The sequence below is a fragment of the Coregonus clupeaformis genome, chromosome 34, assembly GCF_020615455.1.
Source record: "Coregonus clupeaformis isolate EN_2021a chromosome 34, ASM2061545v1, whole genome shotgun sequence".
Lineage (NCBI taxonomy): Eukaryota > Metazoa > Chordata > Actinopteri > Salmoniformes > Salmonidae > Coregonus > Coregonus clupeaformis.
Window position 1 is genome coordinate 38,764,456 of NC_059225.1, and position 532,274 is coordinate 39,296,729.

The 532,274-nt window shown below is 43.4% G+C and overlaps 4 protein-coding genes, 1 long non-coding RNA gene, 1 other non-coding gene and 1 pseudogene across 7 annotated transcripts; 3 read left to right on the top strand and 4 right to left on the bottom strand.

The window, feature by feature from the left end:
• Positions 1–6,243: 6,243 nt before the first annotated feature.
• socs4 (suppressor of cytokine signaling 4) lies at positions 6,244–9,830 on the bottom strand. 2 transcript variants are annotated; one of them, XM_041848321.1, is made up of 2 exons: positions 9,374–9,830; positions 6,244–7,793 (listed from the first exon to the last, which is right to left on the bottom strand). In XM_041848321.1, exon 2 carries the CDS (start codon positions 7,766–7,768, stop codon positions 6,584–6,586), a length of 1,185 nt encoding a protein of 394 aa, XP_041704255.1. In that variant the 5' UTR covers positions 7,769–7,793; positions 9,374–9,830; the 3' UTR covers positions 6,244–6,583. The 2 variants fall into 2 exon arrangements, with proteins under 2 accessions (XP_041704255.1, XP_041704254.1); XM_041848320.1 differs by having other exon boundaries at positions 6,244–7,798.
• A 56,516-nt stretch (positions 9,831–66,346) lies between these two features.
• On the bottom strand, positions 66,347–71,585 carry LOC121539654 (serine/threonine/tyrosine-interacting protein A). Its single transcript, XM_041848322.2, has 11 exons — positions 71,397–71,585; positions 70,884–70,916; positions 70,680–70,733; positions 69,909–70,006; positions 69,746–69,806; positions 69,608–69,644; positions 69,347–69,386; positions 69,151–69,201; positions 68,962–69,034; positions 68,676–68,769; positions 66,347–66,911 (listed from the first exon to the last, which is right to left on the bottom strand). The coding sequence occupies exons 1-11, from the start codon at positions 71,454–71,456 to the stop codon at positions 66,838–66,840; spliced, it is 675 nt and encodes a 224-aa protein (XP_041704256.1). The 5' UTR covers positions 71,457–71,585; the 3' UTR covers positions 66,347–66,837.
• Positions 71,586–85,081: 13,496 nt separating this feature from the next.
• Positions 85,082–99,669, bottom strand: LOC121539655 (fos-related antigen 2). Its single transcript, XM_041848323.2, has 4 exons — positions 98,941–99,669; positions 91,781–92,035; positions 91,401–91,508; positions 85,082–87,799 (listed from the first exon to the last, which is right to left on the bottom strand). Exons 1-4 carry the CDS (start codon positions 99,067–99,069, stop codon positions 87,266–87,268), a joined length of 1,026 nt encoding a protein of 341 aa, XP_041704257.1. The 5' UTR covers positions 99,070–99,669; the 3' UTR covers positions 85,082–87,265.
• Positions 99,670–114,092: 14,423 nt separating this feature from the next.
• On the bottom strand, positions 114,093–309,708 carry LOC121539656 (BRISC and BRCA1-A complex member 2). The gene is given in 15 exon segments (XM_045210573.1): positions 114,093–114,813; positions 116,354–116,508; positions 116,628–116,681; positions 116,683–116,713; positions 116,936–117,006; positions 125,428–125,527; positions 158,561–158,670; positions 233,276–233,341; positions 235,519–235,527; positions 240,393–240,581; positions 279,272–279,366; positions 306,355–306,431; positions 308,967–309,027; positions 309,030–309,118; positions 309,630–309,708. Coding segments are annotated over 14 exon segments (1,146 nt in total). The 5' UTR covers positions 309,094–309,118; positions 309,630–309,708; the 3' UTR covers positions 114,093–114,749.
• trnav-uac lies at positions 189,053–189,126 on the top strand. Its single transcript has one exon. It is a non-coding gene; the product is annotated as a tRNA-Val (tRNA).
• Positions 309,709–337,475: 27,767 nt separating the features above from the next.
• LOC121538896 lies at positions 337,476–341,960 on the top strand. Its single transcript, XR_006657748.1, has 4 exons — positions 337,476–337,557; positions 338,895–339,014; positions 340,351–340,470; positions 341,809–341,960. It is a non-coding gene; the product is annotated as an uncharacterized LOC121538896 (long non-coding RNA).
• A 26,644-nt stretch (positions 341,961–368,604) lies between these two features.
• On the top strand, positions 368,605–446,053 carry LOC121538949 (annotated as a pseudogene).
• The last annotated feature ends 86,221 nt before the right edge of the window (positions 446,054–532,274 follow it).

Here is a 532,274-nt window from a genome sequence, read left to right on the forward strand (position 1 = left end):
TCCAAACCCATGTGGCCCAGACAATCTGATCTTGGTATACTTTCTATTGGCAATCTGAAAGGTGTCTCGCTGGAGTAATTTCATAAGCACAACAGGAAACAGGCTGCTGCAGACAGCTGTGTCTAAATATTACTGCAATGAAATCCAATAGTCTCCAATAAAGCCTGTGTGTGTGTATGCGTGTCTGTGTGTGTGCGTGTGCGTGTCTGTGTGTGTGCCCATGTTGACTGATTACTGCAAATGAGCCTAAACCAAAGACATACAATCCCATCCCAGAATCGTCTGTGATTTGATGAATTCTGTATATAATAAGATATCTTATACAGTGTTACAATGATAAGGTCTGGATGGGGTCTGACTGCAATGATAACTGGATAATCTGAGACACATTCATATTTCATTTCTGTGGTATGGGCAGATCAATAAAAGTATGTCTCCTGCATCTGTCCATTGAGAAACCGTGTTTTTTTTCCTCTTCATCTAGACACATTGTCTGTGTCACGATTCTCCACACTTGCACACTTCCCGGCACAGGTTTAAAAGCAATGGATTGGTATTATCATTGCGGGGGGGAGAGAGAGCTTCCGCCATTGTTAAATCCATGATGGGAATTGTGCTTATGGATAAGGGAGGAGAATGGGGACGCCAAATGGCAACAAGTAAATAAACAAATGACTTCAAAATCTGAATTAGTCATGCATAGAGAGGAAGAAAGTGCCTTCTATTTCTTATCTCTCCCATTATTTGGAAAGCGATGACATTCAAAGGTGCACTTTGCAGAGAGCACTTTGAATTGTTTTCTCACATTTGAAAGGCAAATATTTCCATACTATTAAGATCTCTTACAGATCAGTGAAAGCGGTAAGGGCATGGTTAAGTCTAATGTGAGAAGTGCTTTTCTACTAGAGCAAGGATATTTGCTTTGTTGATGCGACAACAGGTTCTCGTTTAGAAAACGAAGATAGTCAGTCGAAAAGAAGATGAGATATTTCTTGACCTTCTGTTCTGCAAAATAGAATGTCACAGAAAAGAGGTATGACAGTGGAGCATTTATTGGTTGTATTTGTAAGTAGCCTATAGAATCCATGTATTGAAATTGGAATGAATATTATTAAAGGTTGCTTGGGTGGTTGAGAATTTGAGCATTTTGAGGAAGCAATATTAAGAAGACCATAATTCAATATATCCGAATAATGAGGTATCTGGCCTCTCTACACAGAAACAGTATCCATTTTACTGTGCCTTCAAAAAGTATTCACACCCCTTGACTTTTTCCACATTTTGTTGTGTTACAGCCTGAATGTGAAATGGGTTCAATTTAGATTTTGTGTCACTGATCTACACACAATACCCCATAATGTCGAAGTGGAATTATGTTTTTAAAAAATGAAAAGCTTAAATATCAATGAGTATTCAACCCTTTTGTTATGGCAAGCTTAAATACGTTCGGGAGTAAAAAGTCACATAAGAAGTTGCATGGATTCTGTGTGAATTTCAAACACAGATTCAACCACAAAGACCAGGGAGGTTTTCCAATGCCTCGCAAAGAAGGGCACCTATTGGTAGATGGTTAAAACATTTTAAAAAGCAGACATTGAATATCCCTTTGAGCATGGGGAAGTTATTAATTACACTTTGGATGGTGTATCAATACACCCAGTCACCACGAAGATACAGTCGTCCTTCCTAACTCAGTTGCTGGAGAGGAAGGAAACCGCTCAGGGATTTCACCATGAGGCCAATGGTGACTTTAAAACAATTACAGAGTTTAATGGCTGTGATAGGAGATAACTGAGGATGGATCAACAACATTGTAGTTACTCCACAATACTAACATAAATGATACAGATTGAAAAGAAGGAAGCCTGTACAGAATAAAAATATTCCAAAACACGCATCCTTTTTGCAATAAGGCAATAAAGTAATTTGGCAAAGAAATTAACATTTTGTCCTGAATACAAAGCGTTATGTTTGGAGCAAATCACTCTTCATATTTCAAGAATGGTGGTGGCTGCATCATGTTATGGGTATGCTTATCATCGGCAAGGACTGGGGAAGTTTTTTTTGTGGATAAAAATAGATGGAATGGAGCTAAGCACAGGCAAAATCCTAGAGGAAATCCTGGTTCAGTCTGCTTTCCAACACAGTGGGAGACAAATTCACCTTTCAGCAGGACAATAACCTAAAACACAAGACCATACACTGGAGTTGCTTACCAAGATGACCTTGAGTGGCCTAGTTACAGTTTTGACCTAAATAGGCTTGAAAATATATCGCAAGACTTGAAAATGGATGTCTAGCAATGATCAACAACCAACTTGACAGTGCTTGACGAATGTTTTAAAGGTTAATTGGCAAATATTGTACAATCAAGGTGTGCAAAGCTCTTAGAGACTTACCCAGAAAGACTCACAGCTGTAATCGCTGCCAAAGGTGATTCTAACATGCATTGGCTCAGAAGGTGAATACTTATCTAATCAAGATATATTTGTGTTTAATTTTACCATAAATAAAAATATATACACTACCATTCAAAAGTTTGGGGTCACTTAGAAATCTCCATGTTTTCGAAAGAAAAGCAATTTTCTCCCCCATTAAAATAACATCAAATTGATCAGAAATACAGGCCAATAAAAATAAAAGATTAAGATGGGCAAAAGAACACAGACACTGGACAGAGGAAGATTGGAAAAAAGTGTTATAGACAGACGAATCAAAGTTTGAGGTCTTCGGATCACAAAGAAGAACATTTGTGAGACGCAGACCAAATGAAAAGATGCTGGAGGAGTGCTTGATGCCATCTGTCAAGCATGGTGGAGGCAATGTGATGGTCTGGGGGTGCTTTGGTGGTGGTAAAGTGTGCAGGGTAAAAGGGATCTTGAAGAAGGAAGGCTATCACTCCATTTTGCAACGCCATGCCATACCCTGTGGATGGCGCTTGATTGGAGCCAATTTCCTCCTACAACAGGACAATGACCCAAAGCATAGCTCCAAACTATGCAATAACTATTTAGGGAAGAAGCAGTCAGCTGGTATTCTGTCTATAATGGAGTGGCCAGCACAGTCACCGGATCTCAACCCTATTGAGCTGTTGTGGGAGCAGCTTGACCGTATGGTACGTAAGAAGTGCCCATCAAGCCAATCCAAATTTGTGGGAGGTGCTTCAGGAAGCATGGGGTGAAATCTCTTCAGATTACCTCAACAAATTGACAACTAGAATGCCAAAGGTCTCCAAGGCTGTAATTGCTGCAAATGGAGGATTCTTTGACGAAAGTTTGAAGGACACAATTATTATTTCTATTAAAAATCATTATTTCTAACCTTGTCAAAGACTACATTTCCTATGCATTTTGCTATATTTCCTATTCAAACTCATTTCATTTTGCCCTCGCTAGAAGCCTGTGTTTCAGACATAAGGAAGTGGATGGCTGAAAACTTTTTACTTTTAAACTCGGACAAAACAGAGATGCTTGTTCTAGGTCCCAAGAAACAAAGAGATCTTCTGTTAAATCTGACAATTCATCTAGATGGTTGTAAAGTCGTCTCAAATAAAACTGTGAAGGACCTCGGTGTTACTCTTGACCCTGATCTCTCTTTTGACGAACATATCAAGACTGTTTCAAGGACAGCTTTTTTCCATCTACGTAACATTGCAAAAATCAGAAATTTTCTGTCCAAAAATGATGCAGAAAAATTAATCCATGCATTTGTTACTTCTAGGTTAGACTACTGCAATGCTCTATTTTCCGGCTACCCGGATAAAGCACTAAATAAACTTCAGTTAGTGCTAAATACGGCTGCTAGAATCCTGACTAGAACCAAGAAATTTGATCATATTACTCCAGTGCTAGCTTCCCTACACTGGCTTCCTGTTAAGGCAAGGGCTGATTTCAAGGTTTTACTGTTAACCTATAAAGCGTTACATGGGCTTGCTCCTACCTATCTTTCCGAGTTGGTCCTGCCGTACATACCAATACGTACGCTACGGTCACAAGCACGAGGCCTCCTAATTGTCCCTAGAATTTCTAAGCAAACAGCGGGAGGCAGGGCTTTCTCCTATAGATCTCCATTTTTATGGAACAGTCTGCCTACCCATGTGAGAGACGCAGACTCGGTCTCAACCTTTAAGTCTTTACTGAAGACTTATCTCTTCAGTAGGTCATATGATTGAGTGTAGTCTGGCCCAGGAGTGTGAAGGTGAACGGAAAGGCTGGAGCAACGAACAGCCCTTGCTGTCTCTGCCGGGCCGGTTCCCCTCTCCACTGGGGTTCTCTGCCTCTAACCCTGTTGCAGGGGCTGAGTCACTGGCTTGCTGGTGCTCTTTCATGCCGTCCCTGGGAGGGGTGCGTCACTTGAGTGGGTTGAGTTACTGACGTGATCTTCCTGTCTGGGTTGGCGCCCCCCTTGGTTTGTGCTGTGGTGGAGACCTCTGTGGGCTATACTCGGCCTTGTCTCAGGATTGTAAGTTGGTGGTTGGGGATATCCCTCTAGTGGTGCGGGGGCTGTGCTTTGGCGGAGTGGGTGGGGTTATATCCTTCCTGTTTGGCCCTGTCCGGGGGTTTCTTCGGATGGGGCCACAGTGTCTCCGGACCGCTCCTGTCTCAGCCTCCAGTATTTATGCTGCAGTAGTTTATGTGTCGGGGGCTGGGGTTAGTTGGTTATACCTGGAGTACTTCTCCTGTCTTATCCAGTGTCCTGTGTGAATTTAAGTATGCTCTCTCTAATTCTCTCGTTCTCTCTTTCTCTCTGAGAACCTGAGCCCCTAGGACCATACGTCAGGACTACCGGGCATGATGACACCTTGCTGTCCCCAGTCCGCCTGGCCTTGCTGCTATTCCAGTTTCAACTGTTCTGCCTGCGGCTACGAAACCCCTACCTGTCCCAGACCTGCTGTTTTCAACTCTTTAATGATCGGCTATGAAAAGCCAACTGAGAGACCTGAGCCCTAGGACCATACGTCGGGACTACCGGCCGTGGTGACTCCTTGCTGTCCCCAGTCCGCCTGGCCTTGCTGCTATTCCAGTTTCAACTGTTCTGCCTGCGGTTATGGAACCCCCTACCTGTCCCAGACCTGCTGTTTTCAACTCTTAATGATCGGCTATGAAAAGCCAACTGAGATTTATTCCTGATTATTATTTGACCATGCTTGTCACTTATGAACATTTTTGAACATCTTGGCATGGTTCTGTTATAATCTCCACCCGGCACAGCCAGAAGAGGACTGGCCACCCCTCATAGCCTGGTTCCTCTCTAGGTTTCTTCCTAGGCTTTCGCCTTTCTAGGGAGTTTTTCCTAGCCACCGTGCTTCTACACCTGCATTACTAGCTGTTTGGGGTTTTAGGCTGGGTTTCTGTACAGCACTTCGAGATATTAGCTGATGTAAGAAGGGCTATATAAAATAAAATTGATTGATTGATTGATTGATGTATGTTTTCATGGAAAACAAGGACATCTCTAAGTGACCCCAAACTTTTGAACGGTAGTGTATATCATTTTTCTTCCACTTTGACATTACAGATTATTTTGGGTAGATCGTTGACAAATAAATGACAATTAAATCCATTTTAATCCCACTTTGTAACACAACAAAATGTGGAAAAAGTCAAGGGGTGTGAATACTTTCTGAAGGCACTGTATGTACTTTGCTGGGAGTGAAAAAAAACTACATGAAATGTTGTGGCAACAAAGACAGACAGAAAAAACTGATGCTGTATATGTATTACTTACAGAGACTCTGAAGTACAGTACTGTAGGATTAGAATACCTAAACCCACTTGTAATGCATCTGTAATCATACCATGGCTGTGAACAGTGCATTTATATCTCCATCTTGTGGCCTCAGATAAGACTGCATCCCACTGCATTCTCTAGACTGAAAATCAGAAAAAGTTCTGTATAAAAACAAGGACTATGTGTAGGCCGGACATGTAACCACTTTTAAACTGTCCTCACATATTGCATTAAATGTGTAAATGTACATACTGAAAGTGTTTCTGAGTGTTATCGCTCATTTAGTTACTGTAAGAAGGCAATAGGGGATGCAATGATTATTGTATTGTTACATTTGTCCAAAAGAGATCGTTTTTAAACCAGATGTGCATTTCCTCATAGCTTCTGTAATACTGCAATCATTCACTGTGACATGCATTCAAATCATCTCTCTCTCTCTCCCCCACTGGGCACACACTGGATGAATCAACTTTTGTTTCCACGTCATTTCAACGAAATGATGTTGAACCAACGTGGAATTGCTGAAAAATGGACATCTGTGCCCAGTGGGTCTCTTTCTCTCTCTCTCTCTCTCACTCACTCTCTTTTCCCCGTAACTACAGTATCATACAGAATCCTTTATTGGCCCCTGTTTCCAGTTTGTCCAGCCAAAACCTTGACAGCTCATAACGGGCACATCATTCAAGTCTCTTGTGTGTCCGATTAAACTTTCATACAAAGACATAAAAAAGTATACAAAGCACCCATATTGCAGTCAGGCTCTTCACAAGTCTCTGAAAACGGATAAAAAATGGTGAATATGGAAGAGTAGTAAACCATGGGACAATAACGATAGTCAGTAATTATAATTGTTCTATACTGCACAAGCCCCATTGCACTTGTAGTGGTACTGTCTAAGATAGTCCTTGAGCTGATAGGGCAGTGGAAGGATCTCAATGCCCTGATATGTAGTGCAGCTACAGATCACCGCGCGGCACAGGTGCTGCAGGGTGAAGGGGAAAGTCCGCGGCAGGGGGAGAGACAGGAGGGGCTCGAAGAAAAGGCATGTGGCCGGGTCGCTGTAGTGCCGGAGCAGGCCCGTGACACTCGGGTCCTGGTACATGCACGGGTCGCGTCCGTCGAAGCTGAAGCGCTTGCCGTTCTGCTCGATGCGCGCATGGAGGGAGCGGCTGTAGCGGCGGAAGCTGACTGAGAATAGGAATTCGTCCTGGGCAGAGTCGCGGAGGAGGAAGGTGCCCTCTGGCTGGCCCTCCAGGAGCTCCTCGGCCTCAAAGCGGTCAAGCACGCCCCAGTAGCACGGGCTGTTGTTGATCTGGAGGAGGTCCGGGACCAGGATGTATTCGGTATGGCTGCCACCATGGGCTGCGCCACCTTGTGGACAGGACGGGTCCCAGTCCTCAAGGCTCAGGGGCCTACTCGAGCTGATGCCCTCCCAGGAAAGAGGTGTCGAAGGCAGGGACGAGGACGTAGATGGGAATTGTTCTTTGCTGGCAGCCTGGGAAGCCTGAGCAACCTCTAGGCCCACGATGGTGCTGGGGTGGGTGGCGTGCTTCTTGATGAGGTGCCAGCAGTGGGCCAGCTCCGACTTGGGTGAGAAGGGACACTTGTCCTGCATGAGCTCCGAGACGTGGATCTTGCGCTTGGACCAGAGTAGCACAGAGAATGCCCCCCTGGAGGCGCCTGTTGGGTGGCCGTGGTGGTGGTGATGGTGGTGGTGGCCGTTGCGGAGAGGGAAACACTGGCCCACCGCATCCTGGAACTTCTGCCGGAGGGAGCGTCGAGAAAGGCCTTTTCGACAGGGGACGTCCGTGTCGATTTCCCCCAAGACGGTGCAGCTACACTTCCTCTCTCGCCGTCGCCGTGGACATGAGGTGGAACGCACCCCCTGCTCATCCATCGGCCCCTCCCCCTCCGGACCCCGAAGGCCCGGGTTGTTCCGGGAACGTTTCTTGCTGCTCCACACGTAGCTGTCGGCACTCCAGCTGCGGATGCCACATTTGGGACGGGTGTCAGAACTCCGGGATTTCTTCTCAGACATGGTCCTCCCTCCTCTTCATACAGCTCTGTGCTACATCAATTGACAGAGATAGACAAGTCAATATGTGGATTAAGTAACAATCACAGATAAATCATTGGGATTGTTATCAACAAAAATGTCAAACAGTGCAAGTAGACAGCGTATCATGTTAGTTTAAATAGGCAAAGCTCAGTTTCCACACAGGTAGGCTAATACTAATAGGCTAATACTAGGCTCCCACTGAGCACTGATGTCATTTCAACGTCTTGTTTTGATTTAATTTTCGTTGTCAACTAACGTGAATTCAACGTGAAATCAACTAAATATGTCACCATTTCATTGGATTTAGGTTAAAAGTTGGTTGAAAAGAAGACCAAATGCCCTTACGTTGATGACTTTTTGCAAATCCAATCAGTTTTCCATGTTGATTCAACATCACCACATATAACCTTTTTGTTGAAATTTCATGGAAACAATGTTGATTCAATCAGTTTTTACCCAGTGGGCTAATACTGTTATGGCGTATTTCCATTGAGAACTTAGCCCAGTGTTTTACCCAAAAGGCTCAGACTTTTCTGTTTCCATCTACACAGGGCCGGAACCCGTGTCTCACTGGGCTATGGCTCCGGATGACCTGCTCTAACTTGGGACCAAGCCCAGGCCACTGGTACTTTTCATCATGACATTTACATAACAATGGCTAACTGTAAACATGGGTTAACAACTTTTACTGTTAACACCTTCTCACAAAGCACTGTGCTGATGATGCAGAGGTTGTTAAATCTGCTTTTCACAAGTCCTGTGTCAGCCCTAGCTATGTGGAAATACAGGTCCCCAAAAATAACACTAGAGCATTCATTAACATCATCACTGGTGAGTCATGACACACTGGTGCTGTAGCCTAATGGAGAAACCCCATTAGTGAACTGTGTTCTTTTTTTATATATATGTTATCACCAATTGTGGACTTCCTTTATAGTAGGCTGACCTCTGACAAGGAGAGTTCCAGTAAAAAGCCCATATCACTGGTTTATGATAAATGACAACAGAAATCAATGAATTATGTTTAAAAACTACTTATACACATTATTACATAATTTATTAACCACTTAATTAAATAAGGCCTGTTGTACAGGTCCTATGTAGAATGTAAAAATGTGTTTAATGTTAGAAATATATGCGCAAATGGTATAATGATTTACCAACAGACATCTTTAATCCAGGTTTATAAACAGTTTATAAGCAGAGCAGACCCTCAAATAAATCTACTATTGGTATTGCTACAGATTGCTTACCTTCTCCCTAAGACATGCCCAGGCATGTAGGAGGAGGACTGGACAAAAGCAAATGTAATTCATGATGTTTGAGAGTGCCCCACAGAATGATATCCAATCAATTATATAAAAGTACACTTACTATACAGTTTTACAATGTTTAAATAAACATCCATACATACCAAAGCAATTTTTCTGAAAAGAGTTATAGCCACAAAACAGTAGCCTAATTAAAACCTAATTTTATATATTTTTAAAGAACATTCAATAGCGAGTAGTCTACACCTTGTTTCATTTCCTAATCTTCTACATCGTTTAACTTTTGATTACGTTTGTCTAGAGACTGTCTTACCTTTCAAAATCGTTTTAGAGAGACAAAGTAAATGCCATGTCCATGTTGCCAAATTCTATTATAATCTCTCCATTTGCGCACGAGACGAGGAACGAGCGTTCGATCCTATGTCCAGACCCCATCTCCAGTGTGTAGACTAGTTCTGCGCTCTTTATAGACAAACCCTTTTGGGATTTGATCGTTTCCTCATTTGTCGGGGATGGATGTGTGAGTAAGAATGCTGCATCCTTTCCTCAGTAGCCTCGTAGGCATGTAATGGCTACAGCGTAAACGCGTAAAGACGCACAACCAAAAGAATAGGCCGATTGTTTTACGAAGACTATCATGATAGGCCTATAGTATATTTCATACCCGAAACCTCTGATTATATTTTTTAGTGATAGAATTTTGGCTACAATTTTATTCATCTAGCCTATTTATTTCAGCAAACAAAGCCTGTGTGCATGCAGTGGCGACCTGTCATTCAGGGCAGGCGGGACAGAGCCCCACCTGTTTTGAGCCCCACATTTTTAGCAACAAAAAACAAACAAACAAAGAAACAAACAAAAATGTATTGGGGGGGGGGCTTGCCTGCTTTGCAGGTTATTTTGGCATTAATAGGTGTCACATATCAGTTTACAAACAATGTACAAAAAAAAAAAAATATATATATATATATATATACAGTACCAGTAAAAGGTTTGGACACACCTGCTAATTCAAGGGGTTTTCTTAATTTTTTACATTGTAGAATATTAGTGAAGACATCAGAACTATGAAATAACACATATGGAATCATGTAGTAACCAAAAAAGTGTTCAACAAATCAAAATATATGTTATATTTGAGATTCTTCAAATAGCCACCCTTTGCCTTGATGACAGCTTGCACACTCTTGGCATTCTCTCAACCAGTTTCACCTGGAATGCTTTTCCAATAGTCTTGAAGGAGTTGCCACATATGGTGAGCACTTGTTGGCTGCTTTTCCTTCACTCTGCCGTCCGACTCATCCCAAACCATCTCAATTGGGTTGAGGTCGGTGGATTGTGGAGGCCAGGTCATCTGATGCAGCACTCCATCACTCTCATTCTTGGTAAAATAGCCTTTACACAGCCTGGAGGTGTGTTGGGTCATTGTCCTGTTGAAAAACAAATGATAGTCCCACTAAGCCCAAACCAGATGGGATGGCGTATCGCTGCAGAATGCTGTGGTAGCCATGCTGGTAAAGTCTGCCTTGAATTCTAAATAAATCACAGACAGTGTCACCAGAAAAGCACCCCCACACCATAACACCTCCTCCTCTATGCTTTACAGTGGGAAATACACATGCGGAGATCATCCGTTCACCCACACCGCTTCTCACAAAGACACAGCGGTTTGAACCAAAAATCTCCAATTTGGACTCCAGACCAAAGGACAGATTTCCACCGGTCTAATGTCCATGCTCATGTTTCTTGGCCCAAGCAGGTCTCTTCTTCTTATTGGTGTCCTTTAGTAGTGGTTTCTTTGCAGCAATTCGACCATGAAGGCCTGATTCACACAGTCCCCTCTGAACAGTTGATGTTGAAATGTGTCTGTGACTTGAACTCTGTGAAGCATTTATTTGGCCTGCAATCTGAGGTGCAGTTAACTCTAATGAACTTATCCTCTGCAGCAGAGGTAACTCTGGGTCTTCCATTGCTGTGGCGGTCCACATGAGAGCCAGTTTCATCATATAGCTTGATGGTTGCGACTGCACTTTAAAAGTTCTTGAAATGTTCCGTATTGACTGACCTTCATGTCTTAAAGTAATGATGGACTGTCGTTTCTCTTTGCTTATTTCACCTGTTCTTGCCATAATATGGACTTGGTCTTTTACCAAATAGGGCTATCTTATGTATACCTTGTCACAACACAACCGATTGGCTCAAACGCATTAAGAAGATAAGAAATTCCACAAATTAACTTTTAAGAAGGCACACCTGTTAATTGAAATGCATTCCAGGTGACTATCTCATGAAGCTGGTTGAGATAATGCCATGAGTGTGCAAAACTGTCACCAAGGCAAAGGGTGGCTATATGAAGAATCTCAAATATAAAATATATTTTGATTTGTTTAACACTTTTTTGGTTACTACATGATTCCATGTGTTATTTCATAGTTTTGATGTCTTTACTATTATTCTACAATGTAAAAAATAGTAAAAATAGTGTGTCCAAACTTTTGACTGGTAGTGTATAGCATTGAGTTAATAAAGCTGCATACAAACATGGTCTTTGTTTACTTGAGTAAGGCAGCTCAAAAATGCAGGTGTTTCAGCCTAGCTCAGTGCTTTCTGTGGTGGTGGGGCAAGCCAGCAGACAATAGGAGCGTTGCGCCGTGATTGGCTCAGTGTTCTGTCACTCATGGGGACACTACGTCACCGCCAAGTCTAAGTCCTTAATAAGGGTAGACATCGAAAATTCAAGCAATTTGTGTCCTGCCATAGAGTTACATTAGAAGTGCCCTTCCAAGAAGGCTCAAGGTCATTGGCCACAGATAAAATGACATCAAATCACGTTATATGTACAGTAGCTTTGATTGGACTGATCATGTCAACATCTTACTTTCAAAATCTTAGATAACAGTCATCATCATGAATCAAGTTGACAATCTACAAGGACATCCTTTTTAATCCTTGTCATATGAAGAGAAATAATGAAGAGAAATTATAGATAAAACGTATCGGTGCTCATCGGCCATTGGACATAAACATTAAAACAACAAGTTGTAAATCGCAAATTCAACAATGAGTGGTTTGGAAGGAATCGGTGACAGTGGCTAACTGCAAGCATTGCAACTGGGAAGTCGGAATAAACAAGGTGAGTCCAAAAATGTCTTATATGCTGCTGCATAAATGATGTAATATGCCAGGGAGATATGTATACTGTAGCTAAGAAATTAATACTAAGTGTATGTTGTGTAGTAAACTGTTAGTAGCCCATGTGCCTCACCCTAATAATTTGGTCTATTTTCACCTCTTAATTTCACCTACTGTTCTGACTTGGTGGTGCACATGTAGCCTATAACCTGTTATTGAGAAATGCAATCGTCGAACATTGTAAAAGCATTTTATTTTTTTGCCCCACCAAGATTTACATGCTAAAATCGGCACTGTGTGCATGATAGACGGGTTGGTTAGCAACCAAACGGACCCGTGTGCATCTATGGGGCAAAACAGACGGGGTTGGCTTAGATTGTTGACAACATGTAAGCTATATTTAGTCTACAATGTTTATTGAAAATATAAATACATTTGCTCAATGAGCACTTTTTGTCTCTCAAATACATATTTACAGTTGATGGTTATCAAGCTAGCGAATTTTAACCATATCAGCATTGACATGAAATCAGTCAAAACACCTCCAAACAAGACATGATATCAAAAACAAGATGAAACCAGCCATTTTGTCACGATCGCTGACTGAAGCGGACCAAGGCGCAGCGTGATATGCGTACATTTTATTGAAGTACACACACGAACAAAACAAACGATACGTGAAGTCCTAGGTTAATACACCAAAACAAACCTTACGGAACAAGATCCCACAACGTAACATGCCAACAGGCTGCCTAAGTATGGTCCCCAATCAGAGACAACGAGCTACAGCTGTCTCTGATTGGGAACCACCCTGGCCAACATAGAAATACACGATCTAGAACGACAAACCTAGAAAACTAAACAAGGAAAAATCCACACCCTGGCTCAACATTTAAGAGTCCCCAGAGCCAGGGCGTGACACATTTAGCCTATGATTCCCCACATGGCGTTTGTTGTCATTCATTCTTGCTAGCAATCTGGTCATCCAGAATCACAACAACATGCTGACTTCTGCCACATGGAAGCGCGCACATTGTTTTTGTGACATTGTCAGCTACCCATCTGTTATGCCATTTAATATATTTAAAGGTGAAATCTGGGATCTGGGAATCTGTTTAATGGTCATGATGACACCCATTGAATCTTGAAGAATATAACTTATAAATGCCTCATGAGCTTATCACAACTGTCTTTTATCCTATCATAACCCAAAATATAAGGCTTTATTAACCTACTGTTTATGGGCCTATTTTTGTGGTGATCTGTAAAAACAATGTAACTATTACTGTCTTTCCATTGACTGTCATCCCTTGCGTCCATATAGACTAGCTGTGTCTATGGTTCAATTTATCCAGCCCCACCTCCGCTTTATTGCAAGAATTGTACCTTTAATGAAATTACTGTATCCTATGTTATCATTGTTCTCAATGCCACCTGATGGCAGGCCCATCCACACATTAACAACCTCCTCGATATAATTAGGCAACAATAATAGCCTCTGTCTGTTAGTCCATTCAATCTTGTTAGAGAGGAAATGGCCTGGCTTTTAGATTGCATCGAGCGCATGATTTATTGATTGGATAATCAATAAGAGTCTTCCGACAGGTTTGTCTGCTTCCGGGCTATCTTCAAGTTGCTTCAAGTAAAAATACGGGTCATTTTGACTGTGATTCTACACAGACATGGGTTCAAATACTATTTGAAAACATTATAAATACTTTGATTGAACTTACCTGTTGCAATGGAACCAATAGAAAAGTGCCAAAACTGCCCATCTGCAAATGACAAAACTTTTGTATTTGAGCGTTTGCAAGTATTTGAACAATTTTAAATAGTGTTTTAATAGTATTTTGAATGTAATCCATATGCCATTCCCAGTTTCCCCACTGCTAGTCTCTACACTCTAAAAAGAAAAGGTTCCTGGAGGATCCTTCAGGGGTTCTTCAAATTGAAACTGTGGGGGAACCCCTATAAGTTATTTGAAGAAGCCTTTAAAAGGGTTCTTCAAATAACCCCTTTTAATGGACCTCAAAGAACCTTTTGAATAACCTTTTGGGGTTAATATTTGAATACGCATAACAGTAACACAATATTTTAGTTGTCAGTGTTTATTATGATTTTAGTGGCAAAGCAGAATAAAAAAATCTAAATATGAGGTAAACTCCCAGCAGAGCCCTAAGTCCAATGGGTATCTGGAGTGTTGGGTATCTGGAGTGTTGATTTTAATGTGTTGACGTTCTCTGTATCCATAGCCAATAATGATTTTTGCAGTGCATAGGGATCAAACAGGTTGCCTCTTATATTCATCAGAGGTGTTGGGAGGGTGAAGTCTGTGAATCCAGAAAATAATAATTATACAGATGTTTAACAAAACATTCACACGACAGTATTCATACCTTGGTTTTTGTGGTAAATGTGAATTAATACACAAAAAAAGATAATAGTTTCATACACATACCTTGTCCATAATGTAGAGGCCTATGGGATTGTCATTGAAGAGGTAAGGGAGGAGGATGGTAAATGTGATCAGCATAACATACCAATACCAATTGACATACCTTTGTATGCCTCCTCGTCTGTATACCTGCCAACACAGATAGAAAGTGAGCAGTTCAGTCATCTGCACCCAATACAGCTAGCCTTCAACATATTTTTATAGCATACATATTCTTACCTCTTTGATGATTGATATCCATTGAATTGTGTCCATTTTCTGTTTTCGAATGATTTGCACAAATATGAAAAGATAGATGGTATCATCATAAAACAATATCAATTTAGATCATATAAGGGACAACCCTTACCTTAAATTGAGGAGATCTTTACGTTGTTCAGTTAAGTGCCTGCACCTGCTATTCTTTCGAATTGAAATCCAAAAGTTTCAGTTGGGCAGTTAGGTTCCTGCAAGAACCCCCACCAACTAAGGAGGTTCCTCGATGAACCCCACCTCCTATGGGGTTCTTGAAATAACCTTTTGGGGGCAATTTTCAGTGCCAAGAACCCTAAGGTTCTTCGAAGAACTTTGAGGATCTTAGAAGAACTCTTGTCGAACCCCTCATTTTTAGAGTGTAGGAAACCTGTGGTATCAGATATCAAAAGAAGCATTCGAAGGCTGGACATCTGGCTGGATTTAAAGGGTTAAAAGGGACTAATCCAATAACTAAATGCCCGTCCTTTGTTGTCATTAATGAGCTGATGTCATGTCCATGTTTAACAGGTCTTGCCTATTAAGCAGACGATGACATCTTGACTGTATGTATTATTCATTAAAGTGGAACCATTATATTTATCCCAAATACTCAATCTTCAATGAGACCTAATTGGATTTAGTGTGTGTGTGTGTGTGTGTGTGTGTGTGTGTGTGTGTGTGTGTGTGTGTGTGTGTGTGTGTGTGTGTGTGTGTGTGTGTGTGTGTGTGTGTGTGAGAGAGACAAAGAAAATCAGTCAGTCTATAAAACTTCAGATAATTTAGCGACACTCCTCCTCCTATGAAACAGCAATTTAATATTTGATGAGTGTCATTATGAAGTCCAAATAGAGTAACACAATGTAGTACAAAATGTTGAATTAATTAGGCACTAGGGCATAGGCTTTATCGACCACCAACAGAGCAAATGAGTAATCGAACCAGTTAGTAGATGGTTCCTGAGTCAAATGATTTGTGTGAAGATTCATGAACTACTAGGATGACTCGTCTCCTTCCCTCTTGTGTGTCCTCCTTATATGGCCATGACTCACTCATACTTTTTGTCCCGTTTCAGGAAGTCTATTGAATATGATGCTATTCCCCGGTTGTCTTTTCACAGCAGTTGATTCAATCAATAGGATGCCTGGCTTTTGTCAAGTTAAAGGTAGGCCTTCATGGCATTCTAGCATCCAATACCATTCACAGCGACATCAGAGACTCGCACACCCTTTACCGCACTCAAACACACTTTACCGCACTCAAACACACTTTACCGCACTCAAACACACTTTAAAGCAATTCTGCCACTTTTCAACCTCATGTTCATTATCTCCAGCACCAAACCTGTGTTTAGGTATGTGAAATCAGCGTGTTTCTATTATCTGTGGTTAAAAAATGCTTTTCTGTGACATCACTGCGCCAGTCTCCCGAGTGGCACAGTGGTCTAAGGCACTGCATCGCAGTGCTACCTGTGCCACTAGAGATCCTGGTTCTACAACTTGATTGGAGCCCACCTGTGGTAAATTCAATTGATTGGACGTGATTTTGAAAGGCACACACCTGTCTATATAAGGTCCCACAGTTGACAGTGCATGTCAGAGCAAAAACCAAGACATGAGGTCGAAGGAATTGTCTGTAGAGCTCCGAGACAGGATTGTGTCGAGGCACAGATCTGGGGAAGGGTACTAAAAAATGTCTGCAGCATTGAAGGTCCCCAAGAACACAGTGGTCTCCATCATTCTTAAATGGAAGAAGTTTGGAACCACCAAGACTCTTCCAAGAGCTGGCCACCCGCCCAAACTCAGCAATCGGGGGAGAAGGGCCTTGGTCAGGGAGGTGACCAAGAACCTGATGGTCACTCTGACAGCGCTCCAGAGTTTCTCTGTGGAGATGGGAGAGCTTTCCAGAAGGACAACCATCTCTGCAGCACTCCACCAATCAGGCCTTTATGGTAGAGTGGCCAGACGGAAGCCACTCCTTAGTAAAAGGCACATGACAGCCCGCTTGGAGTTTGCCAAAAGGCACCTAAAGGACTCTCAGACCTTGAGAAACAAGATTCTCTGGTCTGATGAAACCAAGATTGAACTCTTTGGCCTGAATGCCAAGCGTCACGTCTGGAGGAAACCTGGCACCATCCTTACAGTGAAGCATGGTGGTGGCAGTATCATGCTGTGGGGATGTTTTTCAGCGGCAGGGACTGGGAGACTAGTCAGGATTGAGGGAAAGATGAACGGAGCAAAGTACAGAGAGATCCTTGATGAAAACCTGCTCCAGAGCACTCAGGACCTCAGACTGGGGCGAAGGTTCACCTTCCAACAGGACAACAACCCTAAGCACACAGCCAAGACAACGCAGGAGTGGCTTCGGGACAAGTCTCTGAATGTCCTTGAGTGGTCCAGCCAGAGCCCGGACTTGAACCCGATCGAACATCTCTGGAGAGACCTGAAAATAGCTGTGCAGTGATGTTCCCCATCCAACCTGACAGAGCTTGAGAGGATCTGCAGAGAAGAATGGGAGAAACTCCCCAATTACAGGTGTGCCAAGCTATTAGCATCATACCCAAGAAGACTCTAGGCTGTAATCGCTGCCAAAGGTGCTTCAACAAAGTGCTGATTAAGGGTCTGAATACTTATGTAAATGCAATATTTCCGTTTTTTAATTTTTAGTACATTTGCTAAAATTCTAAAACTTGTTTTTGTTTTGTCATTATGGGGTATTGTGTGTAGATTGATGAGGGGGGAAAAAAACAATTTAGTCCATTTTAGAATAAGGCTGTAACGTAACAAAATGTGGAAAAAGTCAAGGGGTCTGAATACTTTCCGAATGCACTATATGTAGACACTGGTATTATGATTAAGATCATGAAAATTAGGTTCGAAGAAAAATAAATGAATAAAAATAAAAATAATAATTACGGGTCAACATCTAAATATTGCCCCCAGCATTGATCAAATCTCAGAACGCTTAGGCTATATTCTTGCTCTAATCACACCTGCCTCTTTGCGAACGAGTGGAATCATGAACAGTGGTTGTTCGTTATGTTCGCCTGCGTCCCCTGGATTTGCCTTTTTAGCAGCACATTCACAGCTCTCTCAAACGGCTAACTCCACCCTCTCGCGGCACAGGCCCGAGGGCCTGAGACGTAAAATGAACTACCCCAGCTCGCAGTCGGCTCAAGTAGGCAACAAGAGATGCTGCTGACAGGCTGCAATGCATGCAGGAGGAAGAAGAGGAGACAGCGAGAGAGAGAGGTTAGTACAGTGGTTCCCAAACTTGGGGTAGGGGCCCCATGTGGGTCCCCTAAGAAAATCTGTACTAATCTTATCAAACAAGTTAGGAACTTAAAAAAACAAGATATGTTTCAATATGAACATCTACACATGGCCCATCTTCCCTATAGGCCTATATTAAAATGCAATCAAAATACAAACAATACAGTTCTAAAAATGTCATACAGTGGGGAAAAAAGGATTTAGTCAGCCACCAATTGTGCAAGTTCTCCCACTTAAAAAGATGAGAGAGGCCTGTAATTTTCATCATAGGTACACGTCAATTATGAGAGACAAAATGAGACAATTTTTTCCAGAAGATCACATTGTAGGATTTTTAATTTATTTATTTGCAAATTATGGTGGAAAATAAGTATTAGGTCACCTACAAACAAGCAAGATTTCTGGCTCTCACAGACCTGTAACTTCTTCTTTATGAGGCTCCTCTGTCCTCCACTCGTTACCTGTCTTAATGGCACCTGTTTGAACTTGTTATCAGTAGAAAAGACACCTGTCCACAACCTCAAACAGTCACACTCCAAACTCCACTATGGCCAAGACCAAAGAGCTGTCAAAGGACACCAGAAACAAAATTGTAGACCTGCACCAGGCTGGGAAGACTGAATCTGCAATAGGTAAGCAGCTTGGTTTGAAGAAGGCAACTGTGGGAGCAATTATTAGGAAATGGAAGACATACAAGACCACTGATAATCTCCCTCGATCTGGGGCTCCACGCAATATCTCAACCCGTGGGGTCAAAATGATCACAAGAACGGTGAGCAAAAATCTCAGAACCACACGGGGGGACCTAGTGAATGACCTGCAGAGAGCTGGGACCAAAGTAACAAAGCCTACCATCAGTAACACACTACGCCGCCAGGGACTCAAATCCTGCAGTGCCAGACGTGTCCCCCTGCTTAAGCCAGTACATGTCCAGGCCCGTCTGAAGTTTGCTAGAGTGCATTTGGATGATCCAGAAGAGGATTGGGAGAATGTCATATGGTCAGATGAAACCAAAATATAACTTTTTGGTAAAATCTCAACTCGTCGTGTTTGGAGGACAAAGAATGCTGAGTTGCATCCAAAGAACACCATACCTACTGTGAAGCATGGGGTTGAAAACATCATGCTTTGGGGCTGTTTTTCTGCAAAGGGACCAGGACGACTGATCCGTGTAAAGGAAAGAATGAATGGGGCCATGTATCGTGAGATTTTGAGTGAAAACCTCCTTCCAACAGCAAGGGCATTGAAGATGAAACGTGGCTGGGTCTTTCAGCATGACAATGATCCCAAACACTCCGCCCGGGCAACAAAGGAGTGGCTTCTTAAGAAGCATTTCAAGGTCCTGGAGTGGCCTAGCCAGTCTCCAGATCTCAACCCCATAGAAAATCTTTGGAGGGAGTTGAAAGTCTGTGTTGCCCAGCGACAGCCCCAAAACATCACTGCTCTAGAGGAGATCTGCATGGAGGAATGGGCCAAAATACCAGCAACAGTGTGTGAAAACCTTGTGAAGACTTACAGAAAACGTTTGACCTGTGTCATTGCCAACAAAGGGTATATAACAAAGTATTGAGAAACTTTTGTTATTGACCAAATACTTATTTTCCACCATAATTTGCAAATAAATTCATAAAAAATCCTACAATGTGATTTTCTGGATTTTTTTTCTCATTTTGTCTCTCATAGTTGACGTGTACCTATGATGAAAATTACAGGCCTCTCTCATCTTTTTAAGTGGGAGAACTTGCACAATTGGTGGCTGACTAAATACTTTTTTTCCCCACTGTACGTTTTCATTTTGTTGCTGATGCTACGTGTCAGTGTGAATCATTTGTCATGTTTCCCCCTTTTCAGAGGTATAACATTACAATTATGCACTGAGTGTACAAAACCTTAGGAACACCTTCGTAATATTCCTCAATTGTCTCAAGGCTTAAAAACCTTATTTAACCTGTCTCCTTCCCTTCATCTACACTGATTCAAGTGGATTTAACAAGTGACATCAATAAGGCATCATAGCTGAGTGGCGCAGTGGTCTAAGGCACTGCATCGCAGTGCTAACTGTGCCACTAGAGATCCTGGTTCGAATCCAGGCTCTGTCTCAGCCGGCCGTGACCGGGAGACCCATGGGGCGGCGCACAATTGGTCCAGGGTAGGGGAGGGAATGGCCGGCAGGGATGTAGCTCAGTTGATAGAGCATGGCGTTTGCAACGCCAGGGTTGTGGGTTCGATTCCCACGGGGGGGCAGTATTAAAAAATAATAATAAAAAATAATATATATATATATGTATTCACTAACTGTAAGTTGCTCTGGATAAGAGCGTCTGCTAAATGACGTAAATGTAAATGTAATAGTTTTCATATGGATTTACCTGGTCACTCTATGTCTTGGAAAGAGCAGGTGTTCCTAATGTTTTGTACACTCAGTGTATAGTTAATAGGCCATGTGTTTGTAGCTCGAACTGAGGTGAATGAAGCTACAGCAGCCAAGGTGATAATGGCTGGGGTAATTTTTGCTTGTTTTTGCTGTTCTCCAAATAGTGGGGGCGGGGGGCTTCTGGACCTCACTAAAACTCAAGCCCTGGTTACGGCCCTGCCCCCACTGATGGAAAGGCTTTTAGTCGCCTGTATTGACTCCCATCAATGGAAACTGGTCAATAGTGTGTGTGGGGGCAGCAGCACTACCGGTGTTGCATGCGTGAACCACACACTACCTGAAATTAACAATTTCACTTCATCCTCACTCACACACACAAACACACACACACACACACACAAACATACACAGACACGCAAGCCCTGTCAAGGGGAAAGTTGGGAGAGAACACAACACAAAGGGGTATGAGGCAGAGTGGGAAGACCCTGTGAATGAAACAGGAAGCAAATAATATAATAGAACAAGATAAAATGCCCTAATATCACCGTCAAGGAATTCGAGAATGTCTCTCTCTCTGTTCTTAATATGCTGTCTGTGTCACGATTCTTCGCCAGTCTCAAAAGGTCTGCAATGTCTCATGAAAATGAAAAAAAAAGACAGAAAAATACTTAATTAAAGGCTCGATTCAATCTGTAACGCTGAAGTGTAGATGCCCTCAATCTCACACAAATTATCAACGAACCTACCAGGTACAACCCTAAATGCGTAAACATGGGTACCCTCATAGAAATCATCCTGACTAACTTACCCTCTAAATACACCTCCGCTGTCTTCAACCAGGATCTCAGCGATCACTGCCTTATTGCCTGCGTCCGTAACGGGTCCGCGGTCAAACGACCACCCCTCATCACTGTCAAACGCTCCCTAAAACACTTTAGCGAGCAGGCCTTCCTAATTGACCTGGCCCAGGTATCCTGGATGGATATAGATCTCATTCCGTCAGTAGAGGATGTCTGGTTGTTCTTTAAAAGTAATTTCCTCTCAATCTTAAATAAACATGCCCCATTCAGAAAATACAGAACTAAGAACAGATATAGCCCCTGGTTCTCCTCAGACTTGACTGCCCTTGACCAGCACAAAAACATCCTGTGGCGTACCGCATTAGCATCAAATAGCCCCCGCGATATGCAACTTTTCAGCGAAGTTAGGAACCAATATACACAAGCAGTCAGGAAAGCAAAGGCTAACTTTTTCAAACAGAAATTTGCATCCTGTAGCACTAACTCCAAAAAGTTTTGGGACACTGTAAAGTCCATGGAGAATAAGAGCACTTCCTCCCAGCTGCCCACTGCACTGAGGCTAGGAAACACTATCACCACCGATAAATCTACAATAATCGAGAATTTCAACAAGCATTTTGCTACGGCTGGCCATGCTTTCCACCTGGTTACCACTACCCCGGCCACCAACTCTGCACCCTCCGCTGCAACTTGCCCATGCCCCCCCGCTTCTCCTTCACACAAATTCAGACAGCTGATGTTCTGAAAGAGCTGCAAAACCTGGACCCCTACAAATCAGCTGGGCTAGACAATCTGGACCCTTTCTTTCTAAAACTAGCCGCCGAAATTTGTCGCAACCCCTATTACTAGCCTGTTCAACCTCTCTTTCGTAACGTCTGAGATCCCCAGAGATTGGAAAGCTGCTGCGGTCATCCCCCTCTTCAAAGGGGGTGACACTCTAGATCCAAACTGTTACAGACCTATATCCATCCTGCCCTGCCTTTCGAAAGTATTTGAAAGCCAAGTTAACAAACAGATCACCGACCATTTCGAATCCCACCGTACCTTCTCCGCTATGCAATCCGGTTTCCGAGCTGGTCATGGGTGCACTTCAGCCACGCTCAAGGTCCTAAACGATATTATAACCGCGATCGATAATAGACAGTACTGTGCAGCCGTCTTCATCGACCTGGCCAAGGCTTTCGACTCTGTCAACCACCGCATTCTTATTGGCAGACTAAATAGCCTTGGTTTCTCAAATGACTGCCTCGCCTGGTTCACCAACTACTTCTCAGATAGAGTTCAATGTGTCAAATCGGAGGGCCTGTTGTCTGGACCTATGGCAGTCTCTATGGGGGTGCCACAGGGTTCAATTCTTGGGCCGACTCTTTTCTCCGTGTATATCAATGATGTCGCTCTTGCTGCTGGTGACTCTCAGATCCACCTCTACGCAGACAACACCATTTTGTATACATCTGGCCCTTCATTGGACACTGTGTTAACAAACCTCCAAACGAGCTTCAATGCCATACAACACTCCTTCAGTAGCCTCCAACTGCTCTTAAACACTAGTAAAACTAAATGCATGCTCTTCAATCGAACGCTGCTGGCACCCGCCCACCCGACTAGAATCACCACTCTCGATGGGTCTGACCTAGAGTATGTGGACAACTACAAATACCTAGGTGTCTGGTTAGACTGTAAACTCTCCTTCCAGACTCACATTAAGAATCTCCAATCCAAAGTTAAATCTAGAATCGGCTTCCCTATTTCGCAACAAAGCCTCCTTCACTCATGCTGCCAAACATGCCCTCGTAAAACTGACTATCCTACCGATCCTTGACTTCGGCGATGTCATTTACAAAATAGCCTCCAACACTCTACTCAGCAAATTGGATGTAGTCTATCACAGTGCCATCCGTTTTGTCTCCAAAGCCCCATACACTACCCACCACTGTGACCTGTACGCTCTTGTTGGCTGGTCCTCACTACATGTTCGTCGTCAAACCCACTGGCTCCAGGTCATCTATAAATCACTGCTAGGCAAATCCCCGCCTTATCTTAGCTCATTGGTCACCATAGCAGCACCCACCCGTAGTCTGCGCTCCAGCAGGTATATCTCACTGGTCATTCCCAAAGCCAACACCTCCTTTGGCCGCCATTCCTTCCAGTTCTCTGCTGCCAATGACTGGAACGAATTGCAAAAATCTCTGAAGCTGGAGACTCTTATCTCCCTCACTAACTTTAAGCATCAGTTGTCAGAGCACCTTACCGATCACTGCACCTGTACACAGCCCATCTGAAATTAGCCCACCCAACTACCTCATCCCTATATTGTTATTTATTTTGCTCTTTTGCACCCCAGTATCTCTATTTGCACATAATCTCTTGCACATCTAGCATTCCAGTGTTAATACTAATTGTAATTATTTTGCACTATAGCCTATTTATTGCCTTACCTCCATAACTTGCTACATTTGCACACACTGTATATATATTTTCTGTTGTATTTTTTGACTTTATGTTTTTTTTACCCCATATGTAACTCTGTGTTGTTGTTTTTATCGCACTGCTTTGCTTTATCTTGGCCAGGTCGCAGTTGTAAATGAGAACTTGTTCTCAACTGGCTTACCTGGTTAAATAAAGGTGAAATAAAAAATAAAATAAAATAATTCTGCAATAGAAATGTAAAGGTAATTTCCGATTGAGCCGACATATGCAGTGTTTACCTTGAATGCAGTCTCCGCTAAAGTGGGAACATTGCCTTTAAATTTCAGTCACGCTGTAAAGCTGAACTTCCACGATGCGGATTGAATAGAGCTTTGAAAGTACAGTAATTTCATCCAAATGATTGGATTGATTCTAATAACACGGACCAGAGACCATTACCTATATTTAATTTACAGCATTAAAGGGGCAATCTGTGATTGGTACATTCATTTTTAGACTTTTAAATTAATGATATATAGCGATTGATTCTTGAAGAATATAACTTATGAATGACTCATGAATTTAGCTCAACTGCTCTGTTGTTGTTTGAATCCCAGATTGTCCCCTTTAAATATGTGGTTGATAATATATTAGGCCTAAGTAAAAAATAAAATTAAAAAAGAAGAGGATTAAACGTACTGTAATGTAGAATATTAGTGCATCATATTTCTATCACATGGCTTAGTGTTGCACACTGAAAAATGTGCTTTAATATGTCTAAACATTTGTGCAAAGTGCACCATTTCCTGGATACATAAAACAATAGGAAAACGGAAGAATTAAATGATGTATCCACTTTCCACGACCTATTGAGTGCAAGTCAACATATGTGTTACTGCAATTTTCCAGGCTTGTATAGCACAGCCTGTATCTGCTCACCAGGGTACAATAGCTTCGCCCAGGATGTGTGTGGAAAGTGGAAACCCAGTATGCCCATTAATATGCCCATTAAGCGGGCACAGTTTATCATGGCAGCACAGCACAGGGACCGGACCAGGGGCAGAGGGGCTCATACAGTAAATGCCCCATATTATAGTGCCATCGATCTGATTCTGATGAACAGCACAACTAACAACGGCCTCTATAAATAATTGATGTGCCTGTGTAGATTAATGGGGGGGAACACATTATGAAAACACATTATAAGGGGTTCATACATGCTAGTGACAAGTCTTACAATGCATTATAACCAGTAGGCTTTAAGTGTCGCATAATCAGGGATCTGTCTGTTTTAACCAACGTATACTGTATGTCCATTCCGAATTCACATACACTACTATTATCAATACTACTCTGTGTGGGAGATGTTATCACTGAGCATTCGGCAATGGGGAGAAGGACGGAAAGGAAGGCAGTAGGGGATAGTCAGTGTGTGGCCTTGCTTTGTGAATTATACTTAGAGCTAAATTGAATCAGAGAGGAAGTCTGGCTCCATTGATCTTCACTCTTCTGCTCAGCTCTCTCTCTCTCTCCTTGCTCACTCTCTCTCTTTCCGTCAATTGATCTGTATCACATTGCAGGCCAAACTGCAGCCACTGCTGTGGCAACCAAGATGCTTTGGACAGTGGCACGGCATCAATGGTCAGACTGACATGATGATTCATTGATAGTATTTAAAAGTCATTGCTATGGTTTGGATGACTGTGCATGACGATGAGTCATTGTTTGAGCATTGTCTTGTCTTTTAATAATACAGTATTTTCTCAATTTTGAGGCATAGTGTCCCAAACTTCTCCGAGACTAGTTGTGGAGCTGTTAGTGTCATTCAGGGAATTATTCGCTCCTGCTTTGCAGTTCCCCTGTTTATTGTGCGGCTAAGAATGTGACAACATTCCAAGGGCAAACACTAACACACAAACAGGATGTTGTTATTTCCTTTGGTTCCTAGAATGCATTTCCTGGAATTCAATGGGCCTGTGTTTAAACCCAGGAAATTCATACCTTTGATTGGCTTCAATGTCTCAGCTGAATGTATTGGACAACACCTGTCGTGTCCTGCTTGCACAAAGGAGAACCACCATGGATTGTGCGATATTCTGTCATTTGCATTCTTTCCTTGATGATTTTGAACTTCCGTAAGATCATACTGTATATCAGTAGAGACATAGAGACCTGCTTTAAAAAATATCCTAGTATTTGTTTTCTTTCTAAATATTAAGCATTTGATTGAGCCTGCCTAGAGTGCCAGATTGACGGGATTCACACTTTTGGGACTATTCCATTGGTAATATTGTGCCGTGCATGTTCAATCAAGCGTAACTTACAGATGTAGGATCTTAATTTGATCACTCTTTTGTTTATGAGAATTTTCTTGCACAGCAGGAAATGCTAACTTATAGTGTATTCAAGGTTTAAGAAGGCTTCTAAATATTGTCATTTCCACCAGACCTGGGCGGATAATATTTGTATTTTGTAGTTTATTTCAAAATACCAACTTTACAAATACTTGAGATAGTCGAATATAGTTTATATAGAATTTCAACTAAAAGGCAACCATTTTATTTTATAATCAGATACAGGTCTCAGAAAAACAATTCATATTTGAAAGTATTTTGAATACCTCTGTGATGGGTGATTTGAAGGAGTCAGGCGCAGGAGGGTAAATCACAGAATACAGAATTTATTCCGGAATACAGAGTCCTGTGTGCAAAACAGGCGCACTGGAACCAAACAGGCACACAGGGAAAAAATACCCCGGCAATACAAAATACACTGAGCTCTACCGAGCTACACTCTCCTCACAATAACCAATCACACACAAGGACAAGGGGGCAGAGGGAACACTTATACAAGTACTAATGAGGGGATGTGAACTAGGTGTGTGTAATCAACAAGACAAAATAAATGGAATGATGAGATGAGGCGCGGCAGTGGCTAGAAGGCCGGTGACGATGAACGCCGAAGCCTACCCGAACCAGGAGAGGAGGCAGCTTCGGAGGAAGTCGTGACAGTACCCCCCTCCCTTGACGCGCAGCTCTAGCAGCAAGCCGACACCGGCCTCGGAGATGGCCAGGAGGACCCGGAGCAGGGTAAGCTGGATGGCGACGGTGGAAATCCCTCAACAGGGAGGGATCGAGGATATCCCTCACCGGGACCCAGCACCGCTCCTCCGGACCGTACCCCTCCCACTCCATGAGGTACTGAAGGCCCCCCACCCGACGCCTCGAATCCAGGATGGAACGGACGGAGTACGCCGGGGCCCTCTCGATGTCCAGAGGAGGAGGAGGGACCTCCCGCACCTCAGACTCCTGGAGCGGACCAGCCACCACCGGCCTGAGGAGAGACACAAGGAACGAGGGGTAAAAACGATAATCTGGTGGGAGTAATAACCTATAGGTAACCTCGTTTATCCTTCTCAGTACTTTGAACGGCCCCACAAACCGCGGGCTCAGCTTCCGGCAGGGCAGGCGGAGGAGCAGATTCCGGGTCAAAAGCCAGACCCGATCACCCAGTACGAAGACCGGGGCCTCACTGCAGTGGCGGTCAGCGTTGGCCTTCTGACAACGCACGGCGTGTTGGAGGTGGACGTGAGCAGCGTTCCACGTCTCCTCCGCGTGCCGAAACCAGTCATCCACCGCAGGAGCCTCGATCTGGCTCTGGTGCCAGAACCGGTTGGTAACCTAAAACACATTGGAATGGCGTTAGGTTAGTGGAGGAGTGACGGAGAGAGTTCTGGGCATATTCGGCCCATGGCAAGAACACCGACCACTCCCCCGGCCGGTCCTGGCAGTAGGACCACAGGAACCTACCCACATCCTGATTCACCCGTTCCACCTGCCCATTAGACTCGGGGTGGAAACCAGAGGTCTGGCTGACCGAGACCCCCAGATGTTCCATGAACGCCTTCCAGACCTTGGATGTGAACTGGGGACCCTGGTCAGACACTATGTCCTCTGGTACCCCGTAGTGCCTGAAGACGTGTGTAAACAGGGCCTCCGCAGTCTGCAGGGCCGTGGGGAGACCGGGCAGAGGAAGGAGGCGGCAGGCTTTGGAAAAATGGTCCACAACGACCAGGATGGTGGTGTTACCTTGAGAGAGGGGAAGATCAGTAAGGAAATCAATACTCAGGTAAGACCATGGCCGTTGTGGAACTGGTAAAGGCTGTAACTTACCCGCTGGGAGGTACCTAGGTGCCTTACTCTGGGCGCACACCGAGCAGGAGGAGACATACTGCCCAGATGTACTCCAGGTTACGGTGGTCCATCCAGACGAGGAAAGGGTGTTTCGCCCCCTCGAGCCAGTGCCTCCACACGGTCAGGGCTCTGACAACAACCAACAGCTCCCGATCACCAACGTCGTAGTTCTGCTCTGCCGGACTGAGCTTCTTGGAGAAGAAGGCACAGGGGCGGAGCTTGAGTGGCGTGCCCGAGCATTGAGAAAGGACAACGCCTATCCCTACCTCGGACGCGTCCACCTCCACTACGAACGGTAGTGATGGATCTGGGTGGGCCAGTACCGGGGCTGAGGTGAACAGACCCCTCAGGTTACTGAAGGCCCTGTCAGCCTCAGCAGACCAGCGGAGCCGGGACGGCCCCTCTTCAACAGAGATGTGATGGGAGGTGCGACCTTGCCAAAGCCCCGGATAAATCTCCGATTGTATTTGGCAAAGCCAATAAAGCGCTGCACCTCCTTTACCGTGTTTGGAGTCGGCCAATTACGCACGCCTAAAATGCGATCTCCCTCCATCTCCACACCTGAGGTGGTAATGCGGTATCCGAGGAAGAAGACGGACTGTTGGAAAAACAGACACTTTTCTACATTGACATAAAGGTCATGTTCCAACAGTCGGGCCAGCACTTTGCGAACCACGGACACATGCTTGGCGCGCGTAGCGGAATACACCAGAATGTCTTCGATGTAGACCACTACACCTCGACGTATGTCCCAAAACACCTCGTTCACAAAGGACTGGAAGACGGATGGAGTATTCATCAAACCGTAAGGCATCACCAGGTATTCTTAATGCCCCGTGGTTGTGCTGAATGCTGTCTTCCACTTGTCCCCCTCTCTGACATATATTGGCATGGGTGTTGTTAGCCAACTGTGCCAATATATCCTCCAAACACCGGCTTCGAGGGCATTATTACTTTTATACAACGGTTACCAACACATTCAAATAATGGTTGATATATTTTCATAAAAAACGTTATTTTGATGAATTTATTCATACTATTTCATCTTTCCACGACATATAGTCCCGACAGTAATATAAGGTTGCTAACCAGGCCGGCTGGTCGTTCTATCGGTTGAGTTGCCAGAGACGTGACCCAGTCGTTAAGTCTTTTTGTTCTGTATCTATGGACGCAACCCAGTCATTCATTCTAAATGTTCCATTGATATACTGGCTGGCAACATTCTTATCCCTTGCTTGCTAGCGAGCCAACCATGGCTAACTTACATCATGTCAAACAATGCAGACAGAATAACAGCAAAGTAGCTGCATTTGCCTTTGTTTAAGCTGTTTTCTAGTGACATTTATTTGGATACATCCATAACAATGAGCTAATGAGGCGCGATTTCGCCTGGCATAGACAATGTGCTCTCTTGTCAGGACACTGTTGTTCAGAGGAGCTAGCCAACAACACAGCTAACACTATCACTTCAAACTGAAGCAGGAAAGACTGCAAACCAGCTGTGTTTAGTTTAACCTGTTTTCTATTGACATTTCTTTGTATATATCCACAAAAATGATGCCAGCTGAGTCATGATTTCGACTGGCTGAGAAAAGCTGTCCTCGTCCCTCCTGTAGCTCAGTTGGTAGAGCATGGCGCTTGCAATGGGGGGGCAGTATGAAAAATGTATGCACTCACTAACTGTAAGTCGCTCTGGATAAGAGCGTCTGCTAAATGACTAAAAAAATAAAATAATAATAATACTATGGAGATTACAGTTGGAGATCGAATTTCAATATTGAAACAATGTTGCAAATGTTGGAGAGACATACAGCAAGGTTTATACAAATCTCCGCTGTTGAAAACCAAATACTAGTATAAAAGAAATGTGAGTTAATGTCTAGATGCTTTTCATAGTCGAGATCAAGTTTATAAATTGCCTGGCTGGGCTGATTGCGCAATGAGATGTGTCACGACTTCCTCCGAAGCTGCCTCCTCTCCTTGTTCGGGCAGGCTTCGGCGTTCGTCGTCACCGGCCTACTAGCCACTGCCGCTCCTCATCTCATCATTCCATTTGTTTTGTCTTGTTTATTGCACACACCTAGTTCATATCCCCTCATCAGTCCCTGTATAAGTATTCCCTCTGCCCCCCATGTCTTTGTGTGTGATTGTTTCCATGTGGAGGTGTCGATAGCTCGGTGGAGCATAATAATTGTTTTCCCCAGTGCACCGTTAAGTCGCACTGTAGTTGTTTTACGTATTGCTGTGAACCGCTGTATTGGCCGAATAAAACATTATTCTGTGATTTACACCTCCTGCGCCTGACTCCGTCCAAATCACCCACTACAGAATCACACACCCAACAGCATGGAGTCAGCAGGAGCGGGGAATATGCCTGGAGTCTTTGAGCGGGTCCGGGAGCATTCCAACACATTAGCCAGCTTGGGCGAAGCGATGGATCGGGTTCTCCAGGCCGTCCAGCGCCTGGAGAGGAGAGGACCCGACCCTGCAGAACAAGCTGAGCGACCGGATCCAGCCACCCACACACCAGCACCCAGAGGTATTCACCTGTCTCGACCGAGGGAATACGACGGGACAGCGGCCCGCTGCCAGGGTTTTCTCCTGCAGCTGGACCTCTATTTCACCACCATCAGCCCTGCTCCATCGGATCGGGAGAAGGTGTCTGCCCTCGTCTCCTACCTCTCGGGGAAAGCCCTGGAGTGGGCCAACGCGGTCTGGAGTGAAGGAGGAGACGCATTGGACAACTACGGAGAGTTCGCTCGCCTCTTCAGGGCAGTATTCAATCATCCCCCCGAAGGAAGAGAGGCGGGCGAGCGTCTGGTCCATCTGAGGCAGGGGACGAGGACCGCGCAAGACTTTGCCCTGGAGGTTAGAATTCTAGGGTCTGGGTCCGGGTGGAACGAGCGGGCCCTCATCGACCACTTCCGATGCAGCCTGCATGAGGACGTCCAAAGGGAGCTAGTCTGCCGGGATACCACGTTGACCTTCAACCAACTGGTGGACATGGCCATCCGGTTGGACAACCTGCTGGCCTCGAGAGGACGTCCTGGAAGGGGCCTGCCCGTTTCACCCCCCTTCAACCCGGATAACGTTCCGATGGAGGTGGGTGGTGCAGCGTTCCGGGAGAACGGAGGACGACAGATCCAGTGTCACTCTTGTGGCAAGAGAGGACATTCTGCTGCATGATGTCGTCAGAGTTCTTCTGGTTCTGGAGGCGGCAGGCAGGGCACTCTCGCGTCACCCCAGGTAGCGCAAACCCACACTCATTCATACGTCCCTCCACTTCACCCGCCTCCTCAAGTTTATTTTTCGTGAAAAAGAAAGATGGGGGTCTGCACCCTTGCATTGATTACCGTGCACTTAATCAAACTACCATTCTCTATAGTTACCCTCTACCCTTCATTTCCTCTGTTATCGAATCAATGCATGGGGCGCGCTTCTTCACAAAATTAGATTTCAGCAATGCATACAACTTGGTGCGTGTCCGGGAAGGGGACGAATGGAAGACAGCATTTAGCACAACCACGGGGCATTATGAATACCTGGTGATGCCGTATGGGCTCCATCAGTCTTCCAGTCCTTTGTGAACGAGAGGTTTCGGGACATGCTTGGTCGTGGTGTGGTGGTCTACATCAATGACATCCTGGTGTATTCCGCTACTTGCGCCAAGCATGTGTCCCTGGTTCGCAGAGTGCTTGGCCGACTGTTGGAGCATGACCTGTATGCCAAGGCTGAAAAATGTCTGTTCTTCCAACAATCCGCCTCCTTCCTCGGATACCACATCACCACCTCAGGTGTGGAAATGGAGGGAGACCACATTTCAGCCGTGCGTAATTGGCCGACTCCAACCACGGTAAAGGAGGTGCAGCGCTTCATTGGATTTGCCAATTACTATTTGAGGTTTATCCGGGGCTTTGGCAAGGTCGCAGCCCCCATCACCTCTCTGTTGAAGGGTGGGCCATCCCTGCTCCGCTGGTATGCTGAGGCTGACAGGGCTTTCAGTAACCTGAGGGCTCTGTTCACCTCAGCCCTGGTACTGGCCCATCCAGATCCATAATTACCGTTCGTAGTGGAGGTGGACACGTCCGAGGTAGTGGTAGGCGCTGTCCTATCCCAACGCTTGGGTACGCCACCCAAGCTCCGCCCCTGTGCCTTTTTCTCTAAGAAGCTCAGCCCGGCGGAGCAGAACTATGACGTTGGTGATCAGGAGTTTTTGGCTGTTGTCCGATCCCTGACAGCATGGAGGCACTGGCTCGAGGGGGCGAAACACCCTTTCCTCGTCTGGACTGACCACCGTAACCTGGAGTACATCCGGGCAGCGAGGAGGCTGAACCCTCGCCAGGCCAGGTGGGCCTTGTTCTTCACCCGGTTTGATTTCACGCTGTCCTATATACCAGGCACAAAGAACGAGAAGGCAGACGCACTGTCACGGCTGTATGACACAGAGGAGAAGCCAATTGACAACACTCCCATACTCCTGGCCTCCTGCATTGTGGCGCCGGTGGTGTGGACGGCGTGGGCAGTGAACGCGGACATTGAGCAGGCGTTACACACAGAGCCATATCCACCTCAGTGCCCCACTGGGCTTCAGTACATGCCGTCTAGTGTCCGTGATCGTCTTATCTATTGGGCACACATGTCACCCTCCTCTGGTCACCCAGGCATCAGCCGTACAGTGCGCTGCCTGACCGGGAAGTACTGGTGGCCTACCTTGGCTAAGGACGTGAGGGTGTATGTCTCCTCCTGCTCGGTGTCTGCCCAGAGTAAGGCACCTAGGCACCTTCCAGTGGGTAAGTTACATCCCTTACCAGTTCCACAACGGTCATGGTCCCACATATCCATTGATTTCCTTACTGATCTTCCCCTCTCTCAGGGTAACACCAGCATCCTGGTCAATGTGGACTCCTCCTTCCTCTGCCCGGTCTCCCCACAGCCCTGCAAACTGCAGAAGCCCTGTTTACTCACGTCTTCTGGCACTACGGGGTGCCAGAGGACATAGTGTCTGACCGGGGTCCCCAGTTTACGTCCAGGGTCTGGAAGGCGTTCATGGAATGTCTGGGGGTCTCGGTCAGCCTGACCTCTGGGGTTCACCCCGAATCTAATGGGCAGGTGGAATGGGTGAATCAGGATGTGGGTAGGTTCCTGCGGTCCTACTGCCAGGACCGGCCGGGGGAGTGGTTGGTGTTCTTGCCATGGGCCGAATATGCCCAGAACTCTCTCCGCCACTCCTCCACTAACCTGTCACCATTTCAATGTGTTTTAGGGTATCAGCCGGTCCTGGCACTGTGGTATCAGAGCCAGACCGAAGCTTGCGGTGGACGACTGGTTTGGGCACGCGGAGGAGACATGGAACACCGCCCACGTCCACCTCCAGCGCGCCTTGTGTCACCAGAAAGCCAACACTGACCGCCACCGCAGTGAGGCCCCGGTCTTTGTACCGGGTGATCGAGTCTGACTCTCGACCCGGTACCTGCCCTTCCGCCTGCCCTGCTGGAAGCTGAGCCCGCTATTTGTGGGGCCGTTCAAAGTCCTGAGGAGAGTTAACGAGGTTATGTATAGGTTGCTGCTCCCTCCTGATTACCGTATTAAACCCTCGTTTCACGTATCTCTCCTCAGGCCGGTGGAGGCTGGTCTGCTCCAGGAGTCTGAGGTGTGGGAGGTCCCTCCGCCCCCTCTGGACATTGAGAGGGCCCCGGCGTACTCCGTCCGTTCCATCCTGGATTCGAGGCGTCGGGTGGGGGGCCTTCAGTATCTCGTGGAGGGGGAGGGGTACGGTCCCTGCCTGTTGCGAGATTTCCACCGTCGTCATCCGGATCGCCCTGCTCCGCGTCCTCCTGGCCGTCCCCGAGGCCAGTGTCTGCGCACTGCTGGAGCTGCGCATCAAGGGGGGGTACTGTCACGACTTCCTCCGAAGCTGCCTCCTCTCCTTGTTCGGGCAGGCTTCGGTGCTCGTCGTCACCGGCCTTCTAGCCACTGCCGCTCCTCTTCTCATCATTCCAGTTGTTTTGTCTTGTTTTTTTACACACACCTGGTTCATATCCCCTCATCAGTCCCTGTATAAGTATTCCCTCTGCCCCCCATGTCTTTGTGTGTGATTGTTTCCATGTGGAGGTGTCGATAGCTCGGTGGAGCATTATGTACAGTGAGGGTAAAAACGCAGTTATTTTGTGTTTCTTCCATTTGTGAATAATCACACAAACTGTTGTCACCTTCTCACCAAGGTGCTTGGCGATGGTCTGAGACTAGGAACACTCCCTTTAAAAGTGTGCTCCTAATCTCAGCTCGTTACCTGTATAAAAGACACCTGGGAGCCAGAAATATTTCTGATTGAGAGGGGGTCAAATACTTATTTCCCTCATTAAAATGCAAATCAATTTATAACATTTTTGACATGCGTTTTTCTGGATTTTTTTATTGTTATTCTGTCTCTCACTGTTCAGATAAACCTACCATTAAAATTATAGACTGATAATTTCTTTGTCAGTGGGAAAACGTACAAAATCAGCAGGGGATCAAATACTTTTTTCCCTCACTGTACTTTACCGCCGGGATATTCACCCGTGTGTTTTGTTTTCCCCAGTGCGCCGTTAAGTCGTACTGTAGTTGTTTTACGTATTGCTGTGAACCGCTGTATTGGCCGAATAAACCATTATTCTGTGTTTTACACCTCCTGCGCCTGACTCCGTCCAAATCACCCGCTACAAGATGGAACAGAGTAAATAGGCACTTCAACATCATAGCTTTAGCCGGTGGTAACTTGTGGAATAGACACCAGCTGGAATGCGGTTTAACCAATCATCATCCAGGATTAGACCCAGCCGTTGTATAATGTACTAAAAATTGTGCCTAACTGTATTATACCTATGCTAAAATGTTAATCTTTTTTACTTTATGTTTATCTTTTTTCCTATGTTGCATTGTCGAGAAGGAACCTGCTAGTAAGCATTTCATTGGACAGTGTATACCATGTGTATCCTGTACATACGACTAATAAAACGTGAGCTTTCTGTAAGTATATAATTTTTTTCTCAACTCTCAATATTCAGCTCAAATGCACACCAGCCATTGCGAGGGCATAGGCCTATAGGCCTACAACTGTAAAGTGTTTATTTTATGACATTACATTTACTGTTGGATGAATACACGGCTACTAGCAGTGGGTAGTATATTTAGAGTTAGCGATCTAGTTAATGTGTTTTGAGTTTCCACTTCCTCAGGTGTTGAACCCCAAAGGAATTAGCCTAGTTAATGCACATTAAAAAATTGAAATTCTGGACTCCTATTTTGACAGTAAAATAAAGCAGCTATAGTTCTATTGTGAACTCAAAATTCATGACCATCACTGAATAAGGTTGCACAAAATATCTTGAGTCATGCATTCCTGATTGGATGTGTTAGATTAAACAACTTATTTCTTGAGTACCTCAGTAGTGTATTAATGACACTTCTTAATAAAGCACTATGAATGACTTTATAAGATGATTACTAGTGATTTGGGTTGGTGCCACAAACTGTAAAAGTTAGTTGCACCAGTGACAACTGGGGAAAATGTTAGTCTGGAGCCCTGTAATAATAATTAACACGTATAAGGGTAGGTGTTGATCCAGGGGAACACATGACAGGCCCTAATTTGCAACATAGCCAAAATTGTTAGCTTGGCTTTTATAACGTATAAGGCTTAAAGCTACAATATGTAACTTTTTGTTCGACCTAACCAAATTCACATAGAAATGTGAATTATAGATATGTCATACGCATTGAAAGTAAGTCTAAGAAGCAGTAGATACAGTGGGGAAAAAAAGTATTTAGTCAGCCACCAATTGTGCAAGTTATCCCACTTAAAAAGATGAGAGAGGCCTGTAATTTTCATCATAGGTACACGTCAACTATGACAGCCAAATTGAGGAAAAAAAATCCAGAAAATCACATTGTAGGATTTTTAATGAATTTATTTGCAAATTATGGTGGAAAATAAGTATTTGGTCACCTACAAACAAGCAAGATTTCTGGCTCTCACAGACCTGTAACTTCTTCTTTAAGAGGCTCCTCTGTCCTCCACTCGTTACCTGTATTAATGGCACCTGTTTGAACTTGTTATCAGTATAAAAGACACCTGTCCACAACCTCAAACAGTCACACTCCAAACTCCACTATGGCCAAGACCAAAGAGCTGTCAAAGGACACCAGAAACAAAATTGTAGACCTGCACCAGGCTGGGAAGACTGAATCTGCAATAGGTAAGCAGCTTGGTTTGAAGAAATCAACTGTGGGAGCAATTATTAGGAAATGGAAGACATACAAGACCACTGATAATCTCCCTCGATCTGGGGCTCCACGCAAGATCTCACCCCGTGGGGTCAAAATGATCACAAGAACGGTGAGCAAAAATCCCAGAACCACACGGGGGGACCTAGTGAACGACCTGCAGAGAGCTGGGACCAAAGTAACAAAGCCTACCATCAGTAACACACTACGCCGCCAGGGACTCAAATCCTGCAGTGCCAGACGTGTCCCCCTGCTTAAGCCAGTACATGTCCAGGCCCGTCTGAAGTTTGCTAGAGTGCATTTGGATGATCCAGAAGAGGATTGGGAGAATGTCATATGGTCAGATGAAACCAAAATAGAACTTTTTGGTAAAAACTCAACTCGTCGTGTTTGGAGGACAAAGAATGCTGAGTTGCATCCAAAGAACACCATACCTACTGTGAAGCATGGGGGTGGAAACATCATGCTTTGGGGCTGTTTTTTTGCAAAGGGACCAGGACGACTGATCCGTGTAAAGGAAAGAATGAATGGGGCCATGTATCATGAGATTTTGAGTGAAAACCTCCTTTCATCAGCAAGGGTATTGAAGATGAAACGTGGCTGGGTCTTTCAGCATGACAATGACCCCAAACACACCGCCCGGGCAACGAAGGAGTGGCTTCGTAAGAAGCATTTCAAGGTCCTGGAGTGGCCTAGCCAGTCTCCAGATCTCAACCCCATAGAAAATCTTTGGAGGGAGTTGAAAGTCTGTGTTGCCCAGCGACAGCCCCAAAACATCTTTGCTCTAGAGGAGATCTGCATGGAGGAATGGGCCAAAATACCAGCAACAGTGTGTGAAAACCTTGTGAAGACTTACAGAAAACGTTTGACCTGTGTCATTGCCAACAAAGGGTATATAACAAAGTATTGAGAAACTTTTGTTATTGACCAAATACTTATTTTCCACCATAATTTGCAAATAAATTCATTAAAAATCCTACAATGTGATTTTCTGGAGAAAAAAAATCTCAATTTGTCTGTCATAGTTTACGTGTACCTATGATGAAAATTACAGGCCTCTCTCATCTTTTTAAGTGGGAGAACTTGCACAATTGGTGTCTGACTAAATACTTTTTTCCCCCACTGTATGTTCTATGTGCACTATTTCTATACTTCTCATTCTTACGTTTTGTTTTTGCATCTTTTACTTTCAGTTTTGTACACCAGCTTCACTGCTTGTTTTGTCATATAAACTGAAATTAGGCAAACTATTAGAATTTTTGCAACCAGAAATGGTGGAGCAATTTCTGCATATTGTACCTTTAAGCAGACAGGCAGACAGCCAGAAAGAGAACAAAAGAAGCTCAGTGACAGCAGAGAAGATGCTGAGACAGATAAAACAGCACAACAGTGAGGCAAACAAAATGGCTAGAGCAGAGGCACAGTTATTGTGGTGAGTTGTATCCCCAGTGTGTTTTTACATATTGTAATTGTTTTAAACATGAGCTGGATAATGAATTAACCTTTTACTGCAGTGGGATAAATCAGGATCACACAGAGTGTTTCTTGGTAATCTTAAACAAATCTACCCCCCCAAAAAAGACAACTTTACCATGTCAGATATAGAGTTAAAATGTATTAAATTTTGAGTTTGCATCCCAATAATACACTTTATATACTTCACAGAAGACTAAAATATAACAAACCTGTTTGACATAGAAACACCGGATTGTCATCGGGTTTTTTGAAATAATCTTTATTAATGATAAAATGATGAAAAACAAAAGAGGGTGCTTTTGGTCAATGACTGCAGGAAAGGGCTAGAAAGAGGAGGTGGGGGGGATGGTGCGGGGTGTGGGGGGGTGTAAGTTGGAGGCGCAGGCAGTTATGTGGGCTGGTGTGGATAAAATGCCAGGGACGAATTCTAGTCCCAGTCCGCCCCTGATTCTATTTCTATGGGATAAACCATGTGACTCTATGTTTAGCGGAGATCTTCTGTGTATAAAGTGACGAGGGAGGGCACAAAAGCATCTAATGATGCACTTAGCTGTTCGAGTGGTCTGAGGCAGGCGTTAGATAGGCCCTGTGTAGCTCAGTTGGTAGAGCATGGCGCTTGCAACGCCAGGGTTGTGGGTTCGTTTCCCACGGGGGGCCAGTATGAAAATGTATGCACTCACTAACTGTAAGTCGCTCTGGATAAGAGCGTCTGCTAAATGACTAAAATGTAAAATGTTTTCAAGTGCAACGTTAATAACAATGGTTTTAGAAAACAGCTTGGAGATTTAACGATGCTCCTACAAAGGTTCTAACATGAACTTAGCCTGCTTTTGGGAAACCGGTCCCTGGGCCCTCGGAGTATCCCGCGCCAGTGAGCTCCGGACAGACACAGCTGTATTTTTTGCAAGGTATAACAAGTAATCAGGTATTTTATGACGTTTCCACTAGATTAGAGCATTACATTTTTCCCTTTCATGCCGAGGCTCGGTGGTTATTGAAAGGGAGAGAGCTGGAAAGATTTTTCAAATACTTTGAGGAACTACAGTGCCTTGCAAAATTATTAATCCCCCTTAGCTTTTCTTCCTATTTTAATTTAAATTGATTTTTATTTGGATTTCATGTAATGGACATACACAAAACAGTCCAAATAGGTGAAGTGAAATGAAAAAAATAACTTGTTTCAAAAAATTCTAAAAAATAAATAACGGAACTTATGTATTCACCCCATTTTCTATGAAGCCCCTAAATACGATCTGGTGCAACCAATTACCTTCAGAAGTCACATAATTAGTTAAATAAATTCCACCTGTGTGCAATCTAAGTGTCACATGATCTCAGTATATATACACACCTGTTCTGAAAGGCCCCAGAGTCTGCAACACCACTAAGCAAGGGGCACCACCAAGCAAGCGGCACCATGAAGATCAAGGAGCTCAGGGACAAAGTTGTGGAGAAGTACAGATCAGGGTTGGGTTATGAAAAAATATCAGAAACTTTGAACATCCCACCATTAAATCTATTATTAAAAAATTGAAAGAATATGGCACCACAACAAACCTGCCAAGAGAGGGCCGCCCACCAAAACTCACGGACCAGGCAAGGAGGATATTAATCAGAGGCAAGATGTGCCAAGCTTATAGAGACATACCCCAAGAGACTTGCAGCTGTAATTGCTGCAAAAGGTGTCTCTACAAAGTATTGACTTTGTGGGGGGTGAATAGTTATGCATACTCAAGTGTTCTGTTTTTTTGTCTAATTTCTTGTTTGTTTCACAATAAAATTATTTTGCATCTTCAAAGTGGTAGGCATGTTGTGTAAATCAAATGATACAACCCCCCCCAAAAATCTATTTTAATTCCAGGTTGTAAGGCAACAAAATAGGAAAAATGCCAAGGGGGGTGAATACTTTCGCAAGCCACTGTATTGTCATTCTCAATGGATGTGCCCAATTGAGGATGTCTGATTGTATTTCGGATTGTCACCACCACTAATGAGCTGTGGAACTTCTCAAAGTAATATTTTCTTCACCTCAAACAGCAAGTAAACTAAATCTTGACAGGAGCGCTTGATAGATTAATTATTAATGACTAATTATTACACCCTGAAACTGTGTATAATGTGTTAGAAATGTGTGAGTGTAGGACCAGTAAAGGCTATGGCATTGAGCCACTATTTAGCAATGTGAGTAAGAGTTAGGCCCGACAACAAAGACAACTGAGAAACTAAGATAAAGAGGCCTCCCAATTTAGGGAGGGGAGAAACTGTTATGAAAACATGGTGCAGAATATTGTGAGAACGGCAATAACTGAGTAAAGCAGGGAGTAGGATATGTGTGTGTGTGTGTGTGTATGTATGTGTGTATGCATGTGTGTATATGTGTGTGTGTGTGTGAACTGAAGGTCAGTAGAGCAGTTTTAGAGTGGAAAACTACAGCCCACCTACAGAGGGGAGGGATTTCTTTTTGTATGACGTATGAGTATAAAAGATGGACTCTGAAATTGTGATGGCAGAATTCTCAATGAATAAATATCTCTGACTATGCAGACCGGGACTCTGGCCGTTACTTAAATCCCAAAAGACTTACAACCTTTTGGGAGACGCACAGAGACACTAAAATAGTTTGTTAAATAATTCACATAACAGCGCTCCAAACAAAAAACTATGAATACATTTACAAAACTCATAAATGGAATGAAATAAACCAAACCTTGTTTCTCACAAGTGTAGGATAGGTTGTGAGCTCTGCAAACAATGTGTCCACTCCAACAATGGTAACGGTAAACTACTGTAATAATAATATATTGAATGCATTAACAGAAATTACCGTAACCAAACAAACATTGTATACTGAACAAAAATATAAACACAACATGCAACAATTTCAAAGATATTACTGAGTTACAGTTCATAGAAGGAAATCAGTCAATATAAATAAATTCATTAGGCCCTAATCTATGGATTTCACATGACTGGGCAGGGGCGCAGCCATGGGTAGGCCTGGGAGGGCATAGGCCCACCCACTTGGGAGCCAGGCCCACTAACTGGGGAGCTAAGCCCAGCCAATCAGATGAGTTTTTCCCCACAAAAGGACTTTTATTAGAGACAGAAATACACCTCAGCACATTTTAGAGTGGCCTTTTATTGTCCCCAGCACACCTGTGTAATGATCATGCTGTTTAATCAGCTTCTTGATATGCCACACCTGTCAAGTGGATGGATTATGTTGACAAAGGAGAAATGCTCACTAACAGGCATGTAAACAAATTTGTGCACACATTTTGAGATAAATACGCTTTTTTTGCATCTGGAAAATTTCTGGGATCTTTTATTTCAGCTCATGAAACATGGGACCAACACTTTACATGTTGCGTTTATATTTTGTTCAGTATAGATTAGAAATTATGGTAAATATACTAGGCCTACTGGTGATATATGTAACGGGGAATTGATAAACACTAACAATCAAAGGGCACACAATTAAGTTATGAAACAATGAATGTGCATGAATTGGCGGGAGAGAGCACATGAGCATCTTAGCCACACTCCCCTTCTTCTTGACTCAACATTTTAAATTATACCCAAGACACATTATCTTCACATATTGTAGGCCTAAGGAATACTCTCACAAACAGTGGAAGGTCCAAAGCAGTAGATATTTATGGAAAACCTATGCAACTTCGAAACAAATGCAATTTCTCTTATTTTCTAAATGTTATAAAATTGCTTGGCGTGCCAAGGCAAATCTGGCACGCGTGCCTTACGATTCCTGTCTTAGAGTGATGGACTACGCCATCCCCACTGCCTCCGCAATGGATTAGTCCACTGAGTCAGGCACTAATCAGACAGATGTCTCCTGTGCCATGATGTTTTTTTTTTTTGCAACAGCTTCACAAAAAAAATCTCTATCGACCAGTCGACTAATGGGGTCAGCCCTAAATGAAATACATGAGGGAAATGGAATCACCGCAACATTATAGTAGACCACTTTTGCAATTTCAAAATGACAAATATATTTTAATGAGTGAGACATAAGGTAATACACTAACACTTGACATCAAGTTCTTATACATGTGTAGCAACTTTGTGATTATTACAATAACATTGTTGTTACATTGGACTTCCATAATAATGGAGTTATTACATAAGTGGAATAAAGAATAGTCACTATTCCTCTTGTAGTAGTTACAAAAACTCAGTTCATTGCAATTAACAAAGTATATTATAACAACAATGCTAAATGTTGCTCCAAAAGTAATTACACTTTTATTACAGAGGCACAAGAGCAGTTTAAATGTTAAGCGCTACTGAGAATGCTAACAGTAACAAAATATGGCTATTAAGTGTCGAAAGGAAACTAAATATCCCAAACTGCCTTCTTGAATCAACTACAGCCAAGGTAGGTGGAAAATCATGTTAGTTTCTGTTCTAAGTAAACTATCCCTTTAAAGATGTTTGAAACAAGAACACTTACCCTCACTCAGATGGACAAAGAGGTTTGAAGTTGTTTTTGCTAAGCATCTAACTTGCTGTTTGCAATGTTTGCAAATGGTTTTGAATTACTCTGCAGTATTTTCAGGTATCATAAAATGTATTGCAGCTTTCAACCTTTTCAGTGGCATGTTGAAAGAGTCATACAGTAGCTGAGCGTCATAACTTATTTATACTTATCTGTACAAAATATAATTGGTTTGACTTCATTATGTAAACCTGGGGCAATAGATATTCAGGAGCATGGACAATTACAAAATGTTCAGATATAAATGTATTGTGTAGATCCAATATGACTGTCAAATAGATTGGAATAGTATAGGAGATTGTGAATGCTCTATTCATTATATTTCTATCGTTAACATGCAGTTCCAGATACAGCCCTTCCATTAGTTTAGGTAGCCAATCCAATCGTTTCAGAAAAGTAGTCAATTCTTGATATCTGTATTTAAATATTTAAATACTTTCTGAGATCTGTATTCAAATAGTTGTAGTCACCTCCAAAGTAATCCCAGGTCTGATTTCCACTTAAAAATGTCAGACTTGATTTGCCGTAACAAAAAATGTATCAACTCCTACAATTAATAACCATTAATTACAGTATAATCCACATAATAATTAACATTTCCTGCTGTTGCAAACTGGCTCAAATTGAGATCCTACATCTAAGTATTTGAAAGCAAACAAGCCCTTTTTGAACCAAGGTCTGGTAGAAAATGTGTATATATGTTATATTTTAAAGTCAACTATCAACCCTCCCTGCTACATCTCCAGGCCCCATCAATTGGGATCAGCCTGGACGACTAACTACTCTCCCATTCCAGCGTAGAGCCATAGCCATTAAGACACAGACAGACTATCTCTCCTCGATATGTATCTCCCACTTAATACACTGATCCGCGGTGCTGGAATCATGTGAACCAGTGTATCAGTTTTCTGCCCGGGGATGCTTATTTATGCCTGCAGCCGCCCCCCATTTCCTGCAAGCTCCATTCAATACTAAGCTCTCCCTCTCCAATGTGTCGCTGGCTAACAAATTAAAGACTGGGGTTGTTCTTCACCAGTAACTGGAGAGGGCTGAAGCTGGCTGGAGCGTCATTGGCCACTGGCTTCTGTCTTGGACATACTGTACGCACATGTGTGTTACTAGAGTGGCTGCAGTTGTACAGTATAGGTACTACTGTCTAGGCAATGGCCTATAGGCTAAATGGAAACTGTGGTCAGAGTCCTGTGACAGTTATTCTCTGAATATTCGTTGATTTGATGTCTGAACTTATGTAATTGTGTTTTCTGGGTGTATTTTATTGCCTTGGTCAGGTCGTTATTGAGAATTTGTTCTCAACTGACCACATGCGTATTGTTTGGCAACAGGATTCTTGGGATTTCTTGCATGAAATGCATCACAGGAGGGCATCCTTAGATTGTTATGTTAGTGGCAGCACTCAGAGTTACAGAGAATTTAAAAATGGCATAGGTAAATGGTAATAACACCGTAATAACCTATGAATGACAGTTGTTTTGAGATTGATTAAAACGAACACCTCCAGGTGCCAAGTTGTTATTGATAATGTTACCAAAACTACCACAATTGATACAACATTATTTCCTAGCAAATCTCCCAGTGGAATCATTACTGTAATATTTAAGTGCCAATCCGTTGAGTTCCGAATACAACAATCAACACGTCCCTGAATACAGTTTAACCACCGTAGACAGCTATGATAGTAAAAAAGTTCCCAAAGAGCCTCGAGCTCAAAAAAAGCCGATCTAGCACTTGCACATCACCTTCCTTGGCCTAACACATTTCCCATCTGATCCAGAGTTGTCAATAACAGCTCCAGAGACTGGGAATCACTGAGGGCCTTTTTAAAATCTCTGATTCCCCCCCTTAGTTGACTTATCTGCCTCCTCACATCCTCCTCCTGTCTCCTGACCTCTAATGCATGGAGGACAAAATCATTAGAAAAGGCTTGTATGTCTCTTTTATTCATGTTTATGTTCAGAAGGCCAATGAAAAATCAATAGGAGGATGGAAGAAAAATTCCAGTAACTGTGTGTCCGTGCTGCTGCTTACACAGATAATCTTACAAGGCAGGCGTGGACCTGGGAGACACGGAAACATAGTCAGAACTCCATACAATGCACACATACAGAAAATATGTGACCGACCGGCTCGATTCGGTCTAATGTAGCAACATTTGAAATTGTGTTTTTTAGATTGGATAAAAGCAGAGACTCAGAGCTAGAAAATTGTATATCATACACTACAGTTGAGGAACAATGGGAAAGTCATTCTGCTTTGAAAGTTGATAAACTCGTAACCTCACTTTTGAGAAAATGGCCCTTGAATGTTTTGGTACCTACTGGAGAGCTCTTCTTTGTCTACACCCATTCAGCATCGTTCACACCCTTTTAAGCTTTTGCCCCACCCATCTCTTTAATAATAATAATAATAATATAATATGCCATTTAGCAGACACTTTTATCCAAAGCGACTTACAGTCATGCTCGCATACATTTTTACATATGGGTGGTCACGGGGATCGAACCCACTACCCTGGTGTTACAAGTGCCATGCTCTACCAATTGAGCTACAGAGGACCCCTTAAGGATTCACATGTGAGGCCATGTACTAAACAACCAAAGATTTCAAGAATAAAGGCTGGTTTATACCACGGGTGTGTTCGTTAATTTAATCTGGAGTGCCAGAGTGTGCTCTGGGCGTTCCTAAACTCAGAGCTTTGTCAGATTGGCCGTTCGTAAATTCAGAGCGTTTCTCTCTCGGAGCGCACACTGGACGCTCTGGCCGAAAAGTAGGGTTGAGCCGAGCGTTCTGACCTAACAGCAGTCAAGCACCTGGCTAACGTTGGCTAGCTTTCTAGCTACTTCCAGACACAAATGAGAGAACAGCTCACTCTGACCATTTTACACGCCCTAGCAGAGCTGATTAGGCTGTTTTTATGTTATCCAGAGCATTGGTGACTACAACTGCTGCTGGCAACAATTTAATTACGCTTTTTTTGCCAACGTTTACTGACACCGGCCATATTCAACGGGTGTTGAGCGTTCGTAAATTTGTCAGTTATTCTGCACTCTGGCACACTCAGACAAGAGTGCTCTGAAATCGGAGTAGATAGCCAGAGTGAATTTACCAGCTACGTCGATCGACAGTTGTCGCAGTGACATCATAAACATTCTATTGAAATAGTTACTTGCATAGTGGAGTCTTTTGTTTAGACATGTAGCTAGCTAGCTAAACAATTAACCATAATCCCAACTCATAACGTTACTACCCTGCATGAATCTGCAGGTAGCTAACCAACCAGGTTCAATGTTAGCTAGCTAACATCAGGCTATAACTAGCAATGCACATGGCTCTGAGATATGAATAATATTACTGCACAGATCACACACGTAACATTAGCTAGCTAGCCAGCTTGAAATGAAAATGACTTTCTGACAAAATTAGAAGCGTGTAATATCTGAAAATGTAGCTAGCTACAGTGAGGGAAAAAAGTATTTGATCCCCTGCTGATTTTGTATGTTTGCCCACTGACAAAGACATGATCAGTCTATAATTTTAATGGTAGGTTTATTTGAACAGTGAGAGACAGAACAACAACAAAATAATCCAGAAAATGCATGTCAAAAATGTTATAAATTGATTTGCATTTTAATGAGGGAAATAAGTATTTGACCCCTCTGCAAACATGATTTAGTACTTGGTGGCAAAACCCTTGTTGGCAATCACAGAGGTCAGATGTTTCTTGTAGTTGGCCACCAGGTTTGCACACATTTCAGGAGGGATTTTGTCCCACTCCTCTTTGCAGATCTTCTCCAAGTCATTAAGGTTTCGAGCCTGACGTTTTGCAACTCGAACCTTCAGCTCCCTCCACAGATGTTCTATGGGATTAAGGTCTGGAGACTGGCTAGGCCACTCCAGGACCTAAATGTGCTTCTTCTTGAGCCACTCCTTTGTTGCCTTGGCCGTGTGTTTTGGGTCATTGTCATGCTGGAATACCCATCCACGACCCATTTTCAATGCCCTGGCTGAGGGAAGGAGGTTCTCATCCAAGATTTGACGGTACATGGCCCCGTCCATCGTCCCTTTGATGCGGTGAAGTTGTCCTGTTCCCTTAGCAGAAAAACACCCCCAAAGCATAATGTTTCCACCTCCATATTTGACGGTGGGGATGGTGTTCTTGGGGTCATAGGCAGCATTCCTCCTCCTCCAAACACGGCGAGTTGAGTTGATGCCAAAGAGCTCGATTTTGGTCTCATCTGACCACAACACTTTCACCCAGTTCTCCTCTGAATCATTCAGATGTTCATTGGCAAACTTCAGACGGGCCTGTATATGTGCTTTCTTGAGCAGGGGGACCTTGTGGGCGCTGCAGGATTTCAGTCCTTCACGGCGTAGTGTGTTACCAATTGTTTTCTTGGTGACTATGGTCCCAGCTGCCTTGAGATCATTGACAAGATCCTCCCGTGTAGTTCTGGGCTGATTCCTCACCGTTCTCATGATCATTGCAACTCCACGAGGTGAGATCTTGCATGGAGCCCCAGGCCGAGGGAGATTGACAGTTCTTTTGTGTTTCTTCCATTTGCGAATAATCGCACCAACTGTTGTCACCTTCTCACCAAGCTGCTTGGCGATGGTCTTGTAGCCCATTCCAGCCTTGTGTAGGTCTACAATCTTGTCCCTGACATCCTTGGAGAGCTCTTTGGTCTTGGCCATGGTGGAGAGTTTGGAATCTGATTGATTGATTGATTGCTTCTGTGGACAGGTGTCTTTCATACAGGTAACAAACTGAGATTAGGAGCACTCCCTTTAAGAGTGTGCTCCTAATCTCAGCTCGTTACCTGTATAAAAGACACCTGGGAGCCAGAAATCTTTCTGATTGAGAGGGGGTCAAATACTTATTTCCCTCATTAAAATGCAAATCAATTTATAACATTTTTGACATGCGTTTTTCTGGTTTTTGTTGTTGTTAGTCTGTCTCTCACTGTTCAAATAAACCTACCATTAAAATTATAGACTGATCATTTCTTTGTCAGTGGGCAAACGTACGAAATCAGCAGGGGATCAAATACTTTTTTTCCCTCACTGTATACTCTCTTACCTGTTTACATGGATGGACGCTTCTCCCTCTCTGTCACGGATGCCATGGTTGCCCTTAGTTTGAAGATGTAATCCGGAGCCTTCTGTGTGTGTTCTCTTTTCGACTCCATCTGCATATTTGCAATCAAACGACAACATTTTCTCCATCTCCTTAGCTATCATACTCTAATTCCACTGATTTCAAAACTCGGTCCTCCAGAAAGTGGAGAGCAACACCACTTATGCAGTTCTACTACGTGATATATATATATTTTTAAAACAGTGTTAGAAAGGATTACCTACACATACTGACCAGCTCATATTATAGACAGAAGCGTGCTACATGGCAGACCAATCCGAACTCATCTCTCGGCATGTCTAGCCCACTCATTATCTCAGCCAATCATGGCTAGTGGGAAGGTTGCTGTCTTTTCCATGCCTAGACCAACTAGGCTCGTAATTTAACAATTGTATTTGTATTTACAGATGGCATACAAGTTTGTTATTAAGGCATATGAAAGTTCACATGTTCCAGAAGCCATTTCTGACAAAAAAACGCATTTTGATTTAAAACGTTTACGTTCAAATGGCGCTCCTGTGAAGTAGTGACGCACGACATACGCCTAGTTTCCTGAAACAAGTCACATATTTTGAAAGGATGTTTATTTTAGTAATTTCTTTAGAAACCATTATATTATGCTCAAACTCTACACCCCATACCGAGCACTCTGTTCTGCCACCTCTGGTCTCTTGGCCGCTCAGCCCAGTCCAAGCTCTTCTCTGTCCTGGCACCCCAATGGTGGAACCAGCTTCACCTTGAAGCTAGGACAGTAAAGTCCCTGCCCATCTTCAAAGAGTATCTTAAATAATCCCACAGCACCCCCTCACACCCCCTTCTCTCCCCCACCCCACCACAAGAAAGCTACTTTGTGACTTCCCCCCTCTATCATGACTAAGAGCTATTGTCAGAGTGTTCTCTCTATCAGTGTAACTCACCTGGTTTCACGTCCCCTCCATCCTTCTCCTCCTTCTGAAGGTTGTGAACTGTTATCTCCACAGCAGCCTGCACACAGAGAACACGTGACCCTCTACAAAATTCTGTATTGCACACCTTTATAATGTGTACTGTCAAAAGGCCATTTGGGACTCTGCATGAAGTGCAAGACTCACCGGAGACATGCGAGCAGAGGGTGCAGAGCCAATGGGCGGGCAGCAGAGAGGTGGCAATGCAGGGCTGACGGAGTAAACTAGCAGACAGCTTGTAGGGGGCAGTGCAGGGCTGGCAGAGCCGACTAGTGAGCAGAGTGCTGAAACGAACCGTAAACAAGCTGTTGAGGGTCTTGGCAGGGAGCTGCTGGAAGGGTTTCTGCAGGGAGGGCGGTGACGGAGGCTTCAAAAACCATCCACACCTCATCCATGAATGAAGGATGAATTTTACTTGTGTAGTATTGTACATTTTGCCCAAGCAGGTGTCCACAGTCTGGTAATATATAGCACTGGTAAGGAACTCCTTTGAAAAGCATGGGGGTGGTGGGGTGGGGGGGGATTTCCATTAAATGGGCTACAAACAGGCATTTACAGTAGGATTTGCACTTAATTGAAAATCTTGTCAGAATACCTGTATTGGAGTGTAGCAACGCCAAGCTCCGTGGCTTGACGACTCATTGCGAGCTCACAGAACAGGGCTCCGGGCAGCCAAGCGGAAATGGAGGAAAACTAGACTCCCTGCGGACCTGTCACCTTTTCACTCCCTCCTCTCTACATTTACTTCCTCTGTTTCTGCTGCTAAAGCCACTTTCTACCACTCTAAATTTCAAGCCTCTGCCTCTAACCCTAGGAAGCTCTTTGCCACCTTCTCCTCCCTGCTGAATCCTCCTCCTCCTCCCCCTCCCTCCTTCCTCTCTGTGGATGACTTCGTCAACCATTTTGAAAAGAAGGTTGACGACATCTGATCCTCATTTATTAAGTCAAATGACACCACTGGTCCTGCTCACACTTCCCTACCCTATGCTTTGACTTCTTTCTCCCCTCTCTCTCCAGATGAAATCTTGCGACTTGTGACGGCCGACCGCCCAACAACCTGCCCGCTTGACCCTATCCCCTCCTCTCTTCTCCAGACCATTTCCGGAGACCTTCTCCCTTACCTCACCTCGCTCATCAACTCATCCTTGACCGCTGGCTATGTCCCTTCCGTCTTCAAGAGAGCGAGAGTTGCACCCCTCCTCAAAAAACATACACTCGATCCCTCCGATGTCAACAACTACAGACCAGTATTCTTTTCTCTCCAAAACTCTTGAGCGTGCCGTCTCTGGCCAACTCTCCTGCTATCTCTCTCAGAATGACCTTCTTGATCCAAACCAGTCAGGTTTCAAGACTGGTCATTCAACTGAGACTGCTCTTCTTTGTGTCACGGAGGCTCTCCGCACTGCTAAAGCTAACTCACTCTCCTCTGCTCTGACAGGTCGCTCCTACCAGGTGGCGTGGCGAGAATCTGTCTCCGCACCACGTGCTCTCACCACTGGTGTCCCCCAGGGCTCAGTTCTAGGCCCTCTCCTATTCTCTCTATACACCAAGTCACTTGGCTCTGTCATATCCTCACATGGTCTCTCCTATCATTGCTACGCAGACGACACATAATTAATTTTCTCCTTTCCCCCTTCTGATAACCTGGTGGCGAATCGCATCTCTGCATGTCTGGCAGACATATCAGTGTGGATGTCGGATCACCACCTCAAGCTGAATTCGGCAAGACGGAGCTGCTCTTCCTCCCGGGGAAGGACTGCCCGCTCCATGATTTCGCCATCACGGTTGACAACTCCATTGTGTCCTCCTCCCAGAGTGCAAAGAACCTTGGCGTGACCCTGGACAACACCCTGTCGTTCTCCGCTAACATCAAAGCGGTGACCCGATCCTGCAGGTTCATGCTCTACAACATTCGCAGAGTACTACCCTACCTTACACAGAAAGCGGCACAGGTCCTAATCCAGGCACTTGTCATCTCCCGTCTGGATTACTGCAACTCGCTGTTGGCTGGGCTCCCTGCCTGTGCCATTAAACCCTACAACTTATCCAGAACGCTGCAGCCCGTCTGGTGTTCAACCTTCCCAAGTTCTCTCATGTCACCCCGCTCCTCCGCACACTCCACTGGCTTCCAGTTGAAGCTCGCATCTACTACAAAACCATGGTGCTTCCCTACGGAGCTGTGAGGGGAACAGCACCTCCTTAACTTCAGGCTCTGATCAGACCCTACACCCAAACGAGGGCACTACGTTCATCCACCTCTGGCCTGCTAGCTCTCCTACCTCTACGGAAGCACAGTTCCCGCTCAGCCCAGTCAAAGCTATTCGCTGCTCTGGCACCCCAATGGTGGAACAAGCTCCCCCATGACGCCAGGACAGCGGATTCACTGACCACCTTCTGGAGACACTTGAAACCCTACCTCTTTAAGGAATACCTGGAATAGTATAACACTAATCCTTCTACCCCCCCCCCCACAAAAAAAAAGGGAGTGGTTGTACCACTGGCTATCCTAAATTGAATGCACCAATTTGTAAGTCGCTCTGGATAAGAGCGTCTGCTAAATGACTTAAATGTAAAAATGTAAATGTAAATGTTCATGTCATCGTCTCCAATCAACTGCATTACAGTTATAAACGATTTTGACTACCACCACCGATACCTCTATGCTCCAGTGCTTAATTTGAGCCGGATCCTGCCGGAACAGGATCCTACACCTCTCAGATTTGACCTTGTTTGTTCCGGCACCTATTTGCCAGGCTCAGGTACCTCACGCGGCATTATTTATACAATTTGTTCACTGTTTGCACTGTAAACAACATCCCCCGACGAAGTGTCCAGAGCAGCTGCAATTTGGCTCAGTTCAAGACCAAGCAAATGTATAACCCATCCTCTGCCTCCAACGTAAAAAAACAACAAAGAGTCCTCAGAGAAAAGGGTTTTGAACAAGGCCCATTTAGCGGCAGCAAGCATTGTAGACAAGGCTAAAGAGGACACTTTAACACAGGTTGTAGTTAATGCTCAAAATAAAAACAGACACTACAGCCAGAGTCTTCCGGACAGCTTACAAGACACAGTTTTGAGCAAGAAATTTACTGTCAGGAGTTAAATTGACTTGACATGGGGAGAATTCTCCATTCCAATGTTGCTTGCTCCAACATACAGCAACATATTTAATCCAAAATAAAGCTAAAACTATTTGAAAGAATAGTACAGTGCTCTCCCAAAATCAGCCTACTGCTTGATGAGGCTACTAGTTTGAATAAAAAGAGTGCCTTGATTGTATACATCAGACTTCAGCTGGCAGATATGGACGTACCAGCAAACATTTTTGTTGATCTTGTGGAACTGGAGGATTTATCTGATGGGGGAATTGTCCATAATCTGTTATCTGCATTAGAGGGTGTAAAGTTTACAGAAGACTTTCTCTCAAAAACCCTCATTGGAATTACGTATGATGGTGCGTCTGTCATGCTGGGACGCAAGAGCGGAGTAGCAACAAGGCTCCAGGCACTCTTCCTTAATATAACTGTTTGGCACTGCTCGGCTCACAGGCTTGAGGTCACAGTAGGTGATGTGGTAAAAGAGATGGGAGCTATCAATCATTTAAAAATACTTATGGACAAGCTATATGCGCTTGATAGCTTATCTAACAAAAACCGAATGGAGCTGAGGGAGTGCACAGAGAGTTTAGACATTCAGCTGTGCAAAATCGGCAGGATCTTGGACACTAGATGGGTGGCATCCAGTTTTAGAACTGTAGAGTCTGTGGAAAAATTACCCGGCTCTTCACAAGCATTTCACCACAGCAGCTGAGGATGCCTCCCGCGACGGCGTGACCCCGTTAGAGCTATAGTGGCCTTGCCATGTGCATATCCTCGCATGCGTTTGTTAACAATCTAGGCCTTATGTGTGATGCACTTCAAGAACTATCTGAATTGTCACTAAATCTCCAAAAGAGAGACTGCACAATTATTACTGCACACAGGGCAGTCACCAGGGAAGCGAGGGCGTTCAGTGCAATGGCAGAGCAGCCAGGCCGACACACACAACTCAGCCAGAGAGGGATTCAGGAGAACTCTTTCCAAGGCGTCAAACTGAAAGATGGAAGACCCAGCGACAGAGTCCTTAACCAGAGGGAGTTTTTCAAGAGCTTGGCGAGGAACATGGAGGCTAGAATGTTCTCTCAAGGAGGACGGGTGGTGGACAATACAGGGAGGATGCAGGAGCACTGTATGGAGAAACAGAGCTAGAATCTCTCTGCCAGCGGTTTGGCATTGACAGTCCACGTACGGTCATACGGGCCTACAGGCAGTACAAGGACACTAATGGTAATGATAAAGGAGACATTCCAGATGGACTTAAAGAGCTGTTGATGGGGGACAGCACCATCCCCATCTTCAGTGCAGAATGCGAGCGGGGATTTTCTCAAATGAATCTGATTTGAACTTCAACACGGGCCTCTCTGCATACCTCCACCATATCAGGGCTACTCTTTCTGAACCTTGTTGGCCCACCCCTGACCAAATTCAACCCAGTCCCCTATGTGAGGTCATGGATTTCTAAAGGACACAGATGTGTCACAGACACCAGGAGCAAAATAAGAAATAGGGAGGAGAAGACGCACAAGGAAATGGCTGTGTTGTGGGAGGTTTTGGAAAACTAAGGTATGAACATCTTTTTCATTTACAATCTTGTTCTGTACTGTGAAGTTAATCTGAATATGCGCTTCATATTATCACATAGGCAGGAGGCCTATATATTATATTATGTGTTCTGCTGTACATTGATTTATTTTATTTGAAGTATATTCTGATATCAAATGTTTGTTCTACTGCTACATTGATGTCTTGAAAGGTATATGAAATTCGAGTCTTGTAAGCCCCACAGCTGAGTATGTGTGCGTATGCATATGGCGGGTGTTCTGCAGTGACACCTAGAAATGTTGCTGTACTTTGATGTCTTGAAAATGTGTCTATAAGAAATTCTGACTTGTAAGCCCCACAGCTATACTAAAGTATGTGGGCATAGTATATGTTTGAGACCAACGCGTGACAGTGGCTGTGTAAGAAGCACCAGTATCTCTCACATACAGTCCATATGGAAAGTACTCAGACCCCTTGACTTTTTCCACAATTTGTTACGTTACAGCCTTATTCTAAAATGGATTAAATAAAACGATTTCCTCAGCAATCTACACACAATACCCCACAATGACAAAGCAAAAACTGGTTTTTATACATTTTTGCACATTTATAAAAAATAAAAAACTGAACTATTCAGACCCTTTGCTATGAGCCTCGAAACTGAGTTTAGGTGCATCCTGTTTCCATTGATCATCCTTGAGCTGTTTCTACAACTTGATTGGAGTCCACCTGTGGTAAATTCAATTGATTGGACATGATTTGGAAAGGCACACACCTGTCAATATAAGGTCCCACAGTTGACAGTGCATGTCAGAGCAAAAGCCAAGCCATGAGGTCTAAGGAATTGTCCGCAGAGCTCCGACACAGGATTGTGTCGAGGCACAGCTCTGGGGAAGGGTACCAAAACATTTCTGCAGCATTGAAGGTCCCCAAGAACACAGTGGCCTCCATCATTCTTAAATGGAAGAAGTTTGGAACTACCAAGACTCTTCCTAGAGCTGGCCGCCCAACCAAGGGAGAAGGGCCTTGGTCAGGGAGGTGACCAAGAACCCGATGGTCACTCTGACAGAGCTCTAGAGTTCCTCTGTGGAGATGGTAGAACCTTCCAGAAGGACAACCATCTCTGCAGCACTCCACCAATCAGGCCTTTATGGTAGAGTGGTCAGACAGAAGCTACTCCTCAGTAAAAGGCACATGACAGCCCGCTTGGAGTTGGCCAAAAGTCACCTAAAGACTCTGACCTTGAGAAACAAGATTCTCTGGTCTGATGAAACCAAGATTGAACTCTTCGGCCTGAATGCCAAGTGTCACGTCTGGAGGAAACTTGGCACCATCCCTACGGTGAAGCATGCTGTTGGCAGTATCATGCTGTGGGGATGTTTTCAGTGGCAGGGACTGGGAGACTAGTCAGGATCGAGGGAAAGATGAAAAGAGTAAAGTACAGAGAGATCCTTGATGAAAACCTGCTCCAGAGCGCTCACGACCTCAGACTGGGGCGAAGGTTCACCTTCCAACAGGACAACGGCCCTAAGCACACAGCCAATACAATGCAGGAGTGGCTTCGGGACAAGTCTCTGAATGTTGTTGAGTTGCCCAGCCAGAGCCCGGACTTGAACCCGATCTAACATCTCTGGAGAGACCTGAAAATAGCTGTGCAGCAACGCTCCCCATCCAACCTGACAGAGCTTGAGAGGATCTGCAGAGAAGAAAGGGAGAAACACTCCAAATACAGGTGTACCAAGCTTGTAGCGTCATACCCAAGAAGACTCAAGGCTGAAATTGCTGCCAAAGGTGCTTCAACAAAGTACTGATTAAGGGTCTGAATATTTATGTAAATGTGATATTCTAGTTTTTTATTTTTTATAAATGTGCAAACATTTCTAAAAACCTGTTTTTGCTTTGTCATTATGGGGTATTGTGTGAAGATTGATGAGGGAAAAAAACAATTGAATCCATTTTAGAATAAGGTTGTAACGTAACAAAATATGGAAAAAGTCAAGGGGTCTGAATACTTTCCGAATACACTTTCTATGATCTCTCTCCCTCTCTTCTCTCATAGACATGACCCTGAACTCTCATCTCTCAAGCGTTGCACTTAATCATTTATTTAGACTCTATGCTGTAGGCCACCAAAATATTTGATCAACTTCCAAATATTGTTTTACAAAAGAGAAAGAGATAGGCTTTTGGCACGAGTGCATCGGCCATCACCAGTGAGTGAGCTGCGCATCATTGGGTGAGTCAGTGAAACTGGAAAGCATGTTTAGAACTATAATTTCCTCCTCATATTGTATCCTACAATATGTCTCTCCACACACCTAGTCCTAGGCTATTGATGGATTCAAGACAAGGTCATTTTTATTGATCTGTGATTATCAGGTTGTCAGTGTCAAAGTAGCCTGAGATTGTAAAATGATGTAGAATTGCATTCCGGTACCTCAGAACTCCCCAGGTCACCCACCTCTCGTTCTCACTGTTTGTTCCCACACCTCTCGATTTACAAATTAAGCACTGATGCTAGCTATGCTAACCAGCTTATATGAACGGAAGTTAGCATTTAGCAGTCACTTCTTCTAAACCTGAAAAGGGACTACTTCTAAATGTTATGCAGCGGAAATAGCCAAATATATGCAAATCGTACTTTGGTAACCACATTGTGGGCCCGTTACAATCAGGCCCCCAGTGTCCGGTCTGGAGCGTGTCATGAGCTCTGCTGGTCGGCTACTGCGTAGCAACCTAGTGGTGCCAAAAGCCATGGTCTGCCCTAGAAAGCCTAGGTAAATTAGAACCGCCAAACATATTTTTTTATACAGCCGTTTTGGCCTCTAAAATGTATTTATTATGATCAAGTTTGATCCCCCCAGTGAATTATTTTAAAGTTCGCTACAAATCGAGATATTTAATTAAATAGTGATCCATTCTGACGACTACATTTGTCGTCACAAAGGACCAGATGCTGACACAGACCAATTACGGGCCGGCAATCTACGAGGAGGCTCCATAGACATTAAGGAAAAGATTATGGATATACTGACAAGATACATGTCTCTCTGCCCTAACAATGGGAGTCGTTGTCCACAAAGTGGCACGGCGGGCTGTCTAGCTCCCGCCTATCCTTTCTTTGGATTGGTGGAAACATTAATTATTTTAATCATTTTTTATATACAGTATTTGATGAGGGTTGTTGATGTCAACTGCCTGTATTCAATGGAGAGAGATGCTATGTTACTAGCCTCATACCATGAATATGCATACCCATCTCGCGACAACTCCGATATAAAGCGTTTTTTGTCAAAGTTGGCGGGATGTCACGTGTTCTACTTATATCAGCACACTCGTAACAACTTAAGCATTACAAAACTTTAATTCAATCAAATAAATATGCATTTATTATAATGGACATATTTGTTTGTCACATCAAGTGCCAATACTTGTGAATGGGAAATTTGCACACTAGGTTGGGTTTTCCTATTAGAATGTGCTACCTAACGTTAGAAACAAAGAGTTAAACGTTTTTTTTTTTTTTACACATGCTAATAATGTATTTATTTGAAAGGGACAGATACAATTAAGACATTGACAGGGTGAGGATGTGTGCTGTGAATGTAATTTGGAATCTCTGAAATCTGAAAGAAGAACACCAAACAATCAATTGTGAAAGTTTTATTGTGGAAAATAATCGTTCAAACAGCCTTTAATTGCGGTAAATGATCTTTCAGGTATTACATTAAAGGTCCAATGCAGCCGTAAAAATAAATACATCTCAATATCAAATCATTTTTGGGTAACAATTAAGTACCTTACTGTGGTCCTCTGTAGCTCAATTGGTAGAGCATGGCGCTTGTAACGCCAGGGTAGTGGGTTCGATCCCCGGGACCACCCATAGGTAAAAATTTATGTGCACATGACTGTAAGTCGCTTTGGATAAAAGCATCTGCTAAATGGCATATTAATTTATTTTCAATTAAAATGGTCAGAAAGAAACAAAGATAGCTGTTACTGGCAGAGAGGTTTGGAACTCTCTTTCTTATTGGTCTATTAACTAAACCTACACTGAACCTACACTGCCTTTCCAGCCCAAACTGCCTCAACGAAGACGACAGACTTTCAATCTCCATTATTACTTTTTTTATTTGTTGGTTTACTTTTTATGCACTTTGAGATTCTTTGAAAAGCGCTATACAAGTTAAATAAATAATAACAATAATAATTAACTAATCTACCGCATGGTGATGTCACCATGGAAGGCCAAAACTCCACCCCACCAAAAACAGGCTGAAATCTCAGTCTGTCTATTCAAACAGCTCTTACACTAAAAGGGCATTATTATAATTTTCACAATTTCACAGTATTATTCCAACCTCATAGTGTGGAAATATATGTAAAACACAGGAAAATCACGTTTTTGACTGCACTGGGCCTTTAAATGCAAAGACGTTGTTTTAATATTTAATCAACTGTTCTCTATAAAAATGGTAAATGGGGCTTTCTATAATATTATACTAAACTACAAGTTAATTCATTATATTTGAAGAAGTTGCCACATCCATTCATGTTTAATTAAAGAGCATGATGCAGCATCTGCAGCAAATAACACACCTGTATGGTGTGTGTGTATAGGCAGACGTACTGTAGCTTCAAATACTAGCCTAATGTACATTATATACTGTATATATTAAATTATTATAACATCATTCAAAAACCTATTGCATATATTTGTGTCCTAACTATGGTAAACCTATCTAAATTGTGCCTTGAAAAGACTGCCAAGAACTTCCTAATCCTTGGAAAGAATTCATGACTCAAATGTGGTTCCAAAAGTTTTAACCACACAGTAAAATAACCTTAAAGGTGAAAATATCCACCATGACTGAATCATTACGCATCATATGACAATGAATGACAATGTGGGCATAATTCCCGATCATCGGTCTTGCTGTGGCGCCACCCACCTGATTATGGGCAGTTGGTGAGTTTCTTTACGCTCTTCAATCCATAAACAGAGAATTCCAGAGCATTGCAAATGTTCGTCCTAGTAATTATATTTCTATGGGAATGTCTGTTCTAGTAATTATATTTCTGTACTTGCATTTTTACATTTACATTTACGTCATTTAGCAGACGCTCTTATCCAGAGCGACTTACAAATTGGTGCATTCACCTTATAGCCAGTGGGATAACCACTTTACAATATGTTTTTTTTTTCTTTTTTTCTTTGGGGTGGGGTAAGGGGGGGTAGAAGGATTACTTTATCCTATCCCAGGTATTCCTTAAAGAGGTGGGGTTTCAAGTGTCTCCGGAAGGTGGTGAGTGACTCCGCTGTCCTGGCGTCGTGAGGGAGCTTGTTCTACCATTGGGGTGCCAGAGCAGCGAACAGTTTTGACTGGGCTGAGCGGGAACTGTGCTTCCATAGAGGTAGGGGGGCTAGCAGGCCAGAGGTGGATGAACGCAATGCCCTCGTTTGGGTGTAGGGACTGATCAGAGCCTGAAGGTACTTCCAGCCATTCAGTCTCGCACATGGGATCCTCACATATTTGCCCAGAAACATGTGATTAAATGATTGGCTTGATGATTCATATTTTTTCAGTCACTCATTCTTTAATCCAGCCCTACCCCAAACACACACATGCCCGCCAACACACACACACAGATTGTGATACCACACTAAACAAGCTTTGTCTCATTCCCACCACCACCCAACCCACCCCTCCTACATGTTTATTCTCCAGTGTGTTCTTACCTGAACCCTAGCCTTGCCAGTGGAACTCTGCTGTACAGGGGATGACGCTGTATGCCGCCAGGATCTCCATGAGCAGAGGCTGCCAGCTGTTGGTTACCATGGTGACTAGGACAATGGCGTATTTGGCCAGTAGGTGGCAGTTGTGCTCTGCAATCTGGAGACCACTCCACTCATCAGTGTCGAGATGGTCATGATGATTCCCAGATAGAACAGAGGGCTTTGTACATCAGTCTGCAAAGGGAAATGTTTATACAGTGCTATGAAAAAGTATTTGCCCCCTTTCTAATTTTCTCTACTTTTGCATATTTGTGATACTGAATGTTATCATATCTTCAACCAAAACCTAATATTAGATAAAGGGAACATAAGTGAACAATTAACACAACAATTACATATTTATTTCATAAACAAAGTTATGCAACACCCAATTCCCCTGTGTGAAAAAGAAATTGCCCCCATACACTCAATAACTGGTTGTGCCACCTTTAGCTGCAATGACTCCAACCAAATGCTTCCTGTAGTTGTTGATCAGTCTCTCACGTCGCTGTGGAGGAATTTTGGCCCACTCTTCCATGCAGAACTGCTTTAACTCAGTGACGTGTGGGTTTTCAAGCATGAACTGCTCGTTTCAAGTCCTGCCACAACATCTCAATTGGGATTAGGTCTGGACTTTGACTAGGCCATTCCAAAACTTCCAATTTGTTGCTTTTTATCAATTTTCATGTAGACTTGATTGTGTGTTTTGGATCATTGTCTTGCTGCATGACCCAGCTGCGCTTCAGCTTCAGCTCACAGACGGATGGTCTGACATTCTCCTGTAGAATTCTCTGATACAGAGCAGAATTCATGGTTCCTTCTATTAAGGCAAGTCGTCCAGGTCCTGAGGCAGCAAAGCATCCCCAAACCATCACACCACCACCACCATGCTTGACCTTTGGTATGATGTTCTTACTGTGGAATGCAGTGTTTGGTTTTCGCCAGATACAGAGCATAACTTTGTTTATGAAATAAATGAAATAAATATGTAATTGTTGTGTTATTTGTTCACTTATGTTCCCTTTATCTAATATTAGGTTTTGGTTGAAGATATGGTAACATTCAGTATCACAAATATGCAAAAGTAGAGAAAATTAGAAAGGGGGCAAATACTTTCTCATAGCACTGTACATATAGAGACATAACCTATTATAAGCCTTATAATATCTGGGTTCGTGGGTTCGATTCCCGCTGGGGTCACCCATATGAAAATGTATGCATGCAATACGGTAAATTGCTTTGGATAAAAGTGTCTGCTAAATTATTATATATTATACATTGTTTATTATAAGACATTATACAGTGAGCTCCAAAAGTATTGGGACAGTGAAACATGTTTTGTTGTTTTGGCTCTGTACTCCAGCACTTTAAATTATACATTTACTATGAGGTTAAAGTGCAGAATGCGTTAATTTGAGGGTATTTACATCTATATCGGGTAAACCGTTTAGAAATTACAGCACTTTTGTACGTAGTCCCCCCATTTTAGGGGACAAAAAGTATTGCGACAAATTCACTTACAGTTGAAGTCGGAAGTTTACATACACCTTAGCCAAATGCATTTAAACAGTTTTTCACAATTCCTGACATTTAATCCTGGTAAAAATTCCATGTCTTAGGTCAGTTAGGAGCACCACTTTATTTTAAGAATGTGAAATGTCCGAATAATAGTAGAGAGAATGATTTATTTCAGTTTTTATTTCTTTCATCACATTCCCAGTGGGTCAGAAGTTTACATGCACTCAATTAGTATTTGGTAGCATTGCCTTTAAATTGGTTAACTTGGGTCAAACGTGTCGGGTAGCCTTCCACAACCTTCCCACAATAAGTTGGGTGAATTTTGGCCCATTCCTCCTGACAGAGCTGGTGTAACTGAGTCAGGTTTGTAGGCCTCCTTGCTCGCACACGCTTTTTCAGTTCTGCCCACAAATTTCCTATAGGATTGAGGTCAGGGCTTTGTGATGGCCACTCCAATACCTTGACTTTGTTGTCCTTAAGCCATTTTGCCACAACTCTGTAAGTATGCTTGGGGTCATTGTCCATTTGGAAGACCCATTTGCGACCAAGCTTTAACTTCCTGACTGATGTCTTGAGATGTTGCTTCAATATATCCATATAATTTTCCTTCCTCATGATGCCATCTATTTTGTGAAGTGCACCAGTCCCTCCTGCAGCAAAGCACCCCCACAGCATGATGCTGCCACCCCCGTGCTTCACGGTTGGGATGGTGTTCTTCGGCTTGCAAGTAACCCCCTTTGTCCTGAAAACATAACAATGGTCATTATGGCGAAACAGTTCTATTTTTGTTTCATCAGACCAGAGGACATTTCTCAAAAAAGTACAATCTTTGTCCCCATGTGCAGTTGCAAATCGTAGTCTGGCTTTTTTATGGTGGTTTTGGAGCAGTGGCTTCTTCCTTGCTGAGCGGCCTTTCAGCTTATGTCGATATAGGACTCGTTTAACTGTGGATATAGATACTTTTGTACCTGTTTCCTCCAGCATCTTCACAAGGGCCTTTGCTGTTGTTCTGTGATTGATTTGCACCAAAGTACGTTCATCTCTAGGAGACAGAACGCGTCTCCTTCCTGAGCGGTATGACGGCTGCGTGGTCCCATGGTGTTTATACTTGCATACTATTGTTTGTACAGATGAACGTGGTACCTTCAGGCATTTGGAAATTGATGAACCAGACTTGTGGAGGTCTACAATTTTTTTTCTGACGTCTTGGCTGATTTCTTTTGATTTTCCTATGATGTCAAGCAAAGAGGCACTGAGTTTGAAGGTAGGCCTTGAAATATATCCACAGGTACACCTCCAATTGACTCAAATGATGTCAATTAGCCTATCAGAAGCTTCTAAAGGCATGACATCATTTTCTGGAATTTTCCAAGCTGTTTAAAGGAACAGTCAACTTAGTGTATGTAAACTTCTGACCCACTGGAATTGTGATACAGTGAATTATAAGTGAAATAATCTGTCTGTAAACAATTGTTGGAAAAATTACTTGTGTCATGTACAAAATAGATGCCAAAACTATAGTTTGTTAACAAGAAATTTGTGGAGTGGTTGAAAAACGAGTTTTAATGACCCCAACCTAAGTGTATGTTAACTTCCGACTTCAACTGTATGTGTCTAAGGATGGGTTGCACCAACAAGGTTTATCTATTCATGTTGTTGCACCAAATTTTAAACCTAGTTTTAAATTAATCCTAGTTCAATTGTATTATTCCTCTAATCTAAGTTTAGTTTTCACTTTAAACCTAGATTAATTTTCAACCTATTTTTTTATTGAATATAAACTTAGATTGGAGATTCATTCTAAACTGCCACTTGAGGTGGTTTAACTGATAAAATGGCAGCATATCTACTGTGGAGAGACCAAAACGACAAGAGTTCCTCAGAGAATAATTAGAGACAGGTTGAATCCTGTTGAGTTTTATGATAATGATGAGTAATCGGAAAGGTTACTGCCCTATCAATGTGCAGGCTGTCTGTGATGACAAAGGTCAGCTCACCAACATCGTAGCTAGATGGCCAGGATCCACCCATGACAGCAGAATCTTTGACAATAGTAATCTGTGTGCAATGCTGGAAAGGGGGGCATATAAAGGCCACCTACTAGGTGACAATCAATATGCATGTAGTAGGCTTTTAAACCCCCAGACACCTGAAGAGACACAACACAATCTCATACTCAATTTGTGCAATTATGTACAAAAAGTATTGCATTTTTGTGCGACTTAATTCATAGGAAAATACAAAAAAAATAGTGCCACTTCATTCATAGCAAAAATAAATGTTTGGGGGGCAAACTTCGGATCAATCTTTTGAAAGTTTTTAGAGCAATGCATGATGGGCAAAGGTGCTCTACACTGCCTTTTTTTTTGTGTCCCACATTTATTTATATAGAAAAAGCAACAACCCAATAGTATTAATCAACCAGGTTGTCACCGAAATAATTATAATAGTAGCCTTACCTTACCTTTTTGTTAATGCAAATACTGTTTTCTATGCTTGTTTTCACTTAATAATTTGGGATACAGATGCACTTGTAGTCAGAAAGGACCTTTTTTCATGTAGGCAACAGTAAGCCTACACGATGTTCTTCATAATGCATTTCATATTTCGTGGAGCCTACACTTTTCGTGTACATTACACCATTTCTTTCATAATGCATTTTATAAAAGGCTATGTCGAATTTTATGAGGTTTGCCAGATTTAAGAAAAAATACAGAGTTTTGGTATTTGATTGGGGAATGGGGATGAAGGTATTTGATTGGGGAATGGGGACACATTTTTATGATGGGAAATTATAATACATTTTAGTCATTTAGCAGACGTCTTATCCAGAGCGACTTACAGGAGCAATTAGGGTTAAGTGCCTTGCTCAAGGGCACAGACAGATTTTTCACCTAGTCGGCTCGGGGATTAGAACCAGCGACCTTTCGGTTACTGGCACAACGCTCTTAACCACTAAGCTACCTGCCGCCTAATACACACCATAATACACACACACACACACTCCCTTTGTTTGTACTCATGTTATAGCCAAGTCTTGACTTTTGTATGAATTATTTTTTTATAAATATTTGTATCTAGTTGTATTCATTATCTTTAACTGGTTAAATGTTTGTAGTTTGCATGTTTCAGTAATGATTAACATGGTTAAATAGTCGTAAATCTCTGTTTGATTTAGCTTTTGGTATATTTGGCATTTTTATACATATTCTGTATTCCACTGAAGAAAGCAATAATTAATCAACACACTACTGTAAATAAATGGACACTACCTGTTATAAAATGGAAATTGCTCTCCGTAAATAAATAGTGAGAAATGCTCAGTCTGAAGCCATTAGGCTATGGGTTTCACAGCCCTATGATAATGATACAAGTCATATCAGCTTAAAAATGGTTTATTTACAACCTATGGGGTAAAAGATGTTGGGAATAGTGGTATAGAATATGTTTCTAAACTCTTCTACATTAATGTGGATGCTACCATGATTACGGATAATCCTGAATGAATCGTGAATAATGATGAGTGAGAAAGTTACAGAGGCATAAATATCATACCCCCTAAAAAAAGCTAACCTACCCTGTTATTGTAATGGTGAGAGGTTAGCATGTCTTGGGGGTATGATATTTGTGCGTCTGTAACTTTCTCATTCATCATTATTCACAATTCATTCAGGATTATCTGTAATCATGGTAGCATCCACATTAATGTAGAAGTGTTTATAAAAAATATGATATTCTTATTTACAACAAGTGACTCCAAAATGACACAGTACATTGTTTACCATTCATTTCTATTGGGCAAAAAATAATCAGATGAAAACACCCTCAAATTAAAGCTGACAGTCTGCACTGTAACCTCATAGTCATTGTATCATTTCAAATCCAAAGTGCTGCAGTACAGAAAGAAAACAACATAAGATGTGTCACTGTCCCAATACTTTTGGAGCTTACTGTATCTGCAGGCTGTACATACTGTAAATTGTTACCAATAAGGTTAACATGAAAGACAAATTGCCTCAAACACAAGGGACCGCGACGGCATGAATAGGCCTGTTTTGTTGGCTTTCTATGAATCTCTGAGACAAGTCTGGCGCTAACAACTATGAGAAAAACAACCTACCATCTCTTCAAAGTATTTGCCATCTGCCCAGAGCACAGCGTTTGTGAAATGGAGGATGGGGAGAAGAAACATGGTATGGGATATACAGACACGAAAGATGGTGTAGATCCTCCTACAAAACATAACTCTCATTCATTTTCACAAAACACTACGCTAAAACTGCAGAAGAAAGTTTCTCTACAGTATTTTATCTTCACTTTCACTCTCTCTAAACATTCTGAAAGGTAGCAGAGAGTTTGATGGTCTGATAAATCAGGAGACAAGGGGTTTGTTTGATTGAAGTCCTAATCCCAACACCTAAGTGTTTTGAACAGACTACAACATAGCCTGGGTACCTAACTGTTTCAGCATTCAAGTGCTGCTGTATAATTACTGTACCAGGACCAGACAACGGAACAGAAACAGACTGGCAGGCACCCAGGCTTACTGCCTAACCCCAACATACTGTACCTCTCAATTTTAATCTTGGGGAGACAGAGGCAGCATCAACAACATGGAGCCACACTCAGGCAGAGTCCACATACTGTATCTTTATACGCAAGTATAAACACCATGGGACCACGCAGCCGTCATACCGCTCAGGAAGGAGACGCGTTCTGTCTCCTAGAGATTAACGTACTTTGGTGCGAGAAGTGCAAATCAATCCCAGAACAACAGCAAAGGACCTTGTGAAGATGCTGGAGGAAACAGGTACAAAAGTATCTATATCCACAGTAAAACAAGTCCTATATCGACATAACCTGAAAGTCTGATCAGCAAGGAAGAAGCCACTGCACCAAAACCACCATAAAAAAGCCAGACTACGGTTTGCAACTGCACATGGGGACAATGATCGTACTTTTTGGAGAAATGTCCTCTGGTCTGATGAAACAAAAATAGAACTGTTTGGCCATCGTTATGTTTGGAGGAAAAAGGGGGTACCTTGCAAGCCGAAGAACACCATTCCAACCATGAAGCACGGGGGTGGCAGCATCATGATGTGGGGGTGCATTGCTGCAGGAGGTATTGGTGCACTTTATAAAATAGATGGCATCATGAGGAAGGAAAATTATATGGATATATTGAAGCAACATCTCAAGACATCAGTCAGCAAGTTAAAGCTTGGTCGCAAATGGGTCTTCCAAATGGACAATGACCCCAAGCATACTTCCAAAGTTGTGGCAAAATGGCTTAAGAACAACAAAGTCAAGGTATTGGAGTTGCCATCACAAAGCCCTGACCTCAATCCTATAGAACATTTGTGGGCAGAACTGAAAAAGCGTGTGTGAGCAATGAGGCCTACAAACATGACTCAGTTACACCAGCTCTGTCAGGAGGAATGGGCCAAAATTCACCCAACTTATTGTGGGAATCTTGTGGAAGGCTACATGAAACGTTTGACCCAAGTTAAACAATTTAAAGGCAATGCTACCAAATACTAATTGAGTGCATGTAAACTTCTGACCCACTGTGAATGTGATGAAATAAAAGCTTAAATAAATCATTCTCTCTACTATTATTCTGACATTTCACATTCTTAAAATAAAGTGGTGATCCTAACTGACCTAAAACAGGGAATGTTTACTAGGATTAAATGTCAGGAGTTGTGAAAAACTGAGTTTAAATGTATTTGGCTAAGGTGTATGTCAACTTCTGACTTCAACTGTAGCTACAGTACATTTGGTATGAAGATATGATCAAAGAATTGCCATTTATTTTTATGTGGGGTAAATTAAATGTAATTGTAGTGCAAGCTTATTTATTCAACCGTAAGTTTTTTTCAGTTTAGTTTCATAATTAGTCTTGACAACTGGGGACATTTGTATTTGATCATTTATTTATAAGAATAAATTATGTAAAATGCAAATAAATTATTTTTAACATTCCACTGGTTGTTACTTTGTCTATTTGTCAAAATAATAAAATCTGAGACTTATAATATTTGGGCACATTAGCTTAGTTATTTTATTCCCCACTTTTTCTTGAACTTCCATAAGTGTTAAGTTGATCATCAAGAAATGACAGTACAACAGACATGTTAGCCGTCTGTTTATTGAGCAGTGGGTCGTAATTCTCTGGCAAGCTTTTTTCTCTCCATTTCATTTAAATACCATCACATTTTAAGCCTGATCTCTGTCCAACATTCCCAATTCCCAAATATGGGCCTCCATCTCTCCCATAAGGCATTGACTTTCTATCACTGTCCCTTACGCCAACTGCCCCCTTCTGGCGAGAAATAATAATTCAAGTATCAAAAGTGCATTATTGCAATACTGTCCCGCTGAAAATGCAAAATGCTTTAAATACTATAAAACTGCAAAAAACCTCATCAGTGCATACAGCAAATAATAATAAGTCACTTATGAAACTGTACCCCTCTCCCTTTGGTCTCAGACGTCAGGAAGCTAACCCAATTCCCCACCCCCACCCTTTAGAAAAGTTGAAATATTAACATTTTTAATCCCAATAAAAATGTTAAAAAAGACTGCACTGTATGCGAAGACACTGCTCTCTGCATAATAAGCCTATCCGTTCTGCGCAGCAGTGACCTGCATTCCCCCGAAGTCCTCGTCTTCCTCCAGGCTTCGTTTCAGGCTGCCTGCGAAGTACAGACATTCACAGGGTCAAACATCCAGAAATAAAGAGAGGGAAAGATAGTGGTGACTGATGGTGAACTTAAAAGGGATACTTCGGTATTTTGGATAATTTCAATTCTATGTCTCTCCGTGCAGTTTGAAAGAAATTGAAGGTAGCATATTGTTAGCTTAGCACAATTGCTGGAAGTCTCCATTAAGTACTAGCCAGCAGGGAAATAGACCTAACTACTCCAAAGCTGGGTGGTTGGTCATTTATAGTCTTACAAAGCTATAAATAGTCATTCATATTTTATACATTTTACTGATAATCGTAAGAAGCAGAAATCTTCCATCCACTTCCTCATTCTGCCCCGTTGTCTCATAGAGATCGCAATGGTGCATCTGTCCCATCATGGCACCTGAGAGCGCATGGGCAACGCCATTGACAGATGCCATAATGGGACAGATACAACGTTGTGATCTCTATACGACAGAATGAGTAAGTCGATAGAATCTTGTTTCTTACGTTGAACAGTAAAATGTACACATTTACAAAATATCGATGACTATGCATAGCTTTGTAAGACTATAAACGACCAACCACCCAGCTTTGAAGTAGTTAGGTGTCTTTCCCTGCTTTTGACATGTGCTGGCTAGTCCTTACTGGAGACTTCCAGCAATTGAACTAAGCTAACGAAATGTTACCTTCAACTTCCTTTAAACTGCACACAGACCCATGAAAATGGTATCTGCGAGTTTGTCTGAATCCGGGTAAGTAGGAAATTATCCAAAATACTGAAGTATCCCTTTACTAAACTTTGTGTAAACACCTGAATTTCATGGGAAAGAACCACTTGTCTTTGGGCACTATTGAGAGCATTAATTCTGCTCAGTTGCTGATCAACTTCTTTAAATGCATGTTGTAACACGGGGATAAAAGTTGAGCCTACATGTCGACTGCATAAACCACATGATTGGAGGGCATGCCGTTTTTGATCGAAGCGCTGCAAGTCTCTGTAGTTGCTCCTCACCCACTGCAGCCATTATGGGAAGCACAATTGTCCCCCAATCATTAGGGTGTTTAGCTTGACCTACGTGAACCTGAATAATTTTTGCCACCATTTATAAGCTATAGTGCTCCCATATACTCAACTGTCAGACCGCGGTCGGGCTTCAACCCCTGGTATCATATAAACACACATCAGACATGGAAAAATGTGTAGAATTTCAGGAAATTAGCTTTAAAACCGCAAGAAAATTATCTGACCCACGCAAAATGTGTAGAATTGCGGCAAATTAGCTTTAAAAATGTTAATTTCTAGAGGGGTGTGAACAGGTTGGGTCGCATGGGTTGTGAGGTGGGGGTTTGTTACTACGCCGATAAAAGACGATATCCATCCGGACCTTTGCCACCTAGGAAATTTGTGTGATCGGAACCTTCTCAAATAGTACTTGAGTACCCCTGCTATAGCGGATCCAAATGAATATGATATTTAGTTAATGTGTTGTTGGACAATATAGGGTGGTAGAGAAGAGTTTGTGACATTCTAACTAAAACCTCTTATGAACAACGGTAGCTATTTTGACACTGCCATGAGCGTTGCGGTTGGAAAACCACTAAATGTGTTGTCTGTACGTAAGAACCTCCGCTGACTGCAATCGACTACTTTCTAGGCCGTTGGTAAGTCATCTCAAATGCACCCACGGTGAAACAGACGTGTATGGCAAGCGTGGAATGAGCCTAGATTCCTGTAACTGTCACCTGAATGCAAGATGCACACACTGACCTGGCATTCCAGCATGCAGGGAGAACGATCTGCCCAGCTGTATTGGTGACATCATCTTGATGGTTAGTTTAGCAGAGTAGATCGCTTCATATTCCTAGAAAACACGTCATCAAGAGATGGAGAGCGCAGCATTACAAACCCTTCAGACAGAAATGTCTTGTATCAAGCAGACATCTGCCACTTTTGTCATGTTGACCCCCATTGAATATGCCTCATGTAATTTTTCTATCTCAGTGGTCAGAGCTGTTTGAAAGATGAGTTCACGACCTAATACAGAGGACCCTACCTGTAATTGATGCACAAAGCCCACGTTAGGGTTGATGCAGAATCTCCTCTCCTGAACGTGGCTGAAAGCATCCCTGTAGAAGAACCAGCAAATTTTCAGCAGGACATTGTACGAGATATTTGGTCACCATGCATCTGGACAGTGTCTATGCAATAAATGAAGCCTGCTTGGTTTGTTGAATGGTCTTACCTGTACTTTATGCCAAATGTCTCCATAAGGTATGCAATAACTAAGGCAGCGCTGAAAGGAGAAGACAATAATTGTGATTGAGAGTGATACTTGTCTAACAGGAAGATCAATATCAATAGACAAGCAGGCAAGAAGAGTATTTTCAAACATTATGGATCTGTTCAAAATCAAATCTATAACATGAGATGTGACCAACCTTCTTGATATCCCTGCGTTTCCATGAACTAGTACCTTTCCTATGTGAACAAGACAAGGACAGAGTCAAGATATATTTCCCTGAAGAGTTCAAAAGTACTGTATAGTAGTGTATCGCAAAATCCAACAATTCTCCAGGTGCAGGGTACAAGAATTGTAACATTGAAGTAAAAGAAGTACCTGCACACTGTTGTATGCACACAGTTTGTTGCAACTAAATTCTAAAGACAATATTCTATTCAATTAAAGAAATTCTTATTACCTCCACTGGCTAAACAGCCATCAATAAATTCTTTTGTCTGTGAAGAGAGAAAAAATATAAATATGTAGGCCTTTGACAATAACAGGGCAGACTGCAATACTATGTAACATTATCCACCACACTCATGCTGAAACTCACCATAGGGAAATATCTAATCATGTTTTCCACAGGATTGTCGGCAATATCTAAAACGAGGTATCTGAAAACAGAAGAAAGCAGGCCACATGAATTAGTTGATTTAAGTGAGAGATGTCATTGGGTTTCAAACACATCAAGTACCGGTTCTCAGTTTGTCTCTTACCTAAATTTATGTGGGAAGTTGGGCTTTATAAAATTGGCCTCGATATCCTGGCGGACACACACTACGTGGGTTATCCCCTGTCTTTCAAGGACGGAAAGCTAAAAGAGAACACAAGGGTTGAGTTAACAAGATTGTAGAATCTCAAAAAGTGATTTTATAGTCCCGGTTTCCCAAAAGCATCTCTCTAGGAGCTGATCCGTCATTAGTATTGTGGAATAATTCTAATTTCAAGGTAACATTTGAATGGAGAAAGCTGAATAGAGAGCAGCGCTGCCTTTCTTTCGATCCTATCAGTATCAACACATGCTCCAACAACGCACTTAACTAACATTCTCTCAGCGTTGTGTTTTTCAGCCGTTTTAGGATCGTTAAAACACTTGTAAGCCTAAGTTCCATCGCTATCAGAAAACCAAGCCCAGGACCTTCAATGTTTCGATGACCAACGTAGAGGGCCGGTGTGGATGCTGGCTTTTGTTCCAGCCAAGCAGAAACACACCAGCTTCTAGTAATCAACTAAACCTAGTCTTCAGTCAATACTTTGATTGGTTGAATCAGGGGTGTAATCATTACGCCAATTCTGTTGCAAAACGTTTCATCTGTTGCAAATGAGCGTTACTATTGGACAAATTTGGGTAGTTCCCTCACAGTTTCGTTCCGTTTGGTTCTTAAACAGTAAAAGGTTTCCACTTGACTGATCTGGAACAAATGCCTGCACCCACACCTGCCCTCAGCAGATAGCCACCCCAGTCGATTTACGGTATACCAAATTACCTTGCTTTTCATTGCAGCTGAGTAGGGACCTAAAAACAGGCCTGGTAGAATTTCCTAAAACAATGGAGAAACAGGTTTTAGGTACATCATTATGAGATTCCATGATTTAGCTACTATGGCCAATATGACTCAGCAGCAGTCACTTCTGGTGCCCCTTACAATAATTCCACTTTGGGGACAAAAAGGGCAGTTAGCTAACGTTACCTGCATTTCTCTTCTCATTGGATACGCCCAGTCCTGAGGAAAAGATCAGAAAATCAATAGAATATGTTAACTGACTGGCTAGCGCTCTGCATAAATAGTCACTGCAGTCACCAAACCTAAATCGCCGGTCAGTAGTCATCTGCCACAATATACCCCTGCCTGGATGTCTTGTAGCGAGCATAAGCTACACTTGCCAATGGGACAGCTGAACTCTTTCGACTGGCGATATTTGGCTAGCAAACTAGCTAGTTAAATTAGTTAGCTAGGTAGCTAACGGAACACATCTAATTTGATCAGAAATATGATACGAGAGCATTTGAAAAATGCTTCAGACATGATTACATTTAGCTAAAAGTCAAATTTAGAGAGTGAGATAGATGACATGTTATTAGACTAAGTTATTCATGCTGTTTTTGCGTATGCTAGCAAGTTAGCTAACTTGTTCATGACATTAGCTAGCTAAACAGAAAGATGTAGCTAGCTAGCTGCGTTAGCTTGCATACTAGCGCTTACCAATAGATTATCCTTTGCCGAAGGAAGGGACGGGAACTGAAGTTTATTCTCCTCGTCCATGATGCAGTGTACTCGGGCGAACGTGGCCTAGGCCTGTCGCACGATTTTGGTGGTTTGCTAAGTATACAATTGCAGGAGTTTGTTTTGAGGTTGCATATACATGTCCGCCATGGTGCTCCTTCGGAAGGAGTCACGTGACCAGAGACAGTAACGTCATAAATTACGTAGATTTCGGTCGTCACTAGTTACCACAGCCACACAGTCATAAACCACGCCCATTTCTACAATGTATCTTATTAAAATGGGATTTTAAACCTAACCACAATGCTACTAACCTTATGCCTAACAATAAACTTAAATTAAGACCAAAAATTTTTGTTTTCATGGTAACTAGTGGAAACCATTCTTCTTTTTCTTCGGTCGTGTTTTAGGGCAGACTACAGATGTGTATTGTCGCCCACTACTGTATGCGGAAAATTCAAAAAGGTTCCGGGCTATCTGCGATCATTGGGACGTCCATACCCCATTGAAGTTTAAATTTAAAAGGGTTAAGATTAGGGTTAGGTTTATGGTTAGGGTAAGGGTAGGGGTTTAGGGTAGGGATGTCCCAAGGATTCCGGATAGCACTGACCAATAAAAAAGGGGAAATCCAAAACTTAAAAGGGAATTCACTCAAATGTCCTAAAAAAAACTAAATAAATAACAAAAACGAAAAACCCTCAGTCTGTCAAAATACACTCACTGCTTGACAAAGTGGGCACTGCTTACAGGGCGGCATCAGCGCTCACCTAAAAAGCCCCTACGCCAGTGGTTGAGAGAATTTGTCATTGTTTTTGGGCAGAATTATGTGAGGTTTTATGTTGTTGGAGGTGAGTCTTCGTCAGTTTGGCTCAGAAAATGCCGCCCTTGTCAATCTGACGCCGTAAGCGGCCGCCTAATCCTGCCTAATGAGCGGCCCGGCCCTGGTTCAGCTGCAGATACAATGATATTGATATTTCTTGAGTTCTTATCCACTTCTGCAGTTTATCACCATAGCAATACATGCCAAAATATCCCCTTTCTTCATGACAAGGGTATCTGGATCCTGCACCTTGCAAACAGCACCCACAGCACTGGACTGCAGTGTCTCCACAGCAACCAAACCACTAGAACATTCTTTAACTTTTTCTGATGCCTCAGCATTGGAGAAATGCTGAACAGCATTTATCCTAGCAATCTCTGCCTCCACCCTTACAGGACATTCAGGGAACACATGTGCATAGCCACAGCACCCCCTGATATTTTTTTTTATTATTCTCACAAAAGTAGTGCACTGGGCCTTTACTACTCCAGTATGAGCAGACCAAAATAGCCATCAGCAGCACGGGGACAAAACATTTTCAGCACTCCCACCCTTAAACATCTTCCAGCGGCCATGCTCATGTGCATGCTTCCCACCACAATTGCGATATTCAACGCCATCTTCCGCAACAAAATAATCACTCAAGTCATACTCGCTGCAAACACTTGACACATGCCCAAATGCTTTGCAGTTGGAACACTGCAGTAACCTGGGGACAAATGCCCTCACAGGGTAATTCACATATCCCATCTTGACATGTGTAAGGAGCGACTCCTCATAAAATAACAGTAATACAGACGTACTCTCTATCTTCTTTCCATTTAAAATAAGCATCAATCGTCAAGCCCCAAGTACACTCCAGACATTTTCATCTTGGTCTTCTCAGTCCCAACTTCCACAGAGACTCCAGAAAAAACACCCTTGATTGGTGCCCTGCTCCGAAGGCAGTCACCTCTTTCTCCTTGATTCTGGCGAGGCGCAACACATGCTCCTTTTGTTCTGCCGACACACAAAAATGGGAATTCCAGTTCTTGTCAGCCTCTCAGATTCCACAGTACCCAACACTGAAATGAGTCCTGCAGTGGATAATACCCACTCCATTGAGATAAGAAGTGAAAACAGTCTGTGTGCTGTATGTTTGAGTATCTGTGTGTGCAGATCTGAAATCCTGCAAGGAGCTCAATACAATTCCATCATTTTCAGATAGCTTGAATTAAAGCTGGAATGTTTTTCTGCGTTGTCCTGAAGCCCAATCCACAAGCAGAGACCAGACTCACCTGTACCCAGCTGTATGTCCATGAAGAGTGACCAGTCTATGCCTATAGAATTCAGACAGAAAGCCTTTCCTACAAAACAAGGGTAAATTCCCATGCATATCTTTTTTTGGTGGGGAGCATGACATTTTATTATACTTCCCAGCTAACAAAATTGCGTTCCAGGACGTGACCACAAAGTTATTTTAGTCCCCACATAAGTCATAATAACGTTATTGTGAAACTTACAGACGATGTTCAAAAATGTATTTCTATCATTCCGATTGTAACGTCATATGAAGACAAACCATAGCTCTAAATGTAACGTCATGAAATGTTCCTAGGATATCTCCAAAATAACATGATATTCAGAACCTTTCATGGACTACCAAGTAACGTTTTTAATGTTCCCATGATGTCTGTATAGCGACCTGATATTTATAACCTCTATAATACTTATTAGAAACGTTATGAATGTGCCTATATTGTCCCAAAAGGGCTATGACATTCAGTACCTCTGGAAGACTTAAGGGGAATGTTACAAATGTCTCAGTTACGTTCCTTGTTAGCTGGGTTGATACATTTTACGAGTTCGCTGTCTATGAAAAAGCCAGCGAAGTTTAGGGGTGGAGAACATTACCTCTACATAATAGCATAAAATGTAACATAAAGTAATTACAATTGAAATGACAAATAGAAATCATAGAACACTGTCAGAGGAAAAATACACTATTGCTAAATCTAAAAGAGGGTGACTTGACATCACATTTAACAAAAAGGCATGATATTCTTTGTTTTGTGGTTTAACTAATGTTCATGTTATGTTTTTGACAGGGCCCAGCATGAGAGATCGGACTCACCTGTACCTAGCTGTGTGTCCATGAAGACTGCCTATAGAATTCAGACAGAAAGCCTTTCCTACAAAACAAGGGTACCTTTCCATGCGTATCTTTTTTTTGTGGGGAGGGTGACATTTTATTCTACTTTGCACATTATTCTCTCTACAGTACTCTATGGCAGGGTTTCCCAAACTCGGTCCTGGGGCCCCCCCGGGTGCAAGTTTTTGTTTTTGTCTTAGATTCAAATAATCAAAGCTTGATGATGAGTTGGTTATTTGTGGCCAAAGCATAAATTGGAGAAACAGACTGTTTCAACGATTTTTTCATGTTGTATGATGTAAAAGCAGATATTTAACATAACTAAAATGTTCTGCATTGTTGGGAAGGGCCCGTAAGTAAGCATTTCATTGTTAGTCTACACCTGTTGTTTACGAAGCATGTGACGAATACAATTTGATTTGATTTTTTGGAAGGAAAAATATTTCAATCATATTGTTTGTAATTAATTATAGGTAATATTTCATAGAAATCTGGAAACACTGGGAAGTTACTTTAAATGTAACAATATTATTTACATTTACATCATTTAGCAGACGCTCTTATCCAGAGCGACTTACAGTAGTGAGTGCATACATTTCCATATTTGTTCGTACTGGTCCCCGTGGGAATTGAACCCACAACCCTGGCGTTGCAAGTGCCATGCTCTACCAACTGAGCCACACGGTTGAAATGGCACACAGATATCAAAACACTATCAAATGGAAAATACCCTATTATTAATCTGAAAGAGAGTGACTTGACATCACATTTGGGGGCGATTCCACGGCAGGATAGCCCGGAAATATATTTGGTAACTCAGACTGTTCTGCCAATTTTCACATGGAAACATCATTAGGAGGAAGGATGTTTGACATGCTTTTGACATTTGTATCACAAGCAATTTTTGGATGAAAGTGGCCCTTTTTAGACCTACATGCCTCCTGTAAGAACCTATGATCCATGAACCATACATGATACGTACAACATCCACCTTATAGTGTTGTAATGTAGATGCAGGGAGTCAGGATGCAGGTGCAGTTGGAGAGTTTAATATAAACGAATACGTAACGATACAAAAAAAAGGAATGCGTCTGAACATGGAAACAGAGACAATAACTCCTGATGGGAAATAACAACTGAGTGCTATACAGTTGAAGTCGGAAGTTTACATACACTTAGGTTGGAGTCATTATAACTCGTTTTTCAACCACTCCGCACATTTCTTGTTAACAAACTATAGTTTTGGTAAGTCGGTTAGGATATCTACTTTGTGCATGACACAAGTAATTTTTCCAACAATTGTTTACAGACAGATTATTTCACTTATAATTCCCTGTATCACAATTCCAGTAGGTCAGAAGTTTACATACACGATGTTGACTGTGCCTTTAAACAGCTTGGAAAATTCCAGAAAATTCTGTCATGGCTTTAGAAGCTTCTGATAGGCTAATTGACATCATTTGAGTCAATTGGAGGTGTACCTGTGAATGTATTTCAAGGCCTACCTTCAAACTCAGTGCCTCTTTGCTTGACATCATGGGAAAATCAAAAGAAATCAGCCAAGACCTCAGAAAAAAAGTTGTAGACCTCCACAAGTCTGGTTCATCCTTGGGAGCAATTTCCAAACGCCTGAAGGTACCACGTTCATCTATACAAACAATAGTATGCAAGTATAAACACCATAGGACCACGCAGCCGTCATACCGCTCAGGAAGGAGACGCGTTCTGTCTCCTAGAGATGAACGTACTTTGGTGCGAAAAGTGCAAATCAATCCCAGAACAACAGCAAAGGACCTTGTGAAGATGCTGGAGGAAGCAGGTACAAAAGTATCTATATCCACAGTAAAACGAGTCCTATATCGACATAACCTGAATGGCCGCTCAGCAAGGAAGAAGCCACTGCTCCAAAACCGCCATAAAAAAGCCATACTATGGTTTGCAACTGCACATGGGGACAAAGATCATACTTTTTGGAGAAATGTCCTCTGGTCTGATGAAACAAAAATAGAACTGTTTGGCCATAATGACCATTGTGATGTTTAGAGGAAAAAGGGGTTACTTGCAGAAGAACACCATCCCAACCATTTGATGGTTTTTGCCACTGCACTTGAAGAAACTTTCAAAGTTCTTGAAATGTTCCGCATTGACTGACCTTCATGTCTTAAAGTAATGATGGACTATCGTTTCTCTTTGCTTATTTGAGCTGTTCTTGACATAATATGGACTTGGTCTTTTACCAAATAGGGCTATCTTCTGTATACCAACCCTACCTTGTCACAACACAACTGATTGGCTCAAACGTATTAAGATGGAAAGAAATTCCACAAATTAACTTTTAACAAGGCACACCTGTTAATTGAAATGCATTCCAGGTGACTACCTCATGAAGCTGGTTGAGAGAATGCCAAGTGTGTGCAAAGGGTGGCTACTTTGAATAATCTCAAATATAAAATGGAATTTGATTTGTTTAACACTTTTTGGATACTACATGATTCCATATATGTTATTTCATAGTGTTGATTTCTTCACTATTATTCTACAATGTAGAAAATAGTAAAAATTAAGAACGTAAAAAAAATAAAAAAAAGTTAAGGAACTCAGTCCGGCTTTCAACTTACTCTTGAAAGTTGTAATAGTAGAATGCACAAGGTGACATTTCTAAATTGGGTAGTGCATCATCAGTTCCTCTTGTCTTGTCAGTCATTGCATACCATAGAGAGCTATTTATAACTTGTCAGAAATGTCCAGATCAACTAGCCCATGTCAGCTAACGTTTTTTTAGCCCATAGATATAGTTTTTTGTCTCCCAAATTTCACATGAATACACATTAGACATGGCAAAATGTATAGAATTGCAAGAAAATTAGCTTTAAAAGTGTAACATTTTCTTTGTACCCCATGACAAAATATCTAGAATTGCAGGAAAAGAAGCTTGAAACCAGCAAAATTCTCTCCACCAACAAGAGGGGTGTGAACAGTTTGTGTCATGATCAGTGCTTGTGCCCTTGGAAATAGACATGGCGTGTGCGCGCGCAGGGGGTGCATGGGATGTTCCCCAATTGTATTTCTTTAAACTTTATTTAACAAATTCTTATTTACAATGACGGCCTACCAAAAGGCAAAAGGCCTCCTGAGGGGTCAGGGGCTGGGATTCAAAATAAAAATAGGACAAAACACACATCACAACAAGAGAAACACCACAACACTACATAAAGAGAGACCTAAGACAACAACACATCATGGCAGCAACACATGACAACACAGCATGGTAGCAACACATGACAACAACACGGTAACAACACAGTAACAACACAACATGGCAGCAGAACAACATGGTAGCAGCACAAAACATCATACAAACATTATTGGGCACAGACAACAGCACAAAGGGCAGGAAGGTACATCACGCGAAGCAGCCACAAGTGTCAGTGTCAGTAAGAATGTCCATGATTGAGTCTTTTAATGAAGAGATGGAGATAAAACTGTCCAGTTTGAGTGTTTTTTGCAGCTCGTTCCAGTCTCTAGCTGCAGCGAACTGAAAAGAGGAGCGACCCAGGGATGGGTGTGCTTTGGGGACCTTTAACAGAATGTGACTGGCAGAACGGGTGTTGTATGTGGAGGATGAAGGTTGCAGTAGGTATTTCAGATAGGGGGGAGTGAGGCCTAAGAGGGTTTTATAAATAAGCAACGGGTATACAGAGATGACTAGTTTACAGAGGAGTATAGAGTGCAGTGATGTGTCCTATAAGGAGCATTGGGGGCAAATTTGATGGCTGAATGGTAAAGAACATCTAGCCACTCGAGAGCACCCTTACCTGCCGATCTATAAATGACGTCTGCGTAATCTAGCATGGGTAGGATGGTCATCTGAATTAGGGTTCGTTTGGCAGCTGGGGTGAAAGAGGAGCGATTACGATAGAGGAAACCAAGTCAAGATTTAACCTTAGCCTGCAGCTTGGAAATGTGCTGAGAGAAGGACAGTCTACCTTCTAGCTATACTCCCAAGTACTTGTATGGGGTGACTACCTCAAGCTCTAAACCCTCAGAGATATTAACCACACCGGTGGGGAGAGGGGCATTCTTCTTACCGAACCACATGACCTTTGTTTTGGAGGTGTTCAGAACAAGGTTTGTTGTAGAGCGTTTAACACAAAATCCTGGGAGGGGCCAGCTGAGTATTAGACTGTATCATCTGCATATAAATGGATGAGAGAGCTTCCTACTGCCTGAGCTAGGTTGTTGATGTAAATTGAGAAGAGCGTGAGGCCTAGGATCGAGCTTTGGGGTACTCCCTTGGTGACATGTTCTGACTTTCTACACTGCACTCTTTGACAGAGGTAGATGCTGAAAGATGGGCCCAGAGTGAAAAGGTTTGTCAACCCCTGGGCTAAGGAACAAAAACACTGGACACTAGAGAATTGGGCTGTCCTGATGAATCTCAGTTCCTGCTGTTTCATGCTGATGGGAGGACTAGGGCAGGGATCATCAACTAGATTCAGCCGCGGGCCAATTTTTTTCTTGAGCAGATGGTCAGGGGGCCAAAACATACAATAATTACAAATAATTTGTAGACCGCAAGTAGACCGCAAGAAGCCCAAAGATAGCATTTGACCCTGGACTAGAGAATGGAGAAAACCACGAGTACATGCAACCACCAACAATGCAGGCTGGTGGTGGTGTGATGGTGTGGGGTGTGTTTTCATGGCACACATTAAGCCCCTTGATAAAAGTGGAGCAACGTTTGAATGCCACAGGATATCTGAACATCATTGCCAGTCAGGTGCATCCCTTCATGGCAGCAGTGTATCTATCAGCAGGATAATGCCCCATGCCACAAGGCTAGGATTGTCCAGGAATGGTTCCACGAACATGACAGTGAATTCAGCTTGCTGCAGTGGCCTGCCCAGTCACCAGATCTCAATCCAACTGACCATCTGTGGGATGAGATGGAACGAGCTATTCGGAGTAGAGATCCACTACCAGCCAACTTGACACAACTATACATTTACATTTACATTTAAGTCATTTAGCAGACGCTCTTATCCAGAGCGACTTACAGTTAGTGAATACATTTTTTTTTTTTTTTTATACTGGCCCCCCATAGGAATCGAACCCACAACCCTGGCGTTGCAAACGCCATGCTCTACCAACTGAGCTACATCCCTGCCGGCCATTCCCTCCCCTACCCTGGACAACGCTAGGCAAATTGTGCGCCGCCCATGAGTCTCCCGGTCGCGGCCGGCTGCGACAGAGCCTGGATTCGAACCAGGATCTCTAGTGGCACAGTTAGCACTGCGATGCAGTGCCTTAGACCACTGCGCCACTCAGGAGCTCACTATGGGAAGCATTGATGTCAACATGGGCCAGCATTCCTGTGGAACGCTTTTGACACCTTGTAGAGTCCATACCCCGATGAATTCAGGCTGTTCTGAGGGCAAAAGGGGGTGCAACTCAATATTAGGAAGGTGTTCCTAATGTTTTGTACACTCAGTATATGATAAGCAGTGTAGCAGCAGCGTATACAGTATGATGATTGTGAGTGGGTGTGCGTGTGTGTTGAGTCAATATAAATGTATCTGCATATTATGTGTGTGTGAGCAAATTATGAAGTAAGTGTTTGTGTGTGTGTTGGAGTGTCAGTGTGCGTGAGTGTGTTGGGCCCTGTGAGTGTGCATAGACAGTGCAAAAAGGGTCAACTCAGATAGTCCATGTATCCATTTTGTTAGCTATTTAGTTAGCTATTTAGCAGTCCTATGGCTTGGGTATGGAAGCTGTTCAGGAGCCTGTTGGTGTCGGACTTGATGCACCAGTACCGCTTGCTGTTCAGAATCAGAGAGATATTTGTTGTTGTTGATTTCACAAATTCAATCTGTGCCCAGTGGGAAGCCTCCACATCATGTGCCACATACCAGTGTTTTGTTGGATTTTAGCCACTGTTCTAGAGAGACTCATGGGTGAAGCAGGGCGTGGAGAACTGCCCAACACTCTGACTCAAATGCTCACACACTTCATCATATAAGAGTTTCTGGCTGCTTTATACGTGTTCCTCACATTCAACAACAGCAGCACAAATCCACTGGAGAAACAGAGATCCTTATCATGGACATCTACATCACCAGTCAGGTACAAATAAATCAATGACCAAATTATACAATAGTGCAATGAAGAAAACCTTACAGAGCAAGAATGGACACCTGGACCTGTTCCTCCGCTTCCTTCTGGGCCTCTCACTGGAGTCCAATCAAACTCTCCTATGCAGCTTACTGACACAGACAAGAAGGAGCTCACAGACGGGGACAGTCAAGCACATCAAAAAGAAGATCAGAGCGAATCCCTCTCCAGAGATGCACATCAATCTGGTCCACTGTCTGAATGAGCTGAATGACCATTCTCTGGTGAGGAAATCAAAACTTACCTGAGCTTAGGAAGTTTCTGAGAAGCCAAACTCTCACCTTGACAGTGTGGTCAGCTCTGGTCTTTGTGTTGCTGTCTTCAGGAGAGAACCTGGATGTGTTTGACCTGAAGAAATACTTTAGGTCAGATAATGGTCTTCTGGAGGCTGCTGCCAGCGGTCAAAGTCTCCAGAACAGTTCTGTGAGTACTTGAATAACTAATCCAATAGCTATTTCCCAGTTGAATACCACATAATAGATCTGTCTTGTTTAATTTTTTATTCATAACTAATTTAAATTATTTTGACATAGTTTCACTGTTTAGTTGTGTGACAATGACCTGCAGGATTCAGGAGTAAAGCTGCTCTCTGCTGGACTGGGGAGTACACACTGTAAACGGGAGACACTGAGGTAAGCTCTTTTGGGGTTTGTGAGATATCCAAACTACTGTATATTCCAACCTTAAATAAAGATGATTAGACACAAAGTTATTTTACTGAAGATATAAAAGGATTCAAAAGAATATCATAGCTGTGCCACTAGAGATCCTGGTTCGAGTCCAGGCTCTGTCACAGCCGGCCGCGACCGGGAGACCCATGGGGCGGCGCACAATTGGCCCAGCGTCGTCCAGGTTAGGGGAGGGTTTGGCCAGCAGGGATGTTCTTGTCCCATCGCACACTAGCGACTCCTGTGGCAGGCCGGGTACAGTGCACACTGACACGGTTGCCAGGTGTACGGTGTTTCCTCCGACACATTGGTGCGGCTGGCTTCCGGGTTAAGCGGGCATTGTGTCAAGAAGCAGTGCGGCTCGGTAGGGTTGTGTTTTGGAGGACGCACGGCTCTTGACCTTCGCCTCTCCCGAGTCCGTACGGGAGTTGCAGCGATGGGACAAGACTGTAACTACCAATTGGATACCACAAAATTGGGGAGAAAAAGGGGTAAAAAACTAAACATAAAAAATAATATAATATCAGTTACTCAGCTTTTGGTGGTTCTTAATTTTAAATAAACATATTTTTGCAGGTTGTCTGGTCACAGAGGAAGGCTGTGCTTCTCGGCCCTCACACCTGAGAGAGTTGGATCTGAGCTACAATCACCCAGGAGACTCCGGAGTGAAGCTGCTCTCTGCTGGACTGGAGGATCCACACTTTAAACTGGAGAAACTCAAGTAAATAATATATATGGGCGAGCTGAATTAATAATCTTTTTACAAATGTAATGTCTTATAATCATCTCATAATGATTCTGACTAACAGTCATTATTATAACAGCCATTTTGAGTCAATGACTCAACAATTTCCTACATAGACATAAATTATAATAAGCCTTATAATAGGATATCATAAATGCTTATGCATATAACAAGTATAATAATATACCTGGAGACTTGAAGTAAAAGTGTTACTGATTATACATTTTATTTTCTCCATCAGATGCCTGCAAGCTCACACTGGATCCAAACACAGCACACAGAACGCTCTCTCTGTCTGAGGGAAACAGAAAGGTGACACGGGGAAGCTATCAGCCATACAGTGCATTGGGAAAGTATTCAGACCCCTTCCCTATTTCCACATTTTGTTACCTTACAGCCTTATTCTAAAAATGATTAAATTATATGTTTTCCTCATCAATCTACACACAATACCCCATAATGACAAAGCAAAAACAGGTTTTCAGAAATGTTTGCTAATTATAAAAACAGAAATACCTTATTTACATAAGTATTCAGACCCTTTGCTATGAGACTCGAAATTGAGCTCAGGTGAATCCTGTTTCCATTGATCGGGTGAATCCTGTTTCCATTGAGATGTTTCTACAACTTGATTAGAGTCCACCTGTGGTAAATTCAATTGATTGGACATGATTTGGAAAGGCACAAACCTGTCTATATAAGGTCCCACAGTTGACAGTGCATGTCAGAGCAAACACCATGTCACGAGGTCAAAGGAATTGTCCGTAGAGCTCCGAGACAGGATTATGTCGAGGCACAGATCTGGGGAAGCGTACCAAAAAATGTCTGCAGCATTGAAGGTCCCCAAGAACGCAGTGGCCTCCATCATTCTTAAACGGAAGAAGTTTGGAACCACCAAGACTCTTCCTAGAGCTGGCCGCCCGGCCAAACTGAGCAATCATAGAAGAAGGGCCTTGGTCAGGGAGGTAACCAAGAACCCGATTGTCACTCTGACAGAGCTCCACAGTTCCTCTGTGGAGATGGGAAAACCTTCCAGAAGGACAACCATCTCTGCAGCACTCCACCAATCAGGCCTTTATGGTAGAGTGGCCAGACGGACGCCACTCCTCATTAAAAGGCACATGACAGCCCGTTTGGAGTTAGCCAAAAAGCACCTAAAGGACTCAGACCATGAGAAACAAGATTCTCTGGTCTGATGAAACCAAGATTGAACTCTTTGTCCTGAATGGCAAGCATCACGTCTGGAGGAAACCTGGCACCATCCCTACGGTGAAGCATGTTGGTGGCAGAATCATGCTGTGGGGATGTTTTTCAGCGGCAGAGACTGGGAGACTAGTCAGGATCGAGGAAAATATGAATGGAACAAAGTAGAGAGAGATCCTTGATGAAAACCTGCTCCAGAGCGCTTAGGACCTCAGACTGGGGCGAAGGTCCACCTTCCAACAGGACAGGCTTCGGGACAAGTCTGAATGTCCTTGAGTGGCCCAGCCAGAGCCCAGACTTGAACCCGATCTAACATCTCTGGAGAGACCTGAAAATAGCTGTGCAGCAACGCTCCCCATCGAACCTGACAGAGCCTGAGAGGATCTGCAGAGAAGAATGGGAGAAACTCCGCAAATACTGGTGTGCCAAGCTTGTAGCGTCATACCCAAAAATAATTGAGGCTATAATCGCTGCCAAAGGTGCTTCAACAAAGTACTGAGTAAAGGGTCTGAATACTTATGTAAATGTGAAAATATCTTCTTTTTTTTTTTTTTAGGACATTTGCATGTCATTATGGGTTATTGTGTGTAGATTGATGAGGAAAGAAAAACTATTTAATACATTTTAGAATAAGGCTGTAATGTAACAAAATGTGGAAAAAGTCAAGGGGTCTGAATACTTTCTGAATGCACTGTATCCTGGTCACCCAGAGAGATATGAGGTCTGGCCACAGGTGCTGTGTAGAGAAGGGTTGACTGGACGCTGTTACTGGGAGGCAGAGTGGAGTGGGACAGGGACTCTTTTAGGGGTGACATATAAAGGAAATAGCAGGACGGGAGAGGGGGTTAACTGAATGCTTGGAAATTAGGATAAGTCCTGGATTCTGCAATGCTCTGAGTACAGATACTCTGCCTGGCAGACTACCATACCTGCCCCCTCCTCCAACAGAATATGAGTGTATCTGGGCTGGCCAGTCGGCAGTCTGTCCTTCTACAGAGTCTCCTCTGACTCACTAACCCAACTGTACACATTCTACTCCACTTTCACTATGCCTCTCTACCCAGTGTTTCAGGTTGATAATTCATTGACTCTTTGCTATAATTGAATGATATTTTTAAAAAACTCAAAACATAAGTGTGACAATGTGGTTTTCCTGCTAAATTAACTCTACAGGCAGTTGGGTGAGTGGCGGTGTTTTACCCCATTCTGTTGGCTGTACAGATGTTCTCTCTCCTATGTCTCACTTTAACCACTAGAGATCAGTGTATACTGTGAAATTGATACAAACCTTTGAAAAGAGAAGGATAATGGCGCCTACCACTTACCTGTAAATGTTTATAATTATTGGCCATCTGGCCACACCGGCGATAAGTGTAGTTTTTTTTTATGCTTGTCACTGCAATGGAGGTTCTGACAAATTGACTGCTTAGAATGACCTACCAAGAGGTGTCCATGTGTAACACTGATTTCCACCCCACTGTGAATCATCCTGAATTCTGACATTTTTCAGCATCTTTTATGGCGGTGTTATATTCTGCTATTGCATGACAGGTGGTTTTACTCTACCTTTACTCTACTCATACCCCACTTAAGTAAGGGCCTGATTCAATCTGTATCGCGGAAGATCCGCGGTATAGCACGATTGAAATTGAAAAAGGTAGCCTAATTTCCCATTGAGCCGACATATACAGTGTTTACCATGAATGCAGTCTCCACGAATGCGGGAACATTGCCTTTACATTTAAATCCTGCTATACCCCGGATCTTCTGCGATACGGATTGAATCAAGCCCTAATTTAAGGGTACGCCGCCTTTCAAATCAAATGTGCCTAATGTTCAGAGAGACAAAAATAAGGACACTGCATTGCCCATGGACACTGTTTGTGAACACATAATGATGAACAGGTCGATAACAGCTTTCAAGAATTCCTTGTCGAAAATGCTTTTTATTATTATTATTATTATTATTATTGAATTGAATTACGAAATGAACAAACACTGCGATACATATTGCTGTTTTTTGTTTGTTTTGAATCATTTTAAACAGTTAAAGCATTTGGAAAAATAAGAAATAGATGTCAAAAACAGAAGACATATAGCAGATGACATGTACAGTAGAATATCTAAAGTCGATGGCTTCCCTAAGTGTTTCTAGGGGGTTCTAAAGACTCGAACGGACAAACAGACAAACTCTCCGACAATTACATTTTGGTATCTTTTTTTTCCTTGGTCTGCAATTTATCGCAATGCATGATAGGAGTTGTTGTCCAAATGCTGTCATGTGATACTGTAACCATCCAAACAAAGATCAATAAGTGATGAGACTAGTCCACAACAGCAGCAGCAATGCTTTTTTTGTCTTATTTGCTGCACCCAGCACAACAACAGAAATGATTCTGTCCTGTGATCACCACAAAGGTCATGACTCCACTGACCATGTAAGGAATGTTTGAAGTAAACAATGTCTGAAATATTGCAATTCTATCCATTTCAGCGCTTGGTATCCTTAACCCCCTGTCCCATAAACACACACACATACATACAAAACAAATAAGAGTGTTTTCTTTTACCATTTTCCTCAAGACATCCCTCTTCCACCTCAGGCCAGCTGTAAAGAGAATCTCGTTTGTCCCATCAGTCAAAAGGAATTGGAAAGTGCATTGGCTTTGCTATGGGTCTGATACGGCTACACAAAGGCCAGTGAACAGGTTTCAATGTGCTAGTTGATATATAGGGTCACCTGCCCACATATTGGTGTTGCCCCTTAATAATGATTCAATTATTACAAAATGATGTAGTCAGTGTTATTACTATTACCATGTTTTCACACCACAGTAGCATCTGAAAAGTTCAACCAGACCACTCCTTCAGTACAAACGATATACAGATGTATTGTTTTTGGTTTCGAAACCTGCCCTGCTGCATGGGAATATTGAGATCGCTGGGCAATATCCAATCCCCTTTTTCTGACAAAGCCAGAGCTTGGGTTACAGGCGAGAGGAATAAATTATGCTGATACAAAACAAATGGATGACTTTCAATCAAGCTCTAGAGTGTCTGGTTGAACTTTCCATTAGTAGTGGGGCTATAAGGAGTTGGTCATAATAACCTCATTGGTCAAACTGTCTTGGTGAATGACATCATTTTAGAAGTAGAAGGGTATTTCTCCTCAGATATCACTCCAGCATTTAAGCCCCAATGCTTCCCGTGCTGCTCCTTAAAAAATAGTATTCAACCACCACACAGAAGAGAAATCCCTGACATCAATGTAAATCGCACAAACTTGTAATAAACACGTAATAAAGTTCAGGTACATTACTGAGGAAAACACACATCAATACGATGGCCATCGATACTATGATCAATGTTAGGAGTGGACTGTTGAGGAACTAGGCATTGAGTAAAAATTGGCTCTTTTCCTTTGAGACACTGAGGCTTTGCGGCTCACCCAGTGAACCTTTTGCTGTTCTACAGGCAGATCAGAAGACAACAACATCAGAACGCAAGGACAAACATTTGAAAAATATTAGCACAGGCCATAAATACAAGTAGAGTTGGAAATAAAGTTTATGAGCGCATAAACCAAATACAGTTCCTCGGAGAGGGAGGAGAAAAAAAATCAAGAAAAAGATAAGTCTGCTTTTGAAATCTCTCTTTTCTCTGTATCCCTCCTTCAAAACAGGAGGGATGTCAGGAAATGCTGTCTCTCATTTAGTGATTTATTGATCGTAGGAGAGTGCAACTATCACCAGATGGCTTTTCTTAATGTTGATCTAAAAATAACGTCTTGCTTTCCACAGTTTTCTCCTCATATAACTGCCTTTGCTGGCATTTCTCACCTCACCATTTCTCACCATGTCATCTGTTTATTGTTCAACAAGCAAATTGATATGCTGGAGTTTAAATTAAGAAGAGATGACACTGGCTGGTACAGGTGCACACACTGGGTATTAAAACAATCACACTGAAGCGTAGGAGAAGAAAAAGCGGCTCAGCCCTTGAGGGTTCCTGGTGTCAAGGAAACAGCTTGAGTGTGATTTGTCTGCCAAGTCGGTAGGGGGCGCTGCTCGCCCTCGCCCTCCCCCACAACCCCACCTTAACTGTCCCTGCTCAGAGGGCCAGGAGGGTGGGCGAGTTGAGGGAGTCCGAAGACTGATCCCCGCTGCTGCTGCTGCGCAGGTGGGCCTTGGAGCAGGACTCGGAGGACGGCGAGGGGCTCTCGGGCTCCAGCATGCTGGGGTAGGTGAAGATGAGGCTGGGGGCGCTGGGTGTGGATGCTGGGGTGGAGGCTGCCACCACCGGGGTGTTGAGGCTGTCGCTATCGCAGAAGATCCCACCGCCTCCCCCAAGGCAGATGGGCTTAATGACAGAGTGCTGGGACTTGCCGCCCACATCGTCCTCTTGCGGTTCTTGCTTCACCACCACGGGGTTGATGGGGCCTCGGGGGCCCAGACTGTTGCGCATGGTCAGGGGGAGAGGGGCACACTGCTGCTGGTGGTGGCCCCCCTGGTGGCGATCATTGGGGGGAAGCTTGCACATGGGGTTGTGGGCCACCAGCATGAACTCCAACTTGTCCTTCTCTTTCTGCAGTGTCTCGATCTCTTTCTGTAGATCAGCCTTCTCTTCCTCCAGCTCCTCAGTCTCCTGGAAACCACAAACAAACAAAACAGCTGATAAGGACAACCTTTTATCTTCAGTATCTGAAGGGTTGATATTCAGATCAATTACAATTCTGGTGTTTGGAGTAGACAGCAAAGCCCCAACCACTGTTTAAGGTCTACATTGGTGAGTTTCTGCATCACCTAATGCTACCACTAGAGTGCGCTGTTTCCCAAAAAGAACCCACTGCACATTATATTTCAGTGTACAGTGCCTTCAGAAAGTATTCATAACCCTCGACTTATTCCACATGTTGTTGTTTTACAGCCTGAATTCAAAATGGATTACACGCAATACCCCATAATGAGAAAGTGAAAACATGTTTTTAGAATTTTTTGCAAATGTATTGAAAATGAAATACATAAATATCTCATTTACATAGGTATTCACACACCTGAGTCAATACTTTGTAGAAGCACCTTTGGCAGCGATTACAGCCATGAGTCTTTATGGGTAGTTCCAGAGCTTTCCACACCTTGATTGTGCAACATTTGCCAATTATTATTTTCAGAATTTGTCAAGCACTGTTAAATTGGTTGTTTATCATTGCTAGACAACCATTTTCAGGTCTTGCCATAGATTTAAGTAGATTTAAGTCAGAACTGTAACTCGGCCACTCAGGAACATTCACTGTCTTCTTGGCAAGCAACTCCAGTGTAGATTTGGCCTTGTGTTTTAGGTTATTGTCCTGCTGAAAGGTGAATTCATCTTCCAGTGTCTGGTGGAAAGCAGACTGAACCAGGTTTTCCTCTAGGATTTTGCCTGTGCTTAGCTCCATTATGTTTATTTTTTATCCTGAAAAACTCCCCGGTCCATAACGATTACAAGCATACCCATAACATGATGGAGGTACTCAGTAATGTGTTGTGTTGGATTTGCCCCCAAAATAACACTTTGTATTCAGGACAAAAAGTTAATTGCTTTGCCACATTTTTTTGCAGTATTTCTTTAGTGCGTTGTTGCAAAAAGGATGCATGTTTTAGAATATTTGTATTCTGTACAGGCTTCCTTCTTTTCACTCTGTCAATTAGGTTAGTATTGTGGAGTAACTACAATGTTGTTGATCCATCCTCAGTTTTCTCCTATCACAGCCATTAAACTGTTTTAAAGTCACCATTGGTGAAATCCCTGAACGGTTTACTTCATCTCCGGCAACTGAGTTAGGAAGGACGCCTGCATCTTTGTAGTAACTGTGTGACTAAAATGTAAAAAATGTGTATTGATACACCATCCAAAGTGTAATTAATAACTTCACCATGCTCAAAGTGATTTCAATGTCTGCTTTTTTTAATTTTTACCCATCTACCAATATGTGCCCTTCTTTGCGAGGCATTGGAAAACCTCCCTGGTCTTTGTGGTTGAATCTGTGTTTGAAATTCACAGCTCGACTAAGGGATGTTACAGATAATTGTATGTTTGGGGTACAGAGATGAAGTAGTCATTCAAAAATCATGTTAAAAACACTATTATTGCACACAGAGTCCATGCAAGTTCTATATTTGTACTCCTGAACTTATTTAGGCTTGCCATAACAAAGGGGTTGAATACTTCTTGACTCAAGAAATTTCAGCTTTTCATTTATTATTAACTTAACATTTCTAAAAACATAATTCCACTTTGACATTATGGGGTATTGTCTGTAGGCCAGTGGCAAAAAAACTATGTTTATTCATTTTTAAATTCAGGCTGTAACACAACAAAATGATGAAAAAGTCAAGGGGTGTGAATACTTTTTAAAGGCACTGTACGTTTGCTCAGGAAAATAGTTGATACAGTGAAAGGGCAATCAATAAACATCTGGGCTATCTTGCCCCTAAATGACCTGAACTCAAACCTAAATTTGTCAGAATACCTGACATTCCGGTTTGACCGTTATCCTGATTCTAAAAGTAATTCCTATTACAACTTTGTCCAAACAAAAAAGCACAAATGTTTTAAGGTTTTTGTTGTTCCCAGATGGAAGTACGTGATATAACACTCAAAACGCAGCTTGTTTCCTCTAGCGTAATGTGTTATTAATGTGCCACGGCCCCATCAGACAAAGACAGACCCTTAGAAGCCTGTAGTCACCAGATGGGGCAGGCAGAAAACAGATAAGTCACAGGCCTGTCTGAAATGTTTGTGTCAGAGACAAAGTTATGAGGAAGTAGGAAACAAACTAGCAAAGAGCAGATACCACCCCCAAAAATAGGAGCAATAGAACAAGATAGAAAGAAAGAAAGAAAGAAAGAAAGAAAGAAAGAAAGAAAGAAAGAAAGAAAGAAAGAAAGAAAGAAAGAAAGAAAGAAAGAAAGAAAGAAAGAAAGAAAGAAAGAAAGAAAGAAAGAAAGAAAGAAAGAAAGAAAGAAAGAAAGAAAGAAAGAAAGAAAGAAAGAAAGAAAGAAAGAAAGAAAGAAAGAAGAAAGAAAGAAAGAAAGAAAGAAAGAAGAAAGAAAGAAAGAAAGAAAGAAAGAAAGAAAGAAAGAAAGAAAGAAAGAAAGAAAGAAAGAAAGAAAGAAAGAAAGAAAGAAGAAAGAAAGAAAGAAAGAAAGAAAGAAAGAAAGAAAGAAAGAAAGAAAGAAAGAAAGAAAGAAAGAAAGAAAGAAAGAAAGAAAGAAAGAAAGAAAGAAAGAAAGAAAGAAAGAAAGAAAGAAAGAAAGAAAGAAAGAAAGAAAGAAAGAAAGAAAGAAAGAAAGAAAGAAAGAAAGAAAGAAAGAAAGAAAGAAAGAAAGAAAGAAAGAAAGAAAGAAAGAAAGAAAGAAAGAAAGAAAGAAAGAAAGAAAGAAAGAAAGAAAGAAAGAAAGAAAGAAAGAAAGAAAGAAAGAAAGAAAGAAAGAAAGAAAGAAGTTACGTTTCCTGACATGGTTGGAATATGACACTTCCTTATTTGGTAATTCAACAAAGAGTGGTGTGTGGTGGTGAAGGGAAGGCGTTTTTGCTGGAAGCAGTTTGGGGGAGTTGGAGGGTGTAGCCGTGAATTCGTCAAAATTGTGTGGGATAGTAAGAGATGAGAGATGGAACTCCCACTTTATAAAATATCTCCCATTCATAATGACAGCCGCCTGCAGCACATTCCTTTCCTGTTTCTTTTGTAATTGAGCTAATGAGTCTAAATAGTGCCGTCTGCTTGGCTAGAAGGATTAGGGCCCAGCCCTGCCCATGTCTACAGCTGTCTGCACCCAGACAAAAACCCTTATATCCACTGTCTTCTGTCAGCACTGCTTAGACCTATTAGCTAAAGCCCTTCTAGAGACCTAGACAAACCAGTAACGCACGGTTCTTGTTTGAGGTCGACACATAAATACGTGCAACACTGTTTGAGAACTGTTAATGAACCGAGCTGATAAAAAGCATGAGCTGCCGCACACCCAGTGTACATCACTTAATGTAGAGGTGCTGACCAACGGAGAATAACTGTAAGCTATAAAAACAAATAAAGAGAGTAATTTATTGCGTAAAAAACCCACCAATGTTTCAGCATTGCTGTGCCTTCTTCAATTAATCGAGCTGAACACGAAATTGTCCTGCACAAGGGAATACATTTTTTCCCTTTTCATGCTTTGGTGCTTTGTTTGTACAGCAAGTGCACAACAGTTGTCTAACTCACCCCTTGGAGCATCTCGGTGAGCTCTCGTCTGCGATTGCGGCACTTGGCAGCTGCCAATTTGTTCCTCTCGCGCCTCACCCTCCTCTTCTCCTCTTCCTCAGGGGTAAGCTGAGAGCAAAAAGAACACACTGTGAGTTGTGATTCACACTTAAGCTGAACAGCGCAAACAAGTAGAGAAGCTTTGGGTTCACAACTATAAGCCATCATCTTCAATATCGCCAAATTCCTCACATCTTGGGACATTGATAGTATAACTCACTGTACTGTTTTACAGTGTTAGAAGACATTTCAAAATTGTTCTTGCTACCACACGGTGCTCTCCACACTGCCAGACATAAGTCACTTTTGAACACACGCATCTGTACACTTTTGGTCCTCACCTGCTCATCTCTCCTTCGTCGTCCGCGGGTGTCCCCAATGGAGCGTATGACACCCGGGCGTGCGAGGGTGGTGTGACCCAGGAGCCCGGGGCTGTTGGAGAGGTGGTGGCCGTAGGGGTGGGAACGCGAGTACGGGTTGGACATGGAGGTGATCACCGTGGGCTGCACCATCCACTGCAGGTCCTGGCTGGTCGTGATGGCGTTTATCGTGGGGATGAAGGCACTGCTAGAGCCAGGCATGTCGGCCCGGTATTTCTAGATACAGGAAAGGTAGCAAAGAGAGAGGGAGGTGGGGAGAGGGGGACAAAAAGAGGGCAGAGAGGGAGAGAAATGGTGAGTGGATGTTTTCAAGATGACAATTGACCCTTCGCTTACTGTTGCAACCTCTGACAACATTTTCCCGGGAAGCCCAATTCAGCTACTGGCGAAATCTCTAACTGTATTTCTAATACACACTGAAATTAAACACAGAGTACTCCTTACTAATCAGGAAACTCTTGGGTATGTTGTGGTGGACTGTCATTACAATTGCTTCACAGGAAGCTGGTAAAATTATGTTTGTAGTGTAGTTAGCCACTGAATGGCTCTGAATTCACTGTCAGCAAGCAGTCAAAGCTATAACCACTTTTGTAGCTAACTAGTGCTCTCAAATCGTATCCTCATGTCGACAGCAGATGGGAGTTGTATTCATAACATTGCTAACTTAGCTAGCTAACATACATCTTGAGAAAACAATATATATTAAAAGGCTAGCTAGCTAGCGTTAGCAACATTTGGTGGTCAATGAGACTGAGTGCTAGCTAACCAGCTGAGCTAGCAAATAATGTAAAAAAAAGTATAATTTTGGATTAGAAAAATACTCTGAATTTCAGTTATCACAGTAGCAAGTAGCTACTCCTGCTGCACTGTTAAATTATTTAGCCATTTAAACAATTACTTTTTTGAAGAAAACTCTGTTTATCGCCATAGCCTTCACAGGCTTTCATGCCATTTAAAAGTGAGCTTGTCCTTGTCCAGGTGTTGGACTCGACTATCCATTGGAGCGGTGCGATTGGTTGCCCAAAATTCTGGGGCAGGGCATGGCAAAGAGTCAATGAGGGAGAAGTTCTGTGTCTTCAACTCAAGGAAAATCCCATTGTATTGGAGTAACATAACAAAATGGTGTGTATTTCACATATCTCAATTTCCATGTATTTATTTTTTGCTTAAATCGAATGTTGTTTATTTATTTCACTTGTTACAACAGGAGGAAAAAAATGTCACTTGACATGTAGGCCATTTGACTCTGCTATCAATTTCCAAGTCCTGTAGCTTAACTCCTTTGAACACACACACACACACACACACACTGGCCACCCACCCTTCATCATACTCACACATCCTCTGCATTGCAGCCTAGTAGTGAATCACTGACTCCACACACAAACACTGTCTAGATTTGCCCGTTTAACCCCCAGAGGGGCAGTCAGTGACATTCAGTGAATCATGGGGGGAATGCCCGTAGTGCTGCTGCTGCCTCCATCATACTACGGCTATAGGAGAGAAGTAGTTGCGTCAACCAGCAAGTCATCTGGTGAGCAACATGGTATGGAATTGTACACCTCTCTGGGGAAAGGACAAAGGTGTGATGACTCGTTTATACCCGTCAGAAAATGTGATCATGATGTTTTGCATTGGCACTGATATCACTGGATAGGCCCATCTCTTTCCATATGCAAGTGTAGCCTATCTATTCAAATAGATTAGATAAATAGGTTAGATAAGACATCAGGTTACTTGGGTATCTGAAGACTACAACGCTCAAACAGTGATAAATTTTCCCAACATTGTGAGTGACAGCACAGAAGTGAAGCAAAATATAGTAGAGGCCTACTAAATAAAGCTTATGGCTTAAGCCCTCATGAGGCACCTTTGGGGTGATAGGACAATATTCTGACGGTATAATGATATTGACCTAAAGGCAAGGATATGACGCCAGTGAGCCTGTCCACTGACACACTTGAGTGACTAGAGGGAAAAGTGATTGATGCGTGTCATCAGCCAACCCGATATAGTCTGGATACTATTTGTTCATTGAACATAGAACATGAAGAGACTAGCAATGTTTTTGCTTTATGCAGTCACACGGTTGGCTATCACCCGGGGGTCAATTCATCCATGATGTCCTTGTGGTGAGTCATGTTTGGGATATGTAAAAGCATGTGCGGAAAACGATCAGTTCCAGTAAAGCTGAAGCGGCGTTATATTAGGCTAGAGAGGAAAGCCTGGTCCCCCGCCAATACATTCCAGAAGTGAGGCAACAGTGAAAATTCCATTGCATTCATAAATCCCAGGGGCGGCGAACTAACCAGAAGGTAGAATTATAAATGGAGTAATGTAATGGTTGGTTACAATAAATTGCGGTGACTGTTGCCACACGGAGATGACAGGCATTTCTGGTAAAGAGGGGGGGATATGAAAATACTTCAAGGAAGGCGGTTGGGCAAACTTGATTTTAGAGACAATAGGTTAAATCGACTGTGGGTAAACTAATTAAAATGCCAGAAAATTGCTTGAAGCACCATTGTTTGGAAACACGGTCCACAATTCCAGGTGCAGGGTCCAAATACAACACGTAGCCTACGCGTTTCCTGGCCCCGGGATTTGTGATTTGTCTCCCATAGGCTATCACTTCAGTCCTAGTGCCTTGTGTGCCGGTAAACAGCTCCACACGTGTTGCCCCCTTTCCCAGCTTTCCCAGATTCTGGTCCTTAATAACGCACTGGGCCACTGCTGTAAGAGAAAAAAACTGAATACTTGTCCTCCGCGCCCAGGAAACTAAAGGAAGATGTAAACTTTCAGGAACTTTTGCCTGCATAATACTAAACCCTTCCACTGTAGAGAGAGAACCAATGGCAATGCTTGATTACCTCGAAGCTGATGTAACCCATATGGTCATTTGGGGTGCGTTAGTAAATTCACTCTGGAGTGCCAGAGAACACTCAGAGTGCGCTCTGGGCGTTTGTAAATTCAGAGCGTTGTCAGATTGTCCGTTCGTAAATTCAGAGCGTTTCGCTCTCTGAGCATTTAGAGCGCACACAGGACGCTCTGGCCGAGGAGTAGGGTTGATCCGAGCGTTCTGACCTTACAACCTCAGTCAAGCACACAAGCTAACTGGCTAAAGTTAGCTAGCTTGCTAGCTACTTCTAGACATAAATGAGAGAGCACCTCACTCTGACCATTTTACTTTCCCTAGCAGAGCTGGTTAGGCTGTTTTCATGTTATCCAGAGCATTGGTAACTGTAACTGTACTGCTGGCAACAATTTAATTAAGCTTTTTTGCCGATGTTTACTGACACCGGCCATATTCAATGGGTGTTGAGCGTTCGTAAATTCATCAGTTATTCTGCGCTCTGGCACACTCAGACGAGAGTGCTCTGAAATCGGAGTAGATAGCCAGAGTGAATTTACGAACTTGATTATCACACACAAAATACCAATTTTAACTCTATGACCAGTCCAGCTATTGTGCTTCTGCACGTCAACAGGTTCCATTTAGCAAAAGCAGATACCGTCATAAAGACAAAATCCAGCTGATAAAGTTGCGCGTAAAATTGGCGCACGCCTTAAGGCTTCCACTCAACTCATTAATAGGCCTACAAAAATGAGTCACACTTCCCACATTCGTCTTAAAGGAGATCTGAACAGACTATGTCCATTATACGAAATAAGATTAGAACACCGGTGTATGAACGAACAACCTGGCAATTGTAGCGAGCACATACAGTTGAAGTCGGAAGTTTACATACACTTAGGTTGGAGTCATTAAAACTCGTTTTTCAACCACTCCACAAATGTATTGTTAACAAACTATAGTTTTGGCAAGTCGGTTAGGACATCTACTTTGGCCACAACAAGTAATTTTTCCAACAATTGTTTACAGACAGATTATTTCACTTCTAATACACTGTATCACAATTCCAGTGGTTCAGAAGTTTACATACACTAAGTTGACTGTTCCTTTAAACAGCTTGGAAAATTCCAGAAAATGATGTCATGCCTTTAGAAGCTTCTGATAGGCTAATTGACATCATTTGAGTCAATTGGAGGTGTACCTGTGGATGTATTTCATGGCCTACCTTCAAACTCAGTGCCTCTTTGCTGAAAAAAATCAAAAGAAATCAGCCAAGACCTCAGAAAAATAACTGTAGACCTCCACAAGTCTGGTTCATCCTTGGGAGCAATTTCCAAACGCCTGAAGGTACCCCATTCATCTGTACAAACAATAGTACGCAAGTATAAACACCATGGGACCACACAGCCATCATACCACTCAGGAAGGAGACGCGTTCTGTCTCCTAGAGATGAACGTACTTTGGAGCGAAAAGTGCAAATCAATCCCAGAACAACAGCAAAGGACCTTGTGAAGATGCTGGAGGAAATAGGTACAAAAGTATCTATAGCCACAGTAAAACGAGTCCTATATCAAAATAGCCTGAAAGGCTGCTCAGCAAGGAAGAAGCCACTGCTCCATAACCTCCATAAAAAAGACAGACTACGGTTTGCAACTGCACATGGGGAGAAAGATCGTACTTTTTGGAGAAATGTCCTCTGGTCTGATGAAACAAAAATAGAACTGTTTGGCCATAATGACCATCGTTATGTTTGGAGGAAAAGGGGGGACGCTTGCAAGCCGAAGAACACCGTCCCAACCGTGAAGCACGGGGTGGCAGCATCATGATGTGGGGGTGCTTTGCTGCAGGAGGGACTGGTGCACTTCACAAAATAGATTGCATCATCATCCATCAGGAAGGAAAATTATGTGGATATATTGAAGCAACATCTCAAGACATCAGTCAGGAAGTTAAAGCTTGGTCGCAAATGGGTCTTCCAAATGGACAATGACCCCAAGTATACTTCCAAAGTTGTGGCAAAATGGCTTAAGGACAACAAAGTCAAGGTATTGGAGTGGCCATCACAAAGCCCTGACCTCAATCCTATAGAACATTTGTGGGCAGAACTAAAAAAGCATGTGCGAGCAAGGAGGCCTACAAACCTGACTCAGTTACACCAGCTCTGTCAGGAGGAATGGGCCAAAATTCACCCAACTTATTGTGGGAAGCTTGTGGAAGGCTACCCTAAACATTTGACCCAAGTTAAACAATTTAAAGGCAATGCTACCAAATACTAATTGAGTGTATGGAAACGTCTGACCCACTGGGAATGTGATGAAAGAAATAAAAGCTGAAATAAATCACTCTACTATTATTCTGACATTTCACATTCTTAAAATAAAGTGGTGATCCTAACTGACCTAAGACAGGGAATTTTTACTAGGATTAAATGTCAGGAATTGTGAAAAACTGAGTTTAAATGTATTTGGCTAAGGTGTATGTAAACTTCAGACTTCAACTGTAGATTCCCTTCCATGTGCCAGCAGGTTGTACATGTGATACTGCCAACATAAAAACTACTGGAAACATGTCTCTCTGTCTCCTTCTTAAAACATATCGATACTTCTTAACTTAAAAAGTGAATATTTGACGGGAATGGGATTTGAAAGGGAAATTAGGTTATATATATATATATATATATATATATATGGTTGTTCCTCAATGATAGCGACTGAGGATCACATCTCAGAATGAGAGGGAGGGAAGCAGGTAAAATAAGGTCATGTAATCACAATCGGGCATCTGGAGGAAATTCCAGCCTCAAAGTCTCCAACATCCCCGAGGGCGCATTCGGAGATGCTTCATAAGCATTTTAACCCACCGTTTCCAAGTTATGCCAACATCTTCCAGTGCGTGACTACATGGTGCCCATCTGCAACACACACACACACACACACACAACTTCGAAGCTTTGGGTCGAAGCCAACCCTTTGGCGTATCAGCTTCGACTGGTTGTCCATATTGTAGACAGCGTAGCACCACTGAATGACGCTATAGGCCTTGTTGCAGAACTACTAATGTGGAGTCGTAGTCAAGATTCCTTGTTGCACTGTTCGATTTACAGTTTTAGCACTGATCATCAGCAGGTCAGAGACATATCTCTGTGCCAAGAAAACATTGAGAAGAATTGGGAGAATCAGTGCGTGTTTGTTCACCTTGACCAAATTATGCGCATGAATAAAGCCTTTATCCAGTGTGCAAGGGAAAAGGTAGCCCTTTGGTTTACGCATTCCAAGTATGGCGTGATCCAATAATAGCCTACCAAATGTCCTCAGCACTTCTATTTAAATCCATATCTTGCAGGGGAAATGTTGAGTGTAATTAGCATAGACAAATATGCTGTAGCAACCTATATGCAGTTTGTTGTGTGTGATAATCATGATAGCAGATTATACTCTTTCGAAAGTTCATATAATATGCTTTTGCCTACATTGTCTGTGGACTAGACAGTTGAAACACTTTCTAAAGTTTAATTTTCCGTTTACAAAATATGTATTTTCCAATAAAGCCTCCTGTCAACTTCAGGTGCACAGTCCCATAGCAGTGCAACACGTGTGTTAAAGTACTGAAACTGTGCAATACTTGATTGTATATGGCAATTCAGATGACACATAAACACCTGTCAATAAGTAATTTTCTGCAGTCAGGTTTCATGACATTCAAAATAAATCCGTCATGGGTTCGGTCGTTTTGTCCTTTTTATACACTTCACTCGCGCACCGGTTTCTTGGCCAGAGCCATATATATATATAATCTATTAAGTTTCACCTTATTGCATAGAGCAAGTCTGGAAAATATTGGGATAATATCACAGGCTATAGCGCGAGCAGATTCGGGTAATATCACATGATAATGCGCCGCGCTCTTTCCAAATGTAAAGAAAAAGGTTATACAGCAGTAGGCTATAGTTTGGAGTAACATATTCAATCTAAATCTAATATTGTTAATGCTTCTCAAAAAAAATTATACACAGCAATATATTAGAAAGATATTATGCACCTCTATTGCATTGCACACCGATAATTACGCACAGCGCTATAGCTTCGCCAATACTGTAGCTACGCATGAAGTTACGCCTACCAATCGAAAAGTATGTCGGTGGGTAGTGATTCATAGACAACTGCAGAGTGACATTTCGATACAATGAAACTCATATTAAATCAATTATAGTTGTTAATATCAATATTTTCATTTGAGAGAAGAGAAAATACATATTGCGTTGGTTACCTGGTAGCTTGAGGTAGAGATCGGACTGCCGATCGTGCTGCTGCCGCTCGTGAATGACTCTGGCTGGGCCGGAGAAGTGCTGCTGCCACGGGACGAGGTGTCGTAGTTCACGGAGTAGTCCTGGTACATGATCCAGGAAAGACGAAGATTTCAGTAGATGATATGAGCTCCAACGCTCTCTCTGACAGTGCAATCCCTTTTCTCTTTTTGTGTGCCGAAAGGGGACAAGATTGGAAAGTGACCAACTTGAACACAATAGTCTTTAAAACACTCTGATATCCCCCCAAAAATTATCCAAATAGCCTGGCTATTAGTGCAATAAATCCATTCTCCTCGAAATGAAATAACTTAAGGGAATTACCAAGAAGTAAAACCGAAAATATTATACTTTTGTCCACTCCAAATAATTCTCTCCTCGAGAATAACTTCAGCTATTGTTCTTTCCCCTTGTCACTGCTAGCCTATTCAGGTGTGCTACAAGAGCCAACTTCAAGAACAAAAGTCAGTAGGACACCTACTTTCGCAGTCAAAACAGAGTTGACGGAGAATAGACCTGTTTTGCGGGTGAGTCACAGACAAGAGGCGTTACGTTTGCTTTCCACCTCAGCCTACTCTACAGAATCCCTTCCCCGCGACACATTTATTTCAGCTATCCCCTGGAACAGTTCAATATTTATTTTCTATATCCCTTCACCACACTTCCTAGGATGACTCACGTTAATGGCAATACGAAGAACTGCAACCGCTTATCAACGCTAACAGGCTCTCACGTCACTGTCTCTGGGCGTAGACACTTCACTTGGGAAGGGGTTATCGTAGCTAAGATTGTAAAAATCAGCACACAGTATCGTAAATCAGTTTTATTGTTTATACATAACATAGATAAAGGTGATTTGTTATGTTCATGATAATGTTTATGCACATCTATTTTATAATCCGTTGGAGGTGAGACTCACCGTTTGTCTGATTTGGTACGGTCCATTGACGTATATTTCCTGAAATTGGCAGTTGCGTCAGAGGACACGCGTGTGGGTTTCCTTGGTAAAGCCACGTCAGACTGGAAGGGATTACCTCCCCTCCAGTGTTGCCAATTTAGCGACTTTGTCAGACCCCTGTAGCGACACATTTTCAAAAAAGCGACTAGCGACAAATCTAGTGACTTTTTCTGGTGTTATTGGAGACTTTTGGAGACTCTGACGTGAAAGCACATATCGTTCTTACTCTTCTTAACGAGCAGCGGGTGCTGCCGTGGGCCCCGTTCCAAAGCACTCACAGGCGGCCCAGTACTCGCGCAGCAGTCCCTCCCAGCTGCAGTCAGAGCAGGAGATGTTCACCCCTCTGCGTCCAGACTGCAAATGAATCGCGCATGCGGGAAGGCGCTGCTGGCTGATCCCGCCCTGGCTTACATTCAGGGCGGGATGTAAATGTAGGGTGTTTTTTACTCACTTTTTGTCTCTCCCACGACGTTATTCCTCTTTCCTACAGCGTCCATCACAATTACATGCACATGGCAATTATGCAAAGTAGACGATGACGTCATTTAGCGACTTATAGCGCCTTTTAGGACAGCTACTTTCCTTACTAAGGAGTTGGCAACTCTGCTCCCCTCCCTCACCGCACTTTCTCCTCTCGAGCTCGGAGTGATAGGGTGTCTCAGCCGCATAGAGTAGGTCTATGCAGTTAATCAAGATGTTATATCTTTATCTTGCAGTCCTTGTGGATATTCATCTCATGACTATTTAAAGTTTTTGTAGCTTTTGATTTTTACACGAAGAGAGAGAAAGTTAGGCCAAAGAACAGATACATGTCGCTAGGCCAGCAGTAAGGGGAAATTATTGAAGGAAACGCTACTACTTTCTCAACCACTAGTCTAGAACGTCTCAGAGGATACGAAACTGCAATGTCACTCTTTCCCCATCTCGAGTCCTCATAGAACATCGAACTATTTGGACCAGTGAAATTTCAGAAAATATATCATATTACTTATGTGGTTCATGCAGGATATATTGGTTATTTTGCTCTAAGGACATCTGGAAACAAAACACAACACAAAAATGCAATGGAATTATCATAGAGAGCACAGTAAATGCAAGTGCAGCAGTGGATAATGTTTGTTACAAAAATGTATTTCATAGCTACAGCAAAGGATGCGACATGAAATGTGGGGTAATTCAGACACAGTTCCAGGAGGGCATAGAGCCCAGAATATGCCATGTAGAAGAGGCCTACTAAATGCCGAATTAACTGCAATCCAATTTTATATGGTTCCTATGTTAGTCATTAAAACCACAACTACAAATAACACGCACTAAAACAGTGTTTGTTACATGCATCCTTATGCATCCTTGCCAAGACAGCGTTCAATTAGGCCTACACTGGTTTAGGAAACGTTCAAAACGAAAGACCCATGAGAGAGACCAAGGGTGTTCTTCCAATATGACAAAAAAGGAACAACAAAATATTGGGAGTTTCCTCAAGTGACCTTTGAATGAATTGAGTTGCCCCTGACCTATAGCCATAATCTGTTCCTGCCACAGTTTCCAGAGTGGTCCAGTATTTCTTCACTGCACAAGATGAATGAAGAGCCATCCTATCGGGAAATACTTGAAAAGTAAAGGCTACAATGAGACCAAAGGTGATATAAAAACTGAAATGTAGGCCTACAGTAGGTGTTTTCCTAGTGCCAGATAGAATGTAGGCTATTGATCATTGTGCCCTACCGTCCACATTTGGTAGCCTATAAATCAGGTGTGCAAACAGCCTTTGGGTTTTACTCCCCTCAACATAAAACGTGTTATATAATCCATATCATGAATTATAGTTGGTGTGCGAGTGCCTGCATAGGTAATGAAATAACTCATTTTCAATCTATTGCAAAAGCTTCTTATGACTAATTTGCAGGCTATGTCTAGTCTGCAAACGGACCTACATGGCAATGATGTTTAGAACAATAAAGCGCATCCTTCGTTTCAGGCCTTTGTGTCTTTCTGTGGCCGAGTTCCAGTCAGACGTGAGGGGGTCATCTATATTTATCACCAACAACGTGAGGAATGTTTGGTATGAGAATGGCAAAGCGCAGGAATTAAAAGCAGAAAATACTGATTTCATGGAAATTGGTGTGATTATGGTTGTTTATACATATTGATCATGTAGGCAACAGTTTTGGATATGCTCAGTTTAGTTCAACTTTCATTTAGGCTATATGCTCACACAGGCAATAGTTTTGGATAGGCCCGCCTAGCTAGATGTTATCATCATTACAATTTCGTTTTGATAAACACATTTTGATGCCCACCTGTTTGCGTTCATGGATGAAAACTCGAAATAATGATTCTACAAGCTTCTTGTTCACTTCTCATTCACCATAAGGGGCTTATTGGAGCTGTCATGTGTGACTGAGACTTGTAAAAGTGTGCTTTAAACAATGTACATTTGTTGATTGCTAAGCATACAAACACACTTATTTCTTGATACATTTGAAACGAGGTCTAGTTGTGAATGACTCTTGGCGGGATGCATTGCTTGACTGCTGTGAGGGGGGGATAAGCACAGTATCGTTCGTGAACTGCAGCACCCAGGCAGCACCCCAAATAATTCGTTCTTGAGTTCGAGTTTGTTAAGCAGAGGCTGTGTGTGTTTTGGTTCTACAAAGCTGTGTCCATCATAACATTCGATAATCAATTAATTGCATTCATTCTTGCACCATGCGATCAATTATCAGTGCTAAACATGCCCTTTTCTTCTCTATGCTGTCTGCAGCATGATCTATTTTCCTGAGCACATACAGTAAACACTGAGTGTACAAAACATTAGGAACACCTGCTCTTTCCATGACATAGACTGACCAGGTGAATCCAGCTGAGATTAAGGGGAGGAGACAGGTTCAAGAATACTTTTTAAGTCTTAAGACAATTGAGACATGGATTGTGTATGTGTGCCATTCAGAGGGTGAATGGGCAAGACAAAATATTTAAGTGCCTTTGGTAGTAGGTGCCAGGTGCACTGGTTTGAGTGTGTCAAGAACTGCAACGCTGCTGGGTTTTTCACGCTCAACAGTTTCCTGTGTGTATCAAGAATGGCCAACCTCCTAAAGGACATCCAGCCAACTTGACAACTGTGTCTGTCCAAGCGTCTGTCCGAGTCATGATCTCTCCTCAAGTGAGGAAACATAATTATCAGGTGAATTATCCGCCATGACAACAATCGATTGGAGTCAGACATAGAGGAGTGGAAAAGCAGATATCTTTTGACAATCATAACATAAATCTATTTCTTAGTGTGCACGTGAAGCTTTTTTCAGTCAATAGGATCATGGCCAAGTGCTCCACACAGCCCGTAGTGCAGGTGCATTTGTGACATCAGGCAGACGACGCTGATCGAGAGAGGATTATTTTTTTGTAGTGATCCAATTTACATTTTAGTCATTTAGCAGACGCTCTTATCCAGAGCGACTTACAATTAGTGAGTGCATAAATTTTTCATACTGGCCCCCCGTGGGAAGCGAACCCACAACCCTTGCGTTGCAAGCGCCATGCTCTACCAACTGAGCTACAGGAGGGCCAATAGATTATGAAAGCATTGAGGTAGGTAACAGAAAGAGATGTCCTTCACCAATTACCCACCTCACCATAACCATTCAAATGAATACATTGACACAGGAGGATTTAGTTGAATGTTATTGATCATATTTAACACTAAACAGTGACTGAAATGACTGCAACACTTAACAAAGAGCTGCAGTTAGTTTCAGAATGGGTGGCAAGGATTAAATTAGTCCTAAATATTTCAAAAACTAAAAGCATTGTATTTGGGAGAAATCGTTCACTAAACCCTAAACCTCAACTAAATCTTGTAACAAATAATGTGGAAATTGAGCAAGTTGATGTGACTAAACAGCTTGGAGTAACCCTGGATTGTAAGCTGTCATGGTCAAAACATATTGATACAACAGTAGCTAAGATGGGGGGAAGTCTGTCCATAACAAAGCGCTGCTCTGACTTTTTAACAACACTATCAACAAGGCAGGTCCTACAGGCCCTAGTTATTTTTGTACCCCCTTTTTCTCCCCAATTTCGATCCAATTACAATCTTGTCTCATCGCTGCAACTCCCCAATGGTCTCGGGAGAGGCCTCCGAAACATGACCCGCCAAACCGCGCTTCTTAACACCCGCCCGCTTAACCCGGAAGCCTAGCTGCACCAATGTGTCGGAGGAAACACCATTCAACTGATGACCGAGTCAGCCTGCAGGCACCCGGGCCGCCACAAGGAGTCACTAGAACGCGATGTGCCAAGTAAATACCCCCGCACCTGGACTACTGTTCAGTCGTGTGGTCAGATGTCACAAAGAGGGACTTAGGAAAATTACAATTAGCTTAGAACAGGGCAGCATGGCTGGCCCTTGAATGTACACGGGGAGCTAACATTAATGATATGCATGTCAATCTCTCATGGCTCAAAGTGGAGGAAAGATTGACTTCATCACTACTTGCTTTTGTAAGTGTTGACAAGCGGACACCCATGCATACCCCACAAGACATGCTACCAGAGGTCTCGTCACAATCCCCAAGTCCAGAACAGACTATGGGAGGCGCACAGTACTACATAGAGCCATGACTACATGGAACTCTATTCCACATCAGGTAACTGATGCAAGCAGTAGAATCAGATTTAAAAAACAGATAAAAAAAACATCTTATGGAGCAGCGGGGACTGTGAAGAGACACACACAGGTACAGACACACGCATACGCAGACACACACACATTGTAATATTGTTGTATGGTGGTATTATACATTTTGTATTGTAGATATGTGTAATAATGTTATATGATGTACTGTTTTATCTTTTGTTTTATGTGTAATGTAAGTGCCTTAATGTGTTTGGACCCCAGGAAGAGTAGCTGCTGCCTTGGCAGCAGCTAATGGGGATCCCTAATAAATACCAATACAAAAAGCATGTAATGTCTTGAATGAGGTAAGGAGGGTCAAGCTCTTTTGAGGGACCCACTGCCTTCAATGGCTAAACCCAGTTCCTATTGTTTTTATCTCCAACAACAGCCGGCATGCAAACAAAACACAACTCAGATACTGGCGTAAATCAATAGAGGTCAAGATCAATGTTTGACCATCCACCTCCATATGACTGTATGAGACAAAACACCATTCTGTTAGCTGGTCACAGTCTCAGTGGTATTGCAATATCCATCCATATCATGTGTGGCTTTGTTTGGTTGCAGGGCTTATGTTAATTTCAGCATGACATCAGTGCAAATATAATAATGACAGTACATCTGGTACAGATATATGGAAGACGCATTTCAAATACTCAAATACATTGACTCAAATACACTCCCATGCATTTAACCCAGGTATCTGAAAATATTTGAAATAAGTATTTGAAAATACTGTCAAATACTAAGTGTATTTCCAAATACATTAAAATATTCAACTACTTGTCTTTTCAAATAAAATATATCTGAATACTTACTTTAAATGTATACGACATAAATTGAGATATTTTAAATAGTATTTGAACCCAGGTCTGATTGAATGACATAAATAGTATGCTTTTGGTGTACTAATGTTTTCAGTTGGTTGTGTGAAAACAAATCTGAAAGAGGGATGTAAGGGAACGAGTTATTATGAAAGTGTAAGGATAAAAGTGAGATGTCTGGAAAGGTGGGGAGAAGAACTGTGTGATTAACCAGACTATAAACTGAAGTGGGCTAATTTCCTTTTATTTAACAGTAAGCCAAGGAAATGAACTGATATTCAAAGTATGAGACAATGTCTAAATTGGCTATCAAATAATTTCATGAATGGATGGGAATTGGATGACAAAACTCATTTGTTTTATTTTTCTGTATCACCTTCCGCCTTCCTTCCACTACAGTATTTTTTAAACAGGTTTAATTAACACTCTAACCTGGATAATAGCTCATGTGATCAGACTAGGTAATCTGATCACTCCAAATGCTGTCTATGCATGCACACGCTAAAGTGCTGACTTGGAGGGCAATGGGGTAAAGGACCAGACAAGGAACTAGGCAGTGTGAGCTGTTATTGCAGTCATATGCACATGGCGTATATGTACAACAATTTATGATGTCAGCATGACAGTCAAGACATACATATTTTACATATCAAAATTCAGTAGCCTAGTTGTACTACCATTATTATTATTATTATTATTATTATTATTATTATTATTGTTATTATTATTATTATTATACTATAGGTTAGTTGTCATGTTATCCAGGTGACTGAAAATATAGTGGGTTATCTATAAGATTTTCTAACCACCACCTGAATTTAAGCAAGAAAATGTAATTTTGTTACAACCTATTTTAAATGACTAAATTTAAGTCAACTATGCACCTCTTTTATTGGTGACATCTACCATGGTCTTCATAATGTTATTACATTTCATCGAATATTTCATCAAACCAGTGCTCAAGATGACAGCCCATTCACGTCATGACCCTTGTACAGATTTGTATTGTATTTCAATCCAGATTGGTAGACACTGCTGATCCATATTAGCAACCTATCTTTCTGCAATTTTAATTGCCGGTTACCATGGCGACTAATGTAAAGCAGTAAGAAACAGAGGAGCACAACAGCACAATAGAGCGTTCCTGACATAATGGAATGTGTGACACTGAGGAGAATTTATTAAATGTTATTCTGGTGTGCATTTCCTCCCATAAGACCAATCAAAATAAAGTATGTGAAAAAACAGAAGGATAGTGTAGCTGTCAAGTGTCTTAACAATACTCTTCCAGTTGTTGCAATGACGTAGTAATAACTGCAGGTTTGACCAGCTCAAGACAGACATCCAAGTGCAGTTTTAACACCCTGGGCTCTCTTCTGACAGCTGTCAATATGATGTGAACTAATTAGAGGGTCAGAGAGCAAGAACATCAGAAAGCCTATATGGTGTTTTGGACACGTCAAGCCAAGAGCTTCCAGGGCTTGACAGTGATTGATAACCCCACCTATGATCTATTCCTATGACTCCATCATAAAATTCTTCCCTCAATCCTTGTCAGATCATTGATCAGATCAATTAGTGCAACCAATAACAATAGTGAGGGGTGTGTCATAATTGCTAGGTTGATCAGAATGAATTGAGCGAGTGTGCAAAGCTTTAATCAAGGCAAAGGGTGGTTACTTTGAAGAATCTCAAATAGAAAATATATTTTGATTTGTTTAACACTTTTTTGGTTACTACATGATTCCATATGTGTTATTTAATAGTTTTGATGTCTTCACTATTATTCTACAATGTAGATAATAGTAAAAATAAAGAAAAACCCTGGAATGAGTAGGTGTGTCCAAACTTTTGACTGGTACTGTATATATATATGCGTATGTATGTATGTATGTGTGTGTGTTTTTTTTACCGTAAGTTTACAACCAGAGGGTATCAAGTTCTTCCTGCTACAATGGAAGGAAGTGCACCACGAATGCAGCGTACCTCGAAACAAAGAAGAATGAAACAACACTGCTCAGGCAAGGCGAAAAACAGAAAAAAGGGGAAATGTTGTAGTGGAAGAAGTGAACAAATAGCAGGGGCTTGGAGAAGAAAATAACTTGAGTGGTCGGGGGACTTCTGAACAGGCAACGGAGGAGTCAACCCCACCATCTGCAGCTAGGGATAAACAGGACCCACGTACGTCTATGTCACGCCCTGACCTTAGAGATCACCTGTATTCTCTGTTTGGTTAGGTCAGGGTGTGATTTGGATAGATTCTAGTTGATCTATTTCTATGTTGGCCGGGTGTGGTTCCCAATCAGAGGCAGCTGTCGATCGTTGTCTCTGATTGGGATCCTACTTAGGCAGCCATTTTGCCTACCTATGTTGTGGGATCTTGTTTCTGTTTAGGTTATTTTGTCAAGTGTTTATTTAATAATTAAACATGTACGCATACCACGCTGCACCTTGGTCCGACCATTTATACAACGAACGTGACAGTCTATCACCTCACTGGACATTTCGTGTGGTCGACTGGAAAAAGGCCCCCCCAAAAAAGCAGTCTTTACTAGAAAACGTGTTAGTTGGCCACCTGACAAGAAGCACTTTATATCATGTTTTTATTTTGTTAGTTCTCTGGATATTTTCACCCCTCACCGCTCCAAAACAGTCAAATCGAATTGTGTTTTCAGTGGCGCCTTTCACCACAATACAATGGGGAAGTTTATCTCTGTCCGTCAACAATGTCATCCAGTGCAATTTACGAGGATGTCGGCCGGAGCGGGGAGGCCAGTCAGCTTGGAATGTTAATGGCTTTTGGTCGGAGCACAAGTCGCGCTCATGTTGTTTGACTACACCAACTGATCCTTTCTTATGATGTCATCTGCATTCCTGTCCCATGATGACTCCTATGTACAGTGATAAAGTGTAATGACTTAACTCAAGGATAATCTAGAGGATCTGAGAAGAAATGTAGGTTGTCAGGCTAGATCTGAGAAGAATTTGAGGTTGTCAACAATGGCCATCTAGAAATCAGGTGTGCCACAGCACAGCAAACATTGAACAAATTTGAGCATCGAAGGGGAAGAAATAGAGAGCGACACACAGATAGAATATCTCTTATGCCACTGAATATGTTCACACTCAAATGAGCACCGTCCTGTCTGAATACTCTCTTTACAGACACATTAACGAAGGAAAATCAGGAATCCAGAAAATGTGGTTATATCCCTGGATTCACATGGAATGCTTTAGCAAGATTACCACACAATAGATTTGAGCTTGTTTTTCTTAATCTTGAAGAATATAATTCATGGTGCTGCGGTGTGTCTGCCAATAACTGCCTCAAGCTCAGCGTGTTGCTTCTAATCTGCAAGAATAATCCCCATTGTTTTTGTGTGTTTTATCTATGCTTTTGATCATGTTCCCTCATGTACATTTTAAATGGAAGCAAATTAGCAGGCATCTGTATAACAACTGATGAGTATTCCCACTAGGGCTTCTTTTCTAGGCGCTAAGGGACAGTCAGCTGGTGAAGACGAAGAGACTGACTTCTCCTGTCTCATGCAGAACAGACTCTTTCTCCCCTTTGCCATACGCACACTACTACAGCACAAATGCAAGGGAAGGGAAAAGAGGAGGAGACCGGAGCGAAAGAGAATGAATGCGGGAGGGGTGGTGGGCAGAGTCTTTTCCCGAGGTCTACTCCTCCGGTGAGTCCATTCCTTCTGGCTGGATGGAGGCTTAATGCGAGTGTGGAATAGTCTAAAATTTAATTAGGCTGCCAAGGGGGGTTTGCCAATGGCACAAGCGACCCCCCCCTTCACTCTCTCCATACTGCGTTCGCTGCAGTCCAACCCGCACCTCACTTTTTACCCACAGTCATCGGGGGCATGACCTACAGGGCTGACGGGGGCGGATCGAGGTCAACCAAATAGCAAGAATTCAATGGTAAAAAAAACTAAATTAATTTCATAAGGACTACATTTCATTCAAAGATTAATTTGAATACCTGAAAAACGTACATGGTCAAAAATGCAGTTCTAATTTCGCGTGCATCTATAATTGACATATCACATGCCTACAGTAGGCTACATCACATCCATTTAGGCTCAGGTAAAGTTTTCCAAGTTGCAGGGACACTTGTCCACACACTATGAAAAGTTACCAACACATTTATTTACATTTATTTATTTCGGAAGGTCTTGTCACATTACATGTACCTGTCTGCCTGCCTGTCCAAGTCCTGGCTGTCACTCCACCTGACAGGTCTATCAGTGTACAAGGCAGATTGGGATGTGTCCCTCAGTCAGTGTGACAGGCTGAACCGGCAGCATCACAATCCAGAGTGACAGCTCCTCAGGTAGACTTGCCAGCGGAAAAGAGAGGGAAAGGAGAGATGGAGAAAGAGTAGGGGAAAAATGGTCGAGTGCAAAGAAAGAGAGACAGACGGGCCACAAAACTGTAAAAGGGAAGAGAAAGAGAAAGGTCAACCCATGAGAAACGCATGAAGGTCAACTTTAAGTCACTTTACCATACATTACCTCTAAACTCCACTTAAACCTCCAGTTGAATCTCTCTGCCAAGAAAAACAGTGTCTAGGATTGCCAAGTAGGCCTATTAGGCAGATCGAGATTAATATTTTATGCTGATTTAGCGTGTCAAGCCCTCGCCAAATTCCCTGCTAAGTATCAGAGAACCAAAAGCTGCATTCCAGAGACAAACCACCTGAGGGATGTGCTTTGGTAAATCCACGACATGTTTAAATCAAATATTTGTGATTGTACCCTAGAGGAAGACAGGGTATAAAAAATCTAAAATATCTGCCTTCATCTCGTCAAAAGCCATCCAACCCATCCAAAACGCCCAAACAATGTGACAAAAATGGAAAACCTACAAGCTCTGGAGCGAGGAGTCCTTTGATCGGCTTAGCCACGCTCTCCTGGCTTCTCATGTTTCAGCTAGGACGAGAGTAATTAGCTATTAACAATCAGTGTTTAACGAGATCCCGTTGTTATCTATACGAGAGTGAAAAATCTGCTGCTTTGACAGTGAGTGCATTAGAATATCCCTGCAACTTTGGGATGAAAAAAAAGAGAGGCCCGAACTAGTAATTCTCTCAATTCCACGACATCTCTAGGCAATTTTTTTATTTGTTTAATTCCCCCAGATCAAACAGGCTGCAACAAAAGGCAAATCCCCCCACTCTCCTCACTCCTTCCCAAATTAGCTAAGCCTCTCAGCTCCATCATCTTAAACATGGCTTGCATCAACAACCCCGCTGCATACCAAACGTTGCCTATCGCTGAAACCCCTGTATTAGTTCTCCAGCTTGTTAAAAGTGGGGAGCTTTTGACTTTCTTGGCCTCAGTCTCTGCTCTCGAAAGTGTTTTGAGTTCTTCGAATTACTTCTTCTGTGTGTGTGATGCTAAAAACTAGCCCCGGGTTATCACCTAGGGAAGGTGCTACTGAGCTTAAGTGATCCTGTTTCACACACCCGTCATTAGCTGAGACTGGCAAATCCATGGCTGCCTTGAAGCTAACCGCAAACAGGACAGAATGTCAGTCTAATGTTGATAAAGCTAGCTAGCAGTTATGTGTATTCATGGATGCCAAGGGAAGCCAGGCTTCCCCAAAATATTTACCCCAGAAAAATAATGTATCTTTCGTCTCTCTGTGTTTCATACATTTCCTTCAATTTCCAAGCGGCTGAATGTATCTCACCGGAGAAAGCATCCAAGCGAATAAAACACCGCCCCTCTGTCTCAGTATGTGTAGCGTATCTATCTGATGCTGTCTGGTCAGAAAGAGTATGGCATTTGGCATCCCTTGCAATTTTTTAAATAAAATAATAGCCAATCAGCGTTGCGCTAAACTGAGTGAGCTCAGCTGTGACTGGTCCTGGCGCACCCAAAAAAAGTGTGAAGGGAAGCCAGTTTGGATTTGGCTTCAGACCAATCCCATCACAAGCCAAACTTCATTATTGATAGATATATTTTTTAATTGTTATATCTCGTTGTGCTGTTGTCACCCAGTGGCTAGCTAGCTTGCAAAAATTGGCCCTTTCCTTAATTAGCCATGGATGGGTATAGGGATTTGGACTTGGGGTTTTACTTAATTCTCCATACTGGCAAATGATTATAATGGCAATTCTGATCCAACCATAAATTCATACATTGTGCCCCTGGCCTGAGAGGATGGAAGTTCAACATGTAGTTAGATGTTGTATGCTAATGTTAACTAGCTGGCCTGGTGTATAATAATAATAATAATATGCCATTTAGCAGACGCTTTTATCCAAAGCGACTTACAGTCATGCGTGCATACTTTTTTATGTTTGGGTGGTCCCGGGGATCGAACCCACTACCCTGGCGTTACAAGCGCCATGCTCTACCAATTGAGCTACAGAGGACCATGAAAGGAAGTTAGGCTAGCGAGCAAGTATTTTAGCCAGGTAACCTAGTACAACAAAAACTAAAAGCATGTACTGCTGTTTAGGCAACACGAAAGAGGAGGATGGCATTGGCGTTTCTTTACAAGTTGGGTGAGTCAACATGTTTTTTCTACTTGCACACACATAAATCAGTACCATGGACACCCACATCATATTTAGCTTACGTTGATTGGACTAAATCGTTTTTGGTATCTTTTAATTGTCACTGTATTAGACTAAGCACAGGTGATTAGATGATGTTGAAATGTTGAAGTTGAAATGGTGCTGGAATAGTGGAGGCAGCTCCTGTTTTCTTTGCCACTTGCGGTAAGTCTCCGTGGTTCTAAATCAATAGTTGTTTAGTAGTCCGAAAATGTCTGAAACATTACCTTGCTTGACCATGCTGTAGGTCTTGCAACTGTTAATTACATGCAATATGTTTTGTGGACTTCACCGGACAGGTGTTGCTCTCTGGTTTTCTAATGAAACAAATGTGTGGTTGAATTTATTATTCTTATTGTCTCGGCCTTAGGCCTATATATCACGGTGTTAAGACGTGAACAAACAGGTTATAGAGCTAACAACGCAATTATCACAACACATACAGTAGGATGTAATATGGCTTTTTTTTCTGGATTGGCTTCCCCTGTGATTTTACCCACGCACCGCTACTGCTAGCTAGCCACCTCCCTTGAGTTGAGTTGGAAAGACTTGCTGAGCAAAACATGCCAGGAGCTTGAGGAAGTAGAAATAGTGTGAGGTAGGTGAGGCTTCAGCTTTGGTTGGGAGCCCTCAGCAACCGACAGGGGCCACAAAGGCCAACCCTGACTGAGCCCTCTTGCAATATACGAACGTAATCAAAGAACATAACAAACATCTTCATTACAATCAGGCAAAGAGGTTTTGGCTTGTTTAACTGTGCACCAAACCCCTTCTCCAAAACCAAAATGGCCGACAATCATTAGCAAAACCATTTCACGGTTCAGCAAAGGTTAAACTGGCTTTGAGCGATAAAGCAATGCCGAGCATCATTTTAATCATCTCTCTCCAGAGATCTCCGGGTAATTATTCCTACCTTTAATGATTCCGGCCGACTGCCATTGCAATCTCCTAAATAAGGCTGGATTAGTGGATTTGAAGTATTAGCAACAGAGTTGGCAGGCAGGAGACCTCTGTGCCGTGAGTCAGGGGGTGAGAAACACAGCTTCAAAAGGTACCTTGAGCAGCAACCTTCGTAAGATCATTACGAAGACCGTATCCCTATTAAGAGGTTTAAAGTGAGAGGTGAGTTCCATGTGGATTACGTGATATAACACCTGTACCATAGTTTAAATTGAAAGAGTTGTTTACGAGCAAGTGTATCACCTTCAAGGCCTTAGGTATTGCACCAAACTTAAAACAGATTTCTATGAATCGTCGACAATGTTAGCGTCTGTAGATTCCTCACAGCTCACTCCAATCTATATTCATGTATTGCATAATCCATATTATAAATTGATTTAAAGCTGATAAAAAAAAAGTTAGGATCCAGAGGATATGCTAAGCCAAAATCAATTAAAGGAAAACAAAATGAATTTTGAACGTGAAGTGATTAGTTCACGGTGAAATAAAAACTGTCCCTGAGAAGCCTTCGTTAGAGAGGCTGTTACCCCATATCCTTCCCTCCTTCCTCTGCATACCCTCCTTCCACTCCTCAAAAAAAAGAGAGCAGTTCGTCCCCGGGCTGACGAGAGAGACGATTTGAAAGCAGGTCGGCAAAGGTTACCGCGGGAAACATGGAACGCAGTAGAAAAAGCCAAAAATAAGCTTGCTTTTAATAATTTTTTATTAAGAGACTTAATGCTATTAAATGCCTTAGATACATTCACCGTATAGTTCCCAATTAGACTTGACAGTTGCTGCATTACCAACAATAAATATAGCAAAGGGCTGGCCCCCAGGCCAGGAAAGACCCCTAACAATGACCCCCTAAGATTTAATGATGAAAACAACCATGCACACACACTCCCTCCCTCTCTCTCTCTCTCACCCTTCCTCCCTCACACAGACCATCCCTCCCTCCCTACCCTCCCTGTTAGTCTCGCTCTCTCTCACACACCATCCATCCCTCCTTCCCTGTTTCTCTCTCCCTCTCTTTCAAACACAGCTACATTTAGCACAGGACAGAATTGAATCACAGTGCATCCGTGGCTTAGTGACACGCAATAATAATGAAACAATAAAGAATGTCTTTCCGGACAGTATAGGATTTCAGGGTTTATTGGGAATATGAGTGATTGTGAGGGTGGTGAAATGAACATATAACAGAAAACATTCAGTAACATACTGTCATGGAGTAAGATAATAAAATATGATTTTACAGAGGAAAAATGGCACATACAGTATTCTCCAATGTACATAGTAATGAGGAATACTCCTCTCAAGGCAAAGATTAAGTCGACTGTAGAATGATAAAGTAATGGTACCACTAGTGAGACTGTATTATATGAATCAAGATGAACCGCTGAAGGTGTTTCCAGAAGATGACCGTATTACATCAAGCTCCAGTCAAAGAGTTTAGGGTTCAGGGACCTTTTCCAGTTTTCTTACAACCAGTCAGAAGATCAGAAGTGACATCTTGTTTGAGGTTGTAGCACCTTGGCTGGGCAAGCCCAACATCTGTCTGTTGACTTCACAAGTGGTTCTGAACTACTGACCCTAACCCTTTTAGCAACAGCATTTCAGCATTTTTCTCTCTCTACTTTTAAGAAAGGTGAAAAAACAACTAAATAAAATGGAAACACAGACAGTTCAGCTCAACGTGGAGTTACAGAGAGTTCCTGTACAGTGTACATTGTAATTTATGTGCAGCGCATTCACACACACACACACACATACAAACACACGTACGGACTACACTCCTAGAGTTTCCCAGTGGCAAAGGCCCCTTCCTGAAATTGAGGAATGAAGCTCTTGAAGTATGCTCTGTGGAGAGAGAGAGAGAGTGTGAGAGAGAAAGAAAGATACCAATTAAAAGTAATTTAGACAGACAGATTTACTGGGAGTACTACAGTTCTTATCTGACCATAAAAGCACAGCACCAATTTGTGCTTTCAGCAGTAGAATGTTCTCTACTGGTATGCTGAGTATAATCTAAACAATTTACCACTGTGAAATCGAGACAGTGACAGATGGCTACTTCTGATTATCTCAAAGTTCAATGTTCCTAACAGGAAATGACAAATTGTGAAGAGCAAGCAAGCAAGAAAGTAAAACTAAAAGAAAAACCAAGACAAAAAATACAATGGTACATTCACTTAGAGCTGTCAACAATCCCAAACAAGTGTTTTTTGATACGAGTGTGTGTGTGTGTGCGTGCGTGTGTGTTTTCAAGGGCGAGGTTCACTCCAGGTCAGGTAGCCGAGAATATACACTTTTCTCAGTTATAAAGCAGTAGCTGATAGGTTGGAATCCCAGGCATTTGGAATGTTTGCATATTTTGGGCCCTCCACAGTGCCAAACTAAGACTGAAAACTACTTGTCAGCAAAACAGAGATAGGATACTGTCTTTCCTTGGAGACCAGCGATGTATACAAAGAAAATTCCATCTAACTATCAACTTTAGGACAAAAACTCAGCTGTTACAGTTAAGCACTCCTTTGCTGTGCTAAGTAAACATGATCAAAGCTAGAGATAAAGCCATTAATTCACAAACAGGGTCAACAGGTTCTTGTTAAATAGAAAAATGGTAAAGTAAATACAATTTTGGAGAGCCATACATCTATAAATCATCTCACATATTTTTGCCATATAAATCTTCACCATAGTGTGAGTAGTGATATGTATTTTCGATGATTCGGTGTCCATACTTTTATTGTGATTATTAGTAAGACAGGGATTTTTTGCTTTCCATGATACTATTATAAATCCAGATAAGTTTAATTGAGATAAAATCTATTTTGCAAGGGAGACCTGGTCCAAAGATGGCAGCAGGTTCTAGTTTTGTGCTAGCTAGTCGATTAGATTACATGACTTAAAACAAATAACTTAGCTTTGAATCATTATCATCCTGTATTATGGGTAATTATAAACTAGGTGGTTCAAGCCCTGAATGCTGATTGGTTGGAAGCCGTGGTATATCAGACCGTATACCATGGGTATGACAAAACATTTATTTTTACTGCTCTAATTATGTTGGTAACCTAGCACTCTGCGTTGCGTCGTGCATAAGAACAGCCCTTAGCCGTGGCATATTGGCCATATACCACACCCCCTCTGGCTTTATTGCTTAATTATAAGTAATTATTGTACGGTATAGTAGCTCAAATTGTCATTTTTGTTCAGCATAGTGGGTCAAATAGTCATTGTTGTCCAGTATGCTACGGGTGATGTTTCCCCGAGGTACAGATCTAAGATCAGCTTCCCCTCCCCCTCCCCCAATCCTAACCTGATTCAAAACTGATTCAATATCAGCATCTAGGGGCAACTTCACCCTACATCTGTCCGGTATAGTGTCTTGCCTTACTTGGCTCTTTTGGCCATCTCGTTGCCATCCCATCGCGGGCTATATGGGTAGGACTTTTGCACCTGCCAGTAGAGCTGCCCACTGTTGGTGAAGTGGTACACAGACTGGAATGTCAGGGTGGGCTGGTCCCGCGGGAAGTACAGAGGGAGGTCCACTGGAGGAGGAGAGGGGAGAGAGGGCGAGAGAGAGATAGAGAAAGGGAGAAAAAGAGAGTTGGGGGAGGGAGAGATAGTGAGAAAGAAAGGAAGAGGTGTGCGTGTGTGTGCTTGTGTGTGTGTAACTCAAGGAAACAGAAGTCTTTCCACATGAGGAGAAGAGTGAGCTTGGTGGAATCCTTCTGCATCGTACTCCACCACCCCCCTGCATAAAGCACACACACAATAAAGCACACACACAATTAAGCACACACACATTGGCAAACCTTTTTTACATAGACACTGTAATGTGCCCACATGCACCATAATAATCAAATACAATGTTACAGATGTGCTTGCTCCCACAAACACACACACGTTTCCTTGCCCTTCGCTCTCTTCTCGCATACACACACACAAACACACACACACATGACACCAGACTCACATTCCAAAGTGACTGAGAAAGGCAGCAATGTACTCTCTCCTCTTGTGGTAGCCTTGAATGACATACTGCACCTGAGAACAGGGAGGGAGCACAAAAGAGAGAGAGGGAGAGAAATACCTAAGTGATTACCAGTTACCAGCAAATACCATCTGAAACAGAACAGTACAATAGTAAAAGGTTACTTTTTGGGTTGGCATCCTGAAAAGCCAAACTAATAAACGGAAAATAAAAAGCAATTTAATTTCTAATCAAATCAAATTGTATTTGGCACATGCGCCGAATACCGTGAAAAGCTTACTTGCAAGCCCTTAACCAACAATGCAGTTAAGAAAAATTAGCACCATTTTATTTTTTTTACAAATTACGAAATAAACTAAAGTAAAAAATAAAACAGCAACAATAAAATAAGAATAACGAGGCTATATACAGGGGGTACCGGTACCGAATCGCGCGGGTACAGCTTAGTCGAGGTAATTTAGGTAATATGTACATGTAGGTAGGTGTAAAGTGACTATACATAGATAATAGCGAGTAGCAGTGGGGGGTCAATGCAAATAGTCCGGGTAGCGATTTGATTAGATGTTCAGAAGTCTTATTGCTTAGGGGTACAAGTTGTTCAGAACCCTTTTGGACCTAGACTTGGCGCTCCGATACCGCTTGCCATGCGGTAGCAGAGAGAACAGTCTATGAGTAGGGTGGCTGGAGTCTTTGACAATTTTTAAGGCCTTCCTCTGACATCGCCTGGTATAGAGGTCCTGGATGGCCGTGAGCTTGAACCCAGTGATGTACTGGGCAGTACGCACTACCCTCTGTAGCGCCTTGAGGTTGGAGGCCGAGCAGTTGCCATACCAGGCGGTGATGCAACCAGTCAGGATGCTCTCGATGGTGCAGATGTAGAACCTTTTGAGGATCTGAGGACCCATGCCAAATCTTTTCAGTCTCCTGAGGGGAAATAGACGTTGTTGTGCCCTCTTCACGACTGTCTTGGTGTGTTTGGACCATGATAGTTTGTTGGTGAGGTGGACACCAAGGAACTTGAAGCTCTCAACCTGCTCCACTACAGCCCCGTCGATGAGAATGGGGGCGTGCTCAGCCCTCCATTTCCTGTAGTCCAAGATCATTTCCTTTGTCTTGATCACGTTGAGGGAGAGGTTGTTGTCCTGGCACCACACTTCCAGGTCTCTGACCTCCTCCCTATAGGCTGTCTCATCGTTGTCGGTGATCAGGCCTACCACCGTTGTGTCGTTGGCAAACTTAATGATGGTGTTGGAGTCGTGCTTGGCCACGCAGTCATGGGTGAACAGGGAGTACAGGAGGGGACTAAGCATGCACCCCTGAGGGGCCCCCGTGTTGAGGATCAGCGTGGCAGATGTGTTGTTGTCTACTCTTACCACCTGGGGGCGGCCCGTCAGGAAGTCCAGGATCCAGTTGCAGAGGGAAGTGTTTAGTCCCAGAGTCCTTAGCTTAGTGATGAGCTTTGAGGGCACTATGGTGTTGAACGCTGAGCTGTAGTCAATGAACAGCATTCTCACGTAGGTGTTCCTTTTGTCCAGGTGGGAAAGGGCATTGTTGAGTGCAATAGAGATTGCGTCAACTGTGGATCTGTTGGGGCGGTATGCAAATTGGAGTGAGTCTAGGGTTTCTGGGATGATGGTGTTGATGTGAGCCATGACCAGCCTTTCAAAGCACTTCATGGCTACAGACGTGAGTGCTATGGGTCGGTAGTCATTTAGGCAGGTTACCTTGGTGTTCTTGGGCACAGGGACTATGGTGGTCTGCTTGAAACATGTAGGTATTGCAGACTCGGCCAGGGTCAGGTTGAAAATGTCAGTGAACTCACTTGCCAGTTGGTCAGCGCATGCTCGGAGTACACGTCCTGGTAATCCGTCTGGCCCTGCGGCCTTGTGAATGTTGACCTGTTTAAAGGTCTTACTCACATCGGCTACGGCGACCGTGATCACACAGTCATCCGGAACAGCTGGTGCTCTCCTCGAAGCGCGCATAGAAGTCATTTAGCTCATTTGGTAGGCTTGTGTTACTGGGCAGCTCGCGGCAGGGCTTCCCTTTGTAGTCCGTAATAGTTTGCAAGCCCTGCTACATCCGACGAGCGTTGTGGCCTGTTAGGTAGGATTCAATCTTAGTCCTGTATTTATGCTTTGCCTGTTTGATGGTTCGTCTGAGGGCATGGCGGGATTTCTTATAAGCATCCGGGTTAGAGTCCCGCTCCTTGAAAGCGGCAGCTCTACCCTTTAGCTCACTGCGGATGTTGCCTATAATCCATGGCTTCTGGTTGGGGTATGTACATACGGTCACTGTGGGGACAACGTCATCGATGCACTTATTGATGAAGCCGGTGACTGATGTGGTATACTCCTCAATGCCATCGGATGAGTCCCGGAACATATTCCAGTCTGTGCTAGCAAAACAGTCCTGTAGCTTAGCATCTGCGTCATCTGACCATTTCCCTATTGAGCCAGTCACTGGTACTTCCTGCTTTAGTTTTTGCTTGTAAGCAGGAATCAGGAGGATAGAATTATGGTCAGATTTGCCAAATGGAGGGCGAGGGAGAGCTTTGACGTGTCTCTGTATGTGGAGTAAAGGTGGTCTAGAGTTTTTTTCCCCTCTTGTCACACATGTAACATGCTTGTAGAAATTAGGTAAAATGGATTTAAGTTGTTTCCCTGCATTAAAGTCCCCGGACACTAGGAGCGCCACCTCTGGATGAGCATTTTCTTGTTTGCTTATGGCTTTATACAGCTTGTTGAGTGCGGTCTTAGTGCCAGTATCGGTTTGTGGTGGTAAATAGACAGTTACGAAAAATATAGATGAAAACTCTCTTGGTAAATAATGTGGTCTACAGCTTATCATGAGATACTCTACCTCAGGTGAGCAAAAGCTTGAGACTTCCTTAATATTTGATTTTGTGCACCAAAATGTTGACAAAATAGACACAGATCGCTTCCTCAATTGAGTGACTTGAGTTCAAATTCACCCCGGTTAACCCTGGTTGGTACACATGGATTTTGCTGCTTTGATGCAAAAATCTATTCTGATAATTTATGTATCCGGCCTCTCAAGAAGACGAGAGACCATATCATTAAAGCATCAATCGATACTCTTCAACTTAATACGGCAGGGTTTTTAATGACTGCACTTATCGAAACTCTGTCAAGCATATCGGAGAATGCGTTTACACTTGGGGTCAGTCACCAAACTGATGACTCCTTAGTGACTCTGATAGGCATGAAGCGCACACACCCACCCACCCACCCACCATCCCACACACACACAAACCAGACTGTTGTAGTGTGTTGGTAGCTCTGAGTTGCGGTTGCTGGTGTGTGCCTAGCAGGGACGCTCCAGGCTCGGTCGACTATTGACCATCCTGGGCAGCGGAGAGAGCCTGCGGTGACCGCACTCTAACCACCTTATAGCCCCAGACCTAAATCCCCAACTCTCAATCGCAAAAATAGCATAGTCCAGTCAACACATGGGTATTCTGCATCAAAAATTAGTTGTTATTAGTAAAGTATATAAGCATGCTCAGAGGGGGAAATTGCCCTTTACCATGAGCTTGTTTTCCTCCAATTCCAATCTTAACCATGGATTACAATATGTATGTGTTGCTGGTGATTTCATTATATCACCTATGGTTGTGGTTATGGTTATTCATGAATACAAACATAGTATTAATTCACAAAGGGTTTATGAATAAATGCCTGTGTTTCCTGATGCATTGGGAGCCTTGTCTCGGTGAGGGTGACTCTGCCACGCGCACACTCACACGCAGGCACGCACGGACGCACACACACCTCCTGCTGGGATACACTGCCCTACCAAGCAAAAAGGCAGTAACTGCTCATTTGGTCGAAAATGAGTTAATGTCATTTTTGCTACATTAAATACATGCTTAAGCATGTGGACAAGTATCCTGCCTGTATTGTATTGTGTTTTGGAGAAAATGGGGGTCATATTAGCAGTAACTGCAAAAAGTTACTGTGAAACCAAGGTAAATGGCAGTAACATAACTTACTGCCTTTTAGCTTGGGTTTAACCTGCCCTTGGCTGCAGTTACTGCCTTTTACCTTGGTATCATATCATTTTATTCTGATAGTGATACAATCAAACCTGTATGACACTGACTGACAGCTACACACACATACATTGCTAATCTAGGGACACAACATCATTGCACAGCATTCCCGGGGGAAATGATGGTTGAACGTGCTCTGAAACGCCGACACGCAGACACTGGTAAGAACTAGCTAGCTAAGTAGATCTGAGAACATAATTAATTAGCTAGCTAGCTAGCTAACTAGCTAGCGAGCATAGACTTACAATGCTACCGGCTCCCATAAGAGGAGATCTGCAATTGATACTAACTTCAATCTATTAACCCTATAATGAATGATATTCTAATTTCATTTGCTGGTTTCTTTGAATCAGTACACCACACACACGATTTCTAGCCAGTGACAGCCACCTAGCTAGAACTGACACGCCCCTAACAAAATGTAAAAACCTACCTAGCTAGCATAAGCATGAAGCAATAGATTTGTGCTACCTGCTTCCATAAGAGGCGATCAGCAATTTATACTAGCTTCAATCTATTATCCCTATAAAGAATATAATCCCTATAATTGTATTCGGACATTCCATGGGTTATTTGAATCAGTAATGTTACACCACACACACGATCTCTAGCCAGCTGACAGTCAGTCAGACGTGCACCCCATAACGTTACTGAATTGTCAAAAGCCACGCACGCTCGTTTTCCAGTTGAGCACACACACAGCATTGCTACCTCATTAATAATATATCTACTCACATGTCCAGGGTTTCTGGTTTTCTTTTATATTCCAGTATTGAGTGATTGTCCCGGTCAGGAAAGTTAAAATCCAAAATTATATCCATCACCTTTGGTGGTGGCGTATGTAATTAGCACAACAATCTTTGGCATGCCAAATGTGTGCTCAATGTGTCTGCTTCTGTGCCATCATTACATGAATGCGGGAAGAAACTGTTTTGCCAAAATGACTTCCACCAATCCCTGTGGCATATATGATTATAGTATCTATGGGGATCAAAGTTGCCATGTGAAGGTGCATTAGGACTGTACAACCAGGTCAATACTAGGTTTTATTCCTGTCAATGTCCATCCATCCAATCTAAATAAGCAATAGGGCTATAAGAGTCCAAGAACATGGACATCATCACCAAGCTGTGTCCTCTGATGCCTGCAAATCAAAGGCAGTTCTGGAATGCCTTGGCTGTGAACAGCATTGCTGAGGATGAGGAGTGATATGGAAGAGCACTGAATAAGTTTTACTTAAAAATGAAATGAAAATGATACTTAAAAAATGAAATGTAACTATTCAGCATTTTATCAATTGTAGCTAAATGTCATTTGTGTCCTCTTATGAATATGAACATGTAAATATGTTTAAAATTCATTCTTAAAGCTGTTATTTATTCAAAATTGTCTATGTCAATGTCATAAAATAAAACGAAAATACAAATAATTTAATTTGCAATCTCATGGTAATTTGGTATAATTAGTATTACCCTACGTCATACTTCTATCATGCTCCAATACATCATTATATATTACAAGATAGGTCATCATTTAATGTAATTCAAACAATTGCAGTGCTGCTTTTCACAATTATTCTTATAACAAGACATGGGATACTTGTAAAACACAGTATGTCATGTGACTGACGCAGAACCTACATCTCCATGTAAATGCAACTGGTATCTTAGTGGAAGACACAGTTTCAACTCTGTTACACTGTCAGTAATTACACTGCTCTTTGCTTTGGTATTAACCTGCAATTTGTAACATATCATGACAAGAAAGAAGGCATTAACTGCCGTTTAAGTGTCAAAGGTCATGTCAGAGGTCAGGGTCAACATGAATAAAACATTTACTCATAGTAAGCAACAGCTCACTACATTTCCAATGATCTCCCTAGAATTCATTTGGCTGGACAATTAAAAAACTTTGAAGCAATTTTTCTCAGTTCCACACTATGAGCACTTAATGCCTTTTTGCTTGGTAGGGCAGTACACACTACACACAGTGACTCAGACACCCCTATTCAAGTCTATTCGTTTTTTTTTTACGTAGGACCAAGTGGGGGGTAGTCACAGCTCTCTGAAAAGCAGCAAGGGCACACTGTCTGTAAAGAGAGTGTGTTTATTTAGTCACAGCAGGGTGTGTGTGCGGAATTATGGATCACTGAACTTAAACACATACTGAGAGATGATCTCCCACTCAAATGCATGATAACGGGGAATCCAGCATTCCTATTGGCTGTGTGGTAGTCTAACCAATGACAGAAAGGTAAGATCATGCCGCAGGTATTCAATGTGCCTGCACCCAGGACGCGCCGCCTCCGCTTCCGGCGTGAGTATGTGTACATGCCCCTGGAGGGCATTATGCAATGTGTCCGGAAGTGTTTCCTGTAGTAATGTGGAACAATCCTCATTCACCTCATTTCTCTCTCTCTCTCTCTTACACACACACACACCCTGAGGTTTTGCTTTTCATAATGTGTCAGCTCTTCCATCAACACAATCTCTACAGTATGTTTCACAAGAATGGCTCAGACATATTCAGCATTGCATCAGCAAAGGTGACACAGATGTCAGTTGTGCTCTAAATACTGATTCAATGGAAGAATAGGTGACTAAAATGACCTAAATAACATGCTATTACATTTCGAGGTCTGACTGATTCATGTAGTACAGCCCACCTTTAGTATGCTTCATTGTGAAAGCTTGTCCCCGAATGGAATTTCATCCAACAAATTATCATGTGTTGTTTGGGTTTTGGTTCAAGTTAGTCTGTGACTGGCCAGTTAAAATATACAGTTCTTTCTTCCTTCACATTACAATTGAACAAAATCCGGTCCAATGGGAGCCTGATGAAGACCAGGTGGTCTAAACGTTGTCTAATCAATTCACATGGGAGTATAATGCAGTGTGCAGAGTACACTTTTTTTTATACGAAGCACGTGCTCCAAGTCTATCGATATGCAGATTTTATTTATTTTCTATTCATCAAAACACTCAATTAATACTTGAAATCCTGTTTTGTGGGGAAAAGCAGTTGGATGCTTTTCATTGTGCTTACACACATCCTTTCTGCTCCTATTTGATGGAGTAACATCTTTATCTTTCTCCCTCTCCCTCTCCCTCCCTCCCTCCCTCCCTCCCCCTCTCTCTCTCTCTCTCTCCACCCTGTTGTGCTGCTCTTTTCTTCTCCCTTACAGGGAAACCAAACCGGCCACGTTGCATGCGCGAGTGTTGCAAAATAAATTAACGCGTACATGTTATTCAATCATTTCATCCACACTGCTTGCGCGTGTCAACAAGCGTCTGTGTTGCCAAACGCTAAAATATAAATTAGAAAGTCCCGCCTCTCCCATCTACCCACTGGTTTTCATGAGCATACAAACCCACGTGGGTGCTTGAAAGATGAACGAGGAGAGATTAATCAAAGATAACTAACTAAAAACTAACTCGGTTTCCCCTTTTATCTGTGGATGAATCATCGGAGTAGAGAAACACATGATTTGTATGACTCTGGGTCAAAATTCTACAAATATCCAGCTAAAGAAAGGACCATATGCATTGAAGGTAAAATGACAACCCAATGTTTATCTCCCAGGACAAACTATAGCAACAGCAAGCTACAAATGTCCATGAATGTTTCATGTGTGTTTTGACCTGCCCCCAAATTAATATAGTTGGTTCTGTTATTTTTAACCTGTGTGTCAAGATCACATCTGGTGTGGATAGACAAAATCAACATGCACACGATGGCCCACGTGGACGCACGGATGGTTTGGTCAAAGTGTTAATCCACACCCATTCTCCATATCATCCCCCTACACACCTCTGCCCTCATTGACCCCAGATGAGGTGAGGCGCCCCTGGGGATCTCACACCACTGTAGCTGGGTCTTGGCTCGGACAACCAGGGGCTGGCTGGGGGTTGACTGGGGACAGCGGTAGCGTCTCCCTGAGTATGCTGGCCAGTGTCAAGGTGAGGGAGAAGGGGGAGAGGGGGGATAACGGGGCCCACCCTGGAGGTAGTGACATAGCAGTGTGTCAATGTTCCGTCTCTCCCTCTCAACTCCTAGCGAGCGCAGAGACAGACTGTGGAGGTCGGCCAGTATACTAGAGCCGGCGCCAGACAATGATCAGCTGGGGGGTATTTTGTTTCAAAGGGGGGCAAATTATTTTATCTCATCAATAACACTACCCAGATACAAGTTTTTTGCAGACCGAAATGTCACAGTTTTTTACATCTTTATCTGAATAAAGTCTAAATATATTTTTTATAAAATATATAATGACATGCCTTTCACCTACACTTAGCATTGGCTTAATTTAAGCAGCACCTCTACTCCAGCTGATTGAACACAAATATATTTTTTTCATTATCAGTGGACATGAATGCAGTCACCAAAGATTCTGTCATACCTTGTTGGTGAGGAGCTGGCACACTTGAGGTACATAGTTGATGAGGCAACCTCCACTAGGGAATGCTGGGATGTGTAGTGCAGAGGAACCTCCCAGGGCGCTGATAGACAGAAAGAAGAATAAAGTGTTAAACTACGGTACACAGCAATTCAATTCATATCCCTACTAAGGCCCTAGCCAGCAGATTGCTTAAAGCTGCACTAGGGTTGGACAGGCTTTCTGTGTAGATTAAGACACTGCGTACTCCGAATTGTGCCAGTATCCCAACTGTTACACCAAGAAGATTAAGTGACCGCTAGTTTTTCCAGCTGTTGCATCGAAAATAAATGTTACAATCTGCAATGTTTGAATTTCCAACTTGAATTACCGAACAAGCAATTACATTATTGGAGGGGGGGTGGGGGGGCACAGACGGACGGGCGGACGGACAAAATCTGACCTTGCAGGGGGGTCCAGAGAAAATGTGTTACGCCAGTGAAAGCAAACAACTCTGTCTCTTTCCATCAGTATCTCTCCATCAGTATCTTTCTCACAGTATTCAAACCCATCCAAAGCCTAATTTGAACAGTTGAAAGACCTCTCAACCAATCAAAGAAAAGGGTAAGGGTTGATGCTTGATGCAAATCAGTCAGAAAGAAGATAGTCATGTGCCCATTCAGCCTTGCCTCAGAGCCATAGGAAACATACTACAAGTATTTCTGAGCACCTCCAAGACATATTATACACTACATGACCAAAAGTATGTGGACACCTGCCTGGCTCGCAGTCAGCGTTCCAATTCATCCCAAAGGTGTTCGATGGAGTTGAGGTCAGGGCTCTGTGCAGGCCAGTCAAGTTCTTCCACAACGATCTCGACAAACCATTTCTGTATGGACCTCGCTTTGTGCACGGGGGCATTGTCATGCTGAAACAGGAATGGGCCTTCCCCAAACTGTTGCCACAAAGTTGGAAGCACAGAATCGTCTAGAATGTCATTGTATGCTGTAGTGTTAAGATTTCCCTTCAATGGAACTAAGGGGCCTAGCCCGAACCATGAAAAACAGCCCCAGACCATTATTTCTCCTCCACCAAACTTGACATTTGCTACTATGCATTTGGGTAGGTAGCGTTCTCCTGGCATCCGTCAAACTGAGATTCGTCCGTCGGACTGCCAGATGGAGAAGCGTGATTCATCACCCCAGAGAACGCGTTTCCACTGCTCCATACTCCAATGGTGGCGAGCTTTACACCAGTCCAGCCGATGCTTGGCATTGCGCATGATGATCTTAGGCTTGTGTGCGGCTGCTCGGCCATGGAAACCTATTTCATGAAGCTCCCGAAGAACAGCTATTGTGCTGACGTTGCTTCCAGAGGCAGTTTGGAACTCTGTAGTGAGTGTTGCAACCGAGGACAGATAATTTTTACGCGCAATGCGCTTCAGCACTCTGCGGTCCCGTTCTGTGAGCTTGTGTGGCCTACCACTTCGCGGCTGAGCCATTGATACTCCTATACGTCTCCACTTCACAATAACAGCACTTACAGTTGACCGAGGCAGCTCTAACAGGGCAGAAATTTGACGAACTGACTTGTTGGAAAGGTGGCATCCTATGACGGTGCAACGTTGAAAGTCACTGAGCTCTTCAGTAAGGCCATTCTACTGCTTTGTTTGTCTATGAAGATTACCTGGGTAGGTGTAGGCAACATCACCTCCACCATGCTGACCCTTAACATAGGGGCCCCACATGTTTGTGTGCTTAGTCCCCTCTTGTACTCCCTGTTCACCCATGACTGTGTGGCCACGCACGACTCCAACACCATTATCAAGTTCGCTGACGACATGACAGTGGTAGGCCTGATCACTGATGATGATGAGTCAGCCTACAGGGGGGAGGTCAGTGACCTGGCAGTGTGGTGCCGGAGGAACGACCTCTCCCTCAACATCAGCAAGACCAAGGAGCTGATCGTGGACTACAGGAAACAGGGGGGGAGCACATCAACGGGGAGGCAGTGGAGCAGGTAGGCAGCTCCAAGTTCCTTGGTGTCCAAATCACTAAAGACTTAAAACAAGCCTGACTAGTCTCCCAGTCCCTTCCAGTCCCTGCCGCTGAAAAACATCCCCACAGCATGATGCTGCCACCACCATGCTTCACCATAGGGATGGTGCAAGGTTTCCTTCAGACGAGACGCTTGGCATTCAGGCCAAAGAGTTCAATCTTGGTTTCATCAGATTAGAGAATCTTGTTTCTCATGGTCTGAGAGTCTTTATGTGCCTTTTGGCAAACTCCAAGCGGACTGTCACATGCCTTTTACTGAGGAGTGGCTTCCGTCTGGCAATTCCACCATAAAGGCCTGATTGGTGGAGTGCTGCATAGATGGTTGTCCTTCTGGAAGTTTATCCATCTCCACAGAGGAACACTGGAGCTCTGTCAGAGTGACAATCGGGTTCTTGTTCACCTCCCTGACCAAGGCCCTTTTCCCCCGATTGCTCAGTTTGGCCGGGCGGCCAGCTCTAGGAAGAGTCTTGTTGGTTCCAAACTTCTTCCATTTAAGAATGATGAAGGCCACTGTGTTCTTGGGGACCTTCAATGCTGCAGAAATGTTTTGGTACCCTTCCCCAGATCTGTGCCTCGACACAATCCTGTCTCGGAGCTCTACGGACAATTCCTTCAACCTCATGGCTTGGTTTTTGCTCTGACATGCACTGTCAACTGTGGGATCTTATATAGACAGGTGTGTGCCTTTACAAATCATGTCCAATCAATTTAATTTACCACAGGTGGACTCAAATAAAGTTGTAGAAACATCTCAAGGATGATCAATGGAAACAGGATGCACCTGAGCTCAATTTCGAGTCTCTTAGCAAAGGGTCTGAATATTTATGGAAATAAGGTATTTATGTTTTTTTTATTTTTTATACATTTGCAAAAAAATCTAAAAACCTGTTTTCGCTTTGTCATTATGGGGTATTGTGTGTAGAATGATGAGGATTTTTATTTATTTAATACATTTTAGAATAAGGCTGTAACGTAACAAAATGTGGAAAAAGTCAAGGGGTCTGAATACTTTCCGAATGCACTGTACTTTATTGTGTATTTCATATTTCTTATTCTTATTCCCCGTGTGCTTTTTTCTAGTAATACATTGTTATTGATTATTGCATGGTTGGGTTTTGAGTTTGCAAGAAAGGCATTTCACTGTACGTTGCTCAATTAAGAGCAACTAATCTTTTTCAGAAAGAATACAAACACTATTTGAACCAAGGCCCCTATTCAGGTCTCTATATAACTTTATTAGATACATGTTTATATGCAACGTTCTGAACATTTCACCTTTCTGAACACAACCCTGATGGCCCAAAACCACAAGGTGTGGTGGGAAAGGATGATGAAACGATGATGATGATGACATCGTATGTGTCAGCCAGAGGTTGTAACTGGAAAAAAACATAGGAAAACGTCACACTGCAATATCCAGGCATTAGGGGGAGTTGCCTGAGCACATTGTGGGAGGCAGTTTATGTAAGCCATGGATGTTCATCAGTAGATTCATCATATCAAAAATTATTTGGGAGTCTTCTTACTGGCAGGCCACATTTATAAACTGACGACTGTGCGGTTTTTACACAATGTGGGCTGTGACCGCTTCCCTTTAATGCAGTTTTGCAACGCAACCAATTGCAGTTTAGTGACTATCTAGTATTGCTCATGATTTAGATATATCCTCTAACAGTTATTTATTGTCAGTGTTTTTATTGCTTGACAAACTACTGGTAATGTCAACCAGTTACGTTGTTCTTTAAATTGATCAGTGTTGATATACAGTTGAAGTCGGAAGTTTACATACACTTAGGTTGGAGTCATTAAAACTCGTTTTTCAACGACTCCACAAATTTCTTGTTAACAAACTATAATTTTGGCAAGTCGGTTAGGACATCTACTTTCTGCATGACACAAGTAATTTTTCCAGCAATTGTTTACAGACAGATTATTTCACTTATAATTCACTGTATCACAATTCCAGTGGGTCAGAAGTTTGTATGTATTTCAAGGAACACCTTCAAACTCAGTGCCTCTTTGCTTGACATCATAGGAAAATCAAAAGAAATCAGCCAAGACCTCAGAAAAAAAATGGTAGACCTCCACAAGTCTGGTTCATCCTTGGGAGCAATTTCCAAACGCCTGAAGGTACCACGTTCATCTGTACAAACAATAGTACACAAGTATAAACACCATGGGACCACGCAGCCGTCATACCGCTCAGGAAGGAGATGCGTTCTGTCTCCTAGAGATGAATGTACTTTGGTGCGAAAAGTGCAAATCAATCCCAGAACAACAGCAAAGGACCTTGTGAAGATGCTGGAGGAAACAGGTACAAAATTATCTATATCCACAGTAAAACAAGTCCTATATCGACATAACCTGAAAGGCCACTCAGCAAGGAAGAAGCCACTGCTCCAAAACCGCCATAAAAAAGCCAGACTACGGTTTGCAACTGCACATGGGGACAAAGATTGTACCTTTTGGAGAAATGTCCTCTGGTCTGATGAAACAAAAATAGAACTGTTTGGCCACAATGACCATCGTTATCTTTGGAAGAAAAAGGGGGGCTTGCAAGCCGAAGACCACCATCCCAACTGTGAAGCACGGGGGTGACAGCATCATGCTGTGGGGTGCTTTGCTGTAGGAGGGACTGGTGCACTTCACAAAATAGATGGCATCATGAGGAAGGAAGATTATGTGGATATATTGAAGCTCAATCTCAATCTCAATCTCAATCTCAAGACATCAGTCAGGAAGTTAAAGCTTGGTCGCAAATGGGTCTTCCAAATGGACAATGACCCCAAGCATACTTCCAAAGTTGTGGCAAAATGGCTTAAGGACAACAAAGTCAAGGTATTGGAGTGGCCATCACAAAGCCCTGACCTCAATCCTATAGAACATTTGTGGGCAGAACTGAAAAAGCGTATGTGAGCAAGGAGGCCTACAAACCTGACTCAGTTACACCAGCTCTATCAGGAGGAATAGGCCAAAATTCACCCAACTTATTGTGGGAAGCTTGTGGAAGGCTACCCGAAATGTTTGACCCAAGTTAAACAATTTAAAGGCAATGCTACCAAATACTAACTGCGTGTATGTAAACTTCTGACCCACTGGGAATGTGATGAAAGAAATAAAAGCTGAAATAAATCCTTCTCTCTACTATTATTCTGACATTTCACATTCTTAAAATAAAGTGGTGATCCTAACTGACCTAAAACAGGGAATTTTTACTAGGATTAAATGTCAGGAATTGTGAAAAAACGAGTTTAAATGTATTTGGTGAAGGTGTATGTAAACCTCCGACTTCAACTGTATATTATGCTACTTCAAACCCAGATCACTGATGCCATATGTGACCCGTTTCAAGAAGCTAGGCGCATGTCGCACGTCACTACTTCACAGGAGAGGCATTTTTGGCGGGCCTCCCGAGTGGCGCAGTGGTCTAAGGCACTGCATCGCAGTGCTTGAGGCATCACTACAGCCCCGGGTTAGATCCCAGGCTGTCACAGCCAGGCGTGACTGGGAGACCCATGAGGCGGCACACAATTGGCCCAGCATCGTCTGGGTTAGTGGAGGGTTTGGCCGGCCGGGATTTCCTTGTCCCATCGCGCTCTAGCGACTCCTGGTGGCGGGCCGGGTGCCTGCAAGCTGACTTCAGTCAGCAGTTGTACAGTGTTTCCTCCGACACATTGGTGCGGCTGGCTTCCGGGTTAAGTGAGCAGTGTGTCAAGAAGCAGTGCGTCTTGGCAGGGTTGTGTTTCGATGGACGCATGGCTCTCGACCTTCGCCTCTCCCGAATCCGTTGCAGCGATGGAACAAGACTGTAACTACCAATTGGATATCACGAAATGTGTTTTTGGGCGGAAATGCCTACTGGATCATCTGAACTTTCATGTTTACATTTTACATTTTACATTTGAGTCATTTAGCAGACGCTCTTATCCAGAGCGACTTACAGGAGCAATTAGGGTTAAGTGCCTTGCTCAAGGACACATCGACAGATTTTTCACCTAGTCAGCTCGGGGATTTGAACCAGCGACCTTTCGGTTACTGGCACAATGCTCTTAACCACTAAGCTACCTGCCGCCACGAAACTTGTATGCCATCTGTAAATACGAATAAAATTGTTAATTACGAGCGTAGTTGGTTTAGCCACGGAAAAATACAGGAACCTTCCCGCTAGCCATGATTGGCTGAGATAATGGATGGGCTGGACACGCAGAGAGATGAGTTCGGATTGGTCTGGCACGTAGCATGCTTCTGTCTATAACATGAGCTGCTCAGTATGTGTGGATAATCCTTTCTACCGCTGCTTTTTTTTGCAAGATACCATGAACAACTGAACAAGTGTTGCATTGCTGCCCTGAAGTTAATAGCGCTATCGACAAAGATCAGTGGGAAAAAGTTGTGATGGACTCCTTTCTGGAGGACGATCGTGCCATGCTGACTCTTTCTAACTCTGAAAATGAATCAGACGATGAGAAAATCCCTGATTTAGTTTTTTTTTTTTTTATCATTGAACCAGACATTGTAGAGTCTTCTGATGACCGCAATGGGGGAAGAAACGGCGATCAACAGTGTTGTTGTCATGGAAGAAGTTGACAGAGTTTTGAAATAAGTGGAATGCCCGGTGGAAGCAGAGAGATGACTGCCAAATGCGGAGATAGTCGAAAAGAGAACACAGGAGGCTGTTGTATAAAACACCTGTCTCCGGATTACATATTCAAACTAAGGGCAACCATGGCATCCATGACAGAGGGAGAAGCGTTCATCCATGTATACAGGTAAGAGTCTAGCTACATTTTCAGATATTATCAGTTTCTAATTTTGTCAGAAAGTTGTTTTCATTGCAAGTTAAAGCGTACTGTTAGCTAGCTAGCTAACGTTAGCTGGCTGGCTCGCTAGCTAACGTTTCGTGTATGATCTGTGTAATAATATTATTAGTATCTCAAAAATCCATCTGCATTGCTAGTTATAACCTAATGTTAGCTAGCTAGCTAACATTGAACCTAGTTGGTTAGCTTTATCTCCCTGCAGATTCATGCATGGTGCATGGTAGGAGTTGGTATTATGGTTCATTGTTTAGCTATCTAGCTAGCTAGCTACATGTCTAAACAAAAGACTCCACTATGCAAGTAACCATTTCACAGTACCGTTTACACCTTCTGTATCCTGTGCATGTGAAAAATAAACAAAAATTGTATTTGATATAGTATGTATTTACCAGAGACGGTAATGTGAAGAACAACATGACCTGCACCAAAGTCAGATTAGTATATAGGCCAAGGACTAAATAAAGTGTATTTTTACTACTACTTTTGGCTATTACTTTCACCACTTTTAGTCTTGATATCTTTGGTTGTTTACTACACTACCGTATTCACTCTGTTTAGCACATGACCTCACATGTGAATCCTTAAAGAGATGGGTGGGGCTAAGGCTTAAGAGTATGTGAACGATGCTGAACGGGTGTAGACAAAGAAGAGCTCTCCAGTAGGTGTACCAACAAATGTAAAAGCAGAATTACTTTCTCATTGTTCCTCAACTGCAGTGTATGATATACAATTTTCTAGCTCTGAATCTCTACTTTTATTCAATGTAAAAAAACATAATTTCAAATGTTGCTACATAGGACCGAATCAAAGTGGTGGGTCACATATTGTCACCAACATAGAAATTGAATTAAATCAAATTGCTGTGGTCTGATGGGCAATGCCCTTTTAAGTAATCATATTTCTATGGTCACCCAGCCCTCTGCATTGTGAACGATGCATTTCAAATAGCTAATACTGCCATTACGTTAGCCCTATACAAATATTAGTATTGCTCTCTGTGTTTCAGCAGTCTAAATGCTACAATGACCGACGCAAAGCAGCTCGAGATAACCGACTGTAAAAGTCTATCTCTGCCCACAGATCCATCTAAGTATAACCTCATGTCATTCACATGTAAATGCAGACAGAGACGCACAGAATGGCGAAGCGCCAGTAAATTAGCGGACTAGTCACTCACGAATGTTGATTGAGTCTGAACAAAGACGCTTGCGATTGTCATTGTAATGGCGCACACCTCAAATTGTAGATTGAATGGAGGCTGATTAGTCCATAGCCTCTGACACTGTCAGATGAACTGTAGAATTGGAATGAAGATATCTGTTGTGCATTTGTCAAGATATTTGAAAATATATTTATTGTGCATTTGACCCAAAATGCGTGCCCTACTTCACTTTACTTTAAATGGCTTAAAGTAGTAATAGTATACTGGACAAAAAATACGCACCATGCAACAATTTCAAAGATTTTTACTGAGTTACAGTTCATATAAGGATTTCACATGACTGGGAATACAGATATGCATCTGTTGATCAAAGATACAGTACCTATAAAAAAAAGTAGGGGCGTGGATCAGAAAACCAGTCAGTATCTGGTGTGACCACCATTTGCCTCATGCAGCAGGACACATCTCCTCTGCATAAAGTTGATTAGGCTGTTGATTGTGGCCTGTGGAATGTTGTCCCACTCCTCATCAATGGCTGTGCGAAGTTGCTGGATATTGGTGGGAACTGGAACACGCTGTTGTACACGTCAATCCAGAGCATCCCAAACATGCTCAATGGGTGGTGACATGTCTGGTGAGTATGCAGGCCATGGAAGAAGTGGGACATTTTCAGCTTCCAGGAATTGTGTACAGATCCTTGCGACATGGGGCCGTGCATTATCATGCTGAAACATGAGGTGATGGCGGCAGATGAATGGCACAACAATGAGCACACTTCTCCAGCGTGCCAGTGGCCATCAAAGGTGAGCATTTGCCCACTGAAGTCGGTTACAACGTCGAACTGCAGTCAGGTCAAGACTCTGGTGAGGACGACGAGCATGCAGATGAGCTTCCCTGAGACGGTTTCTGACAGTTTGTGCAGAAATTCTTCGGCTGTGCAAACCCACAGTTTCATCAGCTGTCCGGGTGGCTGTTCTCAGACGATCCCGCAGGTGAAAAAGCTGGATGTGGGGGTCCTGGGCTGTCGTGGTTACATGTGGTCTGTGTTTGTGAGGCCGGTTGGATGTACTGTACTTCCACATTCTCTAAAATGACGTTGGAGGCGGCATATGGTAGATCAATTAACATTAAATTATCTGGCAACAGCTCTGGTGGACATTTGGCAATAGTACGCTCCCTCAAAACTTGACAAGACCACCTATGACGTCATCAACGCAGGAGATTGTCTTTGGTGACTCAGGAGGATTGTGACGAAGCTTGTTTGGTGTGTGTGTGTGTGTGTGTGTGGGTGTGCACGTGCACGTGCGTGTGTGACAGTGTGAGAACAGATACGGACTAAGAGTCTAGTACCTTAGCCTTAGTTTGACCTTCATTTAACAATATAACTTTTCAACTCAGTTCAATGTCAGTTGGAATGCTCTTTTCTTTCTTACAAATTCCTCTGGTATAACTTCGAACAAGGTGACTCCCTGGCCCTAACACAAGCGTTGACTCTGACAATCGACAGTCGAGGTCGGATTTCTATAAAGCAATTTGCTTAACTTTTGTGTACCATCACCAAACATGATTGAACCCCACTTCAAAGCTCCTGCTCGTCTACAACTTAAACAAAAAAATTAAACCAATATTTTAAGTAAATTATCTATCCTTTCAAACCCTCCCTCCTTACTATGCCAATTCTACAATTAATCTTTAAGTTTTATAATCAAAACCGCTTGGCACTCTGACTTACTACACTGAAACAAAAATACAAATGCAACATGCAACAATTTCAAAGATTTTACTGCGTTACAGTTCATACTGAACAAAAATATAAATGCAACATGTAAAGTGTTGGTCCCATGTTTCATGAGCTGAAATAAAAGATACCAGACATTTTTCATATGTACAAAAAGCTTATTTCTCTAAATTATGTGCACAAATTAGTTTACATCCCTGTTAGTGAGCATTTTTCCCTTGCCATACACCTGACACCTGTGGCATATCAAGAAGCTGACTAAACAGCATGATCATTACAAAGGTGCACCTTGTGCTGGGGACAATAAAAGGTTTGAGGGAGCGTGCAATTGGCATGCTGACTGCAGGAATGTCCACCAGAGCGGTTGCCAGAGAATTTAATGTTAACTTCTCTACCATAAGCCGCCTCCAACGTCGTTTTAGAGAATTTGGCAGTACGTCCAACTGGCCTCACAACTGAAGACCACGTGTGACCATGCCAGCCCAGGACCTCCACATCTGGCTTCTTCAACTATGGCATTGTCTGAGACCAGCCACCCGGACAGCTGATGAAAATGAGGAGCATTTCTGTCTGTAATAAAGCTATTTTGTGGGGAAAAACTAATTCTGATTGGCTGGATGCGCCCCTGCCCAGTCATGTGATATCCATAGATTAGGGCCTAATTTATTTATTTTGAATGATGGATTTCCTTATATGAACTCTAACTACGGTAAAATCCTTGAAATTGTTGCATGTTGCATTTATATTTTTGTTCAGTATATATACAGTAACATTGTATTGGTTGCAAGAATTTAGTATAATAATTAAATTGAAAAACTCGACATTTTGAATTTGGCGTCGTTTTGTGTATATCAGTTCATAAACCATGTGCCAAGGAATCGGTACATCAAAAATCTCTTCCCAACTATTTCGCAATCTATATTGATATATTGTTTGATACATTTTTTAGGATACATTTACAAAAAAAAAATATAAATAAAATATATATTTAATACATTTTAAATACATTCCAACATATATTACGGAATCTATTTAAAATGTGTATATAAATGTATGTAAAATGCATATCACAATATGACCCAGACCATTATTCCTCCTCCACCAAACTTTACAGTTGGCACTATGCATTCGGGCAGGTAGCGTTCTCCTGGCATCCGTCAAACCCAGATTCGTCCGTCGGACTGCCAGATTGTGAAACGTGATTCATCACTCCAGAGAACGTTTCCACTGTTCCAGAGTCCAATGGCGGCGAGATTTACACCACTCCAGCCGACGCTTGGCATTTGTTTATGGTGATCTTAGGCTTGGAAACCCATTTCACAAAGCTCTCGACAAACAGTTATTGTGCTGACGTTGCTTCCAGAGGCAGTTTGGAACTCTGTAGTGAGTGTTGCAACCGAGGACAGACGCGCTACAAACTTCAACACTCGGCGGTCACGTTCTGTGAGCTTGTGTGGCCTACCACTTCTCGGCTGAGCCGTTGTTGCTCCTATACGTTTCCACTTCACATTAACAGCACTTACAGTTGACCGGGGCAGCTCTAGCAGGGCAGAAATTTGACGAACTGACTTGAAAGAAAGGTGGCATCCTATGACGGTGCCACGTTGAAAGTCACTGAGCCATTGAGGCACTGAGCCATTCTACCATTCCAATGTTTGTCTATGGAGATTGCATGCCTGTGCGCTCGATTTTATACACCTGTCAGCAACGGGTGTGGCTGAAATAGCCAAATCCACTACTTTGAAGGGGTGTCCACATACACTATATATACAGTTAGGGAAAAAAGTCTTTGATCCCCTGCTGATTTTGTACGTTTGCCCACTGACAAAGAAATGATCAGTCTATAATTTTAATGGTAGGTTTATTTGAACAGTGAGAGACAGAATAACAACAAAAACATCCAGAAAAACGCATGTCATGAATGTTATAAATTGATTTGCATTTTAATGAGGGAAATAAGGATTTGACCCCCTCTCAATCAGAAAGATTTCTGGCTCCCAGGTGTCTTTTATACAGGTAACGAGCTGAGATTAGGAGCACACTCTTAAAGGGAGTGCTCCTAATCTCAGCTTGTTACCTGTATAAAAGACACATGTCCATAGAAGCAATCAATCAATCAGATTCCAAACTCTACACCATGGCCAAGACCAAAGAGCTCTCCAAGGATGTCAGGGACAAGATTGTAGACCTACACAAGGCTGGAATGGGCTACAAGACCATCGCCAAGCAGCTTGGTTAGAAGGTGACAACAGTTGGTGTGATTATTCGCAAATGAATGGAAGAAACACAAAATAACTGTCAATCTCCCTCGGCCTGGGGCTCCATGCAAGATCTCACCTCATGGAGTTGCAATGATCATGAGAACGGTGAGGAATCAGCCCAGAACTACACGGGAGGATCTTGTCAATGACCTCAAGGCAGCTGGGACCATAGTCACCAAGAAAACAGGTAACACACTACGCCTTGAAGGACTGAAATCCTGCAGTGCCCGCAAGGTCCCCCTGCTCAAGAAAGCACATATACATGCCCGTCTGAAGTTTGCCAATGAACATCTGAATGATTCAGAGGAGAACTGGGTGAAAGTGTTGTGGTCAGATGAGACCAAAATCGAGCTCTTTGGCATCAACTCAACTCGCCGTGTTTGGAGGAGGAGGAATGCTGCCTGTGACCCCAAGAACACCATCCCCACCATCAAACATGGAGGTGGAAACATTATGCTTTGGGGGTGTTTCTCTGCTAAGGGGACAGGACAACTTCACCGCATTAAAGGGACGATGGACGGGGCCATGTACCGTCAAATCTTGGGTGAGAACCTCCTTCCCTCAGCCAGGGCATTGAAAATTGGTTGTGGATGGGTATTCCAGCATGACAATGACCCAAAACACACGGCCAAGGCAACAAAGGAGTGGCTCAAGAAGAAGCACATTAAGGGCCTGGAGTGGCCTAGCCAGTCTCCAGACCTTAATCCCATAGAAAATCTGTGGAGGGAGCTGAAGGTTCGAGTTGCCAAACGTCAGCCTCAAAACCTTAATGAGATGGAGAAGATCTCCAAAGATGAGTGGGACAAAATCCCTCCTGAGATGTGTGCAAACCTTGTGGCCAACTACAAGAAACGTCTGACCTCTGTGATTGCCAAGTGTTTTGCCACCAAGTACTAAGTCATGTTTTGCAGAGGGGTCAAATACTTATTTCCCTCATTAAAATGCAAATCAATTTATAACATTTTTGACATGCGTTTTTCTGGATTTTTTTGTTGTTATTCTGTCTCTCACTGTTCAAATAAACCTACCATTAAAATTATAGACTGATCATGTCTTTGTGGGTTGGCAAACTTACAAAATCAGCAGGGGATCAAATACTTTTTTCCCTCACTGTATGTCTCCTCCTGCTCGGTGTGCGCCCAGAGTAAGGCACCTAGGCACCTTCCAGCGGGTAAGTTACATCCCTTACCAGTTCCACAATGGACTTATCGATCAATTTCCTAACTGATCTTCCCCTATCTCAGGGTAACACCACCATCCTGGTCGTTGTGGACCGATTCTCTAAAGCCTGCCGCCTCCCGGGTCCCCAGTTTACGTCTAGGGTCTGGAAGGCGTTCATGGAACGTCTGGGGGTCTCGGTCAGCCTTACCTCTGGGTTTCACCCCGAATCTACTGGGCAGGTGGAACAGGTGAATCAGGATGTGGGTAGGTTCCTGCGGTCCTACTGCCAGGACCGGCCGGGGGAGTGGTCAGTGTTCTTGCCATGGGCCGAATATGCCCAGAACTCTCTCCGCCACTCCTCCACTAACCTGTCACCATTTCAATGTGTTTTAGGGTATCAGCTGGTCCGGGTACCGTGGCATTAGAGCCAGACTGAAGCTCCTAAGGTGGACGACTGGTTTCGGTGCGCGCCGTGCGTCGCCAGAAGCCCAACGCTGACCGCCACAGCAGTGAGGCCCCGGTCCTTGTACCGGGTGATCGGGTCTGGCTCTCAACCTGGAACCTGCCCCTGCGCCTGCCCTGCCGGAAGCTGAGCCCGTGGTTTGTGGGGCCGTTCAAAGTCCTGAGGAGAGTGAACGAGGTTACGTATAGGTTGCTGCTCCCTCCTGATTACCGTATTAACCCCTCGTTTCACGTGTCTCTTCTCAGGCCGGTGGTGGCTGGTCCACTCCAGGAGTCTGAGATGCGGGAAGTCCCTCCGCCCCCTCTGGACATTGAGGGGACCCCGGTGTACTCCGTCCGTTCCATCCTGGAATCGAGGCGTCGGGTGGGGGGCCTTCAGTACCTCGTGGAGTGGGAGGGGTACGGTCTGGAGGAGCGGTGCTGGGTCCCGGTGAAGGATGTCCTCGATCCCTCCCTGTTGCGGGATTTCCACCGTCGCCATCCGGATCGCCCTGCTCCGCGTCCTCCTGGCCGTCCCGAGGCCGGTGTCGGCACGCTGCTGGAGCTGCGCGTCAAGGTGGTGGGGAGGGGGGTACTATCACGACTTCCTCCGAAGCTGCCTCCTCTCCTTGTTTGGGCAGGCTTTGGCGTTCGGCGTCACCGGCCTTCTAGCCACTACCGCTCCTCTTTTCATCATTCCATTTGTTTTGTCTTGTTTTCCACACACACCTGGTTCATATCCCCTCATCAGTCTCTGTATAAGTATTCCCTCTGCTCCCCATGTCTTTGTGTGTTATTGTTTCCATGTGGAGGTGTCGCTAGCTCGGTTGAGCATTTATCACCGGGATATTCACCCGTGTGTTTTTGTTTCCCCAGTACGCATTGAAGGCGCACTGTATTTGGTTTACGCATTGCTGCTAACTGCTGTATTGGATGAATGAACCATATTCTGTGATTCACACCTCCTGTGCCTGACTCCGTCCGAATCACCCGCTACATTTTGTAATATTTCCTGATAACAATGTTAAATAAAAAATGTGGGTTATTGGCGCAACAATGATGGGCGCTACACACTTAAGCAGACTGGGAATTGGTCGGCCTCTATGGATTTCTTGTTGTCTATTGCTAGCAAAGCATCCAGGACTTATTTTTTTCTGTAAATAGCCTAAAAGAAAAGCTTTCACTATAATTTCTCTGATCATTCAGCAAGTTTCCCCTATCAGCATCCAGGCCAATATCATTGTGAATAAGCTTAGAAGTTATTTCAAAGAGATAGCCCACTGATTTGACAGTTTTCCAGAATTTAGCTGGGTTCCCATAACAATCCGAAAGAGCGGTTACATAATAATCAAATTTAGCCTTTCTGATTTGTCTTACACAATGATTCCCAGTTGCTTAAATGCTTGCCATTCTGGGGCTAAGCCTGTGTTCCTGGCCTTGACCCAAGCATCATCTCTTTTATGAATGACTTCTGATAATTCCGGAGTGTACCAGGCATTTGATCTACCTTTAACCCTTCATTTTTTGAAAGGAGCATGATTATCCACAATAGTATTGAAGACGTCTGCAAAAAGGCTGAAAACTAAGTCAGGTTCAGGGATAGCTGAAATACAATCAAGGTCACTCAAATAAAGATAATGTAAAAAAGCCTGTTCACTGAAGTTCCTCTTTGTGATGACACGAGGCTTAGATTTTTGTATTCTCACAACACAAACAACTGGGCAATGGTCACACATGTCTTGGGCGAAGACACCAGTAGAAACATATTTCTCTGGTGTATTCATTAAGATAAGATCAATCAGAGTTGACTTTCAAGAATCTTTAGGGTTGGGCCGTGTAGGCTTAGTTACCAGCTGGGTTATGTTTAGATCATTACACATGTATTTTAGATTGTCTGAAGCCTGCATTTCCCAATCATAATTTAGGTCACATAGGATAACAACTTCGGATTTAATAAAATAAGACAATAAACTAGTTAACTCCTTGAGTGCACAGGTTAGACGAGGGAGGACGGTAGACCCCTATAACAGTAATGGTTATTTTCCCCCAGACAAAGGCTTAAAGATAGTTGCTAAAAATGTTCAGTAAAGAGAGAAAATATTTTTTATAAGAATGGCCACTACACTACACTCTTGCATCAAGATTTCCTCATTACTTTTTATTTTTTTCGACTTTGTGTGTGTGAGTGCCATTGACGGTATTAACTGTAAAATACCATATTTGGAGGAGGATTAGTTTTTTGGGGGCAAGTATTACATTTGACAGATGTTGGAATCTGTTTCTTGGGTCCTCTTTCACCTCTTAAACACATTATAACCCTCAATATTAATATCAGAGTCCAGAAAGTCCCCAGAGATCCAAGTTTCAGTCAATACAAGAATGTCTGGATTCATCTGCATAGCTCAGATCTTGATTTAATCCAGTTTAGGAAGTAAGCTCCTAATGTTCAGATGCATCAACCCAAGGCCTTTACGATTTTTAAAGTCACATGGAGTCTCCAACTCAAACAAGCTACTTTCAATAGGCGGCTGCAGGCCCTGTCTGAGGGTGGATATTGATATAGTTAGTATGGCTATAAGATTACATAGAACATTTGGTCTATCCCTATTGGTAAAAGAGGAAGGAGTATACATTGGAATTACTTTTCTAAGGTTAGCACCACATGGCCTGAGGCCGCAGCCGATGTCAATATGGGGAACTCTCAGAGTAACCAATGATGGAATGTTACAAACTTGACTTACATGAGCTTTGGTTGCTATAGTGCAACAGCCCAAGCCCTCTACGTGATTTGAAAACCGAGGGGATATTCAAGTTTATGGAATTAATATTTGAACTAAAAGCACTGGGTGAGCAGACCACAGTGGGCTTCTCTTTTGAGTCAACAATAGCAGATCTAAGAGTGGACTTCAAACAAATGGGTACAATATTACAACTGACAACACCCCTGGTAGTATAGACAACAGTACAACAATAACACTTAGAAAGGATTGGAGGTCTTACCTGAGCAGGGCTTGGTCTATCTCTGAATGTATATATATTTTTTCTTCGTATGGGTGCCCCTGGTGTAAAGGACTTCAGCGTTAAAATTAATGCTAAAGGGGGAAGGAAAGTGTCTCACCAAAAGCTGAAAGAGAAAGTCAAAAATGTATTTAGATTATTTTGGAAAATACGACGTTCCGTGTGTACAGTACATCTCCTGTTTTGGGCTAATTAATTACACTCTCCCTACTCAGAATTTAATGAGAAGACTTTGGCCCATGGCAATATGCGCCTGGAACCCTGCTGTTCTAGTTACTGTCCTGACATGCCAAAAATAGTTTTCAAAGAAACTTTAGTCACGACAGAACATTTCTAGAGAAACTTTAATTGTGACAAAGACAGATTCCACAAACCTAAGAACCTCAAGAGCATAAGGTAAAATCGTGCCCTAGTAAAAAATGATTCCCTTCAAAATATTGTTCTTATGATAAAAAAACCAGAAAACTAGGAATTGTGGGTGACGTAGTCTCATGAAACTTCCTCTGTCATAGTCAGAACCCAAATCAGGTCACACTGGGAGGGATGATGCTGGATCCACCAGGGACACAAAAAGCATGACAGGGGTGAGAGTGAAGTCAGGCAGCACGATGTTCTGTAGAACAAAGGATCTCCTCCACACAGTGTGCAACCTGGAGCTCTTTGGGTACTTTTAATATACATGAGGTGCATTGCGGAACACTCACAACTATTTTGGTGTGTGTGTGCGTGTGCGTGCGCGTGCGTATGTGTGTGTGAGTGTGTGTGTGTGTGTGTGCGTGCGTGTGGAGTGTTCTGGTGGGTGCCCGCGGCTATGTTAAGTACGCAGCTCCCTCTGGATATGAGTCCAAGCAGAGGGATGGGGGTTATAGCTATGGCTACAGAAGAAAGACTATATAGGAAAAATGCAAAGAACTTGGGCGCTTAAAGCACACAAACACAAAAGCACACTAAGAAATACATTTGTGAATGCACACATGGATCACAGAAGCACATGCATAAACACACGTGTAATGCACATTAAAAACACACAGACACACACACATAGACAAAGGCACTTGCACGCATGCACACACACACACACACACGGACCCATACATTGCGCTGCCGTAGCCTAAAACTGTCTCTCTCTGTTTGTTGTTTTGGGGCTCCCAAATCGGCTTTGGTTTGGGGGCAGAGACGGTGCCCACTCAATTATTTTATGTAATGCTGCAGGTTTTCTGGTTAGAGCGAGAGGCAAACGACTCATCTCATAGAACGACTGGGTAAGCTCAGGTTCAGACCAGCCAAAAGTGGAGATGAAAAGAGAGAGGAAGAAGATAATTAGGGAGATGCAACAGTGAGGCAGGAAAATGAGGAAGGAGAAGGACGGAAGAGATATGGTCCGTCAATCTCTACCTTTTAGATGGCTAAAACTTTTAGATGACTTGTAGATGGCTGGCATATCCATGTCCATTTAACTTTGAATAATTTAATGATTTGAGTAATGACATTTAATTACAGGCTAACGTCCCTTTAAAAATGCACTCCGGGATCTTAAGCACAACACATTTGTAACATATTGCACAAATTGGATTCGTAACATATCACACAAATTGCAAAATTTGTCTGATATCATACAAATTTCAAAATGTGTAACATATCACACGAAATTGATGATGTAGTACACAATTGGATGACGTAGTACACAAAAAACGGGGACCACTTTTGGCTCATGAGCAACACTTTAAAAACTACTGGCTGAAATTCTGAGAGTGCATCTTTAAAAGAGTTCAGCACTACAGTACAGCCTGTCCTTATTCAAGTGGGTATTGAATGTACTTCTGAATAATGAAAATAAATGTTCAGGTTTTTGTATGGTGCATTTCAATATCCCAAGGACTTCACTTCACAGTCAATCAAAGAGGAACAGTCCTTTTGAACATGCAGAGGTAGGCCTACACGCATTCAGAAAGCACTGCTGTCCTGAAATCAAAACCTCATCCACAGCGCCTCAATACAAGTATCGATGTGAAGTGAATAAACACAAATACGTAGGAGAAGAAACTCTCTTAACATCTTTCCGAATCAATGCGAGGAAGAGTGGTGAAAGTACTTACGTCTGAGCAAACTAACGTACAAACTAACGTACAATAGCTACAGCCCTATGTATAGGCAAATATGTGGGTGTCAGTGGAGTATCTCTCACTGGAACTGCTGATCTGTTTGAAAAGAGAGATAAGAGAGAGGTAGAAAAAGAGCGAGATAGAGGTACAGTGGGGAAAAAAAGTATTTAGTCAGCCACCAATTGTGCAAGTTCTCCCACTTAAAAAGATGAGAGAGGCCTGTAATTTTCATCATAGGTACACGTCAACTATGACAGACAAAATTAGAAAAGAAATCCAGAAAATCACATTGTAGGATTTTTTAATGAATTTATTTGCAAATTATGGTGGAAAATAAGTATTTGGTCAATAACAAAAGTTTCTCAATACTTTGTTATATACCCATTGTTGGCAATGACACAGGTCAAACGTTTTCTGTAAGTCTTCACAAGGTTTTCACACACTGTTGCTGGTATTTTGGCCCATTCCTCCATGCAGATCTCTAGAGCAGTGATGTTTTGGGGCTGTCGCTGGGCAACACGGACTTTCAACTCCCTCCATAGATTTTATATGGGGTTGAGATCTGGAGACTGGCTAGGCCACTCCAGGACCTTGAAATGCTTCTTACGAAGCCACTCCTTCGTTGCCCGGGCGGTGTGTTTGGGATCATTGTCATGCTGAAAGACCCAGCCACGTTTCATCTTCAATGCCCTTGCTGATGGAAGGAGGTTTTCACTCAAAATCTCATGATACATGGCCCCATTCATTCTTTCCTTTACACGGATCAGTCGTCCTGGTCCCTTTGCAGAAAAACAGCCCCAAAGCATGATGTTTCCACCCCCATGCTTCACAGTAGGTATGGTGTTCTTTGGATGCAACTCAGCATTCTTTGTCCTCCAAACACGACCGAGTTGAGTTTTTACCAAAAAGTTCTATTTTGGTTTCATCTGACCATATGACATTCTCCCAATCCTCTTCTGGATCATCCAAATGCACTCTAGCAAACTTCAGACGGGCCTGGACATGTACTGGCTTAAGCAGGGGGACACGTCTGGCGCTGCAGGATTTGAGTCCCTGGCGGCGTAGTGTGTTACTGATGGTAGGCTTTGGTACTTTGGTCCCAGCTCTCTGCAGGTCATTCACTAGGTCCCCCGTGTGGTTCTGGGATTTTGCTCACCGTTCTTGTGATCATTTTGACCCCACAGGGTGAGATCTTGCGTGGAGCCCCAGATCGAGGGAGATTATCAGTGGTCTTGTATGTCTTCCATTTCCTAATAATTGCTCCCACAGTTGATTTCTTCAAACCAAGCTGCTTACCTATTGCAGATTCAGTCTTCCCAGCCTGGTGCAGGTCTACAATTTTGTTTCTGGTGTCCTTTGACAGCTCTTTGGTCTTGGCCATAGTGGAGTTTGGAGTGTGACTGTTTGAGGTTGTGGACAGGTGTCTTTTATACTGATAACAAGTTCAAACAGGTGCCATTAATACAGGTAACGAGTGGAGGACAGAGGAGCCTCTTAAAGAAGAAGTTACAGGTCTGTGAGAGCCAGAAATCTTGCTTGTTTGTAGGTGACCAAATACTTATTTTCCACCATAATTTGCAAATAAATTCATTAAAAATCCTACAATGTGATTTTCTGGAAAAAATATTCTCATTTTGTCTGTCATAGTTGACGTGTACCTATGATGAAAATTACAGGCCTCTCTCATCTTTTTAAGTGGGAGAACTTGCACAATTGGTGGCTGACTAAATACTTTTTTTCCCCACTGTATAACATAGAGATAGAGAGAGAGAGAGAGAGAGAGAGAGAGAGAGAGAGAGAGAGAGAGAGAAGGAGAGCTACAACATCATAGTGACATTCCTAGTATTGCTTGGAATCTCATATCCCGGAGCTACTGTGGCCCTCTGAGGAGAGAAAGGGAAGAGAGAAGGAAGTGAGATATCAAATGGCTTCAGGAGTGATGGGAGAGAAGAGGGGAGCGGAGAGGAGGAGAGCAGAAGAGAGGAGAGAACAGCCCCCTGTGTCGTTTTTTCTCTCTCACACACTTCAATCGAGCGGGAGCGACCTCACTGTGTATAGTAGCGGCTCTTGGCTCCTCTTTTAAGTCCCACTCTCTCACGCTCCCTTTGAGGCTCCGCCAGCAAGACTGACTGGGAGGCGAGAGAGAGATCAGAAGCGGAGGGGAGAAGCAGGGGAGAGAAGGAGGGAGTGAGAGGGAGAGGAGTAGGGAGAGGAGGAGAGAGGGAGAAATGAAGAGAAGGAGAGAGGGATGATGGGAACAAGAAAGAAAGGGAGAGAATTATTAAACATGAAAACAGAGAGAGAGAGAGAGAGAGAGAGAGCTGTCGAATTCTACAGATGTATTTTCTTTGTTGGGTCAGCTTCAAGGGAAAGGGGACAGCAAGCCGGGGCCAAAGTGGAACGAGAACACAAGCAAGGGCAGAAGCAAAACCAACAGAGCCACAGGCATAGAGAACACACACACATACAGTACATCATAGTCATATGCTTGCAAACACACACACACACACACACAGTTGTAGAAAGGCCCAAAGTACCATGACAATACTACACTGAAGCAAGCATGCATGCATAAACATACATAAACATGAAATAGCCGGAGACCAAATCACATATGGACAACAAAGAGAATGAGGTGAATATGGAATTAAAATCGGTGTTGTTTTACACTGTGTTGTTCGGGCTCAACCTTTTTCCTCAAAGAGCCATATACAGTGCATTCCGAAAGAATTCAAACCCCTTGACTTTTTGCACATTTTGTTATGTTACAGCCTTATTCTAAAATGGATTAAATTGTTGTTTTTTTCTCATCAATCTACACACAATACCCCATAATGACAAAGCAAAAACAGGTTTTTAGAAAGTTTAGCAAATGTAATATAAAACAAATTGGAAATATCACATTTACATAAGTATTCAGACCCTTTACTCAGTACTTTGTTGAAGCACCTTTGGCAGCGATTACAGCCTCGATTCTTCTTGGGTATGACGCTACAAGTTTGGCACACCTGTATTTGAGGAGTTTCTCCCATTCTTCTCTGCAGATCGTCTCAAGCTCTGTCAGGTTGGATGGGGCGAGTCGCTGCACAGCTATTTTCAGGTCTCTCCAGAGATGTTCAATCGGGATCAAGTCCGGGCTCTGGATGGGCCACTCAAGGACATTCAGCCACTCCTGCGTTGTCTTGGCTGTGTGCTTAGGGTTGTTGTCCTGTTGGAAGGTGAACCTTCGCCCCAGTCTGAGGTCCTAAGTGCTCTGGAGCAGGTTTTCATCAAGGATCTCTCTGTACTTTGCTCCGTTCATCTTTAACTAGATACTGACTAGTCTCCCAGTCCCTGCCGCTGAAAAACATCCCCACAGCATGATGCTGCCACCTCCATGCTTCACCATAGGGATGGTGCCAGGTTTCCTCCAGACGTGACACTTGGCATTCAGGCCAAATAGTTCCATCTTGGTTTCATCAGACCAGAGAATCTTGTTTCTCATGGTCTGAGAGTCCTTTAGGTGCCTTTTGGCAAACTCCCAGCGGGCTGTCATGTGCCTTTTACTGAGGAGTGGCTTCAGTCTGGCCACCCTACCATAAAGGCCTGATTGGTGGAGTGCTGCAGAGATGGTTGTCCTACTGGAATGTTCTCCCATCTCCACAGAGGACCTCTGGAGCTCTGTCAGAGTGACCATCGGGTTCTTGGTCACCTCCCTGACAAAGGCCCTTCTCCCCCGATTGCTCAATTTGTCCGCCCTACGATGAGTGTTGGTGGTTCCAAACTTCTTCCATTTAAGAATGATGGCGGCCAATGTGTTCATGGGGACCTTCAATGCTGCAGACATTTTTTGGTACCCTTCCCCAGATCTGTGCCTCGACATAATCCTGTCTCGGAGCTCTATGGACAATTCCTTCGACCTCATAGCTTGGGTTTTTGCTCTGACATGCACTGTCAAGTGTGGGACCTTATATAGACAGGTGTGTGCCTTTCCAAATCATGTCCAATCAATTGAATTTACCACAGGTGGAATCCAATCAAGTTGTTGAAACATCTCAAGGATGATGAATGGAAACAGGATGCACCTGAGCTCAATTTCGAGTCTCATAGCAAAGGGTCTGTATACTTATGTAAATAAGTTATTTCTGTTTTTTATATTTAATACATTTGCAAAATAATTCAAAAAAACAGTTTTTGCATTGTCATTATATGTAGATTGATGACGATTTTTATTTATTTAATCCATTTTATAATAAGGCTGTAACGTTACAAAATGTGGAAAAAGCCAAGGGGTCTGAATACTTTCCGAATAGTATTAGTATAGTATTATAGTAAGGTCTGCTGTGCAGCCCTCTCTCCTCCATCTCTCCTCCCCCCAGCACCACACGCTCCCCCTTTCCTGCTCTCTTCTTTCATGCCTTTAGCCTCCTTCTGTCCATCCTCCTCACTCAACTGGCGAAGGAGAACCCTGAATGCCACTGCAGCCTGGTCTAGCACATGGGCAAGGTCATGTGCTAGACCAGGTCATATGCTAGACCCCCCCCACACACACACACACACACACACACACACAGCTTCTCCTCTTGATTGTTTGTATTCTCATCCTCATTGAAAAAAAATATGGCACAATCCTGTAATCGCAGTTGCAATTCAATTCACTTCCTGAATCAACTTCCTGAATCAACTGACCAATTATACAGACCCTGGTGCTATTTTGCAAGATCAGAGAGTACTTCAATGTAAAGAGTGTGGAGACTGCAGGGGACTAACTAGATGCCCTGGTTAAAGTGTGTGATTTTGGGCAGATTTCTATGTATTACTATGCCATGCGGGGGAGAGGTTGGCCCTCTGCGGAAGGTGGATAGGGTAACCTGTCACAGCACATCTGAACACATCTGTAGAGGAAGAGAGGGAAGGGAGAGAGAGAAAGAAAGATGGAGAAAAGGAGAAACAGAGCTAGAAAGGGAGACAGGGATACATGGGAGAGAGAGACACAGGGAGACAGCTAGAGAGAGAGAGACAGCAAGAGATAAGGAGAAGGTAAAAGGGAGACAGGGACAGGGGAGAGACAGAGAGAGTGACGAAATTCGAGGGAGAGGAGGGATGAAAAGAGAGAGAGATAGAGGGGGAAGCGGCCCCTTAACCTGGTGTGACGGGGCGTGCGCTCGTAAATAAACATCTCCAGAGATTAATCCGAGCACAAACATCCAGAACAGGCAGGCTGGAGGGGTCCTGGGGTCAGGAGAGGGGATGTACATTCCTAACACTCTGCATATGCACACACAAACTCATGTACATTTTGATGTGATTTATTTTGTCATGCCTCTTCATGATGCCCAGCCCACATCGGCTTATAAGACACTGTATTTGCTGTATCCAAATACAATTATCATACTTATATATGCGCACACACGTACATACGTACATACATACAGTACCAGTCAAAAGATAGGACACAACTACTCATTCCAGTGTTTTTCTTTATTTTTACTATTTTCTACATTGTAGAATAATAGTGAAGACATCAAAACTATGAAATAACACATATGGAATCATGTAGTAACCAAATAAAATATATTTTATATTTGAGATTCTTCAAAGTAGCCACCCTTTGCCTTGATGACAGCTTTGCACACACTTGGCATTCTCTCAACCAGCTTCATTCCCCTGGAATGCATTTCAATTAACAGGTGTGCCTTGTTAAAAGTTAATTTGTGGAATTTCTTTCCTTCTTTATGCGTTTGAGCCAATCAGTTGTGTTGTGATAAGGTAGGGGTGGTATACAGAAGATAGCCCTATTTGGTAAAATATCAAGCCCATATTATGGCAAGAACAGCTCAAATAAGCAAAGAGAAATAACAGTCCATCATTACTTTAAGACATGAAGGTCAGTCAATGCGGAAAATGTCAAGAACTTTGAAAGTTTATTCAAGTGTAGTCGCAAAAAACATCAAGCGCTATGATGAAACTGGCTCTCATGAGGACTGCCACAGGAAAGGAAGACCCAGAGTTACCTCTGCTGCAGAGGATAAGTTCATTAGAGTTACCAGCCTCAGAAATTGCAGCCCAAATAAATGCTTCACAGAGTTCAAGTAACAGACACATCTCAACATTAACTGTTCAGAGGAGACTGCGTGAATCAGGCCTTCATGGTCGAATTGCTGCAAAGAAACCACTACTAAAGGACACCAATAAGAAGAAGAGACTTGCTTGGGCCAAGAAACATGAGCAATGGACATTAGACTGGTGGAAATCTGTCCTTTGGTCTGATGAGTTCAAATTTGAGATTTTTGGTTCCAACCGCCGTGTCTTTGTGAGACGCAGAGTAGGTGAACGGATGCTCTGCATGTGTGCTTCCCACTGTGAAGCATGGAGGAGGAGGTGTGATGGTGCTTTGCTGGTGACACTGTCAGTGATTTATTTATAGAATTCCAGGGACACTTAGCCAGCATGGCTACCACAGCATTCTGCAGCGATACGCCATCCCATCTGGTTTGGGCTTAGTGGGACTATCATTTGTTTTTCAACAGAACAATGACCCAACACACCTCCAGGCTGTGTAAGGGCTATTTAACCAAGAAGGAGAGTGATGGAGTGCTGCATCAGATGACCTGGCCTCCACAATCACCCGACCTCAGCCCAATTGAGATGGTTTGGGATGAGTTGGACCGCAGAGTGAAGGAAAAGCAGCCAACAAGTGCTCAGCATATGTGGGAACTCCTTAATAATAATAATAATAATAATAATATGCCATTTAGCAGACGCTTTTATCCAAAGCGACTTACAGTCCTTCAAGCATTCCAGGTGAAGCTGGTTGAGAGAATGCCAAGAGTGTGCAAAGCTGTCATCAAGGCAAAGGGTGGCTACTTTGAAGAATCTCAAATATATTTTGATTTGTTTAACACTTTTTACTACATGATTCCATATGTGTTATTTCATCGTTTTGATGTCTTCACTATTATTCTACAATGTAGAAAATAGTAAAAATAAAGAAAAACTCTGGAATAAGTAGGTGTGTCCAAACTTTTGACTGGTACTGTACATACATACATACATACATACATACATACATGCATACATACATAAATACCTACATACATAAGTACACATTTGCATTCCTACTGAAATGAAAACAAAAACCTTTCAGTTATACAACTTATCTTGTCCCGTCTTCCACGCTTTAGATTTTTTGTTGTTGCAATAAATAAAAATGGAGGCTGCTTGACTGGGACAAGAAAAAAATTCCCATTGCGAAAATGCATTTTAGCATATGAATTGATTGAAATAGCAGTCAATGTAGCGCGAGAGCTGCTGCTACATCTCATCAAAAAGCGAATTTGTTGCTGCTGGAGTGAAACGTGCTTTTATAAAGCCCAATCATTGTGCAACAATTCTAAATGCAATTGCGTGTTAAAAACAGTTTAGATGGCCACGATTAAAAAGAGCTACTATTTTTATTTCTCAACTGGTAATTGAAGCACGCTTCCCATTCACCATTCAAGTGCATAGGCAACTACTAGGCAGGCTTCAGCGCGTCACACACCACTTTGTAATGAGCTGGAGGCAGTACGTATATACTTAATTGTTTGAAACCTGATTTTTTTACTACATATTATGAGGCATGTCTTACCTTGCTTCAAAGTAGCCTAGCCAACATCCAACCAAACATGCAGGCACTTACATTATAAAGACTTCCATATGCCATTGAAACCAGTCGCTTATTTCTCTTATGTTCTATTGGTTTTCAAATGTGTTTCCTTGTCCAATAGCCAAAGGCACAATCCTAGTCATATTAGCAACCCATGCTAGTGTTGTTGCATCTTTATATCCCCTCTTTCTACATTTCGAATGGATATTTTCATCTTTGTCTCATGAAACTGCTCGCATGTGCAGTGCGCTTTTGACAACAGTGTTTTCAGCTAATTGCATTATGGAATGAACATTCGCATGTAGCCTACTGCCTTGTGTGCATTCCTGCGCTTATAACGTTCTGATCTGTTGCATGAGCCTCATTGCTTTTAAAAATGTTGGGGATGTAGCCTAGGTCTCCTGGTTGTATGAATTTGGGATCTATCGTCCCACAACTGTCCCAGAGTCAGTTTGGAGTAGGTTATTTCTTTCTCGCACAGAACGACAAGCTGACCAATAAAATAGGTACATTTTTCTACTATGGGTATCAGTAGATTAACATACAGAGCAGTGAAAAAGTATTTGCCCCCTTTCTAATTTTCTCTACTTTTGCATATTTTTCATACTGAATGTTTTCAGATCTTCAACCAAAACCTAATATTAGATAAAGGTAACCTGAGTGAACAAATAACACAACAATGACATACTTATTTCATTTATTTCATAAACAAAGTTATGCAACACCGAATGCCCCTAAGTGAAAAAGTAATTGCCCCCTTACACTCAATAACTGGTTGTGCCACCTTTAGCTGCAATGACTCCAACCAAATGCTTCCTGTAGTTGTTGATCAGTCTCTCACGTCGCTGTGGGGGAATTTTGGCCCACTCTTCCATGATAACTGCTTTAACTCGTCGACATTTGTGGGTTTTCAAGCATGAACTGCTCGTTTCAAGTACTGCCACAACATCTAATTTGGGATTACATCTGGACTTTGACTAGGCCATTCAAAAATGGGACCTATATCCAAAAAGTTATACTTTTGACTCATCTGTCCATAGAACATTCTTCCAAGAGTATTGATGATCATCCAGGTGCTTCCAGGTGCTTTTTGGCAAACTTTAGTCAACCTTTTGGACGAGATCGGTCCCATTATGTCTGGCGAAAACCAAACACTTCATTCCACAGTAAGAACCTCATACCAATGGTCAAGCATGGTGGTGGTAGTGTGATGGTTTGGGGAAGCTTTGCTGCTTCAGTACCTGGACGACTTGCCTTAGTAGAAGGAACCATGAATTCTGCTCTGTATCAGAGAATTCTACAGGAGAATGTCAGGCCATCCGTCTGTGAGCTGAAGCGCAGCAATACAATGATCCAAAACACACAATCAAGTCTACATGAAAAACATTAAAAAGCAACACATTTGAAGTTTTGGAATAGCCTAGCCCAGACCTAATCCCAATTGAGATGTTGTGGCAGGACTTGAAACGAGCAGTTCATGCTTGGAAACCCACAACTGTCGCTGAGTTAAAGCAGTTCTGCATGCAAGAGTGGGCCAAAATTCCTCCACAGCAACATGAGAGACAAATCAACAACTACAGGAAGCATTTGTTTGGAGTCATTGCAGCTAAAGGTGACACAACCAGTTATTGAGTATAAGGGGGCAATTACTTTTTAACACAAGGAAATTGTGTGTTGCATAACTTTGTTAATTAAATAAATAAAATAAGTATATATGTTTATGTTATTTGTAAACTCAGGTTCCCTTTATCTAATATTTGGTTTTGGTTGAAGATTTGATAACATTCAGTATAAATAATATGCAAAAATAGAAAATATCAGAAAGGAGACAAGGCCCTGTAGGCTAGTGATTTTGCTGTTCGTTACTCATCTTGTTGGCTGAGGAAAAGTAAATGTGGACAGTTATTCTAACATCTTCAAATAGCGCATCAGAATTCGGTAAGAAGGACACAAGCTGTTGCATCCTGGAATTGCATGTTCTGTTAAGATGAATTACCATAATTTAAATGTGATTTCTGTCATTCTGAGCACCGTGGGTGGACGCCTTAATCAGTTCACGCACCCAATGCATATAGGTCCAGTAAATTACTTAAATGTCCGGTAAATTAAAATGCTGCCAGCCAAATGTCCAGCAGCACATTTTCCTAACGGAAACCTTGGTATGCACGCACGCATACACGCACTCTCAGCCCCAGACACTGGCTATGTGTCATCTATCTCTTTATGTTATTCTTTATTTGTATTTCAGGAACACATGAGTCGAGACACTGGCGTGTCGAATTAAACATGATGGCATCATGCGCTGCGGTTTTCACAACACATTCTTCTTCATCATCTTTTTCTGCCTTACATGCTCTCCATTGGCATCCTGCAGGTCTGTCTCCTCTAGTCAACTTTTGGAGGAGGGTTGGGGCGGACTGTCTGGTAGTAATGTTCTTATGCAATCGGAACATCTTCCTCCATCCATGAGAATGGGCTCCTCTACAGCCTGGTTCCTATCAAGGTTTCTTCCTACTTATAAGGACTTTTTCCTTAAGGTGCTCATAAGGTGTTCAGGCCCTTTAGGTTGCTGTTGAGACGTTTGTAACAAACACATTTGTAAAAAGCACTACATAAATTAAATGGACGATGGCTCAATAGTGATTCTGAAGGCTCAGTTGGTTGGTGCATGGTGTTTGTAACACCAGAGTTGCGGGTTTGATTCCCGCTTGGCCACAAATACTGAACATATACCTTTGCTATACGTTGCTTTGGATAAAAGCAGCTGCTGAATGACCATATTAACATATTGACTAATTCAGTGGTCTTCAAACTTCTCCTCAGGGACACCCAGACGTTTCACAATTTGGATGTAGCACTGAACTAGCTCCCCTGATTCAACTAATCAAGGGCTTGATAATTAATGAACAAGTTGAATCAGGTGTGCTAGCTCAGGAATATTTTAAATACATGGAACGTCTGGGGATCCCGAGGAGAGTTTTGAAAACCTCTAACGAATTCATACACTACAAAGGGGTACACTAGAGGTTTATCTCATCAAAATGTTTAACTATATTACTGGCCTTTGAGCTTAGGCCCTCTCGTCACATGGCTTGATTCTTCTTCTGCGGCGTCATGGCGTGCTTTGGAGGAAAGTTTGGTGCACCCTTAGAGACTCTAAGATATCCTATTTTCAACAATTTATATCAAACAATGTAAGCTACGTTTTGGTCCCATTGTCACACTGCTGGTTACTACCTGGCACACCACAGAACAATTCTGTAATATCTAAAGTAAATGGCATGTGGGTTGCCCTATTTTCAACAACTCAGGTCTTTAACTTGGTCGTCGACCAATACATTTTCCTCAATGGAAGGATAGGGGAATTCAAGTACTGGGTGTTTGCTACATGACGGTTTTCGATCATTTCAGGATCTTAAAGACAGTTTTAATTTACCTGGCTCATAATTTTTCTTTTAGTAACAACTTAGGTCTGCCCTTAGGGCTCCTGGTGTACCGTGGCATTCATATTTGACACTACATCCTATGTATAAGATTTTGAGTTTAAGGAGCAAAACAAAGGGTCTGGTTTCCAAAATGTATCATTTTTTACTGTCCACTTCTTATAAACCTCTTTCTCTTGATACTGCGTGGAAAAGAGACCTTCCAGGTATGGATCAATGTTTTAGTTGGGACGTGTGTGGTCTAATATTCAACAATCCTCTCAGAATCCTGATCACCAAAAGATCCATTATAATTTTGTACACAGGACTTGTCTAACTCCTCGTAAGCGGTTCCATATTACAATTCTTAATGATGTTTCCTGTACATTGTGCCCTCTTAAAGAACCTGGTACCTTTACACACATGGTTTGGGAATGGCCTCTGATATCTATATTCTGGGATGAAGTAGCATCGAACTTGTCCACTCTGTTGTCAGAAAATATTCCTGCATCTCCTTTTGTTTACTTTTAAAATATTTTTCAGAACTTCATTTATCTCTCTGTCAGAAGCGCATTCTTCTTGCTGGGCTAACGGCCGCCAAGAAAATGATTGCAGTACAATGGAAGCCTCCACACTCACTCGCTATCCGTCAATGGATCCTCACTTTTTTGGATGTAATTTACACTCCAGTTTATTAGGTACACCCATCTAGTACCGGGTCGGACCCCCCTTTGCCTCCAGAACAGCCTGAATTCTTCAGGGCATGGATTCTACAAGTTGGAAACATTCCACAGGGATGTTGGTCCATGCTGACGCAATGGCATCACACAGTTGCTACAGATTGGATGGCGGTACACCACCGCCACCAGCCTGTACCGTTGAGACCAGGCAGGATGGGTCCATGGACTCATACTGCTTATGCTAAATCCTGACTCTGCCATGAGCATGACACAACAGGAACTGGAATGCTTCAAAGCAGTTTTTCCACTCCTCAATTGTCCAGTGTTGGTGATTGGGTGCCCACTGGAGCCGCTTCTTCTTGTGTTTAGCTGATAGGAGTAGAACCCGGTGTGGTTGTCTGCTGCAATAGCCCATCCATGACAAGGATCGACGAGATGTGTTCCAAGATGCCGTTCTGCACACCACTGTTGTTCTGCACCATTATTTGTCTGTTTTTGGCCCTTCTGTTAGCTTGCACGATTGTTGCCATTCTCTTTCGACCTCTCTCATCAAAGAGCTGTTTTCACCCACAGGACTGCCGCTGACTGGATATTTTTTGTTTGTCACACCATTCTCGGGAAACCCTAGACACTGTCGTGTGTGAAAAGCTCAGGAAGGCGGCCGTTTCTGAGATACTGGATCTGGCGTGCCTAGTACCGACGATCATACCACGATCAAAGTTTCATTCTAATGTTCAATCGAACAGTAACTAAATGCTTCGATGCCTGTCTGCCTGCTTTATATAGGAAGCCCACGGCCACTTGACTGTCTGTAGGAGCGATCAATTTTCGTGAATGCGGTACCTAATAAATTGGCCGGTTAGTGTATATGGCGCTGTCTACAGCCCACATTCTTGCCACTGAAACACTTTAAATATATTATTTTATTCATTTATGTTTATTTAATTTGATCCCTTAGGTCCTCGGGTGGGGTGGGATTGGGATGGGGGTTGTAACTTAATTTTGTATGTATGTATTCATGTTTGCTGACAATTATATACACTGCTCAAAAAAATAAAGGGAACACTAAAATAACACATCCTAGATCTGAATGAATGAAATAATCTTATTAAATACTTTTTTCTTTACATAGTTGAATGTGCTGACAACAAAATCACACAAAAATTATCAATGGAAATCAAATTTATCAACCCATGGAGGTCTGGATTTGGAGTCACCCTCAAAATTAAAGTGGAAAACCCCACTACAGGCTGATCCAACTTTGATGTAATGTCCTTAAAACAAGTCAAAATGAGGCTCAGTAGTGTGTGTGGCCTCCACGTGCCTGTATGACCTCCCTACAACGCCTGGGCATGCTCCTGATGAGGTGGTGGATGGTCTCCTGAGGGATCTCCTCCCAGACCTGGACTAAAGCATCCGCCAACTCCTGGACAGTCTGTGGTGCAATGTGGCGTTGGTGGATGGAGCGAGACATGATATCCCAGATGTGCTCAATTGGATTCAGGTCTGGGGAACGGGCGGGCCAGTCCATAGCATCAATGCCTTCCTCTTGCAGGAACTGCTGACACACTCCAGCCACATGAGGTCTAGCATTGTCTTGCATTAGGAGGAACCCAGGGCCAACCGCACCAGCATATGGTCTCACAAGGGGTCTGAGGATCTCATCTCGGTACCTAATGGCAGTCAGGCTACCTCTGGCGAGCACATGGAGGGCTGTGCGGCCCCCCAAAGAAATGCCACCCCACACCATGACTGACCCACCGCCAAACCGGTCATGCTGGAGGATGTTGCAGGCAGCAGAACGTTCTCCACGGCGTCTCCAGACTCTGTCACGTCTGTCACATGTGCTCAGTGTGAACCTGCTTTCATCTGTGAAGAGCACAGGGCACCAGTGGCAAATTTGCCAATCTTGGTGTTCTCTGGCAAATGCCAAACGTCCTGCACGGTGTTGGGCTGCAAGCACAACCCCCACCTGTGGACGTCGGGCCCTCATACCACCCTCATGGAGTCTGTTTCTGACCGTTTGACACATGCACATTTGTGGCCTGCTGGAGGTCATTTTGCAGGACTCTGGCAGTGCTCCTCCTGCTCCTCCTTGCACAAAGGCGGAGGTAGCAGTCCTGCTGCTGGGTTGTTGTCCTCCTACGGCCTCCTCCACGTCTCCTGATGTACTGGCCTGTCTCCTGGTAGCGCCTCCATGCTCTGGACACTACGCTGACAGACACAGCAAACCTTCTTGCCACAGCTCGCATTGATGTGCCATCCTGGATGAGCTGCACTACCTGAGCCACTTGTGTGGGTTGTAGACTCCGTCTCATGCTACCACTAGAGTGAAAGCACCGGCAGCATTCAAAAGTGACCAAAACATCAGCCAGGAAGCATAGGAACTGAGAAGTGGTCTGTGGTCACCACCTGCAAAACCAGTCCTTTATTGGGGGTGTCTTGCTAATTGCCTATAATTTCCACCTGTTGTCTATTCCATTTGCACAACAGCATGTGAAATGTATTGTCAATCAGTGTTGCTTCCTAAGTGGACAGTTTGATTTCACAGAAGTGTGATTGACTTGGAGTTACATTGTGTTTAAGTGTTCCCTTTATTTTTTTGAGCAGTGTATTTCGAAAAATAAATAAAAATAATCACTTAAAAAAAAAAAATTAAAACACTTACTGTTCAATGCTGGGGGACAGGTAGAGTTTAGAGAACACCTGGGTGGCCTCTGCGTCTTCGAAGCTTACGGAGAGAAGGGCCACGTCTTCCCCAGGGTCCAACAATGTATCCTGGGGGAAGAGGAGGAGGAGGAGGAGGAGGAGTTAGAAGTCACTTCTGCATGACTGATATGAGTGAATTAAACAAATCAATGTGAATTAAGTTGATCAAAACCTTCCCCCATACTGTAGGACATTTGGATTAAAAACACAGCTGTACTTCAGTAATAAGTGAGCTGTACTTCAGTAATAAGTCAAGCTCAACCCAACCAAGTCCAGTTTAGCCTAGCTCAGCTACAGTTAGGCCAAATTCCCAGTCCAAGCCTGATTTAAGTAAATCTGAGTGTATGTGTTTGAAACAGACACACAAAGAGAGAGAGGGGGCAAGAGAGAAAAAGAGAGAGAGGGGGAAAGAGAAGAAAAAAAGAAAGATAAGAGACCAGAGGAAATATCTGATTTGTTTCACGCCGCGTTAACTACAACAGCTGCTGCCGATTAGCGGCACTGATAACTGGGATCACCAATCATGTGTGAAAGAGAGAAGCCACACGAAGCCACTCTAGATGAGCCGATGATGCCAATCCATCTCTTCAAGGTTTTGATTTATTCCCCCCATTCTCTCTCTATATCTATCTATAATCGGTCCTTTTTCCTAGAGCTAGGCCCACCCTGTGATGGATTGTCATTAGCACGATCTAACATTAAGCACGGCTCGTGCTAACCGAACGAGGGCCAGGGCGTTAATCAAATGTCTTACAGTTGGTTTGAACTCATCCATTTGGGCTAATCGCTGCCCTTCACGGCGAGAGGGAATCTCCATCACCACCATACGGCATCGGTTAAGGCGCGGCGCTACCAGTTCGTTAGCCAGGCGACTCAACGCGGTCAACCCCGTAACCAAAGCAGGCACAATGAGGTCTGCTAAAGAGAAGATGAAGCTGCCTTTTCTTCGATAGGCGTGAAATGGTTGACTGAGGCAGCTGTGTGCACTCCCTCATTGGGCAGTTTATCTCTAAGTCAAAGCGTGTTAATTGTGTTACGTGTAACCTAATTGCTATTGCGGTTGGGTTTTAAATAAAAGTGTTTTAAATTAGGCTTGAGGGAGTTAGATACAAGACTCTTTCACATGAAGGACTCTGAATGAAGATGGCCGCCACACTGCCCATGGACGTTGAGATTTCCACACCACTGTTTCAAGAGGTAGGGGGTCAAAATGAACCATCTGAATTAGTCTTGGTGGCTCAGTTTTTATATTTCAAAAACAACGTTAATTGAGTTGTCAGGGTCCTCTGCAGGCAGGGAAAAAGTTCCCTTCCATCTAGCCCGGGCAGAAAAGAGTGAGGCACAACACACAACACACAACACTTCTTCCCAAATCATCTTGGTGTGTGAGTGTCTGTCTGTATGTATGTACAGTGGCATGCGAAAGTATTCACCCCCCTTGGCATTTTTCCTATTTTGTTGCCTTACAATCTGGAATTTAAATGGATTTTTTTAGGGGTTTGTATCATTTGATTTACACAACATGCCTACTTCAACAGAAAACTTGAGCGTGCATAGCTATTCACCCCCCCCAAAGTCAATACTTTGTAGAGCCACCTTTTGCAGCAATTACAGCTGCAAGTCTCTTGGGGTATGTCTCTATAAGCTTGGCACATCTAGCCACTGGGATTTTTTCCCATTCTTCAAGGCAAAACTGCTCCAGCTCCATCAAGTTGGATGGGTTCCGCTGGTGTACAGCAATCTTTAAGTCATACCACAGATTCTCAATTGGATTGAGGTCTGGCCTTTGACTAGGCCATTCCAAGACATTTAAATGTTTCCCCTTAAACCACTTGAGTGTTGCTTTAGCAGTATGCTTAGGGTCATTGTCCTGCTGGAAGGTGAACCTCCGTCCCAGTCTCAAATCTCTGGATGACTGAAACAGGTTTCCCTCAAGAATTGAGTAGAGACCAATATGATGACACACCAAATGCGTTTGATGGATCGTGGGAAAAGAGCAGGAATAGGTTTTTGTAGGCAACAGTGCAAGCATCAAAGATTATACGACCAACTTGAATAAACGCTTGGAGGTAAGGACGACAGAAGTGCTGTAGCTTACGGGCGATATGGATATCACTAGGGCCTGTTATTGATATATAGAATACATTCATTTTACATTTTAGTCATGTAGCAGACGCTCTTATCCAGAGCGACTTACAGGAACAATTAGGGTTAAGTGCCTTGCTCAAGGGCACATCGACAGATTTTTCACCTAGTCGGCTCAGGGATTAGAACCAGCGACCTTTCGGTTACTGGCACAACGCTCTTAACCACTAAGCTACCTGCCGCCCCATTCGGAAAGTATTCAGACACCTTGATTTTTCCACATTTTGTTTCGTTACAGCCTTATTCTGAAATGGATTACATACATTTTTTTCGTCATCAATCTACACACAATACCCCATAATGACAAACTGAAAACAGGTGTTTTGAAATGTTTGCAAATTTATAAATAAATAAAAACAGAAATACCTTATTTACATAAGCATTCAGACCCTTTGCTATGAGAGTCGAAATTGAGCTCAGGTGCATCCTGTTTCGATTGATCATCCTTGAGATGTTTCTACAACTTGATTGGAGTCCACCTGTGGTCAATTCAATTGATTGAACATGATTTGAAAGACACACACCTGTCTATGTAAGGTCCCACAGTTGACAGTGGATGTCAGAGCAAAAACCAAGCCATGAGGTCGAAGGAATTGTCCGTAGAGCTCCGAGAAAGGATTGTTTCGAGACACAGAGCTGGGGAAGGGTACAAAAATCCCCAACAACACAGTGGCCTCCATCATTCTTACATGGAAGAAGTTTGGCACCACCAAGACTCTTCCTAGAGCTGGCCACCCAGCCAAACAGAGCAATCAGGGGAGAAGGGCCTTGGTCAGGTAGGTGACCAAGAACCCAATGGTCACTCTGACTGAGCTCCAGAGTTCCTCTGCTGATATTGGAGAACCTTCCAGAAGGACAACCATCTCTGCAGCACTCCACCAAATCAGGCCTTTATGGTAGAGTGGCCAGACGGAAGCCACTCCTCAGTAAAAGGCACATGACAGCCCACTTGGAGTTTGCCAAAAGGCACCTAAAGGACTCTCAGACCTTGAGAAACAAGATTCTCTGGCAAGATTTAACTCTTTGGCCTGAATGTCAAGCATCACGTCTGGAGGAAACCTGGCACAATTCCTACGGTGAAGCATGGTGGGGGCAGCATCATACTGTGGGGATATTTTTCAGCGGCAGGGACTGGGAGATAAGTCAGGATCGAGGGAAAGATTAACGGAGCAAAGTACAGAGAGATCCTTGATGAAAACCTGCTCCAGAGCGCTCAGGACCTCAGACTGAGGCGAAGGTTCACCTTCCAACAGGACAACGACCCTAAGCACACAGCCAAGACAACGCAGGAGTGGCTTCGGGACAAGTCTCTGAATGTCCTTGAGTGGCCCAGCCAGAGCCCGGACTTGAACCTGATCGAACATCTCTGGAGAGACCTGAAACTAGCTGTGCAGCGATGCTCCCCATCCAACCTGACAGAGCTTGAGAGGATCTGCAGAGAAGAATGGGAGGAACTGCCCAAATACAGGTGTGCCAAGCTTGTAGCGTCATACCCAAGAAGACTCGAGGCTGTAATAGCTGTTGATCGACAACAATCATTTGTTCACCTCTTCCACACTGATTTTACGGAATTCAAAATTACAGGTCTTGTCTTTCATAATTTGGTCAGATATACTTGGATGTGTAGTGTCAGCGTTTGAATTTGCTAATCCTGCCAATGAAATGAAATGTAATTGAAAGTGCTCCAAAGATTTTTACTATAATAATAATATAATATATAATAATATGCCATTTAGCAGACGCTTTCATCCAAAGTTACTTACAATCATGTGTGCATAAATTTTTACGTACTATCATTCTTTATGTAATTTATCTTTGTTTAATAGTGTAGTTTCTTCTTTTTATTCAGTTTAGTCACATGATTTTTCAATTGGCAGTACATTTGCCAATCGGTTGTGCAGCCAGACATATTTGCCATTCTGTCACGATCGTCAGGGAGAGACCAATGCGCAGCGTGATGAACGAACATGATACTTTATTTAATTAAAGCACGAACAAAACAAGAAACGACTCGTGAAGTCCACGGTAACAATGACCGACACGGAACAAGAACCCACAAACACAAAAGGAAAACAGACAGTATAAATATGGCTCCCAATCAGAGACAACCAGCCAACAGCTGACACTCGTTGCCTCTGATTGGGAGTCACTCAGGCCAACATAGAAATACACAACCTAGAACCCCCAACATAGAAATAGAACACATAGAATGAACACACCCTGTCTCAACATATAGAGTCCCAGAGCCAGGGTGTGACAGTACGGACTGCGACCGCGCCTCAATAAGAGCAAAACAGGGGAGGGCTGGGTGGGCATACCTCCTCGGCGGCGGTTCTGGCTCCGGCCTTGCCCACCACCCTCCAATAATCCCCCCATAGCGCCCCTGGTCCGGTCTGGCCCCGCTGGCTGGAGCTGACCTGAACGTAGCAGGAACGGCTAGCTTCAGCTCCGTTGTGGAGCAGTTGAGCGGTACCTGATTTGGCACCGATGACCCAGGCACGGGTTGTGCCGACTGACGACGCGCACTCCCTGGCTTGGTGCGTGAGGCAGGAACGGACCGGACCGGGCTGACGATCGCACTCCCTGGCTTGTGCGTGGAGCAGCAACGGGCCGGACCGGGCTGACGATACGCACCCCTGGCTTGTGCGTGGAGCCGAACGGGCCTCACCGGACTGGACGACTCGCACTCCCTGGCTTGGTGCGTGGAGCAGCAACGGGCCGGACCGGGCTGACGATGCGCACCCCTGGCTTGGTGCGTGGAGCCGAACGGGCTTTACCCGGGCTGACGACTCGCACCCCTGGCTTGGTGCGAGTGGCAGGAACAGGCCGGGCCGGGCTGGCGACTCGCACCCCTGGCTTGGTGCGAGTGGCAGGAACAGGCCGGGCCGGGCTGGCGACGCGCACCGTAGGCTTGGTGCGAGTGGCAGGAACAGGCCGGGCCGGGCTGGCGACTCGCACCCCTGGCTTGGTGCGAGTGGCAGGAACAGGCCGGGCCGGGCTGGCGACGCGCACCGTAGGCTTGGTGCGAGTGGCAGGAACAGGCCGGGCCGGGCTGGCGACGCACACCGTAGGCTTGGTGCGAGTGGCAGGAACAGGCCGGGCCGGGCTGGCGACGCGCACCGTATACTTGGTGCGAGTGGCAGGAACAGGCCGGGCCGGGCTGGCGACGCGCACCGTAGACTTGGTGCGTGGAGCAGGGACAGGCCGGGCCGGGCCGGGCTGGCGACGCACCCCGTAGGCTTGGTGCGTGGAGCAGGAACAGGCCGGGCTGGGCTGGCGACGCACCCCGTAGGCTTGGTGCGTGGAGCAGGAACAGGCCGGGCTGGGCTGGCGACGCACCCCGTAGGCTTGGTGCGTGGAGCAGGAACAGGCCGGGCTGGGCTGGCGACGCACCCCGTAGGCTTGGTGCGTGGAGCAGGGACAGGCCGGGCTGGGCTGGCGACGCACCCCGTAGGCTTGGTGCGTGGAGCAGGGACAGGCCGGGCTGGGCTGGCGACGCACCCCGTAGGCTTGGTGCGTGGAGCAGGGACAGGCCGGGCTGGGCTGGCGACGCACACCGTAGGCTTGGTGCGAGTGGCAGGAACAGGCCGGGCCGGGCTGGCGACGCGCACCGTAGGCTTGGTGCGTGGAGCAGGGACAGGCCGGGCTGGGCTGGCGACGCACCCCGTAGGCTTGGTGCGTGGAGCAGGGACAGGCCGGGCTGGGCTGGCGACGCACACCGTAGGCTTGGTGCGAGTGGCAGGAACAGGCCGGGCCGGGCTGGCGACGCGCACCGTATACTTGGTGCGAGTGGCAGGAACAGGCCGGGCCGGGCTGGCGATGCGCACCGTAGACTTGGTGCGTGGAGCAGGGACAGGCCGGGCCGGGCTGGCGACGCACCCGTAGGCTTGGTGCGTGGAGCAGGAACAGGCCGGGCTGGGCTGGCGACGCACCCCGAGGCTTGGTGCGTGGAGCAGGGACAGGCCGGGCTGGGCTGGCGACGCACCCCGTAGGCTTGGTGCGTGGAGCAGGGACAGGCCGGGCTGGGCTGGCGACGCACCCCGTAGGCTTGGTGCGTGGAGCAGGGACAGGCCGGGCTGGGCTGGCGACGCACCCCGCAGGCTTGGTGCGTGGAGCAGGGACAGGCCGGGCTGGGCTGGCGACGCACCCCGTAGGCTTGGTGCGTGGAGCAGGGACAGGCCGGGCTGGGCTGGCGACGCACACCGTAGGCTTGGTGCGTGGAGCAGGGACAGGCCGGACCTGGCTGGCGACGCACACCGTAGGCTTGGTGCGAGAGGCAGGAACAGGCCGGACCGGGCTGGCGACGCGCACCGTCCATTTGGTGCGAGGGGCCGTAACAGGCCGGACCGTACTGGGGACACACACCACTGGCTCCTACCGGGATCTGGAACGGGCCGGACCGGACTGGTAACACATCCCAGTACCTCTCGCCGTGCCTCTAAACCTTCCTTCCCTTCCTTTACCAGTGACCCCCGTAACCTGGTGGCCTTTTGAATACGCCCCTTTTCTGCCTCCGTCAGCCCCGTCGTCCATGCCCTGTGCCCCCCCCTAAAAATTATTTGGGGTTGCCTCTCGACCGTCCGACGACGACCCTGATCACGCCGTTGCTCCTCTCTCCGTCGCCTCTCTACAGTCTCACTCCATGGCCGGCGATCCATCCCGGCCAGGATTCCCTCCCAGGTCCAGGACCCCTGTCCGTCCAAAATCTGCTCCCACGTCCAGGCTGCCTGCTCCTGGACACGCTGCTTGGTCCTGGTATGGTGGGTTCTTCTGTCACGATCGTCGTTAAGAGAGGAGGACCAAGGCGCAGCGTGATGAACGAACATGTTTATTCATCATTAGCGATAAACACGGACAGTAAACAAAAACAACAAACGACTCGTAACGTCCTAGGTAACATAGACCAACACGGAACAAGAACCCACCACCACAAAGGGAAAACAGACAGTTTAAATATGGCTCCCAATCAGAGACAACCAGCCAACAGCTGACACTCGTTGCCTCTGATTGGGAGTCACTCAGGCCAACATAGAAATACACAACCTAGAACCCCCAACATAGAAATAGAACACATAGAATGAACACACCCTGGCTCAACATATAGAGTCCCAGAGCCAGGGTGTGACACATTCCTTTTGCCTCATCCCTCTCAGCCATACAATTTTTCAATTCCTCATCAACCCACGGGAATTGAACAGTTTTTACAATCATTTTCTTAATGGGTGCATGCTTATCAGTAACTGGGATAAGCAATTTCATAAATATGTCAAGTGCAACGTCTGTTTGCTCCTCATTACACACCACGGACCAACAAATATTCTTTACATCAACAACATAGGAATCACCACAGTGAATCATATAGAGTGCCTTCAGAAAGTACCTGTTGACTTATTCAAAATGTTGTTGTGTTACAGCCTGATATTTTTTTCTCACCAATCTACACACGATACCCTATAATGACAAAGTGAAAACAGGTTTTTAGAAATGTTTGCAAATGTATTGTAAATACAGAAATATCTCGTTTACATAAGTATTCACACCCTTGAGTCATTACATGTTAAAATCCCCTTCGGCAGCTATTACAGCTGTTAGTCTTTCTGGGTAAGTCTCTAAGAGTTTTGCACACCTGAATTGTACAATATTTGCCCATTATTCCCTTCAAAATTCTTCAAGCTCTGTCAAATTGGCTGTTGACCATTGCTAGACAACCGTTTTTTAAGTCTTGCCACAGATTTTCAAGCAGATTTAAGTCAAAACGGTAACTCGGCCACTCAGGAACATTCACTGTCTCCTTGGTAAGCAACTCAGGTGTAGATTTGGCTTTGTGTTTTAGGTTATTGTCCTGCTGAAAGGTAACTCTCTGTGTCTGGTGCAAAGCAGACTGAACAGGGTTTTCCTCTAGGATTTTGCCTGTGCTTAGCTCCATTCCGTTTCTTTTTTATCCTGAAAAACTCCCCAATCCTTAACAATTACAAGCATACCCATAACATGATGGAGCCACCACTATGCTTGAAAATATGGAGAGTGGTACTTAGTAATGTGTTGTATTGGATTTGCCTCAAACTTAACACTTTGTATTCAGGACAAAAAGTTAATTGCTTTGCCACATTACTTTAGTACCTTGTTGCAAACAGGATGCATGTTTTGGAGTAACTACAATGTTGTTCATCCATCCTCAGTTTTTACCTATCACAGCCATTAAACTCTAACTGTTTTAAGTCACCATTGTCCTCATGGTGAAATCCCTGAGCGGTTTCCTTCCTCTCCGGCAACTGAGTTAGGAAGGACGCCTGTATCTTTGTAGTGACTGGGTGTATTGACACACCATCCAAAGTGTAATTAATCACCATACTCAAAGGGATATTCAAAGTCTGCTTGAATTTTTTTTTACCCATCTACCAATAGGTGGCCTTCTTTGCGAGGCATTGTAAAACCTCCTTGGTCTTTGTGGTTGAATCTGTGTTTGAAATTCACTGCTCGACAGAGGGACCTTACAGATAATTGTATGTGTGGGGTACAGAGATGAGGTAGTCATTCAAAAATCATGTTAAACACTGTTATTGCACACAGAGTGAGTCCATGCAACTTATTATGAAACTTGTTAAGCAAATGTTTACTCCTGAATTTATTTAGGCTTGCCATAACAAAAGGGTTGAATACTTACTGACTCAAGACAGTCAGCTTTTAATTTGTAATTCATTTGCAAACATTTCGAAAAACAGAACTCCATTTTGACATCACGGGGGTATTGTGTGTAGGCCATTGAAAAAAAATCTCAATTTAATCCATTTAAAATTCAGGTTGTAACACAACAAAATGTGGAAAAATTGAAGGGGTGTGAATACTTTCTGGTGGCGCTGTATATGGTAAATAGTAGGGGGCTTAATATCGACCCTTGTGGGACCCCAATGTTATAATAGAGAGTCTGACTGAGTGTCCCCCAGACGAACCCTTTGGCTTCTGTTTGTCAGATAGAAATACATCCAACTAATGGCTTCAGGGGAAACATTAAAGGAGGATAGTTTGGATAGGAGGAGCATGATTCACAGTATCAAAGGCCTTTAAGATCCAGAAAGACAGTGCCAATTTATCAGTCATTATTACTTAAAGTACTACATGAATCACTACTGGTTTACTACACATGTCAATAGCAATCAAGTAGTAAAACCAGTAGGTTTTGTGTAGATCTTGTGTAGTAGTAATGAGTAGTAATTCAGTAGTACTTTTTCATGAGGGTGAACCGAACTTACCTACTCATTTTAAGCTAAAGTGGGGAAAAAAGTATTTAGTCAGCCACCAATTGTGCAAGTTCTCCCACTTAAAAAGATGAGAGGCCTGTAATTTTCATCATAGGTACACGTCAACTATGACAGACAGTTTTCTGTAAGTCTTCACAAGGTTTTCACACACTGTTGCTGGTATTTTGGCCCATTCCTCCATGCAGATCTCCTCTAGAGCAGTGATGTTTTGGGGCTGTCGCTGGGCAACACGGACTTTCAACTCCCTCCAAAGATTTTCTATGGGGTTGAGATCTGGAGACTGGCTAGGCCACTCCAGGACCTTGAAATGCTTCTTACGAAGCCACTCCTTCGTTGCCTGGGCGGTGTGTTTGGGATCATTGTCATGCTGAAAGACCCAGCCACGTTTCATCTTCAATGCCCTTGCTGATGGAAGGAGGTTTTCACTCAAAATCTCACGATACATGGCCCCATTCATTCTTTCCTTTACACGGATCAGTCGTCCTGGTCCCTTTGCAGAAAAACAGCCCCAAAGCATGATGTTTCCACCCCCATGCTTCACAGTAGGTATGGTGTTCTTTGGATGATACTCAGCATTCTTTGTCCTCCAAACACGACGAGTTGAGTTTTTACCAAAAAGATCTATTTTGGTTTCATCTGACCATATGACATTCTCCCAATCCTCTTCTGGATCATCCAAATGCACTCTAGCAAACTTCAGACGGGCCTGGACATGTACTGGCTTAAGCAGGGGGACACGTCTGGCACTGCAGGATTTGAGTCCCTGGCGGCGTAGTGTGTTACTGATGGTAGGCTTTGTTACTTTGGTCCCAGCTCTCTGCTGGTCATTCACTAGGTCCCCCCGTGTGGTTCTGGGATTTTTGCTCACCATTCTTGTGATCATTTTGACCCCACGGGGTGAGATCTTGCGTGGAGCCCCAGATCGAGGGAGATTATCAGTGGTCTTGTATGTCTTCCATTTCCTAATAATTGCTCCCACAGTTGATTTCTTCAAACCAAGCTGCTTACCTATTGCAGATTCAGTCTTCCCAGCCTGGTGCAGGTCTACAATTTTGTTTCTGGTGTCCTTTGACAGCTATTTGGTCTTGGCCATAGTGGAGTTTGGAGTGTGACTGTTTGAGGTTGTGGACAGGTGTCTTTTATACTGATAACAAGTTCAAACAGGTGCCATTAATACAGGTAACGAGTGGAGGACAGAGGAGCCTCTTAAAGAAGAAGTTACAGGTCTGTGAGAGCCAGAAATCTTGCTTGTTTGTAGGTGACCAAATACTTATTTTCCACCATAATTTGCAAATAAATTCATTAAAAATCCTACAATGTGATTTTCTGGATTTTTTTTCTCACAATTTGTCTGTCATAGTTGACGTGTACCTATGATGAAAATTACAAGCCTCTCTCATCTTTTTAAGTGGGAGAACTTGCACAATTGGTGGCTGACTAAATACTTTTTTCCCCCACTGTATATTATTATAGCTAGAAAGTAAGCAATATATTTGCTGTACACATGTAGAAAAAGAAAATATATTTGAAAATGTGAGCTTTTAATGCCAACTGCAATTAGAACCACCACTGAAACGAAAACAAGAGGCTCAAAGTGCTCCAAATTTAAGAGCAAAGAATGCCTCTGTGCGTTTGTTTATACACAGATTATATGCTTTTTACAGCAATACACTTGGGGCCAAGCACTGCCTGCTTAAGTAAAGAGCAGAAAAGCTAACATCATAAAAAAATCCCTTCCCTCCACAGGCCATAGCAGGGCCTTAATGAAGAACCTCTCCATGGGGAGTAATGAGTCGCTAAAATGACCCCAGTTGGAGGACTGTGCATCGGGGGGGACTCCTTAGGGGAGTGGGTGGATGGATGCAGTTACTTACTGCACACCCTGGGAGTATGTGAGTCAGCCCCAAAGACTGGGGTTGAGAGAGAAGATGAAGGGTGTATGTATGTGTGTGTATGGGTGGGAGAGTATAGGCTATACATGGCTACTACTCCACTCCACTGCTAGCCTTGCTCCCTCCTCTCAGCTCCCTCTCTTTCCTTCTTCTCCGTCCTTTCCTCCGTCCGTTGATGCCCAGCCTGTGGCATCTCTTCTCTGTGACATGTGACAGGTTGGAGATGTGACAGCTGTATTTACGCTAGACCCTGTCTGGCCAAAGTCACAACACAAACACACACACACGCACGTACTAAACAGACAAGGGCTCTCGAAAAGGGCAGTACGGAGGTAAGGGCTCTTGTCCTACTTGCCCATCTCGAAATGTCATGGGCAATGTGATGGGGCAGCTTGAGTGACAAAGGGGTTATTGCATAAGGACGAGGGCAGCTCCTGGGCTTGCTTTGAGATTCTCTGTCCGTCCGTCTGTCTGTATGTTGGACACAGCGTTTCACCCCCACAACGCAACCTGCCAGTCAACATTCTGGGAGGAAAGTACAAATCTTGAGGTCTACATTGAGATGGTAATGAGCTGGGGAAAAAAATGTCAAAACATATAGGTGGGAGTCTGGGAGATTTTAAGGAGTTCTGACATTTCAGTTGGTGCTTGGAGCTAAATGGTTCCTTTGCACGAGGGACACTAACCAAGCAAAAATGTCTGTATTTGTCAACTGGATATTGGATTTTTTAAGTGGGGAATCAAAATTGTCTTACCTTTTCCTCCATTGACGAGGTAACTACAAACCATTTGATTACAAATTATTCACAATTATGCTGTTGCACCCTTATGACAGTTCTGCGTCTACTTCCTAAATTGCTTACTGCCGATGGCCATTTTGCTGAGAACTCATAACCAATGTTCCCTCTAAGCTGCGCGCAGGCATGCAGTAGCCCCGGGACTGCCACGCAGAGCGCAGAAGAATGGTGCGAGATTGAAGATCACTCAACTTTCTAGAGTTTTCCCTGTTAGTTAACACTATCAACGTTTCCCTTTACTGTGGCAATTATGACGGAATCAATGCAATATTAGCCACTTTCAATGCAACATACCGAAACAAAAACTATGCAAGAGATTTTGTTGTAGACAGAACACATTGGAGGAGGATTCTATTGTGCATGACTCAGCCAGGAATCTACACAGACCTGTGCGGTATAACCAGTCAGAGCTGCAGTAGGCCTATACAGTGGGGGAAAAAAGTATTTAGTCAGCCACCAATTGTGCAAGTTCTCCCACTTAAAAAGATGAGAGAGGCCTGTAATTTTCATCATAGGTACACGTCCACTATGACAGACAAAATGAGATTTTTTTTCCCAGAAAATCACATTGTAGGATTTTTTATGAATTTATTTGCAAATTATGGTGGAAAATAAGTATTTGGTCAATAACAAAAGTTTCTCAATACTTTGTTATATACCCTTTGTTGGCAATGACACAGGTCAAACGTTTTCTGTAAGTCTTCACAAGGTTTTCACACACTGTTGCTGGTATTTTGGCCCATTCCTCCATGCAGATCTCCTCTAGAGCAGTGATGTTTTGGGGCTGTCGCTGGGCAACACGGACTTTCAACTCCCTCCAAAGATTTTCTATGGGGTTGAGATCCGTAGACTGGCTAGGCCACTCCAGGACCTTGAAATGCTTCTTACGAAGCCACTCCTTCGTTGCCCGGGCGGTGTGTTTGGGATCATTGTCATGCTGAAAGACCCAGCCACGTTTCATCTTCAATGCCCTTGCTGATGGAAGGAGGTTTTCACTCAAAATCTCACGATACATGGCCCCATTCATTCTTTCCTTTACACGGATCAGTCGTCCTGGTCCCTTTGCAGACAAACAGCCCCAAAGCATGATGTTTCCACCCCCATGCTTCACAGTAGGTATGGTGTTCTTTGGATGCAACTCAGCATTCTTTGTCCTCCAAACACGACGAGTTGAGTTTTTACCAAAAAGTTCTATTTTGGTTTCATCTGACCATATGACATTCTCCCATAATTTGCAAATAAATTCATAAAAAATCCTTCAATGTGATTTTCTGGATTTTTTTTCTCAATTTGTCTGTCATAGTTGACGTGTACCTATGATGAAATTTACAGGCCTCTCTCATCTTTTTAAGTGGGAGAACTTGCACAATTGGTGGCTGACTAAATGCTTTTTTTCCCCACTGTATGCAAATAGACCATGGCCATATATGGATCTGTGCCCTTTACTTCGAACTGGACTGTGTTTACAGCTGTGGTCGTGAGTAGATGTGCTTGTTTTGAGATCAAAGCAAGAGCTGCATGTAGCCACGTGTGCACATTTTGTTCATATCCTTTGCTAGTTAGTGAGTTATTAGCCCAGTTACAGCTAATGTGTAGTCAGCAGTAGGGGAGTGATTGCTTCCTACAAGAGCACAAAACGTTTACAGTTCTAGACATATTTGGAAAGCCAGTCAGGGAAAGATATTTTTTTTGTCTTAAAGGGGCAGTTTGGATTTTGAGACGGGCTTGAATAATCTAAGTAGCCAATAGGCAGAGGGTAGCATAATTTGTCTGATTCTCTGTAATAATGGTATGGGAATAATATTGCATTTTATTTTGTAAAGTGGTTTCTTGCATCAAACAACAACAACATTTTCAGTCTCCTTGTCTGAAGGACAAGTGGATAAACAGGTTAATGTCAAGCCCTGCATGTTCTTTTTCAAAAGTCTCATGGAATGTAGGCCTACATTGAACACCACACATTGGCTTCTACTGTAGGCTGAATGATTGAACAGCTATTTCCATGTTAAAATGTTATGGGATGCATTTTCTCCATTGTTTTTGATGGTAGGCCACTCTGGTAGGCTTACATTATGATCAAATAGCCACAGTAGCCTACTTGGCCACTGTTAAAACTGTAACTTAAAGCGGGTACAGCAGTAAACGCGCACTGGATGTTGCACAGAATTTTCAAGTCTGCATTCAGCAGACCTGATATTTGCTCAGTGCCTACATTTTTTGGAGGGAACATCACTCATAACTGCAGTGTGCTCTTAGTTAACAAAGCATTGTCTCGTAGAGCAATTTTCATCCCACTGTCTTTGTCTCGACTTCTTCCGAAGCTGCCTCCCCTCCTTGTTCGGGCAGGCTTCGGCGTTCGTCGTCACCGGCCTTCTAGCCACTGCCGCTCCATATCTCATCATTCCATTTGTCTTGTCTTGTCAATTACACACACCTGGTTCATATTCCCCTCATTAGTACGTGTTTAAGTGTTCCCTCTGCCCCCCTTGTCCTTGTGGGTGATTGTTCATTGTGAGGATTAGTAGCTCGGTTGAGCTCAGTATTTTGTATTGCCGGGGTATTTTCCCCGTGTGCATGTTTGTTCCAGTGCGCCTGTTTTGCGCACTGGACTGGTTACGCTGGATTACGGAATAAACTCTGTATACTGTGATTTACCGTCCTGCGCCAGACTCCTTCAAATCACGCATCACAGTCTTCCATCGCTTTGATGTTGAAATTACATTTTCTCATTAAGAGGAAGCACACGAGAGGGGACATTGCCATAACAAAATAATTAACTTTTCATTTCCGCCTGCGTTTCAATTAGTTTTTCCAAGAATGGGTGAATAAGATGGAAGATACAAGGGTATTACTATAGTTTCACCGTGTATAATATAACACAAAAACACTAAATCAACATAATAGTATTTAAATAGTTTTCTTTACAGTTTTATTAATAAGAAAGGTAAGGCTATAATGTAATGTAAATTCAAGAGACCAAGCTTTCAACTGATTGAAAGGATGTCCAAACAAATAACGCAGATTGGAGATAAGGAGCGACATGTTTTGTGTCTCAGGTTCATAGGCTTGATGGAAGCTTTGTGCCACAACGCCCTGAGGCGGAAAAGCGTATATCATAGGGTCAAGGTGGCTGTTACCATTGCATGTCTCATCGCATGAAATGTTCTGTTCTGACAGAGTTAGGAGGGGAGTTGAGGACATGACATTGTTCCTAATTAAGTCCTACTGTGTGGAAGGGGGGGGGGGACGACTTGTGAGGACAGTGAAGTATGCGCTCTGTGGTAAGATGTGACCCCGTCCCAAAGCCTTCACAAACCTGCATACATATACACAAATTGGGCAGAGGACCCTAGAGGCACAATTCACATGTGAACACACACGCACACACACACAATTCCACTCACTTCCTCTCTCTGTCCCAGGCAATGGACCATGCTGAAATGCATATAAAGGTGTAGACGGGTACAGTCAATCATTAACTAGCCGGCTCTATGCACATTGCGTGCTGTGTGTATGGCCTTCATATTGACATTAGGGAACCGATTACAGAGCACACACACACATGGTCTGGCTGGATCCACCCCGATGTCGAGAGTATGCCAGTGACACCACAAACCAAACACACCTGAAGCTCGTTGCCATAGACACGTGTGTGTTGTGTGAGGGTGAGTGAGTGAGTGAGAGAGTGAGTAAGTGAGTGAGAGAGCCTGGGAGAGAGAGAGAGAGCGAGAGAGCGAGAGAGAGAAATAAATAAATCCTAAATGTGTCAAAAGGAAGAGCTGGGAGTGGCAGCAAAAGGGAACGCACGCTGTGCTAGTTACATGCCAGGCAGTTCCAAAGTTAATGAAGAACATAAAGTCACGGTTACACCATCTACAATGATGAAACCAGCAGCATACCATCCTGCATCCCACTGCTGGCTTGCCTCTGAAGCTAAGTAAGGTTGGTCGTGGTCGGTCCCTGGATGGGAGACCAGATGCTGCTGGAAGTGGTGTTGGAGGGCCAGTAGGAGGTATTATTTCCTCTGTTCCCCCAAAAATATCCCAATACCCCAGTCAGAGATTGGGGATATTGCGCTCTGTAGGGGGCTATCTTTCGGATGTGAAGTTAAACGGGTGTCCTGACTCTCTGTGGTCACTAAAGATCCCATTGCACCTTTGTAAGAGTAGTAGGGGTGTTAACCCTGTTCTGGCTAAATTCCTAATCTGGCCATCATACCATCATGGCCACTTAATCATCCCCAGCTTCCAATTGGCTCATTCCTCCTTTCCCCAGGTCATTGCTATAAATGAGAATGTGTTCTCAGTCAACTTACCTGGTAAAATAAGGGTTAAGAAACAAACTAAGAACTGTTTGTTTTGTGGAGTATGTAGGTGAATGCATTACGCTCATCCTCTGATAGTAGTTGTTACGTGAAGTGAACTAAAGTGGCCAGGAAATCAGGACCTTTCTGCAAAGTCCAACAACAAAGATGTATGTGTATGTGTTTCTGCCACACGAGACACCTGTCTGATTCGCGCCTGTCTCAGTGGACTAATCCTTTACGGAGGCCGCGGGGATGGCACAGTCCATCACGCTAAGACATGAATGTGCTACTGAAATTGTATATGTTTATATTATGTAAGAACAATGGTGCAACACTAATACGAAATATATTATTTTCTAACAAATGTGTTTTCCCGAATGGTATGGTTTATGTATAATTAACATATAATGCCAAACATCCCCTTTCAACACTAGAACTGCTGGGCCTCAAGCTAATGAGCAGTCATTCTGACTGCAACATTCTAACAGTGCAAATAATATATTTAAAATATGCTATCGCACAAATCATAATTTGGTTGGGTTTATGAAGGTCTTACAGTGCCTTCAGAAAGTATTCATACCCCTTGACTTATTCTACATTTTGTTGTGTTACAGCCTTGAATTCAAAATTGATTAAATGTATATATTTTATTCTCACCTATCTACAGACAATACCACACAATGACAAAGTGAGTACGTGTTTGTAGAAATTTGAGCAAAAATGAAATACAGAAATATCTCATTTATACTGAACAAAAATATAAACAATTTCTAAGATTTTACTGAGTTACAGGTCATAGAAGGAAATCAGTCAATTGAAATAAATAAATTAGGCCCTAATCTAACCCACTTGACTGGGCAGGGGCGCAGCCATGGGTGGGCCTGGGAGGGCGCAGCCATGGGTGGGCCTGGGAGGGCACAGGCCCATCCACTTGAGAGCCAGGCCCAGCCAAACAGAATATTTTTCTTTTTCAGAAAAGGGCTTTATTACAGACTGAAATACTCCTCAGCATCCCCCTCCCCCTCCCAATATTATCCCGCAGGTGAAAAAGCCGGATGTGGAGATCCTGGGCTGGCGTGGTTACACGTGGTCTGCGGTTATGAGGCCAGTTGGATGTACTGCCAAATTCTCTAAAGCCTTATGGTAGAGAAATTAACATTAAATTATCTGGCAACAGCTCTGTTGGACATTCCTACAGTCAGCATGCCAATTGCACGCTCCCTCAAAACTTGAGACATCTGTGGCATTGTGTTGTGTGACAAAACTGCACATTTTAGAGTGGCCTTTTATTGTCCCCAGCACAAGGTGCACCTGTGTAATGATCATGCTGTTTAATCAGCTTATTGATATGCCACACCTGTCAGGTGGATGGATTATCTTGGCAAAGGAGAAATGCTCACGAACAGGGATGTAAACAAATTTCATCAGACTAGCTCAGTGCAAATAGTTGATTTTATTGAAACACATAGGACGTGTCTACAGTGGGGAAAAAAAGTATTTAGTCAGCCACCAATTGTGCAAGTTCTCCCACTTAAAAAGATGAGAGAGGCCTGTAATTTTCATCATAGGTACACGTCAACTATGACAGACAAAATGAGAATATTTTTTCCAGAAAATCACATTGTAGGATTATTCATGAATTTATTTGCAAATTATGGTGGAAAATAAGTATTTGGTCAATAACAAAAGTTTCTCAATACTTTGTTATATACCCTTTGTTGGCAATGACACAGGTCAAACGTTTTCTTTAAGTCTTCACAAGGTTTTCACACACTGTTGCTGTCACGCTCTGGCTCCGGGACTGTGTATTTTGAGCCAGGGTGTGTTCATTTGGTTGTGTTTGGTATTGGTTGTGTTGTATTTGGTTGTGTTTCCTTGTTTGGTCGTGTGACTCCCAATCAGTGGTAACGAGTGTCAGCTGTCGGCTCGTTATCTCTGATTGGGAGCCATATTTAAACTGTCAGTGTTCACCTTAGTGTTGTGGGTTTTTGTTCCTTGTCAGTCATTGTAACTGAGGACTTCACGATTCGTCATTCTTTGTTGTTTTTTTGTAGTGAGTACTTTAATTTAATAAAGTCATGTTCGCTCAACGCGCTGCGCTTTGGTCTCCCTCATTAGACGATCGTGACAGAAAAACCCACCAAGATGGGACCAAGCAGCGTGTCCAGGAGCCATCGCCAGGGAGATCCCTCACAGATCTCCTTCGCCTCCTGGACTGGGTCAAGCCGAGTGAGGAAGAGAAGGGCTTGACATTATGGCAGAAGGGCGAGAGGCTGGCGAGGGACATGGAGACCTGGTCCACGGGTAGGAGAGACGCCCGAAAATTTTTAGGGGGGCTCACGACGTCGGACCAGCAGGAGGCCGCGATAGAGCGGCCCAGTGGGTTGCCGGAGAAGGCCGCCGGGTTACGGGGGCCACTGGTCGAAGAGGGGATGGAGGAAGTAGAGGCACGGCGAGAGGTACTGGCGTGTGTTGCCAGTCCGGTCCGGCCCGTTCCAGATCCCGGTGTAGGGCCAGTGGTGTGTCCCCAGTACAGTCCGGCCCATCCAAGCTTCCCGCACCAAGCCAGTGGTGTGCGTCGTCAGTCCGGCACGGCCCGTGCCTGCTCTCCGCATCAAGCCTGTGGTGCGTCTCGTCAGCCCGGCTCTGCCCGTTCCTGCTCTCCGCACCAGGTCTGTGGTGCACGTCGCCAGCCCAGTCCGGCCCATTCCTGCCACTCGTACCAAGTCAAGGGTGCGAGTCGTCAGCCGGATTCAGCCCATTCCTGCTACTCGCACCAAGCCAAGGGTGCGAGTCGTCAGTCGGATTCAGCCCATTCCTGCTACTCGCACCAAGCCAAGGGTGCGAGTCGTCAGCCGGATTCAGCCCATTCCTGCTACTCGCACCAAGCCAAGGGTGCGAGTCGTCAGCCGGATTCAGCCCATTCCTGCTACTCGCACCAAGCCAAGGGTGCGAGTCGTCAGCCGGATTCAGCCCATTCCTGCTACTCGCACCAAGCCAGGGATGCGAGTCTTCAGCCTGGTGAGGCCTGTTCCGGCTCCACGCACCATGCAAAGGGTGCGTATCGTCTGCCAGGTCCGGTCCATTCCTGCCTCACGCGCCAAGCCAGGGGTGCGGCGTCGGCAGTACTGATCCAGCTAACTGGGTCAGATCGGACTGGGGGCACTACGGGGGATTGTAGTAGGGTGGTGGTCAAGCCCGAGCCGGAGCCGCCTCCGAGGAGCAATACCCACCCAGCCCTTCCCTATTTGGGGAGTAGGCGCGGTCGGAGTCCGCGCCTTTAGGGGGGGGTACTGTCACGCTCTGGCTCCGGGACTGTGTATTTTGAGCCAGGGTGTGTTCATTTGGTTGTGTTTGGTATTGGTTGTGTTGTATTTGGTTGTGTTTCCTTGTTTGGTCGTGTGACTCCCAATCAGTGGTAACGAGTGTCAGCTGTCGGCTCGTTATCTCTGATTGGGAGCCATATTTAAACTGTCAGTGTTCACCTTAGTGTTGTGGGTTTTTGTTCCTTGTCAGTCATTGTAACTGAGGACTTCACGATTCGTCATTGTTTGTTGTTTTTTTGTAGTGAGTACTTTAATTTAATAAAGTCATGTTCGCTCAACGCGCTGCGCTTTGGTCTCCCTCATTAGACGATCGTGACAGTTGCTGGTATTTTGGCCCATTCCTCCATGCAGATCTCCTCTAGAGCAGTGATGTTTTGGGGCTGTCGCTGGGCAACACAGACTTTCCATTCCCTCCAAAGATTTTCTATGGGGTTGAGATCTGGAGACTGGCTAGGCCACTACAGGACCTTGAAATACTTCTTACGAAGCCACTCCTTCGTTGCCCGGGCGGTGTGTTTGGGATCATTGTCATGCTGAAAGACCCAGCCACGTTTCATCTTCAATGCCCTTGCTGATGGAAGGAGGTTTTCACTCAAAATCTCACGATACATGGCCCCATTCATTCTTTCCTTTACACGGATCAGTCGTCCTGGTCCCTTTGCAGAAAAACAGCCCCAAAGCATGATGTTTCCACCCCCATGCTTCACAGTAGGTATGGTGTTCTTTGGATGCAACTCAGCATTCTTTGTCCTCCAAACACGACGAGTTGAGATTTTACCAAAAGTTCTATTTTGGTTTCATCTGACCATATGACATTCTCCCAATCCTCTTCTGGATCATCCAAATGCACTCTAGCAAACTTCAGACGGGCCTGGACATGTACTGGCTTAAGCAGGGGGACACGTCTGGTACTGCAGGATTTGAGTCCCTGGCGGCGTAGTGTGTTACTGATGGTAGGCTTTGTTACTTTGGTCTCAGCTCTCTGCAGGTCATTCACTAGGTCCCCCCGTGTGGTTCTGGGATTTTTGCTCACCGTTCTTGTGATCATTTTGACCCCACGGGGTGAGATCTTGCGTGGAGCCCCGGAGATTATCAGTGGTCTTGTATGTCTTCCATTTCCTAATAATTGCTCCCACAGTTGATTTCTTCAAACCAAGCTGCTTACCTATTGTCTGGGGACACTGCAAGTTTAAGTGGATGGGCAAGCTAAGTGGGTGGTTTAAACCAAGGGCAGACTAGTACACAATGTTTGATTGATTGAGGGCAGAGGGAAGCTAAAGAGATATCAGATTTGGAATCCCGCCAATGTCGAATTCTGCACATGGAAGTGTTTAGAGAACACACTAACATATGAACTTAAGGGACGCATTTCAACTATGAGAAATTGTAAACATTGAGGAAGAGTTTAGAGAAGGTGGGGATGATGCGTGCGGAGGAGGAGAATGAAATCCATTTAGTAGATACAGATGAGTAGAGAGCTTATTATTAATTTGTTCAATGTTAGAATGCATTTCTTCTTCACAAGGACTCAGTGCCACGCTACGTTATGAAAACATGTTCAGTTTACATGTCACTTACATTTTGAAAAATATGATCAAAGCCAGCGTTTCCTTTTCTATTCTTCCACTCTCTTTGTTTCTCTCACCCCCTGCTTCTCCCTTTCCTTCATATTTTACTGTCTCTCTCACAAAGCTTCTTCTTCTTCTTCTCCAATTCTTCTGTCAGGTGACCAATTCCACTCATTGAGACACTGAACCTGGGCGATACATACTATCTCACACCAGTCATGCGTGTGACCATGGCCAAGTGTCACCGATACTGTCATTGATAGCATGTCACTGCAATGACCTGGCCTTGGTCGGTACTGTGTGAATCACCAGTGAGTGATGAGGCATTAACCACATCATGAAGAATCAACGTACGCTGGCAAGATACAGATTGATATAATGTTTGACATGTCTGAAACTGTGTGTTTGTGTGTGTGTGTGTGTGTGTGTGTGTGTGTTGGAAGATCAAGTGTGGAGTCCATAATAACTGCAGCATCTCACTGAGGTAAATCCCAATAAACTCTCTCAATTGCAATCTTCACGTAATGACAACTCTGCACCTAAAACTCAACAAAATGTATGCCAAGAGACTCCATTCCCATGGCCCAACCAATGTCCACACTGACATTGACCTAGGCTACCATAGACCTGAATTTGGTCAAATATATGTTATATAGATATGAAGTATCAGGTCTAAATAGCAGACATTAGCACTGGCTCACCAGAAGCTGCTAGCTCAAGAGGCTAGCCTCCGAGAAGAGGGCTAATTGTACACACTGTTTTGATTGAACGGCCGTTGCTGGCTCATTTGATTGTCATTGCATTACTGTTGCTTGAGTGAGGGGGTTACTGGGATGGATATTGGGTTGAGGGGCTTCTTCTGTTCGACTGCACTGTAAATGGAGCCATCATCACACGGTCTTCTGTCTGTGGCCCGGGTGCATTGGGATGTTCAAAATGACCATGAAATCATCACTTGTTGAGTCGCAAACCATGCGCAAAAACAACTGTGTGACCACTGACAGTAATACGTTTTTCTTCTGATCCTATGAACACCCACACACGAACACGTAAAAATGTATACACTGAGACACGCCACCCATTTAACTTAATTACCAATAAACGATTGTAACGATAGTTAACATACATAGATTTTTAACTCGGATTAACAGATTACCTATAGATTATCTCAGAGTTGATTTATGGCAATTAGCTATTTAAGTCACAACAAAAGCAAACCCCTCCAATGCTTTGCTCTCTTACTCTTTCAGGCCTTAAACAACACGTCTGGTCGACTTAGCTAGCTTTGGGAGACTGCCAGTAGGCTGCTGCTATGAGCTGATAGCCTCATTGACCTGATTTGCGGCTCTGTGGTGAGACAATGAGCGGACCGAGACAGACATAGAGACAGACAGATTCTTTACATCGCAAAGGGTTTTAAAAGATAAAGCAATGCCAGAGATTTCTGAACGAATACTGACACCGGAGGTACTAGGGTAAAAAAAAAAGATCACCACAGAGCCACCAAAGGATTAAGGATGTGAGTTTGTCAGCTCTGACATGGAGAAGTACAGATAAAATGAAAGCAAGATAAAGATAGACAAACGCAGAGAAAGAGAGGAATGAGAGAGAGAGAGAGAGAGAGAGAGAGAGAGAGAGAGAGAGAGAGAGAGAGAGAGAGAGAGAGAGAGAGAGAGAGAGAGAGAGAGAGAGAGAGAGAGAGAGAGAGAGAGAGGAAGATAGAGAGAGAGAGAGAGAGAGAGAGAGAGAGAGAGAGAGAGAGAGAGAGATGTTTGCAAGCCGAACATATAGATCGCATCCAGTTTATCAGGTGCTGGGGCATAAACTAGGCCAGATGGAACTAATTCTGTGGAGGTGTGAAGTGGCAGTGGGTGGGAGTGGAGGGGGTCCCCTGAGGGATCTCTCCTGAGATTCTGATGTTGAAAACTACTGATAGTTGGCTGGGGGTTGGGGGAGGCAGGTGGGTGGGTGGGTGGGTGTGTGGAAGCCAAGATGTGGAGTGTGTCTGTGTGTGAGGGTGGGTGGGTGGCAAGGTATACAAGGTGAGTGGTAGCAATCACAGCGGTAGGCGACGATTGGTTTCTCTGAGGGAGGCAGGGGGTGGCTGTATCCTTTAGGAAAGGGGGTCGTACGGGGGTCAGTGGATCAGGAGCAGCTCCTTTCGTGACGCGTGCCCTCCACCTCCACCCTCCTTAGACAGTGGGTGCTATTCTACCCTTCTGTTCCTTTCAACAAGCTTCTGCTCTTCACTGAAGGAAAGGAAGAACTCTTCTATCCATCTCTTGCTTTAACCGCGGAGAGATCCTGAACTTCTGCCCTTCATTAAAGCAAAGGAAGAAAGCTTCTATCATTTGCTTCCTTTCACTGAGGGAGAGAAAGAGAGCAAGTGTCTGGGGAAAGAGTGGTATGCACATAATGGTTTGGAAAGCTCAAAAGACTGTATGAACAATGGCTACCAGTCTGTCAAACGCAAATAGCTAAGAAAGAGCCTCTTGAAATATGACAAGACACAATAGACTGGCTGAAGCAGATTGCTAATCATGTGCAAACAAATTCAGTGCCAGTTCATTAGCGTCATGGGCAGCAGAGATATTAGTCATCACACATGGCCAACACCTATTTCGGTGACACGATAAGCCGAGATTAAATAGCAGAATGCATGTTACCGATGGGGAGATGTCACAGCGCTGATGTCCCGATGACGCAAAGCCCCCAAACAATCTGAGAAAATAAAAATAGTCTAAAAATCAAACTGATGTATACATACACTCGTACACATCTTTACGATAAATATGCACTTGTGTACGTAGGAACTTCCTTCCTCCATATAATAAGGAGATTTTCAACCATTTCAAGTGGGCAATATTTGTGCACACACTGTAATGATGCTGATTTGCAGTAGATATGCCTGCAATAATAGTACTCGGTACCACATTTCCATAGAGCCGAAGATGAAACAGCATGGCTATTGCGAGTATGGGAGAGACGGAGAGAGAGAGCAGTGAAAAAGAGAGAGGGAGAGCAAAGGAGGGAGGCAGAAAGAGAGATACAGGGGGGAAGCGAGAGAGAAGACAAAGGTCAGGCCTCTCAGTGGTGTTGCAGCATTGCCGGTCACCAGCTAATAACAAAGGCGTGCTCTGGTGCCACTAGGCATGTGTCACAACAAGGAGGGGATCGGGGAGGGCAACCTGCTCCACTGCTCCGGGGAGTGACATTTCTGACAACCCGTACATCTTTGTCGCAGTGGGGTTGTAGTTGCTACAAGGTCGGGGCGGGGCGGGGTGTGGAACTGCCGTTGCTTCACAGCGAAGGTGAAGGCATTTGCTACACAAGGGTTTGTCAACTGTCTCACCTTATCTATATGGTCCAGAGAGACCTTGTCACAAGGACAGGTCCCCTATGAGGTTTGAAAGACAAGAACATTCGGAATCAGATTCTGGGCCAGAGGTACAGTGCATTCGGAAGGTATTCAGACCCCTTCCTTTTTTTCCACATTTTGTTACGTTACAGCCTTATTCTAAAATTGATTAAATTATTTTTTTCCTTCATCAATCTACACACAATACCCCATAATGAAAAAGCAAAAACAGGTTCATTTTTTAAATGTTTAAAATGTATTTAAAAAAAAAATACAATTACAATTATTTACATAAGTATTCAGACCCTTTGCTATGAGACTCGAAATTGAGCCCAGGTGCATCCTGTTCCCATTGATCATCCTTGAGGTGTTTCTACAACTTGATTGGAGTCTACCTGTGGTAAATTCAATCGATTGGACATTATTTGGAAAGGCACACACACCTGTCTATTTAAAAGGTCCCACAGTTGACAGTGCATGTCAGAGCAAAAGCCAATCCATGAGGTCGAAATAATTCTCCGTAGAGCTCCGAGACAGGATTGTGTCGAGACACAGATCTGGGGAAAGATACAAAAAAATGTCTGCAGCATTGAAGATCCCCAAGAATACAGTGGACTCCATCATTCTTAAATGGAAGAAGTTTGAAACCACCAAGACTCTTCCTAGAGCTGGCCGCCCGGCCAAACTGAGCAATCGGGGGAGAAGGGCCTTGGTCAGGGAGGTGACCAAGAACCCGATGGTCACTCTGACAGAGCTCCAGAGTTCCTCTGTGGAGATGGGAGAATCATCCAGAAGGACAACCATGTCTGCAGCACTCCATCAATCAGGCCTTTATGGTAGAGTGGCCAGACGGAAGCCACTCCTCAGTAAAAGGCACATGACAGCCCGCTTGAAGTTTGCCAAAAGGCACCTAAAGGACTCTCAGACCATGAGAAACAAGATTCCCTGGTCTGATGAAACCAATATTTAACTCTTTGGCCTGAATGCCAAGTGTCACGTCTGGAGGAAACCTGGCACCATCCCTACGATGAAGCATGGTGGTGGCAGTATCATGCTGTGGAGATGTTTTTCAGCGGCAGGGAGACTAGTCAGGATCGAGGGATAGATGAACGGAGCAAAGTACCGAGATATCCTTGATGAAAACCTGCTCCACCTTCAAACAGGACAACAACCCTAAGCACACAGCCAAGACAATGCAGGAGTGGCTTCGGTACAAGTCTGAATGTCGTTGAGTGGCCCAGCCAGAGCCCGGACTTGAACCCAATCTATTATCTCTGGAGAGACCTGAAAATAGCTGAGCAGCAAAGCTCCCCATCCAACGTGACAGAGCTTGAGAGGATCTGCAGAGAATGGGAAAAACTACCCAAATAAAGGAGTGCCAAGCTTGTAGCGTCATACCCAAGAAGACTCGAGGCTGAAATCGCTGCCAAAGGTGCTTCAACAAAGTACGGAGTAAAGGGTCTGAATACTTATGTAAATGTAATATTTCCGGTTTTTTTGTGTGCAAAATGACTATAAACCTGTTTTTGCTTCGTCATTATGGGGTATTGTGTGTAGATTGATGTGGGGATAAAACGATTTCATCCATTTTAGAATAAGGCTGTAACATAACAAAGTGTGGAAAGAGTCAAGGGGTCTGAATACTTTCCAAATGCACTGTAAAAGTCAGTTGAAGAGACTGACAGAGATGAAGGCAGGCAAACAGGTTAGAATAAAGAAAAACTAATAATTAGAATCACCACAACGAAAATAACCTCCTCTCATGCGATTCTATCACACCCATGCCCTTTGCATGCCAGCCGTGCCATGGCAAAACAATGAGGGCATTGTCATGGCCCAAAGCTTCTCTTGAGTTCCAGGCTTTATAGTACCTTTTAGGCTCAGTGTTTGCTTGCCCATGAGAGCGCCAACTGAAGGGTGTGGACAGTACGCAGTTACAAAAGAAGGTGCCACAAATTGATATTTACAGAACATAATTGATGGGGTTTCAGGCAGGTCGGTTTAAAACTGCTTCGGCAGTTTATATATGGTGCTAGGACAGAGCTACACGATTAGCCACCTCTGGACAGACATGTCTCAACATGTCCCGGTCTGGGTACTTTAATGGATCGTAGTTGTTTCTTTGGACCTGTCTGGATCTGCTTGTCCAAGTCTGTACTTGAACTTCAAAACCTCAAGAACTTCTTGTGACCTCTACTAAGCTCACTCTGACATCTGTTTCGATATTCGCTTCTCAAGTCGTTTCAACTTGATTTATAGGATATGATAATGTGGATTATGGATTTATTGTCAAAGCATGACACAGCAATGCTGGAACAAGGTTCTACCCTCACTTCCCTACATATCATTACAAATGCAGTTGTTTTATAGTGTTCTCTAGAACTCTTTGTTTTCTCACAATAGCTGTTGTCAGCTAAAATATTTTCATTGCAACTGGGAAGGTGGTGCAGTTGGCGACTGCGAGAAAGTAACGTAGGCTTATTTGCTCAAGGTGCCTCCCTCTTGTAGTTTAGACCAGACTGCATTTAGATGGTCTGGCTGGAAGACAAATGTTTTTATTGTTCAAGTAGCACCCTCCGGGCAAAGTCCAAACGCTTATCAACGTCTAGCTGTTCCTACATTGAATTCCATACAAATTATGTCAAGGGCTATCAAATGGGAGAGTCTCCACTCACAGTAGTCACTCTTTGCATTGTTACTCATTGGCTATGTTCCAATGTCCATACTAGCATACTACTTAGCATGCTCAATACATTACTTCTTTATGTCAGATGGTTTCACCAACCTTATGGATGAGGGGCGGAGGACAAGTTGACTTAATGATGTGGACTGAATCATTCAACTTGAGAATAAAAACAAATTCACTTCATTTTGCTGGGGAGGATTGTGTGCTGTTTGTGGAGACATCCACTTTCTCTTCACCTTTCAGTTTATCTACCACTTGCAACCTAACCTCATGCTCTCTCTCTTCCTCAAACGTTTGGCAGGAACACACCAAGGTTGTCAGCCTGCACAGTAGGGGCCGTTCCTTCGCTTGCTAGAACAAAACCTGCAGTGTGCCAGGAGGACTGCGGCTTATCTCGCCTTTTCAACATGTAGAATCGGCGTGGCCGTCGACTTTGAGCCAACCAGAAAGCATGAAAGGAGCATGAACAAGGAGAAAAGAGGGTACTTTTCCTAGTAACATTCACCACTTTCATTTTCAAAATAGAATTGATCTTAACGAAAACAATACATCTGCATAATAAATCTGCATATTAATCATTTTTTCTAGAACAAGTCTTAGTTACATCGTTTACATCTAGCTAAAGAGTGGTGCTTGAAGGAGCAATATTTCAGAAGTTTGAAATGTGCAAAAAAATTGCTAGCTAGGTAACGTTAGCTTGCTAGCTGAGCCAGTCACACTTCATATGAAAATAATGGGATAGTAAGTGCAGCAAGTACACAAAATGCTGAACACTACATTGCTAAACACTAAATCCCTCTGCCTCTCCCTCTCCCTTAGTTTAATTTGCCTAAACAGTTGCTCAAACTGTGCACTAGCCAATGTTGACGTTCCCTTGAGTGTGTGCGTGTGCTTGCGTCAATCAAGCGTCCGCTCTCAGTTGTGTCCCTTGTTCACTCAGATGTATGGTTCCCCAAGATTAATTAACCTTGACTAATTAATCTAATTAGTTAACACGTTGCTCAAATGAAACGTGAGTGCTATCTTACACACAAGAACCTTTCACTGCTCAAACCGCTGAGCGCTTTGCGAAGATAAGGAGTTGAGGCGGGCTGGGGGGGAGAGACATTTGCAGTAATTGCTTTTGATAATAGCAGTTTTTGAAGGTCATGCATCCCTCTTCTACATCATAAATGTCAGTTAAGACAGGGAATCGCTTTTGGGTGCGGCATTGAAGTTCAAGTGAAGTGGGGCCGGGGCAACTGGTGGCCCATCACGTCCCTGTCTAGCACAAACACCTGGGCTCAACATGTAAGACATCCTTAGGCGGAGATCACTCTGCATTTTTTTGGAGTAAAAACGTGAGGGGCGTTGCTGGCTAGCGTGTTGCGAAAAAGTTAAACTATTTTCAACTTTTGGGCACCTGGAGTGCTACGCTAAAAATATGAGAGGTGCCCACACAGACATAAAAGCAAGTGCTTTGGTTAAACAGGTGATTTGAAACACTGGGCAAACAAGCCAAAAGCACCTGAGTTGGCAGTGGCACGCACCAACAATTTGACAGATGCAGCCATTACCCATGATTATGGTGCGCCTACATGCTAGGGTCTACGTTTCTCCCATGACTTCAGGGCTCCTGTTGCCACCTTGATGTGTGTTCTGTTCGTGAGAACATGAGTTTGTGAGGGTATGAGTAAACACACACCACAATAAGGCAAGCCCCGAACAGGTTACAGAACAGGTGCAGCTATGTGCTGTGTTGCAGATTCTCCCCTCCTTCATTCCCTCCATCTTCCTCTTTCTCTCAGCAGATTCAAACACCTGTAGCAGCCTCAAAGATGTTTAACCACCTGGCAAACATCATTACACTAATCAATAGACATATGTGTGGGGCACAGGAGGTTGGTGGCACCTTAATTGGGGAGGACGGGGTTGTGTTAACGGCTGGAGCGGAATCAGTGGAATGGTATCAAATACATCAAACATATGGTTTCCATGTGTTTGATGCCATTCCATTCGCTCCGTTCTAACTATTATTATGAGCCGTCCTCCCCCCAGCAGCCTCCACTGGTGTGGGGGTTATGAGATCCAACACCAGACCACCAACTTGGAACAGCCTGTGAAGTATAAGACACAAACTATACAGACCCCAGTCTGAAGTCTTATAGAGCTCCTGCTATCTTAAGCTACAGATGTAGGATCTTAATTTGAGCATGTTTGCTACAGCAGAAAAATAACCCTGCAGCAACAGGAATTGTGAATTATTATGTGGATTATAATTAATGGACATTTTTGTAGGGGTTGACAAATTTTTTGTTAGGGTTAATCAAGTCTGACATTTTAAAGTGGAGATTACAAACTTTAGCCTTCTTAAACCTCTACATTACCAAGTTTGCATTTCCTGCTGTGCAACAACAGCGTGATCAAATTAAGATACAGCATCTGTATAATAGTCTGTGATTGGGTTGAATTGACTGTGTGTAGAGACATTAATGATAATGATATACTGTAAACCGTAACTTGTTTTTACAGTAACTCACTGGCAGCCAGTTCCCTGTAAGTTATTGTAAAAAAAAAAAAAGTATAGTACGTTACCGTAAATTCCAAATAAACTTTGGTTTAAAAGTACATTACTGTAAATAAAGCACTTCTTTACAGTAATGTACTGTTAAACCAAAGTGTCTTTGGAATTTACGGTAACATAACTGGCTGCCAGTAAGTTACCGTAAAAACAAGTTATGGTTTATACAGTGTAAATACTCGTTCAATATACCGATACTGAGATATTGAATTGTCTGACACATTTTCACTTAGATTTTAGTTTGTGAGGGCTGTTATTCTGACATTTATTTCCATCTTTAAACGCAGTCCAACGTATAATTTAATCCTCTTAAATTGTTTATCTGCGTCGCAGCATTGAATGGCCTTTTCAGGGTTTAGTCGTTTGCTGCATTAGTGATGCCCGAACTGGCAATTAGCGGACTTCTTCTTTTCGGGCACCTTGCTCTCAAACCAAATGCCAAAACGCCATAGTGTACAGAGATGTCTTCACTTCGACCCGAGCAAGGCAACTTCGGAGAGCACCATGACAACTGTAGTTGATTTCTTCCTGTTACTTTTGATAAACTTTTGATAGTCCCGTGTAGCTCAGTTGGTAGAGCATGGCGCTTACAACGCCAGGGTTGTGGGTTCGATTCCCACGGGGGGCCAGTATGAAAATGTATGCACTCACTAACTGTAAGTCGCTCTGGATAAGAGCGTCTGCTAAATGACTAAAATGTAAATGTAATAAACAAGTTATTCAATATCCCCCCCTTAAATTGTTGTGTCAGACAGTACTCAGTTGGCATATAATGCACCTACTAGAGTAACACAGAGGAAGGTTTTCATAAGAGTCCAGTTAAAGTCAAGTGTCAGAACGGAACTATATTCACGTGATATATAATTCCTTAAATATTACAGCTGAATTGACTAGACTCTTAAAAAAGGAGCTATTTAAATTATGATAGATGATATATAGGGCGGCAGGTAGCTTAGTGGTTAAGAGCGTTGTGCCAGTAACCGAAAGGTTGCTGGTTCTAATCCCCGAGCCGACTAGGTGAAAAATCTGTCGATGTGCCCTTGAGCAAGACACTTAACCCTAATTGCTCCTGTAAGTCGCTCTGGATAAGAGCTCTGCTAAATGACTAAAATGTAAATATAGATGACAGATGCAATGACAGAGGAGTTATCGAACCAATACTTGTTGTGTTATAAGGACTTATAAAGGTCAAAATGCACCCTCTGACTGATAGATACAGTTAGGGAAAAAAGTATTTGATCCCCTGCTGATTTTGTACGTTTGCCCACTGACAAAGACATGATCAGTCTATCATTTTAATGGTAGGTTTATTTGAACAGTGAGAGACAGAATAACAACAACAAAATCCAGAAAAACACATGTGAAAAATGTTATGAATTGATTTGCATTTGAATGAGGTTTTTGCATTCTTCATCAAACCAATTGTAACAGGGAAATAAGTATTTCACCCCTCTGCAAAACATGACTTAGTACTTGGTGGCAAAACCCTTGTTGGCAATCACGGAGGTCAGACGTTTCTTGTAGTTGGCCACCAGGTTTGCACACATCTCAGGAGGGATTTTGTCCCACTCCTCTTTGCAGATCTTCTCCAAGTCATTAAGGTTTCGAGGCTGACGTTTGGCAACTCGAACCTTCAGCTCCCTCCACAGATTTTCTATGGGATTAAGGTCTGGAGACTGGCTAGGCCACTCCAGGACCTTAATGTGCTTCTTCTTGAGCCACTCCTTTGTTGCCTTGGCCGTGTGTTTTGGGTCATTGTCATGCTGGAATACCCATCCACGACCCATTTTCAATGCCCTGGCTGAGGGAAGGAGGTTCTCACCCAAGATTTGACGGTACAGTAACCCAAATCTCCGCCCCTGTACACAGTCCTTAACCCTCATACTACCAACATATTTTACAGTGCCATCAGAAAGTATTCACACCCTTGACTTTTTCCACATTTTGTTGTGTTACAGCCTGAACTTTTTTGTCACTGGCCTACACACAATACCCCATAATATCAAAGTGGAATTATGTTTTTCAAAATCTTTTAACAAATTAATTAAAAATGAAAAGCTGAAATGTAGTGAGTCAATAAGTACTCAATACTTTTGTTATGGCAAGCCTAAATAAGTACAGGAATGCACATTTGCTTAACAAGTCACATAATAAGCTGCATGGACTCACTCTGTGTGCAATAATAGTGTTTAACATGATTTCTGAATGACTACCTCAGCTCTGTACCCCACACATACAATTATCTGTAAGGCCCCTCAGTAGAGCAGTGAATTTCAAACACAGATTCAACCATAAAGACCAGGGAGGTTATCCAATGCCTCTCAAAGAAGGGCACCTATTGGTAGATGGGTAAAAGTTGAACATGATGAAGTTATTAATTGCACTTTGGATGGTGTATCAATACACCCAGTCACTACAAAGAGAAAGGCGTCCTTCCTAAATCAGTTGCCAGAAAGGAATTTCACTATGAGGTCAATGGTGACTTTAAAACAGTCACAGAGTTTAATGGCTGTGATAGGAGAAAACAGAGGATGGATCAACAACCTTGTAGTTCTCCACAATACTAATCTAATTGACAACCAGGCACAAAAGTAATACTGCAAAAAATGTGGCAAAGCAATTAACTTTTGGTCCTGAATACAAAGTGTTATGTTTGGGGCAAATCCAATACAACACATTACTGATTGGCACGCTCCATAATTTCAAGCATAGTGGTTGCTGCATCATGTTATGGGTATACTTGTAATCGTTAAGGACTGGGGAGTTTTTCAGGATAGAAACGGAATGGAGCTAAGCACAGACAAAATCCTAGAGGAAAACCTAGATCAGTCTGCTTTCTACCAGACACTAGGATATTAATTCACCTTTCAACAGGACAATAACTTAAAACACAAGGCCAAATCTACACTGGAGTTGCTTACCAAGAAGTCAGTCAATGTTCCTGAGTGGTCGAGTTACCGTTTTGACTTAAAATTACCTGACAATCCATGCCAAGATCTGAACATGGTTGTCTAGCAATGATCAACAACCACTTTGATGGAGCTTGAAGAATTTTGATAATGTGAAAATGTTGCACATTCCAGGTGTGGAAAGCTCTTAGAGCCTTAAACAGAAAGACTCACAGCTGCAATCGCTGCCAAAGGTGCTTCTATAAAGTATTGACTCAGGGGTGTGAATACTTATGTAAATTTACATTTATTGTATTTAATTTTCAATATATTTACAAAGATTTCTAAAAACATTTTTTCACTGTCATTATGAGGTATTTTGTGTAGATGGTTGAAAAAAAATCTATTTGAATTCAGGCTGTAATCCAACAAAATGTAGAATAAGTCAAGGGTTATGGACACTTTCTGAAGGTACATACATGGATTATCAATTAATAATAAATACAACAATTGAAACCAATAATACAACTAATGGAAAAAGCAACAATCAAATTGAAATTAAGCAAACTATTAGAATTTTAGCAACCAGGAAATGGCATAAAGTTTTCTGCATAGTGCATCTTTAAGTAAATACAATTTCTTTAATATTTATGTGGTAAAAACGACTGCCATTTAAAGGGGCGGTACACCAAAATTGTACTTACTTTTATTGACAAAAAGTGATTTATCCATTGATCCTGACAGACAATTAGCAAAAATATGGCTTAGTTTTTTTTATTTACATACCTCACAGCCAGCATTAACATCACTGCTAGTGTAAAATGGGAGTGGTAAGGACTATGGCAGGATGCTTAAAAAAGAATGCTCAATCCTCAAAAAGCCACTTCAAACCAAATGTTATAGCAACCAAAATACCATAACAAGTTGAACATATAGAATATTGGAGGATATTATAGGAATTCTGATATTTATGTACCATTTCCCGTATAATATTCTTTTTTCAGAGAAGACACACCAATACAGAAATATGTGCACATTAATAATAATAATAATATGCCATTTAGCAGACGCTTTTATCCAAAGCGACTTACAGTCATGCGTGCATACCTTTTTGTGTATGGGTGGTCCCGGGGATCGAACCCACTATCTTGGCGTTACAAGCGCCGTGCTCTACCAGCTGAGCTACAGAGGACCACATTCAGAGGGTAGCTAGTTTCTGTATTACAGTTCTACCAATTATTCATACCACTGACAGACTTTTATGAGCAGTTTTGACTGCAACTCAGCATATATATAAGGTAATTTCGATTTTGTACATGGTCATAGTTATAACCAGTTATAACCATAAGTCGAGTACATAAGGTGCTCCAGCTCTGCAAATGATCTGTCTATCTGGTCATGTCACGGTTTCGGCCGAGGCTGCTCCTTCTCCTTGTTCGGGCAGGCTTCGGCGGTCGTCGTCCCCGGAGTACTAGCTGCCACCGTTCTATGTTTCTATGTTTGATTAGTTTTGTCTGATTGTTACACCTGTTCATTGTTAAGTGTTCATTATGCGTCCTATTTAGTTCTCTTGTGTTTGGTCAGGTGTTGTGTGTAATTGTTCGATGTCACGTGTAGTAGTTGGTTCGCTGTTCTGTGCGCTCTGTATTTCGTTTTGTTTGAGAGAGTCCTGCACGTTGTGCGCATTTACTTTGGTTCTTACCAGTGTGCGTATGTTTCGCCTGTGGCCTGTTGCCGTGTTTGGCTTGTATTTTCGGACTTCACTAAAGACATCTGTTTCGAATCTCTGTGTGTCCTGCGTGTGATTCCACGTTACCTCTACACTCAACCCTGACAGGTCACTGATACAGGTCCCACTCCACCCTCTGATGATATGTTTAACTTAATATTATGTCACCAGAGAAATCTGAATTCAAATAAAAACTTTTTTAGATTTGCCCTAGAATAACTACATTTTAGGAGAATACACACCAATACAGATATATACAGTGGGGAAAAAAAGTATTTAGTCAGCCACCAATTGTGCAAGTTCTCCCACTTAAAAATATGAGAGAGGCCTGTAATTTTCATCATATGTACACGTCAACTATGACAGAGAAAATGAGAAAAAAAATCCAGAAAATCACATTGTAGGATTTTTTATGAATTTATTTGCAAATTATGGTGGAAAATAAGTATTTGGTCAATAACAAAAGTTTCTCAATACTTTGTTATATACCCTTTGTTATCAATGACACAGGTCAAACGTTTTCTGTAAGTCTTCACAAGGTTTTCACACACTGTTGCTGGTATTTTGGCCCATTCCTCCATGCAGATCTCCTCTAGAGCAGGGATGTTTTGGGGCTGTCGCTGGGCAATACGGACTTTCAACTCCCGCCAAAGATTTTCTATGGGGGTTGAGATCTGGAGACTGGCTAGGCCACTCGAGGACCTTGAAATGCTTCTTACGAAGCCACTCCTTCGTTGCCCGGGCGGTGTGTTTGGGATCATTGTCATGCTGAAAGACCCAGCCACGTTTCATCTTCAATGCCCTTGCTGATGGAAGGAGGTTTTCACTAAAAATCTCACGATACATGGCCCCATTCATTCTTTCCTTTACACGGATCAGTCGTCCTGGTCCCTTTGCAGAAAAACAGCCCCAAAGCATGATGTTTCCACCCCCATGCTTCACAGTAGGTATGGTGTTCTTTGGATGCAACTCAGCATTCTTTGTCCTCCAAACACGACGAGTTGAGTTTTTACCAAAAAGTTATATTTTGGTTTCATCTGACATTCTCCCAATCCTCTTCTGGATCATCCAAATGCACTCTAGCAAACTTCAGATGGGTCTGGACATGTACTGGCTTAAGCAGGGGGACACGTCTTGCACTGCAGGATTTGAGTCCCTGGCAGCGTAGTGTGTTACTGATGGTAGGCTTTGTTACTTTGGTCCCAGCTCTCTGCAGGTCATTCACTAGGTCCCCCCGTGTGGTTCTGGGATTTTTGCTCACTGTTCTTGTGATAATTTTGACCCCACAGTGTGAGATCTTGCGTAGAGCCCCAGATCGAGGGAGGTTATCAGTGGTCTTGTATGTCTTCCATTCCTAATAATTGCTCCCACAGTTGATTTCTTCAAACCAAGCTGCTTACCTATTGCAGATTCAGTCTTCCCAGCCTGGTGCAGGTCTACAATTTTGTTTCTGGTGTCCTTTGACAGCTCTTTGGTCTTGGCCATAGTGGAGTTTGGAGTGTGACTGTTTGAGGTTGTGGACAGGTGTCTTTTATACTGATAACAAGTTCAAACAGGTGCCATTAATACAGGTAACGAGTGGAGGACAGAGGAGCCTCTTAAATAAGAAGTTACAGGTCTGTGAGAGCCAGAAATCTTGCTTGTTTGTAGGTGACCAAATACTTATTTTCCACCATAATTTGCAAATAAATTCATTAAAAATCCTACAATGTGATTTTCTGGATTTTTTTTCCACATTTTGTCTGTCATAGTTGACGTGTACCTATGATGAAAATTACAGGCCTCTCTCATCTTTTTAAGTGGGAGAACTTGCACAATTGGTGGCTGACTAAATACTTTTTTTCCCCACTGTATGTAGATCCAGAGTGTGAATCCAGGAATCCAGAGAGTGATCCTGAGTTCTGTATTGCAGTTGTATGAAGTATTTATTCCATTGGCAGACTTTGTATACCATTGGTAGATTTTTATATGCACAAAAATAAAGTAATTTTGGTTTTGTACACAGTCATACGATACGTGGTATAGAAAAGTACAATCTTAGGCGAGTACATAGGGAGCTTTATCTCTGCAGATACAGGTCTTCTGATACACGTCCTATCCACCCTTCACCCTGGTGGTATGGATAACTTATTATTATGTCTCCTGAGAAACCTAGATTCAAAAAGGTTCTATCTATTAAAACACTACACGCGAAATTAGGTGTTTTTTGGCTGGGGTCAAAAGGACCCCAAAGTCCATATTGATACAGAAACACTAAACAAACAGCTGCCGTTGAAGTACCTGGGGTCACGCTAGCAACATGACACCGAGGGATCAGGCGCTTGCTGACGGCTTGCTGTGACTACAACTACCATGAGCACAGAGCCAAACGTGCCACTCGCCATGCCTTCAAATGATTTACCCTTCAACAAAGGTTGATATGACTGAAAAAGTTAATGTGACTGAAAAAATTGAATTTCCAGAAACTTAACCAAAACTTTAATATGACTTTATGAGAGAGAAGCGCTCCAATTTTGATGGACAGTTGATGCCATTGTTTGGCACTTGTACCTGCTTTCAGTTAGAGGATCATGGAGAGAGAGAGAGAGAGAGAGAAACAGAGAGAGAGAGAGAAAAACATACTGAGCATTACAGGAGTAACCTGCAATTATTTTATAGCTCTTAAGATTCCTGAGCTCTTAGCCTGTGTTTACCGTCGAAGGGCACGGTGAGGCCACAAATTAGAACCACTCGCTCTGGCATCAAATGCTTGGTAGTCACGCACAGACTTGAGCTTACTCTCCGAAAGGGTACAGCACCAGGGCGAATAAAAGTGGAGGAATACAGCCAGTCCCACTGCATTTACATTTTAGTCATTTAGCAGACGCTCTTATCCAGAGCGACTTACAGTTAGTGAGTGCATACATTTTCAAACTGGCCCTACTCCTTGAAGTTTGCAGTTGTCTAGAAAACATATTTGCAAAAACTTTTTTTTTAACCTTTAGTGTGTGTACTTTACTGTATTCATACTTGGGATATCGCTTTTCAGCAGGAAAAGTTCCCCCCCCAAAAAAAAAAATATATTATTTTTTTTATCGCTGGAGGACATCTAAGTAGTGACAAACAATTTCTCTCAATTCATCCGATACAGATTAAGACAAACTCAATTTTTTGAGAGACTTTATATTAATTCTGCACATAAGCATAAATGGAAAGGGAAATTCCTTCATCCTAACAAGTCGTTACCGTGTCCATAACAGCGAGTGAAATATCTCCTACAACAAGAACCATATGTCCCTTTAGGATGGCCATTTTAAATAAAATGACAAATAGCAATTCTCCATCTTCTTCATACGTATAAAATAGAACTGTTAAGTGGCACGGGCATGGTATTATGTCCAGGTTAACTGTTGATTATTGGATTCCTAACCATCTAAGGTTCTGGTTAAGGATATACTAACAAAAAACATCATTTAAAAACATCCTAGAGACACATTCACTGTACTTTTTTTTTTCTTTCTCTGAACTTGAGAACACACCATTTAAATAAAGTTTCAACTTTAGGGGAAATCTCCTGCAATGAGTCTAGAATGAGAACTAGGACATATAATATAAAAATAAGACTTTCTCTCTATATTCTCACACAACTCGCTTTAAAACGTGTCCTTATGTAAAGACAATACTTTTTACATAATTTACAATCCTTTCAATAAGGTAAATGAACCATCTAGTTTCTTCCAACAGCCACTGTATGTGTTGCACCATGAGTCTGACAAGCGCCCGTCTGGTCACACAGATGGGTGCGACAGGGACTTGTGCTCAGACTGCAAGCGGAGCAGCCCAGTGTGTGTCGTGAGGGATGTGCTGGCCTCGCTGTACACTGACGCGCTGGAGGGTTTGTGGCCCCAGCAGGGACACGAACAACACCTCCCCAGGAACCTCCTCCACGTCTTCCCCGACCACACCCAAACCCCTGAGGTGATCCCCACCACCAGGCTCATAAAGTACTTGAGCATGAAGATGGCGTGGTCTGGCCCTAGGCCTCTGTCTCTCAGCCTGGCAGGAGCAGGAAAGTCCCCTGTCCCACTGGGGCCTGAGGTGCTGCTCGTACACCAGACAGGCCACCACCACCGCGGCAGGGACCGTGTAGAGGACGGAAAAGAGGCCCAGCCTTAACATCAGCTTCTCCAACTTGTCTGTCTTGGTCTGCCCCTGCTTGATGACACTGCGGATGCGGGACAATGATACAAACCCCGCTAGGAGGAAGAGGGAGCCTGTGAAGAGGTAGACCACCAGGGGAGCAAGCACGAAGCCCCGCATGCTCTCCACGCTCTGGTTGCCCACGTAGCATATCCCTGCCACAGGGTCTCCGTCTGCGGCGCTCAGGGCCAGCACGGCGATGGTCTTGACGCTGGGCACCAGCCAGGCAGCCAGGTGGAAGTACTGCGAGTACCCGGCGATGGCCACTACCCCAGTGCCTTCTCATTCAGGTGGAACTAGTACTCAGAATTCCACCTCGGTTCCAGTACACACACGAACGCGAACACAGCTGTAGGGTTTTATCAGAGTATCTTCACAGTATAATTTCAAGCACTGTACCAGCTCTTTAGCTTCTACAGTAGACTTGACACTGTCCTTCAACAACTAAAGTCAAAGAATACCGGCTGGTGTCAGTATAGTGTTGCATAGTATACAGAAACGTTTATATCTTTCGATACTAGAACATGAAAAACGGTTCGGCACTACATTTTTGTTACTTCGATACTTCTGTCAAATGTGTCTCATGTCATCTAATGATTGAGAGAGGATCAAGTCGGTCAATCAGCGTAGTCGATGTCTCCATATGCTCGCATGTTTCATGAGCTGAAATAAAAGATCCCCGAAAATTTCCATATGCACAAAAAGCTTATTCCTCTCAAATGTTTTGCAATTTTTGTTTGTTTTGTTTGTGAGCATTTCTCCTTTGCCAAGATAATCCATCCACCTGACAGGTGTGGCATATCAAGAAGCTGATTAAACAGTATTACCATTATACAGGTGCACCTTATGCTGGGGACAATAATAGGCCACTAAAATTAACAGTTTTGTCACACAACACAATGCCACAGATGTCTCAAATTTGAGGGAGCGTGCAATTGACATGCTGACTGAGGATAGAAAGAGGAGTGGGAGGCCCCGGTGCACAGGACTGATGGTTGCTGATAATGGGCCTCTGTACGCCTATGTAGATATTTCATAAAAAATCAGCCGTTTCCAGCTACAATAGCCATTTACAACATTAACAATGTCTACACTGTATTTCTGATCAATTTGATGTAATTTTAATGGACCAAAAAAGTGCTTTTCTTTCGAAAACAAGGACATTTCTAAGTGACCCCAAACCGTTGAACGGTAGTGTAATGAAGCTGCCACTTCATTAAAGCCATTAGATGCAGTTCATCATAGCGCATTGCGCTTTATTACGGGTGACAATTTTAGTACTCATCACTGCAGACTCTACCAGAAAGTTGGTTGGCCCTCTGATGTCACGTAGGTTGATACATTGCTACGTTTTCATTTATAAAGCCCTTTTACAAAAAGTCCCACTGTACCTATGTCACGAGTTACAAAGCCAGAACCCAGAAGCAGACCAGGACAAGGTAAGTTGAAACGAAGGTGAGTGTTTATTTACAAATTCAAGAGTGATGCTGAGTAATCCAGGGAACAGAGCGGGCGGCGTTGATTAGTTGTTGGGGGTGCAGTGGTTGATCCGATCATGGCTCGGCAGCCGCCGACCACCAGGCAGAGGTTGGATGAAGGTTCCGGACGAGTGACTGCAGATGGAACAAAACGGAGGTAAGTAAACAACAAACCAACAAGGTGCAAAACAACAAAACTAACGCTAGAAGCTCTAAGACTGATACTCTGGTAAACCTACTGTTCATGGCTAACGATCCGGCAGGGAATGGATGTTAGGCCAGAGCCTAAGAAGGGTGATGATCAGGACCAGGTGTGCAGATTGCTGATGGGATGCAGGTGCGGAAATCAAGAGAGCTCCCCGGAGCGTTCCAGAACCCTCGGGAAACTGGAGATCCCGAGCAGAAAGACTAGTCCACAGACAGGACCCGACTCAGACTGCCGGGATCGTTACAGTACCCCCCCTCCGACGAACGCCACCGGGCGGACTCCCCGGAGCGCCAGGATGGAGGCGGTAGAAGTCACGGATGAGGTCAGCATCTAGGATCTGTCGCCGCGGAATCCAACTCCTCTCTTCAGGACCATACCCCTCCCAGTCCACGAGATACTGGAAACCCCGGCCCCGCCGTCTGGAATCCATGATGCGTCGCACCGTGTAGGCAGGACCACCTCCGATCATCCGAGGAGGAGGAGGAGGAGGCGGAGGAGGCAACAGAGGACTGAGGAAAACAGGCTTGAGGCAGGAGACATGAAAGGTGGGATGGACTCTGAGCGTCCTCGGGAGTTTGAGTCGAACTGCCACCGGATTGATCACCTTCTCCACCACAAACGGACCAATGAACTCGGTAACAACTTCCTAGACTCAGTCCGTAAAGGAAGATCCCGTGTGGCCAACCAGACCCTATCTCCGATGGTGTAGGTGGGAGCGGGGATCCGGCGACGATTCGCCTGGAGCTGATACCGGTCCGAAACTCTAAGGAGTGCCTTTCTGGCCCGATGCCAGGTCCGGTGGCAACGACGAATATGGGCCTGAACAGAAGGCACTGAGAGCTCCTTCTCCTGAGAAGGGAACAAGGGAGGTTGGTAGCCATACAGGCACTGGAAGGGAGACATCCCAGTGGCAGATGTAGGGAGAGTATTGTGGGCATACTCAACCCAAGGCAACTGAGAGACCCAGGAGGTGGGGTTGGAAGAGGCCAGGCAGCGTAGCGTGGATTCCATCTTCTGGTTGGCTCTCTCCGCCTGACCATTAGATTGGGGGTGAAAACCAGATGTGAGACTGACTGTAGCTCCAATGGCCAAACAGAAGGACTTCCAGACAGCAGAGGTAAACTGAGGCCCACGGTCGGAAACGATATCACTGGGCAACCCGTGGACCCTGAAAACCTCCCTAACCAGGATCTCGGACGTCTCCGAGGCAGAGGGAAGCTTGGCAATTGGCACAAAGTGGGCGAACTTGCTGAATCTGTCCACGATAGTCAGAACGACCGTGTTCCCCTCAGAAGCGGGCAACCCAGTGACAAAGTCCAGGGGAATAGGAAGGGGGTGAAGTAGTCCAGAGCTGGGCCGATTGGTACTCTTATTCTGCGCACACACTGGACAGGCAGCAACATAACCCCGAGTATCCTCGGCCATGGCAGGCCACCAAAAACGTCTGCGAAGAAACGCCATCGTCCGAGCCACGCCAGGGTGACAAGCCATCTTGCTGGCGTGGGACCATTTGAGGACCGCAGGACGAACCGACTCAGGCACAAACAACCGACCGGGTGGACCGTTACCGGGACCGGGCTGCGTCCGAAGAGCCGCCATCACCTCCTCCTCAATCTTCCACCTAACAGCTCCCACGACGCAGTTCCGGGGGAGAATTGTCTCGGTCTTGGACCCACTCTCCTCCGTCTTGGAGAACATCCGAGACAAGGCGTCCGCCTTGCCGTTCTTAGATCCAGGTCGGAACGTCAGGGAAAAATTGAATCGTCCGAAAAACAACGACCACCTGGCCTGACGGGAGTTGAGACGCTCAGCCGATTGCACGTAAGCAAGGTTCTTGTGGTCAGTCCAGACAATAAACGGCTGCTCCGCCCCCTCCAACCAGTGGCGCCACTCCTCCAAGGCAAGTTTCACCGCGAGAAGCTCCCGGTTACCCACATCGTAATTCCTCTCCGCAGGCGAAAGGCGACGAGAGTAGTAGGCGCAGGGATGGAGTTTACTGTCCGTGGAGCATCGCTGTGACAGGATGGCGCCAACTCCCACATCAGACGCGTCCACTTCAACGACGAACTGACGGGCCGTGTCCGGTTGAGAGAGAATCGGTGCGTTGGTGAATCGCCTCTTCAAATCCAGAAACGCTCGATCCGCCTCCGGATTCCACTTGAAGCTCCTGATACTGGAAGTCAAGGCCGTTAACGGAGCGGCCACACGGCTGTAATCCCGGATGAATCTGCGGTAGAAATTCGCAAACCCCAAAAATCTCTGGAGCTGCAATCTCGTACCGGGCTGGGCCCATTCCAGAACCGCTCTAACCTTCTCCTGGTCCATCCTAATCTCTCCCCTGGAGATGATGTACCCGAGAAAGGATGTCGTGTGGGCGTGAAACTCGCACTTCTCGGCCTTCACGAACAGGCGATTCTCCAACAATCGCTGCAGAACCTGCCGGACATGCTGGACGGGGTCGGAAGGTTCCTTCGAGAAGATCAGAATGTCATCCAGGTAAACAAACACAAAGAGACCGATCATATCTCTCAGGACGTCGTTCACCATACTCTGGAATACCGCTGGAGCATTGGTCAGTCCAAACGGCATCACCTGATACTCGAGTGACCCATCGGTGTATTGAAACCCGTCAACCACTCGTCTCCCTCTCTGATCCGGACCATGTGATACGCATTGCGTAGGTCTAGCTTGGTGAACACCGTAGCACCCTGTAAGGAGTCGAAGGCAGAACTCATCAAGGGCAGGGGATACTTGTTCTTGACCGTGATGTCATTCAACCCCCGATAATCAATACACGGTCGAAGAGAGCCATCCTTCTTACCCACAAAGAAGAATCCTGCCCCCAGGGGTGATGACGAGGGACGAACGAGACCAGCAGCTAGGGACTCCTTGATGTAGGTCTCCAAAGCCTCACGTTCAGGGCGGGAGATACTGTATAACCTTCCCCTTGGGGTAGACAGCTCCAGGGAACAGGTTGATGGCACAATCATATGGTCGGTGGGGAGGGAGTGACAGAGCCTTCTGCTTACTGAACACTTCCCCCAAATCGTGATATGTCTCGGGAACCAGGGACAAATCTGGGGGTTTAGCCTCAATCACCTGACTGGGAACCGAATGGGGACAGGCAGTCTTGAGACAGTTAGCATGACAATCAAGGCTCCAACTCGTTACCTTGCCCGTCACCCAATCGAACGTGGGATTGTGTTCCTTCAGCCAGGGGGTATCCAAGGACCAGAGGAACATGGGAAGACGGCAGAATGAAGAATGAAATCATCTCCGAATGATTCCCCGACAACAGCATCTTAACCGGTTCAGTCCTCATCGTGATACGTGCCAGACTACTGCCGTTCAGAGTGGTCGCTTCAATGGCTTCCGGCAATTGCTCCTTGGAAAGCCCCAGCTGTTCCACCAACTTCGGCATCAAGAACGCTTCCATCGGCACCTGAATCGATAAAGCGTTAATCGCTAAGCTCTGATTCCTGTTCACAAGGGTAGCCGGGAAACGGGGTCTGACAGAGGTACTGAGAGGTTGAAACTGGCTCGCTAAAAGTCCTCCCAACTTTAGCGAGCCGGGCAGTTTGACGACCGCCGGGAACAAGTGGAGATGTAATGTCCCGAGCTACCACAGTAGAGGCAGCAGTTGGTCTTACGTCTATGTTGACGCTCCTCCTTGGTTAACCCGTGCCGCCCCACTTGCATGGGTTCAGAATCGGGAGAGAGGACCTCTCCACTAATCCTTTGTGGTGGAGAATGATCGACGTGTTCTGGTCCACCACCCGACCCGACTGGGAACTGAGAAGCTGATCGATTGGACGGACCCCATTGCTTCTCCCTCCTTCGCTCTCGGACTCGATTATCCACCCGAATAGACAAGGCTACCAAGCTGTCCAGGTCACTAGGCTCCGGATAGGAGATCAACTCATCCTTGAGCTGCTCCGACAGACCCTGGTAAAAGGCCGCTTGCAGAGACTCCTCATTCCACCCACTCTCCACAGCCAACGTCTTGAACTCGATCACGAAGTCGGCCACGCTGCGAGTTCCTTGGTGAAGCGAAAACAGGCGCCTAGCTGCGTCCCTCCCTCGGACGGAATGGTCGAAAAGCTTCCTCAGCTCGGCCGTGAACCCCTGGTATGAAGCCATGCAGGGGTCTTGTCGTTCCCAAACGGCTGAAGCCCACTCCAGCGCTCGACCACGCAGCAACTCAATCACAAAGGCTATCCTAGCCTTGTCTGTGGCATAAGAGTAGGGCTGTAGATCGAACACTAACCCACACTGCATAAGGAAAGAACGGCATCTTCCCAGCTCCCCCTCATATTTATCCGGCGTCGGAACCTTGGGCTCACGGAAGGACACCGCTCCAGACGCGGCAGGCGAGATGGGTGAAACCGGTAGTGGATCCTCCACCGGAAACTGGCGCTGGTTCTGGACCTCCGTCAGACCGGTAGAAAGGTTCCGAACTGCCAATGCGATCTCCTGTAGCTCCGTGCTATGATGGCCCAACATCTTCTCCTGATGGGTAATGGCATGGCGAACAGAGTCCAGGTCCGCTGGGTTCATTACTGGCCGGATCGTTCTGTCACGAGTTACAAAGCCAGAACCCAGAAGCAGACCAGGACAAGGTAAGTTGAAACGAAGGTGAGTGTTTATTTACAAATTCAAGAGTGATGCTGAGTAATCCAGGGAACAGAGCGGGCGGCGTTGATTAGTTGTTGGGGGTGCAGTGGTTGATCCGATCATGGCTCGGCAGCCGCCGACCACCAGGCAGAGGTTGGATGAAGGTTCCGGACGAGTGACTGCAGATGGAACAAAACGGAGGTAAGTAAACAACAAACCAACAAGGTGCAAAACAACAAAACTAACGCTAGAAGCTCTAAGACTGATACTCTGGTAAACCTACTGTTCATGGCTAACGATCCGGCAGGGAATGGATGTTAGGCCAGAGCCTAAGAAGGGTGATGATCAGGACCAGGTGTGCAGATTGCTGATGGGATGCAGGTGCGGAAATCAAGAGAGCTCCCCGGAGCGTTCCAGAACCCTCGGGAAACTGGAGATCCCGAGCAGAAAGACTAGTCCACAGACAGGACCCGACTCAGACTGCCGGGATCGTTACAGTCTAACATCTTTACTAAACTTTAGATATACCAGTTACCACACCTGGTCTCAGGGATGACTAACTCTGGAAATTACTTTGGTCTCTACTAGGGCTGTGGTGGTCATTATATTTTGTCAGCTGGTTATTGTCATGCAAAAGACTGCCGGTCTCACGGTAATTGAACGTTAATTAACATAAACATGTTTAGCAACTCCAGGCCTCCACAAATTCAAGCCGCAGATGTGCACCTTTGGAACATCTACATAAAAAAGTACAGTGCTATGAAAAAGTATTTGCCCCCTTTCTAATTTTCTCTACTTTTGCATATTTGTGATACTGAATGTTATCAGATCTTCAACCAAAACCTAATATTAGATAAAGGGAACATAAGTGAACAAATAACACAACAATTACATATTTATTTCATAAACAAAGTTATGCAACACCCAATTCCCCTGTGTGAAAAAGTAATTGCCCCTTACACTCAATAACTGGTTGTGCCACCTTTAGCTGCAATGACTCCAACCAAATGCTTCCTGTAGTTGTTGATCAGTCTCTCACGTCGCTGTGGGGGAATTTTGGCCCACTCTTACATGCAGAACTGCTTTAACTCAGTGACGTGTGGGTTTTCAAGCATGAACTGCTCGTTTCAAGTCCTGCCACAACATCTCAATTGGGATTAGGTCTGGACTTTGACTAGGCCATTCCCAAACTTTCAATTTGTTGCGTTTTATCAATTTTCATGTAGACTTGATTGTGTGTTTTGGATCATTGTCTTGCTGCATGACCCAGCTGCGCTTCAGCTTCAGCTCACAGACGGATGGTCTGACATTCTCCTGTAGAATTCTCTGATACAGAGCAGAATTCATGGTTCCTTCTATTAAGGCAAGTCGTCCAGGTCCTGAGGCAGCAAAGAATCCCCAAACCATCACAACACCACCACCATGCTTGACCTTTGGTATGATGTTCTTACTGTGGAATGCAAAGTTTCGTTTTCGCCAGGCATAATGGGACCCTTTGCTGCCTCAGGACCTGGACGACTTGCCTTAATAGAAGGAACCATGGATATACATTTTGGAGCGTAGCATAAGGTAACCAGTCCATCCAGTATGCATAATAATACAGTCCACACTCAAAGGCTAGAACAATTATGTATCAAAGACATCTTAAATCAGTTTTGTTTTATGTTTTTCTGCCATGCATAATATGCGGTAGGCTATGTGTTGTATAATGGAATAATCATCATTTTAATTCAGGTAATTTTTTCAGGCTTGGGCTCATAAGTCTATGCAGAAACTCTAATATTCATATGGGTGTTTTGAATTAATCATCACCTTAGAAAGTGCTGTCCATTTCGTTTACACTGTTTGAACCTGCTGTTGAACTTCTTTCTTCAAATTCATCATCACAGTGAGGTGAGTTTTAAAAGTATGATAGGCTGTTTTGATGATGTGCTTGATGTGATTTTCTATTGCATTTGCACTGTTCTCAAAAGTGACAACAAATGTGATTATGCATGTAATGCTTTATTATAAAGGTGAATTTTTATGGTGAAAATGATCTTCCTCAAACTTGAAACTCTAGCGCAGCTTATGTATGCCAGTTAGGCTCTACACCAGTTATAAAGCGATGAATGTGCTTAATTTTAAGAAGTTATTTGGCCACTTTAGTTGTGATACAAACCTTATCAAAACATATAGGCCTATGGGCTAGGCTACATGAGGTGTGCGGCTCTGATTTGAAAAAGTCTCAAAAAAAAAGCTAGCTGTTTCTTAATTACTGCACAAGCTGGGCATCATTCACAAGTGATAGGCTAATATTGTCACCCATCAGACTATTCTTGATTTAATCTTGTCTTTACATATACTAAATAATATATGTGTGAAATTAGTTTTGATTTAGAATGGACCATTATTATGCACCTGTATCGAAACAGGGGCATGGGGAAAAAAATGTCATCTATGCACTTAAATAGTGAAGGGAGGACAACATGAGCTCATGAGCTCTCATTAAGTGTTTGATTAGATTTCCGATTACATTTGCATTGATGTCAGAGTGATAATAGAGTGCTGAGTACCAGGCAGTTAGCAAGTTTGGTAGGCTACTAATGACCATCAGCAGCATCAGAGCTTGGAGAAGCCTAATTTACATTTTACATTTTAGTCATTTAGCAGACGCTCTTATCCAGAGCGACTTACAATTAGTGAGTGCATACATTTTTTCACACTGGCCCCCCGTGGGAATCGAACCCACAACCCTGGCGTTGCAAGCGCCATGCTCTACCAACTGAGCTACACGGGGCCTATGGTCATGTGGAATTTGACTGCCATCGTGACTCGTGACCGCCGGTGTGGCGGTAATACGGTCACCACGTGACAAGTCTACTGAGTTAGGTAAATCAGCTTTTAGTTTTCATGCACCTTATTTGTGGAACAATCTTCAAAATGTTCTTAAATTTGATGTTATGGTACCTCAAGGGAAATTCAGAAAGCTGATTGATTATTACTGATGAATGTGTTTCTTTTTTATGTGCCGTGTTGTTCTTTCTTTCTGCTTGCATTTTGTATTTATATTGATGTGTGTATTTTCTGTAATTTATGTAATTCAAGGCTCATCTGTAAAAGAGACCTTGGTCTCAGTATGACTCCATGATAAAATAAAGGTTAAATAAAATAGAGATTTACCATTCAAATAAATGATAGGTAGTTAGATTGGTCAAATTGATTGTATGATTGTATAATTGATTAATTAATGCATACATTAAAAAAAAACTAATTGTAATGATATTGAACTCAAAGTATCTGTCTGGATCAAGTGCCATGCTGTGACTTTGGACAATATGCCTTTTCATTTTCGTGGTATCGTTTTGGTATTGAATATCGAGTATCGTGATGGTATCGAGTATCGTGATGCTAAAGCTGGTATCGAAGTCAAAATTCTGGTATCGTGACAACACTATGTTAGTCCTGGCTGTAGTTCCGAACACAAAGCAATGAATGAATGAATCCTAAAATCTGATGCAAGACTATGTGGTGAAGTCAAGACCAAAGGCCTTTCTTTCAAAGGAACGACACCACAGACACCCTTAGAGCCTCAGTGTAGAAAAGGTAGAGGGGGGATGAGTGAGATGGAGAAACATAAGGAGAAAAATACAAAGAGAGAGAGCAACAGCTGTAACAACAACTGTAATGGCAGTTAGCTAATTATACCCTTAACCTCTTAAACTCTGTCACCCTCTGGAGGCATTTTATAAATGACGCATAATATTGTATACTACCCTCATAAAGTACATTTCGGTTTCAAAACTGTAAGTCCTACTAACACATGTTTAGTACTGTTAGAAAGGTAAGATCTGTGTGATTCTGACACAGCAGGCCAAACAAACCTGTAATGTACCGTTTTTTTTCTTTTCTCTTTGAAATCGAATTTGTCACCAATCCCTGTTCCAAAATGATTTCTATTTAAATTAAGTAAACATTTGTCAAATCTTTTACCTAATGGTAGCGCTCTAAACATGCACACATTCCCATAGGAACACAGCCATTTTAAAAGCGCAGGGCTTGTGCAACATTTTTCGTCTTACAGGAATTATATACATATGAGGAGAAAGCTGAAGTCTCTACCTATCCATTGATGTAAATATATCCCCTGTTTGATTCCCAGTTCATCCACTAGATAGCAGTAGGAGATTACACAATGTCTATTGGTCACTTGAAACCAGTAGTGTCTGGTTTGATTAGCGAGTCACTGTGTCAAAATGGCTTAACAGATTTTCAAGCCTATATCTTAAAATGACCTTAGCAATCAGGGCTTTCAAGTTATGGATAAAACAATTTATAAGGCACAGACAGGTGAGGAAACTTCAAAACTTATTTTCCCATTATATTGGAAATGATGAGCTAGATCTACAGTGCATTTGGAGGATGCATACACTAAATGTTTGCACTTTTGGTGACTTGACCTACATTACATACTCTGAATATGACCATAGCACATGATTTATGGCCTTTATGGGGGGATATTCCTATGACATTGCCAGCAGTAAGATTTGAGTTAGATTTCCAAAAAGACAAGGACTGTAGCTTTTAAATGATGTGTCACCTGTTTTCTGAACAAAACTATCAAAAGCTTAGCAAGAACAAGTCATCAAGTTTAAAATATATTTGTATTTACATTTTACTTGTTGCTGTACATATTTTTTGTCTATTTGCTATTGTTTATATTTTATCTTTATTGTTCAAGTTGTTAGTTATATTCCAATTGTAGGTTTTAGTAATTAAGTTCTAGGCTTTTCTAATTGTAGGATTTTCTATTAGCTAACAACTTTAGCTAGCTACTGTTATAGCTAGCAGACTGGCATTTTTTAGCTAAACAAGTTAATTAGCTTTCTGCTTACCAGCGTGAACAAAAACAAAAACAAAAACAAGTTGTTTAGCTTTTTATTTTTTTACCAGCTCCCTCCTCTCCGTCCCCCTTTACAACTAACCAAACAATTTGGAGAAGCCAATGTTATTGCGTACTAACTTACTGGTAGCACAACTAAGCCTGTCTCTGGCTGTCAATATCCTGTAGCGTTGGTTGATGTCAAAAGGTATGTGACCTGAGGTGTAGTTTTATTTTTTACATGTAAACACATCGTTGGCTTTTTACTTGTTTGGATTACATAAATGCTTCAAAAGTAATGTTAGCTGATGAAGATTATCTCAGAACAAAATGTATAAGATCTCCTAATCCTGGGTTTACCAAATAACTTATTTTTGCCACTTATCAAAAAACCCTACAAAACACCCATTCATTTCCCAATAAGCTTTGGCCAACAACCCATGGCAGAGTTAGCCTCCGTTAGTGCGTACAAAAAGACACCATTACTATTGCTTTCTATAGCCTCCTCCTCCAATTATCCAAAAAAGACTAACTCCCTTCATCCTAAATTGAATGTATTTAACCTGGACATCCAAGACAATTCTGTCATAGTTGTCAAATGGTAAAATCTTATTTTAGATGTTTGATTTGTTGTCTATCTAACTTAGGTCTAAGTCTGTGCTGGAGTCCTTCCAGAACCACATAGCTACTCATGTACGGTTTTCTTTCACTCCTCCAGTCTATGAGGCTGGAACCTCACCGGCAGCACTTAATTGACTACAATATAACCATCGTCCAGCCTTGGAGGAACACAGAGGGCAAAAAGATATAAGTGTCAGTCATCCTCTTGGTTGTGAAAAAGATTTGTATGATGTCAAACCAAAAAATTTCCATTATTAGAACTATATATTATTGCTGTTATATTTTCAACAATGTCAACACTGCATTTCTGCACTGATAGTTATGAAATTCTAGAGACAAAATACTTAAAAATTATTATATCTTTCAGTTACCGGAGACTACAATAACAAGTCTCGAAGGTGGAGTGTCTATTCCTTGAAAACAGCGAAGGACTACAACTACATCCCAGACTGGGCTCTCAAGGAGAACGATCCTGAGATCAGATGATCCAAGACTCCCTGAAGTGCCACCACCAACAACAGCTGAGCTGCTACAACTTCCTGGAGACGTCGCCACGCAACACAGGATGCCGTTAGCACACCTTTGAGCGGGGAAGGACCGGAGCTTTCCCTATTGTCAGAGTTGGTGGCTCCTGGGAAGTGTGAACTTACAGAGTACCCAGAAATGTTGTTGAAAGAGGGGGGCCTACAACCAAACATATAAATCATATGTAAATAAGGGACATTTGTGTGGGCAATGATAAACTTATTTGTGTATTCTTTATCTAGCATATAGGCATCATTATTGTACTTTTGGAATGTTTTTAGAATGATTTGCTAAACTGTTCTCATTCCTGGATATCTATGCTCCTGACGGTTTTCACTTCAAATTAGCAGACCTACAGGAGTGTAGATATATCCAGAAAGACTAATGGACTACCCTGGTATAAATACAGTACAAAAAAAGCTGGTCCGATTAGAAAGATCAGGTCTAATAAAGGTTTATTAGGGAGAAAAAGAAGAATACAAGGTAGTCTCTGTAACCTTCTCAAAATAACAAAAGCACAGTGATAGGAAACTGAAACAGTCCTGAACTGATACACTACATGGCCAAAAGTATGCAGACAACCCTTCAAATTAGTGGATTCGGCTATTTCAGCCACACCTATTGCTAACAGGTGTATAAAATCGAGCGTGCAGTGGTGAAATCCGTAGACAAACATTGGTAGTAAAATGGCCCGTACTGAAGAGCTCAGTGACTTTCAATGTGGCACCGTCATAGGATGCCACCTTTCCAACAAGTCAGTTTATCCAATTTCTGCCCTGCTAGAGCTGCCCCGGTCAACTGTAAGTGCTGTTATTGTGAAGTGGAAACGTCAAGGAGCAACAACGGCTCAGCTGTGAAGTGGTAGGCCACACAAGTGCACAGAACGGGACCGCCGAGTGCTGAAGCGCGTAGCGTGTAGAAATCGTCTGTCCTCGGTTGCAACACTCACTACCGAGTTCCAAACTGCATCTGGAAGCAACGTCAGCACAAGAACTGTTCGACGGGAGATTCATGAAATGGGTTTCCATGGCCGAACAGCCTCACACAAGCCTAAAATCACCATGCGCAATGCAAAACGTCGGCTGGTGTGGTGTAAAGCTCGCCGCCATTGGACTCTGGAACAGTGAAAACATGTTCTCTGGAGTGATGAATCAGACTTCACCATCTGGCAGTCCAACGGACGAATGTGGGTTTGGCATATGCCAGGAGAACGCTACCTGCCCGAATGGATAGTGCCAACTGTAAAGTTTGGTGGAGGAAGAATAATGGTCTGGGGCTGTTTTTCATGGTTCGGCCTTGGCCCCTTAGTTCCAATGAAGGGAAATATTAACGCAACAGCATACAATGACATTCTAGACGATTCTGTGCTTCCAACTTTGTGGCAACAGTTTGGGGAAGGCCCTTTCCTGTTTCAGCATGATAATGTCCCTGTGCACAAACTGAGTTCTATACAGAAATGGTTTGTCGAGATCGGTGTGGAAGAACTTGACTGGCCTGCACAGAGCCCTGACCTCAACCCCATCTAACGCCTTTGGGATGAATTGGAACACCGACTGCGAGCCAGGCCTAATTGCCCAACATCAGTGCACAATCTCACTAATGCTCATGGCTGAATGGAAGCAAGTTCCCGCAGCAATGTTCCAACATCTAGTGGAAAGCCTTCCTAAAAGAGTGGAGGCTGTTATATTTTTTATTTTATTTTACCGTTATTTAACTAGGCAAGTCAGTTAAGAACAAATTGTTCTTTACAATGATGGCCTACCCCGGCCAAACCCGGTCGACGCTGGGCCAATTGGGCACCGCCTTACGGGACTCCCAATCACGGCCGGATTGTGATACAGCCTGGAATCGAACCAGGGTCTGTAGTGACGCCACTGAGATGCAGTGCCTCAGACCGTGGGGGGGACCAACTACATATTAATGGCCAAGAATTTGGAAAGAGATGTTCGACGAGCAGGTGTCCACATACTTTTGGCCATGTGGTGTATCACCCAGGCCATGGAAAAATCCATAAAAAAAACGACTTACAAAGATATCACCAAATGGAATATTTTTCCAAAGTGGGATCCACATTTGTATTTGTATTTATTAATTTATTAAGGATCCCCAGGGGTCCAGCAACAATATGGCAGTTATATACAATTACAAATATTACATGACATAACATTTCATAACACTTTACACAATACAGTAAGTGTGTTCCCTCAGGCCACTACTCGCTATCACATATCTACAATTTAAAATCTATGTGTTACAGTGTGTAGAGCGCGTGTCTTATGTGTATGTGTGTCTGTGCCTGTGTGTGTCTCTTCACAGTCCCCGCTGTTCCATAAGGTGTATTTATATCTGTTTTTTAAATCTGAAGAATAAAGTACAGTGTAGTTGTGAAAAGTGTTAGACTGTTATGTAAACATACTTGGTAATACATACATAGAAAAGTGCAGTGGTGAAATGACAGCAGTTGTGTGTTGTAAAGTGCATGAATCTTTGATTTGAAGTATTTAGCAGTCTGTGAACTTGGTGCTGTCTCTGGTGGTACTGCCGGACTGTAAATGGTAGTACAGTTGGCCATGTTGTTATAAGCTTTCTTGTGACGGTACAGGAAGTTGATTTACTGTGCTGTCTTCCGGAGTGAGGATATCAGGGGCCTCATTTATAACCATAGCATACATTTCACACTAAATATCTGCGTGCACCATGAAAAGAATAAGTACGTCTACAAATATTGTAATTTAGAAACTTGGTGCACGCCATACATAGGCATGTTTCCTGTTATAAATTAGACCGGTCATAAAACTGTGTGTGAACGAGCATTTAAACTCTGCACTATTGGAATTAGGCCACGGCAGTTTATAACATTTTACATTTACATTTTACTCATTTAGCAGACGCTCTTATCCAGAGCGACTTACAGTTAGTGAGTGCATACCTTATTATTATTAGTAATTTTTTTCATACTGGCCCCCCGTGGGAATCGAACCCACAACCCTGGCGCTGCAAACGCCATGCTCTACCAAATGAGCTACATCCCTGCCGGCCATTCCCTCCCATACCCTGGACGACGCTGGGCCAATTGTGCGCCGCCCCATGGGTCTCCCGGTCGCGGCCGGCTACGACAGAGCCTGGATTCGAAAGAGCAATGGCATATTTGATCACATTTCTGTAGAGGTTTGGGCAGAATGTGCAGTAACTTTCTAATTTGTTTTTTTTTAATAGTTTTTCCACAGCACCCCACAAACAACACAATACAAAAACAAAATGGCCACTATAAAACACATTCCCCAAGGTGATCAACAGGTTTCCAAATGTCCTCAAACACTTTCGGTTTCTGTTTAATTTTATAATATACAAAATCCAACGGTATGTAGCTAGATAGTTCAGTCTTCCAGTTTGTTATTGAGGGTGAATGAGGCTTTCCGATTGATTGCTATAATTTTTTGTTGTTGCAGAAATTAGACCTAGATAGGCCAATATTTTAATTTCCCAACAGAGATAATCGTGGAGATGGATGGATATAAATTCCTATACACAATGAAATGATAGCGCATACATTATTCCAAAATGGTGTCAATTTATCACAGGATTACATATGTAATAGGGTTCCATTGTGCTTCTTGCATCTCCAACAGAGATGCAACAATTCTGGGTGGTTTACATGCATTCTGGCAGGAGTGTAGTAAGTCCTATGAATTATCTTAAATTGCAGTATTTTATGTCTTAGGTTGTAGGAGCAAGTATGAACATTTTCACATATCTGTGACCAATGGCTCTCCTCAATTTCTTCCTTTAGATCCGTTTCCCATTTTTTCCTTATAAATTCGGAGAGTTTCATTTAACCCTTGATATAACTTGCCAATTAACTTTTTTTGGCATAGCAGCTTCTTTCAGTATTTCTTCTATGATAGATGCCTTAGATTCATCGAGATTCTTTTGAAGCGATTGAATAAGATGTCTGATTTGTAAGAACTTAAAGAAATCAGCCTTGGATAATCCAAATATTTATTGTAACTGATTGAAGGACAGTATAGATCCATTATAGTACACATGTTCAAAATTCACGATGCCACTTTGGAACCAGGACTTAAAGGTGTTGTCATTAAACACTGGAGGTAAGGTGGGGTTATTCCAAATAGGGGTGTCTGGCGAAATTGGTTCTTTCCACCTCATGAATTTATGTACATTTTCCCAAATACGAATGCAATTGAGAATGATTGGATTGTCATTTTTTTTCTTCCATGCCTTGGACCCGAAATAGTGAAAATATTTTAGATCATAAGGTATTACATTTATGGCTTCGATACTCCTCCATGCAAAAGGATAGTCTGCTGTCCATTGTTTAAGTGAACGCAGTTGTGCAGACCAGTAATACATCTTCATATGAGGTAGTCCAATATAGGGTGTCCTGCTTTATAGGTTGTGTAAAACAGTTAATTTGACTCGAGGGCTTTCCATTACAAATAAAAAGTTGGAGAGCAGGCCATTTATTTTATTTAAAAACGTTGATGGAATGAAAACTAGCAGGGCCTTGAATAAATACATCAACCTTGGTAATTTATTCATTTTGATTATGTTGACCCTGCCTAACATAGAAATAGATCTCCATCTCTGAATATCGGATTTTATCTTATCTATTAAAAGGAAAATAATTGATTTTATATGCCTTCTGGTATATGGTATCAGTACACCCAGGTATTTCATATGTATCTTTGCCCATTTCCACTTAAATGTACTTGAGAAGTCATAATTAGAAATGGGCATTATTTAAGTTTTCTACCAATTCATTTGAATCCTGATACAGTACCATGTTAGTCCAACAGTAGTAAAATAAATGACAGAGAATGTTATGGTTCAGATAAATAAAGTACAATATATTTGCATACAATGATATCACATGTTGATCTCCACCAATCTCTATGCCCCGGATTGAGCCATGAGTTCTAATTATTGATGTTAGGGATTCTGTGGCTAAATAAAATAAATAACTAGACAAAGGGCATCCGTCTTGTCCCTCTTGATAACTTGATTGATGATTCAGAGATCTGTCCATTTGTTCGTACAGTGCATTCGGAAAGAGATCAGACCGCTTGACTTCTTCCACAGTTTGTTACGTTACAGCCTTATTCTTACATGGATTAAATTGTTTTTTCCCTCCCTCATCAATATACACACAATACCCCATAATGACAAAGCAAAAACAGGTTTTTAGATTTTTCTTGCAAATGTATTAAAAATTAAAAACTGAAATATCACATTTTCATAAGTATTCAGACCCTTTACTCAGTACTTTGTTGAAGCACCTTAGGCAGCGAATACAGCCTTGAGTCTTGGGTATGACAATACAAGCTTGGCACGCCTGTATTTGGGGAGTTTATCCCATTCTTCTCTGCAGATCCTCTCAAGCTCTGTCAGGTTGGATGGGGAGCGAAAAAAACGAACGATTTATTCAATTTTAGAATAAGGCTGTAACGTAACAAAATGTACAAAAAGTCAAGGGGTCTGAATCATTTCCGAATGCACTGAAAGTGAATATAAAATTCCACTGGGAATCCATCACTATCAGGAGATTTCCCATTTTGTACTTTGAACAAAAATATAAACACAACATGCAACAATTTCAAAGATTTGATTGAGTTACAGTACAGTTCATATAAGGAAATCAGGGCCTCCCGAGTTGCGCAGTGGTCTAAGCTGTGCCACTAGACATCCTGGTTCGAGTCCAGGCTCTGTCGCAGCCGGCCGCGACCGGGAAACCCATGGGGCGGCGCACAATTGGCCCAGCGCCGTCCAGGGTAGGAGAGGGTTTGGCCGGCAGGGATGTTCTTGTCCCATCGCGGACTAGCGACTCCTGTGGCGGGCCGGGCGCAGTGCGCGCTGACTCTGGCACATTGGTGCGGTTGGCTTCCGGGTTAAGCGGGCACTGTGTAAAGAAGCAGTGCGGCTCGACATTCGCCTCTCCCGTGTCCGTACGGGAGTTGCAGCGATGGGACTGTAACTACCAATTAGATAGCACGAAATTGGGGAGAAAAAGGGGGTAAAAAACCACCAAAGAATATATATATATAATAAGGAAATCAGTCAATTGAAATAAATTCATTAGGCCCTAATCTATGGATTTCACATGACTGGGAATACAGATATGCATCTGTTGATCACAGATACCTTTTTTTTAGTAGGGGAGTGGATCAGAAAACTAGTCAGTATCTGGTGTGACCACTATTTGCCTCATGCAGCGCGACACATCTCCTTCAATGGCTGTGCGAAGTTGCTGGATATTGTCGGGAACTGGAACACGCTGTCGTACACATCGAACCAGAGCATCCCAAATATGCTTCATGGGTGACATGTCTGTCAATCGAAAGTGAGCATTTCCCACTGAATTTGGTTACGACGCCGAACTGTAGTCAGGTCAAGACCGTGTTGAGGACAACGAGCACGCAGCTTCCCTGAGACAGACGGTTTCTGACAGTTTGTGCAGAAATTATTCTGTTGTGCAAACCCTTAGTTTCATCAGCTGTCCGGGTGGCTGGGTCTTAGACGATCCCGCAGGTGAAGAAGTCGGATGTGGAGGGCTTGGGCTGGCGTGGTTACACGTGGTCTGCGGTTGTGAGGCCGGTTGGACATACTGCCAAATTCTCAAAAATGATGTTGGAGGCAGCTTGTGGTAGAGAAATGAACATTCAATTCTCTGGCAACATCTCTGGTGGACATTCCTGCAGTCATCATGCCAATTGCACACTCCCTCAAAACTTGCAACATCTGTGGCATTGTATAGATAGTTAGCGTTTCTCCTTTGCCAAGATAATCTAACAGGGATGTAAACAAATTTGTGTACAACATTTGAGAGAAATAAGCTTTTTGTGCATGTGGAGAAATTTTGGGGATCTTTTATTTCAGCTCATGAAACATGTTGCATTTATATTTTTGTTCAGTATAGATTATTGATTGCCTCCAACATTTCACCTGGGGTAATATTTCTATCCATATACATTTTCTCTGGTTCACTTATAATTGGTAAAATGGCGTTTGGATTCAACAATGTTTTGCATCGACTTTTCCCCCCAACCTAAATATGCTGGACTGCCCGCGAATTCTGAAACATTGTTTGGCTACTCAAAACAAATTGAAATTACAGTAGGCTACATACAGTAGTAGCACACATACTTCAAAGTAAAATATAAACTGCCTTGATGTTCACCTGTTAAATGTATCTGTAGGCTATAAACCTCGCCGCCTATGGTATCACATACAGTAAAAATTGAAATACATAGCCTATCTATTTACATAGGCCCAATTAAATTAGAGATGTGCATGGTAATTTGTTGTATAGCTACTTCAGGAATATGAACCCATCACAGCCAGAAAAATAATAAAATACACTTGATTTTCGCTCTTCTCACTATGGCAAATGGCAGCATCTTATTACGTTTTTATAAATGCCAACTTTAGCGGGAAAATGGTTTTGGGGTATATATTTTGTACATAAGTACAGTTCATAAATGAGGCTCCAGAGCTCCACAACCTAGAGATCACCACTCTGTTCTTGTCCCAGGGATCCATACTGCCAAACAACATATTGTTTTTATGTTGCATGTCTGTACTCGGTGCCTGGATCCTGCAGATCGGCCAATGCCGAAATGTCATTTCTGGTAGACCGGACAAGCCGCAAAATCCCCTCCACCAGGCAAAAAAAGGTTAATGTGTGCCATCCTGCTCAAACATGTCCAGGCCCTGACCGCAGCACTTCCTCTCAAGGTCAGTGGCCATCTCCCAGCAATTCAGGCAGGTGCACCAGTGGGGCTGTCCTCGGTCTGGGAATTCTGGATATCCATGGGATAGCTTCCCCCGAATGAGGACTGCGGTTCTGCAAAACTGAAATACTACAGAAAAAACACATGTAAACAACACTGTTAGGAATGTATTGTAATGTTCAGTACATGGTCTGTTATGTATAACTGATAATGGTTTTCATGCAGCAGGGTCGAGTATCACACTTCTACAATCAATACACAACATCTTGATAACCAATGTAGCTAATGAAATAACCACCTGTAGATACCAAATAAGAAGCAGTAGCTAGTTGTTGATTATAAAATAAAATGTAATGTGTCGTCTATGATTAGGGCTACATCATACGCATTCCAATTTGTTTGACATTGATGCACAAATGGTGACATTTATCACCGCTTGTCTATACACAAAGGTCTGTTTGAAAACAATGTCTAGCTAATTAGCTTGCTAGCTAGTCTAACTAGGTAGCGAGATAGCAACCTAAGGACTACCATAGCTCTTGAGAATCCAAGGGGCCATACCCAGTAGTATTGTCAGAAGGGAAAATGGCTACCAATGCATGCCAAAGCAAAAGTAATGGTTCAGTGAATGCAGAGCTATGATAGTCAAAATCCATTGTTTTACACTGCTTTTTTCCACAAGTGTGATAGCTAGCTAATGTACCAAGTTAGATAACTATCTAGCTAATATTGTACCAGGCAGAGAAATTCACTGTAGCTATAACGTTATTACAATGTACCTAACATTGCTACCTTTCTGGCAAACAACATGAATACTTTTTAATACAATATAAACATTAAGAATTATACCCAGGGTTCTATTTGCGGCTGGTGTTAAGGTGGCGCTAGTGTCAAAGGCACGCTCTTTGGCAATTTCGACATGTAAAAGCCAGCGCTCTGCTATTTTCCAAACCTGGCGCCAGGGTTGGTAATTTACCTGTCTTATAGAAGCTCACTTGTGCTGAGGTGGGAGATGTGGAAATATTTGAGTTGTGTCCTTAAAAATGTGCTAATGTGCCAATTTCAAGCAGCGCTAATGTGTCAATTTCAAGCAGCGCGTGGTAATATTTAAGACTCACCACAAGCTGGTCTTTGCGGCAACGCAATTGGTTATGGCATTGACTTTGCCAGTGGCGGCACACAGTAGCCTAATCAGTAGCCTATAACAAAGGTTTTATTAAAATATCACGAGCAGCAAATCAGTCAGACATTCACATTTCTTCTTTATATTGGACATTTTTGTCGATGCGGTTTCTGTAAAAATCTTGAATTAAAGTGTAAGTGACTGTAGGAAGTCTGTTTAGGAACATCAAGTTATTACAATAAACTGCTTATAGTATTTCCTTTATAATTTCATAAAAAACATTGCATCTTCCACTTTCATCTGTTGGGAATTCCGATCGCTGCCCTTGGTGCTGAATCCGCTTGTAGCCTAGTAGTCGCCTTTTCATTTGTTTACCTCTTACCTGGCAAAGTCACTAACTGGCCATAGCAGGTGTTGGTAGGCTAATCTTATAACGTTTGGGCAATGTCCAATTGTCCATGTCTCGAACATGCTGTGCTTTCTGGAAATGTGAATGCAATGTGTGTAGACAAATATTTCCATGTTGAAGCCAATAACAAAAAAAAACTAGATGGCTACACGTTTGTTATAACTTGGCTACATGTTTGTTATAACTAGGCCTTCTGTAGGGCTAGTGTATACTATTTAATATACTATTTTCAATGGATAGGACAAACAGCCTCCTGCTGAAGAGCCCTTAGGCCTACATGTGCACACATTGCGTTATGCTCATGGATCGAGCAATGCGATTTATGATATCATGCTTCAGACCCGATCCAATTTTGAAATATTGTTGTTGGTTTTAAAAACAGATCGTTTTGTTTAATTTGATTAAAAACCAAACTTATTATAAAGATTCACCGTCCATGGGTTTATGGTGAGAACGTACATGGCTCGAATTCAATGCAATTTCGTGAAAATATGATCTGTTTATAAAACATTACATTTGCGAGCAGTATGAAGGTGAGTGGCTTCCCCCTTTCTCCTTATATTGGATCTAAATCCAGCTCCTGGGAAAAGTTTGGATGTGCGTAAAAACACTCCATAGCCTAAGTTGCCTTATCTATATTGTACACCCACGGGGCGCAATTAAGGTGCATGTAACTGTATTTAGAAATAGCCTATCTAAAACAAGTTGTTTTGTTTTTATTAAAATTTTATTACAATTATACAGTATTTTCAGGCCATATCAATAGCCCAGTGAATTTAATCTTGCTAATTGACATGTCCATGTCCAGACTGCAATTTACAGTAGGCCTAGCCCCTATATCAGTGTGAATGCTATAGCCTATGTTTAACAATGTATTTCCATATTGAAGCAATGCAATTAGAACAATGTGGACTGCAACATGTTCAAAACATTTAGCACATATGGGGCAGGCTATTTACCAAACTAGGCTATAACAGAGTTGATGAAACGCAATAGGATAAAAGACTGTAAATACACAACTTGAAGCAACCACATATTTAGCCATGGAGCACATTCTGATTGGCCAGTGAGGGGCAAAGCCTTGATACACCCACAACTTGTTTATTCATCAAAACACAGGCCTTTTGCGCCACCACCAGCTACTGCACCCATAATTCCAGTTGTGAAAATAGCTAAAATATTTCTGACATACCCCGGAATCTATAACGCTACTGGCAGCACTACCATTGATTTACCATTGCATTAGGTTTGTTAAAATAGAGCCCCCAGCATATAACGTTTTTACCTGTTCTGAAGACATTGTCTAGACTCTGTTCAGAGAGTATGTTGATGTACTATGTCATTCCCAGCTGACTACCTATGAGAGTGGGGGTTTCTGGGAAATTATGTTAAAATCTAGAAAATATACCAGAGGGATCTCCAAAAACACACGTACACCCAGTTACGCAGTGCAGCTTTAATGGAGACCTATTGAAGGGTGTTAAAGTCACATCGTATGATGTCACGGCCACAATCTCCTTCTCAATTCTTGTCAGATCCAGTTGTCCGTTGGGGGAGATAATGCCTGTGTTTGTTTGTGTGTGCGATTGAGAGTGAGGAACCATGGTTGTTTTTGAGGTGCATGTAACTGTATTTAGAAATAGCCTATCTAAAACAAGTGGTTTTGTTTTTATTATAATTTGATTACAATTATACAGTATTTTCAGGCCATATCAATAGCCCAGTGAATTTAATCTGACTGTGTGCTCCATGCATACAGTCATGTGACTCAGTGGCTATCTTGCGCCCACGACTTCTCTAAAAACCCAACTGCTGCAACAAGAGGAACGCCAAGGCCGCAAACCGCAGCAACAAAGGAATGGCCATGGAGGACGAGGATGGGGCAACATATCGATGTGGCAACAGGATAAGAACTAGGTAACTGCGGTGAAGGCCAGTACAGACTGAGAACTATCTGTCTCATTGACCACCTGAAATCGCAACCACAAAGAAACTGGTTTCCCAACAAAGGACACCAGACAGTACGAACGTGGACATACAGGCAAAGACACCTCAACATTAGTCCGTGTCTCCACACTGCTGTTTCCAGAGGATAACTAATCAGTGTAAGGCCACCACATAAATGGCTTTGTGTAAATCTCCCTCTCCTTTAATCTGGGTTTTGCGCAAAAGAGGTGTCGAGGCGGAGGGGGTTTTCGGGGGAGTTGTCAGGTGAAGAGATTGATAAGACTCACTCGAGGCAGTAAACAAGCACACACTGATGTAGGATTTGACGGTTTGGCTTGTCCTGTGTCTTAGTGTGCATTAAGAGAGAGGGGTATTTAGCAACTTAGCTTTGAGTCCAGGTTTTGGATCCATGTTTCTTCCCCCATTCCCCCTTCCCACAGAACTAATGGCTGAGAACATACAGTATTCCTCAGTAAGTTTCCTATATTCAAAATAAATTATGTGTAGGTACCAGACAAATACCAGACTATGGGCTCAAACAGGTTGAATGCTATTCTATGGACTTCAGGCAGACCTGGCCTTAATAACAAATGTGAATTCCAAATGAGCAACAAGAAAATTCAGGGCAGAGAGAGAGGTGAGAGTAAAAGGAGAGGTAAGAGTTGCAATGGAAAATCTGCTGGATATTGATATGGAAAGTATGTTATAGTATGATATGATATAGAATATCCGGTCAATATACAGTGGGGGGAAAAAGTATTTAGTCAGCCACCAATTGTGCAAGTTCTCCCACTTAAAAAGATGAGAGAGGCCTGTAATTTTCATCATAGGTACACGTCAACTATGACAGACAAATTGAGGAAAAATAATCCAGAAAATCACATTGTAGGATTTTTAATGAATTTATTTGCAAATTATGGTGGAAAATAAGTATTTGGTCACCTACAAACAAGCAATATTTCTGGCTCTCACAGACCTGTAACTTCTTCTTTAAGAGGCTCCTCTGTCCTCCACTCGTTACCTGTATTAATGGCACCTGTTTGAACTTGTTATCAGTATAAAAGACACCTGTCCACAACCTCAAACAGTCACACTCCAAACTCCACTATGGCCAAGACCAATGAGCTGTCAAAGGACACCAGAAACAAAATTGTAGACCTGCACCAGGCTGGGAAGACTGAATCTGCAATAGGTAAGCAGCTTGGTTTGAAGAAATCAACTGTGGGAGCAATTATTAGGAAATGGAAGACATACAAGACCACTGATAATCTCCCTCGATCTGGGGCTCCACGCAAGATCTCACCCCGTGGGGTCAAAATGATCACAAGAACGGTGAGCAAAATCCCAGAACCACACGGGGGGGACCTAGTGAATGACCTGCAGAGAGCTGGGACCAAAGTAACAAAGCCTATCATCAGTAACACACTACGCCGCCAGGGACTCAAATCCTGCAGTGCCAGACATGTCCCCTGCTTAAGCCAGTACATGTCCAGGCCCGTCTGAAGTTTGCTAGAGTGCATTTGGATGATCCAGAAGAGGATTGGGAGAATGTCATATGGTCAGATGAAACCAAAATAGAACTTTTTGGTAAAAACTCAACTCGGTCGTGTTTGGAGGACAAAGAATGCTGAGTTGCATCCAAAGAACACCATACCTACTGTGAAGCATGGGGGTGGAAACATCATGCTTTGGGGCTGTTTTTCTGCAAAGGGACCAGGACGACTGATCCGTGTAAAGGAAAGAATGAATGGGGCCATGTATCGTGAGATTTTGAGTGAAAACCTCCTTCCATCAGCAAGGGCATTGAAGATAAAATGTGGCTGGGTCTTTCAGCATGACAATGATCCCAAACACACCGCCCGGGCAACGAAGGAGTGGCTTCGTAAGAAGCATTTCAAGGTCCTGGAGTGGCCTAGCCAGTCTCCAGATCTCAACCCCATAGAAAATCTTTGGAGGGAGTTGAAAGTCCGTGTTGCCCAGCGACAGCCCCAAAACATCACTGCTCTAGAGGATATCTGCATGGAGGAATGGGCCAAAATACCAGCAACAGTGTGTGAAAACCTTGTGAAGACTTACAGAAAACGTTTGACCTGTGTCATTGCCAACAAATGGTATATAACAAAGTATTGAGAAACTTTTGTTATTGACCAAATACTTATTTTCCACCATAATTTGCAAATAAATTCATTAAAAATCCTACAATGTGATTTTCTTGATTTTTTTTCTCAATTTGTCTGTCATAGTTGACGTCTACCTATGATGAAAATTACAGGCCTCTGTCATCTTTTTAAGTGGGAGAACTTGCACAATTGGTGGCTGACTAAATACTTTTTTTCCCCACTGTAACTAATACAAATAATACAAATAAATACTGACGCTTTACTAGACCTTGTCATAATTTCCTCCGTTTTGCAGAGGTACACATCTTTTATGCATTTCAACTCCTAAACAAGTATTTACTAGATAATAACCTGGTTATATTTTTGTATACGTTGAAAACAGGTTTCAGTTCTATTTAGAGCGTGTCACGCTTTGAAACATACAGTGCCTTCAGAAAGTATTCACACCCCTTTACTTTCCCCACATGTTGTTGTGTTATAAAGTGGGATTAAAATGGATTTAATTGTCATTTTTTGTTAACGATCTACACATAATACTATGTAATGTAAAAGTGGAAGAAAAATTCAAACATTTGTAAAACATATATGAAAAATAAAACACTAATATATCTTGATTACATAAGTATTCAACCCACTGAGTCAATACATGTTAGAATAACCTTTGGCAGCGATTACAGCTGTGAGTCTTTCTGGGTAAGTCTCGAAGAGCTTTGCACACCTGGATTGGACAATATTTGCATATTATTATTTTCTAAATTCTTCAAGCTCTGTCAAGTTGGTTGTTGATAATCGCTAGACAGCCATTTTCAAGTCTTGCCATAGATTTTAATGCCGATTTAAGTCAAACTGTCACTAGGCCACTCAGGAACATTCAATGTCGTCTTCTTAAGCAACTCCAGTGTATATTTGGCATTGTGTTTTTGGTTATTGTCCTGCTGAAAGGCTAAATTGTCTCCCAGTATGTTGTAAAGCAGACTGAACCAGGTTTTCCTCCAGGATTTTGCCTGTGCTTAGCTCCATTCCATTGATTTTTATCATAAAAAAACTCCTTAGTCCTTGCCGATGACAAGCATACAACCATGCTTGAAAATATGAAAAGTGGTATTTAGTGATGTGTTGGATTTTCCCTAAACATAACACTTTGTATTCAGGAGATGAAGTTTAATTTATTTGCCAAATTTTTTACAGTTTTACTTTAGTGCCTTATTGCAAACAGGATGCATGTTTTGGAATATTTTTATTCTGTACAGGCTTCCTTCTTTTTGCTCTGTCAATTAGGTTAGTATTGTGGAGTAACTACAATGTTGTTGATCCTTCCTCAGTTTTCTCCGATCACAGCCATTCAACTCTGCAACTGTTTTAAAGTCACCATTGGCCTCATGGTGAAATCCCTGAACGGTTTCCTTCCCCTATGGCAACAGAGTTAGTGACTTTGTAGGTATTGTGTGTAGGCCAGTAATACAAAATCTCAATTTTATATATTTTAAATTCAGGCTGTATCACAACAACATTTGGAAAAAGTCAAGGGGTGTGAATACTTTCTGAAGGCACAGTATATCCACCAAGAAGGAGATTGAGAGGAGGTTATACATAGGTTGACAATATCAAACGATTTCGGGAAAGAACGCCCACAAATGCGGCCCCTGCATTAATCAAAAAACAACCTCTCGCTGTGACCGATGCTGGCATCTTGCCCTAACCATAACTATGGTGTTAGCTCAATTGATTGGAAAAAGTCTAGGAGTGTGAATACTTTCTGAAGGCACTGTACACAATGACTGATTCCATGTGCGTAGGGTGGTTTATTGGGTCCTCTGCATCGATGTTCAACTGCTTGCCTTGCAGTAGGCCCCCCCCAACCCCAACCCCCCTCCATGCCGCCCTCACTCAACCGCTTCGTCCTCCGCCCATTGAGTTGGTAAGTAAGCGCTCTGCTCCCACTGTCCTCCTTCTGCTACTGGAGTGGCATTCAGAGAGCCATTGTTAAACACTGCCCTACTGACCTCAGGAAACATTCTGGGATTACTCTCCAGTCCTTTTGCTGTGGCCAATTTGCTGCATTTTACATCTCGTTTAAGAAAAGAAAGAAAGAAAAAGCAGTGTGGGCGCCGCTTGCCCCCACCTCCCCCCTTTGATTTGCTTTAATTCAATATGTAATCAAGATTTTAATTTGCATGGACAGCCCGAAAATGAATTGTTGCGTAAGATATGTTTTTTCACTGATAAGGGCTCACGGAATCTCTTCATTGTTTCATCCCCCCCCCCAATTATTTTGTAAAAGCATTTGGGTGATTTGTTCGTTTTTTCTCGCATACCAACATTGCTTTTTGGTGGATATTTTGGGACATTTAAATTCACGTCTAGTTCATACATGGCCTTCGATAACAAAGGAGCAAAATAAAGATACAAAATACAGTGAAATAAACAAGTGCGTACATAAATAACAGAGATAGTGATGGTGTTGAAGAAATTACGCTGGAAAAGACAAGGCCAGAGCCCAAGGCTTCGCTTCACCCTGCTCCTACTATTTTGAGCTGCTGCCTGTGGAATTTCATTGGTTTCGAAAAGAAAAAAAGGAGAGAAAAAAAAGAAGCAGAATAAATTTAGAGTAAAAATTATTTGATGAAAATAACTTGCTGAGGCATATGTGATGGGGGGGGGGAAGAGGGGAGGCCCCGGGCTGACCGAGGCCCCAGCAAGAGAGCGGGCTGACCTGGGGGAAGCGAGCTACCATGGGCTGGGGGTGTGAGGGCCTGGGCGAAAAAAAATCTGCTGATTGCTGAGGTGGACCAATCAGTGGATATTCCTCTGCATTGCACCACCTGTTTCTGGTTTTTCACTCACATCACACATCCCATTGTTTTAAAAGCCAGTCAGTTGTGTTTGCTGACAGAGACTCTTTTCGTTTGTGAGTATGGATACTGTGGTGTCCTGTTTTTTGTATACTCACTCATTTGCTGGTTACTCTGTATGGTAACTATGTTGTGTGTTCCTGGGAAAAGGGGGATTTAGCAAGTTGCCCTTGGGCATACATTACCCGTAGAAAGAACATTGTCTAAAAACACTAGTTAGACCTGAGCGGACCACCCACTGTATTTTTTGTATGGTTAGCAGTAGCTTAGCGGTTCTTGAGGCAGGCAAGATCAGTTTAGGGGCTTTTGACATTATTGTTTCATTCCTTGGGTCCTGCTCAGCCCTTTTTCCCAAACCTTTACCGTGTGTTCATAATAAACATTTTGTGTTTGACGGTAGCTTATGGTTGTCGGTGTATTTTTGTTCTCACTGTTTCCGTGTCACTATTCTAATTTGCATGAGTTATGTTACGGGTCTCTTTTCCATCCACCCTAGACTTTTAAAACCACGGGGTTCGTAACAGTCACGAACGCGCCTTCCCTCCACACTGATGGCTGGGGAGGCTGGCTGACGTGACATTTAGAGGCACCTGTGCACACTACTAGAGTGGCATAGAAAGATAGATAGACAGTCTGGGAAGATGGCAGCACAACCTTGTGTTAACCGCATCGACCCTATAGATGTCACTGTGAAACAAAAGGTCACAGCGCTAATTAGCAGAAAGATGTATGGTATATTTACCACTAAAACACAGTAACAAAGGATGTGTGGACAAAAATGTGCTGCGCCCCGGATGCATACAGTATGCAGGGACTATTGTATTGTATTCACCTCTGTATGTACAGACCTAAAGAATCATTGCAGAGTTGAACCTGTCAGGCAGAGGTCATGGGGGAACTGCAGTAGAGGGCACGAGCACAGCCATCATGGTACAACCCAGGGCTGTCCTGTCACACTGCTTCACACCGCTAACAACATCTGTCCTTGTACTACACCGGCGCTAGGGCCGGGACGATCCCAGTATCACGATACTTCGTATCGTGGCCAGGAAAACATGAAGCGGATTTAACTTCTTTCGAAAATCAGCCCTAGTGTTGGAAATAAACATCATTATGTTATCATTCAGAGTCACATTTATTTATTTTCCAAGCTATAGCACACAATATTTCACATATAGCAGGTTTTTGAAGGACCAAAGAGTAGTGGAGCTCACTGTAGTGGAGCTCAGACCACACAGACGCTCCACTCGGTTATGGTTGTCCTACACCACTCTGCCCCCACCGGCAACATGCCAGTACAAAGTAGTTCCGTGCAACCACACCGCAAATGTTTACTTCCTAACTCATTGTGTTCTGATGGTTTCTTTACTCTCTGAGAAAGGGTGTGGAGAGGGTAACCAAAATCAGGGTCAAAGGTCTACCTCGCCCCACCTGCCCAAGTGACTCATCCACTAATCAGAGCTTAATTTTCAGAGGAGTCAAGAGTTGTAGACAGACGTTGGGCAAGGGAGGGGGTCTTTGTTTCGGGTCTTGTAGTAGCGTAAATTAAAGAATGGATATCATCCACATCCTTTCTGTTGCTCCCCACAAAATGTTAATAGGGATGGATTGCACCTGTTTGTTCCGCAAGGAAATCAAAGAACAAATGCATTTCCCATTACCAGACCTTTATTTCCCCTTTATGATCTACAGCTTATGCTTTCTTTCTTCTACAAAATAACAGATGAGATCTTTGTACTAATGCAAACACTTCTAAATCCAGCACACAGAGACTTTTAGTGACGCAAAATGTCTTCACTATGCTGTACATTCACTATGCTGACGTAGCAGTTTTTTGTGATACCACTTTAACCTCAATGGTGATGGTGGTGAATCAATGGTGAATATCATGATTCAAGACATTCCGATGCAGCAGTTACTGTATCCTTGTTCAGCTGCCACATTGATACCTTATGGCAACTCGTACTGCATACAGACTTTCCATTAATGCACATGGATAATGCATTGAGGAAATCCAAGTTAAAGTGACGTAAGCATGAACAACCTTGCCTACAAGGTATTGAATTGACGGCGGTCTTGTGGTCATAATTCGTGAACAATTAAGAATTTCAAGCCATTATGCCAACTATTTGCATAAATTGTTTAAATACCCAAACCTTTAAAGGGTAGGAAGTAAAACTAAGCAAAGAAAAGCATCTCAAGGATGATAAATGGAAACAGGATGCACCTGAGCTCAATTTCGAGTCTCATAGCCAAGGGTCTGAATATAAAAAAATAAAATAAGGTATCTGTTTTAAATTTTTAATACATTTGCAAAAAAATCTAAAAACCTGTTTTTGCTTTCTCATTATGGGGTATTGTGTGTAGATTGATGAGGACATGTTTTTATTTAATCAATTTTAGAATAAGGCTGTAATGTAACAAAATGTGGAAAAAGTCAAGGGGTCTGAATACGTTCCGAATGCACTGTATATGCATTTTAGAGTATTTATTCCCACTGATAAGATGAGTCTGTGAAATTCACTTTTGATAACAAGCTGAGTAGACAGTCAGCCAAAATGTAAGGAAGCCTGTACAGAATACAAATATTCCAAAACATGCATTATGTTTGCAATAAGGCACTAAAGTAAAACTGCCAAAGATTTGGCAAAGAAATGAACTTCATGTCCTGAATACAAAGCGGTATGATTAGGGCAAATCCAACAGACAACAAGAGTTAACAAATAATACAACAAATAAAAATAGTACACATGTAGGAATAAAATACCTAAGAATGGAGCTATATACAGGGAGTACAAGTGCCAGGTCAATGGACATGGGTACGAGGTATTTGAGGTAGATATGTACATGAAGGCAGGGTAAAGTGACTAGGCATCAGGATAGATAATAATAAGACTAAAATAAAGAACAGTCGCAGCAGCATATGATGAGTGTAAAAGTGTGTATGTGTGTTTGTGAATATGTGTGGGTTTTGTGTGAGAGTGTCAGTGTAGTGTGTGTGAGTGAGTGTATAGTGTGTATATACTGTATAATCTTGAGTGTGTGCATTGTAACATTGAGGATTGCACAACTGTAACATTGTGCAGTCTACAAGTGAGTTCATAATACATATATGGAGGTTTCTGTAAATTCAGCTGTCCAATTGTTACACTGTACTACATTGCTTGGGAAAAGAATAGTTATTTATAGAGAGGAAGAAAACCACAATTAAAACAATTGCAATGCTTCTGAGAAATTAGGTTGTTGGTCTGCGGTACATTTCCGCTCCGAGCCTGCTCTGTGCTCGTGAGGCGAAAATCACGAAGCCCTGTTCCTTTGGGATGCGTGGGCGGGCGAGGTGTATTTTCAACACTTCCAGTCTATGTGGATGCTCTTCCTGATTCTTCCAGTGGTCTCTTAATAACTCTACATATCCTACTTGAAAATGGCAAGGTCTGAAGGGGAGAACTGATGTAACACAGCGGTGTGTGTGTGTGTGTGTGTGTGTGTGTGTGTGTGTTTGTCTTTGTGTGAGTGACTATGAACATGATATGATTGTCTCAATGCAGACCCTATTTTCTCATAACAGCTTTGTCAATAAAACAACTTTCTTTCGACAATGTTATGTTAGTGCCTACAAAACTCCTTCCCACAGTGCTCGCATGGTGTTGATGTGCTTACCTGGCTTGTGGACATCTCCAGGGGGAAACCCAGACACTCAAGTGACAGCTAACATAAAAATTCCATTCTCTGTCCACCACGGGACACAGACAATGACTTTTAAAAACTAGGCATGTACCTTAAAGTCTGACACCAATGACCCAACAATGTTGTCCTACACTTTCAAACCTGGACTTAACATAATATATGCCATTTAGCAGACACTTTTACCAAAACGACTTAGAGTAGTGCATGTATACATTTTAGTATGGGTGGCCCCAGCGGGAATCAAACCCACGATCCTGACGTGCAAGTACGGTGCTCTACCAACTTAGCCACAGAGGACCACGTCTATGGACTTCAGTGTATGCCCAAATAATGCATCTGTAGACAGACAGTCCATTAAAAGAGTCCACTAACTCTTTACAGAGAGACTGGTGTGTTTCAGTGCTGAGAGGCATGAGGGACGAGAGACATGAGGGACAAAAGGCCTGTAATGCCAATGACTGCTGCTGTTTTCCTTATGTTTACCATCATTTCCCCTCACAAACACAGCGCAGGCTGGAAAAGGCCAGTGAGCTGGGGCCTCCCAAAGCCTAGCAGCACAACCACATGCAGTGAAAAGACTGAGCGAGTAAGCGAGAGATCGAGGGAGAGCTAGGTCTGCACAGCCTGCAGACACCACAGATCAAAACTGATAGGAAGTGACGGGCTGCTGATTAGTCAACTCACAGCCCCGGTGACCAGTGGCTGTATGTGTACAAGGCTGCGCGCACACTGACTGAACACACACATACACAGGTTGAATAGAAACATACAGATTAAGGACACACACACACATTCCTAAACACAGATCTAAAACACACACAGTTTGAAACCATACAAGTGCATGCACACACACAGATCAAAGACAAATGGGCATTTTATCTTTTTTGACTTTCGAGTACTTCCATGATTTAAAAAAATATATATAACACAAGGCCCACACTGGAAACAAATAAGTGTGCATTCATCTATATGCCAACAGAGCGCAACAATGCCTAATTTATCATAACCATTACAGAAAACAAATCTTAATTGCTAAATTGCCCCATATACAGTGCACTCGGTAAGTATTCAGACCCCTTGACTTTTTCCACATTTTGTTACGTTACAGCCTTATTCTAAAATGGATTAAATTTGATTACTTTTTTTCCCTCATCAATCTACACACAATACCTCATAATGACAAAGCAAAAACTTGAGACATTTTTGCACATTTATAAAAACAAACTGAAATATCACATTTACATAAGTATTCAGACCCGAGTGGCGCAGTGGTCTAAGGCACTGCATCTCAGTGCTTGAGGCGTCACTGCAGACCCCCTGGTTCGATTCCAGGCTGTATCATAACCGGCCGTGATTGGGAGTCCCATAGGGCAGCGTACAATTGGCCCAGTGTCGTCCGGGTTAGGCCGGTATAGGCCGTCATTGTAAATAAGAATTTGTTCTTAACTGACTTGCCTAGTTAAATAAAGGTAAAATAAAATAAATAAAATAAAAATGTACTCAGTACTTTGTTGAAGCACCTTTGGCAGCGATTACAGCCTCGAGTCTTCTTGGGTATGACGCTACAAGCTTGGCACACCTGTATTTGAGGAGTTTCTCCTATTCTTCTCTGCAGATCCTCTCAAACTCTGTCAGGTTGGATGGGGAGCATCGCTGCACAGCTAATTTCAGGTCTCTCCAGAGATGTTCGATCGGGATCAAGTCCGGGCTCTGGCTGGGCCACTCAAGGACATTCAGAGACTTGTCCCGAAGCCACTCCTGCGTTGTTGTAGCTGTGTGCTTAGGGTCGTTGTCCTGTTGGAAGGTGAACCTTCGCCCCAGTCTGAGTTTCTGAGCGCTCTGGAGCAGGTTTTCATCAAGGATCTCTCTGTACTTTGCTCCGTTCATCTTTCCCTCAATCCTGACTAGTCTCCCAGTCCCTGCCGCTGAAAAACATCCCCACAGCATGACGCTACCACCATGCTTCACCGTAGGGATGGTGCCAGGTTTCCTCCAGACGTGACGCTTGGCATTCAGGCCAAAGAGTTCAATCTTGGTTTCATCAGACCAGATAATCTTGTTTCTTATGGTCTGAGAGTCGTTTAGGTGCCTTTTGGGCTGTCATGTGCCTTTTATTGAGGAGTGGCTTCCGTCTGGCCACTCTACCATAAAGGCCTGATTGGTGGAGTGCTGCAGAGATGGTTGTCCTTCTGGAAGGTTCTTCCATCTCCACAGAAGAACTCTGGAGCTCTGTCAGAGTGACCATCAGGTTCTTGGTCACCTCCCTGACCAAGGCCCTTCTCCCCCGATTGCTCAGTTTGGTCGGGCGGCCAGCTCTAGGAAGAGTCTTGGTGGTTCCAAACTTCTTCCATTTAAGAATGATTGAGACCACTGTGTTCTTGGGAACCTTCAATGCTGCAGACATTTTTTGGTACCCTTCCCCAGATCTGTGCCTCGACACAATCCTGTCTCTGAGCTCTACGGACAATTCCTTCGACCTCATGGCTTGGTCTTTGTTCTGACATGCACTGTCAACTGTGGGACCTTATATAGACAGGTGTGTGCCTTTCCAAATCATGTCCAATCAATTGAATTTACCACAGGTGGGCTCCAATCAAGTTGTAGAAACATCTCAAGGATGATCAATGGAAACAGGGCGCACCGGAGGTCAATATCGAGTCTCATAGCAAAGGGTCTGAATACTTATGTAAATAAGGTATTTCTGGTTTTTATTTTTAATACATTTGCAAACCTGTTTTAGCTTCGTCATTATGGCGTATTGTACGTAGATTGATGAGGAAAACAATTCATTTAATCAATTTTACAATAAGGCTGTAACGTAACAAAATGTGGAAAAAGTCAAGGGGTCTGAATACTTTCCGAATGCATGGTATATATATATATATATATATATATATATATATATATATATATATATATATATATATATATATATAAAAAACAGGTGCCATTTAAGATTAATTTATTGATGCCGTAATATCAACTGTTTATATTATATCATGGTATACAATCTTCAAAAAGGCAGTAACCTCAGCAGTGGCACTTCCTTCTAGAAGCCGTATGTTAGGAATCAAAAGGACTATGTAAAGGTAGGTTAAGTAATTAAATATGAACTCAAATCAAATTGCTCCATACTGTATATATTCAGTCAATAAAAAACAAGTGCCATTTGAGAACCAATCATTGAAACGGTAATGAGCTGTGTTGCCTGCTCTGCTCTGGCAGGGTCACAGTGTCGCTTTGCAGTGGCAAAAGATGTGATGTGAGATTGCTGCTGCTTGTCCCCCTCTGAGAACATGTATTTGTGCTTGATAAGCATATACGTTTCATAGAGCTTGTTGTGCTGTGATAGGAGAGCTTGATATTGCATAGTTTGCATTGTACATGAGTTTCATCAGTTTGATCAAAATACTTCCAAACCTCGCTGCGTTTGGCCGCCATGCTGATAGTGCCCACTTCCCGCTATGTGCCTGAAACAGCCCCCCCTCAGTCAATCAGAAGCGCTTGCCATAAAATATTTGCCATGTAAAAACAATGATTGTAAAAAATTTTGCGATAGTTAACCTCACTCTCAATATAATGTGTTTAGTTTTACAGTACTCATGCCCGTCCCTAATACACTCACATTCTGTATCTGGAACACACCAAAATCTAGCCCTGTATACTGTATCTGCTGTGCTACATGCTTAAAGGATACAGTGAAAGTTTGCCTTTGCACAAACGCGTATTCCTTTGCGTGTGTGCAAATACATGTATGAAGGGGGGATGTTGGTTGGTTGGTTGGTTACCTTGAAAAGATAGACGGGGATGTCGCTGAAGTCCGCAGGGAGCTTGAGCAGGAAACGAGCGGAGAACTCACACCGCCTAGAACACGAGAGACAGGAAAAAGAACATCACACCGTGTACAGATGGAGAACACACACGCACAGGATAACACAGAGGTCATATTGAAACAACACAGGAGCACTACATGGGAATGATTAGGGATGGCTAAAGATGAGTGCATTGCAAATTAGATTTCATTATCGGTTTGAATACATCTAATATGTTTGTCTTAATATGCCTATTTTATGGCAAATGAGGGAGATGTATTTCCTGATTTTAGGGAGCTATTGGCTCTATGGATGTTCAATGCAGTTCATTTTATGATTATCTAACTCCAAAAGGTTAATTGGATTTTGAGTAATTTAGCCTCTGAATATTTACTAGACAAAAAAAACATGAGAAATGATAAATGCAATTAACAACTGTTCCAATTCAAATTATGTTCAAATGTATAATGCAGATAAAAAAAGGAGACATGATAATTAAATGCATAGATGTAGAACAACGAAGCCATCTCAAACGTAATCATTGTCTGTTGCCCCACAGACCACACCAACCCTCACCACATCCTGAAATGTACACATTCAAATGTTCCTTAAAATCCTCCTAGTTGTGCAACCGTTTTTGTTTTTTTCCATCAAGGCACATCTATAAGACATTCTGTCCCATAACAGTAGTAGGTAAGTTCGTTAGTTGCGCAATATGGGTGGGGGAGTGTCAAATCAAATCAAAGTGTATTGGTCGCATCCACAGATTTGCAGGTGCAGTGAAATGTTTATGTTACTAGCTCCAACAGTGCAGTAGAATGTAAATATAACACAAATAATCTAAAGATCTAAACAAGAAATCAAGAAATGACAGAACAGGTCCAATTAACAATCCAGAGTAGATACATGTATATTAGATTGAGCATGTGTCAAAATCCAGAATATAAATATATGGTGTGTATAGACAGCATATAATATAAAATGGTATGTACAGTAATAGGTATATTAGGATGGGCTATGTTGAGAATACAGTATTCACACCCCTTAACTTTTTCCAAATAGTATTGTGTTACAAAGTGGGATTAAAATGGATTTAATTGTCATTTTTTTGTCAACAATCTACACAAAATACTCCAATGTTGAAGTGGAAGAAAAATGCGAACTTTTTTATTTTATTAATGGAAAATAAAACACTCATACAGTATATCTTGATTAGATAATTATTCAACCCCTGAGTCAATACATGTTAGAATCACCTTTAGCAGCTATTACACCTGTGAGTCGAAACGGTAACTAGGCCACTCAGGAACATTCAATGTCGTCTTGGTAAGCAACTCCAGTGTATATTTGGCTTTGTGTTTTATGTAATTGTCCTGCTGAAAGGTTACTGTCTCCCAGTGTCTGTTGGAAAGCAGACTGAACCAAGTTTTCCTCTAGGATTTTGCCTGTGCTTAGCTCTGCTCTGTTTCTTTTTATTCTAGAAAACTGCCTAGTCCTTGCCGATGACAAGCATACCCATAACATGATGCAGCCATCATCATGCTTGAAAATATGAAGAGTGGTACTCAGTGATGTGTTGTTGTGTTGGATTTGCCCTAAACATAACACTTTGTATTTAGGACAAAAAGTTCATTTCTTTGCCCAATATTTTGCAGTGTTAGATTGCCTTATTGCAAACAGGATGCATGTTTTGGAATATTTTTATTCTGTACAGGCTTCCTTCTTTTCACTCTTTCATTTATGTTAGTATTGTGGAGTAACTTCAACATTGTTGAACACAATACTAACATAAATGAAAGAGTGAAAAGATGGAAGCCTGTACAGAATAAAAATATTCCAAAACATGCATCCTGTTTGCAATAAGGCAATCTAACACTGCAAAATATTGGGCAAAGAAATGAACTTTTTGTCCTAAATACAAAGTGTTATGTTTGGGGCAAATCCAACACAACAACACATCACTGAGTACCACTCTTCATATTCAACACATCACAGCCATTAAACTCTGTAACTGTTTTAAAATCACCATTGGCCTCATGGTGAAATCCCTGAACGGTTTCCTTCCTCTCTGGCAACTGAGTTAGGAAGGGATTCTGTATCTTTGTAGTGACTGGGTGTATTGATACACCATCCAAAGTGTAATTAATGACTGCACCATACTCAAAAGGCATATTCAATGTCTACCAATAGGTGCCCTTCGTTGCGAACCATTGGAAAACCTCTCTGGTCTTTGTGATTGAATCTGTGCTTGAAATTCATTGCTCGACTGAGGGACCTTACAGATAACTGTATGTGTGGGGTACAGAGATGAGGTAGTCATTTAAAAATCATGTTAAACGCTATTATTCAATACAACTTATTATGTGAGTTTTTAAGCACATTTTTACTCCTGAACTTATTTAGGCTTGCCATAAAAAAGGTTTGAATACTTATTTGTAAACATTTCTAAAAAAACAATTCCACTTCGACATTATGGGGTATTGTGTGTAGATCTGTGACACAAAATCTCAATTTAATCCATTTTAAATTCAGGCTGTAAAAAGTCAAGGTCTGTGAATATTTTCTGAAGGCACTGTCCATACACAGTGAGTAAACGACAATATTAAACAGAAGATGAGGTGACCAGCATGGGGCATTAGACTGAAGGTGCAGGGCAGAGTACCGGGCAGGTAGCGATGGCTTTTCAACAGTCTGATTGCCTTGAGATAGAAGCTGTTTTCAGTCTCTATGTCACAGCTTTGATGCACCTGTACTGTCTCTGTCTGCTATAAGGTAGCAGAGTGAACAGACTGTGGCTCGGGTGGCTGAGGTCCTTGATTATCTTCTTGGCCTTCCTTTCACACAGAGTGCTGTAAATGTCCTGGAGGGTAGGCAGCGTGCCCCAGGTGATGCGTTGGACTGACTACGCCACCTCTGGAGAGCCATGCGGTTGAGGGCGGTGCAGTTGCTGTACCAGGCGGTGATGCAGCCCGACAGAATGGTCTCAATGGTGCATCTGTAGAAGTTTGTGGTTGTAGGTGTCGCGCCTTCTTCACCATGGTGTCAGTGTGGTGGGACCATTTCAGGTCCTCAGTGATGTGCACGCAAAAGGAGATTTTGACCCTCTCCACTGCGGCCCCGTCGTTGTGGATGGGGCATGCTCCCCCTTGTCTCCTGTAGTCCACGATCAGCTGTCTCCACACACACGCACACACACTAGAACTCTTCTTGGATCCACCTGTACCTGAAACCCGAGACCCGATCCGGGACCAGAGCGGGTCCGAATCCAGAATTCTAAATAATGTCACGGTCTGGGTCGGATCTGATATGATTGTCACGGATTTCGGGTATGTGTAATTTTAAATGATTTGTCCAGAAGGACCTGTAAAGATCTGAACGTGACTGCTGCATAAGAGAGAGAGAGAAATTGTATAATTTATGCTGCTGATCTTGCTTTTCACAAGTGGCGTGTGTAGCTTGTTGTTGTTGTTGGTCAATCATAAGACATCAAAGCAGCAATAGGCTACAGTCATAGAGCCTCCGTGTGGGGAAAAAGTTAGGAGATATACACTGCTCAAAAAAATAAAGGGAACACTTAAACAACACATCCTAGATCTGAATGAATGAAATAATCTTATTAAATACTTTTTTCTTTACATAGTTGAATGTGCTGACAACAAAATCACACAAATATTATCAATGGAAATCAAATTTATCAACCCATGGAGGTCTGGATTTGGAGTCACCCTCAAAATTAAAGTGGAAAACCACACTACAGGCTGATCCAACTTTGATGTAATGTCCTTAAAACAAGTCAAAATGAGGCTCAGTAGTGTGTGTGGCCTCCACGTGCCTGTATGACCTCCCTACAACGCCTGGGCATGCTCCTGATGAGGTGGCGGATGGTCTCCTGAGGGATCTCCTCCCAGACCTGGACTAAAGCATCCGCCAACTCCTGGACAGTCTGTGGTGCAACGTGGCGTTGGTGGATGGAGCGAGACATGATGTCCCAGATGTGCTCAATTAGATTCAGGTCTGGGGAACGGGCGGGCCAGTCCATACCATCAATGCCTTCCTCTTGCAGGAACTGCGGACACACTCCAGCCACATGAGGTCTAGCATTGTCTTGCATTAGGAGGAACCCAGGGCCAACCGCACCAGCATATGGTCTCACAAGGGGTCTGAGGATCTCATCTCGGTACCTAATGGTAGTCAGGCTACCTCTGGCGAGCACATGGAGGGCTGTGCGGCCCCCCAAAGAAATGCCACCCCACACCATGACTGACCCACCGCCAAACCGGTCATGCTGGAGGATGTTGCAGGCAGCAGAACGTTCTCCACGGCGTCTCCAGACTCTGTCACGTCTGTCACATGTGCTCAGTGTGAACCTGCTTTCATCGCCAAGGTAGTGGGTTCGATCCCCGGGACCACCCATACACAAAAATGTATGCACGCATGACTGTAAGTCGCTTTGGATAAAAGCGTCTGCTAAATGGCATATTATTATTATTATTATTATCTGTGAAGAGCACAGGGAGCACAGGGCGCCAGTGGCGAATTTGCCAATCTTGGTGTTCTCTGGCAAATGCCAAACGTCCTGCACAGTGTTGGGCTGTAAGCACAACCCCCACCTGTGGACGTCGGGCCCTCATACCACCCTCATGGAGTCTGTTTCTGACCGTTTGAGCAGACACATGCACATTTGTGGCCTGCTGGAGGTCATTTTGCAGGGCTCTGGCAGTTCTCCTCCTGCTCCTCCTTGCACAAAGGCGGAGGTAGCAGTCCTGCTGCTGGGTTGTTGCCCTCCTACGGCCTCCTCCACGTCTCCTAATGTACTGGACTGTCTCCTGGTAGCGCCTCCATGCTCTGGACACTACGCTGACAGACACAGCAAACCTTCTTGCCACAGCTCGCATTGATGTGCCATCCTGGATGAGCTGCACTACCTGAGCCACTTGTGTGGGTTGTAGACTCCGTCTCATGCTACCACTAGAGTGAAAGCACCGCCAGCATTCAAAAGTGACCAAAACATCAGCCAGGAAGCATAGGAACTGAGAAGTGGTCTGTGGTCACCACCTGCAAAACCAGTCCTTTATTGGGGGTGTCTTGCTAATTGCCTATAATTTCCACCTGTTTTCTATTCCATTTGCACAACAGCATGTGAAATGTATTGTCAATCAGTGTTGCTTCCTAAGTGGAGTTGTTGTTGTTTGTAACTGTGTAGGACGAGAATGCGCATGCAGCCTCAATTAGCCTAGCTAGCTAGCTTAACTAGCTTCTCCCGGTTTGATGCAATCAAGACAGATACTACGTAATCCTAATCCAGGCACTTGTCATCTCCCGTCTGGATTACTGCAACTCGCTGTTGGCTGGGCTCCCTGACTGTGCCATTAAACCCCTACAATTTATCCAGAACGCTGCAGCCCGTCTGGTGTTCAACCTTTCCAAGTTCTCTCATGTCACCCCGCTCCTCCGCACACTCCACTGGCTTCCAGTAAGGCTCGCATCTACTACAAGACCATGGTGCTTGCCTACGGAGCTGTGAGGGGAACGGCACCTCCTTACCTTCAGGCTCTGATCAGACCCTACACCCAAACAAGGGCACTACGTTCATCCACCTCTGGCCTGCTAGCTCCCCTACCTCTACGGAAGCACAGTTCCCGCTCAGCCCAGTCAAAGCTATTCGCTGCTCTGGCACCCCAATGGTGGAACAAGCTCCCCCACGACGCCAGGACAGCGGAGTCACTTCCGGAGACACTTGAAACCCTACCTCTTTAAGGAATACCTGGAATAGTATAAAGTAATCCTTCTTCCCCCACAAAAAATAAATACATTAAAACATTTTTAAAAGGTGGTTGTCTCACTGGCTAGCATAAGTTGAATGCACCAATTTTTAAGTCGCTCTGGATAAGAGCGTCTGCTAAATGATGTAACTGTATGATAAATAACCTAGCAACTGTATGGCAGCTATTAGTCTACTATAGCGCGAGTCGGCTTGGTTGTTTGCTCTCTCTCGTCCCTCCCGTCCAGTGTTGCCAACTTAGCGACTTTGTTGCTATATTTAGCGAGTTTTGAGACCCCTCTAGCGACACATTTTCAAAAAAGCGACTAGCGACAAATCTAGCGACTTTTTCTGGTGTTATTGGAGACTCTGACGTGAAAGCACGTATCGTTCTTACTCTTCTCAACGAGCAGCGGGTGCTGCCGTGGGCCCCACCCCCGTCCCAAAGCACTAACAGTCCTCGCGCAGCAGTCCCTCCCAGCTGCAGTTAGAGCAGGAGATGTTCACCCCTCCGCGTCCAGACCGCAAATGAATCGCGCATGCGAGAAGCCGCTGCTGGCTGATCCCGCCCTGGCTTACATTCAGGGCGGGATGTAAATGTAGGGTGTTTTTTAGTCACTTTTTGTCTCTCCCATGACGTTATTCCTCTTTCCTACAGCGTCCATCACAATTACATGCACATGGCCAATTATGCAAATTAGGTGATGACGTCATTTATCAACTTCTAGCGACTTTCCTCACTCGGATCGGATCAGGTCTGGTCCAACCAGGTCTATACAGAATGGGTCTAGTTGTACACGGTTCCGTTCGGAACGGGTCTCTATATTTGAACAATCCATTTATGCATATAGCGTCCGGGTGGAAAAGCCCCAGGTCCATTTCGGAACGGGTCCAACTTTTTGGACACGTGAAGGCCTCCAACACAGACATGTCCTTGCTCTGAAACACACTTGGGGCGTTGCATCCTCACCTAGCATAATCTGCCGGTTCAGTGACAGTGACATTCATCTCACTGCTGTTCATTTGCTAACCCTGGAGCCAGCTGAACTGGTGGAGTATGTCTGCATTCTGTCTAGGTTTAGCTGTTGCAGTTTCTATGGGTTTAGATAGGATGAGGTTTAGATGTGGAGGTCAAATGTTTGAGAGAATCAGAGAAACTATAGCCTCATATCAGTCTGTCCATAAGATGAAACCAATGTAAAGCTTTAAAAATGGTATATGTGTGTAACAAACATTTAAAACAAAGAGAAGATGAATGCTGAGCCACATAATGTGCACAACTCTGAGTGGATGTAACCATGTCCTGGTACGTTGTTATATCATGTAGCATACCCAGCTGTTCTTGTGCCCGGCGTAGACCTCCATGCTGCTGCCATAGTTGGGGTCCTCGAGCAGGCTAGCGTACTCGAAGAGCAGCCGGGAGCTCTCGCGCAGACGCTGGCACTGGTGGTACTGCTGGATCAGCTCCTTCACCAGCTGCAGCAGGCACTCCGCGTCCCCCGCATCCCACTTGACCAGGTGCTGGAGAGCGAGTGAGAGGTTATTAGATGGGTTTAGAGACAGTTCACTCAAATTTATGATGGGGTTAAAGAGACAGTCCATTCAAATGTAGATAGTTTAAAGGGACAGACCACTAAAAGTTTAAACTGTTCAACCACTTTCTTAACTTAAATATGGCCGGTGATGAGATTGTAATCTATGACTTTTCTTTGGGCCTGCGTGCAAAGTGAACAAAATAGCTTGAACAAAATAGCTGAAAGCCTACATGATTAAGAGCATGTTCATTTCGGGTTGACATAGTCTCCGTTCGACAGTCTCCGTTCATGACTTATGTTATCTATTTTGGTAACTAACTGCAGAGAACTATCCCTTGAGTAGGGTTGCAAAATTCCGGGAACTTCAATAAATTCCCTAGTTTTGCAGAAATCCTGGTTGGAGGATTTTGGACTTCCTGCTTATTCCCTCCTGATTCCGGGAATCCTCCAACTGGGATTTTGCAACCTTGCCCTTGAGGCACTGAATTGACGTTGTCTTCAATAGAGGCCATTTAGCCAAGGGAAATCAATTGACACGATGAAAGGAATTGAAAATACAATGGTGGGCAAAGATAAGGTTCACCCAGGCCCCATAGACAGCCATTACGGGAATAATCCCAAACTGTTATCCCAATCACCCCCTCTCTTCCTCCTGCATTACAGGAACATGGCAATGGCACAGGATTTCCTGAAGCGACACAGAGCTACATCGGTTAGTAGGGAACGCTTTCATCATTCCCAGCCCCAATGCCATTAATCTGACCTCATTCACCAAAATGGTTGAAAGAACGAGGAGGAAAGGAAGGCGGAAAGGAAAGAAAAGTCACCAAGAGAAATGTTAGCGATGGGAAGGAGCATTGTTTCAAGGAAGCGGATAAGGATACCAGGGACTTGGCCAATTACATGTTTTTTTCTCAGTCCTTTTGGTACACAATGGTTTGGTTAGGCATCAAAGACTGGACTTTGTGAACCCCATTTCCGATTTGGATGAGAATTGTGTTGTGCTGTTGCTACTTCTGTGAATGTCTGAACATTGCATCCAAAAATAAACTGCTCACATTGAGGACATAACATTGTAAAGAGTGTGTTTGTGCAAGATATTTATGTGAAAAAACAGTGTGGCCAGCTCAAACGCTGACTGTTGCGCCAGTCTTAACTAGACGTTCTAATGAAGTGTTCTAATCACCCCGGTTTGAGCGTACGCTGCAGAGACAATGATCACAGCCGTGTGTTTGTACGCATTAAAGGTAAAACACAATGCATTTCAAACAGTCAGCATTAATATAATGAATTCAGGGCATACCTAGGCTAAATCAAATCAAATATTATTGGTCACATACACATATATATATATATATAAGCCTTCCAACCATAAGACCCACTAATAATGTAATTATTTTATAAAGATAGTTTAACCTGCTTTTTTGCAATAATCACTGATCTGGATTTCAAGTCTGTTTATGAAAATGCTATTTTTTGTAAACCGGAACCATGCATAATGCACATTCACTAATAACGACTAACTTCTTGTAGCAGGCATTATAGAAAATTAACACAGATCTCATACCCTCTCAAGCACAAGCCCACGTGCTAATGAGTAGCCAGCTAATCTTTATATTTAAAGTTTAGATCTATTTGCTAGCTAACAAGGTCAGTCTCCAACTGCTTGAACAGCATGTTCGCCTGTCCAATTTGTTCAGATGTTGAAATTAAGAGGCCTACCTTATTTCTCAAAAATAGAACGAGTTGCCAATTCCTTACATATTTGCTTATTGCACATTTATAAAACACAGACCAGACAGATGGTATAACAATCTCTGGCTAAAATGCTGCACACAACAAACTGAGCATTCATTTTCTAGAATAAATATTAATTGATACTCCTGTTTTGTAGTGTCTCCTCTGTGTGCAAGTTGAGGAGTTAAGACATAAAAAGGGTATCGTTTGAAAGGTTAACTTCTCCTATGTTCAAGTAAAATAATGTCTCGTATGACTGATTCTGTTGGACCAAACCTCAAATGCAAATAGTGAGTTGAAACCGCTTGACAGAGAGGAAGAAGTGATCTCTCATCTTTATTGGTGTGAGTGGTAGGGGTAGGGGCTTGGTGTGCATAAACAGAGAAGAAGTTTCCCTCTCGACCAAATTTGTTCAGAATAAGCCCAACGCGTTTCTATCGGCTTATTTTGGACCTAAGCTTGTCGCCTGCCTTCGGGACAACGACTCCCATTGTTAAGGCAGAGACATGAGCATCTCGTCATTATGTACAGATCTTTGGTGTAAATGGGAAGGTGCACACAGCACAGAAAGAGCAAAGGAGACGAGACCAAAAATACAACATGAGAAGAAGCGGACTTAAACGCTCATATTCTTGCGATACAGGCATTTAGAATACCACGCAAAAACATGAATTAGATCGCCCAGCCCTAGCCTAAATGAAGGGATATTTCCATTGGAAGATACACTATATTGCATTCGGAAAGTATTCAGACCCCTTCCCTTTTTCCACATTGTTACGTTACAGCCTTACTATAAAATGGATTAAATTAATGTTTTTCCTCATCAATCTACACACAATACCCCATAATGACTAAACGAAAACAGGTTTGTAGAATGTTTTGCAAATGTATTACAAATAGAAAACAGAAATACCTTATTTAAGTATTCAGACCCTTTGCTATGAGACTCGAAATTGAGCTCAGGTACATCTTGTTTTCATTGATCATCCTTGAGATGTTTCTACAACTTCATTGGAGTCCACCTGTGGTAAATTAAATTGATTGGACATGATTTGGAAAGGCACACACCTGTCTGTATACAGTGGGGGAAAAAAGTATTTAGTCAGCCACCAATTGTGCAAGTTCTCCCACTTAAAAAGATGAGAGAGGCCTGTAATTTTCATCATAGGTACACGTCAACTATGACAGACAAAATGAGATTTTTTTTTCCAGAAAATCACATTGTAGGATTTTTTATGATTTTATTTGCAAATTATGATGGAAAATAAGTATTTGGTCAATAACAAAAGTTTCTCAATACTTTGTTATATACCCTTTGTTGGCAATGACACAGGTCAAACGTTTTCTGTAAGTCTTCACAAGGTTTTCACACACTGTTGCTGGTATTTTGGCCCATTCCTCCATGCAGATCTCCTCTAGAGCAGTGATGTTTTGGGGCTGTCGCTGGGCAACACGGACTTTCAACTCCCTCCAAAGATTTTCTATGGGGTTGAGATCTGGAGACTGGCTAGGCCACTCCAGGACCTTGAAATGCTTCTTACGAAGCCACTCCTTCGTTGCCCGGGCGGTGTGTTTGGGATCATTGTCATGCTGAAAGACCCAGCCACGTTTCATCTTCAATGCCCTTGATGATGGAAGGAGGTTTTCACTCAAAATCTCACGATACATGGCCCCATCCATTCTTTCCTTTACACGGATCAGTCGTCCTGGTCCCTTTGCAGAAAAACAGCCCCAAAGCATGATGTTTCCACCCCCATGCTTCACAGTAGGTATGGTGTTCTTTGGATGCAACTCAGCATTCTTTGTCCTCCAAACATGACGAGTTGAGTTTTTACCAAAAAGTTATATTTTGGTTTCATCTGACCATATGACATTCTCCCAATCCTCTTCTGGATCATCCAAATGCACTCTAGCAAACTTCAGACGGGCCTGGACATGTACTGGCTTAAGCAGGGGGACACATCTGGCACTACAGGATTTGAGTCCCTGGCGGCGTAGTGTGTTACTGATGGTAGGCTTTGTTACTTTGGTCCCAGCTCTCTGCAGGTCATTCACTAGGTCCCCCCGTGTGGTTCTGTGATTTTTGCTCACCGTTCTTGTGATCATTTTGACCCCACGGGGTGAGATCTTGCGTGGAGCCCCAGATGGAGGGAGATTATCAGTGGTCTTGTATGTCTTCCATTTCCTAATAATTGCTCCCACAGTTGATTTCTTCAAACCAAGCTGCTTAACTATTGCAGATTCAGTCTTCCCAGCCTGGTGCAGGTCTACAATTTTGTTTCTGGTGTCCTTTGACAGCTCTTTGGTCTTGGCCATAGTGGAGTTTGGAGTGTGACTGTTTGAGGTTGTGGACAGGTGTCTTTTATACTGATAACAAGTTCAAACAGGTGCCATTAATACAGGTAACGAGTGGAGGACAGAGGAGCCTCTTAAAGAAGAAGTTACAGGTCTGTGAGAGCCAGAAATCTTGCTTGTTTGTAGGTGACCAAATACTTATTTTCCACCATAATTTGCAAATAAATCCTACAATGTGATTTTCTGGATTTTTTTTTCTCAATTTGTCTGTCATAGTTGACCTATGATGAAAATTACAGGCCTCTCTCATATTTTTAAGTGGGAGAACATGCACAATTGGTGGCTGACTAAATACTTTTTTCCCCACTGTAAGATCCCACAGTTGAAAGTGCATGTCAGAGCAAAAAGCAAGCCATGAGGTCGAAGGAATTGTCCGTAGAGTTCCGAGACAGGATTGTGTCGAGGCACAGATCTGGGGAAGGGTACAAAAACATTTCTGCATCATTGAAGGTACCCAAAACACAGTGGCCTCCCATCATTGTTAAATGGAAGAAGTTTGGAACCACCAAGACTCTTCTTAGAGCTGGCCACCTGGCCAAACTGAGCAATCGGGGGAGAAGGGCATTGGTCACTGGCAGACCTCCAGAGTTTCTCTGTGGAGATGGGAGAACCTTCCAGAAGGACAACCATCTCTGCAGCACTCCAATCAGGCCTTTATGGTAGAGTGGCCAGACAGAAGCCACTCCTCAGTAAAAGGCACATGACAGCCCACTTGGAGTTTGCCAAAAGGCAAACTCAGACCATGAGAAACAAGATTCCCTGGTCTGATGAAACCAAGATTGAACTCTGGCCTGAATGCTAAGCGTCACGTATGGAGGAAACCTGGCACCATCCCTACGGTGAAGCATGGTGGTGGCCGCATCATGCTGTGGGGATGTTTTTCAGCGGCAGGGACTGGGAGACTAGTCAGGATTGAGGGAAATATGAACGGAGCAAAATACAGAGAGATCCTTGATGAAAACCTATTCCAGAGCGCTCAGGACCTCAGACTGGGGTGAAGGTTCACCTTCCAACAGGACAACGACCCTAAGCACACAGCCAAGACAATGCAGGAGTGGCATCGGGACAAGTCTCTGAATGTCCTTGAGTGGCCCAGCCAGAGCCCGGACTTGAACCCGGTCAAACATCTCTGGAGAGACCTGAAATTAGCTGTGCAGCGACACTCCCCATCCAACCTGAAGGAGCTTGAGAGGATACGCAGAGAAGAATGGGAGAAACTCCCCAAATACACGTGTGCCAAGCTTCTAGCGTCATACCCAAGAAGAATTGAGGCTGTAATCGCTGCTAAAGGTGATTCAACAAAGTACTGAGTAAAAGGTCGGAATAATTATGTAAATGTAATAGTTCTGGTTTTTTTTTGTTGATACATTTGCAAAAATGTCTGAGAACCTGTTTTTGCTTTGTTATGAATGGGGTATTGTGTGTAGATTGATGAGGAGAAAAAAAACAATTTAATCCATTTTAGAATAAGGCTGTAACCTAACAAAATGTGGAAAAAGTAAAGGGGTCTGAATACTTTCTGAATGCACTGTATATACAAAAGTATGTGGACACCCCTTCAAATTAGTGGATTCTGCTATTTCAGCCACACCCGTTGCTGACAGGTGTATAAAATAGAGCACACAGCCATGCAATCTCCAAAGACAAACAACGGCAGTAGAATGCCCTTACTGAAGACCTCAGTGACTTTCAATGTGGCACCGTAATAGGATGCAACCTTTCCAACAAGTCAGTTCGTCAAATTTCTGCCCTGCTAGAGCTGCCACGGTCAACTGTAAGTGCTGTTATTGTGAAGTGGAAACGTCTAGGAGCAACAACTGCTCAGCTGCGAAGTGGTAGGACACACAAGCTCACAGAAGGGGAACCACCGAATGCTGAATCGTGTAGCGCCTAAAAATAGTCTGTCCTTGGTTGCAACACACACTACCGAGTTCAGGGGAAGGCCCTTTCCTGTTTCCGCCTGACAATGCCCATGTGCACAAAGCGAGGTCCATACAGAAATGGTTTGTAGAGTTCGATGTGGAAGAACTTGACTGGCCTGTACAGAGCCCTGACCTCAACCCCATCGAACACCTTTGGGATGAATTGGAACGCCGACTGCAAGCCAGACCTAATCGCCCAACATCAATATCCGACCTCATTAATGCTCGTGGCTGAATGGAAGCAAGTCCCCACCGTCTACTGGAAAGCCTTCCCAGAAAAGTGGAGGCTGTTATAGCAGCAAAAGGGGACCAACTCCATATTAATACCCATGATTTTGGATTGAGATGTTTGACGAGCAGGTGTCCACATACCTTTGGTCATTACATTTACATTACATTTTAGTCATTTAGCAGACGCTCTTATCCAGAGCGACTTACAGTTAGTGAGTGCATACATTTTTCATACTGTAGTATGTAGTAGTCATGTAGTATAATATAGTCCAATGACCATATTCTTATTATTTCGATCAGTTCACAACAAGTGTGTCTTAGAGGGCACACCGCATCAGCTCAAGTCAGTTCCATTTCAAAGCCTGTCAATCCAGGCTTGAATTGGATGGAATTTTAACCGAAAACGCTTTTTTCACACTCAGTTCAATTCTTTATTAGTATGGAAATCAAACTGATCTCAACTCTGGTGAACTAAGCCCTAAAAATTCATGTGAACAAGTGAAAGCTAACCCGGACTCAGACCCATTCTGAAAGCTGAACCCAAGCTAATGGCCAAACTGTACTAGACAACAAAATATTGAGTCATAGTGATGACATAACCGCAATTCCAGTCTGGTGGCAGCTGGTCCAATGTATTCTCCTCTCATGCTGCGGACTCTCCATCACTCCATTTCTTTGGCCTATTGTATAGCAGTTCTGTCAATGGACCATGGGTCGGTCCAGTTGTAGAGAGAATTTTGAGATAAAGCAACTACTATGACCGTGAGTGTGGTTAGGGAGGGTGAAAGGTGCCAAAAACATATACATTTAGTAATGAACAAATATGACTTATTCGTAAACTAATATATTTTATTTTAAAGATCTCTCATTACCGAAATATACACCAAGATTTGAATCATGACATGTGTGATAATGAATGTTATATTACTTATCTTAACACATTTTGATGAATAACTACCACAATGTAACTCAGAGTGTTTGCCTGTACTATTGAAAACTAAATTAGATGTACAATTAAGGAAATAATTATGAATTCATTTAGTGTTTCGGTAATGATAAGCAGGTTGCGGAACTGGGAATGAATATTTCGGTAACGAGCATTACTTTATTTGACCAAGAAATTTCAAGCATAACAAGCTTTTACCTATGAAACCTAAAATGTCAAAGAATTGCTCTGAAATATGAGGAATGGGGTATGAGCGTCAAGTACAATTAATCAAAGATAACAAAATGCAACAAGATACGAGACTTAACATCTAGATAAAATTCATTAAAATATATTCACAATATCGGACAATGTCAAGTTTTAATCAGTTTCTTCTATGATCCCTTTTTCCAGGAGTTCCCAAGGGGAAAGGTGAGATTCTCCTTTTCTTGTACACATAAATTAACTTGTGCTGTGTCCTGTCGCCAGCTCGTCACTAGCAGTGCTTAATCGCAGTCATCCTCTTTCACATCCTACACTTTAAGAATGCCGCTTCGTGTGTTTTGCCCAAATCTCTGGCAAAACACTGAAGTGCCTGGCTGAGGACGTGGCTGGCAAAGGCTCTGGCATGATGTCCTTAATGTCACTGGGGAAGTACAAGACCTTGTTGCCGGGAAATGTCAAGGCCAGGATGTAGAGTCTGTACTTCCCAGCACAGCTCATTGTGTCCACCTCATATTGACCACCAACTATCTGGAGGAAAATTAAAATGTAAAATACATAATACTGGACCTAGATCTTTAAAAAAACAAAAACATGTGGCACTACTTTAATCACCTAAACACACCTGTTTGACTATGCCTGGGAAAAGAGAAGCATTATACTCCACCAGGACCCACATCCCCACTTGAACTGCAATTTCCGGCTCTGGCTCTCTCGGAGTGGGAATGAACTCCTTGGGGAGAAATAACTTACATGCTTTCTTACAGAAGCAGGAAACCTCCCTCGTCTGGATGATCCCTGGTCTAGTTCAAAATCATCTTAAATTGTATATTTTGGTGCCTCTAGGGCAATTCAGAAGGCTGATTGAGGACCTTATTACTGATAAATGTGTGTTTTTTATATCCATGTTCTTTCTGTTTGCATTTTGTATTTATATTGTATATTTGTATTTTCTGTAATTTCTGTAATTCATGGCTCATCTGTAAAATAAACCTTGGTCTCAGTACGACACACCCTAATAAAAAAAAGGTGAAATACATTTAAATACATACAGAAGATAGCCCTATTCGGTAAAAGACCAAGTCCATATTATGGCAAGAACAGCTCAGATAATCAAAGAGAAATGACAGTATGACAGTCCATCATTAACTTGTTCGGGCAGGCTTCGGCGTTCGTCGTCACCGGAGTATTAACCACTGCCGCCCCAATCATCATCACAATTGTCTTGTCTCGTTATCACACACACCTGGTTCTAATCCCCTAATTAATCAGTGTATAAGTGTTCCCTCTGCCCCCTTGTCCTTGTGGGTGATTGTTTATTGTGAAGGTTAGTGAAGCTCGGTGGAGCTCGTGTATTTTGTTTGACGGGAGTATTTTCCTGTGTGCCTTGTATTTTCCAGTGCACCTGTTTTGTGCCCTGGAGTGTGTTTGACGCAGTTCTGCGTAAACCTGTATTTTGCGGATTAAAGCCTGTTATTCTGTGATTTACCCTCCTGTGCCTGACTCCTTCAACACCACCTTATCACAGAAGAACTTTGAACGTTTCTTCAAGCGCAGTCGCAAAAATAATCAAGCGCTGTGATGAAACTGGCTCTCATGAGGACCGCCAAAGGAATGGAAGACCCAGAGTTACCTCTGCTGCATAGGATAAATTCATTAGAGTTACCAGCCTCAGAATTTGCAACCCAAATAAGTGCTTCACAGAGTTCAAGTAAAAGACACACCTCAACATAAACTGTTCAGAGGAGACTGCGTGAATCAGGCCTTAATGGTCGAATTGCTGCAAAGAAACCACTACTAAAGGACACCAATAAGAAGAAGAGACTCGCTTTGGCCAAGAAAGACGAGCAATGGACATTAGACCGGTGGAAATCTGTCCTTTGGTCTGGAGTCCAAATTGGAGATTTCTGGTTCCAACCGCTGTGTCTTTGTGAGACGCAGTGTAGGTGAACGGATGATCTCTGCATGTGTAGTTCCCACCGTGAAGCACGGAGGAGGAGGTGTTATGGTGTGGGGGTGCTTTGCTGGTGACACGGTCTGTGATTTATTTAGAATTCAAGGCACACTTAATCAATCAATCAATTTTATTTTATATAGCCCTTCGTACATCAGCTAATATCTCGAAGTGCTGTACAGAAACCCAGCCTAAAACCCCAAACAGCTAGTAATGCAGGTGTAGAAGCACGGTGGCTAGGAAAAACTCCCTAGCCACCATTCTGCAGCGATACGCTACCCATCTGGTTTGGGCTTAGAGGGACTATCATTTGTTTTTCAACAGGACAATGACCCAACACACCTCCAGGCTGTGTAAGGGCTATTTGACCAAGAAGGAGGGTGATGGAGTGCTGCATCAGATGACCTGGCTTCCACAATCCCCCGACCTCAACCCAATTGAGATGGTTTGGGATGAGTTGGACAGCAGAGTGAAGGAAAAGCAGCCAAACAAGTGCTCAGCATATGTGTGAACTCCTTCAAGACTGTTGGAAAAGCATTCCAGGTGAAGCTGGTTGAGAGAATGCCAAGAGTTTGCAAAGCTATCATCAAGGCAAAGGGTGGCTACTTTGAAGAATCACAAATATATATTTTTTTATTTGTTTAACGCTTTTTTGGTTACTACATGATTCCATATGTGTTATTTTAAAGTTTTGATGTCTTCACTATTATTCTACAATGTAGAAAATAGTACAAACAAATAAAAACCCTTGAATGAGTAGGTGTGTCCAAACTTTTGACGTCTTCACTATTATTCTACAATGTAGAAAATAGTACAAACAAAGAAAAACCCTTGAATGAGTAGGTGTGTCCAAACTTTTGACTGGCACTGTATATATAATGTTATATCTCATGAATTCATATAATTGATTCTTGAAGGACATAATATGAATGCAGGGTGGGTTTTAGACTCACCTGATGGATTTTCATGGTTCCTGGGACTGGTTTGAGGGATGGGAGAAAGTTTTTCTTACTCTATTCTGTTCCATAGGTTGGTGTGGATGTTTTGGATCAGATGGCAAGGCTGTACTCTGTGAAAGGAGGTACCCGCCACAGGCCTGTTGCTGTGTTCTACAACATGCTTGACTTGGCTGATATCAACCTCATGCCCAGGAGAGACTTCATCATGAGTTTGGCATTCGGGCTTCGTGAGAGACATGAGGGCCAAGGCAGCAGCAAAGATTCTGCGCGAGCCTAATTGCACACACCTCCAGGGAAGGAGACAGTGCCAGGTGGCCAGATGCACAAAGAACAGAAGCCAAGATACCTGTGTATGGGAAAGTGGCGAAGATTTGTGTCACTGTTAGGACAAGGGATAAGCGCAATTGCGTGAAAACGCACACCATGTAAGCACGAGCTGACAATAATTGACTATTTGTGACTGATGTATTATCTACACATACAGTACATTCGGAAAGTATTCAGACACCTTGACTTTTTCCACATTTTGTTACGTTACAGCCTTATTCTAAAATGGATTAAATAAAAATAATTCCTCAATCTACACACAATCAATCCATCCACCTGTGGTAAATTCAAGTGATGATTGGAAAGGCACACACCTGTCTATATAAGGTCAGTTGACAGTGCAGGTCAGAGCAGAAATCAAGCCATGAGGTCGAAGGAATTGTCCGTAGAGCTCCGAGACAGGATTGTGTCGAGGCACAAGGGTACCAAAAAAATTCTGCAGCATTGAAGGTCCCCAAGAACACAGTGGCCTCCATCATTCTTCAATGGAAGATGCATCAAGCATCACGTCTGGAAGAAACCTGGCACCATCCTTACGGTGAAGCATGATTGTTGCAGCATCATGCTGTGGGGATGTTTTTCAGTGGCAGGGACTGGGAGTCTAGTCAGGATCGAGGCAAAGATGAACGGAGTAAAGTACAGAGAGATCCTTGATGAAAGCCTGCTTCAGAGCGCTCAGGACCTCAGACTGGGGCGAAGGTTCACCTTCCAACAGGACAACAACCCTAAGCACAAAGGCAAGACAACACAGGAGTGGCTTCGGGACAAGTCTCTGAATGTCCTTGAGAGGCCCAGCCAGAGCCCGGACTTGAACTCAATCTAACATCTCTGGAGAGACCTGAAAATAGCTGTGCAGCAACGCTCCCCATCCAACCTGACAGAGCTTGAAAGGATCTGCGTGAAGAATGGGAGAAACTCCCCAAATACACGTGTGCCAAGCTAGAAGCGTCATACCCAAGAAGACTCGAGGCTGTAATCGCTGCCAAAGGTGCTTCAACAAAGTACTGAGTAAAGGGTCTGAATACTTATGTAAATGTGATATTTCTGTTTTTTATAAATATGCGAACATTTCTAAAACCTGATTTTGCCTTGTCATTATGGGGTATTGTGTATAGATTGATGAGGAGAAAAAAACAATTTAATCCATTTTAGAATAAGGCTGTAACGTAACAAAATGTGGAAAAAGTAAAGGAGTCTGAATACTTAAAGAATGCACTGTAATTGTATGGGTGGGGTACAGAGATTAGGTAGTCATTCAAAAATCATGTTAAACACCATTATTGCACACAGTCCATGCAACATATGTGACTTGTTAAGCACATTTCTATTCCTGAATTTCTGTAGGCTTGACATAAAAAAGGCTTGAATACTTATTGACTCAAGACATTTCAGCTTTTCATTTTTTATTAATTTGTAAACATTTCAAAAAACAATTTCACTTAGCCATTATGGGGTATTGTGTAGGCCAGTGACACAGAATCTCAATTGAATACATTTTTTATTCAGGCTGTAACACAAAATGTGGAAAAAGTCAAGGGCTGTTAATACTTTCTGAAGGCACAGTATTTGTCTTCTAAATAATGGTTATACCAGGTAATAACATAATGATATTTATACTCAAATCATCACTACCATGGTACAATGCTGATTTCATGAGAATCACTTTGCCTTCAGACAGGGAAGTAGAGGACAAGGACATGCCATTCAGTACCAGTGACCTCATCATCCTGAGCTGCGAGTTGATACCAGCAATGCCGGAATTCTCGAAATTAGGGGGCGATGCAAACAAGGCATCGTGATGGCCCAGGGGCAGGAACGAGCTGAAACTGAGGAGGGACTGAGAGGAAGTGCTGTGTCAGAATTGTGACATCACATATCACTGAAACTTGAAGGAAGGGAGTAGAGGGAAAGAGATAGAGAGCAAGAGGAAAAAGAGAGGAAGAGAGAAATGGGCAAGAGCTGAGGGGCAGGGATATGCTGGTCTTCACACTTACTAGAATTTTCGCAAAAATACCCTCAGCTACACATATTACTGCAATGTAAACTTGCGAACTTGTCACGTCTCGACCACTACCTCCGGATGTATCGCACGACACTTGCCCCCCTCTAAGCAGGGCAGTGTAAACACAATTGTCTCGTTGAGCCAACACTCAAAAAATTTAACAAAATATCAGAGCAATGTTTCTGAAACAGACATTTTCCATATTTTATGGTTTATACCTGAAATTGTAGTAACAGCCAGTTACATTCTGAAATTGTCGCCATAGATTTCAATCACAATGGTGTATTGCTTTGTTGTTGTTGCTTGACTGCATTGAGCGACCTACGTCCAGGTAAGAAGTCCCCAGGGAATTATGTTTTCAGTCGCAATTTGCTTTTACCTAATATAATGACTTCCATGATATTGATACAATTGTGCTGAGTGATTAGTGCTTTTTGAGGAAGAGTTGGGTTTCGGTTTGATTCTAAAAAAAATATCACGGTTTTCGATTTTCATTTCAATTATTATTATGTTTTACATTAAATGCAAAGAATAAAACAATTAATAAAAGTCCCTTGACGGTAGTGAATGCCCATTACTGCTTATCACTTATTAACCATCATTTATTCACATTGCTTTACTTCAAAAAAATGTTTCAGTTGTTGTGCATATTACAGTGGCTTGCGAAAGTATTCACACCCCTTGGCATTTTTCCTATTATGTTGCCTTACAACCTGGAATAAAATGGATTTTTTGGGGGTTTGTATCATTTGATTTACACAACATGCCTACCACTTTGAAGATGCAAAATATTTTTTATTGTGAAATAAGACAAAAAAACTGACAACTTGAGCGTGCATAACTATTCACCCCCCCAATGTCAATAGCTTGTAGAGCCACCTTTTGCAGCAATTACAGCTGCAAGTCTCTTGGGGTATGTCTCTATAAGTTTGGCACATCTAGCCACTGGGATTTTGCCCATTCTTCAAGGCAAAACTGCTCCAGCTCCTTCAAGTTGGATGGGTTCTGCTGGTGTACAGCAATCTTTAAGTCATAGCACAGATTCTCAATTGGATTGAGGTCTGGGCTTTGACAAGGCCATTCCAAGACATTTAAATGTTTCCCCTTAAACCACTCGAGTGTTGCTTTAGAAGTATGCTTAGGGTCATTGTCCTGCTGGAAGGTGAACCTCCGTCCCAGTCTCAAATCTCTAGAAGACTGAAACAGGTTTCCCTCAAGAATTTCCCTGTATTTAGCACCATCCATCATTCCTTCAATTCTGACCAGTTTCCCAGTCCCTGCCGATGAAAAACATCCCACAGCATGATGCTGCCACCACCATGCTTCACTGTGGAGATGGTGTTCTTGGGGTGATGAGAGGTGTTGGGTTTGCGCCAGACATAGCGTTTTCCTTGATGGCCAAAAAGCTCAATTTCAGTCTCATCTGACTAGAGTACCTTCTTCCATATACACCAAACATGTTTACTTATTCTTTCTTTAAGCAATGGCTTTTTTCTGGCCACTCTTCCGTAAAGCCCAGCTCTGTGGAGTGTACGGCTTAAAGTGGTCTCCTATGGACAGATACTCCAATCTCCGCTGTGGAGCTTTGCAGCTCCTTCAGGGTTATCTTTGGTCTCTTTGTTGCCTCTCTGATTAATGCCCTCCTTGCCTGGTCCATGAGTTTTGGTGGGCGGCCCTCTCTTGGCAAGTTTGTTGTGGTGCCATTTTCTTTCAATTTTTTAAATAATGGATTTAAATGGTGCTCCGTGGGATGTTCAAAGTTTCTGATATTTTTTTATAACCCAACCCTGATCTGTACTTCTCCACAACTTTGTCCCTGACCTGTTTAGAGAGCTCCTTGGTCTTCATGGTGCCGCTTGCTTGGTGGTGCCCCTTGCTTAGTGGTGTTGCAGACTCTGGGGCCTTTCAGAACAGGTGTATATATACTGAGATCATGTGACAGATCATGTGACACTTAGATTGCACACAGGTGGACTTTATTTAACAAATTATGTGACTTCTGAAGGTAATTGGTTGCAACAGATCTTATTTCGGGGCTTCATAGCAAAGGGGGTGAATACATACGCAAGCACCACTTTTCCGTTATTTTTTTAATTTCACTTCACCAATTTGGACTATTTTGTGTATGTCCATTACATGAAATCCAAATAAAATCCATTTAAATTACAGGTTGTAATGCAACAAAATAGGAAAAACACCAAGGGGAATGAATACTTTTGCAAGGCTGTACATTTGTTTTATTTGATGACTTTATTATTTCATTCCAAACCATCATCTCTATATACAGTGGGGGAAAAAAGTATTTAGTCAGCCACCAATTGTGCAAGTTCTCCCACTTAAAAAGTATTTTTCATCATAGGTACACGTCAACTATGACAGACAAAATGAGAAAAGAAAAACCAGAAAATCACATTGTAGGATTTTTTATGAATTTATTTGCAAATTATGGTGGAAAATAAGTATTTGGTCAATAACAAAAGTTTCTCAATACTTTGTTATATACCCTTTGTTGGCAATGACACAGGTCAAACGTTTTCTTTAAGTCTTCACAAGGTTTTCACACACTGTTGCTGGTATTTTGGCCCATTCCTCCATGCAGATCTCCTCTAGAGCAGTGATGTTTTGGTGTTGTCGCTGGGCAACACGGACTTTCAACTCCCTCCAAAGATTTTCTATGGGCTTGAGATCTGGAGACTGGCTAGGCCACTCCAGGACCTTGAAATGCTTCTTACGAAGCCACTCCTTCGTTGCCCGGGCGGTGTGTTTGGGATCATTGTCATGCTGAAAGACCCAGCCACGTATCATCTTCAATGCCCTTGCTGATGGAAGGAGGTTTTCACTCAAAATCTCACGATACATGGCCCCATTCATTCTTTCCTTTACACGGATCAGTCGTCCTGGTCCCTTTGCAGAAAAACAGCCCCAAAGCATGATGTTTCCACCCCCATGCTTCACAGTAGGTATGGTGTTCTTTGGATGCAACTCAGCATTCTTTGTCCTCCAAACACGACGAGTTGAGTTTTTACCAAAAAGTTCTATTTTGGTTTCATCTGACCATATGACATTCTCCCAATCCTCTTCTGGATCATCCAAATGCACTCTAGCAAACTTCAGATGGGCCTGGACATGTACTGGCTTAAGCAGGGGGACTGCAGGATTTGAGTCCCTGGCGGCGTAGTGTGTTACTGATGGTAGGCTTTGTTACTTTGGTCCCAGCTCTCTGCTGGTCATTCACTAGGTCCCCCCGTGTGGTTCTGGGATTTTTGCTCACCATTCTTGTGATCATTTTGACCCCACGGGGTGAGATCTTGCGTGGAGCCCCAGATCGAGGGAGATTATCAGTGGTCTTGTATGTCTTCCATTTCCTAATAATTGCTCCCACAGTTGATTTATTGAAACCAAGCTGCTTACCTATTGCAGATTCAGTCTTCCCAGCCTGGTGCAGGTCTACAATTTTGTTTCTGGTGTCCTTTGACAGCTCTTTGGTCTTGGCCATAGTGGAGTTTGGAGTGTGACTGTTTGAGGTTGTGGACAGGTGTCTTTTATACTGATAACAAGTTCAAACAGGTGCCATTAATACAGGTAACGAGTGGAGGACAGAGGAGTCTCTTAAAGAAGAAGTTACAGGTCTGTGAGAGCCAGAAATCTTGCTTGTTTGTAGGTGACCAAATACTTATTTTCCACCATAATTTGCAAATACATTCATTAAAAATCCTACAATGTGATTTTCTGGAGAAAAAAAATCTCAATTTGTCTGTCATAGTTGACGTGTACCTATGATGAAAATTACAGGCCTCTCTCATCTTTTTAAGTGGGAGAACTTGCACAATTGGTGGCTGACTAAATACTTTTTTTCCCCACTGTAGCTGCTGTCTATGCTGTCTGACAAAAATCACAATTTTAGTAGTTCTTCAAAGTAAATAAGGCATAATTTTATGACTGCTGAATACCAACTATCAATCACTTCGATAATATTTTCAGGTAGAGAGATACCTCGCGAAGCAACTCTCGATCGCGCATTCATCTTTCTCTTTTACATAGCAGGCATAAAAGAAACACAGACCGGAAAAGTAGGCGCGCAATGGATTATGGTTATTGTAGTTAATTACCATGTTTTCTATGTAGAATATTGACCTGTTGGAAACTACAACTCCCTACTACATTGCACAGTTCGGGCTTGATCTGATTTACCTCTAGAGAAACTGTGCAATGTGGGCATTGAGCTCACAGAAAAACATTTTACGAAATGGAATTCAAATAATCGAACTGTGCCTTCAGAAAGTATTCATACCTCTTGACTTATTCCACATTTTTGTTGGGTTCCAGCCTGAATTCAAAATGGATTAAATATATTATTTTTTCATACCCATCTACATACAATACCGTATAATGACAAAGGTAAAACAAATGTATTGAAAATTAAATAGAGTAATATCCCCTTTGTGGAAGCTCCTTTAGCAGCGATTACAGCTGTGAGTCTTTCTGGGTAAGTCTCTAAGAGCTTTCCACACCTGGATTGTGCAACATTTGCCCATAAAAAAAATATTCAAGCTCTGTCAAATTGGTTGTTGATCATTGCTAGACAAAATGAATAACTTCACCATGTTCAAAGGAATATTTAATAGTAGCTTTTTTTTGTTGCCCATTTACCAATCGGTGCCCTTCTTTGCAAGGCATTGGAAAACCTCCCTGGTCTTTGTTGTTGAATCTGTGTTTGAAATTCACTGCTCGACTAAGGGACCTTACAGAAAATTGTATGTGTGGGGTACAAAGATCAGGTTCATTTTAAATGCAGGCTGTAACACAACAAAAGGTGGAAAAAGTCAAGGGGTGTGAATACTTTCTGAAGGCACTGTATATCAGAGGTCACTGACAAAAGCTATCTAGTTACAACCGTGACAAGGTATCATAAACATCCACAGGACGTGTTGTTGCAATTGCTTTTGAGAAGCCAATACATTTAATTGGATGGAAGTCTTATGGAAATTATAAGAACGTTCAGCATATTGGGCATCATTTTAGATGCCCAATCCAATAGGGATCTAATAGAACAAGGTCAGGAAAAACAGGGTACAACGTGTTACAGAACGACATGTTCTCAAGAACAAGCTGTAGGCCTTAAGACGCCCTCTCATTGAGGAGACCCAAGGTGACAGAATTATGTATTCCTTTGCCATCAAGACTGTGTTGTGCCATTTATTTACAACTTGGATCCAATATTTAACTGAGTGCATGCATTGAGATGGGGCTGCCATCTGAAATGTCAAGATAATTATGTAGGCCAAGGCAAATATTTGTTTGTGCGTTAAATGTGATTATTTTTATACGCTGGCAACCTGGTCCAATAAATTGCATGTGGACTTCGAAAGTATCAGGTATTAAAAACCAAGTATTAAATTAATCTGCAGCTAGACTTCTAAATCAAGTGTGGACTCGCACCCTGTTTCGCCAGGGACAGTGCCAAGTCTAAGATCACACTAAATTGCTCTTGTCATGTGTTTAAGACATTTGGCGAGCATCCTCTGCCCTGTGGTGTTCCTGAGCGACACAACCATGTGGCTTGGGTCCAACATGGCAACATTTATTGAGGGGAAACACATTTTTGGGGTGACGACTACTTCAGATGTGGGTCAGTGGCATTGTTAAGACCTGAGCCCGTATTTATCAAGATTCTCAGAGTAGGAGAGCTGATTTAGGATCAGGTCCTCCCTTGTCTATAATAATCTGATTCATTATGATCTAAAAAGGCAAAACTGATCCTAGATCATCAGCACTCCTACTCTGAGATGCTTTATAGGCTAAATACTGGCCCTGGTCTCCATGCTTTGAGCTCCAGCTTCCTCTCATTATTCAGCGGGTGTTTAACAATAGCCAAACCTCCTTCCCATCAACCGTCCCTGCTCGCAACAATAGCAGGTCTAATAAAACCATTCCTGTAAACTTTTCCCAGATCTGTCAGTGAGCTCTGCCAATAATAAACTCTCCAATAAATGCCTGGGACTTGTTATTCTGCAAAGCAGTATGGAAGAAGGAAACAACGGTTGGTACACTATGTCCAGGTCGCTGTGATTCTTTATTTGGCCATCTGAGATCCATTGTTACCACAGGGATGAGCTAGCCTACTGAGGGAAGAGCACGCCTATGCCTGGCATTCAAGACTGTTCGAAGCTAGAGGCAACGTTCACAACATGTAGAATGTTTGGATTGGTTCTACCGTGCATTTTCTCAATGGGATTCAGCCAAATTAAGAACAATGACTTATTGTACAACACCAAACATCTCAGAGGAGTCTTAATCATAAATGGGTGAACCAAAATATTTTGTAATGTCAATGAAGGTCTGCCTTAACAGCTATGAGAACTCATGACCTTGGCTTGACTGCGTAATAAGGCACTTAAGAGCTGAGATTTATGAATACAATGGTTTGTTTTATAATTTACAATAATTTTGGTCATTTACAGTGACTTCAGAAAGTATTGACACCCCTTGACTTTTCCACATGTTGTTGTGTAACAGCCTGAATTTAAAATGGATGAAATTGCCCAAAAAATGATCACTGGCCTACACACAATATCCCATAATGTCAAAATGGAAGTACGTTTTTCTGAGTTTTTACAAATGTTTAAAGAATAAAAAGCTGAAATGTCTTGAGTCAAGCCTAAATAAGCTCAGGAGTCAAAAGGTGCTTAACAAGTTACATAATAAGTTGCATGGACTCACTCTGTGTGCAATAATAGTGTTTAACATGAATTTTGAATGAATACCTTTCCTCTGTAACCCACACATACAATTATCTGTAAAGTCCTTTTGTCGAGCAGTGAATTTCAAACACAGATTCAACCACAAAGACCAGGGAGGTTTTCCAATGCCTCGCAAAGAAGGCCACCTATTGCTAGATGAAGAAAAAATAAAATAAAAATCCCTTTCAACATGGAGAAGTTATTAATTACACTTTGGACACTGTATCAATACACCCACTCACTAGAAAGATACAGGCGTCCTTCCTAATTCAGTTGCCGGAGAGGAATGAAACCGCTCAGGGATTTCACCATGAGGCCAAAAAAGTTACAGAGTTTAATGGCTGTGATAGGAGAAAACTGAGGATGGATCAACACCATTGTAGTTACTCCACAATACTAACCTAATTGACAGAGTGAGAAAAGGAAGCTTGTACAGAATAAAAATATTCCAAAACATGCATCCTGATTGCAACAAGGGACTAAAGTAATACCGCAAAAAAATTGTGTCAAAGCAATAGACTTTTGTTCCTGAATACAAAGTGTTATGTTTGGGGCAAATCAAATACAACACATGACTGAGTACCACTCTCCATATTTTCAAGCATAGCATTGGCTGCATCATGTTATGGGTATGCTTGCAATCGTTAAGGTCTGGGGAGTTTTTCAGGTTAAGAAAATAAACGGAACGGAGCTAAGCACAGGCAAAATCCTAAATGAAAACCTGGTTCAGTCTGCTTTCCACCAGACACTGGGAGATTAATTCACATTTTAGCAGGACAATAACCTAAAACACAAGGCCAATTCTACACTGGAGTTGCTTACAAAGACGACAGTGAATGTTCCTGAGTGGCCGAGTTACAGTCTTGACTTAAATCTGCTTGGAAATCTATGGTAAGACTTGAAGATGGTTGTCTAGCAATGATCAACAACCAATTTGACAGAGCTTGAATAATTTTTTAAAGAATATTAGGCAAATATTGTACAATCCAGGTGTGCAAAGCCCTTAGAGACTTACCCAGAAAGACAAAGCTGTAATCGCTGCCAAAGTTGATTCTAACAAGTGTTCAAATCAAATAAAATTGTATTTGCCACATGCGCCGAATACAACAGGTGTAGACCTTACAGTGAAATTAATATTTACAAGCCCTTAACCAACAATGCAGTTTTAAGTAAAAAATAGATAACAAATAATTAAAGAGCAGAAGTAAAATAAAATAACAGTAGGGAGGCTATATACAGGGGGTACCGGTACAGAGTCAATGTGCGGGGGCACCGGTTAGTCGAGGTAATTGAGGTAATATGTACACGTGGGTAGAGTTAAAGTGACTATGCATCGATAATAAACAGAGTAGCAGTAGCGTAAAAGAGGAAATGGTCTGGAAATAGAAATAGTCTGGGTAGCCATGATTAGCTGTTCAGGAGTCTTATGGCATGGGGGTAGAAGCTGTTTAGAAACCTTTTGGACCTAGACTTGGCGGTACTGCTTGCTGTGCGGTAGCAGAGAGAACAGTCTATGACTAGGGTGGCTGGAGTCTTTGACAATTCTTAGGGCCTTCCTCTGACACCGCCTGGTATAGAGGTCCTGGATGGCAGGAAGCTTGGCCCCAGTGATGTACTGGGCCGTACGCACTACCCTCTGTAGTGCCTTGCGGTCGGAGGCCCAGCAGTTGCCATACCAGGCGGGGATGCAACTAGTCAGGATGCTCTCGATGGTGCAGCTGTATAACTTTTTGAGGATATGAGGACCCATGCCAAATCTTTCTCCTGAGGGGGAATAGGCTTTGTCGTGCCCTCTTCACGACTGTCTTGGTGTATTTGGACAATGATAGTTTGTTGGTGAGGTGGACACCAAGGAACTTGAAGCTCTCAACCTGTTCCACTACAGCCCTGTCGATGAGAATGGGGGCGTGCTCAGTCCTATTACTTTTTCCTGTAGTCCACGATCATCTCCTTTGTCTTGATCACGTTGAGGGAGAGGTTGTTACCCTGGCACCACACGGCCAGGTCTCTGACCTCCTCCCTATAGGCTGTCTCAACGTTGTCAGTGATCCGGCCTACCACTGTTGTGTTGTCGGCAAACTTAATTATGGTTTTGGAGTCGTGCCTGGCCATGCAGTCATGGGTGAACAGGGAGTACAGGAGGGGACTGAGCACGCACCCCTGAGGGGCCCCCGTGTTGAGGATCAGCGTGGCAGATGTGTTGTTACCTACCCTTACCACCTGGGGGCGGCCTGTCAGGAAGTCCAGGATCCAGTTGCAGAGGGAGGTGTTTAGTCCCAAGGTCCTTAGCTTAGTGATGAGCTTTGTGGGCACTATGGTGTTGAACGCTGAGCTGTAGTCAATTAATAGCATTCTCACGTAGGTGTTCCTCTTGTCCAGGTGGGAAAGGGCAGTGTGGAGTGCAATAGCGATTGCATCATCTGTTGGGGCAGTATGGAAATTGGAGTGGGTATAGGGTTTCTGGGATAATGGTGTTGATGTGAGCCATGACCAGCCTTTCAAAGCACTTCATGGCTACAGACGTGAGTGCTACGGGTCGGTAGTCATTTAGGCAGGTTATCTTAGTGTTCTTGGGCACAGGGACTATGGTGGTCTGCTTGAAACATGTTGGTATTACAGACTCAGTCAGGGACATGTTGAAAATGTCAGTGAAGATCCTTGCCAGTTGGTCAGCGCATGCTCGCAGTACACGTCCTGGTAATCCGTCTGGCCCTGCGGCCTTGTGAATGTTGACTTGCTTAAAAGTCTTACTCACATCGGCTACGGCGAGCGTGATCACATAGTCATCCGGAACAGCTGATGTTCTCATGCATGCTTCAGTGTTGTTGCCTCGAAGCGAGCATAGAAGTGATTTAGCTCGTCTGGTAGGCTTGTGTCACTGGGCAGCTCGCAGCCGTGCTTCCCTTAGTAGTCTGTAATAGTTTGCAAGCCCTGCCACATCCGTCGAGCCAAATTGACCGGGAGAAAAATCTATCCCATTGCAAAATAATGCTTTTTATTAATTTTTGTAAATATCAGTCCATGGAAACACCAGCATGTTTATTGGCCTATAGGTTAATTTGCATAATTTAGTGGAATTAAATTGGCGTGATTATTTTCGTTAGTCGTCATGTATGCCTATCTTATTTATCCAACACAACTATCACACCCGCAAAGCATACAGAGCCTATTTTTAGCTGGATTTCTGCTGCAGCTCCTCAGCTGGTTGCAGCTGGAGTAAAACGTGTTTTTATAAGCCCATTCATTGCGCAACATTTCTAAATGCAAACATATTTAAAAACATTTGACGGCCACAATTAAAAAGAGCTACTAGTTTTATTTGTTAATTGAAGCGTGCCTACCATTTAAGTGCAGGCAATGGTAGGCGTGCCCTCAGCGTGTCACCTATGACTTTATAATGTGAGCAATGTATTTTCAAAACATAGGCCTGAATGTTTTACTATTATGAGGAATGTCTTACCTTGCTTCAAATAACCTATAGGCAAAAAATCTGACCATAGAAACGTGGAGGCAATTCTTTTCTAAAGACTTCATTAGGTGGCTCGTGAGTTTCAAGTTTGGGAAGCTTACAATTTATTCAGGGACTCATGACAGACAACTGTTTTTGTGCAAGGGAAAAGTGTGCAGGTATTTTATGACGTTTCCACTGGATATATGGGATCATCCGATCATGATATGGTCTTTCACACCGAGGCTTGTTGATTATCGAGGGGGAGGTTATTGGAAAGATTTTTCAAATACTGTGAGGACCTATTATCATTCGCAATGGATGTAAAAAAACAGACTTTGTTGAGCATGCATTCTGGAGAGAGACAAGCCTATATCTTTGCCACACACCCCTCCCCTTCTTCTTGTCTCAACATTTTAAATTATACTCAAGACACATTATCTTCAGACATATTTTAGATGCTTTTTACTGACAGCTAATCAGCTAGGCCTATTGCCACGCATGCTGCCCAAATTGCGGGCTTCCCAAATAAGCACCGTAGGCCTATGAGCTTATGATTTGAAACAATCCACAGCTATTTTTTAAAAGAAGCTAATGATCCTTGATTCCTCTGTGGCCAAGTCATACTCTCTGGTGAAGTATTTTGAATTATTTTATTTATTATATAATTTTGGCAAATGTATTTCAATTTACTTTAGGGGAAGCTTAGCGCGGCCTATGAAAGACTTACTCATATGCCATTTCTGTCTTGTTCTATTGGTTTTCATATCAACTTTCTTTCGTTGTCCAGAACCCAAAGGCATAATCCTAGTCATATTAGCAACCCATCCTAGTTGTTGTGTCTTTAAATTCCCCCTCTTTCTATGTTTTTAACAGAGATTTTAATATCTGTCACACATGGAACAGCTTGCATCAGGTGCGCTGTTTAGAATGGTGTTTTCCCACAAATTGCATTTTGGCAAATGTTTGAAAATGATGTTTTATCGGCTGCTTCATTACAGGAGTTGCATGTTCTGTTAAAATGCATTACCATAATCAAAATGTGATTTCTGTACTTTTTTTGCACCGTGGGTGGACGCCCTAATGGATTACGCATCCAATGCATATGGGTCCGTTAAATTTCTTAAATGGCCTAATTTCCTAGTTGCTTTTCAATAAGTTAAATCTTGTTCAGTCAGCATACAGTAGGTAACCTTCAAAACACATAGCAAGGTCTCATAAGCTGAAATGTCGAGCTGTCATTAAAATGTCTTGGTTACAAATAACAGGCAGAAAACATGTAATTCAAAATCCCATTACTGTTTTTAAAGTAAAGGGAGAACTTTTCAGTCCTTAGCGGTTTGCTAACACAAACAAGCAAGTACTCAGAAAAAAAGAGTAGCACGCACTCTGCTATCTCTCCCCTAAACGAAAAACAGACGGTGTTCTTGATGACAGTGACCGCCAAGGCCACCACCACCGACAGATATGTTCCCTTAGCTGACATAACAACTCATGTTTATACCAGCCTTAAAGAAGAAAAACTCCACTTCAAAAGTGTATTTTTGTCATGTTACATCTACGTCTGACCGATGTTATGTCTCTAACGACGCTGGAAAGCCCTGGATTTGTCTAAAGAAAAATTGTGGGGTTTACCAAAAGAAAAGTCCCACATAGAACTGGCTATTAGGAATGTGCATCCTGGATGTGGGTAATTCCCAATGCAGAGTCAGTCAGGGTGGAATGAGTGGGTTATCGCTAGCGCCGCTATCAGCTATTCTCATATCTGGCTCAAATGACTTATCCTGTCTTTTTGGCCTGGGGGCCTGTGATTGGAACTAGACAGAGAAGCCTGCTGTCTCTGTGCCAATAATCTGTGGTGTCTGAAAGGACAAGTGGGAACAAGCTGGGGTCTATGGCAAGAGAAAGAGGACATGGAGGCGACACAGGTAAACACACGCACAGTCGCACACACATTCACTGCTGCACACAAACACACACAGTGCTCGAGACAGTGGTCAACACAGTGGTCGAGACTCCTGAGGTGTCAAACTGCTGCACCCTCTATAACCGCTGTGGTTATTATTTGACTCTGCTGGTCATGTACAAACATTTGAACGTCTTGAAGAACGGTCTGGCCTAAATGGCCTTGTATGCTTATAATCTCCACTTGGCACAGCCAGAAGAGGACTGGCCACCCCTCGGAGCCTGGTTTCTCTCTAGGTTTCTTCCTAGGTTCCTGCCTTTCTAGAGAGTTCTTCCTAGCCACTGTGCTTCTACATCTGCATTCCTTGCTCTTTGGAGTTTTAGGCTGGGTATCTGTATAGCACTTTGTGACAACTGCTGATGTAAAAAGGGGTTTATGAAATATATTTTATTGAAATTTGATTGACATTGGTTGAGACATAAAACACTAGGGAAACTCCCAGCCAAGGGTTGTTTCAGTAGAGGTCTAGGCAGGTCCCAACCAGACTAATTACTAATTACAGACACAGAGAGGGACAGAGGGGCAGACGAGTGGAGGTAGAGGGCAGAGGGAGAGTAGGGAGTATGGATAAGTGTAGCCTGTACAGATGACTGTTGTTTATGAGTAAATAACCTTGAACAAGTAGATTTTTTTAATCCAGTTGACCAAATGTGAAGTCTACTGACAGAAAAAAATACTAAAGTGGCCTGCCATGACTGGTTCCAAGTGACTCATTTTACAGTATGATAAAAATAATGTTGTACTTTTGTACAAAAAAACTTTTGGTAAAATTCTGCCTTCAACTCACAGTTGCATAAAATACTATTTTCAATCTAATACAATAAGCACTTCTGTTGTGAGAGTCTGCAAACTGTCTCAATCTCTATGCCTTAATCTTTTTCCCAAGGTGAATCTTGTGCCAGTCACACGGAGGATAATTATTGCGATGACTGCAGCACAGTTTCAGACGGCTTGGTGTGGTTCGTGACCTCTACACTGTAGACATGGGTCGTTAAAACACCAGATGCTACTTTACAGAAAAAGCACCAAAATATAGACTGTGTTATATAAACAAATGCTTCGCCATGACTTTGAAGGTTGACCTGTACTGTTGACCCTGGCATTTAACCCTGAAATTGGCCTCTGTTTTTTGTTTCAGTAAAGTTTATAAACTCATCAAAAAAGAAACATCCCTTTTTCAGGACACTGTCTTTCAAAGATAATTCGTAAAAATCTAAATAACTTCACAGATCTTCATTGTAAAGGGTTTAAACACTGTTTCCCATGCTTGTTCAATGAACCATAAATAATTAATGAACATGCACCTGTGGAACGGTCATTAAGACACTAACAGCTTACAGACGGTAGGCAATTAAGGTCACAGTTATGAAAACTTAGGACACTAAAGAGGCCTTTCTACTGACTCTGAAAAACACCAAAAGAAAGATGCCCAGGGTCCCTGCTCATCTGCGTGAACGTGCCTTAGGCATGCTGCAAGGAGGCATGAGGACTGCAGATGTGGCCAGGGCAATACATTGCAATGTCCGTACTGTGAGATGCCTAAGACAGCGCTACAGGGAGACAGGACGGACAGCTGATCATCCTCGCAGTGGCAGACCATGTGTAACAACACCTGCACAGGATCGGTACATCCGAACATCACACCTGCGGGACAGGTACAGGATGGCAACAACAACTGCCTGAGTTACACCAGGAACAGACAATCCCTCCATCAGTGCTCAGACTTTCCACAACAGGCTGAGAGAGGCTGGACTGAGGGCTTGTAGGCCTGTTGTAAGGCAGGTCCTCACCAGACATCACCGGCAACAACGTCGCCTATGGGCACAAACCCACCGTCGCTGGACCAGACAGGACTGGCAAAAAGTGCTCTTCACTGACGAGTCGCGGTTTTGTCTCACCAGGGGTGATGGTCGGATTCACGTTTATTTTCGAAGGAATGAGTGTTACACCGAGGCCTGTACTCTGGAGCGGGATCGATTTGGAGGTGGAGGGTCCGTCATGGTCTGGGGCGGTGTGTCACAGCATCATCGGACTGAGCTTGTTGTCATTGCAGGCAACCAAAACGCTGTGCGTTACAGGGAAGACATCCTCCTCCCTCATGTGGTACCCTTCCTGCAGGCTCATCCTGACATGAACCCCCAGCATGACAATGCCACCAGCCATACTGCTCATTCTGTGCGCGATTTCCTGCAAGTCAGGAATGTCAGTGTTCTGCCATGGCCACCGAAGAGCCCGGATCTCAATGGGACCTGTTGGATCGGAGGGACCTGTTGGATTGGAGGGTGAGGGCTAGGGCCATTCCCCCCAGAAATGTCCGGGAACTTGTAGGTGCCTTGTTGGAAGAGTGGGGTAACATCTCACAGCAAGAACTGGCAAATCTGGTGCAGTCCATGAGGAGGAGATGCAATGCAGTACTTAATATAGCTGGTGGCCACACCAGATACTGACTGTTAGTTTTGATTTTGACCCCCCCCTTTGTTCAGGGACACATTATTCAATTTATGTTAGTCACATGCCTGTGGAACTTGTTCAGTTTATGTCTCAGTTGTCAAACGCAGTTAACATTGAGAGGATGTTTCTTTTTTTGCTGAGTTTAAAACTAGAGAACAGCCAACTTTGCAGGCTACTATTTCAAATTCAAATCTGTCCTGACCTTTGAATTTGAACCAGCATGCAGTCTAGTATACCACTACATAGTCTGCCACGTGACCAAATGAGTCATCTCCCTCTTCTCCCTTCCTGTCAGTTTCCTCGCCTTCCTAGCAAAAACGAAAAGCTAGGTTTGAAGTGGGACCAGTTTGTCCGGTTGAAGTGAGCAGATGGGAGTAAGGGAACCGCGGGCACGTCTACTGTGTGCGGTGCTCATTTCACCCCGGAGGACTTTGATGGCTATAACCAGTGGAAGGCAGTATTCGGAATGAGACTCCGACTAAAACCAGGTGCTGTGCCAAGCGTGCCTATGAAGCCTGCAACCTCTGTTTCCTACAGACCTACCAGCACATTGCGAGTGTCAGCAGTGATGGAGATATACTGGGTAAATTCAATGTGGATTTACCTCACTATTAGATTACCGTAATTTTCGGACTATAAGCCGCGCCTTTTTTCCAATTTTTCGACCCTGCGGCTTATATAACGGTGCGGCTAATCTATGGATTTTTACAGCTAACGGCCACTAGAAGACCTCCTAAATCTATGGATTTTACAGGTTATAGTCCACCAACTTTAACTCTGTGGGCTCTATGACCGGTCCGCGCCCCCCACCTTTAAGCGGCGGGCTCCAGCAGGAAAAGCTGGAGGCCGGAAAAGAGTGAGACAGGTAGCGCGCAAAAGTAAAAGTGGAACCGAGAGTGGTACGAGAGACAGAACGAGAGACAGAACGAGAGCAAGACAGACAGACATTACGAGAGCGAGACAGTTTGAAGTTTGAAAGTTGAAAAGTTTGTGTGTCTGAAACGCTATGTGATACAGTACAGTTTACACAGCACAGTATATGTTCTGTAGCTACTATTGCACTAAATGGTAACACTTGAATACGTTATGCAAATATGCAACTTGTTTGTTGAAATGTTAATAAATGGGAGCTTCCTCAAGCAGCCATCTCTTTCCCGACAATCCCCTCTGTGCACGAACCCTTACATATGGTAATTAAACATTAAAACACCTGCAGCTTATATATGTACACATCATTCAATTTAGCTGCTGCGGCTTATACTCTGGTGCGCCTTATAGTGCGGTAAATACGGTAGCTGACTCTCGCTCAGCCAGTGAAAAGTCCTCTTCCTAAGCCGCGGCTCTCTCCTTGGCTCTTCTTTGGTAACTAAGCCATCAATCCGTAAGGGTTCAGAAACACCAATAGCGTTTGCTGGCCGAGAGTACTTAGCACCTCTAAAAGTAATTTGCGAACCAAGTGCACACCGATTTTACATGTAGAATCGCGTGAAAAATGTCTGCTGGCTTTTTTGTTGTTGTGTTCTGTGGGTTACTGCCTGTGCTAGACTAGTTGGTGTTGTTCTCTAGCTTACTACTTAGCTATGTCGACCGTGGTGGTTGGCTAGCAAGGCTAGTTAGCTGGCTAGGATAGCTAGCTGCCTAAAATAACTAACTTGCTGGCTAAGATAACTGCATATATCAGTAACATTATTTGATAACTGGTTAGATGGCGTTACGTATTTCCAAAACGTTGGTTTACATTAATGTAGCTGTAAGCTAGGTGTTGATTGCAACTGGCTGACTCATGAAGTGCTACCGTAACGTTAGCAGGCTGGTAGGGCTAACGTTAGCAGACTAGTAGGGCTAACGTTAGCAGGCTAGTTGGTTAGCAACCTAGCAAGCTGATTTGTAAAAAAAAAAATCTTACTGATTTGTAAAAATAAATTGCTTATAAGATGGCTGAAAATGTAATTGAAACCAATAGTCATGAGTGCAAATGATCTGGTTTAATTTAAAGTTATACATTTGAAGTTATTTCTGTTGGAGTTTACATTATTGGGAATAGGCTGGCTTGCTGGGTCCTCCACATAAATGTCACACCCCGCAAAAACATTTTCCGGCATGACATTAGCATTCTGATCGGTTTTATGTTATAACTCGAAAAATGTCAAAGTGAGGTGTAACTTTTCATTGGGACTTTTGATGCGTATACAAATGCAAATCCATATACTACATGTGGTTACGTTTATGCTACCTACCCACATTTACATTTACGTCATTTAGCAGACGCTCTTATCCAGAGCGACTTACAAATTGGTGCATTCACCCTATAGCCAGTGGGATAACCACTTTACAATATGTTTTTTTTTTTTTTTTTTTTTACAATATTTCGCATTTTGACCTTCAATGCAACCTGGCAAGTTACATTTGGCCTGGAGTCTTCCAAAATCACCAAGTCAATAAATCAAGCCTACCCGCTCAATTAAATAAATGCAGCAAGGTGGCAAGATCAGTCTCAATCCATCCGCCCACAAAGGAACGAACCACTGGTAAGTCTAGACTTTAGACAAGCACAGCTCCATTTAGGGCCTACTTATCTCTCCCATTTGCCTCATTTCGAATGTGCTTTATCTGTCTCTAAGTGTTTCCCATAGCTGTAATTACATCACATATTACAGCCTATTCCAACCACTGTCTCAGTGCGCTCACTGCAATAACCGCTCTTTGTTCAGGAGGCACATAACCACCAATTAAAAACACAAATATTGAGTCATTAGGTTATGCCGCTACAAATGTGTCAGCCACAGGAGGTTGGTGGCACCTTAATTGGGGAGGACAGAATAAGTGGAATGGTATCAAATACATCAAACACATGGAAACCATTCCATCCGCTCCGTTCCGGTGTCCTCAGCAGCCTCCTGTGGTGTGAGGCTAGTTAAGGGATGATTTCAGTAAACAGGGCAATTGCACAGTAAGTCCCATTGGTTTCATTTCCAGGTTGTATGAGACAGTGACTCTCTCTTTCCCTTATGTGGTATACAGTATTTCTTATATAGATTTATGGAGCCAGTTGCAAGGGTTGAAGCGATTAGAACCAATTAAAAGTGTGTAATGAGTCCGAGGTTAGGAACTGCCAGGCAGTGGCCTTGATGGGCAATACCTATGGGCTGGGTGATGCAAAAAACACTGCCAACAAGCACACACAAATGCACACACACACACATTTTGTAGGTTGGCTACCTGCTTACAAGCAGCTTATACCTGGTAATATCAAACCACAATAGGCATAACATTTATTCCAGCAATAATCTTCCATCCTCATAACCCAGAAGCTAGCTTCTTAGACCTATAGACCTTTAATCATATGGACATAATAAGTAGTGTATTGTCTGCTCAAAATGGCCTTCCCTCATTTTGTGGCTCTGTAGGAGTATGTATGAAATCATCTTTCAAAAAATGGGTGATGATGTTGCTGTGTTGCTGTGGCTCTGTGTCTAGTGACCACCATGCATGTGGCTTTTAATGTGGCTTCTATTTATGCCTATAGAGTCTCTTTCATCACTCTGGGTGGTGGTTTCTGTAATGAAACGGCTTCTTTGGTAAAGCGGTTTGAGGGTTTCTCAAACTGTGGAGTTCTTGAGAAGTAAAGTATCAAAAACATCTGACCTAATGAACTTTGTGGTCATGCTGATGATAATTGGCTTCGTGTTAACCCTGAGAAGATATTCCCAGACAGCCCTGCCCTATAGTGGCGCTTTAGTGTGTGCTGCACAGCGCCTTAAAACATAGGCCTACCTGTCTAGACTAGGACAGTCAATTAGCCAAGCTTAGGCTACATCTCAGCTTTGCCCTGTGAACTTAAAGTGATACTAGGCGTCAAGGTTAAGATGTCCCCTGAGTTAATGAAGTCAACATTGTTAGTATTGATTTGCATTTTATCTAATCAATAAGTTGCACCAATTTGTAAGTCGCTCTGGATAAGACCGTCTGCTAAATGATGTAAATGTGAATGTTATCAAAATATGTGTTAAAGGTCAACTAATTGAGACAACCAAACGCCCTCACAAAACAAGCTCAGTCAAGTATCTGCTTGCGATCATCTCCATGTGAAATTCTCTTGTTTACAGTGGGTCTCTGAAAATCATTAGGCCAACTTCCCATTGTAGTTTCAACATTGCCCTTCATTTAAATGACACAGATAGGTTCTAATGTTACACAGCTTCAATAGTGACAAAGGTGACAGACTTACAAGAGGGCCAAAAAGAGAAAATGGAGGCGGGCTAAAAATACTGTAAACAAGAAACATTTTGCTGAGACGTCAGGAATTCTGCAAGACCCTGAGAGAAGAGATAAATGTTTATCCCCCCTGAGTGTAAAAAAAACATGTTAGTTCCAAGGGCAATAACAATGCACTCAATGCACTTTAAGTACATGTTTATATTTGCTTGTGTATGGGAGAAAAGGTACATGTTGGGACATTTTGATTAAATGGAACATTTCAGCGCCCTATTGTTGACATGTTCGTTACCTAAATAGGTTGTTGTTTGGTCAAGAGTGTGAGGTGTGATTAATGGGTGAATTCATTAGCACGTGTTTGAGTGCTGGGCTTTGGCAAGACCCAGCATTGGTAAGACCCAGACCCATTTGTGTATTGAAGTGTGTGTAAGTAGATGATTTGTGTAGCCTACACTTGCTGCACACTTGTGAAGGTTTTGGCTTCCTGTCCTGAGTGCATGCACCAAGCAAATCTGTTTGGCCCAAATCTCCATCTGAAATCTAAAGATGAATGCACCAATTGGACAGTGAGCCAAACTACATATGAATGTGTATGCACCCCACTGTTATGCTACACTATATATACAAAAGTATGTGGACACCTCTTCAAATTAGTGGATTTGACTATTTCAGCCACACCCGTTGCTGACAGTGTATAAAATCGAGCACACAGCCATGCAATCTCCATAGACAAACATTGGCAGTAGAATGGCCTTACTGGAGAGCTCATTGACTTTCAACGTGGCAACGTCATAGGATAACACCTTTCCAACAAGTCAGTTTGTCAAATTTCGGCCCTTCTAGAACTGCCGCGGTCAACTCTAAGTGCTGTTATTGTGAAGTGGAAACGTCTAGGAGCAACAACGGCTCAGCCGCGAAGTGATAGGCCACACAAGCTCACAGAACGGGATCGCCGAGTGCTGAAAAGCGTAGCGCTTAAAAATCATCCGTGCTTGGTTGCAACACTCACTACCGAGTTCCAAACTGCCGCTGGAAGTAACGTTGGCACAATAACTGTTCGTCGGGAGCTTCATGAAATGGGTTTCCATGGCCGAGCAGCCGCACACAAGCCTAAGATCACCATGCACACTGCCAAGTGTCGCCTGGAGTGGTGTAAACCTCGCCACCATTGGACTCTGGAGCAGTGGAAACGTGTTCTCTGGAGTGATGAATCATGCTTCACCATCTGGCAATCCGACGGACGAATCTGGGTTTGGCGGATGCCAGGAGAACGCTACCTGCACCAATGCATAGTGCCAACTGTAAAGTTTGGTGGAGGAGTAATAATGGTCTGGGGCTGTTTTTCATGGTTTGGGCTCTTAGTTCCAGTGAAGGGAAATCTTAACACTATAGTTTTCCAAAAGTAAGTCAGCTGCTGCAAGTTCTTCTTCCAATGAGGAAATAAGTTCCTGTCACATGGTTCAGTTGTTTACCTTTGGCTCTTTCCAAAGTCCTACACCCTGCAGTTTCCAGTTCGCAAAACTGACTCATAACGATTACTGGCGAAGGGGAAGTCTGCTTACGAGTCAATGGTGGTAAATGGCAAATGGACCGAAATGTTAGGAAAACAGAGTTTTATGGACAGAGAGAGGGAGGGCGAGACTTACTAAAGACAGAGAGAGGAGGAGCGAGACTTACTAAAGACTGAGAGAGAGGAGGTGCGAGAAGGAGAGAGGGAAAAACATCCTGGGGAGAGAAAAAGTAGGGATTATGAATACATGGCCAGAAAAGACAGCGAGAGTGTAAACAAAGTGGGGCTGCCAAGCACTGGCGCAATGATGTGCTTCCCCTTATGTGTGCAGCTGGTTTATGAGACAGTAAGCAATACCTCCCCCCTTGTCTCCCAGACTCGGTCACAGGCTGGGGAATTTAACTTCTCCCTCTTAGGTGGCTTTAGAAATAGCCCTGTGGACAACTTTAAGACCCTGTAGTAATAGCAACAATAACAATAGCCTCTTGCCAAGCCTCTTAGCGTCTCGTCTGGCATCCGTCATCTTTGAAACATTTCCAGCAGTGAGTTTTCCACAAGGACAAAGCATTATTAACAAGTGAGCCCCCAACCCTATGTCCACCTATATCCAATTCTTGGTTGCCATTCAACTCTTCCCTTTCCTCTATACTTATTACTGTACCATAAATCAGTTTTGTGTGTGCTGGTTAATTTCTCAGGAAAACCAAGGATGGGGGTGATATGTTTGTTCCTAGATTGTGTTGGTGTATTGACACCCATGTGAAATGCTCTGTCTTCCAACTACCCAGAACTTAACTCACAGACAACTGCTAAGCCTCTTAATTTAGAATTTGTATTAGGATGTTGAATTTGAATGTAATAAAAACATTTTGTAATGCACAAATTGAATCATTGAATTCATAAATTGATCTTGGATTTCATTATTTGAAACTGAATTGAATGAATATTGTATTCGGTTTTTAAATTCAATTTAACTGAATATTCAAATTCAATATTGATATATTCAGTTTCAATACAGTAGATATTGCATTCATTGTCTGTGTATTAAGTTTACAAACTATCATTTCAAGTATATCAAAGTCTCATATATTAATATTCTCAGATGCATTCAGATTCAGTTTTCAAATTCAGTTCTCCAAATTCAGATTCAAAACCAAAGACAACATCTTGGTACTTTGCCATCCAGGAAAGGTAGAGGAGAACAGATAGAATTTGATTCTCTCTGTGGTAAACAGAAAGCGTTGGCCGTTATTTTCTCTAGCGTCTAAACCGTTTTGTCTATAAGCTATTATGACCCCATGCTGTTCGCCTCTGGCCGCGCAGGACACGTTAGAAGGGAGTGTCACAAAAACTAAATTTGGCCCCCACTAGAATATTGTTGAATAGCCCTGTCATAGCCCTTCTAAGGATAGCCTTTCCACTCCCTATTTAATCTTGCTCTTGTAACTGACTGGGTTTGAACCAGGTCTCCTGTTTAGTGGCTACACTTGTTTTAGATGATGTGCTACATTGTTTAGAAAAATAATTGTGCTGCCATATTTATTGACCTGTCGAAGGCGTTTGATACGGTTGAGCATTTCTTACTTGTTCAAAGGTTGGTTCTTGCAATTGGTTCAATAACTACAGTGGGGAAAAAAAGTATTTAGTCAGCCACCAATTGTGCAAGTTCTCCCACTTAAAAAGATGAGAGAGGCCTGTAATTTTCATGATAGGTACACATCAACTATGACAGACAAAATGAGAAAAAAAAATCCAGAAAATCACATTGTAGGATTTTTAATGAATTTATTTGCAAATTATGGTGGAAAATAAGTATTTGGTCAATAACAAAAGTTTCTCAATACTTTGTTATATACCGTTTGTTGGCAATGACACAGGTCAAACGTTTTCTGTAAGTCTTCACAAGGTTTTCACACACTGTTGCTGGTATTTTGGCCCATTCCGCCTTGCAGATCTCCTCTAGAGCAGTGATGTTTTGGGGCTGTCGCTGGGCAACACAGACTTTCAACTCCCTCCAAAGATTTTCTATTGGGTTGAGATCTGGAGACTGGCTAGGCCACTCCAGGACCTTGAAATGCTTCTTACGAAGCCACTCCTTCGTTGACCGGGCGGTGTGTTTGGGATCATTGTCATGCTGAAAGACCCAGCCACGTTTCATCTTCAATGCCCTTGCTGATGGAAGGAGGTTTTCACTCAGAATCTCACGATACATGGCCCCATTCATTCTTTCCTTTACACGGATCAGTCGTCCTGGTCCCTTTGCAGAAAAACAGCCCCAAAGCATGATGTTTCCACCCCCATGCTTCACAGTAGGTATGGTGTTCTTTGGATGCAACTCAGCATTCTTTGTCCTCCAAACACGACGAGTTGAGTTTTTACCAAAAAGTTATATTTTGGTTTCATCTGACCATATGACATTCTCCCAATCCTCTTCTGGATCATCCAAATGCACTCTAGCAAACTTCAGACGGGCCTGGACATGTACTGGCTTAAGCAGGGGGGACACGTCTGCCACTGCAGGATTTGAGTCCCTGGCGGCGTAGTGTGTTACTGATGGTAGGCTTTGATACTTTGGTCCCAGCTCTCTGCAGGTCATTCACTAGGTCCCCCCGTGTGGTTCTGGGATTTTTGCTCACCGTTCTTGTGATCATTTTGACCCCACGGGGTGAGATCTTGCGTGGAGCCCCAGATCGAGGGAGATTATCAGTGGTCTTGTATGTCTTCCATTTCCTAAAAATTGCTCCCACAGTTGATTTCTTCAAACCAAGCTGCTTACCTATTGCAGATTCAGTCTTCCCAGCCTGGTGCAGGTCTACAATTTTGTTTCTGGTGTCCTTTGACAGCTCTTTGGTCTTGGCCATAGTGGAGTTTGGAGTGTGACTGTTTGAGGTTGTGGACACGTGTCTTTTATACTGATAACAAGTTCAAACAGGTGCCATTAATACAGGTAACGAGTGGAGGACAGAGGAGCCTCTTAAAGAAGAAGTTACAGGTCTGTGAGAGCCAGAAATCTTGCTTGTTTGTAGGTGACCAAATACTTATTTTCCACCATAATTTGCAAAGAAATTCATAAAAAATCCTACAATGTGATTTTCTGGATTTTTTTTCCTCAATTTGTCTGTCATAGTTGACGTGTACCTATGATTAAAATTACAGGCCTCTCTCATCTTTTTAAGTGGGAGAACTTGCACAATTGGTGGCTGACTAAATACTTTTTTCCCCCACTGTATTTAACATTTTACATTTTTTGTCATTTAGCAGACGCTCTTATCCATTTAAGGACACAATGTGTGCTTACTGACGGTATCAAATCTAGTTTCCTCAATATTGCCAGACAATGTAACTTTTCAGGTCTCAGACAAGTTACCGTACTCATCGCGCGAGCGTGGTCACCGAACCACCAGTAAGTTACAAGAGAAAGATTAAATAGGGAGTGGAAACACTATCCTTAGAAGGGCTATGACAGGGCTATTGAACTATAATCTTATGGGGGCCAATTTTTTTGTGACACTCCTTTCTAACGTGATCACCAGAGGGGAACGGAAGGTACGACCATGTTCCAGAGAGTCTTAGCTTTCAGGAATGGGGTCATAATAATTTATAGCCAAAATAGTTCAAACGCTAGAGACAAATTCATAGGAAGAAAATAAATTAAACATGCCACATTGGCTTCAGAAACCGCAAGAATCTGGTTTACTACAGAGAGCGTTTGAAATCTGAAATACAAATAGGCCTACAAGTTCAATGTATGAATTCAATGATTCAATTTGTGCATTACTATTACATATTAAATAAAATACAAATTAAGGAATTCAAATACAATTTCTGTTGCCACTGAAATCACTCCATACACTGCGCTCTGCTTGTTTCAGACGGTGGGGGAGGGGCGGGGGAGGAGACTGTGTGTGGTGGGGGGTGAGTGAGAGCAAGAGAGAGCGAGAGAGAAGCCAAACCGACTCGCGGTGGAAAAATCTGCCATTCTGCCATTGAGCACGGCAGTTAACCCCCAACAACAACTGCTCCCCGGGTGCTGATGATGTGGACGTCGATTAAGGCAGCCCCCCGCACCCCTTTGATTCAGAAGACACATTTCAGAAGACATTGCAGAAGATACATTTCGGTTGAATGCATTCAGTTGTGCAACTGACTAGGTATCCCCTTTCCCTTTCTATCATACCATCTGGTAGTGCCTGTCTTGACTGCATCAAATCGTTATAAAGAAGCTAGCTAGCCAGCTAAATTAGCAAGCTAGCTAGCTAACGTAGTAACACAGAGTTTCTAAACCCAGAGGCGCAACATCGCGAGACAGACCAAACAGACTAGGCCGGGGTAAGTCAGTGAGAGAAGTGAAACATTCTTCCTTAGTTGTTATTTTCTCAAAATCTAAAAGCACAACCTAGATTCGAGTCAATGTCTTAAGTAGTTGAACATGATATTACTTCAACCTTGTGACAAAGGGACACATTTTCGTTAAAAACAACTTTATATCGAAGGAGTGCCATTGATTTAATTTGTTAGGCGCTAGATGACCGTTACACCCGATGTCGTGTTTATAAGCATGAGCTTAGCTAGCCAACGTCGCCATGACATCGCCTACAAGTGTCATTGGGGGGGATTTCTATTGGAAAAGCAGTTTAGCCTATCTTCATACTGTACTGTCTTTGGTTGTAAGGCTAATTTAGGCAATTTGCTGCCCTCCAACAACTCCATTCATATTAAACAGCGTACCTGTTGGTTGATCATTATAGCCTACTCCTTTTCATTTAGCAGACTTAATTCCGTAATTTTAATTCCATTTTGCATTGATTAGAAATCTCCCACTTCACTTGCTACACATAGAGCCTCTGAGAGTGTAAGCCGCTTTGATCCGACAACAACAACAAGCTGCAGGTGTGAAATAGGTGCGTCTACCGGTGAATCTTTTTTATGGGGCGCACTCATAAAAACTGTCATAAAACATGTAATGGTCTATCGTTGTAGGCTATGTAGCAATGTCACATAGATCATTTAATTAAATTTTAGACAAAGCCTTGTCATTGTTAAAATAGGCCTATTTAAAAAAAAATTGAAAAATGTATAACCTAATGTCTGTTCGGATATTTGAATATCCGTGCCCATCCCTACTAACAACCTGCAATAGAACGTTCCAGGGATTGCTGCATGTGTTTGTGTGTCTAAACATCTGAGAGTGCCTCAGCATCTGAGCGATCTAAGCTAATCGTGCAACAATATTAAAATATTTTACTCAATGTATAAGGAAACCATTTCTAAGCAATCTGAACCACACTATCTACGGGATCAGCTACTGACTCATTGCCAATTGGGAATTAGCCTGGTGCAATCAACATTTTTCTGCAGAAGGGGGGAGGATGTGCAGGCCAGCACATACAGAAGAAGTGATTACGCAATGCACCAACGCCTTTTTAACAGAACACTGGATGTAGTGGAATCAGTATGGCTGTTGACTCATTTTCACATATCAATACCAGCACTTGAATTCTAGATAAAAGAGCGTCAAAACAACAAAGGAAACAAAGGATTTGGACGGCAAACCAGAGCCATCTGCCTTCTATTGCTCACCACACTGAATCTGTCTGAGCAGCAACTTGAGTGAGTCATTCACACTAGGCCAGGGTGAGGAAATAGAGCTTTGGGGAATTGTGGGAAATAAGTGAGGTGTGGGAAATGAGTGAGGTTGGGAATTGTACTCACCGGGAGTTCCGAGGGTTCTGGCAGGAATTCCGCGTCCTCCCCAAATATGAAGTCTGGAGGTAGTTCTGGATCCTGTGCATTGAATATGATGTCCCCTGAGAAAAAACAGATTTATCACGTCAGCTTTGTCACAGCTTTCACACAACAAGTTAAGGAAGATTCACTTTCTGGAATTCAATTCAGCCCACCATAGCAATGTTTACTACTCGAGCAGCAAGCACACACAAACACTTCTTATAAAAAATGTATAAGAAGTTAATTCTACAGAAGATGGGGAAAACGTGTACAGTGGGGAAAAAAAGTATTTAGTCAGCCACCAATTGTGCAAGTTCTCCCACTTAAAAAGATGAGAGAGGCCTGTAAATTTCATCATAGGTACACGTCAACTATGACAGACAAAATTAGATTTTTTTCCCCAGAAAATCACATTGTAGGATTTTTTATGAATTTATTTGCAAATTATGGTGGAAAATAAGTATTTGGTCAATAACAAAAGTTTCTCAATACTTTGTTATATACCCTTTGTTGGCAATGACACAGGTCAAACGTTTTCTGTAAGTCTTCACAAGGTTTTCACACACTGTTGCTGGTATTTTGGCCCATTCCTCCATGCAGATCTCCTCTAGAGCAGTGATGTTTTGGGGCTGTCGCTGGGCAACACGGACTCCCTCCAAAGATTTTCTATGGGGTTGAGATCTGGAGACTGGCTAGGCCACTCCAGGACCTTGAAATGCTTCTTACGAAGCCACTCCTTCGTTGCCCGCGCGGTGTGTTTGGGATCATTGTCATGCTGAAAGACCCAGCCACGTTTCATATTCAATGCCCTTGCTGATGGAAGGAGGTTTTCACTCAAAATCTCACGATACATGGCCCCATTCATTCTTTCTTTTACACGGATCAGTCGTCCTGGTCCCTTTGCAGAAAAACAGCCCCAAAGCATGATGTTTCCACCCCCATGCTTCACAGTAGGTATGGTGTTCTTTGGATGCAACTCAGCATTCTTTGTCCTCCAAACACGACGAGTTTAGTTTTTACCAAAATGTTATATTTTGGTTTCATCTGACCATATGACATTCTCCCAATCCTCTTCTGCACTCTAGCAAACTTCAGACGGGCCTGGACATGTACTGGCTTAAGCAGGGGGACACGTCTTGCACTGCAGGATTTGAGTCCCTGGCGGCGTAGTGTGTTACTGATGGTAGGCTTTGTTACTTTGGTCCCAGCTCTCTGCAGGTCATTCACTAGGTCCCCCCGTGTGGTTCTGGGATTTTTGCTCACCGTTCTTGTGATCATTTTGACCCCACGGGGTGAGATCTTGCATGGAGCCCCAGATCGAGGGAGATTATCAGTGGTCTTGTATGTCTTCCATTTCCTAATAATTGCTTCCACAGTTAATTTCTTCAAACCAAGCTGCTTACCTATTGCAGATTCAGTCTTCCCAGCCTGGTGCAGGTCTACAATTTTGTTTCTGGTGTCCTTTGACAGCTCTTTGGTCTTGGCCATAGTGGAGTTTGGAGTGTGACTGTTTGAGGTTGTGGACAGGTGTCTTTTATACTGATAACAAGTTCAAACAGGTGCCATTAATACAGGTAACGAGTGGAGGACAGAGGAGCCTCTTAAAAAAGAAGTTACAGGTCTGTGAGAGCCAGAAATCGTGCTTGTTTGTAGGTGACCAAATACTTATTTTCCACCATCATTTGCAAATAAATTCATAAAAAATCCTACAATGTGATTTTCTGGAGAAAAAAATTCTCAATTTGTCTGTCATAGTTGACGTGTACCTATGATGAAAATTACAGGCCTCTCTCATCTTTTTAAGTGGGAGAACTTGCACAATTGGTGGCTGACTAAATACTTTTTTCCCCCACTGTATACCACAATGCTGAATCAACTGAATTAAGACCTTAGGTGAACACAATTAGGCCTACTTTGATTCAAGCTGATGGCTATTTGTCCAATCACGCTGCTTTTAACACTCAACTCTGTGTAATGTAACCCGTGATGAAATGGACCTGTTATGAACATGTTATGTATTGTTATGAAAGAATGAGAACATGGTGACTACAGGTGCAGACCTTTTCAGAAACATCAACATTGTGCACAAGGAAAAAACACATTCCACTGACAACCAAACCGCCTATTTACAGTAAGACTCAAACATTTACAAGGCCTGGGGGGAAAAAACAGACAATCATGTTGTTCTGGTTTGGAATTTTTACATTTGCCATAGTCAGTATTGGAACAGAATAGTCAATATTGCAATACAGAATTGAACCAAGTAGTGGGATTGAATAGGCTAGAACTGGGTCAATATCCAGAAAGGGCTATTAACTCAAAGAAACAGTGAGCTCCAAAAGTATTTATTTACAATAAAAGTGACTCCAAAATGGCACAATACATATTTACCATTCATTTATATTGGGCACAAAACAATCTGAAACACAACCAAAACAAACAGCAAATACATCCAACAAATTTGTAGTTACTAGCTTGATGTAGTCATTGTGTGCTATGAATATGGGACCAAATACTTAACTTTGTACTACTTTAATACACATACAGTGCCTTCAGAAAGTATTCACACCCCTTGACCTTTTCCACATTTTGTTGTGTTACAGCCCAAATAAAAAACGTGTTAAATATAGATGTTTTGTCACTGGCCTACACACACACACACAATACCCCATAATGTCAAAGTAGAATAATGTTTTTCTATATTTTTACTAATTCATTACAAATGAAAAGCTGAAATGTCTTGAGTCAATAAGAATTCAACCCCTTTGTCATGGCAAGCCTAAATAAATTCAGGTGTAAAAATGTTAACAAGTCACATAATAAGTTGCATTTTTTTTTCTTTTTCTGGGGGTAGATCAGCTTAATATTGCAGATAGATTGTAACTTCTATCAATGTAATTGTCTGCATCACTTCCAATCCCCAATGTTCCTGAGTGGCGCAGTGGTCTAAGGCACTGCATCGCAGTGCTAACTGTGCCACTAGAGATCCTGGTTCGAATCCAGGCTCTGTCGCAGCCGGCCGCGACCGGGAGACTCATGGGCGGCGCACAATTGGCCCAGCGTCGTCCAGGGTAGGGGAGGGAATGGCCGGCAGGGATGTAGCTCAGTTGATAGAGCATGGCGTTTGCAACGCCAGGGTTGTGGGTTTGATTCCCACAGGGGGCCAGTATAAAAAAATATGTATTCACTAACTGTAAGTCGCTCTGGATAAGAGCGTCTGCTAAATGACTAAAATGTAAATGTAAATATATATACTCCCCTTTATTACTTTTCAACCCCGCCATCCTTTCCCTACTTGGGGTAAATTACTGAACAACAATGCCCAGCCTCTACTTACTATCTACACCTTATGGACACAGTCAATTTTACAATAATTCTATTTTATTTGTTTTTGCTCCTGAACTTCTTCTACTCTCAACCTCTCCGATCATTTTCATGATGTCCACCCGGTTTGCTTCTATATGCCATATCTTTCTAACTGTGCTCTTTCCCAAAAGCTCCCAACATACAACCTATATACTTATTATGGACACAGTGTGCTTACATTATTAGTTATCTTGTTATTATTTGTTGTTATTTGTTATTAGTCCCATCCTTCAACTCCATTCAATACCTCCCATCCATCTCTTAACACCATCCATATAGGATTTCTATTTGCCATATATATTTCAACCGTACTGTTTTACAAAAGTTCTGAACCTTTCTATTCTCATTGCTTCTACAGATTGTGAATTAAAAATATACATTTTTGCTAAAACTATAATTATATTATTGATCGATTGACTATGACTTTTCAGATCACCCAGTAATGCTATCTGCAAGGTTAGCTCCAGGTAAATATTGCAATCCTTTAGCCATTCCTGGACCTGTGTCCAAAAACAAGCTACAAATGGACAGAACCAAAACAAATTATCTAATGATTCGGTCTCTTCACAGCAAAATCTGCAGAGCTGGGAAGATTGTATCCCCCATACAAATAACATTCTATTGGTAGCAAGAATTTTATATAATAATTTAAATTGATAGATTCTAAGTTTTGAATCCGGTGTGGTTTTGCGTGTCAATTCATAAACACTATGCCATGGAATCGGTACGTCAAAAATCTCTTCCCAACTATTTTGTAATCTATATGGGACGGCTGTCAATCCTTTGGTCCTTAAGTGAAACTGATATACTTTTTTTTTTATCACAGTTTTCCTTAACCAATTATGTTCTTTAATGCAAGGCCGACAGACAAGTTCCTTACTTTCTCCCCCTTCCACTTTCCTCTTCCACTTTTGCGGTAAGGCTGCAATTATTTGGTTGTAATTTTGGGTAGAGCAGACATTTCCATATGTTTTTGTTAGCTGCATGTGCGACATAACTCCACCAGTCCTACCGATGATATCATTTACGAAGATTATACCTTTTTTAAACATTCTGTCAAAAAATAAAGGTTTTTTGTCAATTAGTATATTTGAATTTAACCACAATATTTGTTGCATTATTTGTTCTGTCGTTTCTGGAGGATTAAATTGAAATTGCAACCAACTTTCTATGGCTTGTTTTAAAAATAGTGATATTTGGGAGATTATTTCCTTTTCAAATAACTGAAAAAGGCCTTTCTTGAACATTGGGTGAGACAATCTTACTAATTTGCTTGAGAACCAGTTCGGATTTAAGTATAACTTTTGTATGACTGAAGCTTTTAGTGATAGGTCTAATGCTTTAATATTTAATAATTTCTGTCCTCCGAATTCATATTCATTATATAAATAGGCCCTTTTAATTTTGTTTGGCTTGCCGTTCCAAATAAAATTGAATATTTTTTTCTCATATAATTTAAAAAACTGTTCGCTAGGTGTAGGCAAGACCATAAGCAAATAGGTAAACTGGGATAATACTAAAGAGTTAATCAGGGTGATTTTTCCACAAATTGACAGGTATTTTCCTTTCCATGGTAGTAAGATCTTATCTATTTTTGCTAACTTTCTATAAAAATGTATTGAAGTGAGATCATTTATTTCCTTTGGGATATGTATTCCAAGTATATCCACATCACCATCAGACCATTTTATTGGTAAACTACATGGTAATGTAAAAATTGTATTTTTTAGTGATCCAATACGTAATATAGTACATTTGTCATAATTTGGTTGAAATCCAGAGAGGTTAGAAAATGTATCTAGATCCTCTATGAGGCTGTGGAGGGATTCTAGTTGTGGATTTAAAAGAAAACATGAATCATCAGCGTACAATGACACCTTTGTTTTTAAGCCCTGGATTTCTAATCCTCTGATATTATTATTGGATCTGATTTTAATAGCTAACATCTCGATGGCCACAATAAATAGATATGCCGATAATGGACAACCTTGTTTCACTCCTCTTGACAGTTTAAAACTTTCTGAGAAATAGCCATTGTTTACTATTTTACACCTAGGGTTACTATACATGATTTTGACCCATTTTATAAGAGATTCTCCAAAATGGAAATGCTCCAGGCATTTATATATAAACCCCAGTCGTACTTTATCAAATGCCTTTTCGAAGTCTGCTATGAATAGCAGGCCTGGTTTCCCATATTTTCCATAGTGTTCTATTGTTTCCAATACTTGCCTTATATTATCTCCAATGTTTCTTCCATGTAAAAAACCTGTCTGATTAGAATGAATAATATCCGACAATACCTTTTTAATTCTATGCGCTATACATTTTGCTAGAATTTTTGCATCACAACACTGAAGTGTAAGGGGCTAGATCTTTATATTTTCCACTTGTATCCTGTTTCAGTAATAATGAGATCAGACCTTGTATATGATATCTTTGCAAAGAAACACTTGGACGACCTTTAAGGCTATTTTCTGGTAATTGTGTTATGTGACAGATGTTAAGACTACAAACCATTGTAATTGGGATATTTGCGGGATTTACTTGTAATTTCAATAGGCATAGGTTCTGTGTTACTGACTAAAATCTGGGTTTCTGATTATAATTCAACTATGGCCATGGCTTGCTTAAATTGATAAAGCAGCCAGTGTTTATTTGAAGAGATTGGAACGATTTCAAGGGAATACGTTTTTTTTTGTGTGGCCTAATGGTTTGCTGGAGGAACCTACTGGGAAACGGGGTTGTAATTTTAAATATTGAATGGAATATGGATATTAATTGAATATATGCTTGTAAACTACAGCAAGTGTTTGTTTTGTTACCTGTAGCCTAATCAGAAAGGACAGTTACCTAAATCTACTGACTTCTAATAATAGCGGACTGGCAATTGCGATAGAGCTGTGGCCATGATCTTAATTCATAACATTATCGGAAAGGGGCACAATCTAAAGCAGTGTCTATAGTATTGAGAGAATTTCAGTGGGTTATTCCAAACCAAGCGACAGTAATAAGGAAACAAATAGGCACAAATAAGAATAAGAAGAATAAGGAGGACACAAATAGAATAATCAAAATTGGTACATGAAAAATCGAAGGTGGGGGCGCAGACCGGGAGAAAAGATAACAGTCAGACCACGATTATTAAAACACTGGTGGGCACAGGAAATAGTAATAACATAGAAGGTAGGAGAATTTAGGATATGAACTAGGCGTCCAGATATAGACAAGTAAAAGAGAAAAACTAAGAAGGAAAGGACTCATTTTACTGTGGATATACAGTGAGGGAAAAAAGTATTTGATCCCCTGCTGATTTTGTATGTTTGCCCACTGACAAAGAAATGATCAGTCTATAATTTTAATGGTAGGTTTATTTGAACAGTGAAAGACAGAATAACAACAAAAACATCCAGATAAACGCATGTCATAAATGTTATAAATTGATTTACATTTTAATGAGGGAAATAAGTATTTGACCCCCTCTCAATCAGAAAGATTTCTGGCTCCCAGGTGTCTTTTATATAGGTAACGAGCTGAGATTAAGAGCACACTCTTAAAGGGAGTGCTCCTAATCTCAGTTTGTTACCTGTATAAAAAGACACCTGTCCACAGAAGCAATCAATCAGATTCCAAACTCTCCATCATGGCCAAGACCAAAGAGCTCTCCAAGGATGTCAGGGACAAGATTGTAGACCTACAGAAGGCTGGAATGGGCTACAAGACCATCGCCAAGCAGCTTGGTGAGAAGGTGACAACAGTTGGTGCGATTATTCGCAAATGGAAGAAACACAAAATAACTGTCAATCTCCCTCGGCCTGGGGCTCCATGCAAGATCTCACCTCGTGGAGTTGCAATGATCATGAGAACGGTGAGGAATCAGCCCATAACTACACGGGAGGATCTTGTCAATGATCTCAAGGCAGCTGGGACCATAGTCACCAAGAAAACAATTGGTAACACACTACGCCATGAAGGACTGAAATCCTGCAGCGCTCGCAAGGTCCCCCTGCTCAAGAAAGCACATATACATGCCCGTCTGAAGTTTGCCAATGAACATCTGAATGATTCAGAGGAGAACTGGGTGAAAGTATTGTGGTCAGATGAGACCAAAATCGAGCTCTTTGGCATCAACTCATGTACCGTCATATCTTGGGTGAGAACCTTCTTCCCTCAGCCATGGCATTGAAAATGGGTCGTGGATGGGTATTCCAGCATGACAATGACCCAAAACACACGACCAAGGCAACAAAGGAGTTGCTCAAGAAGAAGCACATTAAGGTCCTGGAGTAGCCTAGCTAGTCTCCAGACCTTAATCCCATAGAAACTCTGTGGAGGGAGCTGAAGGTTCGAGTTGCCAAACGTCAGACGTCAAACGTCTTACTGGTTGGTAGGTGATCAAATACTTATGTCATGCAATAAAATGCAAATTAATTACTTAAAAATCATACCATGTGATTTTCTGGATTTTTGCTTTAGATTCCGTCTCTCACAGTTGAAGTGTACCTATGATGAGACCTCTACATGCTTTGTAAGTAGGAAAACCTGCAAAATCGGCAGTGTTTCAAATACTTGTTCTCCCCACTGTATATGGATTTCCTGGATTGGAAATTAACTCAACTAAACTGTTATGATCTGTCCTCTCTCTAGGTGTTTTCTTCTTCATATGCTGGAGTACAGAGCTAAAACAACAAAGAATGTGTCACTGTCCAAATACTTTTGAGCTCACTGTAGTTTAGACTGTTCAGATGTTACACAATTCTATTTCCGTCAGCGCAGTGTTTTTGCTCAGTTTCCAGTTATGGCAGAGAGGGAGAAGACACAAACATACACATGGCAGTATTTTTCCAGACAGGAGAGAGGTATCAAATGGTAGGAAGGGATTTGCCATTAATCTGTCAAAACGTCTGGAAGCCAGTCAAAATACTTGTTGGACCAATATACTGGCACACACACCCTGACCGGAGGGAGCTGTAGAGGGACTGGAGTAGGGGGGTTACCACTGTGCACTGTACCCCCTGTACAAGTAGGACTATGTATGGAGAACAACGTACATAGTCCATAGTGTGCGTGTGTGTGCATGCCTGCCAGGGTAAAAGGATACACATACAAAAAGGATTATGGATGCCTATACGAATGTAGGATTACTCAAAAGACAAATAGATAATGAGAAGTAGGCCTAGTAAAAAATTAACTGTAAAAAAATATTGCTTAACATTTACTAGATGTTTTCAAACACTTCTGTATTTATCCAACAGTACACTCATTTTATTTCACACAGTAAAATAAAAAATAAAAATAAATGGATTTTGGGGAAAGGGAAGTACACATATCCAGTCTTAGTGAATTCAATACAAAAACTACACTATCAATTGAATACAAAAATTACTATATGCCATAGTGTGATAAAGGGCACAGAATAGCCTTTCAGTGACATAGTCCCATACTGACTGATTCAGTATTTGCATTTTACTCAGTCATGATCTTAAATCTCTTGCCAAAGTCTAGATGAAATGGTTAAGCATCTGTTCGAATGACTTGTCAGTAAGTCATCATCCGCCACAAACCCAGAAATGCCAAACCAACACACATAGCTGGCTCGCTACTTGTCTCCTGCTATCTTTGATGTGAGTGATTAAGTAGGAAGCAGATGCAGCTGAGGGAATTGTTGTGAAATCAAAACCAGGAAACAATTTGCCTCAATAACTCTGTTTTTGCACCCATTGACCTGCAGCAAGGTGGTAACTAATAGTCTATACTTCTCTACATTATTTGTTTGACTTGAGCAATGGGGACTACCTGTTGTGGCTATTTGCCTTTTAGGCTTATAACCTCTTCATTCACACATGCCAAACACAAAAATATATTCGTATAAAATTATAATTTAACCTTTTACTGTGTGTGTGATGACTCCACTCCAGGAACACACAATTAAGATAATTCCCGCATGAGATATAATCATTTAAAAACATATTGGGGCGCATGGAGGCATTTTCGGAGCCAACCTCATAAGGAAAGACTCAAATGTGGACTTCCCTCAAATGAGAGAGGTTTGTTTCATGCAATTCCAGTAACATCCAGTATGATAAACACTATGTTTATTGAGGTTAGCAGCAAAATAGAGTGGCTGCATGTTTTCAAATGTTCCATACTTACATAAGCACTGAGAAAAAAGCGGTTAGAGCATTGGGCCAGTAACCGTAAGGTTGCTAGTTCGAATCCCCGAGCCGACTAGGTTAAAAAAATCTGTCGATCTGCCCTTGTGCAAGGCACTTAACCCTAATTGTTCCAATAATGGCTGATCCCATGCCGTGACCCCACTTATCGAGGGTGTCTCAGGGGGAGTGGTATATTCAAAAAACACATTTCCATTTCACCACACACTTGTACAGGTTACACACTTGTACATGTGTGTAACAGGACAAATATAAGCACCCCCTAATAGACCTTTTGAGTTAGACTACTACACTTAAAACACTATTGATAATACTATTTTTAGACTTCTGAAACACAATCATATCTGGCAGTTTATCTAAAATACAGTATTGAATGAAACAAAGAACAAAAACAAAAAAACACGTCAAGTGAATTCAACATGGCCTATCGCTACACTTGAAATTTAGTCTACATCCACATTTTAACTACAAGATTTGATCTAGGCTACACCCAATAGTTTGTTATGCCAAAGGGTGGCCAATAAATCATTCCAACCCAGTAAAACCAATATTCCCTAGAACCCTCAAACTCAACTCTGGACTTGTTTTATTGTTCTCCTCTAATCGGGGACTGATTTAGACCTGGGACACCAGGTGGGTGCAATTCATTATCAGGTAGAACAGAAAACCAGCAGGCTCCGGAACTCGTAGGGTAAGAGTTGAATACCGCTGCCCCAGAAGATACTGTGCCACATCAAATAATAGCCTTCATTACAAACAATATTGCAATATTTTCAATACAAAACAATACAGTGAATATTGGCAGCAGCTCTGCATAAGTAATGAAGAGACTACAACTCCACCTGGGCTCATTTGAAAGCATAAGACCCAAAGGCAAAGCTGTTCAGGAAGATTTAGCAACAGTTAGCATAGGCATGGGGTATGGCCAAAAAAACATGAGATTAATTGTTAACCCCATTTATAATCCATATTGGGTGGAATCGGTCTTCAGCATCTGTGCAAGTTATCATTTTGCAAAGAAGCACATGATCAGTCAATTTGGCCCCAACCAAGTGACCGTTTGGTAATAAAGCCTAGATCTGTGAAGATGGCGGACTGAAGATGGCGGTGTGGAATGCCTCATGAGAAAACATAATATTCAATATCTCTCAAACTGACTAAATAGTAGCACTTCAGTGATCTACTTACTCATGGGCAATAACACTCAAGCTGGATAACAACCCCTAAAAACGTTTAAGGCTAGAGAAGTTTATTCACAAATATTACGAATGCTGTCAAGGCCAAAACATGTCAGAGACTAACCAGGGAAAGCATGGAGAAGCAATGCCCAAAAGAAAAACCAAAAATAATTCCTGGTTAAAGCGCTACAAATCCCAGGCAATACGGTTGACAAAACTTTAACGCGTACACCGTCTCAGACAGAGAGGACAGCGATTCACGCGGCCAATCGTTGCCAAATTTGCATCCTTTAAAGACATAATAATGATTAAAAGGCAAAAGGCTTGCCGGCATAAAAAAAAGGTATGAACAATCAGATCCTGAAGGAAATTGCAGAACGGCGCAAAGTTCTGTACCCACTCTTCAAAAAGAATAGACTAAAAGGGAAACGTGTAGCTCTCGTACTGTCAAGGTGACGTGTATGCGGTGAACGAAGTCAAGTGCAGGACACCGAGCTACTGGCAGACGTACTTTACTAGCACAGTAAAGGAACATACAAAACAAAACCTCCTAACAGGGAGGAACAATACGCGCATACAAACAGCAACTGCCGACCTCACGGAAAACAATCACACACAACAAACAATGAGAGACAGGGGTACATAAAGGGAATACAATGTAACATATAATGGGAAACAGGTGTAAACAATAAAGACCAAACAAGACAAACACCAAAACATCGATCGGTAGTAGCTAGTACTCCGGGGATGACGAACGCCGAAGCCTGCCCGAGCAAGGAGGAGGAGCAGCCTCGGCTGAATCCCCCACACCCCCCCCGCCGACCCCGGCCTCGGGGACGGCCAGGAGGACGCGGAGCAGGGCGAGTCGGATGACTCCGGTGGAAATCCCTCAACATGGAGGGATCTAGGATGTCCCTCCTAGGGACCCAGCACTGTTCCTCTGGACCGTACCCCTCCCACTCCATGAGATACTGCAGGCCCCCATCCGACGCCTCGAATCCAAGATGGACCGGACTGAGTACGCCGGAGCCCCCTCGATGTCCAGTGGGGGTGGAGGAGCCTCTCGTACCTCACTCTCCTGGAGTGGACCAGCTACTACCGGCCTGAGGAGAGACACATGGAACGAGGGATTAATGCGGTAATTAATGGGCAGTTGTAACCTATAACATACCTCTTTCAATCTCCTCAGGACTTTAAATGGCCCCACAAACCGCCGACCCAGCTTCCGGCAGGGCAGGCGGAGGGGCAGGTTTCGGGTCGAGAGCCAGACCCGATCTCCCGTTGCATACACCAGAGCCTCACTGTGGTGGCGGTCGGCGCTCGCCTTTTGCCGCCTGATAGCCCGTTGCAGATGGACATGCGCAGCGAAACCACTCGTCCACCGCAGGGGCTTCGATCTGGCTCTGATGCCAAGGTGCCAGGACCGGCTGATACCCTAGCACACACTGAAAAGGTGTAAGGTGGAGGAGTGGCGGAGTGAGTTTTGGGCTATCTCTGCCCAGGGGATATATCCCGACCACTTCCCCTGCCGGTCCTGGCAATAGGACCTCAGAAACCTACCCACATCCTGGTTCACTCTCTCCACCTGCCTATTACTCTCGGGGTGAAAACCTGAGGTAAGGCTAATCGAGACCCCCAGACGTTCCATAAACGCCCTCCAGACTATAGAGGTGAACTGGGGACCCCGATCAGACACTATATCCTCAGGTACCCCGTAGTGCCAGAAGACGTATGTAAACAGGGCGTCAGCAGTTGGTAGGGCTGTAGGGAGACCTGGCATAGGAATGAGACGGCAGGCCTTCGAAAACCGATCCACAACGACCAAGATCGTCGTGTTCCCCTGGGAAGGGGGAAGGTCCGTGACAAAATCCACCGATAGGTGAGACCACGGCCGTTGTGGAACGGGTAGGGGTTGTAACTTCCCTCTGGGAAGGTGTCTATGCGCCTTACACTGGGCGCACACCGAGCAGGAGGAAAAATAAACCCTCACGTCCTTAGCTAAAGTGGGCCACCAGTACTTCCCACTAAGACAGTGCACTGTCCGACCAATACCAGGATGACCAGAGGAGGGTGACATGTGAGCCCAATATATCAATCGGTCACGAACCTCGAGCGGCACGTACTTCCGACCCTCTGGACACTGTGGGGGAGTAGGATCGGTACGTAACGCCCGCTCGATGTCCGCATCAACCTCCCACACCACCGGTGCCACCAGACAAGACTCCGGAAGTATGGGAGTGGGCTCAATGGACCTCTCCTCTGTGTCATATAGTCGGGACAGGGCGTCTGCCTTAGCGTTCTGTGACCCTGGTCTATAGGTGAGCATAAATACAAATCGGGTAAAAAACATAGCCCACCTTGCCTGGCGAGGGTTCAGCCTCCTCGCTGCCCGGATGTACTCCAGGTTACGATGGTCAGTCAGAATGAAAAAAGGGTGTTTAGCCCCCTCAAGCCAATGCCTCCACACCTTCAGGGCTTGAACCACAGCTAATAGCTCCCTGTCCCCCACGTCATAATTGCGCTCCGCCGGACTGAGCTTCTTAGAATAGAAAGCACAGGGGCGGAGTTTTGGTGGCGTACCCGAGCGCTGAGATAGTACACCACCGATCCCAGCCTCGGACGCATCCACTTCCACTTGGAACGCCAAAGAGGGATCCGGATGTGCCAGCACTGGAGCCGAGGTAAACAGGTCCTTCAGATGTCTAAAAGCCCTGTCCACCTCAGCCGACCACTGCAGACGCACCGGACCCCCCTTTAGCAGGGAGGTAATGGGAGCTGCTACCTGTCCAAAGCCCCGGATAAACCTCCGGTAGTAATTGGCAAAACCCAAGAACCGCTGCACTTGCTTCACCGTGGTGGGAGTCTGCCAATTACGCACGGCTGAAACGCGGTCAATCTCCATCTCCACCCCTGACGCGGACAACCAATGTCCCAGGAAGGAAATGGACTCCTGTAAGAACAGACATTTCTCCGCCTTCGCATACAGATCATGCTCCAACAGTCTACCAAGCACCCGACACACCAGGGACACATGCTCGGCTCGTGTAGCGGAGTATATTAGAATGTCATCAATATACACCACTACACCCTGTCCATGCAAGTCCCGGAAAATCTCGTCCACGAACGATTGGAAGACTGAAGGAGCATTCATTAAACCGTATGGCATGACGAGGTACTCATAGTGACCCGAGGTGGTACTGAATGCTGTCTTCCACTCATCTCCCTCCCTAATGCGCACCAGGTTGTACGCGCTCCTGATATCCAATTTTGTGAAGAATCGCGCCCCGTGTAATGACTCCGTCATACTAGCAATCAGAGGGAGAGGATAGCTGTATTTGATTGTGATCTGATTGAGACCACGGTAATCAATACACGGGCGTAAACCCCCAACCTTCTTCTTCACAAAAAATAAACTCGAAGACGCAGGGGAAGTGGATGGCCGTATGTATCCCTGTCTCAGAGATTCGGTGACATATGTCTCCATAGCCGCCGTCTCCTCCTGAGACAGAGGATACACATGACTACGAGGAAGCGCAGCGCCTACTTGGAGGTCTATCGCACAATCCCCCTGTCGATGAGGTGGTAATTGAGTCGCCTTCTTTTTACAGATGGCGAGTGCCAAATCGGCATCCTCAGGTGGAATGTGCATGGTGGGAACTTGGTTTGGGCTTTCCACCGTCTTTGCCCCTACGGAAACACCTACACACCGCCCGAAACACTGATCAGACCATCCCTTGAGAGCCCTCTGTTGCCATGAAATATTGGGGTCATGAGATGTTAACCAGGGAAGCCCCAACACCACGGGAAACGCAGGAGAATCAATCAAATACAAACAAATTATCTCCTCATGGCCCTCCTGCGTTTTCATCCTGAGAGGCGCTGTGACTTCCCTAATCAATCCTGACCCCAAAGGGCGGCTATCTAGGGCATGGATGGGGAAGGGCACATCAACGGGTACAATAGGAATCCCTAACTTATAGGTGAACTGGCGATCGATAAAATTCCCAGCTGCACCTGAATCTACTAGCACCTTATGATGGGAGTGAGGAGAAACCTCGGGAAACACAACTTTAATACACATATGCGCAACAGAGAGCTCTGGGTGAGTTGGGTGCCTACTCACCTGGAATGACTCATCAGTGCGCTGCCTACTGCCTCGATTCCTAGGAGACCCTCCCCAGCACCGACCAGCAGTGTGTCCTCGGCGGCCACAGTTGGTGCAGGGGACGGCCTCTCTCCTGGTCTCTCTCCTGGTCTCCCTAGCACCAGCACCTCCGAGCTCCATAGGGGTCGGCTCGGAAGTGCTGGGGGATGGAATGGACGGCCCTGAATCCGGACGTCCGCGGGTAGCCAACAGGGTATCCAGGCGAATTGACATGTCCACCAGTTGGTCGAAGCTGAGGTTGGTGTCCCTGCAGGCCAATTCCCGACGCACGTCCTCCCTCAGGCTACATCTGTAGTGGTCGATGAGGGCCCTCTCATTCCATCCCGCGTTGGCAGCCAGCGTCCGGAAGTCCAGAGCGAACTCCTGTGCGCTCCTCCTCCCCTGTCTGAGGTGGAATAGACGCTCACCCGCCGCTTTACCCTCTGGTGGATGATCGAATACTGCCCTGAAGCGGCGGGTGAACTCTGCATAGTTGACAGTAGTGGCGTCTATTCCCCCCCCACTCGGCGTTGGCCCACTCCAGCGCCTTGCCGGACAGACAGGAGATGAGGGCGGACACGCTCTCGTATCCCGAGGGCACCGGGTGGATCGTTGCCAGGTAGAGTTCAACCTGGAGCAGGAAACCCTGACACCCGGCAGCTGTGCCATCATAAGCCCTCGGGAGCGAGAGCCGAATCCCACTGGACCCCGGAGGTGAAGCGATGGGCATCGCCGATGGTGGTGGTATCGTCGGAGGAGGTGTAGGCAGACCCCCTCTTTCCCATCGCTCCATAGTGCTCACCACCCGTTCCATGGCGGTGCCGAGAGCCTGGATCATGGCCGCTTGTTGTTCGACGCGTTCTTCCATTGATCCAGCTGGCACCGCCGCTCCTGCTGACTCCATGTGTGGTGTGTGATTCTGTCAAGGTGACATGTATGCGGTGAACGAAGTCAAGCGCAGGACACCGAGCTACTGGCAGACATACTTTACTAGCACAGTAAAGGAACATAGAAAACAAAACCTCCTAACAGGGAGGAACAATACGCGCATACAAACAGTAACTGCCGACCTCACAGAAAACAATCACACACAACAAACAATGAGAGACAGGGGTACTTAAAGGGAATACAATGTAACATAATGGGAAACAGGTGTAAACAATAAAGACCAAACAAGACAAACACCGAAACATCGATCGGTAGTAGCTAGTACTCCGGGGACGACGAACGGGCAAGGAGGAGGAGCAAGGAGGAGGAGCAGCAGCCTCGGCTGAATCCGTGACACGTACATTGAAAAGCTGTATGAATCAGTCAACGTTTAGTTTAAATTTAATGTTTACATTGGTAATGCCTGAACGGTAACAAGCTGAAAACATGGGTATCCATCTGTACAACCAGAATGTTTATAGGTTGATAACCAACTGTTCCGAAACACCAAGACTACTCCATGGCTATTCTAATTAATAGAAAGTTCTCATAGATGGGTTGAATAAAATAGAACAATGAATAAAGAAAAACTACAATATACTATACTGTACTATTCAAGTTAGGGAATGTTATAATTTTTTTTAAATTATTTTTAATTATAGTATTTAGAAATAGACAGCATTAGAAGAAGGGACAAAGAATGAAATAATAAATCCCCAAATAAAACAAACACAAAAGTACTCAAAAGCCCGAAATTACGCAGACATTAACAAGGTAGAAAGGAAAACACTACAAACAGAGGACATAGAAGGCACAGTATGTGGATATGTGAGGGTGTATATGTGGGGGGTGTGCGGGTGTTTTGGAAGATGGGGTGCCCGTGTGTTTGTATATTCAAGACACCCACCTGAGCGACCTACCCACTAAAGAGAAGTTCTTATCCGTTTGTAGGCATACTACAAGTAACCTACGCAGCCAAGACAGAAAGATGAACGCGGCAGAGACCCAATAAAGCAGCACCGCCCCCTCAAGAGTCTGAGCCTGCCTGTCGGTGTTGATCCAACAAAGCCAAAGCCCACAGATGGGAAAGCATAATCAACAAGGATTTTCTCAACTCTGCAAATGAGAACCTTGACGACCTCGTATTTAGCCAGTGGAAATTGCAAAAAAAAGTTGCAAAGAAAAAGCCATATCTCAGACTGCCCATCTTAATATTTTCTTGGCCAGTCTGAGATATGGCTTTTTCTTTGCAACTCTGCCTAGAAAGTCAGCATCCCGGAGACGCCTCTTCACTGTTGACGGTGAGACTGGTGATTTGCGAATACAATTTAATGAAGCTGCCAGTTGAGGACCTATGAGGCATTGTTTCTCAAACTAGACACTAATGTTTTTTGTCTTCTTGCTCAGTTGTGCACCGGGGCCTCCCACTCCTCTTTCTATTCTGGTTAGAGCCAGTTTGCGCTGTTCTGTGAAGGGAGTAGTACACAGCGTTGTACGAGATCTTCAGGTTCTTGGCAATTTCTCGCATGTAATAGCCTTCATTTCTCAGAAAAATAATAAACTGACGAGTTCAGAAGAAAGTTATTTGTTTCTGGCCATTTTGATTCTGTAATCGAACCACAATTGCTGATGCTCCAGATACTCAACTAGTCTCAAGGCCAGTTTAATTGCTTCTTTAAATCAGCACAACAGATTTCAGCTGTGCTAACATAATTGCAAAAGGGTTTGCTAATGATCAATTGCTAATGTGAAGTGCACCAGTCCCTCCTGCAGCAAAGCACCCCCACAGCATGATGCTGCCACCCCCGTGCTTCACGGTTGGGATGGTGTTCTTCGGCTTGCAAGCGACCCGTTTTTTCCTCCAAACATAACGATGGTCATTATGGGCAAACAGTTCTATTGTTGTTTCATCAGACCAGAGGACATTTCTCCAAAAAGTACGATCTTTGTCCCCATGTGCAGTTGCAAACCGTAGTCTGGCTTTTTTTAATGGTGGTTTTGGAGCAGTGGCTTCTTCCTTGCTGAGAGGCCTTTCAGGTTATGTCGATATAGCACTCGTTTTACTGTGGATATAGATACTTTTGTAAATTTTTTATTTTACCTTTATTTAACTAGGCAAGTCAGTTAAGAACAAATTCTTATTTACAATGAAGGCCTACACCTCCCAAACCCGGACAACGTTGGGACAATTGTGCACTTATGTCAATATGGGACTCATTTTACTGTGGATATAGATACTTTTGTACCCGTTTCCTCCAGCATCTTCACAAGGTCGTTTGCTGTTGTTCTGGGATTGATTTGCACTTTTCGCACCAAAGTACATTCATCTCTAGGAGACAGAACGCGTCTCCTTCCTGAGCGGTATGACGGCTGCGTGGTCATATGGTGTTTATACTTGTGTATTAAAGATTGTACAGGTGAACGTGGTACATTCAGGCGTTTGGAAATTGCTCCAAAGGATGAACCAGACTTGTTGAGTTCAAACATTTTTTTGCTGAGGTCTTGGCTGATTTCTTTTGATTTTCCCATGATGCCAAGCAAAGAGGCACTGAGTTTGAATGTAGGCCTTGAAATACATCCACAGGTACACCTCCAATTGACTCAAATTATGTCAATTAGCCTATCAGAAGCTTCTAAAGCCATGACATAATTTTCTGGAATTTTCCAAGCTGTTTAAAGGCACAGTCAACTTAGTGTATGTAAACTTCTGACCCACTGGAATTGTGATAGAGTGAATTATGAGTGAAATAATCTGTCTGTAAACAACTGTTGGAAAAATGACTTGTGTCATGCACAAAGTAGATGTCCTAACCGACTTGCCAAAACTATAGTTTGTTAACAAGAAATTTGTGGAGTGGTTGAAAAACGAGTTTTAATGACTCCAACCTAAGTGTATGTAAACGACAGTCCATCATTAATTTAAGACATGAAGGTCAGTCAATACGGAACATTTCAAGAACTTTGAAAGTTTCTTCAAGTGCAGTAGTAAAAACCATCAAGGGCTATAATGAAACTGGCTCTCATTAGGACAGCCACAGGAATGGAAGACCCAGAGCTACCTCTGCTGCAGATGATAAGATCATTAGAGTTACCAGCCTCAGAAATTGCAGCCCAAATAAATGCTTCACAGAGATCAAGTAACAGACATCTCAACATTAACTGTTCAGAGGAGACCGTGTGAATAAGGCCTTCATGGTCGAATTACTGCAAAGAAACCACTACTAAAGGACACTTGCTTGGGCCAAGTAACATGAGCAATTGACATTAGACCGATGGAAATCTGTCCTTTGGTCTGATGAGTCCAAATTTGAGATTTTTGGTTCTAACCGCCGTGTCTTTGTGAGATGCAGAGTAGGTGAACGGATGATTTCCGCATATGTGGTTCCCACCGTGATGCATGGAGGAGGAGGTGTGATGGTGTGGGGGTGCTTTGCTGGTGAAACTGTCAGTGATTTATTTAGAATTCAAGGCACACTTAACCAGCATGGCTACCACAGCATTCTGCAGCGATACGCCATCCCATCTGGTTTGCGCTTAGTTGGACTGTCATTTGTTTTTCAACAGGACAATGACCCAAAACACACCTCCAGGCTGTGTAAGGGCTATTTGACCAAGAAGGAGAGTGATGGAATGCTGCATCAGATGACCTGGCCTCCACAATCACCCGACCTCAACCCAATTGAGATGGTTTGGGATGAGTTGGACCGCAGAGTGAAGGAAAAGCAGCCAACAAGTGCTCAGCATATGTGGGAACTCCTTCAAGACTGTTGGAAAAGCATTCCTCATGAAGCTGGTTGAGAGAATGCCAAGAGTCTGCAAAGCTGTCATCAAGGCAAAGGGTGGCTACTTTGAAGAATCTCAAATATAAAATATACTTTGATTTGTATAACACTTTTTTGGTTACTACATGATTGCATATGTGTTATATCATAGTTTTGATGTCTTCACTATTATTATACAATGTAGAAAATAGTACAAATAAAGAAAAACACTGGAATGAGGAGGTTTGTCCAAACTTTTGACTGGTACTGTATGTATGTATGTACAGTGAGGGAAACAAGTATTTGATCCCCTGCTGATTTTGTACATTTGCCCACTGACAAAGAAATGATCAGTCTATAATTTTAATGGTAGGTTTATTCGAACAGTGAGAGACAGAATAACAACAACAAAATCCAGAAAAACGCATGACAAAAATGTAAAAAATTGATATGCAATCAGAAAGATTTCTGGCTCCCAGGTGTCTTTTATACAGGTAACGAGCTGAGATTAGGAGCACACTCTTAAAGGGAGTGCTCCTAATTTCAGTTTGTTACCTGTATAAAAGACACATGTCCAAACTCTCCACCATGGCCAAGACCAAAGAGCTCTCCAAGGACGTCAGGGACAAGATTGTAGACCGAACCAAGGCTGGAATGGGCTACAAGACCAACGCCAAGCAGCTTGGTGAGAAGGTGACAACAGTTGGTGCAATTATTCGCAAATGGAAGAAACACAAAAGACCTGTCAATCTCCCTCGGCCTGGGGCTCCATGCAAGATCTCACCTCGTGGAGTTGCAATGATCATGAGAACGGTGAGGAATCAGCCCAGAACTACACGGGAGGATCTTGTCAATGATCTCAAGGCAGCTGGGACCATAGACACCAAGAAAACAATTGGTAACACACTACGCCGTGAAGGACTGATATCCTGCAGCGCCCGCAAGGTCCCCCTGCTCAAGAAAGCACATATACAGGCCCGTCTGAAGTTTGCCAATGAACATCTGAATGATTCAGAGGAGAACTGGGTGAAAGTGTTGTGGTCAGATGAGACCAAAATCGAGCAATTTGGCATCAACTCAACTCGCCGTGTTTCAAATCAAATCAAATCAAATTTTATTGGTCACATGCGCCGAATACAACAGGTGCAGACATTACAGTGAAATGCTTACTTACAGCCCTTAAACCAACAGTGCATTTATTTTAACAAAAAAAGTAAAAATAAAACAACAACAAAAAAAGTGTTGAGAAAAAAAGAGCAGAAGTAAAATAAAATAACAGTAGGGAGGCTATATATACAGGGGGTACCGGTGCAGAGTCAATGTCTGGGGGCACCAGCTAGTTGAGATAGTTGAAGTAATATGTACATGTGGGTAGAGTTAAAGTGACTATGCATAAATAATTAACAGAGTAGCAGCAGCGTAAAGGATGGGGTGGGGGGGCAGTGCAAATAGTCCGGGTAGCCATGATTAGCTGTTCAGGAGTCTTATGGCTTGGGGGTAAAAGCTGTTGAGAAGTCTTTTGGACCTAGACTTGGCACTCCGGTACCGCTTGCCGCAGCGGTAGCAGGGAGAACAGTCTATGACTAGGGTGGCTGGAGTCTTTGACAATTTTGAGGGCCTTCCTCTGACACCGCCTGGTATAGAGGTCCTGGATGGCAGGAAGCTTGGCCCCAGTGATGTACTGGGCCGTACGCACTACCCTCTGTAGTGCCTTGCGGTCGGAGGCCAAGCAGTTGCCATACCAGGCGGTGATGCAACCAGTCAGGATGCTCTCGATGGTGCAGCTGTAGAATTTTTTGAGGATCTGAGGACCCATGCCAAATCTTTTCAGTCTCCTGGGGGGGAATAGGCTTTGTCGTGCCCTCTTCACGACTGTCTTGGTGTGTTTGGACCATGATAGTTCGTTGGTGATGTGGACACCAAGGAACTTGAAGCTCTCAACCTGTTCCACTACAGCCCCGTCGATGAGAATGGGGGCGTGCTCAGTCCTCTTTTTTTCCTGTAGTCCACAATCATCTCCCTTTGTCTTGGTCACGTTGAGGGAGAGGTTGTTGTCCTGGCACCACACGGCCAGGTCTCTGACCTCCTCCCTATAGGCTGTCTCATCGTTGTCGGTGATCAGGCCTACCACTGTTGTGTCGTCTGCAAACTTAATGATGGTGTTGGAGTCGTGCCTGGCCATGCAGTCATGGGTGAACAGAGAGTACAGGAGGGGACTGAGCACGCACCCCTGAGGGGCCCCCGTGTTGAGGATCAGTGTGGCAGATGTGTTGTTACCTACCCTGTTGGTTCGATCATTTGCGAATAATCGCACCAACACGGCGAGTTTGGAGGAGGAGGAATGCTGCCTATGACCCCAAGAACACCATCCCCACCGTCAAACATGGAGGTGGAAACATTATGCTTTAGGGGTGTTTTTCTGCTAAGGGGACAGGACAACTTCACCGCATCAAAGGGACGATGGACGGGGCCATGTACCGTCAAATCTTGGGTGAGAACCTCCTTCCCTCAGCCAAGGCATTGAAAATGGTTCATGGATGGGTATTCCAGCATGACAATGCTCATGGGCAAAGAAACTCAAAAGAGGTGATATTAATTAACAATAATTTCGACCCGAATGTGCAAACTGTCCAAACAGATCAGCAAGGAAGGTGGATCCTTTTAAATATGCTATTTCACCATAAACGTGGCTTTTAATCTATAAGGCCAAAATAATGATGATCCACGCTTCTTCTAAAATATATATCATAATTGTTCTAGTTTACAAGCAATACACGACTATTAATATGGTAGGACATTATAATACGGTTTTAAATACCTCAATGGAGGTTAAGGAAATAACACCACAAACTATCACCCTCATGCACATAATGAAATCACAAATATTATGGATATATTGGAACTAGTGGATATATGCAAGCTTAAATATCCTGACCTAGTGAGATATACAGTTGAAGTCTGAGGTTTATATACACTTAGGTTGGAGTCATTAAAACTCGTTTTTCAACCACTCCACAAATTTATTTTTAACAAACTAAAGTTTTGGCAAGTCGGTTAGGACATCTACTTGTGCATGACACAAGTAATTTTTTCCAACAATTGCTTACAGACAGATTATTTCACTTATAATTCACTGTATCACAATTCCAGTGGGTCAGAAGTTTACATACACTAAGTTGACTGTGCCTTTAAACAGCTTGGAAAATTCCAGAAAATGATGTCATAGCTTTAGAAGCTTCTGATAGGCTAATTGACATCATTTGAATCAATATGAGGTATCCCTGTGGATGTATTTCAAGGCCTACCTTCAAACTGAGTGCCTCTTTGCTTGACATCATGGGAAAAATCAAAAGAAATCAGCCAAGACCTCAGCAAAAACATTTTTGAACTCCACAAGTCTGGTTCATCCTTTGGAGCAATTTCCAAACGCCTGAATGTACCACGTTCATCTGTACAATCTTTAATACACAAGTATAAACACCATGGGACCACGCAGCCGTCATACCGCTCAGGAAGGAGACGCGTTCTGTCTCCTAGAGATGAATGTACTTTGGTGCGAAAAGTGCAAATCAATCCCAGAACAACAGCAAAGGACCTTGTGAAGATGCTGGAGGAAACAGGTACAAAAGTATCTATATCCACAGTAAAACGAGTGCTATATCGACATAACTTGAAAGGCCGCTCAGCAAGGAAGAAGCCACTGCTCCAAAACCACCATAAAAAAAAGCCAGACTACGGTTTGCAACTGCACATGGGGACAAAGATCGTACTTTTTTGAGAAATATCCTCTGGTCTGATTAAACAAAAATAGAACTGTTAGGCCATAATGACCATCGCTATGTTTGGAGGAAAAAGGGGGCTGATTGCAAGCCGAAGAACACCATCCCAACCGTGAAGCACGGGGGTGGCAGCATCATGCTGTGGGGGTGCTTTGCTGCAGGAGGGACTGGTGCACTTCACAAAATAGATGGCATCATGAGGAAGGAAAATTATGTGGATATATTGAAGCAACATCTCAAGACATCAGTCAGGAAGTTAAAGCTTGGTCGCAAATGGGTCTTCCAAATGGACAATGACCCCAAGCATACTTCAAAATTTGTGGCAAAATGGCTTAAGGACAACAAAGTCAAGGTATTGGAGTGGCCATCACAAAGACCTGACCTCAATCCTATAGAAAATGTGTGGGCAGAACTGAAAATTTGTGTGCGACCAAGGAGGCCTACAAACCTGACTCAGTTACACTAGCTCTGTCAGGAGGAATGGGCCAAAATTCACCCAACTTATTGTGGGAAGCTTGTGGAAGGCTACCTGAAACATTTGACCCAAGTTAAACAATTTAAAGGCAATGCTACCAAATACTAATTAAGTCACTAATGTCAACTTCTGACTCGAAAAAAATAAAAGCTGAAATATATCATTCTCTACTATTATTCTGACATTTCACATTCTTAAAATAAAAGTGGTGATCCTAACTGACCTAAGACAGGGAATTTTTACTAGGATTAAATGTCAGGAATTGTGAAAAACTGAGTTTAAATGTATTTGGCTAAGGTGTATGTAAACCTCCGACTTCAACTGTACATGGCGGAGGCTCAATCAAGCTCATCGTCTTGACAACTTCCTTAAGTAATTCGCACTGGCACCAAAAAAATACAATAACATTTTGATAGGGGACAGAATGCAGTCGGACTAGGGCTGTTGCGGTGACCGTATTACCGCACCACCGGCGGTCACGAGTCATGAAGGCAGTCAAATTCCACGTGACCGTTTAGTCACGGTATTAGGCTACTCCAAGCTCTGATGTTGCTGTTGATCATTAGTAGCCTACCAAACTTGCTAACTGCCTGGTACTCAGCACTCTATTGTCCCTCTAATCACTCTGACATCAATGCAAATGTGATCGAAAATCTAATCAAACACATCATGAGAGCACATGAGCTCATGTTGAGCAATATTTCTAAAGGCAATGCAATTGAGCGAAAAAACAGAGTGATGGCCTCTATTAAAAAGAGGATCCCATCAGCTTTCTATAGGCTAGGCCTACTATATTTATTTCTCAACTTTCCTAATATTAAGCACATTGCTTATCTTTACAACAGGAGTATAGCCTACCTGGCTGGCATGAAAATTAACCTTGGGAAAAGCACCCTCCAATCACTATTTAAGTGCATAGATGACATGTATTTTTTCCCGCTGCCCCTGTTTCGAGACAGGTGCATGATAATGGTCCATTCTAAATCAAAACAAAATTTCACACATATTATTTAGTATATGTAAAGACAAGATTAAATCAAGAATAGTCTGATGGGTGACAATATTAGCCTATCACTTGTGAATTATATATTACCACTTGAGAATGATGCCAGCGTAAGGCAAGAAACAATGCCTTTTTTTGTTGTTGACTTTTTCGAATCATAGTCGCACACCTCATGTAGCCTAGCCCATAGGCCTATATGTTTTGATAAGGTTTGTATCCCAACTAAAGTGGCCAAATAACTTCTTAAAATTAAGCACATTGATCCGCTTTACAAGGGGTGTAGAGCCTAACTGGCATAGATAAGCAGCGCGTGAGTTTCAAGTTTCGGGAAGATCATTTTTACCATAAACAAGTACCTTAATAATAAAAGCATTACATGCATAATCGCATTTGTGATGTTTTCCCGCTAATGGAACATTCGTGCTTATAGCCTACTGCCATGTGCCCATTGCTGTGCTTATAATGTGAAGAAATAGCCTAATAGTTTATTAACATTTAAAGTTAAATGTTCTGATCTGTGGCGTCAGCCACATTGCGTAAAAAAATTTTTTTGATGCTAGTGGTTGTATTAATTTGGGATCTATCGCATCCCACAACTGTCCCAGACTATGTTTGGAATATTTATTTCTCGCACAGAATAGAATAGGTCAACCTTTGTACTATGGGGGATAGTAGATTGACTTAGGCTAGTGCTTTTGCTGTTCGTTAGGCCTACTCATGTTGGCTGACGAAAAGTAAATGTGGACAGTTCTTCCAATATCTTCAATATGCAAATTTCATGACCGCCACAGCCCTAGGTCGGACCATCAAATAATTGGCATACACATTACTGTTATAGAATTTCTAGCTTAGGCTGTTATCCCCACCTGCTTCAAGATGTCCATTATCATCCCTGTGCCCAAGAAAGGGAAAGTAACTGAACTGAATGACTACAGACATGTAGCACTCATTTCCGTCATCATGAAGTGCTTCGAGAGTCAAAGACCACATCACCTCCTTCCCCGACTCACTCGGCCCTCTCCAATTCGCCTAACGCCCTGACAGATCCACGGACGACGCAATCGCCATTACACTGCACACTGCCTTCACCCACCTGGACAAAAGGAATGTGAGGATGCTGTTCATCGACTACAGCTCGGCCTTCAATACCATAGTGCCCTCTAAGCTCATCGCAAAGCTCACGACCCTGGGAATGAACTCCTCCCTATGCAACTGGGTCCTGGACTTCCTGACGGGCCGCCCCCCAGGTGGTGAAGGTAGGCAACATTACCTCCTCCACACTGATCCTCAACACGGGGGCCCCATAAGCGTGCGTCCTCAGTCCCCTCCTGTACTCCCTGTATACCCACGTCTGCGTGGCCTCACACAGTTCCAACTCCATCAAGTTCGCTGTCGACACAACATTAGTAGGCCTGATTACCAACAATTACGAGATGGCCTACAGAGAGGATGTAGGCACTCTGACGGCGTGGTGCCAGGTAAACAACCTCTCTTTCAATGTCAGCAAAACAAAGGAGCTGATTGTGGACTTCAGGAAGAACCAGGGAGGGCACGCCCCCATCATCATCATCAACGGGGCTACCGTGGAGACGGTCAAAAACGTCATGTTCCTCGGCGTGCACATCTCCTATGAGCTGAAATGGTCAAACCACACGGACACCGTGGTTAAGAAGGCATGGCAGCAACTCTCAAATCTCAGGAGGCTGAAGAAATTCGGCCTGTCTCCGAGGGCCCTCACAGTGTTCTACAGGAGCACAATCGAGAGCATACTGTCGGGCTGCATCACAGCCTGGTACGGCAACGCCGCTGACCACAAGGCTCTACAGAGGGTGGTCTGCTCAGCCGAATGCACCATTTGGTGCTCACTGCCTGCCCTCCAGGACACCTACAACACCAGGTATCGCAAAAAGGCCAAGAAGATCATCAAGGACCTCAGCCACCCGAGCCACGGCCTGTTCTCACCACTTCCATCACTCAGACACGGGCAGTATAGGAGTATCATGGCAAAAACTGTCAGAATGGCCAATAGAATGGCTATTCTTCTACCGCCAGACCATCAGGCTGCTGAATAGCCACTAGGCAGCTACCTGCTCCCCCCCCCCTTGCTGCTCCCCTATGGATATTCTACCCCCCTCTTCACACGATCTTAACAACAGAACCAACTAGCTCTGGCCTGGTCTAGTTCATGGCACAAATGAACCAAACACCTGTGAGAGGAAACAGATAGAGGAGAATAAGCTAGATAGTGGGAGCTCAGCTTACATTTCAGGGTTTCTCCAGCGTAGGGGATGTGCAGCTTGAAGCGATCACAACAGGGCCCTGCAGTCAGAGACGTGCATCTGAGGAGATGGGGAAAGAGACAGGCCACAGAGAGAAGAAAGAAGTCAATGACAGTCTCTGTTACAGATGTCAATTGAAAAGCAATAGGCAGTATTGTAGTATTGCTTTGCTTGACGTCAAGCCAGGTGAGGTGAACACTGATACTAAAAAGGTAGATGTTTTAGGTCAAGTTAATCCTTAAATAGAGCAACATAAACCCTAATCTGATTGATATCATGGAGCTTAAATTAAATTGCTCTAAAACAATTCAGGCTATTCAAAACAACATTCAGGAAGGAAAAGAGCAAGGACTGAGACATGTATGATTGGTATCTATTCAAACTAGTGATGGGGGGAAAAATGTATACAGTAATATATCGCAATATTATTTTGGACAATGTTGGATCGATACTTTGACTCCAAGTATTTATTTGTAAAGATAAAATAAAACATTAACTTGCGCTTGTCGGCTGTACCTGTGTCAGAACGTCTGTATTTTTTATCCTATACTGTAGCTTGTTTTCCGATCTTCTTTTTAAATAGTGAGCCAACATGTTTTCAGCACTTTTGTTTCCATGACTGATCATAACTCATTTTCTCATGCTCTCTCATCTCTCCGCAGCAGACATGCACTCATTTTATTAGGTCCACCACCCCATTCACGAAAATGGTTCGCTCCAACAGAAAGTTAGTCACTGGCAGTGGATTGCTATATAAAGCAGGCAGACAGGCATTGAGGCATTCAGTTACTGTTCGATTGAACGTTAGACTGGGCAGAACGAGTGACCTAAGCGACTTTGAGCACGGTATGATCGTCGGTGCCAGGCGCCGGTTCCACTATCTCAGAAACGGCCAGCCTCCGGGGCTTTTCACACACAACAGGGTCTAGGGTTTACCAAGAATGGCGCGACAAACAAAAAACATCCAGTCAGCGGCAGTCCTGTGGGCAAAAACAGCTCGTTGATGAGAGGTCGAAGGAGATTGGCAAGAATTGCGCAAGCTACTCAAGACTCTACAGAGCAGACATCGAGTACCCCAGTATGAGAGCCCTGGCTCAACAGATGGGTAAACAGAAGGACTTTGAGGCTCTGCTGTCTGACAACCAGCCTCTACTGCCTCCTGCAGGAGCCTCCGAAGTTCACATCAAGACATGCCAAGTACTGTACTACTGCAGCCCACCATGATAGCTCACTCACACACCTGACCTCTATTGGAATCTTTTTACACAGTTTAGTTTAGGTAGAGCGTAGATGTACACTGAGTGTACAAAACATTAAGAACACCTTCCTAATATTGAGTTGCGGCCCCCTCTTTTGCCCTCAGAACAGCCTCAATTCGTCAGGGCATGGACTCTACAAGGTGTCGAAAGCGTTCCACAGGGATGCTGGCCCATGTTAACTCCAATGCTCTCCACAGTTGTGTCAAGTTGGCTGGATGTCCTTTGGGTGGTCTCGTCTGGCTCAGTTGGTAGAGCATGGCGCTTGTAAAGCCAGGGTTGTAGGTTCGATTCCCACGGGGGACCAGTATGAAAGAAGTATGAAAATGTATGAACTCACTTCTGTAAGTCGCTCTGGATAAGAGCGTCTGCTAAATGACTAAAATGTAAATGTAAAACAGGCGGGCCACAAACAGGCAAATAACAGTGCAGTACAACAGTGGTGTGCAGAACGGCATCTCGGAACGCACAACTCATCGGTCCTTGTCACGGATGGGCTATTGCAGCAAACGACCACACCGGGTTCCACTCCTATGAGCTAAAACAAGAAGAAGCAGCTTCAGTGGGCATGCGATCACCAACACTGGACAACTGAGGAGTGGAAAATAATCGCCTGGTCCGACGAATCCCGATTGCTTCATGCTGATGACAGAGTGAGGATTTGGCATAAGCAGCATGAGTCCATGGCTCCATCCTGCCTGGTGTTAACGGTACAGACTCGTGGCGGTGGTGTATTGGTGTGGGGAATGTTTTCCTGGCACACGATAAGTCACTTGATACTAATTGAGCAACGTTTCCATGCCCTGAAAGGTTGTTCTGGAGGCAAAGGGGGGTCCGACCCGGTACTAGAAGGGTGTAGCTAATAAACTGTTTGGAAAATCTAATCGCAATACAATCGCAGTATTGAATAGCAATACATATAGAATCGTGAGAACCGCAATACATATTGTATCGACACCTAAGTATCGTGATAATATCATATTGTGAGGTCCCTAGCAATTCTCAGCCCTAATTCAAACCAGTGTGATTTTGAATGAACTATGGGGCATTGATCTATTGATCTGAGACAGGATTCCGACCCGGTTACATCCAGCTATTCCTCATGTGCACCTCAATAGTCTTAAGTGGTACCCTCTGATCTTCTCCTCCTCTTAATCTATACTGACAGGTGAAAGCTAATTCACAACACATCCACCATATTGCTTTCACCTATCCTATTCTTTCAAATTAGTGCAGATGAAATGGAGGATATAACTGAGAAGCCACTTCAAACTATTGAAATGCACCCAATAGTTTCATATCAAAGTATCACAGATGGACATTGAGCAGAGGAACTCACCCAGTCTTGAGGTCCGTGATGCGAAGGCAGTTGGTGGAGTCAAGGCCCACTCGACCATTCCGCACAGCAATGGGCGCAGCACAGTGGAGATGCGGTTCAGTGCAGCCTCAGGGGACATGTTGTTCATCTTCTACACACAGGTTCTCTGGAAACTGCCAAATAAAAGACAGCAAAGGGGCATGACATCATTAGAGCAGTAACGTTAGACCCACTATTCTATTCACAACGCATTGATAGGTACAAGACACCGATATTACTGAGAGAATGCTCTTGACTTGTAACAGTTTGACATTTGGCTAGCTAGCCTATTATTTCTGCAAGTTGTACATTGATTCTTGCGTTTGAGCTAGAATCAAACTTAGAGGTACTGAGTTTTTGACAGACAGACCTTTCCAATACTAGCAATATGCAAAACATAGCTAGCAACTAGAATAGCATATTCATGCTAGGTCTGGTCAAATTAATGACACAGTTAATATGTTCACTAAGGTTAGTTAAACTATTTTCATTTATGTTGTTGTCGGAAATAACTAATTTATTGTTTCCATAAGCAGTAGTAAATGTTTTTTTTTCTTCAATAATTAGCTAGCAAGCTTGCTACATTAATGACTGACAAAGTCAGCCGTTAGGTCAAAACGGTGGAAAAAGCTATATTTGTCTTACTGTCTTGGAAATCCAAAAATGTTCACGTTGAAATTCAATGTTTACAGCAAATATTACATGTTTTTGGGGTCCTTTTGGAACCTCAGTGCATAGCTGGTCTTGCTTTTGCCGGAATACAAAATGTTTATTTTCATCCTGCAAATATACTCCTTGTTATGTTATAATAATAATTATATAGAATAGAGATGTTGTTTAGTTAACAGATTTTATTCGGAAAAAATAAGGCATTTTACGTCATTTCTTTCAATGTGTAGCCAGGCAGCTAGCAATGCACTTTGGCCACTTCACACACAGTATGGGTAGCTGCAGCCCAACATCGTGACTACTGGAGCACAGATATAACAATGAGACTGGAGTATCGACGAGTGCATAGCTGTGTTCGAATACCCATACTAACATACTCTATACTACATACTTAATGGGTATATACTAAATACTATTAGTTCATTTTAGAAGTGTAAACGAACGGTATCCTTTCAGTTGAGCGTACTAGCGCTTCGCCTGTCTACCGGAAGTTGATGCTGTTGCTATGCAACCTCTTGATAGTGTAACAAATTACTAGCTAGACTTCGGGTGTGTATCCAGAGCGTTGGTGACTGTAACTGTGCTGCTGGCAACAATTTAATAACGATTTTTTCATTACGTTTACTGACACAAGCCAAATTCAACAGATGTTGAGCATTTGTAAATTCATCACTTATTCTGCGCTCTGGCACAGTCAGAGGAGAGTGCCCTGAAATCGGAGTAGATAGCCAGAGAGAATTGGAGGGCAGGTAGTTTGCCCCCGGTAATGCGTTCGGCAGACCACACCACCCTCTGGAGAGCCCTGCGGTTGTGGGCGGTGCAGTTGCATACCAGGCGGTGATACAGCCCGACAGGATGCTCTCAATTGTGCGTCTGTAAAAGTTTGTGAGGGTTTTAAGGGCTAAGACACATTTCTTCAGCCTCGATGTGGATAGGGGGGTGCACCCTCTGCTGTTTCCTGAAGTCCACGATCATCTCCTTTGTTTTGTTGATGTTGAGTGAGAGGTTTTTTTCCTGGCACCACACTCCCAGAGCCCTCACCTCCTCCCTGTAGGCGGTCTCGTCATTGTTGGTAATCAAGCCTACTACTGTTGTGTCGTCTGCAAACTTGATGATTGAGTTGGAGGCGTGCTTGGCCACGCGTCATGGGTGAACAGGGAGTACAGGAGGGGGCTGAGCACGCACCCTTGTGGGGCCCCAGTGTTGAGGATCAGCTAAGTGGAGATGTTGTTTCCTACCTTCACCACCTGGGGGCGGCCCGTCAGGAAGTCCAGGACCCAGTTGCACAGAGCGGGGTTCAGACCCTTAATGATGAGCTTGGAGGGTACTAAGGTGTTGAATGCTGAGCTATAGTCAATGAACAGCATTCTTACATAGGTATTCCTCTTGTCCAGATGGGATAGGGCAGTGTGCAGTGTGATGGCGATTGCATCGTCTGTGGATCTATTGGGGCAGAAGCAAATTGAAGTGGGTCTAGGGTGATAGGTAAGGTAGAGGTGATATGATCCTTGACTAGTCTCTCAAAGCACTTCATGATGACAGAGGTGAGTGCTACAGGGCGATAGTAATTTAGTTCAGTTACCTTTGCTTTCTTGGGTACAGGAACAATGGTGGCCATCTTGAAGCATGTGGGAACAGCAGACTGGGAAAGGGAGAGATTGAATATTTCCATAAACACACCAGCCAGCTGGTCTGCACATGCTCTGAGGACGCGGCTAGGGATGCCGTCTGGGCCGGCAGCCTTGCGGGGTTAACATGCTTAAATGTCTTAATCACGTCGGCCATGGAGAAGGAGAGGCCACAGTCCTTGGTAGTGGGCCTCGTCAGTGGCACTGTGTTATACTCAAAGCGGGTGAAGAAGGTGTTTAGCTTGTCTGGAAGCGAGACGTCGGTGTCGGCGATGTGGCTGGTTTTCCTTTTGTAGTCTGTGATTGTCTGTAGACCCTGCCACATACGTCTCGTGTCTGAGCCGTTGAATTGCGACTCCACTTTGTCTCTATACTGATGTTTTGCCAGTTTAATTGCCTTACGGAGTGAGTAGCTACACTGTTTGTATTCTGCCATATTCCCAGTCACCTTGCCGTGGTTGAATGCGGTGGTTCGCGCTTTCAGATTTGCGCGAATGCTGCCATCTATCCACGGTGTCTGGTTAGGATAGGTTTTAATAGTCACAGTGGGCACAACATCACCTATACACTTCCTGATAAACTCAGTCACCGTTTCAGTGTATTCGTCTAAATTATTTTCGGAAGCTACCCGGAACATATCCCAGTCCGCGTGATCAAAACAATCTTGAAGTGTGGATTCCGATTGGTCAGACCAGCATTGAATAATCCTTAGCACTGGTACTTCCTGTTTGAGTTTCTGCCTATAGGAAGGGAGAAGCAAAATGGAGTCGTGGTCAGATTTTCCGAAAGGAGGGCGGGGGAGGGCCTTATAATCATACCGGAAGTTCGAATAGCAATGGTCGAGGATTTTGGCAGCGCGAGTACAACAGTCGATATGTTGATAGAACTTCGGCAGCCTAGTCCTCAAATTTGCTTTGTTAAAATCCCCGGCTACAATAAATGCAGCCTCGGGATATGTGGTTTTCAGTTTGCATAAGTTCTTTGAGGGCCGTCGTGGGCTCCCGAGTGGCGCAGTGGTCTAAGGCACTGCATCTCAGTGCTTGAGGCGTCACTACAGACCCCCTGGTTCGATTTCAGGCTGTATCACAACCGGCCGTGATTGGGAGTCCCATAGGGACTCCCAATCAGAATTAGCCCAGCGTCGTCCGGGTTTGGCCGGATTATGATATAGCCTGAAATCGAACCAGGGTCTGTAGTGACACCTCTAGCACTGAGATGCAGTGCCTTAGAACACTGCGCCACTCGGGATCCCATACGGGCTACTCAATGGGGAGGGCATGAACGGCAACACTGGGACACAGTGCCCTTTGCTCCCAGCAACGGCATGGGAAGTAGCTACTGTACCTAATACACTACATGACCAAAGGTATGTGGACACCTACTCGAACATCTCATTCCAAAATCATAGGCATTAAAATGGAGTTGGTCCCCCCTTTGCTGCTATAACACCCTCCACTCTTGTGGGAAGGCTTTCCACTAGATGTTGGAACATTGCTGCGGAGACTGGCTTCCATTCAGCCTCAAGAGCATTAGTGAGGTCGGGCACTGATGTTGGGCGATTAGGCCTGGCTCACAGTCGGCGTTCAAATTCATCCCAAAGGTGTTCGATGGGGTTGAGGTCAGGGCTCTGTGCAGGGCAGTCAAGTTCTTCCACACGGATCTCAACAAACCATTTCTGTATGGACCTCGCTTTGTGCATGAGGGCATTGTCATGCTGAAACAGAAAAGGGCCTTCCCCCGAACTCAGTAGTGAGTGTTGCAACCTAGGACAGACTATTAAGGAGCCTGACCCATGAAAAACAGCCCCTGACCATTATTCCTCCTCTACCAAAATGTACAGTTGGCACTATGCATTCGGGCAGGTAGCGTTCTACTGGCATCCGCCAAACCCAGATGGTGAAGCATTAATCATCACTCCAGAGAACGCATTTCTACTGCTCCAGAGTCCAATGGTGGTGAGCTTTACACCACTCCAGCCGACGCTTGACTCATCTTCTGGCTTCAAAACATAAGTCGAAACTCTCACGGTATGGTAGTTGTGTGATAAAGCTTCAGGTGCACCAGATGCATCAAACTATTTTCATTCATGCTACACTACCCCTCAATCACACCGACATTGTCATTGCATTTTGGAACGCTGAATTTGCCTTGCAGCATTGTGTGGCAGAGGCAGTTGCAGTGTATTCTGTGTGGTGCATACATTGGATTTAGTTGGATTTATCGAATGCATGCATCAAACAGTATGTGTAAACGGCTTGACAGAAATGGTAGCAGAAGGTGAATGTTGAACTTTTGTTGCATACATATCCAGATGATGCTGCATAACATTTAGTGCAATAATGCTGTCGGTGTGATCTAGGCATAGGCTACAGTGCGCTCTGTGTACCACATGCTTCAATATTTTAAACTCCTGTGTTGCATTACCTTGCGGTGGGACCATACAGAGGCCAAACTGATAATGACTATTGTGTAGTTAGAGATGAGAAGATTCCAGCTGAATGGCTGGAAATTTGCACTGGTGTAAAGTACTTAGTTTTTTTGGGTATTTGTACTTTACTTTACTATTTATATTTTTGACTACTTTTACTTTTACTTCACTACATTCCTTAAGAAAATATTGAACTTTTTACTCCATACAGCTGTCAATCATCTAGGGGTAAAAGTAGGAGGGTATGCTACTTCTGTGGCACAACACTACCCCCATCCAGCAGTGCCGAGTCCCTTTGGCACCTAAAACAAATAAAACAGGTGACATTTACAAAACAACATTGGTAGTAGAAATAACAAATGTAAAAAATCATCTGAACACCAATAACATTAAATTGTGAAAAACCTCAAGGTAAGTAAGTATTTTATTTTCTTCTCCAAAACAGGTAAGTAAATAAAGGTGATTGTCCTTTTTGCAACACTTCACTTTCAGGGTAACCTAACAATTATCTTAACAGGAAAGGTAAGTAGTTAGTAGAGTCCACTTTTTAACACTTAAACGTTCCAGTAACATGGAAACAATGTAACAGTCCTCAACTTAGTTGTTGTTTTTCTCTTGCTGCTAGAGGGAACCCTGATCACCCACTTTTAGTCTCTCTGTCTTTTGTCCTCAGCCCTGAGTGTGGACCCAGAGGAGGAGTGTGGGACAGGCTGGTGTGTAGGTCTGGGACTCCCTGTGTTTCTGTCTGACTGGACCCATGTTGGGTCTGGATCTAATGTTTTCTCCCATGCCAGCTGCTCGTTCTCCGGCTTGTGGGGTGTCCGGCTGGCCCACTGCTGCAGTTTAGGTGGCTCAGGAAGAACTTCAACACTGCCAGAGGAGATGTCCTCAGCCATGTTCATGTTCGAGAACAGTAGAAGCACCAGGTTTTGGGTTGTCGATCTCCCCCCAAGTGAGGCACCCATGCTCAGGGGGAGCGGCAGTGTCCTTCCCGAGTGCATGTCGCCCTATCAATAGACTGGGGGACTGTGGAGGGATGGTGCTGGTACCTGGAGAGGGACTGTTACCTGTAGTTGAAGCTCTATACGGGGCAGGGATTGGGGACCTGGAACAATGTCTACGGAAATGCCCATTCCTCCCCACATTGGTAACAGGTGGCTTTGTTAGGACTTGGGGACCTGAATGTCCCTCTGCCTTGGCTGGATCCCCTCCTTCCCCTCTCAGAAGCTTTTGGAGCTGGGCAGTGGTGGAAAAAGTACTCAATTAAGTAAAAGTAAAGATACCTTAATAGAAAATGACTCAAGTAAAAGTGAAAGTCACCCAGTAAAATACTACTTGAGTAAAAGTCTAAAAGTATTTGGTTTTAAATATACTTAAGTAACAAAAGTAAATGTGGTTGCTAAAATATACTTAAGTATCAAAAGTAAAAGTAAAAGTACGAATAATTTACAAATCATTATATTAAGCAAACCAGACGGCACAATTGTCTTTTTTTTTACGGATAGCCAGGGTCACACTCCAACACTCAGACATCATTTAAAAACAAAGCATTTGTGTTTAGTGAGTCCACCAGATCAGAGGCAGTAGGGATGACCAGGGATGTTCTCTTGATAAGTGTGCGAATTCGACCATTTTCTGTCCTGCTAAGCATTCAAAATGTAACAAGTAATTTTAGGTGTCAGGGACAATGTATGGAGTAAAAAGTACATCATTTTCTTTAGGATTGTAGTGAAGTAAAAGTAAAAGTTGTCAAAAATATAAATAGTAAAGTAAAGTACAGATACCCCAAAAAACGACTTAAGTATTTTTACTTAAGTACTTTACACCACTGGAGCTGGGTAGATGTTGGAGCTGGAGATGGCTAACTTGTAACCTCAATTTGTCTGGCCATGGACTCTACAAGGTGTCGCAAGCGTTCCACAGGGATGCTGGCCCATGCTGACTCAAATGGTTCCCACAGTGGTGTCAAGTTGGCTGGATGTCCTTTGGGTGGTGGACCATTCTTGATACACATGGGAAACTGTTGAGCGTGAAAAAACCAGCAGCGCTGCAGTTCTTGACACAAACCAGTGCGCCTGGCACCTACTGCCATACCCGTTCAAAGGCACTTCAATATTTTGTCTTACTCATTCACCCTCTGAATGGCACACATACACAATACATATCTCAAGGCTTAAAAATCCTTATTTAACCTGTCTCCTGCCCTTCATCTACACGGATTGAAGTGGATTTAACAAGTGGCATCAATAAGGGATCATAGCCTTCACCTGGATTCACATGGTCAGTATATGTCATGGAAAGAGCAGGTGTTCTTAATGTTTTGTACACTCAATGTACGAGGCCCCTTGAACTCTGTATGGGGTTAGTGGCTCATCTGAGTCAAACCATGATGATATGCATTGAGCCCTAAGTTTTGAGTCAGTGTCACCTTTTGATTTTTCAGTCCTTTAAGGAAAGCATCAGTAGGAAGCTGATCCAGAAGTACTATGCCCACCCCGGGATAAGCAAGAACAACAAGGCGGTTGACCTCATCGGCAAACTCAGGACGTTTCCATTAGGGTGAGAAATTAACACCAGCCACAAGCCAAATGCTGGTAGATTTTGAGTTTGGCTGGTAAAATGTACATTCTTACCAACCACATTGGCGAGTGTTCACACAGAGCATATATATATTTTTTTTTATGACCACATGTAGAAAATATATACACTGAACAAAAATATAAATGCAACATGCAACAAATTCATAGATTTTACTGAGTTACAGTTCATATAAGAAAATCAGTCAATTTAAATGAATTCATTAGGCCTTAATCTATGGATTTAACTGGGAATACAGATATGTATCTGTGGATCAGAAAACCAGTTAGAATATGGTGTTTTTTTAAGGTACCATTTGCCGAATGCAGCGCGACACATCTCCTTTGCATAAAGTTGATCAGGCTGTTGATTGTGGCCTGTGGAATGTTGTCCACTCCTCTTCAATGACTGTGAGAAGTTGCTGGATATTGGCAGGAACTGGAACACGCTGTCGTACACGTCGATCCAGAGCATCCCAAACATGCTCAAATTATAACATGTCTGGTGAGTATGCAGGCCATGGAAGAACTGGGACATTTTCAGCTTCCAGGAATTGTGTACAGATCCTTGCAACATGGGGCTGTGCATTATCACACTGAGACATGAGGTGATGGCGGCGGATGAATGGCACGACAATGGGCCTAAGGATCTTGTGTCGGTATCTCTGTGCATTAAAATTGCCATTGATAAAATGCAATTGTTTTCGCTGTCCGTAGCTTATGCCTGCCCGTACCATAACCCCACCGTCTCTATAGGCACTCTGTTCACAATGTTGACATCAGCAAGCCGCTCGTCCACACAACGCCAAACACGCTGTCTGCCATCTGCCCGGTACAGTTGAAACCGGGATTCATCCATGAAGAGCACACTTCTCCAGCGTGCCAGTGGCCATCAAAGGTTAACATTTGCCCACGCCAAATGCAGTCAGGTCAAGACCCTGGTGATGACGACGAGCACGCAGATGAGCTTCCCTGAGACTGTTTCTGACAGAAATTCTTTGGTTGTGCAAACCAACAGTTTCATCAGCTGTCCGGGTGGCTAGTCTCAGACGATCTCGCAGGTGAAGAAGCCGGATATGGAGGTCCTGGGCTGGCGTGGTTACACGTGGTCTCCGTTTGTGAGGCCGATTGGACGTACTGCCAAATTCTCTAAAATGACATTGGAGGCGGATTATGGTAGAGAAATTAACATTAAATTATCTGGCAGCAGCTCTGGTGGACATTCCTGCAGTCAGCATGCCAATTGCTCACTCCCTCAAAACTTGAGACATCTGTGGCATTGTGTTGTGCGACAAAACTGCACATTTTACAGCAACCTTTTATTGTCTCCAGCACAAGGTGCACCTGTGTAATGATCATGCTGTTTAATCAGCCTCTTGATACGCCACACCTGTTAGGTGGATGGACTATCTTGGAAAGGGAGAAATGCTCACTAACAAGGATGTAAACAAATGTGTGCACAAAGATTTAGAGAAATAAGAATGTTGTGCATATGGAACATTTCTGGGACCAACACTTTACATGTTGTGTTTATTGTTCAGGGTAGAATCTCTGAGTTACTCAACTGTCCAACAGGCACAGGGTGTATTGGGCTTTCCTCGTGCTCTTGTGGAAGACTATAGTCAACGATGACGGCAGTAGCCACAGGCAGAAGATCACTACCGGTTTCGACCGACTTCTCCACCCGATCGTAGCAGGTGAAGTATGGTTTCAACATGTTGACATGACACAGCCAGGTTTTTTTCCTGCGCTCCGGTGTGGCGATGAGGTAATCCAGATTACGAAAGGTTTCATACACATCTAATCTAAAAAACCTTGTTTAGGAGATAAACCAGTCCCAACCAGAGTCCTCCCACAAGAAGAAACATATTTTTCTCTCTCATTTTTCTGTTTCAATTTAGGACACTGAGAGACAATGTGTCCTTTCTTATGGCAGTAATGACAAACTGGTGGATATGAAAAACCAGATAATTTAGTCTCGGTTTAGTTAACTGAAATGATAAATTGTTTGCCTTTATAGTTTTTTCTGGGTCTATTTAGTCAGTTATAGTCTCATAAATTTTCACAGAAAATAGGTGTTTGACTAATATTTTAGTCACTTTTTGTTGACTCAATTAATGTATAGCAATCTGGTGCCTGACTGCACAGTTGATTACGTGGCACGCAACCATTGGTTGAAGCATGCAATGTCTGAGCATGGGAATGCGACCAATATGTTTTCGGGGTATGGGATGTCGCCTTCAGCGACGGGAGACCATGGTCGTGTTCGAGAGGATCGAAACAGTAATGTATCATGGACAAATTGGGTAAATTGTGACTGACTTATCTACAAATAATAATGAGTAGTTATGATGCAAGGTTCTTTGTAGATCAGTCAGTCGGCAGTCGCCTGCACTGTCGGCTGCAATGTTGAACAAGCCCCATGTGTTCAGGTCTCCCAGAGCGAAGAGGTTAGCTAATCAGTAGCTTGTTAGAAACTTTGGACCAAGCATAGGCCATGCACAGCACAGCACTGTCACTGTTGCAGAATGTTAAAAATCAACAACATCACTTTAATATCGGCTGGTTCAAGTGGTTGTTATAACTCCACCACACCACAAATGCATGCACACACTGAGACCTGAAACTGAAAAAGTTGTGACTCAGACAATGCTCATATTGCTCATATTGGTTGCATGTACAGTTGCATGTACAGTTGAAGTCGGAAGTTTACATACACCTCAGCCAAATACAGTTAAACTCAGTTTTTCACAATTCCTGACATTTAATCCTAGAAAAATGTCCTGTCTTAAGTCAGTTAGGATCACCACTTTATTTTAAGAATGTGAAATGTCAGAATAATAGTAGAGAGATTTATTTCAGCTTTTATTTCTTTCATCACATTCCCAGTGGGTCAGAAGTTTACATACACTCAATTAGTATTTGGGAGCATTGCCTTTAAATTGTTTAACTTGAGTCAAATGTTTCGGGTAGCCTTCCACAAGCTTCCCACAATAAGTTGGGTGAATTTTGGCCCATTCCTCCTGACAGAGCTGGTGTAACTGAGTCAGGTTTGTAGGCCTCCTTGCTCGCACACGCTTTTTCAGTTCTGCCCACACATTTTCTATAGGATTGAGGTCAGGGCTTTGTGATGGCCACTCCAATACCTTAACTTTGTTGTCCTTAAGCCATTTTGCCACAACTTTGGAAGTATGCTTGGGGTCATTGTCCATTTGGAAGATTGATTTGCGACCAAGCTTTAACTTCCTGACTGATGTCTTCAGATGTTGCTTCAATATATCCACATACATTTCCTTCCTCATGATGCCATCTATTTTGTGAAGTGCACCAGTCCCTCCTGCAGCAAAGCACCCCCACAGCATGATGCTGCCACCCCTGTGCTTCACGGTTGGGATGGTGTTCTTCGGCTTGCAAAGACACCCTTTTTCCTCCAAACATAACGATGGTCATTATGGCCAAACAGTTATATTTTTGTTTCATCAGACCAGAGGACATTTCTCCAAAAAGTACGATCTTTGTCCCCATGTGCAGTTGCAAATCGTAGTCTGGCTTTTTTATGGCGGTTTTGGAGCAGTGTCTTCTTCCTTGCTGAGCGGCCTTTCAGGTTATGTCGATATAGGACTTGTCCACCAGAGCTGTTGCCAGAGAATTGAATGTTAATTTCTCTACCATAAGCTGCCTCATCATCGTTTTAGAGAATTTGTGTGGCAGTACATCCAACCGGCCTCACAACCGCACACCACGTGTAAACACGCCAGCCCAGGACCTCCACATCCAGCTTCTTCACCTGCGGGATCGTCTGTGACCAGCCACCCGGACAGCTGATGAAACTAAAGAGTATTTCTGTCTGTAATAAAGCCCTTTTGTGGGGAAAAACTCATTCTGATTGGCTGGCCTGTCTCCCCAGTGGCTGGGCCTGACTCCCAAGTGGGTGGGCCTATGCCCACTCATGTGGAATCCATAGATTATGGCCTCATTTATTTATTTAAGTTGACTGATTTCTTTATATGAACTGTAACTCAGTAAAATTGTTGACATTGTTGCATGTTGCGTTTATATTTTTGTTCATCATAAATGAAACAAGTAAGATGACCCAATCATTTTTGGTTCCCTTTGACCGAGTTGTAGAAGGCTAACTGAGATGTTGACTTAGCACATTCTGCAAGTAAACTTGAATTTGAGAGGGGCCCCACTGTTTAGAGTGGTCGGACATTCTGTATCAAATTTTAATCTGCTGCAATAGGGGTAGAATGGGGGTAGCACATCTAACAGCCATGGCTGAAGAAGACTATATGCTCAGAAATGTGGGAGAATTGACCTTAGCTGTCCTAGAGCCAGCGGCCAGGCTTTCCGAGCCTTCTACTGTCTAGGAGGAGATTTGAAGAGATTAACCTACAAGCATTAACTCCGATACATGCTGAGGATTGAATTAATTAAAGATATTTCTGGGCTGCGTTCTGTCACGTGGTGCAACATTGAAATAATCGCCCCGTTTAGATTGGCACCTGTCTAACTCTGAGAGAGCTGTGAATGCTCTATTTCTTTTATTCCAGTCAGTTCATGGTAATGTGGCAAAGACTTTGAGTTTTTTCTAAGTGCAGTTTAATTATGGTATGCTGTTGTTGCCTGAAATGCCCCTAGCAATGAGTAAAGGTTACGATTAGGCCTAGTTCCAAATTCCGTCCCAAAAAATGTTAACCCCTAAATTGCATTACAATTAATATTTTGATTTTTTTTTCCTATACTCCTCATGTTAGCTCCAATTAGTACAGTATACTAGAAGATGGCCAGAGTCACTCCCCTCCAAGAAACCAACACTCGACCCCTCTGATATCAAAAACTACAGACCTGTGTCCCTTCTTTCTTTTCTTTCCAAAACACTTGAGCGTGCTGTTTCTGACCAACTCTCTTGTTATCTCTCTCAGATCTTCTTGACCCTAACCAGTCAGGCTTAAAGACGGCTCACTCAACTGAGACCTCTCTCCTCTGTGTCACAGAGGCTCTTCCCTCTGCCAAAGCTGACGCTCAACCTCGACAAGACAACCTCTTCCTCCCGGGGAATGCCTGCCCGCTCCAAACCTCCATCACGGTTGACAACTCCACAGTGTCCCCGTCCCAGAGTGCAAAGAACCTTGGCGTGACCCTGAACAACACCCTGTCGTTCACTGCAAACATCAAAGCAGTGACTCTCTCATGCAGGTTCATACTCTACAACATCCGTAGAGTACGACCTTTCCTCATACAGGAAGCGGTGCAGGTCCTAATCCAGGCACTTGTCATCTCCCGTCTAGACTACTGCAACTCTGTTGGCTGGCCTCCCCCTTGTGTCATGAAACCTTGCAACTTATCCAGAACACCGCAGCCCGCCTGGTGTTCAACCTTCCCAAGTCACCCCGCTCCTCGGCACACTCCACTGGCTTTCAGTCAAAGCTCACATCCTCTTCAAGACCCTGGTGCTTGCCTACGGAGCAGCAAGGTGAACTGCCCTTCCCTACCTTCAGGCTATGCTCAAACCCTAAACCCCAACCCGAGCACTCCGTCCTGCCACCTCTGTTCTCTTGGCCCTCTCACCCCTATGGGAGGGCAGCTCCCGCTCAGCCCAGTCAAAGCTCTTCTCTGTCCTGGCACCCCTATGGTGGAACAATCTTACCCCTAACGTCAGGACAGCGGAGTCCCTGCTCATCTTCCGAAATTGTCTGAAACCCTACCCTTTTAAAGAGTATCTTAAATAAATCCCACGGCTTTGCTGATAGCTACTTTGTTGCTCCTAACTCACCCATAAGGGCGTTAGAAGCGGCACCCCACTTGTGATATTAAAAAATATATATATATATTTAAAATATACACTACTGTTCAAAAGTTTGCGGTCACTTAGAAAAGCAATTTTTTTGTCCATTAAAATAACATAAAAATGATCAGAAATACAGTGTAGACATTGTTAATGTTGTAAATGGCTAATGTAGCTGGAAATGTGTGATTTTTAATGGAAAATCTACATACAGAGGCCCATTATCAGCAACCATCAGTCCTGTGTGGCAGCTTCATTAAATAGTACCCGCAAAACACCAGTCTCAACGTCAACTGTGAAGAGGCGATTCCGGGATGCTGACCTTCTAGGCAGAGTTGCAAAGAAAAAGCCATATCTCAGACTGCCCATCTTAATCTTTTCTTTTTATTCGCCAGTCTGAGATATGGCTTTTTCTTTGCAACAGCCTAGAAGGTCAGCATACCGGAGTTGCCTCTTCACTGTTGACGTTGAGACTGGTGTTTTGTGGGTACTATTTAATTAAGCTGCCAGTTGAGGACCTGTGAGGCGCCTGTTTCTCAAACTAGACACTCTAATGTATTTGTCCTCTTGCTCAGTTGTGCACAGGGGCCTTCCACTCCTCTTTCTATTCTGGTTAGAGCCAGTTTGCGCTGTTCTGTTAAGGGAGTAGTACACAGCGTTGTACGAGATCTTCAGTTTCTTGGCAATTTCTCACATGGAATAGCCTTCATTTCTCAGAACAAGAATAGACTGATGAGTTTCGGAAGAAAGATATTTGTTTCTGGCCATTTTGAGCCTGTAATCGAACACACAATTGCTGATGCTCCAGATACTCAACTAGTCTCAAGAAGGCCAGTTTTATTACATTTTCATTTACATCATTTAGCAGACGCTCTTATCCATAGTGACTTCCAAATTGGTGCATTCAACTTATGATAGCAAGTGGGACAACCACTTTTATCTTATTTTTTTATGGGGGTGGTAGAGGGATTGCTTTATACTATTCCAGGTATTCCTTAAAGAGGTAGGGTTTCAAGTGTCTCCAGAAGGTGGTCAGTGACTCCGCTGTCCTGGCGTCGTGGGGGAGCTTGTTCCACCATTGGGGTGCCAGAGCAGCAAATAGCTTTGACTGGGCTGAGTGGGAACTGTGCTTCTGTAGAGGTAGAGGAGCTAGCAGGCCAGAGGTGGATGAACGTAGTGCCCTCGTTTGGGTGTAGGGTCTGATCAGAGCCTGAAGGTAAGGAGGTGCTGTTCCACTCACAGCTCCGTAGGCAAGCACCATGGTCTTGTAGTAGATGTGAGCCTCAACTGGAAGCCAGTGGAGTGTGCGGAGGAGCGGGGTGACATGAGAGAACTTGGGAAGGTCGAACACCAGACGGGCTGCGGCGTTCTGGATAAGTTGTAGGGGTTTAATGGCACAGGCAGGGAGCCCAGCCAACAGCGAGTTGCAGTAATCCAGACGGGAGATGACAAGTGCCTGGATTAGGACCTGTGCCGCTTTCTGTGTAAGGTAGGGTCATACTCTGCGAATGTTGTTGAGCATGAACCTGCAGGATCGGGTCACCGCTTTGATGTAAGCAGAGAACGACAGGGTGTTGTCCAGGGTCACGCCAAGGCTCTTTGCACTCTGGGAGGAGGACACAATGGAGTTGTCAACCGTGATGGCGAGATCATGGAGCAGGCAGTCCTTCCCAGGGAGGAAGAGCAGCTCCATCTTGCCGAGGTTCAGCTTGAGGTGGTGAACCGACATCCACACTGATATGTCTGCCAGACATGCAGAGATGCGATTCGCCACCTGGTTATCAGAAGGGGGAAAGGAGAAAATTAATTGTGTGTCATCTGCGTAGCAATGATAGGAGAGACCATGTGAGGATATGACAGAGCCAAGTGACTTGGTGTATAGAGATAATGTCACGGATTCTGCCGAGGCTGCTCCTCCTCCTTGCTCGGGCAGGCTTCGGCGTTCGTCGTCCCCGGAGTACTAGCTACTGCCGATCGATGTTTTCCGTGTTCATCTTGTGTTGTCTAGTTTGTACACCTGTTGATTATTTTGTGTTGATTATGTAACATATAAGTTCCCTTGTTTTATGTTTGGCCTTTGTGTGTTATTGTAATTTTGTATTGTAGATGTTCGGCATTTCTAGTTCGCCTTTTACGCACAGAGTGTGTTACTCCTCCAGTGTTGTGGAGACCTTTTGTTTGTGCGTGTTATCTTGAAGTAAAGTAGTCGTCCTGTTTCTCTGTGTCCTGCGCCTGACTTCACTGCTGCGTACACATCACCCCTTCTGACAGAATAACACACCACCATGGAGTCAGCAGGACCAGCGGTTGCAACAGAGTCTCTGGAGGATCGTGTCAGCAGCCAGGACGCCATGATCCGTAGACTTGGCACCGCCATGCAGGATGTGATGGACACTCTGAGCCGATGGGAAAGAGGAGGCTTGCCCACACCTCCTCCTACAATACCACCACCATCGGCCAGACCCATCGTTCCATCTCCGGAGTCCAGTGGGATTCGGCTCTCGCTCCCGAGGGCATATGATGGCACCGCAGCCGGGTGTCAGGGTTTCCTACTGCAAGTAGAACTCTACCTGGCAACCATTCACCCGGCGCCCGCGGGATACGAGAGCGTTTCCGCCCTCATCTCCTGTCTATCCGGCAAGCCATTGGAGTGGGCCAATGCCGAATGGAGGGGAATAGACGCCGCCACCATCAGCTATGCAGAGTTCTCCCGCCGCTTCAGGGCGGTTTTCGATCATCCCCCAGAGGGTAAAGCGGCGGTGGAGCGTCTGTTCCACCTCCGACAGGGGAAGAGGAGCGCGCAAGAGTTCGCCCTGGATTTCCGGACTCTGGCGGCTAATGCGGGTTGTAATGAGAGGGCCCTCATCGACCACTATCGGTGCAGCCTACGAGAGGACGTTCGCCGAGAGTTGGCCTGCAGGGACACCAGCCTAAGCTTCGATCAGTTGGTGGACATGTCGATCCGTCTGGATACCCTGCTGGCTACCCGCGGACGTCCGGAGTTGGGGCCGTCCATTCCATCCCCTAGCACCTCCGAGCCGAGCCCTATGGAGCTCGGGGGTGCTGGTGCTAGAGAGAGGAGGAGAGAGACCCGGAGAGAGGCCGTCCCCTGCACCAACTGTGGCCGTAGAGGACACACTGCGGCTCGGTGCTGGGGAGGGTCTCCTGGGGATCGAGGCAACAGGTCACGCACTGATGAGTCATTTCAGGTGAGTAGGCGCCCAACTCACCCAGAGCTCTCTGTTGTCCACTTGTGTATTCAAGTTGAATTTCCCCAGGTTTCATCTCATTCCCAGCATAAGGCGCTAGTCGATTCAGGCGCAGCTGGGAATTTTATTGATCGTAATTTCTGTGTTAAGTTAGGGATTCCCCTCCTACCAGTAGATGTGCCTTTTCCTATCCATGCCCTAGATAGCCGTCCCTTTGGGATCAGGTTTAATTAGGGAGGTCACGGCGCCACTAAAGATGAAGACGCAGGGGGTCATGAGGAAATCATACAGTTGTATCTGATCGACTCTCCTGCGTTTCCCGTGGTGCTGGGGCTTCCTTGGTTAATCTCTCATGACCCCACCATTTCGTGGCAACAGAGGGCTCTCAGGGAGTGGTCTGATCAGTGTGTCAGGCGGTGTATAGGTGTTTCCGTAGGGCGACCACGGTGGAAAGTCCGAACCAAATGCCCGCACTGCACATTCCTCCTGAGTATGATGATTTGGCACTCGTGTTCAGTAAGAAGAGGGCGACACAATTGCCACCTCATAGACAGGGGGATTGTGCGATAGACCTCCAGGCAGGTGCTGCACTTCCGCGTAGTCATGTGTATCCTCTGTCTCAAGAGGACACGGCGGCTATGGAGACATACATCGCCGAGTCTCTGGGACAGGGATACATACGGCCCTCCACTTCTCCTGCGTCCTCGAGTTTATTTTTTGTGAAGAAGAAGGATGGAGGTTTGCGCCCGTGTATTGATTACCGTAGTCTCAATCAGATCACTGTAAAATACAGTTATCCTCTCCCTCTGATTGCGAGTGACGGAAAAGTTGCGATAATGGAGAGCGATACAAAAAAACTAAAAGGGACAGTCACTAGGATGGAAACAGACGTTAAGGAACTTAAAAAGGAGAACAACTTTCTGAAAGAAGCCTTACTAGATATACAAACTAGATCGATAAGAGAAAATATAGTACTTACGGGTATCCAGGAAAAGGAGGGAGAGATTACAGAAAGAATAGTGAGGGACTTCTTTCTTACAGCGCTGCAGATTCCACTCGAGGCTGTCGATAAAATCCAACTTGAACATGTACACCGTTTCGGACAAAGAGGGCAGAGATATGAGCGTCCAATCGTTGCCAAATGTGCCTTTTTTAATGGTTAAAAGCCTAGGAAAAGACTTGCTGGCACGAAAATAGGCATGAATGATCAGTTCCCGAGGGAGATTGCAGAACGACGCAAAGTTCTGTACCCAATCTTCAAGGAAAACAGATTAAAAGGGAAGCGTGTTGCTCTCGTTGTTGATAAACTGTATATTGACAACCAAATGTTCTGCGACACAAAGACAACTCCATGGCAATTCTGAAAGTTCTAATAGAGGAGTCGAATAATGGAACACCCAATACTAGTCATGGTAGGGATTGTAATAATAAAACATATTTATAGTAGGTATAGTAATTTATAAAGGGATAAGACAGTATTACAAGAAAAGATAACAAGCTAAATAATACATCTTCAAATACAACTAAATTAGAACACAAGTACTCAATCTACATAGTGGAGATAAAAACATAGCAAACAGAAGACATAGAAGGCACAGTGTGGGGATATGTGTGGATGAATTGTGATGGAAGGCGTGGTGTGCGTTTCGGTGTTTGAATAAGTGTGGCGTTAAGTGAGTGAGAAAGGAAATGGTTGCATATCCCAGAACCAACATGTGTCTGTGAGCAGGGGTTGTGAGAGAGAGCTTTACATTTTGTGCAGATGAAGGATATACATTTTAAAGTATAGTGTACATCTAATATATGTTTTATTGTCCTATCATGATGGAACGATCCCCAACCCTATATCCTAGACACCCACCTGAGCAACCCATACACCAAAGAGAAGTCCCCATCTGTTTTATGGACCTGCTGTGAGTTGCCTATATGCAGCCAAAACAGGAAAATACATGCGGTCAGAGAAACTACTTGAGCAGCACCACCCCCTCAAGATTCTGAGCCTGCCCGGTAGAGCCCCCTGATGGGAGAGCAATATATACAAGGAACTTCTCAAAGCTGCTAATGAGAACCTTGACGACATTGTACCTAGCCGGTGGGGATTCCGGTGGGGTACCCCCACCCAGGTAGTGGCAGTGCTGACAACACTGGCTGCAGTAACCCATGGGGAGGGGGTCACATTCTGACAATCAGAGAGGGGGCTTATCATTGTGGCCCAGGTGGCACAAAATAATCAATGGTCTGACTGCACAGAGATGCTTGGGGAAAATGGTTACAACGGGGGACCAGAGTATTTGTGTCTCAGGTGAAGAGGGTGGATCTGATCTCCATCACCTAGGACTTGACATAGATTAAATAGATTAATCAAATCTCACATTGTTTTCAATTTCTGCTCAATCTTGCATGCTTTCTCAATCAGCTATAACTGTATACAGTGAGGGAAAAAAGTATTTGATCCCCTGCTGATTTGGTACGTTTGCCCACTGACAAAGAAATGATCAGTTTATAATTTTAATGGTAGGTTTATTTGAACAGTGAGAGACAGAATTACAACAAAAAAATCAAGAAAAACGCATGTCAAAAATGGTATAAATTGATTTGCATTTTAATGAGGGAAATAAGTAATTGACCCCCTCTCAATCAGAAAGATTTCTGGCTCCCAGGTGTCTTTTATACAGGTAACGAGCTGAGATTAGGAGGACACTCTTAAAGGGAGTGCTCCTAATCTCATCTTGTTACCTGTATAAAAGACACCTGTCCACAGAAGCAATCAATCAATCAGATTCCAAACTCTCCACCATGGCCAAGACCAAAGAGCTCTCAAGGATGTCTGGGACAAGATTGTAGACCTACACAAGGCTGGAATGGACTACAAGACCATCGCCAAGCAGCTTGGTGAGAAGGTGACAACAGTTGGTGCGATTATTCGCAAATGGAAGAAACACCAAAGGAACTGTCAATCTCCCTCGGCCTGGGGGCTCCATGCAAGATCTCACCTCGTGGAGTTGCAATGATCATGAGAACGATGAGGAATCAGCCCAGAACTACACGGGAGGATCTTGTCAATGATCTCAAGGCAACCAAGAACACAATTGGTAACACACTACGTCGTGAAGGACTGAAATCCTGCAGCGCCCACAAGGTTCCCCTGCTCAAGAAAGCACATATACAGGCCCTCTGAAGTTTACCAATGAACATCTGAATGATTCAGAGGAGAACTGGGTGAAAGTGTTGTGTTCAGATGAGACCAAAATGGAGCTCTTTGGCATCAACTCAACTCGCCGTGTTTGGAGGAGGAGGAATGCTGCCTATGACCCCAAGAACACCATCCCCACCATTTGAACAGTGAGAGACAGAATTACAACAAAAAAATCAAGAAAAACGCATGTCAAAAATGGTATAAATTGATTTGCATTTTAATGAGGGAAATAAGTAATTGACCCCCTCTCAATCAGAAAGATTTCTGGCTCCCAGGTGTCTTTTATACAGGTAACGAGCTGAGATTAGGAGGACACTCTTAAAGGGAGTGCTCCTAATCTCATCTTGTTACCTGTATAAAAGACACCTGTCCACAGAAGCAATCAATCAATCAGATTCCAAACTCTCCACCATGGCCAAGACCAAAGAGCTCTCCAAGGATGTCTGGGACAAGATTGTAGACCTACACAAGGCTGGAATGGACTACAAGACCATCGCCAAGCAGCTTGGTGAGAAGGTGACAACAGTTGGTGCGATTATTCGCAAATGGAAGAAACACCAAAGGAACTGTCAATCTCCCTCGGCCTGGGGCTCCATGCAAGATCTCACCTCGTGGAGTTGCAATGATCATGAGAACGATGAGGAATCAGCCCAGAACTACACGGGAGGATCTTGTCAATGATCTCAAGGCAACCAAGAACACAATTGGTAACACACTACGTCGTGAAGGACTGAAATCCTGCAGCGCCCACAAGGTTCCCCTGCTCAAGAAAGCACATATACAGGCCCTCTGAAGTTTACCAATGAACATCTGAATGATTCAGAGGAGAACTGGGTGAAAGTGTTGTGTTCAGATGAGACCAAAATGGAGCTCTTTGGCATCAACTCAACTCGCCGTGTTTGGAGGAGGAGGAATGCTGCCTATGACCCCAAGAACACCATCCCCACCATCGAACATGGAGGTGGAAACATTATGCTTTGGGGGTGTTTTTCTGCTAATGGGACAGGACAACTTCACCACATCAAAGGGACGATGGACGGGGCCATGTACCGTCAAACCTTGGGTGAGAACGTCCTTCCCTCAGCCAGGGCATTGAAAATGGGTCGTGGATGGGTATTCCAGCAAGACAATGACCCAAAACACACGGCCAAGGCAACAAAGGAGTGGCTCAAGAAGAAGCACATTAAGGTCCTGGAGTGGCCTGGCCAGTCTCCAGACCTTAATCCCATAGAAAATATGTGGAGGGAGCTGAAGGTTCGAGTTGCCAAACGTCAGCCTCGAAACCTTAATGACTTGGAGAAGATCTGCAAAGAGCAGTGGGACAAAATCCCTCCTGAGATGTGTGCAAACCTGGTGGCCAACTACAAGAAATGTCTGACCTCTGTAATTGCCAACAAGGGTTTTGCCACCAAGTACTAAGTCATGTTTTGCAGAGGGGTCAAATACTTATTTCCCTCATTAAAATGCAAATCAATTCATAACCTTTTTTACATGCGTTTTTCTGGATTTTTTTTTTGTTATTCAGTCTCTCGCTGTTCAAATAAACCTACCATTAAAATTATAGACTGATCATTTCTTTGTCAGTGGGCAAACGTACAAAATCAGCAGGGGATCAAATACTTTTTTCCCTCACTGTATGCATTCGTAAATCAGGTCCTTTCTTGAGTTGGGCTCTGGGATGTAACAACTGTTGAGCATCTGATTTTATGGTTGATTGTGGAGGAAAGGGGTTGAGTGTGTTAGAGTATGTGAGTATGTGCGTGTGTGTTTATCCCACATCTGTTACAAGGGGGCAAGGATTTTAGGGAGAATATAGGATGAACCACTATAATTGTTTGCTAAAATAATAATTGCTTCTCAAAAATGAAATGTAATACTGTCATGTTCGTTGTGTAAATGATCAGACCAAGGTGCAGCGTGGTATGCGTACATGTTTAATAAAGAAGTAAACACTCGACAAAAACAACAAAAGCAACGTAACGTGAAGTTCTAATGGCTACATAAACCAGCCAAACCAGAAACAAGATCCCACAACATAGGTAGGCAAAATGGCTACCTAAGTATGATCCCCAATCAGAGACAACGATCGACAGCTGCCTCTGATTGGGAACCACACCCGGCCAACATAGAAATAGATAACATAGATCTACACATACATATTCACACCCTGACCAAACCAACTAGAGATCTCTATGTCAGGGCATGACAAATACAATGGCAATCCGGGTTATATGTTAAAATCCTACGCATGAACTGCCGACATTATTACGCATATTAATTGATAATGATGTAAATTAAGAAATGCAAGATATTTGAATAGATATATATTTTTAAATATATATATATATATATATATTGAGGTGACAGCTTTGGAAATGCTTTTGGCGGTTAACCTGCTTCTGTTTTGTGGGTGGCACTGTGTGCTGTTTTCGATGGATGGGTCCTGGCCTCTCGGGGCCCTAGGGATCCAGAGGGACTGGGGTGGGATGCCGATCACTGGGATGACTGCTCAACTTGGGATGGGCAGGGGCTTTAGCGGGGGAATTAGTGGAGAACCATTGGAGGGTTACTTAGTAGCAATGCAAATATCATGGTACAGCTATATGGACACTCAATCATTACGGTAAATTTACAAACATATATAATGATAAATAGACTTGAAACTTGTATCTCATTATGGTGTATGGTGAAATAAGTATAGCCAGTTATAATTGTAATGGCTTAGCAGATAATAACAAAAGAATAACAATATTTACATTGCTCAAATATTTTTTACATGGAAGATACATTGGAGATAATATAAGGCAAGTATTGGAAACAATAGAACACTATGGAAAATCTGGGAAACCAGGCCTGCTATTCATAGCAGACTTCGAAAAGGCATTTGATAAAGTACGACTGGGGTTTATATATAAATGCCTGGAGCATTTCCATTTTGGAGAATCTCTTATAAAATGGGTCAAAATCATGTATAGTTACCCTAGGTGTAAAATAGTAAATAATGGCTATTTCTCCAAAAGTTTTAAACTGTCAAGAGGAGTGAAACAAGGTTGTCCACTATCGGCATATCTATTTATTATGGCCATCGAGATGTTAGCTATTAAAATCAGATCCAACAATAATATCAAGGGATTAGAAATCCAGGCCTTAAAAACAAAGGTGTCATTGTACGCTGATGATTCATGTTTTCTTTTAAATCCACAACTAGAATCCCTCCACAGCCTCATAGTGAATCTAGATACATTTTCTAACCTCTCTGGATTACAACCAAATTATGACAAATGTACTATATTACGTATTGGATCACTAAAAATGTTTACATTACCATGTAGTTTACCAATAAAATGGTCTGATGGTGATGTGGATATACTCGGAATACATATCCCAAAGGAAATAAATGATCTTACTCCAATACATTTTAATAGAAAGTTAGCAACAATAGATAAGATCTTGCTACCATGGAAAGGTAAATACCTGTCAATTTGTGGAAAAATCCCCCTGATTAACTCTTTAGTATTATCCCAATTTACCTATTTGCTTATGGTCTTGCCTACAAACAGTTTTTTAAATTATATGGAGAAAAAAATATTCAATTTTATTTGGAACGGCAAGCCAGACAAAATTAAACGGGCCTATTTATATAATGAATATGAATTCGGAGGACAGAAATGAATAAATATTAAAGCATTAGACCTATCACTAAAAGCTTCAGTCATACAAAAGTTATACTTAAATTCGAACTGGTTCTCTAGCAAATTAGTAAGATTGTTTCACCCCATATTCAAGAATGGCCTTTTTCCCTTTATTCAGATTACAACCTCTCACTTTCAGTTATTTGAAAAGGAAATCATCTCCCAAATATCACTATTTCTAAAACAAGCCATAGAAAGTTGGTTGCAATTTCAATTTAATCCTCCAGAAACGACAGAACAAATAATGCAACAACTATTGTGGTTAAACTCAAATATACTAATTGACAAAAAAACTATTTTTATAACAAAATGTTTAAAAAAGGTATAATCTTCGTAAATGATATCATCGGTAGGACTGGTGGAGTTATGCATGCAGCTAACAAAAACATATGGAAATGTCTGCTCTACCCAAAATTACAACCAAATAATTGCAGCCTTACCGCAAAAATGGAAGAGGAAAGTGGAAGGGGGAGAAACTAAGGAACTTGTCTGTCGGCCTTACATTAAAGAACATAATTGGTTAAAGAAAACTGTGATAAATAAAAACGTATACCAGTTTTCTTTAAGGACCAGAGGATTGACAGCCGTCCCATATAGATTGCAAAATAGCTGGGAAGAGATTTTTGACGTACCGATCCCATGGCATAGTGTTTATGAACTGATACGCAAAACGACACCGGATTCAAAACTTAGAATCTTTCAATTTAAATTATTATATACAATTCTTGCTACCAATAGAATGTTATTTATATGGGGGGTACAATCTTCCCAGCTCTGCAGATGTTGCTGCGAAGAGACAGAATCATTAGATCATTTGTTTTGGTACTGTCCATTTGTAGCTTGTTTTTGGACACAGGTCCAGGAATGGCTAAAGGATTGCAATATTTACCTGGAGCTAACCTTGCAGATAGCATTACTGGGTGATCTGAAAAGTCATAGTCAATAATATAATAATACTTTTAGCAAAAATGTTTATTTTCAATTTACAATCTGTAGAAACAATGAGAATAGAAAGGTTCAGAACTTTTGTAAAACATCACAGTACAGTTGAAAAATATATGGCAAATTGAAATCCTATATGGATGGTGTTAAGTGATAGATCGGTGGTGTTGAATGGAGTTCAAGGATGGGACTAATAACAACTAACTACAACTAATAACAAGATAACTAATAATGTAAGCATACTGTGTCCATAATAAGTATATAGGTTGTAGGTTGGGAGCTTTTGTGAAATAGCACAATTAGAATATACGTAGAAGCAAACCGGATGGACATCATGAAAATGATCAGAGAGGTTGAGAGTAGAAGAAGTTCAGGAGAAAAAACAAACAAAATATAATTATTGTAAAATTGACTGTGTCCATAAAATGTTTATAGTAAGTACAGTGGGGAAAAAAGTATGTAGTCAGCCACCAATTGTGCAAGTTCTCCCACTTAAAAAGATGAGAGAGGCCTGTAATTTTCATCATAGTTACACGTCAACTATGACAGACAAAATGAGGGGAAAAAAAATCCAGAAAATCACATTGTAGGATTTTTAATGAATTTATTTGCAAATTATGGTGGAAAATAAGTATTTGGTCAATAACAAAAGTTTCTCAATACTTTGTTATATACCCTTTGTTGGCAATGACACAGGTCAAATGTTTTCTGTAAGTCTTCACAAGGTTTTCACACACTGTTGCTGGTATTTTGGCCCATTCCTCCATGCAGATCTCCTCTAGAGCAGTGATGTTTTGGGGCTGTCGCTGGGCAACACGGACTTTCAACTCCCTCCAAAGATTTTCTATGGGGTTGAGATCTGGAGACTGGTTAGGCCACTCCAGGACCTTGAAATGCTTATTACGAAGCCACTCCTTCGTTGCCCGGGCGGTGTGTTTGGGATCATTGTCAAGACCCAGCCACGTTTCATCTTCAATGCCCTTGCTGATGGAAGGAGGTTTTCACTCAAAATCTCACGATACATGGCCCCATTCATTCTTTCCTTTACACGGATCAGTCGTCCTGGTCCCTTTGCAGAAAAACAGCCCCAAAGCATGATGTTTCCACCCCCATGCTTCACAGTAGGTATGGTGTTCTTTGGATGCAACTCAACATTCTTTGTCCTCCAAACACGACGAGTTGAGTTTTTACCAAAAAGTTCTATTTTGGTTTCATCTGACCATATGACATTCTCCCAATCCTCTTCTGGATCATCCAAATGCACTCTAGCAAACTTCAGACGGGCCTGGACATGTACTGGCTTAAGCAGGGGGACACGTCTGGCACTGCAGGATTTGAGTCCCTGGCGGCGTAGTGTGTTACTGATGGTAGGCTTTGTTACTTTGGTCCCAGCTCTCTGCAGGTCATTCACTAGGTCCCCCCCGTGTGGTTCTGGGATTTTTGCTCACCGTTCTTGTGATCATTTTGACCCCACGGGGTGAGATCTTGCGTGGAGCCCCAGATCGAGGGAGATTATCAGTGGTCTTGTATGTCTTCCATTTCCTAATAATTGCTCCCACAGTTGATTTCTTCAAACCAAGCTGCTTACCTATTGCAGATTCAGTCTTCCCAGCCTGGTGCAGGTCTACAATTTTGTTTCTGGTGTCCTTTGACAGCTCTTTGGTCTTGGCCATAGTGGAGTTTGGAGTGTGACTGTTTGAGGTTGTGGACAGGTGTCTTTTATACTGATAACAAGTTCAAACAGGTGCCATTGATACAGGTAACGAGTGGAGGACAGAGGAGCCTCTTAAAGAAGAAGTTACAGGTCTGTGAGAGCCAGAAATCTTGCTTGTTTGTAGGTGACCAAATACTTATTTTCCACCATAATTTGCAAATAAATTCATTAAAAATCCTACAATGTGATTTTCTGGATTTTTTTTCTTCTCAATTTGTCTGTCATAGTTGACGTGTACCTATGATGTAAGTTACAGGCCTCTCTCATCTTTTTAAGTGGGAGAACTTGCACAATTGGTGGCTGACTAAATATTTTTTTCCCCCACTGTATATATATAAACATGGGGGATTGGAAGTGATGCAGACAATTACATTGATGGAAGTTACAATCTATCTGCAATATTAAGCTGATCTACCCCCTAATAAAAAAAAATAAAAAAAAATAAAAAAACATAATTGCTAAAGGGTTTTCTAATGATCAATTAGCCTTTTAAAATGATAAACCTGGATTAGCAAACACAACGTGCCATTGGAACACAGGACTGATGGTTGCTGATAATGGGCCTCTGTACACCTATGTAGATATTCTGTAAAAAATCTGCCGTTTCCAGCTACAATAGCCATTTACAACATTAACAATGTCTACACTGTTATTTTAATGGACAAAAAAATAGCTTTTCTTTCGAAAACAAGGACATTTCTAAGTGACCCCTAACTTTTGAAATGTAGTGAATATATCTTATGTCGTTCATGGATTATGTTTTAAATGCTCATAAACATGTGCTAAAGGTTCCTGTTTCAAAAATATATTGTTCAAAACAAGCTGTTCTGTTACTTACTACTCTGCCCCTTAGTGACTGCCAGCTCGGCCTTCGTGGACGCATAGGTCAAGCGAAATGTACTTTGCTTGGGAAGTAATGTGTATCAATTGACTATCAATTGACGTTCAACATTTCAACAGGCTATTAAACAGCCTACTAACTCTAAATCAGTCAGGAGCAGGCCAGGTATCCTAAGATTGAATTAAGACTTGAGGCTTATGTAAACACGGTATTTCATATATGATTAAAAATGTTTATTTGCTAACATTTCCAAAAACCTGTTTTAGAATAAGGCTGTAACGTAACAAAATGTGGAAAAAGTGAAGGGGTTTTAATACTTTCCGAATGCACTGTACATAGTAATGAAACGAAAAATGCCTTATTAGGCTATACAGTCATTCTACAGTGCCCTTGAATTCACTTTTAGAAACACGAGTTTGGCCAGTCTTTGGTTTAAGGATTATGCAGTGAGCTATGCATGCCTAGTTTGTTAATTTAGCCTAGCAGATGCTGTTATATTTCAATGCCCTAATCACAGTCTACACAAATCTATAAATAAGATGGTAGATTCATGCAGTGCTTTTATTATAATGGAGATATTTTCACCCATACCCTTGTCCGCGGTGGTCTGCGAATCCACAATCTTCTGACTACTTTGCCATGTAATGCTTACAAAACAAAGAACAGTTTCTAAAACTGTATATCTAAGGCTCTGGTCTGTCCTAGGAGTGAGGGTAAACAGAAGGTATGTTCTCTGTTATCCACTTTGTTTTAGTTATTATTTTGGGTATAGGGGAAGGTCACTTGTTGTTTTTGTAAGCGCTCAGGGAGGGTCGGGTAAAAATTTAACCCGTCTAAAGTATCAATTGACTCCTGTGTGTCTCGCTCCAATAGACCATGACAGAGGAGGCTTTTGATGTGGTGGTGGTGGTGGGCTCATGTATGACTGACTTGGTCAGGGGAGTCAGCTCTGGCATGCATCACTGGCATGCATCACTGAGAGAGGGAGTGGATCAGAACTTGCCTCAATGTACTTTTGGGATCTTATGGGAACATATTGTAGAAAGTATTCAGTCACATATAAACAGTAAACCTGTAGTTTGAGATGTCATAAGATGTCACAAGTAGTTTTAGCCAATGTATAGTCTCTCCGAAATGTGGGTATTGGTTCTGAGATTAACCAATGCATAAATTATGGCACTGTTAATACTTTGTTTTAGCAGAGAACTGTTCTTCCACATATTGTCTTCTGCAGCTGACAGCCACACATCTTTGTTGTACTAGAAAATGATTTATTGGTAATTCTGGTTTATACACATCACATTGTGATGGAGACATGGAAAGGCCTATTTTCCGAGCCGATGGCAATCATGTGGTCGAACATGCTCTGTGCGTCACGTTAGCCTATATTTACCATCAGTTGTCATGGCAGTTTTTACACAAAAGGGGAAATATTCGAATGTGGGCTGAAGGGTGTTTCAGGGTTCATGGCTCGAAATGGATGAGGCTGTTGCTCTAAAGCGCTCTACACACTTTACGCAAATGGAGCGACGGCGCATCGTATATGGTCCGTTCCTAAATCTGTGCCGAACAAAGCATAAAACGATGCTCGGTTGCTGCGTTTGTGTAGTTTGTGTCAAGTGTGTAGCGGCCTTAAGTGCCCTATATACAGACACAGATAAGGGAACTGCTCTGTTCTTCTACCCCCGCCTGGATTATTAATAGCCTACCATAGGATCTAGTTATTCTAGTAATACTATTTATATGATAAATACTGTCCGCTGCCCCCAGACCCAGTCACCACCTTAGGCTATATGTCACGTGATGTGGACATGAGGGGGATGGAGGCATAACTTCAGCCAGAGGGGTAAAGGCCCCCAAGGGCCACATCAGAAACGCAAGGATGACAAGGTATTGTTATAGATTGTATTATTTTGATAGGTTAGAATTGATATAAAAAGTGTTTTTGAATTGGTTTTGTGCCTTAAAATATTGTCTCAGGTCTTAAAAAGTTCAACAGACCAAATATTGTTGAAATTGTACATGTAACTGTCTTAGCATCACTACTTTGAGAAGGAAGTCAAAAAATATATAAACGTAACATATAAAGTGTTGGTCCCATGTTTCATGAGCTGAAATAAAAGATCCCAGACATTTTCCATATGGACAAAAAGCTTCTTTCTCTCAAATTTTGTGCACAGATCACATCCCTGTTAGTGAGCATTTCTCCTTTGCTAAGATAATCCATCCACCTGACAGGTGTGGCATATCAAGAAGCTGATTAAACATCATGATCATTACACAGGTACACCTTGTGCTGGGGACAATAAAAGGCCACCCTAAAATGTGCAGTTTTGTCACACAACACCATGCCACAGATGTCTCAAGTTTAGAGGGAGCATGCAATTGGCATGCTGACTGCAGGAACGTCCACCTGAGCTGTTGCCAGATAATTTAATGTGCATTTCTCTACCATAAGCTGCCCCCAACATCGTTTTAGAGAATTTGACAGTACGTCAAATCGGCATCACAACCACAGACCACGTGTAACCACGCCAGCCCAGGACCTCCACATCCGGCTTCTTCACCTGCAGGATCATCTGAGACCAGCCACCCGGACAGTTGATGAAACTGTGGGTTTCCACAACCGAAGAATCTGCGTGCTCGTTGTCCTCACCAGGGTCTGGACCTGACTGCAGTTCGGCGTCGTAACCAACTTCGGTGGGAAAATACTCACCAATTATGGCCACTGGCACGCTGGAGAAGTGTGCTCTTCACGAATGAATCCTGGTTTCAACTGTACCGGGCAGACGGCATGTATGGCATCATGTGGTCGAACATGCTCTGTGCGTCACGTTAGCCTATATTTACCATCAGTTGTCATGGCAGTTTTTACACAAAAGGGGAAATATTCGAATGTGGGCTGAAGGGTGTTTCAGGGTTCATGGCTCGAAATGGATGAGGCTGTTGCTCTAAAGCGCTCTACACACTTTACGCAAATGGAGCGACGGCGCATCGTATATGGTCCGTTCCTAAATTTGTGCCGAACAAAGCATAAAACGATGCTCGGTTGCTGCGTTTGTCTAGTTTGTGTAAAGTGTGTAGCGGCCTTAAGTGCCCTATATACAGACACAGATAAGGGAACTGCTCTGTTCTTCTACCCCCGCCTGGATTATTAATAGCCTACCATAGGATCTAGTTATTCTAGTAATACTATTTATATGATAAATACTGTCTGCTGCCCCCAGACCCAGTCACCACCTTAGGCCATATGTCACGTGATGTGGACATGAGGGGGATGGAGGCATAACTTCAGCCAGAGGGGTAAAGGCCCCCAAGGGCCACATCAGAAACGCAAGGATGACAAGGTATTGTTATAGATTGTATTATTTTGATAGGTTAGAATTGATATAAAAAGTGTTTTTGAATTGGTTTTGTGCCTTAAAATATTGTTTCAGGTCTTAAAAAGTTCAACAGACCAAATATTGTTGAAATTGTACATGTAACTGTCTTAGCATCACTACTTTGAGAAAGAAGTCAAAAAATATATAAACGTAACATATAAAGTGTTGGTCCCATGTTTCATGAGCTGAAATAAAAGATCCCAGAAATGTTCCATATGGACAAAAAGCTTATTTCTCTCAAATTTTGTGCACAGATCACATCCCTGTTAGTGAGCATTTCTCCTTTGCCAAGATAATCCATCCACCTGACAGGTGTGGCATATCAAGAAGCTGATTAAACATCATGATCATTACACAGGTACACCTTGTGCTGGGGACAATAAAAGGCCACCCTAAAATGTGCAGTTTTGTCACACAACACCATGCCACAGATGTCTCAAGTTTAGAGGGAGCATGCAATTGGCATGCTGACTGCAGGAACGTCCACCTGAGCTGTTGCCAGATAATTTAATGTGCATTTCTCTACCATAAGCTGCCCCCAACATCGTTTTAGAGAATTTGACAGTACGTCAAATCGGCATCACAACCACAGACCACGTGTAACCACGCCAGCCCAGGACCTCCACATCCGGCTTCTTCACCTGCAGGATCATCTGAGACCAGCCACCCGGACAGTTGATGAAACTGTGGGTTTCCACAACCGAAGAATCTGCGTGCTCGTTGTCCTCACCAGGGTCTGGACCTGACTGCAGTTCGGCGTCGTAACCAACTCGGTGGGAAAATACTCACCAATTATGGCCACTGGCACGCTGGAGAAGTGTGCTCTTCACGAATGAATCCTGGTTTCAACTGTACCGGGCAGACGGCATGTATGGCATCATGTGGTCGAACATGCTCTGTGCGTCACGTTAGCCTATATTTACCATCAGTTGTCATGGCAGTTTTTACACAAAAGGGGAAATATTCGAATGTGGGCTGAAGGGTGTTTCAGGGTTCATGGCTCGAAATGGATGAGGCTGTTGCTCTAAAGCGCTCTACACACTTTACGCAAATGGAGCGACGGCGCATCGTATATGGTCCGTTCCTAAATTTGTGCCGAACAAAGCATAAAACGATGCTCGGTTGCTGCGTTTGTCTAGTTTGTGTAAAGTGTGTAGCGGCCTTAAGTGCCCTATATACAGACACAGATAAGGGAACTGCTCTGTTCTTCTACCCCCGCCTGGATTATTAATAGCCTACCATAGGATCTAGTTATTCTAGTAATACTATTTATATGATAAATACTGTCTGCTGCCCCCAGACCCAGTCACCACCTTAGGCCATATGTCACGTGATGTGGACATGAGGGGGATGGAGGCATAACTTCAGCCAGAGGGGTAAAGGCCCCCAAGGGCCACATCAGAAACGCAAGGATGACAAGGTATTGTTATAGATTGTATTATTTTGATAGGTTAGAATTGATATAAAAAGTGTTTTTGAATTGGTTTTGTGCCTTAAAATATTGTTTCAGGTCTTAAAAAGTTCAACAGACCAAATATTGTTGAAATTGTACATGTAACTGTCTTAGCATCACTACTTTGAGAAAGAAGTCAAAAAATATATAAACGTAACATATAAAGTGTTGGTCCCATGTTTCATGAGCTGAAATAAAAGATCCCAGAAATGTTCCATATGGACAAAAAGCTTATTTCTCTCAAATTTTGTGCACAGATCACATCCCTGTTAGTGAGCATTTCTCCTTTGCCAAGATAATCCATCCACCTGACAGGTGTGGCATATCAAGAAGCTGATTAAACATCATGATCATTACACAGGTACACCTTGTGCTGGGGACAATAAAAGGCCACCCTAAAATGTGCAGTTTTGTCACACAACACCATGCCACAGATGTCTCAAGTTTAGAGGGGAGCATGCAATTGGCATGCTGACTGCAGGAACGTCCACCTGAGCTGTTGCCAGATAATTTAATGTGCATTTCTCTACCATAAGCTGCCCCCAACATCGTTTTAGAGAATTTGACAGTACGTCAAATCGGCATCACAACCACAGACCACGTGTAACCACGCCAGCCCAGGACCTCCACATCCGGCTTCTTCACCTGCAGGATCATCTGAGACCAGCCACCCGGACAGTTGATGAAACTGTGGGTTTCCACAACCGAAGAATCTGCGTGCTCGTTGTCCTCACCAGGGTCTGGACCTGACTGCAGTTCGGCGTCGTAACCAACTTCGGTGGGAAAATACTCACCAATTATGGCCACTGGCACGCTGGAGAAGTGTGCTCTTCACGAATGAATCCTGGTTTCAACTGTACCGGGCAGACGGCATGTATGGCATCATGTGGTCGAACATGCTCTGTGCGTCACGTTAGCCTATATTTACCATCAGTTGTCATGGCAGTTTTTACACAAAAGGGGAAATATTCGAATGTGGGCTGAAGGGTGTTTCAGGGTTCATGGCTCGAAATGGATGAGGCTGTTGCTCTAAAGCGCTCTACACACTTTACGCAAATGGAGCGACGGCGCATCGTATATGGTCCGTTCCTAAATTTGTGCCGAACAAAGCATAAAACGATGCTCGGTTGCTGCGTTTGTCTAGTTTGTGTAAAGTGTGTAGCGGCCTTAAGTGCCCTATATACAGACACAGATAAGGGAACTGCTCTGTTCTTCTACCCCCGCCTGGATTATTAATAGCCTACCATAGGATCTAGTTATTCTAGTAATACTATTTATATGATAAATACTGTCTGCTGCCCCCAGACCCAGTCACCACCTTAGGCCATATGTCACGTGATGTGGACATGAGGGGGATGGAGGCATAACTTCAGCCAGAGGGGTAAAGGCCCCCAAGGGCCACATCAGAAACGCAAGGATGACAAGGTATTGTTATAGATTGTATTATTTTGATAGGTTAGAATTGATATAAAAAGTGTTTTTGAATTGGTTTTGTGCCTTAAAATATTGTTTCAGGTCTTAAAAAGTTCAACAGACCATATAATGTTGAAATTGTACATGTAACTGTTTTAGCATCACTACTTTGAGAAAGAAGTCAAAAAATATATAAACGTAACATATAAAGTGTTGGTCCCATGTTTCATGAGCTGAAATAAAAGATCCCAGAAATGTTCCATATGGACAAAAAGCTTATTTCTCTCAAATTTTGTGCACAGATCACATCCCTGTTAGTGAGCATTTCTCCTTTGCCAAGATAATCCATCCACCTGACAGGTGTGGCATATCAAGAAGCTGATTAAACATCATGATCATTACACAGGTACACCTTGTGCTGGGGACAATAAAAGGCCACCCTAAAATGTGCAGTTTTGTCACACAACACCATGCCACAGATGTCTCAAGTTTAGAGGGAGCATGCAATTGGCATGCTGACTGCAGGAACGTCCACCTGAGCTGTTGCCAGATAATTTAATGTGCATTTCTCTACCATAAGCTGCCCCCAACATCGTTTTAGAGAATTTGACAGTACGTCAAATCGGCATCACAACCACAGACCACGTGTAACCACGCCAGCCCAGGACCTCCACATCCGGCTTCTTCACCTGCAGGATCATCTGAGACCAGCCACCCGGACAGTTGATGAAACTGTGGGTTTCCACAACCGAAGAATCTGCGTGCTAGTTGTCCTCACTAGGGTCTGGACCTGACTGCAGTTCGGCGTCGTAACCAACTTCGGTGGGAAAATACTCACCAATTATGGCCACTGGCACGCTGGAGAAGTGTGCTCTTCACGAATGAATCCTGGTTTCAACTGTACCGGGCAGACGGCATGTATGGCATCGTGTGGGCGAGCGGTTTGCTGATGTCAACGTTGTGAACAGAGAGACCCATGGTGGAAGTGGGGTTATGGTATGGGAAGGCATAAGCTACGGACAACAAACACAATTGCCTTTTATCAATGGCAATTTGAATGCACAGAGATACCGTGACGAGATCCTTAGGCCCATTGTTGTGCCATTCATCCGCCGCCTTCACCTCATGTTTCAGCATGATAATGCACGGCCCGATGTCGCAAGGATCTGTACACAATTCCTGGAAGCTGAAAATGTCCCAGTTCTTCCATGGCCTGCATACTCTCCAGACATGTCACCCATTGAGCATGTTTGGGATGCTCTGGATCGATGTGTATGCCAGCATGATCCAGTTCCCCCCAATATCCAGAAACTTCGCACAGCCATTGAAGAGGAGTGGGATAACATTCCACAGGCCACAATCAACAGCCTGATCAACCCTATGCGAAGGACATGTGTCACGCTGCATGAGGCAAATTGTGGTCACACCAGATACTGACTGGTTTTCTGATCCACTCCACAACCTTTTTTTTTTAGGTAGCTGTGACCAACAGATGCGTATCTGTATTGCCAGTCATGTGAAATCCATCGATTAGGGCCTAATGAATTTATTTCAATTGACTGATTTTCTTATACAGTATGAACTGTAACACAGTCAAATCTTTGAAGTTGTTGCATGTTACGTTTATATTTTTGTTAATTGGCTTTTTCTCCACAGTTGGCTACACTGTATCACTCATACCACAAATACTTGGCTTCCAATATCACCTGCACCACAAATTCCATTTGACTTCTAATCTAGCCTATGAAAGCCAGACAGTGATCCATTGATCTGCCCATTGACTGATGATGTGGATATGACCTCATCAGTAAATCCTAATTAACTCCATTGAGACAGAAAGGATTCAACTTGGACACCATGACACCATGATCCTGTGTAATTAATATTTACCCAACTATTGCAGTTTCATCATCTCAGTAAATGGTGTGAATAGTGCAGTGAAAATGTCCTTCCCACACATATTGCATCATTACTCATCATCTCAAGTACAGTTGAGTGTTTGGGCAGACATAAGTGAGACAACATTTGTCTCCCCTGATGTAGGCTTAGGCTACCTTTTTGTAAGGTGTTGCACAACACAATAGGTGTTAGAGGTCATGAACGGTCGAAATCGTGTTTTTCATGAAATTTGATGATATTTTAAGGAAACCAGATCAAAGTATGATGATCAAAGTATGAAAAATGACTGTTGCTTCTACATTGATAAAGTTTGATCATAAAGTTACTGGTCCCCTCTCCCATGTCAATCACTTAGATAAATTATTAAGGGGACAAGGTGATATCACCTTAACTCTCATTTTAATATCATCACAAGAGACATGCCAAACGGGAGACATGCCAAAAATATATAATTGATGCAGTTTCAATGTTTTTTTAGTTGCTTTGTGTATCACCAAATTTGCTTCATGATTTTACTGCTCACTGCATCCATCTTTTCAGAATGGCAGTCAGGACCCTTTAACACATGTTTTTTTAAACTTTTAAAATCAATTTCTTGTTTTTTTGTATATCTTGTTTTCTTACTATTTGTATGTATGTGTGTATTGCTAGATATTACTGCACTGTTGGAGCTAGAAACATAAGCATTTCGCTGTACCTGCGATAACATCTGCAAATCTGAACTTTGATTTGACAGAATGATTTTTACCGTCTTTCACTTGCTAAAACATTCCCATGTGAATGTCCATGCAAACGTACTGTTCTATCATAGGTCACCCTTCAAGTCACTTGCCCTTTCTTTTTTTTGTTTTACTAACTATACAATTTTACAATTTCCATCAATTTTACAATTTCCATTCCATTATCTGTTAATATGGTGAAAACAAAAATACATGGACACGCTCGCTGACGGTTTTGATCAATTTTTCAACATCTTTCCTTCGTTCGTTAGAAATTCAGTCATCAACTTTGCGCTTTGAAGGGAAGGAGGAGCAGCATCAATTAGGCCCTACAGTACTACTGACGGGAATAGGCTGTGATATGTCCATTATCTGTCCATATCAAATGAACCCTCCTAACCAACCTTATAGTGTTTTCCCTTTACAGCGCAGACATTTTTGCACCTGCTACCAGATGCAATATAGGCCTCCTGTAGCTCAGTTGGTAGAGCATGGCGCTTGCAACGCCAGGGTGGTGGGTTCGTTTCCCACGGGGGGCCAGTATGAAAAATTTATGCACTCACTAACTGTAAGTCGCTCTGGATAAGAGCGTCTGCTAAATGACTTAAATGTTAAATGTAAATGCAACCTATGAGGGCTATTGACATAGGCTAATTTGAGCCATTTCTGTCAGTGAGGGAAATGACCTAAGTCAGGGATGTGGTTCAGGCAGCACCTCGGGTATAAAAAAAACAATATATATTATTATTTGATATTTCTATGTATTTTATTTATAGATTTTCAGATATGGTAACAGAAAAACAGTACAACCCCAACCCCTCATCCACACACCCACCCTCCCCACCCACCCACCAAGGTATCATACAAGGATATCACAGAAAAGTAAATTCAATAAAAAAACATAAACAGTAATGGAAACAAAAACAATATAAAAATAGTATAGTTGAATTATATCAGCACAATATATGGCCACTAGAACAGTTTACCAAAATATAGAAGTTACACTAAGTAAAAGAGAGGCTCTCCACGTATTGTATTAATGGGGACCAGGTTAAGTCAAACTTTTGTCTGTAACGATCCCGGCAGTCTGAGTCGGGTCCTGTCTGGTGACTAGTTTTTCTGTTCGTGATCTCCAGTTTCCCGAGGGTTCGGGAACGCTCCGGGGAGCTCTCTTGATTTCCGCACCTGCATCCCATCAGCAATCTGCACACCTGGTCCTGATCATCACCCTTCTTAGGCTCTGGCCTAACATCCATTCCCTGCCGGATCGTTAGCCATGAACAGTAGGTTTACCAGAGTATCAGTCTTAGAGCCTAGCGTTAGTTTTGTTGTTTTTGCACCTTGTTGGTTTGTTGCTTACTTACCCCCGTTTTGTTCCATCTGCAGTCACCCGTCCGGAACCTTCATCCAACCTCTGCCTGGTGGTCGGCGGCTGCCGACCCAGGATGGGATCAACCACTGCACCCCCAACAACTAATCAACGCCGCACGCTCTGTTCCCTGGATTATTCAGCATCACTCTTGAATTTGTAATAAACACTCACCTTCGTTTCTACTTACCTTGTCCTGGTCTGCTTCTGGGTTCTGGCTTAGCAACTCGTGACAGAACGATCCGGCCAGTAATGAACCCAGCGGACCTGGACTCTGTTCGCCATGCCATTACCCAGCAGGAGAAGATGTTGGGCCATCATAGCACGGTACTACAGGAGATCGCGTTGTCAGTTCGGAACCTTTCTACCGGTCTGACGGAGGTCCAGAACCAACGCAAGTGTCCGGTGGAGGATCCACTACCGGTTTCACCCATCTCGCCTGCCGCTTCTGAAGCTGTGTCCTTCCGTGAGCCCAAGGTTCCGACGCCGGATAAATATGAGGGGGAGCTGGGAAGATGCCGTTCCTTCCTTATGCAGTGTGGATTAGTGTTCGATCTACAGCCCTACTCTTATGCCCCAGACAAGGCTAGGATAGCCTTTGTGATTGAGTTGCTGCGTGGTCGAGCGCTGGAGTGGGCTTCAGCCGTTTGGGAACGACAGGATCCCTGCATGGCTTCATACCAGGGGTTCACGGCCGAGATGAGGAAGCTCTTCGACCATTCCGTCCGAGGGAGGGACGCAGCTAGGCGCCTGTTTTCGCTTCGCCAAGGAACTCGCAGCGTGGCCGACTTCGTGATCGAGTTCAAGACGTTGGCTGTGGAGAGTGGGTGGAATGAGGAGGCTCTGCAAGCGGCCTTTTACCAGGGTCTGTCGGAGCAGCTCAAGGATGAGTTGATCTCCTATCCGGAGCCTAGTGACCTGGACAGCTTGGTAGCCTTGTCTATTCGGGTGGATAATCGAGTCCGAGAGCGAAGGAGGGAGAAGCAATGGGTTCCGTCCAACCGATCAGCTTCTCAGGTTCCAGTCGGGTCGTCAAACTGCGCGGCTCGCTAAAGTTGGGAGGACTTTTAGCGAGCCAGTTTCGACCTCTCAATACCTCTGTCAGACCCCGTTTCCCGGCTACCCTTATGAACAGGAATCAGAGCTTAGCGATTAACGCTTTTATCGATTCAGGTGCCGATGGAAGCTTTCTAGATGCCGAGTTGGTGGAACAGCTGGGGCTTTCCAAGGAGCAATTGCCGGAAGCCATTGAAGCTACCACTCTGAACGGCAGTAGTCTGGCACGTATCACGATGAGGACTGAACCGGTTAAGATGCGGTTGTCGGGGAATCATTCTGAGATGATTTCATTCTTCATTCTGCCGTCTTCCCATGTTCCTCTGGTCCTTGGATACCCCTGGCTGAAGGAACACAATCCCACGTTCGATTGGGTGACGGGCAAGGTAACGAGTTGGAGCCTTGATTGTCATGCTAACTGTCTCAAGACTGCCTGCCCCCATTCGGTTCCCAGTCAGGTGATTGAGGCTAAACCCCCAGATTTGTCCCTGGTTCCCGAGACATATCACGATTTGGGGGAAGTGTTCAGTAAGCAGAAGGCTCTGTCACTCCCTCCCCACCCGACCATATGATTGTGCCATCAACCTGTTCCCTGGAGCTGTCTACCCCAAGGGAAGGTTATACAGTATCTCCCGACCTGAACGTGAGGCTTTGGAGACCTACATCAAGGAGTCCCTAGCTGCTGGTCTCGTTCGTCCCTCGTCATCACCCCTGGGGGCAGGATTCTTCTTTGTGGGTAAGAAGGATGGCTCTCTTCGACCGTGTATTGATTATCGGGGGTTGAATGACATCACGGTCAAGAACAAGTATCCCCTGCCCTTGATGAGTTCTGCCTTCGACTCCTTACAGGGTGCTACGGTGTTCACCAAGCTAGACCTACGCAATGCGTATCACATGGTCCGGATCAGAGAGGGAGACGAGTGGTTGACGGGTTTCAATACACCGATGGGTCACTTCGAGTATCAGGTGATGCCGTTTGGACTGACCAATGCTCCAGCGGTATTCCAGAGTATGGTGAACGACGTCCTGAGAGATATGATCGGTCAAATTTGTGTTTGTTTACCTGGATGACATTCTGATCTTCTCGAAGGAACCTTCCGACCACGTCCAGCATGTCCGGCAGGTTCTGCAGCGATTGTTGGAGAATCGCCTGTTCGTGAAGGCCGAGAAGTGCGAGTTTCACGCCCACACGACATCCTTTCTCGGGTACATCATCTCCAGGGGGAGAGATTAGGATGGACCAGGAGAAGGTTAGAGCGGTTCTGGAATGGGCCCAGCCCGGTACGAGATTGCAGCTCCAGAGATTTTTGGGGTTTGCGAATTTCTACCGCAGATTCATCCGGGATTACAGCCGTGTGGCCGCTCCGTTAACTGCCTTGACTTCCAGTATCAGGACCTTCAAGTGGAATCCGGAGGCGGATCGAGCGTTTCTGGATTTGAAGAGGCGATTCACCAACGCACCGATTCTCTCTCAACCGGACACGGCCCGTCAGTTCGTCGTTGAAGTGGGACGCGTCTGATGTGGGAGTTGGCGCCATCCTGTCGCAGCGATGCTCCACGGACAGTAAACTCCATCCCTGCGCCTACTACTCTCGTCGCCTTTCGCCTGCGGAGAGGAATTACGATGTGGGTAACCGGGAGCTTCCGCGGTGAAACTTGCCTTGGAGGAGTGGCGCCACTGGTTGGAGGGGGCGGAGCAACCGTTTATTGTCTGGACTGACCACAAGAATCTTGCTTACGTGCAATCGGCTAAACGTCTCAACTCCCCGTCCAGGCCAGGTGGGCGTTGTTTTTCGGACGATTCAAGTTTTCCCTGACGTTCCGACCTGGATCTAAGAACGGCAAGGCAGACGCCTTGTCCCGGATGTTCTCCAAGACGGAGGAGAGTGGGTCCAAGACCGAGACAATTCTCCCCGGAACTGCGTCGTGGGAGCAGTTATGTGGAAGATTGAGGAGGAGGTGCTGGCGGCCCTTCGGACTCAGCCCGGTCCCGGTAACGGTCCACCCGGTCGGTTGTTTGTGCCTGAGTCGGTTCGTCCTGCTGTCCTCAAATGGTCCCACGCCAGCAAGATGGCTTGTCACCCTGGCGTGGCTCGGACAATGGCGTTTCTTCGCAGACGTTTTTGGTGGCCTGCCATGGCCGAGGATACTCGGGGTTTTGTTGCTGCCTGTCCAGTGTGTGCGCAGAATAAGAGTACCAATCGGCCCAGCTCTGGACTACTTCACCCCCTTCCTATTCCCCGGCGACCATGGTCGCATCTGGCCCTGGACTTCGTCACTGGGTTGCCCGCTTCTGAGGGGAACACGGTCGTTCTGACTATCGTGGACAGATTCAGCAAGTTCGCCCACTTTGTGCCAATTGCCAAGCTTCCCTCTGCCTCGGAGACGTCCGAGATCCTGGTTAGGGAGGTTTTCAGGGTCCACGGTTTGCCCAGTGATATCGTTTCCGACCGTGGCCCTCAGTTTACCTCTGCTGTCTGGAAGTCCTTCTGTTTGGCCATTGGAGCTACAGTCAGTCTCACATCTGGTTTTCACCCCCAATCCAATGGTCAGGCGGAGAGAGCCAACCAGAAGATGGAATCCACGCTACGCTGCCTGGTCTCTTCCAACCCCACCTCCTGGGTCTCTCAGTTGCCTTGGGTTGAGTATGCCCACAATACTCTCCCTACATCTGCCACTGGGATGTCTCCCTTCCAGTGCCTGTATGGCTACCAACCTCCCCTGTTCCCTTCTCAGGAGAAGGAGCTCTCAGTGCCTTCTGTTCAGGCCCATATTCGTCGTTGCCACCGGACCTGGCATCGGGCCAGAAAGGCACTCCTTAGAGTTTCGGACCGGTATCAGCTCCAGGCGAATCGTCGCCGGATCCCCGCTCCCACCTATTCCATCGGAGATAGGGGTCTGGTTGGCCACACGGGATCTTCCGTTACGGACTGAGTCTAGGAAGTTGTTACCGAAGTTCATTGGTCCGTTTGTGGTGGAGAAGGTGATCAATCCGGTGGCAGTTCGACTCAAACTCCCGAGGACGCTCAGAGTCCATCCCACCTTTCATGTCTCCTGCCTCAAGCCTGTTTTCCTCAGTCCTCTGTTGCCTCCTCCGCCTCCTCCTCCTCCTCCTCGGATGATCGGAGGTGGTCCTGCCTACACGGTGCGTCGCATCATGGATTCCAGACGGCGGGGCCGGGGTTTCCAGTATCTCGTGGACTGGGAGGGGTATGGTCCTGAAGAGAGGAGTTGGATTCCGCGGCGACAGGTCCTAGATGCTGACCTCATCAGTGACTTCTACCGCCTCCATCCTGGCGCTCCGGGGAGTCCGCCCGGTGGCGTTCGTCGGAGGGGGGTACTGTAACGATCCCGGCAGTCTGAGTCGGGTCCTGTCTGGTGACTAGTTTTTCTGTTCGTGATCTCCAGTTTCCCGAGGGTTCGGGAACGCTCCGGGGAGCTCTCTTGATTTCCGCACCTGCATCCCATCAGCAATCTGCACACCTGGTCCTGATCATCACCCTTCTTAGGCTCTGGCCTAACATCCATTCCCTGCCGGATCGTTAGCCATGAACAGTAGGTTTACCAGAGTATCAGTCTTAGAGCCTAGCGTTAGTTTTGTTGTTTTTGCACCTTGTTGGTTTGTTGCTTACTTACCCCCGTTTTGTTCCATCTGCAGTCACCCGTCCGGAACCTTCATCCAACCTCTGCCTGGTGGTCGGCGGCTGCCGACCCAGGATGGGATCAACCACTGCACCCCCAACAACTAATCAACGCCGCCCGCTCTGTTCCCTGGATTATTCAGCATCACTCTTGAATTTGTAATAAACACTCACCTTCGTTTCTACTTACCTTGTCCTGGTCTGCTTCTGGGTTCTGGCTTAGCAACTCGTGACATTGTCGGGATCCATGCACAGTGTACCTAACCTTCTCCAGAGGCAGAGATGACATCACCTCCTTAACCCACTGCATAAAGGAAGGCGACTTTGTAGACTTCCAGTGAAAGAGGACAAGGCTGTAAGCTGGCAGTGAGCTAGCAGCGAGGCAAATGCTATCACATTCGCCTGATGCGTGGTAACATTCAGGTCTAGGGGAAGTACACCAAATTGGCAGTGAACGGGTTGGGGCTAATAGTTGTATTACACATATGTGAGAATGCCTCAAAAATGGGGTCCCAGAAGCCACTCAAAGATTGGCATTACCAAAACATGTGTGTGTCCCACAGTCGCTGGACTCTGGTGGCATCTCAAACACTTGGGCTGAACATTTGGATATATATTTTGGGAATCAGTCATGTGAGTAATGGAGACAGTGCAAAACGTTGAACTGAATGAGCCCATGCCTTATGCAAAATGATGTGTGGATACGCTCAATACTATGTTGCCATATGTCTTCGGGTAGCTCTCCACCCATGCAGATTCTGTATTTGCCAAGGAAGGCGGATTAATGTTCTGTATTATGTTGTATAATCTGGAGATTGTGCCCTTCAGATACGGGTTAAGATCTAAGCACCTCTCGACTGGACACTTAGTGGGCTCGAGTGTAAATGAAGGGAAATGTTTCTAAGCAAAGCTGCGAGTTTGCAGGTACCTAAAAAAGTGGGTATTGGGAATATTATGGTCAACCCTCAGAGTATCGAATGAGACTAATGTGTTGTCAACAAATAGGTCACAAAAAAACACCAGACCATTCCTATGCCAGAACTGGAATGCTGTGTCAATCTGCAATGCTGGGAAGAGATGATTAGATGTTAATGGGGAGAAGCAGCTTGCTTGTTTAAGGCTATAGTGATTTCGGAATTTGGACCAGATATTATTATTATTTTTTTTTAAAAATTTGTAATTTAGCAGACGCTCTTATCCAGAGCGACTTACAGTTAGTGAATACATATATATATATATATTTTTCATATATATTTTTTTTCATACTGGTCCCCCGTGGGAATCGAACCCACAACCCTGGTGTTGCAAACACCATGCTCTATCAACTGAGCTACATCCCTGCCGGCCATTCCCTCCCCTACCCTGGACAACGCTAGGCCAATTGTGCGCTGCCCATGAGTCTCCCGGTCGCGGCCGGCTGCGACAGAGCCTGGATTTGAACCAGGATCTCTAGTGGCACAGCTAGCACTGCAATGCAGTGCCTTAGACCACTGCGCCACTCAGGAGTTTTAAGGGAGTTTTTGACAATGGGATTCAAAACATGGGTACCAAGGTTCATGGGCAGTGGGGAGCACAGGAACAAGACAGGAAAAGTTGGAAGACTGTAACTCCATGATGGCCCAAGTTGGACCATCCTTGTTTTCAAATGTAGAAACCCAATAAACACATTTAGATATATTTGCTGACCAGTAGTCAGGGGCGGCCTGTTCAATAGGGCGATATGGGCGACGCACTGCCAAACGGGAAAAGGAAGGGATTTTTTTTCTAATCAATTATATCACGGCAACAGTAGTTATCAGTGTTGTAATCTATACGTCTGATCTGCCACAGTGCCACACTGCCACTAAATGTCGAATCAGGCTAAAGTCGTGCTTCAAATGGCTCCCCCCCCTTTTGGGGCGATTTCAGTCAGGTTGAAAATCGCCCAGAAGTCTGTAATAGACTCCCATGTAAAATCTATTTTTTTCAAATTTCAGAGCCTTCAATACAATCTCAATGGGTGTCTGTGGGCTTGCACTTACGCGCTTTCGTCATACGTTACGTAACCATGAACGTAACTGAGAAAAGAGTGGATTGTTTGAAAGAAGTTCCTTTTTGTCGGCGATTCGGCGAACAAATGAAGATAAATTGGCAACGAAACAATTAGGACCTCCCAGACCAAATTTAATAATTCAACAGGTTTCTACTAAAGGCGGAAAGTCCTACACCCGAGGATTTTCCAAAAATTGGTACGAACGAAAAAAGACATTGCCACTCACTCAACTGGATGACGAGGGATACAGGCTAGCTGTCCGCCGCCACAACGATGAGGTTAGTGTTGATAATCACAAGTTTACTGGATGTGGATATGGTGTAATAAAGGCAGTTTATTCAGAGGTAAATATATCTGGAATCGCGTTCACGGACCCGTTCGTCAAACTCTTAGGGAGCTATAAATTAAGCCCCATTACTTACCATATCAGATAAGAGAAATTGCTGCAGCTACATATATTTTACATCCTGGCCCTACATAGTTCACTATTTGCATCACTTACCAAAATATTACATGTGGTCATATATGCTTGGAAAGTGGAGATGCCATAGAACGTCAAAAAAGTAAACATTGCTGGAGACACATTGCCGTTTTGGAGAAGACATCGCGTTTGCTAGCGAAGAGATTTGTTGTGGCAAATGAACTTGGGCTGGGAATTGCCAGGAACCTCACGATAAGATATATGCATCAGCATTGCGAGTCTCATGATTCTATACGTATTGCGATTCGATACTGTGATTTTATTGCGCACCATATGTCTGTTGCAGAGGGATCAGAAAGCCATGAGAACGAGTTTTGATCAGTCATGGAAATAAAAGTGCTGAAAACAAATTTGCTCCCAATGTGAAAAGATTGAGAACAAGCTATGAAGGAACAATAATGGTGTTTTGGTGCAGGTACAGCCAACTAGCGCTAAAATATTGCGATATTGTCAATACAGTATATCGTAAAGTATCACTATGTAACTCGATTTCTTTCACCCCAATCCCTCAAATTAACGGTAAATAACTGAATTGTTTGCCCCACATTTAGCTAAGATGATTAGCTAGCCAGCTAAAATGTTTTATTTAGTTAGCAGTCGCATCTACAATAGTTTACTGTCAATAACATGTCTCCAAAAATGACGTGGTGTCTCCAATTGTGTTGACATTTTACAATTGCAATGCGCATCCATGAGTATCCACTTTCTGTAGCTCAGCTGGTAGAGCATGGTGCTTGTAACGCCAAGGTAGTGGGTTCGATCCCGGGACCACCCATACACAAAAATGTATGCACGCATGACTGTAAGTCGCTTTGGATAAAAGCGTCTGCTAAATGGCATATTTTATTATTATTATTATTATTATTATCTGAAGAGAGCCCCCGAAACATTGTGTGCAGACATTTTATGCAATAAATGAAGTAGGTTCAATCTAGTAGTTCTGATCTTCTGATTGGTCCTGATGAGTTGGGCGAGGTCCCCTGCAGGCTACTGTCACTGTTGCATTGGCTCTTAGTCGGGTTCTGTCTTCAAATGTTCAGCCTAAGAGAGGGGATTTTTGTGTGTGTGTGTGTGTGTGTGTGTTTAACAGTGATGATGTGTGTGTGTGTGTGTGTGTTTAACAGTGATGATGTGTGTGTGTGTGTGTTTGTGTGTGTGTGTGTCCTCAGAGCAAGAACTCGTGAGTTGGAAGAACTGAGAGGCCTATGGCGTGGGTGTTGTCCTTGGCCACCTGCTGACAAGGCTGACAAGATAGGACCCTTTTGTCCATTGTTATTGGATAGGAACAGAACTTATAACCAGCTCCTGACCTAAATAGATCTTAGCACAACATTTTACTCAACATATCATATTCCATATTCACTATAACAAATATATTTACTACGACATTAGCAAGAACCGCCACATCCTCAGCCGGCTAATCCAGTGTGTGAAGTTTTGCGGAGTGTTTGAGTTAGCTTTGCGAGGCAAAGATGAAACTGAGGGCTCCACCAACCCTGGTAAGCCAACACTTTTGAGATCAGTCAATAAATGCTTCTGGTATTGACTTATATGCTGCCCCTGTCTTCATGTTGTTGCTGGACATATCTTTTTTTAAATGTGTGTAGGTCACCTAAATCATCAGAAAAATTGCCCCTCCTGAGAATTTTTTCAGGAGCCGCCACTGCCAGTAGTACTGTAAAACATTGGGATGCCCCAGCCCGCCTTGCAGGCTTAGGTCTCTCTAGATATACCTTTTCTCATTCGTGGATTTGACTTATTCCAAATGAAGTTGGAAATGCAGCTGTCCAGTTGTTTGATCATCGACTTTGGAAATAATTTGGAATAAGTACAAAAACCTAGGTAGTACAGTCATTTTAACAGAATTAATAATCTTGCTTAGTGCGCTACAGGAGTGTTTTGAAGTTATGTTTAAACAGAGCCTTAAATGAGCATGTGACCTTTATCCCCAAATAAGTACAAGGCCTGATGCTCCACCTTAAACGGGAAATTGGCATACCCAGTACCTTCTGCTTACTGATTAATGGGGAGGAGCACACTTTTTGTTAGGTTTAACTTACAACCAGAGAATGTCCCAAAACCTTGTAGCATGTCCAAGAGATAGAGTATAGACTCCTCTGCCCGCAAGGCGATAGCAATAGGCTCAATATTCATATCAAATAGGAAAGGGGATAAACAACAACCCTGCCTGGCCCCCCTGTGGAGAGGGAAGTAGCTAGAGGTAACATTGTTGGTGCAAACAGAAGCCACTGGGGACGAGTACAAAATCTTAATCCAGGAAAGGAATGACGGGCCAAACCCTAATCTCTCTAGTACTGTAAATAGATATTCCCACTCAACCCGGTGAAAAGCCTTCTCAGCATCAAGAGAGATGACGACCTCTGACCTCTGGCTGTGGAGTTGAGTGGGTGGAATAAAGAACATGAAATAGCCGGCGCATATTATAGAAAGATTGCCTACCTGAGATAAATCCGGTTTGGTCAGAGATAATTATATTAGGCATCACTGTCTCGGAACGGTGCGAGAGGACCTTAGTGAGAATTTTATAATCGCAGCAGAAGAGGCTTATAGGGCAGTATGAGCCACAGTCTAGGGGATTCTTGTCCTTTTTAAGCAAAACCGAAATATTCGCCTGGGTAAGTGTCTGGGGCAGTTTCTGATTAGAAAGGATTTCATTGTACATTGAGCTGAGGATAGGGGATAGTTTAGAGGAGAATGCTTTACGGCTCTGCATTGCCTGGATTGCCCGAGTGGCTTCCTCATCACTTATTGAGGCATCCATGTTAGTTTGTTCATCTGAATTGAGACAGGGATTGTCCAGATTGTCTAGGAATGCATGCATACGAGATGTGTCAGGAAGAGCCTCTGAGGAGTAAAGAGCAGTGTAGAAATTGATTGTTGATTTATTTGGGATTGGTAGAAGTTAAATCAGCTGCAACACAGATTTCAGGTATGGTGCTGCTAGCAGCGGATTGTCGAAGCTGGTGAGATAACAACTTGCCAGCTTTCTCTCCGTGTTAATAAAATATCTGCCTCGACTTAAACAGAAGCTGCTCCGTTTGTTTAGTGGAAAGATTGTCAAATTCCGATTGGTGTAGCAGTCTCTCTTTTGTAGAGTTCAGGAGTCGGAGAAGAGGCATATCTGTTGTCCACATCTAGAATGAGTTGAGATAGCTCCATATCTGTTGTCCACATCTAGAATGAGTTGAGATAGCTCCGATAAGCGCTTAGTGCGCTGTGTGTTGTCATACGCTGTTTATGAAATCATTTGGCCACTTAGATATGCTTTTAATGACTCCCACACAGTAGATTGAGGCATGTCAGGGGTGCAGTTGATCTGTAACAAGACATCAATGTGAGTTGATACGTATTTTTTAAAGGCACTACAGGATAGTAGTAGTGGATCAAGTTGCCTCGCGCGTTGTGACGCAGTACTGTCCAGAAAGCGGATATCTAGCTGGACAGGGCTATGGTCTGAGATAACGATGCTGTGATATTGGCTATTAGTTACAAAAGGAAGAATTCTATTGTCCAGCAGGAAAAAGTCAATCCGGAGTATGTGTGGTGGACTGGAGAGAAAAAAGGAGTAATGTTTAGCAGTGGGATTGCTCCTCCTCCATGGATCAGACAAATTATAGGATTCTAGAAATGAGTTGATTACTGCACCTGATTTTGAAATTACATTGTTGGGCTTCGGTCTGGATCTGTCTAGACTTGGATGTAATACACTATTTTAATCTCCGGCCAGTATCAAATGATGAGAGTTGAGGTTGGAAAGTGTTGCAATGAGGTCAGAGAGAAATTTAGCGTCATCCCAATTAGGACCATAGAGGTTAGCCAGAACAACATATGTGCTAAACAATTTCCCCATCACTATAATATATCTGAAATTAGTATCTGAAATGACTTTGGAGGAGACAAACAGGCTGCCTTTTCTGATAAGGATGGCTGCCCCTCTGGCCTTAGCACCAAAGTTAGAGTGAAATATTTGGTCGACCCATCCTCTCTTTAGTTTATCATGGTGGCTGGACCGGAGATGGGTATCTTGGAGAAAAACAATGTCCGGACTTAAAGACTTAAGATGAGCATACACTCGGCTATGCTTGACCACATGGTTCATTCCTTTTAAGTTCCAGCTGATAAAGCTAGTGGAGCCTAGAGTATGTGAATTAGGCATAGTCATAGTAAATAGAAATGAATCTTAGTACAATCACATGGCCAGTGTGCTGAAAGGTCAGAGTAATCAAATATATAGAAAATAAAAAACTGCTAAAAAAAACAAAATACCCAGAAAACCTTGGAAGGTTGCATCTACCTCTCCTAGACTAGAGTAAAATACTACCATGTTAAACCGGACCTCAGTAGAGCTCTATCCAGAGGGAACATAATCAAGTTTACACATAGGGAAGGGACTCTGGAGGGAACCACCTCAGTTCTCTAATGTATCTTATGCAATATGCATATTTGAAGGATAATAAAAAAATATATTTAAAAAAGGAGGTATACGTTCCGCTCCTCACCTCGACCAGCTCCATCCACTTGGGATGACTTAAAAAAATATTGGAAAAACCCCCCAGTATAATTCAACATTTTTATAAATGTAACCCTCATTGAACATCCTAACAAGCCAGAACACAGAAAAATCACTGGCAAACGCTTGGTAATTAATACCCGTCCTGCAGTGTTCGCTCGGCTGTACAACCTGCGGTCCATTGCCAGCAGCCACTAAGCACCAAAGCGGCCAACCAGTCAAATAGTAAAGAATTATACATATGGTCCTTTGGGAGTACAAACTTGTAGGTATTAAACATGCTCACAGTATACTGTTAGGGTATCCTATTAAGGCATGGAAATAGAGAGCTCAGTGGCAAGCCTTAGGTAGCGACTAGGCTAATTAGTACCGCGCCACCTAGCACCGAGGCTGTCCAGCCACAGCTAGTTGGTAAAAGCTAATTGTACCATGTACTGTAAATAAAATGCTATTCAATCTATATTGTCCTTGTGAGAACATGTCACCATATACATACCATCATTGTTCATAACATTAAGTTACTGGAAGAATAACTGTCCTTTTTTTGGCAACAGGGTGGAGGCACGTTTCTAATCAAGAGATGAGTTCACTAGTTGGTCCTTAGTCACTTTAGCATGGCTAGTGTAGGGTCAGGGGCAGAGTATGGGCCTACAATGGCTAGTTAGTCGTATGCTGCCTGTCCTCCTGTGGGCAACGATGTATTCTTTGGCCCTGGTAGGGTCCACTAATGTTTTCTGCTCGCCGGAGGGAGTAGTGATCTTCAGCACTGCTGGGTAGAGAATGACGAACTTGAAGCCCCCTCACCTCGTTGAAGGCTGAACTCTTCTTCATGACTGCCGCCGTGTAGTCCGGGTATATGCGAATATTCTGGCCGTCGGATAGGTCAGTGGATAATGACTCCACCTTAGCCAACACACTCTGTTCAGATGCCATTATTATTAAATTTTTTATTTAACCTTTATTTAACTAGGCAAGTCAGTTAAGAACAAATTCTTATTTACAATGACGGCCTACACCGGCCAAACCCGGACGACGCTGGGCCAATTGTGCGCCGCCCTATGGGACTCACAATCAGTTGTGATACAGCCTGGAATTGAACCAGGGGGTCTGTAGTGATGCCTCAAGCACTGAGATGCAGTGCCTTAGACCGCTGCGCCACTCGGGAGCCTTAGCTAGGTCGGGGGGGTCAGAGTCTGTGTCAGTGTCCGGTGAGCCCGAGGCTTTAGTAGAGGCCTGCTCTTTTGTGACTCGTGGCTGTTGTTGTTTCGACATTTTACAATGAAAAGGCCAAAAATGTCAGGAAAAATTGCCAAATTAGTGAATTGGGTTTGATTCCTAAAGAAATGTTTTCAAAATTAACGCAGTAGGGAAGGTGTTGGTGAAGTATTAATAGTAAATTGTTCGTCCTGGACAGGAGCACCGAGAAAACGTGTCGTCACATGTTGCTGCTTACCAGCGCCCCCCGTTATTAAACATTTTTATTTTTATTTTTTTTATTTTTTGGAACTCAGTCGGGGTCTCAATTTACTGTTGAGAGTTAGAATAATAGAATACACAAGGTGCAATTTCGAAATTTGGTTGTGCATCAGCAGTTTCTCTATTGTTATGTCAGTCATTGACAGTCACTCAACTAGCCCAGCTATCTAAACTTGTAGTAAGCAAGGTCAAATTACCGACCGGGGGGGGCTCCATTGATCATCAGATATCATATTAAAAACTGCAAACATTTCTCTCCACCCTATGGCAAAGTTTCTACAATTGCAGGAAATTAGCTGTAAAATAGAATTTTTTTGGTCTCCGCCCCATGGCAAATTGAGTAGAATTGCATGAGATTAGTTATAAAATTGCTAAATCTTCTCTCCACCCCATGGAAAAATGTGTAGAATTGCAGCAAACTTGCTTTAAAACTGCAACATTTTCTCTATGTTCCATGGCAAAATGTGTAGAATTGCAGAAAATTTACTCCAAAATGTTTTGGGGTCTCCGCTGTCAAGAGGGGGGGGGGCACCTTCACCTTCCCCTGTTCCTGTTCCTTTTCCCTCTCTCACGCGACCTCTCTCTGACTAGAAGTGAAAAGGTCTCTTACAGTTTTTCTCAATTGCTAAAACACTAAACCCTATTGTCTGAACCAAATGCTCAGTTGCCTGAACCCACTGATTGAATCAATCACTCTTTTGGCAAAACCATAAGCACTTTTCACCTGTTTAGACATAACTTGCCAACACATTTTCATTGTGATGCACCCGTGCTGCATAATGGTGAGCACAGGTGACAAAAGTCAAACACAATTAGAGCACAGGTGTCACCACTTGAACACAACAACTCAAAATTGATCACACTTGTGGCTAATGATGTGAGGGAACATATACAGTAAGCCAGTTCAGAGAGCACTGGTTTGTGAGGCCCTACAATGGATAGAAATCTGAGAGGAAGAGTTCGTGTGAGAGGAGGTCGAGGTGGTCAGCGAAGACAAAGAACAGTAATATCTGATGAAATCAGAGCTACTGTGATTGACCATGTTCTTGTCCATGGTATGAGCATGAGGGAGGCTGGACAAAGGGTACAACCAAACATCAGTAGATTCACTGTGTCCACCATAATCCGAAGATTTAGAGAAGAGAACAGGTAATTACCCTTTTTTTGACATTATAGTACAGTATGTAAATGTTGACAGCAATTACTGTATGACATACTATATACTGTACCACAGTATACTGTAAGTAAATATATGTTTCAGTACATCACTGTACCAATGTACTGTAGTATTGTAATGGAGGGTTGGTCTAACTGTTTGTAGGCCTAGTATTCCATGTATATTTTTTGTAACTCCATGTTCTCTTTTTGTAGAATTGAAAGACTGCCACATGGGGGTGGGAGGACAGGTATGTTCTCCCCACACCAAGAGACCCTAATTGTTGATATGGTCCGTGAGAACAATGCCATTGAACTGAGCGAAATTCAGCAGAAGATCATTGAGGACCATTTACATTTTGAGGGTATCAACAGTGTCAGCCTCTCTACTGTTGATCGTGTCCTCAAGCGCAACAGACTGCGCATGAAACAGCTATACAGAGTGCCCTTTGATCGCAACTCAGACAGAGTCAAAGAGCAAAGATTCCAGTATGTACAGGTTGGCATATATCCAGACACATTCAATGTTGATTACTCTAAGTAGTGATTTACTGTAGTGGCCTAAATCACTTTTTCCGTATCACTTACAAAACCATATCTATTTCTACAGAGGGTTTTTCAACTGGATGCAATGGAAAGACCCCATCAATACATCTACATCGATGAAGCTGGGTTTAATCTCACCAAAAGGAGAAGGAGAGGCCGTAATGTGATTGGCCATCGGGCCATTGTTGGTGTTCCTGGGCAGCGTGGTGGCAATGTCACATTATGTGCTGCCATCAGCAATCATGGGGTTGTCCACCATCATGCCAACCTGGGGCCCTACAACACTCACCAGCTCTTCATTTTCCTCAATCACATGCGAGATGCTTTGTTAGGGCAGCAGGATGAGCATCCCATCTATGTTGTTGTTTGGGACAATGTGAGTTTTCACAGAGCCCTCCAGGTTAGAGAGTGGTACAATATGAACCAAGGTTTTATCAATCTTTGCCTTCCACCGTACTCCCCTTTCCTAAACCCCATTGAGGAATTCTTCTCCTCATGGCGGTGGAAGGTATATGAATGCCAACCTTACACCAGGGTAAATCTCCTGCAAGCCATGGGACTTGCCTGTGGTGACATAGGTGTGGAGGCATGCCAAGCCTGGATACGGCATGCCAGGTTTTTTTCCCCCCGTTGCCTGGCCAGACAGAATGTGGCCTGTGATGTGGATGAAGTCCTGTGGCCTGACCCAGTACGGAGACATGATGCTGTGGCTGAGTAATGCACTTATTTGTATATTTTTGTACTTTATTTTTACATGGGCTTACTGTACACAAGTGGCAAACGCATAAGATTTATGTTTGTTTTTACAAGTGCTACATGTAAATGCACAAGATTTCTGTTTTGTCTTTTTGTACAAGTGCTAAATGCACAGTTTTTTTTTGTTTTGCAACATGCATTTAGCCTACAGTGAACAATAAACATTTATTTCTCCAGCTTCATGTCCTGAGCATTGTGTTTTCTATTTTTCTACGTAGTGTTTAGTGACTGTTCAGTAGTGTTTTTTATTTTGATTGACTCGGGGCACGATTTGACAACATAGTTCAGTTTTGAGCACAGATTGAACTGTTTTGAGGTGAAAGTTTGGTTTTGCAAGAAGAGTCAGGTTTTGTGAATGTAGCTTGAAAATTGGGTTTTGTGTTCACAGTTAAGAGAAAAGGAGAGCAGCTTTCAAGAAATGTGTCTTAGCAATCGAGAAAAACTGTAACCTACACAGCTAGTTGATGAGTCAACACAGCATGACTGTATAAGGCCTTCCTGTCTTCGAAGAAACTCCTTTGTAAAGCCTTTACCTTTCTGATAATGTATTATATTTTAAAGCACTACTAGGTTATGTCAACCTACGTGACTGCTGCATAAGGAAATAAGGAAATGGTCCAAAGTTAGCAATGTTTGCACAATCCTCAGTCCCTCTTAAACCTACTTCTGATAGTGATACCGATGTGGTAATAGCTCTCAGGCTACTTCTGCGTCTGAGTCATCCGTGTGTTCTGAAGGTTAGCTTAAATGGAAAGCAAATGTTTTCGTCTGTGCTGCACTCACTGACCTCCTTAGGCGTAGTAGCCTTGCTAGCTATTGCTCATAATGACAACAGAATAGGCAAAGTTATTTTCCTTGAAAAACAAGAGAGACATAACAAGCTTCGAAACAAACAGCTGACATCACCGAATACCTGTGGTGGCCTTTTGGTGTCGCGGGAGAAAACAGTTGGAGTTGAGCTTTAGCACGTAGTGCCCGTTTGGTTGGCGCGCTCTAAAATACACAGACAATGGGCGAGTGTCTGGTGAGGGAGGGGCAGGGGTTTACCATACCTGTCAATCACAGGTGTTGAGAGGCTAGGCAGCCAAGCCAGCCAATAGTTGTGGTCAGTTGTCAATAAAGGCGGGACCGGAAGCTGTGTGTGTGTGTGTGTGTGTGGTTGCGTATGTGTGTGCATGTGCAGAGTGCAATTACTATGCTTGGCCCACGCACTCTCATACCCTCCCCTACTTCCTCTCAAGTTTCATAGTAGTGTATAACTCTGCTTATCAGTAACAAACACTATCACAACCCTGTTTCGTGTAGAGAGAGAGAGAGAGAGAGAGAGAGAGAGAGAGAGAGAGAGAGAATCCAGTCATCCAACATACAGAAGAACAATTTCTGAGTTGAACATAAATGTTTCCTTCATATTGCAACAAAACAAACAACCTATGGGGATCAACTGTAGATGCATTATATAAGCTAATTAAACATACTGTAAAAAAAAAAGTTAGACTAAATTATATAGGCTAAAATAGATTAGTACACAAATGCAGAGTTGTGGACTCGTCACATGACTTGGACTCGAGTCACAAATGTCATGACTTGAGACTCGATTTGATAGAAAATAAAATTACCTGACTTGGGGCCTCAAGACTCGGGACTCGACTTTGACGTGAGAGTGATGACTTGAAATTATCTGGCCAGGTTTTGTAATAATTTGTCACTCATTTTGTGGCACAGAGTCTATGTGGATTACTCTACACGCAGCCAGAGAAAGTAGCCGCAGCATCGCCCTTGCAAAAAAAAAAACTGAAACAGATTGGCTAGTGAAACGCACACTCGGCCCTCTGATTGGACCAGCAAACTGTCAATCAACACAGGTCGGGTGAGCTAGCAAACAGATTGCTGATTTGCAGTACAGCTATAGGATCAGGTGCAGCGCAAACCTTAAATTGTACGTAGAGAGGATTAATAAATATGCAGCTCCAAAAATAGTTTGAAGATCAAGAATATTAACTGTTACTTTGCAAGCTCACCAGCAATGGGGCAAAAATTACTAGCATAGGCCTACTTTTGGTATGTAAAAATTGCTTGAAATTGATAATTTACTTATGAAGCTTGCATTTGGAATTTGTTGTTAAATTGAATTATCACTGTGGCGAAGAGGCACCATAGGCACAGCTTTTTTCTCTTGTTAAAATGTTTGCTGTTGCTTTCACACGTTTAAATGCATACAGTGAGGGAAAAAAGTATTTAGTCAGCCACCAATTGTGCATGTTCTCCCACTTAAAAAGATGAGAGAGGACTGTAATTTTCATCATAGGTACACGTCAACTATGACAGACAAAATGAGAAAAAGAAATCCAGAAAAACACAATTTGTCTGTCATAGTTGACGTGTACCTATGATGAAAATTACAGGCCTCTCTCATCTTTTTAAGTGGGAGAACTTGCACAATTGGTGGCTGACTAAATACTTTTTTTCGCCCACTGTATGTGGTAAATCTATATTCCATGTAATACTACAATAATAGGCTCTATGCACGCATCACTTCCGCATTGGCGTAAGGATGGTTGGGCATTTCCGGTTACCGGGAAAAAACATTAGACAGTGACAGTAGACCGTTATGATGGCAGAGATGAAGTTTACAAGGTGTTTGCTGGAGTTGCCTAAAGTATCTGTTAATGATATACGGAGGGTCGTCCGGACATCCAGTACGACACCACGTAGCAAACTGGATAAAGGCTTCAAATTTTACGTTTCTTATTTTCTTTGCAACTTTCAAGGTAATATGCTAACGCTAGCTAGCCTGAGCTAGAAGCCTTGCTTTGGTGTTTTAAGTCATGACTCTGTCCTGCTTCAGGTTAATCATGCTTTAAATAAAGTTGAATCATGTGTATATACCTCTCACTTCATGTGTTTGTACTTTTATGAAAGTATCAGGTAAAAACAGGGCTACAAATGAGATCTCTGTGAGAGCCCACTGCTACCGCTCAATGAAGAAACTAAAGCCACCACACCAGCTGAGAGTAGGACTAGATTAAGTGACACGTTCAAAGTTCTGTTGAACTTGTTCAAGGTTCCGTTCAACACATGTTTTACTCATTTAATGTTACCACAGCTTTGATTGCCATTGCTAAGAGAACACTTTAGAACTTTAGTGGTTTTCACAATAGCTGAACAGTGGTAGCCTAATACAGACCAGGGTAGCTGAGTGGGAATTGCCATGCTTTGTTGTTGGGTCTGTTGTAAACAAATTGGAGTTTGGTTTGAAATGTAAACAATAATGATATTACTACTTTTTCCTGACTTGATGACTGCTGATGTTCTACTCAAAACTGTCCTGTCATCTTTACTTCTTTCTTTATAAACATATGGCCCAACTTCCTTGCTTTTGTACTTGATGTTTCTACTTTTCAAGAGGAATTAGGAGCAAAACCTTCACTCTACTGTTGTTATTGGTACTAGGCTACAATGTTGCACCACTCACCTACTGCTCTGCCAATACTGTTTGAAGGTAGGTAAATGGCACACGACAATAGGTAAGTGGTGGGAGACAGTATAGCCAAGTGGTGCAAGACAGTAGGAAAGTGATGCAGAAAGCACAAAAGTGACACGAGACAGTAGATAAGTTGCTTACACCAGTAAAAAGTAGAAAGAACAAGTTTTGCTCCTCCTCCTGCTGCTTTAGACCCTCGTCTTTCAAAACCCATTAAATTATGCTTCTGTGTATTTCAGATGACATTGCGTGATTCACAGCCAGTTGTGCTTGTTAAAAGCTACTGTTCCTGTGTGGCTGGGTGTGGGATATGCAACCATTTGGTTGCATTACTATATCAGACTGCCCATTACTCTGAATGTGGCATGTCTGTCGTCCCTCCTGTACTTTCGTGCACTGAAACAGAGCAGAAGTGGCATAAACCACGAACAATGGTTTGTATCATTTCAATACCAGACAGTTGTGTCACATGCATACTAGCATCTCTCCTAATACCATCTCATAAATAAAAAGGGAGTGATTTGTTTTTCTTTAACACATACATGTCAAAATACCTCTCTATGAAAAGTAACTGAACAGACACATTAACTATTGTACAATCATTTTAACATTTATTTTGTTAACTGTCTTATTTACAACATTGTAATATTAAAGGGGCGCTATGCAGTTTTGGTCATTTCTTCGCTTTTTTCTCTATAGAGCTCCCCCTATATATAGATATTTGGCAGCTCCTATGTTTACTTGTGTCTGACTCCTTGCTCGGTCAGCCTGCCGTTTCCTCTTTCTCTGTTCCTCCGACAATGCTTTCCTAGCTTTCTGCTTCTTTTTGGCCGGCTCAGCCATGACGATAGTGTGAAAAACTCCACTGCTACCTTGTTAGCCGGTTCCTGAATGGGCGTATGTGTGCAGTGCTGTGAAGCAATTTGTTACATCGAGAGACCTGATATCACGCGATACTTCCTGATGCTGTGGACGGCGGCTCGCCGGCCGAAAGTTGCAAGGGTGGTTTTTCCGCTCACAGGCGCTAGGGGGAAGGGACACGACCACCATTCAACTCGAAAAAAGTCATATAACCATTCCAATGACTCCGAAGCTGTTCAGTTAAGGTAAATTAAGCTAAAAAAGCTGCATAGTTCCCCTTTAATTGCCACATATGCAAATTGTAACATATCAAATTATAACATACAAATACTGAGACTTTCTTGTATGCACTCGTACCTTTTTTTTTTCTCTATCCTCATTTCTTTATTATTTATGCTTTGGTTTCGCACTGTGTGCTTTAATTCTGTTTTTCTGTACCGAATATTGTATGTATACAGATTAATAGTATGTAACTATCTTCTCCTTTCCCCCTTCTGATAACCAGGTGGCGAATCGCATCTCTGCATGTCTGGCAGACATATCAGTATGGATGACGGATCACCACCTCAAGCTGAACCCTGGCAAGACGGAGCTGCTCTTCCTCCCGGGGAAGGACTGCCCGTTCCATGATCTCGCCATCACGGTTGACAACTCCGTTGTGTCCTCCTCCCAGAGTGCGAAGAGCCTTGGCGTGACCCTGGACAACACCCTGTCGTTCTCCGCTAACATCAAGGCGGTGACCCGATCCTGCAGGTTCATGCTCTACAACATTCGGAGAGTACGACCCTGCCTTACACAGGAAGCGGCACAGGTCCTAATCCAGGCACTTGTCATCTCCCGTCTGGATTACTGCAACTCGCTGTTGGCTGGGCTCCCTGCCTGTGCCATTAAACCCCTACAACTCATCCAGAATGCCGCAGCCCGTCTGGTGTTCAACCTTCCCAAGTTCTCTCACGTCACCCCCCTCCTCCGCACACTCCACTGGCTTCCAGTTGAAGCTCGCATCCGTTACAAGACCATGGTGCTTGCCTATGGAGCAGTGAGGGGAACGGCACCTCCGTACCTTCAGGCTCTGATCAGTCCCTACACCCAAACGAGGGCATTGCGTTCATCCACCTCTGGCCTGCTGGCTCCCTTCCTCTGCGGAAGCATAGTTCCCGCTCAGCCCAGTCAAAACTGTTCGCTGCTCTGGCACCCCAATGGTGGAACAAGCTCCCTCACGACGCCAGGACAGCGGAGTCACTCACCACCTTCCGGAGACATTTGAAACCCCACCTCTTTAAGGAATACCTGGGATAGGATAAAGTAATCCTTCTACCCCCCCCCCCCAAAAAAATAAAAAATAAAAATAAAAATAAAAATAAAATAAAAATTGGAAAGTGGTTATCCCACTGGCAATAGGGTGAATGCACCAATTTGTAAGTCGCTCTGGATAAGAGCGTCTGCTAAATGACGTAAATGTGCCCTTGAGCAAGGCACTTAACCCTAATTGCTCCTGTAAGTCGCTCTGGATAAGAGCGTCTGCTAAATGACTAAAATGTAAATGTAAATGTAACTTTACTGTTAGCGTTCTAAAAAAGTGAGCACTGACTTGACTAATTTACTGTCTGTACGATAATATGTAGCTCAATAAAAACATTCTTGAAAAAAAAAGACATGAATTTCATAACATATTTCATCACAGCCTATTTGTTCCATAGCCATCCATGAGTGTTCATTTTAGGATTGTGCTGCCAACATTAGCCATTGGTTGCCCAGGCTTTAACAAAGGGCCCATTTTGATAATTGACCAAAAGACAGGCAACTGTGCAAAGTTGATTGATGCTGCCCGTCAATGAAAGAGGGATTACTGTACTGAATAATGTATGTTTCTTAACCCTGCGAATGAGCCGCTCAACGTGGACTCTCAGTCTGGCAATAGATAGATTGTGTCTTCCTGACCTCTGGCTCAGACAGTTGTGCTCTCTTACACAGAAAGGTAGGTATGTGGACCTTGCAGGGCACACAGTCTTCTACAAGGAAAGCCTTGTCAACCATTATGGCCATAGATGGTTCTAAGATAGCCACAATGCCAGACTGCTTCAGAATCTCTTTATCGCTGATGGCACCTTCATAGAGAGACGACACAAAGGTTACTGTGCCGTGAGGGGCCATCCCAATTAATCCTTTAAATGTACAGTGTGATTTATAGTTCGAGAACACCTCACTCTGGAGGAGAAGAGAACTAGGTGTTTGGCAGCGTATTTCGGTACAGTTCAAAATAATTTGTGTGCCAGAGTAACCCTGAAAAACCTCTGGCATGTGAGATTTGACAGTCTCCTCATCCAGCCAAATACCCACAGCCCCTAGTACAGTATACAGGAAGTTAGCCCATGTATTTATGATGCGGCTTACAGTTGACTGGTGGATTTTGGATCTGTGGGCCAGATCCTTCTGCATCAGACCCAATGACAAGTAATTCACGAAGAGAAAAAATGTGTCAATGGGTTGAAGAACCTGAAAAGAGTAAGAATTCCATTATTACCTCATTACACAAATAGATTGTTACTGGCTTAACTTTCAAGATAATAAGATGATGCAATATATCTTGCTTTGTAAGAACAACTGTAAAATATATTCACCGTTGCATTGCCAGTGTGAGGGGCCTCATCAGTCTTTGCTACACTTTGTGCTCTTGTCACCCGTATGATCTTGCAGGTGGCTGGCTCTATCTGCTTCCAAAAGGCCATCAGGTGGGCATGACTTGCAAACCTGTGGGACATACGTGTTACATTTCTATATGTTAAGTGTCCATACACAACATTAAATTGCAAGCATGTTAGCATCCTTATTGACAGTTATACAACATCTTAGAACATTTGGCACTAAGGTCAGAAACTGGACCACGCACACGTCAGTCCTTTTGCTGACTGCTCTTCTCAGTATTTTAAAATACAATTAATGCACTAGTAGATAGCCTAGATCTAGAGCAGAACTCCAAGCAGAACTTGCTGCTGATAGTTATCTCCTCAATTTGATTTCGGACCCTTGCTATCTCTACACTAAGTTCTTCATTGTGGTCAAGGGACATCTCCAGCGCAGCAGGTTCAGTACTGTTGCAGTAGTCATGGTCAGGAGGACAGTCCAATTCCACAGACGGATCATTCATGGTTTCTGTGTTGGGACGCTCGGTCCTTTCCCAAACTCCGGGCCGTGGGGCTGGAAGACTGAAATTGTTCCATTGAAACAGCACTGGAACAGCTCCCTTCTTCAGACGTCTGCGCCCAGCTGGAGTCGGAGGCTCTATCACATCTTCACTTAGAAAGTGTCAGCTGCAGACTCGTGTGTTTGTTGTAAGAAAGTTGACTTGTCGAATGTTAATCACCCACCGTTTATGTAGTTCACTGTCTTTGGGAAAAGTAAAAAAACTAACAGAAGAATTGCATCTGGCAGACACTGTACATTGCGGCACACAGCAGTGATGGCTGGAAGAGCTGTCATCCCGTTTTTGAAAGGACACTTTCGTATGTTTACACGTCATCGTGTTATAAGTCAAGACGAAGTATAACAAGTAAAAACATTAAGATAAACATTTAAACAATTAACCGTTTCGGATGTTTTTGACGACAAGCATTCAATGCTAGCATACGGTAGCACAGCATTCTACGATAACCGGAAGTTTACATCCATCCTGAGATTTAACCGGAAATACGTCATGCTCGCCTGTGCATGTCGCCTATTGCTAGCATTTCATCATTCCATCCCTTTACCGTTTATTGCTACACATTTACTTGATCTGTTTCATGCTTAATAGGCTTACGATACATTTTCATTTAGCCAACCATTTCTTACCCTGCTCTGAGTGGGCGCGATGTTTATTGTGCACATGAACTTTCGCAAGACTCATGAGGTAGAAGTTCTGTTTATTCAATGTATGGTTTCCTTTCTTCATATTTCCAGAGTTATGTCGTAGTTCCGTGTGTCTAGTTCCTATGTTGCTGTCATTTTTGTTGTGCGTAAGAGGAGCACGGGCACCTCAGCGCACAGAGAAATCAGTTACGTGGCCTGTGGCTCCACACACTTTGGAGTCAGAACTTTGAATAAGAGAAAATGATTGTTCCATGTATGCATGGTGTTGAAATGACTGGACTCGACTTGACTTGCTCTTAGAATGCAGGACTTGGAATTGACTTGAGTCTTGACCCGTTCTACTTGTGACTCGACTTGAAACTTGGACCTTATGACTTGAGACTTGCATGTGACTCAAATAATAGTGACTTGATCCCACCTCTGCACAAATGTGTTTCTGAAAGAAATGTCCTAAGAAAGAGAGGACATAAGACATAGGACATGATTCATCAAAACTATTGAGCATATGGACTCCCATACGTTCCCCGCTATTTTGGTTTTGACCAAAACAACCTAAAATCTCCTGCATCAACACCCAGGTTACTGGAAATTCTGAGGATGGGAAAAACAACAAATAACTATTTTTGTAGACTTACTGTAATACCCTCGTATCTCAACCACCATACCTGCTACACACACACACACACAAATACACACATACACAAATGCAAATCAAATCAAATCGTATTTGTCACATACACGTGTTTAGCAGATGTTATTGCGGGTGTAGCGAAATGCTTGTGCTTCTAGCTCTGACAGTGCAGTAATATCTAACAAGTAATATCTAACAATTTCACAACATATACCCAATACACACAAATCTTGCGGGTGGTGCAGTTGTCGTACTAGGCGGTGATACAGCCCGACAGGATGCTCTCAATTGTGCATCTGTAAAAGTTTGTGAGGGTTTTAGGTGCCAAGCCAAATTTCTTCAGCCTCCTGAGGTTGAAGAGGCTCTGTTGCGCCTTCTTCACCACACTGTCTGCGTGGGTGGACCATTTCAGTTTGTCAGTGATGTGTACGCCAAGGAACTTGAAGCTTTCCACCTTCTCCACTGCGGTCCAGTCGATGTGGATAGGGGGGTGCACTCTCTGCTGTTTCCTGAAGTCCACGATCATCTCCTTTGTTTTGTTGACGTTGAGTGAGAGGTTATTTTCCTGGCACCACACTCCCAGAGCCCTCACCTCCTCCCTGTAGGCGGTCTCGTCATTGTTGGTAATCAAGCCTACTACTGTTGTGTCATTTGCAAACTTGATGATTGAGTTGGAGGCGTGCTTGGCCACGCAGTCATAGGTGAACAGGGAGTACAGGAGGGGGCTGAGCACACACCCTTGTGGGGCCCCAGTGTTGAGGATCAGCGAAGTAGAGATGTTGTTTCCTACCGTCAGGAAGTCCAGGACCCAGTTGCACAGGGCGGGGTTCAGACCAAGGGCCTCGAGCTTAATGATGAGCTTGGAGGGTACTAAGGTGTTGAATGCTGAGCTATAGTCAATGAACAGCATTCTTACATAGGTATTCCTCTTGTCCAGGTGGGATAGGGCAGTGTGCAGTGTGATGACGATTGCATCGTCTGTGGATCTATTGGGGCGGTAAGCAAATTGAAGTGGGTCTAGGGTGACAGGTAAGGTAGAGGTGATATGATCCTTGACTAGTCTCTCAAAGCACTTCATGATGACAGAGGTGAGTGCTACGGGGCGATATTCATTTAGTTCAGTTACCTTTGCTTTCATACCGTATACACACTCACACACCCACGTGAAGAAATACTATGGTTAAATACTATGGTTAATTCCTATGTTGTTGATGTAAAGAATATGTGTTGGCCTGTGGTGTGTAATGAGGAGCAACCACACACTGCACTTGACACATTTATGAAATTGCTTATCCTAGTTACTAATAAGCATGCACCCATTTAAGAAAATGACTATAAAAACTGTTAAATCCCCGTGGATTGATGAGGAATTTAAAAATGTTATGGTTGAGAGGGATGAGGCAAAAGGAATGGCAAATAAGTCTGGCTGCACAACCGATTGGCAAACGTACTGCAAATTGAGAAATCATGTGACTAAACTGAGTAGAAAGAAGAAACTACACTATTAAACAAAGATAAATGACCTAAAGAATGATAGTAAAAAGCTTTGGAGCACCATAAATGGAATTTTAGGCAAAAAGGCAAACTCAGTTCCATCATTCATTGAATCAGATGGCTCATTCATCACAAAACCCACTGATATTGCCAACTACTTTAATGATTTTTTCATTGGCAAGATTAGCAAACGTAGGCATGACATGCCAGCAACAAACGCTGACACTACACATCCAAGTATAACTGATCAAATTATGAAAGACAAGCATTGTAATTTTGAATTCCGTAAAGTGAGTGTGGAAGAAGTGAAAAAATAATTGTTTCTATCAACAATGACAAGCCACCAGGGTCTGACAACTTGGATGGAAAATTACTGAGAATAATAGCGAACGATATTGCCACTCCTGTTTGCCATATCTTCAATCTAGGCCTACTAGAAAGTGTGTGCCCTCAGGCCTGGAGCAAAGCAAAAGTAATTTTGCTACCCAAGAATAGTAAAGCCCCCTTTACTGGCTCAAATACCCAACCAATCAGCCTTTAACCAACGCTTAACTAAACTTTTGGATAAAATTGTGTTTGACCAGACACAATGCTGTTTTACTGTAAACAAATTGACAACAGACTTTCAGCACGCTTATAGGGAAGGACATTCCACAAGCACAGCACTTACAAAAATGACTGATGATTGGCTGAGAGAAATTGATGATAAAAAGATTGTGGGAGCTGTTTTGTTAGACTTCAGTGCAGCTTTTGACATTATCGATCATAGTCTGCTGCTGGAAAAATGTATGTGTTATGGCTTTACACCCCCTGCTATATTGTGGATAAAGAGTTACCTGTCTAACAGAACACAGAGGGTGTTCTTTAATGGAAGCCTCTCCAACATAATCCAGGTAGATTCAGGAATTCCCAAGGGCAGCTGTCTAGGCCCCTTACCTTTTTCAATCTTTACTGATGTCATGCCACTGGCCTTGAGTAAAGCCAGTGTGGCTATGTATGTGGATGACTATACACGTCAGCTACTACAGCAAGTGAAATCACTGCAACACTTAACAAAGAGCTGTAGTTAGTTTCAGAATGGGTGGCAAGGAATAAGTTAGTCCTAAATATTTCTAAAACTAAAAGCATTGTATTTCGGACAAATCATTCACTAAACCATAAACCTCAACTAAATCTTGTAATAAATAATGTGGAAATTGAGCAAGTTGAGGTGACTAAACTGCTTGGAGTAACCCTGAATTGTAACCTGTCATGGTCAAAACATGTTGATACAACAGTAACTAAGATGGGGAGGAGTCTGTCCATAATAAAGCACTGCTCTGCCTTTTTAACAACACTGTCAACAAGGCAGGTTCTACAGGCTCTAGTTTTGCCGCACCTGGACTACTGTTCAGTTGTGTGGTCAGGTGCCACTAAGAGGGACCTCGGAAAATTACAATTGGCTCAGAACAGGGCAGCATGGCTGGCCCTTAAATGTACACAGAGAGCTAACATTAATATGCATGTAAATCTCTCCTGGCTCAAAGTGGAGGAGAGATTGACTTCATCATTACTTGTTTTTGTAAGAAGTGTTGACATGCTGAGTGCACCGAGGTGTCTGTTTAAACTACTAGCACACAGCTCGGACACCCATGCATACTCTACAAGACATGCAACAAAAGGTCTCTTCACGATCCAGAAGTCAAGAACAGACAATGGGAGGTGCACAGTATTACATAGGGCCATGGCTACATGGAACTCTATTCCACATCAGGTAACTGATGCAAGCAGTAGAATGGGATTTAAAAAAACAGATCAAAATACATATTTTGGAACAGTGGGGACTGTGAAGAGACACACACAGGCACAGACACACATAGAAATTATAAGACACACACGTGCATATGGATGTGTATTGTAAATATGTGGTGGTGGAGTGGTGGCCTGAGGGAACACACTGAATGTGTTGGGTAAGGTGTTATGAAATGTAATGTCATGTAATATTTTAAACTGTATGTAACTGTCTTATGTTGCTGGACCCCAGGAAGAGTAGCTGGGAATCCAGTATTTACTGTAGTGTTGCGGACATGATTGTAGAATACTGTAGTAAAAAAAAAACTTTGTATATACTATGGTCGTTACTGTAGTGTTTTTTGCGGACTGTAGTATACTGTTTTTGCGCACATTACTGTAGTGTTTTTGTTTTATTATCTTTGACATAGCAGGGGAAGCCTACTGAACAAAATATTGAAAGAACACATTTTCCATAATCGGTAGGTAGGTAGGTAGGTAGGTAGGTAGGTAGGTAGGTAGGTAGGTAGGTAGGTAGGTAGGTAGGTAGGTAGGTAGGTAGGTTGAACAGATAGCTCAGCGCTTCTGCTCTTTTCTTTAACCTGTTGGGAACACAATATATGGTCTATACTTGGCATGTAGGTTTTTCACTTATGGGTGGCACAAATTGGGATATGGGGGAGGGGAATGGGCAGGGTATATGCAAATTAAATTATGTAGTATTTACTATAGTAATTACTGTAGTGTTTTTGCTGACTGTAGTGTTTTTGCAGACATTACTGTAGTATTTTCTATAGTGCTTTTGCAGACATTCCTGTAGTATTTACTGTAGTGTTTTTTAAGTCTGTAGTATACCATAGTCTTTACTATAGTATTCTACAGTATACTACACAATTCTATAGTAAGTACTACACATGATTGAGGTATACTACAGTGTATAGTATACTATTCTACAGTATACTACAGTTTACTATAGTAAGTACTGTTGTATTCTATAGTAAACTGTAGTATTTTTTCATGTGGGCACGCACATACACACTCACACTTGTGGTGTGTTCAAGAGACAACTGTGTACTCGTTTAAAAAATGAGGTCAAATCCTGACATCAGTGATCTTTAGGTCGGAAAATCTGAGCTCTAAGAAAATGCCTGAGTTTCCGACTTGGAATTCAAAGTTGGATGACCGTTCAAAACAATTTTTCCCAGTCTGAGCTCCTTTTTTTTGAGTTCCCAGTTGTATTGAAATCACTGAAGTCGGATGTCGGAGATGTCCAAGTTCCCAGTTGCAACACACACACACTTTATCCGTATCCAAATGTCAATAATAGCTATGGGTCATGGTGAAAAAACAAGTTATTCACCATGTTCTTGCCACCCTGCTGTGACCCTGAAGTAGCCTGGTGACTCTCTCTGTCATCACCAGCCCGTAGGGTGGTAGCCTGGGGGAGAGAGGACGGTGGTAAGCATGGACCAATCCTGTAGTGAGTCAGGCATTACTGGCATTGGCACTGACACAGTCAAGTCAAAGCAGTTGTGGTTTAAGTCTAGGCAATCCCCATAGTCTGTTATTAGCAGAGATCATATCACCAGAGAACAATTGTTGCTGTCTCAATAATGGACATATCATTGAACCCGTGTCATAGCTTTTCTAAGTTTCGTTTAGACGTTTTACTAAAGGGTTGTATTGTGAGTCTGTGAGGGATATTTTCACCTGTGCTATTTCTCCCTCAGACAGGCACCAAGGCTACCCAAGGCGGGAGAGACCATCCATGGTCACAATTTCTTCATCAGTTTCGGAGGCAAAGGGGCAAACCAATGTATCCGGCAGCTAGAATGGAAGCCAAGACTGCCATGGTCTGCAAGGTATGACACAGTGACAGTATATGGCAAGCACGCACGCACGCACACACACCTCTCTCTCTCTCTCTCTCTCTCTCTGTCTCTCTCTATGTACACTCTCTCTCTTTCTATCCATATATGTATACAGTGGGGAGAACAAGTATTTGATACACTGCCGATTTTGCAGGTTTTCCTACTTACAAAGCATGTAGAGGTCTGTCATTTATATCATAGGTACACTTCAACTGTGAGAGACGGAATCTAAAACAAAAATCCAGAAAATCACATTGTATGATTTTTAAGTAATTAATTTGCATTTTATTGCATGACATAAGTATTTGATACATCAGAAAAGTAGAACTTAATATTTAGTACAGAAACCTTTGTTTGCAATTACAGAGATCATACGTTTCCTGTAGGTCTTGACCAGGTTTGCACACACTGCAGCAGGGATTTTGGCCCACTCCTCCATACAGACCTTCTCCAGATCCTTTAGATTTCGGGGCTGTCGCTGGGCAATATGGACTTTCAGCTCCCTCCAAAGATTTACTATTGGGTTCAGGTCTGGAGACTGGCTAGGCCACTCCAGGACCTTGAGATGCTTCTTACGGAGCCACTCCTTAGTTTCCCTGGCTGTGTGTTTCGGGTCGTTGTCATGCTGGAAGACCCAGCCACGACCCATCTTCAATGCTCTTACTGAGGGAAGGAGGTTGTTGGCCAAGATCTCGCGATACATGGCCCCATCCATCCTCCCCTCAATACGGTGCAGTCGTCCTGTCCCCTTTGCAGAAAAGCATCCCCAAAGAATGATGTTTCCACCTCCATGCTTCACGGTTGGGATGTTGTTCTTGGGGTTGTACTCATCCTTCTTCTTCCTCCAAACACGGCGAGTGGAGTTTAGACCAAAAAGCTATATTTATGTCTCATCAGACCACATGACCTTCTCCCATTCCTCCTCTGGATCATCCAGATGGTCATTGGCAAACTTCAGACGGGCCTGGACATGCGCTGGCTTGAGCAGGGGGACATTGCGTGCGCTGCAGGATTTTCATCCATGACGACGTAATGTGTTACTAATGGTTTTCTTTGAGACTGTGGTCCCAGCTCTCTTCAGGTCATTGACCAGGTCCTGCCGTGTAGTTCTGGGCTGATCCCTCACCTTCCTCATGATCATTGATGCCCCATGAGGTGAGATCTTGCATGGAGCCCCAGACCAAGGGTGATTGACCGTCATCTTGAACTTCTTCCATTTTCTAATAATTGCGCCAACAGTTGTTGCCTTCTCACCAAGCTGCTTGCCTATTGTCCTGTAGCCCATCCCAGCCTTGTGCAGGTCTACAATTTTATCCCTGATGTCCTTACACAGCTCTCTGGTCTTGGCCATCGAGTTCAAACAGGTGCAGTTAATACAGGTAATGAGTGGAGAACAGGAGGGCTTCTTAAAGAAAAACTAACAGGTCTGTGAGAGCCGGAATTCTTACTGGTTGGTAGGTGATCAAATACTTATGTCATGCAATAAAATGCAAATTAATTACTTAAAAATCATACAATGTGATTTTCTTGATTTTTGTTTTAGATTCCCTCTCTCACAGTTGAAGTGTACCTATGATAAAAATTACAGACCTCTACATGCTTTGTAAGTAGGAAAACCTGCAAAAGTGTATCAAATACTTGTTCTCCCCACTGTATACTTACCTACCTACTAACCAGTCGATTACTCTTTTACCTTAGTCAAACCGACCTCCTCTCACCCCACCTTTCAACGCCTGGCCCTCATTCTCTCTTGATCTGTACCATTACACATGCATAACACACACCCACACACCATTCTCCTTCAAACACCCATTATTCCCATACATCTAACCCAAGGTCTCTAATCAGCTAGGCATAGCACAGCATGAAAAACTTTCACCAAAGTAGCTGAAGCCCCACCTCTGTCAAGAACAAAGGGCCAGATCGATACACAGTACAACACAGGAGAGGCTCTCCAGGCATGGGCAGAGCCCAAAAATAGATGCCTAGGCTTTTAAGAAACATCGAAGGAGGAAGGCCGCACTTCAAACAAAAAGGGGGCCAAGGCTGCCATTATAGTACTACAACCACTGCATACTACACATCATAGGCAGATAGGGCACAGATGCCTCTTTGACTTCTTACTTGAAAGCGTAGGATAAAAGTGGGGAGCCTGAGGGCGAGGTGGGGACCCCTTTTACGCCCCCCGAATGAGTTTATGATGTGGACATCCCAGAGCGGATGGAGGGATGGAGGGAAGTGGAGAGGAGAGGTGGACATGAGGAGGCGTCGGATGGGTGGGATCGTCATATCTTGAAGGCTTGGCGCGATGGCCGTGTGTGTGTGCATGTGTTTGTGTTGAGTGACGGCACTTTGCCAGTATGCCAGCGGGGTACAAGAAAATACAACCCAATTCTGTCGATATCTCTGTATCTCTATGTATGGCTTAGATCAGTGTTTTCAAAGTTTCATCATTACATTTTTTTCAGGTTGGCAAAGACTTCTTTGGAGAAAACTAAATTTTGAATTTCAAGGACAATGGTGTATCCACAGGTTAAAATACCAAAACTTACAATGTTCAAAACATCAATCTATTCTTAAAATACTCCAAATTAGCTGCACTTATTTCAAAACGAGTTTAAAACCCAACAGATGTATGTGATTTCATGGCATGCATCATCCCAGACCTAGATCTAAATAGTATGTTTAGATATGCTTGGTTTAAGATTGAGTTTTCGCAGTGTAATTGAACCGAAAGTGGCAAAAGATGAGAAACGAAGGGTTACTTTATATGTATTGAAATGCTTAATATTTATTCTCTTTTTCTCCCTCTCTAGACTTTGTGGGGCAGACGGCTGCCGCTGCCGCTGGTACTGCCTCCATCATCGCCCACGATGCAGGTAAATAAGGCCCCCCCAACAAATAACACATACACGATCACTCGCTCATCGAATGTGCACCTACTTGGTTACTCACTCAGACACACACATACTGTACATATGCTTTACTGAGGAGCATTATTCGTTGGATGTGTACTAACACACATACACACACACACACTAAGTGCATCTGAATGGGGAAAGTATCAGCAAGCACCGCTACTTCCATATAAACCCTACTCTGTACAGAGCTCTAACACACATACAGACTCAAGTGGTGCGCCCACCCACATATCAGCTGATGCATTATATCACCTGGTTCTATTTGCAGACACAGAGTCTGGCTCATTTGTCCTGGCTCATTTGAGTCCTGGCTCATTTTACAATCTGTGCAGAGAAGACACACACACAGAAACACACATACTGTACATATGTTGTCGTATGCAAGGGCGAGTGAGCCTACTATCCCATCATTATCTTTCCATCGGGCCACTTCCAGTTGTGTCACATCCGCAGGGGAGAACGCCATCGTGATCGTGGCCGGCGCCAAGCTGCTGGTGGGTGGCAAGGATCTGTGGCGGTCCCTGCCAGCCCTGAGCCGTGCCAAGGTGCTGGTGTGCCAGCTGGAAGTCAGCCCGCACACCTCCCTGCAGGCCCTGCTCCTGGCCCAGGAGAACAACGGTCAGTCTCGACGTCTGTCTTCGTGCTGTCTTCTTACTAAGTCTGTCTGTCTGTCTTGGAGAACAACGGTACATCTGGACGTCTGTCTGCCGTGTACTGTCTGTCTATCTGTCTGTCAACATACGGTCTGCCTGTCTACTATCTGTCTGTCTGTGTCTTAGAGCCATGCACCACAATCTCTTTTCCTACCTACAGTGAGTCATCAGGGAAGATATTTAGTTAGTCTTTTATCAAGAACTCAGACTGCTTTATTGGCACAATTCTCTGTTCATTCATACATTATAGAAATTGACCCTGAGGCCTGACCAATGTCTTATTTTCCCTGATTTTCTTGGTTGTTCTGAATCACATCCCTAGCCGTATATATGTGTGTTTGTACGCTGAGCGGTGGGTCTTAGCAAATGCAGCTGCCACTGAGTTCTCTGCGTTCTATGTTATGTCCCTCAAAAACCAAAAACAGGCTGAGTATTTCTCAGTCTTTATCTGTGCGTGTGTGTTTCGCAAGGTGCGTGTGTGTGGCGTTAGTGTTTCTCAAGGTGCGTGTGCGTGCATGCGTGTTTATCAAGGAACAGTAGCTCCAGGTAAACAAAGCACCATTTAAGACATTAGACCTCCAATGGGAATAACTAGGCCATGGCGCTCTATCATCATTAGCACCCCGATCTATTCTTGGAATGCGTCGGTGTCACACAGACATCTGGGGAGTTGGGACATCCAGGGACATCCGGCCCTGGTGGCAGAGGCCCGTTATTTGTAACCATCATCCACTTCCGCAGCATACCATAACGGGCACTCGCCCATCTCATTGCCCACAGATGGACAATCTGGGCAACTCATATGGCACCGCGCGCCATCTCAGACGCGCCACCCCTGATATCATACACCACGCCATGGATTATGCTAATCAGCCAATCAACTCCCTTTGCCAAGGCGCTAATAGGCATCACTGCATGGAGCGAAAGGTGCCACTGTGATGTGATAGCGATGATAGCAGCGCTAGTGGATTACATGAATGTCCCCCTCTCCCGGGAGGGGTGCGGTGTTAATGGTTTTGCCCGAGGGCTAATTACAAGATTGGATCGTCAGGTGACGGGGCTCACTGCTGCCGGGCTTATGACACCTCAGAAGATTTCCACAAGGATGAAAAAATAAACAGAGTTGAGGTCCTGTTTCACATAGAATCGCTGAAAGAATACTTAAAAGTTGGAATATTTTTGAAGATATTTCCAGGTGGATTTACTGTGTATGTAATATATAGCCCAATGGGATTGCTTCCATTGTGACACACTGTTTTCATCACTTTTTTCATACACTGAAATCTTTTTCTTTTTTTGTCTGTGCATCCTTTTCCCCAACAAATTAATGTTGTTTATTCTCCATCTCTCCATCTCTATCCTTTCACTCTACCTCATTAGAAAGGTGCGGGTAACATGTAAGTGGTAATGCATCCATCCAAAGCTCTCTCTTTCTCTCTCACTATCTCTCTCCCTCTTTTATTCTTTATTTTTCTCCCTATTTCACTCTCTCTCCCCCTCTGCCTCTATCTCTCTCCATCTCTCTTTCTTTTCCGCTCTCTGTTCAAGAGGCAGCTTTGATATGTTCTTACCAGACGCAATTAGTCTATTATTAAACCCTCTCCAAACGCCCCCCAGTGACCTGTGTGTGTGTTTCTGTGTGTTAGAGACTGTGCTTGCATCACCATCTCCTTTTACATCTATATCTCTCTTACTTTCTATCTCTCCCACTTGTTACAGTATTTCTCTCTCAACCCCCCCCCTCCCCTTTTCTCTACTTCTCTCATTCTCCTCTTCTGCCTCTTCGAAACGCCTGCCTTCTCTTTCTTTCTCTATCACTTTCTCCCTCCCTGTGTTTCTGTCTCTCATCATTACAGTTCTCAAGAGAAAAACTCTGCTCTGTGTGTGTGTGTGCGCGTGCGTGCATGCGCATGCAAGTACAGTTGAAGTCGGAAGTTTACATACACTTAGGTTGGAGTCATTAAAACTTGTTTTTCAACCACTCCACAAATTTCTTGTTAACAAACTATAGTTTTGGCAAGTCGGTTAGGACATCTACTTTGCGCATCCAACAATTGTTTACAGACAAATTATTTCACTTATAATTCGCTGTATCACAATTCCAGTGGATCAGAAGTTTACATACACTAAGTTGACTGTGCCTTTAAACAGCTTGGAAAATTCCAGAAAATTATGTCATGGCTTTAGAAGCTTCTGATAGGCTAATTGACATAATTTGAGTCAAATGGAGGTGTACCTGTGGATGTATTTCAAGGCCTACATTCAAACTCAGTGCCTCTTTGCTTGATATCATGGGAAAATCAAAAGAAATCAGCCAAGACTTCAGAAAAAAAATTGTAGACCTCCACAAGCCTGGTTCATCCTTGGGAACAATTTCCAAATGCCTGAAGGTACCACGTTCATCTGTACAAACAATAGTATGCAAGTATAAACACCATGGGACCACGGAGCCGTCATACCGCTCAGGAAGGAGACGCGTTCTGTCTCCTAGAGATGAACATACTTTGGTGTAAAAAGTGCAAAACAATCCCAGAACAACAGCAAAGGACCTTGTGAAGATGCTGGAGGAAACAGGTACAAAAGTATCTATATCCACAGTAAAACGAGTCCTATATCGACATAACCTGAAAGGCCGCTCAGCAAGGAAGAAGCCACTGCTCCAAAAACCGCCATAAAAAAGCCAGACTATGGTTTGCAACTGCACATGGGAAAAAAGATCGTACTTTTTGGAGAAATGTCATCTGGTCTGATGAAACAAAAATATAACTGTTTGGCCATAATGACCATCGTTATGTTTGGAGGAAAAAGGGGGTCGCTTGCAAGCCGAAGAACACCATCCCAACCGTGAAGCACGGGGGTGGCAGCATCATGCTGTGGGGGTGCTTTGCTGCAGGAGGGACTGGTGCACTTCACAAAATAGATGGCATCATGAGGAAGGAAAATGATGTGGATATATTGAAGCAACATCTCAGGAAGTTAAAGCTTGGTCACAAATGGGTCTTCCAAATAGACAACGACCCCAAGCATACTTCCAAAGTTGTGGCAAAATAGCTTAAGGACAACAAAGTCAAGGTATTGGAGTGGCCATCACAAAGCCCTGACCTCAATCCTATAGAACATTTGTGGGCAGAACTGAAGCGTATGCGAGCAAGGAGGCCTACAAACCTGACTCAGTTACACCAGCTCTGTCAGGAGGAATGGGCCAAAATTCACCCAACTTATTGTGGGAAGCTTGTAGAAGGCTACCCGAAACGTTTGACCCAAGTTAAACAATTTAAAGGCAATGTTCCCAAATACTAATTGAGTGTATGTAAACTTCTGACCCATTAAAAATGTGATGAAAGAAATAAAATCTGAAATAAATCATTCTCTCTACTATTATTCTGACATTTCACATTCTTAAAATAAAGTGGTGATCCTAACTGACCTAAGACAGGGAATTATTACTAGGATTAAATGTCAGGAATTGTGAAAAACTGAGTTTAAATGTATTTGGCTAAGGTGTATGTAAACTTCCGACTTCAACTGTACATTGGAGGATGGCAATTATAAATACACGCAGCTCAGCCAACCCGACGGACCAAAATACCTATGTTGTGTCGCAAATGGGATCCTATTCCCAATATCGTGCACTACTTTTGCCCACGGCCCACACTGTAAAAAATGACTCTTTGGATCAACCTAAAAAATGTACTTCAACTGGTTACAAGTAAATTAGTTAGGTTTTTTCAATTATTAACAAACCTTTATTTCAAGTTGCAAGCTATTTCTTTCAACACTCAACCTACTTTTCCCTTTTGGTTCAACCTAATAAAGAACAAATACAAATTAATATTTAATGTAAATACAACCCTTTTTTTAAATCTTCTTCCAAGTTCACTTTTTACTTTGGAATTACCTATCCACTTTTCTTCAATTGGGTTACAAGCAATTTAATCAATTCCCTGTAAATTAAGAAATTAAGTTTGTTCAATAACTTGAAATACTGTTTCCAAATGTATTATTTACATAAGTAACTGCAATATCATAACCAAGCTATGGCTACCTTAACATAGAAACCTTATCAGACTCTTTACTATCACATGCACTTATGCAAGTACTGTATCATTACAGACACTGGCAGTGTACAAGTTTCAGCTTGAATAACAAATACAAGAGACCACATTAACTGGAATGTCACTCTCACCGGTGGGCAAAAAGAACAAAATGAAATCCACGCCCCCAATAAGCCACTCTTCTGATAGGCTGACACCGCACCACTGCCTCCACTGCTATTCAATGCTCATGCGCATGAGGTGTTGAAAGCAATTCAGAAGCTTTCATTCAATATAACAATTCACATTGATCTGACAAATTCGTTATTTGATTTCAGACTAATGGAATAGAATAGGTTGAACGAATAATTCCAATCAGTAAAAACACTTCAGATGAACAACTGCGTCATCCCACTTTTTACAGTGCATAGGGAATAGGATGCCATTTGGAACGCAGTTCCAGACTCACAACACCTCCAGTCATGACTCAGAACATGACAATCTCCTCTAGATGTTACCACAACATCTGCCACAACAGATGTGCCTCCAACCCACTCTCTCTCTACTCTACTACACAGCTACTACAGCTGTTCTCCATAACACCTGGAGTGAAAAACACCTTGGAAAAATCAGGGTAGGGAGCTGACTGATGACTATTAGCTAATAGCAAAGTATTTAACACTATGTCTGGCACTTACATATGACTTTGGATCGAGTCATTGTCTCTTTATGGTTATGACTGACTGAGACATTAGGGACTTGTTGATTACTATGGGACTGCCCTACAGGGTTGGGGTCCCCCATTACCATTTAGTCAATTCTCAGGAAGTATAATGAAATTACAATGCCAATTTTCCTCATAGCTTTTTAATGCACACAATTAGAATTTCTGTTTACTTCCTGATTTGATTTGCCTAGGTCCATTATTACCATTATTTGTTACTGTAGTGACCTTGAAATTAGTGAATTAGAAAATAGTTTACCCCAACCCTGCTGTACTGTCAACTGCAGTGGGCACATATGTTATTGTATGTGCAGTTTTGTGCACTGTAGCTAATTCACCAGCATTGCTCTCGACTGGGGTTGAACCATCCTCCTCTGGTGATGTGGTCAATGTGAACAGATCTTTAGTTTACACTGTATTCGATACAAAAGCATAGATGAGAGAGAGAGAGACAAAAAGTGAGAGACAGATGAGAGTGGGAGGAATTAGAGAAAGAGGGACCAGAGTACAGTATTTGAGAGAGAGATTCAGAGAGAATGGAAGGGGAAATTCTAGAAAGAGGAGATAGACTGGTAGAGAGAAGGAAGAGTGAGCTGAGGGAGGAGGTTAAGATGAGACCCACTGTGAAAGAGAAGAGGGGGCAGATATTGAGAGAGGGGAGAGAGAGGAAAGAGAGAGTTGCTTCTTTGAACCAGAAACCCCTTGTCTCTTGAAAAGTGGAAGGAAGGTGTGATCTGTATCATCCACACACGTCGCCTGCATGTGTGTACTTGTGTGTGTCTGTGTGTGTCTGTGTGTGTGACACGCTGTTTCCACTTATACTTGAAAGAGGCCACAGCATCCACCTCAGAGCGCCAGGTGGCCAAAGCCCTGCGCAAACCCACGCAGCTGCTCACTTACGCACGCCCACACACAATCACATACTCACACACAGATACAAAATAGGGTTTTATTTCACAGACATGTAAGAATACACAAGGGCTTTAGCGTACATACAGTACCAGTCAAAAGTCTGGACATGCCTACTCATTCAAGGGTTTTTCTTTATTTTGACTATTTTCTACATCGTAGAATAATTGTGAAGACATCAAAACTATGAAATAACACATATGGAATCATGCAGTAACCAAACAAGTGTTAACCTCTTAAGGATCAGACCCATCTTTTCAATTTCTGCCTAAAATGACAGATGTGAAATTAATGTAGGAGAACATAACACAATAGATCTGGTAAAAGATAAAACAAACAAAAAAACATGTTTTCTATTTAAATTTTTGTTGCATCATCTTGGACAGCCAAAGAAAAGCCACACATTCAGATAGGAAGCTGGAGGTAATATCGATGTTGTCTATAAGAGGGCAACAGTGTATGTGCAATGTTTCAGACTGATACCTTCAAGAATGAGGGAGCATGAAGTCACCCAGGTGTCCCTCACAAGTTTGCCCAAATGTACCCAAGTGGCCTCCAAGAGGCCAAATTGGTAAATTGATACATTTTGAAGTACATAACTATAGAGAACATACAAAAATGCTATGGTAATAAAAAATACAAGTTAACACACTCCCAGGAATGTCATACATGATGGATTATTAGCTTCCCTACATAAAAGGTACTAACAGGATATGCGACGAGAATGCTGATCCAATGCCTCCAAACACAGAAGTGAACTATTTAAGATAAGGGCGAAGTTAGCAGCCAACACTGATCTAATGTCATAAGTGAACACACCACAAACCACACACAAAGTAAAAAAATATATTATATTTTTACAATTACAGTATTTAGAACACCCTCAGTCCTCTACACAATATTGTGCTGCTGATGCCAATTCCCATAGCAGTCTCTTTCTGCTGTAAAGTAGAGGGTAACAGAAAAAGTACTGCATGAAGTACTGTGATGGGAGAATTCCTACTAAATGTTATGTAGCTCCCTCATTTATACACTTTATGGAACAGCGGGGACTGTGAAGCAACACAAACATAGGCACAGACATGCATACAAACACACACGATAACATACACACTATACACACACGTACACATGGATATTGTACTGTAGATATGTGGTAGTGGTGGAGTAGGGGCCTGAGGGCACACAGTGTGTTGTGAAATCTGTGAATGTATTGTAAAGTTTTTTAAATTGTATAAACTGCCTTAATTTTGCTGGACCCCGGGAAGAGTAGATGCTGCCTTGGAAAAGTGGCGCGTGCATATGTATTCACCCTCTTTGCTATGAAGCCCCTAAATAAGATCTGGTGCAACCAATTACCTTCAGAAGTCACATAATTAGTTAAATAAAGTCCACCTGTGTGCAATCTAAGTGTCACATGATCTGTCACATGATATCAGTATATATAAACCTGTTCTGAAAGGCCCCAGAGTCTGCAACACCACTAAGCAAGAGGCACCACCAAGCAAGCGGCACCATGAAGACCAAGGAGCTCTCCAAACAGGTCAGGGACAAAGTTGTGGAGAAGTACAGATCAGGGTTGGGTTATAAAAAAATATCTGAAACTTTGAACATCCCACGGAGCACGATTAAATCCATTATAAAAAAATTGAAAGAATATGGCATCACAACAAACCTCACGGACCAGGCAAGGACGGTATTAATCAGAGAGGCAACAAAGACACCAAAGATAACCCTGAAGGAGCTGAAAAGCTCCACAGCAGAGATTGGAGTATCTCAAATCAAATTTTATTGGCCACATGCGCCGAATACAACTGGTGCAGACATTACAGTGAAATGCTTACTTACAGCCCTTAACCAACAGTGCATTTATTTTTAATAAAAAAGTAGAATAAAACAAAAAAGTGTTGAGAAAAAAAGAGCAGAAGTAAAATAAAATAACAGTAGGGAGGCTATATATACAGGGGGGTACCGGTGCAGAATCAATGTGTGGGGGCACCGGCTAGTTGAGGTAGTTGAAGTAATATGTACATGTGGGTAGAGTTAGTGACTACGCATAAATAAATAATTAACAGAGTAGAAACAGCGTAAAAAGATGGGGTGGGGGTGGGGGGGCAGTGCAAATAGTCCGGGTAGCCATGATTAGCTGTTCAGGAGTCTTATGGCTTGGGGGTAGAAGTTGTTGAGAAGTCTTTTGGACCTAGACTTGGCACTCCGGTACCGCTTGCCGTGCGGTAGCAGAGAGAACAGTCTATGACTAGGGTGGCTGGAGTCTTTGACAATTTTGAGGGCCTTCCTCTGACACCGCCTGGTATAGAGGTCCTGGATGGCAGGAAGCTTGGCCCCAGTGATGTACTGGGCCGTACGCACTATCCTCCGTAGTGCCTTGCGGTCGGAGGCCAAGCAGTTGCCATACCAGGCGGTGATGCAACCAGTCAGGATGCTCTCGATGGTGCAGCTGTATAATTTTTTGAGGATCTGAGGACCCATGCCAAATCTTTTCAGTCTCCTGAGGGGGAATAGGCTTTGTCGTGCCCTCTTCACGACTGTCTTGGTGTGTTTGGACCATGATAGTTCGTTGGTGATGTGGACACCAAGGAACTTGAAGCTCTCAACCTGTTCCACTACAGCCCCGTCGATGAGAATGGGGGCGTGATCAGTCCTCTTTTTTTTCCTGTAGTCCACAATCATCTCCTTTGTCTTGGTCACGTTGAGGGAGAGGTTGTTATCCTGGCACCTCATGGCCAGGTCTCTGACCTCCTCCCTATAGGCTTTCTCATCGTTGTCGGTGATCAGGCCTACCACTGTTGTGTCGTCGGCAAACTTAATGATGGTGTTGGAGTAATGCCTGGCCATGCAGTCATGGGTGAACAGGGAGTACAGGAGGGGACTGAGCACGCACCCCTGAGGGGCCCCCGTGTTGAGGATCAGTGTGGCAGATGTGTTGTTACCTACCCTTACCACCTGGGGGCGGCCCGTCAGGAAGTCCAGGATCCAGTTGCAGAGGGAGGTGTTTAGTCCCAGGATCCTTAGCTTAGTGATGAGCTTTGAGGGCACTATGGTGTTGAATGCTGAGCTGTAGTCAATTAATAGCATTCTCACGTCGGTGTTCCTCTTGTCCAGGTGGGAAAGGGCAGTGTGGAGTGCAATAGAGATTGCATCATCTGTGGATCTGTTGGGGCGGTATGCAAATTGGAGTGGGTCTAGGGTTTCTGGGATAATGGTGTTGATGTGAGCCATGACCAGCCTTTCAAAGCACTTCATGGCTACAGACGTCAGTGCTACGGGTCGGTAGTCATTTATGCAGGTTATCTTAGAGTCCCTGGGCACGGGGACTATGGTGGTCTGCTTGAAACATGTTGGTATTACAGACTCAGTCAGGGACATGTTGAAAATGTCAGTGAAGATACTTGCCAGTTGGTCAGCACATGCTCGGAGTACACGTCCTGGTAAACTGTCTGGCCCTGCGGCCTTGTGAATGTTGACCTGCTTAAAAGTCTTACTCACATCGGCTACGGAGAGCGAGATCACATAGTCATCCGGAACAGCTGGTGCTCTCATGCATGCTTCAGTGTTGCTTGCCTCGAAGCGAGCATAGAAGTGGTTTAGCTCGTCTGGAAGTCTTCTGTCACTGGGCAGCTCGCGGCTGTGCTTCTCTTTGTAGTCTGTAATAGTTTTGTCCATAGGACCACTTTAAGCCGTACACTCCACAGAGCTGGGCTTTACGGAAGAGTGGCCAGAAAAAAAGCCATTAATTAAATAAAATATTAAGTAAAAATGTTTGGTGTTCGCCAAAAGGCATGTGGGAGCCTCCCCAAACATATGGAAGAAGGTACTCAGGTCAGATGAGACTGAAATTGAGCTTTTTGGCCATCAAGGAAAATGTCTGGCGCAAACCCAACACCTCTCATCACCCCGAGAACATCATGCTGTGGGGATGTTTTACATCAGCAGGGACTGGAAAATTGGTCAGAATTGAAGGAATGATGGATGGCGCTAAATACAGGGACATTCTTGAGGGAAACCTGTTTTAGTCTTCCAGAGATTTGAGACTGGGACGGAGGTTCACCTTCCAGCAGGACAATGACCCTAAGCATACTGCTAAAGCAACACTTGAGTGGTTTAAAGGGAAACATTTAAATGTCTTGGAATGGCCAAGTCAAAGCCCAGACGTCAAGCCAATTGAGAATCTGTGGTATGACTTAAAGATTGCTGTACACCAGCGGAACCCATCCAACTTGAAGGAGCTGGAGCAGTTTGTTTGTTTGTTTTTGTTTCACAAAAAAAAATATTTTGCTTATTCAAAGTGGTAGGCATGTTGTGTAAATCAAATGATACAAACCCCCCCAAAAATCCATTGTAATTCCAGGTTGTAAGGCAACAAAATAGGAAAAATGGGAACACTAAAATAACACATCCTAGATCTGAATGAATGAAATAATCTTATTAAATACTTTTTTCTTTACATAGTTGAATGTGCTGACAACAAAATCACACAAAAATTATCAAAGGAAATCAAATGTATCAACCCATGGAGGTCTGGATTTGGAGTCACCCTCAAAATTAAAGTGGAAAACCACACTACAGGCTGATCCAACTTTGATGTAATGTCCTTAAAACAAGTCAAAATGAGGCTCAGTGTGTGTGGCCTCCACGTGCCTGTATGACCTCCCTACAACACCTGGGCATGCTCCTGATGAGGTGGCGGATGGTCTCCTGAGGGATCTCCTCCCAGACCTGGACTAAAGCATCCACCAACTCCTGGACAGTCTGTGGTGCAACGTGGCGTTGGTGGATGGAGCGAGACATGATGTCCCAGATGTGCTCAATTGGATTCAGGTCTGGGGAACGGGCGGGCCAGTCCATAGCATCAATGCCTTCCTCTTGCAGGAACTGCTGACACACTCCAGCCACATGAGGTCTAGCATTGTCTTGCATTAGGAGGAACCCAGGGCCAACCGCACCAGCATATCACAAGGGGTCTGACGATCTCATCTCGGTACCTAATGGCAGTCAGGCTATCTCTGGCGAGCACATGGAGGGCTGTGCGGCCCCCCAAAGAAATGCCACCCCACACCATGACTGACCCACCGCCAAACCGGTCATGCTGGAGGATGTTGCAGGCAGATGAACATTCTCCACGGCGTCTCCAGACTCTGTCACGTCTGTCACATGTGCTCAGTGTGAACCTGCTTTCATCTGTGAAGAGCACAGGGCGCCAGTGGCGGATTTGCCAATCTTGGTGTTCTCTGGCAAATGCCAAACGTCCTGCATGGTGTTGGGCTGTAAGCACAACCCCCACCTGTGGACGTCGGGCCCTCATACCACCCTCATGGAGTCTGTTTCTGACCGTTTGAGCAGACACATGCACATTTGTGGCCTGCTGGAGGTCATTTTGCAGGGCTCTGGCAGTGCTCCTCCTGCTCCTCCTTGCAAAAAGGCGGAGGTAGCAGTCCTGTTGCTGTGTTGTTGCCCTCCTATGGCCTCCTCCACGTCTCCTGATGTACTGGCCTGTCTCCTGGTAGCGCCTCCATGCTCTGGACACTACGCTGACAGACACAGCAAACCTTCTTGCCACAGCTTGCATTGATGTGCCATCCTGGATGAGCTGCACTACCTGAGCCACTTGTGTGGGTTGTAGACTCTGTCTCATGCTACCACTAGAGTGAAAGCACCGCCAGCATTCAAAAGTGACCAAAACATCAGCCAGGAAGCATAGGAACTGAGAAGTGGTCTGTGGTCACCACTTGCAAAACCAGTCCTTTATTGGGGGTGTCTTGCCAATTGCCTATAATTTCCACCTGTTGTCTATTCCATTTGCACAACAGCATGTGAAATTTATTGTCAATCAGTGTTGCTTCATAAGTGGACAGTTTGATTTCACAGAAGTGTGATTGACTTGGAGTTACATTGTGTTGTTTAAGTGTTCCCTTTATTTTTCTGAGCAGTGTATATATATATATACAGTGGGGAAAAAAAGTATTTAGTCAGCCACCAATTGTGCAAGTTCTCCCACTTAAAAAGATGAGAGAGGCCTGTAATTTTCATCATAGGTACACGTCAACTATGACAGAGAAATTGAGGAAAAAAAATCCAGAAAATCACATTGTAGGATTTTTAATGAATTTATTTGCAAATTATGGTGGAAAATAAGTATTTGGTCACCTACAAACAAGCAATATTTCTGGCTCTCACAGACCTGTAACTTCTTCTTTAAGAGGCTCCTCTGTCCTCCACTCGTTACCTGTATTAATGGCACCTGTTTGAACTTGTTATCAGTATAAAAGACACCTGTCCACAACCTCAAACAGTCACACTCCAAACTCCACTATGGCCAAGACCAAAGAGCTGTCAAAGGACACCAGAAACAAAATTGTAGACCTGCACCAGGCTGGGAAGACTGAATCTGCAATAGGTAAGCAGCTTGGTTTGAAGAAATCAACTGTGGGAGCATACAAGACCACTGATAATCTCCCTCGATCTGGGGCTCCACGCAAGATCTCAAAATGATCACAAGAACGGTGAGCAAAAATCCCAGAACCACACGGGGGGACCTAGTGAATGACCTGCAGAGAGCTGTGACCAAAGTAACAAAGCCTACCATCAGTAACACACTACGCCGCCAGGGACTCAAATCCTGCAGTGCCAGACGTGTCCCCCTGCTTAAGCCAGTACATGTCCAGGCCCGTCTGAAGTTTGCTAGAGTGCATTTGGATGATCCAGAAGAGGATTGGGAGAATGTCATATGGTCAGATGAAACCAAAATATAACTTTTTGGTAAAAACTCAACTCGTCGTGTTTGGAGGACAAAGAATGCTGAGTTGCATCCAAAGAACACCATACCTACTGTGAAGCATGGGGGTGGAAACATCATGCTTTGGGGCTGTTTTTCTGCAAAGGGACCAGGACGACTGATCCGTGTAAAGGAAAGAATGAATGGGGCCATGTATCGTGAGATTTTGAGTGAAAACCTCCTTCCATCAGCAAGGGCATTGAAGATGAAACGTGGCTAGGTCTTTCAGCATGACAATGATCCCAAACACACCGCCCGGGCAACGAAGGAGTGGCTTCGTAAGAAGCATTTCAAGGTCCTGGAGTGGCCTAGCCAGTCTCCAGATCTCAACCCCATAGAAAATCTTTGGAGGGAGTTGAAAGTCCGTGTTGCCCAGTGACAGCCCCAAAACATCACTGCTCTAGAGGAGATCTGCATGGAGGAATGGGCCAAAATACCAGCAACAGTGTGTGAAAAACTTGTGAAGACTTACAGAAAACATTTGACCTGTGTCATTGCCAACAAAGGGTATATAACAAAGTATTGAGAAACTTTTGTTATTGACCAAATACTTATTTTCCACCATAATTTGCAAATAAATTCATTAAAAATCCTACAATGTGATTTTCTGGAGAAAAAAATTCTCATTTTGTCTGTCATAGTTGACGTCTCCCGAGTGGCGCAGTGGTCAAAGGCACTGCATCGCAGTGCTAGCTGTGCCACTAGAGATCCTGGTTCGTATCCAGGCTCTGTCGTAGCCGGCCGCGACCGGGAGACCGATGGGGCGGTGCGCAATTGGCCCAGCGTCGTCCAGGGTAAGGGAGGGAATGGCCGGCAGGGATGTAGCTCAGTTGATAGAGCATGGCGTTTGCAACGCCATGGTTGTGGGTTCGATTCCCACAGGGGGTAGGAAAAAATATATAATGTATGCATTCACTAACTGTAAGTCGCTCTGGATAAGAGCGTCTGCTAAATGACTTAAATGTAAATGTATTGAGAAACTTTTGTTATTGACCAAATACTTATTTTCCACCATAATTTGCAAATAAATTCATAAAAAATCCTACAATGTGATTTTCTGGATTTTTTTTCCTAATTTTGTCTGTCATAGTTGACGTGTACCTACGATGAAAATTACAGGCCTCTCTCATCTTTTTAAGTGGGAGAACTTGCACAATTGGTGGCTGACTAAATACTTTTTTCCCCCACTACCGTTCAAATGTTTGGGGTCACTTAGAAATGTCCTTGTTTTTGAAAGAAAAGCAAATTTTTTATCCATTAAAATAACATCAAGTTGATCAGAAATACAGTGTAGACATTGTTAATGTTGTAAATGGCTACTGTAGCTGGAAACGGCTGATTTTTAAAGGAATATCTACATAGGCGTACAGAGGCCTGTTATCAGCAACCATCAGTCTTGTGTTCCAATGTCAAGTTGTGTTTGCTAATCCAGATTTATCATTTTAAAAGGCTAATTGATCATTAGAAAACCCTTTTGCAATTATGTTAGCACAGCTGAAAACTGTTGTGCTGATTAAAGAAGCAATAAAACTGGCCTTCTTGAGACTAGTTGAGTATCTGGAGGATCATCAATTGTGGGTTTGATTACAGGCTCAAAATGTCCAGAAACAAATAACTTTCTTCTGAAACTCGTCAGTCTATTCTTGTTCTGAGAAATGAAGGCTATTCGATGCAAGAAATTGCCAAGAAACTGAAGATCTCGTACAACGCTGTGTCCTACGGCCTTCACAGAACAGCGCAAACTGGCTCTAACCAGAATAGAAAGAGGAGTGGGAGGCCCCGGTGCACAACTGAGCTAGAGGACAAATGCATTAGAGTGTCTAGTTTGAGAAACAGGCACCTCACAGGTCCTCAACTGGCAGCTTCATTAAATAGTACCCGCAAAACACCAGTCTCAATGTCAACATTCTAGGCAGAGTTGCAAAGAAAAAGCCATATCTCAGACTGCCCATCTTAATCTTTTATTTTTATTGGCCAGTCTGAGATATGGCTTTTTTTTTGCAACTCTGCATATAAGGTCAGCATCCCGGAGTCTCATCGTCACTGTTGTGAACAGTTTGAGCTGTTCTGTGAAGTGGGAATACAACATGGATCGTGCATACAACATGGATCGTGTTAGGATATAAAAATGGATTTCATCAAACACAACTACGCTACATCTTATCTCTGGGACCCTCAGGATGACAAATCAGAGCAAGATTACTGAATGTAAGTACATTATTTACCTTCAGATGTGAATGTATCAAACCTGTCTCCGTGATAAAAGTGATTTTGTTGTTGTGCACTATCCTCAAACAATAGCATGGTATTTTTTCGTTGTAATACCTACTGTAAATTGGACACTGAAGTTAGATTAACAATAATTTAAGCTTTCTGTCCATATAAGATATGTATATGTCCGTGAAAATTTGCTTTTCTTTACAACGTCATTGTAGTCACATTATACGTATTGAGCAACAACTGTCTCGATTTCGGGACACCCATCTAGCAGAGGTTAAACAAATCAAAACATATTATACATTTTAGATTCTTCAAAGTAGCCACCATTTGCCTTGATGACAGCTTTGCACACTCTTAGCATTCTCTCAACCAGCTTCATGAGGAATGCTTTTCCAACAGTCTTGAAGGAGTTCCCACATATGCTGAGCACTTGTTGGCTGCTTTTCCTTCACTCTGCGGTCCAACTCATCCCAAACCATCTCAATTGGGTTGAGGTCGGGTGATTGTGGAGGCCAGGTCATCTGATGCAGCACTCCATCACTCTCCTTCTTGGTCAAATAGCCCTTACACAGCCTGGAGGTGTGTTTTGGGTCATTGTCCTGTTGAAAAACAAATGATAGTCCCACTAAGTGCAAACCAGATGGGATGGCGGTTTGCTGCAGAATGCTGTGGTAGCCATGCTGGTTAAGTGTGCCTTGAATTCTAAATATATCACTGACAGTGTCACCAGCAAAGCTCCCCCACACCATCACACATCCTCCTCCATGCTTCACGGTGGGAACCACACATGAGGAGATCATCTGTTCACCTACTCTGCATCTCACAAAGAGATGGCGGTTGGAACCAAAAATCTCAAATTTGTCTCATCAGACCAAAGGACAGATTTCCACCGGTCTAATGTCCATTGCTTGTGTTTCTTGGCCCAATCAAGTCTCTTCTTCTTATTGGTGTCCTTTAGTAGTGGTTTCTTTGCAGCAATTCGTCAATGAATTCACGTAGTCTCCTCTGAACAGTTGATGTTGAGATGTGTCTGTTACATGAACTCTGTGAAGCATTTATTTGGGCTGCAATCTGAGGTGCAGTTAACTCTAATGAACTTATCCTCTGCAGCAGAAGTAACTCTGTGTCTTCCTTTCCTGTGGCGGTCCTCATGAGAGCCAGTTTCATCATAGCGCTTGATGGTTTTTGCCACTGCACTTGAAGAAATGTTCAAAGTTCTTGAAATGTTCCGTATTGACTGACCTTCATGTCTTAAAGTAATGATGTACTGTTGTTTCTCTTTGCTTATTTGAACTGTTCTTGCCATAATATGGACTTGGTCTTTTACCAAATAGGGCTATATTCTGTATACCAACCCTCCCTTGTCACAACACAACTGATTGGCTCAAACGCATTAAGAAGGAAATTTGATTTGTTTAACACATTTTTGGTTACTCCATGATTCCATGTGTTATTTCATAGTTTTGATGTCTTCACTATTATTCTACAATGTAAGAAAATAGAACAAATAAAGAAAAACCCTGGAATGAACTGGTACTGTATACTGTATGCAGGGAGATATTTAAATTAGTCACATACAGTTTTTTGTGCCCAATAGAAATGAATGGTAAATAATTGATTGTGTCATTTTGGAGTCACTTTTATTGTAAATAAAAATTGAATATGTTTCTAAACTCTTCTACATTAATCTGAATGCTACCATGATTACGGATAATCCTGAATGAATCGTGAGTAATGATGAGTGAGAAAGTTACAGAGGCATAAATATCATAGCCCCCAGAATATGCTAACCTCCCTTGTTATTGTAATGGTGAGACGTTAGCATGTCTTGGAGGTATGATATTTGTGTATCTAACTTTCTCACTCATCATTATTCACGATTCATTCAGGACTATCCGTAATCATGTTAGCAACCACATGAATGTAGACGTGTTTAGAAACCAGTGGATGCTGGTGGGAGGAGCTATAGGAGGATGGGCTCATTGTAATGGCTGGAATGGAATATTTGGAACTGAGTCAAACATGTGGTTTCAATATGTTTGATACCATTCCATTCTATTCTTATTTACAAATAAAAGTGACTAAAATGACATAATACATTATTTACCATTAATTTCTATTGGGCACAAAATTATCTGAAACACAATTAAAACAAACAGCAAATGCATCCAACAAGTTTGTAGAGTCACACGCTTTGGGACCAAATACTAAACGTTTGACTACTTTAAAACACCTACAGTGCCTTCAGAAAGTATTCATACCCCTGGACTTATTCCACATTTTTGGTTGCGTTACAGCCTGAATTCAAAATGGATTAAATGTATTTGTTCCCTGACCCATCTACACACAATACCCCATAATGACAAAGTGAAACCATGTTTAAAATTTTTTTTTGCAAATGTATTGAAAATGAAATATAGAAATATCTAAAAAATGTGTAATAAGTCAAGGGGTATGAATACCTTCTGAAGGCACTGTATAAGTGAATTTGTATCAATACTTTTGGTCCCCTAAAATGGGGGGACTATGTATAAAAAGTGCTGTAATTTCTAAACGGTTCACCCGATATGTATGAAAATACCCTCAAATTAAAGCAAATTAATTATCATTCAAATCCAAAGTGGGGTACAGCAGCAAAAAAATGAAGAAATGTCACAGTCCCAATACTTTATCCATACACACACATGCTCATCTCGTACATACACAGAATAACATGATTTTGGATAAAAATATGCAGGGTTAAGTGTCATGAATATGCACTGTGTACACTGGGATACAACACATACACAGAGGATTACACCTCACAAACACCACACACAAACATACACACATACAGGGTTACAAATCAAATCAAATTGTATTTGTCACATGCTTCATAAACAACAGGTGTAGACTAAAAGTGAAATGCTTACTTAAAGGTCCTAGTTCTACAACAATGCAGAGTTAAAGTTTAAATCAAATAAAAATAGAAATAGTGACATGAGCCACAAATACACAGTTAATAACAATAATGAGTCAAAATAACATGGCTATATACAGCTAAACCTTCCACTGATGCATTTCCCAAACACATACGCACGCATAGGGTTACACCTTGTACATAGAGGAATATGCGCACGCACGCACACAAACACAGACACACACACACACAGGGTTAGAGCTCACTCACACGCTGATGTTCTTCCCAAACACATATGATTTACGCATGCATAAGGTTACACTTCATACATAGAGGAATACACACACAAACGTTCTCTCTCTCTCACACACACACACACACACACACATTGAGAAACTTGAGTTAAAGAACAGAGCGTATTTAAGGCCACCTCACTGGGTACTCTGCTGTTATTTTTTGTCAAGGAAATTCTAATTTGATCTTTAAAAGGGCTGCTTTTTATAGAATTCATCCACTTGAGCTTTGCCTGCAGAGTGAACCTCATGGAAGCCATTGTACCCAATGAAAGAGAAATCAACGTGTTTCTGATTGGCATGTAGTTGTAAAGGGAAAGTCTTGCATGGAGCCCCAGACCGAGGGTGATTGACCGTCATCTTGAACTTCTTCCATTTTCTATAATTGCGCCAACAGTTGTTGCCTTCTCACCAAGGTGCTTGCCTATTGTCCTGTAGCCCATCCCAGCCTTGTGCAGGTCTACAATTTTATCCCTGATGTCCTTACACAGCTCTCTGGTCTTGGCCATTGTGGAGAGGTTGGAGTCTGTTTGATTGAGTGTGTGGACAGGTGTCTTTTATAAAGGTAACGAGTTCAAACAGGTGCAGTTAATACAGGTAATGAGTGGAGAACAGGAGGGCTTCTTCAAGAAAAACTAACAGGTCTGTGAGAGCCGGAATTCTTACTGGTTGGTAGGTGATCAAATACTTATGTCATGCAATAAAATGCAAATGAATTACTTAAAAATCATACAATGTGATTTTCTGGATTTTTGTTTTAGATTCCGTCTCTCACAGTTGAAGTGTACCTATGATAAAAATTACAGACCTCTACATGCTTTGTAAGTAGGAAAACCTGCAAAATCGGCAGTGTATCAAATACTTGTTCTCCCCACTGTATGCATGCCTCACTTTTCCGTTATAAAAAAAAAAAAATTGAAAGAAGTAATTTTTTTCATTTCACTTCACCAATTTGGACTATTTCGTGTATGTCCATTACATGAAATCCAAATAAAAATCCATTTAAATTACAGGTTGTAATGCAACAAAACGCCAAGGGGGATGTAGCTCAATTGGTAGAGCATGGCACTTGTAACGCCAGGGTAGTGGGTTCGATCCCTGGGACCACCCGTACGTAAAAATGAATGCACACATGACTGTAAGTCGCTTTAGATAAAAGCGTCTGCTAAATGGCATATTATTATTATATTATAATACTTTTGCAAGGCACTGTATATATCTGCATATACAATATAGGTTTAATATTTACTATTTATTATGTTTAACTCGAATTGTCACTGATTGTCCCATAGGGAGGGATTTTCCCAGCAGGAAATGCTTAGCTTGTATACTGATTGTAAAAATTAGTTTTCTAGACGTCTTTTTAGCAACCAGAAAAAATACTAACTGGTTCTCTGACTAGATAACATTCAAAATATGATGTCTTTCCCGAATGTGTTGATGTCATCATAATAAAAGACCCAGTTGTAATCCTGTTATATGAAGTCTTTACAACCAGGAAACCAGTTTACAACCAATACATTACGTCATTCTGATTTTGTCCACTGGGTTGGATCAAAAAAGCCTTTTTTATACCAACATTTTTCCAGAAACACTAGCTTACTCTCATCCCCTTTATCAAACTCAGTCAATGGAGTTGTTCAGTTGTTTCATTATTTCAGCATTCTGCAGTGGTATGGATTGTTCTCTGGTAGCGTTTACCTGGTATGTACTGTACCGTTTGAGTGTGATATATTTACAGACTGTTTCCTATGTCTTACAGTGAAGACCATTTTCAACCCAGCGCCGGCCATTCCAGACTTTTCTACAGAGGCTCTGATGTTTTCTGCTGTAACGAATCAGAGGTGAGATAGATAATGTGAAGCAACACACACACACACACACACCCCTAATATATAAAATAACTCACTTCCTTCCATACAATGTCAATTCAAATAAAATTGTAATTGTCACATGCTTCGTAAACAACAGTGAAATGCTTACTTATGGGCCCTCCCCAACAATGCAGAATACCCCCCATAAAAAATTATAACAATAATACTATTTTAAAAATGTAACACGAGGAATACATTTCAGCACCTATGTGCCTGAGGCGCTGTGGCAAGCACTGAAGCCCGCAGTTAAAAAACAAGCCTCCTTCCTGCCCTCCTTCACAACCATTCGATTGTAACCTCAGGGTCACGGCCCTGCACATCAACAGCATAGCAACTGCCTCAGAAGTAAGTGTTCCATTCAAGCCAAAATGGGTTAGATGATTCCCTACCTGCCTCCATTTCTCCCCTCCCTCCATTTACGGTAAAGGGTGTTATGGAGCCACCTTAGCCTCACACCTCCACTTTCAGAGATGACAGATAGGGGTTGGGAATGATGGGAAACAGGGCAGATGTGTTAAGAGAGTGAGTCAGATTCACCCGTGGGGTAACACAGAGATGAGTTTGCCCAGAAACTTCTCTTAGAGAGACTTTGATGTGGTCGGGTGGGGGTGAGGTGGCTTTCCAGGTGGGGCCTTGTTTAAGAGAGTTGAAGATGGAGCCGACCGTCTGTGTCTTTTTCTCTTCTAAGTTTGAGTGTAAGACACACACACTCCTTGCTTTCATCCACTCACCGCTGCTCATCTTTCAGTCAAGGCAGTGAAATGATTCACCCCCCAGAGCACGCACACACACACAAACACACACACACTGATCATCTGGTCTCCTCCGATGAGTAAGGAGAAGACAGATAGCTCTTTTTCTTATTTGGCAGCCGACCAGAACTGGGTGGCACCCGAGATTATATACTGTGTGTAGTTTATTTTTCAACTATCAATAGTTGGCTTTGAAGCCTCATAGATGATGAAGTGAAAGCCTCCGTTTGTGTTTAGTGACAGTGGTAGTGGTGCCCTGACCCCCACAGAGAGGTGAGCTAGCTGAGCTCACTGTCTGGGCAGGTGTGGAGGGTTGACAGATAAGATGGACGCCCACTCCTTATCTTAAACCCCTACCTTGTATGTGTGTGTGTGTCTGTGTGGTCTCCCAGTGCCATGCTGAATCTGGAAGGGGCTGAAGGATGACAAAGTGCAGACACTCTTTGATCCACAGCCTACATTTTACATTTTAGTCATTTAGCAGACGCTCTTATCCAGAGCGACTTCCAAATAGTGAGTGCATACATTGTTCGTACTGGCCCCCCGTGGGCCCTACCTACAGGTTATGGAACATTTCCTCTTTTCGTATTTCTCTAGTAGGTTTCCTCAAGGAGAAAGCCTCCAGTCCTATGTCAAAGATAATAAAACAAAAACACTATAGTAAATACTACAGCAATGTCTGAAAAAATCTAAGAAAAATTACAGTCCGCAAAAACAATGTGTTGGTCGGCGTAATTAAAAGGTTGAGGAAAGAAGGGTGCGACAAAGCTGCCCATCATGCAGCCATAACTGAAAACAGCATGCAGCTCATCAAACAATCCAAGGCTCTGGACACTGAAACACCTGAAGGTTTGGTGAATAAAGTGTGGTTTGACGTTCAACTTAATTTTGGCCGCAGTGGGATGGAGGGAAACCGTCTGCTGAAACCTGACTAATTTAAAATATGTACAGACAAGAACGGCCTACAGTATGCGACTCGCTCGTTTAACGAACCCACAAAAAACACAAGGACCCACAGGAGAAGAACAGGGAGAGTGGACGGGGATTCATGTTTGAACTGCCGGGTGATCCCCTCTGCCCAGTAGCTTCACTTAAGAAGTATCTGTCCCTTCTTCCCTCCGACGCCCCGGCTTGTACCTCCACCGGAAACGGAAAGCAGTGAACGGAGACATATGGTATGCAACTTACAATATAACTGTGGCGGGTGATTTCGGACGGAGTCAGGCGCAGGAGGGTAAATCACAGAATATATAGTTTAATCAGGAACACAGCGGTACGCATCAATGCGTAATACACTCCAGTGCGGTAAATACGGCGCACTGGAGAAAACAAGGCACACGGGTGAATCTCCCAGCGATACAAATACAAAGTAGCTCCACCGAGCTATAATACCTCCACAATAAACGATCACACACAAAGACAAGGGGGGGGCAGAGGGAACACTTATACAGGTACTGATGAGGGGATATGAACCAGGTGTGTGTGTAATAAACAAGACAAAACAAATGGAATGATGAGATGAGGAGTGGCAGTGGCTAGAAGGCTGGTGACGATGAACGCCGAAGCCTGCCCGAACAAGGAGGGGAGGCAGCTTCGGAGGAAGTCGTGACAATAACCGGTAGCTATGTAAGCCTAATTATTAGCTAATGTTATTTTGTCTTTGATATGTTTCAGGTATACAAAAGAGCCGATGGGAGTGAATACCCTTGCAACAATGTTGACAAAGATCTGCAAAAAAGCTGTCACAGCACAGATTTGCACAGAACTCTGCCTCCAAACCACCATGATCCAAAAACTGTCGGATGCCGGACTAGAGGCACTAGAAATCATGTCTGTCAGTGGACACAGATCCGAAACCTCTCCACAACGTTACTGGAGGCCAAATCTGTAACCGAGGAAGTGGTGGAGCACTATTTTCTCTGACAACACAGCAGCAGCTCCCCCAGTTAAAAGAACTGGCATCTATTTTCAGCAGTGTGAAGCCAACAAACGACAACATGGACAAGTTAACAACAAATGATAACATGGGACAATTAGTCGTGCACAATAAATGGCAACATTCAGATCAACATTAATAAATAATTGGCGTGTGTTAGTCACTCTAGAAGTGCTTTGTTTTTGCATGGTTAATGTAAGCTATCTTGCTAGCTAGGCTGTGTTTATGTTGCATAGCAACCACTCTAGCAAAAATGCTTTTGTCCAGACTACTTTTTCTAGCAGAATGTATTTATTATGAATTTATTTATTTAAAAAACATTTTCAATTAAAATGTGTCGTTCATTGTCTTACTGATTTGGCAACCGGTTTATAAAAGCAATTAGGCACCTCTGGGGTTACCGGTATATGGCCCATATACCACGACTAAGGACTGTATCCAGGCAATCACGTTGCATCGTGCCTGGATACAGCCATATACCAAACCATATACCATACCCCCTTGGGCCTTATTGCTTAAGTATACTACTCATGGGTTGCACCTGAGTCACGTCTTTGCCATTGTTATCAACGTCCTACAGACGCTGCAGCCATATTGATGCTCAAAAGTAGAATGGGGGCTAATGACTTTGTCATCTAAATTACACTATAGGGGCTTGGGAATGCGATGACATTGCTAAAGTAGGCACATATTTGGTAGGAAACAACTTTGCCATCATCATCATGTCAAATTTACTTTAGACAGATGGCAATGTTGTCATTAGCTACCAAAGTTTGTCAAAAATAGCTAGCAATGCTAACGTTAGCTAGCTCAGATCTGGGAGGTCTCCCCTCAATCTTAGCTAGCTAGCTAACGTTATACTACATCTAAAGTCAATCTGGCGACATCAAAATGATGACAAAAGGTTTTCCTACTAATTATTTGCCTTCTTTAGAAATGTCATCATGTTTTCAAGCCACAGTAATTCCCATTAGACCAAATCTTCATCAGCACCCAATGAGGATGCATTGAGTAGAATTCTCAGTTGGGCACAGTCCTGAAACAAACGTTCAAAGCAAGATGTGCAATCCATGAATAGTATTTTTTTATGTGGTTAGGATGTTTATTTTTTAAGTTACCAGGAAGTTTTGTTTATCCCATATGTAACTATGTGTTGTTGTTGTTTTTATCGCACTGCTTTGCCTTATCTTGGCCAGTTCTATATCGTGGAGCTCCGCCCCATAGGGGAGCTCTGCTCCTATTGGTTTACCCTCTGCCCTAAGGCAGCATCAGCCTGAGACAAAATTATGCACACACCTACAGCCAATAGGAGTACAGGTGTCCCTATAAGACGGGATGCCTCCCCTCAATCAGCCTCCCTTTTTCTTCAGCGACTGGATGACTAGACTGAAGAGCCAAGAAGAGACAAAGCACAAGACTCAGGACGAGAAAAACGCCGTTGATATTCCAGTCATCAACGTCGTCTAAATGAGCACACCGGGAGATTTTCCACCCCCAAAAGCTCTTTTCAGAGCTCAGTGCAGATGCACTTCCATGGCGGCCGGTGACCACCACGACCTGTGTTTCGTGTGTTTGGGGTCCCAGCATGCCAAGGAAGGCGTCTGCAGTCCCCCGAATTGCGCCTCCTGCGCCTCCTTTCTTTAAAGGAGAGGAAGCAGCGTTAGGGCGTTTTTCAGGGAGGACATCCCCCTTGAGGACGTGCTGTCGATACTAGCCTCTGCTTCAGAGGCGTCGTCCGACGGTGCAGACTCGGGGGAAGATAAGGACTTTGAGGAGGAGTCTGGCATTCCTATGGAACAGTCGGACCCCATCCCTCATATTTTCAAGCCCCCCTTTCCTTTGGAGAGCGAGAGGGCTTGTAGTCCTTATAGCGAAGGGGATACGAGCTCTGAGAGATCAGAAGCTCTCTCTTTCGCCGCAGCCTCTCTGAGATCGGATTTTCCGGGTCTCATTGAGAGAGCTGCCCAACGGCTGGTAATACGGCTGCCCCCTCTTCCCTCCGCACCGGAGGTTGATATGATGGAGGGCGGTCCTTATTCCAGGCCAAGGAAGGCGGCAGAGCCAGTGGCTCCTGCCATGCCTTCTTTGGCTAGATACGTTGAGGGCTCGTGGGAGGCACCTTTAGCCGCGCGTTCGCCTGTAAAAGCGTATCTCCCATTCACGAGAGTGGAAGGAAGGTTCCAGGGTCAGGGAATCCCCAGGTTAGAGAGCGCCATGGCGGCGTATCTCGTACCGGGTTCGAGCCCTTGGCCCTCTTCCAGGAAGGCCACGTTGCCATCCCACAAGGACCGACTCACAGCCTCGCTGTTAGAGAAGTCCTTTGGGTTGGGAGCCCAAGCTGTAGCAGCAGCTAACAACATTGCCCTCTTGGCGGCCTCCCTGTCCCGTTTAACCACGGGCAAGACAGAGCTGGCACCGGAGGAGGTGGAGGAGATACTCCACCTGACACAGGCGTCCGCAGTCTGCGCGGGGAGGTCCATGGCCACTTCGGTGGTCGGGGAACGACACCTCTGGTTGTCCTTGACATCCATGAAAGAGGCAGACAGGACATCTCTTTTGAACGCCCCCCTCTCTGACGACGGCCTCTTTGGGGTCGCAGTCAAAGAGGCGACGGAGCGTTTCTCTAAGCTAGAGGAGGAGAAGAAACAGCTGGCCAAGCACCTGACGTTGGCAGGACGACTTGGCCCCGCTCCATCTCAAAGGCCACCTACCTCCGCCCCTCCAAGTAGACAGGGGTCTACGGCGAGGCGGCGTAATCGGCGTCATCCGGCGGTCACAAGCAGCAAGGGAACGGGCCCTGCCCTCCCAGCAGCTACGGTAGCCCCACTACAGCCGGCGAGGGAGGTGACGAGGACGTCGACCTGGCCCTCCAAGGGAGGCAAGAGGAGGCGTACGTGACGGGACGCGGGGGAGTGGATGGAGGACGCATCGATGGTGTCGAAAAGCGCCCACTGTTCCCCCCCACCCTTCGGTTGAAGGGATGGGTGTTGATGTAAATGCCTTTGTTGATGTATTTAATAAAGAGTTGGCTCCACCTGACTTTGTCAAAAAAGAGCTCCTTTTCCATAATACGTCCGAGAGCGTTCAAATCTCACCCTCTCTTCCTTACCACTCTAAGAGCCGTTCAGCCCACCGAGGGTGCGTTGCTGAACAGGCACATAGAGTAGGTATCCATAAGACCTCAATCAGGTCGTCACATCACACTTCACGTATAAGAAGTGTTTTACATAGCAGGCAGCAGTCCCGGTCAGATTCTGACATGAGGACGCAGCCGCTTGTTGGGGATGGCGCACTAGCACAGACTAAGGTCTTCCCTAGTACGAGCCAGACCCATGCTGCGTTCACGGAGGGCCCGATTACCGCGGTCACGAAGGTGTCCAGAGTATCAGCGCCCCCAGGCATTGCAACACAGCAGCTATCTGGGGACGGCGCATTATCGCAGACCAAGGTCTCGGTTAATGCGATTCAGACCCATGCTACGTTCACGGAGGGGCGGATTACTAAGGTTATGGGTATAACCAACGTATCGGCTCCCCTGACAGAACGAGCTAGTACTCACCACACTGAGTGTGAATCAACCCACCAGGGGTGCAGAGTTGAACACACACAGAAGGTGAAAGTTAAGAAGGTATCAAGGCGCCGCCTTGTTATACCTCATAGAGACCTCATACTACAGACTTCTAGGAGTACTGTAGTGAAGGGCTCTGAGAGTGAATTGCAGTCACCTAAGATGACGCAATCGCTTGCTGGGGATGGTGCCCTGCCGCAGGCTGTGACCTCGGTCAGCGCAATTCAGACCCGCGATGCGTTCAAGGAGGGCAGGAATACAACGGTTACGAGTTTAACCGACGTCCCTGCTCCTCTTTCTCTCTCAGAACGCATTGATGGTTCCTCTCCCTTTCACGGGAGGCCCACTTTGGGCTGTTCCACCACTTCAATGTTGGGGAACAGTGGCGGTAAGGGCCATAGAGGAATACAGGTCCTTCCTACTGGATGCACCACAGCTTCGGGCCCAGACGCTTTCTCTGCATTGCTGGCAGTGGCGAAGAAGCTGCACCCTCTCACGCTGGCTAGAACAGACGTTGCAGAAGGGTTATGCTCTCCAATTCCACCGGACCCCACCCCCGTTCAGGGGAGTGGTGGAGACGGTGATGAAAACGCCAGACAAAGTGGCCGCTCTGATGACAGAGATTACGGAACTTTTGGCGAAGGAGGCGGTGACAGTAGTTCCCCGGGAGCAAAGGAACAAAGGGCTATATTCGCCTTATTTCCTAGTGCCCAAAAAGACGGGGGGAGTGAGGCCGATTTTGGATTTACGCATTCTCAACGAGAGCATAACCAAACGGCCCTTCCGAATGCTAACGACAAAACGTCTGCTGGAATGTGTCCAGAGAGGGGATTTTGTACGAGCATAGACCTAAAGGACGCGTACTTTCATGTGCCGGTTCAGCCGCGTCACAGGAAGTTTCTGCGGTTCGCCTTTCAAGGGGTGGCGTACGAATACACGAGGATGCCATTTGGGTATGCCCTGGCACCTCGCACATTTTCCAAGTGTGTGGAGGCGGCATTGGAACCGTTGCGTCGTCAGGGAATACGGCTACTAGCCTACCTGGACGACCTACTGGTTCTCGCCCCGTCAGCAGAGCTGGCGATCACTCACACAACACAGACAGTGATGCATCTCACAAGTCTGGGGTTTGCTGTGAATTGGAAAAGAGCGCGCCCTGGCCCACTCATCAGATTGTCTACCTGGGGATACAGCTAGACACTGTGAGGATGAGGGCTCGAATTTCGGACCCCCGAAGGGTAGCCTTGTTGCTAGCCCTAAGGAAGTGTCGTCCGAATCACATGGTGACGGCGCTGTCGATCATGTTACTTTTGGGTCTCATGTCGTCAGCCCACTCTGTGGTTCCGCTGGGACTCCTGCATATGCGCAGGATGCAGCGATGGTTCGCCCAACTAAGACTAGACCCATTGCGTCAACGTCATTGATTGGTGGTGGTTCCCCTCTCGCTCAGTGCAGACCTAAACTATTGGAGAAACTCGCGCGTTCTCACGCAAGGAGTCCCGATAGGAAAGGTGTCCTCTCACATCCCAGTATTCACGGATGCGTCCCTGACGGGATGGGGAGGGACATGTCAGACACAAGCGATAGGAGGTGTGTGGCCTCAATCAGGTCGTCACATCAACCTCCTGGAGTTGGAAACGGTTCGACTGGTTCTGACCCACTTCGCGTCTACCCTTCGGGGTCGCGAAGTGCTGGTCTGGTCAGACAACCGGACCACAGTAGCCCACATAAATCGCCAGGGAGGAGTCAGGTCTCCTGCTCTCCATCGGGCGGCAGAGGAATTGTGGCTGTGGGCTCACAAGCACCTTCGCTCATTGAGAGCAGGACACATTCCGGGCTACTTGAACGTAGGAGCAGACCTCATGTCAAGAGGGGGTCCTCGAGACGACGAGTGGTGTCTGCATCCAGACATTGTTCTCCAGATTTGGGAACAATTCGGGAGAGCCGAGGTGGACCTATTCGCGTCACGCGTGAACGCGCAATGTCCTCTGTGGTTCTCTTTGAGGGAACAGGACGAACCGCCCACTGGGAAGGGACGCTTTGCGCACCAACCGTGGCCGAGAGTTCTCCTGTATGCATTCCCTCCGCTGTCCTGCATTCTCCCACTGCTAGCCAGGGTGAGGTCAGGGGGGCTGTCAGTGATACTGATAGCGCCCGATCGCCCGGGGGCTCCTTGGTTTGCGGAGGTGAGTCAGATGTTGATTGCGCCACCTTGGCCAATTCCACATCGACGGGACACGTTGTCTCAGGCGGCTGGCACGATAGGGAAATTGTCCATAATCGGCCAACCACTGAAGGCCTGGCTGCTGAGAGGGACAGGCTAGAGCGCCGTGGGTTATCTGATGCAGTGATCAGGACCATACAGGGTTCACGTGCCAGTTCCACTTCTAAGATGTATGCCAGTAGATGGAACGTGTTTTCACGATGGTGTGTCACACAAGGTGTAGACCCCATGAGCTGTCAGGTGGAGAGTATTCTCTCTTTTCTACAGCTCATGTTTGATAAGCAAAAATCGCCTGCCACGATTAGAGTGTTTGCAGCAGCGATTTCAGCTTGTCATGAGGGTTTTGGCAGAGACAATGTCTTTAGCCACCCTCTAGTGAAACGCTTCCTATTAGGAACGCGGCGACTTAGGCCAACACCTAGAGTCACGCTTCCTCAGTGGGATTTGGCTTTGGTACTTGAAGCGCTATGTAAGTCGCCGTTCAAGCCATTGAATCAAATACCCCTCAAGATGCTGTCTATAAAGACAGCACTGTTGCTCGCTTTGACTACAGCTAAGCGGGTCAGTGATTTGTGTGCTCTTTCGACGAGACCTGACTGCTTGGCCATCAATGGTGACCTGAGCAGAGCAGTGTTACGTCCTAACCCGGCATTTGTGCCAAAGGTTATTAAGAGTTCATATAGGTCACAGACCGTGGAGTTGTGGGCTTTTTCTCCTCCTCCTCATAGAGAGAGGAGTGAGGAAAAGCTCCATCGCCTGTGCCCGGTACGCGCTTTGGCATGTTACGTCGAGCGCACAGCAGCGATTAGGTCATCGCCTCAGTTGTTTGTGTGTCACGGTGCGGCTGCACTAGGTAGACCACTTTCAAAACAGAGGTTGTCTCACTGGCTTTGTGAAGGCATTGAGACAGCTTATGAGGCAGCAGGGCGGCAATTGCCTCAGGGTATCAGAGCTCACTCCACTCGTGGAGTAGCGGCTTCTACTGCCCTTTTCAGAGGAACAGGGGTAGAGGATATCTGTAGAGCAGCATCCTGGTCGACGCCGTCTCCCTTTATCAGTTTCCATCTCTTAGATATGTCTTCTAATTCTCTGGCTCGATCTGTACTCAGCGTGGCTGAAGGGAGATCTTGAGCAAGAAAGAGAGGAGAAGCAGGACTGTGGACACAGGTTTCCATCAGGTCCGCTTTGGTTAGGAAGACGTGTTTTTGACAGATGTGTTTTCTAACTCTTTGGCTCGGTCTGTACTCAGCATAGCTGAAGGGAGATCTTGAGCTAGGAAGAGAGGAAAAAGTAGGACTATGGACAAGGTTTCCATCAGGTCCGCTTTGGATAAGAAAACATATTTTGTGGCATGACTCCTGACTGACAGGTTCAGTACAGTAGAGGCATGTGTTGATTGACAGAATGTGAGGTCATCTATCTGCTTGTTCAGTTTAGTATGACTCATGTTTTGTTCCTGCCCACTAATCTTGGGATTCCATTGAGTGAGTGGGGCGGTCTACCGCGTTCACAATGTAGAGTGACACTTTGTGTCATTCCATTAGTGGTCGGTAGTGTTTTCACAGGATATTGAGGCACATCTATCTGCTAGTACAGTGTAGTATGGCTTCTATTCTGGTGATCTGCCCACTAGTCATTGGCATTGCCATTGGACTAGGTGGGGCGGGTCTTTAACCGATGACGCGGTACATTGTGACGCCCGTAGGTTTTTTTTAGTTGCAGTACTGCGGGACTTGGTCGCAGCCATTGCTAGGCCTGACCTTTTCGTTTCGATGGGAAGTGTTGGGCTCGGCAGGGAGTACATTTTGGAGCGCTACGCTCCGCCTTAAACCAATAGGAGCAGAGCTCCCCTATGGGGCGGAGCTCCACGATATAGAACGATTAGTTACCGGAGTGTAACTCCAGTTCTATGAGTGGAGCGGAGCCCCATAGGACTTAAGGCCCTGCCGACCCTCTCTAGTCTCGCTGAAGAAAAATATCTCGGGAGGCTGATTGAGGGGAGGCATCCCCTCTTATAGGGACACCTGTACTCCTATTGGCTGTAGGTGTGTGCATAATTTTGTCTCAGGCTGATGCTGCCTTAGGGCAGAGGGTAAACCAATAGGAGCAGAGCTCCCCTATGGGGCTCCGCTCCACTCATAGAACTGGAGTTACACTCCGGTAACTAATCGTTCGCAGTTGTGAATGAGAACTTGTTCTCAACTGGCTTACATGGTTAAATAAAGGTTAAATAAATAAATACAAAAAGTTCAGTTGACACTAAAGATTGATATTTAATAAATGTATTCAATATACAACTGATTACCCATCTGAATAAAATAATCTATAAAAAGTTTACAGTTATTGGTATGGACCAATCAACACATTTAACTGGGTTTTCCCTGATATGGATTAGTCTTCAGTATGAAAATGTATGCACTCACTAACTGTAAATCGCTCTGGATAAGAGCGTCTGCTAAATGACTAAAATGTAAATGTAAATGTCTACAGCCATGAATAATATCAGAGCAAGATGGACTTTTCATATCCTGAAACAATAATTACCCCCAATAAAATCCCAAAAGCAAACAAGATGTGATGATTAATGATTGACTAATCCACCAGAAAAGACATATGTCAAATATATTAATTGATAGAAAAAAGGTTTAAAAATGGTACTGACTGACCTTTATGTCTTAAAGTAATGATGGACTATCATTTCTCTTTGCTTATTTCAGCTGTTCTTGCCATAATATGGACTTGGTCTTTTACCAAATAGGGCTATCTTCTGTATACCCCCGTACCTTGTCACAACACAACTGATTGGCTCAAACGCATTAAGAAGGAAATACATTCCACCAATTAACTTTTAAGAAGGCACACCTGTTAATTGAAATGTATTCCAGGTGACTACCTCATGAAGCTGGTTGAGAGAATGCCAAGAGTGCGCAAAGCTGTCATCAAGGCAAAGGGTAGCTATTCGAAGAATCTCAAATATAAAATATATTTTGATTTATTTAACACTTTTTTGGTTAATACATGATTCCATGTGTTATTTCATAGTTTTGATGTCTTCACTATTGTTCTACAATGTAAAAAATAGTAAAAATAAAGAAAACCCTTGAATGAGTAGGTGTGTCCAAACCTTTTTCTTTATTTTAAAAATTTTCTACATTGTAGAATAATAGTGAAGACATCCAAACTATGAAAAAACACATATGGAATCATGTAGTTAACAAAAAAGTGTAAAAACAAATCAAAACGTATTTTATATTTGAGATTCCTCAAAGTAGCCACCCTTTGCCTTGATGACAGCTTTGCACACTCTTGGCATTCTCTCAACCAGCTTCATGAGGTAGTCACCTGGAATACATTTCAATTAACAGGTGTGCCTTGTTAAATGTTAATTTATGGGGGGTGAATAGTTATTTCTTGTTTGTTTCCCACCAAAAAATATTTTGCATCTTCAAAGTGGTAGGCATGTTGTGTAAATCAAATGATACCACCCCCCAAAAACGTCATTTTAATTCCAGGTTGTAAGGCAACAAAATAAAATGCCATGGGGGGTGAATACTTTCGCAAGTGTCCGGAAGGGATTACATTTTGTTTGTTTTTAGTCCTGCCCTTCCTCTACCCTCAACCTCTCTCATCTATTTCTGATGTCCATCTATTTCTATTTGCCATATATTTTTACCTATGCTGTTTCACAAAAGTTCTGAACCTATATGCATTTCATGGACACAGTATATTTTACATGAGTTATCTTGTTATTTGTCCCACCCTTCAGCGCCATTCAACCCCTCCTTATCTCTTAACACCCTCCATATTGGATTTCTATTTGCCATATATTTTTCAACTATGCTGTGATGTTTCATAAAAGTTCTGAACCTTTCTATTCTCATAGTTTCTACAGATTGTAAATTAAAGATAAAATTTTTTGTTAAAAGTGTTATTATATTATTGATCGATTGACTATGACTTTTCAAATCACCCTGTAGTGCTATCTGCAAAGTTAGCTCCAGGTAAATGTTGCCATTCCTGGATCTGTGACCAAAACAAGCTACATGTGGACAGTACCAAAATAAAAAATCTAATGACTCTGTCTCTTCGCAGAAAAATCTGCAGAGCTAGGAAGGTTGTATCCCCATATACAGTGCATTCGGAAAGTATTCACACCCCTTGACTTTTTCCACATTTTGTTACGTTACAGCCTTATTCTAAAATTGATTAAATATGATTTTTTTCTCATCAATCTACACACAATACCCCATATTGACAAAGCGAAAAAATGGTTTTTAGAATCTTTTTTACATCAATATTCAGACCCTTTGCTATGAGACTCAAAATTGAGCTCAGGGGCATCCTGTTTCCATTGATCATCCTTGAGATGTTTTTACAACTTGATTGGAGTCCACCTGTGGTAAATTAAATTGATTGGACATGATTTGGAAAGGCACACACATACAGTGGGGAGAAAAAATATTTGATACACTGCCGATTTTGCAGGTTTTCCTACTTACAAAGCATGTAGAGGTCTATAAAATCCAGAAAAATCACATTGTGTGATTTTTAAGTAATGAATTTGCATTTTATTGCATGACATACAGTGGGGAAAAAAAGTATTTAGTCAGCCAACAATTGTGCAAGTTCTCCCACTTAAAAAGATGAGAGAGGCCTGTAATTTTCATCATAGGTACACGTCAACTATGACAGACAAATTGAGAAAAAAGAATCCAGAAAATCACATTGTAGGATTTTTTATGAATTTATTTGCAAATTATGGTGGAAAATAAGTATTTGGTCAATAACAAAAGTTTCTCAATACTTTGTTATATTTACCCCTTGTTGGCAATGACACAGGTCAAACGTTTTCTGTAAGTCTTCACAAGGTTTTCAGACACTGTTGCTGGTATTTTGGCCCATTCCTCCATGCAGATCTCCTCTAGAGCAGTGATGTTTTGGGGCTGTCGCTGGGCAACACGGACTTTCAACTCCCTCCAAAGATTTTCTATGGGGTTGAGATCTGGAGACTGGCTAGGCCACTCCAGGACCTTGAAATGCTTCTTACGAAGCCACTCCTTCGTTGCCCAGGCGGTGTGTTTGGGATCATTGTCATGCTAAAAGACCCAGCCACGTTTCATCTTCAATGCCCTTGCTGATGGAAGGAGGTTTTCACTTAAAATCTCACGATACATGGCCCCATTCATTCTTTCCTTTACACGGATCAGTCGTCCTGGTCCCTTTGCAGAAAAACAGCCCCAAAGCATGATGTTTCCACCCCCATGCTTCACAGTAGGTATGGTGTTCTTTGGATGCAACTCAGCATTCTTTGTCCTCCAAACACGATGAGTTGAGTTTTTACCAAAAAGTTATATTTTGGTTTAATCTGACCATATGACATTCTCCCAATCCTCTTCTGGATCATCCAAATGCACTCTAGCAAACTTCAGACGGGCCTGGACATGTACTGGCTTAAGCAGGGGGGACACGTCTGGCAATGCAGGATTTGAGTCCCTGGCGGCGTAGTGTGTTACTGATGGTAGGCTTTGTTACTTTGGTCCCAGCTCTCTGCAGGTCATTCACTAGGTCCCCCCGTGTGGTTCTGGGATTTTTGCTCACCGTTCTTGTGATCATTTTGACCCCACGGGGTGAGATCTTGCGTGGAGCCCCAGATCGAGGGAGATTATCAGTGGTCTTGTATGTCTTCCATTTCCTAATAATTGCTCCCACAGTTGATTTCTTCAAACCAAGCTGCTTACCTATTGCAGATTCAGTCTTCCCAGCCTGGTGCAGGTCTACAATTTTGTTTCTGGTGTCCTTTGACAGCTCTTTGGTCTTGACCATAGTGGAGTTTGGAGTGTGACTGTTTGAGGTTGTGGACAGGTGTCTTTTATACTGATAACAAGTTCAAACAGGTGCCATTAATACAGGTAACGAGTGGAGGACAGAGGAGCCTCTTAAAGAAGAAGTTACAGGTCTGTGAGAGCCAGAAATCTTGCTTGTTTGTAGGTGACCAAATACTTATTTTCCACCATAATTTGAAAATAAATTCATAAAAAATCCTACAATGTGATTTTCTGGATTTTTTTTTCTCAATTTGTCTGTCATAGGTCATGTGGTCTGATGAGACAAAAATAGAGCTTTTTGGTCTAAACTCCACTCGCCATGTTTGGAGGAAGAAGAAGGATGAGTACAATCCCAAGAACACCATCCCAACCGTGAAGCATGGAGGTGGAAACGTTATTCTTTGGGGATGCTTTTCTGCAAAGGGGACAGGACGACTGCACCGTATTGAGGGGAGGATGGATGGGGCCATGTATCGCGAGATCTTGGCCAACAACCTCCTTCCCTCAGTAAGAGCATTGAAGATGGGTCGTGGCTGGGTCTTCCAGCATGACAACGACCCGAAACACACAGCCAGGGCAACTAAGGAGTGGCTCCGTAAGAAGCTTCTCAAGGTCCTGGAGTGGCCTAGCCAGTCTCCAGACCTGAACCCAATAGAAAATCTTTAGAGGGAGCTGAAAGTCCGTATTGCCCAGCGACAGCCCCGAAACCTGAAGGATCTGGAGAAGGTCTGTATGGAGGAGTGGGCCAAAATCCCTGCTGCAGTGTGTGCAAACCTGGTCAAGACCTACAGGAAACGTATGATCTCTGTAATTGCAAACAAAGGCTTCTGTACCAAATATTAAGTTCTGCTTTTCTGATGTATCAAATACTTATGTCATGCAATAAATGCAAATTCATTACTTAAAAATCAAACTATGTGATTTTCTGGATTTTTGTTTTAGATACCGTCTCTCACAGTTGAAATGTACATATGATAAAAATTACAGACCTCTACATGCTTTGTAAGTAGGTAAACCTGCAAAACCGGCAGTGTATCAAATACTTGTTCTCCCTACTGTATCTATATAAGGTCCCACAGCTGACAGTGCATGTCAGAGCAAAAAAAAAGCCATGAGCTCGAAGGAATTATCCATAGAGCTCCGAGACAGGATTGTGTCGAGGCACAGATCTGGGGAAGGATACCAAAACATTTCTGCAGCAATGAAGGTCCCCAAGAGCACAGTGGCCTCCATCATTCTTAAATGGAAGAAGTTTGGAACCACCAAGACTCTTCCTAGAGCTGGCCGCCCGGCCAAACTTAGCAATCAGGGGAAAGGGCCCGATGGTCACTCTGACAGATCTCCATAATTCCTCTGTGGAGATGGGATAAATTTCCAGAAGGACAACCATCTCTGCAGCACTCCACCAATCAGGCCTTTATGGTAGAGTGGCCAGACAGAAGCCACTCCTCAGTAAAAGGCACATGACAGCCCGCTTGGAGTTTGCCAAAAGGCACCTAAAGGACTCTCAAACCATGAGAAACAAGATTCTCTGGTCTGATGAAACCAAGATTGAACTCTTTGGCCTGAATTCCAAGCGTCATGTCTGGAGGAAACCTGGCACCATCCCTACGGTGAAGCATGGTGGTGGCAGCATAACGCTGTGGGGATGTTTTTCAGCGGCAGGGACTGGGAAACTAGTCAGGATCGAGGGAAAGATGAACGGAGCAAAGTACAGAGAGATCATTGATGAAAACCTACTCCAGAGCACTCAGGACCTCAGACTGGAGCAAAGGTTCACCTTCCAACAGGACAACGACCCTAAGCACACAGCCAAGACAATGCAGGAGTGGCTTCGGGACAAGTCTCTGAATGTCCTTGAGTGGCCCAACCAGAGCCCGGACTTGAACCTGATTCAAGACCTGAAAATAGCTGTGCAGCGACGCTCCCCATCCTGTCAGCTTGAAGGATCTGCAGAGAAGAATGGGAGAAACTCCCCAAATACCAGTATGCCAAGCTTGTAGCATCATACCCTTTAGACTCGAGGCTGTAATCACTGCCAAAGGTGTTTCAACAAAATACTGAGTAAAGGGTCTGAATACTTATGTAAATGTGATATTTCCAGTTTTTTATATGTAATACATTTGCAAAAAAATCTAAAAACCTGTTTTTGCTTTGTTATTATGGGGTATTGTGTGTAGATTGATGAAGGAAAAAAACAATTTAATCCATTTAGAATAAGGCTGTAACGTAACAAAATGTGGAAAAAGTCAAGGGGTCTCAATACTTTCCGAATGCACTGTATATAACATTATATTGGGTGCAAGAATTTTGTGTACTAATTGAAATTGAACAATTATATGTTTTGAATCCGGCATTGTTTTGCGTATCGGTTCATAAACCATGTGCCATGGAATCGGTACATCGAAAACCTTAAATGAAACTGGTATACTTTTTTATTCATCACAATTTTCTTTAACCAATATTGGTCTTTAATGCAAGGCCGACAGACAAGTTCCTTACTTTGTCCCCCTTCCACTGGCCTCTTCCTTTTTTGCGGTAAACTGCAATTAGTTGGTTGTAATTTTGGGTAGAATAGACATTTACATATATTTTTGTTAGCTGCATTTGTGACATAACTCCACCAGTCCTATTTATGATATCATTTACAAAGATTATACATTTTCTATCGAATTTTTTAATTTTTTTTATCCATTTATATATCTGAGTTTAACCACAATATTTGTTGTATTATTTGATCTGTCTTTTCTGGTGGATTAAACTGAAACTGCAACCAATTTTCTATGGCTTGTTTTAAAAATAGCGATATTTTGGAGATTATTTCATTTTCAAATAACCGAAAGTGAGAGTTTGTAATCTGAATAAAGGGGAAAAGGCCATTCTTGAACATGGGCTGAGACAATCTTACTAATTTTCTAGAGAACCAGTTCGGATTTAAGTATAACTTTTGTATGACTGAAGCTTTTAGTGAGAGTTCTAATGCTTAATATTTAATAATTTCTGTGCTCAGAATTCATATTCATTATATAAATAGGCCCGTTTAATTTTGTCTGGCTTGCCGTTCCAAATAAAATGGAATATTTTTTTTTCATATAATTTAAAGAACTGTTCGCTAGGCATAGGCAAGACCATGAGCAAATACGTAAACTGGGATAATACTAAAGAGTTAATCAGGGTGATTTTTCCACAAATTGACAGGTATTTACTGTACCATTCTATGGTAGTAAGATCAATTTTTGTTAACTTTCTATTAAAATGTATTGGAGTGAGATCATTTATTTCACTTGGGATATGTACAGTGGGGAAAAAAAGTATTTAGTCAGCCACCAATTGTGCAAGTTCTCCCGCTTAAAAAGATGAGAGAGGCCTGTAATTTTCATCATAGGTACACATCAACTATGACAGACAAAATGAGAGAAAAAAATCCAGAAAATCACATTGTAGGATTTTTAATGAATTTATTTGCAAATTATGGTGGAAAATAAGTATTTGGTCAATAACAAAAGTTTCTCAATACTTTGTTATATACCCTTTGTTGGCAATGACACAGGTCAAACGTTTTCTGTAAGTCTTCACAAGGTTTTCACACACTGTTGCTGGTATTTTGGCCCATTCCTCCATGCAGATCTCCTCTAGAGCAGTGATGTTTTTGGGGCTGTCGCTGGGCAACACAGACTTTCAACTCCCTCCAAAGATTTTCTATGGGGTTGAGATCTGGAGACTGGCTAGGCCACTCCAGGACCTTGAAATGCTTCTTACGAAGCCACTCCTTCGTTGCCCGGGTGGTGTGTTTGGGATCATTGTCATGCTGAAAGACCCAGCCACGTTTCATCTTCAATGCCCTTGCTGATGGAAGGAGGTTTTCACTCAAAATCTCACGATACATGGCCCCATTCATTCTTTCCTTTACACGGATCAGTCGTCCTGTTCCCTTTGCAGAAAAACAGCCCCAAAGCATGATGTTTCCACCCCCATGCTTCACAGTAGGTATGGTGTTCTTTGGATGCAACTCAGCATTCTTTGTCCTCCAAACACGACGAGTTGAGTTTTTACCAAAAAGTTCTATTTTGGTTTCATCTGACCATATGACATTCTCCCAATCCTCTTCTGGATCATCCAAATGCACTCTAGCAAACTTCAGACGGGCCTGGACATGTACTGGCTTAAGCAGGGGGACACGTCTGGCACTGCAGGATTTGAGTCCCTGGCGGCGTAGTGTGTAACTGATGGTAGGCTTTGTTACTTTGGTCCCAGCTCTCTGCAGGTCATTCACTAAGTCCCCCCGTGTGGTTCTGGGATTTTTGCTCACCGTTCTTGTGATCATTTTGACCCCACGGGGTGAGATCTTGCGTGGAGCCCCAGATCGAGGGAGATTATCAGTGGTCTTGTATGTCTTCCATTTCCTAATAATTGCTCCCACAGTTGATTTCTTCAAACCAAGCTGCTTACCTATTGCAGATTCAGTCTTCCCAGCCTGGTGCAGGTCTACAATTTTGTTTCTGGTGTCCTTTGACAGCTCTTTGGTCTTGGCCATAGTGGAGTTTGGAGTGTGACTGTTTGAGGTTGTGGACAGGTGTCTTTTATACTGATAACAAGTTCAAACAGGTGCCATTAATACAAGTAACAAGTGGAGGACAGAGGAGCCTCTTAAAGAAGAAGTTACAGGTCTGTGAGAGCCAGAAATCTTGCTTGTTTGTAGGTGACCAAATACTTATTTTCCACCATAATTTGCAAATAAATTCTTAAAAAATCCTACAATGTGATTTTCTGGATTTTTTTTTCTCAATTTGTCTGTCATAGTTGACGTGTACCTATGATGAAAATTACAGGCCTCTCTCATCTTTTTAAGTGGGAGAACTTGCACAATTGGTGGCTGACTGAATACTTTTTTCCCCCACTGTATTCCGAGTATATCCACATCAACATCAGACCATTTTATTGGTAAACTACATGGTAATGTAAAAATTGTATTTTTTAGTGATCCAATATGTAATATAGTACATTTATCATAATTTGGTTGTAATCCAGAGAGGTCAGAAAATGTATCTAGATCCTCTATGAGGCTGTGGAGGGATTCAAGTTGTGGATTTAAAAGAAGACATGAATCATCTGCGTACAATGACACCTTTGTTTTTAAACCCTGGATTTTTAGCCCCTTGATATTATTGTTAGATCTGATTTTAATAGCTAACATTTTGATGGCCATAATAAATAGATATGCCGATAGTGGACAACCTTGTTTTACTCTTCTTGACAGTTTAAAACTTTATGAGAAATAGCCATTATTTACTATTTTACCCCTAGGGTTACTATACATGATTTTGACCCATTTTATAAGAGATTCACCAAAATTGAAATGCTCCAGGCATTTATATATAAACCCCAGTCGTACTTTATCAAATGCCTTTTCGAAGTCTGCTATGAATAGCAGGCCTGGTTTCTCAGATTTTCTATAATGTTCTATTGTTTCCAATACTTGCCTTATATTATCTCCAATGTATCTTCCATGTAAAAAACCTTTCTGATTAGAATGAATAATATCCGACAATACCTTTTTAATTCTATGCGCTATACATTTTGCTAGAATTTTTGCATCACAACACTGAAGTGTAAGGGGCCTCCAATTGTTTTAGTGGGCTGGATCTTTATATTTTCCACTTGTATCCTGTTTCAGTAATAATGAGATCTTCTTCTTGAGAGTCAGATAATCTACCATTTACATAGGAGTGGTTAAAACATGCTAATAGCGGTCCTCTTAGTATATCAAAAAGGTTTTGGTATACTTCAACTGGTATGCCATCCAGCCCTGGAGTTTTCCCAGACTTAAAGTCTTTAATTGCATCCAGAAGTTCCTCCTCTGTAATTTCACCTTCTTTCTGTTTGGCTGTTAATTTTACATTATCAATAGAAAAAAAATCTCTACAATTAGCTTCAGTTAGAGGAGATGGAGGCGACTGAAACGAAAACATATGCATAAAGTACCTTGTTTCCTCCTTCAAGATATAATTTGGTGAATCATGGGTTACTCCGTCAATTGTAACCAATTTCATTAAATTCTTTTTGGTAGCATTCCTATGTTGAAGATAACAAAATAATTTGGTGCATTTTTCCCCATATTCCATCCAGTTTGCTTTATTTTTATAATATATTACACTTGATCTTTCTTGAATAAGTTTCTCCATTTCTTTTTGTTTTTCCTCTAATTTATTCTGAGCCTCTATGTTACAGTTTTTATTGCCATCTATCTGTTCTGTTAGACTTTCTATTTCCTTTGTTAGTATAAACTCTTTTGACCTAAATTGCTTTTGTTTTTGAGATGAGTACTGAATTGCATGTCCTCTAAAGGCACATTTAAAGGTGTCCCATACAATACGGGGATTTGCTGTATACACTGAGTTTACTAAACATAAGGAACCCCTCCGAATTGAATTGCACCCCCTTTTGCCCTCAGAACAGACTAAATTCGTTGGGGCATGGACTACACAAGGTGTTGACTCCAATGCTTCCCACAGTTGTATCAAGTTGGCTGGAAGTCCTTTAGGTAGTGGACATTTTACATCATTTACATTTTAGTCATTTAGCAGACGCTCTTATCCAGGGCGACTTACAGGAGCAATTAGGGTTAAGTGCCTTGCTCAAGGGCACATTAACGTCATTTAGCAGACGCTCTTAGCCAGAGCGACTCACAAATTGGTGCGTTCACCCTATAGCCAGTGGGATAACCACTTTACAATTGGGGGGGTAGAAGGATTCCTTTATCCTATCCCAGGTATTCCTTAAAGAGGTGGGGTTTCAAATGTCTCCGGAAGGTGGTGAGTGACTCCGCTGTCCTGGCGTCGTGAGGGAGCTTGTTCCACCATTGGGGTGCCAGGGCAGCGAACAGTTTTGACTGGGCTGAGCGGGAACTATGCTTCCGCAGAGGAAGGGGAGCCAGCAGGCCAGAGGTGGATGAGCGCAATGCCCTCGTTTGGGTGTAGGGACTGATCAGAGCCTGAAGGTACAGAGGTGCCATTCCCCTCACTGCTCCATAGGCAAGCACCATGGTCTTGTAGCGGATGCGAGCTTCAACTGGAAGCCAGTGGAGTGTGCGGAGGAGGGGGGTGACGTGAGAGAACTTGGGAAGGTTGAACACCAGACGGGCTGCGGCATTCTGGATGAGTTGTAGGGGTTTAATGGCACAGGCAGGGAGGCCAGCCAAGCCGAGTTGCAGTAGTCCAGACGGGAGATGACAAGTGCCTGGATTAGGACCTGTGCCGCTTCCTGTGTAAGGCAGGGTCGTACTCTCCGAATGTTGTAGAGCATGAACCTGCAGGAGCGGGTCACCGCCTTGATGTTGGCGGAGAACGACAGGGTGTTGTCCAGGGTCACGCCTAGGCTCTTCGCACTCTGGGAGGAGGACACAGCGGAGTTGTCAACCGTGATGGCGAGATCATGGAACGGGCAGTCCTTCCCCGGGAGGAAGAGCAGCTCCGTCTTGCCAGGGTTCAGCTTGAGGTGGTGATCCGTCATCCATACTGATATGTCTGCCAGACATGCAGAGATGCGATTCGCCACCTGGTTATCAGAAGGGGGAAAGGAGAAGATTAGTTGTGTATCGTCAGCGTAGCAATGATAGGAGAGACCATGTGAGGATATGACAGAGCCAAGTGACTTGGTGTATAGGGAGAAAAGGAGAGGGCCTATAACTGAGCGTTGGGGGACACCAGTGGTGAGAGCACGTGGTGCGGAGACAGCTTCTCGCCACGCCACTTGGTAGGAGCGACCGGTCAGGTAGGACGCAATCCAGGAGTGAGCCGCGCCGGAGATGCCCAGCTCGGAGAGGGTGGAGAGGAGGATCTGATGGTTCACAGTGTCAAAGGCAGCAGACAGGTCTAGAAGGACAAGAGCAGAGGAGAGAGAGTTAGCTTTAGCAGTGCGGAGAGTCTCCGTGACACAGAGAAGAGCAGTCTCAGTTGAATGACCAGTCCTGAAACCTGATTGGTTTGGATCAAGGAGGTCATTCTGAGAGAGATAGCAAGAGAGTTGGCTAAAGACGGCACGCTCAATAGTTTTGGAAAGAAAAGAAAGAAGGGATACTGGTCTGTAGTTGTTGACATCAGTGGGGTCGAGTGTTGGTTTTTTGAGAAGGGGAGCAACTCTCGCTCTCTTGAAGACGGAAGGGACATGGCCAGCGGTCAAGGATGAGTTGATCAGCGAGGTGAGGTAGGGGAGAAGGTCACCGGAGATGGTCTGGAGAAGGGAGGAGGGGATGGGGTCAAGCGGGCAGGTTGTTGGGCGGCCTGCAGTCACAAGTCGCAGGATTTTATCTGGAGAGAGAGGGGAGAAAGAAGTCAAAGCATAGGGTAGGGCAGTGTGAGCAGGACCAGCAGTGTCATTAGACTTAACAAACGAGGATCGGATGTCGTCAACCTTCTTTTCAAAGTGGTTGACGAAGTCATCCACAGAGAGAGGAGGAGGGGGAGGATTCAGGAGGGAGGAAAATGTGGCAAAGAGCTTCCTAGGGTTAGAGGCAGATGCTTGGAATTTAGAGTGGTAGAAGGTGGCCTTAGCAGCAGAAACAGATGAAGAAAATGTAGAGAGGAGGGAGTGAAAAGATGCCAGGTCGGCAGGGAGTTTAGTTTTCTTCCATTTCCGCTCCGCTGCCCGGAGCTCTGTTCTGTGAGCTCGCAGTGAGTCATCAAGCCACGGAGCTGGAGGGGAGGACCGAGCCGGCCGGGAGGATAGGGGACACAGAGAGTCAAAGGATGCAGAAAGGGAGGAGAGGAGGGTTGAGGAGGCAGAATCAGGAGATTGGAGGGAGAAGGATTGAGCAGAGGGAAGAGATGATAGGATGGAAGAGGAGAGAGTAGTGGGAGAGAGAGAGCGAAGGTTGCGGCGGCGCATTACCATCTGTGTAGGGGCAGAGTGAGTAGTGTGGGAGGAGAGCGAGAGAGAAAAGGAAACAAAGTAGTGGTCGGAGACATGGAGGGGAGTTGCAGTGAGATTAGTAGAGGAGCAGCATCTAGTGAAGATGAGGTCAAGCGTATTGCCTGCCTTGTGAGTAGGGGGGACGGTGAGAGGGTGAGGTCAAAAGAGGAGAGGAGTGGAAAGAAGGAGGCAGAGAGAAATGAGTCAAATGTGGACATAGGGAGGTTGAAATCCCCCAAAACTGTGAGGGGTGAGCCATCCTCAGGAAAGGAACTTATCAAGGCGTCAAGCTCATTGATGAACTCTCCAAGGGAACCTGGAGGGCGATAGATGACAAGGATATTAAGCTTAAATGGGCTAGTGACTGTGACAGCATGGAATTCAAATGAGGAGATAGACAGATGGGTTAGGGGAAAAATTGAGAATGTCCACTTGGGAGAGATGAGGATTCCTGTACCACCACCCCTCTGACCAGATGCTCTCGGGGTATGCGAGAACACATGGTCAGACGAGGAGAGAGCAGTAGGAGTAGCAGTGTTTTCAGTGGTGATCCATGTTTCCGTCAGCGCCAGGAAGTCGAGGGACTGGAGGTTGGCATAGGCTGGGATGAAGTCAGCTTTGTTGGCAGCAGAACGGCAGTTCCAGAGGCTGCCTGCGACCTGGAACTCCAGGTGAGGGGTGCGTGCAGGGACCACCAGGTTAGAGAGGCAGCAGCCGCGCGGTGTGGTGCGTTTGTGTAGCCTGTGCAGAGAGGAGAGAACAGGGATAGGCAGAGGCATAGTTGACAGGCTGTAGCAAATGGCTACAAAAATGCAGAGGAGATCGGAATGAAATGAGCTAAGCATCTGGGAGAGGAGAGAGCAGGGCCTCCCTCACCAAAAACTTCTACCTCAGAAACTAAAATTGTTTCACTGAACCACCCGAACAAAAACTCTCCCAACTTCCACCTTTAGAAATCAGAATTGTTGTGAACCACAGCGGTTCAATGTTTAAAGGAATAGACTCAACCCACTTTATTCAGCTAGCTAACTATGACACCATAGCTAACTAGCATGCTAGCATCCAATAACACACAGTTTAACACACAGTTTAGCACCAACACTTGGTCACAACAAACCACCAATAGTGTGTTAACTAGCTAACTAGCATGCTAGCATCCAGTAACACACAGTTTAGCACAAACACTTGGTCACAACAAACCACCAATAGTGTGATAACACACTAAACAGATCATTCGTGTCTGTGTCAAGTTCCTTTCATGACGCAGCAATGATTAAACGTTGGCTAGCTAGGACAAGTATATTGTATTTAGCTACTACAGTACAGTTAGCTGGACGTGTTGGGTAGCTAGCAATGGCCACTGTGTTGACTTTGTTTGAAGAACGGCTAGCTAGCTAGCTTCGTGCTACACCCGGCACACAATGGCTACTGTGTTGACTCTGACTGTTCGAAAAAACGGCTAGTTAGCTCGCTTCGTGCTACAGCCGGCACGGCCGAAGACACTGCCAAGACACACCAATAGTATGATAACACACTAAACAGATCATTCGTGCCTGTGTCAAGTTCCTTTCATGACGCAGCAATGATTCAACGTTGGCTAGCTAGGACAAGTATATTGTATTTAGCTACTACAGTACAGTTAGCTGGTCGTGTTGGGTAGCTAGCAATGGCCACTGTGTTGACTTTGTTTGAAGAACGGCTAGCTAGCTAGCTTCGTGCTACACCCGGCACACAATGGCTACTGTGTTGACTCTGACTCTGTTCGAAAAACGGCTAGTTAGCTCGCTTCGTGCTACAGCCGGCACGGCCGAAGACACTGCCAACCTGCAGTAACTACCCACAACAACCCACGATACCTAGCTATGACGCCGTAGCTAACTAGCAAGCTAGCATCCATTAACACACAATTTAGCACCAATACTTGGTTACAACAAACTGCCAAGAGTGTGTTAGCACACTAAACAGATAATTCATGTCCGTGTCTAGTTCCTTTCATAACGCATAACGCAGCAAAAATTAAACGTTGGGTAGCAGCACATTAACATTGGAAACAGCTCTCCACCGTTGCTAATCGTTACCAGTAGCTACCCGCTAGCTAGCTAGCCTCGTGCTTCGATACTAACCTACAATTACCTACGGAAACCTACAATAACAACAATACTAACCTATAATAAATACAATACCTAACTACAACTAACTACCTACCTACGATCTAATACATGGTTAAGCTTTACTCAACACCATGTGAGAAGCTTACCTCCTGCTTACCTCCAGCTAGAGAAAAACACAACCTCTTTAGTGTCCTTGGACTAAAGAGGTTGTGTTTCTAGATACACACGGGAAACTGTTTGTGAAAAACCCAGTTTGTGAAAAACCCAGCAGCCTTGCAGTTCTTGACACACTCAAACCGGTGCGCCTGGCACCTACTACCATACCCCGTTCAAAGGCACTTCAATCTTTTGTCTTACTCATTCTCCCTCTGAATGGCACACATACACAATCCATGTCTCGATTGTCTCAAGGCTTAAAAGTCCTTCTTTAACTTGTCTCCCCCCTTCATCTACACTGACTGAAGTGGATTTAACAAGTGACATCAATACGGAATCATAGCTTTCACCTGGATTCACCTGGTCAGTCTATGTAATGGCAAGAGCAAGTGTTCCTAATGTTTTGTACACTCAGTGTAAAGTGTGCAGTGAAATGCTTGTGTGCAACCATGCTAGTGTCTCATCCGACGCCTGGATTGCTACCTGTGAAATTATTGTACAGTGAACTTGAATATGTTGTTTTCATTGACAAATAATAAAGACAGAAACCAAACAATTTTAGATGGTAGGGAACAATGGAGATGCCCAAAACATTCTCACCAGTCACGTTTGTGTCTCCTTTCGTGAGTTGTTCTGATGTCTAACCTAGAGCTGTTTGATTAAGTCTGCTCCCTAAGCATATCCACACACAGTCAGTTTTGGACCTGGCGGGCTGGGGCCTGGATGAAGTAGTGTGTTTGAGTGTGATGATCTTGAATGGGTTACTCTGCACTTTGCCCTTCACAACTGTGAATGAAGAGGAGGACGAAAGGGAGGTGGGGATCAGATGGTTGTAAACACACATTCACAGCCATTCATTCCCCCATTATGACCAGAGTGAATTCCCAGAGGGAAGGATGTTAACGTCCAGCTCAAACACCACACAGCTTTGGAGAGAGAAGCCACCCACAGGGCTGAGCTGAGGTCATACTAACAGGTGACATAATAACACAGGAAGTTGAGTAGACAAACAAAAGGTCATTAACCACACAGACTAAACACTGAACAAGACCAAAGAACCTAAAGATAATGAGCGATAAAAGTAACTTCATGTTCAGTTCTTCATTTTCTGTCCTTCCATTAGAAGACACATAGATAATTGTATTAGACATGAATAAACAAGCAATATATGATACACAGTAATTACACGGTGACGAGAGCTGACTGACTGTACAGTGCAAATGAACAGGTTAGAGGACTGAGATGTCTTGCAAGTCACTCAAGAATACAGTGTACCTGAGTTAGATGGTAAATGTACATGATCTCCATTGAAACAAAGAACAGACACTCACAAAGGTGGAGAGAGCAGTGCAGTTATACAGAAAACAAGCTTCAGATTGTACAAAACCCTCCTGCAGTACTACTGAGGCCAGGGAAAAAGCTCCATGAACACCGGCTGAGTCTGCATAAACTCAGAGATACAGTTCAGTGTAAAGAAATCCTGGGTTATTACATAGGAGACTATATCTGTAAGCTCAGCAGCAGTTTGGGTGCAAGAGATGACGTCACAAGGCTCGTCACAATGCTTTGCTACATGTTGAGTAAGTAGAAATATCTGTAGACATTCAAACACAGCACGCACTGTCTCTATTTCTTAGCTATCACTATAGCAACCTGATATAGAACATTAATTAAACCTGGGATAGTAGGTAGCCAGGCCCATTACGGTGATCATACCATCTGTCTGTATAAGCTTGAATAGTCTTTAGTCATTACTCGCATCCAATTGCAAGGTTCATCACTCCTCTTCTCTCCAATAATATTCTGCCGCAATCTGTGTATGATTTTGGTGCTGTTTGTGAATAAAATGCAAACTCACGCCTTACATTACTGCATATGTTACAACTGGACCACACTGTGACTTTAGTATGACTGTGTCCTCAATCCTGGTAGCTACCATGGAGGGGACTGATCTTATTCTATATGTGTTTGTGATTAGGGTGCTACTTTACCTGAAGGTACATTGTCAGTCTTAATGTGTTTCCTCAGCAGTGTGACAGTCTTGAATATTCCCCCACACTTATCTTCACCCCTGAAACACACTAGGGCCTTGAATCAGCACTTGCAGAGAAACCACAATTTAAATTAGAATCACTAAACAGAGGACACAGAAAACTAGGATACCAGTAATATAAATATCACCTTTGTTCATGATGGCTTTGGGTGGCTTCATATTGCTCACACAACCTTCTCACAGTTGACCTCAGAGAGCATCCCTGTTGCTCCTCAATGTCATACAGAGATGTTGCCATTCAAGCAGATTCTGAAGACCCCAAATCACCTATCCTTGCAAAACAATTCATAAAAATGACCCCTTGAGGTCTATATCAAAATATAACTTTTTGGCAGAATTACCATGATTCCATGTGCTCCCTGCACCCGCAACACTCAAAGCTCAGTAATATATTTCAACTCAAAATATGCCATTCTGTTCTTTTAAAATGCATTTTGTGATATTCATAACTTTCCTTAAGACCTGCCCATAACAAATGAATAATGAATGATCTTTGTGATGGTGTTTATTTAACGGATATTTAACACTTTAATTGTGGTATTTGTTTTTAGGCTACATAAAGTCAATAGGGACAGACGGCTTAAAGCGTTCTCGCTTCTTGGATGTGGATGCTGCATCCTGACCGAGAGGAAGGAGTCTGCATCCTGCGCACTGCCAAGGTAGACTGCTGCGGTCTACACGGGAGGATCTTGTCAATGATCTCAAGGCAGCTGGGACCATAGTCACCAAGAAAACAATTGGTAATACACTACGCTGTGAAGGACTGGAATCCTGCAGCGCCCGCAAGGTCCCCCTGCTCAAGAATGCACATATACATGCCCATCTGAAGTTTGCCAATGAACATCTGAATGATTCAGAGGAGAACTGGGTGAAAGTGTTGTGGTCAGATGAGACCAAAATGGAGCTCTTTGGCATCAACTCAACTCGCCGTGTTTGGAGGAGGAGGAATGCTGCCTATGACCCCAAGAACACCATCCCCACCGTCAAACATGGAGGTGGAAACATTATGCTTTGGGGGTGTTTTTCTGCAAAGGGGACAAGACAACTTCACCGCATCAAAGGGACGATGGACGGGGCCATGTACCGTCAAATCTTGGGTGAGAACCTCCTTCCCTCAGCCAGGGCATTGAAAATGAGTTGTGGATGGGTATTCCAGCATGACAATGACCCAAAACACACGGCCAAGGCACCAAAGGAGTGGCTCAAGAAGAGGCACATTAAGGTCCTGGAGTGGCCTAGCCAGTCTCCAGACCTTAATCCCATAGATAATCTGTGGAGGGACCTGAAGGTTCGAGTTGCCAAACGTCAGCCTCAAAACCTTAATGACTTGGAGAAGATCTGCAAAGAGGAGTGGGACAAATGAGACACTGAGCTGTGTGCAAACCTGGTGGCCAACTACAAGAAACGTCTGACCTCTGTGATTGCCAACAAGGGTTTTGCCACCATGTACTAAGTCATGTTTTGCAGAGGGGTCAAATACTTATTCCCTCATTAAAATGCAAATCAATTAATAACATTTTTGACATGCGTTTTTCTGGATTTTTTTGTTGTTATTCTGTCTCTCACTGTTCAAATAAACCTAACATTAAAATTATAGACTGATCATGTCTTTGTCAGTGGACAAACGTACAAAATCAGCAGGAGATCAAATACTTTTTTCCCTCACTGTATGTAATAAGGTATTCCTGTTTAATATTTTTAATAAATGTACAAAAATGTCTAAAAACCTGTTTTCGCTTTGTCATTTTGGGGTATTGTGTGTAGATTGATTTTTTAAAGAATAAGGCTGTAATGTAACAAAATGTGGAAAAAGTGAAGGGGTCTGCATAGATTCCGAATGCACTGTAGTACTAGTTAGCAAGTTTTCCATTTGGGTCGGAGCTGCGTCTTCAAGCTGTTTTCACATTCATGACGTCCACCACTGCCTTTCTTGACAGCACACAGTGTCCCTTGGCAGACCCATCCCTACTCCAGATATAAGGAGTGCCAACCCAAAGAGCTCCCCCTCTGCATTCACTGCAGATTACCTGGGGTTCCTGAGCTAAAGTCTCTCAATAGGCCCTGGGCTGTCTCCCTCCGGAGCCCCTGGAACGTGTCCCCTTGGGCCCTCCGATGTTCACCAATGAAGCCATGGCAGCAGCTCTCCCTATGACTCACTTCAGCAAAACGGGGTTCCCGAACCGCTCCCCCATTTGGGTCTCCTTCCACGCTCCTAATCCCGTCAAACCATCCCCCCAGTCCAGCAACCTCAAACATCTCCAGGTTTTCATCCAGTCGCTCACCATCTGCAGTTCAGTCCGCACCACGCCATTTTAAAACACTGTTCCATAAAACCTTTTGTCTTCCTAAAAAGTACAATTGTGGGTATTGCTGTTGTAGCTGGGGAAATCATCCCACTTCTGATGAGTAAGGAACCGTTTTACCCCAAAACTGATACTTTATTTGAATAAATAAAGTTAAGAGCATAAAATCTAACCAACATGCTCTCCTCAACTATTGCTTTCCACTCCCAACTGCCTCTCTCCCCAAACACATATAGAGTACACTTAAACCTAGCGGTCAAACAGGGAAATGGTTCCAATTGTTTTCCCGCCAAATTAAGGGCTGTGTTTCATGTATGCTTACCCTGGCGTGACGTTTGATAACCGTGTAAATCTTTCTAGGACAAGGTGTCTTATCTCGGGCGGCAGGTAGCTTAGTGGTTAAAGCGTTGTGCCAGTAACCAAAAAGTCGCTGGTTATAATCCCTGAGCCGACTAGGTGAACAATCTGTCGATGTGCTCGAGCAAGGCACTTAACCCTAATTGCTCCTGTAAGTCGGTCTGGATAAGAGCGTCTGCTAAATGACTAAAATGTAAAATGTTATCAATATATTTGCCTGTATTTACCCCCCCAAAATGAAATGCTAATTATCTGCTAATGTGGCTATCATAAAGAACTACAAATGCCATGATGATCTGGACGAGACTGACGAATCGAGACAAAAGGTAAGAATCTCTGGATTAACTATCTAATGTTAGCTAAATGTAGTAATTAATATATTGGAGATGACGTGCTTGGATGGATTTGTAGTTTTGCATGATGTCTACTTTGATACTAATTAGCATTTTCAAATCAGAGTAAATAGAGCCTAATATATTGATAAAAGTCACCTTGTCCGAGAGAGATTTACATGGTTATCAAACGTCACGCCAGGGTAAGCCTACATGAAACGCAGCCCTTATTTTTTATGGTGGAAAAATGATTGGAACCATTTCCCTGTTTGACCGCCAGGTTTTATGGGCATCATGACACCTCCACTGTGGGGCTCTATACACCTGTATTCGATCAACTCAAATTGGTGGGAGGGGCTTACCACACACAATTAGCCCATTCTGATTCTAAACACATATTCCTTTAACACTTAACTGCTGCAGGTGAAATGGTGGATAAACATGTTAACTATGGAAGGATATGAAATATTACTGAAGAAAAGGGCCATTTTAACAAATAAACATTTAACACACACAAAATGGGGAATGTAGGAATCTTTACGTGAGGATGTGCCATCATATTCACATCACCCAATATTGTATCCAGCTCCGAATAAAATGTGCATTGGATTCTGCCGCTCCCACTCCTGCTATTACAGTCCTTTCTGTACAATTTTTTCAAATATTTTATTTTGCGCTGGCATTGGACGTGGGAACGGGAGAAACCTTTTCCTCTCATTCAGGATGACATCTAATAATAGATGTCTTTATTTCTATACTTGTTATCTAATTTCGACTGGACTATGGCATCCAACCACAGTTCCAGTAGACAGTTGGTTTCTAATGAAGACCATGATTTAATTCTGGGGGAATTGTAGAGGTATCGTTTTCCATAATTACTCCCTCAACTGGCCGGTGTGATTTATTTTTAGACGGCGGGACAATCGTACTGTTGGCCAAATTTAGACGCTTTCGTTGTCAGGATTAATTTACACTTCAAGGATATCCGTACAAGATTAGTCTTCGACTACCTCTGAAGGTTGTCAGGAAGATCTAATTGCAATCAGTTAAACAATGAGTCTTTTGATTGTCTACACCTGTCGACAAATTTGGGCACAATCAGAATGTGGACAAGATCAGGACAACTGACGCATGTTAGAACCAGGTATAAACGGGGCTGGAAACTGAAAAAGATTCCTGATGCACAATGTGTTGTGTACTACTACTAATCACCATGATGAGATTAATTGATTACTCTTGGCCCCAGAGTACAGACCAACACACTTTGTACCATTTCCCAGAGGTGGGGGCTAATGGCTCGACAGTTTCTCACCCAGCAGACGTTAAAGATTAAACTGTGTTTCATTGGGGATGTGGGAACCTTAAGGTTTCTCTTCTTGATTTCCCCTTGAAAAAGGCTTGAGTCATTTCACACCGGAGTCTGGTGGTTTTGTCATCACGCTTGGCTTGGTGAGATGTTTAAGCTTCCTGTTACAGAGTGTTTGCGGGCTCCCAGAGGTTGAGACACAAAGAACTGATTAGAGTTGGGTACTGATGCATGTGTTAGGCTATAGTGAAACATTTTAATTTTAGTCATTCAGCGTATGCTCTTATCCAGAGCGATTACGGTTAACTGCCTTGCTCAAGGGCAAATCGACAGATTTTCCACCTAGTCGCCTCTGGAATTCGAACCAGCAATCTTTCGGTTACTGGCCCCACGCTCGGCTACCTGCCGCCCCCTAACAGCTTTGTTACCACCATCAACAGTTCTTTCAGTTTGCTAATGCCATCTAGACACTGTGGCAGTGAAGGAGGTAATGATGCTGTTCAGCAGCTGGTGAGGGTCGTCGTTGACCTGTAGTTTTATTCAAATCAATTTTAAAATTGAGTTGACTAAAATCATTTTCATTTTGTATGCATACAACTGTGGAAGATGAATTGAATTAATTTGATGATGAATTCTACAGGATGACAGAGTTGTAAATTAGAGACTGGTGGTTTGCATGCAGTTGTTGATAATGGGTTGCAAAAGTATAGATACATTCAAACTACAAGATTATATCTCCTTTGAACTGGCTGTCTATAATCTTGGGTTCAATAAGAAACTCTTTAAACCGGTCAATTTTGAGACACATTGTTCCTGTTTAGAATCAAAATCCTCCACCTCCAACTGAAGTTAAAACAAGTGAAACCAATGAAGCGAGAGAGTAACAATAGGGTGGATAAGGCTTCATACCTGTAAAGTGTTTTCTATCCCATCAACACCAATTCCTGTTCTGCGGTGTGTGTAGCAGCTCGAGAAGGAGAACCAGTGAGCTGAGTAGTTCGAGAATAATCGCTAATTGATGGCTTGACATTACAACAACCCAAAGTGTCATATTCCTGTCTTAGTGTGTATGTCTGTACTATAGTCCACCTTATACATCCCCCTTTACAAAATAGTACAAGAGATACCTAATTAAATCACATTTTATTTGTCACATGCGCTGAATACATGTGTATTAACCAACAATGCAGTTAAGAAAAATAAAGGGTTAAGAAAATATTGACTAAATAAACTAAAGTTTCAACAATAAAACACAATAAAATAACAATAACGAGGCTATATACAGGGGGTACCGGTACCGAGTCTATGTACGGTGGTACAGGTTAGTCGAGGTAATTGATGTAATATGTACAGTCGTGGTCAACATTTTTGAGAATGACACAAATACTAATTTTCACAAAGTCTGCTGCCTCAGTTTTGATGATGGCAATTTGCATATACTCCAGAAGATCATGAAGAGTGATTGGTTAATGTCCATTTGCCATGAAAATGAACTTAATACCTAAAAAAAATGTCCACTGCATTTCAGCCCTGCCACAAAAGGACCAGCTGCCATCATGTCAGTGATTCTCTCGTTAACACAGGTGAGAGTGTTGACGAGGACAAGGCTGGAGATCACTCTGTCATGCTGATTGAGTTAGAATAACAGACTGGAAGCTTTAAAAGGAGGGTGGTGCTTGAAATCACAGTTCTTCCTCTGTTAACAATGGTTACCTGCAAGGAAACACGTGCCGTCATCATTGCTTTGCACAAAAAGGGCTTCACAGGCAAGGATATTGCTGCTAGTAAGATTGCACCTAAATCAACCATTTATCGGATCATCAAGAACTTCAAGGAGAGAGGTTCAATTGTTGTGAAGAAGGCGTCAGGGTGCCCAAGAAAGTCCAGCAAGCGCCAGGACTGTCTCCTAAAGTTGATTCAGCTGCGGGATCGGGGCACCACCAGTGCAGAGCTTACTCAGGAATGGCAGCAGGCATGTGTGAGTGCATCTGCACGCACAGCAAGGCGAAGACTTTTGGAGGATGGCCTTGTGTCAAGAAGGGCAGCAAAGAAGCCACTCCTCTCCAGGAAAAACATCAGGGACAGACTGATATTCTGCAAAAGGTCCAGGGATTGGACTGCTGAGGACTGGGGTAAAGTCATTTTCTCTGATGAATCCCCTTTCCGATTGTTTGGGGCATCCGGAAAACACCTTGTCCGGAGAAGACAAGGTGAGCGCTACCATCAGTCCTGTGTCATGCCAACAGTAAAGCATCCTGAGACCATTCATGTGTGGGGTTGCTTCTCAGCCAAGGGAGTGGGCTCACTCACATTTTTGCCTAAGAACACAGCCATGAATAAAGAATGGTACCAACACATCCTCTGAGAGCAACTTCTCCCAACCATCCAAGAACAGTTTGGTGATGACCAATGCCTTTTCCATCATGATGGAGCACCTTGCCATAAGGCAAAAGTGATAACTAAGTGGCTCGGGGAACAAAACATCGAACAAAACAGGGTCCATGGCCAGGAAACTCCCCAGACTTTAATCCCATTGAGAACTTGTGGTCGATCCTCAAGAGGCGGGTGGACAAACAAAAACCCACAAATTCTGACAAACTCCAAGCATTGATTATGCTAGAATGGGCTGCCACCAGTCAGGATGTGGCCCAGTAGATAATTGACAGCATGCCAGGGCGGATTGCAGAGGTCTTGAAAAAGAAGGGTCAACACTGCAAATATTGACTCTTTGCATAAACTTAATGTAATTGTCAATAAAAGCCTTTGACATTTATGGAATGCTTGTAATTATACTTCAGTATTCCGTAGTAACATCTGACAAAATTATCTCATAACACTTTGTGAAGACCAATACCTGTGTCATTCTCAAAACATTTGACCACGACTGTACACTAACGGTCAAAAGTTTTAGAACACCTACTAATTCAAGAGTTTTTCTTTATTTTTACTATTTTCTACATTGTAGAATAATAGTGAAGATATCAAAACTATGAAATAATACATATAATACATATCATGTAGTAATCAAAAAAGTGTTAAATAAATCAAAATATATTTTATATTTGAGATTCATCAAAGTAGCCACCCTTTGCATTGATGACAGCTTTGCACACTCTTGGCATTCTCTCAACCAGCTTCACTTGGAATGCTTTTCCAACAGTCTTGAAGGAGTTCCCACATATGCTGAGCACTTGTTGGCTGCTTTTCCTTCACTCTGCGGTCCAACTCATCCCAAACCATCTCAATTGGGTTGAGGTCAGGGGATTGCGGAGGCCAGGTCATCTGATGCAGCACTGCATCACTCTCCTTCTTGGTCAAATAGGCCTTACACAGCCTGGAGTGTTGTTGGGTCATTGCCCTGTTGAAAAACAAATGATAGTCCCACTAAGCGCAAACCAGATGGGATGGTGTATTGCTGGAGAATGCTGTCGTAGCCATGCACCCCCACACCATCAAACCTCCTCCTCCATGCTTCACGGTGGGAACCACACATGCTGAGATCATCCGTTCACCTACTCTGCGTCTCAAAAGTCTAAAATTTGGACTCAGCAGACCAAAGGACAGATTTCCACGGGTCTAATGTCCATTGCTCATGTTTCTTGGCCCAAGCAAGTCTCTTCTTCTTATTGGTGTCCTTCAGTAGTGGTTTCTTTGCAGCAATTCGACCATGAAGGCCTGATTCACGCGGTCTCCTCTGAACAGCTGATGTTGAGATATGTCTGTTACTTGAACTCTGTTTAGCATTTATTTGGGCTGTCATTTCTGAGGCTGGTAACTCTAATAACCTTATCCTATGAAGCAGAGGTAACTCTGGGTCTTCCTTTCCTGTGGCGGTCCTCGTGAGAGTGCTTGATGGTTTTTGTGACTGCACTTGAAGAAACGTTAAAAGTTCTTGAAATTTTCCGGATTGACTGACCTTTATGTTTTCAAGTAATGATGGATTGTCATTTCTCTTTGCTAATTTGAGCCGTTCTTGCCATAATATGGACTTGGTCTTTTACCAAATAGGGCTATCTTCTGTATACCACCCCTACCTTGTCACAGCACATCTGATTGGCTCAAACACATTAAGAAGGAAAGAAATTCCACAAATTAACTTTTAGGAAGGCACACCTGTTAATTGAAATGCATTCCAGGTGACTACCTCATGAAGCTGGTTGAGAGAATGCCACGAGTGTGCAAAGCTGTCATCAAGTCAAATGGTGCTTACTTTGAAGAATCTCATATATAAAATAAAGTTTGATTTGTTTAACACTTTTTAGGTTACTACATGATTCCATATGTGTTATTTTATAGTTTGAATGTCTTCACTATTATGAAGTGTCTTCACTATACACTCCATCAATGTTACCAAAACTATTCGTACTGCAATCTGCCTCGACATGCCTAGAATTAAATAATCCTTTACTTTTACTGTCCCTAGCACAACACGCAAACACAGCAACTCCCCCATTCCCTGGCGGTGCACATGAAATTAACCATAGCCCTGAGGGAAACCTGGCTTAGCGTCCTTCACCCCAACCCCCCTCCTATTCCCACTGTGACTCACCTCTCAGCCCGCACCAGTCAGCAGAACACAACACAGCACATGCTGTGGTCAGGCCTTGCTTTTGGTGGTGCTTGCCCCCACTACACTTTGATGGCCCCATAAATTCTGGAGTGATTAACTATTTTGGATGCCCTAGTCCCTCTTCCAGTAAACCAGTTTTTTTTTTACTGGCAAAGAGAAAAAAACTGATTGTTGTCTGAATGGCTAGACAGCTCTTTCGTATTTCCTTTTTAAATTGTGTTTTATGCATTGTTAGGCCTGTCAGGTGATTGCCTCTTCAAAAATATTATTTGGTTCTTTGGGTTTGTTGGAGTTTATTTCGCTGAGATGAACACGGTAGTAGTGCTGCACTCGTCATTGTTTCGTCATTAGCACGTTTGTTTGGTGTGAAATTTGGTGGTGTCGATGTAATGCTGGGTTGGCGAACTGAAAAAGGAGGCTGGGTCTGAAGCCATGATCTTGCAGAATCAATACAATGAGTCACTTGGTGTTTCTCACCGGTTCACTTCAGTGTGTTAACCAGCGTCACCAGCCTCCTCTACTGCACATTTAGAAACCCCACTCTGTTCACTTGGACGTAATACTTTTTCAAGCTACTTTTTGCTACGACTCTTATAATGCACAGTGGTTTTGTAGAATATTATTCTATTATTACAGTAGTGACATCGGGGGACTTTGAGTGTTCATATTTCCAAAAAGAGGCTACTCTTGTGATATTGGTATCAGAAGTGTGATCACAAACACATGGGACATTATTGGAAGCATGTCACAGAGCTTTTGGGAAATTAGAGAAAGCATGCTTTCTTAAAGATTGATGACCATGTTTGAATATGGGAGAATAGAAACAAAATAAGTGTTACCCCAAAATACACATTTATATTGTATTATTATAGTGCCAGTATCCTTTCCAGTCAGTGCTAAGTTCAGGGCTCCCAAGTGGCGCAGCGGTCTAAGACACTGCATCTCAGTGCTTGAGGCGTCATTACAGACCCCCTGGTTCGATTCCAGGCTCTATCACAACCGGCCGTGATTGGGAGTCCCATAGAGCAGCGCACAATTGGCCCAGCGTCGTCCTGGTTTGGTCGGTGTAGGCCGTCATTGTAAATAAGAATTTGTTCTTAACTGACTTGCCTAGTTAAAAAAATTATACTGCTACCCCAGTTCTTTCATCATCCACTGATCCACAACACCCTCCTCTTCCATGAGAAATACATTTCACATGGCAAAGCAATTAGAAGCTGAGTCAGGGTCGGCTGCAAAGCTGGACTGGTAACAAAGCAAAATCCACTTATCATTTAAGGCCCCTTTTCCTCTTTCCCCTTAAGTTTTCCTTCGGTCTTAAATTGAGTGCAGGCTTTCCCTCTTACACAGACGCTGCGCTGTTTCATGCTGACTAGACCGGGCATGTGCGTGCGTCCGCGTGTGCCATCGCACACACGCATGTTGATTTTGTCCATCCACACCAGACGTGATCAGGACACGCTGGTTGAAATATCAAAACGAACTCTGGCAATTTAGCTAGCTAACACATTTTTCCTGGGATACAGTGGGGGAAAAAAGTATTTAGTCAGCCACCAATTGTGCAAGTTCTCCCACTTAAAAAGATGAGAGAGGCCTGTAATTTTCATCATAGGTACACGTCAACTATGACAGACAAAATGAGAAAAAAAAATCCAGAAAATCAAATTGTAAGATTTTTAATGAATTTATTTGCAAATTATGGTGGAAAATAAGTATTTGGTCAATAACAAAAGTTTCTCAATACTTTGTTATATACTCTTTGTTGGCAATGACACAGGTCAAACATTTTCTGTAAGTCTTCACAAGGTTTTCACACACTGTTGCTGGTATTTTGGCCCATTCCTACATGCAGATCTCCTCTAGAGCAGTGATGTTTTGGGGTTGTCGCTGGGAAACACGGACTTTCAACTCCCTCCAAAGATTTTCTATGGGGTTGAGATCTGGAGACTGGCTAGGCCACTCCAGGACCTTGAAATGCTTCTTACGAAGCCACTCCTTCGTTGCCCGGGCGGTGTGTTTGGGATCATTGTCACGCTGAAAGACCCAGCCACGTTTCATCTTCAATGCCCTTGCTGATGGAAGGAGGTTTTCACTCAAAATCTCACGATATATGGCCCCATTCATTCTTTCCTTTACATGGATCAGTCGTCCTGGTCCCTTTGCAGAAAAACAGCCCCAAAGCATGATGTTTCCACCCCCATGCTTCACAGTAGGTATGGTGTTCTTTGGATGCAACTCAGCATTCTTTGTCCTCCAAACACGACGAGTTGAGTTTTTACCAAAAAGTTATATTTTGGTTTCATCTGACCATATGACATTCTCCCAATCCTCTTCTGGAGCATCCAAATGCACTCTAGCAAACTTCAGACGGGCCTGGACATGTACTGGCTTAAGCAGGGGGAGACGTCTGGCACTGCAGGATTTGAGTCCCTGGCGGCGTAGTGTGTTACTGATGGTAGGCTTTGTTACTTTGGTCCCAGCTCTCTGCAGGTCATTCACTAGGTCCCCCGTGTGGTTCTGGGATTTTTGCTCACCGTTCTTGTGATCATTTTGACCCCACAGGGTGAGATCTTGCGTGGAGCCCCAGATCGAGGGAGATTATCAGTGGTCTTGTATGTCTTCCATTTCCTAATAATTGCTCCCACAGTTGATTTCTTCAAACCAAGCTGCTTACCTATTGCAGATTCAGTCTTCCCAGCCTGGTGCAGGTCTACAATTTTGTTTCTGGTGTCCTTTGACAACTCTTTGGTCTTGGCCATAGCGGAGTTTGGAGTGTGACTGTTTGAGGTTGTGGACAGGTGTCTTTTATACTGATAACAAGTTCAAACAGGTGCCATTAATACAGGTAACGAGTGGAGGACAGAGGAGCCTCTTAAAAAAGAAGTTACAGGTCTGTGAGAGCCAGAAATCTTGCTTGTTTGTAGGTGACCAAATACTTATTTTCCACCATAATTTGCAAAAACATTCATAAAAAATCCTACAATGTGATTTTCTGGGAAAAAATTCTCAATTTGTCTGTCATAGTTGACGTGTACCTATGATGAAATTTACAGGCCTCTCTCATCTTTTTAAGTGGGATAACTTGCACAATTTGTGGCTGACTAAATACTTTTTCCCCCCACTGTATACACACATACAACAACATACAAACATACATACATACATACATACATACATATACATAGAGTATATACTTATGGACACAGTATGTTCATTATTAGTTATCTTGTTATTAGTCCCATCCTTCAACTCCATTCAACACCACCCATCTATCTCTTAACACCATCCATATAGGATTTCAATTTGCCATATATTTTTCAACTGTACTGTGATGTTTTACAAAAGTTCTGAACCTTTCTATTCTCATTGTTTCTACAGATTGAAAATTGAAAATATTTTTTTTTGCTAAATGTATTATTATATTATTGATCGATTGACTATGACTTTTCAGATCACCCAGTAATGCTATCTGCAAGGTTAGCTCCAGGTAAATATTGCAATCCTTCAACCATTCCTGGACCTGTGTCCAAAAACAAGCTACAAATGGACAGTACCAAAACAAATGATCTAATGATTTTGTCTCTTCGCAGCAAAATCTGTAGAGCTGGGAAGATTGTATCCCCCATATAAATAACATTCTATTGGTAGCAAGAATTTTATATAATAATTTAAATTGAAATATTCAAAATTTTGAATCCGGTGTCGTTTTGCGTATCAGTTCATAAACACTATGCCATGGGATCGGTACGTCAAAAATCTCTTCCCAACTATTTTGCAATCTATATGGGACGGCTGTCAATCTTCTGGTCCTTAAATGAAACTGGTATACTTTTTATTTATTTATCACAGTTTTCTTTAACTAATTATGTTCTTTAATGCCGACAGACAAGTTCCTTACTTTCTCCCCCTTCCACTTTCCTCTTCCATTTTTGCGGTAAGGCTGCAATTATTTGGTTGTAATTTTGGGTAGAGCAGACATTTCCATATGTTTTTGTTAGCTGCATGTGCGACATAACTCCACCAGTCCTACCGATGATATCATTTACAAAGATTATACCTTTTTTAAACATTTTGTCAAAAAAAATAGGTTTTTTGTCAATTAGTATATTTGAGTTTAACCACAATATTTGTTGCATTATTTGTTCTGTCGTTTCTGGAGGATTAACTTGAAATTGCAACCAACTTTCTATGGCTTGTTTTAGAAATAGTGATATTTGGGAGATTATTTCCTTTTCAATTAACTGAAAGTGAGAGGTTGTAATCTGAATAAAGGGTAAAAGGCCATTCTTGAACATTGGGTGAGACAATCTTACTAATTTGCTAGAGAACCAGTTCGGATTTAAGTATAACTTTTGTATGACTGAAGCTTTCAGTGATAGGTCTAATGCTTATGTCTTAATTAAAGGGGCAGTGTTGTATTTTGAGACAGGCTTGAATATGCAAATAAGCCAATAGGCAGAGGGGTAGCCTACATTGTCTTATTCTCTGTATGGTAATAATAATACTTTTTTTGCACCATACAACACAATACAATACAATTTACAGTCACCTATTTGGCCAATGGTGTTACAGACCAAGTAAAAAATCATTAATTGATTTCAAAAGTCACATGCAATGTAGTTCTGCATTGAACACCACATTTAGGCTACTGTAGGCTATATCATAGAAATCAAAAGCTATTTCCATGTGAAAATGTTATGGGATTTGCTCGATTGGTTTTGTTGGTAGGCCTACATTATGCTCAAATAGCCACAATAGCCTATTGGCTACTATCTAAAGCTGTAAGGGTACAGCCTCAGTGTTCACTGTAAACGCACGCCGGAAGTTGCACAAAATTCTCACAACATTCAAATTTCTGCTCACAAGACCTAAAATGTGCTAAGTGCCCCAAAACATTAGAGGGAACATTGCACACCACCCCTTGCCAGGCCAGCAAAACAGCTCAGACTTGGTCTGGACAATCTACATCATCGCTTCCTTCCTACGAGAGGAGACGGATGAGGACCAGGAAGCGGTAGGTAGGGGAATCCCACAAACAGTGTTCTTCACCTCTGCCGAACCCTGACAACTGGGTAGTTGTGATGTCACTACGAAGGGAGGCCCCCATGGAGTCCTTCATGGAATGCACATGCCAGTGATTAGCAACCACTGTTATGCCATGCAGTTCAAGCTATCCTCTTTTTCCAATTCGTGTACATTTGTGACAAAGCCTCGTTGAGAACCATTTATCACGCTTATGAAAAGAGCAAAAGAAGAAAAAAGGACTAGACCGTGAGAGCGAAAGCCAGAATGATGAATAGATTAAAGACATTGTGCTCGGAAGTCCTAATCTATTCAATTAACAGTGCTTTTGATCTCGTCATTAGCATCCGCTACTTCGGCAGAGCAACTGTCACCAATCTTTCCCAGAAGTTTGGGGGCCAGTAACAGTTTGAGGAGTCAGCACTGGCCAAGCAGTTCCTTACTCTCTCCAGGTGGTCATTATTGATGAGGGCCCCAGGCTGGGGGCTACTGTTGCCCATTCCGTCACGCCCGTATGGGAGACTCGATCACAGGTGACCCCCAGGCAGGAAACACAGTCAATGTGATGCACAATGTCAGGTTCCTTGTATCACTTACTTAGATAAAGGTTAGGGCAGGGGTCCGTTTTTTAAAGGAAGAAGAGAAGACAAATGAAGTTGGCCACCAAGGAATTTGGATTTGCAGACCTGTTTTGATCTCAAAGTGAGATTTTATTGAGTAGACTGTAAAAAAATAAAGAAAAAAAGGAAGACCAGCTACAGCCACAACATGCATTTACACTCGTAGACCACAGTTGGTTATGCTGATGTTAGATTGATTGCTCATGCTGCCACCTTAACTCAAACTTCTACGACTCCAGTCTCTAACAACGCAGAGAACCAGCAGTGGTCGCGGCGTAGCGGATGGAGTTAACCGTGAGAGAGCATCAGCGCTCATCCATGGCTACCTCTTCTGTCGTTTGACTGACAGTCTTCCCAATCTAACCTTCACCAAAGTGTGTTGGGTGCAGACGCAGCGGGGCTGAGGGGAGCAGTGGTTGTCAGCTCCAGTGAGCGTCACGCGGGGATCCGACGCTGTCACATGCCAGTCTCAGGGAGCGAGGCATTGTTTAACACAAGATGAGAGGACAGTGACTCGGCATGGGGTGCACTGGAGCATGGTTGACAGAGAGGATCAGGTCAGAAGACTTCAGTTATCCAGTTCCACTCTTTACGAGGGGGATAATCACAATTTCAATTTGAAAGGAGTTTGATTGGCCTCCATTTTGTTTATGAACTATGTATTCTTTTACATTCTTTAAACCAGACAGGTTAATTGAGGACAGGTTCTCAATGTGTGTATCTTGAAGATACATTTATTATAATTTTAGTTGACATGGAATTGGCCACTGATTATATAGAGGAAAAAATACAAATAAGAAGGCTTATTTGAAATAGATATTTAATAATTAGCGCTAATGTTCTGGCAACTTGAATGTGGGACCATCTTTTCTCTCACTTTTCTGTCACTTCAGGTATGGGTGCCAACCTCCTTGAGTTTGGGTGTGGACAGGGTGTAGTCATTTTCTCAGAACTGTGAACTGGAAACTTGCCAGAGCCAAAGTGTGACCATGCATTTCCACATGGTTAGCACAACCCAACCCAAAAGCCAGACAGGAGACATAAACATACATTGGTAAAAATGGAAATGTACCAGCTTTGTTAGATTTTTCTCCAACTATACTCACTTTTTCCAGTCTCTCAGCAATCCCTGTAATTCACCACTGGTCACATTTGACTCTAGTCTTGCCTCTTTGCTGATGAGAGTTTTGAATGGGGGTGGGGTGGATACTTGGGGGAGGGGTGGAGGTGTTCGGGGATGAGCGCAATGAACTCAGAGCCAGAACGGTGAGTAATCGGCCAGGCCTGTGAGAACCAGTGGCGGGGGCCATCTGTGGTTAAATCTGAGCGCGTTGCCACATTCCTCCATGCGTTTTCCCATCAGTGATCTAACACCCCCATCTCACCCAATACCTCCCCCACGCCCAAGCCTACCCCCCTGGGCGCGTATGGCACATTCCATCATCACTGTCAATAGCAGACAAAGAAATAATAAACCCATGACCAACCCATAGGCAATCCCAGAGGAGTGTTAGACTATAACTGTCAGGCAGAAAACTGGGATAGGGGAGATGTTCAAAAGGACTTATTCACACATTTGTCATTTTGAACCAAATCCAAACTTGGGCTCTGCACGCTAAACTTGGTCAATGGAAGATTTGTACAAAAACTTCATCTCAAATTAGGATTTGGCCCTTGGAGTTTTGTAGACATTGAATTGGTCCTCCTTGTCACCAATTACTACACCAAGATTGTTTTCTACAACCTTGCCTATAACCAGTGTTGTGTTTGAGACCACCTAAAGTGAGACTGATTCAAGACGAAGACCGGAACAAATAAAGTCAAAGTCAAGACCAAGACCGGAGGGGGGGGGGGTGTTTAGGCCGAGTCAAGACCGTGACCACAACAATGCAAGTCCATTTCAAGACCAGGATTCTAATTGTCAAATCTAATATTATTTTCAATGATGTTCTGATTTAATCTCTTCAGTGTTTGTTGGAAAGGAAAAGGCTAACACTGAAGAGGAAAAAGATATCCAATCAGGAGTTTTCTTTGCTAGTCTCTGGGGAGATAAATCTAGCTAGCTAAATCAGCCATTGGCTAGGCCATCAGAAGCTAGATAGAAGGCATCTGCCATTCAACTGTATTAGGGCAACATTTTGGAGTGACAGTGGAATCAACCAATCACATTTTGACTTAATGGATGGGACCTCTTTTACAAAAATGTATGGAAACGTCTGCCTTCTCGAAGGCCAACAGGTTACTGTGCAATAGCGAGCAGTAGTTTTCCCACGGTCTAGCTAGCTAGCTTTTGTTGTCGGCTAGTTTGCAGCGGCTGCAGCAGGTGTTATCGAAGAGGATGTTGTTGCTAATTTGTTAGCTTCTCCCTTTTCAAGAATAACTTTCAACAAGAAGTTAAGATTAAAATGATCATCTGGTGAGTGGAACTGTGTTTTTTATTGCAGCTCGCTTGCTCTTAGCCATTTCTTTGAAAATAACTTGTGTGTGAAACATTGTTGCATTTAAACTTTAGGTCACCGGTTACTGTGCTAAATGTGAAAAGTTATTTTTGCAATGGGAAGTAATAGTTGTACATTTCGATTGGGAAATGCTTAAATGGTTGTGTTTTGTATTCTTATGATTGTAACCTACTGGCTTATCTGAGTGAATGGACTGCTTATTCTTTAACATCATGCTGTGTGTGACTGTTGTCTTTCCATCGGCCCTATGCAGTGAAGTGGGCATACTAAAATTGCCAAAACGTTCCCAAAAGGCCCGCCCAGTGAAGGAAAGGCACCCTGTGTGAAAATTCCTATGTTTTCCTACAGTTTTTAAATGAGTTTTCATATAGATTTTTCAGATTTTCACTATCAAAATCACACTTTTTTTTAATAGAAAAAAATACAAATGTGATGGTCTAAGTCCACAACAATGCTTAAACCACATCAATCTGATTGGGTGGGCCTGTCAGGGCCTGGCTACCAAGTGGGTGGGCCTGTGTCCACCCAGGCCCATCCATGCCTGCGCCCCTGATGCAAACAGCTCATGATGACAATTGCGCGTCACAAATAGCCTACTAAACAAACACATCGGACGAAACTCTTTCAATACCTGATTTGCATACCCATTGTTGCATTTACTGGTAGATAATCATCTTTCCTACCCTACCGGCTACCGATGTCATTCTTCTGTGAGCTGCTCCATGACAAAACCAGTTGAGAGCTGCACACTATTGCTGCCTGCAGATTATACTCTGCTGAAACTAGGCTGTGTATGCGGCGCACATGTGAATACATTTCACATGCTTTGCAATTGTGTAGGCTACTTTGTGCATGATTTCTCCATTGTCCTACATAATTGATAAGTCGTATACCTCCACTACACTACTTTGACACGCATCAATAGGGATTAAGAGTGAGTATACGTAATGCCCACTGAAAAAGTGGGTATACGGCTTATTCAATATACATAAAATACAATTTAGCAAAAATGTGATTCTTTAATACTGTAAAAATGTGTCTATTGTTTTATACTATACATTGTTTATTGTGTGAAAAAATAAATAAAACATCTTAAATGTAGTCCTTGAAATGTCCTGAAAGTCAAAAATTATTTTAAGGTTTTGCATTTGTATTTTTGTTTATGACATTTGCATTAAAGCCTCTGATAATTATATTTAGTTTGTAGGTAAGTTTAGGTAGGTATCATTTGAAAGAAACCATTTGCTCTGAAATATGACGTATTTAAATGTTGATAAAGCTTTGCTTAATTTAGGCTATTAATTCTGGAAAAGTGAACATTAATATTTCAAACATACCCTTTTTATTTATATCATTCTTACATTGTCTTGTACACTGTACTGTATGAGCATATATATTTGGTATATGGTATAATTCTGCCAAGTTCACCCTGTCAGAAGACAAATCTCTTCAGCTAAATATGTTGGTAAGAAAAAAAAAGTATAGTCTATTAGATTATTCTGGCATATTATATGCATGATACCGACATATTTTTTTTAAATACGGTAATAACCATTTTTCAATGTAGGCTAAATATTCTTCATACACAAACAGAGCATTATGCAATTAGTATCTGTCTCATGTCTTATCTTTAGTTGTTTATAACAAAAATGGGAATCTCACACTGGATAGGACAATTAGTGATAATACATTTTTTTGCCATAAAGGGTGAGTAATAAGAAAAGTCTAAACGGGATCTTTGGGATGTCCCAACTGACTTCATCCATTGAAGTTGAAAATTAAAACGATTAAAAGGAAAATACCACTCAAAACTCTTTTGGTATTTGTTTCATTTGTCCACTTTTGATACAGTCCCAAAATGTTTTGCATGTCAGCAATCAAGTTCAAGATATAGAACTTTCAAAATACAGAAAGTGTCACAGAATGATGCGTTTTGCATTATATGAAAACATATCATACTGTGACAATTTATGTAGTTGGAAAGTTCTACATCTTGAAAACATGATTTCTGAAACGCAAAACATTTTGGGACTGACAATGGGGAGCCTTGTTCAAAAAGCCACACTTGACAAGTGTCATAGCACCCCCTACTGTTGCAAACAGTTGGTCAGTTAAAAAACATCTAGTGTCAGTTCCACTTTTGATTTATTTTCCAAGTTTCATGATAAATTAAGTCATATGATCCTTCAATTTGCTTACATGAAATTCTAAATGAGGGAATTAATGTTTCAGTCTTGAAATGAAGGGTAGTGAGCTCTCATGGCAAGGTCATAGTTGTCTGCGGGAAGTACTTTTGTCCTTCCAGCCTACATCTCAATTGAATTGTTGACACCCTCAGTGTGTTTGTTTTACTATGTGAGTATGGTATTGGAGTACTAATGACCGTTTCCGTCTCTACACAGGGAGATGGAGACAGCTTCATTGCTGCCATGGCATTCTACATGGCTCACTTTCCCACAATGCCACGGGAGGAGATGGCCAGGAGAGCCAAATCAGGTGGCAGGAGTGAGTGCACAGACAATTGGGAAGCAAGCGTCTTATCCCTCCAAAAAGGACCTACCCACTGACATTTTCTAGAGAAGACAGCAACTTGCACGCTAAATGGACACTGAGCCTTAACAATCTAAAGTACTGTATCAACTAATATAACGACTGTGTAAATTAATAAAGGACAATGGTCATCATTCCATTAATTTATCTGCCATAACAGTATTTATATCACATACAATTATTTTTTAAATATTCTAATTATTTAAATGAATGTGAATAAGATTGAAATACTTTTAATAAATACCGCGTCATACTAAATGTAGCCACAAACTCGTAATTGAAACAATTTCTGTCACTCAAACATTGTATTCATAAGCGTTGACATTGTCAACAAATGGGACAAAATAATGTCAAACATTTAAGAGTTAAAAGGCAACTTGAATTATTACACTTTTATTCTGACCTATGATCAGGATACAAATAATTTACTTTCATTTTTAATGTCAGAAAAACTGAAAGAAAGTGCACACCAGAAAGGTTGTACCATTGATGGATTGTAAATTTGTCTAGACAAAAAAAAGTATTGTGTACTGAATTACTGTAATGTTGTGAAGCTTATTATAATTCAAGGTGAAACATGCTTACCCCTTGACTTATTCCACATTTTGTTGTGTTACAGCCGGAATTCAAAATGGATTAAATAGATTTTTCCCCCTCACCCATCTACACACAATACCCCATAATGATGCACAGGTACCTGTGCACAGATACCTCTCCTCTCTGCACAGGCTACACAAACGCCTCACACCGCGTGGCTGCTGCCTCTCTAACCTGGTGGTCCCTGCATGCACCCCACACCTGGAGTTCCATGTCTCAGGCAGCCTCTGGAACTGCCGTTCTGCTGCCAACAAAGCTGACTTCATCCCAGCCTATGCTAACCTCCAGTCCCTCGACTTCCTGGCGCTGACGGAAACATGGATTACCACTGAAAACACTGCTACTCCTACTGCTCTCTCCTCGTCTGACCATGTGTTCTCGCATACCCCGAGAGCATCTGGTCAGAGGGGTGGTGGCACAGGAATCCTCATCTCTCCCAAGTGGACATTCTCAATTTTTCCCCCTAACCCACCTGTCTATCTCCTCATTTGAATTCCATGCTGTCACAGTCACTAGCCCATTTAAGCTTAATATCCTTGTCATCTATCGCCCTCCAGGTTCCCTTGGAGAGTTCATCAATGAGCTTGACGCCTTGATAAGTTCCTTTCCTGAGGATGGCTCACCCCTCACAGTTTTGGGGGATTTCAACCTCCCTATGTCCACATTTGACTCATTTCTCTCTGCCTCCTTCTTTCCACTCCTCTCCTCTTTTGACCTCACCCTCTCACCGTCCCCCCTACTCACAAGGCAGGCAATACGCTTGACCTCATCTTTACTAGATGCTGCTCTTCTACTAATCTCACTGCAACTCCCCTCCATGTCTCCGACCACTACTTTGTTTCCTTTTCTCTCTCGCTCTCCTCCAACACTACTCACTCTGCCCCTACACAGATGATAATGCGCCGCCGCAACCTTCGCTCTCTCTCTCCCACTACTCTCTCCTCTTCCATCCTATCATCTCTTCCCTCTGCTCAATCCTTCTCCCTCCAATCTCCTGATTCTGCCTCCTCAACCCTCCTCTCCTCCCTTTCTGCATCCTTTGACTCTCTGTGTCCCCTATCCTCCCGGCCGGCTCGGTCCTCCCCTCCAGCTCCGTGGCTTGATGACTCATTGCGAGCTCACAGAACAGAGCTCCGGGCAGCGGAGCGGAAATGGAAGAAAACTAAACTCCCTGCCGACCTGGCATCTTTTCACTCCCTCCTCTCTACATTTTCTTCATCTGTTTCTGCTGCTAAGGCCACTTTCTACCACTCTAAATTCCAAGCATCTGCCTCTAACCCTAGGAAGCTCTTTGCCACATTTTCCTCCCTCCTGAATCCTCCCCCCCTCCCCCCCTCCTCTCTCTCTGTGGATGACTTCGCAACCACTTTGAAAAAGAAGGTTGACGACATCCGATCCTCGTTTGTTAAGTCTAATGACACTGCTGGTCCTACTCACACTGCCCTACCCTATGCTTTGACTTCTTTCTCCCCTCTCTCTCCAGATAAAATCCTGCGACTTGTGACTGCAGGCCGCCCAACAACCTGCCCGCTTGACCCCATCCCCTCCTCTCTTCTCCAGACCATCTCCGGTGACCTTCTCCCCTACCTCACCTCGCTGATCAACTCATCCTTGACCGCTGGCCATGTCCCTTCCGTCTTCAAGAGAGCGAGAGTTGCTCCCCTTCTCAAAAAAACCAACACTCGATCCCACTGATGTCAACAACTACAGACCAGTATCCCTTCTTTCTTTTCTTTCCAAAACTATTGAGCGTGCCGTCTTTAGCCAACTCTCTTGCTATCTCTCTCAGAATGACCTTCTTGATCCAAACCAGTCAGGTTTCAGGACTGGTCATTCAACTGAGACTGCTCTTCTCTGTGTCACGGAGGCTCTCCGCACTGCTAAAGCTAACTCTCTCTCCTCTGCTCTTGTCCTTCTAGACCTGTCTGCTGCCTTTGATACTGTGAACCATCAGATCCTCCTCTCCACCCTCTCCGAGCTGGGCATCTCCGGCGTGGCTCACTCCTGGATTGCGTCCTACCTGACCGGTCGCTCCTACCAAGTGGCGTGGCGAGAAGCTGTCTCCGCACCACGTGCTCTCACCACTGGTGTCCCCCAGGGCTCAGTTCTAGGCCCTCTCTTTTCTCCCTATACACCAAGTCACTTGGCTCTGTCATATCCTCACATGGCCTCTCCTATCATTGCTACGTTGTGTCCTCCTCCCAGAGTGCGAAGAGCCTTGGCGTGACCCTGGACAACACCCTGTCGTTCTCCGCTAACATCAAGGCGGTGACCCGATCCTGCAGGTTCATGCTCTACAACATTCGGAGAGTACGACCCTGCCTTACACAGGAAGCGGCACAGGTCCTAATCCAGGCACTTGTCATCTCCCGTCTGGATTACTGCAACTCGCTGTTGGCTGAGCTCCCTGCCTGTGCCATTAAACCCCTACAACTCATCCAGAATGCCGCAGCCCGTCTGGTGTTCAACCTTCCCAAGTTCTCTCACGTCACCCCCCTCCTCCGCACACTCCACTGGCTTCCAGTTGAAGCTCGCATCTGTTACAAGACCATGGTGCTTGCCTATGGAGCAGTGAGGGGAACGGCACCTCTGTACCTTCGGGCTCTGATCAGTCCCTACACCCAAACGAGGGCATTGCGTTCATCCACCTCTGGCCTGCTGGCTCCCTTCCTCTGCGGAAGCATAGTTCCCGCTCAGCCCAGTCAAAACTGTTCGCTGCTCTGGCACCCCAATGGTGGAACAAGCTCCCTCACGACGCCAGGACAGCGGAGTCACTCACCACCTTCCGGAGACATTTGAAACCCCACCTCTTTAAGGAATACCTGGGATAGGATAAAGTAATCCTTCTACCCCCCAAAAAAATTTAAAGTAAAGTGGTTATCCCACTGGCTATAGGGTGAATGCACCAATTTGTGAGTCGCTCTGGATAAGAGCGTCTGCTAAATGACGTAAATGTGCCCTTGAGCAAGGCACTTAACCCTAATTGCTCCTGTAAGTCGCTCTGGATAAGAGCGTCTGCTAAATGACTAAAATGTAAAATGTACATGTAAATGATAAAGTGAAAACATGTTTTTAGACATTTCTGCAAATTTATTGAAAATGAAGTACAGAAATCTCATTTACATCAGTATTCACACCCTGAGTCAATACATGTTAGAATCACCGTTTGCAGCGATTACAGCTTTGAGTCTTTCTGGGCAAGTCTCTAAGAACGTTGCACACCTGGACTGTACAATATTTGCACATTATTATTTTTCAAATTCTGTCAAGTTGGTTGTTGATCATTGCTAGACAGCCATTTTCAAATCTTGCCATAGATTTTCAAGTAGATTTAAGTCAAAACTGTAACTAGGCCACTCAGGAACATTCAATGTCGTCTTGGTAACCAACTCCAGTGTATATTTGGCCTTGTGTTTTATGTTATTGTTCTGCTGAAAGGTGAATTCATCATCTCCCAGTATCTGGTCAAAAAAAGACTGAACCAGGTTTTCCTCTAGGATTCTGTCTATGCTTAGCTTCATTCCGTTTCATTCTCAAGTCCTTGCCGATGACAAGCATTCCAATAACATGATGCTGCCACCACCATGCGGAACATAATTACAAATAATTTGTAGATTGCAAATTCACTGCAAGAAGCCAAAACAGATATCATATTTGACAAAAACAATATTTTTTTTACATTGTAGAATAATAGTGAAGACATCAAAACTATGAAATAACACATATGGAATCATGTAGTAACCAAATAAATAGCCACCCTTTGCATTGATGACAGCTTTGCACACTCTTGGCATTCTCTCAAACAGCTTCACCTGGAATGTTTTTCCAACAGTCTTGAAGGAGTTCCCACATATGCTGAGCACTTGTTGGCTGCCTTTCCTTCACTCTGCTGTCCGACTCATCCCAAACCATCTCAATTGGGTTGACGTCAGGGGATTGCGGAGGCCAGGTCATCTGATGCAGCACTCCATCACTCTCCTTCTTGGTCAAATAGCCCTTACACAGCCTGGAGGTTGAAAAACAAAAATGATAGTCCCACTAAGCCCAAACCAGATGGGATGGCGTATCGTTGCAGAATGCTGTGGTAGCCATGCTGGTTAAGTGTGCCTTCAATTCTAAATAAATCACAGACAGTGTCACCAGCAAAGCACCCCCACACCATCAAACCTCCTCCTCCATGCTTTACGGTGGGAACTCATCCGTTCACCCACACCGCGTCTCACAAAGACACAGCGGTTTGAACCAAAAGTCTCAAATTTGGACTCCAGACCAAAGGACCCATTTCCACGGGTCTAATGTCCATTGCTCGTGTTTCTTGGCCCAAGCAGGTCTCTTCTTCTTATTGGTGTCCTTTAGTAGTGGTTTATTTGCAGCAATTCGACCATGAAGGCCTGATTCACACAGTCTCCTCTGAACAGTTGATGTTGAGATGTGTCTGTTACTTGAACTCTGTGAAGCATTTATTTGGGCTGCAATTTCTGAGGCTGGTAACTCTAATGAACTTATCCTCTACAGCAGAGGTAACTGGGTCTTCATTTCCTGTGGCGGTCCTCATGAGAGCCAGCTTCATCATAGCGCTTGATGGTTTTTGCGACTGCACTTGAAGAAACTTTAAAAGTTCTTGACATTTTCAGTATTTACTTTATGCCTTAAAGTAATGATGGACTGTCGTTTCTCTTTGCTTATTTGAGCTGCTCTTGCCATAATATGGACTTGGTCTTTTACCAAATAGGGTTATATTCTGTACACCCCACTACCTTGTCACAACACAACTGATTGGCTCAAACGCATTAACAAGGAAATCAATTCCACAAATTAACTTTTAAGAAGGCACACCTGTTAATTGAAATGCATTCCAGGTGACTACCTCATGAAGCTGGTTGAGAGAAAGCCAAGAGTGTGCAAAGCTGTCATCAAGGCAAAGGGTGGCCATTTGAAGAATCTCAAATATAAAATATATTTTGATTTGTTTAACACTTTTTTGGTTACTACATGATTCCATATCTGTTATTTCACAGTTTTAATGTCTTCATTATTATTCTACAATGTAAAAAATTGTCAAAAAAAATAGAGAAAAACCCTTGAATGAGTATGTGTGTCCAAACTTTTGACTGGTAGTGTATGTGTGTATATATAGATGTATATACAGTGGGGGAAAAAAGTATTTAGTCAGCCACCAATTGTGCAAGTTCTCCCACTTAAAAAGATGAGAGAGGCCTGTAATTTTCATCATAGGTACACGTCAACTATGACAGACAAATTGTGAAAAGAAATTCCAGAAAATCACATTGTAGGATTTTTTATGAATTTATTTGCAAATTATGGTGGAAAATAAGTATTTGGTCACCTACAAACAAGTAAGATTTCTGGCTCTCACAGACCTGTAACTTCTTCTTTAAGAGGCTCCTCTGTCCTCCACTCGTTACCTGTATTAATGGCACCTGTTTGAACTTGTTATCAGTATAAAAGACACCTGTCCACAACCTCAAACAGTCACACTCCAAACTCCACTATGGCCAAGACCAAAGAGCTGTCAAACTAAATTATAGACCTGCACCAGGCTGGGAAGACTGAATCTGCAATAGGTAAGCAGCTTGGTTTGAAGAAATCAACTGTGGGAGCAATTATTAGGAAATGGAAGACATACAAGACCACTGATAATCTCCCTCGATCTGGGGCTCCACGCAAGATCTCACCCCGTGGGGTCAAAATTATCACAAGAACGGTGAGCAAAAATCCCAGAACCACACGGGGGGACCTAGTGAATGACCTGCAGAGACCTGGGACCAAAGTAACAAAGCCTACCATCAGTAACACACTATGCCGCCAGGGACTCAAATCCTGCAGTGCCAGACGTGTCCTCTTGCTTAAGCCAGTACATGTCTAGGCCCGTCTGAAGTTTGCTAGAGTGCATTTGGATGATCCAGAAGAGGATTGGGATAATGTCATATCGTCAGATGAAACCAAAATAGAACTTTTTGGTAAAAACTCAACTCGTCGTGTTTGGAGGACAAAGAATGCTGAGTTGCATCCAAAGAACACCATACCTACTGTGAAGCATGGGGGTGGAAACATCATGCTTTGGGGCTGTTTTTCTGCAAAGGGACCAGGACGACTGATCCGTGTAAAGGAAAGAATGAATGGGGCCATGTATCGTGAGATTTTTAGTGAAAACCTCCTTCCATCAGCAAGGGCATTGAAGATGAAACGTGGCTGGGTCTTTCAGCATGACAATGATCCCAAACACACCTCCCGGGCAACGAAGGAGTGGCTTCGTAAGAAGCATTTCAAGGTCCTGGAGTGGCCTAGCCAGTCTCCAGATCTCAACCCCATAGAAAATCTTTGGAGGGAGTTGAAAGTCCGTGTTGCCCAGCGACAGCCCCAAAACATCACTGCTCTAGAGGAGATCTGCATGGAGGAATGGGCCAAAATACCAGCAACAGTGTGTGAAAACCTTGTGAAGACTTACAGAAAACGTTTGACCTGTGTCATTGCCAACAAAGGGTATATAACAAAGTATTGAGAAACTTTTGTTATTAACCAAATACTTATTTTCCACCATAATTTGCAAATAAATGCATAAAAAAATCCTACAATGTGATTTTCTGGATTTTTTTCTCATTTTGTCTGTCATAGTTGACGTGTACCTATGATGAAAATTACAGGCCTCTCTCATCTTTTTAAGTGGGAGAACTTGCACAATTGGTGGCTGACTAAATACTTTTTTTCCCTACTGTACATCTAACAAGGCTCCCACTATTGGCTCTTTGTGTATGATGTCATCATATGCTTGAGTCTATGGTCGTGTTGCCCTGCTCAGACGTTTTTGACACATACCAGATCTTACAACACCTGGATAGGTATTTAACGTATCAGCTAACCACATCATATGTTATAGCAATCTGGTGACTGATTGCACAGTCGATGACATGGCACACAACCATTGGTTGATGCATGCAGGGGAGCATGACCATAGTTAAAGCCACACTGTGGCTACGTCTGAAATTTGCCGTCAAACCCTTACTTCCTCCGTACGTTTCCTCAATTTCTCTCAGCTCATTGGAGGAAGAGGTCCAAGGACCTTGGATCCTCTGCTTCAAAAACCTGCTTTCGCTTTGTAATTATGGGTTATTGTGTGTAGATTGATGAGACATTTATTGTGTGTAGATATATGATACTTATTTATTTAATCCATTTTAGCATAAGGCTGTAACGTAACAAAATGTGGAAAAAGTCAAGGGGTCTGAATACTTTCCGAATGCACTGTATGTAAAGAGTTGATGATTTTATGCAATTCATCATTATAACCGAATGACCAGTTGCTGATGCTACGAGTCAGTGTGAATCATTTCACATATTTCCCCCCTTTCAGGGGTGTAACATTACAATTGTATAGCTAATAGGCTATGTGTTTGTAGATTAGGGTTACGTGGTATCCAGATTTTTATACAGTTTCTGTACCATACCGAGGTATATGGTATTACCGAATGTGCACACAAGGGGTGCTATAAAAAAAAGCACACAACTATTTAGGTGACAGGGATATTGAATGTCTCTGCAGTAACCAAGAAACTTGATCTTGACATCTAGCCACTTAGCTAGCAAACCAAATGCATAGCTGGAGCCCTGAGCTGGATATAATTTATTTTACACATCTTAAGAGTTCTTATAGTTATACTGAACTTATAGTTATAAGCAGTTGCGTACCACGCAATACCGCAGCCCCCGCAAAGTGTGGGTGCCCCCAATCATACCATCGGTATTTCAAAATATACCGTATACCGGGGTATCACCCAAGCCTATTGTAGATCGACTGAGGTGACTGAAACTACAGCAGCCAATGTGATAATGGCTGGGGCCATTTTTGCTGTTCTCCAAATAGCATTTAAGTTTTATTTTAATTTGTATGCAGTAAATGAGCTTAAACTTTCAAAACATTTCCTTGGGGGACCTGGTTATGGCTACGCAAGTAACGTTTTCAGACACAGCCCTTCTGAGAGGCCATTGTCCACTGTGCATCAGTGCTAACTCCATGAGAGAAAAAGTGTCATAGTTTGCTCCCCTACAATGATACTCAGACAGAGAGGGTTTGTAGCTTACCCAGGGGCTATTTTTTTTCCCCAACACCAGTTTCTCCCGTAGTCGGTTCCTCTTGGTGTTCCTCCCTCATCTTAAACGGCACTGACCGCCACTGTGTGAATTAGAATACACAGTACAATACATGGTCCATGGGTATAGTAATAAATAAGGGGTCTATGTACAAATAATGAGGTTGAGAAGGAAAGAAAGCAGTTACTTTGACTTGGCCACTTGTGTGCATGGAAAACAGAGGAAAGTGAAATTAGATGGGCAAGATCATTATGCCCATTTATATTAGCTTTAGCTAGCTAGTGTGTGGGGTTCTATTTTCTAATAATTGGATCTGTATGTGATTAATAGCTTAGAAGGAATGCATTAATGATAAGCATAGGTTTGTACTGTACTGATATGAATTGTTTCATGTAAGAACGTTAGGAGGAAGGACAGATAAGACTTGTATTTCTTACAGATAGGAACACTGCCTCTTTGTTGTCTGTGAACCGTTGTCTGTGAACCATCCTTGGACGTAGGAATGGTGTCTAGGGGAGCTGGCTCTTCTCACCATGACAGGTTGTTATGATAAAAACGTATGCCTGGCAACAGGGATGCGCCAAGGGACTGGGACTAGCCTGTGCGCCAACGGATTGGCTGAGTAAGTTTAAACCACGCCCAGTCTCTACCCTGATAGGCCCAGCAGGGAGCGGGAACTGAAAACTGTCAGAGTATTTGAAGAACAATCTGAAACAATGGATTAGTTCTCTGAGTGCCCTGTGTGGTATTTCAGTGGACCCGTATATACGAACATCATATTTACCATTGAAGGTTTTGCATTAATTAAAATACTAGTATATCTTAGAAGTCGTGACCTCTTTTGTTCCTAATACCAGATTTGAATTGACGCAACTTAACAAGTGGAAAAACCACAATATATAGCAACTTCTTCAAGCATACTCACGATTTACAGCAGTGAGGAACATTTTGAATAGAGTATTAGCTAAACAAATAGCTAGCTTCTTCTTCTTCGGGTTTATTGGCGAACTACACCAAAATGTGCATTGTTGCCACCAACTGGGCGGTGGGAAAAAAAAATCCCTAAAGAAATGTAATTCCACTATGGGAAAGAGAAAATTAACATTAATATTATATTCTATATATATTGCAGCTCCTTCAGTCATTCAAAACCTCAAATCCTCTGTTCAGGCTCTAGGGCCTGAGAGAGCGTGGGACTACATGAGTCAGTAATCCATGTAGCTCCTCAGATGTTAAATCTTTTAAACCCAGAAATAGCTCAGCTGCAGAAACAATGATGTCAATCTTTCTTGACGTTTTAAAAAACTTGGGTAGTGCTGTTTACCACCATTGCTATAAAAGCAACACAGTCCACTTTCTTCACTTGAAGCATGTCTGGATCGTGCTGGTGAAACACAGGCCTCGGTGCATGTTGCTGGATAGCTCCCCTGTTATTCACTACCATCAGACTTTCTGCTCTTTCTACGCTTTTCACAGACTGAACTGCCCTGATTTTGGACTCCTCCATCTCTTTCACCCTATTTGAGCATTCCAAGAATGTCGCCTCATGTTCTCTTCCACAGTTACAACACTTAATTCCTTTGCAATTCTCTTCTGCTATACAATTTCCATCAAAGTGATCTTCCCCACACGTCCCACATCTCGGCTCCTTCTGTCTGCAGACACTCTCTAAATGACCAAACATTTTACATCTCTTACACTGCAATGGCCTGGATACAAAAGCTCTGACAGGGTAGTACAAATATCTCAGCTGCACTCGGTTCAGGAGGGACTCCACATAAAAAAACAGAAGAACAGGCAAACTCTTCTCCTTCCTTCCATTAACCACACGATTCATCCTACGAACGTCGACCACTCCAGGTATTTTCTTTAGCAGTTCAATGTCAACATCTTCTGACACTTCTGAAATTACTCCTTTGACAGGTGCCCTGTTCCGTAGCTCAAAACACGACGCAGGATAATCATCAAATCGAGTGAGGCCCAACAAACATTCTTTGTGATCAGCAGAAACACACGAAATCAATACAATACCTATCCTTATGATTTTCACCGACTTTCTTCACCATTTCGGATACTCTCCATGGACCAAATTGGGCTCCAATACTCCCAGAAAACAAACTCCTACCAGATACAATGGGGTAATACCAATACTAGACATTTCCTTTCCCACATCAATTTTACTTTTGGACAAAAGTCTATTCATCCTTATTTCCACTGCCATCAGATTCAAGCTCCATCACCGCTTCCGCCATTGTCCTGGAGCCATCAGCTAGCTAACTTAAGGTAAATAACATTGAAATACCAAAGCACAACTTCCAGGTTGCTTCTTCTTCTTCTTCAATGGTATTATGGCGGTCTGCAACAAACATCACTGGGTGTATAGACTATACAGCGGTAACGTACCACGTGCCGCTTCGGCCGCACAGAGTGGCTCGTTTGTGGGCATGAAGGTAGCATATAGCAGCACGTTCGGTAGTGCATCAAGAATTGAGCATAGCAAGTCTGAAGGTCTAGTTATTAAATGGGTAAAGACACTGAACAAAAATATAAACGCAACATGTAACGTGTTGGTCCCATCATTCATGAGCTGAAATAAAAGATCCCAGAAATTTTCCATGTGCAAAAAAAGCTTGTTTCTCTAAAATGTTGTGCACAAATTTGTTTACATCCCTGTTAGTGAGCATTTCTCCTTTGCCAAGATAATCCATCCACCTAATAGGTGTGGCATATCAAGAAGCTGATTAAACAGCATGATCATTACACAGGTGCACCTTGTGCTGGAGACAATAAAAGGCCACTCTAAAATATGCAGTTTTGTCACATAACACAGATGTCTCTAGTTTTGAGGGAGAGTGCAATTGGCATGCTGACTGCAGGAATGTCCACCAGAGCTGTTGCCAGAAAATGTAATGTTCATTTATCTACCATAAGCCACCTCCAACTTCGTTTGAGAGAATTTGGCAGTACGTCCAGCCGGCCTCACAACCGCAGACTTCGTGTATAGCGTTGTGTGGGCGAGCGGTTTGCTGATGTCAATGTTGTGAACAGAGTGCCCCATGGTGGCGGTGGGGTTATGGTATGGGCAGGCATAAGCTACGGATAACGAATACAATTGCATTTTATTGATGGTAATTTGAGTGCACAGAGATACCGTGACAAGATCCAGAGGCCCATTGTCGTGCCATTCATCCGCCAACATCACCTCATGTTTCCACATGATAATGCACAGCAACATGTCGCAAGGATATGTACACAATTCCTGGAAGCTGAAAATGTCCCATTTCTAAATACATTCTCAAAACATCATGAAGATTGTCCATTATTTTGTTTTTCGAAGGACCCAAAAAACAGAGGCAGTGGGAAAACCTATTCAAGTGAGTAAATACATTTTGAAATGTAATATTATTAGCTAGCTAGCTACAGTGAGGGAAAAAAGTGTTTGATCCCCTGCTGATTTTGTATGTTTGCCCACTGACAAAGAAATGATCAGTCTATAATTTTAATGGTAGGTTTATTTGAACAGTGAGAGACAGAATAACAACAAAAAAATCCAGAAAAACACGTCATACATTTTATTACATTTACATTACATTTACGTCATTTAGCAGACGCTCTTATCCAGAGCGACTTACAAATTGGTGCATTCACCCTATAGCCAGTGGGATAACCACTTTACATTTATTTTATTTTTATTTTTTTTATTTTTTGGGGGGGTAGAAGGATTACTTTATCCTATCCCAGGTATTCCTTAAAGAGGTGGGGTTTCAAATGTCTCCGGAAGGTGGTGAGTGACTCCGCTGTCCTGGCGTCGTGAGGGAGCTTGTTCCACCATTGGGGTGCCAGAGCAGCGAACAGTTTTGACTGGGCTGAGCGGGAACTATGCTTCCGCAGAGGAAGGGGAGCCAGCAGGCCAGAGGTGGATGAATGCAATGCCCTCGTTTGGGTGTAGGGACTGATCAGAGCCTGAAGGTACGGAGGTGCCGTTCCCCTCACTGCTCCATAGGCAAGCACCATGGTCTTGTAACAGATGCGAGCTTCAACTGGAAGCCAGTGGAGTGTGCGGAGGAGGGGGTGACGTGAGAGAACTTGGGAAGGTTGAACACCAGACGGGCTGCGGCATTCTGGATGAGTTGTAGGGGTTTAATGGCACAGGCAGGGAGCTCAGCCAACAGCGAGTTGCAGTAATCCAGACGGGAGATGACAAGTGCCTGGATTAGGACCTGTGCCGCTTCCTGTGTAAGGCAGGGTCGTACTCTCCGAATGTTGTAGAGCATGAACCTGCAGGATCGGGTCACCGCCTTGATGTTAGCGGAGAACGACAGGGTGTTGTCCAGGGTCACGCCAAGGCTCTTCGCACTCTGGGAGGAGGACACAGCGGAGTTGTCAACCGTGATGGCGAGATCATGGAACGGGCAGTCCTTCCCCGGGAGGAAGAGCAGCTCCGTCTTGCCAGGGTTCAGCTTGAGGTGGTGATCCGTCATCCATACTGATATGTCTGCCAGACATGCAGAGATGCGATTCGCCACCTGGTTATCAGAAGGGGGAAAGGAGAAGATTAGTTGTGTATCATCAGCGTAGCAATGATAGGAGAGGCCATGTGAGGATATGACAGAGCCAAGTGACTTGGTGTATAGGGAGAAAAGGAGAGGGCCTAGAACTGAGCCCTGGGGGACACCAGTGGTGAGAGCACGTGGTGCGGAGACAGCTTCTCGCCACGCCACTTGGTAGGAGTGACCGGTCAGGTAGGACGCAATCCAGGAGTGAGCCGCGCCGGAGATGCCCAGCTCGGAGAGGGTGGAGAGGAGGATCTGATGGTTCACAGTATCAAAGGCAACAGACAGGTCTAGAAGGACAAGAGCAGAGGAGAGAGAGTTAGCTTTAGCAGTGCGGAGAGCCTCCGTGACACAGAGAAGAGCAGTCTCAGTTGAATGACCAGTCCTGAAACCTGACTGGTTTGGATCAAGAAGGTCATTCTGAGAGAGATAGCAAGAGAGTTGGCTAAAGACGGCACGCTCAATAGTTTTGGAAAGAAAAGAAAGAAGGGATACTGGTCTGTAGTTGTTGACATCAGAGGGATCGAGTGTTGGTTTTTTGAGAAGGGGTGCAACTCTCGCTCTCTTGAAGACGGAAGGGACATAGCCAGCGGTCAAGGATGAGTTGATCAGCGAGGTGAGGTAGGGGAGAAGGTCACCGGAGATGGTCTGGAGAAGAGAGGAGGGGATGGGGTCAAGCGGGCAGGTTGTTGGGCGGCCTGCAGTCACTAGTCGCAAGATTTTATCTGGAGAGAGAGGGGAGAAATAAGTCAAAGCATAGGGTAGGGCAGTGTGAGCAGGACCAGCAGTGTCATTAGACTTAACAAACGAGGATCGGATGTCGTCAACCTTCTTTTGAAAGTGGTTGACGAAGTCATCCACAGAGAGGGAGGAGGGGTGGGGGGTGGGGGGAGGATTCAGCAGTGAGGAGAATGTGGCAAAGAGCTTCCTAGGGTTAGAGGCAGATGCTTGGAATTTAGAGTGGTAGAAAGTGGCCTTGCAGCAGAAACAGATGAAGAAAATGTAGAGAGGAGGGAGTGAAAAGATGCCAGGTCGGCAGGGAGTTTAGTTTTCTTCCATTTCCGCTCAGCTGCCCGGAGCTCTGTTCTGTGAGCTCGCAATGAGTCATCAAGCCACGGAGCTGGAGGGGAGGACCGAGCCGGCCGGGAGGATAGGGGACACAGGGAGTCAAAGGATGCAGAAAGGGAGGAGAGGAGGGTTGAGGAGGCAGAATCAGGAGATTGGAGGGAGAAGGATTGAGCAGAGGGAAGAGATGATAGGATGGAAGAGGAGAGAGTAGTGGGAGAGAGAGAGCGAAGGTTGCGGCGGCGCGTTACCATCTGTGTAGGGGGCAGAGTGAGTAGTGTTGGAGGAGAGCGAGAGAGAAAAGGATACAAAGTAGTGGTCGGAGACATGGAGGGGAGTTGCAGTGAGATTAGTGGAAGAGCAACATCTAGTAAAGATGAAGTCATGCGTATTGCCTGCCTTGTGAGTAGGGGGGACGGTGAGAGGGTGAGGTCAAAAGAGGAGAGGAGTGGAAAGAAGGAGGCAGAGAGAAATGAGTCAAATGTAGACGTAGGGAGGTTGAAATCCCCCAAAACTGTGAAGGGTGAGCCATCCTCAGGAAAGGAACTTATCAAGGCGTCAAGCTCATTGATGAACTCTCCAAGGGAACCTGGAGGGCGATAGATGACAAGGATATTAAGCTTAAATGGGCTAGTGACTGTGACAGCGTGGAATTCAAATGAGGAGATAGACAGATGGGTTAGGGGAAAAATTGAGAATGAGAATTTTATAAATTAATTTGCATTTTAATGAGGGAAATAAGTATTTGACCCCTCTGCAAAACATGACTTAGTACTTGGTGGCAAAACCCTTGTTGGCAATCACAGAGGTCAGATGTTTCTTGTAGTTGGCCACCAGGTTTGCACACATCTCAGGAGGGATTTTGTCCCACTCCTCTTTGCAGATCTTCTCCAAGTCATTAAGGTTTCGAGGCTGACGTTTGGAAATTCGAACCTTAAGCTCCCTCCACAGATTTTCTATGGGATTAGGCCACTCCAGGACCTTAATGTGCTTCTTCTTGAGCCACTCCTTTGTTTCCTTGGCCGTGTGTTTTGGGTCATTGTCATGCTGGAATACCCATCCACGACCCATTTTCAATGCCCTGGCTGAGGGAAGGAGGTTCTCACCCAAGATTTGACGGTCCATCGTCCCTTTGATGCGGTGAAGTTGTCCTGTCCCCTTAGCAGAAAAACACCCCAAAGCATAATGTTTCCACCTCCATGTTTGACGGTAGGGATGGTGTTCTTGGGGTCATAGGCAGCATTCCTCCTCCTCCAAACACGGCGAGTTGAGTTGATGCCAAAGAGCTCCATTTTGGTCTCATCTGACCACAACACTTTCACCCAGTTCTCCTCTGAATCATTCAGATGTTCATTGGCAAACTTCAGACGGGCATGTATATGTGCTTTCTTGAGCAGGGGGACCTTGCAGGCACTGCAGGATTTCAGTCCTTCAAGGCGTAGTGTGTTACCTGTTTTCTTGGTGACTATGGTCCCAGCTGCCTTGAGATCATTGACAAGATCCTCCCGTGTAGTTCTGGGCTGATTCCTCACCGTTCTCATGATCATTGCAACTCCACGAGGTGAGATCTTGCATGGAGCCCCAGGCCGAGGGAGATTGACAGTTATTTTGTGTTCCTTCCATTTGCGAATAATCGCACCAACTGTTGTCACCTTCTCACCAAGCTGCTTGGCGATGGTCTTGTAGCCCATTCCAGCCAATATTGTCCCTGACATCCTTGGAGAGCTCTTTGGTCTTGGCCATGGTGGAGAGTTTGGAATCTGATTGATTGATTGCTTCTGTGGACAGGTGTCTTTTATACAGGTAACAAGCTGAGATTAGGAGCACTCCCAGCAATCTCAGCTCGTTACCTGTATAAAAGTCACCTGGGAGCCAGAAATCTTTCTGATTGAGAGGGGGTCAAATACTTATTTCCCTCATTAAAATGGGAGAGAGTAGACTACTCTGGATAGGGCAGGTACTTTTGTGTAGTTCCAGTCCCTAGAGAGAAAAACTGAGGACAGAGATAATAGCAAAATAATATTCAGTGTTTTTGAGTATAATGAAGCCTTTCTTTGTGATGTTTTCTGTCTTCAGATACAGAGAGCTGTGAACGTCTGCTATCATTTGAAGATGCCACAATGAATGTCCCAAGAGCAGTGGTTCGCAATCCTGGTCCTGGGGACACAAAGGGGTGTACATTTTTACTTTTGCCTTTGCATTACACAGCTGATTTAAATGATCAACTCATCATCAAGCTTCAAGTGGTATTTATGTATTCATTTGTGATGCTATAGTTGATATGGTCCTTCTGTTGTCACATGCTACACATGCACTTGTGTGTGCACATACATCTATTGATCTAATGTTATCATGATTTGTTATGAGAGATACTATACTTTAGTAATCCACAACAACCTGTTGATGTAAAAGTCTAATAATTACATGATCTTCTATATTCCTGCAGATAACTTGCAACTTCAAAGCAATTGCCTACAGTTACAGTGTAGGGCATTGCGCGGTACACTCTAAAAAGTAAAGGTTCCTGGGGTTAATCAAATTGAAACTGTGGGGGAACCCATATAAGTTATTCGAAGAACCCTTTAAAAGGGTTATTCAAAGAACCCCTTTTAATGGATCCTCAAAGAACCTTTTGAATAACTTTTGGGGGTTAATTTTAGAACAACCCCCCCTCCCCTTTTATTATTATTAATAATAATACACATAACAATAACAACAATAACACAATATTTTAGTTGTCAGAGTTTATTATGATTTTAGTGGCAAAGCAGAATAAAAAAATCAAAATATGAGGTAAACTCCCAGCAGAGCCCCAAGTCCAATGGGTATATCCTCTGACGTGTTGATGTTAATGTTTTGATGTTCTCCGTATCCATAGCCAATAATGATTTTGCAGTGCATGGTGATCAAACAGGATTCCTGTTATATTCATCAGAGGTGTAGGGAGGGTGAAGTCTGTAAATCCAAAAACTTGTAATTATACAGATGTTTAACAAAACATGCACACAAAAGTATTCATTCCTTGGTTTTTGTGGTAAATGTGAATGACAAAAACTGTTTTGATAATGGTTTTCATACACATACCTTGTCCATAATGTAGAGGCCTATGGGATTTTCATTGAAGAGGTAAGGGAGGAGGATGGTACATGTGATCTGCATGCCAATACCAATTGACATACCTTTGAATGCATCCTCGTCTGTATACCTACAGACACAAAAGTGAGCAGTTCATTCATCTGCACCCAATACAGCTAGCCTTCAACATATTCTTATAGCATATTTATTCTTACCTCTTTTGTTGATTGATATCGATTGAATTGTGTCCATTTCCTGTTTTAGAAAGATTTGCACAAATATGGAAAGATAGATGGTATCTGTCACACCCTGGCTCTGGGGACTCTATATGTTGAGCCAGGGTGTGTAGATTCATTGTGTTTGTGTGCTGTGTTTGAGTGTCTAGTTGTTCTAATTCTATGTTGGCCAGAGTGGTTCCCAATCAGAGGCAACGAGTGTCAGCTGTTGCTGGTTGTCTCTGATTGGGAGCCATATTTAGACAGGCTGTGTTCCCACAGGTGTTGTGGGATCTTGTTTCCGTTTGGTTTGTTCCTAGTTAGGTTTGTCCTTTGGATGTCACGTATCGGTTGTTGTTTTGTTTCGCTGTTCGTATTATCATTCGATTAATAAAGTATGTTTGCTTTCAACGCTGCGCCTTGGTCTACTCCGTCTAACGATCGTGACAGTATCATCATAAAACAATATCAATTTAGATCATACAAGGGAAAAACCTTACCTTACATTTTGGAGATCTTAAAATGTTTCGTTATGTGCCTGCACCTTCCTGTCACGACTTCCGCCGAGGCTGCCTCCCCTCCTTGTTCGGGCAGGCTTAGGCGTTCGTTGTCACCGGCTTACTAGCCACTGCCGCTCCATATATCATCATTCCATTTGTCTTGTCTTGTCAATCACACACACCTGGTTCTTATCCCCTCATTAGTCCATGTATAAGTGTTCCCTCTGCCCCCCTTGTCCTTGTGGGTGATTGTTTAGTTGTGAGAGTAGTTAGCATGGTGGAGCTACTCGTACCTTGTTATTGCCGGGGTATATTTTCTCCTGTGCCTGTTATTGCTGGAGCTACCATTACCTTGTTTTGCCAGGGTAGATTTTCTCCTGTGCCTGTTTCGTTTGTCGCTATCCAGCGCTAGTTGTGTACGACGGAATAAACTCTGCATTTGGTGATTACCCTCCTGCCCCTGACTCCTTCTATCACACTGCCGTCCTTTCAAATCCAAATATTTCAGTTGGGCACCCCACCAACTAAGGAGATTCCTGGATGAACCCCACCTGGGGGCAATTTTCAGTGCCAAGAACCTTAAGGTTCTTCGAAGAACTTTGAGGATCTTAGAATAACCCTTGTTGAACCCCTAATTTTTAGAGTGTAGGGTGCATCGTCGCGGGTGTAACCAGAGCCATCTGGGACTGCCTCGTGGGGGAATTAATGTCTGTCCAATCCAAGGACGACTGGAGTGCCATTGCTGTTGGATTTGAAGAACGGTGAAACTTCCTCATTATCTGGGATCAGTGGATGGAAAGCATGTGATCCTGGAAGCTCCCCCAAACATCGGCTCCCTGTTCCACAACTACAAGGGGACATTCTCCATTGTCCTCTTGGCGGTTGTGGATGCCAATTACCTTTTCCGGGTGGTGGATGCCAGCAGCTACGGGAAGACGAGCAACGGAGGCACTCTGGCCAACTCTGCCTTCAGTCAGACCCTCAGGCACCCTTGACATCCCCGAAGACAGCTTGATTCCTGGAGCAGTGGACCGGGTACTCCCGCCCCATGTCTTCGTTGGAGATTAGGCCTTTCCTCTCCAGAGAAACCTCATGTGGTCCTTCCCTGGAGCGAACATCCCAAGGAGGAACAGGGTCTTCAACTACCGAGCCAGGCAGACCGTCAAGTGCACCTTCTGCATTCTTGCGTCCCAGTGGCGTATGTACCGTTGAGTCATCGGGGTCCACCCTGCTAATGCAGAGGCGTGTGTCAAGGCTACCTGTGTCCTGCATAACTTCATGGGGCTGGACCCGAGGACTAGGAAGGGACCTGCAGCTCACCGCTGTGTGCCAGAAGAGAGGTCTGCAGCTCTGCAGATGTTACGCAGTTGAGGGGCCAACAATGCAGCATGGGAGGCAATCCGTGTGCGGGAGACCTTCACCTCCTACTTCTTCGAGGAGGGTGCTGTTCCCTGGCAACATCTTGTGCCATACACTTCACTATGCACAACCTAAGGTTCTTTTAAGAGCCACCCACATTGAAATAAAATAGTATTTTTCCATTTACTTAACTATGTCAACTGCAGTTATTCAATTCCCAGTTTCTCTCCCTTTGATTTCTACTTCTGAGATGAGGGTTCTATTCAGGTAAGGGTTATGTCTGCACAAAAACAGGCTCTTTTATGAGTCACCCATATTGAAGACATTGTTGACACCCTACAACCCACACCTACACACTAGTGTATGAATCTGATTGATGGATTGATTGTGTTGTGCAATAAGCAGGCTAAGGTGTATAACTGTGTGGGCTAAGACTCCTTCCACCTTCAAAGAATAGTCAAGAGGATCAACCATGGAGAATAGTAAGACACTCTATTATTTCTATCAACAAAGAGGTAAGAATATGTATGTTATAAGAATGAAGAACTGTCCGACCAATACCCGGATGACCAGAGGAGGGTGACGTGTGAGCCCAGTATATCAAACAATCGCGAACCTCGAGCGGCACGTACTTCAGACCCTCTGGACACTGTGGAGGAGTAGGATCGGAACGTAACGCCTGCTCGATTTCCGCATCAACCTCCCACACCACCGGTGCCACCAGACAAGACTCCGGGAGTATGGGAGTGGGCTCAATGGACCTCTCCTCTGTGTCATATAGTCGGGACAGGGCGTCTGCCTTAGCATTTTGGGACCCTGGTCTATAGGTGAGCTTAAATACAAAGCGGGAGAAAAACATAGCCCACCTCGCCTGGCGAGGATTCAGCCTCCTCGCTGCCCGAATGTACTCCAGGTTACGATGGTCAGTCAGAATGAGAAAAGGGTGTTTAGCCCCCTCAAGCCAATGTCTCCACACCTTCAGGGCTTGAACCACAGCTAGCAGCTCCCTGTCCCCCACGTCATAATTGCGCTCCGCCGGACTGAGCTTCTTAGAATAGAAAGCACAGGGGCGGAGTTTAGGTGGCATACCCGAGCGCTGAGACAGCACAGCGCCAATCCCAGCCTCGGAAGCGTCCACCTCCACCTGGAATGCCAAAGAGGGATCCGGATGCGCCAGCACTGGAGCCGAGGTAAACAGGTCCTTCAGACGTTTAAACGCCCTGTCCGCCTCAGCCGACCACTGCAGGCGCATCGGACCCCCTTTAGCAGAGAGGTAATGGGAGCTGCTACCTGTCCAAAGCCCCGGATAAACCTCCGGTAGTAATTGGCAAAACCCAAGAAGCGCTGCACCTCCTTTACTGTGGTGGGAGTCTGCCAAGTACGCACGGCAGAAACGCGGTCAATCTCCATCTCTACCCCTGACGCAGACAACCGATGTCCCAGGAAGGAGATGGACTCCTGGAAGAACAGACATTTCTCCGCCTTCGCATACAGGTCATGCTCCAACAGTCTACCAAGCACTCGACGCACCAGGGACACATGCTCGGCTCGTGTTGCGGAGTATATTAGAATGTCATCAATATATACCATGACACCCTGTCCATGCAAGTCCCGGAAAATCTTCTCCACAAATGATTGGAAGACTGAAGGAGCATTCATTAAACCGTATGGCATGACGAGGTACTCATAGTGACCCGAGGTGGTGCTGAATGCTGTCTTCCACTCATCTCCCTCCCTAATGCGCACCAGGTTGTACACGCTCCTGAGATCCAATTTTGTGAAGAATCGTGTAATGACTCCGTCACACTAGCAATCAGAGGGAGAGGATAGCTGTATTTGATTGTGATCTGATTTAGACCACGGTAATCAATACACGGGCGTAAACCCCCATCCTTCTTCTTCACAAAAAAGAAACTCGAGGATGCAGGGGAAGTGGACGGCCGTATGTAACCCTGTCTCAGAGATTCAGTGATGTAGGTCTCCATAGCGGCCGTCTCCTCCTGAGACAGAAGATACATGTGACTATGTGGAAGCGCAGCGCCTACTTGGAGGTCTATCGCACAATCCCCCTGTCGTTGAGGTGGTAATTGAGTCACCTTCTTCTTACTGAAGGCGATTGCCAAATCGGCATACTCAGGTGGAATGTGCAAGGTGGGAACTTGGTTCGGGCTTTCCACCGTCGTTGCCCCTACGGAAACGCCTACACACCGCCCAGTACACTGATCAGACCATCCCTTGAGAGCTCTCTGCTGCCATGATATGTTGGGGTCATGAGATGTTAACCAGGGAAGCCCCAACACCACGGGAAACGCAGGAGAATCAATCAAATACAAACGTAATATCTCCTCATGGCCCTCCTGCGTTTTCATCCGGAGAGGCGCCGTGACCTCCCTAATCAATCCTGACCCCAAAGGGCGGCTATCTAGGGCATGAATAGGGAAGGGCACATCAACAGGTACGATAGGAATCCCTAACTTATAGGTGAACTGGCGATCGATAAAATTCCCAGCTGCGCCTGAATCTACTAGCGCCTTATGCTGGGAGTGAGGAGAAACCTCGGGAAACACCATGTCGTATATGATGAATGGTGGCAATTATTGCCGTCAACAAAGAGTCCGCTATGCTGCATCGTGTTCAAAGCTTTTATTAAAATCACGAGATTTACAGCATAGGTACAGACCCGCGGTGTCCGGAGAACGGCTCCTCAGATTGCCATGGCCGTTCTGCCGTCTCATCGTTTACCCCCTATTTATAAACAATGCAAAAAGAGGAGTGACTCCCCTCTTCTGGCCAATCACCAGTCTCCCCTGGGGCATCACCCTCCCAACGCTACATTTGAACTAAGATCATAAAACAACATTCTTTGTTCCTCCAAAACATTTAACAAAGGCATAATCTTCAGATACGATATTCCCCCCTTTCGAGACGAAATAAACGTCTCGAAAACAAACAGAATAAGATTATGACTATTAACCATTTATCTTATTGAGTATCTTTAACATTAAACCAAACACATTCTCCTCTAGAGTGTAAATACCTTTCTATGAAATACCTGTTTATGAAGTGTGAATACATTACTATGAAATATGAAGTGTGAATACATTACTATGAAATATGAAGTGTGAATACATTACTATGAAATATGAAGAAATCTCTATGGAGTGTAAGAGCGAAAAACTGTCTGGCAGCCATCCATCCATATCAATCAAGACAGTAAAATTCTCTCACGGTCCCTCTGCCCCAGGCAACCACCGTCGGTACTCCAGATAACCTCATAAACCATGTAAATGCATTTTGAAACTATGATGCAACTAAATACACATGTAAGGCCCTGCAAACAAAATCCTATCCATAAACATCCATTGTACGGCTGGTCAACCCATAGGACCGGACAATGAAACTCTCCCTTCCTAGCCTCTCTGTCCCTAAACATTCACCGAAATAAACAAAAACATCTAAGATCCTTACATGTAATCAATAACATCAAACATCATTCTACAAAAATTAATCCCTGAGGCTATTACACAATTATGTATTACACATGTCTATATTTCATTGCAAACACTGGAATGTAGTCCACTACACTTCATCTCCCTGTAGTGTCCTCTTCCCATGGACTTGTTGATGATGGAATCAGCCACACCCTCCTTGTTTCATCTCCTCCAGTCATATTGTCCCTTCATATTGTCTTTGTTTGAGTATTCCAATCTCCACATGTTCTCCCAAATACTTCTGGAATGACAAGAAAATAAACGACCAAACAGTATCTTTTGCAAAACAACATTTTCAAATTAAACCTCAACATCAATTTAAGAATATAAAAATGACCTATAAATGATGTATGAATCACATTAACCTATCCCCCCCTTGATTCATAAATCATACCAACATCACCCTACTATTGAAAAAAAAATTCGAAAAATAATCAACTCATAAAAAAATGATATTTATCCATCAGTAGTCCATCCATCTTTATCCAGATCAGGAACAGTCAACACCGGCATCTGAGTGTTGTCTCCAGGAATCACTCTCCAACCTATCTCAATATCATAGCTCTCTCCAAGGTCAGTAACAAATTACAAACATCACAGTGTTATCAAAACTGAAACTAAAATCTGACCCATCACTGCCCCTACTGGCCTAATTGATCTTGCATCCTCTCAGATCTCCCAAACACCTCCCTTATAATGCATCTATAACCCCAGTGATATTATCTGAACTATCTGGACTCAAAGTATAACTAATATTTATCAATATTATCTTCCCAAATGTTACACCATACCATGAATGAAGTCCCCCCTTCTCCCTTAGACTTACCCTTCAATGATAGGCTTGAAGACTATGGACATGTAGCCATGTCTCTTTTCACCCCATTTTCAACCCTAGCGTCAGATTTCTGTGTTGGTACCACTCCTCTTTTAATGGTAAAAACCTCATATGGAAGCTTAAACGTTGACCTGTAACAACATCCTATCCCCCATAGGGTAAGAATATACTCTATCATCACAAACCCACCAAATATCTCTAAAATTCCCATAGTCACATTGTCAGTCAAAAGCTAATCTTTTAACCATCAAAGTCCTGCTCTTCTTACTACCTGATATATAAAAAGTAACCTATTATTTGTCATTACTTATCCAAGGTTATCCTATACTCATCACACTCTGATATTCCCATAAACATACCCCTTACCTCATATGTTTTATTAGAACAACAACAACTTTTATCTTCACTGGTTCACCTGAATACTTCAGGTTTCCACTGTTACCTGACTTTACTTTCCATCTAACAATTCCCATAGGGTAATCCATTTACCCAAGAACACTTAAACCCTAGGCTTAAACCACTGTTCTGACAACGACATTATTTTATCGGTCAATGACTGTTGCCGATACCACAGTCATGACAAAGCATAACTCTAACCCATACCTGACAGAGGCCGCGCGACCGTCTAACACGTCTTGGGCTGGCATCCCCAACAGACATCAACCCTCAAGATTCCTCACTGATTCTTACAGAATGAGTTAATCTATCTCTAATTTTCACAACAGAGGAACGAGCAGTACTGATCAGATACCCCCCCCCTCTGTCATCAAAATGAAAAGACCCCATCCTGCAGCTTCCATGGTGAATCTATATTCTCCATTTCAGATTAATCTATATTGTTTCTATCTGTTCTCTTATTTTAACCCCATTCGTACCATAACCTCCTTGTTTCCCTCTTGCTACCTCTACTTTCAGAACAGTTGTTGTCATCCTTCCTACATTTGCTATTACCATCGTATCATTAATCCCTTCCCAAAGTTACCATTAACGTTGTTGATTTAGTTGATGAATTAAAACCCTTAATTCCTTCTAGTGGAAAAGCTACCCATATCCCATGTGTATTATTCACTGTTGGAGTGACTACTGTAATAAACTTATCCTTAACTCCCTCTGTGACTGTGGAAACTTCTACAGACTTCAAATCTTCCATTATAAGCGTCACCTTACAAATTACATAGCCCTTTAACCAATAATTCTTAACCAAAACAAATTTCTATGCTTTCACTAGATAAGTACACATATTCTCCCTGATCTTTATCTGTAACCTTACGCAAAATAATCCCTTATTTGACTAAGTGCAACAGCTTCTACTTCTGATCCTGCTAACAATACTTATTCTCCCTAATTATCTCTCTCTCTCTCTGTGAACGAAACGTCATCATCCTAAATGGCATATTATTATTATTATTATCCTAACTCTAATAACAGTATTTTCCCCCTATAATTGATGCTGGACCCCTATAATCAACCTAGTTTTCCCAAAGCTCTGAACTCTTTACTTGTACTTCCATCCATCACCACTAGTGTCACTTTTTCCCCCTTTCAGTTCTACCTCTAAACTTTAAACCTTTTGATTATAACAAAAAGTACCCACAATTACCTTGATCTTCCTATTCTAAAGTGTCATTCATTACTATTCTCTCTCTCTCTTACTACTAACTTTAAACTTAGCTTACTGTCTGAGTTCCTTCAAACCTACTCTACTCCTAACTTATTTTAATCTAATCTTCTCCTAACCTTTAAAAAACCCTTTTCCACTGATTTATTGACAAAATCCCTTCCCCACCAATTTTTAGAATACGTGATTGGGAATTCCCCACCTGCTCCTGACTCCTTTACACAGACTTGGCAAAACGACTAACCACCTTTTAGCCTAGCCTGAAATCCCTCAATGTAAGAATGTAACCCAGAATAACAGTCACCCTATTAAGTTTATTTTCCCAGACAGATTGTCTAATAGGCAATCTAATAGATTATCATCATTCCTATGATATTATCTTTTTAAGCAAATGATTCCCAAAAACCCTACTTTTTAAAATATTCTACCAGACAGTCAGTCGTCTAGTGTACATCTTATTGTACGCTTCAATTTACACCATGCATCTCTTTCCCAACAATGCCATAGGTATATTGTCCTAATATTAGTATGTCTCTTTTACTTCCTCTTTGACTTTTATAGCAGAGCTCAATTGATTCCCTAAGAGTAATTAAACTGTTTTACTACATCAAACCCCTATCCTACCCTAATTAATTTTACATAGTGAGATGTTTAACCTCTTTAGGCCTAAACCCAAATAAGTTTTTCCCCTATTCACTATCACTTCTAATGGCCGGTTGTTTCAACTGTTAGCTATTTTCTCTTCTCCTCTAATCGATGCTCTCAGCTGATACCCCCCTCGTATCTTCTAGACACTAACAGGTGATCTTCCCTTACTCCTGGATCTTCCTCTGTTTCTTCTTCTCTAATTCTGTGTCTGTCCAGACCTTGACTGTGGATATGACACCTAGTACCCCCCTTGGCTGGTACAATTGCATTTGATATTGTTCAGTTGAAGCTGTAACAGTGATTGTTGATTTGGTTCCCTCTGATTCTTCATAACCCAAACTTATTTTCTCCTTCTCCAACTCTTGGGATTATTTTCTCAGCAGGTTTTCTTGGTCCTGTTCCTTCTCGTCGTTGACATATCAGTATTCTTCAACCTTAGTTCTAAGTTCTGTCCTCGAAATATCATCTTCCATCATCTTCTTACTTTTCTTCTGTGCCAGTACTTGTAGGACAAACTCCTCTTGAAAATAAAGCACCTTTAATCTCCAAATCTTCATCGCTTTCTTCATCTTCAACTTCCATCAGAGATCAAATCTCGTGTACCCTTCTTCGTTTCTCTCTTGCCAACTTCCTTCTGATCACAGAGTCATATCCACCCATGACCTCTCTCAATCACTCTCATCTTCATCATCCTCTTCTCCTTCACGTTCCAGACCTCTCATTTTCTTCCGTCTTCTGGATTCATCTTCATCGTTGTTTCTGCTGGTACCCTATCTATTATTTGTCTATATTTCTGATGCAATAATCACTCCTGGATGATCATTGTAAGCTGAGAATAAACATCCCTAAGCTCTACTTTTTAAACCTATCTTATCGCTGACATATTTTATCAATTTCTGTTTGAGAATGAAGGGCAACTTTTGTTTCACTTGCTGGATACCCTAGCAACACTTTAGTTAAAGGATTACCACTATGCACTATATCAACCGATGTACTGACTTTCATAGTCCTGATATCTTTTTCCCCATTGTAACAAGCCTTTCTATTCCTTTATTGTGAACTATCCTATTTTAGACTATATAGCTTATGTAGCCTTCCCCCCTGTAATTCTTAATATAACCTAACAACTCCAAATAAATCCCAATAAGTCAATTAAAAATCATGAATAATTAAAACCAATTTTTATTCCTATATCCTATGTCCCCAATTTAACCATTAGTGTTGACTATATTACCACAACCCATCAAATGCAAGTAAATTAGTCAACTTCAAAGCAATCCCAAAAACAAAGCCTCTAACCCTTCAATAAATGATACACAGAGCATCCAAAATGCAATTTTTAATGAAATAGAATTTGCCAAGCCTATGCAAAATCGTCATTTTATCACATTTCTTTAAATTGATTTTGTGTACTAGCCTGATCTGATCCTCTCGTCTGCCTCACACCTTGTCACGTGACGCAGTCAGCACTTCCTGTATCTCCTCTCGCCTCTCGCTTAGCGTTCCTCTCATATGACAGAAGAACATACACAGAAAAAGACTTTAGTAGTTAATGCAATCACTGATTATTTCCAACCGTTCAATATTCGTTCGTTTCTACATTCACTCTAAGACTTTAACTCAGGACTAATGATAGATCGCCCAAAAACATTTTGCTTTTAATCCGTCATTTAATTATTTAATTCAATCTATTATAATCCGTTATCCTATATTTAATTTATAAATTCAATAGGTACCCAAACAAGTTTCATCTTAACCCACCGCCGTGTAAACTTATAAGATTCGTGTTAAACTCTCCTTGTGCCTATTTGTTCCGTCGTCTGTGTTCCTCTGTCTCCCCCTGCAGTTTAACCAATGTGTTGTTTTGCAGAATCCCACGCATGCGCAAATATCATTTATTACATAGATCGCTCCAAAACATTTCATTTAATTTTAATCGTCTTTTAATTTAATTAATTATACTCCGTCAACATATATTTGATTTATAACTTTACTACATCTCGCCAAATAGTTTCACGTTCGAACAACAGCCGTTTAACACCTAGGAGATTTTTCCCCAAAATCTCTCTTATTCTGTGACTATTATCCCTTCCGACCCCCCACATGGGACCTATGACCCTTACCCATAATGCCGTGCTTTGTAGGCTTAGCACATAACTACATGTTGTAGTTTTAGCCCCGTAAAATCACACGCATGCGCACATCCAATCAAAAACACATTTTCACCTCCACTAAACGGATAACAGTCCAGCTGTACCTTCCATTCCCCTCCTAGTCAACCAACATTTACCAGCGCTCACAAAACATACAACCTGACTTACAGACAGTGACAAGTTTAAGAGACTTTCACCCGTCGCAACGGAATCTCTAAGGATACGTTAGCATGTAGCACACAACACAATTAGCATGTAGCATTTAGCTTAGCCTAAGGTACACTATAGCATGATTCACACTTTAGCCTTACAAAAATTAGCCTGAGCAACGATGTACCACGTGGCCCAAAACAATCCAGCCTTAGCTTCAGCCTCTAGCCAACTGCAGCCTACTACACAAATCAATATCCTGCACCGTTGCCAAATAAATAATCGTCCAATTCTCCCCGTCTAACTTTTTGTTGCCTTGAAAGATGAATCTCATATCAAGAGGTTACCCCCAACCAATTTCCCGTCGACCAGAGGAGGAGTATAACATAGCTACAACCATTCACTTCATAATTCCCGTTTAAGGAATCAACCTGACTCAGTCTAACTAAGCCCTGGATTTCTGGCCCACTCCTGCGAGTCGCCCCGTTTTGAGGTCTTTCCAGATTAACGGTGCCCTAAAAATGCATACGTATCCCAACATTAATTGCCAATCCATTGTCACCCGTTACCAATGAAATATAAAGTTCTACCGTTCCTTTTGCTCTAAATTTGCCATTGTCACCCGTTACCAATGAAATAAATTTTAGCAGACTCTAGTCGACCAGCAACAACGCCACCTGAGGCCAGGTTATAATGGAACATCTCTTCAATGTACACAAGTCATATCCAATCTAACAAACTCCGAAGCGGTAAGAACACTCACCCTTTTTTCCCTCAGAGAGAGTTAGCCCGACGATTAACTGAAACACAGAAGAGACGCAAACCAGCCCCACGTTGGGCGCCATTAAATATCGTATCTGAAGATTATGCCTTTGTTAAATGTTTTGGAGGAACAAAGAATGTTGTTTTATGATCTTAGTTCAAATGTAGCGTTGGGAGGGTGATGCCCCAGGGGAGACTGGTGATTGGCCAGAAGAGGGGAGTCACTCCTCTTTTTGCATTGTTTATAAATAGGGGGTAAACGATGAGACGGCAGAATGGCCATGGCAATCTGAGGAGCCGTTCTCCGGACACCGCGGGTCTGTACCTATGCTGTAAATCTCGTGATTTTAATAAAAGCTTTGAACACGATGCAGCATAGCGGACTCTTTGTTGACGGCAATAATTGCCACCATTCATCATATATACGACAACCACTTTAATACACATATGATCAACAGAGAGCTCTGGGTGAGTTGGGTGCCTACTCACCTGGAATGACTCATCAGTGCGTCGCCCACTGCCTCGATTCCTAGGAGACCCTCCCCAGCACCGACCAGCAGTGTGTCCTCTGCGACCACAGTTGGTGCAGGGGACGGCCTCCCTCCTGGTCTCCCTAGCACCAGCACCCCCGAGCTCCATAGGGGTCGGCTCGGAAGTGCTGGGGGATGGAATGGACGGCCCCGAATCCGGACGTCCGCGGGTAGCCAACCGGGTATCCAGGCGAATCGACATGTCCACCAGTTGATCAAAGCTGAGGTTGGTGTCCCTGCAGGCCAATTCCCGACACACGTCCTCCCTCAGGCTACATCTATAGTGGTCGATGAGGGCCCTCTCATTCCATCCCGCGTTGGCAGCCAGCGTCCAGAAGTCCAGCGCGAACTCCTGCGCGCTCCTCCTCCCCTGTCTAAGGTGGAATAGACGCTCACCCGCCGCTTTACCCTCTGGTGGATGATCGAATACTGCCCGGAAGCGGCGGGTGAACTCCGCATAGCTGACCGTAGCGGCGTCTATCCCACCCCACTCGGCGTTGGCCCACTCCAGCGCCTTGCCGGACAGACAGGAGATGAGGGAGACACGCTCTCGTATCCCGAGGGCGCCGGGTGAATGGTTGCTAGGTAGAGTTCAACCTGGAGTAGGAAACCCTGGCACCCGGCCGCTGTGCCATCATAATCCCTCGGGAGCGAGAGCCGAATCCCACTGGACCCCGGAGGTGAAACGATGGGCATCGCCGATGGTGGTGGTATCGCTGGAGGGGGTATAGGTAGACCCCCTCTTTCCCATCGCTCAAAGGTGTTCACCACCCGTTCCATGGCGGTGCCGAGAGCCTGGATCATGACCGCTTAGTGTTCGACGCGTGCCTCCATAGATCCAGCTGGCACCGCCTCTCCTGCTGACTCCATGAGTGGTGTGTGATTCTGTCAAAGTGCGACGTGAATGCGAAGTCAAACGCAGGACACCGAGCTCCTGGAAATGATACTTTACTAACAAAGTAACCAGAATACAAAACAACCTCCTAACAGGGAGGGGAATACCCGCACACTAGCAACTGCCGAAAATGACGAGAACAATCACACACAACACACAATGAACGACAGAGGGTTAAATAGGGAATACAATACAACATAATAGGAAACAGGTGTACACAATCAAGACAAAACAAGTCAAACACAGAAACATAGATCGGTAGCAGCTAGTACTCCGGGGACGACGAACGCCGAAGCCTGCCCGAGCAAGGAGGAGGAGCAGCCTCGGCTGATTCCGTGACAATCTGTCTCTCGTCTGCAGGTATGTTTTGATGTGAGAGAGGATACCAACCCCAGTCCCGTCATCGGCCCCTCACCCGCTCTTAGATAACCCTCAGCAAGCTAACGGGGGCCCTCAAGGCTGGTTAGGAGACCCCGCTAAAGACACTGTTATGCAATTGTGATGACCTGAGGGAGTATGAAGTTTAGTAGCACTGTAATTCATTAATCATATGCTGTCTTCCCTGCTCCTCTGTTCTTCTCTCTTTCCCATTGTCTTTGACAGCATGGTTTGCTGGTTTTCTCAGGAGTCCCTGAAACATTAACCAACACAAATTACAATTTCATACCCATGTCAAAACGCCCATAAAGCTAGCTAAATGTAGCTAGCTGGCTAACGTTAGCTAGCTTGCCTCCCACGCCACGTTCGCGCCGCCCAATGGTCCCCCACCCACTCCACTTCTCACCGCTTTCCTTCCATCGAAAATATAGGAAGCTGTGTTTCACTGCTCGGTGCCTCCCCCTAGTGTACACGGGCTGTTACAGGGGACATCCACTGCTTCCTATTAATTTTCAATGGAAGGAAAGCGCTAAGAAGCGGAGTGGGCGGGGGACCGTTGGGCGGCGTGAACGTGGCGTGCGAGGCGGAGAAAAAGTTCAAGATTCCCAGACTTTATGCAAATCACCAGCGCCGAATGCTGGTTGATGACCAATCTTATCGAGCGGTTCCCAAAACTCCCATGACGAATTTGATGCTCTGCGACCCAATGCTGGAGGCTTGCTTCAGCAAAGATGTCTTTAAAAATACTAGAATGGAGGCAAATGTAAGTAATTTTAATGTCATAACGAATCATGCAAAAAATTTACAGTTGATAGGAATATGTTAGTTAATGTAGACAAACAATTACGCTTTTTATTTTGTCATAAAGTTAATTTATGAAAATAGCTACAGTATTTAGCAAGCTAGCTGACTAGCTAACATTAGCTAACTAGCTATATTTAGATAGTTTTATGAGCATTACTCACAATACCCCATAATGACGAAGTGAAAACATGTTTTCATACATTTTTGCAAATGTATTGACCTTGAAATAAAGAAATATCTCATTTACTTAAGTATTCACACCCTTTTACTATAACACTCCAAATTGAGCTCAGGTGCATCCAATTTCCTTTGATCATCCTTGATTTGGAGCCAAGTCAATTGCTTGGACATGACTTAGAAAGAAACAATGTAGTAACCAAAAAAGTGTTAAACAAATCAAAATATATTTTATATTTGAGATTCTTCAAATAGCCACGCTTTGCCTTGATGACAGCTTTGCACACTCTTGGCATTCTCTCAACCAGCTTCATGATGTAGTCACCTGGAATGAATTTCAATTAACAGGTGTGCCTTCTTAAAAGTTAATCTGTGGATTTTATTTCCTTCTTAATGCGTTTGAGCCAATCAGTTGTGTTGTGACAAGGTAGGGGGGTATACAGAAGATAACCTTATTTGGTAAAAGTCCATATTATGGCAAGAAAAACCCAAATAAGCAAAGAGAACTAACAGTCCATAATTACTTTAAGACATGAAGGTCAGTCAATACGGACATTTTCAAGAACTTTGAACGTTTCTTCAAGTGCAGTCACAAAAACCATCAAGCGCTATAATGAAACTGGCTCTCATGAGGACCGCCACAGGAATGGAAGACCAAGAGTTAACTCTGATGGAGAGGATAAGTTACCATCCTCAGAAATTGCAGCCCAAATAAATGCTTCACAGAGTTCAAGTAACAGACACATCTCAACATCAACTGTTCAGAGGAGACTGTGTGAATCAGGCCTTCATTGTCGAATTGCTGCAAAGAAACCACTACTAAAGGACAACAATAATAAGAAGAGACTTGCAACACGAGCAATGGATATTAGACCGGTGGAAATGTGTCCTTTGGTCTGGAGTCCAAATTGGAGATTTTTGGTTCAAACCGCTGTGTCTTTGTGAGACGCGGTGTGAGTAAATGGATGATCTCCGTATCTTTAGTTCCCACCGTAAAGCATGGAGGAGGAGGTGTTATAGTGTGGGGGAGCTTTCCTGGTGACACTGTCGGTGATTTATTTAGAATTGAAGGCACACTTAACCAGCAGTATTCTGCAGTGATACACCATCCCATCTGGTTTGGGCGAAGTGGGACTATCATTTGTTTTTCAACAGGACAATGACCCAACACACCTCCAGGCTGTGTAAGGGCTATTTGCCCAAGAAAGAGAGTGATGGAGTGATGCACCAGATGACCTGGCCTCCACAATCCACCGACCTCAACCCAATTGAGATGGTTTGGGATGAGTCAGATGGCAGCGTGAAGGAAAAGCAGCCAACAAGTGCTCAGAATATGTGGGAACTCCTTCAAGACTGTTGTAAAAGCATTCCAGGTGAAGCTGTTTGAGAGAATGCCAAGAGTGTGCAAAGCTGTCATCAAGGCAAAGGGAGGCTATTTGAAGAATCTCAGGGAGGCTATTTGAAGAATAATTTTGAAATGTGAGAACCAATAAATTGTAAATGGATTACAAAAAGTATTTTATAATTTGTTTTTATTATGATAATGCGATTAAATAAAACGCCTGCTTCTTTTCTGCAATGTTCCCTATCTTTGGTTATGTTACCTTGGCCTTTGCTTTGGCTGCTTTTTTTCCAGTTGCAAGTTTTGGAACATTAATTCCAGCAACATAGCACCCTGCATCCCACTGCTGGTTTACCTCTGAAGCTAAGCAGGGTCGGTCCTGGTCGTCCCTGGATTTGACACCAGATATAGCTGAAAGTGGTGAAAAAAACACGTCTGACTCGTGAACATTTCTAAAATAAAATAAAAAAATATAAAATAATCACGTGAATTATTTCACACGTTTTCATGTTTTATTTTTATTTTTGTAAGGGATGGGACATAGTGGAGTCAATGGAGTGTATAGATGAGACGGACTGTATGCCAGCTACATCAACTCAAACACTTTGATTTTTACAAGATCTTCACGACTTCCGCCGAGGCTGCCTCCCCTCCTTGTTCGGGCAGGCTTTGGCGTTCGTTGTCACCGGCTTACTAGCCTCTGCCGCTCCATATATCATCATTCCATTTGTCTTGTCTTGTCAATCACACACACCTGGTTCTTATCCCCTCATTAGTCTGTGTATAAGTGTTCCCTCTGCCCCCCTTGTCCTTGTGGGTGATTGTTTATTTGTGAGAGTAGTGTAGCTCGGTGGAGCTACTCGTACATTATTATTGCCGAGGTACGGACATTTTCAAGAACTTTGAACGTTTCTTCAAGTGCAGTCACAAAAACCATCAAGCGCTATAATGAAACTGGCTCTCATGAGGACCGCCACAGGAATGGAAGACCCAGAGTTAACTCTGATGGAGAGGATAAGTTACCATCCTCAGAAATTGCAGCCCAAATAAATGCTTCACAGAGTTCAAGTAACAGACACATCTCAACATCAACTGTTCAGAGGAGACTGTGTGAATCAGGCCTTCATTGTCGAATTGCTGCAAAGAAACCACTACTAAAGGACAACAATAATAAGAAGAGACTTGCAACACGAGCAATGGATATTAGACCGGTGGAAATGTGTCCTTTGGTCTGGAGTCCAAATTGGAGATTTTTGGTTCAAACCGCTGTGTCTTTGTGAGACGCGGTGTGGGTAAATGGATGATCTCCGTATCTTTAGTTCCCACCGTAAAGCATGGAGGAGGAGGTGTTATAGTGTGGGCACACTTAACCAGCAGTATTCTGCAGTGATACACCATCCCATCTGGGGCCTGTTGCACAAAAGTAGAATTAAGACATCCGGGATAAATGACTCAGCTGAGCTCAATGAAGCCAAAACATGTGCGTCCAGGCTTAATTGGTTGCACAAAGACCAAGCCAGGATGAGCAGACACGGATTCATTAAGCCAGGTGAAACCAATCCTGGATAGGTGTGCGCTCACGGCTCACTCAAATAGACCCCGCCACAGATCACAGATTAACTGATTTACCATGGCAACTAGAGCCGCGTACTTTTCCCCGTCGGAAGCACAAATCCTCATGGAGGCATACGAGGAGGTAAAAGATATAATTAAGAAGAAAGGCAACACCGCCACAGTGATAAAGCAAAGAGAAAAAGCGTGGCAAAGTATTGCAGACCGCCTGAATGCGTAAGTAGTGCACAATTACACACTCACCGCTCCGCTGAAACATCACAATTACAATTCAAATATTTAATTCACATCTCCAAAAATGCAGTTGTACTGTAATTATGAAACGGTTAAATTTTTAATTGAAATGCACTGCAGATATGAGTGAAATTGTGTAAAGTAACTCCATCACACTGTATAAAGCTATGATAAATTTTTTGATATTTTTACTGAAAACAAGACAAAAATACCAAGTAATTTTTTGCAGTGTGACTCCATTAAATGTGTGTGTGTGTGTGTGTGTGTGTGTGTAGATTAAACATGAACGGGCCAAAACGGACATGGCAGCAGGTCAAAATCAAATACAAGAACATTCTGCAGAATGGTATGGTCCCTGACTAATATTTAACAAAGCACAAGCATATATTGTACCCAGAAGGTGCCTGCTCACACATTGTCTGTACTGTTTTAGCAGTGAAAAAGAATACCCACAGACAAGGCACGGGTGGTGGGTCACCAAAGGCTGACCTTACCCCAGCAGAGGACATGGCCTTGGAGCTAAATAAAGGCAGGCCCGTCTTAGAGGGGATCCCTGGGGGGAAAGAGACGAGCATAGGTTCCTCCCAAGATGCCACCCGCTTCATTCAAGGTATGTCCTTCCATCTCTACATGGGATACAACCACATTCATATTGAATCAATTTGGACTGTCTGACTTTGGTTTACCTATTGCCTTGCAGTGTCTGGCAGCACTGTGTTCCTGTTAGAGCCACCAGCACAAGCACCAGACGATGCTGATCCAGTGAGTACTCCATCAAAGGCATACTGTAGGCCTGGCATGTCTTGTCTACTAGCTTCAATATGAATCCGATTAAATGTGATAGGGTGAAGGCCCCAGTGCAGCAGCAACAGCACATGATGGAGACGATGATGAGGAGGAGACCATCTCTCTGGATTCCAGAAGGCATGAGGTATCATGTTAAGACTGTGAAAGTACTATTTACTCTACAATGGTGAGGAGTCCTCATCAAAATCAAAAAATCTAATTTCTTTTACAGGACCCAGATGCTATACAGTGGGAAAACCAGCCTGGCAACATAGTGCGTATTAATAAAAGGACACCACATCCTGCCAAATTCCAGCTGCGCTAATTGTATTGTGTTCACAGAGCTCACAAGCTATCAGAAAGTTGTATGGCAACCACCTCCGGCGCCAAATAGAACTGGCAGACATAGACATTCAGTACAAGAAGAAAAAGATGGAAAATCTTGCACTGGAGTCCGAAATAAAAAAGAGGACAATTAGGAAACTGGACCTTGAAATAAAAAAACTTGAGAGGGAGGTGAGATATGCCTTCAATGTACACTGTATGCTAACTGTAACACAAATGTATTAATCATTATTTTTCTTTCCTCCCCCAGCTCCAAGAAGATGACACAGCTCAAAATAAAAATTAGGTATATTCTCGTAAAGTCAAGTGAGCCATGACATATGAGCTCTTATTGTGAGCACACAGGACGGTGGCATCTTTCTAAGGTTTTTTTATTTTCCCAGCAATCAGTACAACCAAGTCATCGTTATAAGGCATCGCCCTCTTTTGCCCACCCCCCAGCACCAGGTGTGGCCACTAGCCTATATGAAGGCCCAAAATTGTGTGTTCCTTTCTGCTCTGACAATGGCATGCCCATTCGTGCGAGATGTGGTGGATGAAGAAGCACTTGTGCTGAGGAGAGCCTTCAGGCGAGAAAGGGTCTTCAGGGACCGGTTGGACCCACTGGCCTTCCCTGATGACCATCTATATGAAAGATACAGGTTTTCTGCAGATGGCATCAGGTATCTATGCAGACTACTGGGTCCCAGGATTAAGCACCGCACTGCACGGAGCCATGCACTGAGTGTGGAGCAAATGGTTTGTGTGGCCTTGCGCTTTTTTGCTAGTGGAGCCTTCCTGTACTCAGTGGGGGATGCAGAACAGCTGAACAAGGCCACAATTTGCCGCACAATAAGGAGTGTGTGTATGGCTATCAAAGCATTAGCAGATGTCTTCATCTCCTTCCCTGGCCACAGAAGACTCTGTGACATCAAATAGGAGTTCTATAGGATTGCAGGTAAGAGGATCTACAAATTACAGGACAACTGTTAACACATAGTAGGATACTCATTACTTTGTGTGACAGGTTTCCCCAATGTCATTGGTGCAGTGGACTGCACACACATAAGGATAAAAGCCCCCTCAGGTGCCCATGAGGCCGATTTTGTGAATAGGAAATCCTTTCACAGCATTAATGTTCAGGTGAACATAACTTTTTGATATTGTCCATTGACGAACACTCTGCATTGCCAGTGATGTGCATTGATTGGTGTAATATTCCTCATCTTATGATTTCAGATGGTCTGCAATGCTGACTGTGTGATCAGCAATGTTGTGGCAAAATGGCCTGGCTCAGTCCATGACTCCAGAATCTTTCGGGCCTCTGAAATCTATCAGTGCCTATCACAAGGTAAGCCACACAACCCCTATTTATAACCATCATGGCTGTGTCAAGAATATCATTGTGTTTATGAGGTAGTAATGATGAGATTTTGTGTTGACAGGTAAATTCTCTGGTGTGTTGCTGGGAGACAGGGGGTATGGCTGCCAGCCTTTTCTCCTGACACCTTTCACAGACCCCCAGGAAGCACAGCAGGCCTACAACCATGCCCATGCCAGGACCAGGGCCAGAGTTGAAATGACCTTTGGCCTCCTGAAGGCACGCTTTCACTGCCTTCACAAATTAAGGGTCAGCCCTGTTAGGGCATGTGATATTACTGTGGCTTGTGCTGTCCTCCACAATGTGGCCTGCCTGAGGAAGGAGAGGGCCCCAGAGTGCCACCAGCCATGGACTGGGACAATCCGGCAATCTTCCCTGATGACGACAGTGGTCGGCTGCTGAGGGACCAATATGTGTTGAATTATTTTAGTTAGTATGTGTGCTTTCAATTTTGGTTAAATATATCCTGCGGTGGCAGAGGAATTTGGGGTTTTTTTGGGTTCGTTTTTTTCTGAATTTGGCCTCTTATGATGTTTGTGCGGTATACTGTGTGTAATACAAGGCTGCAGGGAGGCTACTGCATCCATTCATTTGTCTGTTCAGTTGATGTGTATGGATTTGTCCTGCATTTATTTTAGTGTGCAGACATGCAGGGTGTGTTATATACAGACCTTTGAATGTGTATGTATCATTGTGTATAATATGCTTGGATTCTGTGCTTTCCATCTTGTAGAGTCACTGTGACTTCAGTTTCGAAAGGAGCTGATGGTTTACCTGCTTTGTTTTGTCCTTATTCAATAAAGGAACATAATGTTACACATTGTGTTTTTATATTCATATGGAATGTGTATTTGTTTATATGACAGAGTACTAGGGCCACACTGAAGAAAAAGGATAAAGTCATAAATTTATGAGGCTGGTTCTTTCTGCAGAAAAGCTACATATTGTTTTTACAGTTTTGATACTTATGACAATGTGATACTTAATATTCTGGCACATCAGCATGTCTTTGTTTATGAAACCATACTGAAGTACAATTTCACGAAATGCCCCACATCTGTCATTTTAACAACGGTCCTCCTTTAAAACAACTGGTTACAATATTATGACTTGTGTTTTTTTTCCCCTCTGTGGCCCTAATATTCTATCATTTTATATATAGCCTTATAGTCTATGGGAAACTGTAAATTATCTAATGATAGCAACATCATCTAAAAATCATTTTTTATCCAAAATCATTGAAATTAATGATCACAAACGTTTAAATAATGACAGTGGGTCTAGTTATATGTGATAACAATGTATAGTGAGCAGTGAAATAACTATTGGTTTCCATTTGTGGTGACTGCTGACTGACATTAGGGATGAGATTAAATAGATCCTGGAATTTAGCCTGGTCTGGAGCAGGCTAGCTCCACAGAATAAATCTCCATGGTAATTTATACCATAACATATCCTCCTGCCCCCTATCCATCTTTAGTGCAACCGGATTACGGATCAATTGAGCCAGGATCACCAAGATATCCTGGCTTAATCCCTTATCCTAGTTTTGTGCAACAGGCCCCTGGTTTGGGCGAAGTGGGACTATCATTTGTTTTTCAACAGGACAATGACCCAACACACCTCCAGGCTGTGTAAGGGCTATTTGCCCAAGAAAGAGAGTGATGGAGTGATGCACCAGATGACCTGGCCTCCACAATCCCCCGACCTCAACCCAATTGAGATGGTTTGGGATGAGTCAGATGGCAGCGTGAAGGAAAAGCAGCCAACAAGTGCTCAGAATATGTGGGAACTCCTTCAAGACTGTTGTAAAAGCATTCCAGGTGAAGCTGTTTGAGAGAATGCCAAGAGTGTGCAAAGCTGTCATCAAGGCAAAGGGAGGCTATTTGAAGAATCTCAAATATATTTTGATTTGTTTAACACTTTTTTGGTTACTACATGACTCCATATGTGTTATTTCATAGTTTTGATGTCTTCACTATTATTCTACAATGTAAAAAAAAACAGTAAAAATAAAGATAAACCCTTGAATGAGTAGGTGTGTCCAAATGTTTTACTGGTACTGTACATCTGGGGAAGGGTATAAAACAATTTCTAGAGTGTTGAAAATCTCGAAGATCACTGTGGTCTCCATCATTGGGAAATTGAATAAATATGGATCTACCCAGATTCTGCCCAGAGCTGGCTATCTGACCAAACTGAGCAACCGGGCAAGAAGGACCTTGGTCAGGGAGGTGACCAAGAACCCAATGACCACTCTGACAAAGCTACAGAGTTCCTTGCCTGAGGTGGGAGAACCTGCCAGAAGGACAACAGTCTCTACATCACTTCACCAATCTGGGCTTTCTGGGAGAGTGGCCAGACAGAAGCCACTCCTGAGAAAAAGGCACATGACAGCACCCCTGTAATTTGTAAAAAAGGCACATGAAAGTCTGAGAGCTAAGGCAAAATATTCTGTGGACTGATGAAACAAAAATGTTACTCTGACCTGAATGCAAAGCGCTATGTCTGGAGAACCAGGCACAGCTCATCAACCATCTAACACCATCCCTTCTGTGAAGCATGGGGGTGGCAGCATCATCATGCTATGGGGATGGTTTTCACGGCAAGGACTGGGAGACTGGTAAGGATAGAGAGAACAAGGAATGGAGCCAAATACAGGGAAGTCCTGGATGAGAACCTGCTTCAGAGTGCAAACAACCTTCGATTCGGGCGAAGATTTACGTTCCAACAGGACAATGACCCCAAGCATACAGCCAAAGCAACGCAGGAATGGCTTCAGAAAAATAATGTGAAAGTCCTTGAGTGGACTAGCCAAAGCCCAGACTTGAATCCCATTGAAAATCTGTGGAAAGACTTGAAGATTGCTGTTCACCACCGCTCCTCATCTAACTTAACAGAGCTTGAGAAAATCTGCAAGGAAGAATGGGATAAAATCCCCAAATCCAGATGTGCATAGCTGATACAGTGAGGGAAAAAAGTATTTGATCCCCTGCTGATTTTGTATGTTTGCCCACTTACAAAGACATGATCTGTCTATAATTTTAATGGTAAGTTTATTTGAACAGTGAGAGACAGAATAACAACAAAAAAATCCAGAAAAATGCATGTCAAAAATGTTATAAATTGATTTGCATTTTAATTAAGGAAATAAGTATTTGACCCCTTTGCAAAACATGACTTAGTACTTGGTGGAAAAACCCTTGTTGGCAATCACAAAGGTCAGACATTTCTTGTAATGAGCAGGGATGTAACATTGTTGGACAGAGCCTAATTGTGCAACTGACAAGGTATCCCCTTTCCCTATTGTCGTAAGCAGGCAGGGCGCAGCTGTCAGGAAGTGCGTGGAGGAGAAGCTTGCGTCACCAGAGGGATAATTCAGACCACCAGCCTCAGCACCACCACTAGCAGCACCACCTCCACCCACTCAACACTCAACACATTCCAGCAGCACGCAGCCTCTAAGGAGGTTAAATATGCATCGCTCTCCCCTCCCTGGCTGGAGAGATCAGACTACTGTCATGGTGGCCCAGTGACTGACTGATTGGTAGTGATGCCAGACTTACAGACAGAAGAAGCAGGTCGGCTGTCTGCAGTCAAATGGTGAATGGTACCCAAATTAGGAAATACAAAGAAATATGCTGACACCCCTTACAAAAAAAACATGTCAAATTTGCAGTTTCCCATGTGAAACCATATTTTCACATGTATTACATTTAGATTTAACATGTTAACACCACCTTTTCACGTGAGGATAATAACATGTTTTCACCTCACATGTGAATTGCAGTTTTACATCTAAAATTAGCAGTTTCACTTTTTAAAAATGTTCACGTGAAAATCAGATGTGCAGTTTCGAATGTGAAAAACATTCAATGTTAAAAAACTCTACGTGAAAATTTCACTTTCACGTGGAATTGTAAGTTCACGTGAAAATCTATCAAATGTGAAAATCTAATTTGCATGTTCACATGTAAGAAAACTCCACATGTGAAAAACATTCACATGTGAAAATCACATTTGCACTTTCATATGTGAAAAACGTCCAAATGTGATTGTTTTTCACATGTGAATTTGCAATTCCACATGTGAAAGTAAAAATCTAATTTGCAATTAATGTAAAAAAAAAACTCCAACTGTGAAAATCTCACTTTCACATGTGGAATTGCAGATTTACATGTGGGTTTGAAATAATGTTATTATTCTCACATTTGAAAAGATGGTGTTAACGTGTTGCAGTAGCAATGTTTCCACCGGTAGAATTAGGGTAACCACATCTAAAAAGCCCAAATGTGGGACAAGGGAACGATTTGCAGGTTAATGGATCATGTTCAAATGGCAACATAGTTCTGCTGTATGATGGTCACTGCATGTTTAGGGGCAATCCTTAGTTGCTACATCCATTTTTGGATTTATAAATTGATTCTTGAAGAATATAATGTATAAATGCCTCATGAGCTTAGTTCAACTGCCGTACCCCATCAGAACTCAAAATATAAGCTTGTTTCCCTCCAATGTTTGTAAACAAAGAACATTTAAACAACCACTGAAAACATGGTTAAAACTATAATTTTGATATCATGGATGGTCAGTCTTTGCATCCACAGCGTATTCTATGGATTTGAGAGTGGTTGCATTTCTCTAGCCCCATCCCCTCAACATGTTACTGAAACTGTGGCAGGGAAAACACTTTAGCTAATGTTTCAATTAAGGACTGCCGCTTTAAACACCTTTAATAGAGTAATATTGTTATTATATGGTTAGTTAGTTTTTGTGCCATTAATATGAAGCAAAACAAATTGTACTGCAAACCAAAATAATGATATTGAAAGCAAAACATGAAACTCAAAGTATTGATAGCAAAACAAAATATTGCAAGGAAATAATTTTGAAATGTGAGAACAAATGAATTGTAAATGGATTACAAAAAGTATTTTAGAATTTGTTTTTATTATGATAATGCGATTAAATAAAAAGCCTGCTTCTTTGGTTACCTTGGCCTTTGCTTTGGCTGCTTTTTTTCCAGTTGCAAGTTTTGGAACATTAATTCCAGCAACATAGCACCCTGCATCCCACTGCTGGTTTACCTCTGAAGCTAAGCAGGGTCGGTCCTGGTCGTCCCTGGATTTGACACCAGATATAGCTGAAAGTGGTGAAAAAAACACGTCTGACTCGTGAACATTTCTAAAAACCATCTCAGGTATCTCTTTATCAGCTATATCACATCAGCTCGGCTGTTATTGTGACCTAACAACCGTATCCAAGGAAGTGACACAGTGACTCATACGGACAGTCACAAATACCACACACTGTGTGGCTGTCACTTCCTCGGATACCGTTGTTAGGTCACAATAACAGCCGAGCTGATGTGATATAGCTGATAAAGAGATACCTGAGATGGTTTGGAGGCAGGCATCTTAGTGTTCTATTTCATTATGTGGTTTGGGGATTGTGTGTGTGTGTGTTTGTGTGCATGCGTACGTGTTTGTGTGTGTGATTTAATGAATTACATCTATTTACATATCGACCAACCCCCCTTGCTCATGCACTAATAGTAAAGCTTAGGTATGTCTTGTAAAAATCCAAGTGTTTGAGCTGATGTAGCTGGCATACAGTCCATCTCATTTGGAGTGCTACCAAAAGGTGAGCCCCTGGAGTGTAGATCTGCCCAGCTACCCAATAGAGTCTCATTGAGTCCTTCCTTACTCAGACCAGCCAAATGCTGCATGGGCTTATCCTTTTATAGAGGGTCACAGACAGGCCTCAGATCCGATAATAAAGGCCTTCTACGAGCCACTTGAATGTGAGGATATAGTGAGTGAGGTGGTTTATGGGGAAACAGCTTTCATCACTTCTGAACAAAGAGCCTGTCTTTGTAAAAGGTCATTCTAGAGAGAGCTTCAAAGTGCAGCAATGGTGGGTATTTCCACTACTGGATGATAGTTACGCAACGTTTAGAAATAGGGGTTGTAACTGCAACAGGGGTTAGGTGACAGCATAGCAACAACAGGTGGCCGCACAATATACACATTACGACCCAAGCCGTGTCTCTGCGTAGTTGGTCGTTGATTAAATGGCCTGTGATTTCAAGCACGGATGTGCATCCAGTCGCCATGGTTACACCAATTGAGCGAGCCCTGAGATGTTGAGTCCTCTAATCGAATCCTCCGTATGCAACAGGTCAGTGGATATTTTCAGAGCCCTCACGGTTTTGTTGTCCAGGAGAAGGAACTCAACTGGTTTTATAATAGTAAAAAGAAAAGCTGTGGTGGAGCAGCAAGGAACATTTAAGACAATTATCACAGATTGCAGTTTGCCATGTTGGTCCATCCGGGGTGATGGGGGGGTGATTGAGAGCATTTATTCCTGAATGTTACTCACAGTGTTTTACTTGTATTCCTATCACATAAGCATATGAATATGTAACCTAGTTTGTATACCAGTTATTGCAGTTATTGCAGCACCAAACATCTATGTACAGTAATTAGCTTTAGTCATTCAAAGTCATGTACTGTACATATACAGTTGGTTATAGGTAATATATAAGCATTGTCCTGCCACGAGGGAGAAGTGGAGTAATTCCACTTTTAAAGAATGCTTCAGATGTTAAGCATTGTCCTGCCACGAGGGAGAAGTGGACAAATTCCACTTTGAAAGAATGCTATATGTAAAAGCACATGCATAGATTTCTCCATCCCTGATTCAAGTCCAGGTGTTACCCTCAAAGCATTCGATCATCAATTGATGTTCCAGTTAATTAAGCACCACACAGATGTGTGTAGTCTTCTTTTAAACAATCAAACTTTATCTTTATCCGCGTTGCTTATGTACAGTTGAAGTCGGAAGTTTACATACACTTAGGTTGGAGTCATTAAAACACGTTTTTCAACCACTCCACAAATTTCTTGTTAACAAACTATAGTTATGGCAAGTCGGGTAGGACATCTACTTTGTGCATGACACAAGTAATTTTTCCAACAATTATTTACAGACAGATTATTTCACTTATAATTCACTGTATCACAATTCCAGTGGGTCAGAAGTTTACATACACTAAGTTGACGGTGCCTTTAAACAGCTTGGAAAATTCCAGAAAATGATGTCATGGCTTTAGAAGCTTCTGATAGGCTAATTGACATAATTTGAGTCAATTGGAGGTGTACCTGTGGATGTAAACTCATCAAAAAAAGAAACGTCCCTTTTTCAGGACCCTGTCTTTCAAAGATAATTCGTAAAAATCAAAATAACTTCACAGATCTTCATTGTAAAGGGTTTAAACACTGTTTCCCATGCTTGTTCAATGAACCATAAACAATTAATGAACATGCACCTGTGGAACGGTCGTTAAGACACTAACAGCTTACAGACGGTAGGCAATTAAGGTCACAGTTATGAAAACTTAGGACACTAAAGAGGCCTTTCTACTGACTCTGAAAAACACCAAAAGAAAGATGTCCAGGGTCCCTGCTCATCTGCGTGAACGTGCCTTATGCATGCTGCAAGGAGGCATGAGGACTGCAGATGTGGCCAGGGCAATAAATTGCAATGTCCGAACTGTGAGACGCCTAAGACAGCACTACAGGGAGACAGGATGGACAGCTGATCGTCCTCAGAGTGGCAGACCATGTGTAACAACACCTGCACAGGATCAGTACATCCGAACATCACACCTGCGGGACAGGTACAGGATGGCAACAACAACTGCCTAAATTACACCAGGAACGCACAATCCCTCCATCAGTGCTCAGACTGTCCGCAATATGCTGAGAGAGGCTGGACTGAGGGCTTGTAAACCTGTTGTAAGGCAGGTCTTCACCAGACATCACCGGCAACAACGTCGCCTATGGGCACAAACCCACCGTCGCTGGACCAGACAGGACTGGCAAAAAGTGCTCTTCACTGACGAGTCGCGGTTTTGTCTCACCAGGGGTGATGGTCGGATTCGCATTTATCGTCGAAGGAATGAGCGTTACACCGAGGCCTGTACTCTGGAGCGGGATCGATTTGGAGGTGGAGGGTCCGTCATGGTCTGGGGCGGTGTGTCACAGCATCATCGGACTGAGCTTGTTGTCATTACAGGCAGTCTCAACGCTGTGCAATACAGGGAAGACATCCTCCTCCATCATGTGGTACCCTTCCTGCAGGCTCATCCTGACATGACCCTCCAGCATGACAATGCCACCAGCAATACTGCTCGTTCTGTGCGTGATTTCCTGCAAGACAGGAATGTCAGTGTTCTGCCATGGCCAGCGAAGAGCCCGGATCTCAATCCCATTGAGCACGTCTGGGACCTGTTGGATCGGAGGGTGAAGGCTAGGGCCATTCCCCCCAGAAATGTCTGGGAACTTGCAGGTGCCTTGGTGGAAGAGTGGGGTAAGATAATGACTGTTACTTTTGATTTTGACCCCCTCTTTGTTCAGGGACACATTATTCAATTTATGTTAGTCACATGTCTGTGGAACTTGCTCAGTTTATGTCTCAGTTGTTGAATCTTGTTATGTTCATACAAATATTTACGCATGAAAATAAAAGCAGTTGACAGTGAGAGGACGTTTCTTTTTTTGCTGAGTTTATTTCAAGACCTACCTTCAAACTCAGTGCCTCTTTGCTTAACATCATGGGAAAATCAAAAGAAATCAGCCAAGACCTCAGAAAAAAATGTGTAGACCTCCACACGTTTGGTTCATCCTTGGGAGCAATTTCCAAACACCTGAAGGTACCACATTCATCTGTACAAACAATAGTACACAAGTATAAACACCATGGGACCACACAGCAGTCATACCGCTCAGGAAGGAGACGCGTTCTGTCTCCTAGAGATGAACGTACTTTGGTGTAAAAAGTGCAATCAATACCAGAACAACAGCAAAGGACCTTGTGAAGATGCTGGAGGAAACAGGTACAGGTATATCCACAGTAAAACAAGTCCTATATCGACATAACCTGAAAGACCGCTCAGCAAGGAAGAAGCCACTGCTCCAAAACCACCATAAAAAAGCCAAACTACGGTTTGCAACTGCACATGTGGACAAAGATCATACTTTTTGGTCTCTCTGGGCTGATGAAACAAAAATAGAACTGTTTGCCCATAATGACCATCGTTATATTTGGAGGAAAAAGGGGAACGCTTGCAAGCCGAAGAACACCATCCCAACCGTGAAGCACGGGGGTGGCAGCATCATGCTGTGGGTGTGCTTTGCTGCAGGAGGGACTGGTGCACTTCACAAAATAGATGGCATCATGAGGAAGGAAAATTATGTGGATATATTGAAGCAACATCTCAAGACATCAGTCAGGAAGTTAAAGCTGGGTCGCAAATGGGTCTTCCAAATGGACAATGACCCCAAGCATACTTCCAAAGTTGTGCCAAAATGGCTTAAGGACAACAAAGTCAAGGTATTGGAGTGGCCATCACAAAGCCCTGACCTCAATCCTATAGTAAATTTGTGGGCAGAACTGAAAAAGTGTGTGCGAGCAAGGAGGCCTACAAACCTGACTCAGTTACACCAGGTCTGTCAGGAGGAATGGGCCAAAATTCACCCAACTTATTGTGGGAAGCTTGTGGAAGGCTACCCGAAACGTTTGACCCAAGTTAAACAATTTAAAGGCAATGCTACCAAATACTAATTGAGTGTATGTAAACTTCTGACCCACTGGGAATGTGATGAAAGAAATAAAAGCTGAAATAAATCATTCTCTCTACTATTATTCTGACATTTCATATTCTTAAAATAAAGTGGTGATACTAACTGACCTAAGACAGGGAATTTTTACTAGGATTAAATGTCAGGAACTGTGAAAAACTGAGTTTAAATGTATTTGGCTAAGGTGTATGTAAACTTCCGACTTCAACTGTGTATAGAGTGGTTCTAATAAGTGGTTATGGATGCGTTCCAAATGGCACCCTATTCCCTACACTCCAAAAGGGTTATTCGGCTGTCCCCATAGAAGAACCCTTTTTGGTTCCATGTAGAACTCTTTTTGGTTCCAGGTAGAACTCTTTTGGCTTCCATGCAGAACCAGCTGTGGAAAGGGTTCTACATGGAACCCAAAAGGGTTCTACCTGGAACAAAAAGGGTTCTACCTGGAACCAAAAAGGGTTCTTCAAAGGGTTATCCTATGGGGACAGCCGAATAACCCTCTTTGGTTCTAGATAGCACCTTTTTTTCTAAGAGTGTATGTATGGTGCACTACTGTTGACCAGGGCACATAGGGCTCTAGTCAAAAGTATTGCACTAAATAGGGGCCCAATATGAATCTGGTCAAAAGTATTGCACTAAATAGGGAATAGGGTGCCATTTAGGATGCATCCGTGGTTAAAACAATGGAGGGACGGTGTGTTCTTCCTCCTCCATCTGTTCTGTGTCGTCTCTGAGGGATCTCTGTTCCATGACGCAGAGACTGAGTGGGAGTGGACGGCCTTTTGCTCCCTGAGAGGGCTGAGTGGGCCTCCGCACTCCGCTGATGTGTGTACAGCCTACCAGCCAGGGAGGGATATATGGGGAGAGAGAAAGAGAGGGTGAGGGAGGGAAACTTGTCGGAAAAGAGAAAGAGAGTGAGAGGGAAGAGGGAAAGAGAGAAGGAAGAAAGATGGGGTGATTCATGATTAAGGGGGAGTTTAGAGGTGAGAGAAAGTAGTTGAGCTTTAAACAATTTCTGCTGAATAACCAACTCTTTCAGGTCCTTGAGTGGGTGGCCGTGCTGGCCTTACAGTCTTCTTACTTAAACCTAAATGGACAAAGGGTCTCCAAAGCAGCTGGGCACACTCCTTCATATTAAACTCAGCCTCCAGCATCCCTCTATCCCTCCCTCATCCCTCTCTCCATCCCTCTCTGTCCACCTCGCTTCCGCGACTATCTTTAGTACCTCACACCCTCCCCTGTCACTACGAGGGCTATTTTACCATTTGTTAAATCCAGTGCTGAGGTAACGACCTTCTGTTTCCATGCAGCCGGTCGCCTAGCAACCTGGCTATTATGGCAATGGCAGGAAGTAGCGCCCTGTGCCCCCTGCTTCCATTGATCTTGGCAGGCATTAGTCAGCGGGGTTCGTCTACTCTGCATGAACTGGAGTTTTCTTCCACTCAGTCAATGACGAGGGCTGCACCACTCCACGCCACATGATTCTCTCCTCTCACACTGTACACTGTACATTATCCTCTCTTTCTCATATCTTTCTTCCTTCACTCTTTCCATCTTCCATCTCGCTTTGTTTTTTTTAATCTCCATCTCTCTTTCTGTCTCTGTCTCTGTCTATTCCTATGTCTCTGTCTTTCTCTGTCTCTGTCTATTCCTATGTCTCTGTCTTTCTCTGTCTCTGTCTATTCCTATGTCTGTCTATTCCTATGTCTCTGTCTATTCCTATATCTCTGTCTATTCCTATGTCTCTGTCTATTCCTATGTCTCTGTCTATTCCTATGTCTCTGTCTATTCCTATGTCTCTGTCTTTCTCCATCTCTGTCTTTCTCCGTACCCCAAGGCAGTAGTAAAGAAAAGACAGTTATGCTTTAAAATAATGAAAATACAGTATATGGTCAGTTTTAGACAACAATACAACAACGCACAATTTTACAGCTTATAGAATAACCTACTGTAACCTACCTCACATGCACGTGTAGCCTAGCTTGAAGACAACCTAGCGGTCTTACAGCATTTATCTCAGATATCACACTAACAAACAAACAAACAAACAAAAATAAAGAATGACACCCATTACTGTGTGTCACGCTCTGGCTCCGGGACTTTGTATTTTGAGCCAGGGTGTGTTCGTTTTGTTGTGTTTTGGTTGGTTGTCTTTGGTTGTGTTTTCTTGGTTGATCGAGTGACTCCCAATCAGAGGTAACGAGTGTCAGCTGTCGGCTCGTTATCTCTGATTGGGAGCCATATTTAAACTGTCTGTGTTCACCTTGTGTTTGTGGGTTTTTGTTCCTTGTCAGTCATTGTCACTGTGGACTTTACGATCATGTTTTGTTTTGTTTCGTGTACTTTACCAATTAAAGTCATGTTCGTATCGCACGCTGCGCCTTGGTCCACTCATTTCGTAGACGATCGTGACAGAAAAACCCACCGTAAAAGGACCAAGCAGCGTGTCCAGGAGCAAGGAGACTGGACATGGGAGGAAGCGCCGGGTAAGGAGATAGAGAGGCTGGCGATGGCCCAGGTGGGCAAATCGTGGTCCTGGGAGGACATGCTCGGGGGCAAGGGACCTTGGGGTAGGATCAAGGCCCTGGCGAGAGAGGAGCAACGGCGTCAGCAGGGCCATCGTCGGAAGGACGAGAGGCAACCCCAAGAAATTTTTTTGGGGGGGGCACATGGCTTGGGCGGCTGGGCAGCAGGAGGCTGCCACAGGGCAATTTGGAGAGGAGGCCACCGGGTTTTGGGGGCCAGAAGGCAGGTTGGCGAGGCCGGGATGGAGAGCGGAACCAACTTCCCGTACTCAGGCATGGCAGCATGGGACGGGGCAGGTTCCGCGGTATGCGGAGCAGCGTACGGTGCCACGAGTGGTCCGGCACAGTCCTGTACGTCCTGTGCGAGCACCCCGCACGTGTCGTGCGAAGGGGGGTATGCAGCCAGGACGGAGTGTGCCGGCTCAACGCTTGTGGTCTCCTGTGCCTCTCCGCGGTCCCGGATGTCCTGCTCCAGTATCACGTGCTGTCATGTCGGTACGGGTACACAGCCCTGTACGTCCTGTGCGGATGCCTCACACAGAGTGTGTGAAGGTAGGCATTCAGCCGGGACGGGTTGTGGCCGCTCTTCATTCCAGGTCTCCTATCCGTCTCCACAGTCCGGTGAGGCCTGTCCCTGCTCCACGCACTAAGTTAATGGTGCGCGTCGCCAGCCCAGCCCGGCCTATCCCTGCTCCACGCACCAAGCCTATGGGGTGCGTTGCCAGCCCAGCCCGGCCTATCCCTGCTCCACGCACCAAGCCTACGGGGTGCGTTGCCAGCCCAGCCCGGCCTGTCCCTGCTCTACGCACAAAGCCTACGGTGTGCGTCGCCAGCCCAGCCCGGCCTGTCCCTGCTCTACGCACAAAGCCTACGGTGTGCGTCGCCAGCCCAGCCCGGCCTGTTCCTGCTCTACGCACAAAGCCTACGGTGTGCGTTGCCAGCCCAGCCCGGCCTGTCCCTGCTCTACGCCCAAAGCCTACGGTGTGCGTCGCCAGCCCAGCCCGGCCTGTTCCTGCTACTCGCACCAAGCCAAGGGTGCGAGTCGTCAGCCTGGTCCAGCCTGTTCCTGCTCCACGCACAGAGCCTACAGTGTACGTCGCCAGCCCAGCCCGGCCTGTTCCTGCTACTCGCACCAAGCCAAGGGTGCGAGTCGTCAGCCTGGTCCAGCCTGTTCCTGCTACTCGCACCAAGCCAAGGGTGCGAGTCGTCAGCCTGGTCCAGCCCGTTCCTGCTACTCGCACCAAGCCAAGGGTGCGAGTCGTCAGCCTGGTTCAGCCCGTTCCTGCTACTCGCACCAAGCCAGGGGTACGAGTCGTCGGCCTGGTCCAGCCCGTTCCTGCCTCACGCGCCAAGCCAGGGGTGCGCGTCGTCAGTCCAGATCCTACCAGCTGGGTCAGATCGGACCGGGGGCGCTACGGGGGGATTGAAGAAGGGTGGTGGTCGAAGCCCGAGCCGGAGCCGCCTCCGAGGAGTAATGCCCACCCAGCCCTCCCCTGTTTGGGGTTTTTGAGGCGCGGTCGCAGTCCGCGCCTTTAGGGGGGTACTGTCACGCTCTGGCTCCGGGACTTTGTATTTTGAGCCAGGGGTGTGTTCGTTTTGTTGTGTTTTGGTTGGTTGTCTTTGGTTGTGTTTTCTTGGTTGATCGAGTGACTCCCAATCAGAGGTAACGAGTGTCAGCTGTCGGCTCGTTATCTCTGATTGGGAGCCATATTTAAACTGTCTGTGTTCACCTTGTGTTTGTGGGTTTTTGTTCCTTGTCAGTCATTGTCACTGTGGACTTTACGATCGTGTTTTGTTTTGTTTCGTGTACTTTACCAATTAAAGTCATGTTCGTATCGCACGCTGCGCCTTGGTCCACTCATTTCGTAGACGATCGTGACACTGTGTTCATGGAGGGAGTCTGTATGAGGGCTGGCAGGGACTAAAATAATATGAGTAGTCTTCAATGTTGTCGTGGTAATATTCTTCTTTGAATGGCTAGTTAGGCCTGAATGTTTATTATTAACAGTGTCCCTTCTTATCTGTGCCCTGCTATGTAATGTCAAACAACTGGAAAAGTCCACAACTTTAGATGTCCTCTTCTTTCAGGACATAAACAGAAAGTCCAATTACTTCCACAGGAAACTTTTATAATCTAATATTTCACCTCACGGCTCTCTTTTGATGTCGGTAACACTTTTTTATGTCCATCACTCCGGCGGGTAGCTAGCTAGCATCACTCCGACTGTCAGGCTGCAAAATCCAAATGGAGTCGATAGGGTCAACCTCATTTTCCTCTGTGCCCATCTTGGACCTTTGCAGCTGTAGCGGTCTCCTTGCTGAGATGTTGAAAGTGCAGGGTTTGATTTGCTCTGCGCTATTCCTCTTCAACACAATGTAGGGCATCGATTCCCACTTATCCTGGACCTTATTTCTGCCTCTGTGTTTATGATTGCGAAGCAGCACACAGTCCCCTGGCTGGATCAGGGCCCCCGAGGTCCCTCTATCGTCCTTTTCCTCCTCGAAGACTCTTCGGCTGTGAAATGAGCAATGTCTGTAGCCACGCTCAACCTTTTGTGGTGCTCCCGTACCCAATCATCCAGATTGTCGACGGTGGCCTCCCTGAGTTCTTTGCCTCCAAGCACATCAAAGGGTAGCCCGAGCATCGGTCCCGAACATGAGGTAGAACGGGGGTTAGCCAGTAGATGAGTGGGTCTGATTATTGTACGCCATCACCAACTCCGGCAGGTGATCCTTACACTTCCGCTTCTTGTCCTGGGGCAGTGCTCTCAACATGTCATGCATCGTACGATTGAACCTTTCACACTGACCATTTCCCTGCGGGTGGTAGGGGCTAGTGCGACTATTACCGATACCATAGAGATTGCATAGTTCCTTGATTACGTTGGCCTTAAAACACCTCCCTTGGTCAGAATGTAATCTTGCTGGACAACCATAGTACTTGATCCAATACTGCAACACGGCATTAGCCGTAGTGTGAGCTGTCTGGTTCTTCATCGGCACCGCTATGATGAACCTTGTAAACATGTCTGTCAAGACCAAAACATCCTCAAATCAATCTGTTGTCCTCTTCAACAGCGTTAAGTCCATGGCTACAACCTCTCTTGATGCTGTCACCTTGCTGCATGTCATGGGTTCCCTTTGCACAGGGAATACGTCCCTAGCCGAGGCACATCGTTTACATTGTTCACCAATGTCTGAACATTCTAAAGCATACCAGGCCAGTAGTAGCTCTAACGCATCCCCACAATGGTGTTCCTTTCTCCAAAGTGACCACCATGGTCGTGCTTCGCTTCATACGCCTGGAACTGCAGTGGTTCTGGCACTACCAACTGCCACATTTCCTCTCCATCTCTAGGATCTAGGAGCCTTCTAAAGATAACCCCTTGGTGCAAACAAAGCCTTTCCCATTCGCCTAGAAGTTTCCTGACAGGAGCTTCCATGATCCTAAGCTGGTCTCTTGCTGGTCTCACTTTAGTCTTGACTACTGTGTACACCGGACTTACTGTGGGATCACCTTGTTGCATTTCTTGGATTTCTTCCCAATCATACCCGATTACTTTTCCCCTTATGGCTGACTGTGTCACCAGTGTCTTGGGGCTTTCTTTCTGATTGGTCTCCAGACATGGCCAGAGGAATGCCTGTACTTCCCCTTCATTTATCAGCAGAAAGTCTGAGCTGGTGTCCGCTTGTTCTGGTTCTGTGACCTCCGGGATTCTGCCTTGGTGTTTTGCTTGCCAGGCTTATACAGTACTTTAAACTGATACTCTGCCAACTGGGCAACCCATCTCTGTTCCACTGCACCAAGATTTGTGGAGTCTGAGTAACTCAGCGGGTTGTGGTCTGTAATGACAGTGAACTTGCTGTGGAGCAAATAATCTCTGAATTTTTCAGTACAGCCCATTTAAGGGCAAGCAGCTCGAGCTTAAAAGCACTGTAATTGTGATAATTCCTTTCAGACTTCCTCAGTCCCCGATTTGCATAGGCGAGCACCCGTTCGACACCACTCTGCTTCTGGCTAAGTAGTGCTCTCAGACCTCGAAAACTTCCATCAGTTGCCACTGTGAATTTCTTCAGGACGAAGACACACTTCCCATGGAGGGTTCTTCCCATGCACTCAATGTCTGTCTCCGGTCTTGACACCTTAACACTGCCATAAATTAGAGAGGAGGAGAATCTATCTTTGGCCCTCTAGTATGGTGAAAGGAATGCCTTTGTTTCAGAGACTTTTTGCCACCCAAAAACTTCAACATCCAACAATGAACATTGGGACAATATACTTCAACATCCAAATGTTGGGAATGATGAGAAATGGAATATGGAAAATGTATGTCCATTTTGTGATGCCATTAAAAATGGTATAAAGGCATTATAATGAAAACATTGTGACTTGAAGAGCTTTTACACTGTGTATATCAGGATTACATCCTTTACCTTGTGTAGAAAATATCAAGGAGGAAGACAATGTTTTCGTGAAGATAGGAATGTGATTTTAGCTTTCTAACAAGATCATAGTGATGATAATACTTTTGCCCCAGTAACTAGCCACGCCCACGGGAGCTCAGAAAGAGTGTCTGCATGACTAAACACCCTCTTTACCAGAGTGCATAAAATATTGAGTTAAGATTTAACAAACCAGACCAGCCGACATGCAGCACAAGCTGAATATGGCAAAATGGTTTAAACGCTACAGACCAGAAGTACTCAAGCTGCAGCTTTTGTCTCCATTGGTTATGACCCTGAAAATCAACACGAGGTGAAGACGACAAAGTTGCCTCCACTAACAATCAATGTTACGGCTGAGTAGCTGTTCTAAGTACTGCATCTAAGAAGGTGAATTTAAGTGGGACCATCCTATTACTCTCTTCAAACCATTATCTACTACACTGCTCTCATCACCCCACAGGGGATCATCGACACGGCTGAAAGTAAACAGACAACTAAGAAGAAGGACATTGTGACCTCTTGTGGACAATCTGAGCCTTACATCTAAAAGGCCATCCGAAAGAGAAGGCCCAATCGACCCCTTCCCACGAAGTCCTGGGTCCAACAGAGATACACAACGAAGACCTCCAACACGTAAATACATGCATTACTTCTTACCAAACAGGCGGCAGTTCGGGGCAAGGTATTAGGATTGCTGTGAGCGTAGGTCCATATGTAGCTAAGTGTTTTCTTTCTCTTTAACTCGCCATCTTTTTGTATCAAGTGTCATATTGTGTTAGTCCACTAGGGACCCCTTTTCATTGTATTAAGTTTCTAATCCCTACCTATACCATGTACGTGTTTGTATCTTATGTTATCATTTTTAATTAGTTAGTAAATAAATAATTAAATCAATTTGTGTGGTACGGAATGATCAGTAAGACCCGGGTTCGTGCAGACTTAAAGAGTCTATGACTTTCAGAATGAGACTAATATGAGGTAAATGATTAATAAATGACTGTTAAATGATAAGAGATATCTAGATATCTTTAGAGTTAATTCGGGAAACGGTAACTCGTTAAACAACTTTTCCTGTGGTGCCCCAAATTCCTAATGAATTAATTGTTACATGATTAATTTTATCTAATAACAATTAAACCTAGTAGGTTATTATTCAATAAATAATAGTCATCACAATAATGAAAGTCACGTCACGACAGTGGTTAATAGCATAGAGCATCCACCTGTAATACACCCCAATACCTAAGACAGTAGTAATGAAAAGACAGATCTGCTTTAAATTTATGAAAATACAGTATATTGTCAGTTTTAGGCAAAAATACAGCAGGCACAATTTCACAGTTCACAGAATAACCTACTGTAACCTACCTCACGTGCATGTGTAGCTTAGCTTGAAGAAAACCAATGAAAACATAGTAATACAACCTAGCAGTCTTACAGCATTTATCTCAGATATCACAATAACAAACAAACAAATATAATTAGGCCTAAATGTTCATTATTAACAGTGTCCCTTCTTATCTATGTAAATGACGAAAATGTAAATGTAAATGTAATGTCAAACAACTGGAAAAGTCTTCAATTTAGATTTCCTCTTCATTCAGGACATAAACAGAAAGTCCATTTACCTCCACAGGAAACTTTTATAACTGAATAACTTAAACTCGCGGCTCTCTTTTGATGTTGGTAAAATGTATTTGATGTCCATCACTCTGGCGGGTAGCTAGCTAGCATCACTCCAGCTGGTAGCTAGCTCTATCGATTGAACTCACGGCAATCCCGAAGGCGAAATGACAGTCAGTCGGTGGTATGGAACAATCCTCTTCCAGAACTAGCACGTCCTCTTTCTCCAACGATACTACGACGTAAGTAACTTTCTGAATTTGGCTCCTCTCTACTCGTTATCATTCTCTAAATCCTCTCCTCCTTTTGCATCACACTTGCCCGCACACTCAATCGAGCCACCTCTTCCAAGGACCTTTTACAGACGGCCGTGACGTCACTTGGCTCATAGTAGTCTTGAAAAATCCCTGAACAGAACAGCAAAAGCCATATCCCTAGACTTCGCCACATCTACATAGGTAAAAATATATGTATATATTTTTTATGCAATAGAAACATCATACATTTAAAATCAAGGCAGGAAATAGCAATAGTAGGCTAGGTGCTAAAATGACTTTCCAGATTAGGACCATAAGAATGAGTCTGTAGAAATGTGTTTTAAGGCCCGTTTTAAAAGTTCCGATTGATGGAGCGGCTCTCAGATGGTCAGGGAGAGCATTCCATAGGCAAAGGGTGAGGCAGCAGAAGGCTCAGTCCCCCATATGACATGGCACCTTGAGTTTGAAAAAAATCTATTTTGGTTATTGAATTACAGTGAGTGAAGTGGTTTTACACCCGGTAATGGAATTACGGTTAACGGTATTACATTATGGGTGCCTGATCTATACTACACAGAAATGCATAATTATGGAAATGAATGTCATTCTCCTCATGTTTCACAAGTTTGTACGTCACACCACAGCACAGCAGAGCACAGTAGAGTACAGTGCAGTACAATACAGCACAGCACAGCACCGCACCGCAGAGCGGTAGAGTACAGTACGGTACAGTATAATTCCTTACAGTATACTGTACTCTACTGTACTATACTCTACTTTTCTTTACTGTACTGTACTACTGTATTGTACTGTACTCTACAGTGCTCTACTCACTGTACTGTACTGTGCCATTCAAACTTGTGAAACATACTTCTATGATAGGCTCATTCCTTCTGTGGACGTTAACATCAGGGCCAGGGTGGACTGATCAAATTTCAACTAGTTTCAACGTCCACGGAAGTCCGGTGCCGGTCGTTGCTCAGTGGTTGGGGATGGAGGTTACAGTAAATGGAGAGAGAGGGGGCTCATGGATAGGTGTCAGTAAGAGCTGGGAGAGATGACATTTAACAGTGTTGGTTTGACCACCAGAAAACAGAAAGAAAACAGTTATGAGCTGAACAGTATGCAGAAGGGAGGACAGTAGCAGGTGACCCAACTGTGGTTTGTGACTATTATGATTTTCCATTGTAGCCAATTCAGTTGCAGTAATTCCGTTACAGATTTTTTGGTAATTCTGTTACAAATTTGCAAACGGAATTACAAGTTTTAATCACTTAATAATTCATAAACAAAATTCATATCAGTAAAATCACTATAATTAATTGGTAGCATTACTTGTTACTTCTGTGAACTTTCATTATCCTCCCTCCTCACGAGGGAGAGAAATTTGAAAATATCTTAAAGATATGTGCGTTAAAAACTAAATATAAGTGTTGATATTAGTTGGCAGGGGTCTTTACGTCAACATTATTGTGTTCTAATGTATTTTTGATACCTTTTAATACTTTTTCTGGTAAATTTTTTCTAAGACACCTTTTCCATCTTTTTATCCAGAAATCAAAGCCTTTACTTATGCCTCATTTTAAAGATGTCAAATGGTTGAAAATTGTATCTGCCTTCATTTCCTAAAAATATAGACTCTAAGCTTTAATTTGACACGTAATTTGATGTGCTCCTATGAATTTCACATGTTGGTGTTCATGGGTCCTTTTCAATGGAAATGCCCAGAGGGAGGTATGAGTGAATGATCTGGGATGGCAGGAATTGGTTGGACCCAGTATTCTGAATCAAAGCTTGAACACATTGACATATGCCTAATAACAATACTGAGAAACATTGTATTCAAAGTTGTGTTAAGTATACTATTTCATTAATTGTCTCTTCCCACTGGGCACAGATGTTGGTTCAACAGAATTTCATTGAAAGCAGTGGTGTAAAGTATTTAAGTAAAAATAGTTTAAAGTACTACTTAATACGTTTTTGTGACTACTTTTACTTTTACTTCACTACATTCCTAAAGAAAATATTGTACTTTTTACTCCATACATTTTCCCTGACACCCAAAAGTTACATTTTGAATTCTTAGCAGGACAGGAAAATGGTCCAATTCACGCACTTATCAAAAGACCATCCCTGGTCTTCCCTACTGCCTCTGATTTGGCGGACTCACTAAACCCACATGCTTCGTTTGTAAATTATGTCTTAGTGTTGGAGTGTGCCCCTGGCTAACCGTACATTTTAAACAAAGAAAGAAAATGGTGACACCTGGTTCGCTTAATATAACGAATTTGAAATGATTTATACTTTTACTTTTGATACTTAAGTATATTTAAGAAAATATATTTACTTGTGATACTTAAGTGTATTTAAAAACCAAAATCTTTAAAACTTTTACTCAAGTAGTATTTTATTGGATGACTTTCAATTTTACTTGAGTAATTCTCTATTAATATATCTTTACATTTCCTCAAGTATGACGATTGGGTACTTTTTCCACCACTGATTGAAAGGACTTGGAAACAATGTTGATTCAACCAGTGTGTGCCTAGTGGGTTATATCTCAAATCATTTATGCAATCTTATGATTGCACTACATACCAACTGGTGCACGTGTTTTAATGTAGACTGGTGCAATACTTTGCTGCCATCTGTTGATTCTGAAAAGAAATCTTTGTGTGTGTGTGTGTGTGTGTGTGTGTGTGTGTGCGTGTGTGCAGGATCTTTTCTTGAAGAATTACCTGCAGGAATTGTCCTACAGCAAAATGGCCCCAAAATCCTTTGGGATATCCCGTAGATTCCTGCAGGTCATTCCACAAGGGCCATTTCCCTTCCTCATTCTTCAGAGAATTTCCTGTAGGACAATCCACATTCTTTCAAAATAATAGACAGAAAGCCCAAGATATCAGATTACATGGCAATTGTATTATTCAATGCAGCAACAGCGGATGTTTTTGATCGTCCATTTCACCAGCACTGCATAAAAGATGATACTTCGGAGAAAGAAAATATGAGATTTTGAATAAATCTGGTAAAATCATATTTTGTAACAAGAGTGAGAGTAATGGTGACATCACATGAACAGCTTATGTGTATATGGCTGGTACACCAACAACATCTGTGAGGGAGATACAGTGGGGGAAAAAAGTATTTAGTCAGCCACCAATTGTGCAAGTTCTCCCACTTAAAAAGATGAGAGAGGCCTGTAATTTTCATCATAGGTACACATCAACTATGACAGTCAAATTGAGGAAAAAAAATCCAGAAAATCACATTGTAGGATTTTTAATGAATTTATTTGCAAATTATGGTGGAAAATAAGTATTTGGTCACCTACAAACAAGCAAGATTTCTGGCTCTCACAGACCTGTAACTTCTTCTTTAAGAGGCTCCTCTGTCCTCCACTCGTTATCTGTATTAATGGCACCTGTTTGAACTTGTTATCAGTATAAAAGACACCTGTCCACAACCTCAAACAGTCACACTCCAAACTCCACTATGGCCAAGACCAAAGAGCTGTCAAAGGACACCAGAAACAAAATTGTAGACCTGCACCAGGCTGGGAAGACTGAATCTGCAATAGGTAAGCAGCTTGGTTTGAAGAAATCAACTGTGGGAGCAATTATTAGGAAATGGAAGACATACAAGACCACTGATAATCTCCCTCGATCTGGGGCTCCACGCAAGATCTCACCCGTGGGGTCAAAATGATCACAAGAACGGTGAGCAAAAATCCCAGAACCACACGGGGGGACCTAGTGAATGACCTGCAGAGAGCTGGGACCAAAGTAACAAAGCCTACCATCAGTAACACACTACGCCGCCAGGGACTCAAATCCTGCAGTGCCAGACGTGTCCCCCTGCTTAAGCCAGTACATGTCCAGGCCCGTCTGAAGTTTGCTAGAGTGCATTTGGATGATCCAGAAGAGGATTGGGAGAATGTCATATGGTCAGATGAAACCAAAATAGAACTTTTTGGTAAAAACTCAACTCGTCGTGTTTGGAGGACAAAGAATACTGAGTTGCATCCAAAGAACACCATACCTACTGTGAAGCATGGGGGTGGAAACATCATGCTTTGGGGCTGTTTTTCTGCAAAGGGACCAGGACGACTGATCCGTGTTAAGGAAAGAATGAATGGGGCCATGTATTGTGAGATTTTGAGTGAAAACCTCCTTCCATCAGCAAGGGCATTGAAGATGAAACGTGGCTTGGTCTTTCAGCATGACAATGATCCCAAACACACCGCCCGGGCAACGAAGGAGTGGCTTCGTAAGAAGCATTCCAAGGTCCTGGAGTGGCCTAGCCAGTCTCCAGATCTCAACCCCATAGAAAATCTTTGGAGGGAGTTGAAAGTCCGTGTTGCCCAGCGACAGCCCCAAAACATCACTGCTCTAGAGGAGATCTGCATGGAGGAATGGGCCAAAATACCAGCAACAGTGTGTGAAAACCTTGTGAAGACTTACAGAAAACGTTTGACCTGTGTCATTGCCAACAAAGGGTATATAACAAAGTATTGAGAAACTTTTGTTATTGACCAAATACTTATTTTCCACCATAATTTGCAAATAAATTCATTAAAAATCCTACAATGTGATTTTCTGGAATTTTTTTCCTCATTTTGTCTGTCATAGTTGACGTGTACCTATGATGAAAATTACAGGCCTCTCTCATCTTTTTAAGTGGGAGAACTTGCACAATTGGTGGCTGACTAAATACTTTTTTCCCCACTGTATTAGATGCTGAAACTTTGTGTGGTGTTACCTTCGCCTGCATGGCTGTCCAGTGCAGCTTGTTGTGGTCGTCAGTCTCACTGTTGTTTATAAGATCTGGGGAGGGGAGGAGATGAGAGGGGCACAGGTCAGAATATAACTGCAGAACATCTGTGTGTGTATAACATGAAAAACAGCTACATAATACTGTAAATAATGTAATATAATGGAAACCTACTCACCTTTAAAAAATAACTATGCTACCCCTAACATGTTCATATAAACATTTGTTGTAGTTTTAGTATGTTTCTCTGACTCTTACCTGTACATTTGTTTCAATATTAGCAGTCCATGAATTAGCACACCTGGCAAGCCATTTCCTCAACTGCAACTGTTAATTGTTGCTATGGTGACCAAGATGTCAAATGACTGTTAGTGTTCTTGTTGTAAATTGTAAAGGAGAGTTAAAAACAAGTTTCTTGGAACATAAAAACTAGCTGGCTATATACAAAATGATGTGCACCTGCAATTCTACAAATTTTAACATGGGGCAGAGAGAAAATGTATACATTTTATAACAAATGTCATGCAGTTCTACTAATTTTGCCATGGGCCAGAGAGAAAAAAGGTGCAGTTTTAGAGCAAATATCCTGCTTTTCTACCTACAGTTGAAGTCGGAAGTTTACATACACCTTAGCTAAATACATTTAAACTGAGTTTTTAACAATTCCTGACATTTAATCCTAGTAAAAATGCCCTGTTTTAGGTCAGTTAGGATCACCACTTTATTTTAAGAATGTGAAATGTCAGAATAATAGCAGAGAGAATGATTTATTTCAGCTTTTATTTCTTTCATCACATTCCCAGTGGTTCAGAAGTTTACATGCACTCAATTAGTATTTGGTAGCATTGCCTTAAAATTATTTAACTTAGGTCAAATGTTTTGGGTAGCCTTCCACAAGCTTCCCACAATAAGTTGGGTGAATTTTGGCCCATTCCTCCTGACAGAGCTGGTGTAACTGAGTCAGGTTTGTAGGCCTCCTTGCTCGCACAAACTTTTTCAGTTCTGCCCACAAATGTTCTATAGAATTGAGGTCAGGGCTTTGTGATGGCCACTCCAATACCTTGACTTTGTTGTCCTTAAGCCATTTTGGCACAACTTTGGAAGTATGCTTGGGGTCATTGTCCATTTGGAAGACCCATTTGCGACCAAGCTTTAACTTCCTGACTGATGTTTTGAGATGTTGCTTCAATATATCCACATAATTTTCCTTCCTCATGATGCCATCTATTTTGTGAAGTGCACCAGTCCCTCCTGCAGCAAAGCACCCCCACAGCATGATGCTGCCACCCCCGTGCTTCACGGTTGGGATGGTGTTCCTCGGCTTGCAAGCCTTCCCCTTATTCCTCCAAACATAACGATGGTCATTATGGCTAAACAGTTCTATTTTTGTTTCATCAGACCAGAGGACATTTCTCCAAAAAGTATGATCTTTGTCACCATGTGCAGTTGCAAACCGTAGTCTTGCTTTTTTATGTCGGTTTTGAAGCAGTGGCTTCTTCCTTGCTGAGCGGCCTTTCAGCTTGGAAAATTCCAGAAAATGATGTCATGGCTTTAGAAGCTTCTGATAGTCTAATTGACATCATTTGAGTCAATTGGAGGTGTACCTGTGGATGTATTTCAAGGCCTACCTTCAAACTCAGTGCCTCTTTGCTTGACATCATGGGAAAATCAAAAGAAATCATCCAAGACCTCAGAAAAAAAATTGTAGACCTCCACAAGTCTGGTTCATCCTTGGGAGCAATTTCCAAAATACCTGAAGGGACCACGTTCATCTGTACAAACAATAGTACGCAAGTATAAACACTATGGGACCACGCAGCTGTCATACCGCTCAGGAAGGAGACGCGTTCTGTCTCCTAGAGATTAACGTACTTTGGTGTAAAAAGTGCAATCAATACCAGAACAACAGCAAAGGACCCTGTGAAGATGCTGGAGGAAACAGGTACAAAAGTATCTATATCCACAGTAAAACAAGTCCTATATCGACATAACCTGAAAGACCGCTCAGCAAGGAAGAAGCCACTACTCCAAAACCGCCATAAAAAACCCAGACTACGGTTTGCAACTGCACAAGGGGACAAAGATCTTACTTTTTGGAGAAATGTCCTCTGGTCTGATGAAGCAAAAAATAGAACTGTTTGGCCATAATGACCATCTGTATGTTTGGAGGAAAAAGGGGAAGGCTTGCAAGCCGAAGAACACCATCCCAACCATGAAGCACGGGGGTGGCAGCATCATGCTGTGGAGGTGATTTGCTGCAGGAGGGACTGGTGCACTTCACAAAATAGATGGCATCATGAGGAAGGAAAATTACGTGGATATATTGAAGCAACATCTCAAGACATCAGTCAGGAAGTTAAAGCTTGGTCGCAAATGGCTCTTCCAAATGGACAATGACCCCAAGCATACTTCCAAAGTTGTGGCAAAATGGCTTAAGGACAACAAAGTCAATGTATTGGAGTGGCCATCACAAAGCCCTGACCTCAATCCTATAGAAAATGTGTGGGCAGAAATGAAAAAGCGTGTGCGAGCAAGGAGGCCTACAAACCTGACTCAGTTACACCAGCTCTGTCAGGAGGAATGGGCCAAAATTCACCCAACTTATTGTGGGAAGCTTGTGAAAGGCTACCCAAAAAGTTTGACCCAAGTTAAACAATTTAAAGGCAATGCTACCAAATACTAATTGAGTGTATGTAAACTTCTGACCCACTGGGAATGTGATGAAATAAATAAAAGCTGAAATAAATCATTCTCTCTACTATTATTCTGACATTTCACATTCTTAAAATAAATTGGTGATCCTAACTGACCTAAGACAGGGAATTTTTACTAGGGTTAAATGTCAGGAATTGTGAAAAACTGAGTTTAAAAGTATTTGGCTAAGGTGTATGTAAACTTCCAACTTCAACTGTAGGTTGTTGACAACATGTAAGCTATATTTCGTCTCCAATGTTGATTGATACATTTGCAAAAAAAAAAAAATCCATATTAGCATTGACATGAAATCAGTCAAAACACCGCAAAACAAGACATGGTATCAATAACAATATGAAAAGAGCCACTTATGATTCCCCACATGGCAGTTTCTTGTCATTCTTGCTAGCAATCTGGCCACCCAGAATCACAACAATACACTGACTTCTGGAAGCGTGCACATCGTTTTCGTAATGTTTTAAGCTAACCCATCTATCGAAAAGCATTCGGCTTATTCTGGACAGATTTTGGTGAGAGTGAGCCCTCTCGCTTCGCCTCTTCCTCTCTGCTGAAACGATCTCACTGGAGAAAGCATCCGAGCCAGCGAAACAGCGTATTTACTATATATAGCCCATTTATCTAACGCTGTCTCGCTAAAAAGAGTATGACATACCATACTCTGCCTAGACAGCATCAGATACATGGGCTACACATACTGAGACACAGGGGCGCTGTTTCGCTCGCTCGGATGCTTTATCTGAGATTGATACATTTTTCTGTCTGCACGCGTCTCGGTCAAATAAATTATCAATATTTTATTTGGACGGGCAAGGAGCTACGGTAGGGCGGGCCAGGCCCCCTAAGGCCCGCCCAGTGGACATGACATGCACCACTATTTATGAATTCATTAATTGCTTCATTTAGGAATAGAGTTAAGAAGGTTGGCAGGGGGTGATGCTTATGACGGGAAAATAGCACCTCCTGAACAAAAATAGATACAGTAAGTTATGGGTGATGTAGTAGTATTTGTTGGAATGTTCAGATTTTTAAAGGTTTATTAGTGTCTGTCTAGAGCTAGGCTATAATCACAATCAACTTTATTTGCCAAGTACAGTGCATAAGGAAAGTATTCAGACATCTTGACTTTTTCCACATTCTGTTACATTACAGCCTTATTCTAAAATTGATACAATTGTTTTTCCCCTCATCAATCTACACACAATACCCCATTATGACAAAGCAAAAACAGGTTTTTAGAATTTTTTGCAAAAAAATAAATAAAATAAATGGAAATATTACATTTACAGAAGTATTTACAGACCCTTTACTCAGTACTTTGTTGAAGCACCTTTGGCAGTGATTACAGCATTGATTCTTCTTGGGTATGACGCTACAAGCTTGGCACACCTGTATTTGGGGAGTTTCTCCCATTCTTCTCTGCAGATCCTCTCAAGCTCTGTCATGTTGGATGGGGAATGTCGCTGCACAGCTATTTTCAGGTCTCTCCAGAGATGTTCGATCAGGTTCAAATCCGGGCTCTGGCTGGGCCACTCAAGGACATTCAGAGGCTTGTCCTGAAGCCACTCCTGCATTGTCTTGGCTGTGTGCTTTGGGTCGTTGTCCTGTTGGAAGGTGAACCTTCACCCCAGTCTGAGGTCCTGAGCACACTGGAACAGGTATTCATCAAGGATATCTCTGTACTTTGCTCCGTTCATCTTTCCCTCGATCCTGACTAGTCTCCCAGTCACTGCAGCTGAAAAATATCCCCACGGTATGATGCTGCCACCACCATGCTTCACCGTAGGGATGGTGCCAGGTTTCCTCCAGACGTGACGCTTGGCATTCAGGCCAAAAAGTTCAATCTTGGTTTAATCAGACCGGATAATCTTGTTTCTCATGGTCTGAGAGTCTTTAGGTGCCTTTTGGCAAACTCCAAGATGGCTGTCATGTGCCTTTTACTGAGGAGGGGCTTCCGTCTTGCCACTCTACCATAAAGGCCTGATTGGTGGAGTGCTGCAGAGATGGTTGTCCTTCTGGAAGGTTCTCCTATCTCCACAGAGGAACTCTAGAGTTCTGTCAGAGTGACCATCGGGTTCTTGGTCACCTCCCTGACCAAGGCCCTTCTCCCCCGTTTGCTCAGTTTGGCCGGGCAGCCAGCTCTAGGAAGAGTCTTAGTGGTTCCAAACTTCTTCCATTTAAGAATGATGGAGGCCACTGTCTTCTTGGGGACCTTCAATGCTGCAGAATTGTTTTGGTAACCTTCCCCAGATCTGTGCCTCGACACAATCCTGTCTTGGAGCTCTACGGACAATTCCTTCAAACTCATGGCTTGGTTTTTACTCTGACATGCATTGTCAACTGTGGGACCTTATATAGACAGGTGTGTGCCTTTCCAAATCATGTAAAATCAGTCGAATTTACCACAGGTAGACTCCAGTCAAGTTGTAGAAACATCTCAAGGATGATCAATGGAAACAGGATGCACCTGAGCTCAATTTCGACTCATAGCAAAGGGTCTGAATACTTATGTAAATAAGGTATTTCTGTTTTTTATTAAACATTTCTAAAAACCTGTTTTTGCTTTGTCATTATGGGGTATTGATGATGAGAAAAAATAATAATTTTAGAATAAGGCTGTTAAGTAACTAAATGTGGAAAAAGTCAAGTGGTCTGAATACTTTCTGAATGCACTGTACATCTACACGTACCAGGAATTTAACCTGGTGAAATGGTGTTTCGTTTACCACAATAAACAGAATATACAGAGAATATATAGACGAAGACTTTACTTATAATCAATAAGTGCATCGATGACGTCGTCCCCACAGTGACCGTACGTACATACCCCAACCAGAAGCCATGGATTACAGGCAACATCCGCACTGAGCTGCCGCTTTCAAGGAGTGGGACTCTAACCCGGACACTTACAAAAAATCCCGCTATGCCCTCCGACGAACCATCAAATAGGCAAAGAGTCAATACAGGACTAAGATTGAATCGTACTACTCCGGCTCTGACGCTCGTTGGATGTGGCAGTGCTTGAAAACTATTACAGACTACAAAGGGAAGCACAGCCGCGAGCTGCCCAGTGACACAAGAGATCCAGACGAGCTAAACCACTTCTATGCTCGCTTCGAGGCAAGCAACACTGAAGCATGCATGAGAGCACCAGCTGTTCCGGATGACTATGTGATCACGCTCTCCGTAGCCAATATGAGTAAGACTTTTAAGCAGGTCAACATTCACAAGGCCGCAGGTCCAGACGGATTACCAGGACGTGTACGCCGAGCATGTGCTGACCAACTGGCAAGTGTCTTCACTGACATTTTCAACATGTCCCTGACTGAGTCTGTAATACCAACATGTTTCAAGCAGACCACCATAGTCCCCGTGCCCAAGGACGATAAGATAACCTGCCTAAATGACTACCGGCCCGTAGCAGTGACGTCTGTAGCCATGAAGTGCTTTGAAAGGCTGGTCATGGCTCACATCAACACCATTATCCCAGAAACTCTAGACCCACTCCAATTTGCATACCGCCCCAACAGATCCACAGATGATGCAATCTCTATTGCACTCCACACTGCCCTTTCCCACCTGGACAAGAGGAACACCTACGTGAGAATGCTATTCATAGACTACAGCTCAGCATTCAACACCATAGTGCCCTCAAAGCTCATCACTAAACTAAGGATCCTGGGACTAAACACCTCCATCTGCAACTGGATCCTGGACTTCCTGACGGGCCGCCCCCAGGTGGTAAGGGTAGGTAACAACACATCTGCCACACATATAATATAATATAATATGCCATTTAGCAGACGCTTTTATCCAAAGCGACTTACAGTCATGCGTGCATACATTTTTTTTTGTGTGTATGGGGTGGTCCCGGGGATCGAACCCACTACCTTGGCGTTATAAGCGCCGTGCTCTACCAGCTGAGCTACAGAGGCTCAGTCCCCTCCTGTACTCCCTGTTCACCAATGACTGCATGGCCAGGCACGACTCCAACACCATCATTAAGTTTGCCGACGACACAACAGTGGTAGATCACCGACAACGATGAGACAGCATATAGGGAGGAGTCAGAGACCTGGCCGTGTGGTGCCAGGATAACAACCTCTCCCTCAACGTGACCAAGACAAAGGAGATGATTGTGGACTACAGGGAAAAAAAGAGGACTGAGCACGCCCCCATTCTCATTGACGGGGCTGTAGTGGAACAGGTTGAGAGCTTCAAGTTCCTTGGTGTCCACATCACCAACGAACTATCATGGTCCAAACACACCAAGACAGTCGTGAAGAGGACACGACAAAGCCTATTCCCCCTCAGGAGACTGAAAAGATTTGGCATGGGTCCTCAGATCCTCAAAAAATTATACAGCTGCACCATCGAGAGCATCCTGACTGGTTGCATCACCGCCTGGTATGGCAACTGCTCGGCCTCTGACCGCAAGGCACTACAGAGGGTAGTGCGTACGGCCCAGTACATCACTGGGGCCAAGCTTCCTGCCATCCAGGACCACTATACCAGGCGGCGTCAGAGGAAGGCCCTCAAAATTGTGAAAGACTCCAGCCACCCTAGTCATAGACTGTTGTCTCTGCTACCACACGGCAAGCGGTACCGGAGTGCCAAGTTTAGGTCCAAAAGACTTCTCAACAGCTTCTAGCCCCCAAGCCATAAGACTCCTGAACAGCTAATCATGGCTACCCGGACTATTTGCACTGCCCCCCCACCCCCACCCCATCTTTTTACGCTGCTGCTACTCTGTTAATTATTTATGCATAGTCACTTTAACTCTACCCACATGTATGTACATATTACTTCAACTACCTCAACTAGCCGGTGCCCCCGTACATTGACTCTGCACCGGTACCCCCCTGTATATAGCCTTCCTACTGTTATTTTATTTTACTTCTGCTCTTTTTTTCTCAACACTTTTTTGTTGTTGTTTTATTTTACTTTTTTATTAAAAAATAAATGCATTGTTGGTTGGTTGCATCATAGGGCTGTAAGTAAGCATTTCACTGTAATGTCTACACCTGAATAAGGCACATGTGGCCAATACAATGTGATTAGATTTTTAAAAATCCACATACAGTATGTACAGTGGGGAAAAAAAAGTATTTAGTCAGCCACCAATTGTGCAAGTTCTCCCACTTAAATAGATGAGAGAGGCCTGTAATTTTCATCACAGGTACACGTCAACTATGACAGACAAATTGAGAATTTTTTTTCCAGAAAATCACATTGTAGGATTTTTTATGAATTGATTTGCAAATTATGGTGGAAAATAAGTATTTGGTCAATAACAAAAGTTTCTCAATACTTTGTTATATACCCTTTGTTGGCAATGACACAGGTCAAACGTTTTCTGTAAGTCTTCACAAGGTTTTCACACACTGTTGCTGGTATTTTGGCCCATTCCTCCATGCAGATCTCCTCTAGAGCAGTGATGTTTTGGGGCTGTCGCTGGGCAACACGGACTTTCAACTCCCTGCAAAGATTTTCTATGGGGTTGAGATCTGGAGACTGGCTAGGCCACTCCAGGACCTTGAAATGCTTCTTACGAAGCCACTCCTTCGTTGCCCGGGCGGTGCGTTTGGGATCATTGTCATGCTGAAAGACCCAGCCACGTTTCATCTTCAATGCCCTTGCTGATGGAAGGAGGTATTCACTCAAAATCTCACGATACATGGCCCCATTCATTCTTTCCTTTACACGGATCAGTCGTCCTGGTCCATTTGCAGAAAAACAGCCCCAAAGCATGATGTTTCCACCCCCATGCTTCACAGTAGGTATGGTGTTCTTTGGATGCAACTCAGCATTCTTTGTCCTCCAAACACGACGAGTTGAGTTTTTACTAAAAAGTTCTATTTTGGTTTCATCTGACCATATGACATTCTCCCAATCCTCTTCTGGATCATCCAAATGCACTCTAGCAAACTTCAGACGGGCCTGGACATGTACTGGCTTAAGCAGGGGGGACACGTCTGGCACTGCAGGATTTGAGTCCCTGGCAGGCGTAGTGTGTTACTGATGGTAGGCTTTGTTACTTTGGTCCCAACTCTCTGCAGGTCATTCACTAGGTCCCCCCGTGTGGTTCTGGGATTTTTGCTCACCGTTCTTGTGATCATTTTGACCCCACGGAGTGAGATCTTGCGTGGAGCCCCAGATCGAGGGAGATTATCAGTGGTCTTCTATGTCTTCCATTTCCTAATAATTGCTCCCACAGTTGATTTATTCAAACCAAGCTGCTTACCTATTGCAGATTCAGTCTTCTCAGCCTGGTGCAGGTCTACAATTTTGTTTCAGGTGTCCTTTGACAGCTCTTTGGTCTTGGCCATAGTGGAGTTTGGAGTGTGACTGTTTGAGGTTGTGGACAGGTGTCTTTTATACTGATAACAAGTTCAAACAGGTGCCATTAATACAGGTAACGAGTGGAGGACAGAGGAGCCTCTTAAAGAAGAAGTTACAGGTCTGTGAGAGCCAGAAATCTTGCTTGTTTGTAGGTGACCAAATACTTATTTTCCACCATAATTTGCAAATAAATTAATAAAAAATCCTACAATGTGATTTTCTGGATATTTTTTCTCTCTTTTTGTCTGTCATAGTTGACGTGTACCTATGATGAAAATTACAGGCCTCTCTCATCTTTTTAAGTGGGAGAACTTGCACAATTGGTGGCTGACTAAATACTTTTTTTCCCCACTGTATACTATAGTGTAGTAGATGGGTCATTCTACAGATTCGGTGCCTTTTGTGATTGAGGAGGATGAAACAATGAACATTAAAATCTTAAACTTTTTTTTATTTGATGTGACAAAGTAATGTGTGTACTTGATAGAAAATACCTTTTCCCATCTCAATGTAGAGTATTAAGTTATTATTCTGTATTATTTTCTCAAACAAGTCCCAATTTAATTCAACCCCGTCACAGTCATTTTGTTATTCAACTATTCATTTTTCCAATAAGCTTGAGATCAGCTTCTGGCATAATCTGACAGTTTAGATGTCCCTTGTAAATAATGGCATATTGTAATTAAAGAGAAAATCAAGAAAAAACTGACCAGCACCATCCTTTCCAGTTTACGATGAAGAAATTTCTAATCTAACTCCACATTTTCGCAAGAAATGTGCAAGAATGCTGCGTAATTCCTGACAAAATTGAAATAGCCTTATTTACCCTGATTTAATACACACAATAAAAAACACTATTGATGTTATATTTTGTGTATTTAATACAAAAATGTAAAAAAATAATCTCGTAACAGGGATGAATGCACCGCAACAGGGTTGAAAATCATGTAACAGGGTTGAGTGAAAAGCATCATGTGTCATATGTTTTATCTTTTGAGATCACTAACACGTTGCCATTTTTTAAACATTTTAAACATTTTTAAACCTACTGTCAACATAGCTTTTAAAATCTAAATAATCTAGATGAAAGCTAGACAGAGTAAAACACATTAATGAACTAATAACAGTAACAACATTTCATTGATTTCATAAAAATATCCATCTGATAATGGCAGGAGTCTGTTTGAACATTGAGCAAACATCTTAACATTGATAACCTATATAGGTCACATGTTGCCATTTTTTTACATTTTAAACTACTGTCAACATAGCTTTTAAAGTTTAAACAATCAAGATGAAATGTAGACAGATTAAAACACATTAATAAACTAACAACAGTTACAACATTTCATTGATTTCATAGAAATATCCAGAGTAATGGCAGGAATGTCTGTGTTGTTTGAATGTTTGAACATTAAGCAAACATCTTAACATTAATAACCTATAGGTAAGCCTACAGTTTGTTCACCATTTTTACTGAGAGAGCCTAGCCCACACTTCCTTCTGTATTTCCATGTGCCTAGAAGTCACCGGTTTAGGGGGATCAATGTGTTCCAAGATGTCCTCAAATGGATACCACAGGATATCATAAAGAAGTGGCCAGAAGTACCTATTTGGTCCAGCACAGCACATGCATTTGACCTGCACATGGGATTCATCTGTGGCTAGAATTATTCCGGGATAGAAATCGTCATCATATTTGGCCACGCACCATTTCCCGCATATGTCTGGATTTGCCCAATCAACCTCCCTCTGTGACACGACTGATGTAACTTTAGGGGTAAATGTGAAATGTTGTGTATTGAAACACTGGCATTCCAGTTTCTTGTTGTGGACTGTGCACATACAGCTTACATCACGGTAGGCAATTTGCCTTGCAGCCACACAAACAACTTGGTGGATCCGCATTGTGGATGGAACTACTGGCAAATTGGCTGGCATACCTTGGACGGCTTTCTCGATGGCCTCGTCTTCAATGAAGTAAAGCTTGATGGCAGTGTTGTTCTCCTCTAAGACCCTGTACAGAGTATGAGCATTTGGGATGTCACATCCTTGACTAATCAGCCTGTCTGCGGTTCTTTTTAGGGTTGCACCAACACCATCTGGTGCATTTATGCATTACCAAATTATGCTTTAAAGCAACAAAACTTTATTTTCTGTTGATTGTGTGTCCATGACCACCACCACCTCGTGTCTTAAAGATCTTACATTTCCAGGAGAATTACCTGACCACCGGCGCGCGGATGTCCCTCACCTTCCTCTCTATGTGTGTTTCCTTTCTGCTGCTGTTTTTTCCATTGTTGAATCTGAAATTGTAGGTCAAGGTCAAGTCAATGACCTGCTTACTCTTCAAGACTAAATATTGTATCCTTTTAATCACTATGTAGTAAAATGAACATGAACTTGCAGATAATACTCCTAAATATGTCAATGTATATAGGAGAGAGAACAAATTAATTGTCACTTTTTTTAAGTTATTATTTTCAAAAATTCCTCGTACTTTTAGTTGATACTGTAAAACCGTAAACAACAAACATTCAACAAGAAAATATGATTGGTATTAAGCAATATACATTAAATATTGCTAAGATTTAACAGCTATTCAACCCTGTAACAGCCATTCAACCCTGTAACATTGAAAAATGTGATGGGGTTGAATGTGACAGGGTTGAAGATTTTGTGCTAATCTGTTGCTAATTCGGGATGCTAGCAGCTAGCAGTGTGCCACATGGCCTTATTCAACAAAAGACATTGTTATACTTCATAGCTATAAAAACAATTCTTGGTAAAATCTTAACTATGAATTCCCCCAACAGAGTTGAATACCTGAGATTGACAAAGCCCATATGTGCTTAAAAAACATGAAATATTTATAAAAAGTGAGAGAGCAGCTTACCACTTGTCACACCAGGCTTCTCTGAAGACTTGTATGATGTCACTTCTCATAAATGATGTCCACAGGATCAAACCATTATTTAATTGTGAGTGGGGGTATTGTTGCGTTACGGGGTTGAAAGAAATACAAGGACAGGGGTAAAAGCCTGAATTTCTCAGAAAATAAAATGTCTTATGCTGAGAAAATGGATTATGCATAATAGGGGGGCATATACAATTAATTTAACAAAAAAAGCATTATTATTTAACACTGTGTACTCAAAATGAGTCACGCCATTTGCATGATGGTCAATAGGGACAGGCGAAATTCTTAATACTCCTAAGAAAAGCAAACATATAAGTATTGAAATTCATCTCTGTTTAAAATCATATTCTCTACTCCATATTAAAAACATGTAAAACTTTGAAATGTTGTAATTTAAGTGTAGTTTGATAAATGTTCTGACAAGTTATAACACTAGTACATCTTGGGACACTGACAATACTGAAATGTCACCGAATCTGTAGAATGACCCAGATAGAGTGCTAGATCACAGAAAAAATTATGCATTTGTATTTGATTATCATACACAGAATTGCAATCTTTTTCCATAAAAATAATTAAGCCTAGTCCTGGAAAATGACTTTCCTACACAAATTTACTACAATTACTTTACGGTGGTTGGAAAAGCAGTAATAGCCTTTTCTAAGTTAGTTTCCCTTGTGATTTCATGGGGTAAGTGTCATCATCATCGTCACCTGACCCACTTGCCCTCAGTCACACATATCATTTCTGTCTTTAGTTCTTTTTTTGGGGTAGATAAGCAGCCCACACTCTCAGGCCATGATGAGTTCACTTCCTGTGATGTCAGATACTGTCATTACATAGTGTCATCAAAAAGTCATATTTTAGGCATTTCAAGGCTGGTATAGAGGGCATTTGGATATTTCTTTAAAAAAGTGGGTATCTAGCACGTGGCAGCTTTAAAAAGTTGATATGATATCTGAGAGATACAGTATCTGGGAGTGTTTGGATTGCAGTTGGTTTTAAGGATGAACTTCTTTGGGTATCTGAGGAAAAAAAAGTGGATATTTGATATCCTAGGACATTCAGCTTTACGAAGTTATATTAAATTGTTGTAAGCCTACTCATTTACTGGGTATTTCACCTCAATATCTATATTTGACTATATTGCTTCAATGCTTCCTGCAAGTGCACAGACTCCACATACTGCCTTTGGCCAAGTCCACTATTGTGTAAACAAGCCATACTTCTCTGTGGAGATAGAGAGCGGCATTGCGTAAGCCCGCCTAGTATTGAAGTGTGAGTGAGAAAATAGCACCCCGGCGTTCTAAAAGCAGACTCTCTCTAACGTAGATGGCCCACTCTTTCCGCCAGTGGGTCAGTGGGTAAGGGAGGAGAGGAGAGCAGGGGAGGGGGAGCAATACAGATTTACCCAGGGAGGGAGTGGGTGGCGTGGGCTGCGGGGCATCTGGAAAGTCAGGAGGCTTCCAGGCAGAGTAGGCCGAGGATTACATGAAAAGAGAAAAAGAGAAATGATGCCAAAGCAAGGTCAGGTCGGCTCTTTGTCATCAGCTATTTCAGCACTGTCAAACAAACTGATGAGAGGGAAGGAGGAAAGTGTTGACATCATCATTCCGCATGTTCCTGCCATTTGCCCCTGCATTCTGCCCCCGCATTCTTCCATTCTTCCCCTGAATTCTTCTGATTTATTGTGTCTCAGCATATAATGACAAACACTTTATACACTGCATTATACATTCCTCAGTAGTATGATTTACAAAAACATTTAATTTATTTTTATAAGTGAACAAATATCAACATAGCATAACCATTAGAACAGTAACTAAATCAATGGTTTTACTGTTATTGTATAGTTGTGACAAGATATGGCATTTCACAACTATTTTCCATTCACTTCAGGTTTATCCATTGATTATGTAAACTGATAAATGTAGCTAATACACATTAGATATCTTCGTTCATTACATAGGCTCGTCATTATATAGTTGCAATTCAATGACTCAGACACGAGACATATGTGGCAGGATCTACAGACAATAACGGATTACAAAGGGAAAACTAGCCACGTCGCGGACACCGACGTCTTGCTCTCGGACAAGCTAAACACCTTCTTCGCCCGCTTTGAGGATAACACAGTGCCACTAATGCAACCCGCTCCCAAGGACTTTGGGCTCTCGTTCTCCGTGGCCGACGTTAGTAAGACATTTACATGTAAGCGTGTTAACCCTCGCAAGGATGCCGGCCCAGATGGTATCCCTAGCCGCGTCCTCAGAGCATGCGCAGACCAGCTGGCTGGAGTATTTACGGACATATTCAATCTTTCCCTATCCCAGTCTGCTGTCCCCACTTGCTTCAAGATGTCCACCATTGTTCCTGTACCCAAGAAAGCAAAGGGTAACTGAACTAAATGACTATCGCCGTGTAGCACTCACTTCTGTCATCATAAAGTACTTTGAGAGACTAGTTAAGGATCATATCACCTCCACCTTAACTGACATCCTAGACCCACCCCAATATGCATACCGCCCCAATAGATCCACAGACGAAAGAATTGCCATCGCGCTGCACACTGCCCTATCCCATCTTGACAAGAGGAATACCTATGTAAGAATGCTGTTCATTGACCATAGCTCAGCCTTCAACACCATAGTACCCTCCAAGCTCATCATTAAGCTCGGGGCCCTGGGTCTGAACTCCGTCCTGTGCAACTGGGTCCTGGTCTCCCTGATGGGCCGCCCCTAGGTGGTGATAATAGGAAACAACATCTCCACTAGGCTGATCTTCAACACAGGGGCCCCACAAGGGTGTGTGCTTAGCCCCCTCCTGCACTCCTTCTTCACCCCTGACTGCGTGGCCACGCACGCCTCCAACTCAATCATCAAGTTTGCAGATGACACAACAGTAGTAGGCCTGATTACCAACAATGACGAGACGGCCTACAGGGAGGAGGTGAGGGCCCTGGCGGAGTGGTGCCAGGAAAATAACCTCTCCCTCAACGTCAACAAAACGAAGGAGCTGATCGTGGACTTCAGGAGACAGCAGAGGGAGCACACCCCTATTCACATTGACAGGACCGCAGTGGAGAAGGTGAAAAGCTTCAAGTTCCTTGGCGTACACATAACTTACAATCTGAAATGGTCCACCCACGCAGACAGTGTGGTGAAGAAGGCGCAACAGCGCCTCTTCAACCTCAGGAGGCTGAAGAAATTTGTCTTGGCCCATAAGACCCTCACAAACTTTTGCAGATGCACAATTGAGAGCATCCTGTCGGGCTGTATCACCGCCTGGTAGGCTACTGCACCGCCCGCAACCGCAGGGCTCTCCAGAGGGTGGTGTGGTCTGCCCAACGCATCACCGGGGGCACACTGCCTGCCCTCCAGGACACCTACAGCACCCGATGTCACAGGAAGGCCAAAAAGATCATCAAGGACATCAACCACCTGAGCCACAGCCTGTTCACCCCGCTATCATCCAGAAGACGAGGTCAGTACTGGTGCATCAAAGGTGGGACCGAGAGACTGAAAAACAGCTTCCATCTCAAGGCCATCAGACTGTTAAATAGCCATCACTAGCTGGCTACTACCAGGTTACTCAACCCTGCACCTTAGAGGCTGCTGCCCTATCTACATAGAAATTGAATCACCGGTCACTTTAATAATGGAACACTAGTCACTTTAATAATGTTTACATACTATTTTACTCATTGCATATGTATATACTGTATTCTACTGTATTTTAGTCAATGCCACTCCAACATTGCTCGTCCTAATATTTATATATTTCTTAATTCCATTCTTTTACTTTTAGATTTGTGTGTATTGTTGTGAATTGTTAGATACTACTGCACTGTTGGAGCTAGGAACACAAGCATTTCGCCACACCCGCAATAACATCTGCTAAATATGTGTATGTGAACAATAACTATTGATTTAATATTATATAGGCTCTTCATCTTGACCTCATCTAGGCCTACTCTCACCAAAAGAAGGGATATAGTGCTCTCTTGTGGCAAGATTTAAAAATGTTTCTTTTTTTTTTTTTTTTTTTTTTTTTTTTTACAGAGAACCAGAAAAGTATTTTCAAGACCACCATAACTCTTGAAGAGCTTAATAAACGGACGATTAACAGTTACATGTAATGACTCAATTTGTTTTGTCGAGGAAAACCAAACATATCCTGGAGTATTATGTTGATGTAGCACCAATCGGATTCACAACAATCAGCTTGGACCGAAGCCAAGCTCTGGGTTCCTTGTAAAGTTTACCAGGTCAACGACCGGATGTGTTACTAGTTAATAGAAAGCCTCTCTCCCACACACACAAATAAGCATTCAACAGAACTTTGCCACATTGGACATTTTCAGTTGTCTGAGCTACACTGTAGCCTCCATTCTCAGAACCAAAACAAACACACACAGGCACACACACGCTTTAACACCCAACCTATGGCCTTTCAAGACAGTGTTTGGATATTCAGAGAATATGAACTATAGTATGCTCTAACAAGGTGTAGTGGTGCTGAGTTGAGATCATTTCACCACTATGTGTTTTGTGTTACTATTATATATCACTTTGAATTTTAAAGTTGCAACATTTACGGCCAGATTCCTGGACACAGATTAAGCCCATGGACTAACAAACACGCTCAATGGAAAATCACCAGGACTGGCTTAAAGACTTGTTCTAGAGGATTGAAAACCTCCCGTTTTGGACTCCATGTGGCAATATATCGCTCATACATGCATAATAAACCATCTGCAGTCCTCTCCCAATGGAGAAAGGCACAGAATCCTTACATTCTTACCTGGCATCATTTAGTGCATGAGATACCGACTCTTTCATGTCATGTAGTGAGCATGCGCTCTGAAGCGAGTGGGATTGCCTGGCTGCATGCGCTTACCACCAGTTATTTTGATAACAGGAAAAATACATTGAACACATCGATCAAATCCAGAAGAAAACATTTGGAATTAGAATTTAGATCTATTAGACCTTGGTATTAGTTTAATTTATCTCTTTCAATAGCCTACACTTCTCTGGAAACCAAGCAGAAAATGACGTGCGCTAAAGATGGCATTGTAGCCAGACAAATACATTAGAAGTGTCACGATCGTCTAAATAAGCGGACCAAGGCGCAGCGTTGCGAGTGAACATGATGACTTTTAATTAGAAAAGCACGTCAATACAAAACAAAAGACGAAAGTGAAGTCCAATAGTAACAAAGACTAAACTTGGAACAAAAACCCACAACCCACATGAGAACACAGACAGAATAAATATGGCTCCCAATCAGAGATAACGAGCCGACAGCTAACACTCGTTACCTCCGATTGGGAGTCACACGACACCACAATTAACACACCCAAAACACAACCAACCGAATACACCCTTACAACCAACCCCACAACAAATACCCAACAAAACAAACACACCCTGGTTCATTCACAACGTCCCGGAACCAGAGCGTGACAAGAAGACAATAGTCAACCCGATCAGAAACACTATGCTCACAAGTCACAACCTGTATCTCCTAAATAGTGTCACTGGTGTATTTCGTTAGAATTTTGGAATATATTGCGCAATAGACTATACTTTTTTTTTTACGAAGCACGTATCACAACACAACACACATATAACTTTGATGCGCTCGAGAAATGTATACTGCAAACTTTCACCCACTTTTTAGATAAGAAAATATCGCCCTACCTTTCTGTTGTCAACCATCCATCCAAATCAAATAATTCCATGTGTCCACCATTTGTCCTGATAATAATCCAACACTGCAGTTGATTGCCAGCGATCATCATTCATCACGTAGGCAAATGCTATATATATAATCATTACACAACTTTCAAGGAGTAGGACTTTGATGCAAACATATACTGAAAGTAAGCTATAACTTTTCCATTGTATAAATTACATTATTACAATTGTTTGCTTGCCACACTAGTCTGTACAACAAAGGGAATTAGCTACAACCAAACATTAAGGGACAATGTTGATTGGCAGGTGGAATGATGTCCAATGAGGTTGCAAGGTTAAAGTGGTAGGCGGGGTCAGATCGGCACAGCATTGTCCAATGAGGCTGTGGGGTGAGCCCAAGCAAGTGCACAGCTCATGAACGACACAGTCTTTTTTTTTTTATGATCTTTGTGCACAACGTGATGACGAAGTACACAATTTCTGGGGACCCATTTTGGCTTGTGAGCACTACTTTCAGAACTACTGGCTAAAAAGTATATAAAAGTACCAGAAAAACTCTTTAATCTGGGTCTGGACACTGGCCAATACAGTGGTTAGAACACTGATGACTTTAAATAAGGAGGGAATGGTAGCCTGGTCCCAGATCTGTTTGTGCTATCATGTCAACTCCATGTCAAACATGTTTGGGACCAGGCTATGTGTCTGGGACCAGGCTAAGGGAATGTTGCATTTGATCAGTATTCGAACAGGGTTATAGGGTATAATAGTGTTTGTAGGGCTGAACAGTCTCAAAGCTCCTCTTTGTATGTTCTCTCTGCTCTGAGGAGCACTATGTGAATGTACTTACTCTGATCACATCTGTTCAAATACACTCATTCTGTGTACGACCGGTGAAATTGTAAGTGGCATGTTGTTGGAATAAGTGAATAAAGACGCTTTTGAGATATGGAAGTGCTGACTTTAATATTTTACTGAAAATGACTCAAAATGAATTGATTAATACATGCGCGGTGTGTCTTGTGGTAGCAGTTGCAAACCGTTGCTAACATTTAGCTTTGAACTGGGTTGTGTGAGCTTGTGTCGTAATGAAAATGGAAAAGGCCGATGGCAGCCAGTGTGCTGGTTCATAAAGAATATACCCATGACACGCACACGCATGCATGCACGCACGCACACACATATCCATATGCACATACAAGCACACACACACGGCGGGACACACAAGCACACACAAATGGCGGGACACACACACACACACGGTGGCACACTCACACATGCATGCACACACAGATCAGATGCATGCAAACGCACAAACACACATTTTGATGTGCTAGCCCTTACAACAACACGTGAAAAAACACATGGTTTTCACATATGACATTTTCACATGAGTCAGACACGTGGTTTTAGGACATGTGTGATGTCTCACATGAATTTTTCACGTGAACAGAGAAGTGGTTTTTGGACACGTGTGAAGTTTCACATGGACTTTTCACATGTTCATGTTTCACATGACTCAGACTCATATGGTTTCCCAACATTTCACATGTGATATATAAACTTTGCATGTGTGCTTTTGTAACTGGCTTTTAGAACCCGGGTCTCCCATGGGAGAAGCCAACGTGTTGACCATTTGCCAAGAGGGTCAACACTCATTTTAAAGTCGCAGGCAGGGCTACCTCATCAAGTGACCATGAGCACCTGTGCGTCAATCTAAGTAACATAATAAAAAAATCCCCATCAAAATCCGTCAGTTAGAGATATAATTTTTGTTGCATGGGCAGTGTCTCAAACCACCACATCCGACTATGTCGGCCTTCCGCACCTACCGTGGAAGGTGGCCGAGCTACAGCGTTGTTTGTCAGACCATGAGACATCCCAAAAATCGTTTTTCGGGATGTCTAATGGTCTGACTAACAATGCTGTAGCTCGGCCACTTTCCACTGCAGATGCGGAAGGCTGACATAGGTGAGAAGACCGATTTTTTGGTGAGAAAACTGAACAGTTTGGCCTACAAACTAATATGACCACTCTATGGAAAGGGGAGACTCTCTGAAGGTAACTCATACAAACAAAAGTATGGAGGTAGTTTGGTGACAACAAAAATAAAGGGTTAAATATCTGTCCAAAAAACCAATAATATTTCCTGAGCTTTCTTAAATCGCATAGATAAAGGACAGACACTTCAAAACTCAAATACTGTACCTAAATGATCCATGGTATGACCATCTTAAAAAAAGTCTATATGTTAACTTAGTACCCCCCACACTTTCTTTAACCTCAAAGTCAACTTGTTTTGACATCGCAATGTTGTTTTTAGCTGTATAGATTATGTATTTTGGATGTTTTCAGTGTATTTTGAACTCCCCCGAAAAAATTGTGCACTAAAATAACAAAAAGTTAACTTAAGTTACATGTTAAAAAGGATAAATAAGGAGACACGGAGCGCTAGCTTCTCAGTTCTTTTTATTAGGCTTCTTCCAACTGTCACTGACCAACGTATGACAATTGTAATGTAGACACAGCGAGTCAGGAAGCAGGTGCAGTTGGAGAGTTTAATATAAACAAACACGTAACGGTACAAAGACAAGGAATGCGTCTGAACATGGAAACAGAGAATAACGGCTGATGGGAAATAATGGAGTGCTATATCTAGGGGGAGTAATCAGGGAAGTGATAAGGTCCAGGTGTGCCTGATGATGAGGTGCAGGTGTGAGTAATGAAGGGTTGCCAGGACCGGTGGTTAGTAAACCGGCGACGTTGAATGGGGAGGAACAGGAGTAGACGTGACAGTACCCCCCTTCCCCCGATGAGTGGCTCCAGCTGCAGGACGACGCCAGCCAGGAGGACGGCCCTGAGGGCGAGGAGCGGGCTGGTCCGGACGGCGAAGGTGGAAATCTCGGATGATGTTGGGATCTAGAGTGTCATCCACCAGGACCCAACACCGCTCCTCTGGACCGTACCCCTCCCAGTCCACCAGGTGCTGGAGCCGACCCACACAACGTCTGGAGTCCAGGAGGGATCTGACGGCATAGGCGAGACCTCCCTCGGTGTCCAGAGGAGGCAGAGGGGTGTCGTGCGGAACTGCCTCAGCCAGGGGACCAGGAACCACCGGCCTGAGGAGAGAAACATGAAAAGAAGGTGAGATTCGGTAGTCAGTGGGGAGCTGTAATCTGTATGTAACCTCATTGACCCTCCGGAGGACCTTGAATGGCTCCACAAACCGGGGGCTCAGCTTCTTGCAGGGCAGGCGGAGTGGGAGGTTCCTGGTGGAGAGCCAGACGCGATCACCAGGATGGAACACGGGCGCCTCACTGCGGTGGCGATCATCTGACGCTCCTTCTGACGGTCGACAGCGTGCTAGAGCCTCACGTGGGCATCACTTCAAACCCCCACTGCACGCTGGAACCCTTCGTCCACCGCAGGGGCTTCGGTCTGGCTCAGAGTCCACGGAGCCAGGGCTGGGTGATAACCCAGGACACACTGGAAGGGAGTCAGCCTGGTGGAGGAGTGACGTAATGAATTCTGGGCGTACTCAGGGAAGAAATCAGGCCCACTCCCCCTGCCGGTCCTGGCAGTGACTACTGAGGAACCTCCCCAGCTCCTGGTTCATCCTCTCCACCTTCCCGTTGGACTGAGGCCGGTACCCAGAAGTGAGGCTGACCGTGACCCCCAGTTTCTCCATGAATACCTTCCATACCCATGACGTGAATTGGGGGCCACGGTCGGAGACGATGTCCTCCGGAAGGCCATAGTACCGGAAGACCTGCTGAAACAGCGCCTCAGCGACCTGGAGAGCGGTTGGGAGACTAGAGAGAGGAATACATTTAGAGAATCTGTCCACAACCACCAGAATGGTGGTGAAACCGTCAGAGTAGGGGAAATCGGTGACAAAGTCAATGGACAGATGAGACCAGGGATGCTGAGGCATGGGAAGGGGAAGGAACTTCCCTGCTGGAGCGTGCCGGGGGGGATTTTGTTTGGGCACATACTGAGCATGAGTTGATATAGTGAGCCACGTCCTAAAGCAAGATGGGCCACCAGTATTTCTCAGCGATGGAGTGAATGGTGCGAGTCATACCTGGGTGTCCAGCGGTGAGGGATGTGTGCACCTGAGTCAACAGCCTATCCCTTACATCCGAGGGGACGTAGATGCGTTCAGGAGGGCAGGTAGCGGGGGCGGGTTCCCTCTCCAGAGCATGATGGGATGTCCACATCTACATCCCAAAACACAGGGCCAACGATAAGAGAGGGATAGGCTGGAGGCTGGTTGGCACTAACCGGACTCTCAACAGACGGTGAGGGAAAGCAGGTCCTCTGGCATCATGGTGCCCAGGCACTGATTCTCATCCTCGACCAGGAGATGGTGGGGTTATGACATTGAAGCCATGGGAGGCCGAGGATGACCTTGTGCGTGGGTGCAGTGATGATGAGGAAGGGTACGCTTTCCAGGTGCATAGGTCCCACTGTGAGGGTGAGTGGTGCTGTGATGTGTGTGATGTTCCCGGATCCCAGTGGCCGACCATCCAACGCTTGAACCGGAAATGGAGAGGAGAGCGGGTATGAAGGGATCTTCAGTGAGGAGGAAAGGGCCTGGTCAATGAAATTCCCCACGGCACCGGAGTCCACTAAGCTAGTGATATAGATACTGGAAAAGGGTTTGGTGGAAAGTGAGGATGGTGGAATACTCACACCAAACCCAGGAGACAGATGATCACGGGACCGTCCCTCTGCTGTTGTGGACCCCGGGTTGGGACATATCGGACACTGTTGAAGCTGGTGCCCCTCCTGTCCACAATAGGGACAGAGCCCCAGCTGTCTCCGACGGTGTCGCTCAGCTGCGGGGAGGCGGTGGCCCCTACCTCTATGGATTCAGGCTCTGACTCAAATTAGTTAACGAAGGAGGGAGAGAGGTGATGGTGGTGCCGACGCTCCCGCAGAAGGTTATCCAGACGGATTGGCCATGACGATAAGTGTGTCCAAGGAGAGGGTGTCATCTCGGCACGCCAACTCTGTCTGGATCTCCTCTCGCAATCCTCTTCGGAATAGGGTGCGGAGCACCGGCTCATTCCATCCGCTGGATGCTGCCACTGTCCTGAAGGTGAGGGTGTACTCCGCAGCGGTTTGGCCTTCCTGCTGTAGGTGGAGTAAGCACTCACCTCCATCTCTGCCCTCTGGTGGACCCCCTGAACAAAGCCCACTCCAACGCCCATCCAGTCAGCAGGGAAGTAACCTCTCGGTGGTGGGCGCTCCAATCTGATGAGCGAAATAGAGGGAGCACTGAAGTAGGATGCCACGGCATCTTGATTGAGTCCTGTCGTATTTGTCCGGGAGGGACAAACGGACCTCACTGACCTGGACGGACTGTTGGATGGGCTGGGATGCTGGGTCACTTGGTCGACACGTAGGAGAGAATCCTCCGCCAAAGGGAGGTGAAGCCCCTCGGGCAACGTCGAGACGTTGAAGAACATAGAGGACCTCATCCATAGCCGTCCCCAGTTGAGCCAGCTGGTCGTGGTGTTGGCGAAGTAGGTCTCCCTGTTCGCTGACCATCTGGGAGATGCCTTGATCAACTGCTGCTTCCATGTGGTGAGGCGTTATTCTGTAATGTAGACGCAGGGAGTCAGGAAGCAGGTGGAGAGTTTAATATAAACGAACACATAACGATACAAAAACAAGGAATGTGTCTGAACATGGAAACAGAGACAATAACGGCTGATGGGAAATAACAGAGTGCTATACCTAGGGGGAGTAATCAGGGAAGTGATAAGGTCCAGGTGTGCCTGATGATGAGGCGCAGGTGTGAGTAATGAAGGGTTGCCAGGACCGGTGGTTAGTAAACCGGCAACGTCGTACGCCGGAGGGGAGGAGCAGGATTAGACGTGACAAAAAGAAATGGCTCAGAAATATGAATGAATTGTGTTTAACACACTTGAATCATTATACTCAGGTAGGCTGATGTGAAAGGGAGATTTTCACGTGTGGAATTTTCTTACATGTGAATCTGCTAATTAGATGTTAAGATATTAATGTTTTTCACATGGGAACTTTCAATTACACATGTAAAAGTGAGATTTTCACATGTGAAGGTTTTTAACATGTAAAACCACAAATTTCACGTACAACTGCATTTCACATGTGAGGTGAAAACATGTTTTTCTAAATTTAAAGATGCATTCTACAGAAATCGCTACACCATTTCCTGGTTACTAAAATTCTAATAGTTTGCCTAATATCAGTTTAGTTTACAAAAGAACTCATTGTACCATCTAAACCGCTGTGAAATATATTTTCCATAAACAAAAATATGGCATTTTCAGGTGTTTGAAAATGGTGTACAGAACCAAAAGTAAAAGACGCAAAAACTAAACGTAAGCAAGGGAAGCACAGAAATAGCGTACATAGAACAGATCTACTGCTTCTTAGACTTGCTTTCAATAAGAATGACAGATCTATAACTCACATTTCTATGTTAATTTGGTCAGGTCGCCCAAAAAGTTACATAGAGTGGCTTGCCAAAGTTTTCACCCCCCTTGGCATTTTTCCTATTTTCTTGCCTTACAACCTGGAATTAAAATTGATTTTTTGGGGGTTTGTATCATTTGATTTACACAACATGCCTACCACTGAAGATGCAAAATATTTTTCTTGTGAAACAAACAAGAAATAAGACAAAAAAAATACAGAAAACTTGAGCGTGCATAACAGTTAACCTCCCCAAAGTAAATACTTTGTAGAGCCACCTTTTGCAGCAATTACAGCTGCAAGTCTCTTGGGGTATGTCTCTATGAGCTTGCCACATCTAGCCACTGGGATTGTTGCCCATTCTTCAAGGCAAAACTGCTCTAGCTCCTTCAAGTTGGATGGGTTCCGCTGGTGTACAGCAATCTTTAAGTCATACCACAGATTCTCAATTGGATTGAGGTCTGGGCTTTGACTAGGCCATTCCAAGATATTTAAATGTTTCCCCTTAAACCACTCAAGTGTTGCTTTAGAAGTATGCTTAGGGTCATTGTCCTGCTGGAAGGTGAACCTCCGTCCCAGTCGGAAATCCCTGGAAGACTGAAACAGGTTTCCCTCAAGAATTTCCCTGTAGTTATCGCCAACCATCATTCCTTCAATTCTGACCAGTTGCCTAGTCCCTGCCAATGAAAAGCATCCCCACAGCATGATGCTGCCACCACCATGCTTCACTGTGGGGATGGTGTTCTCGGGGTGATGAGAGGTGTTGGGTTTGCGCCAAATATATCGTTTTCCATGATGGGCAAAAAGCTAAATTGTAGTCTCATCTGACCAGAGTACCTTCTTCCATATGTTTGGGGAGTCTCCCACATGCCTTTTGGCGAACACCAAACGTGTCTGCTTATTTTTTTCTTTAAACAATGGCTTTTTTCTACCCACTCTTCCGTAAAGCCCAGCTCTGTGGAGTGTGCGGCTTAAAGTGGTCCTATGGACAGATACTCCAATCTCCGCTGTGGAGCTTTGCAGCTCCTTCAGGTTATCTTTGGTCTCTTTGTTGCCTCTCTGATTAATATCCTCCTTGCCTGGTCCATGAGTTTTGGTGGGCAGCCCTCTCTTGGCAGGATTGTTGTGGTGCCATATTCTTTATTGGCATGACAAGAAACATATCAATGCTGCCAAAGCTAACATGTCACAGAACAGACTAGAAGCAACCCGAAGTTAAAGTAAGAATATGAAGACTATTATATATGACATATACATAACTCTCCTCCTCCCTCTCGTCTTTCCCTGCCTTCGATGCACTCACTTACTTACATTAAAGGCACAATCTGGAAGATTTCGAGCTGTACAATGGTCATTCAATCTATGATATACCCATTGATTCCTGAAGAAACTAACTTATAAATGCCACAT

Bases quoted from the DNA above. Each gene is read 5' to 3' on its own strand.
- socs4 (XM_041848321.1), bottom strand. From the start codon at position 7,768: ATGTCTGAGAAGAAATCCCGGAGTTCTGACACCCGTCCCAAATGTGGC.
- LOC121539654 (XM_041848322.2), bottom strand. From the start codon at position 71,456: ATGGACGAGGAGAATAAACTTCAGTTCCCGTCCCTTCCTTCGGCAAAG. The intron at 68,770-68,961 runs GTAGGGTCCTCT...CGTGTTTTCTAG, and splicing joins GCTTTGTGCATCAATTACAG to GAATATGAAGCGATCTACTC. The intron at 66,912-68,675 runs GTCAGTGTGTGC...TGTACTTCGCAG, and splicing joins CCTGCATGCTGGAATGCCAG to GCAGCCTGAAACGAAGCCTG.
- LOC121539655 (XM_041848323.2), bottom strand. From the start codon at position 99,069: ATGTACCAGGACTACTCCGTGAACTACGACACCTCGTCCCGTGGCAGC. The intron at 92,036-98,940 runs GTAACCAACGCA...TCCTGTATCTAG, and splicing joins TCTCTACCTCAAGCTACCAG to AAATACCGGGCCGACATGCC. The intron at 91,509-91,780 runs GTGAGGACCAAA...TTTTGCTCTCAG, and splicing joins GACGAAGGAGAGATGAGCAG to CTTACCCCTGAGGAAGAGGA.